Source organism: Erpetoichthys calabaricus, chromosome 5 (assembly GCF_900747795.2).
Source record: "Erpetoichthys calabaricus chromosome 5, fErpCal1.3, whole genome shotgun sequence".
In the NCBI taxonomy this organism is placed as follows: domain Eukaryota; kingdom Metazoa; phylum Chordata; class Cladistia; order Polypteriformes; family Polypteridae; genus Erpetoichthys; species Erpetoichthys calabaricus.
This window is the reverse complement of record NC_041398.2, coordinates 178,033,378-178,610,093: the sequence shown is the minus strand read 5'-3', so window position 1 is coordinate 178,610,093 and position 576,716 is coordinate 178,033,378. Positions and strand designations below refer to the sequence as shown.

General features: G+C 38.9%; 4 protein-coding genes and 1 pseudogene across 9 annotated transcripts in view; 2 read left to right on the top strand and 3 right to left on the bottom strand.

Annotated features, from left to right (window-relative positions):
* Positions 1-47,384, top strand: part of cep135 (centrosomal protein 135) — an 89,178-nt gene extending 41,794 nt beyond the window's left edge. For both annotated transcript variants that reach the window (XM_051927804.1, XM_028802254.2), the window contains exons 11-26: positions 5,241-5,461; positions 7,472-7,624; positions 7,880-8,053; positions 17,999-18,076; positions 18,592-18,743; positions 20,374-20,489; positions 21,041-21,195; positions 21,639-21,694; positions 21,992-22,160; positions 29,289-29,399; positions 35,963-36,148; positions 43,393-43,602; positions 43,686-43,888; positions 43,991-44,095; positions 46,171-46,326; positions 46,759-47,384. In XM_051927804.1, coding sequence (XP_051783764.1) covers positions 5,241-5,461; positions 7,472-7,624; positions 7,880-8,053; positions 17,999-18,076; positions 18,592-18,743; positions 20,374-20,489; positions 21,041-21,195; positions 21,639-21,694; positions 21,992-22,160; positions 29,289-29,399; positions 35,963-36,148; positions 43,393-43,602; positions 43,686-43,888; positions 43,991-44,095; positions 46,171-46,326; positions 46,759-46,780 — 2,267 coding nt within the window. In that variant the 3' untranslated portion in view covers positions 46,781-47,384. The remainder of the gene's footprint in view (positions 1-5,240; positions 5,462-7,471; positions 7,625-7,879; positions 8,054-17,998; positions 18,077-18,591; positions 18,744-20,373; positions 20,490-21,040; positions 21,196-21,638; positions 21,695-21,991; positions 22,161-29,288; positions 29,400-35,962; positions 36,149-43,392; positions 43,603-43,685; positions 43,889-43,990; positions 44,096-46,170; positions 46,327-46,758) is intronic.
* Positions 47,385-54,684: 7,300 nt separating this feature from the next.
* Positions 54,685-56,861, bottom strand: LOC127528015 (uncharacterized; annotated as a pseudogene).
* Positions 56,862-123,010: 66,149 nt separating this feature from the next.
* Positions 123,011-136,971, bottom strand: chst14 (carbohydrate (N-acetylgalactosamine 4-0) sulfotransferase 14). Its single transcript, XM_028802253.2, has 2 exons — positions 136,534-136,971; positions 123,011-124,213 (listed from the first exon to the last, which is right to left on the bottom strand). The coding sequence occupies exons 1-2, from the start codon at positions 136,792-136,794 to the stop codon at positions 123,395-123,397; spliced, it is 1,080 nt and encodes a 359-aa protein (XP_028658086.2). The 5' UTR covers positions 136,795-136,971; the 3' UTR covers positions 123,011-123,394.
* Positions 136,972-179,599: 42,628 nt separating this feature from the next.
* cracd (capping protein inhibiting regulator of actin dynamics) lies at positions 179,600-505,186 on the top strand. Of its 5 annotated transcripts, XM_051927799.1 has the most exons (12): positions 179,600-179,813; positions 244,668-244,751; positions 349,133-349,214; positions 402,165-402,333; positions 444,808-444,940; positions 457,162-457,323; positions 464,108-464,173; positions 466,962-467,144; positions 485,033-488,456; positions 494,529-494,719; positions 495,501-495,660; positions 503,533-505,186. In XM_051927799.1, the coding sequence occupies exons 5-12, from the start codon at positions 444,821-444,823 to the stop codon at positions 503,685-503,687; spliced, it is 4,461 nt and encodes a 1,486-aa protein (XP_051783759.1). In that variant the 5' UTR covers positions 179,600-179,813; positions 244,668-244,751; positions 349,133-349,214; positions 402,165-402,333; positions 444,808-444,820; the 3' UTR covers positions 503,688-505,186. The 5 variants fall into 5 exon arrangements, with proteins under 5 accessions (XP_051783759.1, XP_051783760.1, XP_051783761.1 ...); XM_051927800.1 differs by lacking the exon at positions 244,668-244,751; XM_051927801.1 differs by lacking the exon at positions 402,165-402,333.
* A 27,249-nt stretch (positions 505,187-532,435) lies between these two features.
* Positions 532,436-572,787, bottom strand: aasdh (aminoadipate-semialdehyde dehydrogenase). Its single transcript, XM_028802250.2, is given in 15 exon segments — positions 532,436-532,849; positions 533,443-533,574; positions 537,716-537,838; positions 540,321-540,484; positions 544,335-545,127; positions 547,665-547,783; positions 551,103-551,301; positions 553,053-553,225; positions 553,936-554,042; positions 555,006-555,247; positions 559,851-559,982; positions 559,984-560,044; positions 562,051-562,352; positions 563,934-564,054; positions 572,322-572,787. Coding segments are annotated over 15 exon segments (3,309 nt in total). The 5' UTR covers positions 572,570-572,787; the 3' UTR covers positions 532,436-532,456.
* Between the last annotated feature and the right edge of the window lie 3,929 nt (positions 572,788-576,716).

The window sequence follows — 576,716 nt, the reverse complement described above, 5'->3', positions numbered from 1 at the left end:
TGCAAGAAATAATGTGGCTGAATTAATATTACATTATTTAACCAATTTTTCATTGGTTGGAACATTAGTTGTTCTTGAATTGTTACATGAAAGACATGTTCGATAAAAGTGTTGGCAGAATATTGTTAATTATCCCATTCATTTTTAAAACCAGTTTGATCCATCAGATGTTTACCTTTAGAGCTGGAGCGTATTAGAACAGTTTTTGAATTGGAATGCAGAAAGCAACTGTTTGCTTTTTGCAAGTCCCTCACAAGGAATCCACATACATAAAATCAGTTATAGGGCAATAGTTTAGAGAGATGTCAATTAATTTCTACATCTTTTTCATGTATGAGGAATCGGTAATATCCTTGAAAAATGCATTCCACAATTATAGTGATGTAGCTGTAAATCAAATCCAGCCCTGAAAAGTTGATGCAGGAATATTCCCTGTGGTGCCACCAAGTTTAGAATTTATTTGTTCCCTGGTGGAAGTTTAGTTTTTTACAGAAGCTCTTTAAATAGATATGTACCTATACTGTATATAATATTATACATCAGAATGACTCAAAAGGAAGAACATTAAAAAGAAAAAAACTTCTGACTTGGCAGTAACAATCACGATGAGGCTTAATCGCTGTTGGTATAAAGGAAACCCAGTAGTGTTTTGATGAACTTCTGCTGAATAATTTATTGGCTGTATGTACTCAGTGTTGGTGTGTCAGAGAGAGGATGTGCAGCATTATTAATAATGACACTAAGTTTTGTTTTAGTTTTCTCCTTTGCTACTACCTCCAGGGGATCCAGAGCCTGTGTCTCATAATTGAGCCTGCCCTTCTAATTAGCTTGTTGACTGAGAAGGTGGAGGAAAGGTCCTAAATTTAAATCTGGAAGGAAGCTGATATGTGACATATGCGATAAAAATTGAAAAAAATGAATATATACTTTTATTTTGTCGTATGCATTAATTTGAATTTTTCTGCACACATAATTACCGGTATCTTTTAAGTTGCTGGCCTGCTCTATTAGTAGCTATTCAAAAACAAATACCCAATGTAGGTTATTAGATAATTGAATCAAGTCAAAATGTGTCATATTGGCTATGTCTTTGTTAATGAATGATGCCATGGCTATTTTAGCCATCTTTGCCATTTAAGAGAACGCTTCACAGATCACTTTGTTTATTGTGACTGATTGCAAAATTGCATGTTATACACCATAGGTCCCCAAAGTGGGCGGTACTGAAGCCTTCTAGGGGGGCGATAGTGGGTTCAGAAGCATTTGGGGGTGTTCAGGCATTCTAGGGGTCGGTGGCTCCTTATAGAAGAAATTAATAATATATGTTTAAAAATTATTTTCGTGATTTTACAATTTGAATAATCATTTAAAATTTTAATTCATCTTATGCCTGTCTTACACGATCAATTTTTTCATTAATTTTCTATTTCAATTATTTATTCATTTGAAAATTGACCATGTCTGACAGAAATATGTCAATTTTCTATGTCAATGAGAAAATAGAGCATGTATATATGTGTGTATAATATGTTATGTTTATAATAGCAAATATATTTGTTATATTTAATTCCAATAATATATATAAAATCACTTTTCTAATTGATTTGTACAAAAATAAACCCAGTTTTATATAATTTTAATATTGCGAGTAAAAATAGTAATGGCAAGAAAGAAATAAAATCATAAATTTTAGTTAGCCTAGTTAGTACCAACTTATATTGCTAACTAGAGGGAAAAGACAAAGCAAATATTATTCGAAACTTCTTATACTGTGTTCTGTGGTTATGTTTTGTGGGTTTGGTGTTTATATCTTGTGTAATTATTTTATTAATTATTATTTATAATCGGACAATGTTGTGGTCAGACAAACAAAATGCTCTTGCGTGCAAAATTTAAAAAAACTAAACGTATCATACAGGATATTTTAACTTCAATTTTTTATATACTTAAAAAAAATAATAATAATTTTTTGCTATTGTAAAAGTTGATCTTGTCATACAGGCTTTAGTCTATCAGTGCAGCAGACGAGCCTTAACCAGTAGTATGTTGGACAACTATTACGTAGGTAATTCACACAATTCAGCATGTTTTGACAGGAATATGGGTGCCTGCAGTGACTTGTTCACAGCACGAGTACGATGGTATCACAAACAAGTCAATGCATGCAAGTCGATTCGGGCTGGATTTCAAATCAATAAATACCAGTGTTTTAGGAATAAGTTTCATTATTTTTGTGTGATTTGCTAACAATCATTAGTTGAAAGTGTTATAGATAAGTGGAGTCAGGCAAAGTGTAAATTAAATCTTTTATTTTGTGAATATTGTTGCAAATTTTATTATGTCTGAATCTAAGAAGAAATGTTGACAGTACAGTATTGAGTATTTGAAATATGGCTTTATTCAGTCTCCTACAAACTAATTATTACCTACAAGTAAGCCCGTGATTCGCTAGCGAATCGGAAATCCAAGAATGGCAATCAGTGTCTGTTCCGTCCGATATCTGGATGGATGACATATCATGGAGGGTGGGTGCATCTGGGGAAATGTCATTTAATTACATACGCATATCTGTAGTAAAGCGGTCTCGTTTTGTGGAGACGTGAGTCCGTTGCCTTTGCTGACACCGACTGCTGGCAGAGTGGAGCACAGCAGGTTCAGCCCTGCGTCCATATCTGGTTTACGCCGTGTAGTTTGGACGTCTGGAGATTCCGTACTGTAACACTGTAATGTGATTCACATATGCGCTGAATCCTCTCGTTTTTGTTTTCTCTGTGGCAGGCTCGTTGCAGTGCGCGTGCGCCTCGATGCACCCAGCGCCCTGCTTCCATATCTGGTTTACAACCTTCGGTTAGTAATATGGATAATATGGATGTGCTTTATTTGCCAATATGTATTTCCAAATGCAATGAAGCCTTCTAGGCTACAAGAGCATTTGACTAGAATGCATGCTGACAAAAAGGATAAAGATTTGTCCTATTTTCAAGTGCTAGAAGATGAATATTTAAACGTCCAACTATATCAAAACTTTTTGCGTCGTCCACTAAACAAGATAATGACTGATTACAAGCTTCTTATAATATTTCATTATTAATCACAAAAGCGGGAAAACCACACACAATTGGTGAGGAATTAATCTTGCCAGCAGTAAAAGAAGTAATAAACACTGTGCTTCATAAGCCAGCATCAGATATCATCAGGAAAATTCCTTTGGGCAATAATTCAGTGCAAAGAAGAATCGATGAAGTGGCTGAAGACGTTGAAAAATCATTGTGCGATTATTTGAAGACATGCCAATTTTCTATTCAACTTGATGAATCAACTCTCCCAAATATTGTTGAACTACTCTTATCATAAGTATGATTCATAAAAGAAGAAAAGGTTTGTCAAGAATTATTATTTGCTAAAAATTTGGAAGCGGATACAAAGGGAGAATCTATATTTAATACCATGAATATGTTTTTTCAAGAGAAAGACAATCCTATTCGTAATATTTTGTCTGCTGCTGTTGATGGTGCTCCAGCAATGGCAGGGCGCCACAAGGGTTTCATAGCGCATTTGAAACAAGCAATACCAAATGTACTCGCTATACATTGTGTTCCTTATCGTCAATATTTGGTTGGGAAGAGTTTAAGTGAACGCCTGCATATGTCACTCCATTACGTTATTAGAGCAGTCAACAAGATTAGAAGCAATTCATTGAGTGACAGATTGTTTAGCCAACTTTGTAGTGAAAACAGTGAAGATTTCAATCGTCTGCTGCTTCACACAGAAGTTCGTTGGCTTTGAAAAGGTATTTGTCTGAATCGATTTTACAGTTTGTTTGATTCAGTACTAGAGTTCCTAGAAAACAGAGACGACAGATTGAGGGCCAACCCGATTACATCCAAAAATGACATCGCTTATTTGACAGACCTCTATAAAATATTTAATGAAGTCAATCTACAATTACAAGGTGATGAATTTTAATTAAAACAAAAAACGTTATTGCCGCTTTTGTGGGGAAACTTCTTCTGTTCAAGCGGAACCTAGGCCGAGGGGAATATAGCCACTTTTCAAATTTATCAGCAGTATCTCTCAAAAAGGAAGATTTACTTATGTACTGCCAACACTTGGAGGTTCTCCATGATGATTTCAATGAGCGATTCAAGGATATTCTAAACATGAATATACCAAATTGGGTTCTAGATCCTTTCTCACATGTAAGCACAGCAGGATCATCAAATTTAGAAGTGGAACTCGTAGAACTCGCAACAAATGAAGAACTAAAAATAAAATTCAAAAGTGGATACCAAGAGTTCTGGCTTCAGAAATCAATACTGACACTGTACCGTGGATTATGGGAAATAGTGCAGAAATTTTTAATTGTATTTCCATATTCTTATTAGGCTGAGTGTGGATTTAGTTCTGTAGTGAATTTAATATCTAAGAAAAGGAACCGATTGCATATAACTGAGCGTGGCGATTTATGACTGTTTTTAACGAAAGTGGAACCCGATATTAACAAACTTTTAAAAATGCATCAGGCTCATCCTTCACATTAATTTGTTGTTTTTTCTTTGTATTTTTACTTTGTAAGTTCGAAATAAAAATTTTCTAATACATTTGATGGTGTTTTAATTTATTACAATAAGATTCGTACTAATGTTATACAGTCTCCTAATATGTATTCCAAATTTTCATATTTAAACCATTGTATGAAGCTGTGCATAATGTTATTCGAGCATACACTTTACAATCTTTACATATGGGCTATGTTTCATTAAAATCGGTATAGCAATAACTGTGTTCAAGATGAAGCACACATTGGCCACTACTTTTTCAATAATTTAATGGCATAAGCAGTAATGCATCATTAGTTGCTATTTACGTCGAAAATATCAAACGGTTTGAACGCGGAAAACTTATAATGGGGGGGCATTACAAAATTTATGTCTTGCAAAGTGGGCGGTATCTTGAAAAGGTTTGGGAACCTATGTTATACACTGATTAGTCTTTGAAAGTCATAGTACAGCCGAGGTCAAATGTTCATATAAAGTACAGCGTTGATGTATTTAAACACTAAATATGTATTCATGCAAATAGTTATTACTTGTGATATAATCTTGCATGGAGAATTTTTATGGTTCTGCCAATTGGTGCTTCCCTGAAATGTTACCTATGATATGAAGCGTTCAGCAGTGTATCATTTACACAATGGTAAGGTTTACGTTAATGAGTGGATTTTTTTTTTTCCTCTGCAGAAAAAGAATTAGTTTTAGAACTGGAAAAAATGAGGATTCAGTTTGGTGTCTCTAAAAGGGATAAGTCCCCATCCCGTCTGGATTCTTTTGTGAAGAATTTGGAAGAAGACAGAGATTTCTATAAGTCACAAGTTGACTACCTACAGAGAACTGTTAGAGCAGGAAGAAGTCCTTTACGAAGCTTGAGGGCTGGAAGGAGTCCATCTGTTTCACCTGCTAAGGTAAAGCTTCAAATTTTTGCTGTGAACTATTTTTCTACTGTATGAAGGATTTACAAGGAAGAAATGATTACTGTGTATCATTGCCCTGTGTTCAAAAATAAATGCAAATGTTAACATCTACCACTGTGACAGACTTATGTCCTTGGTGAGAAGTTTTCAGTGGCAGTTTACATTTTTTCCTTTAATTTTCATACTTTCCAAATATTCTAGATCAATTGTGATCAGTTTAAAATTTAAGGGTCGTTGAAGTCTGATTGTTGTCAACAAATTATATATATATATAAAATATTGTGACAAATAGAGGCACTGTCGACCCCTTGAACCCTCAGACCAGACACCAGATAAAAGTCCAATAATATTTATTTGAACAAATAAGTGCACAAAGCACCCTTCTCTCCACAATACTCATAAACTACACAATCAATAATCAATTCTCCACTCCCAGACGCGTTGCCACCCTTCCACCCAGCTCAGCTCAACGCTCTGGTCTCTCAGTCCTTTATATAGTCCGTGACCCGGAAGCGTTTCTCTCTCTCTATCCATGTGACCATGAACACTTCCAGGTCAGATAAAAGCTCCTTTTTTTCAACCCGGAAGTGTGTCATTTGCTCTGTCGCTGTGACTAAGATGCATTTCCAGGTTATAGGTGAAACAAAAGTCTCTGGGCCTTCCTGCAGCATCCCCTGGAGGTTCCCATGGTATCCAGCAGGGCTGTGATGAAAAACTCCACTGTCCATGATGCCCTGCTGGAACTCGGGGCACCTCTATGTTGCAGGCCGGGCTCCACCTGGTGGCTTGGAGGTATTGGCTGGGATGAACATATATATAATATAAAAAATCCCTGTGTGCGTCCAGGTGTCCGTGTGTGGGTGTCTTCTGGTGAAGTGCGCATGCGCAGGGCACAGTGCGATGCGCGATATTACTGTCAGAGAATGTTAGAGGCATTTTATGGAAATACAAACCAGTATTACTGCGAGAGGAAATTAAAGGTACACAATACAGTGACGCATATTACAGTCACATACAAGCCAGTATTACTGTCAGAGGAGATTAAAGGCATATTACCAACGCGCACGACTATATTACCGCCAGAGAAAATTAAAGCCAGCGGATGTACAAGACGGTATCCTTCAATAAGGGTGCGCACAAAAGGGCGACCTCAATTGGGCGCAGCGAATAAAGGCACGCGTAAATAAAGATCTGCACCTTTGTTGCTCTTCACATATTCCAGAGCCATTTGAACTAAATTATCTACAAACGCCTTTATTCGCCGCGCTCAATTGAGGTCGCCCTTTTGAAGCTCGCCTTTTTGTGCGCGCCCTTATTGAATAGAGCCGTACAAGACAGTATTACTGTCACAGAAAATTAAAGACACACAATACACGGCGGCAGCCCACGAAGAACGGTCAGCTCAGCAAGTAAACATCAACAAAAGAAAGGCTGAAAGAAAGAAAAATACGACCAACATACGACCATTTAATATAGACTGTTCCTACTAATGTAACGGGCAAAATTACTAGTTATATATATATATATATAAAATAAATATATATATAAAATAAATATATATATATATATATATATATATATATATATATAAATAAAATATGACATTTTTTTTCTTATGTAATGGATTTAAAAATCAGATTATAGAATTTAACCCTATATGTCAAGCTTTATGGTAAATTATAGTAAATGTACACTAAAAACTGCATACTTCTTTACATATATGGCATTGACAATTCTGATATATACTCAAGGTAGACAAAGTATAAACTAAAAAAAAAAAAAAAAGGTTTGTAAATTAGTGCAATAAAAACTACTTTATGCAGTGGAGGGTGTACTTCAAAAGGATTGTTTTTGGTATACTACAGTATATTAACAAAATACTCACTTTCCCAGTAATCCAAAAGAAAGTTGTTTAAAATGTTTTTAGTATATTCATTCATAATGATGCTGTACAAACTGACACTCATTCTAAGGACATTTTTGGGCTTTTTCTCTCTTCAGATTAATTATGAAGTTGACTTGATTCAAGTCATCAGAGAACGTGATGAACTTCAATCAATGTTAGATCACATTGAGAAGCGCATGATGGAAATTCAAAGCAAAGTAAAAATCCTAACTGGTGAAAAGGAAAATTTAAGTATTCTTTATGAACAGGTACATTCTTCCATAATTACAACATATTTTTTTGCATTTTAATAATATAATTTTAAAGAATATACTTGGTGACTACAAGATTTAATGTCTGACTTTTCTAAAATACAACAATACAGTAACAATTGAGGAAGCCACAGCTTAAAGAAATAAGCCTTCTTGTCTAAATCATAATGGTCTTTGAATTCACAATCACAAAAGCATTTGTGTGTATTTATGTATCTACAAATAAAACAATAAATACTTTATTTGTACAAGGCTCAAGAGGAACTAACCAGACTGCGAATGGAATCAATCAGATCTCCGAAATCCCAAAAGTCAGCAGTGTCTTCTGAGGTGATATTTCATCAAGTAGAAGATGAAAGGGATGAAGCTGTTGCAGGTTTACAGAGAATAGCAGCAGAGCGTGATAGTTTCAAAGAGCGACTAAAGGTATTTTAGTAAAGAATATTGCAGTATGACCATATTAGGGAGTAACACAGTTTCTAATAATTATAACTGTACATATGGCATAGTGGTGTTTTTGTGTATGTAATGGTGCATTTATATGTGTGTTATGTATGTTCATATGTATATATGTGCGTGTGTATGCATACACATACTACCAGTCACATGTTTTAGAACACCTTGATTTTTCCAGTTTTTCTTCCAATGTAATCAGTTGAAATTCAATGTGTGACATAAAATTGACTGTCCTGCCTTCATTTTGTGAATAAGGCGTCTATTTTGGGGTACCCCCCTCAGATGGAGATTGCTGAATAATGCTCTCAGTATGTAAGCGGTGAGTTGTATGCAGACTTTGTTACTACACCCTCTGAAATACAACTTGGACAGTGTTCTGGTGATAATGGCAAGAAAATGGTAACAAATTAAATGACACAGAGCATTATCACCCTTAGAAGTATAGGCCTCTCCTTTAGAGAAATAGCAAACAAAAATCAAAATCAGTGAGCATGGTGTCCTACACAATCCAAAAGCAATTCGAAACTGGAAGAAGCACTGAGAGGAAGAGATATGGCAGACACAAAGTCACAACTCAATCATAAGACAAGTTTCTGAGGGCCACCAGTTTGCATGATAGGAGCCCCACAGCATAACAGCTTCAAGCTAAACAGTGGATGCAAAAATCAAGTGTTCATTTCTGCTGTGAAAGGTAGTCTTTGTGTTGCAGGTCTGACATGGTAAGTGGCAGTAAGAAAAGTACATTCCTTAAAGTAAAAAATAAAGTGTTGAAATACTGGTTGTGGACTACTACAGACTGAACAAAGTCTTTTCACAGCAGAAACTAGGACTTGGTTTTTTCACCCACTGTTTTATGCTCTGCTTGAAACTGTTGCACTAGTTTACTTCAAGTTGCAACACTTAATTTACTTTTATTGCTGCAGAACATCTGTAGGTTGTAACCTATTAGTTGTTCTCTAAAGAAGGCCCATTTTTAATATTCTGATTTTCTTTTTTCACTTTTTGCTAACCTTTTACTTTAAATTTAAACCTCTGGCAGTTTACTGTTCATCTTTTCAGGTCATTCTTTGCATTTCAACTAATTAAATTTGAATAAAAACTGATGTTCTAAAACTTTTGATCAGTGGTGTGTTTCTGTTATAATATTGAGTATCCCTAATCTGAAATGGCTGGGACGAGATGTATTTCAGATTTCAGATACTTTTGGATTTTGGAACATTTGCATATACCTAATGAGATATCTTAGGAAAACTATTGATCAATTAGGGAAATGCAGTCAAACCAGCTAAATGGCGACTCGTGTATAATAATTGATATCATCAAGCTGCTATTATAATGTGCTTTGATATGACAAACATATTAAACCTCAAAAGTGATGAATTTGATGTACAGACTGTATTTGGTTCCCTTTTAAGTGGGGTAATTATGTTTTAACTGAAGAACTTTTTTGGTTTTTCATCAGTTTATGCATTCTGTCTGTTGTCACTTTTCTGGGAACTGGCAGACGGGTCAGGAATATTTCAGTCAGCTTTCACTGTACAATTCCTGCTGTGTTGAAAGCCATTAACTGATTGACTAGACTCTACACTCAGTTTTTTGTATGGTTTGGGTGTACATACATAAACATGTTTTTGCCAACACAAAAAATTGGTAACATAAAATGTAAATTTACAGCAGTATTTGGTTTTACAAATGTAATTGGAGAATTTTACTGCTTTTTTATTTATTTATTTAACTGTGACATTCCATTAACACATAGCACAGGTGTTAACATTTTGCTCCCCAAACCCCCATGCAGCTTATTGAGAATGCCATGCATCATCTTGCTAGTAGTCTTGCTAGCTCAGACATGGTTCTTAAATGAGGAGACACATCTGCAGACAACTCATTAAAAAGTCTGTAGTGAACAACAGCAATATCTCCAGTCCGTTTTATTTTAAATTGCTGGTGTTTTGCTCAGTTTCATTTGCTGTCTTCTCTGAGCATCAAGTCTTTTAAGGAAATAAGGCAAAAATGATGTTATCAATTTAGCAGCTCAGTAGGACATGGTAATTGAAACTTTACAATGTATACATTGTGATGTGCGCTGCAACAGAGTAGACAGACACATGCACACATAAGAAGAGCACTGCAGCTATTTAGCTCCATGTTTTGAGAAGTGCTTCTGTCTTCTACAATATCTTTATCATTTTGACAATTGTATTACTCTATGGAATAACAACAGCAAGTCAAGATATGTTAAAGGGCTACATCTATATTCTGGCATCGCAGTGTTCTCCCTAGCGTCTTTTTAGTTGAGCGCCCGGCTGTCCTCTCGCACGACGTTGTCAGATGACGGCTGCAGATCTACAGGCACAGGCAGATCTAATGATCTGCAGAGATGGCAAGGGACGAGCAGGCAGGTGGGCAAATATTTTAGAAGTAGGATCGCAAGTGGCGAGAGGAGAGGCGCGGGACAGGATGTTGCAGATCACTCGATGCTGAACAAGCTAATAGTGGGTACGAGGCGGAGCAGAGTTCACAAGCAAAGAGTATAGGGAGGTGGGCTTTCGAGAGGGGGGTGTACATGCTAATAGCGGGAGCGGAGCGGCAGTTCACAAGCAAAGAGGATGTGGAGATGGGCGGGTGAGAGGAGGACTGATAAAATAAAACACTAGTGGAACCAGCCTGTCAGATATGAGAAAAAAGGTGTCAGGAAGTGATGTCTCTGTTCTCCGTGTCAGTGCAGTCTGTGTAGTGCTGCTAAGCGTACAGCTGCTCTCTTCTTGTTCAGTACATAGCAAACCAATATGTATACAGTTGTTTAAGCATTAGGTGTGTTCTGTGTGCAAAAATCCTTGTAGCACTCACTGTGGTTCCTGCTAAAGAGACTCCCTCTGCTGTTTTTATATTTGCTCATACTGAGGATTTTGTTTAAGTGACCCCCATCTGCCGTTCTTATATTTGCTCATATTTGGACTTGCGTCCATATTACAAAAAGTGTGCAGAAATCCTTGCAGCTCACACTGTGTCCTGAGCAAAGGTTTTGTCACTGAATTGCTGAGGGTTTTGTTAAAGTGACACATCTGCCATTCCTTTTTTTGTTCATATCTTGCCCTGCCGTAGTGTTAGTGTGCATTGAATATCCAACAGGCTCCCACTTTCCCACTCATAAGTCTTATTCATAGGTACTTTTAATTTTTTCCAAACGTTTAACCAACATGAGAAAAAAAAAAAGTGTTCAGAAAACAACACTGCTCAGTTATTTCAGAAAAGAGACACCACAAACTAATGAAGGTGTGGCGTCAACTCCTGATGTGGCAATTTCAGACAAAGACATTGCAGAGGCTGGTCCATCAGGGGAAATCTCTTCAGCATACACTCTGCCAATTGATACATCTAAGCACCGCTTATCCGGCATAAACAAACAATGGTTTAAAGATTTTGATTGGCTAATGGTCAAAGAAAATGGTATGTGGTGCTCATTGTGCATGAAATATTCAAGCAAACACCCCCCAAGGAGGGAGTTACCTTGGGTAAACTTGCCATGCACACAAATTTGAAAATAAAGCTTCCTACACCATGAAAAAAGTAAAATGCACATTGAGTCTTCTGCTGACCTTTTAGGAAAATGCGTACTAGAGCAAACTGGAATAAGTCAAATTGAAAGATCTGTACAGTGGAACCTCGGTTCACAACCATAATTCGTTCCAAACCTCTGGTCGTAAACCGATTTGGTCGTGAACCGAAGCAATTTTCCCCCATAGGATTGTATGTAAATACAATTAATCCGTTCCAGACCTTACGAACTGTATGTAAATATATTTTTTTTAAGATTTTTAAGCACAAATATAGTTAATTACACCATAGAACGCACAGTGTAATAGTAAACTAATGTAAAAACATTGAATAATGCTGACACAAACACCCAGGCTCCCTGCTCAGCTGCAGGCGCAGGCTCTCTCTCTCTCAGCACGCTCTCTCTCTCTCAGCACGCTCTCTCTCTCTCTCTCTCACAGCAGCACGTGAGCCCCCTCTCTCTCTAACATTGCAGCAGTTCACGCTATAGCCTTACAATCTGATCGCTGTATAAACACTTTTTTTTTTAATGAGTTTTAAGCACAGGGGGGGAAAAAAGGAACATTTGAACAAATCCAAACTTTATTTAAAAGCCAGCCAAGAAAGTAACATTGCAGGAGTTCACGTTAATAGCATTACAACCCGATCGCTGTAAACACTCTTTTTAAATGAGTTTTAAGCACAGGGAAAAAAATGAACATTTGAAAAAAGAGAAAACTAACATTGCAACACTTTCTTCTCACCACTCTTCACTTGCTTAGAAGCCATGGTTAACTGCAAAAGCACATGAAATACTGTAGAGCAGTGCTCCACAACCGGTGTGCCGCGGCACACTGGTGTGCCTTGAGCCGATACAGGTGTGACGCGGTCAAATAAGACAATTTTCTAACTAAATAATATTTCAACGGTCCTCCTTAGAAACACAATAACGAGAATACGTGCAATGAAATATTCGCGTAAATAGCCTTTTAAAGGTTTCATAATTTTATGTGTCATTTCTCTGAAATAATAAATCCCATCGCCTGGCGCCTGTCGCCTACGACGTAGGCCCTACGTAGTCGCCAGACAACTCCGTAGTATGCTTTGATAGGCAGATCGCTCCGTGTCCTCACCTAGATTCAATTCAAGCCGACGTATTAGTCGTGCTACGTCGCATTCACTCGTCTTGCGACAGTAGTTATCATTCATTACTATTAGTTGTGTTGCTGAATTGTGTATGGTTAACGTTCTTCGTGTGATTCATATTTAGTTTTATACCCCTTTAAATATGGATAAATTTTTACGTGGAAAAGATTCGTCTTCACGTACAGATGATGAAGAACCCAGCACAAGTGTTGCAAAAAAAAAAACAAAGAAGATTGTGAAAAGGAAGTACAACGAAGACTACATTCGATACGGATTCTCGTGGTGTGGTGACGAAACGGCTCCAAAGCCACAATGCATCATTTGCGGCGATCAGCTATCAAACGAGGCAATGGCACCCAGTAAACTAAATCGCCATCTAAATTCAAACCATCCCAGTTACGCCAAAAAAGACAAACAACTCTTGTGTTAATTAAAAATGATAAGCGGTCATGCTTAAAAGATCTTGACCAAGAACTTCGGGTTGCGCTGTCAAATATTGAGCCGAATATAAAACTTTTGTGTTCATTGAAACAAGCGCAGGTATCACATTAATCAGTCATTATGTTATAATAATTATTAAGATTGCATAAAAGTTAATATAGTATAGTTTTTATGTATGTATACTTATAATAAATGTATACTTATAATAAAAAATGAAAATTTATTGTAAAATTTGTGTATTAAATTCATATCTATATATCAGTGGCGTAGCTGGAGATCATGTTGCCCGGGGCGGTGAAAAATTTGACGCCCCAAAGCTGAAAGAAATTTTTTTTTTTTGCGCCTCCTCAAGGAACAAAAAAAAAAGAAAGTACCGTAGTTTGGACGCCCCTAAATAGCTGACGCACGGAGCGGACCCCCCCCCCCCCCAGCTACAGCGACGCCACAGCTATATATTTTAGCTTTTGACGTGCCGCGGAATTCTAGGAAGAACTTTGGTGTGTCGTAGGTGAGAAAAGGTTGCGGAGCACTGCTGTAGAGCACAAAGAGTTAACAGGTAAAGCACGCACGTTTGACTGAGAACAATAAACTGGGAGAGGCTGAACACATGCTTAAATACAGTAATCGGCTCGTTCGAACCGGAAGGGAAATGAAATAGAGCACAAAGACTTCACAGCGAAAGCACGCACATCTGACCGAGAACAATGCAGCACGTGCGGACATCATCGGCGTGCACAAACCGAAAGGGAAACTGGTTTGTTCGTATATCGAGTGTGTGGTCGTGAACCGAGGCAAAAGTTTGGCGAACTTTTTGGTTGTAAACCGAGTTGTATGTGTACCGAGACGTTCGTGAACCAAGGTTCCACTGTATCTGTGTTAAATAACTTGCAGAGAGATGCCTTTGTGGGAGCTTTAATATCCATGCATTGGTTGGCAAAAAATGAGTTGCCACATACAACGTTGTTTGAAAAGCTGTTGGAACACTGTAAAGAAATGGGTTGTTCCTTTTTACAGCATCTCAATGTTGGTAAAAATGCACATTACACCTCTAAAAGAATAATGCAAAAGCTGTTGCATGTCTTAGCACCAGAAATAAAGTTTAACATACTGAAAAATATACGCGCTGAAAATTTTTTCAGTATTCTGTGTGATGAAACCACAGACATCTCAGTTGTAAAACAATTAATTATTTACATTAAATATGTTTGCCAGGTCACTAAAGAGGTCAGAATTAGTTTTGTATCAACCCGCAATATGATTGATGGCAAAGCGGAGACTATAACCATTACACTGAGTGAGACTATGGACATTCTAGGCTTGAAAACTGCTAATCTGGTTGGACTAGGGTCAGATGGAGCGGCTGTTATGATTGGGAAACAGAGAGGTGTGGCAAAACTGCTTAAAGATAAAACATCTGGACCCTTGCAAGTGCTCAAGCAGCTGCTGCTGTACCTTATTTAACAAAACTGAACAGCAGCTATTCTATTTTTTCCAAAATTCTTCAGTTAGGATGTCTGGTTTAACGGAAATTTAAAAATATTCTGAACATTCCCCAGATTAAGCAGAAAATGGCCAGTGACACTAGATGGTTGTCTCATGACTTTGTAGTACAGTCACTACGACAGTGTATGATGAGTGTCATAGCTGTGCTGGAAAGAGAGGCCACTGAACGGATTGACATCACAGCTGAAGGATTAAGCAGATGTATTAAAATGTACAATTTTGTTTCCACTCTGATGATGCTTTCAAACGTATTACCTTTGTTGTCCAACTTATCTAAGGCTTGGTAAAGACAAGATGTCAATCTTACCGCAATTGAGCCAATTTTGCTCACCACAAAATTATCCATCATGGATTTGAAAGACACTCCTGGGAGATATTTTCAAAGCCTTCATCATTGTCTGGCAGAAGAATGGTCAGATCGCCGCATTGTTTATATACAGAGTGATGTAATGTCATTCAAAACTGCATTATGTGATAAATACCTAGAGACAGTTGTGAAGCACCTAGATGCAAGATTATCTGACATGCCAATTATTTCCAGTTTTTCAAAATTTTTCAATGCAGAACTCACGATTCAAGTAAGTTTGCTGAAATTCTTTTCGATCATTACTCCAAAAATGGTAGCCCTCCAATTTTTAAATATGAAAGTAGCAGGCAAGAATGGACAGTTGCGTCAAAAATGATCAGAAGTCAATCATACAAAGACTTCAGTCCAAAACAGATTTTACTAAAAATGGCAACGGCACCAGAGCTCAAAGAGTTGTTTCCAAATTTAGCCATACTAGCTCATATTGGGCTAGTGATCCCAGTGAGCACAGCTGAATGTGAAAGGGGCTTTTCTGCCCTTAAAAGGATCAAGACATGTTTGAGAAATCGCATGAATCAAAGCTGCTAAATAACCTCATGCTGATCTCCTTGGAGGGCCCAGATACTGGGGACTTTGATTATGGGAAAGCTGCAGACAACTGGGCCTCCAGGAAGAAAAGAAGAATAAATATTTAACTGAAGACACCTTCTGCATATGCAAGTTGGCTTTGAAGAGTATTTTTAAATTTTTCTTCATTAGGTATCCCATACTTTTTTTCATCGTTTTCAATTTTCTTCCCGACAGTGACAATACTTGTGCCTCTTGGTTTATGTCATAACAATTGTTATTTAAAATTTTTGTTAGGGTTGCAGGATCCTGAATTGGATACTTCTTAAATTTAATAAAAATATTCTGGCACAAGTGTCAAACCTTAAAAAAGGAAGTCATATTGAGCATTGGAAAATAATCAATAATAATTAACTAATAAAAATAGTGCGCATTTAATTTTCCCCATCACCAAATTTCCCCATCCTGCCCCACCTGGCTACTTTTTCATGCCACCTGGCTGGAAAATATTTCTGGGGAGAACGCTGCATGGCATGTTTGCATTTCCAATTAGACAGTAATGTTAAGATCGTTTAGTTATCTGTTTAGATGTGTAGTCAGAGAGTGAATGATGTGCAGCCTTGTGTATCTATTGATGTAGTTAGCCAGATTTGTTGATTTGGATGTTTTTGAGTACTGAAAGCTGAATCTCTGGTGCCTCTTCATTATCCGTTTCCTTAATTGTATATTTTGCAATTCATATTTTAACTAAATACCTTCCAGTTCTTTCAACCTTACATCAACTCATTCACTATCATTCTAAATGTGAACAACTTAGAGCACACACAATACTAAGTAACTAGGTATTGTTCACTTTTTAACTAGGGTAGCAATGATTCATCGATGATGTCGACTACAAAAAATCATTGACGCGGATTTTTTATTGTCAATGTGTCATAAACAGAACCTTCAATAGAGGCTCTGACACCAGAAGGTGTGAGGTAATTCAGTGCTATCAGGGCCATCAGGTGGCTAGTTGCTTGTGCTATAACAAGCTTGACCAGGCGGTGATCAAAGCACATGTACTGTGCAAGGCATGTACGTGGTCCACTGAGAAAAGAAGAGCGCTCATGGCTTACCTCGCAGAGGAACATTCTTTCCTCTGCATGTCCTGGAGACTGCGGACTGGGTTGGGGGGGAGGGGAACACGGTCACTGATTACAACCACAACAAGAAGGTACGCAAATGAATATGTATAATATGAATAATGTTGCATCCGTGCCACAATGTTTTCCGAAATCTACTATAAGGTCATAAAATGAATAATTCCAAATATCATATATACAGTACCTATGTAAAAAAAAATTACCGTTGAATACTGTGAAACTGGTATTATTTTGAAAAATACTGTGATATAGAATTGTGGTCATACTGCCCAGCCCTAGCCTAAATTTCTAAATCAGTGGTATTATTATTGCTGTTTTGTGCAACAATTTCCATAATATGTGTCAAGATAATGCTGAGCATTGAAACAGGTTAAATAGAAGAAAACTGAAAACTTGAAATAGTCAACTGTATTTCATATCTCCTTTATTCAAAATGAAGTGAAATTATGGATATAATTTTTAGTAATTATACACTTACCCCTTTGGCTAACTTTTTTGCTGTTGACATACTTTATTGTTCAATATTTCATATTGTGCTTATTATCCAAATTACTATGTTAATGTGTATCAATGTAACTTTTTGATATTTATTTCTATCATGACAGCATAATTAATTTTTATACACAGAAGGACTCAGTTGAGTTCAGTAGACCCCATATTTGGCTGATAACTAGATAACTCGATTCATCCATTTGTACATTGAACATGTTTTGTTAGTATGCTCCAGATTTTTACAACCCTTTTTTTTTTTTCTTCCCAAGAAGTGCTTCCTGGTTTTGTTTTGAATGCACTTTTCAGTAAATTTCAGGGAATGTTCATGATTCACTGTCTATGTTCCTGCCTCATAATAATTTTTTTTTGCCTGAAGAAGGGGCCTGATTTGCCTTGAAAGCTTGCATATTGTAATCTTTTTAGTTAGCCAATAAAAAGGTATCGTTTTGCTTAACTTCTCACTAGTAGTACTATATATTTTATATATCATCATGATTGAAATATCACCCAGTTCTCCCAATGTGGTCTCCTTAGCATTTGCATTCAAAAATTTTTGCATATAACCAAACTTTTTATAACATATTTAAATCCACTGTGTCTGACCTGACAGAAGATGATAAAAAATATTGCATTATTATAAAACATGTCATTATTGTTCCTTTACCCTGCAAGTAGAACTTATACTTACAGTATACTGATTAAAATGAACTTTTAAAAACTGTGCATATCTTTCTTAATTGTTTTTCTATCTTTTCAACATTTCCTGTGTTTGAACAGGCTGTTCAAGAACTGGCCACCACTGACAGATCACAACATGAAAAAAGATTGTCCGAGATGGAAAACACAATACGTGAGGCAAGTAATATATACATAATTTATATATAAAAAAAAAAACACTTTATGTGAATTGCTACTTTAAAAGAAGTTTAAAACAGCAGTTCATTTTAACTTTTACTTTAATTGAAGTTTATTCTGTCTTCAGCTATAGACCAGTTGAGGACTTTAGACTAAAGCAGTTTTTCAGACAGAATGGCTTAGTTTCAATGCAGCTTGTATGATTCAGACCTTCACACCTAATAAATGAATGCTAACTAAAGACTAATTTTACACTTTTACTTTCATTTAATTAAGTAATTGATATGTTTAACAACAAGAAGATTCTGACTTAAAAGTAGAATGACAAAAATTTTATTTAAAACAATATATGTGTATTATGTAATGTATTATTTAGTAAAACAGCAGAGCATGTTTTTTTATTCCCAATGTGCATTATCCACAATTTGTAAATTTTATTCTGTGTTTAATATAGGATTTTTTCTTATTCCTAAAGTCTAAATTATTTTATTTTTGAATGTGTCATGTATTTTCAGCTGGAAAAAGCAAAATATCATCTCAATTGTGAATTGACAACACTGAAGCTCAACAAATCGGCATTTCAAGATGAAATTAGGTCGCAATCAAGTAAACTTGCTCAAACAGCAGATGAAGCTACTCATTACAAAATGGAATTAAGTTCACTCAGGTTAGTGTGAACTTTCAGAACATTCAGAATTTTACCTGTTATTGGTACATTGCAAATAGATTGTTTTATTCAGAAGCTTCAAACACATGTCAATGTTTTAGTTGAAAAGTAGTTATATGTTAAACACATGTCAATGTTTTAGTTGAAAAGTAATTATGTGTTATGTATTAGAAAACACTGAATACTGAGGAATAAAGTGGCACAGCATAAGCATTCCCCTGTGAAAGTTTGCGTGGTGTGATTCAGTGACATTCAGTGGGGATTGGGACTGCAAGAGACTAGGGTCTCCTTGTGAAACTGCGTAATACAAGTATATTTGATCAAAGAGTGGCCTTCCTTGAAAGTTCAGTCTGCCAGTGACACATGATCAAAGGGCTCTTCATGTGAAACTTTGAACGGGTATGCAAATATGTAGAAACTGGCAGAGCATTGCTCAGAAAACTATCTCCATATATTGTAATTGATCCCATAACTCTTGTACTGTAAGATTACATGTCACAATGCTTCAAAGTCCTTCTAAACAATGTTTACAAATCAAGCATAGTATTGAGTTCATCAGCAATTGTATCTTTTTCAATTGAGTCAAAATCATGACACAAGGTTTTCATATTCTGTATCACTGGCATCCTTTAAGTTTTCTAGGACGACCTCAACTGTATGTCTTCTTTTCTGTAGAAGACATTTCCATAGTACAAACTTCAAGTCTTATTGCACATCAACCAAAGCAATCCACATGCGCTCTTACAGAATCATGTGCATAAAAATACGTAAAAATGCATAAAGGCTAGCTGATGCATAAGCAATTGAATTCCTGTCTTTTATGCATGGCTGTGACGTTTAGTAAAAGTAACCAGTCATGGACAACTATACATTATTAAAAATGTTTGACACTCTTTCACTATATGTGATGCGACATCTTTGATAAGAGCATATTTACTCCACTGTAATGCTCTGCTCGTTTAAAATTGCTAATATTTCACTCTTTAATAAATGAAAGCAAACAACATGGAAAAAGGACACACCTGGGTAACGTTGTGTGGGTTTTTTTTTTGTTTGTTTTTTTAAACATTGCTTTTGATTTAGTTGTGGGTTTTTTGCAACATACACAAACAACTTTGTAATATGGCGGGGTAAGATTGTAGCCTCACTTTACTAATACTCCTCCTTGCTTCCAGGATTAGTATCAGTTCTCGCAATTTTAATTAATGAGCATGTTACAGATTTTTCTCATATTTTACAGCAAAGTAAGACTTTAAACTGAAGTTTAAACATAAAACAAACCCAAGATTAAATTGGTTTATTAAATAAGTTGAAGTTAGTCTGATTACTATGTTTCTGTCATTTGTCAGTTTTTATATAATTTTCTTGCCTTTTTTATTTTGCATTATACTCATTGTTTACATTTCTCATACGTGTCACAAATAAAATGCAAGGATTCTTTGTTTTGTCTCATGTAACATGTTCAACTTTTTTTCTATATACCTAGTCTTTCATGCATACGCATTTGTCAGTTTATAATGATTCATTTGTCATTTAAATAATTTCTAATTTAAAATGAATAATACCTTGCTTATTTTGAACTTTTTATGGATTATTGGATTCAATTTTGTGTTTGATTTTTATGCCTCAGGTTATTAAAAGAGCAAACAGAGCAGTCTCTTTCTGATGTCCAGCACCGTCTCTCTGAAAAAGTCATTGAACTTCAGAATGCTGAAGATCAAATAAGTGAACTTAAAGTTCAGATAGGTAAAAAAAAAAAAAAAAACATGAATCGCAAAAATGTGTAATTAATAATTTAATATGTATTTGTTCAGTTGATGATTGAAAAGTGTTTTCATTACCCATAAATTTAAGACTGGTATGCCTTTTAGTATGTCCTCCTTGTTTACGGCACATCTAGTCTGAAATACTGAAAGATGCCTTTTAGGACACTATAAACATACTTGCACTAATGTGGAAGGAAAAATATCTCTGGAAGACCAGGCTGTTTTTGTATAAAGAATTGTTCTGTATATTTAATTTATTTAGACTGCCAGTTCGAAGCTTTGTTAGAGCTGAGAACTGAATGTTGGTTATACAATCAAAGCAAAAAGAATGCTCAAGGTCTTAAAAACCTCTGTGTTTATCTTATTAGTTCTAATTTCTAGTGTTTGATATCATTATTGCTAATACTTTATTATTAAAGTAATTATATAGTAGTTGTTTACACTGCACCTGTATATAAACTAGCATTGGCCATTTCTTTTTGTACTTTTATATGATCTGATAATGAATAATTTTTTTTCTTTCCCGTTAAGATAATCTAGCTAGACATGAGTCATCACAAAATGAAAATATTAACCTGATGAGGAAGACTATTGAAGTCCTTGACAAGGAAAAAGACCATCTTCAAGAAACAGTTGATAAGAAGACTGAGAAAATAGCATTTCTGGAGGAAACCTTTGCTACCAAAGTTAGCACTCGGTTTATTTTTAACTATTCTTGGGTAACTTTATGACGCCTCGGTTTAAAATAAAGGTCTTTGTCTGAAAGTACAATTTCCAGAACTGATATTTTGTTAATATATTTTAGACCCCTATATAAGATTATTATTGGCAATGTGAATAGGTAATAAAGAACTGTTTTTGCAGTGTATGCTCTTCTTCTTTGTACTATGTACTTTTTTTTTTTTTTTATCAAATCTCAACTTTAACTGGAGCATGGGGTTGCACTGTGACTGCTACCCCATCCAGGTTTGATTCATGTTTTGTACCTAGTGCTGCCAGGAATAGGCTTAATTCTCAGTCAGCCTTAACAGGATTAAGTGATTCTAATATAAATGGGGGTGGGGTGGGGTGGTGCTTTGGGAAGCTGTTTTCAAATAATCTTTTTAATTCACATTTTTTTGTTATTTAGGAGAAAAAACTCTCTGATAATCAACACAAGGTTTCTGAGTTGGAATCCTTAATTGAGTAGGTATCAATATCAGTTTTAAGTATTATTGTATTTAGAGTGTCATAGGGTCATTATTGTCATGTGTACAGAATATATTGTTTTGTTTCCATTCTAATTAGAAAGATGCCAGTAGAAGTATTGAACTTAACAATGAGGAGATGGACATGAAAAGTCATTGCCATATACATACATACCTCATTATTGACAATGATTTTTATTCCAACTGTTCAGTCTTGAAGCCTTATAGCCTATTTGAAGCAAATATGGCATTTTAAAATAAACTACTGAAACATAATTTTTCTATTTGCTTCTAGTCAATTCAAAGATTCACTAAATGACCGTCTCAGAGAGATTGCCAGTTTGAGGCGCCAGCTTGATGCAGTACATAAGGAACTTGCAGATGTTGGTAGTTTCCGGGAAATAACACTCAGGGAAAATCGGAGGTTGCAGGATGATCTGGCTACAATGACCATGGAAAATCAGGTTAGTTGTTCTTAAGTGTAATCAGGCATTTAGAGTTCCGCACCTATACATACGACATTTGCAGAATAATCAGAGACAACAATATAAGTTTAGATGTTCTATCAGTAATTGGTCACCAATAAGACACTGCAAAGGTGTATAATGTGTATATTGTGTATCTTTAGTTAGTACTGATTACATTTAAAGTTCAGAAATTTTTTACTTTGAGGCTATATTTCATGAACCAATCATAAATGAATTACTGACACTAAATACAATATACCATAGGTATTTACATTTATTGTCCACTCTGTTAAGTGCATATGCTCCTCCAAACAGCCAGTCATGTGATCACAACTCAATACATATAGCACATTGTCTTGACCAAGATGTTTATTTGCACATTAAAATGGGCAAAGTGACATAATTCAGTCTACTTTGGCCATGTTGTAACTGTTCATGCTGGATGTCGTAGTTCTAGAATTTGAAAAACATCTGCCTTCCTAGGTATGCCATCCAGTACATTTTCTAGAGTTACAGACATTGATATAATAAACAAAGATTTAATAAGTGGCCTGTCTATAGATCATGCTAATTTGACAGGTCAGATGTGAATGACCAGACTAAAAGAAAGACTATAGCTATTTTAAAATTGGCATGGAGTAAGGCATCTCTGAAAATGTGTTGGAAGCAAATGGGTTACTGGTGCAGAGTCCCATGGTCGCTTCCAATCTGTAAGCTAAGAATAGAAAGTAGTCACGTGATCACCAAAACTAGCCAGTTAAGGATTAACAAAATGTTGCTGCTTCTGACAAATCTCAATTTCTGCTGCATCTTGCAGATGGTATGATCATAATTTGGTATATACAACATGAATGTGTTCAACATTGAGTCAATGGTTCAGGTTATTGGTGGTAACCTTATGCTGTGGGAATGGCTTCTTGATATGCATTTGCTCTATTAATTCCTTAATTAACTAATTTTATGCCACAACATAGGTAAGCATTTTTACTAACCATGATCATCACCATATAGACACAGGCAATAACTTTTCAAATGAATTATTGCAGCTGGATGACATGTCATGCCACAATATGGTTTTATGAAAGTTTAATTGATAACAGTTTACTCTAATGATCAGCACTATTCCCAAATCTCAGGACAGCTGTGCAGCTTTGGAATGAGGTGGAACAGAATATTCACAGCTTGAATGTGTAACAAGTCACATTTTTAGGAGCTGATGTTGTTGAGTCAGCATGGACCGCATTTGTAATGGATATTTGTCTGTATGCCAGGTTGTTAAGCTTTAAAATGCAATGAATCGATAAATCTCAATGAAACTTGACATAGTTACTAGCATTTTAAATGGACATCAAGAAATGCACATTGATTGCAAATGTTCATTTTATTGCGCCCAACTGCAGCACAGTTTGGGTGTTACTTTTTCAACAAGATATTATACTTTAACTTCATCCACATCATAAAATTTAAACCTGCATTATTTTAATGCTAAATTCACATCTTTATATGTGGAAAGTCATGTTACTTTCATTTACATTGTATGTGGTCAATGTGTATGATGAAGCACAATAAAACTCCGTGTTATCTTTTAAACCCAGCAGCTTTCATCCTTTCTAGCATGTCATCCCTGACACGCTACCCAGTTACCTGTTAGATCTGTTTAAAATGGATCTGAATAATAAATATTTTAAAATAAGATATCCCCAGGCTGACAAAGAGGAGTAGTGTGCAATTCAGTTTATTTTTATTTTGTAAGTACTAGGCCTGGGAAAAAATACAGATTTTTCCGATTAATATTTATTTTTCATTTCTATTTTCAATGTCTCAAGATTGATCTTGTGAATCTCTATCTTGCTCAAAAACTATATGTAGAATTTTGCTTATCTTCCTTTTTGGCATCTGATACAGTAGATGTTGCTAATGCATCTGTTAAGGCATTCTATAGAAAAAGCATTTTACTTTTTTGAATTGGCACCTTTAACACTTAAATCAGATGTGTGAGCTTCCTGCAGATTTAAATGGTGCATCAATGAATAACAACTGAATAAAAGCAAAGCAATATGTAAAATGTGCAGCTCAGAATTTTAGTATTGTAATACAACAAATTTGAGAAATCCTTTATTCCAGCGTCACCCATAAACATAATCTCAGAACACATCCAAACGAGTAGAGCCTTAACAAGCCACACTGGAGATGGTGGGTAGCTCCAAAGTGCCATTTAAAGATATGAAACCCTACACCATTGTTGAAAATTAGGGTTTTCCACAAATCATGTAGGTTTTTGAACTACAGTGTGCTATTCCAACCAGAAAGCAAACAAGTGAAGTTATTGTACCTAGGCTTTATGAAGATCTTAAGCAAAGCATTACCACGTCTCTCAGGTCCGTGGAGAGAGCAGCCCTAACCCATAACTGCTGAACTTCCAGGGCAGCAGATTTCTACTTGACAATCACATGTTAATACATTAAAAACAGCTATTTTTGGAATTTTCGGAGCATCCTGTGATACCAAAGGGAGCTTGTGCACAAAGTAGCCGACACCAATATCTCCATAACCTGCACTGTATGAATCATATTACTGGCATTGTCAGTCACGATGGCTGCTTCTTTTTCTTTTATGTTCCATTCATCCAGTGCCACTGTCAGCAAGCATCAGCTCTAGATCCTCATTTTAAAATGTTTCCTTTTCGTCTGAGGAGGATGTGTAAAGACACATTTTCGAAAACTGATTGAGACTGTTGCAACAAGCAGCTGAAGATATGTGTAACTTGTAGAACTATAGAAAGACAAAAGTCTTCCTGCTGTATCTTTAATTTTGACTAATTTAAGATTATTTTAAGTGTCCAATAGGGGGATAAATTTGGCTAACAGTTTAGTAGAAGCATGTCTACATGGAGATTAATAGCACATGAATAGGTTATTGAAGTAGTGTATTATTATTTTATTATAATATTCACAAGGTGATATAGATGTTTTATAAAGTAGATGCCATTGCATTGTAGTAAAACAAGGAGTCACCTGAATGTGTGTGGACTCTGATGTGGTGATACATATGTTATGTGGCGTACGGCTGGAGCCCTTGCCCGGCCGGGACGCCTCCACACTGGAAGCACTGGGGGAGGGAACTTATCCAGAGCAGCCCTGTTGGGTTCCGTGGGCACCACCTGGGGGTGCTGCAGCTACTGCTGACCCCTTGGTTGCAACACTTCTGGCACACCCAGAAGTGGGTCAATGAGCACCTGGAGCACTTCCAAGTGCCTTATAAAAGGAGCCAGCAGCTACTACTGCAAGAGCCAGAGTCAGGTGGGAGAAGACAAATGGGAGGAGTGGAGGCGAAGCAAGAGAAAGAAGAGTGTTTAGTGCTGGACTGTGCTTGTGACTATGCTGTACAGGTGGGAAACAAGGTAAATAAAAATAAAAAAGTGTGTGCTGAACATGTGTCCTATGTCTGTCTGTGTCTGGTTTGGGTGGCAGGAGCGCCCCCTGGTGGTCCACAGTTAGTTGAATTATGATGAATTTTGAATGAGTTTTTTTTTTTTTTTTTTTTTTTTTTTTTTTTTTAGAGCAATGATATTTTGTTCCACCTCTTCCAAATACTGATGTTAATTGTTCATTGCTAATCAATTATTTCTTCTTAAATGTCATTCCATGCTTTTGCTTATGTAAGACGTCACTATGTAGACACCTTTTAGATTTGTCACATTATACTGTATTATTGTTCTCTGTGCATCATGGTTAAGTGATCTCTTTAAAAAGCCAACACTACAAATAAATCATCCATCCATCCATTCTCTTCCGCTTATCCGAGGTCGGGTCGCGGGGGCAGCAGCTTGAGCAGAGATGCCCAGACTTCCCTCTCCCCGGCCACTTCTTCTAGCTCTTCCGGGAGAATCCCAAGGCGTTCCCAGGCCAGCCAGGAGACATAGTCCCTCCAGCGTGTCCTGGGTCTTCCCCGGGGCCTCCTCCTGGTTGGACATGCCTGGAACACCTCACCAGGGAGGCATCCAGGAGGTATCCTGATCAGATGCCCGAGCCACCTCATCTGACTCCTCTCGATGCGGAGGAGCAGCGGCTCTACTCTGAGCCCCTCCCGGATGACTGAGTTTCTCACCCTTTCTTTAAGGGAGAGCCCAGACACCCTGCGGAGGAAACTCATTTCAGCCGCTTGTATTCGCGATCTCGTTCTTTCGGTCACTACCCATAGCTCATGACCATAGGTTAGGGTAGGAACATAGATCAACCGGTATATTGAGAGCTTTGCCTTATGGCTCAGCTCCTTTTTCACCACGACAAACCGATGCAGAGCCCGCATCACTGCGGACGCTGCACCGATCCGCCTGTCGATCTCACACTCCATTCTTCCTTCACTCATGAACAAGACCCCAAGATACTTGAACTCCTCCACTTGAGGCAGGATCTCGCTACCAGAGGGCACTCCACCCTTCTCCGGCTGAGGACCATGTTCCCGGATTTGGAGGTGCTGATTCCCATCCCAGCCGCTTCACACTCGGCTGCGAACCGATCCAGAGAGAGCTGAAAATCACGGCCTGATGAAGCAAACAGGACAACATCATCTGCAAAAAGCAGTGACCCAATCCTGAGTCCACCAAGCCGGACCCCCTCAACACCCTGGCTGCGCCTAGAAATTCTGTCCATAAAAGTTATGAACAGAATCGGTGACAAAGGGCAGCCCTGGCGGAGTCCAACTGTCACTGGAAACGGGTTCGACTTACTGCCGGCAATGTGGACCAAGCTCTGACACCGGTTGTACAGGGACCGAACAGCCCTTATCAGGGGGTCCGGTACTCCATACTCCTGGAGCACCCCCCACAGGATTCCCTGAGGGACACGGTCAAACGCCTTTTCCAAGTCCACAAAACACATGTAGACTGGTTGGGCGAACTCCCATGCACCCTCCAGGACTCTGCTAAGGGTGTAGAGCTGGTCCACTGTTCCGTGACCAGGACGAAAACCACACTGTTCCTCCTGAATCCGAGGTTCAACTATCCGACGGACCCTCCTCTCCAGAACCCCCGAATAGACTTTTCCAGGGAGGCTGAGGAGTGTGATCCCTCTGTAGTTGGAACACACCCTCCGGTCCCCCTTCTTGGACCACCACCCCGGTCTGCCAATCCAGAGGCACTGTCCCTGATGTCCATGCGATGTTGTAGAGACGTGTCAACGAAGACAGCCCTACAACATCCAGAGCCTTGAGGAACTCCGGGCGTATCTCATCCACCCCCAGGGCCCTGCCACCAAGGAGTTTTTTGACCACCTCGGTGACCTCAGTCCCAGAGATGGGGGAGCCCACCTCCGAGTCCCCAGGCTCTGCTTCCTCATTGGAAGGCATTTTATTGGGATTGAGGAGGTCTTCGAAGTACTCCCCCCACCGACCCACAACGTCCCGAGTCGAGGTCAGCAGCGCACCATCCCCACCATATACAGTGTTGACACTGCACTGCTTCCCCCTCCTGAGACGCCGGACGGTGGACCAGAATCTCCTCGAAGCCGTCCGAAAGTCGTTCTCCATGGCCTCCCCAAACTCCTCCCATGCCCGAGTTTTTGCCTCAGCAACCACCGAAGCTGCATTCCGCTTGGCCTGCCGGTACCTATTAGCTGCCTCCAGAGTCCCACAGGACAAAAGGGACCGGTAGGACTCCTTCTTCAGCTTGATGGCATCCCTCACCGCCGGTGTCCACCAACGGGTTCGGGGATTGCCGCCACGACAGGCACCGACCACCTTACAGCCACAGCTCCGGTCAGCCGCCTCAACAATAGAGGCACGGAACATGGCCCATTCGGACTCAATGTCCCCCACCTCCCCCGGGACGTGGTCGAAGTTCTGCTGGAGGTGGGAGTTGAAGCTACTTCTGACAGGGGGCTCTGCCAGACGTTCCCAGCAGACCCTCACAACACGTTTGGGCCTACCAGGCCTGACCAGCATCCTCCCCCACCATCGAAGCCAACTCACCACCAGGTGGTGATCAGTTGACAGCTCCGCCCCTCTCTTCACCCGAGTGTCCAAGACATGTGGTCGATCATCGAACTCAGGCCTAGGGTGTCCTGGTGCCAAGTGCACATATGAACACCCCTATGCTTGAACATGGTGTTTGTTATGGACAATCCAGAAGTCCAATAACAAAACACCACTCGGGTTCAGATCGGGGGGGGGGGGCATTCCTCCCAATCACGCCCTTCCAGGTCTCACTGTCATTGCCCATGTGAGCATTGAAGTCTCCCAGCAGTACGAGGGAGTCCCCAGAAGGTATGCCCTCTAGCACCACCTCCAGGGACTCCAAAAAGGGTGGGTACTCCAAACTGCTGTTCGGTGCATACGCACAAACAACAGTTAGGACCCGTCCCCCCACCCGAAGGTGGAGGGAGGCTACCCTCTCGTCTACCGGGGTAAACCCCAATGTACAGGCACCAAGTCGGGGTGCAATAAGTATGCCCACACCCGCTCGGCGCCTCTCACCGGGGGCAACTCCAGAGTGGTAGAGAGTTCAGCCCCTCTCAAGGAGATCCAGGTTCCAGTGTCCAAGCTGTGCGTCAAGGTGAGCCCGACTATATCTAGCCGGAACCTCTCAACCTCGCGCACTAGCTCAGGCTCCTTCCCCTTCAAAGAGGTGACATTCCACGTCCCAAGAGCCAGCTTCTGTAGCCGAGGATCGGACCGCCAAGGTCCCCGCCTTCGGCCACCACCCAACTCACATTGCACCCGACCTCCTTGGCCCCTCCCATATAAATCAATGCATGCCAATTCAATGAAGACAAAATTGATATCAGATCAAATCGGGACACTGTGAAAATGAAATCTAATTGAACTGGGGTGTTAGTGCCAGTACCCAGCCCTAGTAAGTACAGACTAAGCAGTTCATGAGTAGCCCTGTATCAAGGATGACTTTATAAGTTAAAAATTAAGACCTATAAACTTGCATGTGTATTAAGCTACAAAGTGACAATTCATGGTTCTTGCGTTCATATGATTTTAATTCCATTCAGAGCTTTGAAGTGATGTAAGGTTTTTGTAAATTTTCAGACCCTATCCCCAAACTTGTCTGTCTAGAGCCCATAGAAGGGTAATGGATCTTTTTATTAATTGATTTTTATTTATTTTTTGAAATTGCAGAGAATTCGTACAGAGATGGAAGTAGCTATGCATGAAAAAGATGAGCTGAAATTAAGAGTTCAGACCTACATTACTGAAGTTGCCAGAATACAAAATTTAATGACATTGAAGGTAAGATAATTTACTCTTTTATTGTTAATAGTAGCCACTTAGGATAGCTTGGTATTTTTTCACTTTATATCATGATATTTTACACTGTCATCAAGTTCTTTAAATTATTTGATTGAGCAAAAAACATTGCCAGATACTTGCTTGTACTGTACACTAAAAAAAAATATGAAAAAAGTTGAAATAAGGATAAAGTCTTCTTCTTTTATGTTTACATTTTGAAGAACTTTACAGATTCTTTTTCATCCATTTTAAAATGATCAAACGAGGTGTTTATAAAATTATTCACTATTGTTTGTATAATAAAATGGCAGCATTATTATTATGTTAATCGTATATATATAATTTAAATTGTTTTCACATAGGCTAAAGCTTAGCATCAACAAAATTAAAAACTAACTGGGGAATCTGAAAGTGATAAAGAATTTTATATTAAAAATACAGTAAAAATATGTATTATTGTAAAGGAAGGGTTATAGATAATAATAAATGGTAATTTTTGGAAAAATAAAAATGCTATTACAGTGGAAAAGTGTGTTTAATGATAGAAAATTTAACAAAAGTTTATTAAAGATTTCACTGCAGATATTGAACTCGGTATAGAAGGTCAACCATAGGATTGCAAAATTACTGTCCAGGAAACGCAGAGATTTAAAAAGACTCAATGCATAGATATACAAATGAAAATAAAGGCCCTGGTTGCACTTGGGAACGCTTTTTTATCATTCAATCAAAACTCATAAGAAAATATGATGGAACTGACAATCAAAACTGTACATTTTAGTTATATGCCTACAAATGGCAATGTGTTCATAAATACAATCAGTCAGAATGTTGAGGCAGAAACCTTAAGGCTGTTTTTATTTTGATGTAAAATAAATCACTTTGTATAGTCATATATGATAAATGCATGACTATTTAACATAAATGGTGAAAGATATTGATGAATCAAATGCTTTAAAATGAAGCCATAGTTATGTCTGGAGTAAAGCTCTGTATTAAATATGCCTTACCGTAGTATATGGTTTAACATAAAAATCTGATACATATATTGAGATTACAACAGGAGATTGAGTTTCACAATCCTCCATATATTCAGTTTACTGAGACATCTATTGTACATTTGTTGCAGATTTTAAAAATATTAAGGTTTTTTTTTTTATTTCTTCATCTATCCATTACTTTCTGGACCTATCAACAGTGGCGTAGCTCGAGTTTGCGCCACTCTGGGCGGGGCGGGGCTTCAATTTGCCACCCTCCAACGTATCTGAATATGTTAACCTATTTAAATAGAAAATTAAAATGACGTATAGAGAAAAATTAAGATACATTTTGCATAGATTTATATACAGAGAAACAGCAATATTTTTTCCACATATAATTATTTGTAAGCATCAACTAGACAAGAATATAGTATAGACGCACTGATAAGCCGTGTTCTGATTATTAGTTTAATATAATTACGCTGCGAAAACCAAAACTGGTGTGGTGTACAAATGATAGGTGGGGATGAGCAAGAATGCATTCGGATTGTTAACGAAATGAAATTATACATTGTAAATTTAGTTGTTTATCTTCCTTGAAATTATTATCGGTGTAATGTTTGTTTATTTTTGTTATTGCCTCATAAATACAGTATCAACTGCCGTGTCTGATGCCGTCACAGAAGGACTGTCTGAAAATGATTTTTGAAGCATTTGTGGATGAAAATCAGAGAATTTGACTTTTTTCATTCATGAGTGATATTTTTCCGAACCCTGGCCTGCTGCTTACACGTGTTCTGAGCCTTTTGGCAAATAATGCCGTCCTCAAAAATGTGCCGCCCGGGGCGGACCGCCCCCTCCGCCCTTCCCTTGCTACACCACTGCCTATCAAGCCACTTTTTTGTTTTGTTCTTCTATGTGTAATTTGTCCAGTTCAGCTTCAAAGGTAGCTAATTAACATGCATCTGTTTGATCTCTGTTGCTTTCAGTAATATCACAAATTGTGCTAACTTATTTTTCTACATTTCAAACGTGAGTTATCAGATCTTATAGACTTTTTTTTTTTTTTTTTTTTTTTTTTTTTTACTTTTTTTGTTCTTGTCTGATTCGGAGTTTAAAATTTTTTTTAACTTTATTAAATCAAAAAACTCAGACATGATTTGAAGTGCACATTATGAACTTTAATTTACAGGTATTTCCATACATTTCGGTCATAGTATTTCTTCATGGTCCCCCCCTTTTCAGGGCACCATAATTTTTTGGAACAATTACTGTCACAGGTGTTTGTGGTTACTCGCGTGTGTTTCATTGCTTCATTAGTGCAGCTATGAGATACCTAGACTTGCTTCTACCTATACCTTTGGAGTCTTTAGTTGCCATTGTTTAACATAAGAGCAACAGATGTGCAAATGACATTCACGATATTATGAGGCTGAAAAACAAGAATAAAACCATCAGAGACATCGAAAAAACCTTAGAAATACCTAAATAAACTGACTGGAATAACTTTAAGAAGAAAGAACGCATTGGTGAGCTCAGTAATCACAAAGCAACTGTTGGGCCCAGGAAGACCCCCGCTACTGATGTCCAAAGAATCCACAAGATGGTAAGGAAAAAGCCCCAAGGGCCTGTCCGACAGATTAGAAATAGTCCTCAGGAGGCAGATGTGCATGTATTAGAGACTACTATCTGCAGAAGATTTCATGAACAGACATACAGAGACCATACTGCAAGATGCAAACCACTAGTTAGTCACAAAGACAGGATGGCCATTTTACAGTTTGTGAAAAAATACTTAAAGAAGCCTGCAGAATTCTGGAAAAAGGTCTTGTGGACAGACGAGACAAAGACAAACCTATATCAGAATAATGGCAAGTGCAAAATGTGGCGATGAAAAGGAACTGCCCAAGATCCAAGCATACCACCTCATCTGTTAAACATAGTGGTGTGGTTGTTACGGCATGTGCATGTGTGGCTGCCACAGGTACTGGCACACTTATCTTAACTGATGATGTAACAGCTGATGGCAGTTGCACATTGAATTCTGAGGTGTATAGAATCATTTCTGCTCAAGTTCCACTAAATGCCTCCAAACTCATTGGATGGTGCTTCATTCTGCAACAAGATAAGGATCCTAAACATACTGCTAAGGAAATACAGGAACTTTTCAGAGCTAAAAATAAAAAAAATTCTTGAATGGCCAAGCCAATCACCTGATTTAAATCCACTACCGAGCCGCAGCCGTCTGACAGCTGGGCCGCGAGAGAACTGTCGGCAACGGAGACTCACTCAGACTTTTCAGAACGCTTGGCGGGCGGGGCTTTGCAGCAGCGCAGATAGAGGAGAGAGACCGAGGTGAGAGAGTATTACAACAAAGTATTTTTATGGTCCCGACAGTTTCCCCATATGACATGAGTCTATAGAAATCGTGTTACTACGAAGTACATTCAGCAGATGCTTTCATTACAACGAAGTGACCTTGAAATGCTTGAATGAATCATCCACAGAGCAGTTAGATCTGTGGTCGCAGCTCAGTTGTGCACATTTGCACATCGATCCCCAAACAGAAACAATGAGAAAAAAAAAAACTCTTTCTTCGAACTTTCCTCGTACTGTTTTTTTTTTTTTTTTTGCTGTTTTTGTTTTCTGTGGTTTTCAGTGATACCTTTTGCTTATTGCTTGTCAACATTTGAAAAACATCCATTGGAATTTAACTCATTGTCACCCTCCTATAGAAATGGTACACGAAAAAAGATAGCACTGTTAATGTTTGTGATGTGCAATCTGTTGGAATGGCAAATGCAAAGCAAATGTCTTTGTTATATGCAAAAAAAGAAGAAAAATCTCGGGTTGCAAACGAATGCGAACTGCTTAATAACTTAATAATAGAAATGTTATGTAAATTGTGTATAAAACTGCACAAACCCCCCCACCCCCCGACCGGTCCGTGGAAAAATTTGCATCTAATAAAGTGGTCCTTGCTGTCAAAAAGGTTGGGGACCACTGATTTAAGAGACAACTTAAGGGGACAAGCCCCCTGAAAGAAACGGGATTTGAACATAACCTTCATTAGAGGCATGGCAGAGCACCTGATGTCTATGAATCGCAGACCTCTAGCAGTCATTGCATGTAAGGGATATGCAACCTGCTATTGCTATGACCCAGACATTATGGTGCTTGCAATTGGGGTGTGGTAGAAATCAAACATATTAATTAAAGAAACAAACATATCCTCTACCAGGACAAGTCTGATAAAAAAACCTTTTTTTGAGTCAGTAATCATGCAGGAGAAAACCTTGTCCATCTGTGTCCTTTATTACTCTTTCAGTAACGTGCAGAAGAAGAAGTTTTCATCGCAGCTTATGTTACAGCATGGTCAGAATGATCAAAGAAACAGAGGATAGAGGATCATTTTATAAACTGTTGCATTTATTGACACTATATATAAATTCAAGCATTTAGTCTGGTTGGTTTTTTGGTTTACAAATGACATATAAATAAAAGCCTATTTTATTATACTCCTGTTCTTCCTTTAGGTTTAGCTATTATCCTTGAAATTTCTGGTTATGTGACAACTGTTTAGTCTTGTTGCTACAGGACATCTGCTGATCTTAGTCATCTTTTAGTACGTTTTGTGCATTACATCTTTGTTTTGTTTAATCTTCACTTGACCTTTATCTGGTTTCCTGGTTTTCCTGAACAGTAGGGATGGGAATTGATAAGATTTTCACGATTCCAATTCCATTTTCGATTCTGTTTAACAATTCGATTCTTTATCGATTCTCCTATCGATTCTTATTTTTAAAAAAGGAGAACACACAGGTCGATTAACTTAGAGCTTTGTTTTATATCTTATCTTTGAACAAGATAGAAATTTAGGAGTAGCATGACCTTACAAACCCAACAGTGAGATCTTAAGAGATCCACAGCCTACGGCTCCTCGATGGGGTGCCACGGGGTCCCCAGAAAAAAATGTGTAAATGTAAAATAATAATAAAATAAATATTCTTCTGTAGCAATAACAAAGTATAACATAAATTATTCTGTGGCAATTACACAAGAATGTCCAGTAACATTTACACTCTCCTTTTTAAAAGTATATATGAGCTGAGCACTCAAAAATAAAACTACATCAGCCAGCAACAAATACAATCAACTCAAGTCCAATGGAACTGTGCACTGTGCAATTCTGCAACCATCAACTATTTTCACAGCTACATCCATGTTGGCCACATTATCAACAGTGGCTGCCACAACCTTGTCTTTGATACCATACTCCTCCAAGATCTCATCAGTCTCCTCTGCTACAGCTGTCCCTGTCTGTACCTGGTACACTGGTTTGGTTTTGAGGACTTTTTCTTGAGCCTGGCCATTCCTGACATAATACAGCGTTACTGTGAGGTAATGATCTTGACTAAAACTTGCCCATCCATCTGCAGTGACGGCTGCCTTCAACACATGTTTCAGCTCAGAAATGGAAACGGATGAAACATCTGGCAAGAGGAGAACACGCAAATTTGACATTCCCTGACTTAGCCTACAATTAAACACATTCACTTACCGAAAATCGGGGGCATCTACTGTGGCGAATGGGTGCAAGCCTTTTACCACAAACTTAGTCACTGCTCGGTGACATTCGTCTATCCTGGCCTGTGTCATTTTACTTTTCCCCACCTCTGTGAAAGGAGAAGCTACCGGTAGACTGCAGCGAGAACTGCCAGCATCTGAGACAGCCAGAACCTGTCTGTCTCTCTCGTCATGGTCATCTAAATGCAATGCACAGTAATAGCAGGTTTTGCAATAAGGCAAATCGCGCTAACATAATATGCAATGTTAGTTGATTAGTTACCTGCCGTATTAACTGGAGAGGACCTGCAAATGTTACCGTTACTGCTGGGTTGAGATTCACTAGTCACTAGATCAAAAACACAACATTCATTTAAGGTTATCGCATGTTTTGTGTGCAAATGCTTTTGCATATTCGTAGTGTTTCCTCCCTTTGATGAAATATCTACTTTGCAAGTTGCCCTGTTGTCATCCTTTCTCGTAAAGTATAACCAAACTTTTGAGCATTTGTGCCGCTTAGGCGCCATGTTTCCTGCTGGGTAAATGACGCTACGCAACGCGGTGACGTCATTCGAGGCGACTGGAATCGATAGGGGAATCGTTTGCAAAAATGGCAAACAATTCCAAGGAATTGAAACAGTGGGAACCGGTTCTCAACAAGAACTGGTTTTCGATTCCCATCCCTACTGAACAGGTTTCCGACATTTATTAAACATTTAAGCTATTTCTTTGATGAATGCTATGTTACCATAAAATTGTTCTCTTACAGTGGGACCATATGCAAAAAGTGTAATTTCTACACAGTGTGACCAAAATATAATACACTTAATGAAAGTCTGTAACATGCACTTTAATCCTGTCCGAATTATTTGACTTGAAGTTTTAAACTGTGCAGCAAAGGGGTTTGGTTTATAAAGGAAAAATGTCTTTGTCTCAAACATCATGGGAGGCACTGTATGTTCCTCTTTTATAAGATTACTTTATTTCATGTTTTTTCTAAATGCTTAATTTTTTTAGGAGAAGGAAAATATTGACCTCTTGGAGCAATTCAGAATGGCACATAGTCAAGCGGAAGACTGGGAGGTTAAGCTTCAGCAGATAGAAGGGCAAAATAGCTCCATTAAACTGGAATTACTTTCTACAGATACAGAAAGAAGACATTTAAGAGAGAGAGTCAACAACCTCGAAAAGGAAATCAATGAGGTAAAAGTAACATGCTAGTTGTATGTTAAATTAAATCTGCAAATATATGTTAAGGACAGTGTTTCTTTTTAAGCCAATAACGCACCTTTTTTTTTTTTGTTTGTTTTTTTTTTGTAAATTTGCTTTACAGCCACAGCTTCAAAATGAAATTTTAATTAATTTAAGTAAATTCAAGCAATGCCTCTGTTCCTTTCCCTGTGGAATGCGTATTAAGCAAGTAAATATTACACTTTTTTATGAAAGAGACTGGTTAATGTTTTCTTTGGAGACTAAGAGAGTGGCTCTTTGTTAATTGCAAACAGCAGACAGTAAACAGCTTAGTGGAATGAAGACATGGTATGACGCTCAGTGCGACATTAAATTTATGTAATCAGTTTTAATTATCAGCATATCCATGTAATGCACCTTGTGTCCTACTGCTGAGGATTTCATGAAGTAATTGTAAAATAGGATAGTCTCTCACTGGTATAATTCATCCAGGTAGATTATTTGTGTATGAATTAACCCTTTGAGAAAGGTTTTTCTTACATATACACTAGTTTGTCATCCTGATGATGAGGTTTTGCTGTTAAGTTAATTATTTATTCATCTGTATTTAACATTACAAAAAAATTAACGGCAGGTTTTTATAGTGTATGATATTCATAAATTCATGTGCAAACACATGTAAATGAATTCTCCATTACTATCCTGCATCAGGATAGTATGCATTTTTAAGGCATTTGGTGCAACATAGGAGTTTTAGAAATTCTTGATTTCAGATAGATTGATATTGCGTACACTATGTTGTCTCAAGGTTGAATGGGGCTAGAAAATGGTTTGCCGGTTAATGTCTATTGCCCTGAATTTGTCAGGACTCTTACCAAGCCAGTAGCACACCTAGGTAATATTTCTCTTTTTTTAGATTTACTTGGAAGGGATATTATTTTTTGATGACTCAGGCGCCGCCGAGAGTGGCAGCCTTTTCAGCAGCTCCATGTACGACTTTATTTTTCTACCTTTTATTTTTTCTCTTTTTGTTTTTTTTATAATTTTTTATTGATCACTCCCTATCACTATCTTTTATGTGGATTCGTTACCTGGACACTTTTACTTTTACAACGTGGACATGGATTTTTACACGCCGAGACTCGTCTATTCACGTAGTCAACTTCAAGCGCTGAGAACAAATGCCAATGTCGGTATGGTTCCCTATTTACCCAACGAGGATAAGAAGGCGGTATCGTGGCAGCATAGCCGGCACTAAGCTAAAAATGAAGCGGCTTGCGAGAAAGTGACGTTTTAAGCCTTCGGTGCCTTCTGTGATCCTGGGAAATGTGAACTCAATATCAAATAAGATCGACAAACTGGCTGTGCTGGTGAAAAATGTCAGAACCTACAGAGAATGCAGTTTGTTGTGCTTTTGTGAAACTTGGCTAACTACCGCCATCCCAGATGCTAACGTGGAGCTACCCGGGTTTGGACACGTCATTGTTGTTATTGTTTACATCTCTCCTCGGGCGGACGTGGAGATAGCGAGTGACATCATCCATTCTGCTGTTGCTAAGTTACAAACGCAGCATCCTGAGGCGCTTGTGCTAATCGATGGAGATTTTAACCATGTGATTCTGGACAAAACATTACATGCCTTCTCCCAGTATGTGGACTGTAACACCTGGGGAAATAAGACTATTGACTTACTGTATGCAAACGTTAAAGACGCATACAGCGCCACCCCGCTGCCTGCGCTTGGGAAAGCAGATCATAACCTGGTTCTGCTTCAGCCTCACTACAAACCATAGTGAGGGAGCTACCTACAACCACATGTTCATTCAGGAAGTGGTCCCCTGAGGCAGAGCAGGCTCTGAGAGACTGCTCTGGAACTATGGGCTGGGATATCCTGCATCACATAGTGAGAACATTGAGGAGGTTGTTGACTGCACTACTGACTACATCAACTTCTGTATGGACATTGTAGTTCCAGTAAGAACAGTATGCTGCTATGCTAACAACAAGCCATGGATTACAAGTGACATCAAGGGCCTTTTGAACCAGAAGAAAAGGTCTTTTAAAGGTGGTGATCAGCATGAGCTCAAGCGCGTGCAGAAGGAACTGAGTCCAGCTCAGTTGAAATGAACCAAATGAACAACTTCATTAAGAGGTTTGACCACCCTAACCCACTCTCACCTCGGAGTACTACACCCTCCACCCATCTTTCTGCTGATACCAGCATAGGAGAGACATCCCCACCCACAATTACAGCAGCGCAGGTGAGCAGAGAGCGGAGGAGACTTTGTGCCAGCAAAGCAGCGGGTCCAGATGGAGTATCGCCATGACTGCTGAAGGTCTGTGCACTGGAGCTGGGGAGTCCTCTACAGCGCATCTTCAACCTGAGCCTGGAACAGGGGAGAGTCCTGAGGCTTTGGAAAACATCTTGTATCACGTCCTAGTGAGCTGAACAACTTCCGTCCTGTCGCTCTGACGTCACATGTGATGAAGACCATGGAACAACTGCTGCTTCACCACCTGAGGTCACAGGTACGCCACGCTCTCGACCCTCTGCAGTTTGCATACCAGGAGAAGGTGGGAGCGGAGGATGCCATCATCTATATGCTACACTGATGACTTTCCCACTTGGACAGAGGCAGTTTTGCTGTAAGAACTATGTTTCTAGACTTCTCTAGCACCTTCCAACACCATCCAACCTCTGCTCCTTAGGGACAAGCTGACAGAGATGGGAGTAGATTCATACCTAGTGGCATGGATCGTGGACTGTCTTACAAACAAACCTCAGTATGTGCGTCTCGGGAACTGCAGGTCTGACATTGTGTTCAGCAACACAGGAGCGCTGCAGGGGACTGTACTTTCTCTGGTCCTGTTCAGCCTACGGTGCATCTGGAAAGTATTCACAGTGCATCACTTTTTCCACATTTTGTTATGTTACAGCCTTATTCCAAAATGGATTAAATTCATTTTTTTCCTCAGAATTCTACACACAACACCCCATAATGACAACGTGAAAAAAGTTAAATACTTGAGGTTTTTGCAAATTTATTAAAAATAACTGAGAAATCACATGTACATAAGTATTCACAGCCTTTGCTCAATACTTTGTCAATGTACCTTTGGCAGCAATTACAGCCTCAAGTCTTTTTGAATATGATGCCACAAGCGTGGCACACCTATCCTTGGCCAGTTTCGCCCATTCCTCTTTGCAGCATCTCTCTGGCTCCATCAGGTTGGATGGGAAGTGTCAGTGCACAGCCATTTTAAGATCTCTCCGGAGATGTTCAATCGGATTCAAGTCTGGGCTCTGGCTGGGCCACTCAAGGACATTCAGAGTTGTCCTGAAGCCACTCCTTTAATATCTTGGCTGTGTGCTTAGGGTCGTTGTCCTGCTGAAAGATGAACTGTTGCCCCAGTCTGAGGTCAAGAACGTTCTGGAGCAGGTTTTCATCCAGGATGTGTCTGTACATTGCTGCAGTCATCTTTCCCTTTATCCTGACTAGTCGCCCAGTCCCAGCCTCTGAAAAACATCCCCACAGCATGATGCTGCCACCACCATGCTTCACTGTAGGGATGGTATTGGCCTGGTGATGAGCGGTGCCTGGTTTCCTCCAAACGTGAGTGACGCCTGGCATTCACACCAAAGAGTTCAATCTTTGTCTCATCAGACCAGAGAATTTTCTTTCTCATAGTCTGAGAGTCCTTCAGGTGCCTTTTGGGAAACTCCAGGTGGGCTGCCTTGTGTCTTTTACTAAGGAGTGGCTTCCGTCTGGCCACTCTACCATACAGACCTGATTAGTGGATTGCTGCAGAAATGGTTGTCCTTCTGGAAGGTTCTCCTCTCTCCACAGAGGACCTCTGGAGCTCTGACAGAGTGACCATCGGGTTCTTGGCCACCACCCTGACTAAGGCCCTTCTCCCCTGATCGCTCAGTTTAGATGGCCAGCCAGCTCTAGGAAAAGTCCTGGTGGTTTCGAACTTCTTCCACTTATGGATGATGGAGTCCACTGTGCTCATTGGGACCTTTAAAGCAGCAGAAATTTTTCTGTAACCTTCCCCAGATTTGTGCCTTGAGACAATCCTGTCTCTGAGGTCTACAGACAATTCCTTTGACTTCATGCTTGGTTTGTGCACTGACATGAACTGTCAACTGTGGGACCTTATATAGACAGGTGTGTGCCTTTCCAAATCATGTCCAATCAACTGAATTTACCACAGGTGGACTCCAATTAAGCTGCAAAAACATCTCAAGGATGATCAGGGGAAACAGGATGTACCTGAGCTCAATTTTGAGCTTCATGGCAAAGGCAGTGAATACTTATTATGTACATGTGCTTTCTCTATTTTTTTATTTTTAATAAATTTGCAAATATCTCAAGTAAACTTTTTTCACGTTGTCATTATGGGGTGTTGTGTGTAGAATTCTGAGGGAAAAAATGAATTTAATCCATTTTGGAATAAGGCTGTAACATAACAAAATGTGGAAAAAGTGATGCGCTGTGAATACTTTCTGGATGCACTGTATATACATTGGAATTTCAATACAACTCGGAGTCCTGCCACGTGCAAAAGTTCGCTGACGACACTGCTATTGTGGGCTGCATCAGGAGGAGGAGTATAGGAACTTCATCAAGGTCTTTGTTAAATGGTGCGATTCAAACCACCTATACCTGAACACCAGCAAAACCAAGGAGCTGGTGGTGGATTTTAGGAGGCCCAGGCCCCTCCTGGACCCCGTGATCATTAGAGGTGACTGTGTGCAGAGGGTACAGGCCTATAAATACATGGGAGTGCAGCTGGATGATAAATTGGACTGGACTGCCAATACTGATTCTCTGTGCAAGAGAGGACAGAGCTGGCTACTTCCTTAGGGCTCATTTATACCTCACGCTCTGAACGCGTACGCACCCGGATCATGGTCGCCACGTGTTCTGAGCATTCATTTGATGCGTCCTCTGAGCAGGCCCTCAGAAATTAACGCGACGCATGCGCGAGTTGCAGTACCGGCAAAAAGTTGGGGGGCACAGTGTGCTTAAAAATTGGAATGTGACGTCAGAGTCTCTGTTTATTATGTACATGTGACAGAAAGCCTCTTTGCGGATCCTATGAAATCGGTGTGCACGCTTCGATGTTTGATAAATGGTTCGATGTGGTGAAGCAAAATGCCGACATACAGATGTATTCATGGTGCTTTTATATCCAAGTGTCGCATATTCCCGATCGTAATGACACGATACGTTTTAAAATTCTCACATACCGTCTTCTGTGCCATCTTTTTTTCTAGGGCTTCCTCTGCTCCTGACAGCAGCAAATCGCCAGCAATAGATCGCCACACTGAGCACATTAAATGTATGATATTCCAACTCTCTGCACATTTAGAATACTTAGATTTATACTTGATATCACTTTCATGATGAAAAGCATTAAAGTATGTATATTACATTTTACAGATAAATCGATAATTTCGTTTAAATAATGAATACTGTTAATAATTACACACATGGGGTGACACAGTGGCGGAGCATTAGTGCTGCTGTCTTGCAGGGAGTCACGTCGCTGATATTCCCTGCCTGGAGTTTACACGTTTTCCTGCTGGGTTTCCTCAGTGTGCTCCAGTTTCCTTCCAAAGATATGCAGATTTGGGGATTTGGTGCCGCTAAAATGATGCTAGTGTATGTGTGTGCTTGTATTCACCTTGTGATGAGCCGAGGCATCATCCAGAGATTGTTTCTCACTCGTGCCCAATGCTTGCTGGAATGGACACATCCCTGGATTTAATCAATAAACATCCTTTTCAGAGATATTGCAGTAAGGTGTCTTCGGAATTTAATGGGTGTTCTAGGCAATTCACAACACAGAGAAGCCGAACATGTTCTCACCGTGATAATATTTCGCACTGCCACCTGGCAGATTCCTCCAGATTTATGTAAAGTACGTGCGCAAGTATAAACACTTCAACGCTTGCGTAGGAGGAGCGTCCACTGCAGCATGCGTCGCGTGAAGTATAACCCCGGCCTTAGAAGACTGGCATCCTTCAACATCTGCAATAAGATGCTGCAGATGTTCTATCAGACGGTTGTGGTGAGCGCCCTCTAGTGTGCTGGGGAGGCAGCATTAAGAAGAAGGACGCCTCACGCCTGGACAAACTGATGAGGAAAGCAGGCTCTATTGTAGGCATGAAGCTGGACAGTTTGACATCTGTGGCAGAGCGATGGGCGCTCAGCAGGCTCCTATCAATCATGGAGAATCCACTGCATCCACTAAACAGTGTCCTCTCCAGACAGAGGAGCAGCTTCAGCGACAAACTGCTGTCACTGTCCTGCTCCACTGACAGACTGAGGAGATCGTTCCTCCCCCAAACTATGCAACTCTTCAGTTCCACCCGTGGGGGGTAAACGTTAACATTATTCAAAGTTATTGTCTATTTTTACCTGCATTTTTATTACTCTTTAATTTAATACTGTTTTTGGTATCAGTATGCTGCTGCTGGAGTATGTGAATTTCCCCTTGGGATTAATAAAGTATCTCTCGATCGATCGATCAGTCGGAGTTGGACTGGTTTCCTGTCTTTCTTGCTATTATACTGCCCCCTAGTTACAGCTAGGTACTAGATCAAATGAAATATCCTCTGGGATATTGGGAGTTTAGTCCAAATGCCAATAATATTTTCTGTTTTCCCAATTAAAATGCCTTCATTAGTTTCACATAGATGATTTTTCAAAGCTATACACATCTATATATAGTAGAACAAACTATTCAGCCTGCCTGTTCATATTCCATTTAGACGTAATCCCAAATCTAATCATTACAGCTGCCCTTCTGCTTCAAATTTTGAAATGTTAAGTGAACCCAACCATAATATACATACAGTATGAGGATTATTGTCTCTTGGTGGCTGACAGTTGGGATACAGTATGTGATGCGGAACTCGGTTTCCATGTTTACTGCTTAGGTGGTAACAAACTATACTTGACCTTTATCTTTGAAAAAAATTTTTGTCCGTAGATGTCCTTTACCGTCTGATGTAATGTAAAAAATACCCTTCACTACTGACAATTTTCTGCATAGTTAAATTTTGTAGTTACTTGTAAATGCAAATCCGTATTAAGGTGGCCTGTCTATATATCACCTCCTTTTAGGAGGGAAAGTAAATTTTCTAACATTTTAGTCTTCTCCCCATTATTATTATTCTCTTAAAAAATGTGTATTTGTATTATTCAAGTTCATTTTAAATAAAGGTTTTGTTACTTGTTTTCTAGCACATGAATGCACAACAAGCATATGAGACACAAATCTCATTACTCACTAGAAACATGGCCAAGTTGGAGGAAGGACTAAAAAAGGCAGACGCTGACAAATCATCTATCATATTAGACCTAGCATCTGTCAGGGAGCTTTGTGTTAAGCTTGATTCCAACAAGGACATGTTGTCTCGACAGCTAAATTCAAAGAATATGGAACTGGAAAGGGTAAGGGTTAATGTTATATTGTCTCTAAACATGTTTTGCTTAAAATGCAAATTTAAGTTTTTTTGTTTATTCTGTTAATCCAGCTGCTTGAAGAACTGGAAGGTGTCAAATCAGAGGCTGAACACTTAAAGAATAAACTATTCAGTGAGGAGTTAACCGTGAAAAATCTTGAGACACTTCTGTTGAGAAATCGTGAGAAAGAATTTCAAAGTCATCTCAGCACTCACGAGAAGGAGTCTGAAATTACTCTTCTCAGGAATAGACTGACTTTAGCAGACAGTAAAATGTGAGTTTGCTTTCCTGTGTTTTGCCTTCAATGTAGGTTTTACAAGGTTTCCACGTATCTTCAGCACATTAAAATTTACTGTGTTCTTCCACCCTTTGACAGTGTAAGCCAAACAAGAGAAACCGGGCAGCTTAGAAGTAAGGTTACTCAACTTCAGACAGAAGTGGATGTTCTCAAAAGACAACTTACTACAGAGAAGTTTGAACGGTAAAACACATTTGAGTTTATTAGATATATTAAAGAAACATAGTTGATTTAATTGAATATTCATTTTTTTCTGAAAGATGTATTGGAATATTTTATAATTTTAATTTCATGTTTTTTTGTAGTTATTCTGAACATAGTATCTGGTTTGGTTTTCCTTTTTAATTACATTTTAATTCGGAGGAACACCAGAATTTTTTTTTTCTGTCATTTGCATATTAATTCACATAGTGTTTCTGCAGAGTTTATTAACTTTGTTGTATCCTAATAAAGACAGTTAAATGATAAGCGGAACAGGCTCCGGAGCGAATTACACTCAATTTCATACTACATAAGCAGGCTAGTGAGTAAGTAGTGGCTAAATTACCAGACCTCATGAAAACGCAGAATGAAAATCTATGTTAAAAAAAGAAAAAATTAAAGATATACCCATTTAACATACGTAAATTCTTGCTAAATAAAGACTGAAGTCTGAATGTTGTTTTGGGCTGCTAAGAGTACGTTTAGAAACATGAAGGAGACATAATAAGCAACCATAAATACCAGCTATGTTTTGACTGTTTGCATGCTGACTTTAAATTTACAGTGCAGGATGTCATTGAATTTGTCAGCTCACGTTGGCAAGTGTTCAAATATGCTTTCAGTGAATTCATTCCTAGATTATATATGTAAATGTCGATGGACACAAAAGATTCCTGTATTGGTGGGGGGAAAAAGATGTTTGATGCACAATAGCGGTTTTGATAACTTCAGAATGTGAAGGGAGACATTTGTACGGATTCCTCCAGTACTTCATTTGAATTTCACCCACCAAATCACTCATTTTCCTCTTTTCAGCTTCCTACTTTCTCAGAAATCTCAGATCTTGTCTGTAAGTCTAAGCCATCCACCTGTGTTTAGAAAGGCACCTACAAATAAATAAAATGTATTATTATGGCAACATCTGTTTGCAAAAAAAAAAAAAAAAAAAAAAAGTGCTTGAAGTGTGACATTTCTGAAAATCCATGGTAGAACTACAGTAGTTCTATTTTTAATCTGCCAGCCTAACGGGTAACTTGTATGGTGATGAAGACTGCTTTTAACATAAAGTCCCATTAACATATAAATTTACTACAGGTCCTTAAAATAAACTGATTAACCTAATCTAATCCCAACATTAGGTGAAATCAAAGGATTTTGATTTCTCTTTAAATATTTACGATTAATCCCTATTTACCGTATTCTTGCTTATGCACGGAAATTATGTATTGTTTGGGTGTTGTTGATGCATTATGTCGGGGAGTTTTTCCCTGTGAGAGACTGACGTGGATAACTTTTTAGGCATGCTAGAAGTGAATGACAAGTTGTAGATGGTGGTGAATAACAGGATGATATTTGCATAGTTGTAATGCAAGTTTTAGTGTAAACCTATTTGAGAAATGTTAATATAGTTTGAATTAAATCCACCTTTAGCATTGCTTTCAAAGCCAACAGCTCCAATCCTGCTGCCATGTTGATGGTTTATTTTACTTTTCCAGCATCTGCATCTCATATGCTACACCAGCTATCATCATCATCATCATTACATGTATGCTTATAATGGGTTGATGCCCATGTGAGTTGCTTATGTATGTTTTAAGTACCATATCTGAATATTTCTGCTCTTACTATGAAGACTGAGTTACCTGAAATTTATTTTCACAGTAAAAAGTCATTCTTTCTGGTATTATAATTGTAGGCAATTAAAGTAAATTGCAATATAGAATTAAATTGTAAAGTTTAATATATTGCAAAATATTTTTCTAAATTGCAGTATTATCATTAAATGATATAATGTAAGAATTTTACTGAGTCTATAACAGCAATACTATTGCAAATTAAACTAGTCTTGTGGTTACCCTGGTAATTTTCATGCATATTATATAAGTAGATTAATGACTTTTACTATTCTGGAAGGCATGGTTATTAATAGGTACAAGAAAAACATCTTATAATATTTATACCTATTAAAAGTTTCATATTTAAATAAATAGTTGCCATGTATTAGTTACAATATTTGTTATTGTAGCTTCTGCATAAACCCTTTTTATTTTTGATAGTGAGCGTGCCATACAGGAAATGAAGAGGCAAGGACTTTCTCTTTCATCTTTAAGAAGTTCTTCTCCCCTCAGTTCCTCTTTTAGTCCAAATATCCATTCACCTGATCGATCCATCTTGAAAACACCAGATTACTCATCTGAAAAATCTGGAGAAAAGTAAGATTTATTTAATTCTGAGTCACTACTGGTTCATATCTACAGATCAGTGTATTTATTATATGTATTTTAAGTTTGTACCTGTAAATTGCAATAAATTGCAGTGCATGTTTTTTTTCTGTTGCTAATATTTATATGGAAACTATCTATTTCTTATAATGCCATTTATATTAAGCACCATTCCACAAAATTTTAAATGGCAACAATGAAAAAGTAAATGTTTTCACAATTCCACATTTTTTTTTAGTAGCAGGCTTTATAACTTTATGGCACTGCCTGTTTAACACATGAGTGACCAGTCTGTACAAATAGATTGCAAATGAAAATGTATATACTTGTGAGAAGTAATGTATTTTTGTGTTACTCCTTGCAAAGTAGAGTAAATGGACAGTGTCATATTTTGCTAATATTTTCCTCTTTATATATTTTCAGAAGTGTGAGTTTCAAGGAATAAGAGCCATTAAAGACTTTAACACAAGTCCCAGGGATTTTTCAACAATCATGCACTCCTGCTCAGTATTATCTTCCCTATCAGATCACAATTGCCTGTACTGTGGAGGGAAAATACATTTAATGCAAGTTGTATTTAATACTGGGAGATGTATCTAATATTCTGGAACAAGAATTGTCATTTATCATGTCTTAATGAAGATATTTGTAAAATTTATTTAACTTTGTAATTACTGTATAGAAACATTTTTGTATTGTTTGTGTATTGTTAAGACCACTTTTTAACAAACCATCAAATGAATGAAAACAATTTGCTACAATGTTCCCATGTGTCAAAACAAAAGAAAGTTTGTGTCTGCATCAAACAGAGAATTTCAATACTCCAGAGCATTTTAAAAGTTATTGTCTAAAACCCCAGTCTTTTTGTTTATCTGCTGAACCTTTAGTACTTGATAATATTTAAATGGGTCAGAGAAGGAAAAGCACTGCTTAACCCATTTTTAAAGATGAATCCAAGATTTTCAAAACAAGATATAAACTGTATAAATGTATGCTGTGCTGTAAATTAATATGAATAAATTATTTTGTGATATATTTATAAAAATGTTCATTGCTTGTAAAGTTTTATTTTTCTGATGATGTAACATAAATTGCATTTTAAAGCTTTATGAACACCTTCATGATGAGGTATGCTAACAATACCTATTGTAAGTTAAAGGTGTACAGTTATCTATTCATGTTAGTATTTGGATATTACAATTTTAGATTATCATTAATATTATGTTGAAAGGCTCAAGTATTGTAAAACTATTTGCATCTAATGATTTAGCTCACTGGTATCTCTGTTTAGCAATGAACTGTAAAGAAGTGAATGATAAAATCTGAAGAAGGCCTATTGGTATACCGGAGCAAGTGCTCCTTAAAAACCTAATTTGAAATTATAGATGCACTGTGTGTTTTAATCTTCATTTAAAACAGAGGTTTGCAACTGGTGAACGTTTTTTATGTTGCTCCCAAAAAGTTATTTTGCAACCATTTACTAGACAAACACTTTAATGATGAGGTGCGTACCTAACTCGACTTGATGGTAAGTGCTGTTGCTATAATAGGGTTTCTTAGGCTATCTGTAGAGCACTGTGATAGTCATTCTCTTGCAGGAGTTAACATTTATATAGGCACTTGACATTGGTACACGTTGTTCCCTTTATGAGCTTAAGGCTCATGCAAGTAAGAGACTCGCTTTGGAACTAAAATTATTTACTTTACATATGTTGAGAGATGCCCATATGCTGTTAGAGTTAAAAATACAACATGGAGATAGCATCAGCATACTGTAAATCAGTTGTGGTCTAGGACATAATGAAGAAAGAACATTGCATATCTGAAGCTAGGAGGTAGCAAAGAATTGTAGCTAAAAGAAGCAGAAAAATTGTTAGCTGAGCAGGAACCTCTTTCTCCACATAATGCATAAAAATGAATGTACAGTTAGGTCCATAAATATTTGGACAGTGACAACTTTTTTCTAATTTTGGTTCTGTACATTACCACAATTAATTTTAAATTAAACAACTCAGATGTAGTTGAAGTGCAGACTTTCAGCTTTAGTTCAGTGGGGTGAACAAAATGATTGCATAAAAATGTGAGGCAAATAGAGCATTTTTTTTAACACAATCCCTCCATTTCAGGGGCTCAAAAGTAATTGGACAAATTGAATAAATGGAAATAAAATGTTCATTTCTAATACTTGGTTGAAAACCCTTTGCTGGCAATGACAGCCTGAAGTCTTGAACTCATGGACATCACCAGATGCTGGGTTTCCTCCTTTTTAATGCTCTGCCAGGCCTTTACTGCAGCGGCTTTCAGTTGCTGTTTGTTTGTGGGCCTTTCTGTCTGAAGTTTAGTCTTCAACAATTAAATGCATGCTCAATTGCGTTAAGGTCAGGTGACTGACTTGGCCATTCAAGAATTTTCCACTTCTTTGCTTTAATAAACTCCTGGGTTGCTTTGTGTACTGGCCTCACTGAATCTCCTGTTCAATTATCCAGCAAGCTAAACACCTTCATGCAATAATTCCCGGAACCACGAAGTGATGTAGAGAATGTTTAATTACAAAAATGGTGTGAAACTGTAAATACAAATACAAACAAACACTAATAAGTACTTGTATAAGTAACATAGAGTAAATACAGCAGCATTTATAACTAAGAGCTTAACAGCCAAAGGCTCAGTAAATTTATGTAATGAAATACAACATTTACTTTGGCACTCCTTAACCAAAGTTACTTAAACAAAGACTATAAAACTAGAAAAAAGAGAACTTACAGGGAATGCCTTCACAAGGGCTAACTAAGCAGGATGGCGAAGGATTGTTTGAGAGTACAAACACAGAGGTAATAAACACACCATGCTTACTGCTGCTGCACTCACTTCCTACTTCCTGCCTCCTGTCACATGGCTTCCTGCTTGCAGCAGTAGCATTAGGATTTTTATATTAGGATTACAAAGGTTTGCAAAAACAATTAGAACCAGAACACTCCCCGTCTGGTATCTTTAAGATACCACCAAAAACTGAGCCAAATACTTTAATCTGGTGATAAAAGAAAAACCAGTTCTGAAATAGGCCTGTAAAGGATTTTTGTTGCTCCTTGCTGAACTATCTTTATCTCGACCTTCCTTATTAATCCATCTTTGCTAGGAACAGCCTTCATTATTATTCCCATAGGCCACTCATTCCTCCTGACTTGCTTTTCCTTCAGAAGGACAACATCACCTTCTTTGATGTCAGGCCTTTTATTTTGCCATTTCTGTCATGTCTGCAGAGTGCTGAGATATTCCGTTCTCCACCTGCTCCAGAATTCCTCAGCGAGGTATTGGACACGCTTCCATTGGTGTCTCAACATCTCACCTGTACCAAAGTTACTTTGAGACAGAAAAGGCGTGCCTATTTTTTGGGTGAGCAGCATGGAAGGTGTTAGGACATTAGGATGTTCAGGATCAGACGAAACAGGTACCAGGGGACGTGCATTAATTATGGTGATGACCTCTGCCATTAGCGTTGTTAACACTTCATGAGTAAGTCGTACACGACCAGACTGCAACAGCATGGAGTCTAATATGCGTCGTACCACTCCAATCATGCGTTCCCACACTCCCCCCATATGCGATGAATGAGGTGGGTTGAAAACCCAAGCACATCCTTGATCTTGTAGGTACTCCTGCACCTTCCCTTGCTTTGGAGCTTCCATTCCTAATTCTCTGCAGGCACCCACAAAATTTGTACCACAGTCAGATTAATTGTTTCGCTGGACCACGCAGTGCAAAGAAACGCCTTAATGCATTAATGAAGCTGGAAGAGCTCATTTCTTCAACAACTTCTATGTGGACTGCTCGAGTACACAGACAAGTGAAGAGTACTGCCCATCTTTTACTGTTTGCATGACCTCCTCTTGTGCGCCTTGTAGATACTTCCCATGGACCAAACAAATCTACACCCACGTATGAGAATGAAGGATCCATTTGGAGCCTTTCAGCTGGCAGATCACACATTCACTGTTCATGTACTTTCCCTCTGAGCTTCCTGCAAGTCACACACTGATTAAGTATTTTACCTATGCACCGTTTGGCACCAACCAGCCATAGGCCACTTGCTCTGACAGCACCCTCGGTGAAGTGCCTTCCCTGGTGTTGTACCTTTTGGTGGTGATGCCTCACAAGAAGAGTTGCAACATGGTGGCTGCCAGGGATGATGAAAGGGTTAGTTTCTTTTGATTTAAGTCCGGACTGATTGAGGCGCCCACCAACTCGGAGGAGGCTGCTGCTGTCAATGATAGGATTCAGCTTGATGAGGGAGCTTTGTGAGGGAAGGTCCGATTTTGCCCTAATGCATCTGAGTTCTTTTGAATATACCTCATGCTGCACACTTCTGATGATTAAGCTTTCAGCCTTTACTAATGATCCATCTGAGATGCCTTTCTTACAAATATGCCAGCCAAGACAGCCTTCTGCTTGTTTTCGATTCCCAAAGCAGTCAGCAATGTGGCAGAGATGAGCCACAGCCTTGACTAGAGATGACCATCTAGAGAAACGTTCCCACCGTTTTGAGCTTAAGTGACTCTCAGAGGCATAAGTGGACAAAGAGTTCACTTCAGGTCGGATATCTACATCACTTTCTGGGTTGATGAGGTCAAATTTATTTTGTTCTTCTGGAATTTTCTTTAGTGGAAGGCGAAGGAAGGGAGGTCCAGTAATCCATGTTGAACTGGAAAGCTTGGAGGCTGAAATGGAGCGTGAACCATGATCAGCAGGATTTTGATCTGTTGGCACATAATGCCACTGTTCAGGTTTAGAAGACTGCCGGATTCGTTGCACCCGATTATTTACATAGACACTAAAGCGTCTGGATTGATTGTGAATATAACCCAAAACCACTTTACTATCTGTATAAAAACTAGTGGAGTTTAGCTGGAGATCTATTTCCTCACTGACGACTTCCGCAATCTCCATAGCTAGCACCGCAGCACATAGCTCCAGCCTGGGCACTGTAAGTTCAGGTCGGGGGGCAAGACTTGCCTTGCCGAGGACAAAGCCCACATCTATTTGCTTGTCATGGCTTAGAAATTTGAGATAAGCCACAGCAGCAATGGCATTAACAGAGGCATCTGAAAAAATGCACAGCTCAATGTGCAGGGCATTAGAAGGTGGAATAGCAGAATATATACGGGGTATTTGAATGCCTCTGAGGCACTGCAGCGAACTCTGCCATTGCACCCATTGTTCATGCATGCTTTCTGGAAGGTTGGTGTCCCAATCACTGCCGTGTCTCGAGAGTTCTCTAAGTAGTAAGCGCCCCTGGATAGTCACTGGTGCCAGGAAACCCAGCGGGTCAAAAAGACTATTGACCGTGGAGAGTACTCCTCTGCGGGTATATGGTCTCTCAGTTTCAGGTTCATAAAATGTAAAAATGTCTGACATAATCTTCCATCTTACCCCAAGACTTCGCTGATCAGGTAGGTCATCCACAAACAAGTCAAGATTTTGTAGATCCTTAGCTCGATCTTCCATTAAGAATGCATCCATCACCTCAGCTTTGTTAGAGGCCACTTTGTAGAGCCTAAGATTTGAAGCTGCTAACATTTCCTGTGTTTTCTTAAGGAGATCAATTGCTTCCTCCACAGTGGGGACAGACTTTAAAGCATCATCCATATAAAAGTCTCTTTGAATAAAGCGGCACACATCACTGCCATACTCTTTTTCTCCTCCTTGTGCAACTCGCCTTAGACCATAAATGGCCACAGCAGGTGAGGGACTATTACCAAAAACATGCACCCTCATTCTATGGTCAACAACCCTTTTGTCCTGGTCACTGTCCTCATACCATAGAAAGCGCAAAACATCCCTACAATCTTCTCGCACTAGAAAACAATGAAACATTTGCTGAATGTCAGCCGTAAGTGCAACGGGGTTCTTCCTAAATCTTATAAGGATACCCAACAGGCTATTATTCAAGTCTGGCCCAGAGAGCAGCACATTGTTAAGGGAAACCCCTTCAAATTGAGCACTAGCATCAAAAACCACACGTATTTGGGTGGGCTTTTGTGTGTGGTACACTCCGAAGAAGGGCAAATACCAGTACTCCTTACCTTCTTGAACCGGAGGCGCAAGCTCTGCATGACAGCTATCCAACATCCTTTTCATGAATTCTAGAAAATGAGCTTTCATCTCTGGATGTTTCTCAAGGGTACGGCTTAGAGATCTAAAACGATTCATAGCATAGTGCTGCTGCTTTGCAGTAAGGAGACTGTGGAAGATTGAGGGTTCGCTTCCCGGTTCCTCCCTGTGTGGATAGCGCTTTGAGTACTAAGAAAAGCGCTATATAAATGTAATGAATTATTATTATTATTATTATTATATACACGATTATTAGGCAATTGCCTACGTGCTTTGCGAAAAGGAAGTGGGGCCACCCAGCTGTTGCTGGAGTCTTGGAAGAATTCATTCAACATAGTTTTGAGAAACAAAAGATCTTCCATAGAAGGTGCAGGTTTGTGATCACCTTTTGTCTGGTAGAAAACCGATTGTCCAAGTTTCTCCCCATTTGCTCCAGTCAGATGGCTTTCACTGGGAATGCGGCAGAAGAGTTGGTGCTGCTCAGAAGGGATGAACCTCTCTTTGACCATCATATGGCTCTCGCATGGGTGAAAGAGACTTGGCCTGCCATTATTCAGGATGTAAGTTTTCATGCTAGTGACCTCTGAAGGCCTGTGTGTACCACCCAGGCACACATCACCAATTATTACCCAGCCCAAGTCCAATTTTTGGGCATATGCTGCATCATGGGGCCCATTGATCTGCTTACGGACTTTATGCACCCTTAACATGTCCCTTCCCAGCAACAGCAGAATTGCTGCTTCTCTATCACGAGGTGGTATTTCATTGGCGATTGCCTTGAGGTGATGGTGATTGTGAGCAGCTTCTGGAGTAGGAATTTCATCCCTGTTGTCAGGGATCATATAGCATTCTAGGAGTGTGGGCAAAGGAAGACTTACTTTTTCATCTAATGACTCTATGATATAACCAACCGCTCGCCTGCCAGTAGTCTCAGCTATTCCAGAGCAGGTTTTCAATGTATATGCAGCTGAAGGTCCATCTATGTTGAAAATGTCAAAAAAATCTGGCCGAGCTAGGGACCTATTGCTTTGGTCATCCAGCATGGCATACATCCTCCTGCTTTTGCTGCGGTCACTGGCTGGATAAACATTCACAAGGCATATTTTTGCACAGGATTTCCCACTAAAGCCTTCACCACACACCTCAGTGCATTTCGACGTAATAGCGTCATCTGCTGCTTCTTTCTTCTCCCCGCCATGCTGTGCGAGGGGAGAAGGGGACTTGGACAGCCAAGGAGCTGGGCCTGGATGGAGGGCAGCTGAATGCCTGTCACTCTCACATTCAGAACATTTGACACTTGTTTCACAACATCTGGCAACATGTTTGGTTGATGCGCAGCATTTGAAACAGATGTTATGTGTTTTTAATATTCTTTTCCGTTCATCGAGGGGCATCTCTCTAAAGCCTCTGCACTTTCTCAGGGGGTAAGGTTTGCGATGAACTGGACATTGTCTATCTGGGTCATCATTGGCTGGGGAATTGGAACAGGGAGTAATATCTGTTTTGTGTACAGACACTGGCTTACGGGCATCACTGTGACTCTCGACGAATCTCTCTCTCTTGTTTGGGTTAACAGTGGAGGACGGGAGAGTAAAGCTGGGGTCATTACGTGCCTTAGCTTCACCGCGTATGAACTGCAAGAAGAAGGAAAATGGGGGAAAGGTGACCTTGTGTTCTTGCTTGTAGCGGGAGCCCTGCATCACCCACTTCTCCTGAAGCGCATATGGGAGCTTTTCTACTATTGGGTTAACACCTCTAGCAGTGTCCAAGTAGGAAAGCCCTGCTAAAAAACCATCTCGTTTTGCAGCCTCAACCTCAGACAGTAAATCACTCAGTTCCCTAAGCTTTTGGTGTTCTTTTGGTAATATTTTAGGAAAATTGTCCAGTTTTGCAAGCAGAGCACTTTCTATGGCTTCTGGCGACCCATAAATCTCCTCCAATCTCTCCCAAATGCGCTGCAGCCCAATAGACAAGTTCCGCACATTCGCTGACTTGATGCGACGCGCATGTTCTGCAGATTCTGTCCCAAGCCATTTAATCAATAAATCTATCTCTTCTCCCGCTGTAAGACCCAATGTCTCTATGGCATTAAGGAATGTGAATTTCCAGGCCAAATAATTCTCGGGCCGGTCATCACACTTATTTAGTCCGGATGATATCAGTTGGCTTCGTACCAGATACCTTGCTAAATCTGATGAGGCATGGTCACGAGAGTGTCCAGCAGTTTCATCCATGTGGTGGTTATAACGACTGGGGGCAAGGTGTTAGCACAGGCAGGCTCCGAGCACTGCTTGGCTGATTACTTAAAAGGGTAGGATGGCTCCTTTGCCTTAAAGGAGACTCTTTATTGTGTACAGTAGTATCTGCAAGATGACCTGATGCCAGATAGCTTGCTTCTTCTCGGGCTATATTTTCATCTGCTACCAGGTTGAGGACACACATGTCCGGAATGGGGCCATTATTCAAACATCCTTCCCTGAATGAATGCCTGCCGCTATGCTCATTTACATACTGTTCAGTATGCTGCTGTGGGCTCTGTGCTGGCAGTAACTGGGATCCGAGTTCAATTTCTGCGGCCTCTAAGTTTGCAACTGCAGCCTCCATCACAGCTGCTTCAGCCAGCGCAGCCTCTGCCTCTCTCTCTTTCTCCAGAGCATCTAACATGGCTTCTAGACGGGGCCTTTTCCATTCTAAGTTCAATCTCCTTCTTTGAAAAGGCAGCTCTAGCTTGGGCAGCTTCTGCCTTAGCACGTGCTTTGGCTGCTGCTACACTGACATTTGAAACAGCAGAAGATTTAGTCGAACGACAAGTAACAGATCTAACTTCCAATTCTTGAAGCTCCATTTTACATGGACAACTGGACAATGTAGTAACTGTAACTCCTCTAGCAATTCTTGAGCAAATTACTGCGCTGTTATTTCTGCCTTAAGATGCCTTATAAGACAATGGAGTCAGAGCCACTGAGCAATCTTGCTTGTAGGTCTCCCTTTTCACTGTACTGGCCTCACTGAATCTCCTGTTCAATTATCCAGCAAGCTAAACACCTTCATGCAATAATTCCCGGAACCACGAAGTGATGTAGAGAATGTTTTAATTACAAAAATGGTGTGAAACTGTAAATACAAATACAAACAAACACTAATAAGTACTTGTATAAGTAACATAGAGTAAATACAGCAGCATTTATAACTAAGAGCTTAACAGCCAAAGGCTCAGTAAATTTATGTAATGAAATACAACATTTACTTTGACACTCCTTAACCAAAGTTACTTAAACAAAGACTATAAAACTAGAAAAAAGAGAACTTACAGGGAATGCCTTCACAAGGGCTAACTAAGCAGGATGGCGAAGGATTGTTTGAGAGTACAAACACAGAGGTAATAAACACACCATGCTTACTGCTGCTGCACTCACTTCCTACTTCCTGCCTCCTGTCACATGGCTTCCTGCTTGCAGCAGTAGCATTAGGATTTTTATATTAGGATTACAAAGGTTTGCAAAAACAATTAGAACCAGAACACTCCCCGTCTGGTATCTTTAAGATACCACCAAAAAACTGAGCCAAATACTTTAATCTGGTGATAAAAGAAAAAACCAGTTCTGAAATAGGCCTGTAAAGGATTTTTGTTGCTCCTTGCTGAACTATCTTTATCTCGACCTTCCTTATTAATCCATCTTTGCTAGGAACAGCCTTCATTATTATTCCCATAGGCCACTCATTCCTCCTGACTTGCTTTTCCTTCAGAAGGACAACATCACCTTCTTTGATGTCAGGCCTTTTATTTTGCCATTTCTGTCATGTCTGCAGAGTGCTGAGATATTCCGTTCTCCACCTGCTCCAGAATTCCTCAGCGAGGTATTGGACACGCTTCCATTGGTGTCTCAACATCTCACCTGTACCAAAGTTACTTTGAGACAGAAAAGGCGTGCCTATTTTTGGGTGAGCAGCATGGAAGGTGTTAGGACATTAGGATGTTCAGGATCAGACGAAACAGGTACCAGGGGACGTGCATTAATTATGGTGATGACCTCTGCCATTAGCGTTGTTAACACTTCATGAGTAAGTCGTACACGACCAGACTGCAACAGCATGGAGTCTAATATGCGTCGTACCACTCCAATCATGCGTTCCCACACTCCCCCCATATGCGATGAATGAGGTGGGTTGAAAACCCAAGCACATCCTTGATCTTGTAGGTACTCCTGCACCTTCCCTTGCTTTGGAGCTTCCATTCCTAATTCTCTGCAGGCACCCACAAAATTTGTACCACAGTCAGATTAATTGTTTCGCTGGACCACGCAGTGCAAAGAAACGCCTTAATGCATTAATGAAGCTGGAAGAGCTCATTTCTTCAACAACTTCTATGTGGACTGCTCGAGTACACAGACAAGTGAAGAGTACTGCCCATCTTTTACTGTTTGCAATGACCTCCTCTTGTGCGCCTTGTAGATACTTCCCATGGACCAAACAAATCTACACCCACGTATGAGAATGAAGGATCCATTTGGAGCCTTTCAGCTGGCAGATCACACATTCACTGTTCATGTACTTTCCCTCTGAGCTTCCTGCAAGTCACACACTGATTAAGTATTTTACCTATGCACCGTTTGGCACCAACCAGCCATAGGCCACTTGCTCTGACAGCACCCTCGGTGAAGTGCCTTCCCTGGTGTTGTACCTTTTGGTGGTGATGCCTCACAAGAAGAGTTGCAACATGGTGGCTGCCAGGGATGATGAAAGGGTTAGTTTCTTTTGATTTAAGTCCGGACTGATTGAGGCGCCCACCAACTCGGAGGAGGCTGCTGCTGTCAATGATAGGATTCAGCTTGATGAGGGAGCTTTGTGAGGGAAGGTCCGATTTTGCCCTAATGCATCTGAGTTCTTTTGAATATACCTCATGCTGCACACTTCTGATGATTAAGCTTTCAGCCTTTACTAATGATCCATCTGAGATGCCTTTCTTACAAATATGCCAGCCAAGACAGCCTTCTGCTTGTTTTCGATTCCCAAAGCAGTCAGCAATGTGGCAGAGATGAGCCACAGCCTTGACTAGAGATGACCATCTAGAGAAACGTTCCCACCGTTTTGAGCTTAAGTGACTCTCAGAGGCATAAGTGGACAAAGAGTTCACTTCAGGTCGGATATCTACATCACTTTCTGGGTTGATGAGGTCAAATTTATTTTGTTCTTCTGGAATTTTCTTTAGTGGAAGGCGAAGGAAGGGAGGTCCAGTAATCCATGTTGAACTGGAAAGCTTGGAGGCTGAAATGGAGCGTGAACCATGATCAGCAGGATTTTGATCTGTTGGCACATAATGCCACTGTTCAGGTTTAGAAGACTGCCGGATTCGTTGCACCCGATTATTTACATAGACACTAAAGCGTCTGGATTGATTGTGAATATAACCCAAAACCACTTTACTATCTGTATAAAAACTAGTGGAGTTTAGCTGGAGATCTATTTCCTCACTGACGACTTCCGCAATCTCCATAGCTAGCACCGCAGCACATAGCTCCAGCCTGGGCACTGTAAGTTCAGGTCGGGGGGCAAGTCTTGCCTTGCCGAGGACAAAGCCCACATCTATTTGCGTGTCATGGCTTAGAAATTTGAGATAAGCCACAGCAGCAATGGCATTAACAGAGGCATCTGAAAAAATGCACAGCTCAATGTGCAGGGCATTAGAAGGTGGAATAGCAGAATATATACGGGGTATTTGAATGCCTCTGAGGCACTGCAGTGAACTCTGCCATTGCACCCATTGTTCATGTATGCCTTCTGGAAGGTTGGTGTCCCAATCACTGCCGTGTCTCGAGAGTTCTCTAAGTAGTAAGCGCCCCTGGATAGTCACTGGTGCCAGGAAACCCAGCGGGTCAAAAAGACTATTGACCGTGAGAGTACTCCTCTGCGGGTATATGGTCTCTCAGTTTCAGGTTCATAAAATGTAAAAATGTCTGACATAATATTCCATCTTACCCCAAGACTTCGCTGATCAGGTAGGTCATCCACAAACAAGTCAAGATTTTGTAGATCCTTAGCTCGATCTTCCATTAAGAATGCATCCATCACCTCAGCTTTGTTAGAGGCCACTTTGTAGAGCCTAAGATTTGAAGCTGCTAACATTTCCTGTGTTTTCTTAAGGAGATCAATTGCTTCCTCCACAGTGGGGACAGACTTTAAAGCATCATCCATATAAAAGTCTCTTTGAATAAAGCGGCACACATCACTGCCATACTCTTTTTCTCCTCCTTGTGCAACTCGCCTTAGACCATAAATGGCCACAGCAGGTGAGGGACTATTACCAAAAACATGCACCCTCATTCTATGGTCAACAACCCTTTTGTCCTGGTCACTGTCCTCATACCATAGAAAGCGCAAAACATCCCTACAATCTTCTCGCACTAGAAAACAATGAAACATTTGCTGAATGTCAGCCGTAAGTGCAACGGGGTTCTTCCTAAATCTTATAAGGATACCCAACAGGCTATTATTCAAGTCTGGCCCAGAGAGCAGCACATTGTTAAGGGAAACCCCTTCAAATTGAGCACTAGCATCAAAAACCACACGTATTTGGGTGGGCTTTTGTGTGTGGTACACTCCGAAGAAGGGCAAATACCAGTACTCCTTACCTTCTTGAACCGGAGGCGCAAGCTCTGCATGACAGCTATCCAACATCCTTTTCATGAATTCTAGAAAATGAGCTTTCATCTCTGGATGTTTCTCAAGGGTACGGCTTAGAGATCTAAAACGATTCATAGCATAGTGCTGCTGCTTTGCAGTAAGGAGACTGTGGAAGATTGAGGGTTCGCTTCCCGGTTCCTCCCTGTGTGGATAGCGCTTTGAGTACTAAGAAAAGCGCTATATAAATGTAATGAATTATTATTATTATTATTATTATATACACGATTATTAGGCAATTGCCTACGTGCTTTGCGAAAAGGAAGTGGGGCCACCCAGCTGTTGCTGGAGTCTTGGAAGAATTCATTCAACATAGTTTTGAGAAACAAAAGATCTTCCATAGAAGGTGCAGGTTTGTGATCACCTTTTGTCTGGTAGAAAACCGATTGTCCAAGTTTCTCCCCATTTGCTCCAGTCAGATGGCTTTCACTGGGAATGCGGCAGAAGAGTTGGTGCTGCTCAGAAGGGATGAACCTCTCTTTGACCATCATATGGCTCTCGCATGGGTGAAAGAGACTTGGCCTGCCATTATTCAGGATGTAAGTTTTCATGCTAGTGACCTCTGAAGGCCTGTGTGTACCACCCAGGCACACATCACCAATTATTACCCAGCCCAAGTCCAATTTTTGGGCATATGCTGCATCATGGGGCCCATTGATCTGCTTACGGACTTTATGCACCCTTAACATGTCCCTTCCCAGCAACAGCAGAATTGCTGCTTCTCTATCACGAGGTGGTATTTCATTGGCGATTGCCTTGAGGTGATGGTGATTGTGAGCAGCTTCTGGAGTAGGAATTTCATCCCTGTTGTCAGGGATCATATAGCATTCTAGGAGTGTGGGCAAAGGAAGACTTACTTTTTCATCTAATGACTCTATGATATAACCAACCGCTCGCCTGCCAGTAGTCTCAGCTATTCCAGAGCAGGTTTTCAATGTATATGCAGCTGAAGGTCCATCTATGTTGAAAATGTCAAAAAAATCTGGCCGAGCTAGGGACCTATTGCTTTGGTCATCCAGCATGGCATACATCCTCCTGCTTTTGCTGCGGTCACTGGCTGGATAAACATTCACAAGGCATATTTTTGCACAGGATTTCCCACTAAAGCCTTCACCACACACCTCAGTGCATTTCGACGTAATAGCGTCATCTGCTGCTTCTTTCTTCTCCCCGCCATGCTGTGCGAGGGGAGAAGGGGACTTGGACAGCCAAGGAGCTGGGCCTGGATGGAGGGCAGCTGAATGCCTGTCACTCTCACATTCAGAACATTTGACACTTGTTTCACAACATCTGGCAACATGTTTGGTTGATGCGCAGCATTTGAAACAGATGTTATGTGTTTTTAATATTCTTTTCCGTTCATCGAGGGGCATCTCTCTAAAGCCTCTGCACTTTCTCAGGGGGTAAGGTTTGCGATGAACTGGACATTGTCTATCTGGGTCATCATTGGCTGGGGAATTGGAACAGGGAGTAATATCTGTTTTGTGTACAGACACTGGCTTACGGGCATCACTGTGACTCTCGACGAATCTCTCTCTCTTGTTTGGGTTAACAGTGGAGGACGGGAGAGTAAAGCTGGGGTCATTACGTGCCTTAGCTTCACCGCGTATGAACTGCAAGAAGAAGGAAAATGGGGGAAAGGTGACCTTGTGTTCTTGCTTGTAGCGGGAGCCCTGCATCACCCACTTCTCCTGAAGCGCATATGGGAGCTTTTCTACTATTGGGTTAACACCTCTAGCAGTGTCCAAGTAGGAAAGCCCTGCTAAAAAACCATCTCGTTTTGCAGCCTCAACCTCAGACAGTAAATCACTCAGTTCCCTAAGCTTTTGGTGTTCTTTTGGTAATATTTTAGGAAAATTGTCCAGTTTTGCAAGCAGAGCACTTTCTATGGCTTCTGGCGACCCATAAATCTCCTCCAATCTCTCCCAAATGCGCTGCAGCCCAATAGACAAGTTCCGCACATTCGCTGACTTGATGCGACGCGCATGTTCTGCAGATTCTGTCCCAAGCCATTTAATCAATAAATCTATCTCTTCTCCCGCTGTAAGACCCAATGTCTCTATGGCATTAAGGAATGTGAATTTCCAGGCCAAATAATTCTCGGGCCGGTCATCAAACTTATTTAGTCCGGATGATATCAGTTGGCTTCGTACCAGATACCTTGCTAAATCTGATGAGGCATGGTCACGAGAGTGTCCAGCAGTTTCATCCATGTGGTGGTTATAACGACTGGGGCAAGGTGTTAGCACAGGCAGGCTCCGAGCACTGCTTGGCTGATTACTTAAAAGGGTAGGATGGCTCCTTTGCCTTAAAGGAGACTCTTTATTGTGTACAGTAGTATCTGCAAGATGACCTGATGCCAGATAGCTTGCTTCTTCTCGGGCTATATTTTCATCTGCTACCAGGTTGAGGACACACATGTCCGGAATGGGGCCATTATTCAAACATCCTTCCCTGAATGAATGCCTGCCGCTATGCTCATTTACATACTGTTCAGTATGCTGCTGTGGGCTCTGTGCTGGCAGTAACTGGGATCCGAGTTCAATTTCTGCGGCCTCTAAGTTTGCAACTGCAGCCTCCATCACAGCTGCTTCAGCCAGCGCAGCCTCTGCCTCTCTCTCTTTCTCCAGAGCATCTAACATGGCTTCTAGACGGGCCTTTTCCATTCTAAGTTCAATCTCCTTCTTTGAAAAGGCAGCTCTAGCTTGGGCAGCTTCTGCCTTAGCACGTGCTTTGGCTGCTGCTACACTGACATTTGAAACAGCAGAAGATTTAGTCGAACGACAAGTAACAGATCTAACTTCCAATTCTTGAAGCTCCATTTTACATGGACAACTGGACAATGTAGTAACTGTAACTCCTCTAGCAATTCTTGAGCAAATTACTGCGCTGTTATTTCTGCCTTAAGATGCCTTATAAGACAATGGAGTCAGAGCCACTGAGCAATCTTGCTTGTAGGTCTCCCTTTTCACTGTACTGGCCTCACTGAATCTCCTGTTCAATTATCCAGCAAGCTAAACACCTTCATGCAATAATTCCCGGAACCACGAAGTGATGTAGAGAATGTTTAATTACAAAAATGGTGTGAAACTGTAAATACAAATACAAACAAACACTAATAAGTACTTGTATAAGTAACATAGAGTAAATACAGCAGCATTTATAACTAAGAGCTTAACAGCCAAAGGCTCAGTAAATTTATGTAATGAAATACAACATTTACTTTGACACTCCTTAACCAAAGTTACTTAAACAAAGACTATAAAACTAGAAAAAAGAGAACTTACAGGGAATGCCTTCACAAGGGCTAACTAAGCAGGATGGCGAAGGATTGTTTGAGAGTACAAACACAGAGGTAATAAACACACCATGCTTACTGCTGCTGCACTCACTTCCTACTTCCTGCCTCCTGTCACATGGCTTCCTGCTTGCAGCAGTAGCATTAGGATTTTTATATTAGGATTACAAAGGTTTGCAAAAACAATTAGAACCAGAACACTCCCCGTCTGGTATCTTTAAGATACCACCAAAAACTGAGCCAAATACTTTAATCTGGTGATAAAAGAAAAACCAGTTCTGAAATAGGCCTGTAAAGGATTTTTGTTGCTCCTTGCTGAACTATCTTTATCTCGACCTTCCTTATTAATCCATCTTTGCTAGGAACAGCCTTCATTATTATTCCCATAGGCCACTCATTCCTCCTGACTTGCTTTTCCTTCAGAAGGACAACATCACCTTCTTTGATGTCAGGCCTTTTATTTTGCCATTTCTGTCATGTCTGCAGAGTGCTGAGATATTCCGTTCTCCACCTGCTCCAGAATTCCTCAGCGAGGTATTGGACACGCTTCCATTGGTGTCTCAACATCTCACCTGTACCAAAGTTACTTTGAGACAGAAAAGGCGTGCCTATTTTTTGGGTGAGCAGCATGGAAGGTGTTAGGACATTAGGATGTTCAGGATCAGACGAAACAGGTACCAGGGGACGTGCATTAATTATGGTGATGACCTCTGCCATTAGCGTTGTTAACACTTCATGAGTAAGTCGTACACGACCAGACTGCAACAGCATGGAGTCTAATATGCGTCGTACCACTCCAATCATGCGTTCCCACACTCCCCCCATATGCGATGAATGAGGTGGGTTGAAAACCCAAGCACATCCTTGATCTTGTAGGTACTCCTGCACCTTCCCTTGCTTTGGAGCTTCCATTCCTAATTCTCTGCAGGCACCCACAAAATTTGTACCACAGTCAGATTAATTGTTTCGCTGGACCACGCAGTGCAAAGAAACGCCTTAATGCATTAATGAAGCTGGAAGAGCTCATTTCTTCAACAACTTCTATGTGGACTGCTCGAGTACACAGACAAGTGAAGAGTACTGCCCATCTTTTACTGTTTGCATGACCTCCTCTTGTGCGCCTTGTAGATACTTCCCATGGACCAAACAAATCTACACCCACGTATGAGAATGAAGGATCCATTTGGAGCCTTTCAGCTGGCAGATCACACATTCACTGTTCATGTACTTTCCCTCTGAGCTTCCTGCAAGTCACACACTGATTAAGTATTTTACCTATGCACCGTTTGGCACCAACCAGCCATAGGCCACTTGCTCTGACAGCACCCTCGGTGAAGTGCCTTCCCTGGTGTTGTACCTTTTGGTGGTGATGCCTCACAAGAAGAGTTGCAACATGGTGGCTGCCAGGGATGATGAAAGGGTTAGTTTCTTTTGATTTAAGTCCGGACTGATTGAGGCGCCCACCAACTCGGAGGAGGCTGCTGCTGTCAATGATAGGATTCAGCTTGATGAGGGAGCTTTGTGAGGGAAGGTCCGATTTTGCCCTAATGCATCTGAGTTCTTTTGAATATACCTCATGCTGCACACTTCTGATGATTAAGCTTTCAGCCTTTACTAATGATCCATCTGAGATGCCTTTCTTACAAATATGCCAGCCAAGACAGCCTTCTGCTTGTTTTCGATTCCCAAAGCAGTCAGCAATGTGGCAGAGATGAGCCACAGCCTTGACTAGAGATGACCATCTAGAGAAACGTTCCCACCGTTTTGAGCTTAAGTGACTCTCAGAGGCATAAGTGGACAAAGAGTTCACTTCAGGTCGGATATCTACATCACTTTCTGGGTTGATGAGGTCAAATTTATTTTGTTCTTCTGGAATTTTCTTTAGTGGAAGGCGAAGGAAGGGAGGTCCAGTAATCCATGTTGAACTGGAAAGCTTGGAGGCTGAAATGGAGCGTGAACCATGATCAGCAGGATTTTGATCTGTTGGCACATAATGCCACTGTTCAGGTTTAGAAGACTGCCGGATTCGTTGCACCCGATTATTTACATAGACACTAAAGCGTCTGGATTGATTGTGAATATAACCCAAAACCACTTTACTATCTGTATAAAAACTAGTGGAGTTTAGCTGGAGATCTATTTCCTCACTGACGACTTCCGCAATCTCCATAGCTAGCACCGCAGCACATAGCTCCAGCCTGGGCACTGTAAGTTCAGGTCGGGGGGCAAGTCTTGCCTTGCCGAGGACAAAGCCCACATCTATTTGCTTGTCATGGCTTAGAAATTTGAGATAAGCCACAGCAGCAATGGCATTAACAGAGGCATCTGAAAAAATGCACAGCTCAATGTGCAGGGCATTAGAAGGTGGAATAGCAGAATATATACGGGGTATTTGAATGCCTCTGAGGCACTGCAGTGAACTCTGCCATTGCACCCATTGTTCATGTATGCCTTCTGGAAGGTTGGTGTCCCAATCACTGCCGTGTCTCGAGAGTTCTCTAAGTAGTAAGCGCCCCTGGATAGTCACTGGTGCCAGGAAACCCAGCGGGTCAAAAAGACTATTGACCGTGGAGAGTACTCCTCTGCGGGTATATGGTCTCTCAGTTTCAGGTTCATAAAATGTAAAAAATGTCTGACATAATATTCCATCTTACCCCAAGACTTCGCTGATCAGGTAGGTCATCCACAAACAAGTCAAGATTTTGTAGATCCTTAGCTCGATCTTCCATTAAGAATGCATCCATCACCTCAGCTTTGTTAGAGGCCACTTTGTAGAGCCTAAGATTTGAAGCTGCTAACATTTCCTGTGTTTTCTTAAGGAGATCAATTGCTTCCTCCACAGTGGGGACAGACTTTAAAGCATCATCCATATAAAAGTCTCTTTGAATAAAGCGGCACACATCACTGCCATACTCTTTTTCTCCTCCTTGTGCAACTCGCCTTAGACCATAAATGGCCACAGCAGGTGAGGGACTATTACCAAAAACATGCACCCTCATTCTATGGTCAACAACCCTTTTGTCCTGGTCACTGTCCTCATACCATAGAAAGCGCAAAACATCCCTACAATCTTCTCGCACTAGAAAACAATGAAACATTTGCTGAATGTCAGCCGTAAGTGCAACGGGGTTCTTCCTAAATCTTATAAGGATACCCAACAGGCTATTATTCAAGTCTGGCCCAGAGAGCAGCACATTGTTAAGGGAAACCCCTTCAAATTGAGCACTAGCATCAAAAACCACACGTATTTGGGTGGGCTTTTGTGTGTGGTACACTCCGAAGAAGGGCAAATACCAGTACTCCTTACCTTCTTGAACCGGAGGCGCAAGCTCTGCATGACAGCTATCCAACATCCTTTTCATGAATTCTAGAAAATGAGCTTTCATCTCTGGATGTTTCTCAAGGGTACGGCTTAGAGATCTAAAACGATTCATAGCATAGTGCTGCTGCTTTGCAGTAAGGAGACTGTGGAAGATTGAGGGTTCGCTTCCCGGTTCCTCCCTGTGTGGATAGCGCTTTGAGTACTAAGAAAAGCGCTATATAAATGTAATGAATTATTATTATTATTATTATTATATACACGATTATTAGGCAATTGCCTACGTGCTTTGCGAAAAGGAAGTGGGGCCACCCAGCTGTTGCTGGAGTCTTGGAAGAATTCATTCAACATAGTTTTGAGAAACAAAAGATCTTCCATAGAAGGTGCAGGTTTGTGATCACCTTTTGTCTGGTAGAAACCGATTGTCCAAGTTTCTCCCCATTTGCTCCAGTCAGATGGCTTTCACTGGGAATGCGGCAGAAGAGTTGGTGCTGCTCAGAAGGGATGAACCTCTCTTTGACCATCATATGGCTCTCGCATGGGTGAAAGAGACTTGGCCTGCCATTATTCAGGATGTAAGTTTTCATGCTAGTGACCTCTGAAGGCCTGTGTGTACCACCCAGGCACACATCACCAATTATTACCCAGCCCAAGTCCAATTTTTGGGCATATGCTGCATCATGGGGCCCATTGATCTGCTTACGGACTTTATGCACCCTTAACATGTCCCTTCCCAGCAACAGCAGAATTGCTGCTTCTCTATCACGAGGTGGTATTTCATTGGCGATTGCCTTGAGGTGATGGTGATTGTGAGCAGCTTCTGGAGTAGGAATTTCATCCCTGTTGTCAGGGATCATATAGCATTCTAGGAGTGTGGGCAAAGGAAGACTTACTTTTTCATCTAATGACTCTATGATATAACCAACCGCTCGCCTGCCAGTAGTCTCAGCTATTCCAGAGCAGGTTTTCAATGTATATGCAGCTGAAGGTCCATCTATGTTGAAAATGTCAAAAAAATCTGGCCGAGCTAGGGACCTATTGCTTTGGTCATCCAGCATGGCATACATCCTCCTGCTTTTGCTGCGGTCACTGGCTGGATAAACATTCACAAGGCATATTTTTGCACAGGATTTCCCACTAAAGCCTTCACCACACACCTCAGTGCATTTCGACGTAATAGCGTCATCTGCTGCTTCTTTCTTCTCCCCGCCATGCTGTGCGAGGGGAGAAGGGGACTTGGACAGCCAAGGAGCTGGGCCTGGATGGAGGGCAGCTGAATGCCTGTCACTCTCACATTCAGAACATTTGACACTTGTTTCACAACATCTGGCAACATGTTTGGTTGATGCGCAGCATTTGAAACAGATGTTATGTGTTTTTAATATTCTTTTCCGTTCATCGAGGGGCATCTCTCTAAAGCCTCTGCACTTTCTCAGGGGGTAAGGTTTGCGATGAACTGGACATTGTCTATCTGGGTCATCATTGGCTGGGGAATTGGAACAGGGAGTAATATCTGTTTTGTGTACAGACACTGGCTTACGGGCATCACTGTGACTCTCGACGAATCTCTCTCTCTTGTTTGGGTTAACAGTGGAGGACGGGAGAGTAAAGCTGGGGGTCATTACGTGCCTTAGCTTCACCGCGTATGAACTGCAAGAAGAAGGAAAATGGGGGAAAGGTGACCTTGTGTTCTTGCTTGTAGCGGGAGCCCTGCATCACCCACTTCTCCTGAAGCGCATATGGAGCTTTTCTACTATTGGGTTAACACCTCTAGCAGTGTCCAAGTAGGAAAGCCCTGCTAAAAAACCATCTCGTTTTGCAGCCTCAACCTCAGACAGTAAATCACTCAGTTCCCTAAGCTTTTGGTGTTCTTTTGGTAATATTTTAGGAAAATTGTCCAGTTTTGCAAGCAGAGCACTTTCTATGGCTTCTGGCGACCCATAAATCTCCTCCAATCTCTCCCAAATGCGCTGCAGCCCAATAGACAAGTTCCGCACATTCGCTGACTTGATGCGACGCGCATGTTCTGCAGATTCTGTCCCAAGCCATTTAATCAATAAATCTATCTCTTCTCCCGCTGTAAGACCCAATGTCTCTATGGCATTAAGGAATGTGAATTTCCAGGCCAAATAATTCTCGGGCCGGTCATCAAACTTATTTAGTCCGGATGATATCAGTTGGCTTCGTACCAGATACCTTGCTAAATCTGATGAGGCATGGTCACGAGAGTGTCCAGCAGTTTCATCCATGTGGTGGTTATAACGACTGGGGCAAGGTGTTAGCACAGGCAGGCTCCGAGCACTGCTTGGCTGATTACTTAAAAGGGTAGGATGGCTCCTTTGCCTTAAAGGAGACTCTTTATTGTGTACAGTAGTATCTGCAAGATGACCTGATGCCAGATAGCTTGCTTCTTCTCGGGCTATATTTTCATCTGCTACCAGGTTGAGGACACACATGTCCGGAATGGGGCCATTATTCAAACATCCTTCCCTGAATGAATGCCTGCCGCTATGCTCATTTACATACTGTTCAGTATGCTGCTGTGGGCTCTGTGCTGGCAGTAACTGGGATCCGAGTTCAATTTCTGCGGCCTCTAAGTTTGCAACTGCAGCCTCCATCACAGCTGCTTCAGCCAGCGCAGCCTCTGCCTCTCTCTCTTTCTCCAGAGCATCTAACATGGCTTCTAGACGGGCCTTTTCCATTCTAAGTTCAATCTCCTTCTTTGAAAAGGCAGCTCTAGCTTGGGCAGCTTCTGCCTTAGCACGTGCTTTGGCTGCTGCTACACTGACATTTGAAACAGCAGAAGATATAGTCGAACAACAAGTAACAGATCTAACTTCCAATTCTTGAAGCTCCATTTTACATGGACAACTGGACAATGTAGTAACTGTAACTCCTCTAGCAATTCTTGAGCAAATTACTGCGCTGTTATTTCTGCCTTAAGATGCCTTATAAGACAATGGAGTCAGAGCCACTGAGCAATCTTGCTTGTAGGTCTCCCTTTTCACTGTACTGGCCTCACTGAATCTCCTGTTCAATTATCCAGCAAGCTAAACACCTTCATGCAATAATTCCCGGAACCACGAAGTGATGTAGAGAATGTTTAATTACAAAAATGGTGTGAAACTGTAAATACAAATACAAACAAACACTAATAAGTACTTGTATAAGTAACATAGAGTAAATACAGCAGCATTTATAACTAAGAGCTTAACAGCCAAAGGCTCAGTAAATTTATGTAATGAAATACAACATTTACTTTGACACTCCTTAACCAAAGTTACTTAAACAAAGACTATAAAACTAGAAAAAAGAGAACTTACAGGGAATGCCTTCACAAGGGCTAACTAAGCAGGATGGCGAAGGATTGTTTGAGAGTACAAACACAGAGGTAATAAACACACCATGCTTACTGCTGCTGCACTCACTTCCTACTTCCTACTTCCTGCCTCCTGTCACATGGCTTCCTGCTTGCAGCAGTAGCATTAGGATTTTTATATTAGGATTACAAAGGTTTGCAAAAACAATTAGAACCAGAACACTTTGGCTGTATGTTTTGGGTCATTGTCCATCTGTATCATGAAACGCCGCACAATCAATTTGACTGCATTTAGCTGGATTTGAGCAGACAGCATGTCTCTGAACACCTCAGAATTCATTCGGCTGTTTCTGTCCTGTGTCACATCATCAATAAACACTAGTGTCCCAGTGCCACTGGCAGCCATGCACGCCCAAGCCATCACACTGCCTCCACCGTGTTTTACAGATGATGTGGTATGCTTTGGATAATGAGCTGTTCCACGCCTTCTCCATACTTTTTTCTTGCCATCATTCTGGTAGAGGTTGATCTTGGTTTCATCTGTCCAAAGAATGTTTTTCCAGAACTGTGCTGGCTTTTTTAGATGTTCTTTAGCAAAGTCCAATCTAGCCTTTCTATTCTTGAGGTTTATGAGTGGCTTGCACCTTGCAGTGCACCCTCTGTATTTACTTTCATGCAGTCTTCTCTTTATGGTAGACTTGAATATCGATACACCTACCCCCTGGAGAGTGTTCTTCACTTGGTTGGCTGTAGTGATGGGCCGCTCGATACTCAGGTTTCGACACTGTGTTGAGCTTTCGAAGCACTGGAGATGGAAGCGCTGCTTCCAGGCTTGCTACAAATGCGGCCATCACGTGATTTTGAGTCACGCTAGCGTAATGACGTCATTGATATCTGTGCAGTCAGCAGTCGATTTGGTCACTCACTAGTCTGCCGAAATGCTTGAGAAGGGTATTGCTGCAGACCGGAGACATTATGGGCGGATCTGAAGGCGGGATAACTGTAAATTGAAGTGGATAGTATTGGCTAATTCAGAATTTCAACGAATGAGATTGTTGTTAAAGTATGACAATCAAAAACTCACTCAACGTTTGAAGTTGTCTATCAAGTGTAACTTCCACCAATCTTTTCACAGTTAGTGATCCCTACCGCTTTGAGGTTCCGCCTCATAGAGTTTCTTTTGAAATAGCAGCAGCGAAGAAACTCTATTAGACCAAAGAAGAAGCGACGAAACGAATTGTTTGTTATTTCTGACAATGGAAGTAAATTTGCTTCTAAATTAAAACGTATGAAATTTGCAATTGCTAAGTTTTCTTCGTGTTTTTCAAATAACTTTTTGTTTCTTTGTTGTGATTGTACGTTTGTATAAATATTAATATATATTGTATTCACGTTTGTATTAATAATCATTTTCGCTGTAGTAATTGATGCATATTCAGTGCTTGAAGTGGTTCGGCACTCAGCGGTGCCGGCAAATCTTCAAACGACGCAAAGCAAGTTTCACGGGCAACATCCACCCACACCCACCCCCTCTCCGGTGCTCAGTGGAATACTAGTAGATCACCGTCAGTAGTTTGGTTGCCTATTAACTCTGTGCATATTTACATTTGTGAGATGTTCGATTAAAACGCTGTAATGTTATTTTACATTTTTTTAAACAGGATCATATCACGATCAAAAATACCACAGACATTCCGTCCATACTTCAAATCTTCAGATGTGTTTTTGTGCCCTTTCTGTCATCCATGACTGTATTCTTCACGCTCGTATATACGAGCAAATGTACACTTACGAGATCACCGCAGAACAGCAGTTTCCTACGGAGGTATGTGTATCCCACTTTTCCCATTAACCCAGGCTGAGTATGGGTGGTAAATATTCAGTGTTTCCTTTTTGTTTTGTTAACAATTTATCCCATAATTTTATGTGGCCATCTCCTATGGTCTGGTTTAGTGGGTGCCAAATAACCTGTGCCTTGTTAGAATAATTTACAGATATTGGTAGGCCTACTTGTTCTGAGTGTACCATTGCTGAGTGCCGGTGCGGGTACCCTGCTTTTGGAGACGCGCCTTTTTGGGATGCTTGGACAATCAAAGGTGACACCTCACATCCAACCAGGGGAAAATAGTTTAAATAAGCTTGGAATTTTACATTTTTTAATGTCTAAATAAGTTCATATAGTGTTATTTTAAATACACCAGTGTGTGTTTTGGTGTATACAGGTAAACTTTTACTGGCACTCTTTTTTTTTCTGTTAAATGAATAACATCAATATTTTAATGTCTAAAAGTCAGGACCAAGAAGATCATGGCAGCAGTGAACTCGTTGAGGAATATACTGATACAGGCACACCAAGGTATTAATGTAGAACTTAGTCTACCACTGTGGTTTGATACTTGGTTCAACTTGAGTAAAAACCTTAAAATTGAACATGGTATGAAGGATTGTCATAAGCTTTTTGACCCGTTGTCACATGGGGAGTGTTAGATTGGTTATTTTGATGGTTAGAATAAAAATATCTTCAAAGCTTTTCTGTGACTTGCATATTACTTTAGCCAGTGTCCGGACTGGTGCAATCATACTACTCTGAAGTAATGGATGTATTCAGAAAAGCTATTGAGATCACATCCAACAGGAGTTTTTGTAGTGATCCACAGAGTAATCCTCACAGTTTCAACTGTCTTCCAATGTGTCCACTTTTCCGAGAAAACACAACTGTTCAGACCAAAACCAGACAGCTTGCATAAGACAAATACTACATGTGACACTCTGCTGCATTTATTTGTGTGTGTCCACAGTGTAGGAGAGCAGGCTGGCTGTGTGGCTGCAGAAGGGCAGCTGACTGAAGAACAAGTGGCTCAGATTTTTGCAGCTGCAGAGATCAGCAGGGCCTACAGGAGGACTCATCATGAAAAACAGTTAGAGTTCATAATAAAGTACCATGGAGCAGATGATCACTTGCTGGTAACTTAGTTCAGATGACAAGTAAAACTTTGGTATTGTAATCTGTCTGGCAGCAAAGAGCTATGATGACTTTATAGTGCCAAACACTTGTATTTTCTTGTCCAACAGGTTGTTGTATCTCGTAAGGTATCGTCCAAATGGTTAAAAAATTATGAAAATCCTAAAGGTCACCGGGTAATGACTTATATAGAAGATGAGGAGCTGATAGATGGCCTCTACAACTTCTTAGATGAAGAGCTGTAGGCACTTTTGAGAGGATTGACAGAGTTGGCATCATTCTGGATGTACTGATACCAGAGGTTAATTAGCCTTCAGTAAATCACTAATGAGTACAGAAAGTGTGTCTATGAGTAACATCCTCTCTTTTTCTGTATTTTTGATGGGCTCTTATTAAAGCTGTACAAACAGTTGAGAGGACTTCTCTGCCAGAGGCAGAAAATCTGTTCATGGATGGACCAGTATACAGTGAGTGGTACGTCATGTGGAAAATAAACAGTCCTTTCTTTTTCTTTTCAGCGCCATTATTCTGTTAAACGGAATACCCTATAGTTGTTGTGAATTTAGACAAGAATATAAACTAAATATATATAAATGTGAATATATATGTTTAAAGTGACATTTAAACTATACATTAGTACATTTTTAGTATTGGTAAAATTACATTTAGAAGTATGCTATATGTAGCATTTATTCTAAACTGTACAAGGTCAAGAATTGTGGTTTCAAATGACAAATGCAGCAGTGTTTCTGGTTGGTATGATTAGAATTTGTTCATTTGTGTGGTTGTTTTTGTTTTGTTTTTTAGTGAGAGGGAAGAGTTTGACAAACTGTACTTGTTTTACAACAGTTGGATGCACAAGGAAAGCACCACTGAGGCATTTAAACTCGGGATTACATCTCAACTCTACTCAAATAAATGTGTCTCTTTCTTTACTTCTCTTTTGCCTTTTTATTTCTGTGTGTTAAAATGACTGTACAAAATAGAGTTGTATATATTTAATGTAACTATTGATGTAAATAATAAAGGACACTTTCTGTTATTGTTAAAGATTGTTGATTAAGTTCTGTATATTTGAAATTGCGTGTCTGTTTTTAGACAATTGATGTCATCTGGATTTTTTCTTTAATTGTTATAACTGCTTTGTATAGTTGTTATGCATTTTACATTGTTGTTTTATTTATATATAATATATAGAAGTGGGCATGCTGTTGTTTTAATACTTCAGTATATTCCTTGATCAGTCTATTTGTTAAATTTAATTTTTGTGCATTCTTTCTTTCAATTCAATTGACCAATCATTATTGATAATTGTAAATATTTCTTGAAATTGTTGCACAATTTATATCGAATATTTATTAATAAAATCTTGTTTTTGGTAGTGATAATACTGAGTGTTCTGTTAAGAGGTGCTGGTCCAATTACCTTGCGTATTAACACTGTTAGAACTGATAGATATGACCAGAGCCTCCACTTGTATCCACATGGTTACAAATGGTGTGCACTTTGCTAGTAATCCTACAAGATAAAAGAGCTTGGAAACTGAGCATCCTGATCAAGGCTTTGCTGTTCACTTACAAACTTACTCCAGAATAATATGGTTCTTACTTATCTTTTATTAGGAGTCACATTTTCAATAACATTTGCATTTTTAACTTAAAATACAGGTTTTACATATGGGAACAAAATTAAAAGAAAAGGATTGTATACGCCTGATAAATAGTCACAACTTTTGAAGCTCAGTATTCTAAAACCATGACTCACAGCTAGGACCTTGTTGTTCTAAGGTCTTGACATTATATATATATATATATATATATAGATATAGATATACAGTATATATATAGATAGATATATCTTCTCAAAAAATGAAAGGAACCCTTTTTAATGAGAGTACAGCATCAAGTCAGTGACACTTGTGGGCTATTGATCTGGTCAGTTAAGTAGCAGTGGGGCTTGTTCATCAGTTTCAGCTGCTTTGGGGCACTGGGGGGGGGCAACAATGAGATGACCCCCAAAACAGGAATGAATGGTTTAACAGGTGGAGGGAGGCCACTGACATTTTTCCCTCCTCATCTGTTTTGTCACTCATTTTGCATTTGGCTGCGGTCAGTGTCGCTACTGGTGGCATGAGGCCATACCTGGACCCTACAGAGCTGGCACAGTAGTCCAACCTCTCTGGGATGGCACATCAACACGTGCCATTGCCAGAAGGTTTGCCGTGTCTCCCAGCACAGTCTCAAGGGCATGGAGGAGATTCCAGGAAACAGGCAAGCAGTTACTTCAGGAGAGCTGGACAGGGCCCCTCATCGAAGGTCCTTAACCCATCAGCAGGACTCACCAGTTTCTGCTCCTTTGGCCAAGGAGGAACAGGATGAGCACTGCCAGAGCATATAAAATGACCACCAGCAGGCAGGCCACTGGTGTGAATGTCTCTGACCAAACAATCACAAACAGACTTGAGGAGGGTGGCCTGAAGGTGGCCCGACGTCCTCTAGTGAGCACCAAGGAGCTCGATTGGCATTTGCCATAGAATAACAGAATTGGCAGGTCTACCACTGGTGGGCACCCTGTGCGTTTCACAGATGAGAGCAGGTTCACCTTGAGCACATGTGACAGATGTGAAAGGGTCAGGAGAAGCCATGGAGAATGTTATTCTGCCTGTGGCGTAGTTCAGCATAACTGGTTTGGTGGTGGGTCAGTGATGGTCTATGGAGGCATATCCATGAAGGGACACACAGACCTCTACAGACTAGACAACAGTGGGCACCTTGACTGCCATTAGGTATCTGGATGAAATCCTTGGACCCATTGGCAGACCCTATGCTGGTGCAGTGGCTCCTGGGTTCCTCCTGGTGCACCACAACGGCCGGCCTCATGTGGTCAGAGAATGAAGGAATTGATCCCATTGACTGCCCCAAGAACACCTCTGGGTGGGACATTATGTTTCAGTCCATCCAATGCCACCAGGTTGCACCTCAGACTGTCCAGGAGCTCAGTGATGCCCTGGTCCAGATCTGGGAGGAGATCCCCCAGGACACCATCCTTCATCTCATTAGCAGCATACCCCCCCCCCCAATATTGTCAGGCATGCACACAAGCACATGGGGGCCATACAAATTACTGAGTGCTATTTGGAGTTACTGCAATGAAATTTCGGCAAAATGGACTCGCCTGCCTGCCGCATTGTTTTTTCCCTTTGATTTTCAGGATGTCTTTGAATTCAGCCCTCTGTAGTTTCATCATTTTCATTTCCAACAAACAATGTGCCATCCTTTTGTTCCTAACACATCAGTCCATAGCAGTAGAGACAGCCAGCAAGATTTTTTTTCCCATTAAGATCTCATGTGCTTTCAAAGTGTTCCTTTAATTTTTTTTATATACTATATATATATATAATACATACTATTGAAAACTACATTCATGTAAACCAGATTTTCAGTATAAACCAATGAGAAACGACAATATAAAAATGCCTTATCAGAAATATCATTGCCAAAATAAATTTCCAGCTGTTCAGATTGAATTATTTAATGGCTATGACTTGACAGCCTCAGTGCAGTGTGTGCTAAATGACCAGTTAAGTGGAGTCATTTACAGCTGTACAGGTTGTTATGTCAGGGCCATACTGGAGTATACAGACTCGGTGTGCTCTTAATATGCTGTTTGCTTGTGTAGTCATATAGGATTATGTCCAGCTCAAATATCTGTCATCTCTATCTTGTTACCAGTCGTGATGCTGACGCCCATCAGTGCCTGCTGTACAGTTGGACTCCTGACCTCCTCCAGTCTCAGAGACCCTAAAGACAGGCTGATATGTTCAGCACACCACTAGGACCTGATGGAGTCAAATGGAGGATAAATGAGATATGAACTACAAACATCTGTCATGTTTTAATCTCTAAATGTAAGTAATATGTATTATAATAAACACATATTTGACGATCTTAAAGAGGTATTTAAAATCCCAAAAGTAATAAAGGTCCAATCAAGTCAAATAATTGAATACCCTGATTAACAGGTGCACAGTCACAAAAACTGCAAAATTATTAGTCTTTTGAAGGCATAATATTTGCTCTTCACAGATCGTTTAACATAGTAAACTTCATTGTAAAAATAATTGAAAGGTGACTATTAGCACTATGAAAACTGTGTTTCTTACATTTAACATTGATAACATAGAGACAGCCAATGGATTCTTTAAAGTCACAATTTTATTGCCAGCTTTCTTAACGTTTTATATTCCCTGATACCTGAACGTGAGAGTGTCAAGTATGTGATTTGTAATAATCTGTAATCATAATACAGCTAAAAAACAAACTTAAATACGTGATTCACAGGCAAGAAACTCACTGGAGCTGCTGGTATATTGAGAACAGACATGAAGACCGAAGAATATTTGACTGACATCAGCAAACAAAGAACAGATTGTGATCTGCAGGCAAGAAGGGGCTACAATGGAATATTAGGAACTCTGACAGTTTATTCAACGTTTAAAATTGTAATACGTTCATAGCCTTTAAGGTCTTTAAGGTGACCCGTTAAATGTAGGCGGCTATTTCATTTGGACATTCGAGTAAACACCAACAGTCAAACATTTGTTTTAATCTGACTGACTTAATCAAGTAGAGCCCACACTTAAGTCCACGTCAATCCATTAAAATTAGGCGGACACAAATTTGTATTGTTATGTTCATTTAAATATTCTTCAGACGTTGTTCAGTAACGATAAATATCTCATATGCAAACTTTTATTATTATTTTTTCAGAACCGCTACTTCATAAATGACTGTGGTAAAAATACACTGCAGTCTTAATAATGCACTCGACAAAGTGCTATAGTGTAAGATATTGACACTAGTAGACTATCGTCGGAGAGGTATTTTATGAATATACACTCCGTCTCTTACAGTCACTTTATCTTGGCCGTCCACCTTTAGAAATTATCTTAAACGTCCACCTTTAGAAATTACACCCACCTTTCTTTTTACGTATCCAAAAGGCAATTGGCTAAAGTGGCCGATGAATGACAAATAACACCGATTAGCGATTTGTTGAATAAAACGGTGATTGACCATGACGTTTAAATTTGCGATTGGCTGATCAGTGACAGACGTGCGCAAATTTAATATATGATTGGCTGAAGTCGAAAATGATATTAACGCCCATTTTACTCCGGTCTGCAGCAATATCTACTTGAAATGCTTTGGCTCAAAACGTAAAAGCAGTTGTTCCAGCTACAACGATAAGGTGCTCTAACCCGAGTTCAAATCCTAATTGGGGCTCGCATATGTTGAAATAAGATTTTGTATAAAACAGTTAAGTAGTACTTGTCTGAAAGTTAACAAATATATTTTGGAGACGTTATGAACGATTTACATGGGGCACCTTTTTCCTTGGTGTGGAATCGTGTCCACCTACAATCTGTAACAAATTAATGAGCATATTTTGTGTAAGGTAGCACATAGGCTATTATAACAATCCAGAATCTATTCAACCCCATGTCGATCATATCAGAAAGGCTAAGAAACGCTTCACTAAAGCCAACGTGGCCATTACACCAGTATATGCGCAAGACACTCTCATTAAACGTTTTTACTATTCAGTGATTCAGAGATCTGTAGCTGATTTGTATTATTGATTTCCGAAAATGTGAGTAGTTATGCAGCACACGCTTTTAATCACAACTGTCTTTAAAACAGAATCTGCGCCATCCACAGTGTCTTCTGCAATTTTAGGAAAGCCTCGGGATTTCTGCGTTAATGAGACAAAAAAGTTGTAAAGAAACTTTGCGAATTCATCCAGAGGTGAACATCAAGATTACTCAAGTACTGACAAGAAGGAGCAGCTGGATAAGCACATCTGGAGCCAAACTTTCGAAGAAGCACCTGACTTTGTCAGCAACATCCTTTCCTTCTGAATGCATCTTATCAAAGGCTGCGCTTTGGGGGTAAATAAGTAATCTTCCAAACTGCAAAACAACAGATAAATCATTGATGTAAATGGAATTATTGAAAGAGTAAGCTTTTGTCGTTTCTGTTTTCTTAAACCATCTTCCAGTTACACAATCCCCCGCAGTCACTGTCACGTTTAACGCTCCCTGCTCCTTACCTGTCTTGTTACCCAAAGCATCAACACTCAGTTTCATTCAAGGCTTTACCGTCCTTCCTTTCATGGACATAAAATAAGACACACATTTCCTCTACATATGTGTCCAATAATAATAGTAAACTGGCAAGAACGAGAAAAAGCACAAGATGGGAATATTCATGACAAGAGCCTCGGCATCAGGGTGAGGATGTGCCTTGTCACCCATTACATGAGCTCGTCTGCCACCCCTCAGTTGCACTGGCACACGTTACACTCTGGGGCAAATGCAATGGAGAATACCGACAGTGTACAACCTTCAGAAGTGGAATAAATCGACTGTATAAGTAGAACATTTCAGATAAACTATGAATTTTGTTAATCATAAACAATGCAACATAACTATTATATGTGTTGTTACTATTTATTTATTCTCACCAAACGTTACATATCTACATGGGAAATGAACATGAGTAATATGTTTATAATCATTCTCACTAAAATACACTGTCAAAATATATTAATGAGCAAACTGAGACACATTGGCCTTTAGGAAATATCAAAAAGCGTGTGCGCTGTCATTTAGGACAGAATGCATTGTTAACTTGACGCACTCTCTACTGACGCGATGTCACGAAAAAAAGAAACAGCACAGTCTATGCAAACTCATAATCTCCTTGGTTTTTGACCTTATGATTAATTGTCAATATTAAATCAATAAAGTCATTTTAAGAAGATGACAAGTCTGCTATAGTCAGTTCAATTAACGCTCCTTTTAAAAAGTTTGCTTATACAGAATATAAAACAGAATCTCAATGATACGGGACTCGCGAGTAGTAACGAATAATATGTGACACTGAGAAATTATAATTCCTAATAATGGGAACAAGTAAAAACTACGACTTCCTAAAACGGACACTGTAAATGTAGGCATTTCAATAAATAATTTGGGAGACTTGTGTGTGCATTTCAATACCAATTTAAGAACTACATAGGCTACCTGTTGTACTATAAACAGTACCTCAAGCAGCACTTAACAGTAAATAGTCTAACAGGACAATGACTGACTGAAACGAAGATGCTGCGCCGCTACAATAAAGGTTCACACTGTCATTCTGCATGTTTAGAAGGCGCTGATTGGCTGAAACTGTTTATAGCGAATTGTCTCAAATTGGTAGTGCCGTATAGCGATCAGAAACAAAAAGACACATTTAGGCATGCTGCACAGTAGTTTGTTTTTCTACAGTACAAATTCAGTACGACAGCAGGGTCTCCAAACACACAAATATGAAGCTTATTACGTTTTACAGTGAAACTCTTTACATACACAATATAATTATATATTAATTCGATCGCTATCCGCCTAATCTGAAAATATTGTTAAATAAAGGAATTGAAAACAAACCTTTTACAAGTGGAAGATCAACGACGCGAACCCCTGGTGTTTTTACTGAGAGACAGTTGCGATACCATTGAGCCACCTAATCGGGATAATTAACGAGCTTCGCACAACTGAACTACTACTACTATTGTTCTTACTGCGGCAGATGTGGAAATATGTTGTTTGACATATGCAGTACACGTTAAATTGGTTTAATTGACACGAGAGTATCATAGTTGTATTCTCCTAGTGAAGACGAAAAAATTATATTTATAGATGTATACTATATGACGTACGGTTTTGAACAAAATTAAACGTTCCATAAAAAGGTTGCACGATTTACCTAATCATTTTATATATATAAAGTTGATATATGACAATATATCTTTGACACTATGTATCAGACAAAGGAAATCACAGCAATCCACAAGAACAATAATTACTTCTCAGCAACTACCTGAATTGTAGTTTAACTATATTAACTGAAGTGTGTAATGTCAATACGAATTACAAAACATAACTGGAGAGTTAAGTGTCAGATAGACTCTCAAAATATAGAGGTCAATGCCTTTGAGTGTGCTGAGGCTTCACAAAGATTCAGTAACCAGTGACCATGTCTGCTCGAAGCTTCGAAGCCCTATCATGATCCAATCTCAGTACTATGCATGTCTGAGGCTTCGGAGCCCCATCATGAGCTGAGTACTACGCATGTCTGAGGCTTTGAAGCCCCTTTCGACAAGTAGATATTGCTGCAGACCGGAGTAAAATGGACGTTAATATCAATTTCGACTTCAGCCAATCATATATTAAATTTGCGCACGTCTGTCACTGATCAGCCAATCGCAAATTTAAACGTCATGGTCAATCACCGTTTTATTCAACAAATCGCCAATCGGTATTATTTGTCATTCATCGGCCACTTTAGCCAATTGCCTTTTGGATACGTAAAAAGAAAGGTGGGTGTAATTTCTAAATGGACGTGTAAGATCATTTCTAAAGGTGGACGGTCAAGATAAAGTGACTGTAAGAGATGGAGTGTATATTCATAAAATACCTCTCCGACGATAGTCTACTAGTGTCAATATCTTACACTATAGCACTTTGTCGAGTGCATTATTAAGACTGCAGTGTATTTTTACCACAGTCATTTATGAAGTAGCGGTTCTGAAAAAATAATAATAAAAGTTTGCATGAGATATTTATCGTTACTGAACAACGTCTGAAGAAAATTTAAATGAACATAACAATACAAATTTGTGTTCGCCTAATTTTAATGGATTGACGTGGACTTAAGTGTGGGCTCTACTTGATTAAGTCAGTCAGATTAAAACAAATGTTTGACTGTTGGTGTTTACTCGAATGTCCAAATGAAATAGCCGCCTACATTTAGCGGGTCACCTTAAAGACCTTAAAGGCTATGAACGTATTACAATTTTAAACGTTGAATAAACGGTCAGAGTTCCTAATATTCCATTGTAGGCCCTTCTTGCCTGCAGATCACCATCTGTTCTTTGTTTGCTGATGTCAGTCAAATATTCTTCGGTCTTCATGTCTGTTCTCAATATACCAGCAGCTCTAATGAGTTTCTTGCCTGTGAATCACATATTTAAGTTTGTTTTTTAGCTGTATTATGTTACACAATGCATTAAAAGCATGATGCATTTTAGCTTCAATTGAAACCACTAAGGGATTATTACAAATAGAAATGTATGAAGACCAGCAATCGCTTAAAGTGAGTAAATGGTCCCTAAACATCTTACAGGCAGTAATTATTATACTTGGAGGACTGGAGTCACAATTTCTTCTTAACATTGTACATGGTATTACACAAAATGTAGAGACCTAGGTGGGGAAATAACTCTATTCAGTTGAAGTGAGGCTGAACTGGGTTGGCAAGTGGCAGTGACAGTTGCACAAGCAAGGTCCCTTGTCCTCTGTCTTCATCTGGACATAAGACAAATGATGGTCATGCAGGTTACAGCTCTTTTCCTTGGTCATGGTCACACATATAACAATATTACTATTACAATTATTAATTCATTTATGCTCTTCCCAAGCTTAACACAAAATTCAATCACACACCTCTGCCATACTCTCACAGGAATGTCTTCTTTCATCCATCACGATGACACATACAAGGCACTTCCGCAAGAATACGGTGGTCCAACTGCAGGTTCACACACATTGATGTATGACATTCACAAACACCTGCACATCATTCCTATGTCTACCTCACTGAAACAGAAACACGGGCAGCCTCATTACTTTTCAGTCTGTCTTGGTATATTGGGCAAAACCAGAAGGTGTTATCAGAGAAGCAAATAATTAATAGCAGATGTCCTAATCAAATCATTTAACTTTATTCTTTAATACTGGTAGGAGGTTTCATTTTTTTTTCAGAAAAATGAATGGAAGGTTTTAAGTAGCACAGTGTCTAAAACATCATAAATTGATCCATCTGAAGTAAACATGCTTTTTTTTTTTTGGTACACTGTATTAATCCCAGAGGGGAAATTGTCTTTTCACATGACCTTTGGAGGCCAGAGCACAGGGCCAGCCATTGTACAGTGCCCCTGGATAACTTTCCAGATTAAGGGTCTTGTTCAAGGACCCAAAAGAGTAGAATCCCTGTTGCAGTAATGGGATTTGAACTGACTACTAGAGAGAAAGGAGAATGTACCCGATAGCAAGGCTGAAATGGAAAGTCTGCTGTGAACAAAAGAAGCCTTCAGAGACTGAATGATTACTAGAGAGAAAGGGAAGTTCTTATTTAGCTCAACTCTAGATTTTGAATATAGTGGTCTGAGTTTGTTTTCTAGCAGCTATGAGCGAAGACACCCAACAGAGCATGTGCCAGTGACATTACCCCACTAGGGAGGCCTGGATCAGCATGGATGAGCAAGTATAGGGAGGCTGAAACAGAGTAAGGGTCACTGGGGGTTCTGCTTATGGTTATTCAGTGGTTTGAGTTTGTATCCAGCAGTTCTGAGTGCATGTGGAAGGGCAGGTTCACGGCTTAAGAAGCAGGGGCCCATTTTTGAATAAATAAATAATGGACGCTCTAGCTTTGGGGAATGGAGCAGGTGCGCACGATCTGCTGAGAAGCCGGCTCATCTCGGGTTGGAGTGAGGTGGTCAGCCATCCACGCGTTGCCTTGCTGGCACGTACAGGCAGTCTGATTTTTCTCATTACCAGCCTGAGGTAGCAATCAAGTGATCACACCAGCATATAAAAGGGGAGCACAGGCTCAGAAAGGGAAAAAGACAAGAAATGAATAGAGGTTAAAAAGAAGGGAGAGAAGCAGGCAGGGAGGTGGAAAGAACTGGAACAGGAATGAGTGAGCGAACGAGCGAGAGCAGAGGCATGCAGCTGTGAAGAGAACCCCTCAAGGAAGCAGGTGGCCAATGTCCAGGGGGCTGTTGTAGAGGATTGCTCAAGCTGGGCAATTTAGGGAGCTGGAGTGACCAGGTGGTGGAGGTGACTCTCCGCAGAAGTCTGGGAAGGCAGCAGGAGTTGGAAAGGCACAGACTGAGAGTCCCTGAGTGAGCGCTATGGCCTTTGGGGACCCAAGCCTAGATCTGGAGTGGAAGCTTTGTTGCAGCCATGGAGTGGCAGGGACCTGGATGTGTGGAAGAATTGTCGTGCCTGCGTTTGGCATCTTTTCCTCCTGTCAAGGTCTGTTCAGGATAAGGGGAGGAGAGGCTAGGATAAAGGGAAGCACCAGGGACTTGGTTTTAAAGAATGGCTTTCTGCCTGGGAGTTTTAACCTTGCTTTTAATGGATTTATTTATAGGATTGCTTTTAACCTTCACTTTCACTTCATTTATTGTATTATTTATTTATTGGACTTCTTTTGATACACTGCACTTTTTTCGAACATTGTTGATTTGGTTTTCACGTTTTTTTTAATAAAAACACTAGAGCACTTTTGCACCTTCCATGTTTCCCCAGTAACAATGCTGCACAAGTGTCCCTGAAAGAAAAAAAAAGATGTGTAGAGCGATATCAAAAAGCAAGTAGAAGATTGAAAACAAATAAATGTAATTCTCAAGCAAAAATAAAATGTGGAATAAGCAAAATTAACCTGTAAATCACTCTAACACATGAAGTGTCATTAAAATGCCATTTTGTTCAGATAGGGGAATGTATTAGGAAGAAAAGTCTATCCAGGTCCTGAATCGACTGTTGTTTAGCTGATATTAAACTGAAGTTAAAATATAATCTTATCAGTATTAAGCTATTAAACTGAAGCTAAAATATAATCTTCTTTTAGTGTTATCGAGTCTTTCTTCCTTTTCGAATCACTCAAGTACCACTAGGGAATGATATAATGCTTTATTTTATATATTTCTAAGTATATTAGTGGTATAATAAAGGCTGCAAACTCTAGTGAACCTCTTCCTAGGGAGCATGCACCCTCTGCTGGATATAACAAGAAATAAACAGCTTTCTTTTTGTGCCAGGGGCAGCATTTTGCAGGAAACAGACATTTGTTTCACAAAGGAAAAGTCTTCAGTTCCACTGCAAATTATCCCTTCACTCATCACTAGTAGAAATCATCTCTATATGCACAACTTACAGTCACCAGTCATCCTAACATGACAGTCTTTAGGATGTGGTAAAAAAAAAAAAAACCAAAGTACCTGAAGATAAGTGCATGAGCATGGGGAGAATGAGACAACTTCCTCATGAACAGATAGAGTGGAGTTTTGAACCAAGTAGAGTTAACCACTGAGTAGCCAAAATAAAAATGAAAAATAGTAGTTTATGAATTACAGTAAATAGAAACCAATTACGACAGAACAGAAAGAGGAAACATTCAATCAGTATACTAAGTGGATGGATATTTGAAGAAAAAGAAAATGAAGTCAGGAAATACCACGGTGAAGCATAAAAACTCAGTCAATCACCAGAATGTGGAGAAATAAAGAGAAGAGTCTACTTGTGTTACCCCAAAAATGTTTATAAAAGAGTAACAAGAATAAAATAAACAAACCAAGAGTTCTCATAGCATTTAAAAAAAACGGCATCATTTACTTTAAGGCATTTTTAATATAGCTGTAAATAATTGATTTCTAGGATGTGGTTTTTTTCGGTGCCTTTGTTGTGATAGTCAAAAGAATGCTGTATACATTCTCAGAAACATATTTTTAGCTTTGAAGGTTTGATTAACTTTGGCACACCTTAATAAAGAAACAAAGCAACATTCCACAGAGGCTTGATATCTTAGTTAAACAGAAGAAGAGAACATAAGAACACAAAGGTCACACATGCCTGGGAGTGAAAAAAAGTCTCTTATTTCGTATGAGAAAGGACTTTGGTCATAGATGAGGTGTCTGTCTATAATTTATTGTTTTGCATATTTGTCATTGTAAACCTGCTCTTTAGCGCTGTAACCGAGATGGGTAACAAACAGGAGTAATTATATTGCAGAGCCCATTGTCAGTGAGGGGAAAGCGGGAGTCTCCTTAAGTTGCTTGCTTAGTTTCCAGAGCCACGCACAGAGAGTTGGCATAGAAATGTGATCTTCTGACAGTAACACCCAAGGGATTTTATTCTCGCTGGTAACTGAAGGAGGACAGAAACAGAACAATGAACAGAAATACTGAATTATGTCGTCAATACACGTACTTCACCTGCCCCCTAAAAGCAGCCTGCACTGATTTCAGAGAACATTCTGTTGCTGATGCAATGCAACAGATCCTAAGAGGCATTCAATCCTAAAATTTTGAAAGTTGATAATAGCGCACTAGTATGTGATGTTGCCTCACAGCTCTGCAGTTCTTGGATCTATCCCTGGCCTCATCGCTACCACTGTGGCATATGTGCATTCTCCCCATGTCCGTGTATGTGTTTTCTGACACATTCCAAGCATGTGAATGTTATTTTGATTAGTAAACTTAAATTAAACTAATAGGTGTGTCTCACAATGGACTGCCTTCCCTTCCAGCATTGTTTCATACAATGCAACACACAGCGTGGGATATGCTCTGGCTCCCTGAGATTCGGTATTAGAATACGTGAGTTCATAAAATAGGTAGACGTATAAAAAAAAATGGTTACACTAAGAACCCAGTAAATGTTTCTCTTTATAGAAGAAGAAATACAAATGGAATGTGGAAATGTAGCTTAGGTGACTATCCTACAGTGCACGTCACAATGTAGAGCCTATGTAAGAGGTGAGAAACTTTAGGTGAGATAACAATGTGATACACGTGTGAGGGACTTCCCATAATACCTCATCAATCACCAAATGTCTGTTCTCTGTTTTCTGTAACAGCTGACTTTAAATTCCTTTGACCAGCTGTACACATCTACTAAACATGAAAAGTGCTTGTGTAAAACACAATTCTTAAAAAGTATCATTTAATTTTGCTCTCCACTGACATTGTAACAACTCATCCTGCAGTCTTGATCTCATCCTTCATGTCTTTAAAAATTTGGATAATCTTCCCTTACAATTCTATGGTGTTTTGATGCAAATTCTTCTAAAATCAGTTCTATGGCAGCAAAGTAATTTTTTCCACATTTGGCATCCTGGAGTAAGTAGTAACTACAGTGCAGGAGCCTGAACAGGAGGTTCACATTGGGTTGCCACTAAAGGAAGGCAGATTATAACACAATGAACAAAGACAGCGAAACACCCTGTTGGACCTGTTACACCCAGGTCAACCAGAATCATGCTTGGATCATGAGTGCTACGCTGCAAGATGCTGCCAAGAAATTAAAATAGACAAGCATAGCAAAGAACGCACTGTCCATAAAGAAAATAAGATAAGCAGTGTGGACAAGAGGAAATGCACACTTGGATCAGCAGTTATGTCAGCAGGGTTCACAGAAAACATTTTCTGTCTCTCAAAGTTGGGGCGGAGGGGTGGCTCTGAGGCTAGGGATCTGGACTAGCCATAGGAAGGTTGCCGGTTTGAATCCCGTAAATGCCAAAAAGGGACTCTGCTCTGTTGTGTCCTTGAGCAGGGCTCTTAACATGCAATTGTTCCATCCAGGGTATGACGATAATCTGCATCCATCCCTGCATGTAGGCCCTTCAGCCTGCAGGGAAAAATTTGGGGGTTGGTGGCAGAATTGGCACTCCAGCCACCATAAAAAACCTCTCACTGTTCCATTCCATCTGAACTAGTGTGGTGCTGAGGTATCACACGTTGCATGGCTGCACTTGGGTCCTAATCTGGGATCCTGAGTTGGTTTGTCGTGTGGTGGGTGCGGCAATGTGCTGTATCATTACGCATGCTCATAACCTAAAGTTGAGGATTGCTTAGGGTGTTGTTCCCCATGAGTTTCAGGTTATCAAATGGCTGGCTGGCTGTAAAACTAGGGCCTCTAACTCAGAAGCAATTACTTATCCACCTTTGCTAAAGGGGATTTCCCTTACGCAGCTTAGAACGCAGGACTTTGAGTTTGACTACAACAGGGACTGTATCATATTATACAGAGCTGTGCCCTCCCTCCCCTATACTTGTTCCTAGCCCAAAGGGTTCTGGACAAGTCCCTATATGTCACAGTTGAGGAATCACTCAATGTCTTACTTAATCCCTCTATTTCACATCCTCGCATGAAGAGAGTGAAGCGAATTCATATCCGACTTTGTTAAAAGGAATTTCCCTTCCTCAGATGAGCAACTAGGACTCTTGAATTAGGAGGGTATCATATTACACAGCAACAGGCTCTCCCTCTCTCTCTCTAAAAGCTACCCTGCTCTCACCTTTTATTATATGGCTGGCGTGTACATTGTTGGAAATCTAGCAAAGAATCACTTCTATCAGTCCTGTTTTTGCTGCCCTGTTAATCCTCGTGGACATGCTATCCAGGTGCTAGTGTTGGTACAACAACTGAGAATTCCAACTACTTTTTTTTTTTTTTTTTTTAACATTTTCTTGAAATTATTAAAAGCAAATAAACTAAATCAACCCCCACCCAAGACAAAGAGAGCTAGCCCAACAGAGTAAAACTTTAATAGTAGGAAAAATAAGTAAACAAACAAATAAATACATAAATAAATAAATAAATATGGAAAGGGAATCCACTTCCTCAATTTAAATGTTTATTCTAAAATGTTATTGATTAGATCCTGCCAGGTTTTTAAAAAGTTTTGCACAGATCCTCGTAAGTGAGAATTCAATTTTTTTCCAGTTTCAAACAGTATATAACATTAGTTACCCACTGACTTAAAATAGGTGAGTTAGGATTCTTCCAGTTGAACAAGATAAGTCTACGTGCCAATAGTGAAGTCAGCTACTTTTGTTTAGGAGACTAGTCCAGTGACTGAATGACTTGCTGAAGTCAGTTCACACTTTTGGCAAGAACATGGAGGAAAGAAAAGAAATATGCACCATTAAACTGTTGGGAAACGTGGAAGAACACTCATACCTGTTGCCTAATATTTTTCTTTTACTTTTTTTTCTAAGCAATTACCTTTAGATTGAAAAAAGGTTGATTGCCAACAGTAAAGCTGATGTCACATTAAGTGAAATCTGGTTGTGGGGTTGTAGACAAAAGGTTTGAAGTATGTCACTGTGAGCTATTAAGTTTAATTCATTATACCCAATTTTACTCAAACTAAAAACAGCAGAAACCATCTATATGCAAGCTAGCTGACAGTGAGAAGTCAAGCAAAATGACACCTTTAATTAGCTAACTAAAAAGATTACAATATGCAATGTGACAAGCCACCAGGGGGCGTACTGCCACCCTAACCCGGACACACACAGGTTCAACACACAACATTTATTTATTTATTTATAATAAAAGTGCACAAACCACCAACACCGCAATACACAGTCCATCTGTCTCCACTCTTCCTCAGGTTTTTGTCCACTCTTTTCTCCCAACTCTGGCCTCTGAATGGCCCCTTTTTATAGGACACCGGGAAGGACTCCAGGTGCCTAACAAGCTTCTTCCTGGCGGTGGTCACAGGTTCCAACAGGGTTGAGCTCTCATGCTCATAACCCATGGCCCCACTGGAAACCAAGGGAGTTGCCGTCTATCGGCCCGGGGGAGAAACTGTCCTGATAATACTCTTTCCCACGGTTCTTCCTTCCACACACTGGGCATCCTGGCCGGGTAAGAATTCTGGCCACCCACTACAGCAAGCTTTTGGGGCAACTCAGGCCCCTTCTTCAGGCAAGAAGGGTCCTGAGTTGCCTCGAAACCTTGCATATTGCAATCTTTTTAGTTAGCCAATAAAAGGTTTTGCTTGACTTCTCAATATATTCGTAATGGCTAACACGGTACAACACCCTAGTACGCTAAGATAGCAGAGAGAGAGAGAAAGAGAGAGAGAGAGAGATAGCAGAGACAGAGAGAGAAACTGATATTAGCTGGCAATCAACCAGCTGAAAAGATGAAAAGAGACATGTGGTATCAGTTCAGGCAGGCTATTAAAGAAGATGAGTGTCCAGTAGTCTAGTGGTCAGTTTATGGTCCTGAATTAACCATTTGCTATCCTCTCTGCATGATATGTCAGCACATAAATGTACCCAATAAATTGCATTTAAAACAATTATATGTATAATTTATAATTTTTTCAAGTGTAAATAATTAAATATATATAATGATTCTTCTCTAAAATAGCATCTATATATATAATTCACTAATCCATGGCAAGCAAGACGCACGCAAGACCGAGCCCCGTCCACCAACAATTCACTAAGCAGCTGACCATGACACATTCACTACAGAGCCAACAATTCGCGCGAGAGCGAAAGCATTTGCCAAGAATGTTTTCATTAATCAAGAACGAAAGTCGGAGGTTCGAAGAAGATCACATACCGTCGTAGTTCTGACCATAAACGATGCCGACTGGCGATCCGGCGGCGTTATTCCCATGACCTGCCGGGCAGCCATTACTCCCACTGGCATGCCTCCGTATAAAGTCAAACTTAAAATTGGTTCAGTCGTCATGCTTCTCAGAAACCTCATGCCAGCAAGAAGTCTCTGTAAAGGCACTAGACTGACTGTTCTCAGCATTCACCGCAATGTACTGGAGTGTAAAACAATCGCAGCTCCTACCTCACAAACTGTCCATATTCCCCGGATTTCCCTGACCCCATCAGATTCAAACTTGCCTTTTACTTTTACACGCAGAAATGACAATTAATAAGGCGCAGGGACAAACATTCAAAAAGATATGCCTGTATCTGCCAAAACCAGTTTTCAGTCACGGACAATTGTATGTTGCTCTCTCCAGAGTTCCATCTTTTCATTCACTTACAGCACACAGGCGCGAGCGCAAGAGAGACACACACACACACAGGCACGAGAGAGAGAGAATCCCTGGCCCCATCAGATTCAAATTTGCCTTTTACATTTACATGCAGACAATTTCCTGTTATTAATTGTCATTGCAAAGGCCAATCTAAGGCACAGGGACACACTTTCAAAACTATATGCCAAACCCAGTTTTCAGTCACGGACAATTGTATGTTGCTCTCTCTAGAGTTTCATCTTTTCATTCAATTACAGTCGTATCCTCAAACCCACCCCATTTGGACAACTGTGCCTTTCAGGAAGTGTTCACCCATCAATATATAATTATGCGGTGTATGCTACGCTGCGGGTTGACTAGTTTATTTTAAACCTTCATCTCTCAAAAGCTGGATGTGTTTGAGCAATTCTGTTGCCAGATTTGGATTTAGCAGCCTGAAATCTTTGACAGGAACATTTTTTTTTGTGGACTAGTGTAATCTATCACTAAGAAACCTGACCACCTAGAATTGAATAAAGACTGCAAAAATCCACCCAGGTTGTATAATCATTTGTATTGCTTTTATTTGCTGCAACTGGTTACTATGCAAATAAATGATTTTTAATTGAAAGCTTAAACTTAATGTCTCAGTCTGATTTATTATTGGCAAGCAGAGAGCCAAGACTGATTATATCTCGTCTAGCTACAACCCTTTGAGGGCACAAAAGGATGCTTTTAGGAAGTCCTCTATTGGTGGTAAGCTAGTCTGAAGCAAAGAAGTGAAAATAAAAGACAGTCCCAGGCAGCAAATTGTAGGGTTCAATGTGGACAGTGAGACAGGTAAAAGTTGCAGGGTTGGTTTTGACAGTTCTTCCTATCTACCATTAAGAAAAGCACCTAAGAGGTACCTTTCATGTTAGGTGCTTGTCACAGGTGATTTTTGTTTTATATCTCCTCTACTTATTTTAAAATTTCCATTGTAGGCACTGCATTCATCACTTTACCTGCCTTGCGGGCATCTGTGTCTGCCAATCAATATCAGTCTCTTTATTTCTCTCTCTCTGACTTTTTTATATAAGGAAAGGCAAAGCTCCTGATTCATTGCCATGTTAATCACAAATCATAATACATGTGCATAAATATATTTTACATCTATTTTTATGATTTGTAATTGTTCCAAATTATGTATTTGCATAAATGTGCGTTTTCTTGTCTGTACGTCTATATGATGTGTGCAGGCATTTATTTTATAACATTCACCAGCACAATAATTACGATGTTTGTGGTAAGGGAAACTCATAATTTGCATCTCAAGAATATAGATAGGTACTCTAACCAATTGGCGCCATGGAACAATCATTAGAGGACCTCCTGAAATTCTGAGGTCTGCAGAGTTATTTTGGTGGAAACAGAGCTGCTGCAAATACCCGAAACCTTACTTTCACTATCAATCCAATAACCAGTGAAGTAAGATCTCCGTGTTAATATTTGACATTATAAAGTCAAGAAGATTTTGTTTCATTAATTGATATTGTATTATTGTATTACCAACCTCTGCTCATAAAGTAATATGATTGTATATTTGACTTCCTCCAATCAACAAATTTAAATGTTAATGCAAAATGTGCCATATGATGTTCCCCAGGACTGCAGAGCAACATATACATAAACACACAAGACAAGTAAAGAATTATACTATACCATACCATACCATACTATGCTATACTATCTACAATATAATAATACACTAAGGTCTGGGAGTCTAGTCTAGTCCCTCTGAAAAATCTGATTGGTCAGTTTGGCTTTGGTGACGTGACAAGAACAAAGTGCAAGAGTGAGAGACATTAGGAGGAGTAAAGGCATACAATGCATGATGAGAGAGTCCCTGTCAAAGGTAGCAAATAAAATAACAGACATGAGATAAGAAAGGTGCCTCAAAAATAACCAGGCTTTATGGGAGTGGGCTCAAGAGTGGGAACACCACTGAAAGGATGTTCACACACGCAAATATAGAGGAAAGGTGCTGAAGGTACACGTAAGGCAAGATATAGAAAATATTTTTAATTATTCTATTTCCTTTCTAGAACAGTAAACAGATAATAAATAAATAATAGGTAAATGAACAGATACTAATAAATTGAAGTGGATAGTAATAAATTAATAACAATAACTAATATAAAAAACAACAGTATTAACAAGTGCATCAAATGTTCTGTATATAAATAAACTGCTAGAAGCAAATCTGAGGGTAGGCTGGATGCACAGAGTACATGCATGTAACATTCCAGTAAGAGAGACAGTATGAGATATATGGATGGGTGCTCATACTGTGTGTACGTATTGCTTTTAGTGTGATTTACTGGTTAGTGTAGTTGTCAGACCACTGAGAAAGTACAAATATTTTAAGGTTGCATGTTTCATAGGCAAAAATGTGTTTTGCACTACAGGTGTTACCTCCTTCTAACTGCTGATTGCCCGCTCATGCAGCATGCAAGGGAACAACTAACATTTTATGGCTCTATGCTTAGCAAAGGCCTGTTTTCCTGGGGAGGTGGGAGGGTATGTCGCAGGTGCCACATCTGACTTGATGGCCTATTCATATGTAGTAACATGTTTTATCTGTCAATGTTGTACTGCTTGAACTGCCATCCAGGGTAAAACCAAACTAAATGCCGCAGTAGAGCTAACCTAACCTAAGCTCTTCTTCTTCTGATTCTAGCTCAATTATTTTCCTCACACTCATCACTACCGGGAAACAAGGGCAGAGCAGAGATAGACATGCTTAGAAAGAGAGCCAGGGATTTTTCAGATTTTATTAAATGTTTGGAAGAAGGAAAACCAAATAAGCGAAACAAAAACGCTGAACATTGCAATATTGTTTTTTGAATGTTGATTTTTCCTAAATATCAAATTACAATATTGAAAATTTGATATACTGCCATGCCCTAAAGGTGGAGTGATGCTGTCCTGAAGTAAGTAATCTCCAAAAATGATTTAGGAGTTTACTTTGACACAACATTCTAGTCATCTATGCACTGCATAAAAAAATTAAAAGACAAACTAAATGTTGGGTTACATTGTAAAAGCTGTTGAATATAAGTTGCTCATGGGACGTTATATTCAGATTCCAATATTACACTACTGAGACAAAATCTTAAGCATTGTATGCAATTCTGGACACAGCAGCACTAAAAGCCGTACAAAGAAGAAGAACTAAGTGTGTCCCATGACTAAAGGGCATCTCCTGCCTCTTTATTCCTAAGCATGGAAGATTAGATGTAAATCTAATTTAGTTCTTCAAATGATCAATTAAATTAAACAAAAGAATTATTTTGTTTAAAGAGTGAATCACAAATTTCAAAGATACAAGTTGCAATTAAGACGTGCACTCAAGGTAGATCTGGAACAAACTACTGAGACATGTAGTTGAGTCAAAAGCCTTGACAATCTGGATGATATATTAGAACAGTTTAGCTATTATCTAGGCAAATTTGCTCAATGCACTGAATGATCTATTGTATAGTTGTTTTTTGACAATTAACAATTTAAAAAATGCATTTCTGATATTTACAGCACGGCCACATTATAATTTGTACATAATATACCATTAAAGTACATGGTTTGCTGCATTTTAAGATAAACAGTTTTATTTTTGTCTGATCTTACTTTCCCATTTATGGTAACTTGCTAAAATAGCTGCTGGCATGGAAACCAGTAACAAATTCACATACTTTCAATACTCTTTTTAGCTTTCTAAATAGGACATTCATAGAAAGGACAGCTGCCTACTGTGTCTCCAATGTCATATACCTATGATACCTACATTTTTTTTTTGTAAAACCAAATATATATTTTGTATTTATGACCACAAATAGAAAAGAAGAAAAAACAAGTGGTATACAGTATGCTACAAGGCGAGTTTTTATTACATAGTCAAGTCATTTATTTATATAGCAAATTTAAAAACAACAGGAGTTAACCCAAAGTGCTTTCCAGTTAAAAGGAATTGAATAATGAATACTACATAGTAAATTATATAAATAACATAAATCATATTGTAGAATATAAAATATATAAATAAAATAACCTGAAAATGTGTGCAAGATGAAGGAGAATACAAATTAAAATTAAATTAAAATAAAAATAAATGTAATACAATAAAAAACATTAAGATTACGAGGGTAAGAATTAATAAAATGAGATAAAAAGTAGCACATTAGTGGACTTGAAACTCAAACTGAAATGAAAGCAAGAGAAAAAAAGTTGGGTCTTTAATTTAGATTTAAACTCATCAATAGTAGGGCAGGACTTAATGTTTGACAGGAGACTATTCCGAAGTCTGGGGGCAGCTACAGACAAAACCCAGTCGCCTTTGGTCCTGAGACGTGAATGAGTAACTGAGAGGAGCTGCTGTGAGGACGACCTAAGTGACCAGAGGGGGGGCTGAATATGGAAAGAGCAGATCTGAAATGTATTGAGGGGCTAATCCATCGAGTGCTTTAAAAACAAAGATCAAAATTTTAAAATCAACTCTGTATTTCACAGGTAACTAATGCAAATTAGCTAGAACAGGAGTGATATGTTGTCTTTTCTTTGTTCCAGTTAAAAGTCTAGTAGCTGCATTTTGAAACATTTGAAGTCTAAAAAAATGTAGAACAGGACCAGCCCTATATACAGGAAATTACAGTAGTCAAGCTGAGAGGTGATAAATGCATGGACTATTTCCAGGTCCTTATGAGATAAAATCAGCTTTAGCTTGGCTATAGTTCTAAGATTATAAAAGCTGCCCTTCACAACGCTGCTGATTTCTAAATTAAAATTTAATGAAATATCCAAAACTTACATACATTATGAGCTTTGCCCTTTTAGATTATTAGGGTGACTATAAATTAGTATTTTATATATTCCAAAAAATTAAAAACAAGTTGATACCATATATTGCATTTTATACTGAATTAAATACAGAGTCAATTTTAACCACATTGCTTCAACCACAAATCCATCCACTTATCCATATCTTAAAACCAACATTATTTTAGTTCAGTATCATTGGGAGCTGGAAACAACTCTGGAAGAATGGAGCAAACGGCAGATACCAGCAGTCAACCGGATGCCAGACCATTCCAAAGACTTGCACACACGTGAAGCCAGGTCAGAGTTGAAAGTTTACCGAACCTCCATCTCTTATTTATTGAATTCACTTAAACTTGCCAGCACCAGCACAGAAATTAAAAATTTGCATTTTCTTTTCGTGCCACAAGCAAATTGATTAGGGAGTAACTTTGATTAACTCCTATTTCTACCTCGACTTTGATTCCAGGCCTGGCCAGTAGGTAAACAGTGTCTTTGCTGTCGCATTCCTCTTTCCTCCTGCATCTCAAGGTTAGCTTAGTTACTCAAAATTTTGTATGTTCCTGTCCTGTACCCAATGCTTCTGGAATAGGCTTTGTTTCTATTGAGAATGTAATGGAAAATTAATAAATTAACATATCTTTAACATGCAGTGTTTTACTACTAGCACACCAACTTGGAATGGCAGTGCTAATTCTCCAGAACGGAGGCCTATTCAAAACATATTTTTATAACCAAACAGTCAACTTTATTCTATATAGCTTATAATAATACTAATACTAATACATTTAATTTATATAGCACCTTTTCCATGTTCATGCTCCAATGATTCCATATTAAGAGATGATTACAGTAATCCCTCCTCCATCGCGGGGGTTGCGTTCCAGAGCCACCCGCGAAATAAGAAAATCTGCGAAGTAGAAACCATATGTTTATATGGTTATTTTTATATTGTCATGCTTGGGTCACAGATTTGCGGAGAAACACAGGAGGTTGTAGAGAGACAGAAATGTTATTCAAACACTGCAAACAAACATTTGTCTCTTTTTCAAAAGTTTAAACTGTGCTCCATGACAAGACAGAGATGACAGTTCTGTCTCACAATTAAAAGAATGCAAACATATCTTCCTTTTCAAAGGAGTGCGCGTCAGGAGAGAGAGAGAGAGAGAGAGAGAACAAAGCAAGCAGTCAAAAATCAATAGGGCTGTTTGGCTTTTAAGTATGCGAAGCACCGCCGGTACAAAGCTGTTGAAGGCGGCAGCTCACACCCCCTCTGTCAGGAGCAGGGAGAGAGAGAGAGCCAGAGAAAAACAAAGTCAAAAATCAATACGTGCCCTTTGAGCTTTTAAGTATGCGAAGCACCGTGCAGCATGTCGCTTCAGGAAGCAGCTGCACACAGAAGGTAGCAACGTGAAGATAATCTTTCAGCATTTTTAGACGAGCGTCCGTATCGTCTAGGTGTGCGAACAACCCCCCTGCTCACACCCCCCTACGTCAGCGCAAGAGAGAGAGAGAAAGTAAGCTGGGTAGCTTCTCAGCCATCTGCCAATAGCGTCTCTTGTATGAAATCAACTGGGCAAACCAACTGAGGAAGCATGTACCAGAAATTAAAAGACCCATTGTCCTCAGAAATCCACGAACCAGCAAAAAATCCGCGATATATATTTAAATATGCTTACATATAAAATCCGCGATAGAGTGAAGCCGCGAAAGGCGAAGCGCGATATAGCGAGGGATCACTGTAATGCCAATTTGTTTATTGGGCCTCATGGTTGTTTAGCAAATGCTATTATCACCTCACAACACTTGGTTCTCAGTACAATTCTTAGCTGTGGTAAATTCCTCGAGTTTTTCAAAATCACTTGCATGTTTCCATGGAGCCACTTACAGCGCTATATTTGAATATTTAACATTACACTTTAATTAAGGGGTGGCACGGTGGCACAGTTCTAGTGCTGCTGCCTCACAGTAGGCAGACTGGGATTTGCATCCTGGGTTCCCCCACGTGGAGTCTGTATGTTCTCCCCATGTCTGTGTGGGTTTCCTTTCGCAGTCCAAAGACATGTAGGGTAGGTGGACTGGTAATACTGAATTGGCCCTAGTATGTGGTTGGTGGGGGGGTGGATGTGTGTGCATGCTTGTCCTGTGATGGACTAGCACCCTGTCCAGGGTTTGTTCCTGCATGGCACCTTATTCTGGCTGTGATAGGCTCCTTGTGACCCAGTTCAGGACTAAGCGGGTTAGAAAAAGACTAATGATGAATAATACTTTAACAGTCCCACACAAGATACTGTATTAACCATCTTCCGAAAAAATGAAACATATTCAGCATTATGTTCTTAGTTCTTTATACCAGGGGTTCTCAAGTTCAGTCCTGTTTTATTCCTGTGACTGCAAGTTTTTAATCAAACCAGTTTTACAAATCAATGGGCCAATCTTACTTCATTGATGAAATGATTTAATTAGCTAGTCTTGTTTCTTCTCTTATTTTGCTCTCATAAAAATGTGCTATGATGACGTTTACATGTAAAAGAAATTCAAAAATTTTATTTTTTACCACAGCTTTAGGTGCTTAACATCCTTTTACCATTTTCTTTTTAAATCACCATTTCTGTGAATTTTGCTCCCTTAATTGTATTCAAATTCTAAAAATTGGTTGTAAGCAGTACAGGGTGTGTCCCCTGTAGCATTCGGTGTCATTAGCACCTTGTGACAAATTGTCAGCATTTTAATTACGAGGTGGACTCAGGCTAAAGTTAGAAAATGGAACAAACCTTAACAAAACTGATAATGCCATTTCTCAATGTAGTCTCCATCCTTCTCAATGCACCTGTGCCACCTGCCTAGAAGTGCCTGGATTCCAGCAGAATAAAAGATTTTGTTTTGTCCTCGCAACCACTCACACACCGCTTTCTTCACGTCGTCATCTGTCTTGAATCGACAACCACCCAGATGTATTTTTTAGCAGTCCAAATAGGTGGAAATCACACAGTGACAAATCTGGCAAATAAGGAGGATGTGGCAATACCTCCAACTTCAGTTTCTTCAGACAAGTCTTGGTGTTCTTAGCAGTGTGTGTTAGGGCTTTGTCTTGTAGCAAAAAGGACTCATTGAGACAGCAGTTCCTGCCGCTTGGATCGAATAGCAGGTTTCACATTTGTCTTCAGCAAGTCACAGTAACTTGCACTAGTGACTGTAGTACCCCTCAGCATGTAGTGTTCGACAATAACTCGGGTGCACGAGTGGTTGTGAGGACAAGACAAAACCTTATATTCTGCTGGAATCCAGGCACTTCCAGGCATGTGGTGCAAGTGCATTGAGAAGGGTGGAGACTACATTGAGAAATGACATTATCCGTTTTGTTAAGGTTCGTTCCATTTTCTAACTTTAGCTTGACTCCCAATTGTACAATAAACATGAGAACTACTGCTCTATATCCCTTATCAATATTTGCAGAAAGACAGTTTATATATAACCTTAGCTGTTTCACATATATAGATCATTTTAAAAATGTAAATGGTTTTGTCACATATATTAGAATTATCCTTATATTATTTCACTTGTGTCAGTCCGTGCTCAATATAAACAACAGTTGTCACAACTACAGTAATCCCTCCTCCATCGTGGGGGTTGCGTTCCAGAGCCACCCGCGAAATAAGAAAATCCGCGAAGTAGAAACCATATGTTTATATGGTTATTTTTATATTGTCATGCTTGGGTCACAGATTTGCGCAGAAACACAGGAGGTTGTAGAGAGACAGGAACGTTATTCAAACACTGCAAACAAACATTTGTCTCTTTTTCAAAAGTTTAAACTGTGCTCCATGACAAGACAGAGATGACAGTTCCGTCTCACAATTAAAAGAATGCAAACATATCTTCGTCTTCAAAGGAGTGTGTCAGGAGCAGATCATGTCACAGAGATAGAGATAAAAGCAAACAAATCAATAGGGCTGTTTGGCTTAAGTATGCGAAGCACCACGGCACAAAGCTGTTGAAGGCGGCAGCTCACACCCCCTCCGTCAGGAGCAGGGAGAGAGAGAGAGAGAGAGAGAGAGAGAGAGAGAGAGAGAGAGAGAGAGAGAGAGAGAGAGAGAGAGAGAGAGAGAGAGACAGAGTTTGTTTTTCAAGCACAAATCAATACGTGCCCTTCGAGCTTTTAAGTATGCGAAGCACCGTGCAGCATGTCGTTTCAGGAAGCAGTTGCACAAAAGATAGTAACGTGAAGATAATCTTTCAGCATTTTTAGACGAGCGTCCGTATCGTCTAGGTGTGCGAACAGCCCCCCCTGCTCACACCCCCTACGTCAGAATCAGAGAAAGCGCAAGAGAGAGAAAGAGAAAAGTAAGCTGGGTAGCTTCATAGCCATCTGCCAATAGCGTCCCTTGTATGAAATCAACTGGGCAAACCAACTGAGGAAGCATGTACCAGAAATTAAAAGACCCATTGTCCGCAGAAACACGCGAAGCAGCGAAAAATCCGCGATATATATTTAAATATGCTTACATATAAAATCCGCGATGGAGTGAAGCCGCGAAAGGCGAAGCGCGATATAGCGAGGGATTACTGTACTATATCCCTCCACAATAGCGAGAAATCTATGCTCCTGGCAAATTTTTGGTCTTAGGCTTATCTTCAAGTCTTCAGTTCTTTAATGTGACCAATTTCGACTGTGGTATTTGACTGTTTATTCAGTGCATACTTTGTTACTGACCAAAACTGCATTATGACACTACCACTTTACACCTCCTTTTTCCTTCACTTCAACGTAAGCCTCCTGATAAAATGAAAAGGCACATACAGCCTAGCTGCGACCAACAGAAACGGTCTCGCCAGCCTACATACTCGGACCCACTCACAGAAACAGAAACATCTACATCATGTCAGACCAACCAGCACAGGCAAGATGCCTTAGAACAACAAAGACAACGTATGACAAACCACAGAACGACATTATCCGAAGATCAGCGGCAGCAAGTTTTGCATCTAGACAGTGAATGACAAATGAATTTCACACACAACCTTTCTGAAGAGCAGCAGCAAACTGCCAGACAACAAGAGACATTATGATGGAAAAAACTACAGGGATTCCAAAACACTGACAACTCAAAACAAGATATTTGCTTTATATTACAGTGTAGGCAATTCCCTGTTCATTTAGCATATTGTATGACTATCACCAAGTCACAAGGACAAACATTTAATAACGTTTATTTGCCAGGCCCTGTTTTTACCCATGGCCAGTTGTACAGTACGTTTTCCAAAGTTACATCAAAACCAGGGTAAAACATACAGGTACTTGCAGGGTACACACGGGAATATTTTCGCCAACAGTAACGTTTATGCAACAAATTGCGTTTTTTCGACAATTATTATAGACGTCAGTATACTACATTAACTGACAGCCACACTTTACACATACTGACTTATATGTGCTGTGCATTTCCCTTCTTATCCAATATGTTCTGTTAACCTGTTACAAAATATTGTAATACCAAGTCCTCTCACAAGTAACTACTTATTAAAAAATAATCTGTTTTCTTACTGTAATGTGTGATATTCTTCTCTCTCCCTCATCATCATTTCATTAACGCTTTTATTCTTGCGAAGTTTTCGAAAGATTTGCTAGTATTTTAAGAATTCATTAAGTGATAAAGGATAGTGTAGCAGTGCATTACTGACTGCTGCTATCTTACAACACCAGGGCTTAGATGTTCACATTTCAGTACTAAAAAATACATACTGTTGTAATCCACATATAAGAAGAAGCCACTTAAAAAAAAAAAAAAAAAAAAAAGGTGCAAGGAAGTAAATTTAAAATAAATAAAATTCCAAAATATACAGCAGATCTATCTGTTACACTGTAATAATTCACTTCTATATACAGTATGTGTATAGGTATTTTAATCAAAAGTGAAAACTACAGTCAGAAAGAACAAACTTTACTGTGCTACTTCATGTATTTACGCCTTCACAATCTGTTGTCTGATTCACCTTATTCAGTCTGTAACATAATCCCACTTCTGTCACTAATTCATATTTGAAACTAATTTAATCTGTCAAAGACTTAAATTCTAACACATTTCTAAGCAGTAACATCACACTGTTTAAATTGACTTATTTGGCTCTTTGCTTGTGCAGTACATGACTTACTGAAGTATTCCAGATTATTAACTTTTAACAACAGCTTCACACTAAGACAATAAGAGGAGCCTGTTTCTCTGTATTTAAATGCCGTTAGGTTCTTCCTTGGTGTGTTATTATTTTTCCTTTCCATTTATGCATAGAGTCTTAAATTCTTTCAGAACAAAAAAAAAATCTTAATGCCTGAACCAATTTAGGATATGCATGTTTGGGAAAGACCTTAAACTCCAAGGAGATGAATGAAATACACAACAAAGACACTTGCTAAAAGCAAATTGTGAACATATTTAAGCAGTGACAAAAGACTGAATTTGTGTAAAAGTCAAAACTCAGGAATCAAAAACATCATGCCACACTTTTGGATTTAGATATTATTTTATTACATGCCAAATTATTAATTAAACTGAATAAAACTTGAGAACAATGCAGCGACTCCATTTAAAATGGCATACCAAGTAATAATAAATTTCACTTTCTATAACCTGAATTGGCTCTTATAATTTGTACTATACACACAAAGAGCTTTTATGATATTTCTTATATTAAAGGTTATTGCACTCTTTTTAGAAGTAAATATTCTTTCAGTAGCATGTGTTACAGTCACATAAATGCCTTTGACAGTTTTCTTTCATTAACTTAAACATGCTTTTTAAGTGTTCTTTTAAAAACACAGAAAAAAATATTGGTATTTAACATGTTTGTTAGAAATTTCAGCTTTTAAAACATACAGTACATATAAATTCTTTTTACAGAAGCTCTTTAAATAAATACAAAAATAGGTAAATAAATAAATGTACTGTATATACACATAAACCATGGTCTGAACACACAACAGAATGACTAAAAAGCAATAACATTAAAAAGAAAGGAAAAACTTCTAACTTGGCAGTCAAGTCACATTATGCTGGTGTATTGCTGTTGACATAAAGGAGCCCCAGTACTGTTTCTTCACAAACTTCTGCTGAATAATTGGTTATTGAGTCAGAGAGAGGATGTGCAGCATTGTTCATAATGGCATTCAGTTTTGTTTTAATTCTCTCCTTTGCTACTACCTCCAGGGGGTCCTTGAGTGTGTCACATAACTGAGCCTGAAATTTTAATTAGCTTGTTGATTCGGTGGGCCTCTCTTGAAGTGATGTTACCAGCCTAGCACAGCACAGCGTAGAAAATCACACTGGCTATCAGAGAGTTACAGAACATATGAAGGATGTCACTTTCACAGTTTCCTAAGACAAAAAGAGCCTGTACTGTCCTTTCTTATATACAGTAGATCCTCTGTGTTCTGAGATCGGTCCAACCTATCATTAATGTGAACCCCTAAATACTTGTGGGAGTGGACTTACCTCTACATCCACTCCTTGGATTTGCTAATGTTAAAGGTACAGAAAATTCTCTTTGCACCAAGAAACAAAGTCCTCCACATGATTCCTTTACTCTGCCTCAACCCTTTTATCAATACACACCCCCATAAGTGCAGAATCGTCTGAGTATTTCTGCAAGTGACTGAGGTGTACAGAGTGAAGAGAAAAGGAGACAGGACTGTTGCTTATGCTGCTCACATTCATATCAGAAATACAGACTTCAAGTCTCACAAACTGCGATATGCCCAACAATCTATTACCCAGAACACCATAGGGTCAATTACCTGCATATCTCAGAGTTTACCCTTTAATAGGAATGGCTGGATGGTACTGAAGGCACTAAAGAAATCAAAAAACATAATCCTCACAGCGCTGCCAGCTTTGTCCAGGTGAGAACAGACCTTGTTGAGCAGATGTCATAGATAATTGCATCCTCCACTCCAATCTTTGTCCAATAGGCAAACTGTAGTTGGTCCAGGTCATCTACCACAGGAGGATTATATAGTCCAGGACCAGTCTCTTAAAGATATATCTGTCCCTAGTGGTACAGCGGTAATTCTAAGATGAAGAAAGGAAAAATAACAGTAAAGAAAAGATTACACTTAGCTTATTTTAATATCATTGACGGAAAGCTCCTGGCAAAAGTGTGTAGTTATTGGTTCCTGCAGTCGGCTCTGACCACTTCGAGAGAGGGTGATGAAAGCATGCTTTCTAGGTACAGGCAGGAGCGAGGTCTTCCATCCATATCTAGGTAAGTTTTCAATTTTGTGGAGAATTACAGGGCTTTGATACTTCTCTCACATTCTTTGGTTTCAAAACAAGAACATGCAATTTCCAAACATGAGATGTAATCTTTTTTTGGCACAGGGGAAACTGAAATAGCACACAGTAACTGTTAACCATAAACTGAACGTCAAACCATGAGGTACACCTACCCTCTTTTATTAGCCTACTTGAGTTGTCCTCACTTGTCTCTTCCATCTCAATTTTGCCTTCTCCCCATCAGATTTGCTTGGCTTCAGCTGTGTCTATTCATAGCAGCAATTACCAGTTTTAAATAAAATAATTTATAGTGGACTAAAACTCACAGATCACAGTCACACACTTCAAGTCTTTGGCTACAGATGTTACTTAAGTATTACCCAGCTTTTTAAGTGTATGCTGAGATTTTAGGATGTCTAAAGGGCATACCTAATTCTGGAAGTAATGGGCGATATTAGGAAGGCCAAAAGCCTTGAGTAAAAGATGGGGAAGTTGAGGAAAATGAGTGTTTTGGTGCTATTTGCATTTGTATAAGGCCAACACACAGACAGGAGTGGCCAGTTCTAAATACTTAGGCCCAAGTGGGAAGTCAAAAATTTCCATTTCTGTTTATTTGGTAATGTGTTACTCTTTATGGTTTTAGTTACTTTATTATTTATTCAATAAAACACCCTTTTTCTTCTTTAGCCTCCTTAGTGTTTATTCTAGGTTCACAAACTGCTCATGATTGCTCAAAGTTGTTCACTATTGTTAGAGACTATTGTTAATTAATAATTTTTAAATCCCCCTCATGAGCACTAGAAAAGTTAGGTTATGCTATAATTAAGTGGCTGGAAGAAATCTGTACATTAGGAAAGATGTATATGAATATTATGTGTAACTGGTAAAGTTGTGCTTGCAAATGTGAGGCACAGATGACTTACATATTTGGCACATACTAAAGCTTTTACATTATCTGAATTTTCAACACATTCAAGTAATTATTACAGTGTGAATAACCAAAACATAATTGAAAATTTCTCCAAACAATGTAGCAGTGGAATATGGCTAGGGTATTTTCTTGATGGCCATTTCACATTCACACGTCATGCTGTGTTCTATTGTGCTTCCATTCCACTTTCACTATTATAAATGAACTGGACATCTCCCTGCACAATGCAAGAACACCAAATTTATTTGTCTAAACATTGACCCTGCTCTGTAAACCATGCCATTTTGATTAGAGGAGCTGTCCAGTGTGTATAGTAGCTCACTAATATATAAACTCCTGCTAACAAGAGCACATACAATTTGACTTATTCTTTATAATAAGGCAAATATTGCATTCTCTGCATGCACGTGACAAAAGAAAATGTGGAGAAGGTAACTTTATATATACTTTAATATTCAACTTTTTATATATGAACTACTTATTGGTAATGAGAATTCAATAGTTTTCAGTGTATATTCAAATGTATTAAGTGATTTATTATGAAAACTCCATGTGGTAGCTTATACCAAATATAAAAACCTGAATGTAACTTCTACTATTTTTGACGCACATTCAAATATATTTCATTCAATACATAATTTTACATTTACAATTTTTAATTTCAATTATTGTTTCCTGTGACAACACAACAATAAATTAGCTTGGATAATTGGGGTTCATTTTCCAGATTTTATTTAGTCATTTTTTTTATTTTAAATTTTTTTACATCTTGGTTTTGTGTATTATTTGTAGTATTTAAAACAAAATGAGCTTCTACAGAAGTTTAAAAATAGGCTCTCTTTCATCTCTATATATAATCTTCATTTGGATCTTGATCTTTGTTTGTCTGCGAATGAATTAGAAGAAGAAGCACTAGATGGCAGTAGAGAGACAGCTAAAACATTAAGAATCTCCTCCAGGCTTATACTACTGAAGACTGTAGTACTCCAGTCACACCTCAAAACACAGACATTCAAACTAAACAAATTGTTGTGCTTTAAATTAACTAATCTTTATATATAAACTTCATTTGGATCTTGATCTTTGTTTGTCCGCGAATTTCACGCATGCGTAGACCACCTTCCAGTTTAGCATGTTGTTGTTACTCACGGATGACAACAATGTGCCGGAATAACGAAAGGGGTGGTGGACAGTGTTACGCTGGTTAGCTCCTGAGGCCTGGTTGGTTGGTTGGTTGGTTGGTTGGTTGGTTGGTTGGTAGGTAGGTAGGTAGGTAGGTAGGTAGGTAGGTAGGTAGGTAGGTAGATAGATAGATAGATAGATAGATAGATAGATAGATAGATAGATAGATAGATAGATAGATAGATAGATAGATACTTTATTAATCCCAAGGGGAAATTCACATACTCCAGCAGCAAAAAATATTAAATTAAAGAGGAATAAAAAATGCAGGTAAAAAACAGACAATAACTTGAATAATGTTCAACGTTTACCCCCTCTGGTGGAATTGAAAGAGTCGCATAGTTTGGGGGAGGAATGATCTTCTCAGTCTGTCAGTGGAGCAGGACAGTGACTCCCATCTCTGTCAGCTTGTCCCTAAGGAGCAGAGGTTGGATGGTGTTGAAGGCGCTAGAGAAGTCTAGAAACATAATTCTTACAGCGCCACTGCCTCTGTCCAAGTGGGAGAGGGATCGATGTAGCATATAGATGATGGCATCTTCCGCTCCCACCTTCTCCTGGTATGCGAACTGCAGAGGGTCGAGGGAGTGTTGGACCTGTGGCCTCAGGTGGTGAAGCAGCAGCCGCTCCATGGTCTTCATCACATGTGATGTTAGAGCGACAGGCCGGAAGTCATTCAGCTCACCAGGACGTGATACCTTTGGGACTGGGGTGATGCAAGATGTTTTCCAAAGCCTCGGGACTTTCCCCTGTTCCTGGCTCAGGTTGAAGATGCGCTGTAGTGGACCCCCCAGCTCTGATGCACAGACCTTCAGCAGTCGTGGCGATACTCCATCTGGACCTGCTGCTTTGCTGGCACGAATTTTCCTCAGCTCTCTGCTCACTTGCGCTGCTGTAATTGTGGGTGGGGATGTCTCTCCTATGTTGGTATCAGCAGAAGGATGTGTAGAGAGTGCAGTACTCCGAGGTGAGAGTGGGTTAGGGTGGTCAAACCTGTTAAAGAAGATGTTCATTTGGTTTGCTCTCTTCACGTCTCTCTCGATGGTGGTACCCCGCTTCGAGCTGCAGCCAGTGATGATCTTCATCCCATCCCACACTTCCTTCATGCTGTTGTTCTGCAACTTCTGCTCCAGCTTTCTCCTGTACTGCTCTTTCGCCGCCCTGAGCTGGACTCGGAGTTCCTTCTGCACGCGCTTTAGCTCATGCTGATCACCGTCTTTAAAAGCCCTTTTTTTCTGGTTCAAAAGGCCCTTGATGTCACTTGTAATCCATGGCTTGTTGTTAGCATAGCAGCGTACAGTTCTTACTGGAACTACAGTGTCCATACAGAAGTTGATGTAGTCAGTAGTGCAGTCAACAACCTCCTCAATGTTCTCACTATGTGATCCCTGCAGGATATCCCAATCTGTAGTTCCAAAACATTGTCTCAGAGCATTCTCAGCCTCCGGGGTCCACTTCCTGAATGATCGTGTGGTTACAGGTAGGACTCTCACTTTTGGTTTGTAGTGAGGCTGAAGCAGAACCAGGTTATGATCTCCTTTCCCAAGCGCAGGCAGCGGGGTGGCGCTGTATGCGTCTTTAACGTTTGCATACAGTAAATCAATAGTCTTATTTCCCCGGGTGTTGTAGTCCACATACTGGGAGAATGCAGGTAATGTTTTGTCCAGCGTCACATGGTTAAAGTCTCCAGCGATTAGCACAAGTGGCTCGGGATGCTGCGTTTGTAACTTAGCAACAGCAGAATGGATGATGTCACTCTCTATCTCCACGTCCGCCCGAGGAGGGATGTACACGATGACAACAATGACGTGTCCAAACTCTCTGGGCAAGTAATAGGGACGCAGACTTACGGCCAACAGTTCGATGTCCCTGCAGCAAGTGGAGATTTTGACTTTAACATGTCCAGAGTTACACCACCGTGTATTAACATAGAGAGCGAGTCCTCCTCCTTTGTGCTTACAACAAGGTACTTGCGTCTCTGTCCGCTCTAACTGTGCTAAACCCGGGTAGCTCCACATTAGCATCTGGGATGGTGTTAGTTAGCCACGTTTCGCAGAAACACAACAAACTGCATTCTCTGTAGGTTCTGACATTTTTCACCAGCGCAGCCAGTTCGTTGATCTTATTTGAGATTGAGTTCACATTCCCCAGAATAACAGAAGGCACCGAAGGCTTAAAACGGCACTTTCTCGCAAGCCGCTTCATTTTTAGCTTAGTGCCGGCTCTGCTGCCACGATACCGCCTTCTTACCTCGTCAGGTAAATAGGGAACCACACCGGCACTGGCATTTGTTCTCAGCGCTTGAAGTTGAGTACTTGAATAGGCGAGTCTCGGCGTGTAAAAATCCATGCCCACGTTGTAAAAGTAAGTGTGTCCAGGGAACAAATCCACATAAAATAAAGTGGTAGGAGTGATCAATAAATAAAAAAAGAAAAAGAAAAGTAGAAAAATACACATACACATATAGTCATACACGGAGCTGCTGAAAAGGCTGCCACTCTCGGTGGCGCCGGATGTTATTAATGAGATTGCCGAAGATAAAAGGTACGTGCCTACGTAACATATGAATGAAAGAAAGACAGTGGGTAAAATGAATGATAACGTAACAGCATGTTCCGGAAATTATTATTGTTACGTTGTAGCCGGCGAATGCTGCGCGTCTCACAGTTGTACTGTGGCTTGCTCACATGTCAGTGAAGTGATTCCTATTTATGCTTTAAAGAGCCTGGATACCTATGTGTCCCCCTTTTATAACCATTAATCCGTGTATATTGCCTTACTCTTTGGATTGCCACAAAGCAACCTGCGAGATTGGAGAAAGGTTGAGAAGAGATCGTGAGAGGAAATGACAGCGTCGTGAAAACGAGACGGACTATGAACGGAGAGAAGTAGAAATGCTCCTACACCACCAGATAATTACTATTCGGACAGTGATTCTGAGTAGGCCGTTCCTATCGAATCAATGTCCAAGGGTTTTGTTTTGTAATTTTGTTTCCCTTATAAAAAATCATAATGCTGTGCGACGAAGTGCCCAGTTCACGACTGGCAGCCACGTTTAAACAGGGAGGCCTTCACAGACAACTTTAATACGCGCAACGTAGTTGGGCGCACATGGCTAGTTACTTATAATAAGACTGGTAAAACCTTTTAAAATAGACTTTTAATTGGTCCTTCTTCACAAATCACAGATTTTTGTGATGCCCCTTAGTGTGGGATTTGAGTCATAAATTAATGACCATGTTGCCACAGGGTGTCCAGTGGAAGTCTACACAGAACACTTTGGATTACTTGAGCATGTTGTAAGTGAAGAGTGCTATACAAAAATAAACGGAGTTGAATTAAATGATGGACTTGATTTAGGCAGAACATGTAATTCAACTAATACATTCATTATTTGCTAATTACTTAACTTTATTATAAACCTATACATATAATTTTTTGAAAAATTATGTATTAACTTTAACTAAACCATTTCATTTCTTAACTGATTTTTTTTTATTTTTTATTTTTATAATAGCATATCCTAGATATCACCTGAAATAACATAAAAGGCAAATAAACAACACATTAGCATACAAGTTTAATTCAGTATTTTAATGTGTGTGTTACAGTGCAAGTAAGGGATATACAGTATACGGTATAAAACCTTAATATTTAAGATAATTACTAAATCTTTGCTTTATAAAAAAAATATAGTGAGCACATTACAGTAGTGTCTGTGGAAAGCAGAAAAACAACACATTTGCAGTAAATAATACACTTTTTAGATTATGCATTTAAATTATGAATGTATCCATATATTAATTAATTACAAAGAGCAAACAGTATTTTAAACATTATGAAATTAATTTACACCTTCCATTCACCTACCTACTGGCTATACATCTAAAATGAACACTGTATATGAGACAGATTGGGTTTAGCAGGTAGTCAAACTTTCTTATTTTGTAATGCTTTTAAAATGTAAAACTAACAATGATTTATGATTATTTGAAGTACACAGTGAAATTGTGTAAGTCTTTTAAATGAAAACTATACATCGGTGTGTAAAGAAAACGTGTTTGTTTTTTTTGTGTGTCAAATTATCTTGTGCTATAAAAACCTCAAATTCTGTGTAATGTGAAAATGTGACTGTGTAGACTTAACAAGCCAATATCTTGTACTGCTTTCAGTGCTATATTCATATTCAAATAATGTACTTTTAAATTTACAGAACAAACAAGAAGTTGAACTACATAAAAACTTAAATGCACAAATTAATAGTCAGTATTAAGTATAAAGTCAGCATGCTTTCACCTTTATTAAACAATGACTGTAGTGAAGTCATGAAACTGTAATAGCTTAGTGAAAATGTTCTGTAAGCAATAAAAAATAATATTAAACATAATTATTAAATGTAATTTCAATTTCTTTAAAGGTACTGGTTAAATTATCAGCATTGTTTTAAAACTGACAACACAAAGTGAACATTTAGATACTTAGGAATATTGAACTACACAGTTATAAACTCTAACGGATATAATTCATATTGAAATTTAAAATTATTCAAATTATTTCTCAGTGTTTATTCATTGTATGTTGTTTAAATCCGGAGGCAGCTGCTCTGATAATTATCATTTTAAATGACTGTCTGTGGAGACAGGAGAACCTTCCAGAAGGACAAGCAATCCACCAATCAGGCCTGTATGGTAGAGTGGCCAGACAGAAGCCACTCCTTAGTAAAAGGCACATGGCAGCCTGCCTGGAGTTTGCCAAAAGGCACCTGAAGGACTCTCAGACCATGAGAAAGAAAATTCTCTGGTCTGATGAGACAAAGATTGAACTCTTTGGTGTGAATGCCAGGCGTCACGTTTGGAGGAAACCAGGCACCGCTCATCACCAGGCCAATACCATCCCTACAGTGAAGCCTGGTGGTGGCAGCATCATACTGTGGGGATGTTTTTCAGCGGCAGGAACTTGGAGACTAGTCAGGATAAAGGGAAAGATGTACAGAGACATCCTGGATGAAAACCTGCTCCAGAGCGCTCTTGACCTCAGACTGGGGCAACGGTTCATCTTTCAGCAGGACAACGACCCTAAGCACACACCCAAGATATCAAGGGAGTGGCTTCAGGACAACTCTGTGAATGTCCTTGAGTGGCCCAGCCAGAGCCCAGACTTGAATCCGATTGAACATCTCTGGAGAGATCTTAAAATGGCTGTGCACCGACGCTTCCCATCCAACCTGATGGAGCTTGAGAGGTGCTGCAAAGAGGAATGGGCGAAACTGGCCAAGGATAGGTGTGCCAAGCTTGTGACATCATATTCAACAAGACTTGAGGCTGTAATTGCTGCCAAAGGTGCATCGACAAAGTATTGAGCAAAGGCTGTGAATACTTGTGTACATGGGATTTCTCAGTTTTTTTATTTTTAATAAATTTGCAAAAACCTCAAGTAAACTTTTTTCACATTGTCATTATGGGGTGTTGTGTGTAGAATTCTGAGGAAAAAAATGAACTCAATCCATTTTGGAATAAGGCTGTAACATAACAAAATGTGGAAAAAGTGATGCGCTGTGAATACTTTCTGGATGCACTGTAAATAACAGTGGACTGTTTTTTTTCTTGAGCTACCAGCAGCCAGGCAGGGTATAGACGGCTATATTTCACTCCAGAGGCACAAAGCTGTGCTTTCACTGGGGTACATCACTGTGCTTGGCCACATCAGAACCAAAATCAGAAAAATATATGATTTCACCTTCCATGGAAAATAAGTTGCCCTTTTTCTCTTGTAGTTTTTCTTTAACCTGGATCCACTTCTTTAGGCCATAGTAGTGACAAGTGACGGGCTTAGTCCAGGACAGGAGGAGGACTCCGTTCATCATTGCTCTTGTAAAACACTTTGAGACACATTGTTTGTATGAAAATGTGCTTTAGAAACAAATGTTGTTGTAATGTATAAACCCTACAACAACAACAACAACATTTATTTATATAGCACATTTTCATACAAAAAGTAGCTCAAAGTGCTTTACATAATGAAGAGAAGAAAAATAAAAGACAAAATAAGAAATTAAAATAAGACAACATTAGTTAACATAGCTGCGGTGGGTTGGCACCCTGCCCAGGATTGGTTCCCTGCCTTGTGCCCTGTGTTGGCTGGGATTGGCTCCAGCAGACCCCCGTGACCCTGTGTTCGGATTCAGCGGGTTGGAAAATGGATGGATGGATGGATAGTTAACATAGAAAGGATTAAGGTCCGATGGCCAGGGTGGACAGAAAAAACAAAAAAAACTCCAGAAGGCTGGAGAAAAAAATAAAATCTGTAGGGGTTCCAGGCCACGAGACCACCCAGTCCCCTCTGGGCATTCTACCTAACATAAATGAAATAGTCCTCTTTGTAGTTAGGGTTCTCACGGAGTCACTTGATGCTGATGGTCATACAGACTTCTGGCTTTTAATCCATCCATCAGTGTTGGAACATCATGGTGCTTTGGGTAGATGGTGGTGGCGCACGCCACCAGCAACAGGACACCGGAAAGGGAAACAGAAGAGAGAGTAGGGGTTAGTACAGATTTTGAATGAATAGTTATTATAATGAATTGGATATACAGAGTATCAGGATTAAATTACAGTGAAGTTATGAGAAGGCCATGTTAAAATAATGTGTTTTCAGTAGTTTTTTAAAGTGCTCCACTGTATTAGCCTGGCAAATTCCTACTGGCAGGCTATTCCAGATTTTAGGTGCATAACAGCAGAAGGCCGCCTCACCACTTCTTTTAAGTTTTGCTCTTGGAATTCTAAGGAGACACTCAGTTGAGGATCTGAGGTTACGATTTGGAATATACGGTGTCAGACATTCCGATATATAAGCCGGGGCGAGATTATTTAAAGCTTTATAAACCATAAGTAGAATTTTAAAGTCAATTCTTAATGACACAGGTAACCAGTGTAGTGACATCAAAACTGGAGAAATGTGTTCGGATTTTCTTTTCCTGGTAAGGATTCTAGCAGCTGCATTCTGCACTAATTGCAAACGATTTATGTCTTTTTTGGGTAGTCCTGAGAGGAGTGCGTTACAGTAATCTAGCCGAAAAAAGCCAAAAAATGAAAAAATGCTGTCCTAGTGATCTGATTAATATGCGGTTTAAAATTCAGATTACAATCAACGGTTACCCCTAAGCTTTTTACCTCAGATTTGACTTTTAATACTAATGCATCCAGTTTATTTCTAATAGCCTCATTGTATCCATTATTGCCAATCACTAAGATTTCGTTTTTTTCTTTATTTAATTTGAGATAGTTACTATTCATCCATTCTGAGATACAGGTTAGACATTGCGTTAGCGAATCAAGAGATTTGGGGTCATCAGGTGCTATTGATAAATACAGCTGTGTGTCATCAGCATAGCTGTGGTAGCTCACGTTGTGCCCTGAGATAATCTGACCTAATGGAAGCATGTAGATTGAGAAGAGCAGCGGACCCAGGATAGAGCCTTGTGGAACACCATATAGAATATCATGTGTCTTTGAGTTATAATTACCATAACTAACAAAAAATTTTCTCCCTGCCAGGTAGAATTCAAACCAATTTAAGACACTGCCAGAGAGGCCCACCCATTGACTAAGGCGATTCTTAAGAATATTATGATCAATGGTGTCAAATGCGGCACTCAGATCTAAGAGGATGAGAACAGATAAATGGCCTCTGTCTGCATTTACCCGCAAGTCATTAACTACTTTAACGAGTGCAGTTTCTGTGCTGTGATTTGTTCTAAAACCTGAAATTTATCAAGAATAGCATGTTTATTGAGGTGCTCATTTAACTGTATAATGACTGCCTTCTCTAGAATTTTACTTAAGAAAGGCAGGTTAGAGATGGGTCTATAATTTTCAAGAGCAGAGGGGTCGAGATTATTTTTCTTAAGTAGGGGTTTAACTACAGCAGTCTTAAGACAGTCTGGGAAGACCCCCGTATCTAATGACGAATTTACTATGTCAAGAACATTATCAATAAGCACGCCCGATACTTCTTTGAAAAAATTAGTTGGTATTGGGTCAAGGGCACAGGTGGAGGGTTTCATTTGAGAAATTATTTTATGTAAATCAGGTAAATCTATTCAAGTGAAAGACTTTAATTTATTTATTATGGAGTACTGGGGTTTAGGAGGATCCTTAGTGTTGGGGAGATATACTATGTTATTTCTAATATCATTAATTTTTTGATTGAAAAATACAGCGATAGCCTCACAGGTTTTACTGGAAGTACTTAGGAGGCATTCCTTTGAGTTACCTGGGTTTAACAGATGATCAATTGTTGAAAATAAGACTCTGGGATTACTAGCATTGTTATTTATAATCTTAGAGAAATAGCAGCGCCTCTCAAGATGGACTGTGTTATTGTATTCTGTTATTTTAACTTTTAATATTTCATAGTCAATAGTTAGTATAGTTTTCCTCCATTTACGCTCAGCTCTACGGCATGTTCTCTTTAAATCAGACACTCTTTGGGTCGTCCATGGTATAACAATGCTAGAAGATTTTTTAACTGTCTTTACAGGTGCAACTAATTCAACAGCAGCCCTCACTTTAGTATTAAATCTTCCCACCTTACTATTTACATTCTCCTCGCTATTATAGTTGGCACTATAAACGGACTGATTGGTTAGAATGTTTGTAAGTTTTAAAGCTGCTGATGAGTCAAAGAAGCGTTTTTTAACAATATGCTTCTCATGAGTGTTTTCTATCATTATTGGAGACTGTGGAAGATTGTGGGTTCGCTTCCCGGTTCCTCCCTGTGTGGATAGCGCTTTGAGTACTGAGAAAAGCGCTATATAAATGTAATGAATTATTATTATTATTATTATTCTATATTAAAAAGTAGAAGAAAATGGTCTGATAGACCCGTATCAATCGAGTGAAGCATGTCATGTTGTTTGATAGTCTGACCAGCTGGGACACCATAGTGAATTATAATAACTACTTTCGCCAAGAATGCTTCACCAGTTACTTGTCGACCTTTCAGTGGCGCAACTGCCACAAACGCAATCTTTTCGGCAATTATATGCATTTGCTCAGCGATAACTACAACATTTAGTTGCTCCGTGTTGAACCGTTACCACTAAGAGACGTTGCAGCTGTTGTGCTGGAATTAATACAAAATATTGGAAATACATCTTATTGTCTTGCAATAAATGTTTTTTCGCGGCTTTCAGTGTAGTATTGTCCACTCGATAGGAAAAGAGTTGTTAAATAATTTGGGACCGGTATTCGGAGGATTGCCCAACTTTTAGTCCTTTAGTAATTACTAAGTCTAACGTATGACCTGCTTTATGTGTAGGCTGATTAACGAGCTGTCTCAAATCAAAAGAGTCCAGGAGGTTCATAAATTCTTTTACTTTTTGGTCACATTGATTATCTATATGAAAATTAAAGTCGCCGACTATTAAGAGTGTGTCATAGTTCGTAATTAAGATTGACATCAAGTCAGAGAATTCCTCAAAGAAAGACGCGTTGAATTTTGGAGGTCTATACACGGATAATACTAGAACGTGAGAATCTCCCTGAATAATAATGGCGAGATACTCAAAAGACTTGAATTTACCAAAACTGATATTTTTATATTTTAACCTGCTAGAGTAAATGTTTGCTAGTCCTCCACCTCTCTTTCCTTGGCGATCAGCACGAGTAAAACTGTAATCCGGAGGCGCAGATTCGATTAAAACAGCTGCGCCATCTGAGCTAAGCCACGTTTCACTTAGTGCAATAAAATCTATTTTTTTTATCACTAATAAGATCGTTGATAAAAAACGTCTTGTTAGTTAAAGCTCTAATATTTAATAGTGCCATATTCAATGTTTCGGAGGAGCAGAGATGAATACTATGTGCGTTATTGATATATGGAACAGGAATTAAGTTATTTTTATTAGCGCCGCACTGTGTGTATTTTTTGTTTAATCTATGATCTGTTTTTATAGTTTTAATACATTGTTCATCTAAAGTAGTAACTTTAATTAAGTTATTGGTGTTTATGCCGTATTGCCTAGATTTTCTATGTGCATTAAGATTGGTTATTACAGTATTTATGTTGTGCACTTTATGGAAGATTTTATTAAACAATTATCAGACCAAGCACAGGAGTGGCATTTCGGAAGGGGTTAAAAGCAGAGATAGATAGTCCAGATAAACGAATTACCTTGGATATGTTTTCGGAGAGGACCCGGGCGCCGAAGCTATTCGGATGCAGGCCATCTCGCTTGAAAAAAACGCGGTTTTTCCCAAAAGAGGTCCCAGTTGTTGATGAACCCGATCTTGCAGAAGCCCTGCAGCCAGTTATTTAAACCAAGCAGACGACTGTAGTACTCGTTTGATCGTCTGACGAGAGGGAGTGGACCCGAGATGAAGATCTTTGCCGATGGGGTCCTCTCCTTTGTGTCTTTAATTAATGCAGTCAAGTCTGCCTTGAGGATCTCGGACTGTCGGTGCCTTATGTCGTTTACGCCAGCATGTATAACAATGGCTCCAACTGCCCTGTTCTTGTAGATCGCCGGCGCACGTCTCGTCACATCTCGGACACGAGCACCGGGAAAACAAGAAACAAAAGATTTTCTATTAGGGCAAGTGATATTGAGGTTCCTAACAATAGAATCACCTACCACTATTACATCACCAGGAGCTGAAAGCGAACTGGGGACGCTTAGAGGGTCAAACCGGTTCTGCGTTACGATGCTTGCCTGTGCCGATGGAGGTGTTCTGGCCTTGAACCCCCGCCTGCATAGCTGAAATACACCGAGGTCATCATCGGTGTCGCTCCTACGAGGCGCGGGGGTGAAGTTGACTTGAGCGTCACAACGCGGGGTTGAACCCTAAAGACAGCTGACATTCATTATTGGGTCCAGGAAATAAAACATCTAAGATAAACATTATCTCCTTAAAAAGTTAGGTGTGCGCCATCCAAGACCAATTTGAGGTACTGATACAAGTCGTCAACTTTGTTCATCATCTTCAGTGCAGACTGGCGTCAAGAATTTACTTCCTGCAAATCATCTCTCTAGTCCAGGGGTCTGCAACCTTCACTATGAAAAGAGCCATTTTGCCCCCCCTTCCTCCAAAGAAAAATAGTCTGGAGCCGCAAAACATAACACAGCTTATAAACTTTTAAAAGTTTTAATCATTTTTTAGATTTTACATGTTACAACCACGGAATACAACAAACAGAAGTGCAGTGTGCATGTGTAGGCCTACTTTGAAATAAATTAAACTGAACTATGCAGGCCTATTTGGGTCCTTCCTATACCTGTGTAAAATTAAAATAAAAACTAGCCCACTTTAATATAAATAAAACATTTAGCTGTAGCTTAGCAGCTTTAAAAAAGTAAACATTAAATTCCATTTCAGTGTGCTGAATCAACTGAAGCACCTGAACATACAAAAAAACCTACATCAGCTCCGGGTCCGAAATGAATGTGTTTTTTTTTTCTCTGAAAAATAATAGCATGTTAAATGCTATTGTTCTCACCTGTTTAATGTGACTTCTGTTCCTGAAGTTCGCTGCTGATCATCTCTATGTCGGGGCTGTACAATGTGACTTTGACCTTCACACAGGACTGCAGGCTCTCATGTGTGAGGCGGGGGGAGCGATATTTGGACTTTATGAAGTTCATGCTTGAGAAAACTTGCTCACTTAAGTATGTTGAGCCAAAGACGGACAGGACTCCAAATGCATATTTTTTTCATGTTCATATACGTTTCGGGAATGGCACTCCATGTGTCGAAAACAAATTTGTCGGGTTTGGGGAGGCTTTCAATATCACTCCATTTGTGCTCTTTAGCGAGAGTAGCCTTCTGACGGGCGACTTCTTCAAGATCCGCTGTCAGGCATTTGAACTTGGACACCCATTAATCTTTATCTGCCATGTCGTCCAGTTCAATTTCTAGATCGGGCTTACTTACTCACTCCTGTGAATGCGGATGTGTTCAGCAGGGATGGGTCGATGTCCAGGGGTGTGACAGGGAAGGAGAGAGTGTGTGTTTTTCCTTTCTGAACTCACTGAATCTTTCTCTAAATGCAGCTTGCATTTTCTGAACAATTTCCCGTTTGTTTTTAAAGTCGGAGAATAGATGCTCTGATATTTTTATGAACGATTCTTTCATGTATTCTCCGTCTGTGAACGGCTTACCCCTCCTTACGATCTCTTGAGCTGCCACAAAACTAGCAGCTGTAGTTGACTGTGTAGAAGTGATCCACTTTTTGAAAGTATGTTTGCTCTGTTCAGCTTTCCGTTGCAGTTCCGAAATTGCTCTCTTTCGCTTATCTTCACTTGGGTATTTTGAATGCTGAGGGCTTGTTTCGAAAATGTCTTTCAACGTTACATTTTTTGTTGTTCGATAATTTATCGCGACATATTAAGCACACCGGTAAGCCAGCGTCGTTGGCGGTGAAGGCAATTGCTTCTGTCCACGCAGAATTAAACTCTCTAAATTAGATGTTAAAATGTATAACAGTAGTAGTCGTAAATAAACATATATATAAATACAACTTAAATTAAGAAATTGCCATTATTCATTTTCATGTTTTTTGTTTTTGTCAAGGCCAAAGGGAGCCACTACAAGGAGGCTGAAGAGCCGCATGTGGCTCCAGAGCCGCGGGTTGCCGACCCCTGCCCTAGTCACACCAGGGAAGTATGTCTTCCAGTGACATCCTAAGGTTGTAAAAAGTGATTTAATTTAACCAATTAGACAGTGACGTTAACTTCCTTTAGTTATTTGTTCAGACGTGCAGTCAGAAGGTGGATGTTATGCAGCCTCATCTACGCATCTACTGCTGTTGTTAGGCAGATTTGTTGCTTCGGTTGTTTTGAGTACTGAAATCTGCATCTGCTGTGGCTCTTCGTTATCAGCTGTCTTAACGGCAGTCCTTTTGACGGAGTGTGGCACAACATTTACTACAAGTGCATGTTTTGCAGTTTATATTTTCACGAACAGAGCCGCCAGTTCTTTCAAGCTGCCATCGACTCCTACACTGTTGTAACGCTGAATAACAGAGAGCACACACAGCACCTGCGACAACATACTGTGTCGTTCATGTTTACTGTTTGTACATTGGCATTCAATGGTATTACTGGATAATCTGATTCTACAGAATGTTTTTTTTACCATGCATCAGATTATGATTATTTTTAAAACCGGCATCGTGAATATCAATAATAAGGTTAAGATTTTGGTACAGCTAACAGAATGTAGCAACCATGATATGAAAAGACAAAAGGAGAATGTAGCGGTGTAGTTAATTAACAGGCAAAGGCAAGAATACCAAAAGCAAATGAATATGTGTTCATTAAGACCCGAAACCTTTGAGCTTCAGGTAGGAGTAAAGAGAGAAGGTTGAGAGATTTGAGAAAGAGATTTAATACATGGATGCCAGGAACTCTGCAGTGCCATCTTTTTTTTCTTAGTTGCATCAAAAAGACACGTTGTGTCATGTGACCTCCAGCAATGGGCGTAAAAATTGCAAACTGAGCAAATGTAAATTATTAAATAATAACAAACTAACATGCAGGTTTTATCTGCTGGTAAGAGTATCCCATTTGTTACAAAAGTCTTCCCACTTTGATCTTTTTTTGTTTGTTTGTTTTTCTATGTAGCATAAATCTTTTAATTACTATGATTATATGTTTTAACAGGCGAAGTAGAACAAATATACAGCAATTATGCACACTGCTGGGGTGGGCTCTGGCCCTTTGTAGCCCCAAACTGGCTGCACAAATTATTAATCGATTCGGCACCCCATTGCTTTATTTTTTTGTCTTTGTGGTGGGGTACAAATATATGAACACTATAAAAATAAATCAGCCAGACTGAATGAAACTTGACACACTTGGTAGTAGTGTAAAATGCTAACAGCCTATTGACTGACTACAAATTTTTAGAAGATATAATTTTGCCACTTATTTCCAAATAATAACATACTGCCTTCAAATATTTCACTTGTAAAATACTAGCTTTATGTAGGGAAAATCTTGTGTTGGTCATGATGTTTAATTTATTATTCTTACTAGGGGGCTTCGACACCTGTTCGCTTTTTCTCGCCAACGCCAAACAGCCACTTTGTCTCTGCCGCTCTCGTATGTGGATTTCACTTTCACCAAATAACAAATCTTTTCATTCTCATGGATACGCCTCTTCATTGGGAAGAAACACTAGTCTTTCCCTGATGGCAACACGAATTAGACGATCTGCAAGTCTCCGACTTAAAGTTTAAATCCGAACAATATATTCAATCTCTTTTCGCTGTTCCGTTATTTCACCGAGTAATAATTTCCTTTTGTTTGCGCTAATGCGATCTTTACTATAATTTTTTTAAGACTTTAGAATTAGTACTTTCATTATCTCTAACCTGGTCTGCATGTGTAATGCGCCACCATTTTTGAATTCTTTATGACGTTCTATTTTGTCATCTACTCTTCGTCTATTATTTCCGTTCTTGGGCGTGGTTAAATCTCTTGGTACAAAATCTCATCTCGCAGGACTTGAAAGTATCTCTCTGAAAAAGTGAGAAAGTCGCATCTCATCCCAGGCTAAAAAGTCTTGTCTCGTCCGAGGATTTTTTTATTATAATAGAGAGATATGCGTTCTTTGTCCAAAGTCTGTTACGTCTTCATTAGCCAAGTCAGAAGTGTTTTTACTTTTTTGTAAAAAAATTTTCAAGCAGGTTGTTGTTGTTGTTTGTTATCATATTTCCATAAAGTTCTATCTATTTATTTTATTTATTTCTCATTTCAATAGTCGTTCAGCCTCGTTCGCCAACAACTGCATGTAGTGACAAATGTGAACCCGAAAAAATGAGTGCAGAATCAAATGAATGCAGCTTGTGGGTTCTTCTTTCCATCTTGGACCAAGACTGTGGAGAATAATTCAGGACTGTAAAATACTGGAAACTTACAAAAACAATAAAGAAAAGTTCCCCGCAATTTTAAATACTATTAGCTTTAAGTTTTGTGTGGTTTTAATGAGATGGTGGATGCCCTTCTCCAGAGCTAGAGGTGTCGAGAGAAGAGCGGGCAACAAACAGGTTGATCCTGTGTACCAGATAACATTCTTGGATTTGAAAAGTAACATTGTATATAGGAAAAACTTGCAAATATGTTTAAACGTAAAATATAGCCTCTTGCAAAACATTCAAATTTGTGCGTGCAAAAAGTAATGGAAAATGTGATTTTATGTCAGTGTATTAGTGTCTTAAAGGTAATATATTTGCCTATGGATTAAGGTTGCATGATATACTAGTATTGTAAACATAGTAGTATAGTAAAACACAATTTTTTCAAATGGAACGGTACCAGAAGTAAATGTTATTTTCTACTCCACAAATTCTGCTCCAAAGTAATTGAGCTGTCCTGGCTTAAGGTATACGTAACAAAAACAGTGCTTTGACGTGATCAAGACTTCAAGAGGAATCCTTCGTCGTTTCGACACAATTGAAGCTTCACGGGGGACACCCTTTGTTTTGATGCAATCAGGACTATTTGGAGGAGCCATCTCCCCCTTTGTTGCTTTGACGCCCGCTCGATGCTCCAGGGTTTTTTCCTTTTTTTTTTAAACCAGTACTAAGATTTGAAGGCTGGCATCAATACCAAAGTCAAACTTTTACTACCGATCCTATACTAATATGGACTTGTATGTGATTTTACCTTGAGAATTATTGCAATGCTCTTTGCCTGCACTTGGTGAAGAACGCTGTGCAAGAACAAAGTAGTTTGTACCATTGTATTTCTGAATTGGCAATGAGAGATTGGCCATCTAGCTCTATAAAGAGGTTTACTTGTGTTCTATTTTGTTGGAATGAAAAATGCAATACACTTTCAAACTACATGCATTACAACTGATGGCACATCACGAACCGCACAAATACACTGAAACAAACAATATTCTGCTCATGTTATATACAGGAGATGTCTTTATATTGGCAAACTAGACTTTTTGCTTAAGGAAAAGGTTCACGTTTTGATACACCTGAGGCACCTTTATTGCACAAAATACACAGTAATGCTAATATTAATATTGTTAATGATAAATAAGTACAAAAAAACAAACCTCTCTGATGCTATCTAATGGTAGGGAATCCTGTACACCGAGTGGAGTGGCTTTTTCACTTGCCCACCAGCAAACACAACTCAAGCATGCTTTCTCTCCTTCAATCTTGTTATTTCTTCATAAATCCTGCCATTTCTTCCTCATTTGTTTATCCTCCCCTATTATATTTTATAAGATAAGATATAAGATAAGAAGTGGGAGTTCAGGGTGATGTTTGTAGATGGGGGCAGAATTGGCTCAGACACAGGAAGCAGAGGGTGATGGTGCAAGGAACCTCATCAGAACTGGCCGATGTTAAGAGTGGTGTTTCACAGGGGTCAGTGCTTGGGCTGCTGCTATTTTTAATATATATATATAAATGATTTAGATAGGAATATAAGTAACAAGCTGGTTAAGTTTGCAGAAGATACCAAGATAGGTGGATTAGCAGATAATTTGGAATCCGTTATATCATTACAGAAGGACTTGGATAGCATACAGGCTTGGGCAGATTTGTGGCAGATGAAATTTAATGTTAGTAAATGTAAGGTATTACACATAGGAAGTAAAAATGTTAGGTCTGAATACACAATGGGCGGTCAGAAAATCAAGAGGACACCTTATGAGAAGGATTTAGGAGCCATAGTGGACTCTAAGCTATCGACTTCCCAACAGTGGTCAGAAGCCATTACGAAGGCTAACAGAATGTTAGGATATATAGCACGATGTGTGGATTACAAGTCCAAGGAGGTTATGCTCAACCTTTATAATGCACTGGTGAGGCCTCATCTTGAGTACTGTGTGCAGTTTTGGTCTCCAGGCTACAAAAAGGACATAGCAGCACTAGAAAAGGTCCAGAGAAGAGCGACTAGGCTGATTCCAGGGCTACAGGGGTTAAATTATGAGGAAAGATTAAAAGAGCTGCGCCTTTACAGTTTAAGCAAACGAAGATTGAGACGTGACATGATTGAAGTGTTTAAAATTATGAAGGGAATCAGTACAGTGGATCGAGACTGTTATTTTAAAATGAGTTCATCAAGAACACAGGGACACAACTGGAAACTTGTTAAGGGAAAATTTCGCACAAACATTAGGAAGTTTTTCTTTACACAAAGAATGATAAACACTTGGAATAAGCTACCAAGTAGTGTGGTAGACAGTAAGACGTTGGGGACTTTCAAAACTCGACTTGATGTTGTTTTGGAAGAATTACATATATAGGACTGGCAAGCTTTGTTGGGCTGAATGGCCTGTTCTTGTCTAATGTGTTCTAATAAGATCAACATACCATTTTAAATAACTCCTGGTCCTCTCAATGTCATCCCAAGTGTGGTGAGATGCCATGAGGGCACCCCTTTCATATTGCACAAGTTTCAGCCCCATTCAATTCCTATGTATGACAATGAGTAAAGAAAAGAAAACGAATGTACCACTATGAGACCACCAACTGGCAATTCTGAACTGGTCCCATGTGAGCAGGGCTATGTGTGTGAATGGGCCCCAGCCACACCTTCTAGATTCGTCTTCAGGTCCCCACAACCCTAAACTGGATAAGAATATGTGAGAAGGACATCTGAGTTTTGGACAGAAAACTGGACCATAATCTTCAGAAAGACTTCATTATAAGACACCTTGTGGCCTCCCATGGTCTTAGTTGAATTGGAACAATTGTCCATTTTTTGTTAATAAAGGTGCATTTCGGGACTACACACTGTTAGAAGATCACATTGTATTTAAACCCCTTTATTATTAAGTTGGTGTTACAGAATGGATTATGGAAACAATTTATACAAAAATCATTATTTACAACCAAGCATATCTTTAAAATTTTATAAAATAAATGTATGGGATTTAGTTTCCAATTATTCCATCCATCCATCCATCCATCCATTTTCCAACCCGCTATATTCCTAACTACAGGGTCACGGGGGTCTGCTGGAGCCAATCCCAGCCAACACAGGGCACAAGGCAGGAACCAATCCCAGGCAGGGTGCCAACCCACCGCAGCCAATTATTCCAAGTTATTAAAAAAACCCAAAAAAAACTAAACAAGTGCACCATAATATTTTGAAGTGACGACAGGAATGCTATAAAACCCTTTTTTCCATATGACCTTTGGATGCCAAATAATAATTTCTGTTACAAAAATATACTGCTAAAAATATGTATGTATGTATTTTATAAAGTGCAAAAAACTGCAATAAAAGCAACAATTACTTATGGCACTTTTTGGCATACATCATTTACAAGTAAACAAACTGCTTTTTTAATCAGTTGTAATATGTCATCTCAACTCCTCTTCTTCACCGTATTCCTGCTGTGTTACAGCAGCAGCTCTTATTCTGAACGTGATATTTATTTCTGTAAGGAACGTTGTGCTTGACTAGAAATCTCTGCCTTTCAGACGGCAAAGAGGGAAGCAACACTTTTCAATGTCTGCAAACTGCCCTGGTTGTATTAGGAAGAGGATACATGAAGAGAGAAAAGTCAAACATGTATTTTGGGAAGAGTTCTTCAAGAGCCATTTCAGGAACGCTACACAGGTAATATTGCAGAGTTTCATTGGTTACTGGTTTGTACCACGTCTGTCTTTCGGGAAAATGAACATATGCCGGTGCCCTAACCCGCTGCAGCACATACTCAGCATCAGCATGTAGTCTTTCGTAAGAGCCGATAAAGTTATATGTTACAGCACAAGGCTGACATAAATTGTAAATCGGCATCCAGTGTTCGTTCATCCTCTCCACATCCTCGTCTACCAAGTACTGGAGAAATTCATGAAACATGACATCATCACCGTTGGTCCTTCCAAAATTTTTCCTGTATCTTTTGATGATATCAACCCCATACTTTTTTTGGTAGGCTGGAATCTCTCCAAACTTGTTTCTATAGGCCGAAAGAAGGCGCTCCATGGGATCCCTGACAAATAAAAACTTGAAGTAATTTTTTAGTCTGTAATTGATTTCTTTTGGTGGCAGGTCTGCTAGAAACACCAAATCATTTTTGTGATCCATTTTAATTTTCACATCCACATTCTCCAGGGCTCCGCTTAGAACTTTCATGATTCGTTTCCAGTTGGAGCAAGCGACTTTTGGCACATAGCAATAGAGGAACTTGTACTCATCGTTGACTAAAATATGCTGCAGAAGAGTCCTCCGTTGCATTGGAGTGAGGTCCCATACGTCAACAGGCATGTTCTTCTGACTGCAGACGCTTTGAAGGGTGTGATTTCGGATTTCTTGAACAATCTGACAAGAAAAAGAAACAAACACATGATTACATATGGGCTATGTTAACAACTCGATAGGACGTTATTAAACAACTAGCTGTGTAAGCCCGTTCTGTAAAAGGCCTGGGGTCCTAGAAACTATTGAAATCGTCAGAAAAAAGAAATTGAAATGCAGACATGTCAGGTAATTGAAAGGAACTACTGTACTCTGGGTGTCTCTCTCCTAGGTTTCGTTTTGCCGATGTGCTCGCCTCGCTTGTGCATTAGCGTCGGGAGGAAAAGTAAACGGGTTACATTTTTGCTGATGTGCTTGTCTTGTTTGTGTAAGAGTTTCTGTCTTTTCTCTGCGGTTTTACTTTGGCAACAGAGTCGCTTTCTTCTTCCGACTCGTTAACTTGGGGCCGCCTTGCCGGCTCTCTGAGCTTCATGCTGTAGTAGCCTCGCACTTCCAGGCTGGACAAACAGACACACACACTTCCACACACAGACATTTAGTTTTCTGTTTCCTCTGAGGTGGAGTCCTTACCCCGACTCCACCTCTCACTTCCGGGCCAGACAGACACACATACTTCCACACGTAGACATTTATATATAAGATATGCTTTAAAATATGACCTAAATGAGGCTGCAGTATTGCAGCGGTCCGGTGCCGCTAAGATTCACAACGTCGAAGAGACGCTGATTTATTTATTTTTTTGGTGGAGATTCCAGGGACACACCCATGTGACGATGTGGCTCCATGCTCCCATCTTCTGTTAGGGAGCCCTTGAACCCAACACCGTCGGTAATGTCACTGATGAGCTAGACAGTGAGGCAATAACAATGAGCAAGGGGATGGTTTAAAAGTGCTAAGTGCTTTTATTTACAACATTCCAAAACAGTGTTCAAAGTAAAGTGCTGTGCAGTTCATTCAATAAATAAATAAATAATCCAAAAACATGTGGAGGTTAAAATCAATAAACAAACTCTTCTAAAAACCACGAGGTAAAATGTCACAAGAAGTAATATGTTAAAACCAAAAGCCCGGTGTCTTCTGTTTCCATGGCGGCTCCCCTGCTACACCCATCTGGACTGCTCTACAGGAGAGTCGCCTACCTGCAGGATCAGCTGCCCTTCAATCAGGTCTGGTAGCCCTCCGACCCTTGGCTTCGTCAGGCTCCCAACCGGACCAAGACTTTGGACCATTCCCCAGCGGCCAAGGCGCTCACACTGAGGCTACACCATTCCAAAGCCTCATCGACTCCCGCTGCCTTCTACGGTCAGTCGACTTCTCCACTGGTCACTCCGGCTCCTAAATCGCTCAGCTGGAGTGACTACTTTCTCAGCCCCACTGAGTGTCGGCCAAACACTCCCCTCGTGGGCTCTCCTCCCAGCTGCCTGCTTTCTCCCTCGCTCATTCTCTTTCTTCCTCACACCGGCTCTCTCCACCTGCTTTCTGTCTTCTCCTACTACCTCCCGTTCTCTCTTTCCTTCTTTTCTTTTTCCTCTTACTTCTTTCTTTCCTTCTTTTCTCCCCCCCCCCCCCCCCCCCCCACCCTTTAACCAGCTCACGCTTCTCTATATAGGCGGAGAGGACATGGCAGCTGCAGCCCATTAACCACAGGAACGATCACGGATGTGGGCAGTCTCCCACCTGTGCACTTAGGGGAGAAACGCCCAAACAGCAGATCGCCCAGCGGCTCGCTACAGTCACCACGCCCCCCTCGCTAAGCCGCGAGCGCGGCGATTATTTATTTAAAACAAAACGGCCTTTGCTGGAAAAGCTGTGGACCCATAACACCACAACCCAGCCTTGGCCCGACCTGCACACACTCACAAGCAGAGACAAAAAACAACAGGTACTAAAACAATTAAAGAATGTATTAAACACTAATAAACAAAATATAACTACACAATAAATAATCCCACCCCAGTCCCCTTACGGCAATGTACAATAAACACTTAAGACAACGTCCTTATATAATCCAATACAGCCAAAGCAGGTGAAATGATATGGTGTAAAGAAGAGAATCCTGAGAACAGCTTCCGTAGAAAATGAATGAAACAGTCCTGAAATTTGCAGGAGTGCTCCTTTAGAAGACGCATGACGATAAATCCACTATACACACAACAGGCAGGCTAGAGACAATCCATTCATCATAACGGCAAACAATCTAGGGCACAATTGACTTTTTTGACGACATGTTGTACAGGATACACAAAACACCGATCTCTCCTTTTGCTCCGTCAGGCCTCCCTTTTCAACTTTCCCGCTGGCCTACTTCGTCCCCAGCAGTCCCTGCTTCCATTCCCGTCATCCTATGCGGGTAACCCCCTTGGGCTGCTGACAAGTGAAGTTCTCCCCACAGTAGCACTGCTACAGTATGACTCAAAGAAGCTGAGGTGGTGATAAACCACAAGCAAATGGAACAGGCTTAATTGTGGACTGCAAAGAAGGAGGGTTTGGAAAGTAGGAAGACAAAAAGATCTGCGTCTAATTCAAAGCTGAACTGAAACTGCCAAATGTCAACAATACTAAACTCGTAGCATAACAGACAAACCAGAATCTTAACTGACGTACGACACTATGCTAAAGCTAGAATGAGTGTCTTATCGCCTGCTCGAATGATTTTTATACATTTTAGTTGCTACTTTTGTGCCTGTCTGATTATTTTCTTCTTGTTCTTATATTTGTTTATATTTTATTCATTGCTCATGTCCCAATTTTGTTGTATTTACTCACATCCATTCCTGTTTCTACCAAAAGTGGAATATTTGTGATGTCATCACCTGAAGGCCATGTAAGATGGTGGCACTCTACTCCATGCATCTAAGATTTTAGGTTTGAAAAGAAAAATAACAAAACATTTGTGGTGCTGGCTATTGTTGAATAGGGCTGTCAGATTGAATACTTCTATTTGAATATACGTAGGTTGATTTTATTTTAAAAATATCTTATTCGAAGTCAAAAGCTGACATTTGAGTGTAAATGTATGGTTATCTGTTTTACTCACACTAATTCTCCAGATGCATTGTACAAAGCTGCAGTATTCTGCAGAACTATTTTTGCACTTCACTTCCACAGTCAGCCATTTTGTGATTTTTGAATGGTTAGTTTATCATCTTTCTTAGTAAACCTTACAGCTTAACTCCTTCACAAGATAGGTTTTGTCTTTTTCTCGATCCTACACGTGTACTTGGAGCAGATTTTCAAAACACTCTTCAAGTGTGCTGAAATGATCATTTTGCTTCTGGTTCTGTCCCGTTATCTGCACAATGACGTCATGTTGATAATAACAGGACATTATTTCCAAGAAACAAATCGCCCACAGCAATGTGGGAGAACAGAAGATGGTGACAGCCGTGAAAAATGAAATACTATTAAAAATAATTAACAAGTATAATTTTATAGTCTGAGGGGAACAAAATGAATCACAACATGCCAAAACTGAAAATTTCTTAAGGGGAAAATTCCTAAAGGTTTGAAAATAGTAAACATTATTCTGTTTTATAAAAAGGATGATCGGACAGATCCAAGTAACGTGTAAGTACATGTAATGTGCCTCACAGGTAAATTATTGGATGGAATTGTTAAGGAGTAAAAATTAAGTATGACATGTCAGAAACAGTAACTTTGCATGCCTGTGGAAAGTCCAAAAAATGTCTCCTAGGGACATGTCAGTAAATAAAGCACTTGTGCAGTCACTAAATAAAGGTCTCCAAGGGCAACAAACGTGAATGACAAATGCCTATGGACATTTGGAAAAGGTACACATTCAGGTTTACTTTACATATTAGAAAATTATGTTGCTTGTTAAGTGAATAAAACTGAAGAATCGGATCAGGACAATGTCTGCATTTAGCTATGCCACAGATGTTTGGTTAATCCCTGTGGGCCCTGGTTGCTGTTCTTTTAACAAAGCATTCCAGTTTACTTTTATCCTGAGCGTGCATGTTAACAAAACACAGAACAGACCTAAGGAAAGATATTTATAAGTTACAGCAGTCCCTGTTTCAGTCATTCTGTTTACACAAGAATATGACTTTAGTTGAGATTTCTTAAATATTGTCAACGCTCAACTAAGACAAGCTGCTAACTACCTAAAAATAAAGTTATGGCTGACATTCAGTCAATGTAGCTACTATTATGACTAGCACTGAAAAAATGGTCTGTTGTGATGACCACAAGCAAAATGATTAGTCAGTCAACGGTGTAAGTCAAGAACTAGGAAGATTAGCACGAAAACAAACGATCAGCAAAACCAAAATCTGAAGCCAAAGTCCTGTTCTAATGTTTTTTCCACAACTGAACTCAAAGTCACAAAAGTAGTTTTGTCTTTATGTAGAAAATTCAAAAGCTTGGGCCCCAGGATTACCACATGGCCACCTTTTATAACGACAATGGGATGACGCTGCAGCATCAGATGTTATATGATCAGTAATGGAAGGCATCTACTAAACTACACTATGGCTGCTGCCATGAAACTACCGTATATACTCGCAGATAAGTTCTCCTGTGGATAAGTCGGGACTTGATTTTACCGTATAACTTCTGGTATTTTATAATGTCACTCATATAAACTGAATGCGGAAAACTCACGCTATTGGTCCAAGAGATTATGATATGTTAACGCCCACCTGAGAAAGAGCCACTGAGCACACTGCCTTTTTTTCATCTATGTGGGTGCAGCAATGCGCTGTATCAGCGCATACTCCTAACCCCTCTCTCCCCATCTCTGTTGTGCCTATGTGAACACACGGTAATACCTGAACTATTCTGAAGCAACGTCTGCACCGTTTTTTGTGTTTTTTTATATCTCGCACCCTCATACACATTTATCGTAAGAGTAAACCTTATCTATGATGCAGCATTCGATCAGAAGAAAATATGAAGCTGGTTTTCAATTAAACATTGTTGAAGCAGCAAAAGAAATTGGTAACTGCGCTGCTGCAAAAAAAATTTGATGCGTCTGAGAAACTGATGTGAGATTGAAGAAGGCAGAAGATGAAAAAAAAAAATTAAGTGTCGCATTTTTGAACGGGCGTATAAGTCGGGGTCGGATTTTATGATCGATTTTTCGGGTTTCAAGACCCGACTTATATGCGAATATATATGGCAGTTATAACAATGTCATGTCATTTCCTAACTGGCTTAATCCAGACCAGGGTCATAAGTGGGGGGGTGCTGGAGCCTGTCCCAGCTAGCAAAGGGTACAAGGACGGATCAGGCCCAGGAAAGGCACCAGTCCATCGCAGGGTGAACACACACATTCCCAACACACACTAGATAGAGCCAGTTGAGTGTTGCCAGTTCACCTAAGATGTATGGCTGTGGAATGTGGGAGGAATCGGAAGCAACCAGAGGAAATCCACACAGACACAGGGAGAACATACAAACCCTGGCCTCTTTACTGCCACCGTGCCACCCTTGTTACAAAAATGGTGATGCCAAAAAGAACAATCACAAAACAAGTGACATTAGCAATATAACATTAAAAATGTTATAATACAGTGAAACCTCGGTTCACGAACGTCTCAGTACACGTACAAATCGGTTTACGACCAAAAAGTTCGCCAAACTTTTGCCTTGGTTAGCGACCACACACTTGGTATACGAACAAGCCAGTTTCCCTTTCGGTTTGTGCGCGCCGATGATTTACGCACATGTTGCACTGTTCTCGGTCAGATGTGCATGCGTGCTTTCGCTGTGAACTCTTTGTGCTCTATTTCATTTCCCTTCCAGTTCGTACACGCCAATTACTGTATTTAAGCACGTGTTCAGCCTCTCCCTCTTCATTGTTCTCAGTCAGACGTGCGTGCTTTACCTGTGAACTCTTTGTGCTTAACAGTATTTCGTGTGCTTTTGCAGTTAACCATGGCTTCTAAGCAAGTGAAGAGTGGTGAGAAGAAAGTTTTGAAGAAAATTGAAATCGAAGTAAAGAAAGAAATTATTGAAAAGTATGAGCGTGGCATTCGTGTTACTGATCTTGCTGCTGAATACAAGAAGTCAAAATCTACGATTTCGACTATCCTAAAGCAGAAAGAGTCTATTAAAGCAGCTGATGTTGCAAAAGGAGTTACAGTGTTAACCAGGCAGAGGCCTCAAGTGCTGGAAGAGGTGGAAAAACTGTTGCTAGTGTGGCTGAACAAGAAGCAACTTGCAGGGGATAGCGTAAACGAGGCGATGTTATGCGAGAAAGCCAGGAAGATTCCTGGCGATTTGCTGCAAAACTATCCTTCTATGAGTAGCGAAAGTGAGGAATTTCTCCACCCAATTCCTCCTCACTTCCTTCATGTCAGAACTCGACTTGTGCAAGGTGAGTCTTCTTGGTGGTTTATGGTTAGTTTTTGTATTACGGTTTTTTCAAATGTTCATTTCTCAGTTCGTAGCGTGAATTGTTGCAATTTTACTTTTCTTGGTTGTTTGTTAAATTTCTGAGTTTTCAAATGTTCCTTTTTTCCCCCCCTGTGCTTAAAACTCATTAAAAAAAAGTGTTTACAGCGATCGGGTCGTAAGGCTATAGCGCGAACTATTGCAGTGTTAGTTTTCTCTGTTGTTCAAGGTTTTCTCAGTGTTATTCAATGTTTTTACATTTAGTTTACTATTATGATGTGCATTCTATGGTCTAATTAACTATATTTATGCTTAAAAACTTAAAAAAAATATATATTTACATACAGTTCGTATGATCTGGAATGGATTCATTGTATTTACATACAATCCTATGGGGGGAAATTGCTTCGGGTCACGACCAAATTGGTTTACAACCAGAGTTTTGGAACAAATTATGGTCGTGAACCGAGGTTCCACTGTATTAGGAATAACAATATTGAACATGAAAGTATAGTACAGGACTAAATACTTACTTTTTAGCACAGAAAAATGAAAGGGTCAAGTGTATATTTTTCCAGAAATATAGCTACAAAACAAAAAGCAAATGTATTGTACTCAGAATTAAAGCAACTCTGCAAAGTGTTAAAATGTCTTAATGATGTGAAAGACTGAAATCAAATTATATGGTAAGTGTTTAGTTGTGATTATTTCTTTTGGAGTGTTAAATAACTTCAATCCTTGAATAGATAAAGTAATGGTTTAAAAACTGTATTTTGTGTTCACTGAGGTTCCCTTCCTCTAATACTGCATTTTGTCTAGAATTCGATGCCATTCATTGTGTAAAATCTGCAAATACAGGAAGAGGGCAAATATTTTTTCACAGCACTGTATTTGATTTTTTTGTTATATTAATATATTTTACACTCTAATTTACTCACACATACAGTATGCAGTAGACCTATTTCAGCTAATACTTCTCAGATGCTGCGTGAGCCATGACACAAGTCCAGAGACAAACGACCAACAGGACTGAGCTAAAGATCAAAAACAAAATCTTAAAAATGGCAAAAATGTTGCCAGAATATTTTAGTAACAATAGGAGGGAAAAAAGTAAATAGAACTGTATGGTTCTCAGAGAGAAAAGGGTGGAATGTTCTCTCCGGGTTGGGAAACACATTATTGCCTCAAGTGGGGGAGTTCAAGTCTCTCGGGGTTTTGTTCACGAGTGAGGGAAGAATGGAGTGGGAGGTCGACAGACAGATCGGTGCGGCATCCACAGTAATGCAGGCTCTGCAACGGTCCGTCGTGGTGAAGGGAGAGCTGAGCCAAAAGGCTATATTCCTACCCTCACCTATGGCCACGAGCTTTGGGTAGTGACCGAAAGAGCAAGATCGCGGATACAAGCGGCCGAAATGAGTTTTCTCTGCAGGGTGGCTGAACTTTCCCTTAGAGATAGGGTGAGGAGTTCAGTTATCCGGGAAAGACTCAGAGTAGAGTCGCTGCTCCTCCGCATTGATGGGGGGGTGTTCCAGGTATGCCCCACTAGGAGAAGGCCACAGGGCAGACCCAGGACACGCTGGAGGGACTACAAAAAACCTTTCTCAAGGAGTGCCTGTCACCATTGCCTGCACATGGCTTTATCTCTCTGTCCTCTATTGTCTTGCTGGTTCCACACCCACCCATCCATCCTGTGTAACCAGTTTCTGCTGTCAAAACTGCTGTTCAACTGGATTCACTCTCTACAAAAGAAAATATGTGGACAATAACAACACTGCAATGTTTAGGAAAATTCTTTTTTAAACAGCATTCCATCAATATGATTAGAAACAACTGGTCTTTAGTTAGATAAATAGATAGATAGATACTTTATTAATCCCAAGGGGAAATTCACATTTATGGCAGCTACAATCCTGTCTGAGAGTGTGTAGCCCGGATGTCCTTAAATTTTCACTTTAAAATAATGCCTTGTTTCCAGAATAAGATAGGAACGCTGACCTGGACTGGGCCAGAACAACAGTGGGACTTCCATGGTCCGTCATAAAAGTCACTACTATAGCACAGATTCATTTTGACAGGCCAGTGTTCTCTCAGGTTGCAGCGTTTCACCTACTAGACAAGCCCAAAATATTCTAAACCTCAAAAATCATAGAGTGCCAGAGAGCGGGTGAGCAGCAATGACATGTCTGGCATGAGTGAAAACCTGGCATGGTTAAACCAACTGAATGTTTTCTGCCAGTTTTGTTTTACTTTCACAACATAATAGTTTTGATTCCTAAAAATGATTTAAGAATGAAAATATGAATCATCAGAACTAAACTGGGAGTTGCACTTCCTCTATTCCTTCACAGGAATATGCAAACAAAAAACAAAAAAAATGCTAATACGATCAACTCCTCATTGCTACAAACGCTATAAAATGTATTTCCTGAACCTCCCCTCCTGGCATACAGACAACCACAATTCCAAATACAGACAATGGCACATTTCCCTGACTACAGAAAAAATGTAAACATGTGCTCACATTTATAATACAGACCATGTAGTTATACCACACTGCCGACTATAACATCACATAACGGGATCATTTTTTATGGAGATCATCTACTGTAATTTGGTCTACCTAATTCTCTGCATGAAATGAAATGTCCTGACACTGCACTCTATGTGGGAGAAACTGGACAAACACTCCGCCAGAGAATGAATTTACACAGGTTCCACATTAAACATGGCAACACAGATGTTCCTGCAGCGGCCCACTTCAACAGCCATGGACACTGTGAGAGGGACTTTAAAGTCACAGTGCTTATGGGCAACTTCAAAACACAGCAAGAGAGAAAAGAATGGGAAGTTAAACTCATGCTAAAATGTAACACATTACAACATGGTTTAAAATAGTGACAAGAGTTTTATGGCCAGATATGAGGACTGTTTGCATCTTTTGGACTGATAGACAACCTGACTACAGATCCACATTGTATTGAAAAACTCATCAGAAACTTCAAAAGACTTTGTTGAACAGTTATCTTATCAAAAGATCTTGACTATACATTGTTCTTCTCTCATGTTAAATGTACCCTAGCCTGAAGGAGTCTACTAATTTTTTACATTTAAGATTTCTCACTTAAAAATTTACCAACGTTTTTTCTTGTCCTAGTGTGTATTATAAACACAGTGAACTCCAGTTTCTGTATTACATCTTGCCTGAGTTGCCTCCAAAGCTTGCATATTGTAATGTTTTTAGTTAGTCAATAAAAGGTGTCATTTTGCTTGACTTTTCTCTACTTACATCTGGCCTGAGCCCAAAGGTTTCTACTAGTTTGAAAGCTACATCATTTTAATTATTCAAACGATATTTGGGGTAGCATGGAGACCCAATGGCCAGCCTGTGCAGGACATGAAAATGCAGACCATGAGACTGAAGTTAGCTGTTAAGCTCCCCAGCCTGCTTATCTGCCTGGATTGATTCACACAGTTTATGCAAAGCAGTCACTTGTTCTGCATTAACAAGACACAGTATTTCTACAAGATATAAAATTATTTTACATTAATAAAGAAAATGAATAATTTTGTCTCTGCATGGGTACAAAGTTATTTCTCACGTTGGGCCACCTCAGTTTTTACAGTTTTGAGACGAGCCATTTTCCTTTGTTAAATTGCACTTGGGAACAGAAGCATGTGGGGTTATCACTTTGGACTATTTCAAGGTCTGTGAACCTCAATGGACATCTATTGGAAGGTGAAAACTGACAAATTTCCATTACAAACGATAATACTTCGACTTTTAAACATTTAAACCGAAACAGACATGAACTCCCCAATTAGGGTGGCATATATGCTAATTCAGACTTTTTTTATAATTATTGATCAATTTTAATGATTTTTTTTTTCAATTCAATTTAGGTTATTTTTGTATAGCACTCTTCACTGATAACTGTGCCATGTTCTCGGGTGAAATGCAAGTATTACCTTTCTAAATTAGTGATCACATAATGTGTACACATAAAGACACTGATTTGTTTACTGTAAACAAACGAGTAAAAGAGTCATTTTAAAATTGAGCCCAGCAGTATCTCTCCATTAAAGGATTGTTTAACTGTTGCTAACTGACAACGGAGGAGAATACAGTGACTTCTTGTTAACACAAAATAAGCACCTGGCTTGCAAGAACCGTCTGAATATGTCCAGACGAATTAATAACTGAATAAGTAGCTAACTTCACTTTCCCACTCAGGTCGGGATATTTCACATGTCAAGTTTAACTGTTGCTTGTTTGACTGTGATAGATAGATAGATAGATAGATAGATAGATAGATAGATAGATAGATAGATAGATAGATAGATAGATACATACAGTGGTGTGAAAAACTATTTGCCCCCTTCCTGATTTCTTATTCTTTTGCATGTTTGTCACACAAAATGTTTCTGATCATCAAACACATTTAACCATTAGTCAAATATAACACAAGTAAACACAAAATGCAGTTTGTAAATGGTAGTTTTTATTATTTAGGGAGAAAAAAAAATCCAAACCTACATGGCCCTGTGTGAAAAAGTAATTGCCCCTTGAACCTAATAACTGGTTGGGCCACCCTTAGCAGCAATAACTGCAATCAAGCGTTTGCGATAACTTGCAATGAGTCTGTTACAGCGCTCTGGAGGAATTTTGGCCCACTCATCTTTGCAAAATTGTTGTAATTCAGCTTTATTTGAGGGTTTTCTAGCATGAACCGCCTTTTTAAGGTCATGCCATAGCATCTCAATTGGATTCAGGTCAGGACTTTGACTAGGCCACTCCAAAGTCTTCATTTTGTTTTTCTTCAGCCATTCAGAGGTGGATTTGCTGGTGTGTTTTGGGTCATTGTCCTGTTGCAGCACCCAAGATCGCTTCAGCTTGAGTTGACGAACAGATGGCCGGACAATCTCCTTCAGGATTTTTTGGTAGACAGTAGAATTCATGGTTCCATCTATCACAGCAAGCCTTCCAGGTCCTGAAGCAGCAAAACAACCCCAGACCATCACACTACCACCACCATATTTTACTGTTGGTATGATGTTCTTTTTCTGAAATGCTGTGTTCCTTTTACGCCAGATGTAACGGGACATTTGCCTTCCAAAAAGTTCAACTTTTGACTCATCAGTCCACAAGGTATTTTCCCAAAAGTCTTGGCAATCATTGAGATGTTTCTTAGCAAAATTGAGACGAGCCCTAATGTTCTTTTTGCTTAACAGTGGTTTGCGTCTTGGAAATCTGCCATGCAGGCCGTTTTTGCCCAGTCTCTTTCTTATGGTGGAGTCGTGAACACTGACCTTAATTGAGGCAAGTGAGGCCTGCAGTTCTTTAGACGTTGTCCTGGGGTCTTTTGTGACCTCTCGGATGAGTCGTCTCTGCGCTCTTGGGGTAATTTTGGTCGGCCGGCCACTCCTGGGAAGGTTCACCACTGTTCCATGTTTTTGCCATTTGTGGATAATGGCTCTCACTGTGGTTCGCTGGAGTCCCAAAGCTTTAGAAATGGCTTTATAACCTTTACCAGACTGATAGATCTCAATTACTTCTGTTCTCATTTGTTCCTGAATTTCTTTGGATCTTGGCATGATGTCTAGCTTTTGAGGTGCTTTTGGTCTACTTCTCTGTGTCAGGCAGCTCCTATTTAAGTGATTTCTTGATTGAAACAGGTGTGGCAGTAATCAGGCCTGGGGGTGGCTACGGAAATTGAACTCAGGTGTGATACACCACAGTTAGGTTATTTTTTAACAAGGGGGCAATTACTTTTTCACACAGGGCCATGTAGGTTTGGATTTTTTTTCTCCCTAAATAATAAAAACCATCATTTAAAAACTGCATTTTGTGTTTACTTGTGTTATATTTGACTAATGGTTAAATGTGTTTGATGATCAGAAACATTTTGTGTGACAAACATGCAAAAGAATAAGAAATCAGGAAGGGGGCAAATAGTTTTTCACACCACTGTAGATAGATAGATGAACCTCTTAACAGCATGCACCGACCGCACGATAGCACCACTCACCTGATAGTCGGGCTCCAGAGTGGTCGTCTCTCCCATCCGCAGGACCGTCGTGTAGCTGCGACTGTTATACCCGGTACTTCGCGGTGGAGGTGTCTGCAGATCATTCAGAATGCCCTTCTCGATCATAACCAGCAAGCCACCGGACGCCACGATCACCGCGAAAGTCAGCACCAGCAGGGCCAGCTGCCTCTGTGGATAAACGCGACCGGTGGAGTGTAATCGGTACCTCCCTGTTGATTTACTGGCCTCTTTTAACCTCATGTCGCGAAAATGAGGTTATCACTTGCGGCTGTTGTCCGCTATGTTAAAAAAAAACTCGTCGCGAAACTCTTGAAAGAACTTTATAGAACTTCCATTCTGCAAAGACAAATCCACTTCCAACACTAGGCTGAGTTATTTCAAAGCCCGAGTGATAGTATCTCCGCGGAGCAGCGTTGTATTGTGGGTGTTGTAGTTTTTAAATCGGGAGTCAATTATCGAAATCTCGACTCCGCTATGTAAGTGGACTACGTGTTCCATAATGCTTTTCGGCTCCCATCCTGTTACAACTTGACCTTTGTAACATTTTTGTTAGAATAAGCGCAGCTTTCGGTCCACGTTGGCATTGCTGAAGGAAGCTGCTGGAGCGTTTACATTTGGAAAAGAAGTAACAAAACTAAAAACACTATACTTCACTTTTGTGCCTGAAGAAATTTGTGCTAACGTTTTCCATGGCTTAGTAACACTATTTTATCCAAATCGGTAGACATCGAATCATAAGAGTTAAAATAATATTCCATCCAAAACATACATTTTTATATCACTTAACCCATGTATTTTGTAGGAGTGGCCGAAAAAAAAATTATTCTCACGATTTTGAGGAGAAAAGACATAGTGTAATTTATCCATTGGTGAACATCTCTGGACAAAGGCAAACTGTGAAAAATCTCCATGGGAAAAAAATAAAAATGTATTGTTTATGTACTTTTCTCAGTGAGCATTGTTTTACATTCAAGGGGCATTCAAAACGTTCCCGGAATTGTGATATTGCGTGAGAGTGAGAGATCGCACACATTGTTGTGGAGGGGAGAGCAGCACGTCTGGATTGGTTTCGGCGTGTACTATTGTTGTCGTTACCGTCTGAGTTTGACGTGTGCATAGTGATTCGGCGCAATGTCGCGGTTCGAACAACGTGCTAACATCAAGTTATTGTGAAAATTGGGGAAATCAGCTTCAGATGCGGCTAGCGATCAATATACAGTATATAAAAACCTAAAGGTTTTCCGTCGGTCACAAAAACTAGCCCACCACTGGACCTTGAAAGTTGATCTTGGACTTAATTAGGAGATTATGCCGTCATACGTGTAACGCTACCCATTAACTGGATGCATGAACTAGCTCAGTCATGTAATTGGGCTTACGTTTCTTTTCACAGCAAGCAGTGACGTGACCACGCGCTGAGGCAGACATCAAATAAACAGCCCTGCATGTACGTACCGAGACTCGCGGGAAAAGAACTTCGGCGACATCTGCTGACAGTGAAGCACAAGCCAATCAGCTGTGCAACTACGCATTCTTACGCCATAAAAAACAACATGATCTACGACCTCACTAACTATGAATGCGTTGTGCTATGACTGTGGGACAGTGCCACACATGCTGAAGTGAGAGGTCAGATTGAATAATGAGCTATTGATCCACTGTACTGACCGCAAAGCAGGGAATACAGCAGCACCATCCACTCAGCTTCAAGTGCGACATACACAATGCAAGCGGTGAAGGAAGTCAACAAACAACACATTTGTAACTTCCTCAGGATGTGCAAAAACATGAATACTGTTAGAGGTTCAGGATCACCCATGTACGTACTCTATCTATCTATCTATCTATCTATCTATCTATCTATCTATCTATCTATCTATCTATCTATCTATCTATCTATCTATCAAAAGAAATATAAAAACAAACAAAAACAGTTAAACTTGCCATGTGAGATATCCAGGGCCCGAATTAACAGTGAAATTTCAGTTCTGATATTAATTGTAGTTTTAGTTTTTATTTTATAAAATGTATTTTTACTTTTATTTCATTCTAGTTTTCAGTGGAGTCAGCTATTTTTATTTAGTTCTGGCTTTTTTTACATAATATTAGTACAATTGTAGTTTTTTTTTCTGTTGCAAGACCACAAATGCTGGCCTACACATATTTCAATACAAGTTATGTTTCAGTCAACAAAATACACTTACGGTTCATAATGCCGTTAAACACAGCTTGACTATCAATGACCAAACAGATTAAGAGGCCTAATGAGTGTAGTCAGCAAGGTCAAATGTTTCAACCCAAGAAACCAGTTTGTGGAAGCACATTGCAGTTAAGCTTTAAATGAGCATGCATTTCGAGAGATTTGTTCTTGTTACAAAGACGTCCATTGCACAGATACAGTAGCCACACAGTGAAAAGTATTCGCTTGATGAGTGCCTGTAATGCAGGTGTACAGACAAGGTCCTTGGCACTATGAGGGGCACCAGCAAGACTGCATGTTGACGATTTCTGCTGGCAGTACTGAAGCAGTGACGTGGGGTGAGGTTCATGGCTGGTGAGGCATAGACTCCTTCAGAGTGAGATTTACAAATATATGAACCCCAAAGAGTAGCTTATTCACCATTCAGCTGGCAGCATGCGCATTGACTACTGGTTATGTTTCATATCTCATCAGCATTCTTTACACAAACATAGGTAAGGCACATATTTGGCTGAGAAAGAACATTACGTTTATAGCGGCAAGAGAGAGCGGGGAGAGCGCATTTGCTCTGCACCCTCCATGTATTCTAAATTTGCTGTTGCAATTTCACAATTTATACTCATTCAATACAAATGAAAGTACAGAGTGGTGTACAAAAAAAAACGGATTTCAATTTTGACCTTAATTGAAATATTTAGTTGTTTTTAAAAGCTTTTAATTCTGATGCTTTAATCAATTTTATTACAGACCATTCAACACAATGATTACAAGAAAAAGAAAATAATATTTTATTTAAGGTCAAAATTTAGTTTTTAAATATTAGATTTTTTTCTTAGTCTGATCCCATTTTTTATAAAACTAGGGGGCTCCGCCCCCTGCTCGCTTCGTTCACCAACCCCTGTGTTTGGTTAATCCATCCATCTGTCATCCAACCTGCTATATCCTAACTACAGGGTCACTGGGGTCTGCTGGAGCCAATCCCAGCCAACACAGGGCGCAAGGCAGGAAACAAACCCCGGGCAGGGTGCCAGCCCACCGCAGGGCACGCACACACACTAGGGACAATTTAGAATCGTCAATCCACCCAACCTGCATGTCTTTGGACTGTGGGAAGAAGCACCCAGAGGAAAGCCGCAGACATGGGGAGAACATGCACACTCCACACAGGGAGGACCAGGGAAGCGAACCCAGGTCTCCTAACTGCGAGGCAGCAACGCTACCCACTTTGCCACCGTGCTGCTGTTTGGTTAATCGGATATATAATTTTAAAAGCTTTTTTTTTTTCTTTGGAATTGTTTCAGTTTCATTAGTTGCACTTTTTACTTTAAAGGTTTATTAAAAATAATATTTAGAATTACCTTTTCTTCAAGATCGCATAGAATTTTGAATCTGTTTTTGGACATACATTGTGACAACGCAACGTATAATCGCCCGTGAGTGAATATTGTTTCTGTTTCTCTAATAAATAATCCGACGTTTTCTAATGGTTGTCCCTGTGATTTATTAATTGTCATAGCAAAAGCTATTCTGACGGTAAACTGAAAACATTTTAATACGAATGGCATATCACGATCTCCTTTGGTGTCTAATGTTATTCGCGGAATATATACATCACCTTTCTTGTCACCTGTTAAAATTTGCATTGCTTCTCCGTCATCATAAATATACACCTGGCCAAATTGTGTATCCTTTGAAATTAAACTTGTCGTTGCTTTAACTGTTGTGGGATGACCTTGCTTTGTCCTGCTATTTTTTCAATTACACCTGGCACTGATGATTAATCACCTTTTGTTTGCGCTAATGACATCTTTACTATTTTTTTTTTTTTGATACTGTAGCGACTGACGTAATAAAGTGTCACTAAAGTTTTACTTGAACAATCGCCAACTTCGTAACCCCAAACACAACTGTCTAGCACCCTCTCCGACCCCTCCACCCCCGGGTCTCGCCACCCCTTACCGCATCAATCAGTACCCCGCTATCAGTCTTCCGTGCTGTACTCCGCCCCCCCCTCAATCGGACCTATCAGTCACTTAAAACAAAAAAGGCTTCAACCTGCTGGCGAGCTGCCTGTTCTGCTTGTCGCATGTCGTTGTTTTAAGAGCTGGGAGCACATGATGCGTGTCTGCCAAAAGCAATCCAACAGCTGCTTAGTTAGATGTCTGTGGACTTGTTTTAAATGATGGCTCACTGACTTATCTCGCGTGACTTTGTAAAAACAATAATTATCCTTTATTTCCGGCCCGGGCGTGGTTAAATCTCTTTCTTGCAGGACGTATAACGCTGCTCCTGTTTATGAAGTTCTAATCTTTTAATTCTGAGCCCTATTGGACATGCTTTGTTTTCAACTCCACTTGTTCTGGGCTGATTATCACTTTCCTTATTTTCTAAATTTGCACCTAGATTATTGTTTTTCTTTTTAGGATTTTTTTCTCTCCACCGCTTTTGGGTCTCTTTTCTCCACGCTTCTCTTTCTTCTTTGTTTAGTCGTCGACGTTTCTTTTCTACCCTATTCATTTCATTTCTACCGTATTGACCTTATACACTTTATATGCACTGAGAGCCATGGAGCTGTGTGTGCTGCGTGACTGCCTTTACACTATTGATTTTTTTTTTTCTGCCCGTGGTCATATCTTGTAAGTAGGGCGTGTCTTGCACCGTGGCAAGTGTCTTTGGTCTCACGGGTCTTTAAAATGTCTTCCGAGAGGATCAAGTATCGTAGCCTTGCTTTTGCTTTGCTTTCCAGGATTTCCTTTTATAACAGAGAGATTGAAAACCGTTTATGGTCTTACCTTTATTTGTAAATGAAATCCATGCACCTATCCTTCTCCACGAAAAGTCCCCCTTATTTTCCTTTAGTTTTAAAAGTCTTAATCTTCCATTTTGGCAGTCAGTTGGAACAAAAAATAAAAATAAACGGACCACTGCAGTGCACTTCGCTAACTTATTCGCGCCACTGCATAGAAGAACAGCAGCAACAAGCACCTGTTGGGCTCACATGCGCCCCCTTTAGTGTGGCACGGTACCGTCTGCCTCATTCATCTTGTGTCTTTTCACTGCGGTTTTATGTCCGATCAGCAAGACTAGATATATCACGCACATTCATTAAAGATATTAACCAGAATGTGGAAAGTCAGGGTGTATAATAAACGCGCGTGCAAACATTATATTGGCGTTATACAGAGAGACAGCAACAGGCATGCGCCAATTGCATGCATCAATTCAGTGTGCGAGGGACTGCGCTGTCCAAGGTGAGGTGAGGCTCGTCTTGTCGCTGCTGCACCTCGTGTTTCTCTCCTATATTTGATCAGGAAATGCACAAATTCAAATTATCATACAGAAAACAAATTTATAGCACAGACCAGTGGGCAAATTTATGTTATCATTATTAGTTTTTTTTACTTTTCATGAGTGCAGTCAAGGTAGGGTTGCCAGATTAGAAAATTAGAAATTCGGGACACTCTTAAAATCTCTGTCTATATTACTATAACAACACACAGTAACAACACACTTTGTTGACACTGTATGTTGCAATGCTGATACAGAACTGCACAAGCTGCGCGCGGCTGGAGAGCAAAATGGTTAACAGTGTTGCTGTCCTCAGCCAACCACAGCAACTGAACAAGTCGCAAACTGGCAGTTTCCTTGTTACATTTCGGTTATTTTCATCAAGAGAATCTGAGAAAAGAAAGTATAATTACTTATAAAGTTACAACTAAGTACCGTAAGAAGGTAGTAACAATATATTTTTATTATTAAATTTGAAAATGAACTGCTACTTTTTATCTGCTACTTACTCCATGTAGTTTGTAGTGATGGCCAAGAAAAAAATGTAATATATATTTTTTCATAAAGAATGGAAATAAAAAAGTTTCTGATATAAGTCAATGGTGACCAACGTTGAAAAGCAGCAAACAATATCAAAACATCTATGAAAAAAAATCTCAGTGTTACTCGTGTCGCACAATCCACACGTGAAGTCATTCAGACGTATGCTCACAACATTTCAAACACATGCACTTGTATTTTTACTAAAATATTGTTAAATAACTTACTTCTGGAAAATACTGTCATGAACTAAAATGAAGTGTGCTAAGACACGAATGAGCATCTGATTGTTGTGAAAAAGTAAAACAATATTACATTATTAAAGTGTTACATTGTTGTCTGAATCAACATCAACTTGAAGTAATATGTAATCATGCCATGTGGCAGGCATAAAGGACCATGTAGTGTACAGTTGTGGCCAAAAGTTTTGAAAACTACACAAATATTAATTTTCACAAAGTTTGCTGCCTCCGTTTTTATGATGGCAATTTGCATATACTCCAGAATGTTATGAACAGTGATGAAATGAATTGCAAAGTCCCACTTTGCCATGAAAATGAACTTAATCCCAAAAAACCCATTTCCACTGCTGTTGTGAAGAAGGGTTCAGGGCACCCAAAAAAGTCCAGCAAGCACCAGGACCATCTCCTAAAGTTAATTCACCTGCAAGATCAGGGCACCACCAGTGCAGAGCTTGCTCAGGAATGGCAGCAGGCAGGTGTGAGTCCATCTACATGCACAGTAAGGTGAAGACTTTTGGAGGACGGCCTGGTGTCAAAAAGAGCACCAAAGAAGCCACGTCTCTCCAAGAAAAACATCAGGTTCAGACTGGCATTCTGCTAAAGGTACAGGGATTGACTGCTGAGGACTGGGGTAAAGGCATTTTTTCGGATGAATCCCCTTTCTGATTGTTTGGGGCATCTGGAAAAAAGATTGTCCAGAGAAGAAAAGGTGAGTGCTACCATTAGTCCTGTGTCATGCCAACAGTAAAGCATCCTGAAACCATTCATGTGCTTGGTTGCTTCTCAGCCAAGGGAGTAGGCTCACTTACAATTTTGCCTAAGAACACAGCCATGAATAAAGAATGGCCCCAAAACATCCTCTGACAGCAACTTCTCCCAAACATCCAAGAACAGTTTGGTGCCCTTTCTAGCATGATGGAGCACCGGGCCATAAGGCAAAAGTGATAACTAAGTGGCATCGAAATTTTGGGTCCATGGCCTGGAAACTCCACAGACCTTAATCCCATTGAGAACTTGTGGTCAATCCTCAAGAGGTGGGTGGACAAACAAAAACCCACAAATTCTGACAAGCATTGATTATCCAAGAATTTGTCCCAGAACTTGATTGACAGCATGCCAGGGTGAATTGAAAAAGAAGGGCCATAACTGCAAATATTGACTCCTTGCATAAACTTAATGTAATTGTCAATAAAAGCCTTTGAAACTTATGAAATGCTTGCAATTATACTTCAGTATTCCATAGAAACATCTGACAAAAAGATCTAAAAACACTGAAGCAGCAAGCTTTGTGAAAACCAATACTTGTGTCATTCTCAAAACTTTTGGCCATGACTGTATGGGTGCACTGCTATGGAATTGTCACTGCCTGGTGCCCAGTACTGTGCTGATAGACACAAGCCTCCTCCCATAACCCTACACTGGATAAGCAGTCTGAGAAATGTCATGATTGGGTCTTCAAAGAAGAAATATTAAAGGTGACCGGCAGCTTCAAATTCCTGGAAGCACTGCATGATTGCACTTTAAACAGATTGTCTTTTTCTTGTCATTTTTTTTTCACCTGCTTGAAATTGCTGGATGGAAAACCACTACTTACCTCCAATGAGTCAATTCCTCATAGTGTCAAATTGCATAGGTTCTGTAAAGTCAAGCTCAATGGTCTTGCCACACAATCATGGGGGATTGTTCAAAAGGCCAGCAACCATTCTTGAACCTGTATAATCACATACTGTATGCGTGCTTCAGATCAGCTAGCAGTACAAAGGAGCTGTCAAATGTGATGTCGCAACACATGAGAAAACTGCACAGTTATGTCTGCCTTAAGTAATGATCTTCATAGTGTTCATTGGTGTTTGTTGCTCTGTTGTTATGTTGTTCTTGCCCTTCTCTTGCAGAATTAAAAATAATAATAAGGATTTTGCTCAGAAATTGTTTAGCAAAGTTAAAAGAAAGTTTTGCTTATTTGTGAAAATGTCCACTCTGGAGAAATCAGCCAACTAGATACAGGTGGAATCTCATTGTAACAAAACTCACGGGACTACAAAAATATTTTGTTACAATGGAAATATGTGGAACATAAGTATACTACTGTGACCAGGGTCACCAGCGATTCGCCATCTCTAATGGCAGTGGTGCAAGGTCAGCTCCATAGCTGCTCTGCTGCATCTGGTAATCAGTAAACCAAAGGCAAAGTTGTCCTCTGCAGGATCAAGCTTACCACGTAACGTGCTTGTCACACCATGTTTAGAACATTTAACACCGGGCTTTGACCTGGTCTTCCTTGCATTTTCCTGATCTCTCTTCTCCAGACCATGTCTGCCACGGCAGTGATTCCGAGTTGCTGGTGTTTTTCTAATCCGAAGATGGGAGCTAAAGCAGAACGTGTGCTTGAGTGCTGAAGTAACAGCTCCTGTTTTAAATGAAGTCTTGAAACTGCCTTCTCTATACAGTAATAAAGTACCCGTATTTTCCTTGAACATCTGGACTCACCTTCTGTATGAAAATACAGAATAAAAACAAAATTTTATAAGTAACTTTTTTTTATAGAAATACAGGTGCAAAAATACAGAATGAAAATGAGCCATTATATGAAGATAAAAGTGTGAATTCAAAAGCTTTCAACACTTAATTTTTCTTCATTGCAGAATCAACTTTTGCTAGGATTGTTAATTTTTCTTTGAGTGTAAACTAATGCTGTTTCTCACTTTTTTTGTTCATTTTAAAGAAAACTTTAAGAACCACTATGAAACTCAAAACAGTACAGTATCCACACATGACACAACTACCCACGTGGACACTAGGTGGAGCACTGACTCGGAATTCGGCTATGTGTATGATGTCACGCCTACACTATCACTGAACCTACCCGAGACTGGAAATTTTGCAACAGTCTGTCTTTTTCTTTGAGACAGCCTGGCAGGGTTCCCAAGACTTGATGCAGAAAGTGTAGGCGCAGCATTAAGAATTTTTTGCATTGCATTATTATCTTCGGTGGCCATTTTTGGTCAAAAAAGTTTTCCTTATACTGAAATTTACATGTTGTTAATGTAAATATTAATGTTGATGTTGTATGAATATTTGTTTGGGCCAACAAGAAGTATTCATTATTCTGAAAATTTCATTACTTCAGTATTCGCTATAATGAGATTTGACCTGTAAGTGGTTTTCATTAAGAACATCACAGTAGAAAGTCTTCAGATTATAAAGGAACACTCTTTTTGTTGCTGCTACACTAGTCCTGTGCCCTGTACTTCAGTAGCTTTCAATAAGAAAGAACCTTCACTTTGCAGCAGAGTAGGGACTAATGCCAGATACTAGAGAGCCATGGGTGCAAAATAGTCCACAAGAAAGAAAGAAAGGTCAATTTTAACTGTAACATGGGTAGTGCCGTTATCTCATGATTCCAGTGTTCTGGGTTTAAACACACCATCTGGTCATTATCCAATGGATTTTGCACATTCTTCCCATGTCTGCGTAGGTTTCCTCTAGGTCAGGGGTGGGCAATGTCGGTCCTGGAGAGCCGCAGTGGCTGCAGGTTTTCATTCCAACCCAATTGCTTAATTAGAAACCAATCCTTGCCAATCTCAGACCTTATTTAATTTTATGGCTTGTTAGTCTGCAATGCAAGGTTCTTATATCGTAGATATTTTCCTTTCCAAAGATATCATCCAAATGATTTGAAGCCTTAAACAGATAATTTTTAGTCTATCACATTTTTCTATTAAGTGTTTTATTAACACTGAACACAAACAGATGTAAATGGAAACAAGCTAGATGGAGAACTGCTGGCTGCTTTGTCATTTACATCTTATTGCTATTAAGGAGCCATTAAAACAGCGAATGCAGCTGTTTAAGATTGAAATAAGCAAATAAGATTGGGAATCCTTAATGAGCAAGAACGCTAAAATGAAGAATCAAAATGTTACTTAAGCAATAAGTGCTTCATCAGCAATAATTGACTTCTCATTAAGAAGGTGAGTTGGAAGAATAACCTGCAGCCACTGCGGCTCTCCAGGTCTGATGTTGCCCACCCCTGCTCTAGGTACTCTGATTTTTCACCCACATACCCAAAGACAAGCTATTTATGTTGACTAGCGATACCAAACTGGTCCTCTGTGAGTGAGAACATGAACGTGTGCACGAGTTTATACACAACAATGGACTGACGAGGACTGTTTCCTACCAGGTGCTCAGTATAGCCAGGGTAGGCCTCAGACCTCTGTAACACTGATTTGGATTAAGCAGGTTTCAGAATGCCATGTTACACACACTGAGAGAAAAGGACTTGGAATATTTGAATAAGACCACTGTAGAAAACTACAGATATGGCAGAAGTGCTCAAAACTATATTGATTTGATGCAAATTACATTGCTAGAAACAGGCTTTTTCTCTTCCATTGCCTTTGGGAGTTTGTTCTTGTCCTGACAGTTTACTCCACTTATCCACTAGGTACATTTGACTAAACTCAGAAGAGAGAAAGTTTGTGTCTAATTGGTTTTTATAGAAATTTACAAGGTTGGATTGATCAATCCATTTTCTTGACCAGGTAACAGTTAAGCAAATAGTAAAAAATACACACCCTTCTTTTACTGAAAAAAAAAATCATAAACCACAATTTTCTTTGGAATACAAAGGTGGAAAATTCAAGGAACTACAGTAGTTGAGGTGCTTCTCTCTTCCTACTTAGCTCTTGGGTACAAGATATCTTTAAAAGTCCATTTTCTATACTCTCATTGGGGTGTTTTGTCCTGTGAATATGGGGGCAACCTCTGATGAACATGGGGAGAGGTTCCATCAGAACATCGCCCAAATAGAAAAATGTCATAGTGTAAAGTGGAGTGAGTCTATGTTAGCAGACATCTGTTGGTCATTCATTCCACTGTGAAACACCTTCAGGGGATTATGAGAGGAAAATATTCGGATGTGAGGGTCAGTAGGCTTTGTGCCCTAGGAACCAAGTTACCCAAACTATCCTATAACATTTCAGTAATTATTTACCGCTCTGATGCTGATCTTTCTGATCATAAAATAGGTCATTACGATAGTAATTAATAAGAAGAATTCATAATAAATTGCAGAATTATGGTATTTGTGGGTTCCTCTAAAGTGCTTCTACCTCTTACATGATTTGGCTCAAAAACTAATCAGCACATGGTCAACTCATAACAGGCTTAAGTTCCTTTGTTTGGTATTTTGGCATCCAGCCATTTTAGCTCCAGACTGTCCTCAAGAAACTGTGACACACCCACCCACACAGACAGACAGACAGACATCATTGAGATATCAAGAGACCCTAAAATGTCAAGATCCGTTGAAAACTGGAGATCAGAATCTTTGACGAATCTAAAGCTTTCGCTCCTCCCCTATAGGCGATACCAAGTGACTAATTTTTGCAAGTAATAATTGTAATAATTATATTCTAGCATTGCTAGAAACAGGCTTTTTCTATTCCATTGCCTTTGGGAGTTTGTTCTTGTCCTGACAGTTTACTCCACTTATCCACTAGGTACATTTGACTAAACTCTAGGGAAATATATGATTTTGTAGTATATACAAAGTCCAAACATTGGTATCTTTTGCACAAAAATGTCTTTTAGACCAATGTGACTGCAAAATCTGCATAACTGTACCAAAGAATGTTGTTTGCTATAAAAAAAGCATACTTTATAGGCATGTAACGCTGTGCCAAAGAGAGCAAGTGAAATTTATACTGGGACAGTGCCGCCTCGGCTCAGTAGTACAGGTGAGTCAACATGTAAGAGCTCCCATGGCTACCCCTTATGCACTTCTCTGGTTGTCACATCCATCACTATCACAAAAAGCTACGAACTCAGAATGGATTTTTTTGTGCAGTCCCACCTTCTCTTCAGATTTTTCATTATCCCTATCTGCTGTCCTAACAACCATTTGTGCTTCTGCATACTTGACATCGCTGCAGACTCTATAACCATTTCAATTCACAACTATGTCTGTCAAACCCCTTCTTTGGGTCTAGATAACTTTAGACTCATCCCTACATGCATTGACTTGGCTCTAGAAGCAGATTTAACTTCGGATGTTCACTCTCTTTCTCTAGGGATGCCTTGGGTGTGAAGCCACAGTAAGCATGTACATTTACATTTACATTTACATTTACATTTACATCATTTAGCAGACGCTCTTATCCAGAGCGACTTACAACAGTGCTTAGTAGTCTACGACTGTTCTTCAGTCTTTAAGGCTAGGATTAAATCTACTGTCATTAAACAAGTTACCGCTGACCAAGTTGTATACAAAACCCTGCTAGAAGAAAATAGTAAGTTAGTACAAAATTATTATTTTTTTTTTTTTTTTTGAAAAAAAAGGGTAGAAAAAAAAAAGTATGGGGACTTTAGTCCAAGTGCTGTTGAAAGAAGTGTGTCTTCAGGCGACGTTTGAAGACAGTGAGGGTCTCCGCTGTTCGTACAGCAAGAGGAAGTTCGTTCCACCACTGAGGAGCCAACACTGCAAAGAGTCTTGATGCATGTCGTCCTCTTCTTTTAAGTAAGGGTGGTTCGAGACGTGCAGTGCTTGATGTTCTGAGACAGCGAGAAGTGACACGCTGCTTGACCAGTGCTGATATGTAAGGTGGTGCAGCTCCAGTTTTGGCCTTAAAGGCAAGTGTTAGGGTTTTGAACCTGATGCGGGCAGCCACAGGGAGCCAGTGCAGGTTCCGCAGCAGAGGTGTAGTGTGCGAGAATTTGGGAATATCAAAAACGAGTCTTGCAGCTGCATTCTGGATCAGTTGAAGTGGTCGTGTTGCCTTTAGTGAAAGTCCAGACAGCAGAGAGTTGCAGTAGTCCAGCTTAGAGATGACCAAGGTCTGGACGAGAAGCTGAGTAGCCTCTGTAGTGAGAAAGGGGCGGATTCTCCTAATGTTGTAAAGGAGATATCTGCAGGACCTGGAGAGGTTGCTGATGTGTGGAGAGAAAGACAATTCTTCGTCTAGAGTGACACCAAGACTTCTTGCCGTTTTTGAGGGGACAATAACCGAGTTGTCAAGAGAGATTGCAAGGTCAAGATTCGGAGATGAGTTGCCTCTGATATACAAGAGTTCAGTCTTGCTGGGATTCAACTTGAGGTGGTGGGAAGTCATCCAAGAGGAGATATCAGCAAGGCAGTTTGAGTACAGAGTTTGTATCTGCTTCAGCTGAGAACTGTTTATTTATAGATGGTTAATCCATTGCTGAAAATTGTAATTTCCCTACCACTAACCATTTCCATGAGATATCAGATTCAGTGATTTAAAAAAAATTAATTACACTTGTTTGATGGCATAAGTATTATTCATGTTCGGAACATTATTTGAAATATATTCTGAGGTAGGGTGGCACGATGGTGCAGTGGTAGCGCTGCTGCATCGCAGTTAGGAGACCCAGGTTCGCTTCCCGGGTCCTCCCTGCATGGAGCTTGTAAGTTCTTTCCGTGTCTGCGTGGGTTTCCTCCGGGCGCTCCGGTTTCCTCCCACAGTCCAAAGACATGCAGGTTAGGTGCATTGACAATCCTAAATTGTCCCTAGTGTGTGCTTGATGTGTGTGTCCCCTGCGGTGGGCTGGCGCCCTGCCCAGGGTTTGTTTCCTGCCTTGTGCCCTGTGCTGGCTGGGATTGGCTCCAGCAGACCCCTGTGACCCTGTAGTTAGGATATAGCGGGTTGGATAATGGATGGATGGATATTCTGAGCTGAAAAATAGCAGTCTTCTGCATTTGTAACTTCAACTGAGGTGAAAATACCCTAAAATTAAGTATTTGGTGTGTAATTCTTCTCAATCTTCTCCTACTCACTCAAAATAGCCAGGAGTTTATATATAGAAGGTGAGCAAGATGCCCTGTTATTATCCAGAAGAGAGAAAGTTTGTGTCTAATTGTTTTTTATAGAAATTTACAAGGTTGGATTGATCAAACCATTGTCTTGACCAGGTAACATTTAAGCAAATAGTAAAAAATACACACCCTTCTTTTACTGAAAAAAAAAATCATAAACCACAATTTTCTTTGGAATACAAAGGTGGAAAATTCAAGGAACTACAGTAGTTGAGGTGCTTCTCTCTTCCTAGTTAGCTCTTGGGTACAAGATATCTTTAAAAGTCCATTTTCTATACTCTCATTGGGATGTTTTTTCCTGAGAATATGGGGGCAACCTCTGATGAACATGGGGAGCGGTTCCATCAGAACATCGCCCAAATAGAAAAATGTTATAGTGTAAAGTGGAGTGAGTCTATGTTAGCAGACATCTGTTGGTCATTCCACTGTGAAACACCTTCAGGGGATTATAAGAGGAAAACATTCGGATGTGAGGGTCAGTAGGCTTTGCGCCCTAGGAACCAAGTTACCCAAACTATCCTATAACATTTCCGTAATTATTTACCGCTCTGATGCTGATCTTTCTGATCATAAAACAGGTCATTACGATAGTAATTAATAAGAAGAATTCATAATAAATGGCAGAATTACGGTATTTGAGGGTTCCTCTAAAGTGTTTCTCCCTCTTACACAATTTGGCTCAAAAACTAATCAGCACATGGTCATCTCAAAACAGGCTTAAGTTCCTTTGTTTGGTATTTTGGCATCCAGCCATTTTAGCTCCAGACTGTCCTCAAGAAACTGTGACACACCCAGACAGACAGACAGACAGACAGAACTGAGATATCAAGAGACCCTAAAATGTCAAGATCCGTTGAAAACTGGAGATCAGAATTTTTGACGAATCTAAAGCTTTCGCTCCTCCCCTATAGATGATACCAAGTGACTAATTTTTGCAAGTAATATTTGTATTTGAGGCATCTGAATCTGTTTTAAAGACATGGGCAAATGGAGGAATTACTACATAAAATGTCAGCAATGATACAGAAATGCATCAAAGAACACTAAGCAAAATGCATATTTTCATAATATGGGCAAAAAGTTAAAAAAATTAAGTTAGAAAGTAACTGAAGTGTTTTTAATCTCTATAAATAATGGCAAATGCAGCTGTTAAATGGAAATTAAGACTTGTTGCACAGACTCAGTTAAATTATAAAGAAAATGGTGTTTTGTGTGAAGCTTCCAAACTTTTAAATGTAGCTAGGAGTTGCCCTGCCTCAAGGGGATTCTTACAGGACAACTTGGTCATAATGCTAATCTGGAAGGTCACGGACAGTGCTAACTGACTATGGATTCCTCTCCTAGAGACCCCCTTCATGAGAGACTGGTCACTGAGCAGTGAGTCCTGAACAAGATTTTGGTGTCATTGTGAACAAGATTATCAAAGCAATATGGTTTTGAGGAAGGATGCACTTTAAAGAAACAGATATGCAACACAGAAATTAGCAAAAAAGCTTATCCTTGTGCTTTCTCCAAGTCATTTACATTTCATGTATAAACCTTATTCACATGGCATGAACGGGTGCAAGAAAGTCACTAATATGCTGCTGCTCACAACAGGATAAGCTGATAACACCAATTTTCTTATTCTTAAACACTTATTTGGTATTTTTTTTATCATTTTAGATTTTTTTTACCCTGCTTCTACATGTTTTGCCTATTTTAATTTTTTCTTCCTAACCCTAACAACTGGAGACAGACACAGAGATACACAGCCACACACACACACAGACACTTGTTTTATTTAGTAAGATGAATAAGCTGATTTCTCTCTGTCTGTCTGTTACTCTGTTGAATGTATTGAACGTTAATGTGTGCAGTGTACCATGTATTGTAACGTATTTTGTAATTCATGTAGTAATAAAATGCATTGCACTTTTCATTCCATTAGATCACAAACATTAGCACTGCTTTTACAAATCCCATGCCAAATAGCACATAACAGAGATGCAGCATCCTGATGGACACATACATACACAGACACCTGTCCTATTATTAAGGTGGATGTTTAAAGACACAGTCATTAGGTAGCAGAAGTTGTCCAGTGAAATCAGACAACTTCACACCTGGACTAAACTGCTCTGATAGGTTAAAGTAACTGAACCTCTTCAAACTTAAAAGAAGAATCAATATGGGGTCTTAATACATGTCAACAAAATTCTCAAAGGCATCGATGAATGACAAATAGAAAGAAGTAGATGTGTGTAAAAGGTATAATGTTACACATATGTGATTTTCTATCAATAAAAAATGACAAAAATAGTAATGTAACGTGCACATTAATGTAAACATCTAAAAGCAAAATAAGGAACAGCATCCTTAGAAGTAAATAGGGTGATAAACCCTTAAAAATAATAAGTATAATTATGAATTAGTCATGGAATCAAAAAAACAAAAATAAAGTTTTATCTCAAACCAGACTGTCAACTCAGCACATCAAATGATGTGGCAGTATTGTATGATAGGTCATATTTAACCCAGTGGACTCATATAACTGTAAAATCAAGTAAAGAGGTTTGGGATCCTTTGTGGCATCCAGTAAGATCTGAAGTCTTATGGTTAAGCCAGAGTTCCTCCCCTGGCTAAAGTTAAAATTGCCTTTTGTTGATTTTGGTCACTTTTCATTGTTTTCCATCATTTTTATAATGTTGTTCTGGGCAGTTATTTGTCTAATCATTATATTTTTTACTAATTTTATACTGTTTAGTTTCTATGTGTATATTTTGGTTCTGACACGTTCCCTGTATTTTGGGGCTGGACCACTCTTACATCATTGTTAGGGGACTGTCTCCAGCCTTTATATTCCGGCCAGAATTACATGTTCATCTGAATGCACACTGATGACTTTTTTTTTTAATTTTAAGTATTTTTTTTTAATTGTAGTACTAGGGTGTTGTACCGTGTTAGCCATTATGAATGTAGAGAAAAGCCAAGCAAAATGACACCTTTTATTGGCTAACTAAAAAGATTACAATATGCAAGCTTTCGAGGCAACTCAGGCCCCTTCTGATTACATCTTGCCTGAAGAAGGGGCCTGAGTTGCCTCGAAAGCTTGCATATTGTAATCTTTTTAATTGTAAGTATTACACTCTTTATATTCTCTGATTTTACTGGCTTTCAACTTTGTGTTGTGGACTCTGGAATATCTTACAGATAATGTTTTGATAACATTTCCTTTGGATTGCCCTTGGAAGTTCTTTTTTGCCCTTCAAAGTCTTTCTTTTGTTAATAAAGTCTTAATTTATAAAATTTTCTCTGTGGACTTGTCTTTCCGACACCTGCAGTTGGATGGTTCTCCCCCTTGTAGAACTGTGTGTTATACTGGTAGAGAAGAAGTACCAGAAAATCAATGTTTTTAAACAGATTTAGCACTTAATACCTCTCTCAGACTCACATGCTAGTGAAAACTAAGAGGAAGCACTGCTTGACTAGGCATGGAAGCCCCTCATTGCGCGGTACACCACGGAGGCTGGTGTGAGATGGGGATCTATCCGTAATTGGTTTTGTACCAGTACTGAGGACCAAAAGCTGGTATTAACACTATAGTTTATTGTACCCATCCAACATTACCCCATGCAAGACTTTTTAACTGTTTTTTTACCTTAATAGCTTTATCGTCATTTTGAAGTCAAGTCTGGCCTTAAGCCTCCCATTTTCCTTGCCTTGGGGTGAAACCTGTTTTGTTTACCATTTTGGAAGATGACACATTTATTTTGTGAAACAACAGTTATCACAACAAGAAGGGCTTGATCATTGTCTGTTCTGAAACTGGATGGCGCATTTTGGAACAAACTCCTTCATCAAGGCTCAAATCACTGATATGGTTAACAAACAATATTTATACAAAAACAAATCAATAAAAAATAAACAATGAAATAAGACAAGGTACAGTATTAAGCAGTATGTTGATACATACATGGTAATTGGTGAGGCTTCTTAACATTAGACACTGCAGGGAAGGAATGACTTAAATAAATTTCCTATTGGGATTAATAAAGTTTATTTAATCTAATCTAATAGTGGAACTGTTCATAAAAGAGGAATGTGTGGATACCTAGCTTACATAGACAGCAAATATATACTAAAAATAATGAATAAATGAGTATTAAGAAAAGTGAAGAACTAAATTTACCATATAAATGTATATGCAAGCTAAGTGTACATCCATCCATCCAACCATTTTCCAACCCGCTGAATCCGAACACAGGGTCTCGGGGGTCTGCTGGAGCCAATCCCAGCCAACACAGGGCACAAGGCAGGAACCAATCCCGGGCAGGGTGCCAACCCACTGCAGCTAAGTGTACATATTAAAAAGTTTCTTCTGAACACAGAATCTGGAAAAGGATGTTTGAAAAAAGTTTGAATACCAAAATAAGAGTTGGAATGAGTTTGGTAAAATACTAAACTGCTCCACTGACTAGACGTCCAGTGATGTGAATTTGTAATTGAATAAGCCTGCCCTAGGGCCAGTTTAGCATCACTAATCCACCTTGCCAACATATCTTTGGACTGTGCGAGAAAACTGGAGCACTTGGAAGAAACCCACACAGACAGGGAGAACATGCTATATGCACTCGAGAAGCATACCCTCCTTAAAACATAAAGGACCAAACATGTGCAATATTTCTTATATGTAGAAATGCAGTTCTTGAAACATTATTTAATATGTGGTTTAAAATTAAGTTCTGAATTTAAAATAATTCCAAAGATTTTCTACTTATTTCTAGTTTTTCTGTTTTTTTTTTCATTTCAGCACTTTTTTTATTGTATCTGACAACAAGCTGGTGCTCATTTAAGAACATTACAATTTAATTACTTCATGATGCTGTATAGGCAATTGGTCACTCAATTAGTGCATTTTGGTCCTCTACGGTTATGGATAAATATGGATAAATAAAGCTATGTGTCATCTGTATAGCTGTGATAATTTATATTGTGTTCCGAGATGATCTAGTGTGAAGTCTGGGTGCCTGCAGCCTTGTCATCTCCTTGAACCCAGGTCATTGATAGTCATGACTTAGGATGGCTAGGGCAATGAAAACACATAAACAATCAGACTGGTGTAAACGGTGCTTTGCATTGTTTCTTTAAAATAAAGTAATGTTCAATAAATAAATAAGGTGCAGTGTGGTGCAGCTATTCAATAAAGTAATAAATAATCCATAAATAATCCAATGCTCTTCTCAGGAATTAAAATCAAACCAGTAAATAAATTAATAAATAATCCAGACCAGGGTTAAAATAAAAAATAAAACCCTGGAGTTAAAATTGGCTTCCTTTTCTTTTCCCTTGACCCTGAAGACCTTTCTATTCAGTCTCAAGGCTGAGACACCAGCATGCGTGGTCATCCATTAAAACAGCTTTCATCTCAGACATATTAGTTGGTTGCCTACTGGGATGCCAGATCACAGCTCCGTCATCCCACCACCATCCCATGGTGTCTGTAGGATTACCCTCACAGCCCTTCTGTTGCTCCTGCTCCCTGGATACTCAGTAGGATTGACCTGCCCCCTGGAGCACTGTTCCTCTTGCTCACTACGGGACCACCTCCCAAATGCTATAATAATAATAATAATTCATTACATTTATATAGCGCTTTTCTCAGTACTCAAAGCGCTATCCACACAGGGAGGAACCGGGAAGCGAACCCACAATCTTCCACAGTCTCCTTACTGCAAAGCAGCAGCACTACCACTGCACCACCTGTGAGGACATCAGTAACACTTTAGTGTAGGTATAGCAAAAATGCACGTAAGGGTCCCTGTGTCTGTTTGTGTGCTTGTCCAGTTGCTATGTCTATGTCATTTCAAAAGATTGCGCATCACACTTATTTTTAGTAATGAAATGCAGTGCATTTGTCATTCTAACGTTACAACTGCATTTCAGAATCACATACCAAATGGCATATAACAGAGACATACAATATATGCATTGCATGGTGCACCACAAATGTTAACGCTGAGAGCTATTTAGATTTGAACCCATCTTAGATGGTTAGCACAGCTAGTTATTCATTAATTCTTATTTAACTGGACCTTAACAAATGATCCTTTGAAATCTTAATAACACTGTAAAAGGCGCTATATAGCGCCCGACCTGGCACAGACTCAGGCAGAGGCACGTACTTAAATAAAAGACTTTTTATTTCTCTTCAGCCGTGGGGCACGCCTTCCCCGTGTCTCACAGGCCCAACACAGTCCCAAATACACTCACAAATACTCTATCCACCTCAGCACCACCACTCCTCCTCCCGACTCTGGCTCTCTCTCGAGTGGTGGTGGCTGGCCTTTGTTATACCCCACCCAGAGGCGTACCAGGTGCTTGATTACCTGGTCCTAATTGACCCTCCGGGTGGGGCTGACGAGTCGACCAGCTGGGCTGGAAAGTCCATCCAAGCCCCCAACCAGGCTGTGGAGGACTCCATCTCCCATGGAGCCTTGCGCCAGGTTGGGGAATCATCGTCCACCAGGGAGGCTGCCACCAAGCGTCCCGGGGGAGGTACTGAGCTGCCCATGGTGGCTCCCCCGGAACAGATGCAGCAGGGGCGTCCCTGCCGGGCATGGGACCCGGCTGTCCTTCACAACACAAAACATTAGTAACGTGATTTGTAATCTCTGTGCCTTTGATATGCTGAATTACTTATGAATATGGAGGATTCTCACTTAAATAACCTCTGACCATTCCAAAGTAAAGTTATTTCAGTAGGCCACATTGCAGAAATGGGTAACCACTTTAATGGTGTTTTGTGTTACTGAGACTGAAAGAAGCCTTTGTTAAGTTCTTGTTACATAATAGTATATAATTAATAGATTCAGTTTTGTAGTAGCTAAACTGAAGTATTAACTGCAATGTCTTTTAAAAATCTAGCTTTAAATAAACTATCTTTGAAACAGTTGCTGGATTACATTGCTTGTTCAACTTTTAGTTTTCACATCTATGAGAAGATGAAGTGATATGAACCATCAGGAGACAAGTTTCTACTAACTCAACAAATATTCCTGAACTATACAGTGAATCTAGTTGTTAAAAACGTACATGTGTGTCATTTTAAAAACCTAAAAAAACAAAGTCAGCAAAATATGTGTCTGTTCAAGTAACAATAAACTACAAAAGCATAAAACTGCATGAAAAAACAATACTTGGTTTTTCAATGCACAGTAGCAGTCGGACTTGCCAAGTGTAATTCTATACAAGTACAATGGCAACTTGTTCTGTTACTTATGAACAGAAAGAAGGTCATTCTTTCAATCCATTTCCCAAAAATGCATCTGGCTTAATGTATGCACACCATACTAGTAAGCAGGATGAGCAGTTGCTATACCCTGAAAACAGAAAACTAAACATAGCGCATTTTCTCTTTGTTTCCTCACAAGTAATCATGTATATATTTCAATCATTAAACATGAAAAATTAAGCTTTCTTCTGTTTCATCACTCGATCATCTGATGTTCATATTTTCATATCATATTATAAGGTTCTGTACATAATTTTACACAATGATATGCTATTTCTTATATTTACAGCTTTACACTATCTGGAAATTCCTCACTATAGCTGTTAATAAATACTGTATGACTACTGAACCGTTTTGATCATTATCATAAAAAACTGGTCTGCATCAAAATAGATTTAGGTGTGCTGAATCCTTTTCAGAAATGGGATTTGCTCTACTACAAACCAATGGGAAGCATGTAAAAGACTATGCTTCGATTTGCTTGGGAATACAAAAGTGTAAAACTATGAGAAACTAGTTTAGGAGCTTCTCTGTTCCTAATTTCCACTTTGTGTAATATCTTTAAAATTCCATTTCCTATGTTCTCATTTGGATTTTTTGCACCAAGAACATGGAAGCAGTCTCTGATGAACATGAGGTGAGGTTCCAGCAGGACATTGCTCAAATGAAGGGATGTTATAAACAAAAGTGCAAAGGGTCTATGTTAGCAGACTTAATGTTGGTCATTCCACTATGAAAGAGGAAAAAAAATTAACCAAGTGACCACTTTTTGCAAGTAACAATTCTATTTAAAAGAATTATATGTGTATGTATCACTTTTTCACATGTAAATAATACATTTTAAAAATAGATTTTATTTTCTTTAACATGTTTTTCTTTTTAAACCTTCATCTCTCAAAGAATGGATGTGATAGAGCAATTCTGTTGCCAGATATAGATTCAGCACCCTCACATCTATAAAGGAACACCTAAAATAGTTGATGGGAGCAAAAAAAAATTTTGTTTTTCAACCAGTGTTAATTATTAGTATCTCAATGTCCATAAAAGGTTGTTTTTTATGTAATAACAGTTACACAGTCGAGGCCTGCTTTATGTCTCTGAATCATTCTTACCCTGTGCAGATGATTAGCCCAACCTCAGTACAACTGGCCTTTGGTCCACGGCTTCTTATTATGAATATTCACAGTAATCAAATTCCAGGATTTCCTGTATCTGCCACCCAGAGGATGTGCTCTCTAGGCAAAGCGGTTGTGGCAGACGGGATAACAGATCATATTTTGACCATAAGAAAAATATTTGAGATAAACATAAAGAAGTATACCTGCTGTTTTTTATTTATAAGCAGCATTTGATGCAGTACTGCGAAGATATATTGTATATGGCAAGTATTAGATGTAATGGAAGTGCCAGAACAATGAAAAAGGATCATTACAAGTATTAATCAAAAATGCATAGGAATGGTACAATTAAAAGGGCAAACATCAGATCAATAGAATACGGAAAAGTGTATCAAACAGGGAGATAGCCTTAGTCTATTACTATTCGTGATATATTTGGATTAATCAACATGGGCAAGAAAGAAATTAGAAATGCAGCCTTGGGATACTATTAATTAAGTTAATGAAAATAAAAAGGGAAGAACAAAAAGAGAAACGTACAGATACAGATTGATGGAAAACAACTACAAAAATTGCAAAGTATGAGTACCTGGCAGTAATCATAAGTGAAGATAGGAAAATGGATGAAGAAATCAGAAACAGAACAATCAAGACAAAAAAGTATTCTATCAAATTAGCAACACCTTAATTGGAAAGAAAGAATTAAGTATAAAAGCGAAGATGAATCTATGTGAACTAGTGCTGGGCGGTATACCGGTTCATACCGAAAACCATTCTTTATTTTTTTTTATGATATGGATTTTTCTTATACCGCAACACCGGTTTAAATTGCCTAAACGACATTCGGAACGTGGCGCAGCAGGAAACTGTTCAAGTGGGGACCTTTTTCACTGCTACACCGCTAAACACAGATTTGTTGCACAGGGGCTCTTTTTCACTGCTACACCGCTAAACACAGATTTGTTGCACAGGGGCTCTTTTTCACTGCTACTCCACTAAATAGGTAGTGGTAGTGTAGGTATTGCGCGGTGAAAATGGACAGAGAACATTCCGAAACTGAAGCTGACGATAAAGTTGAACATAATGACACAGAAGAACTTTTGCCGAAAAAAAGGAATCACGCCCGTTTCCTGGAGATACTTTGGTTTTAAAAGGTCGGATGTGGACCATTATGTTCAAATGTGTAAATACTGTTTCTATACTACTGGATAATACTGCAGGCCAAGTTGTACTTGTTTTATTTGTTTTCAATACAGTGTAATTTACCTGGGTACTGCATAATAGTGTGATGACATGTTGACTTTATTCTCAACATTTCCACTTTAATCTCGACGCTTATGACGAGAATAAAGTTGACATGTTGACTTTATTCTCGACATTTCTATTTTATTCTTGCCGTTTATGTCAAGATTAAAGTCGACATGTTGACTTTATTCTCGAAATTTGTCATTAAAGTAGAACATCGTAAACTAAACTTTATCATAAAATGAATATTTAATTTACTAGATTTACTCAAACCCCGTCATAAGTTATATAGCACATTAAATGCTTTGTGTTAAGTGTTCCCTGAGCTTCTTAAACTGACTTCCTCTTGCACTAAGAGGAGGCGCCAGCAGCAATCGCCACACAGAATACATTCACTTCATGATATTCCTGCTCTCTGAACATTTAGAATGCTAAGATAAATACTTGATATAATTTTCATGGTGAAATGCATTAAAGCATGCACTAATCATGTGGGGGACGGCGGCGTGGAGGCTGCACTGCTGCCTCACAGCAAGGGTGTTTCGGATGTACCCTGCCTTGCATTTGCATGTTTTTCTGGTGGGTTTACTCGGCGTGCTTCAGTTTCCTTTCAAAGTCATGTAGGATATGGGGTTTTGTTATGCTATATTGACCCTGCTAGTGTATGTTTTGCTCGTATTCACCCTGCGATGTACTGGCGACTCGTTCAGGGATGGGCACAACCCTGAGTGGATGGCATAATTAAACATGTATAACGAAGATATTTTTAATGTTCTGAACACTCCATGGGCTAAGTTTATAACTAGTTTTATTTTCACAAAGATGTTTATCGTGTGGTGATTGGTTATGTGGAGAAAGAAAAAGGAAGGATAGGAACTGGGGTTTTGGTACGTCAGATAGAGACAGCACGCGTGCAATAAAGAAAGCCCACTCAGAAGAACATGCATTGAATTCTGTGTTCGTGTCTCTGACCACCAGATCACAAACCCAACATTTACACAATATTTAAGTTAAACCTGTGAGATACCCATTCATACATCCAGTTTTTTGGAGCCTCGTCACACTTGCCATAAAGTTCTCTACACTGAACATACACCTGGGGACCCCTGACTGCGAGGGAGCAGCACTACCACCTCACTACCGTGCATGTGTAATACCTGCTTTAATGCATTTCATCATGAAAATGATATCAAGTATTTATCTTAGCATTCTAAATTTTCAGAAAGCAGGAATATCATGAAGTGAATGGATTCTGTATGGTGATCACTGTCTCCACTTAGTGCGGAGGAAGTCAGTTTAAGAAGCATAGTGATTAACAACTGGGTCGGGGAACGCAACACAAAGCATTTAATGTGCTGCATTAATTTATGACGGGGTTTGACAAAATCTAGTAAATTAAACATTGATTTTAGGAAGAAGTTTAGTTTACGACATTCTACTTAAATTATGAAATAAACTATGAGAATAAAGTGAAAATGTCGACTTTAATCTCAACATAAACGGCGAGAATGAAGTGGAAATGTCGACTTTAATCTCAACATAAACGGCGAGAATAAAGTGAAAAGGCTGACTTTATTCTCGACATAAACGGCGAGAATAAAGTGGAAATGTTGACTTTATTCTCGACATATAGTTTGTTTTTTTCTTCCCTGTGTCCATATTGTTTTTTTCTTCACCGTGGCCCTAATATGATTCCGTAGGGCTATACCACAAATAGCATTATAAATGCAAGTTGCAGATTTATTATTTATGCATATAGCTTAGCTTGAAGCAAGGTCCATATTAATGCAGTTTGCCTAAATGATGGTTCAGTTGGTAAAGATGTCATCACCAAGTTGCATTTGTTTTATTTTATTTTAATTTGGTGAATACTGTGTAATGCACCTGGGCTTAAAGTCTTGAAGTAATAGTGCAACTATCAGTAATAATGCTATTATTTATTTTATTGTTATTATTTATTAGTTTAAATATTATGCAGTTTAATGATGATAAAGTTGTTTAAAAAGTCACTTTAACGTGTCAGTGGACAGACATTGTTAACATTAACAGAAAGTGTAGTTGGTTTACAAAAAATATTTACTATTTATTCCTTTTCTAAGACATATTCAGTGCAATACAACTTTTGACAAGCACTTCTGGATATTTTACTAAGTCTAAATGCCTCTTGTATGGTTGAAAATATGTTGTCAAAATTATAGTTTAAGTTTTTGCAAAATTTGTTCAATAAAAAGGTTCTATATTTTGACTGTAACTGTCATGCAATGTGATACCTTCTCCATTAGTGCCACCCCCTTGAAAACTATCACTTTATGGAGCAATGCAAACCTATATTAATACTTGTGTGCACATTAAAATGTTTTTTTGTACAATGTACAATACTCTTGACAGTGGAATAGGTTATTCTTAGCCAGTAATTGCAGTGGAAAATGTGGTTAACATCCACTCATGCATGGGGAAAAAAATACCGTTGAATACCGTGAAAGCGGGATAATTTAGAAAAATACCGTGATATAGAATTTTGGTCATACCGCCCACCCCTAATGTGAACCCATATTTATACTATTGATATAATACACTGCAGAATATTGGGTAATATTGGATAAACAAACATCTAAAATAAATGCAGTTGAAATTAAGTATATAAGACGATTGATAAGTAGAACAAAAAGAGACAGCATGAGAAAGAATCCATGAAGAACTGGAAATGCAACCACTTGTGGAAACCATAGAAATAAATCAGTTACAGTGGTATGGACATGTAATAAGGATAAGTGAAACAAGGTATCCCAAAAAGGTGTTTGAAATGAAGGGAGAAGGAAAAAGACAGAGGGGATGACCTAGAAGAGTATGGGAAGAAATAGTCAAAGAATGCAACCAAAAAGAGAGGGATTACCATGGAACAAGTGAAGATCCTGGCAAAAGAGCAATAAAATATAATTAATGGCTCAAGACCCCAATACAGATATGTATAATGGGAGAAGAAAAACTAAGTAAGTAAACTATCCAGTCATCCAACCATTTTCCAGGTCAGGTCAGGTTGGGGAGCATGCACTGGTACAGCAATTTGCTACACCTATCACATGATGAAATACCTCAGGGTCCTGGTTGGCAACCCCACAGGCAGACATACTGCCCAGTCCCACCTTCCAGAAATGACCATCTATCTGCTGCAGCCAAGGTTACGTGGGTGCCTCCTTGGCCTGCTACAGCCACTCGGGTCCTCAGCAGTGATCCTGCGAGCCAGATCATGCTTGGGGAAATTGCTCCACATGGCCGTAATGCTGTAACTGACACTCTTTCACAATGCAGGTAATGTGCCTCATTCAGGACTCCATGAGCAAATCAAAGTCAAACCAGTGGTATCCAAGGATTCTCCGAAGAGACACAGTACCAAGTCCAGTCTTCATCTCAGGTCACTGGATAGCATCCATGTCTCGCAGTCACAACCATATAGCAAAACTGGAAGCACCAGGACTCTAAAGACTTGTACCTTTGTCCTTTAGCAGAGATATCGGAAGCACCACACACCCCTTTCAAGTGACCTCATGACACTCCATGCTCTCCCAGTCCATCTACTGACTTCATAGGAAGAGTCACCAGTGATGTGAATGTTTCTGCTGAGGTAAGTAAAGCTCTCAACGAGGTCAACATTTCCTCTGCAGCCACACACACTGCTGATGGCTGTGCCCAAGAGATCATTAAAGGCGTGGATCTTGTTTTTTTTCCAGGATCCTCAGACTCCTTGCTTAGTCTCCTGAGAGCCCCAATCAGAGCCTCCATTGACTCTGCGAAGATCACAGCATCATCGGCAAAGTCAAGATCAGTGAATCTCTCTTTACCAACAGATGCCCCACAGACAGTGGACCCCATGACTCTGCCCAATGCCCATGCAAGCATTAAACAGAGTAGGAGCAAGATGAACCCCAGCATCAACAGGGAACAAACACAGAGGTTCTGCCTCCACGCTGAACAGCACTTACAGTACCAGTGTACATACAGGCTGGCCATAAAAAAAAAAAGAAAAGAAAAAAGGTCATGGCCGGCCCTTTTCCACTTCTACTTAATTTGAGATGGGGACAACAAAAAGGAACAAGGGACATTATCATACTGCAAAAAGACAGGAACTCAAGGTAAATATCCAACAAAAACATACTCAATATATCAATTACCTTCATAGCTTGTATATAGACCTTTAGAGAAATTGAGTTACAAGAAGAGAAATGGAATACAGAAAAAAACTCCAAATTGTACAAACAAAGTAAATTTCCACCATTGCTAATAGTCTTAGTAGTAGTCACACATGAAGAATAGTAGCACAGTAAAATGACATTGTTACTTTTATGTCTCACAAATTTACAAGACGTTGACACTCCCTGGTGCTATGATAAACAAGAATGTGGCAACATGCATACATTCACTATATTTAATGGAAAATACAAATCAGCTTACCTGATGTACCTCTAATACTGCACAGTAATTGCAAAATGTTACAGTTACATGTATCATAGCATTCCTTAGTGTAACCATTGCTTCATGATTGTGTGAGACTTTGAACAGTGCCCTTCCTTGCAAACTGTTTTATAGGAGGGTGGCTTTCATTCACTTTCAAATGGTTCATCAAAATATACCTTTAACATTCTGGGATGTGAAAAGTGACATAATATTTGCACAAGTCTTTCCTAGGAATATGATTTTGTAATTCAGTCTAACACCACATCATTTAGTAGATTCAAGAGGCCATGTGGGTGTGCTGGTATGTGGGAATGCAGCCAGTCACAGCCAAATTCTTAATGGAAGCTACTTTCTCATGCCTGTGTATTGTTTTGCATTTTTTAAGCAGTTAGGAGGAGTGGAATTCAGGCATAAAATAGGTATATTCTATTTATCCATTTAAAATAAATATACACAAGTAATGACCTAAACATATCAGGTAAAGATAGTATTAGAAACATGACACTAAAAAATAACTCTATAGGAAAATTAAAAAAAAACAAGAAAACTACTGGAAACTGTAGAAACACCGTTATGTAAACGCACAAGCAAAAATGTATGAAAATGAGTTGAAATTAGCCAACTAAACACTTCACAGAAAACAAAATAAATAAGCAACCTCAATTATCAGTAAATGTTTTAAGGATGTATAAGATTCAGATGATCTTTATGCTCTTTGTGCATTGAAGGCTAACAAATCTCTTCCTTCTGATGCAGTTTTGCTGGTAATGCTGAAAGGAATGTAAGATATTATTTCTAAAATTTTAGTGAGCATATTCAATCATCAATGACTTCAGATGGAAGAAGGACTTGATGACCTGAAAGTTACAAATGTGACTCCAGTCCACAAGTAGGGAGACAAAATGTACTCCATAAATATAGACAAATAATGTTTCATGTGGGCTCTGTAAAATACAAGAAATGAATGTCAGATAGAATCTAGAACACATCTTGTCTGGAAACAGTACTATAAAAAAAACAGACAGCAAAGATTTAGAAGTGAAAAATTCCACTAGCCAAATTTGCTAAGACTTTTGAACAGAAAACAAGAGTAATAAAGAAAAGTAAAGCATATGGAATGCTGAAGATTTGTTCTACCTTAAAGAAAAGGCTGAGTTGTGAAATATTGCTCAAGACCAGAAAATTAAGCCAAAAATCTTACTCAAGAAAAAGGGCCAAAAGCCTGAAATTCAGACAAAACAAAAACATTACCCACTGCTGGAAGTCAAAGAAAAAGGTAAAAGTCTAAACACCTAACTTCAAAAAGTGCTAAAATAAAGATGTAGAAGCACTAGAAACTGCGTAAGTAAAATTTAAAAAGTGCTTCCCTGGACTGGGAGATGTGTCCTTTTCTAGTAGGCTAAGAGATCAAGAGGTCATTAGTCTTAAATAAACAAGACTGCACATGTATCCTCAGTCATTGTTGTAGGGAGTTGCAATGAATTAAATACAGCAACCAACTCTAGATATGACACCATCTCATCAGAAGGAATACTTATATACCAGAACTATTTATAGTCAAATGTCATGAGGAGTGAGCACAGCAAACCTTATGCAGGAACCTCTTTTCGTCATCGTACGTGTACAGTTTCATTCTTTCAATCACTAATAACCAAAAGTTTTGACCAAAGCAAAGAAGGGAGATGTAGACTGACTGCTAAATCAAAATGTTTATCTGAGGATATAGTTTGCACTTTACTACCACAGTCTGGTACATTGTTTGTTATACTGCTGCTGCTGCAACTATTCTTCACCTTGGGGCAGCTGCTCAACCCTCGGCTCTAGGGATCAAACCATTCTCCTCCAAAGAAGAACTATGAGCTCAGATTTAGAAGTGTTGATTCTCATCCCAGCTGCACCACACTAAGTTGCACAATGTTAAAGAGATCACACCTTGATGAGGTAGAGAGGAGAGTGTCATCTAAAATCAGTAGAAGTGAATCCTTCACATTCGCAAAATAGATAATCACAAAACATCATTGCATCTTCATCTGTCAAGCATTACAAAGACAGAGACAGATTTAAAATCAAGGTAAAAAATTGAATGGGGGTCATCACCAATGTCAATAAAATAACAAGTGAAGAAGTTCAAACCTATTATGAGTATGAAGTCAAAAGAAGACTATGAAATAATCTAAAGTAGGGGTCCTGACTTATGGTTCTGGAGGGCTGCAGCAACAGCAGGCTCTCATTCCGACTAGTTTTGAAAACAGAAGCCAGACCTAACAGATAATGAAACTTGTTATTTAATTATATGGCTTGTTAGTGTTTTCATTATTTCAAGACAAATCTTTATCATATTGCAGATTCTTTGTACTTCTTGGTCCTTCCCTCCTCCCTCATTCATTTCAAACTATTTCACCCTTACTTCATAAGGGTGGCATGGTGGTGCTGCTGCTTTGCAGTAAGGAAACCAGGGTTTGTGTCCTGGGTTCTACCCGTGTGGAGTTTGCATGTTCTCCCCATGTCTGCAGGGGGGTGGAGCTCCTGTTTTCTCTCACTGTCAAAAGACATGTAAGTTAGGTGAACTGGCAACACTAAATTGGCCCTAGTTTGTGTTTGTCCTGCGAAGGACTAGTGCCCTTTTCCTGGTTTGTTCCTGCCTTGTGCCCTATGGTAGCTGGGATAGGCTTTAGCAACCCTCATGACCCAGGTCTGGATTAAATGAGTTAGAAAATGAGATGACATGAGATACTTCATGATGCATACAATTTTAAATGGGAGCACACTAGTCGGCCAGCTGGTGGTTTCTTTGTCATTTGCACCTTTAACTGATGGCTTGCTAAGAAAGCACACAGCAATTAAAACTTAAATGCAGCTTTTTAAAGCAAAAAAAAAATCTGAATTAGCATAAGTCTCTCCAATTCGAGGTGTTCAGAAAGAATATAATTATATACTTCTTGAGGCAGAAGTACATTATAAACAAGAATAGTTGTGTCAAATATATGAAGTATTAAAATGTGCGCTTCAATTTAAATTTGTAAATTCGAAGTATTCTGAATTATAGAAATTTGTCATCTTTCATCCTTTGGTAGGGGTCCATTGAGAGCTAGGTTCCTAGTAAAAGGATCAAAAATCAAAAATAGCATCATTTGCATAATCACTAAACTTGAAAAAGTCGAAAATGATACCTTACATGCTTATGTTTAAAATTTGTAATTTTTAACCTTCTGGGAGTGACTTTTAGAGGGCTAGAACCACTGGTAAAGAATCAAATATCTTAAATAGTATTTTATTTGTGATCAGCAACCTCAAAATATCATAAAATGATACTCCAATTTTTTTGTGAACAGGGTTAACTTTGACCCCTCAAATCCCATTACAGGGTGAAACCCTGGGGTCAATTGATGTGCCATGCACAACTTCATGTCCTCCTGATCTTTTTTGCTGAAGAGACCTATTGCTCTACTCTTTATCATAATGGTGTAATTTCCTCTACAAAATATGGTCCAAAAATGGCCTAAAATGAGTTTTTTTTTTGCATTTAGTGACTCAAAAATAGCCTCAAAATGCTTGACATGCTGCATAACTTGACATCAAGATGCATTGAACAGTATGTCATATGCAGGGGAGTTCTTGTACTAGTGAGTCAGGAGGCACCAGACAAAAAATCTAAAGTGATTTAACAGGATTTATAAGCAATTCTTATGAACACAATATGCAATTAACTGAATCATAACAAGTGAGTTAACTAAAACTATGTCAAAAGCATATTGCTTTATTAGTAACTAGCCACGTTATCTGTATGAATTTAAAAATATTTCATATCTCTTGCCCTATGTGTAACTTCAAAGGCTTTCTTCAGTATTCTTGTGTGTCTGAGCCTCACTTGACCAGCCTACTACTCAAACTCTGTCATTTTGAGGTGCATTGGTTGCCTCCTGTCCTCTTTTATGCTTTCCATCTTTGATGTTGACTTTCAACATGCCTCCTACACTTTTACTCTTCCTCCTGTGTCTAACACTCGTACTTCATGTTTCAATTACATCATCAAAGGCAAACTGACAAATCGCAGCAAAGCCAAACTGGCCAATCAGATTGCTCGTAGGGACTGGACAAACACAGACCTTAGCATTTTATTATATAATGGAGTAAACTGGTCCTACTCATGAAATTGGTTAAAGTGAAAACCTGCAGCCATTGCAAGCACATCGGGATGTACAGTAATTGAGGAGTCATGAACCAAAGCCTTTAATCCATCACACTACAAAAGGTTTTTGTTGTCTGTTATCTAGTATCTTGGACAACCAGAAAGTGCACAGCTCTGACATTTATACCATTGCAAAGGTGAAAGCATGCTTTGTGATCTTCTGGCTGTCATATGCAAGATACAAGGCTAGGAATCGTGCAACAAAATAAACAAATTGGAAGCACTCATTCTAAAACAGACAAAACTAACTCGAAACAAAACAAATGACAACAAAAATGGATTCTACAGGTCACAAACCCTAAACTTGGAAGCATAAAAAACGTAAATTCAAAATGTAGAACAAAATAATATTTAAAAAGCACAAAATCTTGAGAAACCTCGACTTTCAGTCCTTGAAAATCATGATCAAAACATTCAACAAGATGCAATCTTGGCAGGTTACCTTGTCTCCATAAAAAGGACTTAATCCAACATGAAGTAGATGAGCAGAACTATTGCTTCACCAATACAAAGACTTAGTGGTTTGTTCTGGAAAGTCATACCCTTGTAGCACCTTCTGCAAATTCCATAATGTACACTATTTACATTTTTTCCAAGTCTACATAACACATATAGATAGTATTGTTTAATGTCTATAACCCCTCACCTGCCTGTTCAAGGATAAAGAGTTGGTTCATTGTTCAACAGCTAGTGCTGAATTCACATTTTCCCCCCTGAATCTGAGGTTTAACTGTTGAATGGAGTTTCCTTTCTAATGCAAAGGAGTATGATCCCTTAGTAAACACAACACATACTCTTCCCACCTTTTTGAAGAGTGACTACCACTTTAGTATGTATGTGAGTCTTAAGGCACCAATCCCACATTCCACACAGCACAGAAGGGGCATGTTAACCAAGACAGCCCTGCCATATCCAGTTCTTTCAGCATTTCCAGTTTTTATAATTTTTGTCATATTAATGTGTTATTGTTACATCACTTTTCTGCAGTTTTTGGTCTTTTACTTCTTATAATGCCATACATTCATATGTGTATGAATGTGTGGTTTTGGAGACAATCTTCTTGATGCTTCAGGCACATGCTCAGTTATTTTCTGCAACTTGTTTCACTAGAAATGGCCCTTGTTTCTAACTAGAAAAAAAGTTATTTTCTCTTGAAAATTCTTTTTGATGTTTTTCTTTTTTTTCACTTTTATTTCTTACAGATGTTTGTTCTGACTTCAAGCATGTATATTCTTTCAGCTGCGGTGGGTTGGCACCCTGTCCTGGATTGGTTCCTGCCTTGTGCCCTGTGTTGGCTGGGATTGGCTCCAGCAGACCCCCGTGACCCTGTGTTCGGATTCAGCGGGTTGGAAAATGGATGGATGGATGGATGGATATCTATCTTTTATTATTCTTGTGTTATTAGTAAAGTGTATTACTGTATTTTGTTTCTTGCAGAGAGCATGTCTGAGTTATTTGTGAAAATAAGCATTGCCACATCCAGATCACAGCAAAGAAAGTGAAAGTATTAATGCAGACTCTCTCCGATTTATGAACCTCATTCATTAATTGTAGAAATCTCTTCATATTTCTAGAATCCTGGCTGGAATGTAAAACAGAAATCCCTCGCTCAACCTACATTAATCATGTATCCCCTGGTTGGGTGTATTGTTAATTGTTTTAATTAATTGCTAGCATTGCCAAAGGCAAAACTGATAATTAAGTAACTGAGTGATCAGGTTCAACCCTTTTCCAATATTTTCTAATCTGACATTAGAGAAAAGATTTAAAAGGTTATAGCACATTCCTGTGTATTTTAAAGTAAGTTTCCCTCATAAAACTCCCAAGCATTACTTACCTATTATTGCTATTGAATTATATATTCATTCAGAGTGCATGGCAGTTTAAGATACCCTCTTTCAAATAATGTTAATTCTGATCCATGTTGCTTGATAGCATTTTATATCTCAATTCTGTATTTAGTCAGTTATATGTGATACTAGTCACTTATTTTGCTTAAAAATAGAAGATCATGTCAAGTGTAAAGGACAATGCTAGTAGTCATATTTTGGCCCCTTAAGATATGGGATTAATGAGAGTTTTTAGTGATCAAACCATGATCAGAATGCATGTGATCACATTACGAAACAGGTGTAAATACACATGTGATCATATTGTGATTGGATTATTCAGGATAAATTGTAGACTATATTTAACAAGCACAAATGCAAAAGCATTTTCTTTCCCCATACAGCAATCATGTAGCTAGAAGATAATTTGAATTTTGCAAGCAGAAGCTTACATTGGATTTCTATCTGAACACTAAGTGGACAATGGAGACACAAATTAAGGACAGGTGTAAGGGGGCCTGTCATTCTCACCTGTGGACTGTAATTAAAAACTGACATATTTATTATACTCTGAATAGTTTTGAAATTAGAACTGGAGGTAAATATTTATAAAAACAATTTTATACTACCATTCACTTTCATATGTAAAAGAGAGTTAAGAGTCCATTTTAATTTGGGGATTAATTCAATATCACACATTACTAACATAAATGACAGACTGGTCAAATAAAAAACTGCATTCTCTGTGGCCCTCTAGGACCAACTCATCACTGTCTTTACCTGTGGTACAGTAAACTATACTAAACAATAAAGTTTTAATTGCTTGCAATTTACTTTTCTGTCAAAATTGTGAGGTATAACAATTTAAAGTATAATTATTCCAAAAGCAATGCAGCATGAAATGCTCCTCTCTCAAATGTTATGCATGCTTTTAAGTGTTTCATTAACGTAAATGGTTAGACTTGAGTTTAGATATGGAAGCAGCTAGGAAGAAATCAAAGAGAAAATGTTTCCAGCTTGGGGTGGGGTGTCCCTAAGTTAGCCATACTCATTGGCAATTGTGTACTGTATGTTTTACCATTGAAATCCTACATTTCTTTGTTTTTGGAGGGGTAAATGACTTGGGGCATAAGCTGCTAATTGTTCTTAAATTTGCTATGGGCTACTGTGAATTTGCATGCATGCATTGTCCATAACACAGGTACAGGAAAGTTCTGTGAATCTTACAGGGTTTGCGGTCAGGGCATACAAAATTTCCAAGTTTTCCAGTGGAGACTGGTGAAATGAATTTGGGTAGGGGCACAATTTTTGGGGGGACAACCTGAAGCAGCACTTATCTATTATATAGTACCTTTCACATCTATCTATCTATCTATCTATCTATCTATCTATCTATCTATCTATCTTCTATCTATCTATCTATCTATCTATCTATCTATCTATCTATCTATCTATCTATCTATCTATCTATCTATCTATCTATCTATCATATAGTGGCATTATCTATCTATCTGGTCATCCTACATGCTCTTGTGGTCCTCATCATAGTGTCAATGCACGTCTAGGCCTGTCCAGTACCAGACCCATAGGACAAATCCACGCTAAAATGTATTAGACCTTTTCCACCATATTGCACAAGCTTATGCCAGCTTTTCCATTTCTACTGTGCTCCAAAACTTCAGTTTGTGACATCCACAGTTCCCTTATTCTTCCCATAACTTGCCCTGTAGATGGCCAACCAAATTTTATACTATACCTATCTCTAAATTGCCCAGTTCTGTGCCAGTTTGCCCAGTTCCCTATTCTGCCAAAACCCACATCATAATGGCCTCACCCCCACCTCTGTAATCTTCCAATATTGTGGACTTCCATATGTCCTATAACCCATCCATAGCATAAATCCAATCCAAATCTTATTCTGCCTCTGCTAATAGAGTACCCAGTGCTTGGCCTTTTCCACTGTATTCAATAAATCGACATTATACAATCACTAGTCCAATGATTTTTCTCAAGTCATTCCCACCCTAATTTTATTCTACACTTGCTGCCAGTTTTCCCGGTCCTATTCAAGTTTGCTAGGCTTACCTCAACTACAGTGCATCCGGAAAGTATTCACAGCGCATCACTTTTTCCACATTTTGTTATGTTACAGTCTTATTCCAAAATGGATTAAATTCATTTTTTTCCTCAGAATTCTACGCACAATACCCCATAATGACTATATAAGGTCCCACAGTTGACAGTTCATGTCAGAGCACAAACCAAGCATGAAGTAAAAGGAATTGTCTGTAGACCTCTGAGACAGAATTGTCTCGAGGCACAAATCTGGGGAAGGTTACAGAAAAATTTCTGCTGCTTTGAAGGTCCCAATGAGCACAGTGACCTCCATCATCCGTAAGTGGAAGAAGTTCGAAACCACCAGGACTCTTCCTAGAGCTGGCCGGCCATCTAAACTGAGCGATCGGGGGGGAAGGGCCTCAGTCAGGGAGGTGACCAAGAACCCGATGGTCACTCTGTCAGAGCTCCAGAGGTTCTCTGTGGAGAGAGGAGAACCTTTCAGAAGGACAACCATCTCTGCAGCAATCCACCAATCAGGCCTGTATGGTAGAGTGGCCAGATGGAAGCCACTCCTTAGTAAAAGGCACATGGCAGCCCGCCTGGAGTTTGCCAAAAGGCACCTGAAGAACTCTCAGACCATGAGAAAGGAAATTCTCTGGTCTGATGAGACAAAGATTGAACTCTTTGGTGTGAATGCCAGGCGTTATGTTTGGAGGAAACCAGGCACCTCTCATCACCAGGCCAATACCATCCCTACAGTGAAGCATGGTGGTGGCAGCATTATGCTATGGGGATGTTTTTCAGTAGCAGGGACTGGGAGACTACTCAGGATAAAGGGAAAGATGACTGCAGCAATGTACAGAGACATCCTGGATGAAAACCTGCTCCAGAGCGCTCTTGACCTCAGACTGGGGCGACGGTTCATCTTTCAGCAGGACAACGACCCTAAGCACACAGCCAAGATATCAAAGGAATGGCTTCAGGACAACTCTGTGAATGTCCTTGAGTGGCCCAGCCAGAGCCAGGACTTGAATCCGATTGAACATCTCTGGAGAGATCTTAAAATGGCTGTGCACCGAAGCTTCCCATCCAACCTGATGGAGCTTGAGAGGTGCTGCAAAGAGGAATGGGCGAAACTGGCCAAGGATTGGTGTACCAAGCTTGTGGCATCATATTCAAAAAGACTTGAGGCTGTAATTGCTGCCAAAGGTGCATCGACAAAGTACTGAGCAAAGGCTGTGAATACTTATGTACATGTGATTTCTCAGTTTTTTTATTTTTAATAAATTTGCAAAATCCTCAAGTAAACTTTTTTTCACATTGCCATTATGGGGTGTTGTGTGTAGAATTCTGAGGAAAAAAATTAATTTAATCCATTTTGGAACAAGGCTGCAACATAACAAAATGTGGATAATGTGATGCGCTGTGAATACTTTCCGGATACACTGAAAATTCACATTTTAAGATCAACAGACCCCACATCATAAAATGTAACTCACTCCCCCAATATATCTTGTACTACACCCACAGGACAAGTCCAACTTAAATCTTACTCTGCCTTTACGATCATGATATCAATGTTTCCTTGAAAATAAAGTTTGCCCTCCATTCCTTCAGGGCTGAAACTTTCTTTGTTACTTTCTGATTAAAGTAATTTTACTAAGCTTGCCAAAAAATTTAGCCTCCTACTAGTGCTGGGCGGTATACTGGTTCATACCAAAAACCGTTTTTTATTTTTGTTATGATATGGATTTTTCTTATACCGGAACACTGGTTTAAATAGCCTAAACAACTTTCAGAACGTGGTGCAGCGGGAAACTGTTTAAGGGGGGACCTTTTTCACTGCTGCACTGCTAAACAGGCATGCAACAGAGTACATATGTTAGTGTAGGTATTGAGCTGTGAAAATGGACAGAGAACATTCCTAAATGGAAGCTGTAGCAGACGATAAAGTTGAACATGATGACACAGAAGACCTTTTGACGAAAAAAGGTTCCGTGTCTGTTGTCTGAAGATACTGTGGTTTTAAAAGTTCGGATGTGGACCATTATGTTCAAATGTGTGAATACTGTTTCTACACTACTGGATAATACTGCAATCCGATTTGTACTTGTTTTATTTTTTTTCAATACTGTGTAATGTATCTGGTTACTGTGTAATAGTGTGACGATGCCGGTCCCCTACAGACTCCCTCTTCCCACATGGGAGTCTGTTGGACCAACACCGTCGATAGTTATGACCGAGATGAGCTGGGAAATCTCATTGAAGCCAGCGGATGGTGGAAAGTGCTCAAGTGCTTTTGTTAAAAACAGTCAAAAGTAAAACCAAAAGTGTCCATTGTGTAGTGTTCAGAAAAATACAGTACCCCAATGAATAGCAAATCTATAAAACCAGTGAAACATGGAGATAAAATCCATAATAAATAAATCTGTTAAAATAGAGGTTAAAATGCAGTCTCTCTCCTCGCCTGATCGCAGCACACCACCTTCTGTCTTCACAGCTCACCCTTCACTGGCGTTACTGGTGGAGCCTTAGCAGCACGAACTGCTTTCTGCCAACCCCTGTCTTGGTTGCCGCCACACTACGCAGCCATCCGAGGTTGGCACACCTCCCGTCTTCCTTCGCGCTCACTCAGTCGCTCCTCAGATCCATTGGGAGGTCTTACATTTCTCTCGCCCCACTCTGCACGCTTAGTCAGTGGGGTGAACCAGCCCCTAGATCGCCTCAGCCTGCGCTCACTCACGGAGCCCCAGCTCGTGCTGCCTTCACCTTCCTGGTGTCTGGATCGTCTCCCATGACTGCCTTGTCCCTTCTTTAACCCCCTTGTGTTCTATCTTTTCTTTTTTCCTTCCCCCTATCATGCCGGCCCATAAATATAAGTTTCCATAGGCACAGCGCCTTATTCACACGCCGCAGTAAGCCGATCAAGCAATTGAGAACGATCGGGTGTGACTCGTCCCAATCACCTCATCAACTCCCCGCGGTCCTGCAATCGTGCCCACAGAGGCGGACAAGGCGAACTGGATTTATAAACTGACTTTTTTTTTTTGAAGCCGCGGACCCACTATACCACAAATAGTATTAAATGCAAGTTGCAGTTTTATTATTTATGTATATGGCTTAGTTTGAAGCAATGTCCATATTAATGCAATTTGCCTTAATGACGGTTCAGTTGGTAAAGATGTCTTCACCAAGTTGCACGTGTTTTATTTTATTTTGGTGAATACTGTACTGTGTAATGTACCTGGGCTTGAAGTTTTGAAGTAATAGTATTAGTACTTGAAGTTGCACTATTATTTATTTTATTGTTATTATTTATTAGTTTAAATATTATGCAGTTTAATGATGGTAAAGTTGTTTAAAAAGTCACTTTAACGTGTCAGTGGACAGAGATTGTTAACATTAACAGAAAGTCTAGTTGGTTTTCAAAAAATATTTACTATTTATTCCTTTTCTAAGACATGTTCAGTGCAATACAACTTTTGACAAGCACCTCTGGATATTTTACTGTGAAATGCCTCTTTGGATGGTTGACAATATGTTGTCAAAATTTTAGTTTAAGTTGTTTGAAAAATTTGTTCAATAAAAAGGCTCTATATTTTGACTGCTACTGTCATGCAATGTGATTCCTTCTCTTCATTAGTGCCCCCCTCCTTGAAAACTATCACTTTATGGGGCCATGCAAACCTGTATTAATACTTGTGTGCACATTAAAATGTTTTTTTGTACAATGTACAATTCTCATGACTGTGGAATAGGTTATTCTTAGTTATTACTTAGCAGTAATTGCAGTGGAAAATGTGGTTAACTCATGCGTGGAAAAAAAATACAGTTGAATACCGTAAAACCGGTAAAATTTTGAAAAATATGGTGATATAGAATTTTGGTCATACCGCCCAACACTACCTCCTACTATTGTCTAGATTAATGTTTCTCAATTTTTTTTTTCTGTAGTGGCACACTTTCTGTAACCAAAATCATCCCAAGCCACACCACTATTTTACTAACCACAAACACATGTACATTATATCTCATATACTTGCTCAACTGCCTGAAGAGATGAGATTACCAGAGAAGCCAGTAAAAAAAAGGAACTCTGAGATCTGCATTAGCAGACACGACACTTAGTGAGCACTTTGGTGGCATCTCCAAGCTGTTTTGCCCCTTTGCTTGTCCCTCTCTGCCTCAGAGGCAACTTGTATGCCCACTATCCACCAGCCCTGTGAGGCTTGCAGGTGACTGCACAACCAGGGCAGATGGACTCTAGCAGACAGGAGACATGTATGAAGTGCTCTACCATGGCAATTGTGGAGTTGCTTTAATACCAGCCTCTCTAGGTAGTCCTATCCTCCTCAGACAGGTCTTGACCACCTGTGGAGCTGGTGTGGGAAAAAGTCTGTGTGTAAGCTTGTTCTCAATCACTTGCCTGCTGCTAAATTCTTAAGTCAGACAAGTCTGATCTAAGCTCCTTTATCTTCCTTTTTTCTTCAAATGAGCGGTTTATGAAGGGGTGTTTCATTAAAGAGATGACTGAATTTTCTTTGACTTCTGAAGTTCCACTTGAAGTTGCCATCTCACTAAAGCCGTGCTTGCTTATCTGTAGTTAAGTTAATGGCAGGTGGGAACTGTGACCTATTGATGTGAACATGAAATAGTGCGTTGATGATTGTCTAGTCACAATAGATTAATTTAAACAAATACAAGTTGGATCATTTTTTAATGGATGTTGACATGTGCTGATACCAGGCATGTTGTGAAATAAACAAATTTAACTCATGATTATTTTGCCTCACCTTATTAATTTGTGTAATGAGAGGCTTGAGTATCATTCAAAGAAATAATTTCTAAGTTTTTAAGGTAACAATAAAGACACAATTTATAAAGAAATTTGAAAAATGCATTAGCTGAGTTTAAGGAATAGGGTTGCAACAAGAGTCTGAAAGCTCATGTTATGGATTTGGAATGGAATTTCCCCCTCAAAATCTTGGAGAAGTGAGTGAAAGGCAGGGGGAAAGATTCAATCAGGATATCAAGGACACGGAAAGAGGGTATCAGTGACATTGATATGTCAGTATGATAGTATACAACTGCTGCATGATTCATAGGGACTCAACAAGTTTTGAGAAGTCAAGCAAAATGACACGTTTTATTGGCTAACAAAAATGATTACAATATTAAAGCTTTCGAGGCAGCTTGCCTGAAGAAGGGGCCTGAGCTGCCTCAAAAGCTTGCATTTTGTAATCTTTAAGTTAGCCAATAAAAGGTGTCATTTTGCTTGACTTCACATTGCATCCATAATGGCTAACATGGTATAACACCCTACTACTACAAACTTTTAAAACAAAAAACTAAGAAGTGACAAAAACTAGAGAAGTTATATGTAACTCAAAGAACATATTTTTTTACACATACTATATGTTTAAAAATATTAGATTTACTAAATATTTTCATGTTAAATTGACTTAGAACAATATTGTATAAATGAATAAACTAATTTTTTACATTTTTATTAATTTTTTGTTTTAAATTTTATACTTAAATGTTACAAAATGGAAATATTCTAATTATATGTTTTATTGTGTTCATGAAAGCAAATAAAAGTAGCAATGTTTCTTTAAACTGCCAAGACATTGCAGAAGTGTCAAAGTATGAGAAAGCCGACTGCTTTCATCGCGTGAAGATGAACTGCCGTATGGATGTAAAAAGTGAATGACCCAGTGCGCGTGACTGGCTTTGCGTATTCGTGGTGCTATTTGCTCGCTTTCCGACTCACAGTAAGATTTCAGTCTTGGTCTTTCTGACTGACTGGTGCTATTTGTTCGCTTTCCGACGTATTGTAAATAACGTACATTCATCTCACTCTGGTGCTTATTCCGTATGTAATACCATGTGACACATTATAATTGTCCTGCTTTTCGCTAATATAACCATGCACCAAAAAAAAAAAAAAAGACATGGCATTAGAAAGTCCACTTTCGATGCCACAAAAAAGTCTATTTCAAGGCCGTATATTCCCGGGCAACGTCGGGTACTCCTGCTAGTATTGTTTAAATGAATAAACTAATTTTTTACATTTTTATTAATTTTTTGTTTTAAATTTTATACTTAAATGTTGCAAAATGGAAATATTCTAATTATATGTTTTATTATGTTCATGAAAGCAAATAAAAGTAGCTATTCACAATTAGTTTTTTATGACCTTAACTTCGCAGACCTGTGAATCTGTGTAGTGGATTTTGCAAATGAAAAGTCTTGATTAAGTAATAATGACTGCAATATCTTTCTGAACGTACTTGGTAGAGTAGTGCACACTGATTATCCCAGGAGCACATTGTGCAAAACAAGAGCCAGCTCTAGACAGGACGCCAGTCCGTTACAGGAAGGGTAATTGTTTGTTCAAAATACATAATCAGGATGTAATAACAGAACAGAGCCTCTGCATGAACTGCATTATGATTGTGGCGCAAGAATGACTCCACTCTGGATATTCGGAAAGTGGCCACAAATGTGTCAGTAAAGGGCTTGGCTTTGAACCACTGTTGGGTGAAAATTTGGACATGACGCCTTTTCCAGTCAGTGCCCTCATTCAACTCACACTGTAGTAATCGATGAGTGTAACATCAGTTATCATTGGGAGGAATCATTTCACTGGGACTGCATTACTAAAAAAAAAAAGTAAAAAATAATTGTAACCAGTCATGCCGTGTATGTCTGAGTTGAAGGAGAGACAGCCCCTCCCCTTTCGTCGCCCCCCACCCGCCTTGCAACTGTCCCTTTTCACGCGCAGTTCCACAAGGAGGATGCTGTGGAGACGCGATCCTTCGTGAGCGGCGCTCGCAGCATCAGCAACAGGAAAGAGCAATGGAGGTGGAGAATCCATCGCGATAAACGCGCTCAGGGAATCTGCTGCAAGAGCAGCGTAGGCGCTCACATACGAGTTGTGCGCGGCGGAGAAACACAGAAGTGGCGTCGGAGGCGGCTGCGCACGGTAAGATTGAAATCTTCACGTTCATTCCTCGCGGGAGATGCTCAGGAAAGCGCTGACCTTGTGTCAACGCGTCTCCATGGCATGTGTGTGGAGGTATTCAGGATGATTTTTTTGTTTAGCTTTTTCTTTTTCCTCTGTTGTACAACAAAAGCTCACACGATCCTCGCGGGTAAGAGAGATGCTGCTAGACAACAGCCAATTAGCTTTTCTCAAAGAGGCAGGAGCGCTGAGCCATTAACGACCGTGCCCCCTCTCTGGTGATTAATTGCGCCTCGATAGACAATTTCATATTTTTTTTAATTTGTGTTTCCTTCTATTACCAGCAAGTCGCCTTTTAGCGAATCTTTCAGCTGATGCCATGATGGTGGCATAGTATTACCAAAACAGTAAAAGGAAAAGACACAAAAGAGTCGGTTATTTCATTGTGTATTTTGTGGTGTTCGCTATAATAAAAAGTCCCGAGGCAAGAAAGAAAGAGAAAGAAAGAAAGACATTAAGAAAGAAAGAATGAAAGAAAGTCTGTGGTGAATGGAGGTAGGATATTGTGCTACTTACTCCAGCAGCACCTTTTTCGTTTCTTTCTTGCACTTCTCACCCAACGTGCTGACGCGCTTATCTTTAACATTTTTTTCGTGCGAATCAGTGACATCTTTTAATAATGTACCGTGTGCGCGTGCGCGAGTGAGTCCCGCTGTGTTCTTTTCTAGACAGGTAAGCAAACCATGGTCAGGACAAATTTATTCTTTCTTATGATCATATTGGGTGAGTGTTGTTTAAAATCTATTTTATCCCAATGTATGTCCTAATGTACGTTCCTGAAATGCCGTGCAGAAGTGTAGAAGGACGAGAATTACGCAAAAGTGAAAAGTATTGTGTGTCATAGAAAATACAGAATTTACAATAATCATTTGGGGCAGTAGTCCATTATATGCATTCCAGATCGATTCTGGACTGGGATGCATTTTGAATGGAGTTTGTATGTTCTCTAGGTCCAGGTTTACTCTGGACATTCCAGTTTCCTTACATGTTTTGAAGACATGCTGTTTAGAAGATCTAAATCTGAGCTTTTGGGAGTGTGTGGAGCAATGAGTAGAGTGTCCTTCATGGCAATTCTTTACTTTTGCCTACTGTTGCTGCTATGGCTCTGGAAAAAGTGGTTTAAAATGGATAGATGGATGAGTTACAGACTTAAATTTCAAGTCATTACGTCATGTAACTCTGTAGTTAGTGAAATAGTATGGAGTGTCCAATGGGTTCTGTTTTTAGATTTTTTTTTTCTTAACAAGGCCAGTGTTTCAGGTTGGGAATCACTAATGGGAATGATACCAGCCTATTGAGCACTTTGTCACATACATCCTGAGATGATATGTATACAGCATGAGAGGCATCTCAAATCAGATTTTTTGGTGTTGTCATGTAAACACAAAAATGCACTAGTTGCAAAAATCCTTTTGCAGACAGTTTTTCTGATATTTTTCACTGCTGACTTTATCATTGCTACATGGATGCTTCAGAAGGAAACATTTAGAAATTCTTATTTTTTTATACAATAAGACATTAATGTTTCTCCATCCATTTAGTATATATATCACTTTTGGAAGCAGTCACTGTAACAGTACTTCCTATTTACAGTCCACACACATACACAGTGGCTTCTTTTACATGAAATGCATTTACGACAGTTACGGATCCTACACTGGTTAATTTGTTGGAGAAAAGATTTGAATGAATGGAATTATCATTCCTCCTTTTATTTTATAATTATCCTATATCCATGCAATATGCATCTTTTCTTTAGCAATATAATAAATATCAAAGCCAACATTTTAAACTATTATCTTTCTTGTATATCCTGAGGGAGTCCTGGCAATTGTGGACAGAAGGTGGAAACAAGCCATGAACAAAATGTTAAACTATTGCAGAGCACACACATGTAAAAGTTACATTTATTCTGGACAGTTTAAAGTCACCAGTTTATCTAGCTGGATGTCTTTTAACTGTGGGAAGAAGCCTACAAGATATGAAGGCGCTACACATAAGACATCACAGCTGGGAATTAGCCTGGAATTAAAACCCTGTAATGAGGCAACAGTACTACTTGCCATTTAAATTTTGTAGTCCACTTATTTTTTCATGGTTGAATATAAAGAAGAAACAGACCCTATATGAATGACCACATAGCAGAAATTCAATGTTAATACAACAGTAGTGACTTTATTGCTAAAATATCTTAATACTTGTTATTTTCTGATTAATATTTTAAAAGTGCCACACATTTTTAATGCTTTGACCATGTTACATCTTATCTAAGACACTATGCTCCATTACACTCCCGCATAGATTTCTATTGCATAGTGTAGAGACGTTAGAAATAATGCAAATTGGAAGTTGTTGTGGTTGAAATACCTATTTGCTAGGATGAGCATAAATATAATCATACATTTTCTAATAGCATTTTATCCATCTGATTGTATGCCTTGGGACTATGGTAGGACAAAAACAAAAAACTAAAGAAAAAGTCCACAATAACACAGGGAAAATGGGCAAAGCAGTCCAGCTTGGAACTGAATCAGGGACACTAACACAGTGATGCTGCAACTCTACCTTATGCACTACTGTGTTGGTCTAATATTATTATTATCTTAACCATTTTTTCTGTAAGTCACTTGTTCAGTTTAGTGTGTGAGGGAGGTAAAAACTATCCCAGAAGCATCAGGCACAAGGCAAGAACTGGATTGGAATTGCAGTTTCATGACAATGTGTTTTAGGGCACTGTCCACCAAAGCTGCGTGCATATCCACTGAGGAAAGTTTGCTTGGCTCAACGACTCAACTATATTATTGGAAGGAATTCTTTATTCTAAACTAAGAAGTCACAAGGAATGTCATGCAGGCATCACACAGAACCCATGATAGCCTTAAAGAAAGTTGTGACTCAGATTTTGTTTGCTGGCAATGTCGAAAAAAATTATCAAAATTAATAATGATAATAATAATGGTGGACCATGAATACATTTAAATAAAGATAAGACAAAAGTAAACATTGAAAGGCACATCATGGTGCTTAATTTCTGTGTTTTGAGCATGCTAAGATGAATATAAAAATTATTCTTGATTCCAGTGCAGCTCCACAGAGTCACAGTTCCGTTTTGCACATTTGTGATTACATTCCATTTTATGGCTGATACATAATGCCATTTTAAGATTCTGCAGCTCAATTCCTTTATACACCTGGAAGCCATAAAGAGAAAAACATGCTACAACAGATTTGCCTAGCTCAGTCCAAAGGGTTAAGAGAAACTGAAGACGATGCTGGGGCAGCAGCAGTAGCCATGTCTTTTGAAAGTTTAATACGCAAGACAATAGGAGAGTTGAAAACTGATCATCTCAGGGTTGTAGGGAAGGAAGGGGGTTGGGTAACAAGCAAAAAACAAACGTATCAGCAGTTTGTTTGTAGAATAATTGCCCTGCTTTTAAAATGATGACATTTATTAGCATTTATGCTTCTTATAGGTAAAATTGCCTTTACTGTACAGTCATGTGCTTAAAAATCTTTACAGCTGATAGTCAAGTGTGTATCTTCACTTTGTTGTTGCTTTATGTCTGTCTGTTAAGCAGTGTGTAGTTGTGAGACTCTTTAGCAGGAGATGAAGCAACTACGAGGCCCAACCGAGAGACTGTTAGCAAGTTAGCTATGTTGTATTAAATGCAACTGCATGAAAATTTGATAGGAAGGTGTACAATTTAAGATTTCACAACACATTAATCACTCTGTGTTAAAAAAATGTTAAAATGTATTCTGTTAAGTAATGTGTATACCAAATGCTTTATGAAAATGTAACATTTATAATTTTTATCTGTAAACATATTAGGTAAATTAAACATGTATTCATTAATTTCCTGACCATACCTTTTCTAGTACATAATGATCACTGTTGCTCAGAGTTAAACATTCTAATTTGGCATATACGCAGGTGCAAAAGCGTGACCTTTGCTAACAAAGTACAGTAAACCATGGTAGTTGAAGTAGTATGTTGTACACAGTTTGGATATAAAGGCTGCTAAATCATTTACGACTTATATTTTCATACTTCTCTTAAATAATTCCCTTGTTCGAGTTTGGATCCTGCCTTGTGTCATATGCTGCCTTGATAAATTCTATCTCACTGCAACCCAGGAATTGAATTAAGTGGGTACAGTGAATGGATGGATGGATGGAAGAAATATTTAGGTCTTACTGTATAAAAAACAAATAAATAAATAAGAATTTCTAAATGTTTCCTTCTGAGGCATCCATGTACCATTGATAAAGCTGACAGTGGAAAATAAAAGAAAAACAGTTTACAAAAGGATTTTTGCAACTGGTGCATTTTTATGTTTACATGACAACACCAAAAAGCTGATTCGAGATGCCTCATGCTATATGCATATCATTTCAGAAACTATATTCATTCTTCTCTTTAACAAGGAAACCATCCCTTCACTGAAAAATAAGTTATTTCTCATTGAAGGAAAAGTTTGGTATTTTTTAAGTTGAAGTTATTTATTCACAAATATAGTATATATGCTTTTGCAACACAGAATTGTATACTAAAGTTAAATGTTTTCTATAAATTAAAAAAAATGACATAGCCTGTCCTTATGTTTTATAGTGGAAGCCATAGGGTATGGGGACTAGCCGGAAAACAAAAGCCCAAACATTTACCAAATATGTCCACTTTGAAGCGGCAAACGTTTCAATGTAACTTTGACTTAAAATATAACAAATGTATGCCTTAAGAAGAACAATCTTAACAAAAGCATACAACACATTAGAGACTGGATGAACGTATGTTTATAGTTCAGTTTAGGGACAGAGAATAATAAAGTTTATTGCTGTAGTCCCATTTATGTTTTGGTAACAGGTGGCTAAAAACAGTCATTTTCTGTCACAAACCTAACTTTTTTCTCCTTAAAGCCTTGTATGATTCAATGTTAATTTGAGACACTGACCTTTGTGTGGACAAGCAGATAATGATATTATATTGTTCCAAGTTTAATTTCTGTATTCTTTGTTGTTATAACTCCAGTTATCAGCTCAATAGATATCAGTCCACTTATGTCCCATTTTAATTTTCAAAAGTAATCAATGAGTGGGCTTGCTGATGATATGTATGACTTAAGGTTGCGGTACTGAAGGTAAAAAATGCACATTTAAGTTACTGAAACTTATTATCAACATTTTGAGTTGACGTTTAGATTTATAATTTAGTGCCTTTAATTCAGGGTGTTCAGTGCCTACTAAATCACAGATTACCTGTTCACCTGCTGTTGGTTCGAATTAGCATCATATTAGCTTACTTTGGTCCTTATCTTCTGAAAAGAGCTTTTTCACTGAACTACTTTTGATGTACAGCACCATGTCATTGACATAGCCCTTATACTGAATGTAATTTTACAAATTGGTCTTTTCATGTGTTTAGTGAATATATGCAGGTAGTCTAGGAAACTGATTAATGGAAGCCAGCAACTGCATGATTTTGCATGATAAAGGCTGCAGTGTATTTCATTGACGTAAAATTTACGCCAGCGTTGTAAGCTCTCAGACAAAGCATAAAGACATTTTGAAAAAAATTATTTCAGACAATAATCACTTTCCAAGTGATGAACAAAGCATACTTTGTTTGACTTTTATAAAGCATTGATACAGGTGTCATCACTTGCCAGGACACATTCTTTCCAAATTTATATGTAACTGTAATTTTGTATTATACCATTTCTCTCTCTATCTCTCTGTCTCCCTCTCTCTCTTTGTTTCTATATATATATATATATATATATATATATATATATATATAAATCTATATATATATTTGTATAATGTATGTTCCCTTTACAGTCCAACACATTTTGACTGATCTTGACCAAAATTTGTATAAGTTGTTCTCTAGGACCATAAGGACAAGACAGACTACTTTGGAACCCAAAATTTTGACCCTGGGGGTACCAGTGTTTTCTTTTCCCATGTGTGCTGCAGTGTATAACGGTTCCACCTCCTGCTTAAGAGCAAGTCAAACATTTGAATTGTCAGAAACCAGACTTGTAGAACAATTTGACCAGAGCTAAACATTACTTATCCAGGCAGTGCTGCTTCCTTCTTGCTTCTACCTACTGTAGTATACTTAGTTTGATGCATCTGCAGCTCTAAAGTTTTCTAATATTCTAAACAATCAGTCTATTTGTAGTGATTACCTCAACAACATTGTTAATAATAAGGTGGAAAATTTGTATGCTAAGGTTGTAGTGGTGCTACTGGGGAGTGAAAACTTCAACTCCCAGCAGTCCCTGCAATGGCCCTGATTGGTCATCTACTGAGGGTGCAGGGTCTGCTGGGGACAAGGAGATCGATGTGAGATTTAAAAGGAGGTCAGTTATTCAGAGAAGAAGAAGTCTTTTGTTGTTTTATGCCTTGAGTTACCCGTCTGTTTGCCTTCCTGTTTACTATCGGTGGAGTATGAGTTGCTGGAGGGTAAGGTCCATTGGTTTGGGAGGAAGGCTCAGAACAATAGAACAATCTGGTTTGGCCTAACTTGCATTATTACCTTGCACAGTTGGTTGACAAGCCCAGCCCAGTACAGAAGGCAATCCTTGAACAGCTGGAGCTCATTCAGCCACTGTTTAGGAGGTGGCATTCTGTGTGGCTGCACGGACAAACTGGGTCGGACGGAGGTGGTGTGCCACCACATCCACACAGTCGACACAGTCCCGGTTCGACACTGAGCTTAAGGAATTTCACCCCTGAAAAGAAGAATAATCAAGGAGTGGGGCGACCAGATGTTGGCAGATGGGGTCATTGAGCCTTCCACCTCATTGAGGGCTAGCCCTGTGGTGCTTGTTCAGAAGCCCGATGGGACCTATCGATTCTGTGTGGAATGTCGGGAAGTGAACAAGAATACCCTGAACGATGCATATCCCATGCCACTTGTCCTCGACATCTTCGAGTCTTTGCATGGGTGGCAGTGTTCAGCTCCCTAGATTTGAAGTCCAGGTATTGGCAGATGAGGATGGGGAAAAGTAGCATTGAGAAGACCACCATCATCACCCTGGAGGGGTTTTTCCAGTTTCGGGTGATGCCCTTTGGACTTAAAAAATGCAGGGGCATCATTCCGACAGCTAATGGAGCAGATCCTCTGGGGGCTCATTGGGAAGACTTGCTTTGTTTTTATTGGTGACATCATTGTATTCTCCCCATCTGTCCAACAACATCTAAAGGACCTTGACACCATCTTCCAGCGACTTCGCAAGGCTCATCTTACACTCAAGTGTAGATTCCTACAAAACCATCTTACCTTCCTCTGACATCGCAGCTCCATTGTTCCAACTGCTGAGGAAGGGGTCCCCTTGGGAATGGGCGCAGGCGTGCCAGGACTCTTTTGAAGCTTGTAAGAAGGCTTTGTCATTGCCACAGCCACATCCCACACTAACTTTCCAGGTTCACACTGACACGAGTGACCTTGGGCTCGACGTCATCCTCTTTCAAATGACTCAGGGGGAGAAAGAGTTGTGGCTTATGCCTCATCGCCGCTCTAGGGCGCTGAGTACAACTATTCCACCATTGAGAAGGAGTGTCTCGCTGTCATGTGGGCCGTGGAGAAGTGGTGTCACTACTTGGAGGGGACATCATTTGAACTTTAAACTAACCATTGGGCTCTGATCTGGGCATTCAATTGCCCAAAGACCATGTCTAGGTTAACCAGGTGGGTATTGGCCTCCAACAGTTTATGTTCAAGGTGTGCTATCGAAAGGGCTGTGCTAATGTTGTGCCTGATGCTCTGTCACGCGTGCATGAGCCCGCACCTGTGGTATGTGTGGTATCGGTCTCTAACCCTTGGCCTGATCATCCCCTGAACATGCAGGACATTGTTCGATTACAAGCTGCTAGTCCTGTATGTCAGAAATTGAGAGAGGACACAGGGGGAGGCCTAACTGCATACATTATAGGGAACTTCAAGGGACACTCTATTGCTGTGTACCAACAAAAGATTAGGGTTGCCATTATCCGTTGGTAGTGCCCGAGACATACTGTATGTGCCCCATTTTCTACAATATTACCAGTGAAAACTTCAACTCCCATAAGTCCCTGCAGTGGTTATGATTGGTTGTATGCTGAGGGTGCAGGGGCTACTGGGGACAAGGAGGTGGGCGCAAGGTTTAAAAGGAGGTCTTTTGTTGTTTCGTGTCTTGAGTTACCTGTCTGTTTGCCTTCCCATTTATTACTTGTGGATTCTTGTTTTGTCCTGGATTGTCACCTGTTCCAGCGTATGGACTGTCTGTTGTCTGCTCCTTATCCCATCATTCGTCATCTTCAGGAAATAGCTGTAGGACTGTCTTTACATTCACATAAAGTGAGCTGGTCTCTAGACTATCTATCTCCATCATTTCATACATCAATTGCCGTTTTTTATGGACTTCATCTTGTGTGGTTGTTATTAGTTGTTTGTTATTGTTGAATTGGTGTTTATTGTATATGACCATAAAGGGAACTGGGGTGGGATTGTTGTAGTTTGTGTAATTAGATTTAATTTATTTATTGTGAATACAGTCTTCAATTTCTGTTTTATTAACCAGTTGATTTTTTGTCTCTGTGAGGGAGTGTGTGTGAGTTGGGCCAAGGCTGGGTGCGTTCCTGGGATCCCCACCGAAAAAATAAATAAATCACCGTCAAAGGCGGTGTGAATCTTAGCTGGGTTTTAGACTGGTACAAGGTAAATGCTGCCGCTGACATAGTCTCCCCTGAAAAGACAGTTAAATCCTCCAGAACTGTTATACTCTGGAAAACCCAAAGAATGTCTGATTTAAAGAGAACATGTCAGAGAGATGAATGTAAGTGGAGAAAAAAACAAATTGATAGTCCATAATATAATAGAATAGAATAGAATAGAATATAACAATTTAGTCCACTTTGTCTATTACAGTATATAAAAAATCCTGTTCCAAGAGAAGACTTTTTTCAAGAGATTTTTTTAAGTCCTGCGAGACTAGACTTTTGCCATGAGATTTTTTCAAGTCACGTCCTTCTCACAACCATATTCAAACACACCTACAGTCCACTCAACTCTCATTCATGTGAATGCTTTTGTCAAACACAGTTCTGTGCTCTCAGCTCTTACAAAGTTTTACATTTTCCTCATTTAAAGTCGTTTAGGAAAAGTCCTCAGTTTCATCCTTTAAAGAGGATTTTCTGGACAGTATTTTTACACATACAATCTATTCGTTTCCTTTAAAGTAGTCCTTTTCTGAACAATAATTTTATACGTTCTAGATGACACATCAATGACTAAGTGAAGAAGAAAGGGCAGCGCGTCGAAACAGGGCCCAAAAGCGATAATAGTCTAATAGCAATAATAATCTAAGTGCAAATTCGGAAAATAAGGAAAGTAATAATCAGCCTGAACCAAGTGGAATTGAAAACCTAGCAGGTCCAATCGGGGTCGGAAATAAAAGACATAGAGTAGAATACAAAGTAGAAAGTCGTAAAGAGGTTCAAAAACGTTTTGTGTGATACACATGCAGAGCAGGTAAGAGATTATGAAAGTACTAAAATTTGAAAGTCTCAAAAAACTGACAGTAAAGATCGCATTAGCGCTAACAAATAGAAATTAATACTCAGTGAAATAACGGAACAGCAAAAAGAGATTGAATATATGGACATATGTGGCAGAAGTATGTAGATATTGTCCGGCTTTAAAGTTTAACTCAGAGACTTGTAGATCATCTAATTCGTGTTGCCATCAGGGAAAAGTAGTGTTTCTGTCCAGTGAAGAGGCGTATCTGCGAGAATTAAAAGATTTGTTGCTTGGTGAAAGTGAAATCCACAAACACTACAGACAAAATATCTGAATCTACAATAATCTGTTCATGTTCGCAACATTCAATGCTCAAAACGTACATTTACACAATTCAGGACCATACACTATGAGAATCTGTAGTAACAATTGTCTTTTCCTAAAACACTAAATGTAAGGGGCTATTTATTTTGATCTGCATATTAAAATGTTTAGAGTTGGGATGGGGCTGTACACGCATGCATGTGTTTTAAATTTCACGTTTGTTTGGATTTATAAAGGGGAAGTGTGTGGAACTTTACTTATACACAGTTCTATACATATGGATTTTTTGTGCATACACACATTTCCAGTTTTGTCCATATGCCATGTTTCAGTGTGAATTGTATGCACAGCGTTGTACATGGGGCCCAAGGTCAACTACCACAGCTATGCAGATCACACACAGCGCCTGATGACCCTGTTGATCTTGGTTCTCTGATCCTGTGTCTCACTTGTATTTCCAAATGGATGAGCAGTACGTTTTTCAAACTATATAAGGAGATAACAGAAATATTAGTTATTGGCAAAATGGACATAGTATTAGAAATAAACTTAATCCTTTTGGCTTAACAGTCAAGAAAGAGGTAAAGAATCTGGGGGTAACTACTGACTCTGGCCTAAATTTTAAATCACATATTAATCAGATTACTAGGACTGCATTTTTTCACTTAAGGAATATAGCTAAAGTTAGACCTCTTATAACTTTACAAGATGCTGCAAAATTAGTTCACACTTTTGTTTTCAGTTGATTAGGCAACCTAAGAAATACATCAATTGGTTACAGTTAGTGCAGAATGCAGCAGTAAGAATCTTAATTAGAAAATGAAAACATTTCACCAGTTTTAGCATTGCTACATTGGTTACCCTTGTCAATTAGAATTGACAATAAAAACTACTAATGGTTTACAAAGCCCTAAATAATCTAGCCTTGTCCTATATTTTGGAATGTCTGTGCCCTTATACTCCCAAGTCGTAACCTCAGAACTTCAAATGAAGGTATGCTTAATTCCAAAAGCCAACCTGAAAAGAAGTGGTGAGGCGGCCTTTTGTTGTTATGCACCTAAAATGTGAAATATTTTACCAACAGAAATTCACCAGACTAATACTGTAGAACAATTTAAAAAAACTGCTAAAACTCATTATTTTAAAATGCCTTTTTCATACCTACATTTTAGTTGTATCCCTATTAGTCTATATATGGGCATTGAATTATCATTTCCCTATGGGTTCTGCAATTCAGTACTGATCTGTACTTATTCTCTGCTGTATTTTCCGGTTCTTCTGTGGTGGAGATCTGCGCCACCACCACCTGATCAAGGTACCATGCTGCCCCCTGCATTTATGGATTGAATGGCGGGTGTCCCAGATATCCACATATCCATCATCATCAGGTTCGTCCATGTGAAAAACTGTAAACCATGAGGACTGGTTTAGACCATTTATGTTAGGTGCCTAGTGGGGGTTGGGCGGTCTTTTGGCCTTGGGACCCCTGCAGATTTTGCTTCTTTCTCCAGCCTAACTGGAGTTTTTTTGTTTTTTTTATCCTCCTGGCCATCTGACCGTATCTTTTTCTTTGTTACATACCGTATAATGTAATTGCCTAATGTCATTTATGTTTTATATATTAAGTTCCTTTTTATTTCATCTTGTAAAGAACTTTGAGCTACATTGTTTGTATGCAAATTTGCTATATAAATAATTGCTGTATAGTAGTGGTAGTATCAGCTTTTTATTGTCATTTCAACCATATTTCAACCATATGCAGTTAGTATAGTATGCAGTGAAAACAAAGCAATGTTCCTTCAGGACCATGGTGCTACACAGAACACAGGACTATAGAAAAACTACACATTTCAACATAAAGTGCATGTGAGGGAGCATGTGCAAAAATTGTATGACAGTGCAAAGACAGACAGTGCTACAAATAAAGACACTGTAGCAACTACCAGTACACATTTATGATATCTACAGGAAAAATTAGCAGGTTGTGCCAAAATGTGACAATATTTTAATAGAAGGAACAGATGTAAATATGACACTGGAAGTAGGAAGAAAGTAACAGAATGATAATAAATATAATAATAAATATAAAGACATGATCTAGTTAAGTGGGATGATGTGTATGTGTTATCAGTCTAGTCTCTGAGTGTCTAGGAGTCTTATGACTTGAGGGAAGAAACTATTACACATTCTGGTAGTGAAGGCCTGAATGCTTCAGTACCTTTTTCCAAATGGCAGGTGTTCAGGCCCAGCAGGCTTAGCTTTCCAAGCAGGTGCTGAAGAAGGAGTGTGTTGAATGCTGAATTAAAGTATATGAACAACATTTGCACGTATGTGTCCTTGTCCAGAAGAGAGAGGCCCAAATGGAGGATTGTGGCTATGGTATTAAAGGGAGGATGTTGGGTGAGGCTTGATCAAGAATGGAAGTGCAGCACAACAAAAAGGTCAATCAAAGGGCTGTTATTCATCTCCAGCTCTGTCTGCTTTTAATCACAATATACACACTATGAACTGTCTGTCCACCTTGAACTATGAGGATGAGTCAGACACGACATTCATGATTAAAACCGAGCAAGGAAATACTGTTATTTTGCAGTCCATCTGGACCTAAAAACAACAAATTATCGACTCTTGTGTGCTGCTTTTATCTACTGTAATATAAAAAGGTGTATCATTCACTTTGCAAGGTGTTGTTGGGTGAGGCTTGATTGAGAGTGATTATTTAATTCATGCTTTGTTGGCCTTTCTTCAGTACTAGGGTGTTGTACCATGTTAGCCATTGCCTGAAGAAGGGGCCTGAGTTGCCTCAAAAGCTTGCATATTGTAATCTTTCTAGTCAGCCAATAAAAGGTGTCACTTGGCCTTTCTTCCTAATTTAATCACTACAGACTGTCCACCTTGAACTAAGAAGTTGAGTCAGACATGTCTGTGTTCATGGTTATGACCCAGTATGGAGTTGTCACAATTCTGCAATTCAGTTTGATCCAAAAAGAGCAAATTCTCGACTCAAGAGAGAAGATTCAATGATAGAGAGCCATTGTGAATGACAGACGGGACAGCTAGTAATAACAATAGAGTAACCATTTTAAAAATATACAAATCTTTGCTTTCTTTCCTTAACCCATTCTACAATGCCAGGTACTTCATTTGGTTATGATTAAGAAAGTCTAATTTGCCTAAGTATTACTGTAATCTTTCTCAAGGTTTAAAGGCTTAATCTGCAAAAACACTGCATTTGTGAACTTTGTTGCTTTAAATTCTATTCTTGCATGGTTTTATTTTGCTTTGTGATAGCGTGCACCAGCAAAGGGTCTGTATGAAATAAAGTTTGATTAGTTATCCATAAAATGACAGACAGTTGTGGACCTACATTGTGACAGTGCATTTTCATTCAAGAATTTTTTAAAGACATGATGTTAGATCAGTAATTCTAAATTGTGAAGAGCAGCAAAATGTGCTGTTCCAGGTCTAGTTTCCATTTGACAACTAGTGCTCCTTGAGTGGGGCTTCATCTCCCCCAATGCAACTGAGTGAAGTCAGCTACTTACCTGCAAGTGCTATGAATAAGTACCAAACATTCATCCATAAGGCTGTGCTGGATAAAGCAGATCCATTACATAAATTCACAGATGTCTAATGGATGATGAAACTGATAAACTGACTTGCAAGATATTTTAGAATTAAGACAGCAAGAACACTGGGGCAGTGGCACGATACAAAGTACACTTTACTGAAGTCCTTCAGAATTTTTGTTTTTTAGATGCAACTAATTTACTTTTTGCTGAACACAATGCAAATATAGGTTGACTAAAAGATTTGCAATATACAGTATGTGGATATGTCAGCGTAACAACCTACAAATTGGGATTTTACTACATTTAGATAAACAGCACCAGTAAACATTTTTTGTGCATCCGTTTTAGATGTAAGCAAATGATATAACTTTTACTGCTACGCTGCATAATCAGGTCGCTTTTTTAATGATTTTTAAGTACAGGGAAAAAATTAACATTTGAAAAATCTGTAATTTAATAAACCACCAAGAAAAGTAACATTGTAACAATGCACGGTACGAACCAACATAAAATTGTCCGTGACTGAAAACTGGAGGACCGCCGTCGCGCCTTCTCCTCCAAGAGCGAGGGACGGGGGTGGACGGCGCTCGGGCGCGGAGGGCGGAACGGGAGGAGAGGGGAAGGACGCCCATTCTGCCCCCTCCGTCATGCTATTCTGCTGATTTCTCGTTCAGTATGCACTGCCTGCTCATGTGCCCACCCCCAACTCGTCACCTGAGTTGTTTTCGTCTTTGCACAGTCTACATGCACATGTGAGTCACGTTGACTGTTCATTTTCCAAACATAGCCTCATTCGCTTTTGTCTCTGGTACAGTCCAAATGCACCTCTGAGCCATGTAGACTTTTCATTGTTCTTTGCGGTTCTGGCTGCTTTTCTATATATAATTCACCAAGTCACCCGACCATGGTAGTAGCGAGGGTTGTACAAAGGGCAGGGACGTAATCAGCGCGAGCGTATGACCTGCACTTACTGGGAATTCCTCGTTTGTGGGGAACAATTGCAAGGCCTGGGGTTCAACGGCTCACCCACGCCTCTCTACGCCGGGTAGACAAACGTTGATCCATTCAGTGTAGCGCGCGTGCTGTTATCTGATGCAGGAATCTGTATAACATTGAAAGAAGTGTTGTTTCCATGAAATACATTTGAAGCGGTGGCAATGGAAGGCAAATGAACAGTCAACGTGGGTCACAGCTGGATTGACACCATGTTTTGTGTCACCCAACCATGGTAGTAGCGAGGGGGGGGGGGTGAACAAAAGGCAGGGACGTAATCAGTGCGAGCGTATGACCTGCACTTACTGGGAATTCCTCGTTCGTGGGGAACAAATGCAAGCCCCGGTTTCCAGCACGAATGGGGTTCAATGGCTCACCCACGCCTCTCTGCACCGGGTAGACACACGTTGATCCATTCAGTGTAGCGCGCGTGCAGTTACCTGATGCAGGAATCTGTATAACATTGAAAGAAGTGTTGTTTCCATGAAAAACATTTGAAGCGGTAGCCATGGAGGGCAAATGAACAGTCAACGTGGCTCACAGCTGGATTTGGACCACAGCACAGACCAGTATGTGTTTGATGAGCTGTTCGAGTTGGCGGGCAGTGCTCTGAGGTGTGTTCCCTATCACGTGGGAGAAGGGGTAGAGTTTCTGGGCGGGACTTCGTTGTTCCTTTCCCATGGTTTTCGATGGTGGACGCGGTCAGGTGTCGTAACCAAAAAGAATAATGAAAAGTCAACTTGGCTCAGAGGTGCATGTGGACTCCTAGCACAGACGAAAGCGACTTACGGGGTGGTCGGTGAGTTGTAGCGTCCGGGCACATGAGCAGGCAGTGTGAATGCCTAGAGAGCGAGGGTGGACGTGGGCTGGGGAATAAGGAGTGTTGGTGGGCGGGGAAACGTTTTCCGTGTTCCTGCAGGACCATCTAAGAAGACGCATGTTTGTCGCGGATGCGAATTGCTGTATGTAGCGTGTAAAACAGTTTGCGATGGTGCACGCGGTCGTGCGTCGTAACCAAAAAGTCAACGTAGCTCAGAGGTCCATGTGGACTGTAGCACAGACGAACATAAATGATGGCGTGTTTTCCAAGGCGTCGCGTCCGAGTTGGTGGGTGTGGCTCTGCGAGTTGTCGTCGTATCCAGTGGTCTTAGAGTTGGTGGGCGTGGCTGTCTTGCGTGCTTTCCATGGGTGGCTACTTGTCGGCGGCTTAGTGAATTATATATATTGATTCTAAATGATTTGTTTTTGTTATTAATTATTGGTGAATTTACTTGCTCAAAAGAATGCATTTTTCTGGGTTTTTATCTTCTGGTTGTGTACATTAGTCCTGAGTTTAGTAGGCTGGTAAGCAGTCAAGATGAATGGCACATGTAATGACTACCTTTTAGGATATCATGAAATTTCAGAAATGCTTGTGTAAAATTAACTTCATGCTGAAAACTCAGTGACATTACAGTGTTAATTATCCAAAATTGCTATATGCTGATAAGTTTCTTTTTCATTGTGTATTCATATTTGGCAATAAAGTATTTTACATCTCAAACCTTCAATTTTATTTATTTATTTATTTATTTTTTAAGTTGAGAATTGATTGTGAAAATCCTTTATACAGGTTTTGTCTCAAAGGGACAAAATGATAATTGTTATTAAACTTACAGTATGAGCAAAGCTTAGTAAAACAAATTCAGGCTAGCCTAAATGTACGTGAATTGCTGCAATAGTGGGATTAAACTACAACTATGTTAACTGGAGTGCCTGAGGCAGTTAGCGCAGGGTTTGCAGAAAATGCATACACTAACTTTATTTTAGAATATGTACTTTCCCTAATGTATGAAGATGCTTCTCCTTTTTTTTGTTTTGGTTTGTTTTGTTTAATGGCAGAGGTTGTGTGGTTTATAATCCTGTTTAGGCCTGGTCTCTATATATTATTCTATCCTTTTTTGACACTTTTGATTAATGTTTGGCATGAACTGCAGAAGATTCTGTATGCTTGCAATGGAATTTAAAGAACTGACTATAATGAAATTGCATTAGGCTTCCAACTTGAAATAACATGTGAGACAAACTGAAAATGCAATCTGTATTCATTTTACTACTAATTTCAGGCATATGTGCTCTTCCATTTTCTTTTGGGTACTGTTTAAAGTCAGCTGAACAATAGTAGAAAGCAAAAACACAAAACACTGTAAAAACAGAAATGAACAGTGCACAGTACTTAATTGAAAGAAGCTGGTGGAGTGTACAGTGAGTGGTCATTTTTTGTGGTTCACCTCCTCTTCCTTTGTAACTTAATGCTCTTGTTTGCAGTTCTGTAGAAAGTAGCAAAATCATTTTGTTTATTCAATTCTGAGGCATAATGTGCAACACTAAAGATTTAAGTGAGTTTTAGCATTTCAAGGAAGATGGGCGCTAAAAGCATCAGAATGAAACAGAAACCCTGCTGGGTTCTTCTCATCAGATGGGTCATGATTAAAAACTGTCTGTGGTTAGAGCCAAACTCGATGAAAGTGGATGATAGAGGCTGACACAGCTTGAGTTGCAGACGGTCATAGGTAGATTGAACAAAGAGAACAGTATCTATATATATAATTCACTAAGCCGCCGACAAGTAAGACACACATGGCGCACGCAGGACGGAGCCACGCCCACCAACTGTAAGACCATTGGATACGACGACAACTCGCAGAGCCACGCCCACCAACTTGGACGCAACGGCTCGGAAAACATGGCGTCATTTATGTTCGTCTGTGCTAGAGTCCACATGCACCTCTGAGCCACGTTGACTGTTCATAGAGGCATAATTCTCGCGGATGTGAATCGCTGTATGCAGAGTCTAAAACAGTTTGCGAGGGGTATCCCATGGGATCCTTAAAACAATCCTTTAAAACTGAGGTTAAAACACAATGAAGGAAGCAGTCTTTAAAAACCAATAAACCCTGTGCCTCTTTTTCATTAGCGTCTCACCTGCTTCACCGATGCAGGCCCTGCAACAGTCGAGATGCTCTCTCTGCAGCTGACCTTCTCTGTGCCTGACTCCACTACTGTCAGTCGCCTGATTAAAAATGGCCTTTTGAAGGGGAGCTATGGACCCGCTATACCACAGGAACACATTGCCTTCGAGCCTGCTCTCGCTCACTCTAACGTACCGGCTTTCTCTCTCTCCTCACTCGCTTGCACACTGCACAGGGGAGAAATGCCCGCAGCACGACTCCACCCGGAAACTGTTTCAGCCACACTTCCACGCCCCTCGCTACGCTGCGAGTGCGATGATTATTTATTTAAAAATGGCCTTTTGAAGGGGAGCTGTGGACCCGCTATACCACAGGATCACCTGTGACATTGCCTTCACATTGTTTTCCTTTTATTTCTGATCCTGTCGAGCAGATCAGACACCCAGGCAAACAACAATGAATAATCAATAGCTGCAACTACTTTGCCCGCCCCAACTCCTCACCTGAGTCGGTTTCGTCTGTGTTCAGCAGTGTTTCCCAAACTCGGTCCTGGTGAACCCCTGTGGCTGCAGAGTTTTTGTTCCAACCAGATTCCTAATCATTAATGTCGGTGAAACTCATCCGGGATAAATTGGTTTTTCAAACGCAGCCGTGTAGTAGATTAGTCTAGCAGACTAGTTGGATGTAATAATCCGAGATGAATGCGCGCCCCCACGCTGAGTGAAAAGCCAATGTATATTAAAACATGATCAGCAAGTCTTTGATAGGCTGCGACAAAATTATGAAAGTACGGGCACATTTTTTTCACACAAGCTGTGTGTGTGGGTGGGTGGGTGTTAGTTAGTTAGTTAGTTATTTAGTTACTCGAAGGATTTCAACATTTAATATGCACAAGCGGTAACACTGCAAAAGCAGCCCAAACCAGAAAAGACGGCTGGCAAAAAGTGGCCGACAAATTAAACGCGTGTGCATTGTACTTACTGAAAGCAGCGTTACGGATTTTGCAAATGTTCATTTTTTTCCCTCTGCTTAAAAAACATTAAAAAAGCGGTGTGATTATGCGGCGTATACTACGCCGTGGGTTGGTATGCAGCATGTTAAACAGTTTGTTTGTCATGGATAATTTGCCTTTTATTTTTACACGAAGACAATTTCCTGTTAGATTGGCATTTGCAATGACAATTAATAAGGCACAGGGCCAAACTTTCAAAAAGATATGCATGTATCTGCCAAAACCAGTTTTCAGTCACGGACAGTTGTATGTTGCTCTCTCCAGAGTTCCATCTTTTCATTCACTTACTGTTGTATCCTCAAAACCACCCCTTTTAGACAACTGTGTCTTTCCAGAACTGTTCAGCCATCAATAAATGATTATGTGGCGTATGCCTGCAGGAACACGTGCGAGTGAACGAGCGAGCGACACACACACACACATACAGGCGCGTGCGCGAGAGAGAGAGAGCGCTGGACGCATAAGAATAATAATACTTCATTACATTGATATACCGGTGTTTTCAGTATTCAAAGCGCTATCCACACAGGGAGGAACCAGGAAGCAAACCCAAAATCTTCCACAGTCTCCTTACTGCAAAGCAGCAACACTACCACTACGCTACAAGGCAGTTAAAGAATAAACTGGGCTCGATTTTGTTTTCACTTCTGTTTACAGCGATCGGGTCATAGCCTGCATTATTGCAATGTTACTTTTCTTGGTGCCTTATTACATTACGGATATTTCACATGTTCATTTTTTTCCCTGTGCTTAAAAGACATTAAAAAAGTGTTTCTCAACTGTGACTCAGGAACAACTCAGTACGCAAGCTATATTAAGCTTCAACAACGAAGACTCGCTACACCTTAATGAACAAGTGCTGAAACTTATCCCTACCGACGAAGTAACTTTCACCAGCGTGGCCTCTATCATCACAGATGATCTCACTTTCAGTCACGGACAATTGTATGTTGCTCTCTCCAGAGGTCCATCTTTTCATTCACTCACAGTGGTATCCACAAACCCACCCAACTGTGTCGTTCAGGAAGTGTTCACCCATCAATACATAATTATGCGGCGTATGCTACGCCGCGGGTTGGCTAGTAATATATATATAATATATATAAAGTGTATAGTATACTGTATATATATATATATATATATATATATATATATATATATATATATATATATATATATATATACAGTGGAACCTCGGTTTGCGAGCATAATTCGTTCCGGAAACGTGCTCGTAGTCCAAAGCACTTGTATATCAAAGTGAATTTCCCCATAAGAAATAATGGAAACTCAGATGATTTGTTCCACAGCCCAAAACTATTCATATAAAAATGATTAATACAAAATATAAAGTAAAAATACATAAAACAAATTAACCTGCACTTTACCTTTGAAAAGAATCATGGCTGGTGTGAGTGAGTTTCTAAACTCTTGTGGGATTGCACCCAATGGGACGACACGCGGAAGAGCGTCCCAAAGCAATCGCAGTCTCCCAGCGCTGTAGCAGTTCGCCGTAAAAGTGAATCCGAAAAGATCGCGGACATGCTATAAGCGTCTGCTGTCGATGGGTGATACAAGGAACAAGGAACATTATAAATGCACAGGGCCCTGCCTGACTGCTGTGTCTGTTTCAAGCTGAATAAAGCTGGTGTTGCTGAAGTACTGAGACTCAGCTTTGTGTTTTAGTGTGCAAGATGGGGACTCGCACGTTACAACACACACGTGTGCGCGCGAGCACACACACACACACGAGCGCGCGCGCACACACACACACACACACACGAGCGCGCGCGCGCGCGTGCACACACACATACACACAAACGCGTGCACGCGCACACACAGTCACAATGCTAATGCTGCAGTAAACAGAATACGCTCGTATGGATGTTTACTATGAGTGAAGCACGCTGACTCAGACGGAGAATAGGAGACGATTGCCCACAATCCCGCAGCGAGAGAGAGAAGGACCATCAGCTCAGTTGTGATCACATGACGCTCAGCAGACAAAGAGTATACATACTGCTCGTACTGCAAGACCTCGCTCGTTTATCAAGACATAATTTATTAAAAATATTTGCTCGTCTTGCAAAACACTCGTAAACCAAGTTACTCACAAACCGAGGTTCCACTGTATATATATATATATATATATACTTAATAATTCAGAGTCTAGCTAGAGAAAATGAGAAGAGGAATAATTAGAAAAAAGACTATATATAGTGCATCCGGAAAGTATTCACAGCGCATCACTTTTTCCACATTTTGTTATGTTACAGCCTTATTCCAAAATGGATTGAATTCATTTTTTTCCTCAGAATTCTGCACACAACACCCCATAATGACAACATGAAAAAAGTTTACTTGAGGTTTTTGCAAATTTATTAAAAATATAGAAACTGAGAAATCACATGTACATAAGTATTCACAGCCTTTGCTCAATACTTTGTCGATGCACCTTTGGCAGCAATTTCAACCTCAAGTCTTTTTGAATATGATGCCACAACCTTGGCACACCTATTCTTGGTCAGTTTTGCCAGTTCCTCTTTGCAGCACCTTTCAAGCTCCATCAGGTTGGATGGGCAGCGTCAGTGCACAGCCATTTTAAGATCTCTCCAGAGATGTTCAATCGGATTCAAATCTGGGCTCTGGCTGGGCCACTCAAGGACATTCACAGAGTTGTCCTGAAGCCACTCCTTTGATATCTTGGCTGTGTGCTTAGGGTCGTTGTCCTGCTGAAAGATGAACCGTCGCCCCAGTCTGAGGTCAAGAGCGCTCTGGAGCATGTTTTCATCCAGGATGTCTCTGTACATTGCTGCAGTCATCTTTCCCTTTATCCTGACCAGTCTCCCAGTTCCTACCACTGAAAAACATTCCCACAGCATGATGCTGCCACCACCATGCTTCACTGTAGGGATGGTGCCAGGTTTCCCCCAGATGTGACGCCTGGCATTCACACCAAAGAGTTCAATCTTTGTCTCATCAGACCAGAGAATTTTCTTTCTCATGGTCTGAGAGTCCTTCAGGTGCCTTTTGGCAAACTCCAGGCGGGCTGCCATGTGCCTTTTATTAAGGAGTGGCTTCCGTCTGGCCACTCTACCATACAGGCCTGATTGGTGGATTGCTGCAGAGATGGTTGTCCTTCTAGAAGGTTCTCCTCTCTCCACAGAGGACCTCTGGAGCTCTGACAGAGTGACCATTGGGTTCTTGGTCACCTCCCTGACTAAGGCCCTTCTCCCTCGATTGTTCAGTTTAGATGGCTGGCCAGCTCTAGGAAGAGTCCTGGTGGTTTTGAACTTCTTCCACTTACGGATGATGGAAGCCACTGTGCTCATTGGGACCTTCAAAGCAGCAGAAATTTTTCTGTAACCTTCCCCAGATTTGTGCCTCGAGACAATCCTGTCTCGGAGGTCTACAGACAATTCCTTTGACTTCATGCTTGGTTTGTGCTCTGACATGAACTGTCAACTGTGGGACCTTATATAGACAGGTGTGTGCCTTTCCAAATCATGTCCAATCAACTGAATTTACCACAGGTGGACTCCAATTAAGCTGCAGAAATATCTCAAGGATGATCAGGGGAAACAGGATGCACCTGAGCTCAATTTTGAGCTTCATGGCAAAGGCTGTGAATACTTATGTATATGTGCTTTCTCAATTTTTTTTATTTTTAATAAATTTGCAAAAATCTCAAGTAAACTTTTTTCACGTTGTCCTTATGGGGTGTTGTGTGTAGAATTCTGAGGAAAAAAATGAATTTAATCCATTTTGGAATAAGGCTGTAACATAACAAAATGTGGAAAAAGTGATGCGCTGTGAATACTTTCCGGATGCACTGTATATTGAAAATAATTGGGGACAAAATAAAGTGCTGGGGACTAGACCACCCTGGTACCATGACTAATACATAATGCAAAAAATCTAAGAGTTTGTCAAAACCAAATAGTGGAAGTACACAATGTGTCAAATGAATAGTTATCAGATACAGTATAAAGAGTGTCTGCTAGGGGAGCTCTGTCCTCTTCAGGCATGAGTTCAGAGCTGACCACTGACTTCCTGGCTGACAATCTCTCAAATACCCATCAGGGCAGAAGGGGAGGAACTAGTGGTGTACCCGTAGAAGTGACATCAAAGACCCTCTCATGCGTTGTTCTCTGGTCTGTGGATGAAATAGCAGAAGGAGTCAGTGGCCTTGTAAACCCATTCTGGTTGGAAGCTGTTCTTACCTCGTTAGAGCCTTGAAGCTACTTCTTCTGCTTGTATGGGACAGTACAATTGCAAAGGTATCTCTAATAACCAATTAGAATTTAAATGTAAGTAATTAATTATCAGCTAAGGGAATTTACCATTAGGATAATGAAGGAGTGACTGCTGAAAATGGGGCTTTCCAGTCATAAGTGAATAATAAATTAAAAATCAGTCATTTTAAGCAGTAATAGTCATCAGAAACATTAGTAATATCTTGGCTGAATTGTTAAATCAGTTTAGTGGTATCTTGAGAAAAAAGATATCAATTTCAATCGAAAACATGACAATTTCTGGGTCTGTACAAACTTTTAACTGGTGCTGTATATATATTATTTATGTTGCATGTATCAACATTAGATAGCTTGTAGCACACTATTTGAGGTGTGAAACATAGTATATCCAAAAAGATAGTGACACCCACTGATAATGGCGCTGGAAGTAGCGACATGTTGCATGTTGATTAGCGCATGCAAGCAAAAATTTTAATGTACTCTACGTGTGACAGTACTAGCCTCATGTATGTTCCTATATGTATGCATTAAAAATACACAATGTTCAGAATTTGAAAGCAAAGATGGGAAAAAGTAAGTAAATATTTAACTAAGTTCATTGTCAAAAGAAAGTCTGGCAACTAGAAAAAAGAGTAATCCTGCCATGCCTTCAAGCCTCTTTTTATTTGGAAGAAATCCACTGCATGTATTGGTGGATGACTCTTCTCACTGCAAAGACCCTTTTGGGGTAAGCAGAGGAGACGTCAGTTTTTAGAAGGAAGCATTGTGGCTTGGGATTGTTTTAAAGGACAAAACCTGCAAGTGGATTTTAACCTCCTTTTTATGTATTTATTTGTTTATTTGTATCTGGATTTTAACCTCCGTATTATTTGTTTACATGGATTATTTATTTATTGAGAACATGAACTGCACTGATTGGTACTTTGTGTTTGTGAATAAAGGCTCTATTGCAGTTTAGCACCATCTCTTGTTGGTTTCTGTGTCCTCATGCTCGTCTCAGTTCATGACTAACTGCAGTCCTGGGTTCAAGGCAGAGTATGGCAGCTGCAGCTAACCCGGACCACCAGAAGCTCTACCGCACACATGTTTGCAGCAACTTTTGAGCATGTTGAATCAAACATGGACCGTCATCTCTGTGCCACACCTTTGAAACTTTGTTCAGTTCCTGCTGTAACAAACTGTTTTAAAGGTAAGTGTGGGATCAGATGGCCATATCATAGAGGTTCTAAATAAAGTGGTCACTCAGAGGGTTTATGCAGTACCCTAGAATGGTGTTTATGATGAAAGGTGCCATTGTATTGTTGGTTTATATGTGAAATTTGGTCAAGGAACATTTCAGATAATTTTAAAATGTGTAATTTCTTAGTCATCATCCAAGCTGCTATGTCCTAACACAGGGTCACAGGGGTCTGCTGGAGCCAATCCCAGCCAGCACAGGGTGCAAAGCAGGAACAAATCCCGGGCAGGGCACCAGCCCACCGCAGGATGCGCACCATCCACACACCAAGGACAATTTAGGATCGCCAGTGCACCTAATGAGAGGAAACCGAAGCACCCGGTGGAAACCCATGCAGACACGGGGAGAACATGCAAACTCCACGCAGGGAGGTCCCAGGAAGCAAACCCAGGTCTCCTTACTGCAAGGCAGCAGCGCTACCACTGCGCCACCGTGCTGCCCTGTAATTTGTTAGTTAACATTAAAATCCTATTTTATTTTAATTTGTTTCCCTAGGCAGTAATTAGTGCTGGGCGGTATGACCAAAATTCTATATCACGGTATTTTTCAAAATTATACTGGTTTCACGGTATTGGACAGTATTTTTTTCCCATGCATGAGTGGATGTTAACCACATTTTCCACTGCAATTACTGGCTAAGAATAACCTATTCCACTGTCATGAGAATTGTACATTGTACAAAAAAACATTTTAATGTGCACACAAGTATCAATACAGGTTTGCATGGCCCCATAAAGTGACAGTTTTCAAGGGGGTGGCATTAATAAAGAGAAGGAATCATATTGCATGACAGTTACAGTCAAAATATAGAACTTTTTTATTGAACAAATTTTGCAAACAACTTAAACTAAAATTTTGACAACATATTTTCAACCATCCAAAGAGTCATTTAGACTTAGTAAAATATTAAGAGGTGCTTGCCAAAAGTTGTACTGCAGTGAACATGTCTAAGAAAGGAATAAAGAGTAAATATTTTTTATAAACCAACTACGTTTATGTTAATGTTAACAATCTCTGTCCACTGACACGTTAAAGTGACTTTTTAAACAACTTTACCATCATTAAACTGCATAATATTTAAACTAATAAATAATAACAGTAAAATAAATAATAGTGCAACTTCCAGTAATAATACTATTACTTCAAGACTTCAAGCCCAGGTGCATTACACAGTGCAGTATTCACCAGATCAAAATAAAATAAAACAAGTGCAACTTGGTGAAGACATCTTTACCAACTGAACCATCATTAAGGCAAACTGCATTAAGATGGACCTTGCTTCAAGCTAAGCTATATACATAAATAATAAAACTGCAACTATTTGTGGTATAGCTCTACGGAAGTGTATTAGGGCCACAGGGAAGAAAAAAAAACTATATGTCGAGAATAAAGTCGACATGTTGACTTTATTCTTGACATTTCCACTTTATTCTCATAGTTTATTTTGTAATTAAAGTAGAATGGCGTAAACTAAACTTCATCCTAAAATCAATGTTTAATTTACTAGATTTTCTCAAACCCCATCATAAGTTAATGTAGCACATTAAATGCATTGTGTTAAGTGTTCTCCGACCCAGTTGTTAATCACTGTATGCGCTTCTTAAACTGACTTCCTCTACACTAAGAGGTATTAAACATGCATGGTAGTGTGGCGGTAGTGCTGCTCCCTCACAGTAAGGGGTCCCCAGACGAGGCTCCAAAAAACTGGATGTATGAATGGGTATCGCACAGGTTTAACTGAAATATTGTGTAAATGTTGAGTTCGTGATCTGGTGTTCGGAGACACGAACACAGAATTCAATGGATGTTCTTCCGATCTTCGTTATACATGTTTAATTATGCCGTCCATTCAGGGTTACGCACATCCCAGCAAGTATTGTGTGCGAGGCAAGAGCAAATCCTGAACGGGGCACCAGCACATCGCAGGGTGAATACGAGCAATACATACACTAGAAGGGTTAATATAGCATAACGAAACCCCACATCCTAAATGACTTTGAAAGGAAACTGAAGCACGGCGAGTAAACCCACCAGAAAAACATGCAAGTTCAAAGCAAGGAACACCTGGGACCCCATTGCTTTGAGGCAGCAGTGCAACCTCCACGCCACTGTGCACCCACATGATTAATACATGCTTTAATGCATTTCATCATGAAAATTATATCAAGTATTTATCTTAGCATTCTAAATGTTCAGGGAGCAGAAATATCATGAAATTAATGTATTCTGTGTGCTGCCAGCGCCTCCTCTTAGTGCAAGAGGAAGTCAGTTTAAGAAGCAGTAGTGATTAACATGGCTCCGGGAACACTTAACACAAAACATTTAATGTGCTAAATAACTTATGACAGGGTTTGAGAAAATTTTGTAAATTAAATATTCATTTTAAGATGAAGTTTAGTTTACGATGTTCTACTTTAATAACAAATTACAAGAATAAAGTCAACATGTCGACTTTAATCTCGACAAACAGCGAGAATAAAGTCAACATGTCGACTTTATTCTTGTCATAAGCATTGAGATTAAAGTGTAAATGTCGGTAATAAAGTCAACATGTTGTCACACTATTACACAGTACCCAGGTACATTACACAGTATTGAAAAAAAAAAAAAAACAGTATAACTTGGCTTGCAGTATTATCTAGTAGTATAGAAACAGTATTCACACATTTGAACATAATGGTTCACATCTGACCTTTTAAATCCAAAGTATCTCCAGACAACAGACACGGCTCCTTTTTCCAGCAAAAGTTCTTCTGTGTCATCATGTTCAACTTTTTCGTCTGCTACAGCTTCAGTTTCAGAATGTTCTCTGTCCATTTTCACAGCGCAGTATCTCCACTACCGCATGTACTTCGTTCCATGTGTTTAGCGGTGTAGCAGTGAAAAAGGTCCCCCTTAAACAGTTTCCCGCTGCACCACATTCCGAACGTTGTTTAGGCAATTTAAACCGGTGTTGCAGTTGCAGTATAAGAAAAATCCATATCATAACAAAAATAAAAAACAGTTTTTGGTATGAACCGGTATACTGCCCAGTACTAGCAGTAATATAAAGTAATGTTATCTGTTTTTTGTAAGACTACACTTTTGTTAGTGGAACAGTAGGTTTTGTTGTATAAGGAATTAGTAGAGTGTTAATATAGAATATTTTTACATTTGCAAAGGGTAGCTTAGGTATGCTGGACCTTTATATGGTGTGGCACTCGGCTGGGGTTCCTACCCGGACAGGATGCCCAGGAGGACCAGAGGAGGGCTCATGCCTCCTCCAGAACATGAGGGGGCGTCTGCCCTGGTTGCTTTGGGGGCCACGGGTACAGAGCATGGAAGCTCAACCCTGTAGGGGCCCGTGGTCACCGCCAGGGGGCGCCCCGATGCCTTGGGAGCCCTGGACCTCAGTACTTCCGCCACACCCGGAAGTACTGGGGGGGAAGAGGATTGTGGACACCCGGAGGACTTCCGGATGTACCGTCAGAGCTTCCGCCACACAGGGGTGTGGCTACGGAGCCCCTTAGGATACACCTGGAGCCCTTCCGGGGTGAATAAAAGGGGCCGCCTCCCTCCAGTCAGGGGCAAGAGTCGGGTGGAAGAGGACGAAGCTTGGTGGAGAGGAGTGAGGTGGACCAGAGACTGTAAAAGGCATTGTGAGTGTGGCCAAGGACTTAAGGGGTGATTGGTGCTGAGGCACTGGGATTGGGCACTTCTATTGTATAAAATAGTTGTAAATAAACGTGTGTGGTGAAGAAACATCATGTCTACCTGTCTGTGTCCGGGCTGTTCCCCACAATGGCATGGGTACAAAAGATCCACAAGAGTGCCAAAGGCAGTGTGGCTTGATGGTAATGCTCTAACCTAAAATAAGCATGTAAATTCAGAACACACAACACTGCCTTTTAAGCTGACTTTAAATGTGTGTAGTGAGATCACACCCACTGACGGTGACAGTGAGGAAAATCACTTTCAGTACTTACACCTGCAAACGTTTCCCTCTTAATATACAATTTTTACAGACACAGAGAAATAATGAATATTATTGCAGCAATATTGATAGTGTGAATACAGCAAAGAACATAAACTTGTAAGACAAGAGATTGTATTGACTCTTTTGAATACTGCAAATAGGCACTATAAGATCGTCTGAAATCTGTCAGAAAAGATAAGAGGATTTTCTCTCTTAACTTTCTTTTTTAAACTGTTGTAATCGGGCCGTTGTAGACCTAGCCCAGAAGCCCCGTGAAGACTGGCATAAACATTTCATGAATTTCATGCAAAATCTTGCACTGTACCCACTGTATTTTAGAAAGACCTTTGCTTTCATTTTATATTGTGCTTATTATGCAGCCGAAAGAAGAAGGAGATGCTGATCTTTATTGAAGTTATATTTGTAAAGCAACTTATAACATTATTAAATCTTTGTTATTTTTATTAATGTGTCATTTGTTTTATGAACGTATTGAAACTTTAGAAAATAGTAAAAATTACACAGCAGCTTTGATTAGAGGTATGGAGTGCTTTTTTGTTTCTCTGCAGTTATGTTGCTGTGGTCAGTGCTGTGTGTGCAGTATGGCATGTAATATACTGGACTGGAGGCCCATTGTAAGATTTCATTACAGAAATACCTGGTTCATAAATAATGGAAGGATCCTTGCTATTCTGGAGACGACATAATGATGGATGGTCAGCTGGAGACCATTAATTAATGAAAAGAAGTTTCTCCTGGGGGTAGAATTCATTGTATACAGGGCCCTGCCATAGTGTATGGTATTCAAGCTTCTGGTTGCCAAGCTCTTTTAATATAGGTTTGGGTTCAGAATTGCAGAGAAATAGTTAAGAGATGTCATTTAAATGCTGTTTCCAGTCTTCAGACAGATAAATATGGCTTTAGCAGTAGAATGTTGGCAAGGGCTTGTCTTGAAGGGAGGAGGAGAGGCCAAAGTGTTTGAAAAGAAAGATGAAGCAGGTAGGAAGTATAGCTTTAGTGTATGCAAACCTTTGGGAAAATTCACTATTGTAGGCAATCTTAAGATTTCTTTCTTAAGATTATTATATTGGCTGTTAATGCCATCTACAATAACTTTTACATTTATCCTTGTTCATTTATTTTTTACTAGACATTAAGCCTGTTACAGTAGTCCATAAACATTAGTAGGAACAGTCTATATTAAATGGCAAGGGACCTTTTACCGCATTAAATTTTTTCCGTAAAATGCCTGTAATTTTCTCTGACAGTAATACTGGCTTTGCTGTCCATAATATGTGTTTAATTTTCTGTCCCAACAGTGGGCAATCAGCAGATTCTCCCCAGCAACTGATGTAATGTGCGCGAAAATAAATCTAATTTTACTTTACACTTTACCGGATCAAGCTTCTTCATCGCAAATCTGACATCCTCAGAGTGAACACTTGCACAACAATGGGGAAGATGGTCTCCGCGTCTCAGTACCCGATTGGATTTTTTGTGTTTTCTGTTTTAGGTCTTACCTCATTTACTGAAATCCGGTTGGAACTTCCACGCAATATTTTATAGATCCCGCCCTCTCTGTCTTGTGTGACGCGTCAGGCGGCCTTTGAAGCATCGCACCGTGCCCCGCGCATGCGCACTTCACCAGAAGACACACACACACGGACACTGGACGCACACAGGGGTTTTATTGAAGAGGATTCAATATATCACCCCTTTCATTTACCGGATCATATATTGTATCATTCTGGGATGGGAGTCTATGTTTATAGATATCCCTGGTTTTGCTTCCTCATATTATCTTTTATGAAATTTATTACATTTTCACTGTCTTTTATTTCATGGTATGTATATGTGACGGTCATGCTAGTTGGTCATTTTTTTCAGATTATTTGAATGTAGGATTGGAACACCTATCTGTCCTTTACAGTTTTCATGCCTGCTGAAACATAGCTAACAAATATGCAGCTTCTGAAAATGCTTATTGTCCTCCAATAACTGTGAGAGTCATCTTATAACTGATGTAAACTTTAGAGGAACCCTTGAGCCATCTCCACACACAGAATGAGCACCATGGAGATCAAAATGCTGTAAAGAAGCTATTTTATTAAAAAAAATAACAAACAAACAGGCCAAACAACATCCTGTCTATTTCAATGGGCCTATCTAAACTAGACTTTTTAGCAGCCTAGCACACTTGCCCACCACACTTGCTTATTGGGCACTGTGCTTGTAGCAACCAGGAGCAGGATTGTCTTGGTGTTTGTTTTGTTAAATGTTATTGCATTTTTCTTTCTTTTATATTTGCCTGTCCTTTCCTATTCTTTGCAGGGAGTTAATTCTAATTCAAACGGTGTTGCAGAGAAGTAAATTAATTCAGAATGTTTATTCTTATCTTTATTTGGAACTATTTTCATCTGACTTGGGGTCTTCATGATACTCCTGCTAACGAGCCTACACTGATAGCATACAGCAGAGACCACCTGTTTCAGAGTAATACACTGAACAAATATACCCACCATCCAGTTTCTCAGCAAATCTTAGCACTATTTTCAATACAGTAACTTACTGTAATAGTTGTGTAACTGGAAAAGAATAGTAAAGGGGGAAAAGATATTCCAGAAAGACTAAACTTCCCTTACCAATTCTTATAATGGGAAATATTCAGTCTCATAATTAAATTGAATGAAATTCAGACATGTGTTTACTTTCAGGCATATTACAGAGTTGTGTGTGTTAAGGCATTTACAGAAACCTGGCTGAATGAAAACAATTCATATGAGCACTTGATGATTGATTTACTTGGTGCAGGGGTCGGCAACCCGCGGCTCTGGAGCCACATGCGGCTCTTCAGCCTCCTTGTAGTGGCTCCCTTTGGCCTTGACAAAAAAATAAAAACCATGAAAATGAATGATGGCAATTTCTTAATTTAACTTGTATTTATATATATATATATATATATATATATATATATATATATATATATATATATATATATATATATATATATATGTTTATTTACTACTACTACTACTGTTATACATTTTAACATCTAACTTAGAGAGTTTAATTCTGCGTGGACAGAAGCATTTGCCTTCACCGCCAACGACGCTGGCTTACCGGTGTGCTTAATATGTGGCGATAAATTATCGAACAACAAAAAATGTAACGTTGAAAGACATTTTCAAAACAAGCTCTCAGCATTCACTGAAAATAAGCGAAAAGATGAGCGAAAGAGAGCAATTTCGGAACTGCAACGGAAAGCTGAACAGAGCGAACATACTTTAAAAAAGTGGATCACTTCTACACAGTCAACTACAGCCGCTAGTTTTGTGGCAGCTCAAGAGATCGTAAGGAGGGGTAAGCCGTTCACAGACGGAGAATACATGAAAGAATCGTTCATAAAAATATCAGAGCATCTATTCTCCGACTTTAAAAACAAACGGGAAATTGTTCAGAAAATGCAAGCTGCATTTAGAGAAAGATTCAGTGAGTTCAGAAAGGAAAAAAACACTCTCTCCTTCCCTGTCACACCCCTGGACGTCGACCCATCCCTGCTGAACACATCCGCATTCACAGGAGTAAGTAAGCCCGATCTAGAAATTTAACTGGACGACATAGCAGATAAAGATTAATGGGTGTCCAAGTTCAAATGCCTGACGGCGGATCTTGAAGAAGTCACCCGTCAGAAGGCTACTCTCGCTAAAGAGCACAAATGGAGTGATATTGAAAACCTCCCCAAACCCGACAAATTTGTTTTCGACACATGGAGTGCCATTCCCGAAACGTATATGAACATGAAAAAATATGCATTTGGAGTCCTGTCCATCTTTGGCTCAACATACTTAAGTGAGCAAGTTTTCTCAAGCATGAACTTCATAAAGTCCAAATATCGCTCCCGCCTCACACATGAGAGCCTGCAGTCCTGTGTGAAGGTCAAAGTCACATTGTACAGCCCCGACATAGAGATGATCAGTAGCGAACTTCAGAAACAGAAGTCACTTTAAACAGGTGACAACAATAGCATTTAATAAGCTATTATTTTTCAGAAAAACAAAACACATTCATTTCGGACCCGGAGCTGATGTAGGTTTTTTTGTATGTTCAGGTGCTTCAGTTGATTGCTGGCTGAGAGGGAAACCTGAAGAGGATGAGAGCACACTGAAATGGAATTTTATGTTTACTTTTTTAAAGCTGCTAAGCTACAGCTAAATGTTTTATTTATATTAAAGTGGGCTAGTTTTTATTTTAATTTTACACAGGTATAGGAAGGACCCAAATAGGCCTGCATAGTTCAGTTTAATTTATTTCAAAGTAGCCCTACACATGCACACTGCACTTCTGTTTGTTGTATTCCGTGGTTGTAACATGTAAAATCTTAAAAAAGATTAAAACTTTTAAAAGTTTATCAGCTGTGTTATGTTTTGTGGCTCCAGACTATTTTTCTTTGGAGGAACAGGGGGCAAAATGGCTCTTTTCATAGTGAAGGTTGCAGACCCCTGACTTGGTGCAACAATTTGTTTGGACAGAGAAACAGCCAGACAATGGTATAAATTGACAATGGTTAGAGAAAAAGTTTTCAGAAAGGATGTGGAACTTCTCTCTGACTCACTGTGCACAGTTTATTTGTCCAGAAAGTTCCACAAATTTTTATGACGATCATGTATATACATCAGAAGGTGGCAGCAAACGAAGTTGCTAACACCATTTCCAGTGTGAAACAGAAGCTTGAATCGTTGTTTCCCAACTATCGATATTATGTTTTGAGTAAGTTTCCCCAGTGCTTACTGAACAAATATTTGTTTTTACCAGTAATTTTTAACACTCAGTCACTTGCCCAACTCAAGTGACCAAGGATCCACCATGGTGCTTACAAGTCAAGCCATAAATAACCATAACTGTGCAAACTACTTTTGAGTAACTCTTCCCTGAACTTTTTAATAACTTAATATATTTTTTTTGTTCTTTATTTCACCTTATACAATTTCTTGTATTAGGAATTTGTTAGTTTTTGCATACCCCTTGGGGTCAGAGCGCAGGGTCAGCCATTGTACAGCACCCCTGGAGCAATTACAGGTTAAGGGTCTTGCTCAAGGGCCCAGCAGAGTAGGATCTCTTTTGGCAGTGACGGGGATTCAAACCGGCAACCTTCTGGATGCCAGCACAGATTCTTAGCCTCAGAGCCACCACTCCGCCCCAAAACAAATTTCCTACAAAACCAAAACAATAACAAATTACACAGTGATCTAGCGCTACACACAATAATTACAGTCCACAGTTACATTTTTGTGACCATCGCAAAATGAGTCGTAGCACTCACTCCAGCAGTCAGTTGCTTTGCAGTTCAGTGATACTGGTCATGTATGGCATCATCTATGTTTTTGTCCATTTTTGAATCTGTAAGTAGCTGTTTCAGGTGATGTGGCTTGTGCTGTTTCACTCTGTGCAGCTGCATACCCCATTCACTTTCAACATCCTCCTCCTTATCTGCCCCTGTACAATTTCTTGCCCAAAACATTCAGGATCTGATGGCATCATCGTGTACTGCCTCACTGTATTGTTCATCATTTATCTCCCCATTGTGTGCCTCTGAAACTCTCTCTGCCTCATTCATCTGCCATAAATGACAGGCGCTCTTTCAAGGGCTTGCTGTACAGCATTTCTGTTCTTTTATTTTATCTTTTTGTAATAATAAGCAAACAGGCAGAGACACTGCTGTAATGGACATATATACAGCAAAGAACATTTTGTCCTTTTGAGAGCTGTAATCATGATGTCATAGATCTCTTGTGACCCAATGTGTGTATACAAGGGTTAAAGGGAAAAGCAGTCAGTTCATTTTAATACATAGCAGGGGGCTATGTATCATACATTTGGCCTCCCAGCACCAACTGCTCCAGCAGTGTTCCCGTCATCTTCCCAGCCCACTGTTGCCTGCAGCACTGATACTCATCTGGCACCCCTTCATAATTATTTAGCTAGGACTTGAAGAATATTTCAATATAGAATTGTAGTCAGTATAAATTGTTTTTCTTACATTCTTTGGAATCTGAATTCTTCTGTAATCTGTTAGTTGATTACATTTATTTCCAAAATAGAACATTTCAATTAAATGGATAGTCAGTTGATCTTGCAGTAGTGCAGACTTGTCTCAGTCCCATTTTAGATGTTGCTCTAATGCCACTACCTGTGGTGGCTTAGTTAGTTAAAAAAAGAAGTGTTGAATGGTACAGTGTAAAATTTGAGAAATGTAAATTGTGTTACAAATACATGAATACGTGTTTAAAATGATTTAAATGTGAAAAATCTAAAAACAAATAGATGTAATTTTATTTTTTTTAAATATGTTCAAACTTTAAAGCATAATACACAAGGATTTTTTCTATTGATAGGCTCACTTTTATTATGTGATATTAAAAGCTTTCTCATTTGAAATAAAAAATGTAAAGAAAATTATGGGTCATACTTCATTTTACAAGTCCAGGGTGCTGTACGTATTAACACATGTAGTATGGATAAAACATACCACAAAATACTTTTCCCCACATAATCAATGGTTTAGATTTGTTTTCCTTTTTGTTTGGTTTAATCTCTGTTCACCTGTTTATATGGCATTTATACTCCTGTTTTACTGCCTCTTTCCAAAGATACATATGTTCGTTCAATTTCATTCAATGAGCATGTGCGTGTGCCCTGTACAGGGCATGTGCCTTGAATTTGTTTCACGCAGGTTCCAAAAGGATAGATGAAAGATTTTTACCATCTTTTTTTATGTGCTGTATTTCATGAGTGATTTGTTATTCAGTTATTTTGTTAGCAACTTTGTTATCAATGGCATTGTTGGTGAAATGTGAAAAAGGAAGTAGCCCTTTAATTTCTTCTGTCTGTCTTCTTCTGTTACTTTTTGTTTTTGAAGTTTACATATTTATTTTCCAGTTGCAGAAAATGAAATGAGATGTGATTTAAAAAAGGGTCTGTTTTAAATAAAGTTGGAAGCTACTGTATTTGTCAGTTTACACTAAACTCTAAAAATAATTACAACAATTAAAAATTATTTTGAACAGTAAACAGTAATTATCAAAGTATGAAATAAATAATTCTTTGTGTACTCTCAAACAATGATTTTGATCTACATTATTAAACAAGTGAATACTCACACAATAATAGGTTCTACCAAGGCACTTCAAAGAAAAGTAAAATTGAAAACAAATCTGTTTCTCCTATTAGTAATCAATGACACTTTTGGTTTAATTTAGCTATTAAGCTCCATTATTAAAAAATGTTTACGTATATTTATACATACAGTAAGAGGAAGGACTGGGGGTGAGAGCTTATTCCAGACACTATCTCCCCTGGAATGCTAGAGGGTAGTGCCCCTGGCTTGCAGCAGGGCCACAGGTTTGGGGCATGGAAGCTTAACCGTGCTGGGGCCTGTGGCCATGCCAGGGATGCTTGGACCTTTGCTGAGCCCTATTTAGCAGAACTAACACCACACCCGTAAGTGCTGCCGGAAGAAGCTTGTTGGACACCAGGACACCTATTCCGACGACCGTTATGTAAATGTAGAAGCCATAAAAGCCAGCGCAGATGACCCTATAAAGGATAAGGATAGCAAGCCAGCCGGGATTCCATAATGGAAGAATGTCTTGTTTGTAGACACTATTAGATGGGATGCCTTATAATTTCTTTCATGGCTTGAGTGCTGGAAGGATGAATGGACTGGTGAGAGCTGAAACCTGGGAGCAGGTCATCTCCCATATTAATAGATGACAGTGGTCTTAACAAGTAGTCCCAGATGGACTGCATAGAAGTGCAGCCATGTAGAGGCCCTTAGGTGATGATGGAGGGTGCTGCCGGAGGAGGACTTCACTGGATTCTGTATGACCCAGAAGTGCTTCAAACAAACCACGCCATGTCACCGGAAGTATTCCTGGGTCAAACTTAAAAGGAGCCTGCCGCCATACCTCAGGGAGATAGAGTCGTGAGGCTGCAGGCATCGGTTTTGTGATTGTTTTTGGCAGTATTTATTGTATTATTGCATCTGGTTCAATTAAAAATCTGTTGTCTGAACCAGGAATTGTATTGGGTCTTGTGTGTCTCATGGGGCTTGGTGGTATCCCCTGCTGCTCACAGTTGGCATAATTGGCAGAATTTCTGGCCATATATTTGGCAGGAACCTTGTCATGTCACCAGCTTAAAAATGAGTAAGAAATCAGGCAAAAAATCCAGTGTACAGGGAACCTATGTATATTTACTGGACTTTAAATCAGTGAGAGAATGTTTGGACATTTATGATGACGGCTGGCCTTTGTATTGTGCGGAAGACTGGGACCCACACTGACAACAGGAGTGAGGTATCCTCTTCGATGAGGTTCACCTTGTAACAGGAGGGAAGAGAGAGTGTGAAAGAGCGACTGTTTAAGTCTTTATATTGGCTGTAGTAATTGATATATTTAAGCTGAGTGGATTAAAAATCCTTTATTTGAACCCGAAGTAGTGTTGGTTCTAGTGTGTGCAGGGTTTGGGGGCTCCACAGCAATATATACAGTATATTGTGTATACATACACATGATAGGAACCAAATCCGTATAGGTTTGTGGAAAGAAACAGCAACACTTCCTGGCATTATTGTCACCTTATGGAACGGCACAGTGTGGCCACCTACTATATTTAAAAGGTTTGCTCTGCAGATGAATTAATACCAGGGTTACGAAGACATTATTGTGAGAGGTATAAAAGGTTTTGTTAATGGATATGTTTTAGCATTTACATCAGGAGCTGGTAGAGAGTTATCAAGTTTTACTTGGACAGTCACAAAGTGTTTTTTGAGTCCTGCAAGTCCCATAAGAATATACCTGTCTTGGTGCCAGTTAAGTGCTGCTTATATATTCTTAGGTTTATAGGTTTTAAGCTAAGCTAAACAGAGCTAAACCAAATGGAGGCTTTCCTTTTTAAAGATTTAATTTACCTCCTATGCCAGTATAGTGAAGGTTTGACTACTCACATTACTTTCAGACACAGTGTTGTGAATTCAGAACTTTGTTAATTTGTTACTAGCGTTAGAAATTTTTCTAGTGCTCAGTCATGAATAAATCCTTTTGAATATTTTGAAATTTTTATGATTTTTGGAAATAGTAATGGTTAACCCATTTGCTTATGACACCCAATGGTGGATGTGCACATACTGCATGTAGTAATGATATTCGTGGCATACCAATGCACTATATTTGCCTCTTCTGATGAAACCATTAAATTGTGACATAGCAACCACCAAAACATGCACAAAACAAGGGGAAAGGGGCTGAACAAAATACAAAAACGTAAGGGTAGAATAGAGCAAAGGTGCTGAATCACAAGCAGGTGCTGAATCACCCTGAGTTTTTAACAAGAGTAGTTGTATATAAAGGTTTTAGCTATTAGTTATTCTATACCATTGAGCTTCCCAGAATATGAATAAATCTCAATATACTCTTGTTATAGTATGTAATTTTCTGATAGGTTTTTTCTTACCTGAGAATTTATTCAGGACAGGAACAAAAAAAAACTAACCAAATCATAATCTGAAGGGTTTCAGATAACAGTAGGTATAATTGATTTTTTAAAGTTACCACAGTGGGTTTTGATCTCAACTTTTGGAATTTCTGATGCTTATATTATTTTTTTGTAAACTTTTGCATTTGTCGTTTGTTTTTTGCACATTTTGAATTTTTAAATCACTGTTTTGTCAATGCCATTTTGTGACAGTGCTATGGCCGGATTGTTTATGGTCACTTTGTCCATTGCTAGTTGAAGAGTGTTGTACCGTGTTAGCCATAGATTGATACAGGATAAAGTAGAGTGTCATTTTACCCTACTTTTTCCATTGCTAGTTGAGTAATGGCGGCACGGTGGCGCAGTGGTAGCGCTGCTGCCTCGCAGTTAGGAGACCCGGGATCGCTACCCGGGTCCTCCCTGCGTGGAGTTTGCATGTTCTCCCCGTGTCTGTGTGGGTTTCCTCCCACAGTCCAAAGACATGCAGGTCAGGTGGATTGGCGATTCTAAATTGGCCCTAGTGTGTGCTTGGTGTTTGTGTGTGTCCTGCGGTGGGTTGGCACCCTGCCTGGGATTGGTTCCTGCCTTGTGCCCTGTGTTGGCTGGGATTGGCTCCAGCAGACCCCCGTGACCCTGTGTTCGGATTCAGCGGGTTGGACGATGGATGGATAGTTGAGTAATGCCGAGTTTCATTTGACAGTTTGTGTCATCGTGACCTGCCTGTGAAAGATGGCATCACACAGCTTTAAACATATGTCCATCAGATTAAACTGGGGTGAACACTACCTTGATACAAACAGGACCATTTAAAAGTTGAGTATCTGTAGGTATATTCTGTTTCCATTGCGTTTTCTTCACTCTCATGACAAAGGTGGTCAAGGTGACTAATGCTGGAATCATGATCAATTGCAGTGAAAACCATGCGGAGTGAACTGAACCAAAGCCTCAGAGGCCTAGGATCCATGAGGCAACTATAGCCGAAACCAACAGCAACAGTCGTTCTCACTAGGATCATAGCTGTGCTTTGACTTAGGGGGCTGTTCAGTTATCCAGATACCTTACTTTAAACATGTTCACAAAAGATGTTATGCTGAAGGTCAGAAACAACCAAGCTGTTGGTCACCTTGGAACTTGCTGTCCTTTGCGAAAAACAGTAAGAGCAAACCAATTAGAGTAAACTTTACAGCAAAGTACTGCAGCAGTGTCATGAAGAGGACTGGAGTAAGAGGTGTGAACTTGTGCCTTGATAATCAATCTACAAGAGTTATAGTGCTCTGGGTATTACAAGAGCACTTAGACAAAAGACCAGAAAAAATATATGCCTACCTGGACAATTTACAGGTCAATTATTTGGTAATTTATCCACAATGAACATCTCTATAATTAGAAACCTTATTCGTTGTGAAATATTTCCTTGAGACAGTTCTGTAGATGGCTTTTGCAAATGAAAATCGCAGGCCACCTACAGCTAAAAAAAATCTGTCAGACTTATGCTGTAACATAAACAGAGATAAGAACAATTGAATGTGTAGATATTGTCAAAAAATAAACATTTTCATTCATATTAGTGGTTGTTATGAGCAGGCATTTTTCCCTCATTTTGACATTTTGCCTGACCATATACGATCTTTGAAACCAAATGCTCCCCCAAAATAAATTTCAAACAAGCACATTTTTAGTATAGGATGGATACACTGTTTCTGATGTAAGGCCCACTATGCTTTTTTCACCAGTAGCTGAATAAGCGTGCTGCTGAGTACTGGCACACATTTAGAGGCATTCTCCTTTTCTTCTGCTCTGCTTTCTAACTATGCACATTGAATGGTACATAATTATGTCTGGTAATCATTAGGGACATTTTTAAATAAATTCAGTTTGATTGTATTTCCTGTCCTCACACAAGGTTCTTTAGGTGGGCCATAAGTTCTGAGAGCATTTTGAAATGAACAGATAACAGTAGCAGTTGATCTAGTTTTACTGTACATTTTACCATATTTGTATATTTTTAGAATTGTTTAATTGTAATACTGTCTTCTAGCAATGCTCAGTTTTTTAATACACTACATAGTACACTCCACTTAAATAATTTACTGACTGGTGTAGCTTTGTGGAAAACTAATGCCATTCTATCAGCTATTGAATTGTGGAGTCAGTGGCTGCATATCCTTCTCTCAGTGGAGGGGGAACCTTGGATTTGATTGATTGTGGGCAGGTCTGCATGCTATGTAATTGTTTATCCTGTGGGGACAATGCAAAGTGGATAGTGGGCATGTAAAAGAAGATGAGAGGAAAGGAAAACTGGAGAGGAGCTATGCTTGATTGCATTGCACAGGTGACCAGAAGAGATATCATATGATGGATTTTTTACTTTTTATTAAATGTAAACTTAAATCTACTCATAGTATTTCTTTGTATTTATTACATCTTTTTATACAACTTGTTTTTTGTTTTTTTTAAATTACATGTTTCCAATATCAGGGACAAAACAACTACAAGACATGTGGAAAATCCAGACTACCATTGCATTTTCCTTCCAGGGCCTAGAAAAACAGTGAATTTTAGTTTTATTTTGTGTTTCCTTGAGCGCAAAGAGCTTTGAGGTCATTCACAACAGAAACTGATCTTTATTTATGTTGCACCTTTTACAGAGTGTACCATCACAAGCCTATTCAGCTTGCAAGATAGTTTTCATTATGAGAAAACATAATCTTCGAGTAAATATATATTTTTTACTGCAGGCAGATTCTGAAAAACCACTGATTTGGAGTTTAAGGAATGCATTAGACTTTTTAGAGTAAAATAGATAAAATTGTGTAGTCAGAGGGTTACACTTTAAAAAGTCTCTCAGTGTCACAGAAAAATAGGAATTAATTAACTTGCACATTTCTGGTTTTGGCTTATTTTTGCCACACTCTATAATAAGTGTTTATTAAGTACGTGATGAATATTTTTTAACCATTTTTATAGCCGGTATCTGGTCACATATTTAATCTAGTACATCTGTAAGAGCCAGTCTTAGAAAGTTAATGCTTTAAGGTAAATTCATATAGTGTTTGCTTGACTCTTATAGAACATTAGCTTCTTATACTTACCTAGAGTATTTTATAGTTTTTACCCCCTGTAAGTTAACATGAGATAGAACTTTCTTGTTATATCTGTAGAGCAGAGTGTAAATTAAGCCAGTTTTAGAATAGGTACATTGCTACTATGGACTGAAAGACCCATTGCAGTTTGTAAATGGGATAGGCATACAGTTTTCTGACAGTTTAGAAATGGTTCAACTATATGTGCAAACTTAAAGAATGAAACAAAATATATAAGCTTTAAACAAAACTTTTCTTAAACAAGAACTTTTCTTTTCTTTGCTATATATATTATTTCATTTGGTAAATTCTGAATATTTTCTGTTTAAGATTACTTATAGAGTATGAGTATCCATTTTTACTGGCCTGTTTTATAAAATTGAAATAAATACTTAAATACCTGCTTTACATAATAAATATTTAGCTCTTTATTTGAAAAAAAAAATTAAATGTGTTAATATTGGTTTTAAAAGTGAGGTGTAAACAAGTATTTACTCTTAAAAAAAAGCAATAACCTATTGGTTCTTTTTCTGCTCATGAAAGAAACCGAGAGAACTGAAGTTTAAATTGAGAAGAGTATACTTTGTGTTACTCTATATCCCAAATTATGAATACTCTGAATTTTACTTATCCAATTAAATTCATAATTTTCATTCAACAAAACCTCCATGATGAATACAAAATTTGGACAGCGTTTTCCCTCGCCCGGACGCGGGTCACCGGGGCCCCCCTCTGGAGCCAGGCCTGGAGGTGGGGCTCGATGGCGAGCGCCTGGTGGCCGGCTTGCACCCATGGGGCTCGGCCGGGCACAGCCTGAAGAGGCAACGTGGGTCCCCCTTCCCATGGGCTCACCACCTATGGGAGGGGCCAAGGAGGTCGGGTGCAGTGTGAGTTGGGTAGTTGCCGAATGCGGGGACCTTGGCGGTCCGATCCTCAGCTACAGAAGCTGGCTCTTGGGATGTGGAATGTCACCTCTCTGAAGGGGAAGGACCCTGAGCTAGTGCGCGAGGTCGAGAGGTTCCGGCTAGATATAGTCGGGCTCACCTCGACGCACAGCTTGGACTCTGGAACCAATCTCCTTGAGAGGGGCTGGACTCTCTACCATTCTGGAGTTGCCCCCGGTGAGAGGCGCCAAGCGGGTGTGGGCATACTTATTGCCCCCCAACTTGGAGCCTGTACATTGGGGTTTACCCCGGTGGATGAGAGGGTAGCCTCCCTCCGCCTTCGGGTGGGGGGACGGGTCCTAACTGTTGTTTGTGCGTATGCACCGAACAGCAGTTCGGAGTACCCACCCTTTTTGGAGTCCCTGGAGGGAGTGCTGGAGGGCACACCTTCTGGGGACTCCCTCGTACTGCTGGGAGACTTCAATGCTCACGTGGGCAATGACAGTGAGACCTGGAAGGGCGTGACTGGGAGGAATGGCCCCCCCCGATCTGAACCCGAGTGGCATTTTGTTATTGGACTTCTGTGCTCATCACGGATTGTCCATAACGAACACCATGTTCAAGCATAGGGGTGTTCATATGTGCACTTGGCACCAGGACACCTTAGGCCTCAGTTTGATGATCGACTTTGTGGTTGTGTCATCGGACTTGCGGCCACATGTATTGGACACTCGGGTGAAGAGAGGGGCGGAGCTGTCAACTGATCACCACCTGGTGGTGAGTTGGCTCCGATGGTGGGGGAGGATGCCGGTCACGCCTGGTAGGCCCAAACGTGTTGTGAGGGTCTGCTGGGAATGTCTGGCAGAGCCCCCCTGTCAGAAGTAGCTTCAACTCCACCTCCGGCAGAACTTCGACCATGTCCCGAGGGAGGTGGGGGATATTGAGTCCGAATGGGCCATGTTCCGTGCCTCTATTGTTGAGGCGGCTGACCGGAGCTGTGGCCGTAAGGTAGTCGGTGCCTGTCGTGGCGGCAATCCCCGAACCCGTTGGTGGACACCAGCGGTGAAGGATGCCGTCAAGCTGAAGAAGGAGTCCTACCCGTCCCTTTTGTCTTGTGGGACTCTGGAGGCAGCTGATAAGTACCGGCAGGCCAAGCGGAATGCGGCTTCGGTGGTTGCTGAGGCAAAAACTCGGGCATGGGAGGAGTTTGGGGAGGCCATGGAGAACGACTTTCGGACGGCTTCGAAGAGATTCTGGTCCACCGTCCGCCGTCTCAGGAGGGGGAAGCAGTGCAGTGTCAACACTGTATATGGTGGGGATGGTGCGCTGCTGACCTCGACTCGGGACGTTGTGGGTCGGTGGGGGGAGTACTTCGAAGACCTCCTCAATCCCACTAACATGCCTTCCAATGAGGAAGCAGAGCCTGGGGACTCAGAGGTGGGCTCCCCCATCTCTGGGACTGAGGTCACCGAGGTGGTCAAAAAACTCCTTGGTGGCAGGGCCCCAGGGGTGGATGAGATACGCCCGGAGTTCCTCAAGGCTCTGGATGTTGTAGGGCTGTCTTGGTTGACACGTCTCTGCAACATCGCATGGACATCAGGGACAGTGCCTCTGGATTGGCAGACTGGGGTGGTGGTCTTTAAGAAGGGGGACCGGAGGGTGTGTTCCAACTACAGAGGGATCACACTCCTCAGCCTCCCTGGAAAAGTCTATTCGGGGGTTCTGGAGAGGAGGGTCCGTCGGATAGTCGAACCTCGGATTCAGTAGGAACAGTGTGGTTTTCGTCCTGGTCGCAGAACAGTGGACCAGCTCTACACCCTTAGCAGGGTCCTGGAGGGTGCATGGGAGTTCGCCCCAACCAGTCTACATGTGTTTTGTGGACTTGGAAAAGGCGTTCGACCGTGTCCCTCAGGGAATCCTGTGGGGGGTGCTCCGAGAGTATGGGGTACCGGACCCCCTGATAAGAGCTGTTCGGTCCCTAAACGATCAGTGTCAGAGCTTGGTCCGCATTGCCGGCAGTAAGTCAAACCCGTTTCCAGTGAGAGTTGGACTCCGCCAGGGCTGCCCTTTGTCACCGATTCTGTTCATAACTTTTATGGACAGAATTTCTAGGCGCAGCCAGGGTGTTGAGGGGGTCTGGCTTGGTGGACTCAGGATTGGGTCACTGCTTTTTGCAGATGATGTTGTCCTGTTTGCTTCATCAGGCCGTGATCTTCAGCCCTCTCTGGATCGGTTCGCAGCTGAGTGTGAAGCGGCTGGGATGCGAATCAGCACCTCCAAATCCGAGATCATGGTCCTCAGCCGGAAAAGGGTGGAGTGCCCTCTCAGGGTTGGGAGCGAGATCCTGCCCCAAGTAGAGGAGTTCAAGTATCTCGGGGTCTTGTTCACGAGTGAGGGAAGAATGGAGTGTGAGATCGACAGGCGGATCGGTGCAGCATCCGCAGTGATGCGGGTTCTGCATCGGTCTGTCATGGTGAAAAAGGAGCTGAGCCATAAGGCAAAGCTCTCAATTTACTAGTCGATCTATATTCCTACCCTCACCTATGGTCATGAGCTATGGGTAGTGACCGAAAGAACGAGATCGCGAATACAAGCGGCTGAAATGAGTTTTCTCCGCAGGGTGTCTGGGCTCTCCCTTAAAGATAGGGTGAGAAGCTCAATCATCCGGGAGGGGCTCAGAGTAGAGCCGCTGCTCCTCCGCATCGAAAGGAGTCAGATGAGGTGGCTCGGGCATCTGATCAGGATGCCTCCTAGACGCCTCCCTGGTGAGGTGTTCCAGGCACATCCAACCGGGAGGAGGCCCCGGGGGAAGACCCAGGACACGTTGGAGGGACTATGTCTCCGGCTGGCCTGGGAACGCCTTGGGATTCCCCCGGAAGAGCTAGAAGAAGTGGCCGGGGAGAGGGAAGTCTGGGCATCTCTGCTCAAGCTGCTGCCCCCGCGACCCAACCTCGGATAAGCGGAAGAGGATGGATGGATGGATGGATTTTCATTAAATGTTTGTTTTATGTTAGTAATCATGCAGCAGTTAGTGTATCTATCATTCTTCTTTATGGAGTTTACAAATTTTCTCCATGATTACGTGAGTGAGTTTCCTTCTGAGACTTTGCTTTCCATCCCATAGTCGAATTACAAGTGCAGAAGCATGAAATCTAATGTTGGATATGATATATACCTTGTGCATCTTGCTGTTAGGGTAAGCCAAGGCACTCTGGCTTAGTGAACAAAGACTACAGTCGATATACGCTATTATGGACTAATGACTTCTGGGTCTTAACTTGATTGGAGTGTTCTTTCTGTGACAATTCATGCTACAGTCATATGAAAAAGTTTGGGAACCCCTCTCAGCCTGCATAATAATTTACTTTCAACAAGAAAGATAACAGTGGTATGTCTTTCATTTCCTAGGAACATCTGAGTACTGGGGTGTTTTCCGAACAAAGATTTTTAGTGAAGCCGTATTTAGTTGTATGAAATTAAATCAAATGTGAAAAACTGGCTGTACAAAAATGTGGGTCCCCTTGTAATTTTGCTGATTTGAATGCATGTAACTGCTCAATACTGATTGCTTGCAACACCAAATTGGTTGGATTAGCTCGTTAAGCCTTGAACTTCATAGACAGGTGTGTCCAATCATGAGAAAAGGTATTTAAGGTGGTCAATTGCAAGTTGTGCTTCCCTTTGACTCTCCTCTGAAGAGTGACAGCATGGGATCCTCAAAGCAACTCTCAAAAGATCTGAAAACAAAGATTGTTCAGTATCATGGTTTAGGGGAAGGCTACAAAAAGCTATCTCAGAGGTTTAAACTGTCAGTTTCAACTGTAAGGAATGTAATGAGGAAATGGAAGGCCACAGGCACAGTTGCTGTTAAACCCAGGTCTTGCAGGCCAAGAAAAGTACAGGAGCGGCATATGCACAGGATTGTGAGAATGGTTACAGACAACCCACAGATCAGCTCCAAAGACCTGCAAGAACATCTTGCTGCAGATGGTGTATCTGTACATTGTTCTACATTTCAGCGCAATTTGCACAAAGAACATCTGTATGGCAGGGTGATGAGAAAGAAGCCCTTTCTGCACTCACGCCACAAACAGAATCGCTTGTTGTATGCAAATGCTCGTTTAGACAAGCCAGATTAATTTTGGAACAAAGTGCTTTGGATCGATGAGACAAAAATAATTTGGTCATAACAAAAAGCACTTTGCAGAAGAAGAACACCGCATTCCAAGAAAAACACCTGCTACCTACTGTCAAATTTGGTGGAGGTTCCATCATGCTGTGTGGCTAGTTCAGGGACTGGGGCCCTTGTTAAAGTCGAGGGTCAGATGAATTCAACCCAGTATCAACAAATTCTTCAGGATAATGTTCAAGCATCAGTCAGAAAGTTGAAGTTACGCAGGTGTTGGATATTCCAGCAAGACAATGACCCAAAACACAGTTCGAAATCTACAAAGACATTCATGCAGTGGGAGAAGTACAATGTTCTGGAATGGCCGTCACAGTCCCCTGACTTGAATATCATCGAAAATCTATGGGATGATTCGAAGCAGGCTGTCCATACTTGGCAACCATCAAATTTAACTGAACTGGAGAGATTTTGTATGGAAGAATGGTCAAAAATACCTCCATCCAGAATCCAGACACTCATCAAAGCCTTTAGGAGGCGTCCAGAGGCTGTTATATTTGCAAATTGGGGCTCAACTAAGTATTGATGTAATATGTCTGTTGGGGTGCCCAAATTTATGCACCTGTCTAATTTTGTTATGATGCATATTGCATATTTTCTGCTAATCCAAAAAACTTAATGTCAATGCTAAAATACTACTGTTTCCATAAGGCATGTCATATATTAAAAAGCTCAGCCAATGATAAACAAAAATCCAAAGAATTAAGAGGGTTTCCCAAACTTTTTCATATGACTGTATCATCTAATGTGGTCTACCTAATTTTCTGTATGAAACGTCCCAACACTGCACTCAATGTGGGAGAAACTGGACAAACACTCTGCTAAAGAATGAACTTACACAGGTTCCACATTAAGCATGGCAACAGAGATGTTCCTGTAGCAGCTCACTTCAACAGCCATTGACACTGTGAGAGGGACTTTAAAGTCACAGTGCTTATGGGAAACTTCAGGACACAGCAAGAGAGAAAAGAATGTGAAGTTAAACTCATGCTAAAATGTAACACATTACAAAATGGTTTAATTAGAGACACGAGTTTTATGGCCAGATATGAGGATTGTTTGCATCTTTTGGACTGACCCAGACAACCTGACTACAGATCCACATTGTATAGACTCAAAAACACATCAGATAACTTAAAAATCTTTGTTGGATAGTTATCTTATTAAAAGATCTTGGCAATACATTGTTCTCCTCTCTTGCAAAATGAATCTTACCCCCGGAGAGGTCTATTCATTTTTTACATCTAAGATGTCTCACTTAAAAGATTTCCAATGATGTATCTGTCCTAGTGCCTATATAAACATAGGGAATTTCTGTATTACATCTTGCCTGAAGAAGGGGCCTGAGCTGCCTTGAAAGCTTGCATATTATAATCTTTTTAGTTAGCCAATAAAAGGTGTCATTTTGCTTGACTTATCATTATTGTGCTTCTGTAAATTTCCATCCAGAGATAAAATGTAGCTTAAAATAATCTAGTATGAATAGGTGTGCTTGTGAGTGTAGCCTCTTACTGTTTCATTACTGCTTAAAGTACATCACTGCAGAGTTAGACTGCATCGTCTAATGACTCTAAACAAGAACAAAGGTGGTCAGAAAATGGGTCAGCAGACAAACATGGAGTATGTTTTTGTTTGAATTGTCTTTCTATAATAAAAGTAAATCCTACGATGAGACATTCTCAGAGATAATTTAAAGTCCCACGAGAGATAATTTCAAGTCCCGCGAGACAAGACTTTATGCAAAGAAATTTTGAAAAGTCCTGCCCTCCTTTCAAACATTTACAACCATACACACAGTACAATCATTTCTCATTCGTGTGAATACTATTGTCAGACACAGTTCATGTGCTCTCAGTGCCTATAAATTATTACATCACGATGTAAGTCCAAACACGGAATCAAAATTCAGTGCGATATTGAGGAAAAGGTAATTCTAAATATTACTTTTACTGAAGTGTTACAGTTTAAAAAGTATTTGCGTGTTAATTTCAAAGCCAAAAAAAATGAAAATGTATAATGCAACGCTGCGGTGGGTTGGCACCCTGCCCAGGATTGGTTCCTGCCTTGTGCCCTGTGTTGGCTGGGATTGGCTCCAGCAGACCCCCGTGACCCTGTAGTTAGGAATATAGCGGGTTGGAAAATGGATGGATGGATATAATGCAACGAATACCAAACAAAAATGTATAATGCAACGAATACCTGTAATGCAACATGAAACATAAATGCAGAGCAGGTTAGAGATTATGAAAGTACTAAAATTCAAAAGTCTCAAAAAAACTGATAGTAAAGATCGGATTAGCACTAATAAACGGCGAAAAGCGAAACAGCGGAAAGAGATCGAATATATGGACATAGATGATATGACAGAAGTATGTAGATATTGTTTGGCTTTAAACTTTAAGTCGGAGACTTGCAGATCATCTAATTTGTGTTGCCATCAGGGAAAAGTAGTGTTTCTTCCCAATGAAGAGGCCTGTCCACAACAATTAAAAGATTTGTTGTTTGGTGAAAGTGAAATCCACATATGCGAGTGGCAGAGACACAAAGTGGCAGGCGTGTAGCACAGGCAGGGGGGTTGGCAAGCGAAGCAAGCGGGGGCAAAGCCCCCTAGTATTAAAAAATACACGTGGTGTGCATTTGCAGTATATAAAATGTGAATTGCAGTGTTCATTGCCCAGTTCTGCATTAATCCTTTTGTTAGCTAGAATTATTCTTGAACCCACAATCTTGATGTGAGTAGACAAGAACGATGAATTTCATTTATACTTTGTCCTAGGCTAATTTCTGATTTGTGCCTAGTAAATAAAATAGGTTGAAAAAAATGTATAGATGAATCATGTCAAATAATCCATTTTTTTTTTGGTCTTAGGACAGGCTTTTGCAATGTAGAAAGTAGGTTATAATTATAAATATTTCATGTTAGATTGGAGAGAGTCTAATTCGCTTGATTAGTGGTCACATACTTAATGTCAGTGGGTGGTGTTGGTCTTTGATCTTATTGTTCCTGACTTCTTGACCAACATACTGCCTGCCTGCATTATTTATAGTATGGTATACAATTGGCACTTTCAAAAGTAGAATAGTTTGTAATCAACAAAACATTTAATTATACCCAATTTATGGTTAGCTAAAACTGAGCTGTAATGGTTTTACAGAAGATACCTCATGAGCTGATTACTTCCTTATATTTAGGAACCAAAATACGTAATGAGGAAAAATATATTGACCCATGTTACACTGTAATTATGTCTTTGACCAGATTAGTTAATTTAGGCTCTTAGAATTTCATCATTCAGAAAATATGTTTCTCCATAGAGAGTTAAAATAGGTTAAAATTTGTACAGTTATACAAAAGGAATAACCTCCACCAACCACATCCATGGTAGGCCTTCTGCAAAGGAGTCTAATGTATAAAATAAAGGTTAATAGTAGGGGAGTGTGATATTGGGAAAAAATTATATTTCAGTATTTTCTGAATATAAATATAAAGATGAAATTTTGCATCCTTTAAAAACATGTTTGTAAAAGTCTTATTCATCTAGTTTGGTCTTGTTAATAGAATATTAATTGTAGCTTACTAATGAGATTAATGGAAACAACAGTTAAAGAAAACAGGTCTTATTTATGTACTTAAACTGAAGTAAAATAACACAAAACATTAAAATCACCAGTTAAAGTATTACTGAGATCAAACTGTGCAAGTATGAGTAAACTATTTTTAAGTGGCCTACAGGATTTACACAAAAAATTGCAATAAGACCAACAAAACTGTTATAATGAGAGCATTTTGAACAGACACCTTAATGTAAACAAGATATGAATCCAAAGGGAATAAAATATTAATCATAATTGAAATACACAGCATGAATATTACAGTCTGGATAAACATAAACTGCTGTGCTGTAAGGTGAATTGTGCAGTATACAAGCAAGAGCAAAAACTTAACATACTGTATTATTGTGTGTGTAAAAATCCAAAGTTTTGTTGAACACTGCACAAGAAAAAAAACTATAGCATGTGTCAACAAGTTCTGTCATATATTGCACAAAGATGCAAAAAAAACCAAACCTGTAACATTTTTAAATAAATGACTAACTTCAGGTTCAGTCCAATGTAACACAAAAATACCAGAAAAAATAAAACAATTGTAAAACTCTACTTAGGAAACTTCAAGTTGTGTGACAGTCTGTCCAAAGCATCTGGCATCAGAGCAGCATGGTTACATGTTACAACATTTTCTCTCTGGTGCTGAACGCCCTCTTAGAAGAGCTGCTTGAGGCAGGGATGCACAATTACTTTTTTTGCAAGTTTCCTCAATCTGGGGAAGCGTACTTCTTGTGCTTTCCACCACTCAAGTGGATTTATATCACTGTCCACCACAGGTACTATCAAGTAGCTCTTTTTCAATGGCAGTGCGCAGAGACTCACCTTCTCTGAATTCCTGTGTTTTTTTTTAAATAGCTGCGTAAAGAATTTTTTTTTCTTTTTTGCTCCTTCCCTTGTGTCATCACCTGATACAATGTCTGCAGCCATAGGGTGAACTAAAGCAGTTGAGGGGCCTGGGGTTGGGCTGTCTTTCTCTGTCACCATAGCCATGAAATCTGAGTTGCTGATATAATGGCTTGGATCTTGACATCATTATTGTAGCGGATTTTGTTTAAATAAACTGTTAATGTGTTGTTACATCATTACAGTTTGTGGGCTGTGAACCAGGTTAACACCTAAGTGTTAAACAGAAGAGAGCAGAAAGAAACTCATTCTAAAATGTATAATAACTTAATATTTTAGAGCTTACATAACATTTTATGAACCAATCATTTCGGGAGGAAAACGAAAAAGTGCTTTAGCAAATTGAGTAAATCTCCCCGCATCTAACGGTGCAAACCCAGATAATATTACATGGACGGGTCTGAAATCCTAACCCTGCCTGTATATGTGCACACCCCTCTGAGCTCTGAACCTTGCTCCTCTGAACTCCGTGTCCGCACCATCCCGCAACCCGAAACAAGGACCTTCTCCACCTGTGCGTTCGCTTGGCTCATGCGCAGTAGACTATCCTGTTTCCGTTAGGTTACTTGAGACAGTGAATGTGTGGACTCTCAAGACATGTTTTTGGTTGTTTTTTTGCAAAATGAGTGACATACTCAATAATTTCAACTCGCAGATTGTTAAAACAACAATTAAAATATTATCGTAGATAATACATACTGCACACTCCTAGTTAATAGTTGACAAGTTTTTTTTCTTTGTTATCTGGCACCTATCTACAAAGAGAACAGCAGATAGTAATCATGGTAATAAACTGACTTTTTAGTCACATACCTTGTTTTGTTATAGAGCCTCCGGCCTCTCTTTTTACTATGTATTAAAATTTAATTTCCTGCATATATTTTAAAATAATCTAAAATATTTTGCATAATGTAGTGATTTTAGTGCTCCTTTCCCTGTCTCTATTTGATGCTCTCTGTATTTGACCTAAAAGCTCAGCATTTTTATCATTATTTGTCCCAGTTTTGTGCTGTAATTTTTTATCAAATCTAATCTGAACTGAATAGGACTTGATGTTTTTCACTAGTAAATGGCTTTCAGTGCTTTTTCTGTGGTACTTAGTGCCATGGGGTGACCCTTTGAGATGGAAACAAAGACCAGGACTCAGAGATGAGTTTTTGGATCACATATAAGGTAACGCCTCTGAAAGAGTAGGTGGACTCCTCCTCAGACCAAGAGGAGAGTACCTATAGGAGCCTATGAATAACACATGTTGGGCTTCCCTTTCATAGATGTTGAAGACCAGAGAAAAATGTACTGTCTTAATTCCTAGCTGGTATTTAATGGGCATTCTGAGAGGCTTATCAGAGTCATATTGATTTAACCCAGAATATTTAGCCAAAAATCCGAGATACATATCTGGTAAATTAAGCTGCACAGATACTTTTGTGTCTGTAGTAGGTAGATTCATTAGTAAAATAAACAGAGAAATAAAACATGTATGGGAGTCTGGATATGACCACCAAACATGGTGGTTATTCTGCTTAAGACTGTTTCTAGTAGGAAGAGCTGGGCTCAGGTAGACAGACACTGAAAGTGATGTCAGCAGGGGAATGCCGTCAATCTTCCGGTCTGCAGAGGGAGAGAAAGAAAAAGCGCCAGTCCTTGAAGCGACAGAAAATTACCGCCACCAGAGCCCTTAAACTGTCCCCTATGCACACGTGCATGACAATGTCTGTTCCTCAGGGTAAGAAACAATACTTTTGATATAACATCTGAGTAGAGACACTATAAACAAACTTACTGAGGAGCTGCCAAATGCAACTTAGTAGTCTTGTAATCTTCCAGGTAAAAATGCAAAGTAAAACTTTTCTCACATATGTAAAGCCTATTCTGATTGACATTGATAACATTGATGGGATGATTTAATGTTTTTAACCAGGGGTATGCAACGTTGATCCTGGATGGCCACAGTGGATGAAGATTTTTGTTAGGAAACTAATCCTTGTTAGTGTTTTAACTCTGCTAGGTCATGTAATTATATTGTAGATTTTTTTCTTTCCAAGCATTCCACCCTAATGGTTTGTAGCGTGAAGAGAATGAGTAATTCTCAGTCCTTCACTTTTTGCTCTTCAATGAATACACACAGGTGTAAATGGAAACACCTTAGATGTAGAACTGCTTGTTCCTTTGTCACTTATTGCCTAATAAGTAGCAATTGAAAATAGTGAATGCAGAGTTTAAAACTAAAATAAGCAATTATGGGTGTTGAAATATTAACGTGCAGGAAAACTAAAATGTTGCTTGAACAATATGTGCTTCAAAAACAATAATTGACTTCTCATTAGGAAACTGGGCTGGAATAAAAACCTGCAGCCATTGCACCCCTCCAGGAATGACATCTTAGTGTTCCTGAAAATACAATAGTCACTTAATGTGTTATTAAAGGATGCACTCCATTTATTAGCAGTACTACAGACACAGCTCAGGGAACTAGGGTTCAGTTCCCAGCCTATTTGATCAGTGCATTGTGTTTATATTTGTCCATACGAGGGTTTCTGTAGGTTTGCCAGTTTCTTTCTTCATCATAACACATGCAGGTTAGGCTGATTGGCACCTTAGAAATTACTTAGGGTGTATATGTGAGACTGTCCTGCAATATACAAATAAACTTGACCCATAGATTGTGGCATGTTTTGTAAAAAGCAGATTCCAAAAAAATTATTGATCTGGTGTTCATTTCGTGAAGATGTTCCTGTGGGGATGGGACAAATAATCTGTGTTTCACATAAAAATAAATTTCAACTAGAGTGGTTTCTGAAGTCGTTTTCTTCTTCTTTTGTCTGCCACGTTAGGGGTTGCCATAGCGGATCATCTTGTTCCATATCTTCCTGTCCTCTACATTGTGCTCAGTCACACCCATCACCTGCATGTCTTCTCTCACCACATCCATAAACCTTCTCTTAGGCCTTCCTCTTTTCCTCTTGCCTGGCAGCTCTATTCTTAGCATCCTTTTCCCAATATACCCAGCATCTCTCCTCTGCACATGTCCAAACCAATGCAATCTCGCCTCTCTGATTTTGTCTGCCAACCATCCAATCTGAGCCGACCCTCTAATGTACTCATTTCTAATCCTGTCCATCCTCGTCACACCCAATGCAAATCTTAGCATCTTTAACTCTGCCACCTCTAACTCTGTCTCCTGCTTTCTAGTCAGTGCCACCGTCTCTAACCCATATAACAAAGCTGTTCTCACTACCATCCTGTAGACCTTCCCTTTCACTCTTGCTGATAACTGTCTGTCATATATTACTCCTGACACTCTTCTCCACCCATTCCACCCTGCCTGCAATGTCTTTTTCACCTCTTTTCCACAATCCATGTTACTCTGTACTGTTGATCCCAAGTATTTAAACTCATCCACCTTCACCACATTCATTCCCTGCATCCTCACCATTCCACTGACCTTCCTATCATTCACACACATGTATTCTGTGTTGTTCCTACTGACCATCACCATTGCAAATAAGAAAGGTCACAGAGTCGATCCCTGGTGTAATCCCACATCCACGTTGAATGCATCTGTCTCTCCTACCGCAGACCTCACTACTGTCACGCTTCCCTTGTACATATCCTGTACAACTCTTACATACTTCTCTGCCATTCCCGACTTCCTCATACAATACCACAACTCCACTCGAGGCACCCTTTCATATACTTTCTCCAGGTTCACAAAGACACAATGCAACTCCTTCTGGCCTTCTCTATACTTCTCCATCAGCACCCTCAGAGCAAACATTGCATCTGTGGTGCTTTTTCTTGGTATGAAACCATACTGCTGCTCACTAATCATCATTTCCCTTCTTAGCCTAGCTTCTACTACTCTTTCCCATAACTGCATGTTGTGTCTCATCAGTTTTACCCCCCTGTAGTTACCACAGCTCTGCACATCCCCCTTATTGTTAATAATTGGCACCAGTACACTTCTTCTCCACTCCTCAGGCATCCTCTCACTTTCCAAAATTCCATTAAACAATCTGGTTAAAAACTCCACTGCTATCTCTCCTAAACACCTCCATGCTTTCACAGGTATGTCATCTGCACCAACAGACTTTGCATTCTTCATCCTCTTCGTAGCAGTCCTTACTTCCTCCTTGCTAATCTGTTGCACTTCCTGATTCACTATTTCTACATCATCCAACCTTCTCTCTTTCTCATTCTCTTCATTCATCAGCCTTTCAAAGTACTTTTTCCATCTTCTTAACACACTCTCCTCGGTTGTGAGAATGTTTTTATCTGTATCCTTTATGACCCTAACCTGCTGAATATCTTTTCCAGCTCAGTCCCTCTGTCTAGCCAATAGCTACAAGTCCTTTTCTCCCTCCTTAGTGTCCAACCTCTCATACAACTCATTATACGCCTTTTCTTTAGCCTTCGCCACCTCTCTCTTCACCTTGCGCCTTATTTCCTTGTACTCTTTGTCAAATTTCTGTATCTCTCTGACTATCCCATTTCTCCTTCGCCATCCTTTTTCTCTGTATACTCTCCTGTATTTCCACATTTCACCACCAGGTTTACTTTTCCTCCTTCCTCTGTCCATATGTCATGCCAAGCACCCTTCTAGCTGTCACCCTTGCTACTTCTGCTGTAGTTGCCCAGCTGTCTGGTAACTCTTTACCATCACCCAGTGCCTGTCTTACCTCCTCCCTAAACTCAACCTTGCAGTCTTCCTTTTTCAACTTTCACCATTTGATCCTTGGCTCTGTCTTCACTCTCCTCCTCTTCTTGATCTCCAACGTCGTCCTACAGACCACCATCCTATGCTGTCTAACTACACTTTTCCCCTGCCATCACTTTGCAGTCTTTAATCTCCTTCAGATTGACTCTTCTGCATAGGATATAATCTACCTGTGTGCATCTTCCTTCACTCTTGTATGTCACCCTATGTTCCTCCCTCTTCTTGAAATACATATTCCCCACCGCCATACCCATCCTTTTTGCAAAATCTACTATCACCTGACCTCCTTCATTCCCGTCCTTGACACCTTACCTACCCATCACCTCCTCATCTCCTCTGTTCCCTTCACCAACATGCCCATTGAAATCTGCTCCAATCTTTACTTTCTGTCCCGTGGGTACACTGTCCATCACTTAATCCAGCTCACTCCAGAAATCCTCTTTCTCATCCATCACATACCCAACTTGCGGGGCATATGCACTAACAACATTCATCACCACACCTCCAGTTTCCAGCTTCATAATCATTACTCTGTCCGACAATCTTTTCATTTCCAAAACACTCTAGATATACTGTTCCTTCAGAGTAATCCCTACCCCATTTCTTCTCCCATCCACACCATGATAGAACAATTTGAATCCACTTCCGATCCACATGGCCTTACTATGTTTACTATGGCCTTACTATCCATTTAGTCTCTTGAACGCACAATATTTCAACCTTCCTTCTCTCCATCATATTGGTTAACTCTCTCTCCTTACCAGTCATACTGCCAACATTCAAAGTTCCTACACTCAGCTCCACTCTCTTTACCTTCCTCCTCTCCTCTTCCCTCTGGACACGCCCCCCCCCCCCCCTTTCCTTCTTTGGCCAACTGTAGCCCAATTTCCACCAGCAGCTGGTTGACTAACAGTACTGGTGGTGGTCGTTGTTAACCTGGGACTCGACCAATCTGGTATGGAAATCTCTATTGTTGTCCGCATGTTGATCTGACAAAATTTTACACTGGATGCCCTTCCTGCCGTAACCCTTCCCATTTATCCAGGCTTGGGACCGGCAGGAAGGAACACACTGGTTTGTGCATCCCCTGTGGCTGGGTTAGAGCGGTTTTTGAAGTCATTACTGATATTTCTAAAATTACACAGGTATATGCAACATCATCTAATACTGAACTTTACAAAAATGGGTATCAATACAAACAAAATTTAATTCTCTGACTGCAAGAGAAACAGGGCAACTAATTCTTAAGTAATGCCTTTCTCATTGTGAGCATTGGGAAAAGAGTAATATAGTTTTAGCTTAAGAAATGCATAAAAAGGAAGTTTGGAGTACAATCGTCAAATTAATAATTGAGATTGAACTAAAGTCAGTGAACACAAAGAAATATTTAATTTATTTAAGGAATACATTGACATTTTATACTCTTTGAAAATCTGGCTTATTCCAAAGATTTCTTTGATAAAAAAGAAATGGCACAGCTTGTCCCACTGTATGTAGAACAGCTGAATAAGCCTCTAAGACTTTCTGAAATTGAAAAAGTGAGAAAGCTGCCGGCCCAGATGGTGATCTGGCAGAATTCTATAAAAAGTTATCTGTTACGTTAGCACAGTTAATTCTAGCTCTTTATATGGAAACTAGAGAAGAAAACATAGTGCACAACCAAATGGCTTGTTATGTTTCATCAAACCTTTGTCAGTTGTTCAGTAAATATAACCCAGCAGCATCTAAGTAGGGCTGCCAAAATAGCTAAAAATTAAGTTTTGAATCTCACATTAAAATAAATATACATTTTCCATGTATATTTATATATTAATATTCCTTGTGCTAAGTATAGGATTGTACTTTATATGCTTCATTATATTTATACCATTGTTTAATTTTTCCTTTTTTCATTGTGCTTCATGTACTGGATGCTTTCAAGAGGCTTGTGATATCTCAAACAAAGTTTAGATTTAAAAAAAATCATGTTTTGTTTGCTGCAATTGATGCTCAACAGTTATACCATACATAGCAGTAAGTTGGGCATCTTCATTTCCAGCGTTAACTGGAGCCAGGATCAACAGTAGAACAATACTTCTAGGGAAAAGTTTAAAATTCTGCTCTTAATGCAACTCTACATGCAGAAGCAGAGTAGTGTGGGGAAAAAATGTCTGTGTTTTGAATGTGTGCGTTTATGTAACAAAGGGATGTCAGTTTTAGTAATGACGATGGAAGCTAACACTTTAAAATTATGAAAATGCAAATTTTGGAAGTAATTTGTAAAAACAGATATATAGAATACTGCAGTAGACTAAAAAACTCTCTGTGGGCTCCGGAGCCTACAAGAGAAAGCATTGCTTCCATCAGATGAGATAAAACTCTTTATATTTTGGCTTCGAGACTAATATTGCTTGTAATCAAGTCAAATCAGCTATGTATTTCTAGTTGTTATTGCTAACACTACAATTAATAACCTAGTGGACAAATCATTCACTTTATAATTATAGTTTCTCTTTCTGAATTTTGAAGTATAGCTAAACTACCTATAAAAAATATTCCCCTCTTTAAACATTTCACATTTTATTGTTGTACAACAATGAATCACAATGGAGTTAATGTGGCTTTTTGACCTTGATCAACAAATATAAAACACAAAATAATTATAATGTCATAAGTATTAAAAGTTAGTATTTAATAGATACGTATTTTGCAGAAATTATAGCCTTGCATGAATAGGTCTCTGTAAGCACTGTCAATCATGACGCTGTCATTTTTCTCCATTCTTCTCTGGAAAACTGTTCAATCTCTGTTGAGGCTGCATTGGGATTGTGAGTGAACAGCCTTTTTAAAATTCAGTCACAAGTTCACAATATGATTGTAAGATCTGGACTCTGACGCTGCTATTCCAAGTCATTAATTGTGATGTTTTAAGACATTCCTGTGTAACTTTCATTTTGTACTTTTGGGTTTGTCTGAATGGATTAAGCTGTTACATTCCATTTCATAAGCCTTTGTTTATATAAATAATATAGCCTGTCTGTATCACTTTAGAGTGAAGAATCACACAGGGCTGCTCATTATCATCAATACTATTATTATCAAAACCCTGCTTATTTGCCCTCATAAATAAACAGAGATTCAGAAGATTATGATGGAAGTACTTGAACAAAAAGTGCCTCTATATGCTGATGATACAGTATGTGGCTGTATATTACTAATTCATATTTATCACTGGCACATATATCTAATAACTAGAGGGATTCTGTAAAATTTCTGAGTTCAAGAATAAGTGGAATAAGAGCATATTATTCCACAGTAAATAGTCTTGCATGGCAGCCTGAATTTAATTAATTTTTTTAATTGTTTCTTGACAGTTGAAATATCTAAGAGCCACAATTACAAAAATGTTTAAAGAGCTGTTCAAATTTAATTTTTGAAGCTTGATGGAAATTATTATTAAAGATATTAGTAGATACAGTACTCTTCATTTCACATTAGCAGGGATAATTAGAATAGTTAAAATGAATATCCTTTCAAAGTTGCTGTATCTCTCTTTTAAAAATATATACAGTTGTAAATGTCGTGCCGCCAGCGATATCGGCCTTCTCCCAGAGCCTTTGGGAAACAGCTCAAGATATGCTCTAGGGTCCCCTTTTTCCAACACAGGGAGTATGTCGGTGTATCAACAAAGCTCCAGAAATGGAGATTGAATGGGCTAGGAAGGACATCATAGACCGACTGGACCAACAATCCATTACGAATCCAGAGAAATAACGCAATACTTTTGTGAAATAATGCAATAATTTTGCAAATAACACATTGCATTATAATTAGAACATTAGAACAATCTAGACGAGAACAAGCTATTCAACACAACAACTGAATACTTGATAAAGAAAAGTACCATAAATTTACACTGGCTATTACAGGCTCAAATCAAATGTATGTTTTTATTCTATAATAGTAACAATAAGGGCAGCTCACTACTCAAAATGGTAAATCTAGAAAGAGCCTGGAATCAAACCTGCAACCTCTTGATTATGAGTTAGCAGTTCTTACTGTTGCACCACCCAAGCAGTCATGTCAGCATTGTACCCTAACCCGATTTCTTTTTCTTTGGTTATATTCTCGAATAAAAGCGCACTTGTTTTGTTATACTCGTAACTTTTGTGAAAGTGTTTATTTGATATTTGGACTTCAGGTTTCACACATTATACATACACTTCATGTCAAAATTTTGTCATTAGTACTATAACATGAAAAAAGTTTCTGTTTTAGGTATGTGTTCAACATTTCTTGCCTTGCATTTCCTATCATCCTACATTTACTCAGATCGTTGTAGATACGGAATACACATGAAATGCATGTGTTCCAAATAACAATATATTATTTACCCATTACAACTCCAGGCACCTCACACCCAGATAAACAGACTTGAGCTGGGACAACTTTTTGTCCAACTTGAGCTGCGGCGGTGGGGGGATGGGATAGCAGGCTGCTTGCTGCTTGAGCTGATCGGTACATTTGCCAAACAAAAGACGTTAATGGAGAGGTGCAAAGGAATTTAAGGTGGCTCAGGATTACAAGTTTTTTCGTAGGCTTCAGGAATTCTACTGTTAACATATTGTGTTAAAAAACAATCACTAAGTACTTCTAAAAACTCTTGCTCTTATGTTTCGCCATTTGCAAGGTTATCACAGTTAATATGCAGGTAATTAAAGTCCCCCATGTCTACAATATCCCCCTGTAAACTTCCCTTTTTAATATTACTAAAAAGATGTATGTTGAAATTACTGTCTGCATTGGGTGGCTTTTAACACACTCCTAAAATATGGCCTCTTTCCCAAATTCTTTGCAGGCAAAGCCACGTGTCCTCACTAAGATGGAGCTCATCGTCCAACTGAAGAGGAGTAAATTCTGTTTGACATAAATTCAATACTTTGGAGGAATAACAATACATTTGCAAAATAATTGTTTTTTGAAATGGCAGGAATAAGCTTACACAGTCATTTATTTACAAAATCAACAAAACTAAAAATTAAAGTGGATACTGTTTTCTAGTTGAAAGGATTGTTTGTGTTCTGAGGCATGACAACTGAAATGAACTGTTCACAACTCATTTATTTTCAGTAGCTGGTTTGCAATGCAGGTGTGGTATCCCATTAGTACTAGTACTGCTATTTCACAAACCCAGCATTCTAAAATTAGCACTCCTGTCTATTTTATTTACATATTGTTTTTTCCTGGATACTCTGGTTTTTATTTTACAATGTGAAGATGTTCCAGTTAGTTAAATGGTGATTCTCATTTGGCTAAATAGGTGTGTGTTAATTTTAAATGGCTTACATGCATTGTTGCTGAGAAATGTTCCAGTGTCCCTGAGACCCGTAACTGGATTAAGCAGGTTTAAGAATGTTATATTAATCTAATTCAGGAATGTGGGGTGCCAGAGAGGATTCAGGCAGCATTGGACATAAGGCAGGAGCCAACTTTGCATGGTGCCATCAGGGGCATACTTACACACAGACTTCCACTCAGTCATACCAGTCCATTTAGTGTGGCCAGTTAACCTAACGTGCATTTTGTGGAGAAAACTGTAGATAGGTCAAGCAGATATGGGGTAGCATGAAAACTATACACATTCAGTTACTTTGCTGGTTTTCAAATCCAGTCATCTGGAAGTGTGAGAAAGCAGTGCAAAATATTATGCCATCCTATTGTTACTATGCATATGCTTAAATGTTGTGGCAGTGGGGTTTTGTGTCACTAATCCTGCTTCAGTTTTATTGCAGTGTTTCATTAAATCTTAATGACATACCTCAAACTGAGATTAAGGGAAAGAAAAAAATGTAGCTGACTGTAGGGTGCAGTATAATGATCAAAGCAGTAAAAATCATCTTGATCACAGTATGGTGTAGTTGTCCATTTAGAGTGTGTCATAGGTGTGCTTTTAAAAACTGTGATCAAGCCTGGTTGATGTTTAAAAATTGACAGTTTCAGTCATTGTTTCAGCCAAGCAATAATAAAAATAAATAGGAAGGGAATATTTAATAAAAGTAAAATAGACCAGGTACTGTATGCTCTGACCCATTTCCCTGAGGTCTGCTGGGTCAATGAGGTTTCATTGCAGAAAATCATTTAATCTAAATCTATTATATCTTTTATTAGTCTATGATCTGTTGGACATGGCCTTAAAGTAAAATTATGTTCACATCTGAATAACCTCAATAATAATGTCTGATGGCTAGTATTTGGACTGTACCTGAAGCACAGTTGGCAGTACTGTAATGGAAAAAACATGCTTTATAGGAATCAGTAACTCATGCCATATAGATCAGTGATTTTGAGCAACATTAAAGGAGTATAATAAATTTGAAGTTACCTTTTTTTGTAGAATAATCTTAGGCATTGCAATCTTTAAAATCTCTTTGAAAACTGTCCTTTTCCCATAAAATCCTTTTGCAAAAAATCCTTGAAAGGGTAAAGGTCTCTTGTTGTTATGAACTATCTAGTAATAGTTCTATCTTTGAGCTTGTTGTATTAAGATTAAAAACTAAGAGAATAGGTTTGTGACATCTTTTAAATGCACAAAACAGCATAAGAAATATTCTGCTGTTTTTTGTCAGGGTGCACATACGTTATTGAAGTTTTTATATAAACAAATATGAAAAGAAAAAAAATTTCAAAATGGACTCATATATTAAAGAATATTCATGAGATAATGCCATACCTAATTGGTTTCACTCAGTCAGACTTTTGTTGTTTTGAAATGCCTTTCACAGGGGACACCATCACAAACCAACAAAATATCTCTACTTTAAGAGAAACACATAAAAACTCTTGTGTCGTTGGTTGATATTCCAGCCTACGCACTTTTTATATGAAGTTTTTCATATATTTTTACTGGTACTTTGATCTTCCTTCAGTATCCCAAAGGCATGTAAGTTATGTTGAATGGCCTCTGTAAATTGGCCCAGTTTGGGTATGTGTCTTAGTGTACCCAGTGAAGGACTCGCACTCCATCCACAAAGGTCACTGGCCTTAATAGCCCTGAATTGGAGTAGCCTCCATAGTATTATGTTTCCCCAAGGAATAGCGAGCCTATAAAGGTTAACATAAATACAGCAGAATATGTGTGTCTAGTGTTCATTGCTATACTGACTCAGCTTTAGTACACATCCATTGTGTGATGTGTTTTGCATTTAGGACAGTAAGAAGCCTGTTTCTTTGATCATTTTTGTTATATTTTTTCTGTTGCTTGCACCTGAGAGCACCGGAGACCTGCTCAATTGACACCTCCACTGTGTTATTGCAGACTTCCATAGCACAAGGCTTAGTGACTTCCATAACTCCTTTGACACTAACACTAACACTGAAAGTTGCCACAGTGCTTAGGGAACTAACATTTTGCTTGTCCTTGTGCTGGATCGCATTCATTTTTGTCGTTCTATCAAGCAGCTATTGTCGCATCACTGTGAAGCTTCATGCAGCGGAATTCACCGGGGTTATTCAGTCATACAGTGCTGTATCATGTATTAGTTTCACTTTCTGTGTCAACATCTAATGACCAATTCATACCATCATCACTATTGCTCAGTTTGAGCAATGATTTAATTTCAGTTTGTGAATATTGATGAGTCGCTTTAGAATTTCCATAAATTGACAAAGCATAAACTATTCATGTTTTTTGTAGCATGATATTATTTCATCCACTGGATGGCAGCAGAATACTTTCTCGAGTTATTCAGGTGGATCATTACACATCACTCCGAGACTGACTTAGGTTTAACACTAATTGCAAGCCAGAGTAATGTTTGTGGTAAATGCTAAGGAGGTTGAAGGTATTTGACAATGGATGGATTGGTGGATTAAACAGAAATACTCAAGTAAACATATAAAAACACTGTGGTACTAATTTTTGATATTAACACGGAGTATTTTTGCATACAATTTTTGTTTACTGGAGACATGGTATTAAACTCATTATTTTGGTACTACAGCTTAATTTGCTGGTTAAGCATAGTGCATTTTTATTTAACATTACATGCCAGTGAACTGCTTTATTATAACCTAGTTTTAAATTCTACCAATTGCCTTTGCTTATGGAGATACTACCTAATCACAACTCTTTCCTTTTTTCCTAACATTACAAAACCATGTTTTTATTAATTTTCTCTAAGAGTGTTCTTTCCTTTACTAATGCAGTGCTATTTAAGAGTAATATCTGAATCATTCTGAAATGTAATTATTTACATAAAACTGAACCAAATGTAACATTTATGAATTCAAAAAACTGTAGCTGAGAACAATAGGAGCTAAATAATTGTGATGTGCTTGAATAGCACAAATCATTTAGCAGAAATGTGTCAAGAACTGCTACTGGGGCTCTTTTAGAAAAACAGCAATACATCAGCATAATGCCTCACTGAAACTGTGACTGCCAAGCCAGAAGTTTTCTTTTCTTTCTTTTTAAATTTTCTTTGTTTAGTCATTCTGGTGTGTGTTCATATCATATTGTGTTTGTATGTACAGTATATTTATTTATCTATTTATCTATTTATTTATTGACAGAGGTTCTGTCTCCCTGGGGACAAGTACAATTCTATCTATCTATCTATCTATCTATCTATCTATCTATCTATCTATCTATCTATCTATCTATCTATCTATCTACAAACCAATGCAAAGTTGACTGACTGACTGACTGGCTGACTCACTTATAGACAAAAACACAGTTTCCCATTTAGTTAAAAAATCAGACGTTACATTTAAGGAAGTGGGCATCAGCTACAAAAACACATTTTGGATCATCAGTATTTAGGGGAACCATACCCTAACCCCACCCCCATTAGAAAAACCAAATAGACAAAAATCTCCAAAACAATTTGGCTTATATAGAAAAAGAAAATTTGTCAACATGTTTTCGTATTTGTCCACATTTATCTGTAATAATACTGTAGCATGTGAGTTTTTGTTGATCAGAGTGTTGTTTTATAGCTGTGTTTGCATGGAGAATTGGAGCTGTCAATACATGCAAATGAATCTCTCCAGCAGAACAGCCCTTCTGAACAAGCAGAAGCTGTAATCCTGCAGAGAAATGAGCTTGTGGTGAATGAAGAAGGGTAGCTGCCCTGCACAGGAAAGAGAAATGATGTGATGAGCTGTATGGAAACTGAGATGTGAAGTGGATGAAGGAAAGTTTGGCGAAGCTCAAAAAAGGCTTCATTAGCAAGTGGCCTAATTGGGTACAAACAGTACTCCCTCTTCTGTTGGCTCCTTCATACTCCTCATAATGCGGCATAGTGTAAAATACATTCAGATTCAAGCCAGATTGGATTTTCAAGCATGGTTCAAGCCATGGGTACAATGCAAGCCATGAAAGGGGCATGCCTTGTTCTTGTTGTTTGTGCAGATGAGTAAAAGGATCCTTGGAGCACAGATGATGTGGACACTGTATAGTTCACCATATTATTTCTTTTCACCTATTCTATTCTTTGTAAGACTGAAAATGTTTAGTTTATTGCATAGTCCATGTAAATGTGCATCCCGTACATTTGAATGCTGTATGTAATAAGTTAAAGTAAACCGTGGCTTAGTGTATATTGCTTTTGTTCTAAACCCCCCAAAACTTTATTATCCATACAAGATTACAGAGCAAAGGGTTACATTCAAGTTTGATTGAAGCTACCATTTTTATAGGTGCTACAGGGTGACATTATATTTATACCCAAGATTTCCATTTTTCCTATTACTTACCTATTTGAATTTAAAATAATACTGTGTCCTCTAAATGCACTCTAAAACAAATATTATATACAGAAAAGTACTCATTTTCTTACATAGTACTTCTGACAAATCCAGTTAAACCTCAGCACTATAACCAAGGCCCATTGTCTTAGCAAATTTCCCAGGTGAAGCCAGATAACACAGCTAGTGCAATATATGAGAGAAATAAATAACCATTCACATTGAAAATTGACTTTGTGTGTCTGCAATCCTACTAATAATACTAAATGCAGACCACAAAACAATAATTTCTCTTTTGTGGTCAAGAGTTCATTATTATTTTCTTCTTCCTTTAATATCATTGCCTCTATAACTATTATAACTCAATTTTCTTTCAGGGTAATGGCTGCGAAAATTATACAATAATGTTTTCAAGAAGAAAATCTAATTTGAATCTTGTGTTTGCAAAAGTACAAGTACAGGTAAGACTACTTTTTGTGGCTTGAAAATCTGTTGTTGTTATGTGTATTAGATGAATATATTTGTGTTATAAAATTTGAGACATGGCTGTGCATATTCTTGTAGCAAAAATGCTTTTTTTTAAAAGGTAATTTTAAAAGGTAATTTCAGTGGTGATAAACATGAAGTGATACGGTTTGGTTAAAGGATAGAATAAATAACAGACTACACATTTCTTATTGTATTTTTTCATATTCTTAGTTTTCCTGTAGACCTATTTTGCTTTTATGATCAGCCTGAGAGATTTATTCCAAGAAGTGCTATACTGTACCAACTATATAAAATATCAAATTAAATGGAACAAAAAATCTAAACACATACAATGTATATATACTGTACCTACAACAGCCAGGTTCTCCCTCTCTCTCTCTATATGTATATGTATATATATATATATATATATATATTATAAAAAAATCCTGCAGAGAAACAGTAGGGCGTCGAGACGTGATCTTCACGTTAAGATCACGGAAGACACTTAAAAGACCCTAAAGACTAAAGAGATTGGCCACGGAGCGTCTCGCGGGGTCCTTAAACATGAGACTTTGTGCCAAGAGATTGACCCAGGACCGTCTCGCGATGACGTAGAACATGAGATTCTTGCAAGACACGCCCTACTTACAACCAAATAGGAGCACGGGCTGCAACACACTCAGTCGTGTTTTGGCTTTGAGCACACACAGATCCAGGGCTCTCAGCGCATATAAAGCATATAAGGACAATACATTATAGATGAAACGTAGACTACTAAGCGAAGAAGAAAGCAGTGCAGAAAAAAGGGACTCAAAAGTGTTGGAGAGACAAAAAAGAAAAAGAATAATCTAGGTGCATATTCAGAAAATAAAGAAAGTAATTATCAGCCTGGAACAAGTGGAATTGAAAAAAAGCACGTCCAATCTGGACGTTGGCGCTATACACATGCAGAGCAGGTTAGAGATTATGAAAGCAATGGAATTTGAAAGGCTCAAAAAAAAAACGTTGTTGCGATACACATGTGGAGAAAGTTAAAGAATATGAAAGTAGGAAAATTAGAAAGTGTAAAAAAAAAGTAAAGATCACAGTAGCGCAAACAAACGGAAATTATTACTCGAAAAAGGGAAAATAATCACCACAGACCAGGTGTCATTGATAAAAAAGCAGGACAAAGCGAGGTCAGAAATAAAAGACAGAGTAGAAAACAAAGTAAAATGTCATAAAGAGGTTAAAAAACAAGGGGGCCAAACACATGCAGAGTATGTTAGAGATAATGAAAACTGGAATTCAAAAGCCTCAAAAAATACGTAGGCATGAAACACATGCAGAGCAAGATACAGAATATGAAAGCAGAAAAAAAGGACAGTGTCAAAACAAAGAAAATAAACATCGCATTAGCGCAAAAAAAGAGAAATTATTACTCAGAGAAATAACAAAAAGGCAAATAGAGGTCGAATATATGGACATAGGTGATATGTCAGAAGTATGTAAATATTGTAAGGTTTTGAAGTTTAAGTCAAGAGAATTTCAAAAACAGAGTTTACCTCACATGCATGTATTGGTTACTTTGCAAAAAAAATGATTAACTGCTGATGATGACCTCATTAAAAAGATTCAGCACATTGGGACTCGAAAGATTCCAAATATTGTTTTTACAGAAGTTCAGAAATAAAAGTGAAACTAATGAAATAGCAACAATCCAAAGAAAAAAAATCTTAAAAGTGTGTATCTGGAAAAACAAAAACGCGGGTTGGCGAGCGAAGCCCCTTTAGTGTGTGTATATGTATATATATATATATTTATGCAGTGTACATTTTGTGATTTTAAAGGATAATGCAAAGAGTCCATACTGACAGTGCTATTCCATGGTCCACATTATGAATAAAAACAACATCAGTGATCACATGACAGTATTAAACTGTTGTGTCTTTAAAGACTGAAAATAAATGAGGCGTTACTAAGTGGGTTTCTGGCAGATGATTTTCAAATTTGTTCCAATACTAAAAAATCAGTTTTCAATGTCAAAATAAATTCATAGTACCATATGAAATAACAGAGACCTAAAGTAGTTGACAAATACTAGTCAGGTGGACTCAGTGACTGTGCTGAATTATGGCTTCAATGTGCTGGTTCATATACTGAAATCAGTTGTTGTACCTGTGAAGTTTCCATGGTCTCCATACAGATGTCAAAGTGGAGTTTGCGTGTTTTGCCAAGTAAGGATCTTGCATGTTATAGGTTAATTGGCAGTTAAAAATTGGCGCTGCATGAATGTGGGTTTATATGTGAATGGGCTCTATAACAGGCTGATATCCTGTCCAAACTGTTTCCTGCATTGTGGCCATTGCTGCCTAGATAAGCTCTAGCTCCCCAACCCTAATTTTGATTATAAGGGTTTGAGGATTTTATGTTATGTTAAAATTTAGGGTGACTATTAGGCAAAAACCAGGTCCTAGCCTATTCCTGAGCTCATGCCCTGGACAGGTTTTTATTTAAAGACAGATTATAGTCTGTATTTATTGATGCAGATAATATATGCTGAACATGCTTGAACACAAAATTTTTACTTTTTAAACTCAGTAGGTATTTAATTTTGCTTGACTTGATTTTTAAAATATCTTTCTTAGAAGTTGAGTTATCTATACTAATAAAAGGCAAAGCCCTCACTGACTCACTGACTGACTGACTGACTGACTCACTCACTCATCACTAATTGTCCAACTTCCCGTGTAGGTAGAAGGCTGAAATTTGGCAGGCTCATTCCTTACAGCTTACTTACAAAAGTTAGGCAGGTTTCATTTCGAAATTCTACGCGTAATGGTCATAACTGGAACCTGTTTTTTGTCCATATACTCTAATGGAGGAGGCGGAGTCACGTATCGCGTCATCACGTATTACGCCTCCTACGTAATCACGTGAAGTGAAAACAAGGAAGAGATTTACAGCACGAGTCAAACGCGGGAACGAAGGTAAATGACATTAATTGTTGAGTGTCTTTTAATACTGTGTAATTGTTGAGTGTCTTTTAATACTTTGTAAGCATACATATTAACAGATGTGCAATTAAACGTGTGCATTTACGGGGTGATTTCTCAGGCTTAAAGCTCGAAGTGATCACTCCAGTGAAGGCAGCTTCACAAAAAAAACAGATCCTTAACAAACTGTTATTGGTATATTTTCCCTCAATTTTAAAAGGTTTTCTTTTCTTCTTAATAAAAATTTAAAAGCAGAACTTCGCCGGTGCAAACCGCGGGGATTTGAGCGACTGACGCATACAGACATATATATTTTCCCTCAATTTTAAAAGGTTTTCTTTTCTTCTTAATAAAAATTTAAAAGCAGGATTTCAGCGACTGACGCATACAGACATATTCATGATTGCAGGTACTTCGGAAAGGAAGCACCGTGTAAACCTAAAGTTTAAATTAAGTTCATAGACCTACAAAAGGTTGCCATTGATTTCAGGCAAGATTGCTTTTCTTCTGTACAACTATACGTTGCATTCTCAAGAGTGTGCTTGCACGACTTGGTCATATTACAACCGGAGTGCTGAACTGACAATGTGATATACAAACAGAACAATCGTAAAAACAGGATTAAATAAAAAGGCTGCTTCCGTTGGCAAAGCAACGAAAAAGGAAGACTTTATATGACATTCGTTTATAAAACAGTGGAGAGGCTGTGTGAAGTCAGCTTCACAAAAAAACAGATCCTTATCAAATTGTTATTGGTAGATTTTCACTCAATTTAAAAAGGTTTTCTTCTTAATAAAAATTTAAAAGCAGTACTTTGCCGCTGCAAAGCACGGGGATGTATATATATATATATATATAGATAGATAGAGATACAGTATATATATATAGATAGATAGATAGATAGATAGATGTATATATCTCTATCTATCTATCTATCTATCAATCACCCAATGTTGATGATAAGGAATTCATGCAAAATCTATTTGCATCCATTCCCAATGTGAACACTCATAAAATTATAATGGCTGGGGACTTTAACTGTGTTTTAAATCCACTCTTAGATAGGACTCCTGTGACAGGGGGGACGACATCTAATACTGCAAAGATAATTACACAGTTTTTAAATGATCACAACTTATCAGACCCCTGGAGGTTTCTTAACCCAAACTCAAGAACATATTCGTTCTACTCACCAGTGCATTATAGCTACTCAAGAATTGATTATTTTTTTATAGATAATAATTTCCTGCCTACAATTAAATCATGCAAATATGACACAATTGTTATCTCTGACCATGCCCCTCTAGTCTTGGAGCTAAAATCAATAAGCCCCTCGTACTCACCTCGCAGATGGCGTCTTAACCCTCTTTTATTGGCAGACGAGAACTGCACAGAATTTATATCCAAACAAATCAGCTTCTTCCTAGAGACAAACACGTCTACAGAGGTTTCTGCAGGAACACTCTGGGAAACTCTAAAGGCCTTCTTAAGAGGCCAGATTATTTCATATCTTTCCCATAGAAATAAATTAGAAACCAAGAAAGTGTCAGAGCTAAGAAATGAAATTACTAGAATAGATGAAGAACAAGCCAGTCGTCCAAGTGAAGCTCTTCACAGGAAAAGGCAGGCCCTGCATACAGAACTTAACATCTTAACAACTAAAGAAACTGAACAACTTATTTATAAGTCTAGACAGCATTACTATGAACACGGAGAAAAAGCTAATAAGCTTTTAGCTCAACAAATTCATAAACAAGAGGTTCACAATGCAATACCAGTAATCACCAACAAGAATGGAGAAGAAATCATCGACCATAATAAAATAATGCACACATTTAGAGATTACTATAAGTCTTTATATTCCACTGAGCCCAAAGAAGACAACACGCAATCTAATGCATTTCTGGATAATTCACAAATACCACAAATAGATGCTTTAAGTGCTGAGGAACTAGATAAACCTCTAACGCTAACAGAATTACTAGACGCTATAAAGCCACTACAAAGCGGGAAATCATCAGGCCCTGATGGTTACCCCGTAGAGTTTTATAAAAAATTCTCCACTCAGCTAGCTCCACTCTTATTGGTAACATTTACAGAAGCTAAAGACCACCAAATACTACCTCAAACATTTCGACAAGCATTAATCACCGTCTTTCCTAAACAAAATAAGGACTTGTTACAATGTGCATCATATAGACCAATTTCACTCCTGAATAATGATGTTAAGATACTCTCAAAAATCCTAGCTAGAAGGATGGAGAAAGTGCTGCCCTCGGTAATATCACAAGATCAAACTGGATTTATTAAAGGCCGACATCTATCTTCAAATCTCCGACGCTTGTTTAATGTTATATATTCACCAGCAAAATCAAACACCCCAGAGATATTACTATCATTAGAGGCAGAAAAGGCATTTGACATGATCGAATGGAATTACCTTTTCACTGCATTGGAGAAATTTGGGTTTGGCCCGAATATTTGTGCTTGGATTAAACTACTGTATACCAGTCCAGAAGCTTCAGTTTGTATTAATAAAATTTGCTCAGACTACTTTAAACTAGAACGTGGTACCAGACAAGGATGTCCCTTGTCGCCACTGTTGTTTGCAATCGCCATTGAACCACTGGCGGTTCACTGCCGAAATTCTCATCAGATAAAGGGGATTGTCAGAGAAGGACTGGAACAGAAAATTTCTCTATATGCAGATGATATGGTCTTATATATATCGGACCCAGAAAACACTGTCCCTGCTGTTTTAACAGCACTAACAGAATTTCAAAAGATATCTGGTCTTAGAATTAATCTGAATAAAAGTATACTCTTTCCAGTGAACTCACAAGCATATAATATTAAATTAGACACCCTACCTTTTACCATAGCAGATCAGTTTAAATACCTAGGGGTAAATATCACAAATAAACATAAAGCTCTTTATCAACAAAATTTTGGCGTCTGTATGGAAAAAATTAAGCAAGACTTGCATAGATGGTCAACCCTTCATCTCACTCTAGCCGGAAGAATTAACATTGTTAAGATGAATATCCTTCCTAAACTTCTCTTTTTATTTCAAAACATTTCAATATATATCAATAAATCGTTTTTTAAACAGTTAGATTCAATAATAACCTCATTCATTTGGAACTCAAAACACCCACGTATCCGAAGAGCGACCCTACAAAGACCTCAGGCAGAAGGTGGCATGGCTTTACCTAATTTTCAGTTTTATTACTGGGCAGCAAACATACAAGCCATAAAAACCTGGACACAAATAAATGCACATACACAGGCTTGGTCTGCAATAGAAGTAAAATCCTGTAGTACTTCTTTATATTCCCTGCTCTGCTCTCCAATAAATGAAAGTTATCGCAAATATACTAATAACCCAATTGTGCTTTACTCACTCAGAATATGGAACCAAATTAGGAAGCATTTTAAGATGGAAAATCTTTTATCAGTGGCACCTCTGCGAGGGAACCACCTCTTTCAACCTTCGCAAGTATATCCAGTTTTTAATACCTGGAAAAGTTTTGGGATTAAAATGCTCAGAGATCTTTATATAGACAACATATTTACATCTTTTGAACAATTACGTTCAAAATTTAACCTCCCAGCTACACATTTCTTTTACTATCTTCAAATTAGAAATTTTGTTAAACAGAAATTGCCCGATTTCCCCCACCTTGCACCCTCCACAATGCTGGAAAAAATACTGCTCAATTCCGAGGAAACAAACACTATTTCCGCAATATATAAAATCTTATTAGAGTCCCTACCTTTCAAAGATCCAAGAGGACATTGGGAAGAAGATCTCTTAATCAATATATCAGAAAAGGAGTGGAAGGTAGCAAAGCAGAGAATTCACTCGAGTTCTATATGCGCAAAGCATAGAATTATTCAACTAAAAATTATATATCGAGCTCATCTGTCTCGCTTAAAACTGTCCAAAATGTTTCCAGGCCAGGATCCAACCTGCGAGCGCTGCAACCAAGCTCCTGCCTCACTGGGTCACATGTTCTGGGCCTGCACCAAACTAACATCATTTTGGACAAAAATTTTTAAGTGCCTCTCAGACAGCCTTAGTATCACAATCCCTCCTAACCCACTAACAGCTGTGTTTGGTGTCCTTCCAGATGGACTTGAATTGGAGAAGGACAAACAAACGGTGATTGCATTCACTACACTCTTGGCACGCAGACTTATTTTGTTAAATTGGAAGAATCCTAATTCTCCTCTTATAAGTCAGTGGGAAACTGATGTTTTATATTATTTGAAATTGGAAAAAATCAAATTTTCAGTTAGAGGATCTGTACAAAATTTTTTCAAAACTTGGCAGGATTTAATCAATATTATTTTAGAATAAGAGAATTAACTATTATTGCATTTAACTCCCTTCTCCATCCCTTATTTATATAGATATTTACTTCTCCCCTTCTTTTGTCTAATGTTGCCTTATTAAAAAGCTTAAAGAAATTTTCCTTTAGCTAAGCTCTCCTTCTCAGGGGTGGGGTTTGATTTGTTTTCAAATTTGTTGGGTTATAAATTGATCTGTTTGTATGGAATGATTACAATGAAAATTAATAAAATAAAAATATTAAAAAAAAAAAAAAAAAAGAGATATATACATATAGATAGATAGACAGATAGATAGATATAGATATATGTTTATGTATGTAAATATGTATATATGTGTATATATATGTAGATATGTAAATATGTATATGTATATATATGTGTCTATGTGTATATATATATAAAGCCCTCACTGACTGACTGACTGACTGACTGACTCACTCATCACTAATTCTCCAACTTCCCGTGTAGGTGGAAGGCTGAAATTTGGCAGGCTCATTCCTTACAGCTTACTTACAAAAGTTAGGCAGGTTTCATTTCGAAATTCTACGCATAATGGTCATAACTGGAACCTCTTTTCTGTCCATATACTCTAATGGAGGAGGTGGAGTCACGTATCGCGTCATCACGCCTCCTACGTAATCACGTGAACTGAAAACAAGGAAGAGATTTAGGAAGAGATTTACAGCACGACTCCAACGCGGGAACGAAGGTAAATGACGTTAATTGTTGAGTGTCTTTTAATACTGTGTAAGCATACATATTAACACATGTTCAATTAAACGTGTGCATTTACGGAGTGATTTCTCAGGCTTAAAAGCTCGCCTTTTATTAAAAAGGTAAATGAAAACTGTTTTCATTCTGAAGGGCACAAACCACGTTAGATTTTAGCCGTTAAACACGTAAAAATGTCGGTACACCAGATAAATAAGCGCAACATATTATCAGTTGTATTGTATGCTTACAATACATATAGAAATGTGTTAATCGTTAACTAATAGTATGGGATGGTGTTTTTCGACTCACGCCTTGATTTAAACGATTGCATGTCTTGGTGGGTTTGCGTAGCTTATTGTCAATATCTTTACACCTGTTTTTAAGACTTATTGACTGAAACGGGCTTTCACGAAAAAAGTTAGGGCTTTGCTACAGGATACACCCTCCACAAGTTAAGGAAGTAAAAATAAAGGTATATATTTCTGTTTTATTTAAACCTTTTAAGTTCGTATGCATAGCCCCATTTGGCTGTTTTAGTTTTTTTTTTTTCTTTCTTCAGTAATATTTAATCTCCTTAAAGAAAAACAACATATGCATTTTACTTTTTTTGTATCTCTTTAGTAATATTTTAGTGTAAAAGGATAACCAGTATTTAAGCCTTTTATGTTACTTTATAAAGTTATTTTACACAATGTTGAAAAATTAATAAGAAAGCTACATATTTTGGCAGCTGCTGCTTTAATTTTCAATGAAATGAAAAAAGCTCTCCAAGAGAAAACCTCAATGAAGAAGAAACAGTTTGCACTATCTAAAAAGGAGAAACCCTCATTTATAAAGGTTTGCTGCAGATGACTTAACTGAAAATAAATGAATAGTTCCTATGTGTATAATATATATTTATCTATTTGACTTATGCCTTTATTCCAGCAATTTGCAACATCTGAGGTACAATTTGTTACATTACTTTTGTTTTTTGCAGCACAGGCAGGTGAAGTGACTTCCTCGGGGTCACACAGTGGTATCAGTACCAGGATTTGAACTGACAAGCTCCGGGTTTGCTGAAATATTACTGAAGAAAGAAAAAAAACGAAAATGGGCAAATGCGGCTATGCATACAAATGTCCATCCATCCATTATCCAACCCGCTATATCCTAAATACAGGAGCCAATCCCTGCCAACACAGGGCACAAGGCAGGAAACAAACCCCGGGCAAGGTGCCAGCCCACCGCAGGGCGCACACACCCACACACACCCACACACCAGGGACAATTTAGAATCGCCAATGCACCTAACCTGCATGTCTTTGGACTGTGGGAGGAAACTGGAGTACCCGGAGGAAACCCAGACAGACACGGGGAGAACATTCAAACTCCACGCAGGGAAGAGAACCCGGGTCTCCTAACTGGCACCTTTCACTGCGCCACCATGCCGCCCACATACAAACTTAAAAGGTTTAAATAAAACAGAAATATATACCTTTATTTTTACTTCCTTAACTTGTGGAGGGTGTATCCTGTAGCAAAGCCCTAACTTTTTTCATGAAAGCCCCTTTCAGTCAATAAGCCTTAAAAACAGGTGTAAAGCTAAACTTGCAGCACCGCTATTCAATTACACTTGCCTAACGCCTCTCCTAAGGGGAGATACTGTGGGATCTGGGCATCAGTCAAAGCACCAATCAAAGGCCCGATTAGAAAGCGGGAAGCTGTGATTTGTCGTCTCCCTCCCATGTAACAATCACAGCCCGTGTTACAACGCACTATATCTATCTATCTATCTATGTATATATGTATATATATGTATATGTAGATATGTGTATATGTAGATATGTACATATATGTATATATGTATATGTATATATATGTTTGCATAACCTCTTTAACACACTACTTCTCCGCTGCAAAGCGCGGGTATTTTGCTAGTGTCATTTTAAAGTGTACATTAAATACCAGAGGTGGAGACTGTGAAAATCATATTAAAAGATTCACCTCGGTGAACAAAACAATATGGGCACAGACCGTGTCGTGACTGTTATAGTGACTCTTTCATCACATAATCAGTTGTCAGTTCATAAACACAAAGTTAATTAACTTTTATGTTTTTGTATTTAGTCATACTAAACACAAGACAGTAGTAAAGATAGATTATTAGTATTTGATGACCATTTGGTGGTGAACTGATTCAGAGGACATAGAGTCAAAATCAACCATGTTCAAGACTTAAGTAGTGGAGGCAGCTGCAAGAAGCATTAGCCAGCATGTTGTTGATGCTTAGGTGAGGTAAGGGGAGCCATCAAGTTGCAAAAGGAGGCCTTCCATGCAAGAGATTCTCCTGTTTGAGGGGTACGATCTGAGTAAAAACACAGCAGGTGTACCAGTGGCAGAAGTGAAAGCATATGTGTGGTTAGACTTTAGTGAGACTAGGGAGAAAGCCCAAAAGATATTCTGGTAAACAAATTTGACCATTCAGAAAGGGTAGATAGGAGGTTGCCCATGCCGTTCTCAGCAGTGTTTAGAAAACATTGAACTCAACTTGGGAATATTATCTATAGACAGGAGGACCTCTCTAAAGAACTACTACATCCAGTAGGCAAACCCTGCTCTGAGAAAGCAGTGTGAGTAACACTGGCTGGAGTTGGGTATGTCTTTAAGATTATGGTTGCTAGGGTGATTAAAAAGTTCCATAGTGGCAGGGCTAGATGAATGATGAAAGCATCGTATATTCTGCTTATAAGGTGGAGACAGTGCCTCATGTTTGTCAGACTGGAGTAGCAGTGGTTACTGTTTTAAAAAGAAGGGTGTGTTCTTGTTGTTGAGAGCTTTTTCCAGGGTACTGGAACAGAGACTCTAGTGAGTGGCTAAATTTTAGGTCAAGGAGTAGTAATGTAGATTCTGATCTGTCTGTAAAGTGTGGACTATCTCATTGTTTTTGCACAAACATTGAGTGGTCACGGGAATGTGCCAAACCTGTCTTTGCACTCTGTTCACATACTTGGCATCAAGTTGACTTTGTTTAGCTGGACTTAGTCAAGGGAGTGTGTTGTGTGCTCCTGTGTTCTTGATTGTTATGGGAAGAATATCATATAGCATCAAGTCATAGAAACTATCCAGTGTATATCTGCTTTTTGCAGTTGATGTTGTCCTGTGGTTTCATCAGGCACGCACACAACGGACGAGATTTGTAGATGAATATGGGGTGGACGGTTTGAGAATTAGCATCTTAAAATTTGAGATCAGTCTCTCAAAAAAGCATGGATTTTTCCATGCAGACAGAAGGTGATTAGCTGCCGCAAGTGGAGGACTTCAAATACCTTTGGGTCTTTTTCACAGGTGGAGGTTAGTAAGACTTACCAACAAGTTGGTGCAGCAGCAGCAAATTTGCAGATGTTGTACTGGACCATGGTAGTCCTTGGAGAAAGCTTTTGATTTACTGGTTAGTCTACCTCCTTATCCAGACCATGGTTGTAAAATAGGGGCTATTTAGGCTACATCCCAGTCCTCAGTTATGGTCGCTAGTGGTAGTAAATGAAAGTGGCTCAAGTGAGGTTCCTTTGCATGGTTTCTGGGCTCACTTTCTGTGGTAAGTTGAGGACATGAGTGCATGAGCAACATGAGTTAACTCTGGAATAGAACCACGTCTTGTGCTGGGCATACACTATGTGATTTTGACACAGTTTTAAGCCTGATTTGCAGTTGTGGACTATTTTTTGAGTTGGTGTTAATTGCAGCTTCATCTTTCCTCATTTTATGTTCTGTATGATAGGGGTTGCAATGCCTGATTGCATCTCATGATTGGGCTCTCGAACGATCTAGAGAATTTGTGTTATGGCAGAAATTTTTGTTTGGTTTGTCATGTAGCGTGAGTAGTCTCTAGACCCAATTTTCTGATGTTGCCATCAAATTCCATTGTGCAGTGCCCGTAATACATTGGATATTGCCATTGTCAAACTCATTTTTACCCTTATGATTTCATATAGCAACACACATACAACTAAATGGCCAATTACAGAAGTATCTTAGGAAACATTTACTGGAAAAACCCAAAATAAATACAATAAATCACCTTAATTGCGTACCTCCAATTCCATCCATCCATCCATCCATTTTCCAACCCGCTGAATCCGAACACAGGGTCACGGGGGTCTGCTGGAGCCAATCCCAGCCAACACAGGGCACAAGGCAGGAACCAATCCTGGGCAGGGTGCCAACCCACCGCAGGACACACACAAACACACCCACACACCAAGCACACACTAGGGCCAATTTAGAATCGCCAATCCACCTAACCTGCATGTCTTTGGACTGTGGGAGGAAACCGGAGCGCCCGGAGGAAACCCACGTAGACACGGGGAGAACATGCAAACTCCACGCAGGGAGGACCCGGGAAGCGAACCCAGGTCCCCAGATCACCCAACTGCGAGGCAGCAGCGCTACCCACTGCGCCACCGTGCCGCCCCTACCTCCAATTCTCTAATCAAAATAGACAGACTGTATTGTCTGAACCTGAACCAGCCCCCTGTCCAATTACACCTTTTTCTTTTCTTTATAGTTAGTACAGCAAGACCCAGTGGTGCAGCTATTTGTTGACATTTTAAGAAGCATGAAAATGCTCATACAATTTGTGCATATATACGATTGGCAACTATATCATGCAGTGTGAATGAGTAGTTGCTTGACCACAATTTCTTAAAATTGCAATGTGTATGTCTGGCATTATCTGAATAGGGTTTGGATGTCTCTGGGTGACTTCCTTGGGAGATGTACAAGGCACGGATGACTCTCATCAGGATAAGTGAAGTGAAGATGAGTGAATGAATGAATAAATAACACTACCTGTTGAAAAATAAAAGAGGCAATCAAGGTAACTAAATTTTATTAGGAGAGTGAATTAAAATTAAACCAAAAATATGTACTATCACCTGTAATAATTAAATTAAATAGAACAACTGTAACATTGCTTTAAATCCTCTCCTTGGGTCACTTCTGTCAAAGCTACAATTTCAGTTCAATTGTTAGGAAGGCCCTGCTTTTGCAACATAGACACCAGACTAGACATTGTTTTAGAGGACAATAGTATTCCTGCACAAATGGTATCTTTGTTGGGCTTAAAAGGTCAGTTCTCACTGTCCATTCCCTTAAAGCTATTGTTCAATTCTTTCTTGTAGCAGATTGATGGCTGAGTACTGGCTTTCTGCTAGTTCTAGCTAAGCTCTCCCTTAAATGCTTATCAATTATTTTTATGCTGCCCCTTATAAATGAGGGGATTTTATAACTTACTGCCAGTGTGCCATGGCCACACTATCTCTCTAAGGAGATGGTCAGGCACCTCTGGTATCTGCTGGGTTATCATCCCACCATCAGCTTAAATTTGCTACATATTTCCACAACAGCAGCATATATATAATATGTATCTTCTGTATTGATGTAGCTACTTGTTGCCTTTCCATGGCATCCAGTACATATATGTTTATGGTCTGCTGGCAGTTGGCTATTTTTCTGCAGTGGATATTGCTTTAACTCCTTACTGCCAGCCAACAAATTCTTCTCTCTTTTAAGGCCATTCTGGGCTTTATCTCTGCCCTTTCACGCCCTTTTATCCCACTCCACCTGTCATCACTATGAAAACACCAGACGTTGGGAAAGCATGAACGAGACTGAATGAGAGGGGACCACAAGTAGGCACTGGGGACGATGGCATCCCAAATTAATTGTACATTGTACTGTTCTGGTTTATTATAAAAGTGATCACATTCCTACCTGTCATCCAGTAATGTCACCATAAAACTTGAGAGAAAGCTTCAGCAAATGTATTATACATATTTTGCAGCTCTTAAAACTGCAGGGTTGAAAATTAATATACTATTTTTATTTTTAAATTATATTGTTTTCATGATATTTCATTTGAAATGTATACAGTGTTCTGAGGTTGTAAACACAAACATTGCAGTTAAAGTAATACATTGAATTAAAATATTTTCTGTGCTGGAACAAAGGTGCAGTAAACAAAAATGCTATAGAAACAGCCACCAATCTCATCATTTGTTAGTTTTAGGAGAAATACTGTATTTAATGTCGAATGGAAGAAAACACATTATTTCATAGAACCTCTAGGTCTTCTGATAAAAATGTAGTAATATTTCCCAAACATAATCCTTACATTGATCTCAGAATGAAACCCTTGATTATACTGTTTTTTTCTATATTTGGGAATAATTATACGTTTGTAAATTTACTATAATCTGTATAAATTATTTAAAATTTGAGAGATTTCTTCTAGATAATATAAACTTAGGTACAATACAATGTGCAATTTACCTTGTCTGTGTCAAAGCAGAATTTGTAATCATACAAATTGTACTCAGTTATGATATGCATAAATGTAAATATTTTGATAAACCACTTTTTATTATTATTCTTAAGTTAGCTTTAAAATGCTGTAAATATCCTAATGATAACGAAGCTCCTTCTCCATGTGGTGCTTATAACCTAATATAAGTTTAAATGTCAATAAATCCATTCTTTCATTTCATAATCCTTCAAAATGCATTCTTGTAAATATAAACGTGTTTCTTTTGCTTATAAAAAGATACTATTGGAACCTATGAATCTAATGTGGGCATTTCCTTGTTGTGGTTGCCATAACCCACATCAATAATTGTGTCACTCCTGAGGATATTGACATACGTGCGCATGGACCTGTCACCATCCCAAAGAGAGCCTGTTCTCACCAGCAGAGTTACCTGAATTACCCATTAGTCATTTATAGCATTTTTCTTGATGTTTATAGTGCTTGTAAATCTTTAATGATTCATTCAAGAAGGAAAACTAGGCTAATCTAATCAATATTTAATACTAGACATCTTTGAAATTTGACAAGAAATGTAAAATGCATGTAATGTAACTTTTGTACATTCTTGTTCTTTAATATCTAAATGATGTGGTATTTGAGAGATTATTTAATTATTTTGAATGAGGTAATGAAGTAACCATGTCTGTCTATAAGTAAAAAATAATAAAATAGTCCTACAAGACCTGAAACTAATGTGTTTAGGGCAGATTTCCTGTTATCCACAGAGCATCTAGACAGCAAAAATGAAGGAGGTTAACTTTTTTTAATAGTTTTATTTGTGGTATATTTGTAGAATGGGAAAAAATGCTTGCAGTTTTGTCATTAGGTTGTTCTGATCTGCACCCTATTTTGTATTGCACACATTTTCCAGATAATGACTTCTAAACACATGCAGAACTATTTATTTAACGTATTCTATCATATTTTAGCTGTTTCCAATACAAAACACTGACTCACTTTGACTTGTTATGAAGTCCAGAACTTCCTTTTTTCCTTTAGTCGTACACCTACATTTAACTGTTCATTTCCCCATTCAAGACAGCTCATACATTGAATGTTGATAAAAACTATAACAGGACAAGGCATGTGAATGTTCATAGTATATTCTTATTAGAGTGTTTAGAGTTAAAAAAGAATTTTAGCACTAGCTTGTAGTAACATCTTTAATAATAGATTTTCCTTTATTCTTGTTTAGTCATCTGAAAACTGCCGTCCACATGTGAGAGCCATTGACTCCTTTGATCAGATCTTTTATTTGTGTGTGTATGTGAGCAAATGAAACATACAGAACAAGATTTAAACTTCCCTTTATCATATTAGTGCAAGTTACTGACTTCTTTGGGTGATGGATCAGAGAAAAGTGAGTCTGGTTAGTGTATTTTTCAAAAATGATGTCTTATGTGTTCTATATGAAATATTTTGTTTAGTAATACAAAAGACAAAGAGTATAGAAAGTCTTTCTTTAGGGGCAAAGCAAAAGAATAGTTGTCATTTTTAAGGTTATTATACAAAGATTTTTTTAATAGTTAACCATAATTCTTAAGGATGAAACAAAATTTTAAGTGGAAATAAATTTGTTTTTTTTTGCTACTTGCTTGAGCACTAATTTATGATGAGGTCTTTCCTTAAAGAAGTTACACTTAGTGGCACAGCCATTTTTTTTTAAAGTGTGGCAATGATGATGTTATTTATCATACATTATTTGTATCATATGCGCGGCAACATCTCACAAGTATAGCTCCAAAATGGTAGTGCCCATGTAGAAAACCACACAAAAATGGTGGTGTCTACAGAAAAGGAAATAAGTAATAAAAATATTAACATATACAAAAATAAACAACATGAAAAAATAATAAACAAATTAATAATGCATTCCTCACCTCTGATGTGAAAATTCATATCAATGGCAATTATCAAAAAAGTATACTGGGTAAAGCTGAAGGCACTAAGAAAAATAGGTTGCAGGAAAGACACTGGTGAGACACTGCTACAGAGTATATATCTGTCATATACAATTAAAATCTAATCTAATCTAACATAATATATTCTTAAATTAGTTATTAACATTAGGTTTTTTTTCTTATTTAGCCAGTGAACTGACTGCCTGCCTAATATCCAGGCAGGAAGCAAGCAAATGTCACATCTGGCTTCATATGATTTGTATAAACAAGTATTCATTTGGTGTGGCTAAATTTTTGAACATAGGTGTATACATGTGCTTTTTTTGATTAAGACGATGAATTAATGAAAGCCACAGTATTCGTGTACTGTATGGAAGGTTTAACTGAATAACCAGATAGCTGCTCTTTTTTATGGTTACGTTTATCTGAGTTGCAGAGCTGAAAGAATGCTTGAGTACTCTAACTTAGTAACTGGATGGTCTTTTTATATTAGTACTGAATAATACAACCTGTTTCTATGTTGATTAATTTTTCTCAGTGGTATTTATGTGCCACTGCGGCACATCACCACAGGTATGGTACAAAGTAACAAACCTCAGTAATTTTAAAATGTTTTTAATAACCTCTAAATTTCTCTTTTTAAGCTGGTTTTCTCCAATTTTCTATCATATGTTCAATGTAATTACTTATCTAGAAAAATAATATTTGTAATATTTGCATAAGTAATAATAATACTTTTGTAGTATGAAAAACTGTCAGTATTACAATGATGTAAAACTATTTTCAGCTGATGGGGATTGGCAAATTTGCCCTGCAGTTCTCTCCATACCCTTGAGTGTATGTGTGTGTGTGTACGTGTGTGTGTGCGTGCGTGTGTGTGTGCATGTGTAACATGAACTTTCTGGTTTTATGATGGAACTTCATCCATATTAAAATTAAAACCTTTTTTTCCTGTAAGTTTGTACTTCTGGTTTGAACTATGTATTTCAAATCAAAACCATTCAGCATGCACCAGTAATGAAGTACGAAAAAGGTCAGTACCATTTGCTCCCTTTAAGTTGGCTACATCCATCCATCCATCCATTTTCCAACCCGCTGAATCCGAACACAGGGTCACGGGGGTCTGCTGGAGCCAATCCCAGCCAACACAGGGCAGGAACCAATCCCGGGCAGGGTTCCAACCCACCGCAGGGCACACACAAACACACCCAGCACACACTAGGGCCAATTTAGAATCGCCAATCCACCTAACCAGCATGTCTTTGGACTGTGGGAGGAAACCGGAGCACCCGGAGGAAACCCACGCAGACACGGGGAGAACATGCAAACTCCACGCAGGGAGGACCCGGGAAGCAAACCCAGGTCCCCAGGTCTACCAACTGCGAGGCAGCAGCGCTACCCACTGCACCACCGTGCCGCCCAAGTTGGCTACAGTATTCTAAAAATATTTAAGGTGATCAATGTCAGGGATACATTGTTCACAAAACATTACACTGCCTCTTAATTTTCATCCATTGCTGAGGAAAACTCCGATTAATTTAAAAAAAAACTACCAAGCAAGTCTATGTGTGATCCCTTCACTTTGTGAGAAAGAAGCTAGCAGTATGCAGAGAACTGAAAATTGTGTAGAAAATATTTTTTTCAGTTGTTTGCTGCCGTTGTGTTTTCGGCCAACGTGCAGTGTGTGTAATGTGCATGTTTTGTCCATATTATTCCTATTCCCTTTTTACCTCAAAGCCTGTTGATTCTGCACTTGCGGTGCTGCTCTTTCAGTTTAAGTAGTACTAGCCAATAGATCCTGAGTAGTGAATAGTTGGAAGGCTTTCAACTTATTTAATGTCTGTATCTATATGGCTGTTTTTGTCAGATGATAATGATGTCAGCAGGTCTCTCTACATACACTCTTGAATGCACACATACTTCCAAATGAAAATTGCTGAAAAAAATCCAACTTAATGCCTCACAAAATCTTAGTGGAGGTCACTGATAATCATGTCTGCCCTCTACAAGTATCATTTTCCTAGGCACAACCAACAGTGAGAAGTCTTTGCCCATCTGTAGGGTGGTTTTCAATTTCTATTGGGCCTTGTCAGCTATTTTACACTTTCATGAAAATGTTTTATACCTGAATCCTGTAAGAGCACTTTTTCAAGAAATTACTTGAAAACATGCAGCTTCTATCTTTCCTTATACCTTCAACTATTTTCAGTAAAAAGACATAGCTGCCTAGCAAATCCATGCTTCCTTCTTATCTCAAGTTACTGTAATGTTAAGACAGGAAAATAATTATGATTATGCTTTCAGCTAAAGAATATTTACTGCTGGCTTCAGTTAACATGCTTTTATTTTTCTAGAAAACTAGGCTGTTTAATTATCACGTTTAAGCATTGAGGGTCTTTTTTATATCTGTCTTATAACTTAAACATAATCCAGTTCATGGTCACAGGAGGACAGAGTGTATCCAAGAATCATTGGGTACAAGGTAGAAACCAACTGTGCTCAAAGAGCTAGTTCATTAAACTGCCAGCTTATATACCATGCTGCATTAAATTATGTGAGTGCAAAGTTATAGCATAAATGGTTAAGTGGTTGATGGTTCATCTTAGAAATTATCCAGCAGGCAAAACAGAGCCTGGGATGTGTAACACAGTATAAGCTAGCGCAAAGCTTTTATTTAAAGAGTATGTCCAGCAGTCATATCACATGTACTTCAGAAGAGTTTATCCACCTGAAGCTAAGCATGTTCAGGCCTAGTCAGTACCTGAATGTGACACCATCTAGGAAAGGCTTAGGTTGCTGCCCGAAAAGGTGTTGGTGAGGCAGCAGGGGGCACTTAAGCTTTGGTCTGAATGTGGACCCAGTGCCCCACTGCATTGATGGGGGCTCTGTGCTGTAAAAATGCCGCAGTCCTTTGGATGAAATATCACTCTCAATGGTTATAAAAGATCCTTGGGCATCCTTTGTAAAGAGCAGGGTGTATACCGATATTTAAGCTAAATTGCCATCCATGGTCAAGTCATTCTGGGCCCCTAGTCATCCCCCATCTCTAATTGGCTATCTCTCTCACCCTTTCACTACCTATTACCTAATTTGTAGTGAGTCTACTGGTGACAGAATGGCTGCCATCGCATCATCCAGATGGATACTACACAGTAGTGGTGGTTAAAGTGGCTCCCCACTCACTATGCAAAACACTTTCAGTAGTGAGGAAAGTACTATATACAGTAAACGTAAAGAATTATTATTATTATTTTAAATAAGTGTCAAAAATCAACAGCTAGACGATTTATACCAGTTTTAATAAATTATATGCTTTGGATATAACAATCGTATACTAGGGACACTTAAATAAAGGAAAAAAGTTTATCCTATATATACAACTTTGGTTCAATTCTTCTTTGCTCTTATTCTTAAAGTCATCATTAATTTATTTGAAGCACATTTAAAAATGTAGATTCTATGCACTTAGACACTTTACCATTTAAAATGGCAGGGTGCCAGCCCACAGCAGGGTACACACACACCAAGCACTCAGTAGGGACAATTTAGGATTGCCAATGCACCTAACCTGCATGTCTTTGGACTGTGGGAGGAAACCCACGCAGACACGGGGAGAACAGGCAAACTCTACACAGGGAGGACCCGGGAAGCGAACCCAGGTCTCTTAACTGTGAGACAGCAGCGCTACCACTGCGCCATCCGAAGCAAAAACAATTTTATAGTAAACATATTACATTTAGTTTTGTAAAAATTAAATGTGTAGAACTTATGTTGTATTACTGCCTATTTGTAAAGAATTTCAGAATATCAATTTGAACTTCAGAGCATTCCTATAAATGACAGAAGATGCCTCCCCTCCATCTTATACAATTCATTGACAGGCATTGAAGAAGACATTAATAAATGAAATAAATATGTGGTTAAAGATCAAGGTTATTATCATTAACAGAAACTGTAACTAAATGATAAAAAAGGATTTTGTAAATGCAATGAGAATTAAAATAAAAGCTTAGTGAAAAATGAAAATTAAGCTGAAGCTAACACCACATACTCGAAAACTAATGGAAATAATATATAAATAGATGGAAACAAAAATCTGCTTTTTTTGCTTTTTACGTTGTAAATAAACCAATGGCCCAAGTCATTGTTTATTAACTAATTTTTGTTCTGTTCTAGCACGTGGACAGGCACGACTTTTAGTTTCAATAGACATTATTTTCCAGTAGTGCTCAACGATATGAATGAGGAAATTACCTCAATGAAAGATTTAAAACAGAGGACCATACTCCTCCCATTAAACAATTATTAAAACTTAGAAATCCCATTGGTGAATCCTTTAAAAATTCACATTAAAGTGACCTAATTAGATTTCATATGTCCACCAACTGTCAGCATTGTTCATCCACAGTTTGTTGTTTAATTGCTTTGAGGTCAGTCATTTCTGAAACACTATGTCATTAAAAAAAAGCATTTTTGGGTTGAGTTTTCTGCTCAATGCTAAGAACATTGTAAAGTCTATATTAAGATTGATTATTAATTTATGAGGGTTTCCTAAATCTCCTTGTAACAAAAGTAGCATGTTTAATCATTCATAGTCTACATGCTCCCCAACCTACCAGTTAATTGTTAAGTGCTACTTAAACAAGCTACCTCTTTCTCCAACCACAGCGGCAGACATCAGTTGGCAGATAGAGCACATTAGTTTCGTGATATGGCAGGTCTCTGAACATTTGGAATTTTTAATTTATTCTTCAGAAGATATAATGTTAATGATGGAATGCATTAATTAATATTATAATATTATATTGATAAATCCATCCATCCATTATCCAACCCGCTATATCCAAACTACAGGATCACGGGGGTCTGCTGGAGCCAATCCCAGCCAACACAGGGTGCAAGGCAGGAAACAAACCCTGGGCAGGGCACCAGCCCACCATAGGGCACACACACCCACACCAAGCATACACTAGGGACAATTTAGAATCGCCAATGCACCTAACATGCATGTCTTTGGACTGTGGGAGGAAACCGGAGTACCCGGAGGAAACCCATGCAGACACGGGGAGAACATGCAAACTCCATGCAGGTAGGACCCGGGAAGCGCTTCCCACTCCACCACTGTGCCGCCCATATTGAAAATTTTTTAAGTAACTATAAATTGTTTTTAATGTTATTAATTACAAATGTATGAGCTAGCTAGCCATGGTACCTGTCAAAGACAGTTAATTTAATCATTTTAAAGTATTTGCTATCTCTAGCCCTACATGTAGTGTACTTTGAGTGACTTTCCTTTGTATTCACTTGTCTGAACCTCTCCTTTTTTTGAGCTTGTTCCTGTAAAGTCTTCAGACTCCTGCCACCATCTCATGACCCTAACACTTAAACATTATTTAATATAATTTATTGAGTTGCAGCTGATACCTTTCATATTCCCAATATCATGTAGTCTAATTACACCTGCTATAAAAGCTCTTTTAATTGAACATGCAGGTTATTTGCAGTCACTAAAGACATCGGCAAAGTGCTTTGGGAGTACCCACAATATCTTCATATGTGGGCCAATTTTTTTAGTGTGTCAGAGTCTTTTGATGTGTGACTATGGGGTGATACTAACTGTCCCCTTAATGCATAACAGTTGAGAGCTGTAACTAATCCCCAGATGGAGGCTGAAGAACAATATAAATACAGCACATCAGCAGAGTGTTAAAGTGCAAGATATAGGCTTAGCTACAGTATATGGAAAATACTGTACCACTGTTTTCATAAATCTCTAGATAACATCCAACTTTTCTGCTTTATGTGAAACGCTGCTCAACACTGCTCTTAGAGCAGGTGTCCCCTGGCAAAGAAGAAGGAAGAGGAATGGAACTTGGAAATGCAACATTTCATAATCTTAGAAAATTCATTATATACCAGGCTGTTGACAATGCCAGGCAGTTCATCAACACTACGATTTTATATAATTATTTTTTTGTTCAATAGTTTTCAATTAAAATACTTTGTTTGAATTTCATTATATTTCAATTTTTTCTGTATATTTTGATAAATAAACACAATATGCACTGTCTGATGGGTGTGAGTAAATTTTTAATATATAATGGACTTTATTTACTTCATTTAAGGAACTGGGAAAAAATTACAGATTATATAAATGAAATATACACACAAAAAATTTAAGCATTTAAACCTGGCTGCCCAGGTGGTGTCTGTTTGTCTGAAAAGATAGAAAAATTAGGCTGTGACATGTAGGCTTATTCTCATCACTGTCTCATCCCTCTTTGTATTTTCTTACTTTTGAAAAGGCTGCCGTGTGCCTCAGTAAACAATGACAATTTACCGTCATCTAAAAGGTGATCAGGCACTTCTGTAAAAAAGTGGGTTTTTCTTTAATGATGCATAACCTCATTTACTTTGTGTTTATCTTTGAAACAATGTGTATTTAATTGCATGCTTATTTATATTCTTTGTAATACTTGGTTACTATATTATGATATTTTTATATTACATCACTTCTTATAGCTTTATTTTATCCCACAGAATGACCAAAAGCATCACTGTGTAATGAAAGTATTGTCTATTGATAATTTTTTTCAGTATATGGTGAGGTATTGAGCAAGTCCTGATCATGAAATGTCACTAGTTTCAAGGTTTGATTGACATTTTTGCTGGAGGGGAGAAGTGGGACTGAACACCTCCTGCATACACTCAGTCCGTCTCAACTGCTAGCAGTCCTGGCAGTAGTGCATCAATTTTAACTATGTGGTGCATTTGTTTATGAACTGCAATTCGAGTATTACTGGAAGACAAATTTTATCAACTGAGTTTCATTATTTAGCGGTGTGCCTGCACCCACACTCCAATCCCCCAGAACCCTTGACCGTTGATCATGTGTCATTTAATTGGGGTGCTTGATGCTTTGTGGGATATCCCAAACCCACTCAAGTGTCTAAGCTTCACAGGGGACATGATTATTGAGATTTGTAAAGATAAATTACTCAATTTATATTTTAAATTTATGCACTGAGTTAAAAGCCTATGTTTTTGACTTCAGTTTGTGCACCCACAGTACTGTATGTGGTTCAACTTGTGGTTCAAAAATTAAAAATTTTACTTCTTCTTCTTCAGATGTGATATTACTTTTGTAGGAGGTGCAAACATAAATCAAACATTTTCTAGGGTTGTGGGGCATAGATAAGGTTGGGAACCACTGCCTTAAAGAATACGTGTGCCAGATTTCAACAAAATTGGTCCATTGCAATTCGAGTTTTTTTAAGTAGACAGACAGACAGGTGGACAAACAGACAAATGTAGCAATCACAGTAAGTGCTTTTCATATTACTGTATATTAAATGCACTTAGAAACATGCAGACTTCTTCCATAAAGAAGTGTAAATAGAGGTTGAGGACCATGACGTGTTGAGGAAACACAAAACTTACCAAAGAAGGTAAACTTACAGATTACACTGATCAACAAACTTTAGCTTTGCCTCTGCAGAGAGATGCTTTCTAACCACCTTAGCTGATCAAATACATACACAAAGAAAATGTACTGGCACAGTGTCTAAGAGGTTGTGTGAATTACCTTTAATAAAGTATTGTGAAGTACTTGGTCCAAAGATTAAAATGCCAAGTGGTGCCAAAGTAAAAGCTCTTTGAGTAGATGGACATCACTACAATGTGAGAGACGCACATTATAATACCTTTAGAAGATAACTCTCTGTTTTGATGACTGGAGTGTAAAAGAGCCTCACTGAGTCTGTGTGTTTCTACAGTCCATTCGCAGAGTACCACAGTGTGCATGTCTTCATCAAATAAACATTTTTTTTTACTAAAATGAAAAGTCAATTGATATACTTCTCTCAATAGAAAAACTAGTGGAGGTTAGTCATCAGCAATAAAAGCTAAAATTGAAGGGGTGTAAATTTCATAAAACTAAACTGAAACTAAAGTGAAAACTTATATCTAACGTTATAACCCCTTTAGCCATCTAACTCGATTATGAGTTCTTCATAGTCTAGTGCGACATATGTAAAGTTAGAAGTACAAGTACAATCATTCTAGTATTACTATGGTTGAATTACTGTCATCTTTGGAGGGAGCAGAATATTCACATTTTCCCTTGATTTATATTTTTTAATTAGCCTTCATTAAATTTTCCCGGTCATTGCCTGTAACTCTAATATTTTTTGCTCCAGTTTCCATGTTTTCTGGCTCTCCCTGTGCAAAAAATAAACCAATTTTCTGTTTCTTTAATGAATTAATTTTATTGTAAACCTTTCCGTTCAAACTAATTAAAGAAAGATAGTGTCAAACATTTTCCTTTGTCTTGCAATAGAGTGTTGTATTTTTTTGATAATAAAAATAATAAATTATTACCTTGAAATGTACTATATATTATACATTATGGTGATGACTGACTGGTTGAAATCCACTATCTAAATTACAGACTAAGCAAATGTGGCTGTAGAGTATGTGTGTTTACTTCATGTCTATGTGCCAGCACCCTGTAGGCTGCACTGTACTTTTTCTGTTAGTATTTTTCATTTGTCAGATTAAGATAAGAGCTTGCAGCAGAAGACAGTGTTGGCACAGGATAAACAGTTAGCTACAGTGTAACATTGGAATGTTACACGTTTAGCCAGGAACAGTGAATGTAAACAAAGTCTTTGTTTTTTGCTAGTTGTATTTCTTAATAACACTCGCCTAAAATACTGTTAGGATTCTGTGTATATATCTGCAGTTAGAGCACAGGTAGGAAGTACCTTACATATTCACAGAGTAAGCACTGGGGTGGATAATGAAGCTGTCACCTTAAATTTGCAAGGTACAGTATATTTTACAATCAAATCTTGTCACATATGTGGCAGAGGAGTGTTAGGTAAGCTCTTAAGAGTGCCCACCACAGATTGCAAAGAAGAAATTACACCAGAGGATACCGAAGAGGTAGATTTACTGATAGAGAATGTCACTTTCATAATGATCAAGAATCAACTTTTCTGTTATGATGAGAGTCCATGTTAAGGGTAATGGTCCTGGCCTATCTTGGTTTCATCTTTTTGTTTTCTCAAGGAAGTTAGAGAGGATTTGTGTTCCAGATGCAATTTCAAATTGCACATGTAACTAACAACACTTTTGTCTGTGGGGGAAAGCCAGCCTTTGCCAATGGCTGCCTTGCATGAATCAGCTGTAATGGCCAGTTGTTTTGAAAAGTAACTAGCTAACATATACTGTAAGTGACATCTGGTTAAGTCTAGTGTCCTCTTGGTCATGATCTTACTTACTTTGTTTCAGGGTACAGAATGTCCTTGTAACTTACAATTTCAAAAAGGCCACATATGAATGCTGTCTAAAGGAAAATTACAGAGTTCATAGTTTTTCAAACATACAAGACCATGCTGCAGTCACAATGTTGGTCTGGCATTCCAGCTTTACAGCGTTCTAACATTACAAATGCTATGTCAAGAAAATCACCTTGCCTACCGGGAGTTCAAATGGATTGTCTATAGTCAAATCTGCCAACCTACTTCTTCTTTTAAGCCAGCTTGTCAGCTAAAAGTGAAGAGTATTTTAAATGGTGTCATACTGTTTATGTTAACACTGAATTTTAAATAAAACAGTGGAAAACTATAATGGGCTGAAAGCTATTTATATCATGTTATTATCTTACATTAGGGGGATGGAAGGTTACCACTTAGAAGCTTCAAAGTTTCAGCTTCAGAGCACACCGCAAAAATGTCTATGTAACCTGCTTCGGAGCTTCAGAGTGTGTACAAGCCTGAAATGCCTCTGCACTCTGTTCCGCCGTTCTTATCCTCTACAACTCAGAGCATGCCCCAGAGCATGCCATGATTGTGTTTGCACACTGCTCCCCGGTACCAGCCTTACTTGATAGTACTTAGCATTATTTGAGTCAGATGACCCTCCCACAGCCCTAATCTTAACCATGGTGTAAAAGGGTGGAGCTCTGGAGGTTGACAGCTAGACTTGGTGCCCAGTGGAGTCAACGCCTTGCAAAGCAGTGCTTGAAGAGCATATACTGCACATAAGTGCAAATACGTTATGTATTTTACAGATATATTAACATGAAGAGTGAGGAGTGCAGAGCATTTCCTCATTAGAAATTCAAGCGCCATTATCTTAAGATGTTTCTCCTTTGGAGTGTGCAGCACCTTGATTGAAGTTTCTCATCTTGCTACCCAAACTTAGGATTTACCAGTTATGTTGTATAAGCTAATGTTCATTTTAGTAAATTTTTTTTTTTGCTCAAAGCTGTTTATGTTGCTGCGGTGGGCTGGGGCCCTGCCCAGGGTTTGTTTCCTGCCTTTCACCCTGTGTTGGCTGGGATTGGCTCCAGCAGACCCCTGTGACCCTGTAGTTAGAATATAGCGGGTTGGATAATGGATGGATGGATGGATGTTTATGTTGCAAGATGCAAAAGCAACAAGGGTGGAGTTTATCAAATATCAGCAACTCAAACATCAGTTAAATCTGACAAATTTTTGGAAGTGCTTAATTTCAGAAGTGCTCAGTCTGTTTAAAAAGTATGTTCTGATATGCCTCCATGCATGACGGGTGGATTATTGTAAGCACATTTAATCATTTTAAAGTGTAAGACCCTTGGAGACAGGCATGTTTGGAAGGAAATTATAATATGTCATTGTGATTTCAGTTACTGCTATTTAGTAATTTATTTTAGCTCAGTTTAGTTAATTTTTAGCAGTATGTAGTGACTTTGTCAAAAACAGCTGACACTGATTTACAAATTTAACAAAAAAATTGAAAATCATGTAAACTTTACACAAACATAATCCAATATACTAATGTATTTTAATATACAGTATAGTAATAATGTAATATAGAAATCTGCCCAGTTTTGTATCAACCCAATCCATATGTAGAAATTAACTAAGAAATCAGAAGCAAAATTTAGTAATATAAGAGAAATTGATCCAATGGAAGTTATTGCCTATTCCAGGACAGGGAAACAAACAGTTAAGATGATTGATCTACTGGAGAAAATAATGTTCTAGGGTGTCAAAGGTCCATTCCAATAAACAAGAGGTTTGAGAAGCAAGTTTCAACTGATTGATTACCTCCTCCTGGACATTGTCCAATATGGTACACTAAATTCTGGTGGCAGTAATTGTGATGCAGTAACATATTGCCTGATACCAGAGGTTTCCAACCACTATCATGTTTCATTCTATGGTCAGTAAGAGGTAATAAATTGTGAGAACTGGTGTTCCCCATACACTAGCATGAAGGTAATTTTGTTTTTGTGTGTCTTGTAGCTGGTGGCTTTATATTCTACAGTAGCTTAATTTATCCATATGATTTTAAGAGAGCAGGTTCCTTGTGGAATCAGTTTAGTCTCTGGAGAGTACACAAACATCAAACCTGAAGGGTTTATACTATATTTTACAAGATTTACAAATGCCTAATATCCTGGTACAGTACCAGTCAGTACAAACAAGATTATTAGGACTTCAGTTATCCTGCACAATTCTTTTTCTCTTTCCCTTCTTCTGGAAAATGGTACAGGACCATTGGCACTAATACCACTAGATTTAGGGACAGTTTCGATTGACAGGTGAATGGGTAATTGAACAAAAGCCAAACATGATAAGAAATATAAAAAAATACGTACAAATACAAATTGTTTATGTTGTATATAATTATACATATGTATTAATATATATGTTGTATTCTGTTTATTTTGTGCTTGTATATGTTAGTGTCTTTGCCTTACTGTTTTGTTTGAAATTGTATTTGTGTTTTTGTTGGTATTGTATTATTGTCAGCTAGCTGTGCTACCCATCTGAAATGGGTTAAAATCTAAATAATCAATGTAGACCTCAGCATTAACGTTTGCAGTACACCATGCAATGCATATATTTCTATTATATGCCATTTGGTAGGGGTTTGTCCCTACCTTGTGCCCTCTGCTAATTGGGATAGGCTCCAGCAACCCCCATGGTTCTGGTATAGATTAAGTGGTTTAGAAGACATGACATTTATAAAGGATTTGTTAATGTTAGTTAGTGTTGAAATGACAAATACAATGCATTTTATTTCTAAATAGGTTTGTGATGCACCATGTTTTGGAATAACTGAAACACAGCAAGTGGACAGACACTCACACAGATACTTATCCTTTTATTAAGTTGGACTATTCTGAGGTGACATGCAAGTAAGAATTTAATTGTGTTATGCACACATGACAGTAAATGTCAGGTTTACTATTTAGTCTGGAAGGTATCTGGAGGCAGGTATTCTGTTCAGTATTGGTGAATCAAGCATGGTTGGATTCTTTAACTCTTTAATTTGCGCTTGGATAAGCTTTGACTTCATCAGATTTTATTGATCAAGTTATTTACCTATTTTTCTCAAAGACACACCATGTAAGCTGGTAAACAAACTGATCTCTTTTGGATGTTTTTGTAATTAAATTGATCGAAGTACCTAATGAGTCTAGGACCTGTGATGGACTAACACAGGTAATTTATAAAAACCAATGGTTACATTCGCAGAATGGGAATCATGTCTTTATAAAGTTTGAATCCCCCTCCCCAATCCAGTGATTCTTTGTATTATTTTAATAAGAATCACTTAAACTAACAGTGAGGCTAGTTTCTTTCACATACTGATGCAAAACAAATTTGTCATTTAAGAAACTTTCAGTTTGATTAAACATAGGCAGAGACACAGGTGCATTACAATACATAACATTCTCTACTCCCTTAGCCATCAAAATTAATTATGTTTTGGCTTGCTAGGAGAGACTTCTATTACAGAGAAAAAAGCATTGGTACTAGAGGAGTCAGTCATCAGAGTCGGCACATAATGACAGAACAATATAAATTTTGAAATTTTGACAGAATATGGTTTTCAGTAGTTTAAAATATGTTGTAAACTGTAAATGTGTAATTATTGTTGGATTTCCAACATTGTGGGACAACATAATATTGTTAACAACACAAATTAAAGCTGCTTCTTTGTTAATAATATTCATTGTGAGGCAGGAGTTTGTCAATTTAAGTCAAGTCGATTTTTATTATAGAGCTCAATTAAAACAACAGAAGTTGACCAAATTGCTGTACAGTTCCCATCAATAAATATGTAGATACAGTTTATAAATACACCAAAATATATAAATAGATTTTAGAAGGAAGTTTCAAAAATTAAGGCAAAAGATTTTTCTGACTGAATTTAGAAGTAATCAAAGCTGGTGCTGACCTAATATAAAAAGGTAGACAATTCCAAAGCTTGGGGGCAGCTACTGTCAAGGCGCAGTCCCCTCTGAGCTTAAGTCGAAAAATTAAAATTTTAAATTCAGCCCTGTACTAAACAGGAAGCCAGTAAAAGGAAGCCAGTAAAGAGAAGCTAACAGTGGTGTGATGTGATTCTGTTTAGTGTGCCTGTTTTGAGCCTAGCCACAGCATTCTGGACCAGTTGAAGACGGGCAACGGATGATTGATTAACTCCATGTAAATTGAGTTGCAGTAGTTAAGCTGAGAAGATGAGAATCATGCGCAGAAAGAAAACTCTTGTGTTTAGCTGGTAGTGCGAGCAAATAGAAACAGGCTTTTACAATGGCATTAATTTATTTGCCAAATTATCAAAAATCACACCAAGATTTTTTTGAAGGATTTACAGTAGGTTTTCAAAAGGCCAGTTTTACTTGCATGAGCACACGTAAGATCAGAAGGTCCAAAACACACAATCTCTGTTTTTATTTGTCATTTAAGCTAAGAAAATGTAGGGACATCCATGTTTAATATCTTTCTGACATTTCTATAATTATTTAAGAGAATTTGTTTTACTCTGTTTCAGTGGAAGTTATATCTGTGTATCATGTGGGTAGAAATGAAACAAAAATATAATATTTTTTAAAAATGGAATCTAAGAACAACATGTATAATGGAAAACGAATAGGCCCAAGAATGGATCCTTGAGGGACCCCACAGATGAAAGGGGCTGAGAAAGACAAGAAGTTGCCCAGGATGACTAAAAAGCTTCTGTCTGTTAGGTATAACTTTAACCATTCCCATACAGTTCCTTGGATACCCTGCTACTCAGGACAGGCAATGAGGATGTCATTATCAGTTGTATCAAATGGTATAGTTAGATCTAAAAGCAACAAGACAACAGTATCCCTTATCCCCAAATTATTAATAAGTCCAAATATTATACTTAAAACTGTTTTTCCATGTGTGTGCAAGATTAGTTTTATGTTTACACTCTGAGACATTTATAATCCAAATGGTATTCTGTACACATGCCATTATCAAAAGGAGTTTGAATGTGTGTTCTCAGTTCGCTTCCTGTGGTGTGGAAGTAAAATCCACCTTGGGTCGTTTTGCCTCCGGGAGTTGATACGGGCATTCTTGGACGATCACACCGGGTTTAGTCACAATGTCATGTGCAATCAAAGATGTCTGTCCAGGTTTTTTGCTCATCACCTCCAGGACAGACAGAACAGATAGACTGCTTCCAGCTCCTGACACTTTTGGCCATCAAACTGGTGGCAAAGTTAAGGTCCAATTTATCAGCAGGGAATGGAGCTGACTGGAGTGGCGTCTCGGGTCCCTGTTCTTACCCAGTTTCAGCAACTTCAAGTGATACACCTGTTTGCTTGGTAGGCAAATTGGCTGTTTCACCAAATAGTTGATGAGCCCCTTCCTCACCTTAACTTTGTAAGGGCCCTGCCAATGAGCCAATAATTTGGGAGTAGGAGGTTGGGACGAGTACTATGACGTGATGTTTAGGCCAGATCTCCCAGAGAAATGTGCCATGGTCATTGCAACTGGCCTGTGTTGCTTGTGCCTTTTCCAGGTGTTCTTTTAAAATAGGTATGATTTTCATGAATCTATTGCATAATTGCGCAATATTTTCCAATATATTTGTAGAAGAGAGGGCTTCTTTCTCCCATCCTTCTTTTAGGATGTCCAATAAGCCCCAGGGCTGTCACACATAAAGTAGTTCAAAGTGGAGAAGCCTATAGAGGTTTGTGGAGCTTCCCGGTAGGCAAATAATATGAGGGGGAGTAACTGATCAAAGTTCCTCCCATCCTCAGTGACCACCTTGCGTAGCATTTGTTTGAGGGTCTGATTGAACTGCTCCCCTAGACCATCAGTTTGAAGATGGTATACGGAGGTCTTCAAGTGCCTGATCTTGAGTAATTCGGCAACTTCCCTGAATGTCTCTGAAGTAAAGGTCTGGTCTGTTAAGACTTCTTTGGGGATTCTGACTCGCGCAAAGACCCCTACCAATTCTTGTGAGATAATTTTAGACATGGCTGATCATATTGGGATCTCGTTGTTTTTGGCACATTCAAATTTCTTAAATGTTGCATCTGTGCTTTTAACAGACACTATTGTCCTCTCAGCCTTATCAGCCTGTGATCTCCATTGTGCATTGGACACAATAGAAGGTTAAGTCTGATGTGGTTGTTATGAGAATTAGCACCTCTAATTCTGAGGTCATTATCCTTTTCTTGTTCTCTACAAGTTAAGAGTGTGTAACTTCCCCAAGTTTACTCATTAGTGAGGGTAGTGGTGATCTGAGATTGGGCAATGAATTATCATAGTGGCAGCAAATTAGTAAACATAGTATGGGATTGTAGTAGTGAAATTTGAGCTAATATCAAGGGTGAAGCTTTTGATTTACTAATCAGTCTAAATCTCCATGGTCATCAATGGCCACATGCTCTTAACAATGAAAGCTGTTGATCCAGAACAGTCTTATACCTTCAGTCAATCAGCTTTAAACTCTGGCATGATAAAGAAGGAACTTAATGATTGAAGGCAAGCAATTTCATGTTTTGCTTGTTCAGAAATGCAAACAATGACAGATTTTATGTGGGCAAGATTGGAAGATTTTGTACTCATGTTTGTGAGAAGGGTCTTTTTAATATGGCATTTTGCATCATTTCTTGTGCATTTCCTGTTTTTTTTAATTATGTTGTTCCAAGAAGATGATATTTGTTTGCTGCCCTCTTTTTTTGTCCTTCTATGAAATCTGTGTCTCTGAAGGGTATGATTTTAAACTATGTACTATGTATTCCTCAGCTCACAGTACATCTGCTCAGTTAAAAGCTTAACCCTCTTTGAACTAATTTTTAGTGATTACATTTCTTGCTTTGTTGGGAACTTCTGCTGCTGATTTTATTGTATGAAGTAAGCAAACCTACAAAATATAACAAAACTTCATGTGCATAGCCTTATCTTTGTCAATTATCAGAATTATCTCATGTAATTCCAAGTCTAACCTTATTTTTTACCTTTGCCTTCAATTGTCTATAACAAGTATGCATACAATAAGTAGCAGCACTTCTTTCCCTACTCACCTTCTATGAAGTTTATTTTGTTTTCTTCTTCTCTGATCCTTCCCACCCTGCAAACTTTAATGACCTTTGCAGACTTTACCGTGATCCCCGTTTTTATGTGTTGCTTCTTCAAAACCTGCCAATATAGGTTAGTTATGCACAAATCTTAAACTTTTCACATCCAAAATAAAACTTGTGTATATTGTTGTACTGGAAAATGATAGGAACATGTACTAAATGTTGAAAGAAAGTAGTACAGAAATCACCATAGCAAAATTCATTTGTACAGTTTTGAAACGTGCATTTTCAGGAATTTAAGTTTAAAAAATGCTAGCTGTAGTTAATAGTTAACACCCTAGCATGCTTTAAATCACATCTTGAAATTGGTGTAATCACTTGATGCTACTAAAAATTGAGGACCTAGGTTGAGTGGCCTGTTCTTGCTCCAAATTTTTCTTACAGTTTCATCCTTGCTAGATCAGTGATGATCCTTTGCTCCTGATTTCTTAGAAACATACAACAAAATTTCATACATTCTTGTGGTCGTTTGATTTGATTAAAATATGTTACGAAAATAAAATGCCATCTCTGTTGCCAATAAATATTTATTGCACATTATCTACGTAAAGCGTGGAAATGATATGTCTGTGGTAAATCTGTGGGTAAGCTAGCCACTAGGAGGATATCCAATCTTTATTACATTCCATTGTTTGATCCTGTTAGCCAGAATATTCTCGATCCCATTATTTATCACATTGGTGGAGTTTTAAACTGGCATAAGTGCGCTTCAGTTGTGACACACTGTAGCACAGTCATATTTTCCTTTTTGTCACTTGACTTGCTATGTTTGGATTTGTCGTGACCATTCTAGTCACAAAGCTGGCTCCACCCATGACCTGGAGTTCCTTATGAGAGTGGTTGTCATGTTTATGAGAGGTATATCAAAAAATGATTGTGAAATTGGAGCCAGTCAGGTAACATCCCAGTCATTGGCTAAGGTCATACACTGTGGTTAGTGACTGGAGGAATGAGATTAAGACTACAAATTGTGAAATGAGAGTCTTGCACAGGGTTGCCAGCCTTACTACTCTGCTTCTTTTTATCAGGAAAGTATATCTGAAGAAGTTTTAGTTGTGTAGTTAGTGTACCACCAAAATGGACATACCTGGCACAGTATACTAGGGAAGACTCAGAGACAGACCCAACACATATCTTGAGTGGGAGCACCTGGGACTTACACAAAAAGAGCTTCCATGGTTGTTGATGTTATGCTGGACTTGCCTGTTGTCCACTCCAGGATGACCGAACTAAAGTGAAGAGAAGTGAAGTAAAGGTTCTGTCACATTTTTCTGCGTATAAGTGTTTCTACATTACTTTAACTCTTGCAAAGTTACAGTTTGCTCTGTTATTTCTTGTTGAAACATTAAGCATGGTCTGTTTCTTTATTTTGTAAAAATAACGGCTCTGCAGACGTGTAATGTGAATTAACATATATTTTTGTCAGAAGGTTTTTTTTTAGTTAGTGCCTGAATTTGAATGATTTACAGTAGGTATGCAAAATCATTTAGCAACATTATTTTAGAAATTCAACTAAGGGGAATATTTCAAAACCCTTTAAATATTATGTTTATGGTATGTTGGTTAATGTCACTTGTTGTTTACATTCTTAATTTTACATTGATCTAGCCAAGAGACAATACAGCACAAAGTGGTGGCTCTGAGGCTAGGGATCTGTGCTGGCAATCGGAAGTCTGCAAGTTTGAATCTGTTGGGTCGTTGAACAAGGCCCTTACCCTGTAATTCCTTTGTCCTGGTATTTCCTTTGTCCAACTTGAAGAGAAAACTTGTGGGTTGATGGCAGGGTTGGCACTCCAGCCACTGTAAAAAATACCTCACACTGTTCTAGTGTGGTGTGTGGTGTGCACTGCTGAACTTGGATCCCAATCCGGGTGGTGTGGTGAGTGTGGCAATGCAGTGTATCAGAGCATGCTCCCAATCTCTGTCTCTCTCAAAAGACAATATAATGTCAATCATGGGCCAGTTGTACGTCTTGGTCTAACCTCTCTGATAGCTTTACAGATTTGCTGGGACACATTTCTTATTTTCAGCTTGAAACCTGATGTTCCATTAATAGCTTCATATTGCCTGCAACACTTCATCAACATTTGGTGACTCATTTCATCTATGTGGTGTTGTATGTTTGATGTTAAGTAAAATCATGTTTATTTGGTCTTTACATGAAAATAAATAAATATTAGTGTTGAGCAATTTCTATTTCTATTTTTGGCCTTTGTGTAAATTAATTGTCTATTAGAGCCAAGAGAGTCTTATCCATGTGTTGTCATGAATCTACTTCTGGCAGTTGTGATTGGTGTAAACTGGCACAGCTAAATAAAGGCATTCTCTGTAAAAATCTGTTCTTCACTGTTCTGATTCATGTGTGAATACAAAACTTTCATTCTTAACAATGTCATCTGACAGCACAGCAGGAAAACAATCAGCATAGCAGCTTTGCACATATTGAACATAATGTCCTTTTGTAGCGTCCATCTTGGCAAACTTAAAATGTGACATATGAAAGAGGCCTCTAAACATAATTGTGACTAAATAATCTTTCTAAAATGTTTATTTTTACTGTGTAAGTAGTGGAATCATGCTGTTTTGACTTTGTTTACTGAAAAAAAATCAAGAACATTATTTCAATAAAATAAAGCAATACACCAACTCTTATACCATGCAACACACCAACTCTAACCCTCTATCTATCTATCTATCTATCTATCTATCTATCTATCTATCTATCTATCTATCTATCTATCTATCTATCTATCTATGGTGGATGTAAAAATATATAAAAAGCATTTAGCATACTTGTTAAACAATGAATAAATAATTAATGACTAACCTATAAAATTCAAATAAGCATATTGTAAGAAAACAGGAAAGAATGCTCACAGAAGCATAAAACATTTACATGTGTAACTGAAAAGGGAAACTATAAATTTTAACTAACAATTAGATGAGTCATCACAGTTACCTGTTGTATAAAAACCCTTTAATGATTGTTTCACACTCTATTACAGTAGTAATCACCACATCTAAATATGAACAGTGTACACAAATCAAACGTGTACAACAAAATGATACACAGTCATTTTAAAAATGATTATGGTCCAAACCAGTTAATGAAGTGCTTAAATTATAACAGCTGTCACAATGGAAAAGAGATTAGTGTCTTTCTAAAGGCAAAATAAAAAAATCTTACTATCCATCCATTCATCCATCCATCATCTAACCCGCTATATCCTAACTACAGGGTAACGGGGGTCTGCTGGAGCCAATCCCAGCCAACACAGGGTGCAAGGCAGGAAACAAACCCCAGGCAGGGCGCCAGCTCACCGCAGATCTCACTATCATCATTTCTTTTCTTCCATCTCTTTCACCCAGAGAAAGTATTTCTTTCTCAGATGCTGGCAATAACTTTTAGGAAAGAGATGTGTCCTGGCAATAAGGCATGCTGTTTCAAGATGCAGATTCCAAAGGTTTTCTTTCTATTTGGCCATCAGTTGGTCATCTTATGTATAGAGACCTATGAAAGGAATATAATATTTTTCAAATTCAGGCTTGAACTCTGCTAGATGAGCACAGCTTCTCAATTTTATCTATCTACTACTACAAGCCTATTACTGACAGGCACAGCTCTGTTATCCAAACCGAAAAATTATTTTTGTGTGTTTTCAGGGATGGCGCTATTATTTTTTTTCATTATATTTATTTATTTTTTGGTGTGAGCTTCTGTAAAATTTTAAATAAATTACAATCTAATCTAATCTACATTTTTTGCTCTCTATTTTTGTTTTCTGGTTTCATGTTTAAACATAGTAGACCACACACATCAAACCATAATAGAAAATTGTGAAGAACCCAAGCTGATGCAGCACAGACTACTTGTACTCTGCTGCCCATTTTCACTCATATCCCTAGATGTCTTCTTATTTAGTAATATATACATAAGTGGCAGAAACACAAACACACAGAATAATATCTATGTAGCCTACTGCTAAAGTGTAGTTATTTTGTTTAGACATTCTGTAAGTTATTGTTTATTTCATGGTATAGTGGATTAAAAATGTACACATAAAAAGGAGTATGTTTATATGTAATTGAATTTTTTTTCATTTCCTGGAAAATCCATCCATCCATCATCTAACCCGCTATATCCTAACTACAGGGTAACGGGGGTCTGCTGGAGCCAATCCCAGCCAACACAGGGCACAAGGCAGGAATCAATCCCGGGCAGGGTGCCAACCCACCGCAGGACACACACAAATACACACACACACACCAAGCACACACTACGGCCAATTGAGAATCGCCAATCCACCTAACCAGCATGTCTTTGGACTGTGGGAGGAAACCGGAGCTCCCGGAGGAAACCCACGCAGACACGGAGAGAACATGCAAACTCCACACAGGGAGGACCCGGGAAGCGAACCCAGGTCCCCCAACTGCGAGGCAGCAGCGCTACCCACTGCGCCACCGTGCCGCCTTCCTGGAAAATATCAATGTAAATACTGAATAGATGGAGCAAATCCATCTTGGGGTTCCTACCATCTTTTATGAGGTCTAAGTGGTAGGAGCAATTATGGTGAAAGGCATGATTCCACATTTTTCTTTTCGGGTTCTTTTTGCATACTGGTCATGGGGGTGTCCTTCTGTTTTAGGTGAATGATGATACTGCTACAGGATTAATTGAACATTGAGTTGCTTATGGTTTTTGTTAGCTTGTTTATTCAAATTTCTTAAAGACAGATAAATATTTTTGAAAGGTGGCTCTTTGTTACTGTTGCCAAGATTATTTAAACTGGAATAGTAGTTATGGCTTGTACAACACAAAACAGGATTGTCTGAGAAGCATAATGACATTAAACAAATACAAGGAACAAAAGGTAGATCATTAGCAGAAAGGTGTTTTTAAATCAAGTCCCAGTTGTTCACTTAGTATCAATGCAAAAAAAGAACAAATAAATAAGATGAAATACATATAATGTACTGCATGTAGGCTAAAGGCTCTCTGACCATGAATTGGACAAAGCAGCTGCCTACTGTATGAGAGATAAATCAAAGGATTTAGAAAAATGTTGAAAAAAACAGCAGTGTATTTAAATATGCAGTGTCAAAGAGGACAAAGACAAAATAAAGGTTTGGGGCAGTATTACAACCTTGTATATTGTATAAACAAAACAATAAATGCTTCTCAAAAAAAAAAAAAAAAAAAAGTCTCTGTAGACACGAGACTGAGAATAGACTGCCCAAGATGGTGACACTGATTGTTAAATATTGGCCAAGCAGGAAGAGATGGATGCATGTGGACTGATACTGGAAGTGACATCAGAGTTGGTAAGGTTGTCAGTCATCTGGGGCCTCATCGCTGTGCATAGAATTCACACTAAAATATGGCTTATGGATAAAAGTGGAAATATGCATACGCACAAAAAAAATCAGTTGCAAAGTGGAGGCAAGGAAAAACATACTATTTGTTGGCTTAAGCAGGAAGTTGATTGAGTGGTACAGCATGGCGGAGACACTCCAAAGTTCAAGTTCAGAAAGTTGCACAGTACCCAAAATAAAAAAGAAGTGGTTAGATATCATAGTCACTGCGAAAAGGTGAGTTGTAGCCCACAGTCTGAGTGTCATACGGAAGCATATTAGGGTACAGAGAAAAGAAAGGTCATAATGTCCACTTTAATCTCGAATTTTATTATTATTATTTTATTGTCATTAAAGTAGAATGTCCTAAAGTTCATCTTAAAATCAATGTCAAATTTACTAGAGTTTCTCAGATCCCATTGTAACTAAAGTAGCACTTTAAATGCTTTGTATTCTATGTGTTCTATGTGCTCTATGTTTGTGAATCACTATGTGCTTCTTAAATGGGCTTTCTCTTATGCCAACAGGACATAGAATACATTACATTCATGATATTACAGCTCTTTGAACAATTTAAATACTAAAATATATACTTATATACTTATACTTATATATACCGGGTTTAGCACAGTTAGAGCGGACAGAGATGCAAGTACCTGTGGGAAGCACAAAGGAGGAGGACTCGCTCTCTATGTTAATACACGGTGGTGTAACTCTGGACATGTTAACGTCAAAATCTCCACTTGCTGCAGGGACATCGAACTGTTGGCCGTAAGTTTGCGTCCCTATTACTTGCCCAGAGAATTTGGACACGTCATCGTTGTTATTGTATACATTCCTCCTCGGGCGGACGTGGAGACAGCGAGTGACATCATCTTCTGTTGCTAAGTTACAAACGCAGCACCCTGAGGCACTTGTGCTAATCGCTGGAGACTTTAACCATGTGACACTGAACAAAACATTACCTGCCTTCTCCCAGTATGTGGACTGTAATACTCGGGGAAATAAGACTATTGATTTACTGTATGCAAACGTTAAAGACGCATACAGTGCCACCCTGCTGCCTGTGCTTGGGAAAGCAGATCATAACCTGGTTCTGCTTCAGCCTCACTATAAACCAAAAGTGAGAGTCCTACCTGTAACCACACGATCATTCAGGAAGTGGACCCCGGAGGCTGAGAATACTCTGAGAGAATTTTTTGGAACTACAGACTGGGATATCCTGCAGGGATCACATAGTGAGAACATTGAGGAAGTTGTTTACTGCACTACTGACTACATCAACTTCTGTATGGACATTGTAGTTCCAGTAAGAACTGTACGCTGCTATGCTAACAACAAGCCATGGATTACAAGTGACATCAAGGGCCTTTTGAACCAGAAGAAAAGGGCCTTTAAAGACGGTGATCAGCATGAGCTCAAGCGCGTGCAGAAGGAACTCCGAGTCCAGCTCAGGGCGGCGAAGGAGCAGTACAGGAGAAAGCTGGAGCAGAAGTTGCAGAATAACACCATGAAGGAAGTGTGGGATGGGATGAAGATCATCACTGGCTGCAGCTCGAAGCGGGGTACCACCATTGAGAGAGACGTGAAGAGAGCAAACCAAATGAACAACTTCTTTAACAGGTTTGACCACCCTAAACCACTCACTCTCACCTTGGAATACTGCACCCTCCACACATCCTTCTGCTGATACCAGCATAGGAGAGATATCCCCACCCATAATTACAACAGCGCAGGTGAGCAGAGAGCTGAGGAGACTTCGTGCCAGCAAAGCAGTGGGTCCAGATGGAGTATCGCCACGACTGCTGAAGGTCTGTGCATTGGAACTGGGGGGTCCTCTATAGCGCATCTTCAACCTGAGCCTGGAACAGGGGAGAGTCCCGAGGCTTTGGAAAACATCTTGCATCACCCCAGTCCCAAAGGTATTACGTCCTAGTGAGCTGAATGACTTTCGGCCTGTTGCTCTGACATCACATGTGATGAAGACCATGGAGAGGCTGCTGCTTCACCACCTTAGGCCACAGGTTCAACACGCCCTTGACCCTCTGCAGTTTGCATATCAGGAGAAGGTGGGAGCGGAGGATGCCATCATCTATATGCTACACCGATCCCTCTCCCACTTAGACAGAGGCAGTGGTGCTGTAAGAATTATGTTTCTAGACTTCTCTAGCGCCTTCAACACAATCCAACCTCTGCTCCTTAGGGACAAGCTGACAGAGATGGGAGTAGATTCATACCTAGTGGCATGGATCGTGGACTATCTTAAAGACAGACCTCAGTATGTGCGTCTTGGGAACTGCACGTCTGACATTGTGGTCAGCAACACAGGAGCGCCACAAGGGACTGTACTTTCTCCGGTCCTGTTCAGCCTATATACATCGGACTTCAAATACAACTCGGAGTCCTGCCATGTGCAAAAGTTCGCTGATGACACTGCTATCATGGGCTGCATCAGGAATGGGCTGAAGGAGGAGTATAGGGACCTAATCAATGACTTTGTTAAATGGTGCGACTCAAACCACCTACAACTGAACACCAGCAAAACCAAGGAGCTGGTGGTGGATTTTAGGAGGCCCAGACCCCTCATGGACCCCGTGAACATCAAAGGTGACTGTGTACAGATGGTGTAGACCTATAAATATCTGGGAGTGCAGCTGGATGATAAATTAGACTGGACTGCCAATACTGATGCTTTGTGCAAGAAAGGACAGAGCCGACTATACTTCCTTAGAAGGCTGGCGTCCTTCAACATCTGCAATAAGATGCTGCAGATGTTCTATCAGACAGTTGTGGCGAGCGCCCTCTTCTACGCGGTGGTGTGCTGGGGAGGCAGCATTAAGAAGAAAGACGCCTCACGTCTGGACAAAATGGTGAGGAAGGCAGGCTCTATTGTTGGCATGGAGCTGGACAGTTTAACATCTGTGGCAGAGCGAAGGGCACTCAGCAGACTCCTATCAATTATGGAGAATCCACTGCATCCACTAAATAGTATCATCTCCAGACAGAGGAGCAGCTTCAGCGACAGACTGCTGTCACTGTCCTGCTCCACTGACAGATTGAGAAGATCGTTCCTCCCCCAAATTATGCGACTCTTCAATTCCACCCGGGATGAACGTTAACATTTAACATTATACAAAGTTATTGTCTGTTTTTCACCTGCATTATTATTATTATCAATCTTTAATTTAATATTATTTATTGTATCAGTATGCTGCTGCTGGATAATGTGAATTTCCCATTGGGATTAATAAAGTATCTATCTATCTATCTATCTATCTATCTATCTATCTATCTATCTATCTATCTATCTATCTATCTATCTATCTATCTATCTATCTATCTAATGCCATCTTCATGGTGAAATGCTTTAAAGCATGTACTAAACATGAGGCATGGTGGCGCAGTGGTAGCGATGAGCTGGTGCTCCATCCAGAGATTGTTCCTGCCTCCTGCAAGATGTTTGCTGGGACATGCACGACCCTCGATGAAATAATTCATTGTCTCTGTCAAACCTACCAACCCCCAATTCCTGTACTTCCTTTTCTTTTTCCACATAACCAATCACCACACAATAAGCTCTTTAATAAATGTCAAGCCATCTGTAAGCTTAGTGAACCGATTCTTCAAAACTTTTAAGGAACATTGAAATATCTTCATAGTACATGTTTAATTATTCCATCCATCTATCCATCCAGGGTCACGCCAGTCCCAACAAGCATACAGCGCGAGGGAGGACCAATCCCTGGACAGGGCGCCAGCTCATCGCTACTGCTGCGCCACCATGCCCATATGTTTAATTATTAACATTATACATTATTTAAATGAAGTTATAAGTTTATCTGTATATTGTAATATACGGATATACATCTTAAAAATGATATCAAGAGGTCCAAGAAGATAACTGTTGGAAATCTAAATCAACTTAGAAGCCAGTCATCATCATCTGTAAATATATGTTCTCTTCTATTGAATTGAATTGAATTCCTTTATTGTTATTGTATGGTACAATGAGATCCATTCATCCATCCATCCATTATACAACCTGCTATATCCTAACTACAGGGTCACGGGGGTCTGCTGGAGCCAATCCCAGCCGACACAGGGTACAAGGCAGGAAACAAACCCCAGGCAGGGTGCCAGCCCACTGCAGGGCGCGCACACACACACACACACACCAAGCACACACTAGGGACAATTTAAAATCGCCGATGCACCTAACCTACATGTCTTTGGACTGTGGGAGGAAACCGGAGCACCTGGAGGAAACCCACACAGACACGGGGAGAACATACAAACTCCACGCAGGGAGGACCCGGGAAGCGAACCCGAGTCTCCTAACTGCAAGGCAGCAGCGCTACCCACTGCGCCACCGTGCCGCCCGTACAATGAGATTCAATATGTAAATCCTCCATAAACTTATTTTCCTATAAAATGTTAAAATATCAATAATCTTCTTATATAATACGCTACTGTGGCTGTCCATTTGTCTGTCCAGGATTTTAAATTACCTGTAGCTCGCAAAACTGTTTGACCTAGTAACCTGAAATTTGGTACACATATACTATATGACTACTACTATCCGCTTTTGGGGTGATGATTGACCTCCAAGGTCAAAGGTCAACCCAGGAAGGTGAAGGTCAAAAATCAAATAACCTGTAGCCTGAAATTTGGTACACATATACTACACTGAAACTCTGTACTATAGCTTTACTGTATATTAAAAGTGAACAGTTTTGGAATTATTACATACTAAGTAATTGCAACACAAAAACTGACTTAATCAGTTTTAACGTGAAACGATGCCAACAAAAGAAGAGAAGAAGCAGGCTGCTAGGGTGGAGAAAAGAAGAGCTGCTCAGGAAGCAGCAAGTGTTTCAATCTCTGAGCAAACGAATGCTAAACATACAGAGAAAGGGTATGAAAATTATGAATGCTGAAGTCAACTGTATTCACTTCACTGTACTGGTAATAATAATAATAATACCAAAAAAAATGAAAAATATGCAATATGAAAGCATAAGTACAAAATACACATACATATAGTGCAAATAGTGCATAATGGTTCATAAAGTGGCACAGGTTGTGCAATATTACAACTGTAGTGCAAGTTTGGAGTGAGGTAATTGTACTTATAAGTACAAACAGTTCTACTGGGAGCACTTGATGGACTGATTGAGTGCTTTTAAAGCTCTTGGGATGAAACTGTTTCTGAACCTCAAGGTCCGTGCAGGAAAGGCTCTGAAACATTTTCTGAATGAGAGAAGTTCAAATAGACTGTGCGTATGGCTGAGGCAGCGTGTGCTATAAATGTTCTCCAGGATAGATGCTGTATCACAATAATTCTCTGTATTCCCGACACAACCCACCGTAGAGCTTTCTGATCAGCTGCTGTAGAGCTGTGATTCCACACTTAGGTACAGCGGGTTAAAATATTCTGAGTGGTGTACTCAGAGTAACAACTCTAAAGCAGCTATGGTTTTTGGAATTGTTTGGCCATTCTGTGGACCATTATATTGTTACAGGTTGATGGCAATCAAGTGCCTTAAATTTATAAACGATACGCAGTTAATTCCAGTGTATTTGATAAAGCTGCATCAGGGATGTGAATCTAAAAAAGTATTGGAAACCACATAGGAACAGTAGCACTGCTTTGACGCTGGGCGCCACCAGTTTGCAAAACCGAGTGGAAACATGCGTACTCACAGGGTAAGGTTGGCCTCAGAATGTGCGTGGCTTTACAGCAAGTTTAGTTTTTATACATCTCGAAGTGAGTGTGGAAATGGGTGTGCGCAATATTTTTGTGCATATGCACCTTTTATACATGAGGCTCCTGGTCTGCAGAAGGAGGAAAGAAGAGGTGTTGGTATACAGTACCACCCTGTGGATTGGTGAGGAATTACCACCACTTGAGCCTTTCAGCTATCCCCAATGCATACGTGTGTGACTGCACTTTGTACAGCATAATTTATAACAGGCCAGACACTGAAGGGCAATAGTTAGATAGTCAGTTATCAGTTTTTTTGTCATTTAGGTATAAAAACTGCTTTTGAATCTACTGGTTACATGATCTGCATAGGTTTTGAGAATGTCATGGAAGCTCCACTTCTGAGTTTTTGCATTTTAAAAAGGCCAATCTGTATCATGTCTGCTGAGTGTGTTTTTGAGGAAAGAAAATTAAATAACCGAATTAAAATCATGTTATTAATGACATGATGAAAATTTGAAGTAACTAATTTATTATTCCTATATTATACTGATTGGTAAATAATTTCTGTATTTCAAGGAGAGGTTGGCAACTTTTGTGGTCTTTAGTTATACTTGTTTTGTCTTATGTGAGCAGCGACCTTTGTCAAGAAGACAATCAAAATGTTCAGTAGTTTGTTTTCTGCCACATTTAAATTCTGAATGCTAAAAGCCTTGTTGTGCAAATATCATATTTCAATGTTATCATTTTACTCTGGAGCAAATAAGCTTTATAGGCTGAATAATTAAGTGACAATAGCTGTACATGCTATATGATATCAGAGAAAAGTAGCCAGCACTCAATGAAACAGAGATATCTGTTGACAGAGACTTTTGCAGAATCCCAGGTGATAAAATATGTGCCTGAAATTTGTAACAAATGAAAGCATTGTAAAATTAATAATACACGATTTTCCAATTTATGTTGTAGCCATTATACATACTAATTTGTATGCACTTGGTGACATATTTTGAAGGCAGCATATGAAATGATGATGCCTACAAAGATATCCTACAGTTCTTTGATTATGGAGCCTTTGTCCTCAAGAGATTCCAGGGCAGCATTACACCAGGGAAGTATGTATAAATCTTAAAAATCGAGATTAGCTGTTGGTCTGTGGTCATTAACTATCCTGTTTGTTTTGGTACCTCCTCCATTTGCTTTTAGTAGTTATATATTAATAAATACCACATTGCTTTTGCTTTGTTTTTTATCTAGAGTGATTGAAATAATAAGAGGGTGCCAAATGTGGGCAAAATTTTCACTTTCTGCCCATAGTGTTTATCAAGGCTATTAAGGTTAATTCACAAAGGTTAGAACAACTGCGGTAGAAGTTACTTTTTTTGGTTGGTAAGTGGTATATTACCAAAAGAGTTACGCTTTTAGGTGTGTCACAATGACGCCTGCATGTTTATTAGGACTAGTGATAGTGAGTCCCTGGAGAATCCTATGCGGAATACTGTGGAGTGACTGACAATTGGAACCACTTAGATCTTTGTCTGGCTAGGATCTCTATATTAAATGTAGAATATTGCAGGGTGACTGACAACTGACACCACTCAAGACATAGTCTGGATAGGATCTCAGTGTATGTGTGTATATCTGTGTGTTTGTTAAACTGTAAGGGTGGGAGTAGATGAACCCAGTAAATGTTTTTGGTAAGTCTCACACACTTCATGGCATGAGAGCTAACAAAAGAAAAAACAATGACTTAAATCCTAACTGGCATGCATAACATAACAATGTCAAACTGAGTTATTCCCAGTGTGGTCATGGTAGTGTTTGGCACAAGTAGGAATGAACCATGGCTCAATCACAGAGCCCACAAACACTCTCATACTGAGCCAGTTTTGGAGTTACTGGTCAATATAGCCCAATGTCCTCAGGGAAACTGGACTAACATCAAGTGAGTGATTGAGTGCTTGCATCTTTGTTTAGACAGAACCACAAGAAAATGTGCAGTAGTACATCATAGCTTAAAAGTAATTCTCCTTTTTATTGTTTTACCTGTTATATGATTATTATAGCCATATGAAGAGTTTAATGTTCAAAACTCACAACAGTCTCAGTGTATAAAATAAGAAAATGGACTTAAAGAAAGATGTCAAGATGTGAACTGTGTGAACTAACACTAATTAACCTGGCAGCAATAAGAACACCTGAGATCATTCTTTTAGAATCTTAAACAGATTGTTAATTTATTAGACTTGGCGTAATTAGGATCCAAATGGACAAACAACCTGAGAAAGGAGAACACTTATTGATTATACTTGCAATCATTGTTAATTTGAAGTGAAGTTAGGCCTTTTAAGTTTAAGTGCATGCTGCACAGAAGGCAGGAGAAAGAAAAGCAAGGAGAGCAGAGAAGGAGAAGAGCCTAAAGAAACTGACTAGAACCTCTGCAGACTGAACAACAATCTGAAGCAACTGTACACTCAGACTTTAAAAGACTAATTTTCCATCTACTTTATTTTCTTCATAAGTATTTTAATAAGACTATTTTTCAAATACATTTCTTAACTATTAAAGCCTATTTTCAAATACATTTCCTGCTTTATTTACTTTCGATTTCACTGTGTTTTATTATTTATTATTATATGTTGCTTTATGATAATATTCACTTCACATTGTTAAATTGGGTCAAGATATATTGTAAAGAGCACCCTATAGTGGTTAGCAGCTGAGGAAAGGATGTTTTACAGTGATTGGCACAGGTTTACCTTAGCCATTTGGTCTGCTTATGCTAAAGTAGTAAGTCTTTTTACTTAAAGCAGCTGTCCACATGCAGATAAGTATGTACACTTGGAACACAATAAATCAGCCACACTAAGGCAAAATTCCACAGTAATAGATACACAGTACCCTATATTAAATGTTCTGTTTGTAGTACTATACATTTTTGTGGGTTTGTATATTTAACGTATGTCAGTAGCAAATAGTATTATATTATTTTCTCATTTGGAGTCTTTTCTAGAAGAATATAGCTTTGCTGTAGTTAAATGACTGTTGTATAACCTGGCAATTACCCTAGCATGAGCAACTAATGTGACTGTCTTTTTATTTATTGTTGTCGTCTTGTTTGTTGTTCTCTTTGTTGCATTTAAATGCAAACTAAATTTAAACTCCCACAAAATAATCTTCCATTTTAGGTGTGTAATTTTGAACAACACCTTTAGTTTACAATGAGAATCTATGCCTTTTTTATTGCTTCCAGTTAGCAATGTAGGAGCCAAGAGCTAGGCAGCTTAATACACAGTTGGAGTTTGTCATGTCTTAGCTGAGGTGGTAAAGTAACATGGATGTCACTCTTTTAAGTGTTTATTACTTTTCTTACTTTGCAACTTAAGACAGGTTTGTGGCAAACACTGAAGAAGTGTGATTACATTTTTACTATTAGCAAAAGTATATTATTGTCCCTTTTTACATATTGAGTTGCAGTCCTGCAGAGACTAATTAAACACTCTGCTGGAAAAAAGTGTATTTTGACTACAAAAGTAAAATATAAAAACAGTAAGTCAAAGGAAAGTGAAATATCATACCTAATGGAAAACCAGTTTCAGGGTAAATATTGGAGGAGCCCCATTCCCTCATCACTAAGAGTATAAAACACAGACACCCATAATATCATCAATTACAGCACAAATTCTTCACCCTTTGTTAATTTTTTTTTGATGAGAAGTTCTGCATTCAGTATACTTTTTAATACAAAGTGACACCCATGATATAATATGTTTGCATGCACATGATTGTGTTTGTTTTCTACTTTCAACACACCATCTGAAACAAAGAAAGGCAAAAAAGAGCAAAATTAACAAAAACAAACAAACAAACAAAAAAAAAAACAGCACAAACAGTGTGTTCAGATTCCCCCCCCAGATCCTAACAGTAAGAACTGCTTTCAAATCTACATCAAACAGTTTTGAGAGTTCAACTGTGTAGGTAATTCTGAAAGAAGAGAACACTGTAGCCAAAGTTGTTTTGTTGCCATTTCTTTAAAGCTGCTCATTTAATTGGAACATTTGAAAAATAGTAGGGTTTTATACAATAATGAATTGTAGTTTATTTCCTAACCTATTTTAAGCAGGCTTTATGAAGGGGCATACTTGCATGAATTCTAAGGAGACCATAAATATAAAGAAAAGAGAGGGGTTATTGTAAAAAAAAAGATAATAATGCAGGAGAATACACGACCTTTGAGGTAAAGGTAAAGAAATGTAGGAGTTAAGAATAAATCTTTCATACCTTTCCTGTCTCCTCTTTCCACTTTCTTCATTCCTTCGGATCTCTTCCTCCTGCAGACTGAATTCTTGTTCACTTTCCTTCCAACTCTACGTCCAGTTGGTGTACTGTCAAGATTGCCTGAAACTGCTTCTGGGAGAAACTATTCTACAATTTCCAGGGTCAAAAAAGGAACTTATGGTTTTGTGTTAATAGAACTTCTCCTAGCATCTTTAAATGTTCTTGCATTTCTTGAACTTACACTTATAGTATATAGCCAGACAACCTCCTGGACACACACCCATCATACTGGGAAGCAGACAGATATATATGATATGAAGAGTTCTCTCTCCTGCCACCTAACACCATAAGGAATTTGCTTCTCATCATCCTTAACTGTTTTAGGCATACATTAGTACCTAATGAGTCACTTGCTCTGAGGCTCCATACACATTAATAGGATTGCTTCTCCCTATTGAGGGTCACTGGCAGTAACAGTATTGCCAGTGTACCTGCCACCTAAGTATCTTATAGCCTGACACCTCTCATGCACTGTAGAAGCATCGTAACGCTAGCTGTGACATCTGTCTAAGACGGGTTGAAATCTAAATATTCAGCATAGACCTCATCATTTACGTTTGATTCATGGTCTATTGGAATGTATTTTGTAATGCATGTAGTAGTAAAATGCTTTGCATTTGTCATTTCAACAGATGGCGCTTCACAAACATATGTAGTAATTAAATGCATTGCATTTGTCATTCCAACAGATGACATATCACAAACATTATCACTGCTTTTGCAAATCTTATGTCAAATAGCATATTAACAGAAACATAGCAACTAGATGGACACGCAGATATGCAGACACACAGACATTTTTCCTTTTATTAAGGTGGATGATACTGTCTTTTCATTTGTGTCATTAAACAGCTAGACTGGAAGCCACAAAGTTGTAAATTCAATAGTAGAGGTGATGGGGGGCATCAACACAATTACAGGGAGTATTGAGGTGATTTTCATATAACTTTCCAGAAATATCCCTTTGAATTATTTACAGTATATACAGAAAAAAATTTATCCGTTCTGAAGTCCCACAATTGCCACAGTTAACTCTTTTTATCTTATATGAAAACAAAACTGGCTTGTCAACTTTTTACTTTCCTGGATTGAGAGAAACAATATCTGCAGTCCTTGTGGAAACAAAATCCTCTCTTCACATTTTGGCTGACATACTTTTACAAGAAAGGACGAAATTGAGAAGAAACATGCACTTTGGTAGTATTTCCATATAAAAATCAAGAACTTCTAATAGGGTAGGACCCTGTTCTAACTTTAGAAAATTGATTGTTGTGTGGGGAATCAGTGGAATGAACTGAGACAAAGAGTTTTCATAAGGTGCATAATTATATTTAGATTGATACACTATTTTAACCCAAAGGGATGTGATTTGACCAATTGCTTAAATCAAATAAAAAGAAAACAGTAAATTGTAATATATCTTAGAATCTAATTGTTACTCAATATATATTGTTAATCTTAAAAAAACTGCAATATTATCTTTGTATCCTTACAATATTATAAATCGTATCACTAATCTTTTTTAATTTGCAAAAGATAATTCAGCCTCATTGTGATATATACAGTAACATGCTTTTTCATCTGCCTGTGTAGACTGAAAATTATAATGAATAAATAAAAAATATCTTTACAGTACACTTTGATGGCATTCATTATAGAAGGTTCTATACCAAATATATTTTAATTTTTTAGGATTAGGAAATTTAATTTGAAAGGAACAATGCAACAATTTTGTTGGTAGATGGTATTTTTTGGTGGAAATATACTTCAATTCTGACTCCTATTTGTTTATGCACAACTTTACTAATTATTTTAACTCATAAAGAGAATGGGTGAAGCAGGAAATATTCAGTACATGCTGAACAATAATGCAAAATATGTCATTGAACCAAACATACGTGATATTTTTAACAATCAGTTTAAAACACTATCTGATTTATCTGATGAGTTTTTCAGTTGATGACATAAAATATAGAATGTGGGTGTGCTTTTACCATAATTTGAAGGAGTACTCCAAAAAATGTCTGCACATTGTGAGTCAATTTGTAGATGGAAAAGATTAAAACGCCTGGTCTTAGAATGGAAGGAATGATAGTCACTTAGCATTAGAGGCTACAGTCACATTTAATTAGTCCTGTGGTTTCATTTTAAAGGCCCATTTTGAGTATATTAACAATGCAAATACGCTTTTGGCCTCATAAAGGAAAAATATTTTAAACAAAAAATACCTAATTGAAGATTTGTTCATTGATGGTACAAGCATTTTTTTCTCATAGTACCTTTCTGTAATAAAATCATTCCAATACACCCAGTTAGTATGGTATAGTACAATTATAACGCCTATATATTTACCATTTGAACCCTGCCAGAATGAGTAGTTAATGTAGGGATGTCAGTATGCAGCCAAAAGTTTAAAGTGTGCCACTGTGATCTGTAACTTTTATTCCACCTCTCCTTATTATACGGATAACTGAGGCCATGAATAAACAGAGCTGAAGCAATTGAACCTTGCAAGCCAGCTGACAGGGTGAAAGCGTTTAAGCCAAGTAAGGAAACTGACAGAGCGAAGGCGAAACAAAGATGAGAACATACAAATGGAAGCCGGCAGACTAAACGTTAATAGGTGTAGCTCTAGGTTTGACGGTTAGTTTATGGTTAACAGTTACTGCGTGCTATTTAAAATTGAATTGTGCCAGCAAAAGATTGCATCTCATGTTTGGAAATTGCATGTTCATATTTTGGAATCAAAGACTTAAAAAAAGTAGAATGCTCTAGCAACAGCACTGAAAATTGAAGCTCACCTACAGACAGATAGAAGACATCTCTCCTGCCCTTACCTAGAAATGCTTCCTGCACTCTTGAAGTGGATGAAGCCACTCCTGCTTCATGCTTTGCCAGAGCTTCCTACAAATTTTTAATTTTGAGTGCCAGCCGATATTAAAAGAAGTTAAGTATATTCTTTCTTTAGTGTTACTTTTTTTTTCTTAATTTTAGAATTAAGGGCGGCACGGTGGCGCAGTGGTAGCGCTGCTGCCTCGCAGTTAGGAGACCCAGGTTCGCTTCCCAGGTCCTCCCTGCATGGAGTTTGCATGTTCTCCCCGTGTTTGTGTGGGTTTCCTCCAGGCGCTCCGGTTTCCTCCCACAGTCCAAAGACATGCAGGTTAGGTGGATTTGAGAGTCTAAATTGGCCCTAGTTGGTGTGTGTCCTGCGGTGGGTTGGCAGCCTGCCCAGGATTGGTTCCTGCCTTGTGCCCTATGTTGGCTGGGATTGGCTCCAGCAGACCCCCGTGACCTTGTGTTCGGATTCAGCGGGTTGGAAAATGGATGGATTTTAGAATTACTGTTATACCACTAGTGAAGGGTATAATATACCTTCAGTTTAGTAAAAGCTACAAGCTCTAACGAACATATTCCCAGTGAGTGTACGCCACCTACAGGATCCTCAGTGGTGAGAAATGAACCAACACTCCTATGATTTACTGTCTTGCACCCTTTATAGACTATATCATGAGATGGTGGAAATTGCTAGATAATTTGGATTTAAATTACAAGCATCTAAACTACTAGATAAATGTTAGTCATAATACAAATGACTTATAAAACTGCAGAATCCAACTAAAGCCGATTTGTGCCTATATCTAGTGAACAGTGTGATTCAAGAGGTTTCGTGTTAAGGTTAAATCATGTACATCTGACAAAATCAAGATGTGCACGTTTCTCTGGTACAGCATAGTTTTCTTATCTTTTATTGACTGACTTCTCAATTGGCCAAATTTATGTACAACTGCAATTGGGAAAGTGCATTTTGGAAAGAGTCACCTTCTGCAGTACTGTACAGTGTATTCTACTGTTTCTTGTCGTAGGTGGTTATCAGTAGGTGGACAATCTATAATCCGTTAGCTACTGGTGCAGCTTCTCCCATGGGTTTTGATACTTAGCTAAAATAATGTTTTTGAACATTTCAGTTATATTTAGTATCAATTTTTGTTTCATAAAATGCTTCTGTGTATAGCATTTACTTATAACACAGGGTACTATGGACACAACCTAAACCTTCACAAGATTAGTAGGCACAAGGTTTCCTTTTAAGTTAAATTTTCCTCAGAGATTCTACATTTTATACAACAAGGCAGTTTGAAATATTATTTGCTACTCTGGTAGTGGTAACGATATGACAAATGGACCAGTGCTACTGAATATGTGTGAAAGAAAATTTAAACGTGGTATCATAAACTATTACTTTTATGGTTTTATATGATTTATTATAAAATGATAATTGTTGTGGAAGGCAGTGGCATAATTTTTAATTCATTTGTAATAAGAATAGTAACATGTTGGTTACGGAGTGTAGGACTACTGCCTCACAGATCATAGCTGGAATCCTAATCTCAGCCATTGTCTTTGTGGAATTAGCACATTTTCCCCTTGTCTGCTTGCATTTTCTTTAATTTCCCCAATGATGTACATACTAGTTTCCAAATTGGTCTAGTGTAAATGTATGACTGGGCCCTGAAATGGACTGATGCTCTGTCCTGGGCTGTTTCCTTGCGTGAAGTGCCGTCAGAATTGGCCCTGACTGTCTGTGACCCAAAAATGCAATTAAATTGTTTCAAAAAGTTATGTTATAATTAGGGCTTAATGTTGAAGTTTAATTTATAACAGTAAATTAAATAAAAAACTATGAGACCTTTCCCTTTGAGATGCCTTTCATAAGCTTCTTGTAATTAAAAATTAATAGATATGTTCCAAATTCAAATATTTTCTTTTCTTTATTTTTCTAATAGGAGAAATTAGCTGTGTACATGAACAGCCAGCAAACAGTTTGCAAGTAATTAAGTGTGATCTGCCTGTTAGGGGTGATTCCTGTTCTTTCTTGCCATCTTTCTTTAGGGAGTACTAAAATATTAATATAAATAAACATTTAATATAATTTTAACTATAATGTTAATTTTAATGAGGGTTTATAAAATTCCTGTTGACTTCATAGTCCTCTGATAGAAATAAGAGCGTAGAGACATTTTCCAAGTGTGAGACAACTCTCTTCTTTAGGCACCCACTTTATGTAAACATCTTTAAAAGTAAGTGGCCCACGTGATTTCTGCTTCATTATAACATTATAACATTCTGATGCCTAATTATTATTTATCTGATGTATAGCTTGAGCTGTGTTGACTTGCTACTTGTGGTATGCCAAGTAAGCACTGAAAATACTGGTGAAAGTAAAATGATACTGTAAAGAGGGAAAGAATGTTAGTGGAAAAAAATTACGGTGGTACCCAAACCAACAGGTCTAACTCACGCTTTATGAACTTTCTATGGTAATAGTGAATTAAACTGAAAATTAAATACTTGTCTCTGTGCAGAGCAGTCCTGCTACTGTTTACCAACTCCACACATTCAACACTCTCCAATCTTGTTGATTCAGACTCTTTAAGCTTATCCGTCAGTTTCAAACATGAGCAAACCTGCTTATTAGCAGAGCATACCATGTGAGTTCACTATTGCACGGTAGTGCAGGAACATACAAAGTCTCTGAATGTATTTATAGCCTAATGTTCCAGAAGGAAATGTAGTGCCATCCCTGGGCCTGGGCTTGGTTTTAAAGTTGCCTCATAGCCATGTCTTTAGGGAGTCTAGAGTCAGGAGGAGAAATCTTGGTGAAGACTGAGCATGAAGGTGGAAGAAGAGCCAGAGTCTAGAGAGATGAGTAATAACAGGAGTGGTTATAAGGTGGGCACATGGGTGATGTGCCCCACCAGTTTGACTGCTTTTCAAGACACTTTTAGGCTAACCCAGAATGGAGTAAGTAGCTTCATGTTTATTTGGCCATGCTTTTGTACTTTTTGTCTCCTTTGTGATGTTCTGGAAGCGGGTGGCTGCCATGAGGTCCTCTCGCCTATCATAATATTTTTAGGTAATTGTTTTCCTCAGGTCAAACAGACCTCAATCCAGTTCTTAGCTACTTGCAGCCTAGTCATGATGTGCAAGAAAAGTATTAATTTTCTTCTGGTTGAAACAAAAAAATTGCTTTGATTGGTGTGTGTGTGTGTGTGTGTGTGTGTGTGTGTGTGTGTGTGTGTGTGTGTGTCTTGCAGTGGGCTGGTGCCCTACCCAGGATTTGTTCCTGCCTTGCACCCTGTGCTGGCTGGGATTAGCTCTAGCAGACCCCCGTGACCCTGTGTTAGGATATAGCGGGTTGGACGATGACTGACTGACTGACTGGTAATGTTATATACTACTGACACAGTGGTAAAGTCAAGCATCCAACAATTCATCCATCCAACTATTCTAATTCACTTATTTGGCTTTGGGTTATGAGCAACATTAGGCACAAGGCAGGAAGCATTCACAATCAAAAAGCAAGCTCATATTCATGTTGTCAGTCTCTTTTTAAACTTGTTTTAAATTATACTAAACATGCAAGTAAGACCATTGTACTTTAAAAAGGGTAGCAGCAGACAAAATACAAGTTACATTCTGTTTTGCCTGTCAGATTCTTCAGTTTGTATTCAATGAAGCACTGGTAATAAAAAGACAGCTTCATCCAAAGCATCAGACAAACACACTATTAAAAAAATCCTAATCCTCTAATCTAGTAGGTTCACAAACACAATCCTGGTATTTGTTGATGAAGAGCTAAATGTTAAAGGAGGGCTTTTTGATTTTGAAATCCATTTGATTTCTTTGGCAAAAGGAGATTGCCTGGCTGTACACAAAGGCTATCTGCCCATTCTGTGTCCGCAGGGATGTTGCTGCAGAGGTGGCATTGGCGTTGCTTGTGGGATTGCAGGAAATGCAAACAGATGTGTAGCTGAGTTTGTCAGTTTTGAATAGCTGAAGCCTAAGAGATTTTTGGAAGAGATCTGTTTTCAATGACTCTTTTAACTCTCTATGAATAGAACAAAAGCTACTTTTTTGTTTCCTCCTTCCTTTTCTTATATACAAGGCCCATATAAATGAGATAAAATATTCTACTATGAAACTTAATTTTGTTTTGAGTTTAACTCCAACAACCAACTAATAAAAAATAGCTGGAACTAATGTTACAGTATTTGTTTCTTTTTAGATTTTACATTTCTGGGTCAATTCCTTCTGTGCTTGTACAGAATGAATCTCTAGATTTTTTCAGTCCTAGCTGCTCATGCGCACCATTTTAGTAATGCAATTTGATTACAGGCTTTAAAAATACAGTCAGAAGAAAATGTAAAGAAAATTAGCATATTCTTCACCCTGTTTGGAGGGGGATCTGACAGGCAAGAGGTTTCCAAGGTACCACTAACGTGACATAAGACAGGAGAAAGTCCTTCAACTAACTTCAATAGAAATAGAGATCTGAAATTTAGCATGCCAATGTGGAAATAACCATTAGTTGTTGGTGGACCTTCGTGCCCTGGAGTGCAGTGGGCAGAGTTACAGGAAGAGACAGTGCAAACTAGAGGCTAGCATGTAGTGTTTACCAAGGATGCTTTTGAACACAAAACCCAGTAGGCACAACTGGTGTGTGAGGATTTATTTACAAACAGAGAGACCTTGAAAGACTGTAAAGTGACCTAAAGGTCTCTGAGATGCTTTGTGGTAACAGACTGCAACAGCTGTAATTGGTGGAAATCTTCTACCTAGGCAGTCTTTATTATATATACAGTGTAAGTGCCATGTGGGATTAACCGATCCAGGAGGACGCATGGTTCATTGTCAGGAAATGAGGCAGGAATGGAAGGACATGAATGGACTGGTATCCTGACCAGGTTGGGAATCAATCCCTTACCAGGAAGGGAGGTCAGAATAATAGAAGGACTGGTGCAATTTGCCTTTTTGGAGTATATTCTCCACTGACATGCTAGAAGGCAGCACTATGTCACAGCTCCCATGTAACTGCCTTTGGGGCACACTGGGAAAAGTAATGTCGTGGGACAGCCCTGCTGCATTACTTGGGTGCCACCAGGCAAACTACAGTGATGAACTGTGCTTACTTTGTTGAAACTTCTGCCTGAGCTGGAAGTACCTTCTCCGGACTTTGCTGAAACATGGAAAGTACTTCCAGGGTCTGTCCGGCTTAACTGCCTAACCTCGGGGAGTCTGAGTTGGGAGGCACAGGACAACACTTGTATGGAGGAAGAAGAGCTGGGAGGAAGAAGAGAATGATGAAAGACTCATTGTCCCTAGGTATATTGTGCTGTGGTAAACATACCTAAAGGTCATGTAAAAGTACTTGGGAAAAATAAAATCCATTGTGTTTGAACCCATGACTGTGTTCCTGTCAGTTGAGTCCCAGATTTTGGGCTGTTACGCCCTGTCCACAACAAACTTCCCCTGAATTAGTTCACAATGTTTTTATGAAAGTTTGAGTGTGCAAAGAAAGTCTTTTAATAGCCCTTTTCATCTTTGGAACCACAACAAAGTTGAATTTTCATGGTTACAAAGCCTAAGTATAGGATGATTTTCAAACATTCTGATAGCTCTATCACCTGATCATCTTTACATTGTTTTCATTGCTTCAGTGCAACCTGTAGAATGGAGTGGGTCTGGATGTTTTCGGTGCGTTTTGGACAGCTTAGCCAGAAAGGTTGGCTACTAATGGGTTTAAAGATGTCTTAGAGCAGAGGTTCAGTTAAATCTAGAGTCTGGAGAAGAAGTGGGGTCAAAGTTCATCAGGTTAGAGGAAGAGGCCTTGGCTGTGAAAGAGAGACAGAGAAATATAAAAAAAGAGGATGTAAGGCAGATAGAGAGTGCCTTAATTTGGTTTTCAGAATGTGGCCAAATGGGTGAGGTACTCAAGTGGTTAAGACCTATATTAATTCTCTCTTATGTATTTTAGTGTTAAAATAAGCACTCTCTGAGTATATTGTTGAGGCTCCCTGGCATTATTCCAGATGTGGAGAGACTCCTGATGAGATCCTCTCCTGTTTACAACCTTAAGACTTCTGTTTAAACACTAGAATTTTCATTGAGTTCTGCAAAGTGTTGAAGGAAGGATTCATCTAATGCTGTCTGTAATTCTGTGGGTGTTGTTTTTTTTATTGATTACTAAATTGCAAAGAAACACAGTGGTCCAGAAATGCAGAATTAAGGTCTGCTGCAAAGCAATGTGTACTCTGAAAGCAGAAAGTGTTTATAGGATATGAAAGTAGGCGTTCTATGCAGAGAAATAAAATTCTCAAATCAGCTGTAAATTATTAGTGTTTGTTGGTGCATTCTATTTAAATGTATATTATCATAATGTAAGCCCTCCGAGAAAATCGTGAATACTACCGTTCAGTGATGGGTGCAATCAGATGAAGACACTGTTGCAATTGTTTAACATTTTGACTCTGAACTGGAGACTTAAAGATTTTGATATTTGTGTCCCCGAGGAGTCCACTTAATCTAATGAAAAAGTTTATGCCTGAAGACATTAATGCAAAATATAGTTAATGTGAAGATGTTTTTAAAAGGCATCATCAGGAAAGGCAAATTAATGTCTCCTTGTATTACAAAATGCTAACAGAGCTGTGTAAGCACAGTTGAGATTTGAAGGGTATGGGACACACAATCAATGACAGAGGAAGAGGAGTAGTCAAAGCTACCCATCCTGTAAGCAGTCAGTCATAAGTATCATGATAAGCTAACCAGACACTGGCTTGTTTTCCTTGCAATATAAAATAGGACACCATTTGTGTTAGGCAGTTCATTCACATGCTAGTGCCTAAATGATGTATTTGGAAGAATTAGAGGGATGGTTTTCAGGTATTAAAGATAAAGGCAATGATGAAACACATTCCAGTCTTCAAATGATGGCTATTATGGGCCGTCATCCTTTAAGACCAATATTTTTTATGCCATGATACTAATTTACTGCTTCTGGACCATTGCACTTTAGTTATGGTAAGATATACCAGTTTCCTAGTTTCTGCCATTAATTTTCTTTAGTTAATTTAAATTGCAAAAGGAATGTACCTCCTGGCTAATAAATATATCTTTGGCTAAGGAGCTACACAAAGACAGTGGTGACACACAGTAATGCTGCGTATTTGTGGACATCCTCAGAGTGACAATCCTTGTAATTACAACATAAACAAATTTATAAAATAATTAGTAAATATGGTTTAAATAATTGGTAATTCACCAAAAACATTAGTCATTGGTGCTTAGACACCAGGAGCCCCTGACATACTGTTCTGCTTTGGACATGATTTGAAGCTGCATTCAGAGAAAAAAAATAGATCAAATTCATTTTTGTTCACTTTGTGGCAGAATGTCTTTATTGAAAAAAATACATTTTTGAATCTAGATTTTTAGAGAAAAAATATGTTTGACACATCATCCAGTTATAGTGCCCTTTTGTGTGGTGAATGACGCTTTGCAATTCTCATCTGACTATGAATACCATTGAACACTCTGGCTTGAAAAACAAATCATAGGACTCAAAAAAGGTTTCCTCTTGCTTTCGATTTTATTTCTAGTTTTCAAGAAATTTTTTTTCTTGTTTTCATTCCTAAAAGAAATGTGCATTTCTTGGTTAGCTGCTTTATGTATCAGAGCAGCATCTCTAACACACAGTGCCAGTAGTCAACCCGAGGTGATTAGTCAGGGAAACAAAAATTCAGTGAGAGTCTGATCTGTAGATCCTTTGGACGGTTTTACATTCATTTAACTTGTGCAACAAATGCAATGGCTCTTATTTTTTTTCTTTTGTGTACTTGATTACTAACAAAAAATACTTGATTACTATGCTGCTCTTGGATAAACCTTACAAAATAAAGTATTGAAATATCTCCTCATTTATTGTGAACATTGTCAAGGAGACAGGAAAATTGTAAATATTTGAGCAAACCCAAGTGGGAAAAACTGTTGAGTAATTGAAGGTTTGTTATTGGAGGTCAGTGAGTGTTGCACATAGAAGATAAGAATGGAGTGGAAATGTTTCCACCCAGTCAAAATACAGAGGCAGATTCTGAGTATCATTAGAAATCATGCCAGTGAAAGGAGTTAGGTTGGGTCTTCGTTCTTCTGGGTTGGAGTGTGAAGAAATCAGGTAAATATGTCCCAACCATTCCATCAAGCTGTGTTCTTTTTAATTTAGTCCCTGTAACCACACAGGAATGGTCACGCTCTGCAATTGGATCCTGGACTTCTTGACAGAGAGGCCCCAGTCAGTTCGGATAGGCTGCAACAATTCCAGCATCATCACACTGAGCACTGGAGCACCACAGGGCTGTGTGCTTAGTCCACTGCTGTTCACCCTGCTGACTCACGACTTCACAGCCACGCACAACACCAACCACATCATCAAGTTTGTGGATGATACAACGGTGCTGGGACTGATAAGCAGGGATGATGAAACAGCATACAAAGATGAGGTGGAACAGCTGTCTGTATGGTGTGAAGACAACAATCTATCTCTCAATGTCGACAAGACAAAAGAGATAATTGTGGACTTCAGAAAATTATGTCTTGCTCACATTCCACTCAGCATCAACGGTTTAGATGTGGAGACTGTTAGGAGTACCAAGTTCCTCGGTGTGCACATAACTGAGGAACTTACGTGGACACATAACTCCTCATCACTAAACAAGAAAGCCCAGCAGAGACTACACTTCCTGAGGTGACTGAAGTGAGCAAGTCTTCCCCCTTCCATCCTCACCATGTTCTACAGAGGCACCATTGAGAGTGTTCTGACCAGCTGTATCACTGTCTGGTATGGCAACTGCAACATGTCCGACCGCAAGCGCCTGCAAAGGATAGTGAAGACAGCAGAGAACATTATTGGGATGCCTCTCCCTTCACTACAGGACATATTTTACAAATGCAGTGTACGCAAGGCCTGCAGCATTGTGCAGGACCCCTTACACCTCTCACATGGATTTTTCACGCTTCTGCCATCCAAGAGAAGATACTGCAGCATCAAAGCCAGATCTGCCAGGCTGCAGGAGAGTTTTTACCCCCAAGCTGTTAAACTCCTTAACACCAGGCTGCCCCCTGGGACTTTCCACATGGCCTCAACCACCTCTAAAAACAGAACTTTTATACATGTGAGCCACTGTCCTGCAAAGACGAGTGTGCATGTAGAGAAGAACTGAAAATCTCCTACTGACCTTTAAGTATTTTGACACTCTTGTTATCCTTCTGCTGTGAAACATTCTGACCTGTCATTGTTTACACATGTCTTAAACAACTATTATCATACACTGATAATTTCTGTATTATCTAGATCTATTATTTATTATTTATTTATTATATTACATACTGTATCTTACACATCAATATTGCTGCTACTTCTTTGTCTTTGTCTTGTCTTTGTGCAATGTCTTGTCTTCTTTGTGTTTTAATTTAAATTTTAATTCTATTTTTAAATTATTATTTACACATCATGTTGTTACACTGTGGACCCTGAGCTTCGCAATTTCGTCTATTTGTATACAGTGGAACCTCTAGATATGAGTTTAATTCGTTCCAGCACTGGGCTCGTATAGCGAATTTCTCGTACCTAGAACAAACTTCCCCATTGAAAATAATGGAAATCCAGTTAATCCGTTCCACACCCCCAAAAATATCAACATAAAAATCAATTTTCCTAATAAATAACACTGGTAAATAATATAACTGTAGTTTACCTTTATGAAGAGTCCTGGCTGGCTTGAGGGAGACGATAGGGAGTAAGTAAGTTAATTTCAACGGCCATGGCTTCCTTTTTTTTCTTTGCAGCACTATCTGAGGCAACAATCTTCTTGAGAGGCATCGTGGAATAATTATTTTCACGTTAAATGCAAAAAAACCAATGAAATCACAAGCGCACGCTACGGGAGAACAAGGAACACTGAGTGAGCTGACGGGCGGGCAACGTCAGCTTGGGTGAATCCCGAGTCGAGGCGGATCGGGAAACGCGTCACGCATACCCACAGCCTGGCTCGTGGCTCGTTACGCAAGCCAATGCTCGTATTTAGATCCGAATTTTTCGCTCATACTTTCCTTGTATCTTGAATTTCTCGTATACAGAGGTGATCGTATCTCGAGGTTCCACTGTACTTGTATATGGTTGAGATGACAATAAAGTTCACTTTGACTTTGACTTTGACATTCAGTTAAGGTTTAGGACCTTTTAGCTTTGCTTTAACTACATGCTTAACTGCTTATTTAGATTTTCTCAAATTTTTAATATTAGATACTAAATATTGAAAGATTCCTTTTTAGATCACGAGGGCATAGGGAAATGGATCAGGAGATGAAACATACTCAAAAAACTTGAAGAGATCAAAGGTTGAAGAACAAACCATGCAACAAAGACAAAATTAAACCAACATTCAAAATAAAATCTCCAAGTGTAAAGGTCATACACTGGGAATCCAAAACTGAAAGCACAAATAAAAAATTTAGTGAAAGTATCCTTAACCTTGAATAAACAAAAAAATGTGATACAGGCTTAAATATTGTCACAGTGATGACATCTCCCACCATGATTTCTTGTTCGTGCCTCCCTAGGAGTGGTGGCACACACAAAAAAATTGCAGTGCTAAAATAAAATAATAAATCCATGAACAAAATCAAGCTACAAAACAAGGTTATAATTAGAACCTACAGGTCTCAGAAATTACTTAAAATACAGGACCAGAGGCCAACCAGGAGTGCATAGAAAACAAGACAAAGGTTGAAAGCAAAATAAAAATGAAGCCCAAAATGAGAACCAGGAATCAAAGTTTTAAGAACAAAAGAGTGAAAACCACAAGTAACACACAAGCACACAAGAGGAAAGTTAGCAAGTTTAGATATTCTTATTTCTTAAAGGATTTTGGTATCAGCAAATTGGATAAGGAAATGCGCTTAAAGCGGCCCTTTTATCCCATTGCATCGATAATCACAGGTCACAACCTTAGAGGTCATGCCCCTGGAAACGCGGGAAGTGGACCTAACAATTGAAATCAAAATGGTGGCACTTGAAGACCTAAAATGGAATACAAGATGTTGCAAAACAAGAACATTGCAAATAAGCAACATAGAATTGAATCATGACAGCCTGTTCTCTGATCTCTGCTTGTTTATTGACTGTTCTTTTTTCCTGCTCTTAAGAGAGACTGTCATCACCTGGGGCCTCATGTATAAATGGTGTGTACGCACAGAAATCTTGCGTACGAACGTTTCCACGCTGAAATTGCGATGTATAAAACCTAAACCTGGCGTAAAGCCACACACATTTTCACGGTACCTCATACCCCTGGCGTACGCAATTTCTCCGCTCGGTTTTGCAGACTGGCGGCACCCAGTGTCAAAGCAATGCTACTGTTCCTGTGTGGTCACCCTTTCTTTCTTAGATCCACATTCCTGACGTGGCTTTATAAATACACTGAAACTAACTGCATATTGTTTATTAGTGTAATGCATCTGATTGTAATTAACCTGCAGCAATATAATGGTCCAGGGAATAGCCATAGTATTCCAAATACCATAACTGCTTTAGCGTTGTTACTGTCAATGCATCTTCTTCTTTCAGCTGCTCCCGTTAAGGGTTGCCACAGCAGATCATCTTTTTCCATATTACTCTCACTGCACCACTCGGAGTATTTATATCACTGTATCTGAGTGAGGAATCACAGCAGCAGCTAATTGGAAAAAGAATTATCGATATACAGCATGAAGCAGACGCTGCCTGAGCCACGGCAAAACGTTTCAGAGACTTTCCTGTACGGACTTCGCGGTTTAGAAAAAGTTTCATCCCAAGAACTATAAACGCACTCAATCAGTCCATCAAGTGCTTCTTGTAGAACTGTTTGTACTTATAAGTACAATTACCTCACTGTAAACTGGCACTACAGTTATAATATTGCACAACCTGCTCCACTTTATAAAGCGCGTATTTACATATGATGATGATATCATTTTTAAGATGAAATGCAGCGAAATATGCTGATTATATTATACAGATAAATCTTTAACTTCATTTAAATAATCTGTATTGTTAATAATTAAACATGTGAGGACACGGTACCACAGCGCTAGCTAGTTCAGGAATTGTTCCTGCCTTGCGTTGTATTTTTGCTGGTGCTGACGCGACACTGGAAGGATAGACGGATAGAATAATTAAACATGTACTACGAAGATATTTCAATGTTCCTTAAAAGTTTTGAAGAATCGGCGTTCTAAGCTTACAAATGGCTTAATTCTATTTTTAAATTATTATTTGCACGTCATGTTGTTACACTGTGGACCCTGAGCTTCGCAATTTCGAAGCTGAAATTACAGAGCTGATTGTGTGGCGATTGGGGTATTTGGAGAAAGAAAAATAAGGACAGGAATTGGAGGTTAGTACGTTTGAAAGAGACAGTACTTCTGTAATAAATTATTTCATCGAAGGTCGCGCATGGCGCAGCAAGCCTCTTGCATGATGCGCCACCATGTTCCCATGTTTAATAACATGCTTTCATTCCTATCATCATGAAAAAGATATCACGTATACATCTCAGTATTTTAATTATTCAGAGAGTTGTAATATCATGACTGTAATGGATTGTGTCCTGTCGGATAAAGAGAAAGCATATTTAAGAAGCAGGTGGTGATTCACACACAGAGCACATAGAAGATCAAATACAGAACAAAGCATTTAATGTGCTACTTTAGTTACAATGGGATTTGAGAAACTAGTAAATTAAACAATTTTAAGATGAAGTTTATGATGTTCTACTTTAATGGCAAAATAAACTACATGATTAAAGTGGAAATTTTGAGATTAAAGTTGACATTTCGTGCTTTTTTCCCACTGTGTGCCTATTTTTTTTTTGTTTGTACCCTAATAAGCTTTCATATGGCACTCAGACGGTGGGCTACGAGTCGCCTTTTCACGGCGACCTTGATATGTGACTTCTTTTTTATTTTGGGCACTGTGCGACTTTGTGAACTTAAGCTTTCGAGTTTCTCCGACACTATGTTACTTGATCAACTTTCTTTTGTTGATTATACCACTGTTTAAACCAACAAATAGTACGCTTTTCCTTTGCCTCCACTTGGTATTTGCTGAAATTCTTATATTTTCCCCTGTGCTTTTCCCATTGTCTTTTCACAGAAGGCTATTTATATTGATTTGCATATTCAAAGAGGCGTAATTCTGGGAGGAGTCGGGGCAGGACAGAAGGCACGTGCATGTGCATTACTTTTCACCCTGATCGGGATTTATGTAGTGGAAGAACGTGGAAGTTTGCGTACGTACAGATTCCTGCATCTGGATTTTTCTGTGCGTACACACATTCCCGCTTTTGTGCTTACACCATGTTATAGTGTGAGTTCTACGCACGACGTTATACATGAGGCCCCTGATCTGTAAAACACTTTACAATAAAACTTACTGTAAGTCCTTTGGATCTTCTTTCTACCACCTTAGCTTCAATTTTCTGGAGCAGGTACTAAATTGTGAGAATTTTCTGTATTCATAATTTATAGCTGTGTATTTTTTGGATTATATTATTTGAGAATACAGTCTTAAACATTAACATGTAACCTCAAACATTTCCCAAGAGGAGTTTATTATTTAGGATCAGAGATGATAAAATGTATAAAGAACAAACAAACAACTGAAACACATTTTGTTTTATTTTTATATAATTTTCAGTGAGTGATTACTATATGCCAGTGCTTATGAAATATAATGCGTTACAAAGCAAAATTGTGCTCTTTTGAAATAATACAATACATGCCTTCTCCATGCTTTTCCAAGCTTGTCTAATCTCATTTAGAATATTCAGGGTACAAACTGGCAATAACTGTCATGAAGCAGGATCTTAATCAGGAAAGATATTAGTTCACTCAATCAGTCATGCATGAGCACATGGTGGCAATTAAGTATCACCAAGTAACTTTATACAGGAAGTGCTTGAGTTGTGAAAATACCCCAAACATGCTAAGCCCCCAAATACTAACCCTACACACCATGAGGTTGTATTCTAATGTCAACTAAATCTAATTCAGGGTCACAAAGTCACTGAAGCTTATCCTGTCAGGATCAGGTTCATTGTGATAACGTCTCATCCACACACACACAGAGCCAATTTACATTTGTCAACTACCCTGACACCTAACACCCCACAATCAAACAAAACACAACTTGTGTGTATAGGCCAAGAGGTGCTGTACATTTGTTGTTTTTTATTTTTTGATTTGTTTGGGTTGAGTCTGCTTGAGACATTCTGCTTACATTCCCACAATGGACTGAGAGGAAGCTGGAAAACTAAGCAATAAGCAAGAGACCAAGTTGCCTTTTAAAAGGTCGTATGTGGGCAGTAGGCTAATTTGGAGCTTCTTTCCCTGTAGTGGGCACTGCATGGTCCACAACTAGAAAGAATAGGGACCATACTGCTGCTTTTAGTCTGGCATATGGAGACTGCCTGACTTTCTTGGCTATTTAGTAGAAAAAAACACCAAAGGATGCTAAAGGAGCTCCTTCACCCAGGTGTCCCTGTTGTAAAAGTAGAACTTTCCTGACTCTGTAAGTGGTCTCTGGGTAGTATGTAAAGCCACCTTATAGTCAAAAATGATTTCACATAGAGCTGGAAGAAGAAGGTTATTATTGCCAATGTATTTTGTGAAATTTATTTCAAAGATTTGCAATTCAGCTGAGAGAGAGAGAGAGAGAGAGAGAGAGAGAGAGAGAGAGAGAGAGAGAGAGAGATGGACAAATTACAGCTGTAAGTCAGGTTAGAGAGATAGGCAGAAAACGTGTGAAGGATACACAAGCAGGTCATTTTAAAAAGTGCTAATGTCTGCTTGACCAGTATGGTTAAAAAACCCAGAGTCTGTGATAAATGATGAGAACAGGTGAAGGTATTAATGACCTGTCAGTTTTTCTGGTAGTTGCCCACATCTGACATGAATTCTATGAATATATAATTATGTGAGTGTTTATAATGACATGGATCCAGCACGATGTCAGAAGCGTCTCACTATGCCGTCGACATTCTTTGCTGGATGGGACATCTGTGTATCAGCATTCTCCCACTTGTCCCTTTGCTTCTCTCTAGCCTGAATATGTATGTATACAGAATTATGCATTATATTCTGGGAATTAATTTTATCTTTTAAAACAAGTTAAATACATATATCTCTTTTTGTACCATCTCTGTCTCTTTCTCTTGTAATTATTTTCATCCATGGTTACAAAAGGCATGGTATTGATTCTAGTCAGTTCTGCATCAAGAAACACATCCCAGGGGAGAAAGAGCACCCACTGCTGGATACAGAGGTTCAGTTAATGGTGAGGAGTTGTTAAGTCCTTGAATGGAATTAAGAGAAAGAGACAGAATAAGGGTGAAGAAAAGAGTGTGTTGTGGGGTATTTTCATATATACAATTAGGCAAGTCTGTTCCACTTGGTAGAAAGAGGATTAAAACTTACTTAGTCAGTTCCTAGAAAGGCAGAACCTTGAAGTTCTCTGGTGTTAGAGAATCATCATGTTTCTGTTGTGTGACTCTAATCTGGTCTCTATTTGACTCTATGTAAACTATATAGTGATATATATCTAAGCTTCAGTCCCTGTTATCAACTGTTTCTTTGATTTAGTCCAAATTCATTAATTTGAGATTTTTTTGGAACATTTGATGTGGACATGCTTCCTTTCAGAAATGAATATTCTCAACAGTCAACATTCACACACCTTGCCCTTGTTTAATTGTTCACGTTGAACACTTTCAAGTGATTCATAACTAATCCCAATAGTGTCTGCTAACCCACACACTGTCACTATTTGATTTTTCATTATGATTTTCTCCTTCTGTCAGTTATTTTCTTCTGTCATTGACGTCAAAGGCCAGCCAGACTTTGGGTACCCTTGAGAGACGTTCTGTCACAACAATATTCTGTAGTCCATCTCTTGACTGTGGCATATGAAGGGAAATTGTCTTACTACACGTTGATTAGGCAAGAATTAATCTCCAAAGGCATATTCTTCTCTAGTGTTAAATCAATTGATAGCATAGTATTGATTTTGCGTTAACCTGGTTTTTAAACAAGAAACATACATCAGAAACATACATCAAACATTTAAATGCTATACATTTGTAATTTACATATTTTAGTATACAGGACATAATCTTTTGTTGTCTTTTTATAAATGCACTGACTTCTTCCAACATTAAAATATGTGTTTGAATCTAGAATCTTGGTGCAGTATAAAATATGGCACTGGTAAAATAGTCAACCGTAAATGACATCACACATCATCAAATGTGGTGATCACTTGGCTGTAATGCTGCACTGTCTCTACGACAAAACTGTTATGGCCATAATGAATAGGTATGGTATATTGTTTGTGAACATAGTTACAATAATTGAAAAATAATAGCTTAAAATTCTCCAAACACAAACACAGTCACAAATGCTTCAGAGATGTCATGCCTCAAAAACTAAATAACATCCCTTGATGTGATTGATTCAACTGTTCCATTTGTGGCAGGCAAACCCCTCCACTACTGCAGTCCAAGTAATACCACAGTGTTCCTCAATTATACCATTGTCAGTCTAGTGGAGACTTCATGTAATCTACCTACCTAGTGTATTTGATGTAATAATATTTTGAAAGTTCACAGGACCATTTTGTAGAAAAGGTACCTGTTTTTGGTTTCAAATAACTAACCTATATTTGTGAAGGTGTGATTTAAGTCTAAATGGTGTTCTGTAAAAACAGTCCCTTTCCATTATATGATAAGTCATTGTCTCCTAGAGGCTATTTCTGCTGATCAGTGTTTTTCTGCAGGTTCAGTGAACTTTTTATGTGTAGTGAGTAAGGTGACCTTCGTTATATATCTGTACCAATGCTAGCATATCAAGAATGAAATAATTAAAATAAACCAAACAGTATAAATGAAATGCTTTTCAAAAAACATACTCATGCAATTAAAAAGAGAGTCTGTTCCTTGTTTTCAAGTTGTCATTTAAGTGAGAACAAGGACAGAAAGCTGTTTTAAAGCTATAACTTGCAGGCATTCAAGATTTGAAACTTGCAGGCATTCAAGATTTGAATCTTGAGGATGACTAATGTGGTTTGTTGCATGAATAGTCTTGAAAGAAGGCTTTTCTTCAGCCTTGTTTTCTGCATGGAGAATAGAATGTTTCCCTTTTCACAAATATCTAGTGTATTTTTTTTTCTTTTTGCATTGAAAGTGGAGTGTTGGAGTACGTTTTTGGTTAATTAACATTTTTCTAAATAATGAACTTGGTTGTGTGCATGAGTGGGCTTATGACTAAGCCCCCTATCAAGGATTGGTTTCTGACTTGAGCCCAGTGCTGACAGGTTGTGGCCCACTGTGATGCTGATTGGATTATGTTATGTTAATGAAGAATGAAACAGACCACTACATTTTGCATCACTGTCGGTTTTCGAGGAAATATTGTATTTTATATTTACTTGATTCATAGACTAGCATCAAGTCTGTGGCATGTTTCAGCATTTCATCCAGAATCAGATTTTGGCTAATCTAAACATTCACCAAGATGCCTCAGATTAGGAATTAGATTGATGGTTTATGTGATTTTAGTAGCATCAATTAATGCAGATACATTGTTGAATTAGTTCCTTAATTAAATTAGTTCCTTACTTTCATTATTCCTTAAGTATTAAGGAATAATTAAATGTTACTTTTTCTGTAAAATTAACAGCTTTGTGTTGCTAGACTACTTCCTCTACTTAGACAAATAAGCTATACCTACTCTTTTCATACATTGCTAATACCTGCTTCTCAATTGAAACTGAGTCTACCTTTAATTATGATTATTTATATATACTGTATATACTCAGAGTGCACTTTATTAGGTCCACCAATCTAATATTATGTAGACCCCGTTTTCCTCAAGAACAGCTTAAATTCTTCAAGGCATGGATTCAACATGGTGCTATTTTAGTTCATGGTGACTTCCCACCACATCAGTTCCTAAGAGTTTCTTGCCACATATTATTGGTATGAATCTCCCACCCCCGTCCATAAAGACACTCTATTGAAATGAGATATGGACATAATGCAGGCCATTAGAGTAAACTGGAGTGACTATAAGGTATGCGAAACCAGCTTGAGATGATACATGTTTTGTGATGTGGTGTATTATCCTGCTGGCATTGCTCATTTTAAACAGATTGGACTGTGGCCTTAAAAGGTGCACATTGTTAGCAACAATGTTTACAGTTCTTTGTGTTATTCAGATGACTCTCAATTAATATTAAGAGGCCTAATATGTGTCAAGAAAACATTCCCCAAACCATTACATTAATACCACTAGTCTGTACAATTGATAAAAGACAGAAAGGATCCATTCAGCTTAAGCCAAATTTTGAGCGCACGGAAGAAATCAATGTTTAATCAAACTTAAGTTGAAGGATCAGAAATCCTTGACATCTGCCTGCTCTCCAGTATCCTGTGGAACCATTTTGTGCTTCCATCCATTCAATCCTTTCTCTTTTATCTTCTGGTGTCCCCTATTTTTAGTCCTTCGTAGGTATCAAGGGGTGCACAATTATCACAAAATTCATAATTGTTGATTATTGTTAATAATATTATAACTGTGATTATTATTTTTGACTGATAGTATTACAGTGAAATACATATTTTGTGTTGCCAGCTGCAGATATAGTGCTGTATTCTGTATGCACAGAATGTAGCATCATTGAGCATTTCTTAAGGGAATCACAAAAAATTGTGGGATAACTGAAAGATTAAAATTCTCTGTTTCAAGTAATGTTATTTTTTTACAGTAAAGATACTGTATAGTATTGATTACAAGAAATAATATTTATATAAATGGTACTGTAATTTTTTGTAATGGAGTAATATAGTAAATGACTGATATTAAAATAACACAATTTTAGTATAACACATTTTATTGTCTTTTTCTAAAACAATTTTACTTCTGAAAAACTACAGGTCAGATTTCTCAGCCACTAAGATAAACAAGTTAAATATGAAATATTAAATTGTGGTTCTGATATACTGTTTTAATAAAGTATACATTGTATCTTTATGGAAAATCAAAGCACAGAATAAAATCTCAAATCATTAAGAGGTTGATGTAAACACAAGATGATAGTTCTGATTATAGACACATAGAAGTGTTAAATATATCAATATTAATGTCATTTGAACTCAATAAGTATTTAGATGGTATGATATTATTAAATGCTGCTGCGGTAGTGTCATTTACTGTATGTAGTTTGCTACAATATGCATACAGTACCATCAAAGGAAAAAGGACATCACTGTCTAAATACTTTTCAAATTTCCTGTATATTCACACATGTATATGAACATTATCAGGCAATGAAGTTTTATGTATATTGTAATAGCACAATCCTCACGGTATGCACAATATTCACTTCAGTGTCACAGTGCATTTGCCAATCACTATGTATAGCCTATGGCCAGAGTACCGGTGTCTGGCCCAAACACATAGCAATGCCATTCACTTCATTCACCCATCAACTGAAGTGATGCATCTTGCTGTTTTTCCAGTGTTCCAGTTCTGTAGTTCAAACTGACCACAAATCAGTTGTGGTCATGTAGTGTGCCACTTGATTCTGATCTATTTAATTTCTGTTTTACATTTGGAATAAAGTGAGGTTAACACAACCTGGAAAAAATAATGGGGGATGATGTGACATAACTTTTATTCATAGTGTCGATCATTTTTTAAAACCTCCATTTTGCACTGTGTTAATTGGAGACTTGTCTTTTGATAAAAATATGGCTTTCATTATATCTATTTGCCTTTGAGAGCAAGCTGTATACAGCGGCATGTTTTATAAAGAGTGAATCAGCAATAAGTAGCTTTCACATACTCTTTATACCACACTATGTTGCTGAATTTTAGGTAGTTATGGAAATTCACCATGTTTGAATGTAGTGCTACCACAGTCTTTATACACTGTTTGCACAGTATGTTTTTTGATCAACATAATCAAAACTGACAACAAAGTAATTCAAAATTACTGATGATACTCTTCATTTTGGCACTAAAATGTCTTCTTCTGTCTAAGGTGGTCTAGGTTTAATAATACTGTACTAATATTTCTCAAATTCTTGGAGGCTGCTGCAAAAAAATTCATACTGTGTAAAATACGTTCCTTAGAATTGGATTCCTAAAAACACATTAATCACAGCCTCCTGTAGTTAGTTGCAGGTATGTAATGTACGTATGTACTTTTGACTCGCCAATATACTCACTTGTATAATGGATGGATCTGTTACCTGTTTTGAGCAGTTTGCAACTGGGAAAGGTTTGGTCTTTCACACAGGTTGAGTGCTAAATGGAATGCAGTAATCATCATGCAAACAAGTAATTGTGTAGTCCAAGTATCATTGTGCATGCAAGACATAGCAGCTTTGGCAGTGGCCTTCTTTCTGCTCTGGCATGACAACAGACTCGATTACCCCAAGTCCATACCACCATCTCTCTTCTAGTGCTATGGTCCTGACATGGAGTTTTTTAAGTACTCTAGTTGAACCCACTCACCAAGACGTATTTAATAGGTTATTTGGTGACTCTATTTGTGGATGGTTTCTCTGATGTGCTTGAAGCTGCCAGGATAGTTTCCACCTTCCAGAGTGGATAAAGTAGAGTTAGTGAGGTTCAGAAAATGGAGTAGTCTGTCTGTGGTTATATACAGTATATTACTATGTAGGCATTTAACATCACTGCCTTATAGCTTTGAAATCCTACATCTAAATCTCAGTCCAGCTGCAGTGCAGTCATTGTGCAATTTTCTCCTTCTCCTCATGTCTGTATGGGGATTTTCCCCCGGTGCTCTAATTTTTACTGTCACAATTACATGAAATGTGTGACTTTTAATCAGTCCACTGTGAGTGTTTGAGTGCACCGTGTGATGTACTGGCACCCCACTGAGGGTTGTTTCCTACCTTGGACTTAATGTCCCTGATTCTGAACTGGATTAAGCAAAATCATCCCTGTCATGGTTATTTTCTCGCCAAAAACTACAGTCCCGCTGCATCACAAACTAATAACTTGAGATTTTATTGTCTGGTCCCTAAAGGTTAATTGATGTTTATAAATACTTTTCCATTTTCATTTTCAAATGTTTTGTATTTTTTAATATATTTTTCAAAAATGATAATTAGCATTTCTCACATGGTAACATCACTGTCTGTTATAGTAAACTCCCTGGACTTTTATCTGGATCTTGACAGAAAAAAATTACACAGCGCAGATTCTTCAGTATACTGTATATGATGTTTTTGGATTAATACTTGTCGGTGTTCCAAAATCATGCAGATGGAACTTATTCTTTTCACACAAAGCCACTGGGTAAATTTATGGATTTTATTAAAATTGCCACATTTAAACATTCATATTTAGATTTGTGCTTGGTAGTGCTCTGTGTTACTGATTTCATAAATGTTCATGCAGTATGGGTGCTAATAATAGAAGAAAATGTCAGAGAATAGCACGTGACCCTTGCATTTCCTGAAAAAGCTTTCCAATGTTATTTATTGCCTCACAGAAATGCATCAGAAGCAAGCCAGTGGTGCAAATCCAAAGGGAAAAATCACAAAAGCTCATTCAAATCTCCACAGATGACTTTTGACTGTGAATATAAGAGTGATGCAGTGCTTTGATGAGCAAGTATTTTTTGGATTGTTTCCCCAGCTTTACATTTCTGCAGAATTCATCCACACAATTCTGGCTGCTGCTAAAGAAAAAAAGAACCACAACACTGGCTGCTTGACATATCTCCAACATATGTTGTCATTTGTTAGCTGAAGATTACTTAGTGCAGAAAAATGTGTGGCAGTATTTGCAATCCCAAGCCTTCTTTATGTGGAGCAGATTTTAATGGTTTAGAAATGTTTAGAAGAATTGTCTTACCAACAGGATGTTTCCCTTATATTGTTTTTCCTAGACGCATACTTCTGGGACTTTGCATAACTCACAGTTCTTAAGCAGAATCTTATTTATGTAAGAGTGTTCATTTTTAATTTTTATTACACATACTTTTGCATTATAGGCTATTGAAGTACAAAACATAAGTTGTTACAAAACAGCTTAGATAAAGTAGCCTAAATAGGAATATAAACTTTGAGGACTGTTTTTAAATGTAACTTTGGTGACTTTGATCCCTTGCATACCACAGTTTAGCTACTCTAACACAAAAGGGCCTAGAATAAGAAGTATACATTTTAGAAATACCAAATAATATAAGTCAGCACAGCGATAAGAATAATAAACATACTCAGAACATATACAGTGCCCTCCGTAATGTTTGGAAGAAAGGCACATTTTTCCTTGATTTACACCTCTGCTTCACAGTTTAAAATTATAAATCAAACAATTATGATGTGATTAAAGTGCACATTGCAGACTTAAATATAAGAGTATTTGCATACTTTTGGTCACAGTATGCAATTACAATACTTTTTCTACATGGTTCTCTCTCTCTCCCCAACCCCATTTCAGGGTACCATAAATGTTTAGGACATAGCAATAGCAGGTATATCAAAGCAGTTGTATTTAGTACTTTGTTGCATATCCCTTGCATGCAATGACTGCTGAAGACTGTGACTCATAGACATCACCAGGTGCTGAGTATCTTCTCTGGGTGATTTTCTGCCAAGGCCTCTAATGTAGCCATCTTCAGCTTCTGCTTGTTTAGGGGGTTTATCCCCTTATGTTTTCTCATCATCATATGAAAGGGCAATGCTCAATTGGCTTGGCCTTTCAAAAATTGCCCGTTATTTATCTTTGGAAAAACTCCTGTGTTGCCTTAGCAGTATCTTTGGGAATCATTATTTTGTTGTAGAATGAAGCACCTTTCCATTGGGTCTGGAGACGTTTATTTATTTCTATACACCTCAGAATTCATTGTACATCTGCTATCAGCAGTTATATAATCAGTAAAGATAGTTGTACCAGTACCTGTAGCAGCCATACACACCTAAGCCATAAAACCCCCCACCACCATGTTTAACAGATGAGGAGTTATGGTTTGGATCTTAAGCTGTTCCTTTCTGACTCCACACTTCGCTCTTGCCATCACTCTGATACAGGTTGATCTTTATCTCCTCTGTCCACAAGACATTTTTTCCAGAATTCTACAGGCTATTTTAAGTACTTTTTCTCAGACTGTAATCTGGCCATTCTGATTTTGTGATCTAACTGTGGTTTTCAGCTTACAGTGTGGCCTCTGTATTTCTATTCCTGAAGGTCATTCTGCAGATAGTAGTTTTTATCACATACACATCTGCCACCTGTTTCTGATCTGTTGGACAGGTGTTTAGGGCTTTTTCTTTATCAGAGTGAGGATTCTTCTGTCATCAGCAGTGGAGGTCTTCCTTGGCCTTCCAGTTCTTTAGTGATTACTGAGCTCACCAATGAGTTATTGGTTCTTAATGATTATCCAAACAGTTGATTTAGGTCATAATATGGTTTTACCAATCTCTCTAATGTTTTTATTCTTGTCCTCATGTTGAACAATAGCAACTACAGACTCCAAAGGTAGTCTGTAGGTAGCAGCAAGCCTAGGTATGTTATACCTGCACTAATGAAGCATGAAACGCACACAAATACCTGTGACACCTATTGTTCTAAACATTATGGTGCCCTGAAATGGGGGGACCATGTATACAAAGTGTTGTCATGTCTACATGGTGTGGCCAAAATGTATGCAAATACTTTAAATTAAAGTCTACAATGTACACTTTAATCGCATCTGAATTGTTTGATTTATAATTTTAAACTGTGGAGCTGAGACTCAGATGCACCAGACTCAGTCTGAATTAACAAGTCTTTTTTCCTGGATTGGAGTAACAGCAATAACATGAATGCTGGTTTCCACTGTATTGTTAATGGTTAAAGCAATTTAACAATCAGATACTCAGTAAATGAAAAAGCCCCACTCACCTGAATTACTGTTAAGCTGTAAGAGAATCTGTTAGGCCATTGCGCCCCCAGCTCTACCTGTTGTGTTATTTCAAAAAACTTATTTTTGCTCACATTCCTAATGTTGCAAGATGTAGAGAATCCCTCAATACCTATTACAAATTAAAATTGTACTTATAGCGCCCAAGAGAAAAGCCACTACACTTTATACTATTCAGATAATGCTTACCTTACTTTATTTCAGGTCACCAAGGCACATACACCAAGTAGCATTACGTGGTGATGGTGTATGAACACAACCACCCTAAAAACTTTAAAGGACTATACCATCTAAATGTAGTATTTTTTAATATGTTACTTTACGCCATATGGTTTGTAGTGATGGCAGCGAAAAAAATTTCTAATCTCATATTCTCATGGATAATTGAAATAACAAAGCTTCTGATAAATTGAGTGTCCATTGAGACTAATGCTGGACAACAGCACACAATGTCAAAAATGTTCATTAAATAAATAACATTACTTGTGTCACATAATCCACATGTCAGGTCACCTGATTGTATGCTCACAACATGCAAAACAAATGCATATTTTTGCTAAATTTTTTGTATTTTTTTTCATGTTCAGACAGCATCAGGCTTTGAATTAAAGACAGGATTATAGACCAATGACTGAGGAAAGTTGGGTCTGTAATGCAACAGGGCAATCTCGTTTGAATATGTTTCCTGTTTATGCACTATTATAGCGGTTGTTTAGACAAAAAATTGGATTTGAAAGTTGAGTTCATAGATGTAGCTATGCAGCACCACCTGGAATTTCCAGCAAATGCCACCCTGCAAATCTGACCTTGTTACTGAGAATGCCTGAAACAAACATTAAACTCCAAAAAACAGCTTCCTATACTTTTGTTTTATATGTCACTTCATATTCAGCAGATATCTGAATAAAGTGCCTGTCTCAGATCAAATTGCCTAGGTGCATTGCTCTATTTCTTCAACAGTTAATTTACACGGGACAAATTTATGAGCAAAAACAGGGTGCAGAAAACAATGCAACATCGGTATTAAAACGATAGATCGGTACAGTTGATGGACTTGCTTAATATTGGATTATGATGCCATATGGACATTACAAGCAGATATCAGCAGATTCACAACATACCACAGGATATAGCAAGGCCTTCAAGGTTCTCCTTGGATTGTTATCAGGTCCGAGAGGCGGCCACAGGCAGAGTTGGAAGCACAGGCAATAATGCCGGGTGGGCCTTCTGGTTAGACTAAGGAGAGCAGCCGCATAAGCCCCAATGTGAAGTGTCTTCTGCACAAATGCCAGATCCTTTATACACAAATTAGACAATCTGAAATTGACTAATGGCCTGCAAACTTCTATGTTTGCAAATGTTGTTGTGATGATCATTATGGAACCTGGCTGCACCCGCTTATTCCGGACACCGTGTGGCAGTTAGAAGGCTGTGACCAATCTACTGCTCTGACAGGAACGGAGTCTTCTGCAAGAAAAAAGGTGGGGTATGTGCGTGTTCGTAAACAATGTCTGGTGTACAAACAGAAAGATTTTATGCACACACTACTCTCCTGATTTAGAAGCAGTAACAGTTTTATGCAGACCTTTCTTTCCTACCGAATGGAGCTAACTGATGTTTATATCCTTCCTGACTCAAAACATTAGCTCAGCTCTTATCTGCCTCACAATGTGACAACAAGCAACAGCAAGCTCATCCAGACAGTGTACACATTGTGGCTGGTGATTTAATCAAGCATGCCTAAAGGCTGTACTCCCCACATTTGTGCAATATATAGTGCTCCACAATTGGGAAGAACACGCTGGACCATGTTTATTCCAACCTAAAGCATGCTTACAGAGCCTTACTTCTTTCACCACCTATCAAAACCTGGCCTGAGGAAACCCTCTTGCAGCTGTAGTACTGTTTTGGAAAACACAGAATGGTCCATATTCGAACAATTAGACTTAGAGGAGCACACAGAAACTATACTTGGCAATATTATGTTTTGTACTGATGAGGGCTACAGTGGATAAACATATACAGGGTCTAAACCCAACCAAAAACCAGTGAGGTTCAGTCTCTGTTGAGACATTGCCTTCAGGTTAGGGGAATAGGGCCCAGTAGTGCAGCAAAAATAAATCTGAGGAGAGGCATGAAAACTGCCAAGATAGCCTATAAAAACAAGGGTAGAGGCCCACATGACAGACAATAACTCACGGCAGGTATGGCAGGGAATACAACAAATCACCAACTACAAAAAGCTGTACACATGTGCCAATCTGTACTGATGCCTCATCGATGGAGGAACTAAATCTTTCTTTGCCCGCTTTGAGGCAAAGTGTTCTGGCACTAACACACAGCCCCTGCCGACTGCCACCTGCAACATACTCACTTTTCCGGAACATCACGTGAGACAGGTGCTCAAGACAGTGAATCCGAGGAAAAGCTGCTGGGACAGACAGCGTACTTGGCAGGGTACTTAAAGCTTGTGCCGACCAGTTGGCAGGAGTCCTTACTAATTTATTTAAAATGTCACTGAAGCAGGGCACTGTTAACCTGTGTCTTAATTTGGCTGCTATCATCCCTGTCCCTAAAAAGTCAGTCATTAATAACCTTAATGACTACAGACTGATTGTATTAACATCAACAGTCATGAAGATGTTTTGAAAGACTTATAGCTCAACACATTAAAGCCAGCCTCCCCCCCACCTTCAACCCTCACCAGTTTGCTTATAGATCAAATAGATTCATGGAAGATGCCATCAGTACAGCCCTCCATACAGTGATGAGCCATCTGGAACACTCAGGGACCTATGTAAGGATGCTATATGTCGATTATAATTTGATGTTTCATACAATCATCCCTAGGCATAGCTATCAATAAGCTGTATATAACCTGAACTTCTCCCCCTCCTTCTGCACTTGGATAAGAGGATTTCCTCACTGACTACCCACAAAACTGTTAGAATTATTCTGCTTATTCTGCTTTCTAATGTATTCACTTCTTACAAAACCAAAATATTCACCAGATGAATTTTATCAAGTTTGGACAAATCATGAACTACCTGGTGCACTGCGGCATTCTCCGCATCCAAAGTACATTCACCATGGATCTTGTCGTCGGTTTTTTGTCTCAGCAGGAGTAGCAGTGAGTCTGTTTATTCATTTTGGTCTGAAAGACGCTATCGTCCACATATTTCTGAATGACGTGTTGATCATAATGTGCTGATTCCTCTGGTAAAATCATATACAGCTGTATGTTATATATAGACACTTTGAAGTTTGGACTGTTTAACCACCTCCATCTATGCTCTAACAAAGTTCTGCTGATTGGTGATTTTATTGTAAACATTAAGATGGATTGTTTATGCCTTACGGAGACTTGGCAGCAGGCAGGTAATTATTTTCATCTAAATCAAGCGCTCCCTCTGGGGTTTGTCTAAATCTCTAATCCTGTTATTTGGGGAAGGGAGGTGGTCTCGCAGTAATTCACCGCAAACATGAAATTATCACCGATACCTGTCGTAGAGCACACTTCCTTTGATCTTTTAGCTGGCAAACTATGTGGCCTTCTTCTCCTGTAATTGCTGTCTTATGTAGACTTCTTAAACAATCAAGTGTTTCAGAACATTTTACTGTTTAAACTACTTTGTGTGCAATGTCCACCAAATGTCATCCTTATGGGTGATTTTAACATACACTTTGACACCTCAACTGTTGCACTCATAAATGATTTTAATGAAATGCTTGACTGTTTTAATTTAAACTCAATATGTAAACTTCTCAACTCATAGCAAAGGTCATATTTTAGACTTAGTTTGCCGGTCTGGACCTCATATCCCACAATCTTATTTCTACCCGAATTATCCATCTCGGGATCACAAAATAATTACATTTGATATAGCTTAACTCTATGTAAATTAAAGGTTCAGTGTGTGTGATTTCATTTCGTGATATCAAGCATGTAAACCCAGAGAGCCTTACTAGATTATTGCAATTATAGCCGGCTTTTTCCTTCTACTACCACACCATCAGAAACTAGTAGACCATTACAGTGCTGCTCTGTCTTCTGCCTTTCGATACACTTTCTCCCTAAAAACTGGAGAGTTTGTTTAAGCAAAGGGTTTTAAGTTAGAGAATACAGTCATTACACAGGGAGTTCTGCAGGGTCCTGTTTTGTGGCCCCTTCTTTTTCTCATCTACATCTTCCCAATAGGTAATATCTTTTGACACCATGGTAATTAAATTTCATTGTTATGCTGATGACACACAACATTATCTATCCACTAAATCCACTTCTGTTTTCCCTTCAAATACTCTTATGGTATGTCTCCAAGACATAAAGTCATGGATGACTCACAATTTTCTTCAATTAAATAGCAATTAAACTGAGTTGCTCCTCATTGGTTCTAAATCCACACTCACTAAGGTTAACCATTCTACCATTGTAATTAACAACACTATCACAAACATCTCTTCCCAGGTTAAGAGCACTGGGCATCATTCTAGACAGTACCCTCTCTTTTTTTCCCATATAGATAATGTTTCTCAGACTTGCCTTCTTCCATCTCCAAAACATGTCTAGACTTTCGTCCTGTTCCTAAACAAAACAGTCCTGAAGTATTGGTTAATGCCTTAGTCACTTCACATATAGATTATTGTAATGCTATTCTATTTGGGCATCCCTAAAAAACCATATCTATCTCTTACAACTCATACAAAATTCTGCTGCTAGGATAATTACCTGTTCTAAATTCCACTGAACATGTTACACCTACTCTCTCCCCAACTTCACTGGCCCCTTGTTTACTACCAAATACAATACAGAATGATGGTTCTTAACATTTAAAGCTCTCTACAGTCTGCTCGTCCCTACCTTACTGATCTCTTACAGACTTACACTCCCTCTTGCTTATTCAGATCCTCATCTGCAGATTTACTTTCTGTATCACACATCAAACTCTGTTCTATGGGAGCTAGATCATTCTCTCCAACTCTGGAATTCTCCACCCTCTCATATCTGTCAGCTAGACTCAATGATGCCATATTTAAAACTGCCCTTCAAACATATCTTTTTCAAACTGGGCATACCAATTATGAATTTACCACTGTTACAGACAGTTTAACTTTGATGTTTGTTACTAACTTCTGTATCTTTACTGCTATCTGATTTTATTGTATTACTGTTGTTTAATTCATTATAAGGTGATCATGAGTGTTAAGAAAGGCACCTATTAAATAAAATGTATTGTTATTGTTATTATTATTATTATTAGAATTGGTCCCCACCGCTCATCCACCCTCAACACTTAGCACAGCTACCCTCAGGACTGCGTGCTGAGCCCACTTCTCTATGCCCTGTACACTTGATGACTGTACATCTAATTACTCCAGCAACACTGTCATCAAATTTGCTGAAGACTCCACAATGGTAGGTCTCATAACCTGTGACAGTGAAGTCAGCATACAGGGACGAGCTGTAGAAGCTGTCAGTGTGGAGCTCCAGAAACAATCTCTCACTCAACACCTGCAAAACTAAAGAGATGGTCATTGACTTCAGAAGGCACTTTATACATCAATGGGGACCTGGTGGAGAGGGTCGCCTCATTTAAGTTCTTGGGAACCTTGCATTTCAGAGACCTGACCTGGACAGGAAACACTCTGGCAGTGGTCAAAAAGTCCCAACAACGACTGCATTTCCTGAGACTCATTAGGCAAGCTGGGAATGAAGGAGAAGCTGCTGTTGACCTTCTACTGCTCAGCCATAGAATGTGTTTTAGCAAACTGTATTTCAGCATGGTATGCTGGATGTACAGCAGCAGACAGGAAAGTTCTGCAGAGGGGTAATATCCACAACAGAGAAAATCATTGATTGCTCTCCTGCCCTCCCTGGAAGATATCTCAAGTGCCCAATGCCTCTGCATGCAAGTCTCTTGAAAATCATTAAAAGACTCTTCGCATCCTGGCCATTCACTGTTCATACTACCTTACCTCCAGTAGGCGGTACAAGAGCATTAAAAGTAAAACAAAAAGATTTTCAGGATAGTTTTTGTACTGGGGCCATCAGAATTTTAAATCTTGAGAACTCACAGAACTGTTACAATTTTTTTTTCCAAGTACGTATGACAATTCCTTTAGTTAATAATAATTTCCTGTCCCTTATTTATTTATATATGGTATTATTTGTCATAGGATGTGTGCTTTTTATATTATTTGTTCATCGTTGTTTGATGCAATCACACTGTTTACTGTTGTAGCTTTTACAGTTTTATTGTACTGGTACAATGACAATAAAGGCTTCCTTCCTTCCTTCACATATACAGTAATAATTATTGTACACATTTCATATCACATATTGTTAAACATAGTATTTCTACAGATTACCTTTTCTACAAAGATGTTCCTCTACTGCCATCCTTTCAGCCTGCATTCATGTGTCTGCAGCATTACATTTTCTTCAGTTCTTTGCAGAAGGGAATACAGTGGTATATTGGTTAGTACTATTCCTTCATACTTTCAGGGATAGGGACTGTATTCCTGACCAAAACTTTATGAAGCTTACACAGTCTTTCAATGCTTACTGAGGTATTTTCTGGGGTCTCTGGTTTTTGGGTGGAGTGTACATAAGCCTTAATAACTTATTCAATGATGTTGAATAAGCTGAGTAAGTTACATGCAGATTTTTTAAGTATTTTATTTTAAACTCTCAAGAATAATTCGAAAGCCATTTTTGGAAATACATGCAGAATTACATTTATCTTTCTTCAACCTAAATACAGTACATGTATATGAATCAGATATTCTTTTTTAGGGCTATCAGGTTAATATAGATCATAAAAAAACTGCCACTGCTTTATGTTGTGCTTCATTTCCAAAATTGTTGCCGTGTTTAGAATAACTATGTGAGGAATGCATTCCTTTGCAAATGTAAGCAGAACTGTCATACAGTTTGAAATTTTTTTTTGTTGTATGAATATTATTTGAATGAATGCCATTCATTTTGGTCTTGTGAATAATTTTGAGGAACTTTGTGAAAGTGAAATAAATAAAGAGCTTGCAAGGAAATTCTCTTATAGCTCAACAGAATAATTAAATATGTTAAAAATGAGCCTTTCTGATAATTTGGAGTAATAAAATGTGAAATACATTGTAGAGTCCATTGATCAGGACAGCTGGCTCATTTCACAAACTTACATTCAGGATTATTGAGGTAGCCGCAGGTTGACTATTTAAGGGAAGATGAATTGCTAAAACTGGCATCGGCTAGCTTACAAGTGATTGTCAGAAATGTGTTGAGAAGGAAAAAGAGTACTGTTTTGTCTGCTTTTCTTTTCAAAATCATATGAAGAATTTGGGCAAAAAATGGTAACTCCCCAAATGAAGTATTGTCTGTAGTATATATTATATCTTTTCTGATTTGCTATAAATTTTATGATTTGGAGTTATGATTGGTATTCACATTTTTGTTCATATTTCATTTATTAGTTGCCATAAAATGTTAATGTTTAATTTATATGTTTACTTCCATTTATTTACTACAGGCACTGCCATTTTGTTTCCCCTGTTGTTAGCGTAGGGGTTCCATTGCCATTAGGGATGTTATCTTCTAGAGACAATTTAGAATGATGGTGCGTGTCATTTGCTGCCCACAGTTTTCCATTCTTAATAAAACTCTTGCCAGAATAAATGTATTCCTTGGGGGCCAAGGCTTTGTGTAATTTTTGACTATGGGCTTAGTTTGAATTTTAGTTTTGTTTTCTTAGTTCCTTTTGACATTTTGGTTCTGCCCCTTTTCTGTACCATTTCTCCACGAGTGCCTAACATCTCCTGATCTCCAACACATTATCTTTTTCCTTTGGCCATTTCAACTCTGGCAGGACAATAAACAAAATATTGATTTTTATATTACCTCTCACAACTAGTATTATGACAAGACACCTTACAACTAGCAATATAATTTAATGCAACACAAAATTTCAAGCTGTTGATTACAAGATACTGACAATTGAAATACAGGTAAAATTCCATTTCAACGAACTCCCAGGGACCTAAAAAATATTTCGTTGTAATGAAAATTTTGTTGTAATGTGATTCTGTATTTGTCACTATAGTGCTTTCTTTAACTTGCGCCCAGGCGTTTGAAATCATTTCAATAGCTTCTTTTGTGTTAAGTTTAATCTCCTCCTGCCTACAAGTTATGCTGATGAGAATTTTTCTCAGCATTTCCTTATGATAATACACTTTCAGGGGTGCGAATGATGCCCAAATCCAATGGCTGAAGCACTGCTGTGCAATTGGGTGGGAGGAATTCCACGCGAACAATCAGGAGCCGAATCATCCTTTCTTCTTCATATTGTGAGGTTTCTGAACTCTTCTGAGACACCCCCACTCCCCACCCAACGGTAACGACATGCTGGTGTGTTGCGAAATAAGTCCCTGTCTTGCACCTCAAAACACGAGGCTGAGTCTCAGTGCTTTAGCAAAACCAGCTTTATTTAGCTTGAAACAGGAACGGCACACTTATTTATTGTAGCGTGATCTGCCACTCTACTATACACAGACACAGCAGATCAGTGATCAAGTAATCCTGTTCCCTGCATTTACAATGTTCCTTGCATATCGCCCATCGATATCTTTTCTGTTTGCTTTGGCGGAGAGACGCAGCACAGCTTTGAGCTGGATGTTGCCCCAGCAACAGATAAACAGTCTTCCATAGACGTGGAGTTTGGACTTCGGGATGCTCTTCGGCGTGCTGTCTAGTTAAGGGAGGTCCCAAGAGAGTTTACAAACCTGACATTTTCTTGAATGAGTGCCACATTAATAGGAATGTTTCTTGAACGAGCATCACTGAACCACATAAAAACGGCTTTTTCGACATCTTCAAATGCAGCAGATCACATACGTTTGCAACCCGAGATTTTTCTTCTTTTTTTGCTCGGTCTTTCAAGAAAGTTGACAGCGTCGATAGCGATAGCGAAATTCCAAATTCACTGGCAACGTCTATTTTCTTTTTGCTGCAATCGAGAGCTGCAAAAATGTAAAGTTTTTTTTTTCTAGTATGAACTGTTATCGTTTTTTCATGTCTGCCGTTTCTATAGGAGGGTGACAATGAGTTAAATTCCAATGGATGTTTTTCAAATGTTGACGAGCGATAAGCAAAAGGTATCATTGAAAACCACAAGAAACAAAAAAGGCAGAAGAAAAAAGAAAAAAAAACAGTACGAGGAAAGTTCGAAGAAAGAAAAAAAATTTACAATGTTTCTGTTTAGGGGATCATTGTGCACAACTGAGCTGCGACCACCGAACTAACTGCTCTGTGGATAATTCATTCAGGCATTTCAATGTCTCTTGGGCACTTTGTTGTAATGAAAGTATCTGCTGAATGTACTTTGTAGTAACGAGATTTCTATAGATTCGTGTCATATGGGGAAGTTGTCGGGACCATAAAAATACTTCATTGTAATGAAACTTTCATTGTAAATATATTCATTGTAACGGAATTTTACCTGTATAACATAGATCATTGAGGAGAGCCTGTAAATGTCAGAATATAAATAACATTTATTTGGCTGCAACAGAACCAAGCTGTATGAGAGCTGGTTTTAAAAAATTAACAAGAGCAATTACAAATCTAAAATAGGAGAGACAAAAAAGGGGCTTAGGGATGGTTTAAAAATTATGAGAAAGCACCCTCTGTCAGATCTAGGAAAGGATGTATGTTTGTCTTCTAAAAACCCAAATTATTAGTTCTCACAACTGCAGAGCATTCATAGAACATTCCTTACTCCCAGAGAGCAACACAAAATGGGCTTGGTATCTGATCCGTTATGTCATTTCTGCTAACTAGATGTACCTGGTACATGGTTCATGTATTCTGGGAGTGTCCAAGCATCTCTGCCTTCTGGTCCACAGTTGTCCATTTGCTTTACTGTATACAAAATTGTAAAATTCCCATTTTCCTTTAACCTTTCTCATCCTGATGATTTTTCTCTTTCCTTTAATTATTATCAAGAGAGTCTTTTTATTAGGTACTGTGGCTACAAAAATCATTGCTGTACCTAGATGTTGTTTCATTTTTTTTATTTAATCCACTTACAAATGTCCACAGATAGAATTAATAAGGCTTCTTCTTCACCCTTTGGGTGGCGGTGACTGATATATTAATATCCTATATGTAGTCTACTTTTTCCTGTTTTGTTTTTTTTTAGCTCCTTTTCACTACTGTCAGTCTCTTCAGCTCCAGACTCTGGATAGGAAGTGTTTGTTTTTGTTAATTTTGCTTTATGGTGTGAATTTCATGATGGGATTTGGTTGGGAGGGGATTTTTTTTACAGTGGTACTACATTTTTATTTGAAACTTTTTGACTGGTTATTTCTGTTGATGAAAAATAAAAAAAACTTTGATCACGTTAAACTGTCGAAGAGTTATGATTTTGGCTTGTATAACTGACAGGAGAACTATAAGATGGCAAGATAATAGTATAATTGGTTTATTGACTATTTACTTAAACAAGTTCATTAAATACCATTCAAAATTGGTTCTAAAGCAAAATAAAATTCAGATAAAAGCCAAGCAATACAAAAAGCCAAGATACAAAAATATTTTGAAGAAAAGGACAAAGTACAAAAATACTATTATAGAAACAGTTACCAAGAAGTGTGGTAAAGAGAAAGACTTTTAAAGCCCTTCAGAACTAAACCATGTTATTTTGGAGTAATTAATTGGATAAGATTGGTTTGCTTTGGTCCGAGTTGCCTTTTCTCATCAAAATTGTTATACTGTAATTTTCTACTGTTCTGATGAGAACAAGACTGAATAATACTAAAGGCCAACATTCAAAAGAAGGGTTGTTTTCTCCTTAAAAGGGCATAACAGATGCTGTAAATTCAAAAAAAGAACCTGGTAGGTGGAACGTGAATTTTAGACATATAGAACTTGATGCTGGGAAACCCAAAATGCTAGATAGACTCATAGTTAAAATAGACTGCTACAAATTTGTAATCAATAAATCAGAAACCAAAACCAACATGCTAAGCAAAATCAAAGTTGCATATTCTTGCTATTGATTTGTAATCTTTAACTGACAATAACACCAACACACAGTTCTAGTTGTAATCCTTAACATTGGCTGCCATGATGCATGTGGCTTTTAAAGAGTCAGAGCAATGACATCATATAGTGTGACCTGCAGAAATGATCCTAGTATGTACCATTAGATGCACATCTGCATAATTGTGAGGCCCCGTCCTTTTGGGCTCAGCATCAAGAGGCAAGGGAAACAAATAAATGAAAACAAAATGAGCAAGACGTGAAAAGAAAATTTAAAAATTATTAACAAAAAGCAGCATACTAAAGGAGAAACAATTACCTAATAAAAGAAAGTGATTAATATAAACAATCCCATTCGTATAAAACAACACATTTTACAAAAAAAGGAAAATAAACAACAGTAAACAAACTGTATGAACCCTGACAAAAAAACATAAATAGGCAAAGCATGAAAGCCCTTCTCAGATAGTTGGCAGCAAAGGCTCAATTAGCAAGAGGAGAGAAGGCAAGAGAGGAAAGAGGAGCCATGTAAATGAAAGTGGGTTAGTGGATCAGCCATCTCACAGGTAGGTAGGGTCTGGTGTATCCGTGCTGTCACACTTGGACACTATGAGGTACGTGCTTTCAATTGTCCCCTAGTGTCATGAACATGTTTTGGAACACCAGGAAATACTTTGGATCTGCATATACAGTATTGATGCTTAAAGCTCCTTATCAACTGGAAACTGGAAATGCTGTTGTCATTATTCTTCCTGTAGGTAATAAACTTCCCTTTTTGTTTTTACGTTCATCTCCTGGGTTGTTATTGTGGTTCAGAGGTCAGTGTGCAACTGATCAAAGATATTTCTGTTAACTTATTGCATAAAGTTTGACTCAATGACCTGAATTTTGTAGCATTTTTGATTTCAGCACTTGTAAATAGAACTTGTAAATGAGAACTTGTAAATGGAGGTGTGCTATATAAGTAAAATCTGAACTATACTAAGAAAACTGTTCCATCTTTTAAGGTTTCTAAGCCAAGAATAACACGTAGATTTTAATGAGAGTTGATTTGTAAGCTCATGAATAAGACATATGTTTGATAAATTTATGTATGTACAGTACCAACCAGATAGGTCAGATTGAAAATGGGTTAAATCATGTGACTTGTCTGTTTGATTTTTTTAATGAATTGTTAATTCATAGGAACCTACACACATGCACCGTGTTTGATGTGATAATAAGCAAGTGGAATAGTGGCGTGCAATGAAAGGATTTTATAATTAAACTACTAGTACTACTATTACTGACATTACTGCTTCTAATAATAGTGTAGGAGACAAGAACAATAGACATCAACACCATATTTGCTGGCATTGAAACCTGATTAAAGATTATTTGCCCTAAAATGAATACTAAATACATTTTAATTATTTACAGCTGGAATTCTTTAAAAAAATAAGGCATCAATAAAGATACTGTATAATGGTGTTTATCGCAAACAGATTGTTAAGATGTAAATCTAGGAATATTTATAAGGTACATTCAGTTAAAATAACCTGTATAATAATAAAATAACCTATGTTGTCCATTCTTTTGCTGTGTGATGGCTCCCACTGGTTCATGTACATGTATAGCTCACAGGGATACTGCATTTTTATTCACATTAACACTTATTCAGAATAACTCTATAAAAACAGTAACAACTGACTGTTAACTATCGGTTAAACTAACCAGAGGTTTAAAAGAACAAACTAAAATAAACTGTTACTTTACTGACTTTATCGGAGATAACAGGAACGGGTCTAACTAAGAGTATGTGAAATATCTGACATTTATGTGACCATATGACACTTACTGTATAATAGGATGGTCCTCCTTCACTTTCCTGGAATAAAATGTCCCCTCCTGCTGAAACAGGCAGTTTTTATAGTTTTATAGATTCATTATTGTTATTTGTACAGGGTACAGTAAAATCTTACTTGCATGTGCTACTCAACATGCATGCCACCATTCAGTATCATAATTAGTAAGTTTCACAACCTTATCTTGAAACATCTGTTTTCCTTTGCTGAAAAATCTGTTGAACAGATTTGTCAGCTTTATTTAAAATATAATATTACTGGTAATACGTTTTGGAGTGCTGTGCCCTCAGACTGGGGATACTGAAGCACACTTAACATGATCATTAATTTCTGTTATTGATAGAAAAATGTGATAAGCTTGCTATGAAGTATACAGTTTGATGCAAAATATTTCTTGTGAAAATACACTATATACTCTATGGCAACAATTAATCTACTGCATAATAAAACACTACTTGTCTGTGTCTGTGTTTTGGTCCCCCATGAGCAATCTGATTGGTCAGTGAAGAGATCTACAGAGGAGGTGCTGGGCAAGAAATGTTGCGAACATGAGGAGGAGTAAAGGCTGTAGGAAGCATGCTGAGAGTCGCATTCAAAGATGGAAAGTATTCTCAAGAACAGGAATTATGTTTTTCACAGTGGGTAGTGGGGGCACATCTATCATTGGTGGTGTTACATACAATAGAGAGCAGACAGATGCAGTTTGCCTCAGAGGGGCATTTATTCCAGAAACCCCATTCCCCCCCGAAACTCTCCCTCTAACTGCAAACACTTTACAGAAACAGAAAACAAGCACACACTGTCATAATGTATATTAATGTAAATTGATGTATATATAATGTATATGTATAATGTATATGTCATCATGTATATATTGTAAACATTAACAAAAAATCAGGCTGACAGAGTTGTGGCACATTCAGGACTGGTGATGGTTTCAGGTTGGAGGTTGCAGTACCTCAGAGCCCCTCAGTCTGCGTAGGGCAGATGATCCCTGCAATTCAATCAAGCGCTTTGTTGCAAAACCTGAAGAGTCACAGCTTTGTACTGGTGGTGCAGGGTACTGTGTGAAGGCAACTTAAATGCCATCGGGAAACCATCAGCTAGACAAAATGTGTCAGGTCCTAACTGGGAGAAGACCAAAAAGATTTGAACTTGTGATCTCAGTGCAGCCTCTACACCCTGACCCAAAACTGATTCAGTTACAGTATGTCTGGCATTTTGACCTGGTGTAACCTATCAAAGTGTTGCTTCGTCTTACTCTGGTTTTTGGGCACACTGTTGTATGCATTCACTGGCGTGGGCTGAGCATGTGGACGATCAGTGAAAGCTGAAGTTCATGACCAATCATAAGAGCTGCAGGTGAACTGCTGTAGTCCTGTGTAGCTCTGTAGTAAAGTGTTTGGAGAAGGTGTCAAATGAAATGTGACATACATTTGCTAAATGTGCTGTAATGCATTTTTCAAAGTTTTATTTAGACACCCTACCTCCCTATTGGCCTGAGGGTGGTAAAATACTGTATGACTGTTTTGAATTCCCTTTTGTTCATCAAAAGCTTGAAAAGCAAAAAGAAGCAACCTGTGCTACTGATGTGGGCTCTGGAATTCTATGAATTGCCTCTGTATTAGACTGGAGATGAGGTTAAACCATCTGCAGGCGACAGAAACTCACAAACTAAACTGAAAGTACAAAAAACATACCTCGCCCATTAAGAATGAGATTATGCCTGGCTGGAAAAACATTCTGTTGAGACGCTCATTATGGGTAGAAGATGATGGACCATGCACAACTATATCATCAAGGTAAATGTCAACCCTTGGATGAAATCATCTTTTGAAAGCAACTCAGGCCTGGACTAAGTCCAAATGACAATCCTAGTATATAGGAAAACCCCACTGTGAGTGACAAATGCAGTCAGGTTTTGGCTGCTGAGGTGGAATGGAACCTAAAGATATCCCTGATGGATTTTAACTTTGTAATGATATGAGATCCATAAAATTGTATACAGTAGTTTGCTCCTCTGATATTGGCAGAGAGTATTTGCAGGAATCACTGCTTTGTTTACTGCCCTTAGATCAACACAGATTTGTATTTCCCTTGACTTTTTTTATGCAACGACCAAATTGGACATCCATGGAGCAGCATTATTAGGTTCTATAATTCCAGCCTTTAGGAGGCAGATAGTCTGTCACAGAAAGCCAGTGGGATGCAGTGGGGTGGCTGGTTGGTCTGTAAATCAAAACTGAACTTCGGCCCATTTCTATTTTATAAATTTCCCTGTGAGTCTTTTCATTTAAAATGTTAGCTACAGCAGAAGTAGAGGAAAATATACCACATTCTGAAATTGACACTGTTTTGTACAGAAATGTCACATTTTGGGCAATATAACCCACTGTAGTGAAAAGAAGATATGTTTTTTTTGGGGGGGACTGGTGATTGCAATGTAGTTTTTCAGATAAAAGCAGAATAAATCATAAGTAAACTGACACTGCTAGCTGTCCCTAGATTTAAATGAATATTTTTCAGACATCCTTGACTTGCAAAAGAACAGTAAACTCCAATTGATCTTTACTAAATTAAGAACACATTTAAAAGTAATAAAATTAATCATAATAAAAAATTATGGTAGCTTGTATTATTTAATTCATACTTATTTAATGAGGAAATAGATACATTCACAGATATCCATTTTTAATTTTATGTGTCAGCAATCTTCAAAATAAACCTGGAGTGAATATGTATATTCTGTTCAGACTTGGTTGTTATTTCTTAACTTTTATGAGAAGTTCTTTTTGATGCAGCATATGTACAATAAACTGCTAGAAACAAATAACTGATAAAGGATTTCCAAAGGAAATTGAAGTGCAATGTGACTTTCATGTTTCATCTAGAGACTAAAGTTAGAATCCTAAGTTTATATTAGAACATGCTGATATTATCTATTAAAAAGAAATATGAATAATCCCAGTATCAAAGCTTACACCATTTTTGGAGGTTATTTATTGATGTACTGTAATAATAATGATATCATCTTCTTTGAGAACAGCCTTGAATATAGTGCAGATGTGCTAATATTAAAATTGTTAACTGGAAATTAGACTATTAATTGTGGCCAAGTGGTTAGTGCTATGGCTCACTAACCAAGTATTATAGGTTTTAATTCCAATTCTACCTATAGTTATTTTGTGATAGTTTTATGTTTTCCCAGTGTCTCTGTATGTTTTCCTCTGGGTATTCATTTTTTTTCTTCCTCATCGAAAAACAGGTTAGGTTCATTGATGATCTTTAATTGACCTTGCATGCATATGTCCTACAATGGACTCCAGCCTGTCCAGGATTTTTTCCTGTCTTGTAACCACTTCTGTTGGGATAAACTCCAAACCCCTATGACCCTGAATTTAATCAGGCAAGTTTTACAATGAATGTTTTATATTCTTTATTTAGTAGATATATTTATCCAAAAACTAACCATTATATATACAGTTAAAGCGATCTGATAGTTCATATTCAACAAGCGAAAGAGAACAGAATTGAAAGCTAAGCACAAGAAGTAAAGTACTACAGTTAGTGGAAAGAACAGATGAAAAAGTATAACTCAAACAAAACTAACATTGCTTGACAGGATTTTGAGTCAGTACTGCTACTGATACAGTATATGTTTTCAAGTAGCGCATGAACATCAGTGGGTTAGAATGGTAGCTAGACCATTGGGTAACTGATGTCCTATACTATCTGAAACTGGAAAAAATCTAATTCTTACTTGGAGGATCTGTTCAAAACATTTTAAAATATAGTAGTATCTTTTCAATAACATTTTGGAATAAGCTTCTATATTGAGGAAAAGGATACTGTTCCTTCCTTGCTACTTCAAAGGTTTGCTTTGTTGGCTGGCTCTCCTCACTCTCTTTTGGGTGGGGGTTGATTTTGGTTGTTAAGTTTGATTTGATTGCATGGATTGTTATTTGCTTCTAATTAAAATTAATAAAATAAAAAAAGATTAAAAAAGGAATGGTAGATAGATTGAAGCAGAATTGTCTTGTCCCATACAAGTGTATAGAGCAGCCAGAGACTGGAGGTATTAAGGAGCACTTCCATGCAAGGGGTGTGAAGGTCTTAGTTTGAAGCCGATGGAGAGAGTAAAGTAAAGGAATAGTACAGATAGGCCAGAAACAAAATATATACTAGTCAAGCAGCTGTATTCTGTTTCTTATTAAACCTTTGTACCAAGTAGTCAGATGATAATGGTTTTACGACTCACAGTACATTGCATATTTGATTAAATGCAATGATAGTATCAAAAAAAATTAGTTTAAAGAAGGAAAAATTGGAAAAACGGCAGACAATGAAAACAGAATAACAGAATATACCCTCTAAAAAGTGGACTCCTAGTCACTCATAGGTTTGGTGTCAATAGATTGAAGACTAGGTAGTAGTCATAACTACAGTTTTTCATATTTTCCTTAGTATATGAATTTCTTTGGTCTCATAATTCCCACATTTATTTGAGATGTAACCTAGTGTAAAAAACACAAACCAGCAAAAAAACTAACATAAGTTGTTTCCTATTTGTCACTATGTGAAGATGATCAAAGACATTTTCCTTCACTTCAAAGCACTGACCATACTTCCTATCATGGCAAAATGCCATTTTGGAAAGTCCTATGGGCACTATTTAAAGCTGCTTCCTGAAATGCCAAGCTTTCACAGGTATTGTCTGTCTACACACCTTATGTCACTGCCGTTAGATGTTAATAATTTCTTTGATGTTTGATCCCATGTATCACTGGCATTGTCTTCTGAATACCCACATGGCAAGTCAGGTCACTTTTACTTTTGGAAGTAGAGATTTGTGTCTTATCTAGTTATCTCAAAAATTCAAATGTGCCTAAACATTGTGCATCACTTTAGTGGTTCTTTATTGTCCATAAAGAAGTCTGGAGATACATTCTACAATCTGTGTGTTTTCCATTGATTTGCTATTAATTCTTTCCTTGACCTTTCTACTTATAGTACCTTTCCTAGGATGGTGCCCTATGAGCGCCCAGCCTGTTTCTGTATTCCGTCCCTGTCTCTACTGAGTGGCTAACACACCTATAATAACTGTCAGTTAATTTTACCTTTTAGGATGTACGTTTTACTCTAGGTTTATAGTTAAATAGAGTCAGTGATCTGTGTTGGGCCCTGTGATGAACTGCTGTCTGACTTAGGTTTGATTCTGGCTTGTATATAATGCCGCTGCTTCTTATGTTAAACGAAAGGGAAAATACTGGATTTAGAAAATGGGTGGTTGAAGGAGAAACCATGTTACATACTGAAGGTAAATTAAATAATCCATACTTTGTTCCCCTATTTAGGGTATTTCAACAGAAAAGGCATATGCCTATTTTTAAACTTCTATTTCATCATTATTTAAATACACTTTAAGACCTTAACAGTTTAATCTACTCATTAAATATATAAATTTCATTTTAAAAGTAATTAATTTAGAAGATTGTGGCTCATTCTCATTAACCTAGCTAATTAAATCCTTTTAACACTGGGAATAAGATAGTTCTAATAAAAGTTTTAAATACTTATTCATGGTAATGGCTATGTAGGAAGAGATCTGTGCACAAAGTGCAGGTACCCATTTCTCTTGTAATTTTTTTTTCTGTTGTCTTTAAACAGAATCTTGGTACAGCCTTGAAACTCACCAGTTTTTTAGATATTGCACTTAAAATTAACCCAATTCCAAGATCCAGGGATCTGGAGCCTATAGTGGTAACATATATATATTAAATTATATTTAACTAGAAAGAGAACAATTAGGTTTCCATTTAAATGTTAATGACGAGCATATTCTAGTTGACTCTACCATCAAAAATAATTTGTAGGTAACCTGTAGGGTATAGTTTAATTTATTAATTTGCAACAGTAAAGGCTGAAAGGAAGCCTGGCTCTGTTTATACTGTAAAGGAAAATGCAAAATGCAGAATTCAAGTTATTAATGAAGTCAAGTCATTTTTTTTCTTTCAAAGCTCAAAAGCATTATTATATCATGTATTTTTACACATGCAGTTTTCAATACAATCCAGCCATCCCTGTTAAAAGGTAACCTCAGAGATATGCAGATGGATGAACCTATGGTGCCCTGTGAGGCAAATTGCATTTTGTGAGACTCTAGGACTGTGTTTCTGGTATGGATGTGAAGAACACTGGAGCACCACAAGGAACAGTCCTGTCTCCTTTTCTCTTCACTCTGTACACCTCAGATTACAAATACAACACAAGGTCATGTCATTTGCAGAAATTCTCAGATGATTTTGCATTTATGGGGTGTATTGATAAAGAGGATGAGACAGAGGAGAAGGGTCAGGTGGAGAAATTTGTTTATTGGTGCAATGAGAATTGTCTGCATCTTAACATCAGCATAATCAATGGATTTGCTATTGACTTTTACTACACCAAAGAGTGTCTGTGTTTGGTCATTATTTAAGGAGTGGATGTAAAGGTGGTCCGTTCCTGAAAGTACTTGGGGGACCATACTGTTGTAGTAACAACAGTAACAGCACCAACCAGTGTGTCTTGAGAAAGCACTTATTGGTGCAGAGAGATCATGCTAACTCCAAGCCAATAAGGAGTAGAATTTGTGAGCTCTGTGAGGCTGACATTACTGATATACAGAAAATTCCAAATTCAAAAATAAGGATTCAGTGTTTATGTGATGTTAAAATGTAATAGCTTCAGCAAGACATGACATCTTTTTCAAAGCTACACTACCAAACAATAGTGTAAATAAATTTTCTGCTAAACATTTGTTTACAGCTGCTACAGTTGTTAGGATGTTAGGACATTTTATAAATCACTTTCGAAATTTAAGTGGTGGTTGTACTTTTATAATAATTTGAATTAGTTTATAAAATGCTGCACAGTGACAGAAATTGGATGGGGCACTGTACAAAGGAGACTTTTCACAAAGAGCAGAGTTGAAAGCAATCCACATGGAATACATCTGTCTTGCTTTCCAGGTTGTGAGACTCACGTGCCTCACCTCACACATTGAACTCAGAATTGCCAGCCGTGAGCTTTTCCAATCCCAGTGTCGCTGCATCCACGCACGTCAAATTAATTTTTGACGATCGCGCTTCTCCTGCTCATAGCAACACTTGGACCAGGATTTCTGGGACCTCACTCACCCGGATCAGGTGATGCCCTGCAAGGGCAGCGATTGGCTCTTATCTCAGACCTTCCCTGAGGAGGGCCATCGAGTGATTGGACACTCTGTATGTGACCTCTACAGTGAGCTTAAACAAACCTCCTATGATGGAAAACAATTTTGGACGGCGTTTTCCCTTGCCTGGATGCGGGTCACTGGGGCCCCACTCTGGAGCCAGGCCTGGAGGTGGGGCTCGATGGCGAGCGCCTGGTGGCCGGGCCTGCACCCATGGGGCTCGGCCGGGCACAGCCTGAAGAGGCAACATGGGTCCCCCCTTCCCATGGGCTCACCACCTATGGGAGGGGCCAAGGAGGTCGGGTGCAGTGTGAGTTGGGTGGTGGCCGAAGGCGGGGACCTTGGCGGTCCGATCCTCGGCTACAGAAGCTGGCTCTTGGGATGTGGAATGTCACCTCTCTGAAGGGGAAGGGAGCCTGAGCTAGTGCGCGAATTTGAGAGGTTCCGGCTAGATATAGTCGGACTCACCTCGACGCACAGCTTGGACTCTGGAACCAATCTCCTTGAGAGGGGCTGGACTCTGTACCACTTGGAGTTGCCCCCGGTGAGAGGCGCAGAGCGGGTGTGGGTATACTTATTGCCCCCCGACTTGGAGCCTGTACATTGGGGTTTACCCCGGTGGACGAGAGGGTAGCCTCCCTTCACCTTCGGGTGGGGGGATGGGTCCTAACTGTTGTTTGTGCGTATGCACCGAACAGCAGTTCGGAGTACCCACCCTTTTTGGAGTGCCTGGAGGGGGTGCTAGAGGGCATACCTTCTGGGGACTCCCTCGTTCTGCTGGGAGACTTCAATGCTCACGTGGGCAATGACAGTGAGACCTGGAAGGGCGTGATTGGGAGGAATGGCCCCCCCGATCTGAACCCGAGCGGTGTTTTGTTATTGGACTTCTGTGCTCGTCACGGATTGTCCATAACGAACACCATGTTCAAGCATAGGGGTGTTCATATGTGCACTTGGCACCAGGACACCCTAGGCCTCAGTTCGATGATCGACTTTGTGGTCGTGTCGTCGGACTTGCGGCCACATGTCTTGGACACTCGGGTGAAGGGAGGGGCGGAGCTGTCAACTGATCACCACCTGGTAGTGAGTTGGCTTCGATGGTGGGGGAGGATGCCGGTCAGGCGTGGTAGGCCCAAATGTGTTGTGAGGGTCTGCTGGGAACGTCTGGCAGAGCCCCCTGTCAGAAGTAGCTTCAACTCCCACCTCCGGCAGAACTTCGACCACATCCCGAGGGAGGTGGGGGACATTGAGTCCGAATGGGCCATGTTCCGTGCCTCTATTGTTGAGGCAGCTGACCGGAGCTGTGGCCGTAAGGTGGTTGGTGCCTGTCGTGGCGGCAATCCCCAAACCCGTTGGTGGACACCGGCGGTGAAGGATGCTGTCAAGCTGAAGAAGGAGTCCTACCGGTCCATTTTGTCCTGTGAGACCCTGGAGGCAGCTGATAGGTACCGGCAGGCCAAGCGGAATGCAGCTTTGGTGGTTGCTGAGGCAAAAACTCGGGCGTGGGAGGAGTTCGGGGAGGCCATGGAGAACGACTTTCGGACGGCTTCGAGGAGATTCTGGTCCACCATCCGGCGTCTCAGGAAGGGGCAGCAGTGCAGTGTCAACACTGTATATGGTGGGGATGGTGCGCTGCTGACCTCGACTCGGGACGTTGTGGGTCGGTGGGGGGAGTACTTCGAAGACCTACTCAATCCCATTAACATGCCTTCAATGAGGAAGCAGAGCCTGGGGACTCAGAGGTGGGCTCCCCCATCTCTGGGACTGAGGTCACCGAGGTGGTCAAAAAACTCCTTGGTGGCAGGGCCCCGGGGGTGGATGAGATACGCCCGGAGTTCCCTCAAGGCTCTGGATGTTGTAGGACTGTCTTGGTTGACACGCCTCTGCAACATCGCATGGACATCAGGGACAGTGCCTCTGGATTGGCAGACGGGGTGGTGGTCCCCCTCTTTAAGAAAGGGGATCGGAGGGTGTGTTCCAACTACAGAGGGATCACACTCCTCAGCCTCCCTGGAAAAGTCTATTCAGGGGTCCTGGAGAGGAGGGTCCGTCGGATAGTCGAGCCTCGGATTCAGGCGGAACAGTGTGGTTTTCGTCCTGGTCGCGGAACAGTGGACCAGCTCTATACCCTTAGCAGGGTCCTGGAGGGTGCATGGGAGTTTGCCCAACCAGTCTACATGTGTTTTGTGGACTTGGAAAAGGCATTCGACCGTGTCCCTCAGGGAATCCTGTGGGGGGTACTCCGAGAGTATGGGGTACCGGCCCCCTTGATAAGGGCTGTTCGGTCCCTGTACTATCGTTGCCAGAGCCTGGTCCGCATTGCCGGCAGTAAGTCGAACCCGTTTCCAGTGAGAGTTGACTCCGCCAGGGCTGCCCTTTGTCACCGATTCTGTTCATAACTTTTATGGACAGAATTTCTAGGCGCAGCCAGGGCGTTGAGGGGGTCCGGTTTGGTGGGCTCAGGATTGGGTCACTGCTTTTTGCAGATGATGTTGTCCTGTTTGCTTCATCAGGCCATGATCTTCAGCTCTCTCTGGATCGGTTCGCAGCCGAGTGTGAAGCGGCTGGGATGAGAATCAGCACCTCCAAATCCGAGACCATGGTCCTCAGCCGGAAAAGGGTGGAGTGCCCTCTCAGGGTTGGTAGCGAGATCCTGCCCCCAGTGGAGGAGTTCAAGTATCTCGGGGTCTTGTTCACGAGTGAGGAAAGAATGGAGCGTGAGATCGACAGGCGGATCGGTGCGGCATCCGCAGTAATGCGGGCTCTGCATCGGTCTGTCGTGGTGAAAAAGGAGCTGAGCCGCAAGGCAAAGCTCTCAATTTACCAGTCGATCTATGTTCCTACCCTCACCTATGGTCATGAGCTATGGGTAGTGACGAAAGAACGAGATCGCGAATACAAGCGGCTGAAATGAGTTTTCTTCGCAGGGTGTCTGGGCTTTCCCTTAAAGATAGGGTGAGAAGCTCAGTCATCTGGGAGGGGCTCAGAGTAGAGCCGCTGCTCCTCCGCATCGAGAGGAGTCAGATGAGGTGGCTCGGGCATTTGATCAGGATGCCTCCTGGACGCCTCCCTGGTGAGGTGTTCCGGGCACAGGACACGTTGGAGGGACTATGTCTCTCGACTGGCCTGGGAACGCCTTGGGATTTTCCCCGGAAGAGCTAGAAGAAGTGGCCGGGGAGAGGGGAAGTCTGGGCATCTCTGCTCAAGCTGCTGCCCCCGCGACCCGACCTTGGATAAGCGGGAGACAATGGATGGATGGATGGATTGCTTTCCAGGCATCCATCTTCTGAATCTGCATTTTGTATTACAGAGTTTTGGGGAGCTGGTGCCTATTTGAGCAGCTTTAAGTGAAAGGTAGGAATCATGTGCAGGCAAGACACCAGGCTGTAGCAAGACATTTGGATGCACACATTAAAACTTGTTCATACTTAAGAGCCCTTATGAAAATGAAGTCTTAGACTTAGACTTAGTTCCTCCCATGCCGGGTGGCGCATTGGGCGCTAAGAGATCGCCAAAGAATTCGGTCAGCAGCTTCGGCTTCGTCTCATGATATGTCTATAGCACGTAGGTCTTCATTGAAAGAACGCCGCCATGTTTGTTTTGGGCGGCTACGCTTTCGTGTGCCATGGGCGGGCGTTCAGCTCATAGCGATCTTTGGAAGGCGATGTATCGGTTGCCGGAGGATGTGGCCAGCAAATCGAAAGCAGCGTTCCGCTAAAGTGATCGTTAGAGGTTGGGTAGTTGTTCGTTGAAGGATTTCGTCATTGCTGATGGTAGGGGACCTTCAGTATTCGCCGTAGGCAGCGTTGCTGAAAGACGTTCAGGCATCTCGTGATCGCTGCAGATGACTTCCAAGTTTCGCTCGCATATATCGCCGTAGGGATGATGGTCGTGTTTAGTAGTCGTATCTTCGTTGGCAGTGTAATGGCGTTAGATCGCCATATTGGTCCCAGTTGTCGCATTACTGATGATGCTTTCCCAATACGGCAGGCTACGTCGATGTCTGTCCTCCCGTCAGGCGCCATGGTGCTGCCGAGGTAGGTGAAGCGGTCGACTTCCTCAAGCTGTTGTTGGCCGATGGAGACTGGGATGTTTGCACGATGCACATGACCTTGCTCTTGGCATCACTAATTCGGAGCCCAACTTTTGCCACCTTGTGATTCTCTTGGTGTTTCAGTAGCAGGTTTTGTTTTTATGGGGTAGGGATGCTGGCCTGACGCCCAACCCTCCTCCTTTTTCATCCGGTCTTGGGACCGGCAGTGGTGGAGTTATGAAAATTAAGTACAGTCAACCCTTGATATATGACTGGCCTGACATGCGAACAATTTGATTTACGACCAAAATTTTTGTTTTGATTTATGACCAACATCTTGCGTTATGACCTGAATGCGGTCACGTGTATCCGCTTGCAAACAGCCGAGAGCGTTCATAAGCGTCAGTCGGAGCCCAGATACATGTGTTTGTGGATGTAATTTCGGTCAGTGCAGTGATTTATATAGTTTTTTTTTGATAATTGCTAAGGAAGGAAGAGAAGGTAACGAAGGTAAAGAAAGTAAAGAAAACACTCACAATCGAAACAAAGAAGGAAATTGTGCGGAAATATGAGAGTGGTGTTCGTGTGACCGATCTCGCTAATATGTACAGCATGTCAAAATCCACCATCTCGACAATTTTACAAAGAAAAGATTTTGTATAAGGAGGCTCCTTCCAAACAATAATCACCTTCCATTTCATTCTCCTCCTCCTCCCTTCCTGCAGCCCAAAGATGTCAAATTAAATGGTGAGTACAGTATGAAATTGCTGTTTCTGGTAGGCTAGGCACTTTTTATAACTTTTTGGTTAGTACATTAGAAAAAATATTGGTGTTCTGGTAAATGATGCACATTATACAACCCTTTTTTATTATGAAAAAGTTAAGTAAGTGTTGCTGTGGGAGGTTCGGAACGCATTATGGGTATTTCCATTATTTCTTATTGGAAAAATAGTCTTGACTTACAACCAACTTGAGTTACAACCAGCCCTCGTGAACGAATTGAGTTCGTAAGTCAAGGGTCCACTGTATATGTACAATATATTTTAAAATGTGTTTCAACCATTTTAAAATGTTATACTTTAAGAATTAACTCTATTATAGTGTCTTTCATTATATTGAAATATATTGTCATTTTTGTATATTGTACTATATTTTCCTAAATATGCAATATAAATATTTTAAAAATACTGTAAAAACTATTTATAATATACTGTAAGGTATCTTTTAGAATTTTCAGTGTATTATAATGAGACATATGTAAAAATACATTAACATTGCATTAAATATTTCATTCAAAACATAGGTCACATATGTAGCTTATATTGATAGAGTCTGGACCAAATGTATAAACTGACCTAGTATAAGTTAGAAATTTTATTCAAAGTGGAGTTTTGTCATTAGTACATTACTTGCTTTATAATTTGGAACTGAAAGCAAGCTTGCCAAAGCATCACTTTTAGATTATAATGGGTAAAATGTGGGCTCTATTTTTATTTTACATAAGTGATTCTGTAACAGCAGATTTGTGATAATACAAGCATTAGAACTGCACATTTGTGCACATAGCATATACAGTATGATATTTTGATGGATTTTAAGATTATTTTTCAAGCTTACATACAAAGAAAAAATGAAACTGACAACAGATAAAGTACAAATAACACTACACCAACATACTGTAAACCTTTCTGATTGGTATCTTTTTTAATTCTTTCACATTTTTGTTTCTGATAGTAAGAGCTGGGTTATCATTTTAATTGTAATTGCGACCCAAAAGTGGATTGTGACGCAGTGGTTGAAAAGCACTGTTAATGCTTAAAGTGCATCTGGAAACATATTGCTAAAATAAATTATAGAAAATGTAGATTTTGTTATACTTCAAATATAATTTAAAAAATTAATGCTATAGTACTAGGGTGTTGTACCGTGTTAGCCATTATGAATGTAGAGAAAAGCCAAGCAAAATAACATCTTTTATTGGCTAACTAAAAAGATTACAATAAGCAAGCTTTCCAGGCAACTCAGGCCCCTTCTTCAAGCAAGATGTAAATTAATGCTTGAACTAAATATAATTTACATTATATTGAAAGTCATTTCCACATATTTATGTGATGTATTGCAGTATATTTATTTTTCATAAGGAATAAATCTTTTTAGGGCATGGGAGGACACCAGAATACTAAAGAATGTCATGCAGACACAAGGAGAATGTGCAATTCCACACATACACTTGATTGGGCTAGAAGTTTGTTTTGTTGTCTTCCCCTTTATACTCTTTATTTTGTAGACCTTAAAATATCTTAAATCCCAAACACTTGCCACTCTGTAGTCAGGTACAATACCACTTCCTCCCCCCTTCCCTTCTTTATCTATAACCTTAGGCAATTAGGCAGAATGAAAGAACCAGCAGGAGATAGTTACACTTTAAATTAACTAATGTATTATAGATAATATGCTGAAAATAATAAGCACAAGTAAAATGAGTGTGACAAATATACCATTACAATAACAATAAAAATGTAATATACTGCTCAAAAAATTAAAGGAACACTATTTAATCAGAGTATAGTATCAAGTCAGTGAAACTTCTGGGAGATTGATCTGGTCAGTTAAGTAGCAGAGGGGTTTGTTAATCAGTTTCAGCTGCTTTGGTTTTAATGAAATTAACAACAGGTGCACTAGAGGGGCAACAATGAGACAACCCCAAAACAGGAATGGTTTAAACAGGTGGAGGCCACTGACATTTTTCCCTCCTAATCTTTTCTGACTGTTTTCTCACTAGTTTTGCATTTAGCTATGGTCAGTGTCACTACTGGTAACATGAGGCGATACCTGGACCCTACAGAGGTTGCACAGGTAGTCCAACTTCTTCAGGATGGCACATCAATACGTGCCATTGCCAGAAGGTTTTCTGTGTCTCCCAGCACAGTCTCAAGTGCATGGAGGAGATTCCAGGAGGCAAGCAGTTACTCTAGGAGAGCTAGACAGGACCATAGAAGGTCCTTAACCCATCAGCAGGACCAGTATCAGCTCCTTTGGGCAAGGAGGAACAGGATGAGCACTGCCAGAGCCCTACAAAGTGACCTCCAACAGGCGACTGGTGTGAATGTCTCTGACCAAACAATCAGAAACAGACTTCATGAGGGTGGCCTAAGGGCCCGACATCCTCTAGTGGGCCCTGTGCTCACAGCCCAGCACCGTAGAGTTCGATTGGCATTTGCCATAGAATACCGGAATTGGCAGGTCCACCACTGAAGCTCTGTGCTTTTCAGGGTGAACCTGCTCTCATCTGTGAAAGGTTCTGGAGAAGCCGCGGAGAACGTTATTATGGCTGTAACATCGTTCAGCATGGCTGGTTTGGTGGTGGGTCAGTGATGGTCTGGGGAGGCATATCCATGGAGGGACACACAGACCTCTACAGGCTAGACAAGAGCACCTTGACTGCCATTAGGTATCAGGATGAAATCCTTGGACCCATTGTCAGACCGTATGCTGGTGCAGTGGGTCCTGGGTTCCTCCTGATGCCTAGCCTCATGTGGCGAGAGTATGCAGGCAGTTCCTGGAGGATGAAGGAATTGATACCATTGATTGGCCCCCACACTCGTCTGACCTAAATTCAATAGAACACCTCTGGGACATTATGTTTCGTTCCATCTGATGCCTCCAGGTTGCACCTCAGACTGTCCAAGGGCTCAGTAATGCTCTGGTCCATATCTGGGAGGACATACCCCAGGACACCATCCGTTGTCTCATTAGGAGAATGTTCTGACGTTGTCAGGCATGAATACATGGACGTGGGGCCACACCAACTACTGAGTACGATTTTGAATTGCTGTAATGAAATTTCGGCAAAATGGACTAGCCTGCCACATTATTTTTTCACATTGATTTTCGGGGTGTCTTTGAATTCAGCCCTCTGTAGGCTGATAATTTTCATTTCCATCAAACAATGTGGCATTCTTTCATTCCTAACACATTACCAAATCCATATCAGTATAGATATTCCCATTGAGATCTGATGTGTTTTCAAAGTGTTCCTTTAATTTTTTTGATCAGTTTACTTAGGCTGAAATATAACAGTTGCAGTTGCAGCCTAAGTGTGTCTTGCGTCCATCGGCGGCTCTCGTCTTATCTTCATTCTAGGTTTGTCCTTGCTACCACATGGCCTTTGAATGGTTTAATTAAACAGACCCTTGTATTCAACATGGAGAAACTGCAAGAGAGAGAGAGTTGGTCATCTCTTTGTAGCCAGATGGTAAGAGAGAGGAGCAAAGTGATCAACATATTCCAATCACAAATCCTGGACCAATGGGTGCAGACAACTTACTTGGTTCATCCAGGCCTACTTAGGCCACAGTCCAATTCCAGTGACTGAATTAGTCTACTTGTCCCTTCCTGGACCATTAACCAATAAAAGCGCTCAGGTACAACCCATTCCCTATTTGCCTTGTGTAGTTGTAGCCTGGTCCTGCCAGCTAGGCAGATTTTGGCCTTCCACTGGTGGATAGCTTATAGGCTCATGTAAGTACAAACACAGTAACCCATGCCAAACCAATTTGATTCATGCTCCATCCCTCCAACCATTAAGTACTCATCTTAAATTATTCACAAAAACTTTGGGAGGGTTGTTTTTGGTTAGGTAAACACCAAAGCACCACTGTCCTCACAAGTAAAGTAAAACATGCCTCTTGAAACACTATTTAATATTACATTTGGTTTGTCTATCTTACAAATAAAGACATACAAAATATTTATCAACTTATATTCTACATATTACTGGTTTTACACTCCACTGCAGAATTTAATGAATGTGTTTGTAACTATGAAACAGTAGCTGTACCACCTTGTAACCCATAATTACTTAAAAGCCACATTTACAGTACATGTATACTTTAGCTTTCCTTGTTAATGTTTAAATAATAAATAAAAATGATCTCAATTCACAACTTGGTAATACTAGATGGGGTTACTCCTGATTTGCAATGCTGATTTCATTAAACAAAGCAAAGATAATCAGATTCTATACCTTGCTTACTACATAGTACTGGAAAAAAAGCTCCAAAAGGAGAAAGAGAAAAATTGCCTAATCTTTTTTTCATTATTTTTTGAGTTTTTGGGTAGGCATGAAAGTTATGAAAGAAACATAACTATCAGGAGCTTAATTAATCTAAGGCAGCAAAATAAGAAGTGTTAAGTTTTGGGTTGACATTGATCTTTTAAAGCGTCTTCCATGTTCAGTGATCATTGGTCATTCTCATGTTCTTTTCCTTTTTCATCTTTTCATTACAGTGTTAATCTGGAACTTCAGATTTGTGTGACCTTGATTTATATTTTTTTGGAAATCAGATGATGAAGTAATCGTTTCATGGGGGTAAGAAATTTCTCTTTTAGTAGACCAAGTTTGAATTTCATATCTGCATTGTTGGATTAATTCTTGCATCTTTTCCCAAACTGTAATATTTAAGAAATACATTCAGAATATTATTTGATTTACGTGCTTCTGAAAATTGTTTATTAATATGACATTTTCATTTGCTAATCTCACCCTGTGATGGGCTGGAACCTTGTCCAGGGCTTGTTCCTACCTTCTGCCTGATGCTTGCTGAGACAGGATTCAGCTTCCAAAACCCAGTTGTGGATGAGCAGGTTTAGAAAATGAGTGAATGTTGTAATCCAACTGCATCTCTTAACCCTCACATTAGTGTTTATGCACTTTTGTATAACGTGCACTAATCCATGTATTGATTAGTTTTATTCTTAGTAATATTTCATATGCATTCCTTTCAAATTGAGCTGAATCTCAACCCTTAGGCTCTCTCAGACAGCTGACTACATACACAAGATCTTAGGACTTTTGTACTGCCCCAAGTGTATGTTTGTCTGACCGTTATATAAAATTTTGTTTTTTATTTAAGCGTTTATCTGTTCTGAAAAATCTCCTTAGATTGTCAATGGCATGGCTTTTTCAGACTCTTCTCCATCACATTCAAATTCCTCAGGTATGTTGTGTGTTTTGTGCTTCAGATGGGACTGAGCTGAGCTGTTTGTACTGAATAAATGCAGATATTGATAATAATCCATCCATCCATCCATTTTCCAACCCGCTGAATCTGAACACAGGGTCACGGGGGTCTGCTGGAGCCAATCCCAGCCAACACAGGGCACAAGGCAGGGAACCAATCCTGGGCAGGGTGCCAACCCACCACAGGACACACACAAACACACCCACACACCCAGCACACACTAGGGCCAATTTAGAATCACCAATCCACCTAACCTGCATGTCTTTGGACCGTGGGAGGAAACCGGAGCGCCCGGAGGAAACCCACGCAGACACGGGGAGATATTGATAATAATACTGTATAAAATAAACAAGTACAACCATATACAGTGGTGTGAAAAACTATTTGCCCCCTTCCTGATTTCTTATTCTTTTGCATGTTTGTCACACAAAATGTTTCTGATCATCAAACACATTTAACCATTAGTCAAATATAACACAAGTAAACACAAAATGCAGTTTGTAAATGGTGGTTTTTATTATTTAGGGAGAAAAAAAAATCCAAACCTACATGGCCCTGTGTGAAAAAGTAATTGCCCCCTGAACCTAATAACTGGTTGGGCCACCCTTAGCAGCAATAACTGCAATCAAGCGTTTGCGATAACTTGCAATGAGTCTTTTACAGCGCTCTGGAGGAATTTTGGCCCACTCATCTTTGCAAAATTGTTGTAATTCAGCTTTATTTGAGGGTTTTTCTAGCATGAACCGCCTTTTTAAGGTCATGCCATAGCATCTCAATTGGATTCAGGTCAGGACTTTGACTAGGCCACTCCAAAGTCTTCATTTTGTTTTTCTTCAGCCATTCAGAGGTGGATTTGCTGGTGTGTTTTGGGTCATTGTCCTGTTGCAGCACCCAAGATCGCTTCAGCTTGAGTTGACGAACAGATGGCCGGACATTCTCCTTCAGGATTTTTTGGTAGACAGTAGAATTCATGGTTCCATCTATCACAGCAAGCCTTCCAGGTCCTGAAGCAGCAAAACAACCCCAGACCATCACACTACCACCACCATATTTTACTGTTGGTATGATGTTCTTTTTCTGAAATGCTGTGTTCCTTTTACGCCAGATGTAACGGGACATTTGCCTTCCAAAAAGTTCAACTTTTGACTCATCAGTCCACAAGGTATTTTCCCAAAAGTTTTGGCAATCATTGAGATGTTTCTTAGCAAAATTGAGACGAGCCCTAATGTTCTTTTTGCTTAACAGTGGTTTGCGTCTTGGAAATCTGCCATGCAGGCCGTTTTTGCCCAGTCTCTTTCTTATGGTGGAGTCGTGAACACTGACCTTAATTGAGGCAAGTGAGGCCTGCAGTTCTTTAGACGTTGTCCTGGGGTGTTTTGTGACCGCTCGGATGAGTCGTCTCTGCGCTCTTGGGGTAATTTTGGTCGGCCGGCCACTCCTGGGAAGGTTCACCACTGTTCCATGTTTTTGCCATTTGTGGATAATGGCTCTCACTGTGGTTCGCTGGAGTCCCAAAGCTTTAGAAATGGCTTTATAACCTTTACCAGACTGATAGATCTCAATTACTTCTGTTCTCATTTGTTCCTGAATTTCTTTGGATCTTGGCATGATGTCTAGCTTTTGAGGTGCTTTTGGTCTACTTCTCTGTGTCAGGCAGCTCCTATTTAAGTGATTTCTTGATTGAAACAGGTGTGGCAGTAATCAGGCCTGGGGGTGGCTACGGAAATTGAACTCAGGTGTGATACAGCACAGTTAGGTTATTTTTTAACAAGGGGGCAATTACTTTTTCACACAGGGCCATGTAGGTTTGGATTTTTTTTCTCACTAAATAATAAACACCATCATTTAAAAACTGCATTTTGTGTTTACTTGTGTTATATTTGACTAATGGTTAAATGTGTTTGATGATCAGAAACATTTTGTGTGACAAACATGCAAAAGAATAAGAAATCAGGAAGGGGGCAAATAGTTTTTCACACCACTGTAATAGGTGGCATTCAAGCTTTTCTCTTTCATCCTGTCAACTGACTAGAAAAGCTAGTATATGCAAATGATGTTAAGTTAAGGGAAGATGAAAGAAAAGTTTATAAAGGTGAATGAACTTTTTCTGTGATAGTGCTGTATATCTTCTCATATTTTTATAAGTTACTAATGAGAAAAAATATAAATTGAATGCTCCTTAACATGTTTTTTTTCCTTTTCCTTTTAGTATGGTTATTTGAAAAAGGTTCTCAGTGCATAGATGGTTCCCGCTTTCCCTGTATCCTAATGAAAATAGGTCTAGTTTCAGTGGCATGTTGAACATTAATAAACAATATAAACATATAAAAAGTAACTTATTAGTATTGTTTTGTTTTTGGTAGTTTAACTGAAAGGCAGAATTTGTTCCCATGTGGGCTCTTGTAGTAACCTCAGGCAGAGTTCTGGTTCCTTCAGATAAGTAAGGCAAACTGATATCCCTCTTCTCTAAGCCCCCTTTATTTTCCCCTGGGGATAACTGACAGGTTCAGTCCTCTAGCCTCATTGCTGAATCCCTTTCATTTCCTGTCTCTCTCCTATAGTATCTTTCTTATAAATACACTTACAGTTCCGTCATGAGTAGACAGAAGATCAGGCTCTGTGACATTCTGAGTTTTCAGTCCTGCTTCTAAGGGATTTGCCCTGTCTAAATGTGACAGTAGACTGTTACAGCAGCATTCAAAGAACAGGTTAGAGAACAAGGTAAAGTCTCTTTCATGCTTGTTGGAGCTAAACTTTGTTTGAGATTGGTTTGCAGAATATGAGGCATTACTTTAGAGGATGAGATGGTGGGTTGCAATGTTTATGTAGGTTTTATGTCCCATGATTTTTCATTCTCTGAATGAAACTAAAACAAAGAGAAAGTGTAAAAAATAAATGAGCAAAAGGTCCAAGTCTAGAGAAACGATTATTAAATCCATTATAGGCAAATAGAGTTAAAGTTGTGAGAATGGAGCTCTTAACAAGGGTCATACAGTACTTCAAAACACAAATACAAAATAAGTGGAATCTGAACAATTTAGAAGAGACTCATTAACTGATATCCAAAAATTAAAGTAAGCAGCTTGTTTAAAAACACATTCCCATATATAATGTGATCCACCAGTTAATTCCAGTTACCACGTACAATATGTGAAAAAAGACAACACCGGCACAATCAGAACATGTAAACTCTACACAAACAGTCACTGAGCTGGGAATTTTACTCAAGGCCCTAAAACTGTAAGGGCAGTATACAGCTGTCAATGTTCAAATGTGCTTATTTTGTTTTGGTCATAGAGAGCAATAAATGGCAAATGCTAAGTTAACAAATTAGTACATAATTATGTTTTGAAGTAGTTAAATACTACTACTATTGATGAGGCTGGGATCTGCTCCTGTTTTATGTAAGAAGGCGTTGGATTAAGCAGGTGTATAACATGAGTAAACAAATGTGTAGATATCTGAGATTCCTGTAGATAATTCAGGGATTATATAACAAAATAACAATTTTAAAGGATAATTTTGGTAAATTTCAATTTAAAGTTATTTCTTCACAAATATGGTACAGTAATATACATATGACATGCGAAAGTGTGTTCCAAATTCCAGCAATTTCTGTCATTTTTAAAAAATATCTTACCCACACTGTCCTTTTACATTGCAATTAACGTGACACAGGTATAGCTGGCAAACAAAAGCCTTAAAACTTAACCAGATATGTTATTTTTTGAAACTAAGATAGTAGTTGTCGAGTATTGATCCGCATCCTGCGATTACACACATTATGGAATAGCTTATACATGTAATTTTTGAACAAAAAAAACACCCAATAGTAAGAGATTCAGCCATTTTAAAAGAAAACCAGCTGTGCATGCAACCTTAGCACTGGTTATATTCTGCAAACCTTTCACTCCTCCAGAGGGGTGGTTCTTTCCAACCACAGTAAACATGCCATATGGCTGGTTTTGTTTTGATATACAGTAATCCCTCGCTATATCGTGCTTCGACTTTCGCGGCTTCACTCTATCGCGGATTTTATATGTAAGCATATTTAAATACATATTGCGGATTTTTTGCTGGTTCGCGTATTTCTGCGGACAATGGGTCTTTTAATTTCTGGTACATGCTTCCTCAGTTGGTTTGCCCAGTTGATTTCATACAAGGGACGCTATTGGCAGATGGCTGAGAAGCTACCCAACCAGAGCGTGTATTACCTATTAAATAAAACTCCTCAAATATATTGTGAGCACGGGGGCTGTTCACACCCCTAGAAGATATGGCCACTCCTCAAAAAACACTGAAAGATTACCTTCATTGCTCTCTTCCTTGCTGGGCTTAAATGTGGCTGCTTTGTCAAGCGATATGCTTCCCGCATGGTGCTTCGCATACTTAAAAGATCAAACAGCACGTATTGATTTTTGATTGTTTGCCTTTCTCTCTCTCTCTCTCTTGCTCTGACATTCTCTGCTCCTGACGGAGGGGGTGTGAGCAGGGGTGCTGTTCGCACCCCTAGACGATACGGACGCTCATCTAAAAATGCTGAAAGATTATCTTCAGGTTGCTCCCTTTCTTGCAGCTGGTTTGTCAAGCAACATGTTTCCCGCACGGTGCTTCGCATACTTAAAAGCTTGAAAGGGCACGTATTGATTTTTAATTGTTTGTTTTTCTCTGTCTCTCTCACTCTCTCTGACATTCTCTGCTCCTGACGGAGGGGGTGTGAGCAGGGGGGCTGTTCGCACCACTAGACGATACGAACGCTCCTCTAAAAAATGCTGAAAGACTACCTTTACATTGCTCCCTTCCTAGCAGCTGATTTGTCTGGCGGTGCTTCGCATACTTGAAAGCCCTGATTGTTTGCTTTTTTCTCTCTCTCTCTCTGACATTCTCTGCTTCTGACGCGCACTCCTTTGAAGAGGAAGATATGTTTGCATTCTTTTAATTGAGAGACGGAACTGTCATCTCTGTCTTGTTATGGAGCACAGTTTAAACTTTTGAAAAAGAGACAAATGTTTGTTTGGAGTGTTTGAATAAAGTTCCTGTCTCTCTACAACCTCCTGTGTTTCTGTGCAAATCTGTGACCCAAGCATGACAATATAAAAATAACCATATAAACATAAGGTTTCTACTTCGCGGATTTTCACCTTTCGCGGGGGGGTTCTGGAACGCAACCCCCGCGATCGAGGAGGGATTACTGTACCTCCTTATGTATGTGCAAACTCACACAAGCGAATGGAAAACTTATTCTTACCATGGGAAAAATAGTATCAGGATTATGCGACAAAATGAATATTTCCAGAACCCTTTTGTTGTCACAAGCATTGTTTGGAAACATGGAGGGCATGTTTCCTTCTATCAAAACTCAAAGATGTGCGGATAAGACATTTTTTTTTAATTTATAGAAAACACAAGACTTTGGAAACAACATCACATGTCAAATGTATATATACAGTACCATGTTTGTGTAGAAATAACTTTGAACTGAAAAACGTCCTTCAAATCCATGACAATTTAAATACCTACCTTAATTATATCAACACACAAAATGTTTATAAGGTTACAGATAGAAAAATGGCAACAGGAGAATTCATTTATGACCTTGTAAGCATACAGTAGTTGAAGAATGAAATGGTTTAGATAAAATTGCTTTGGAACAGGCCTCATCAATTGTTCAACTATCATGCTTCTGCAATATTATGATCAATTTGTGTTGTTTTTATATTTTACAAAAAATGAATCCTATTTCAAACAGACTAAAATGGACAAATTTATGTAGCAGTTTAGAACCATTTTCAAATATAATAAATCATGTGTTAAACAGTAATCCTACAATAGTTACTTGTGCTGCGGTGGGATGGCACCCTGCCCGTGGTTTGTTTCTTGCCTTGCGCCCTGTGTTGGCTGGGATTGGCTCCAGCAGACCCCTGTGACCCTGTAGTTAGGATATAGCGGGTTGGATAATGGATGGATGGATGGATGGATAGTTACTTGTAATTTACTCCAATATGATTTAGTTTGACATTTGTCTTGTGAAATGTAGTCCCATACTGTTCCAAAAAAAGAAGTGACCTTTGAATATGATTTAAAATGTTTCCAAATTATCAGAATTAAAGCTATTAACAAATAGTAACCCTACAGACCTCTGCAAGTGAATCAATTATTCATTTTTGTATGCAGAAAGAAAAAGAAAACATTTTAAAATTATTCAGTAAATTTCATTTAGATGCATTTGCTTATTATATAAAAATAAGTATACATTATTTTGGAGCAGCAAAGTTTTATCCATAAATAAAAATATACATAATTTTGGAGAAGCAAGGTTTATCCATAAATAAACAGTGTTCTTTGATTAAACTACCGAGTGGGAGAGGTGGCATTGATAAACTAGGATATGTTAAACAAGCTGAAATCAGCCTGATTGGATGAACTTTCACGAAAAGAACAAACCAAAACTCAAAGTTAGAAATCTGGAATCTTAGTATTATTTATTATTTTTTGAGGTGGAAGTGAATAGTTAATAACAAATAACAAATGTACGGAAATGGCACCTCTCATCCTTAAATTAGATAACAATTATTTAACTCGTGTTATTTTAACCTGGAAACAGCAGTTTCCCCAGTAACTAACAAAACGACATTAAATGTAGCAGAAAGATTAAAAAGTTCAGATACATATACAAATTATTAAACGTCAGAAAATAAAGCTGGGAAACACAGAAAACATACCAATGTAGCCTTAGCAGAAGCTAATGTTAATACATATGACTCTGAAAGTTGTGCTGGGCAGCCTGGTAGACAAGGGGTTGCCTGGCAGGAAATGTTAGCGTAAGACAGGAATAGTTCCGATCAGAGCCATAAGAACAAGAGGACAACCCACATGAGGAGTGGGCATGTAAACAAATATGGGAATGCAGTAAGATATGCACTGCTAGAGTAATTAGACCTTTGGACGGAAAAGTGCCTAGGAAATGATTTTGACGCTGCCTCACAGCCAGAAGCATAAAACATGTGCAGTCTGTAGGTGAGCTGGACCAAACACTTTACTTGAAAAGGAAGAGAGGCTGGAGGTCAGTGGCAAAGACAGAGAGAAAAAGAGTGAGTGAGAATTTTGCTTTGTACTGCTTACTGTATATGGTGTACAAGTGGATGAACCATCGTATTTGACAGAAAAACGTCCAGCTGCTATGTAGTTAGTCCTAGCAAGACTGTACATTTATTGTGTTTTGCTGTTAAGCTGTTGCTTTGTGATCTTTCTTTGTTTATCCTTCCTTTCTATTCATGTGGCTTTAACAAAACACAATTTTTGTCTGACCTTCTTGGCATCATTTTGTGTTGTTGGGTGCAGCAGGAGCACTTTTCCTTGTTTAGAAATTATAGATAAAGGCAGAAAAAAAAACAAATTAGTCTCTTTATTTGCATTTTGAACTGTATTATGCAAACATGTGACGCTGGGGAATTGTTGTCTGCACTTCAGCTTTCTCTTGGTAGCCTTCTTAAGCAAACAACACAATTTCCAAGTAAATATTTCCAAATTAAGCCAAGATCATGCCAACAACTTGGAAAAAATGCAATAAGATTAGCGGGATGCACCTTGAGGGAAACTACACAAAGCAGAGGTTGAATTAAATTACAATAAAGTCCTGTGCCATTTTTGCCTGGATTTTGTTATACATTTTTGGATTCTTTGTTTATTGCTTTAATTAATAGTTTATTATTAAAAATTAGGCCAAAATTACTAAAGAAGGTTTATTGCATTTTTATACTTACTTTAACAGAAGCAAATTTTTCATTGAAATGGTTTCTCATTTATTTTGCTTTCACTATGCCCTGCTACATTTTATGCTGCTTCAGCACAATATATTGTCTAATAAAATGTTGTTGCATAATGAAGTGGTACATAAAATAAATGAATAACTATAGCTCTTATTTTATAAAGACTGTGTTTGTAAGGACTTTTTTCATGACCCACAGAAAAGTCAGAAAAAAATTAATAGGATTTAGGATGTCTAACAAAAGTGGACGCTTCTTTGCTTACATAAGATACTCCTGCATTACAGGCAATGGTCTAAAAGTTACAGTGAATTGTGAGTTAGTTTTTTATATTTCCATGAACAAATCTACATAAAATAAAATTAAAATGTATTCTTAAATCTTATCTATTATGTATTAATCATTTAAAATTTTGATGGTCTGTGGAAACAAACTGCTCTTTTATCTTCATGGTTTGGCATATTTTAGTCTATAATGCCTGGCAGATTAGAGAAGTTCAACAAGGTTGTGGCCTGGATATGAGAGGTTTCAGTTGCAGTTGTTTCACTGATACTTGCAGTTTCTACAGATGTTTTTATGTTAACAAAGATTTTAATGCTAGCCAGTTTCACAGCTTTAATGAAACCATCCATTTTCTAAATTGCTTATCTGTGGCAGCATGTCTGTCTGTTTTGGTCTTATTGTGATCAAGATGAGAACAAGCTATGGATAGGTCACTAGTGCTCTGAGGGAACTATCACATGCCCACAACCTAATATGGATTCAAACTAAGGTGTGTTATGTCATATTTTTATTTATTTCAGTTTGCCCAGGGATGTTGTATGTTGAATAGCAGACTGCTTTCCCATTGTACATGATTAAGACTACCTTACGTGTACCAGTAGTAAGTTCCTGAAAGAGCTGAGGTTAACTCTGCTTTGAAACGTATACTAAAATAAAGGTGTATTTAAGACAAAGAGGTTGTAGGCTTGCCAGTTCAATAAGCAAGTTTAAGGTGTCAGACAAAATGCTTATGGGATGAATTGACAAGCTGGAAATTTCAGTAGTTCTGTCTGTACTAAGTGCTTTTCAGGTAACACTAGACAATCAAGAAGTTAGGTATATGGTGTAAGTCTTGGTAAAGGACAGAAGGGTTCAGATTTAAGGGGTATTAGCTCAAGTGGAAAAAATACTATCACCACAGGTTACATTTGTGTGAGGGTGTATATAACATAATATACTCAGACCAATTTAATCCAATCAAGGTTCACAAGAGCAGAACCTGTCTTAGAAGAACTGGGTACAAGGCTGGGGAACATGCTTGTGCTTACCCATACAGTGAGACAATTTAAATTCACCTAACCTCAACTTTCTTGGTAACAAAAGAGGAAAACCTTTGTAGAAGAAGGGCAAGCATGCATTTCTATATGAACAGTGACTGCAACAAGATTTGAATCTAGGACCCTGGATCTATCTAGTAGCAGCACAAACCAGTGTGCCATGAAGGCTGTGTATAAGTGATCATGAAAAAAATATTGTAGCAGGTGAAACGTAGATGTGGGGTTGAGTATATTATATAAATATATGTTATTCAAAAACAAATTGTCAACAAATATGGATACATGTAATTTAGAAAAGGCTAGATTAGAAAGGAAAGTGTTTAAAGTATGCATAAAAGGCTGACTTAAAATATAAGACTGCTTCAATTTCAATGTGAGCCACATTAAACTGAGGCTTCCAAGGTTAAAATAGAAGGAATGACAGAATATCACTTGGAGTGCGTTATATGGCCGTTATATGCGATTCTAAGGTCCCAGGGAGTAAGAACCATATCAGGTCCAAACAATAAACCAACCAAAGTCAAGATGACATTTCAAGTGTGATAGAGAGACAGTTTTTCTCTTCCTTACATGTATCTGACAGTTGTTATAAGTGCTATGTTTAAAGGTGCTCTGGGCAGAATCTGTAGAAAAGCCCATTTCTTATTAGCACTCCAGATTAGGTTATAACACATAGGGTGTCAGAGTCACACTACGTGATATAAGAGCATGTATATTATATTACAAACATATTGTAGACTCTAGACTCTAGATGTGTGAAAACATTCTTGATATACTCTAAATGCATTGGCAGATGAAAGTGTTTTTTCTCTACTTTACACATTTGTCAAATATGTAGTCCCTTGAGGAGGTGCTCTCACAATCCCCAAACTCACAGAACACCAAAGAAACCAAAGAAAAAGAGTGGATAAAGGAAACAGCGCAGAAGCGTACAGGGCTTTTGAAAGCAAAATGTACAAAAACAGGGGGACAAGTCAAAATAAAAACTTTTCTTTGTCACCTCACTACTCCTTCATCCTTTCTTCCTTCATACAATACTCATTGTCCTGCTAGCTGAACTCTTGTTCACTTTCCACATGAATCTAGATTCAGCTGGCGTGTAATCAGAAGAGTCTTTTAGGTGCAAGGAATGACAATTCCACAGAATAAATGGGGTTTCAACTCATCCTTCCCCATTTACTTCAAAGTTGTTGATCAACAAATATAAACAAAAAAGAGCACTCAGTTTTGTGGTTTGGAAACACAAAACACTAGGTCGCCTCTCTGGGGCTATAAGAGCAACTCAGTTCCTTGACTGTTTGTCTGTCTATTGTGAATTTCCCTTCGGGGATTAATAAAGTATCTATCTATCTCTATCTCTGTCTAAGGAGCTCTTTCTCATAGGCTGCTTGGTCAGCATAAGATGCCCTTTGTGGCTGGCTCGGAAATTATGAGGAAGGGGTGGAGTCAGTTGCCCTCACATGGTGTCCTCTCATCACTGTGGAGGGTAAGGGAGAGGATATAATTAGTTGCAGCGTCTCCTCTTGTCCCAGAAGCATGTTGAATACCTTGGATGAGCTCTGAAGGTGAACCTTTGTTGCACATATGTGGAACAGCCTCTTTCTAGGATCAAGACAAGAACAAGAGAGATCTTGAGGGCGACCTGACAGAATTTTCTTTATCTCTGCATAACTGAATTCAATATAGGGCTAGGCAAAACTGTCCTGACATTTGTCCATAATACTGGGGAGCAGAGAGATACATACTGTATTAGATAACAGGTGTTCCTGCCACTACTTAATTGCGTAGTGGATTTTAGGGCACACTGCCCATTGTACCTCTTCTGTCCCAGACACATATAAGTACCCTAAGGAGGCACATGCTGTAGGGTTCCATACATAATATTGGGACATTGTGCCCTCTCAGCCCAGTTTCACCAGCACTGAAAGCACTGCCAATATTAGTGCAACCCAGACATCCTACAACCTGTCCCTTGCACTAGAGAAACACTGTTTCAGTTTGCAGACTCCTTTTATAATACAGTACTAGGGGGCTTCGCCCCCTGCTTGCTTCGCTCGCCAACCCCTGTATTTGGTTTTCCGGATACACACTTTTTATAGTTTCACTTTTATTTCAGAACTTCTATAAAAACAATATTTGTAATCTTGCGAGTCCCAATATGCTGAATCTTTTTAATGAGGCCAGGATAGGTTTCTCTGTTTGGAATTTCAGCATAGACAAAACGATCTACATCATCAGCAGTTAATAATTTTTTTTTACAAAGTAACAAAGTAAGCAGAGTTCTGCATTGGACTCCTGTCTGTAAAGTCGCGCTATTTTCCTCTCACAGTTCCAAAAGTACATGGGTTTACCAAGGTGATACCCCAGCTTTTGTCTAGGTTTTTGTACAAGGGCTAGACAGAACGTTTTTGACTCCTGGGGTAAATTTAGGTTTTTAAATAAGCAAACAGATAAATATATATACATTAACAAAGTAACCAATAAATGCATGTGTGGTAAACTCCATTTTTGAAATTCTCAAGATTCTTTATTTGTCACATGCATAGTTATACAGGACAACACACAGTGAAATGCATCCTGATCCGCTTATCAAAAACTGTGCAAAGTTAGATTAACAAAAAGTCATAGATCGAAAGATAACAGTATAGTAGAACATAATAAATAAGTAACATTATGTGAATAAAGTAGAATTAAGTGTTAAGGTGCAATAGTGTAGTAATTATTATGCAAAACCAAAGTTAGACTGGTGCATAGTTAAATGAGGCAGTTTGTTTGTTTGCGCTACTGTGATCTTTACTTTTTTATATTTTCTAATTTTTCCTACGTTCATATCCTTTAACTTTCTCCACATGTGTATAGCGCCAAGGTTTTTTTTTTTGTTTTTTTTTTGAGCCTTTCTAATTTCCCTGGTTTCATAATCTCTAACCTGCTCTGCATGTGTTTAGCGCCAACGTTTGTAAACATCTCTATGAAGTTCTACTTTGTCTTTTACTCACTGTCATTTAATTATGAGCTGGATTGGACGTGCTTTTTTTTCAATTCAACTTGTTCCGGGCTGATAATTACTTTCCTTATTTTCTGAATTTGCACCTCGATTATTCTTTTTTGCTCTTTTTTCTGTCCAACGCATTTGAGTCTCTTTTGCGCTTTTCTTTATTCTTCGTTTAATCATCGACGTTTCATTTCTACCCTATTCATTTCATTTCTACCGTATTGACCTTATACACTTTATATGCATTGAGAGCCCTGGAGCTGTGTGTGCTGCATGACTGCCTTTACACTACTGATTTGTTTTTTTTGATATTGCTTGTAAGTAGGGTGTGTCTTGCAAGACTCTCGTTCTATGTTCCCGTGAGACACACCATGGCAGGTCTCTTTCGTCTCGCGGGTCTTTAAATTATCTTCCGAGAAAGATCACATATTGTAGACTATCAGGACAGGGGACAGGACTTCTTTTTATAATAGATAGATATAAATACTGTATGCCAAACCACCAAAGTAACTGTCAACTGTCTTATATTGCCTGTACTTGTAATTTGCTGATCTCTGCACAGCATCACCAGTACAGAGTTCACAAAGCCTTTCTGGAAAGCTTTAGAGGATTTCAGTGTTCACAGTATCATTTTCAGAGGAGCATCACAAGATAAAAAGTAAAGGTCTTCGTTCTGGTAGTGTGCTATAACAGTTTTTTGTTAACCCAACTGTGTACTTCCATATATTGGGAAGAACTGGTAGCTACTGGATAGAAGTTATGCATACTCCAAACTGAAAGTGTTTTGGCCGTAGGTCAAGCCCAGATCTCTGGAACTAAGATGATACAGGTGTAACAACTCCTCCACATAGTTGTGGGAATTACAAAATTTAATTGGAGTACAGAGAAGCTATTCCCTTTGATTCTGTGCATTTTGTGCTACTCACATACTGTAGATATTTTATATCCTTTAGTTTGTGAGTGTATGAATTTTTCATGATGTAGATATAATTAGAGTTGTATGAGTAATCACTGCATATCCCATGCAGCTTAGATTCACACCTGCATTTGGGGAAACGATCAGACTTGAAATTTACTGAGGCAATCTACACCATAGCTCTTAAAAAGCATTTAGGCACATAATACCCTGATATTTGCAATAGAAGTAAAATATCTACATCTGTCTGCTCCTAAATATTATTAGGGTATATCTGCTTCCAAAAAATTAAAAACCTTACTAATGCTTTGGTGGTTAACATCAACAATCCATTTAAAGTGCCATTATCCGGCTTACCCAGTTTGGCTAATGCTTCCCTGATTATTTACAGCATTTAGTGGATCCATTTTTAATGACCTTATATATTAAAGAATAGGAAACATAAAAGCACAGCTTTTAATAGTTTTAATACAGCATGGGGCACTGCTACTCAAACTCAAGTACACATGTTGTTATAAACCAGAATTCTGTGCATAAGTGCCATGTGACCTCAGATTTAAACATAGGCTGTGGCAGTAAGTGGCATTACTATATTCAGAAATTATATTCTGTATAATTCACGTTTTTGAGCATGGTGAAAGAATATTGCATGTGTGTCCACTTTGCTTTTTGTCTATTTTATGTCTATTTTATTTTAAATAAAACATTATAACAGAACACAACTCAGTCAGACAAATATGGGTAACATTCTGTATGCTTTGAAAACATTTATTACATCTTGCCTGAAGAAGGGGCATGAGCTTCCTCCAAATCTTTTTAGTTTGCCAATAAAAGGTGTCATTTTGCTTGACTTGCATCCATAATGGCTAATGCGGTACAATACCCTACAACTAAAAACAATCAATAAAAACCCACAGAATTAAACTGCCACTTGACAAAGAGTACAATACATATAAAGAGCCCCATCTAAAGTAGTTCTTTGTATGGAATGTTTACTTTAGAATTATACAGTAGTAGCCACTTATGTCTATATGTCAAAGTGGTTTGTATACTTTTCAATAAATCCACAACTCAATCAAAAGCAAAAATGCTATCTTTACATACCCATATCTCTTTTTAATAAATCACTAGGGGGCTCTGCCCCCTGCTTGCTACACTCGCCAACCCTTGGGCGGGCGCTACACGCTAGCCACTTCACGGATCTGCCGCTTGCGTATGGGGAAGCAGATGTACAATTTAAACAGATTGTTATTTTCATGGGAATTGTTACATATACATAACAGAATTATTTTACATTACAGCAAGTAATTAACCATAGTAAAAAATAGTAAAACGTAATAAATTGAAAGAAAATTATGTTGCATGTTGCATTAGAGGTATTCATTGTGTTATACGTTTTTGTTCTGTTTGGCATTGAAATTAACACGCAAATACTTTTTAAATTTACACTTTTACTGTAAAACTTAAATAAAAACTATTTTTTGAATTAACTTTTCGTCAATATTGCATTGAATTTTGATTCTGTGTTTGGACTTACATCGTGACAACACAACGTATAACTGCTCGTAAGTGAATATCATTTCTTTTTCTCTAATAAATAAACCGACTTTTTCGAATGTTTGTCCCTGTGATTTGTTAATTGTCATAGCGAAAGCTATTGTAATGGCAAACTGTAAACGTTTTACTACGACTGGCATATCAAGGTCTCCTTTGTTGTCTAATGTTATCCGTGGAAGATGTACTACATTACCTTTCTTGCCACCCATTAAAATTTTACATGCCATTGCAGTGTAACCGATCGACAATTTTCCCTTTAATTCATTTGACTTTGTTTCTCGGTGCTAGGATTGCCTGTGTACTCATTTCTTCTGTTGATAACCCTTCAAGATGAAATTCTTCAATAAGATTTGGACATAATAAGTCTTCTTTTATTGGGAGCTTAAAGTGAGGAAAACATAAAAATTTATAAGAGCTGAGAGCGCAGGAACTGTGTTTGACAAAACCATTTACATGAGTGAGAGGTGAGAGGACCATGGGCGTGGTTGAAAATGTTTGAGAGGAGGGTGGGACTTGAAAAATCTCTTGGCAATATTCTTGTCTCAAGATTTTCTTTTATAATAAAGAGATAAGATTCCCTGTTATCTGCTCTCTCTAATTAGTAAAATGTGCGAGTTGCACAAGTATATGTTGTGGTGAACATAATTTGACAGCTGAGTGAATCTGATTTTATCAAAGATGCCACCTATCTCACACCACATACGGTGAAAGACACAATACCATTGGATAGCTGAGTTTCAGTCATTTTCAGTAATGTATAGTTTTCTATGATTGGTCTTGGTTGCAAAGGGATTGGATTGGCAAATTTTTCACTCCAGCTATAGAAAGAAAAGTTGGGGTGTGGGAATTTTAATACACAGAACTATCCCATTTGTAGCGTCAGACGTAATATGTGATCCTGAAGGATGATATGTCATGATGATGGGCAATTTATTTAATACTGAAGTGATTCTGATAAATATTTATACATTGTGGTAATAATTGAGTCCAGACATCATAAAAAGGTTTGGGGCAGCCATCCGTATAATATCCCTGGCTGCAAAAGGCTTTTAAAGTAACAGAGATATTCACCAGACTGAGTCCATTGTTAGTAAGATGACGGTTTTAAAGGCCCGTATAGGAAGTGACATCATCAAGGGGGGGGCGAAACTGGAAATGGTGTTGGCTGTACCGGAAGTGACATCATCGAAGGGGCCGGAAACTGAAAAGTGCCACCGTCTGGACCGGAAGTGATGCCATCAAAGGCCCCACCAATTACACCCACCCCCCCATCAATCCGTCTGTGTTGTTAATTGTTGTTATTGCATTACGGACTTAGTGCTTGTGGATTTGTTGGCCTTCTCGCTGTGTTCATAATAATGAGGTTGCAATTGAATGATAAGCTGTTCCATTTCTTTAGTAGTCAAGAAGTTAAATTGTGATTGCAAAACCTGTCTTTACCTATAATGTGCCTCATTTGGAGATCTGCTGTATTCTAGATCTATTCTGGTAATTTCACTGATTAGCTCAAACGGTTTCTTGGTTTCCTATGTATTTTTGTTAGAAAGATATGAAATAATCTGTCATCTTAAAAATGCCTTCAGAGTTTCCTAGAGTGTACCTGCTGAGACCTCTAAGGATGCATTTCTCTCAAGAAAATAATCAGTTTGCTTGGATATGAATTCTATACAGTTCTCTTTAGATAATGACATGGGGTTAAGACGCCAGTTACGAGATGAGTGTGTAGGACGCAGTAATTTAAGCTCCAAGATCAGAGGGGCATGGTCAGAGATTACAATAGCATCGCACGTACAAGATTTGATAGTGGGCAAAAAATTATTGTCTATTTGAAAATAAAATAATTCATGAGTAGCAATGATGTACTGGTAAGAAAAAGGAATATGTTCTTAGGTTAAGATTTAAAAACCTCCATGGGTCTGATAAGTCCATTACAAACTGTAATTATTTTTGCAGCATTAGATGATATCGCCGCTGTAGCTGAGGATCTATCCAGGTCTGGATTTAAACACAGTTAAATTCTACAACCATTATAATTTTATGAGTGTTCACATTAGGGATAGAGAATGATTTTTAGATGCAACAATTGTCACTTTATACTGATTATGACAGCAGAGGTTTTAAATGAATGTTTCCCATGATATATTGCACACTGTAGAATAATTATAACTGATTCCATATCTACTGCTCAATTCCAATTTTTTCCTAGCCAATTAACTTAATTATTTTCAAGTATCTATAGGATCTGAGAATGCCCCTACTTGAATTTGAACTAGAGATGCACATAATTTTTAATAAATATAATGGAACTAATAGCTTATAAGAAGAGATGTGAGAAGAGATGGTTCAGTGTATATATGTGTATTTAATATGATAAAATACTCATGCCTAATATGTTCCTTATTTATAATGAATGAGGAAATTAAAATAAAGTAAAACTAAAAATGTTGAAAGACATAAGTTTTATATGAAAAAATGTGATAATTGAAAAAGTTAGATGAAACAAATAATATGTGAATCATACCAAATGTAATAGACACATTACTTTTGTGATTTAATATGTACTGTACGTATAGGGTCAGTATTGTCACATGTACTAAGTTCACTGCCCTCAAATGCCCTCACTGGGGTCTTTTCAGCACTGTGGATGGAATAGAAGAGGATAAGGTTAGCGCCAGCGCCCTCTTTTGTCCTAGGGTGGTAGTACATACCTCACAGGAGCCCAGAGGATGATCTAGTGATGCATGTGTGACAATACATTTTAAAGCTAAAACTTCACAAAGGGTGAAGTAAAACGAAAACTGTAAAAGAAAGTGGTGCTTTTAAAGGTATGGAAAAAAAATCTGAATTTCTTATTAATGTAAACATCATATTAGAGCACTTTTCTGAATGTAAAATAAGACAAAGCGTCAGCTAATTAAACAATCAAATCAGAGGGACATAACAGTAACTAATTTATTTGTGAATTAGTTAGAATATAAATCTCTGGCTATAGGACTAGGTACCAGGACTGAACCTGAGACCCAATAGTCTAGTGTTTGTGATATCCATGCCTTTTATAACCCTGTGTTAAGCAGCTTAGCTCAGCACAAGGGACGTATGCACTCATATTTTTGGTTCAAGTTTATTTTTTCACACCTTTTGTGATCAGTTAGGCACCATAAATGGTGCCTGCTTTTGCTGATGTTCATGCCTGGGCATAACTTTTAAGCCGTAGGCTTTAAAACTTACTGTACATTGGGCACTTTCATTAGCTATGAAAAGCATTCATACCCATCTTATATATTTCACATATTATTTTGTTGTAATATTGATTGAAGCAGGTTTGAAAATATGTTATGGAATTTTTTGAGACTTGTTTGCCACTTGGATAAAATCCATATAATGTCAAAAGTGATTGTAAAATTTTGCAATACATTTAAAAAGGTAATTGTCCCAAAAAATAAAAGCGCTGCATATGACTGATTCAACAAGTTGTAACCTTCGCTTATTTAGGACAAACCTATACCTAAAATTCAGAAGTTATTGAAAATCCCAAACAAGCCTAGCACAGTTCCTCATAAAGAAATTAAGACAATGTGTGACTACTATGAACCGGGTTTCCCAAAGCAGAGTACATGGGTCAGGAGACCACCAGGGGACCTGTGGGAAAGGAATTACAGAATTCAGTTAAAAAGAAAATGAACTGCATGCAGCTACAATTACATGATTGCTCAAAAAATCTGTGCTACAAGGAAGACTGGTAAAACAGAAGTCATTGTTAAGAAGCATTGTATTTTTAATCAATAAAACTGTACTTTAGTGCTTATTTTATATGGATCCATTCAAAAGGGAAAACTATCCCAAGGGGCTGTAGAACTGCAGATCTATTATAAAATTGTAAATGTATTTTTTGCATTAGGTTATGTGACTATGTGAAATGGGGATTGTACTGGCATCCCTGTTCTGTATAGTCCAGTACCTTAGCTACTAGGCCACAGATGTAATTCTACTAGAAGACATGTGAATGACACTGATACCAGTATCAACAAGAGATAAAAAGTTTAGCTTTCTAGCTTCAGTGCTAAGCACTGAATTTATTCAAATAACATACATCATTTCAAAAACCCAATTCAAAGAATGATGGTTGCAGCATCATACTATTGGGTTACTGCTGTTGTGCTTCTGTTGTGCTACAAGTCAGATTGTAAAGGAAAGACTCATGTATAAATGGTGCGAATGCACAAAAAGTTTGCGTGCACCTGTTTCCAAACTCACATCACGATGTATAAAAACTAAACCTGGCATAAAGCCACGCACATTATCATGCCAGCTCAATCCATTGCGTGTGCAAATTTTCAGCTCGGTTTTGCAAACTCGCAGCTCACAGCATCAAAGCAGTGCTGCTGGTCCTGTGTGGGTTCCCTTTATTTTTTAGATTCATATCCCTGACACAGCTTTATCAAATACACAGAAAATAACCAAATATCGTTTATAAATTTAAGGCGTCTGATTACACCTATCCTGTAACAATATAATGGTCAACGGAAAGGCCAAACTATTCCAAATACCACAGCTGCTTTAACGTTGATACTTTCAGTGCACCACTCACTGCCTGAGCCATGCACACAGTCTATTTGAACTTCTCCAATTCAGCAAACACTTCAGAGCCTTTCCTGCACAAACCTCGTGGTTCAGAAACAGTTTCATACCAAAAGCAATAAACTCACTCAGTTCATCAGGTGCTCCTAGTAAAACAGTTTGTACTTATGAATACAATTACCTCACTGTAAAGTTGCACTACAGTTGTAATATTGAACAACCTGAGCCACTTTGTGAACCATTTGCACTATCTGCACTATATATGTACATGTATATTGTACATATGCTTTCATATTGTGTATTCTTTCATTGTTTTTATCATATTATTATTATTACTATTATTATTTTATAGGAATATTTATGGAGATTTGCATATTGAATGTCATTGTACCATACAATAACAATAAAGGAATTCAATTCAATTCAATAGAAGAGATCGCTGATGACTGGCTTCTACCGATTTAGATTTCCAACAGCCATCTTCTTGGAGCACTTGATATCATTTTTAAGATGAAATGCATTAAAGTGTGTGTATTACATTATCCAGATAAATTGTTAACTTCATTTAAATAATGTATATTGTTAGCAATTAAACGTGTGGGCACAGTGGCGCAGCAGTAGCTATGAGCTGGAGGGATTGTTACTGCCTCGCACTGTATACTTGCTGGGACTGGCACGACTCTGGATGAACAGATGGAGGGAATAATTAAACATGTACTATGAAGATATTTCAGTGTTGCTTAAAAGTTTTGAAGAATCGTCATTCTAAGCTTACAGATGGCTTTACATTTATTACTGAACTTATTGTGTGGCGATTGGTTATTTGGAGAAAGAAAAGGAAGGACAGGAATTGGGGGTTAGTATGTTTGAAAGAGAGAGTACTGCAGCAATAAATTATTTCATCGAGGGTCGCATTCATCCCAGAAAGCATCTTGCGGGAGCAAGGAGCAATCTCTGGACGGGAGCCAGCTTGTCATTACTACTGCACCAATGTGCCCCCTTGTTTAATACATGATTTAATTCATTTCACATGAACATGATATCAGGTATAGATCTTAGTATTTAAATTGTTCAGAGAGCTGTAATATCATGAATGTAATGTATATTGTGTCCTGCCGGCATAAGAGAATGTCCATTTAAGAAGCACGTAGTGATTCACACACATAGAGCACATAGAAGAACACATACAATACGAAGCATTTAACATGCTGTTTTAGTTACAGTGAGATTTGAGAAACTCTTGTAAATTAAACATTGATTTTAATATTAAGTTTACAATGTTCTACTTTAATGACAAAATAAACTACAAGGTTGAAGTGGACATTTTGACCTTTTTTTCACTGTGTTCCTATTTTTTTCTTTTCTCTGTACCCTAATACGCTTCTGTATGACACTCAGAAGGTGTGCAACGACTCGACTTTTTATGGCAACTTTGATATCAGACCACTTCTTTTTTATTTCGGGCACTGTGCGACTTTCTGAATTTGAACTTTCAATTTTCTCTGCACTCTGTATCACTCAATCGACTTCCTTTTGTTGTTTATACCACTGCTTAAACCAACAAATTGTATGTTTTTCTTTGCCTGAACTTCGCATTCACTGAAATTCCTTTTTTCACATGCTTTTTCCATTGTCTTTTAATCGAACACTGAATGGAAAGGGCTATTTATATTGATTTGCATATTAATAATATATGCAAAGTTCTGGGAGGAGTCGGGGTGGGGCGGCAGGCGCGTGCACGAGCGTTACTTTTCATGTTGACCGGGATTTATGTAGTCGAAGTGCGTGGATGTTGGCTTACTCATAGTTTTGTGCATCTGAATTTTTTTGTGTGTATGCACATTTCCACTTCTGTCTGTATGCTGTGTTTCAGTGTGAATTCTACACACAGTATTATGCATGAGGCCTCAGGAGAGGGACATTTAAAAGTTTATAAGAGGATGAAACTGAAAAAAACTATTACTGTATAGAGGCAGTCAGGACCAAAACGTTAGGCCAGTACAAAGTCGAAAAAGAAGAAAACCACAGGCACGACATCAAAGACCGAAAAATCAATAACAAAATTCAGTGACTAATTTTTTAGAGTAATCCAAACAATGTAGGATGTTGCTTCTAATTACATGACAATCTATGAAGATCTGAGGAAGAATTGATTGTAAGAGAAATATATTTCTAAAATAAGGTGAACCATAACAGCATCAAATAAGCCTAGAAGACTTTTGAAGATCAAGCAAAATAAATGGCACCAGCACTGGTTTCAGGTTACTAAAATGTACAGTCATTATGTTCTTTTTCTTACATGGCTTTTCTAAATTAACAAATAACTTGTTTTCTATAGTAAGCCAGTATGGGCATTACACACATACATAGTACATGGGCAATCCTCTTTAATAAAACCTCTGTGTGCATCCAGTGTCCATGTGTGTGTGTCTTCTGGTGAAGTGCGCATGCGCGGGGCACGGTGCAATGCTTCAATGCAGATGCTTCAAAGGCTGCCTGACGCGTCACACAAGACAGAGAGGGTGGGAGCTATCAAATATCGTGCAGCCGATCCAATCGGATTTCGGTAAATGAGGTAAGACCTAAAACATAAAACATGAAAAATCCATTAGGGTACTGAGACGCGGAGACCAGCTTCCCCAAAGAGGTGGGATTAGTGTTTGTTGTTGTGCAAGTGTTCACTCTGAGGATGTCAGATTTGCGATAAAGAAGCTTGGCCCGGTAAAGTGTCAGTCATTGAAGGGGTTTTCCTAAATATACGAATTTTCATATTACAAAACGATGACTTTTAAAAGTAGATTTATTTTTGCACACATTACATCAGTTGCTGAGGAGAATCTGCTGATTGCCCACTGTTGTGACAGAAAATTAAACGCTATTACTGTCGTATTACTGTCAGAGAAATTACAGGCATTTTACGGAAAAAAATTAATGAGGTAAAAGGTCCCTTGCCATTTAATATAGACTGTTCCTACTAATGTTTACAGACTACTGTTCTAGCACCCGTTATTGTAACGGGCTTAATATCTAGTATACTAATAAAAATTAAAATTAAGAATAACCCATATTTCATGGGAGTTACAACCAAAAACTGTCAAGTGGTTGATGAAAAATTCAATAAATGTAATGCTTAATCAATGTTGTTTAAAAGACATTGGCCCTTGCACTGCGATTATTTTCTTGCCCTGGCAGTATTGAACTTACAACTTTGATGTGAACCTTTCTGCTCTGAAGTGGAAGAAAATTCCTGCTGTAATACAAAATTTATATGGCAAAAATACGGATCAGTGTCAGTCTGTGACATAAACAGGTATTGCCCAGGGCACATTTCCATAATATACTGTATATATAAAAGCAGGTGTAGGTGATGTATATGTCTCTTGGATAAATGCATACAAACATAGCCCTGCAGCATAGTTGATCTTGAAATGTGCACAGATTTTGAAGATCAAAACTGAAAGCTGAAGTTCTCCGGTACTTCTCCTACATTCCAGTGTGAACTGCTAGGTGTGTGCCACTGGAGTGTTCCCCATACTTCTTTGAAGCCAGCCCTGACACTAATACTTCATTCATCAGGTTAGTGGTAGTGGAAAGAATCAACAAGATAATTGTTTAAAGTATGTATTGAGCTTATCTCAATTTGTTTGCATATGCATGTTCTGGGCTCTCATGTATAATGTATTCTACCTAATTATCCTCAGGTGGATGAGTGAGTGTTTCATTTATCTTTGACACTCTCATTCTTGTTATGCTTGTATTCTAGACATTCAATGTTTTTATTCTAATGCTTACTCAGTCTCTTTAGTTTTATTTCCTGTTCTATACTCAGAACTTTGTTTGACTTGATCATGCCTATATTTGTACCTTGGGATGAGAACTTCCCAGCTCACAGCCCGTCATTGCCATTTGTTTTGAATTGCTTTATCTCACTTTCCACCCAGAAACATCCACATTCACATTATGTAGTTTGAAGAAATTAGGAATGTGTAGGAATCTGCCACCTCTAGTCTTTAAAGGATCTGGGATTTAAGATTTTATGTCAATCAAAAGTTCCTTAAATCTAACAGATGAAAATTGTTCTTCCCATTCAGCTAGAAGAAGGTTTAGAAATTTTGCAAACTTTTAACACTTGTTGTGTTTAGATATGCAAAGCTGGTAGTAACGTACCAAAGATATCTAATGATTGTATAATAGTTTCTGAAAAACGTCAACCTCAAGAGGAATGAGTATGGTTGTTTTTTGGATTTCATGTGGTACTGTGAGTTCTGTAATACTGAAATGCAATTGTGTTGCCCATATTTCCCAAACATATTTAATTAATGGAAAATATACTAATATAGTAAAAGTGACCTCTAGAATATATTTTCATAAAGCATCTTGTAATTAAACAATACCTCTTGAGAAAAAGGTGTAGTTACTATGACATCAGTTTAATGAGTCAGTCATATCATATGAACTCTCTAAAGCCAAGTCCGTTGTTTTATATTGGTATAGTTCTTAATTTGTCTCATTATGGGTTTATAGGGTCATTATTATCACATGTACAGAGTACACTGAAATTCTTACTTGTATGTGCTAATCAACATGCAACAAATCACCACCCTCTGGCACCATGATTAGTGACTATGATTACTTTACCTTAAAACCCCTGTCACCTTTATCTTTTTTCAATTTGTACTTGCTTAGAAGCATTCATTAGTTCAACTTTATTTAATTTTATGTAGTACACTTTCATTTCAAGCCTAGAGCCCACAAATAACAATATAGTATGGCAGAAAAAAAGCACAGCATAAAATGCAACAAGACTCAAATACACATCACAAAACATGAATAGAAATATATACTGTAATTTACACATATTACAGTATATATCTTTGCATTTTTAATATGTTTCAATTCACATACAAGTACATTTTAATGATTAAATAGAAAAGCCTGATTATAATAAACTGCCACTAGAGGAGATGATCTAAGGAGACAATCTAAATCTGATTTCAGTAGCTTGTCTGTGTAGGCATTAGGATAAGTGCCATTCGATAGTGATGTATTTATTGTTTTCTGTCAACCAACTAGCAGTAATTAGGTCTAAGTGGCAACTAGTATGTTTACTATATGCATTTTATTTCCTCGTTTCCTGGTGAGGACCATTGATGCAGAGCACTAAGCTAGATTGACTAGACCTCTCCCCATGTTCTCTAGACCTTCCTAGTGACCTCTTCATTGGTCAATCTCACCATCTCTTCTGTCCTAGCTTGTGAATAAGAGAAATGAGATCCCTGAACTCATTCACTTGAAGCAGCAGCTTACCATTTACTTGCAGAGCACCAACCAGGAGTGAACCATAATTTCAGATTTAAAGGTGCAGCAAAGGATTGATAAATTCCCTGACAGCCAATTATGGTCAACGAAATCCACAGAGCTATGGGTTTTTGCTATTAGCTGTCAGTACTAGAAGGAGACTGATTGCTGGAACTGATGAGAAAAATCCACAGAAGAAGCCAGCTGACACAAGAGAAACTGTCTCTAGTCTCTCATAGTAGAAGAGACCTGAAGTTAAAAGATCCATCCATCCATCCATCCATCCATTTTCCAACCCGCTGAATCCGAACACAGGGTCACAGGGGTCTGCTGGAGCCAATCCCAGCCAACACAGGGCACAAACCAATCCTGGGCAGGGTGCCAACCCACCACAGGACACACACAAACACACCCACACACCAAGCACACACTAGGGCCAATTTAGAATCGCCAATCCACCTAACCAGCATGTCTTTGGACTGTGGGAGGAAACCGCAGCGCCCGGAGGAAACTCATGCAGACACGGGGAGAACATGCAAACTCCACGCAGGGAGGGCCCGGGAAGCGAACCCGGGTCCCCAGGTCTCCCAACTGCGAGGCAGCAGCGCTACCCACTGCGCCACCGTGCCGCCCCAGTTGAAAGATCAAATGTGAAAAATTCAAATGTAACTGTAACGAGGATGATAGAAATGTAATGGAATAAAAGAATATTTTTAGGAATGTGGTTGAGTAAAAGTAAAAAGTGTCATTGCTCAAACTACTGAAAGGTACTTTGTTTCCAGAAATCCACTTAAGTACAATTAATGGAATAAATGTACCACATTACCACCCAACTCTGAACACCAAAGTCATAGTTCTAATAGGAGAAGATTTATATTTTGTTTTACAAATCAGCTGTAAATTATTTCTGTCAGTTATTTAAATTTACTAAAGTAGCAAGCACCAGAGTTGACATGTTGTGATCCAGGAATTCTTGATCCGAATGGTGACTGTGCATTCTTTTTAGTTTGATTTTGTTTGAAGAGGAGCTTTTGTCTAGTTTATTCTACATATGAGTTTTAGTCTTTTGAAAAATAGCATTTAGTATTAGCCTCACAGTAAGAGCACTCCCAGAAAAAATGGTCCAAATTAATCACCCTAATTATTATTTTGACAATTGTTTGCATTTCTCTTTATATGTATTTTGTCCTTTCTAAAAAAGAAGCATTTTTTTTAAATCTATGATTTTCCTTTTAGCATGTCTAAGCATTACATGTGTAGTATTTTAAAAAGCTTTATGATTAAAATAATTGCAAATAGCAGCCTCTAATAAAAGTTGTCAACACATCTTTAATTTTATTAATGTTCCATTAAGGAATAAAGTACTTCCTGATGTTCATGGAGTGTCTAATCGATAATCAGTTTTTTTTTACATTTCTGTTTTCAGTGAGATGTTTGTTTTACAATGACAACAGCTAAAAAAGGCAATAAGCAGTTTATATGTGAAGAGGTATTTTCAGATGAATCAACAGGTACTATAAATGCAAAGTGTTGTGTTCCTGTTATTAAAGAGACAGAGCATTCTATGTTCAAATATTCTCATTAAGTCAAGCTAGCCTATCATTTATAAGGTATAGGTACAGTATAAGAATGTATTAATAACCTATTTTCAGTTGAATGTTTTGATAACTTATTATCAGTTAAATATACCAGAATATAATTTTGTGTTAATAAAAATCTTTAAATAATGTTTACTGTCTCTTTAATTAATGCATGGAGTGAAGTGGTTTACAAGTGAGCATCCACTAATTATATTTTTATTCTGCAGTGCTTTTCCCTTGTTGTTTTTCAGTATTGTCTCTTCCAATAGTTTTGCCAGAAATAGTTTCATGTAACAAGAATTTTTCAGTACACTGGTTTTGAATATCTAGAATAATAAGCAAACAACTGAAGCCACATGAAAGGCCACCATTACGGAGTGCCTTCCTGTGTGTTGCTCCATGGAATGAGAGAGACTTCCAATTTTAAGAAGAAGAGCTGTGGTGAGAGGTAGGATCACTCTGCTTTTCATCCAGCACAATTTCTCCTTTCTGTGTGCACACATCAAATCACTACCTGAAACAGGCACACCATACCCATACTTTTAACAGCAATCAGTGTTTTATTGGGACAGTAACAGTTTACAGATGTCATAAATTTAGTTTTGTGAACTCCTAGAACCAGTCTGAAATTGATTCTGTTGTTATTAATTTTGCATGTATTATTCCAAAGTTTAATCGTTATGGTTTTGACATTATCATTACAGCATTTTGTGTTTGGATTTCCTAGCTGGCATCGTGGCTCACGATGCTGTCTGACATTGCCAAATGTGACATCATCACACAAACTTTATGTAAAAACTTTGGATATTCAAGCTTTGAATTAAAAAAATTTAAAAACAATATTTTGTATTGGCAAATATTTTGGGATCTTTTGTCTTGCCTTTTTTAAGTTTGATATTTCCTATGCTAGTATTTATTTCCTGATTTTAACCTTGACTTTGTCCAAAGACCACTCCGAAGTCCTTCCTTTGTGCTTAGTCTTCATTTCCTCTTCCATAAAATCAGAAAATACATCCATCAGATGTACAAATTACATGTTACTAACAATAACAGGAAGCATTAAAAACACAGAAAACAGAACTTGCCTTACCATATTATACTTGATAGATGATCACAAGCACTCTGGTTATATTAGATTTACATTAGATTTCAATTTTATTTGTCACATATACACACACTGGGATATACAGTGAAATGTAGCTCGGTGAGCAGCTTGTACTGTGCAATAAAATTAAAATAAAAAAAATACTTTTTAAAAAGTATGGATTAAAAATACTTAAGTAAGCGAAATTATATAAATCATATACACATAATAGGTATAAAAATTGTTAAGTATTAAATAATAACAGTAGATAAATATAAATAATAGATTGACTATTTTTATAATTTTGAGGAATGCCTAACAGAGTTACCATTTGTTATTTTTATCACCTGGGAAATTAGGCTCTTTTTTAGTCTTTCTGCTATTGATTTGAGGTTATTGCAGGCACCTGTCAAATCTTAGCCTTTTAAACTGGCTGTACAAAGGGTGAAGGGGAGTTTTTCACGATCCTGGCTACCTTGGTAATGCATCTTTTTGTATATAGAACATGCAAGGATGGTAGTGATATCCCCATGATATTCTCAGCTGAGAACACAACTCTCTGCAGCGCTGTGTGGTTCTTTTTTCAGATATGGATAAGACTTGATCAAGATCACTGACATAAAAATTGATCCTTTTGCCAGTCTTACTGTGGACCAAAACCAAGCTCTTTCACAGAATAGTCATAGTGTTTGGCAACTGGCAACCTTTTGGCATAAGAGCCAGTGCTTTAGTCAGTATGCTATACTGCCTTATTCAAGGTTATGGAGTAATGTTATCTTTTTCACGTTTAGGATCTTTTAAAAAAAATTAAACTGTTGCTACCTAGCTTTAATTATAAGTAAGAGTACGAAGGCCTTTTGCAAGGCTCAGATTTGATGATGTCAAGCTGTACTTACTTTGCAACAACCTATATTTCCCACATATTCTTAACCAATCAACAATTAATAAAACATTTGACAGAGAAATAAAATTGACAAATGACCATATATATTGTTAATAAAGTGAAAAAATATAAGCATAATACAGCTCTTTGCCAGTCTCTGACATTTAATAGCCAATATTTGCAGATCACCAAAGACAGATAATAAATACCTGTCCTCCCTTTTACCCAAAATTTACACTATAATTTAAAATTGTTTTCAATAAATATGCAGTACACACCCAACATGGGTCTAGCACAGTATATTGCAAACTTTCTGTAATGGATGAGAAATCAAGGAATGCCAGCAATCCAACTATGAAATGCAAGTAGGTGAAACAGTTCAAATGGTGTTGTCACAATATATAAATAAAAATAATGATGACTGCCATGTGCTAGTGCTGTTTCCTTGCAGTAAGGAGACCAGAGCTCATGTCCCAGGTCCTCCCTGCATGAAGTTTGGATGTTCTCCCTGTGTCTACATGGATTTGTTCAGAGTGCTCTGGTTTCCTCCCACAGTCGAAAGACCTGCAGGTTAGATGTATTGGCAAGGCTAAATTGGTCATTGTGTGTACGTGTGATATGTAGATGAATGTGAGTGTGTTGGAAGCCACCAGGGGGCATTGCAGGAATGGCTGAACCCTTTGGTGCAGCACTTCCGCCATACCCAGAAGTGCTGCCGGAAGAAGATCACCAGACACCTGGAGCACTTCCAGGTGCCCTATAAAAGGAACCAGCTGCCACTACTCCAGAGAGCAAGAGTCGGGTGGAAGAGGACAAAGCTTGGCAGAGTGGGAGTGGAGGTGAAAGAGAGAGAAGAGGAAGAATGTGCTGTGTGCTGTAGACTGAGCTGAGTGCTTTGTACTGTGGTGTTGTGGGGAGTGAGAGAGAAGAGCTTTCCCACAAGTAATAAAATGTGTGTGCTGTTAAACTTGTGTCCTGGTGTTTGGGGAACTATGTAGCCCCTGGAGGTCACAATAGATAACTAGATCTCAGATCTTTTTGCCATTATCAGACTGTGTCTTTATCTATTTCTCTTTTTATATAATGGTCTGATAGGTTACCTTTTAGCTTGTTCAACTTGTCTCATAAATCCTTATCCACATTTAATCCATCAATACTGTTGTCACTCACTGACTATCCTTTAACAGAAAATCCCAGTTTATGTGCAGTGCCTTTCATTAAATGCACTATGTCTCATAGCGTTGATTGGCAAAAGAATCTAGATTGAGAGATGAGCTGATGGTCGAGACTACTTCCCTGCTATTAGGAGAAGTGGCAGATGTGCTCTTGATTGCGTTATTGTGAGTATACTGTATGTAATACTAGTTTTTTTACATGCCCTGTGATATAGTACTCCCCTCACCACAGCAAGTTTCTGATTTGTACTTTTTTGTATTTCTGTAACCACAGGCTAACTCTGACCATGACTGAGAAGAGTATGAAGTTAATGTTGATGTTAATGTTAATAGACTGTTAATGTTAATGTTGATAGACTGATTTTCATTATTCTTTCTCAGTGTGAGTTGTACATAAAGAAATCAACCAAAAAAGATTGGAATCTTTATTCTTGGTCCATTTGTAACTGATGTATCATTAATCTTAAACTGAACTACCAACATATTCTAAAATATACCACAAAGTAAGGAATTATTGTAAATTAAAAATGAATTAATGTGGATGATGTTTAACAGTGCTAGCTAAGTGTACATTGCATCTGGCTCAATTTCACAGTTGACTGAGGACAGATTTTAAGGCTGTGCATCACGAAAAATGTCTGTATACATCTAAAAAAACAGAAGAGGCAGATATTTCTCTGGCACCGTAGTGAGTATGTGATAAACTGATATCTTGAAGTTCCCATAAGATGTGAATATGACTTTAATGAATTGTGGATTTGGCTTTACCTTGTGAAGAAAGGACTTCAAAGTGTCTTTATGTGCAGTCCAGTCCCTTAAACCTAATAATAATATTTTTTGCAGGAAGAGTGCATTAGAGCTGCATTGATAGCTAATATTGAAGTTTTCCCATTATCTCATCCAGGGCCGGATTTATATGTAAAGAGGCCCTAGGCTATTCCACTTATGAGGCCCTTTCACCTTCCATTTTTAAGTTTGTAAATTACATGAGAGATAATAAAATACATTATTACTGTGATTAACCAATACATTTTTATGTTTGTTTATTAGTCATATGCGTAGAATTTCTCCTTATTTTCGTTTCAGTGTTTTAGTGTTCACTGTTTTTAGAATAGTATAATTTTAATTTTGCTAACAATTTGAATGTAGGCCCCTCTTGATCTTGAGACCCTAGGCTGAAGCCTAGTTAGCCTATAGGAAAATCCGGCCCTGATCTCATCCAAGCGTTTTATAAAAGCTTTCATGGTCTTAAATCCAACTACAAAAATTAATTATTTTTTTCCCCCTGCTGTATGGCTGATTGAGTAAAGAAATGCTTCCTGAATTCCATCTTGAATGCATTTCTCCTTTATTTCTACAACTCTTCTTAAGAATCTACAACGCTTCTTAAGAACTCTTCTTAAGCAGCTGGATCAGGCCAAGGGGAAGCACACATAACACCTGGCTGGTAATTTCTGGAGGATGGGACTGGTCCATGTGTCTGCCTGGGGGGTTGCCAACCTGGATCCCAAGCTGATTTGTTGTATAGTGGGTTAGTCAATGTGCTGTACCCCTGCATCCTCCCCAACCTGACCTGATCAACTTTATTGATGCTTTTGAAAATTTTGAAAACCTGGCTTCTTTAGATCTTCACATGCACTAGTCTTTTTTTTAAGACTAAAAAAGTTAAATTCCCTTATTATACCAGAGTATGACGTTTTTGTTAGACCACGAATGAGCTTGATTGCAATTTTCTACAAGGCCTCTATTGCTGCTATGTTTGTTGGAATTGCATACAGTACTTGTAGGACAAAGTTGCCATTGCTCTTTTTCTTTGGCATGGCACACTTGGCTTTGTGTCAGCTGGCAAAGATGAAAGCTGTGTCTCATACTTAATAACAGTTCACACAAGCAATCTGTATTAAACAAGGCTAAAAAGATGTGTTAGTTAATAATCATATTCAAGGTAACATGATATCTCTCTGGCATCATGCAGACATGGAGCATTTCTCTTCCCTTCTGAAGTAGTCTTTAATGAGAGTAACTGAAAACTAATCTTTTCAAGCTTTCATTGTGTAACTTACACAGTAGTTGATGAGATGGTATGCCAAGTGACGGTGTAAGTATGTATAGGAGACATGTGGTTCAACAACTAATGGCAGATATTGTTAGATTCCATATGTGTTCCTCTTTGTCTAAAGAAATGTGTATCTTTATGTATACTTATTATGTAATTAGTAATTTACTAACGTTAGCATTTTACATGAGAACTTGTTACAGTGCTCTGCACCTGAAGAGCACTGTTTAAAAATAAACTGAATTGTATTGAAATAGATTCCTTTTTTCCAGTTTATGGCTAAATTGCCCCTTTAGTTTTCCTACTTGTTTTATCCAGTTAAGTTCAGTGACATAAAGTAGCTTGTGGATGGTCTGGCTACCATCCAGGATATTTGGTGGCAAATTTCCCTGCTGGGAGAGAGGATGGATAGTTAAGGGATACCTACAGTACACTGGGTGACAGCATACCTCTGGCATTGCTCTAGTTTGGATTCCATCAGTGCTGCATGGAAACTGTAGTTAGAGTGTGCAGCCCTGTCTTCCAGGGCCACTGTAAGGAGTTCTTGGGGAGAGGCTTCCCCTCCCTCATCTCACTGATCCAGAAGTGCATCAGTCAAGTTTTAAAAGAACATTTTCCATGAAGCAAGTGATCTCAAACTTTTGTCAATTGCCTTTTGTGTGGAACACAGTAAAGAAGGAAAGAGTGGTATTTTGAACCTGAGTCTTGGTCTCATCTGCTGTGTCTGAGTTCAGGGTTGTAAGAAGCTGCACCCATATTACTACAATATCCATGTAGTAAAGGATCCAATTCAGGTAAAATTTTCCTGCACGCACTGAATGCACAATTTGACTGGCTAAATTGTTCATTTGTTTGATTAAATTTATGAAGTTGCATAAATGACCATGGACCTCTCATCAGTTGGAGAGTAGCAGACAATGTTGCTTTTTGCTCAAGGCCTAGGATTATTGACTGAAGAATACAGCATGTCCATTGAGAGGTACATTAGATAATTTAAATGACCTCTTTAGGTCATTTGGTTTTAACTTTGATAATTTGGTGACACCTGTATATCTTTCTGTATAGTTTTATTCTGTATGAACAGTAAAACTTCTGATCTCACCTTATAAAATAATTAATGCAAGATCCATTGATTAATAATAATCAGCCTGAATAAAAAATAGATGTCTTTTACCATTAGGAGCATAGTGGAACTTGAAATTTTCATTTAGCTTAGATAACTTCATTCAGTTTAATGTTCAGTTTAATGTTCGTCAGAAATTTCTATTGGGAGAAGGAGGTGAAATAATATAAGTGATCCAATGCATTGTAACACAAACAGCAGTCATGTTTATTGCTAGAAAGGTAAAAACTGCAGGATTCCTCATTGAACCTAAAGCAATTAAACATGTTTACCCACTGCAGTTTAGCTAATTTCACTCTGTGAAATTCATGGAGTCTTTTGAGAATTCTGAAAACTTCAATTAGTTAACCATTTAGCCTTCTGTTTTCATGCCTAAAAAATTGTGCTTTAGTGAAAGTGAAAGGCAGAAGATGTAGGAACAGAAAATTCTAATTGCCTGCCAACCATTTCAGAAACACACCAATGTCATGTTTGGTGATAGCATGAGTCACATAGTGGGCAACCAGCTTAATGACAAGTAAACAACATGGCTGTGATCATAAAAACACCAAGAAATGTCATCACAACACTGTTCCCAAAATAAAGATAAAAACAAATCATGTGAAACATGTTAAAACAGTTTTAATGAAAAATTATACAGTATGTGGAATTTGATTAAATAATGTGATTCGTGGAAGTTTGGAACAGGCAAAAGGCAGAATATCAAGAGTGATGAGCAATACCAAGCCAAGAAACCAGAGTGGAGTCAAAGAAACAAAGTAAAGGTTGTAACAGTCAGTTTTCTTGGAATCTCATTAAAGAAAGCAAAGGAGAGCAGCAACATCAAAGAGATCAAAAACCATAACACCAGGAGCTGTTCGCCACCATCATATACAGTATATGTGGAGTGTATTGACAGAAAATGTCACATGACCAGGCCAGCAATAGTTGTGGCAGTGGTAAACAATCTGCCCATGGCCATGCAAGGATTAACACAAAATAGTGGTGACATACCTAAGCAAAAAAACAAAATATCAACACTAGAATAACTATGAAAAATATTATAATGAAAACGACATAATTAACATGTCAAAACAGAACATGAGTTTGTAGTGATATCTAATGCACAAGTAGCTTCATGACTATAATGAGTTATGATGAAATGAAGTCCAATCTGAAAATCAAAAGATATTTGTTGTGTGTTCTGTCCACAAATGTTGTCCTAGTAGTAATGCTCCACATCTGTGTCCAGAGTAACCTTTAAGAAAACATTTACTTTTTCATGTAGGACAAAAAGTGAATTACCAGTTTCCTTCCATTTGTTCTCCTTTTACCTTCCTGGGTGACATGATGGACAAACAGGTGGCCCTTTGGAGTCTTTTCCCTTGTCCAGAGTGGAGTCAGGTTCCTTAGGTGTCCAGTGTCCTAATTCCCAGTTTCTGTCTGTGGCAAGAGAAAGAGAGGGAGAGAGAAGCAGTCTGTGTGGCATCAGAAGTAATTTTTCCAGTCATCTGTAGTTTATTTTTAAATGGTCTAGCAGGAATGGTTTTACCAAACCATGACAACACCAAAAAACATGTTCATATCAGTCTTATGTAGCTAAGCATATAAACTATAATTGTAAAGAGATTTACAAAGCAAGTACTGTATGCATACAATTCAAAGCAACTCGGAAGAGCACTGGATTGACAACAGGAATATTAAAATAAAAATAATTTCTGTTTTTCAGATTGTTGAGTTAGTTATAGTTTCTATCCCCATACTGTACATAGCAACTGTAATGAGTTTTTCTTTATCTTTGAGAAGCTTTTTAAAATGCACAGAAAGTTCTGAACTGAATGTAATGGTGTTTCATAAGCAATTTGATTTCCATTGTTGAAAATTGCTCATAAAGCACATTAAAAAGGTATTTGTGACATTCACTTTTAGAGTGAGACTGATGTTTTTTTGTAGGACGTCATAAAGAAAGAGATGAAATGCACATGGCCGTTGCATACATTAGTTTGTGGATGACAAAAATAATAAAGAGGCAGTGGCTTCTAAGTACTGACTAGTCTGAAGAGCTGTCCTTTGTTTTTCAAACGTACTTCTAGGCAGGCAAGCATGATGAATGCAAAATACAAGTGTTGCATATTTTCATGTAGCTCAGAATATTTTATGACTCCCTTTGTATTATGACAAAAATGCAAATGAAAGTCAGCAGCGTCATCCACTTGTAAGCATGTACAGTGCACACTTTTCTCATCAACAGCAGTGTGCAAGGCTGTGTGAGTTTTTCATGAAAGCAAATATCAAGAAGGTCAATCTTATTTTGGGGTTGTGCTTGTATGTGTTGTGACAAGAAGAGACATGAGACATGGCAAAGGTTTGGGGCAGCCACCCGTATAATCTGTATCCTGACTGCAAAAAGTAAAAGTTTGAATGTAAGTCAAGTTTACAAGACAGAGTCCAAAACAGAACTGAATTCCAGAGGAAGGGAGTGAGGCTTTAGTCTGGGGGACGTGATGTCATCCTCGGGGCTGGGACTGGAAGTGATGTCGTCCTCGGGGCCGGGGCCGGAAGTGATGTCGTTCCCGGGGCCGGAAGTGGTGTGTCCCAAGTTGAGGCAGTGGCTCCTGGTGGGATTTCCCGGGAAAGGTCTGCAGGGAATTTAGAAAGAGCGTTAGTGCACCCCGCCACCCCCTGGGCAGATGTGTTACCATTATTCTCCAAGCCCTTCAGCTGCCTCCTATTCCTATGTGTGTGATAGTGTATATTGCATGTGTTTCACATACACACATTTACTACCTGGATCCAGGTAGCCTGAAAATATGGGAAGCAGGAATTTGATATTTTCATAACATTCATTGTACAGTGTACTGTATATCATAAATGGCAATACTGAGTAGCAATGCTCAAGGTAAAGCAGATGCCACAAGCTGAAAATTAACTGGTGAATATGAATGGCATAGCTGAAAAAGGGCCATATTGCTACACAGATGTGTGGCAGGAAAATAATACTGGTATATAACGTATACTGACAATTAGGTGCTCATAGCAAAGACAATATGATTTGGTATAAAATAAATGGTATAGTGCCTGTACCATTGAACCCAAAATAGAATTCAGATTTAAAAATAATATGTCTATACTATTGTAAAATGTTTTCATCAATGCAGGATTATGGGGAACTATCATTGCATCATCTGGGGAGGGCAACAGTCACCTCTGATCTAGATTCTTCTCGATATTGAGGAGCCCTCACAATTAAATTCATACTCATTCACACTGGGTTAATTTATAGATGTCTGTTAAAATAGCGCATTTTTGGGAGGGGGAAAGAAGGAGTATTAGAGAATGTTAACAGAAACGGGGAATTTGCATGATGCACACAAACAGTAACTGCTCCAGGAATCAAATATGAAAAATATAGCACCTGAAAGTAAACATGGGGTCAGACAAGTGAATGTTGTTTTTCAATAATACTCTACAATTTGATGAGGAAGCAACAAAAGCATTTGATCCTAGAAATGCTTGCAGTGCCATGTATCATGATATGGAGCATGATAATCAACCTTATACATATGGAATCATAATGCTGCAGACCTTCATTGGCTGGCAGAGCAGCCACTGTCCTGACGCATCAAGATCCCGACATCTGCATTCAAGACAATCTTTCTGTGCGCTGCAACTGAGAGCGAAAGATGATACGTTACATTATAGCGCCTCTCATCTGCACTCTGGGCTTCTCGAAAGGACATAAGATGCCAGCATCTGTGCAGTTAGCCACTATCACCCAGCACATATCTATATATATAAAATCCCTATGTGCGTCCAGGTGTCCGTGTGTGGGTGTCTTTTGGTGAAGTGCGCATGCGCAGGGCACGGTGCAACGCGCGATATTACTGTCAGAGAAAGTTAGAGGTGTTTTACGGAAATACAACCCAGTATTACTGCGAGAGGAAATGAAAGGTACACAATACAGTGACTCATATTACAGCCAAATACAAGCCAGTATTACTGGCAGAGGAGATTAAAGGCATATTACCGACGCGCACGCCTGTATTACCGTCAGAGAAAATTAAAGGTATATTACGGACGTACAAGACGTTATCCTTCAATAAGGGCGCGCACAGGCATCCTTCAATAAGGGCGCGCACAAAAAGGCGAGCCTCAAAAGTGCGACCTCAATTGGGCGCAGCAAATAAAGGCACGCGTAAATAAAGATCTGCACCATTGTTGCTCTTCACATATTCCAGAGCCATTTGAACTAAATTATCTACGAACGCCTTTATTCGCCACGCTCAATTGAGGTCGACCTTTTGAAGCTCGCCTTTTTGTGTGCACCCTTATTGAATAGAGCCGTACAAGACAGTATTACTGTCACAGAAAATTAAAGACACACAATACACGGCGACAGCCCACGAAGAACGATCAGCTCAGCAAGTAAACATCAACAAAAGAAACGCTGAAAGAAAGAAAAATACGACCAACAAAAAGAATGAGGTCAAAGTCCCTTGCCATTTAAAATAGACTGTTCCTACTAATGTTTATGCACTACTGTTCTAGCGCCCGTTATTGTAATGGGCTAAATGACTAGTAATGACATAATTGTTGTTACAGTGAATAGTACAGGCTAAATGAAAAACTAAGGGTTCTGCCAGTTACTTTACCAAGAAGCCATTCACCACATACTGCACTATCATGTCTGTCAAAGCTACTTTGCCTCAAAATAGATGACTCCACTGAGACACAACATTTGTCAGCAACATCATGGCATGTCATTTCTTAAGTCGTAACAAAAGCAACTGCGTTCTTGCTAGTTGCCCATATTGCAATATGAATGCAGCCAAGTGGTCCGATTACTTTAAGAGAAACATTCACTGCTGCAAATTGCCTTTTTATCTGGGTAAAAACATATTTTATGTATGTACACCCACACCATATGAAAACTGGATGTAGTGCCTCGCCGATCAGTTAATGGCTTCCAGCAGAGCAGGCATGATGGAGTGAAGCTTGGCTGAGATATTCCTGACCTGTCAGTCAGTTCCCTGAGAAGTGGCAACATGTAGTGGATATAAATTCACAAAAAAAACAACAAAGGTCTTTAGTGCAAATACATAGCATTGGCCCACTTAAAAGGGAAGTAAAATACCATTTGTGCATCATATTTGTTTTTTGAGGTGTCATATGTTTGTCACTTCAAAGCACATTTTAATACCAGCTTGGTGATATGAATTTTTATGCACGTGACTCATCATTTAACTGGTAGCTGCATTTCCTTGCTAGATCAAGGGTATCATCACTTCCCAGTTTCTTTGAAATGTTATGTACACACGGGTCAGAGTTGTCGTAAATATACGCATGTTCTCCCATTAATTTTTCTTTTCTTATTCAAGCCGGTTTTTGTGTGTAGGCAAGCTTCACAAATGAGGCCCTAGTGCTGGTGCTTCTGTTCCACTTAATTGACAGAAGATAAAAATGCAGCTAAGAGGTTTGCAAATGACACTAAACTAAGGAGAATGAAGGATACTTTAGAGTAAGTGAAATCATTACAAAATAACCCAGACAGAGTTCAAAGTTAAGCATGTACTGTATACGGCAGATGAAGTACTATGCAAAGTATTACATGTTGGAAGTAAATCTATCAGATATGATTACACAGTTTAATTTGAAAGTCCACCTTAAGGGCTAATAACTAGCTACAGTACAACTAGACATAATAGGATGTTAGATTACATAGCCCAGTTTATCAAGCACAAGTCAATGAAGGTTAACTGTAAAAAGCCGTGGCATCACCTGGATTATAATGTTGATAAAAAAACATGAGCACTAGATAAAGGCCTGACATCAACTACTGGATTAATTACATTATAGGAGTACGAGTAGGTGGAAATACTGAAACGGTTGAACCTGCTCTGTTCAAGCAAACAAAGATGAAGAAGTGATATATTAAAAGTGTTCAAAATTATAAAAGGAACTAGATTGGTGGAAGCCAGCTGTTTAACAGCTTGTTAAGTAAAAATGTAATGCTAAAATTAGAACGTATGTTTTTACACACACAAGAATTAAATAGAGTAAGTTACCAAATAATATAAATAGTAGTACTTTGGGGGTCATCATATCTTGACTTGCCATTTTAAGTTAGGTGACTAAAGATTGACAGCCATGTTAGCCTCATCTAAACATTTATATTCTCAGCAGATGCAAGAGCTGGCTGTTACACTGCCATATTGTCCCACAGTCAAAGGTGCTACATTAAAAGAAGAATTCTCTGTTCAACCTGTACACAATAGATTCTGGAAATGGTCCACCTTTTCATCTTAAAGCTTAAAAGAAAGTTCCTTAAAAGTTTCTTAAAGTAATTTTTTAGAGTTGTCATGTCATCTATATAATAGCTTGTAAACTTTTAATCACAGTTTTACTTTTTAAGTTTTATTTTCGTTCTTGGGATAATTCATTTTTCAAAAGAAGGCAGTTTACACATTATTTATTTGTAATTCCTGAGTCTCACTCTGTAAATTCAGGCTTTACTTGAAACAAACATTTAGGATCACAATACTGAATAATTTCATTATACATTGTTGTTCCTTTCTGTTCTCTTTATAAAGCACATCATGGAGGAGCTTTGAATTGGAAGCTACACTGTGTCTTTGAACAGTTCAATTTTTGGATTGCAGATATCTCCTTCTTTTTCACAGCCAGATCAAAGTCATGAATAATCATAAAGACACACTTGCATTTTTATTCCCAGTGGCCTCCTTCAGCCCTACTAAAATTACCCACCTAATCCTTCCTTATCTAAAATTTCAATATTCTCCATGTAAACCTTAGTGTCATTCCCATTACTTTATGGAATTAACTTGCTTTTGGTCGTACTTTGTCTCACCAGGGGTGGCGCAGTGGTACCACTGCTACCTCACAGTAAGGAGACCTGGGTTCGCTTCCCGGGTCCTCCCTGCGAGGAGTTTGCATGTTCTCCCTGTGTCTGCGTGGGTTTCCTCTGGGTGCTCCGGTTTCTTTCCACAGTCTAAACATCGGCGATCCAAACATTGGCGATCCTAAATTGTACCTAGTATGTGCTTGGTGTGTGTGTGTGTGTCCTGCGGTGAGCTGGCACCCTGCCCGGGATTTGTTCCTGCCTTGCGCCCTGTGTTGGCTGGGATTGGCTCCAGCAGATACCCATGACCCTGTGTTAGGATATAGCGGGTTGGAAAATGACTGACTGACTGACTTGTCTCACCAGTCAAAACTTAACACAATTTTCAAAACTAAGCTCTGATCTTGATCAGTTTTGCTTCAGCATTAGAAGTGCACATCTTTCTGTTGTATTTACAGGAGGATCTTCAGTAATTAACTAGCTGACTCAGGGATTTTCCACTTTATTAGACAGATAGATAGATAGATAGATAGATAGATAGATAGATAGATAGATAGATAGATAGATAGATAGATAGATAGATAGATAGATAGATAGATAGATAGATAGATAGATAGATAGATAGATAGAATTTTATTTGTCCCCAGGGAGACAGAAGCTCTTTAAATAAATAAATAGATAAATAAATATATATATATAAATAGATAAATATACTGTACAAACAAACACAATATGATATGAACACACACCAGAATGACTGAAAAAAGGAAATTTAAAAAGAAAGTAAAGAAAACTTCTGGCTTGGCAGTCACAATTTCAGTGAGGCATTATGCAGGTGTATTGCTGCTTTTCTAAAAGAGCCCCAGTAGCATTTCTTGACACATTTCTGCTAAATGATTTGTTGGATGTAAGTACTCAGTGTTGGTATATCAGAGAAAACATGTACAGCATTGTTTATAATGGCACTCCATTTTGTTTTAATTCTCTCTTTTGCTGTTACCTCCAATTACGTCCCATAACTGAACTTGCCCTTTTAATTAGTTTAGTGTGGAGTGGTGGCTGTGAGGCTAGGGATATGCACTGGCAATCGGAAGGTTGCCGGGTCAAGTCCCGTCAATGCCAAAAGGGACTCTGCTCTGTTGGGCCCTTGAGCAAGGCCCTTAACCTGCAATTGCTGAGCGCTTTGAGTAGTGAGAAAAGCGCTATATAAATGCAAAAAATTATTTTTATTAGTGATTTGGTGGGCCTCTCTTGAAGTGATTTTACCAGTTCTGCATACCACAGCTTAGAAAATGGCATTGGCCATATCAGAATTAAACGAACACAGTCTCCTAACAAAAAGAGCCTGCTCTGCTCTTTCTTATATAGTTCCTCTGTGTTACCAGACCAACCTGTCATTGATGTGGACCCCAAAGTACATGTAGCAGTGCACCACCTCTACATCCACCCTTTGAATAGTGACAGGAAATAGAAGTTCTTGGGTGTTGTGAAAGTCTACAACCAGTTCCTTGGTTTTACTGATTTTAAATAGCAGACAATTGTTTCCACACCAAGAAACAAAGTTCTCCAGCTGATTCCTATACTCTGTCCGATTCCCTTTATCAATACACCTCTTAAGTGCACAGTATTCCGAGAATTTCTCCAAGTGAAATGGTGTTATATTTATAGTCTGATGTGTACAGTTCAAAGAGTAAAGGAGACAGGACTGTTCATTGTTTTGCTCACATCCTCATCAGTTCATGAGTCTCAAAAACTGCAGTCCACTCGACAGATAATCCATTTTCATGGACACCATAGGCTCATCTACCTGCATATCTCTGAGCTTACTTTGCTGGATGTTATTGAAGTCACTGGAAAAATCAAAAAATGTAATCCTTACAGTTCTGCAAGCTTTGTCCAGTTCTACCTTTCTGTGCTTGCGGCCCATTTTGAAAATTAAAATGTGATACACAAAAAAGCTGTCCATCATCATTCTTAACATTAAAAGCTTTTAAGATGCCTCAACTGGCTGTTGATGTGAAACCAGCTGATTTATTAAAGCTATTCATGTTCCGAGTAAATAGAATTTAATTACAGAGTTTCTTTTAGATTTCCAGTTTCTGGAATCAAAATGACATGGATCAATACCAAACAACCATTTTCAGTCTAATATTCCTGTAAACTCATGCTGATGTCCATTTTGGACAAAAAGCCAGCCATACATCCTCCAAAGTATCACCACTAACACAGTGTGTTTGATATTCTAGTTATATAATATATAATAATATACATTTATCCTGTCTGTCATTTAATCCTTTAATTCTATTTGCATTACTTTACCTGTCTAGGAGAAAGACATATATTCATATTTCCTCCATAAAACTGCATTTCAGTACTAATGGCTAAACAGTAAATTGATGATATTTCATATAGTTTTCAAAATAATATAAATTAGTCTTCATTTATCATGGAACATACTAGCACATGGTGCAGATTTATCTGGATATAATCAAACCGTTGGAAGAGCCCCTAAAAACAAATAAAAATAAACAATGTATATAGAAGAAGATTGACACTGACATTACAGTCAGTACAAAATAGCAACATTGTAATAATGTCCAGGCTCAAAAATTAAAGCAGAGCTGGCTACATACCCAGCCTCCACACACACAGATACCCAGGCGACAATAAATAAGACAAGTGTGTTAAGCAGTGAAAGTGACAAATGAATAATATTATTGAATAGGAAAAATATATGTAAACACACAGCCCTCCCCTGATCTCCAGAGTTAAACATACATACATTCATACAGTACATACAGATATACATACAATATATATTGTACAATGCCTAAAAAAGAAAAAGTATACTCATCTTCCCTTGTCTTAAATTTTATATTCACTATTATTTGTAATGCAAAGGACATAAAAATGGACAAATGCCAACAAATCTCTGAAATACAAATGTAAATAGATGACACTGTTCAAATGGAGCTACCTTAAAAATAAAGCCAAAACAGACTCACCAATGTGTCCAAGACAGCAAACCGTTGTGGGTAACTAATTAAGGAATGTTGTTACTGGTGTGTACAAATTTAGATAAAAGTGTTGACAGGATTTTTATTTTTCTGGTAATGACAGCGATGTTTCAGTAGCAAGAATGAGTAATGAAATTGTTGTGTTGATATTATTATTCTTCCTTACTGAAATGAATAGCCATTTTTAAATTATGTAACCTGGAACCAGATGATATGAACAACAGGAAATCCCACCTCCAAAGAGGTAAATGTTACACTTATTGACATCCTTGTAACTGTAGAGGGAATAGCTTTTCCAGGTATGTGACATTGTGTACACAGAAAAAGGTTGACAAAGACAATTAAACAACAAAATGAACACATTAACATTTCATGTTGTCCCTATACAGTACAGTTAAATATTCTCAAATCCACTTAATACAATTCAAGGTCATAAGGTCCATAATAGTAATTTAGAAATTTTTAGGGATAACCAGTCTAAAATACAAAACACAGATAGTATGAGCAATTTGTCCTCCATCCAACTCATTCAAATAGCTGTGAGCATCACATTTATAAATAATCCTCACTTTTAGTTGAACTCTCAGCTATTGTATGGTTACCCACCAAGATCTGGCCACATTTTTGTGTATTTACTTATTTAAACATCACTCTAGGTAAGTGGATCATATTTCAGAGGTATTTGAATAACTGAAGATGGGATAATTCTGTATATTGTAACCAAGGTAGAAAAAAAGGCCTATCCAGACAACACACATATTAAATGAGAGATAAGCCTAGAGACAAAAAAGCTTACAGAGTTGAGAAAAGGTTAGTCAATAAACAGGCAGGGATTTGATAAACTGAAGTGAAAAATGTTCCAGATAAACAAAGCCAAAAACTCAAGGCAAAGTCATAGTAAAAAAAAAAATACAAAGTAGCTAGACCACAACCAGAAATATTGTTCCCTAACTAAACTGATTCACAATTTTTATTTGTTAATAGTTCAATGCAAAATTTGGCATGCAGTGTGCTGTGCACTGCCATCTTAAATCATCTTAAATTATTCATTGTCTTCATTTGTATTTTTTAATATACCACTGTGCTAACTCCGTTGTATTTTATAATATTGTTCTGTTCATTTATTTGTTCAATTAATTCTGCTTGGTTCTTGTTTAGCATCTATGTGTTTTTTTGCTGTTCTCCAATGTCCTGTGTATTTTCTGGACACCTGTCCTCTCAATGGACATGGATTGAAAAACAATAACAAACATGTTCAATCTGTGATAGAATATGCAGAAGAAACTTCCATGAGATGAGGATTTAAGCATGGCTAAATTTGAAACAATTGAAACACTGTACTCTAACTGTTCTATTCCTTTTTTACAATGCACTCATGAGTCCTACAGTTCTAATATAAAAGTGGTTTATATATAGCAAGCTGAACATTTCCATTTTGGCAACACATTTTTTTGTTTTCACCATAAAAAACACAGCTTCACAATGATCATATTGGCAAGGCAACGTTTCTAAGCAGTGCTCGTTATCAGCATGATTTCTCTCTTTGTTCTTGCTGGTGCATTATTTATCCAAGGTTTTCTCTTACATTCGCCTTTCTATCTGCCTGTTGTTCGGTTTCTCTCTGTGTGACAATCCAGGTCAGCTCCACACTCCCTTGTAGCTACTTGGAGCCTTTTGAACCTGGAAACATTATAGTCATAGGTAGAGATGAGCCAGGCAAATGATGGCACACACTTACAGCAAGAGGTATGTGGAAAAAGTGTTACTGATTTCTATTGAAAACAGTAAAAACAAAAAAAGCAGTGTTCAAAAACTGAAGTGCATCTTCTCTTAAATAAGTAATCCATAAAATTAGTGAGTCCAGTGGAGGTTAAAAGATCCATAATAAATAATCCATAAAATGAGGGTAGAAATTCAGAGACAGGTGTTTTCCTTTTAAAACACTAGGGGCTCTGCCCCCTGCTCGCTTCGCTTGCCTGGGTGGGTGCTACACACTAGCCACTTTGCGGCTCTGCCACTCACGTATGGGTGTGCGGATGCACAATTTAAACAGATCGTTATTTGCAAGGGAATTGTTACATATGCATAATAGAACTACTTTACATTACGAGTAATTAACCATAATAATGTTATAATAATATTTTAATAAGAATGGCATATCAAGATCTCCTTTGGTGTCTAATGTTATCGGAAGATGTATTACATTACCTATCTTGTCGCCTGTTAAAATTTTACATGTCAGACTTGTTTGACCAATTTTGAATACAACTAATCTTGTCCTATTGTATAGCCCATCACTCATACATAAATTACGCAATAACATTACGATACATCCTTCTTTCAACAGTAATTTGGCCGGTGGAAGACTGGATGGTGTTAACGGTTGTAGATATTCTTCTTGATATTGTAAGTTTATGTTTTCATCTTATGCACCATCACCACCAACTGTTTCAGCATAGTCTATTGATACACATTTAATCTATTTGCCGTGTAACCGATTGACAATTTTCACATTAATTCTTTTGACTTCATTGTTTCTCAGTGATAGGATTGCCCGTGTACTCATTTCTTCTGTTGATAACCCTTCGGAATGAAATTCTTCAATAAGATTTGGACATAATAAATCTTCTTTTATTGGGAAGTTAAAGTGAGGAAAACGTAAAAATTTATAAGAGCTGAGAGCGCAGGAACTGTATCTGACAAAAGCATTTTCACGAATGAGAGGTGAGAGGACTGTGGGCGTGTGTGTCGTTAACTGTAAATGATTGAGAGGAGGGCGGGACTTGAAAAAATCTCTTGGCAATAGTCTTGTCTCGTCTCAATATGTTCTTTTATAATAGAGAGACAAGCCCCAATTCTTCCTTCTAAAAGTCGATGTCTCCCCGACTTATTCTCTTAGGATCTTGCTGCATGAGGAGATGGCTTACCAACAGGTGCAGTCAACCTTAAAATTCTTGCTTGAGTCCCCATTGCCAGGCCTCCTGCATCTATGGGGAACTATGCCAATCCAGCTTCTTGGTGTCCGCAGGAGACATCGCACAATGGGCTGCTCCTAATCCCCAGGGTAGTTTAGTAGGAGCGCCCCTTCTTCAGCCCTAGGCTCCTCTGCCTGCGGCTCAACCACGACCACCTGCCTCCATCCTACTTTAACATGGGTTCTCTTTTCTCTCTTCATTTGCCTCAAGCTCCTTCTTCCTTGTTTAACCTCCATTCTCTCCTTTGCCTTTTCCTTCTGATCTGTCTCTGTTTTTTCTCGAATCCCTTCTTGCGGAGACCATGCTTTCATTACAATAAACTTTTCTAGCCACTAGGTTTCTGCACCCCAAGTTTTTATAAATTCTCAGAACGTATCTGGCTATATTCAGGATTACTTCTTTCTTGTCAGGGTTTCTCAGCATCTTGTCTGTTTATTCTGTTTTTGTCTATGTCATGTAATCAGCTTCTTCAATTTTCTTGATGCTCAACAGATGTTGCTGCTCTTTTTTTTCTTTCTGCCATGTCACTTTCTCAATGACTTTGCCATTAAAAACACTTGACCACAAATCACTTTGCTGAGGTTTCTGAGACCTCTAATTTTTTGAATTTCTACAACATGCCAGGTCATAAGCTTTCACTTAAGACCAATATAAATTTTGTAGCTCAAGTAGTTTGTGAGCAAATGTGTGACAAATAGACCTTAGCATTTTATATATATATATATATATATATATATATATATATATTTATAGGGCGGAACGGTGGCACAGTGGGTAGCGCTGCTGCCTCGCAGTTGGGAGATCTGGGGACCTGGGTTCGCTTCCCGGGTCCACCCTGCGTGGAGTTTGCATGTTCTCCCCGTGTCTGCGTGGGTTTTCTCCGGGCGCTCCGGTTTCCTCCCACAGTCCAAAGACACGCAGGTTAGGTGGATTGGCGATTCTAAATTGGCCCTAGTGTGTGCTTGGTGTGTGGGTGTGTTTGTGTGTGTCCTAAGGTGGGTTGGCACCCTGCAACAAGTAACACAGAAAAGCTACAGCGTGACACTGCAGTGATAACTGAATTTACAGTGAGTAGCTTTAACAGATAGATATTGTTTACAGTACATTCTCTGGTCATTTTCTTCCCTTTTCTTAACCAGGTGATAAATTCATACTTATTGTATTAAACAGTTGTTACACTGGTGTTACACATTCATTTTAAATGGTAGAGATGCAAACCTGTTAAGAGATGATTCTGAAATAATTGTTTTAACGAAGCAGAGGTCGGTAAACACAAACAAAAACAAACAGGTATCAAAAAAAAAAAATTCGGACAAATGCTAGATTAGAAACATTATCCTTTTACTTTAATGTCATTTGTCTTCTTTTAAGACTTTTCCTTTAATATTGAAATGTCAGATGTCTCTTTAAACACAACAACTTACACAAAAGCAGTGTAATGACATAATGCAAATGAAAATACCACATGACTAGTAATGGTTGATGTTGCTATAGACAACATTATAGTGCCCATGAAAAAAAATGCAAAAAGAATAATAACCAAGGATAACAGTAAATAGAATGGAGCTACAATAACATGAATCAATATGAAAATAATTTAAACTCAAAAATAACCATTTTGATTAACAATTGATGCCAAAACTGAGGATATGCTTAGTAGATGACTAGTAGCTCAGGTTTTTAAATGGTATATTTAATTAATACATTAGAATTCTTATTCAGGTTTAGATTTGAAGATAAGAAGAAAATGGAAAGGCAAAGGTAGAACATAGAAATCCCTGGAGCTGTCAGTTCTTTTCATGTAGTGACAGGTTAAAAAGTAATTTTGCATTCATAATATACAAAAACTTACCATTTTATTACCAGTGGTCTTCCATGTAATTGCTGGCAGTAATACGTCCCAGGTTTTTATATGTCCATAATCTTCATGTACACAGGCCCTGCGTCTGAGGCTTAGTTAAGTTCTTGTAAGTAATGTATTGCATCTTATGAACTTTATAATACCTTCTCTTTCTTTTTATTTAATTATTTATTTGACAACAGAAGTTAATTAACTTCATTGGCTAGCAATATTTTGCTGTTAGCTTATAATGGTATAATGTAAGAAAATGTGAGGAAAAATACCAATATCGCATTAGTCCTTTTGTTCCCATTGTATGCATGTGACTTACATCGTTTTGTTAAAAATTACTTTGAGAAGTGGAAATGTTCATCAGTATTAGTTATAAAATCTTGCTAGTGAACATCTACTCTAATATTCTGTGGTTTAATTTTCAGGTTAGTTGAAAAGAAGTTAAAATTTCCAAAGATCCAGTCTGTCTGGTTCCTCTTAAAAATTGCTTGCTTGCTTGTATCCTCAACATCAGTCATTAGATGGCCTCTTTAATTGTTTTTCATCTCCTATCATAATCAATTTCCATGGTCAGCCAACAAAGAATAAGTCAAAGAGGCAGGTGCTAAATACCATTTGCAGTCATCTGTCAAGCTTTATTTTTCCTTCAGCAATATGTAATGAATGGCAAATTTATTTTGCTTTGTCTCACTCCTACACATAACTGTAACCAATTTTGCTGGTTTCTTCCAACAAAGGTTCCTCATAAAATTGTGCAAAATACACTGAAAATTGAAGGGGAACTTTTCCCTAACTCAATAGCCCTATAAACTCTGCTTTAAAAATATAATTTTTAGATTGAGTAAGCTTGGCTAATTCCCATAAAGTTGGCACCCTTTTATAAATTAACTTAATGAGGTCTTGTTTCATGTTATATGATATATTTCATTAACTCTAAAAATAGGCATTGGACCATAAAACAAGAATGCCAACAGCACAAGGATGCAGTTTCAATCCCTGCTTCTCACTGTTAAGTCAGTTAAATTAATTAATTAATGCTTGAAAATTGTGTGTTCGCTCCGATCTTTATAAAAAGCTTAGGGCGCTGTGTGTTTTTTCTGTTTAATTTTAAACAAATATAGGTTCAGTCCAAATTTTAAAAATACAGTTCTAATGTTATGATTCTTAACACATAAAATTGCTTGCAGTCTGTAATGTTTCATTCAGGAAAGAGAATGCCAGAGTAATTTAAGACAGTGATAATACAATTCAACAATTAGTCATTGCTATATACTTTGGCACAGTACAAGTGAATTGGGTTTGTGTATGAGTGTGCAGTGTTACAGGTTGGCACCTAATGCTAGGAAACGTCCCCTGGATGGAGTACATCCCTGTAGTTAACAAGAATGAAATGGACATCAGCCTTCTTAATAGAAAGGTGGCAAGTATTTTTTTTTAATTGACGGATGCTTTGGTGCACCCATCGCATTTATGACAATTGCTTGTCCCCTTAATTAAATAATATCACTACAAATTTTAAGAATACTTGATCTAACCAACCGTATTTTAAATCCACAGGGCTGCCCCTCTAGACTTTTAGTATCTGGTACAAAGCACAAACTAATAGAGGCTTACACTGCATCTGTGAAGGGCACTATCAAAACACATTCACTGGTAGAGGACCAGTCAAGAGTAGTCAGTAGAAGGAAACCAGAATAACTTGGTGGAAACCATGTTAACATAAGACAGTAAGCAATTAGTACTATTGGCTGCTGACAGTGATGTACAATATGCACAAAGCGAAGCCGAGGCAACTTCTGATTTTTCTTGATGTGTGTTCTTATACAAGTAACTGTTTTTTTTAGGAAAAACAAGCTGACTCAGTAGGATGAAAAAGGCTAAGTAAGGCTTTAAAAGGGATGACGAAAGGCTTTGCTGCGAAGGTAACAATTCTGTCATGTCTGTGTGAGTGAGATAAGTGACTGAAACGAAGGTATTGCAAAAAGTTAGCTGCTAAGATTAGGGATATTTTAAAAAATGAGAGAGAATAACAGAATCAAAGAGGTGACATTTTTTAAGTAAGGCAAGCAGGATTAATTAAATAATGCTTCAATTTTATTTTATTTGTGTATTTATATTGTATTGCTTCTTCAGTGACACCATGATCCTGTTGCTTTTTTTTGTTTGTTTTTGGCTGCCACAATTTTACTATTGGTGGTCACTAGTGTGCTGCATATTGCCAGGCACGTTGTGCACATGCTGCATATCGCATGATGTCATGATGACTGTTTGCCATATATTACAAAAATCATTTGTTGGAAAATATAAATCTTATATAGAAACATAGATTTTGTGTGATATTCTAGCTTAGTGATTTGTGTTTTTTACCAGGCCTTTTGCTGAACTTGATAATCACTCTTTTGATTCACAGTGTCTTGACCTTTGCCACTTAATTCAGTTGAACCTGGACTTTTCCCAATGGTAACAATACTTGGTGGTTTAGTCTACATAAATCAAATAAAATTCATAAAAATTCTTACTGCAATATAAGGTAATGTATTGGTAGAGCCTTTCTCGGGAACATTGGGTGAAAGAAAGGAACAAACACAGGACAGGGTACCAGTGTTATAATTTCAGGGAGATCTGGAAAGGACATGATCTGGAGATAAAATGAGTAAATAAAAGGATGAGCAGAATCATATTCAAAGTCACAGATTCAGATCTGAAACCAGGCAGGATAGCTCTAAGATGAAAGGGCCAAAAGTTCAAAATTGTAGCCAGGACAAAAAAGAGGGTCAAAGCTAAGATAGCACTAACTGACCCAATATTCTAATCCCAAAGTAACACTGACAACACTTAATTTTTTTAAAAATAGTCTAATCCAATAAGTGGATAACTGGTAATTAAACACTATCATCTTTAAATATAAAACACATGCCTATGTCACAGCTTGAGCACTGTTGTGTAAATACATGCAAAATGGTGTCCCCCATAAATAAAACAGACAGTAAGTGCCAATATGATGTTGTAGACAAAATAACAAAATATTGTAACTAGTCCAGATATGAATACTAACAGCACAAAACAGTACACAGCAATACGGTAAACAGCAGTATATTGAGCAGACTTTAAAAGTCCGATTACAACAGCTAGTCCATCAGTGACCATTAACCTAACACACATATATTTGGGAATGTGGAAGGCAGGCCAGAGTGCTCTTTTATTCTGTATATTAATATTAATTAAAAATTTTGACCTACTTATTTGTAATAAGTCTCAAACATTTGTCCGTGAAGGGTGTAATAGGGAGGTCCCTTTGAACCAGCAAATGTTTTGAAGTTTATTACTTCTTTAGTGCCTGTGTGGTTGCCGAATTTGAATTAAATTGTAGAAAAAATTGTTACCTCCTACAGTATGTGTGTGAGTCTGTTGGCCGCATGACAAGAGCACAATGTAACCTTTTCTTTGCTGTTGAGTCACGAATCAGCGGTGGTAACTAAGGGAAAAAATCATTTATTATTAATTAACTACACTGAAAAATGCATAAAGAGATGTGATTACTGAGAAATGTAATGCATTTTGAGACATGTGTTCTGATGTTTGTACATGTGGCATAATGCAGCCAGTTCCTTTAATAGAAATTCTCTTTATTCCGGATATATTTGTTTAAACTGTCAGATCACTTTCTTAATCTTATATCATTGGATCATACTAGTTGATTTTATATACAGTACTTGTAATAAAAAATGGAATCATTCCTTATATAATAGGCCTCATCTAATTGTAATGATTTTTTTGTCTTCTTATGTAAGTATGCCAAGCTCACATTTTTTTTTTGTAGGCATAAATTATTCTGCATTTTACCAGTTTTTATGACGTGAAAAAAATTGTAAAGCAGGAAATCAGCTCTAAATATATATCATTAACTGAAAAACATATAATCTGCATGTGTAATAATGTACAATATTGAACACATTTTCAATATACTGTAACAGCTTAAAAGAAAAAAATACGACAGATGTATCCATGAAAGAGGAATCCTGAGGGGTATAAATCAGCACAGAAATAAGAAGAACACCTCACTATATAAATGATCTTCTGATGTTGAAGTATATTCCTGAATAGTAATTTATTTTTACTTATTTTTCTAACACTTTTTTAGGCATTGTGATAATTATTGGAAAGGATGGCTTATTAAATTATTTACAGCATGTCTTTGGTGTGAGAGCTGTTTGAGTTTAGGTAGAATAATGGAATTCTGTGGACCACACCAAAGGTTTGTTTTCCTCAAGAATAGTTTCTTTTCCTTTCCTCTGTTGTCAACCGGCAAGATTTCAATTATATTATTAGTGGATTAATATTATAATGATATATTAATGTTAGTTAAATCGAAGGTAATGTTTTTTATTTTATGGTTACTTTAATATTTTTGTTTATGTATGTCAAAGATATATGGGCAGCCCTTTGTGCTAATGCATCATAGCAGTAAAATTGTACAGTATAAAATTAATTTGAAAATAATTTTTATATTATGTATAATAAAGACAGAAGTATGCACCTACATATTATTCATATATTCCTGATTATATTTTGAAGTGTTTTTCTGATTTATAAGTTGATCTAGACCCCTCAAGGTTTCCATTTTGGATAATGTGTTTCATAGCTCCTCTTTTACAATACCTATATTGAAGATGTTTATCATATTTCTTGCTCTAAATAAATTGTACTTTTTGTGTGTATTAAGAAGAAAATGTGTTTATATAAGTATGGGTATCTAAATTTAGGAATGGGGCTCCAATAAAATGGTCAGGCTGCTGTTTCAAAATTCTAATGTAGAGCTGACAAGCTTTATTTTTTACTGCTGCAGTATAAAACATTGATGGGTTTACATAATGGAAGTTTTAATGGTCCAGTCAATATTCTTTGCCTTCTCGCTTGTTCGTTTAGAGTGGTGTAATTCTCACAATGTCAATGATGACCTATATAGCTCTATAATTAGGCTCAAGTTTCAGGACTGTTGTGAACATTTGATATTGCAATTACTGTATAAAGGGCCAGACGCTCCTTGGCAAACAGTGACCCAACTTTTTAATACTGTTAACGTTAGTCTGTCAATATTTTGCTGAGACACAAAGTCTCTGCAATTGAATTTATATTCAAATCACATTAGTCCTTTAGTCTGACAATTGCTCTTTGACCTTGGCTCTCTTGTGCATGCAGCATTTTCAGATTCAGTTAGCACACAAGGCTTACAGGACAGATAAGCTGAATGTTATGGTTGTTTCTTTTTTTTTTTTTTTGATCATGTAGAAAGGAAACGGCAGGGCAAATTCCAGCCTTTCAAGAAGCTCTTTGGGAGGAGGAAGCAGACGGATTCTGAAGCAGCCCTTATAGTTGCCCAGCTCAGAAGCAGTCAGTCCACGAGTGAATTTGACAATGCAGAACTGTCAGAAGATGAGGAAACAAACCAGTATTTGAGGTACAACAAGTTGGCATTTCTGTCTTGAATTGTATCATGTAGTTAGTTTACTTTTGGTGCTGTCAATGACCTGCTGCAAGTTGCAGTTTTTCTGGCTTTGTTTTCAATAAACTTTAGTGCAGTATATTGTATAGTTGCCAGTAGTGTAACTGTTCCTGTTGTTTTTTTTTTTACTTGTATTGATTCTGATGTTTTTAAATATATTTTTCTATATAATACATGGCCAGACAAACCTCACATGTGAATGCAACAGAGTAGTACTGTGATCTAAGTAGTCTCGACAACCCTGCTATTGGTTCAAAAAGAGCTGAAAGCGGAAGGAGTGCCTAAATCCTAGGGGGAAAATTCTCTTGGCTGGCAAAAAGCCAAGGCTATCAGTCACTCCTTTGTCTCTAGGGTCATGTCACAGAGTTGAAAATGGTGGCTGGAGGAGATGTCTCAGGAACTGCAGACAGATGTGGGGAGATTTTGCTAGCTTCAACTAAATGAGCTTCAGTAGATTGTGGTGTTTTTTGCCACATGAATATCACAAAGTTTCTGTAATATGAATAATATACACTTGTTTTCAAAACAAAAGATCTATCTATTGACTGATGATTCTTTTTTTCCCAATTAACTTCAAATTGAATAATAAGCATAGTATTGGAGGTAAAGCTTCAAATACATTAAGCCTGTGCCTCTCCGAGCAGCACTTAGTATGGGGCTGGAGTCAACCCTCATCAGGACTTCAGTCTTCTACCAGTCACACACACACACAAACATTCTCCAGCTAATACTGGACTGGTTTAGAGGTACCAGTTAACCTACATGCGCATATTTGGGATATTAGAGGCATGCAAAATTACAAATATTCACACAGACACAGGACGAATGAGCACAATCCACACAAACAATGTCCTTGCTTAAAATCTGGGACTGTGAGGCAGTAGCATTAACTACTGTGCTACCATTCTACCCAAAACACAAATCTTGTTTTTCTGTTTTAAAAAATGGAAAGAGATAACAGAGTTTACTTTCAGATTCTATTGGTGAGCTGTCTTTCATTTACTCATGCCATATCCTAGCTCTAATCACGTAGATCCCTCATGTGACCTCAGATTCTAAAATACAGACTTTACTCAGTTATGGATTCCTCCTTCTGTTTTGCTGTCCTATGTTACAGAACTGTATACCTTCAGCAATTATTGTTCCCAACTCCCTTAAATCTTTTAAAATAGTTTAAAGGATTTGTTTTTATAATTTGGTTTCTCATCATAATGACATGTGGTTCAGGTTGAATGGCTATTCATAACTGATGTTTTGGGAATGAAACACCATATCTGGTTGTAGGGCAGGGCAATATGACAAAAAAATAAAACCTTGATTTTTAAACATTTATGGATGTTTCACAATGTATATATTTGAAAATAGAAATCACTTTCAGCTATTCTCAAGGAAATAAAAACAACATGAGAAGGTTGAGCTCAATTTGCACGCTGAAGCTACTGCTGCATCTTTTGTAGAAATACAAAATACATGTACATTTTTATTGTCAATGACAAATGGTGTGAAATAAAACTTCTTTTTGTGTAGACTTTTTTGTTTTTACATTTACAGCTCTCATTCTTCTTCCCTGTGGCCTCCACATTTCTTTCTTATCACTTACAGGGACCTTTTCTTAAACTCTGCAGTTTCCTTTACAACGTTTTCTTTTTTTTACATCGCCGCTCTTTCTTATACCTAAGTCATGCCCTGTTTCTTTTCGTCAATTTATTCAAATAAGCAGTATAGCTTGCAGAGCATACCAGCCAGCATCTTCTATCTGCTATACCTACAGGACTCCATAGTTACTTGCCTGGAGAGGAATCACTTCCTCCAAGTGTGCTGTGATAGCCCTCTGACCTCCCGTTACAGACAGCCTGCTTGTTCTTTCTGCCCACTATATCCTAGCTACCATTACAGGGTAAGAACACAGGATGGACCATTCTTCCCCCAGCCCCAGACAACACAAGCTGTGCCCCTAATGTAGGCATGCTAATGTGATATATTGTGCACTGTGCCTTTTGCGTTTCATGCTAAAGCAGGTGAAGAATACTGTGGAGCAGTTGGTTATGGACAAACATCATCATCTTCCTGTGTTTTCTTGCATTGGTTCCATTCTGCTGTTTTTGTTTTAAATGCTGTAATAGACTAGCTGTGCTGCCATTTTAAACTGCTATTGTCTTTTTGCAAGTTTTGCATTTTACTTGAATTTGTTTGACATTCGATATTTCACATCTAAACCAATTCCAGACAACAGATTCATAGCAAAAGACTTTCTCTGGAGCAAGCTCATTCATAAGAGAAGCGCTGCTCACCATATTCTTTGCATTAATATTGTAATGCTCTTTTCTAGGTGGCTGGAACAAAACTGCACTGACAAACTTGAACAGGTTTATTTCTACCGATAAGAAACACTCAAAAGAAACAATAACACAATCAGTAACTATTTATAACTCCCATTGTAAGGCCATGGGAGACACCGTCACTTCGGTCCTTACTCTTGTTTTTTTTTGACCAGCTGATTAAACTAAGGTGTTTGATCGACTGTACCATCTGATTAAAAAAAATTTGATTTTCATGTTTGAATAGCTCTTTAAACATTAATTTGGTTTCATTGAAAAAATTGTTCAGCCCTTTCTGATTGTTTGTGTGGAGTTGTCACATTCTCCCTTTGTCATTATGGGATTTTCTACTGTTTACCTCCTATATCCTGAAGATGCGAGTTTTAGTATTCTCCGCTGATGTGTGTCTGTGTGTGATCCTAGTGATGGACTGGTTCCCCATCCAGAGCTGGTTAATGCTCTGATCTTGCAACGACCCTGAATTAAATAAAGCAGGATATGAAAATGTTGTGTTGTTTATGGTAATTTGGTGAGTTCAGAAAAATCAATGAATTGCTATTGATTACTTTTCAATTGATATCTTGGTGGAACAATGGTTAGAAATGATGCCTCACAGATCTAGGAACCTTAGATTTAGCTCCTAGCTTGGCCTCTGTCATAGTGAATTTTGAACATTATGCGCACAACTATGCAGGTTTTTAGAGCTATGCCAATTTCTCCAAAGACAGATGTGCTACATTATTAGGCAGTTCTTATTTGGCTCAGTAAGAGCAAGTGTGAAAATCTGCATAAATGTGCCTTGTGATGGTTACTTATTATTCTTTATTTTTTAATCTGCTAAAAGGCTAAATTTAATTTTAATAAATGATTATTATTTTAGAAGAAGGATTGATAAGTAAAGAATTAAGCTGGATAAAGTACATTAATTGGTAAAGTTGCTACAAACATTTAATTAGGACATTTAATTGTTTACAGTGCAAGAGACAAGGTTTGTCTCCTGCTTAAATCTGAACATTCAGAGTGATGGATCCTCACTAACAAATACATGCAGTTAGTGTTAGAGAGTGGGCATTAAAAGTTGGGTGTGCAACTTTTCATTCAGACTGTTGAAAGCTAGGAGTCCGGGTTCTGTGGGTCTCAGCTGCCTTTCAGGCTGTTACAGGCTAATCAACACAGGTATTAACTATATTTGCTTTTTTTCTATATGAATAGCTTAGAGTTAGGGAAATATGGTAAAATTGAGGTTATGGGTGGCTGTGAATGAACAGAAGGTATTTCATAGTCCTTCAGTCTGGGAAAATGGGATTAAACAGTCGAAGAAGGAATCAATGTATGAACATACTGTTTAGAACTAGAGTTTTAATCATAGGTAGTAAAGGAGATACAACTGATCAGCCTCTATTAGTCAAAAGAGCTACCCAGGAAAATGTAGTGAGGAACAGGGCAATATTGAGTGAGTAGGTATGTGTTTAAATCCAGTCATGCATAAAAACGAAAGGTAATATTTAACTCATTTTGTGTAAAATCCACAAACTATCCAATTTAAAAATATAACTATAAATATGCCATATACATCCCAGGTGATTGGACATGATATACTGTAGGTGTTTGTTTCTTTTACTAAACAGCACTAGTTTTAGCTAGAGTACAACTCTAGATTATTATTTCAGTGAAATTACTGTCTGTATAACATTAATAGAGTGCAAAGGAAAACCAAATTTATAACAAAAGTGCACCTTTTTAAAGTGAGTGTGATCAGTGGAGCCTGTATGGAGGGATAAGGGAACATCAGACCACAGACACTTTGCTGAAACAACCAAGAAGTTCCCCACCATATGGACCACAGAATCCATCTTAAAAGTCTTGATGATGGTTTGGATGTATTAAAAGCCCACATCAGCACACTGAGACCTGTAAACCTTTAAAGTCTGTTCCTTACAAAAAATAAAGCCATTTCTCAATTGCCCACACTACCGCCAAGCACTCACTCCTTTTCTGCAGTGGAGTAATTTAATGTGGGTCCACGTTTTTTCATCACCTTTGAAGTCCTGCTGGGTAAGCTCAGCTCCTAAGCCAACATTACTGGCATCAGTATGGACTTGGAATGGTAGGTGGTTTAGTTGTGGTTGTATCAGAATGGGTGGAGACATCATTATGTTCTAAAGCTGCTCGTCTACCCTCTGGTATTCCTCAGTCCATTCCCAAAGTATGTCTTTCTTGAGAATGCAATAAAGTGGGACAGCAATGTCTGCAAAGTGGGGAATAAACCAATGATACCAACTCACCAGGCCTAGGAATCTGTGTAAACTCCTGATGTGATTTGGAGTGGGTAGTTTAATATGGAGGCTACCTTTTCAGGCACAGCTTCTATGCCTTCGTCATACACCACATACCTTAAAACTTTTAGCACTTCTTGGAAAAGAAGACATTTCTGAATGTTTATGATTAGGTGAACATGGTGCAATCTACTGAGTGCAGCTTCTACCTGTATATCAAGATGTTGCTGCTCAATATACTGTAGATAGAGAGAAAGCTATGATGTCATCTTACAAACAGACCTCAGTATGTGTGTCTCGGGAACTGCAGGTCTGACATTGTGGTCAGCAACACAGGAGCGCCGTAGGGGAATGTACTTTCTCCGGTCCTGTTCAGCCTATATACATCGGACTTCCAATATAACTCGGAGTCCTGCCACGTGCAAAAGTTCGCTGATGACACTGCTATCGTGGGCTGCATCAGGAGTGGGCAGGAGGAGGAGTATAGGAACCTCATCAAGGACTTTGTTAAATGGTGCGACTCAAACTACCTGCACCTGAACACCAGCAAAACCAAGGAGCTGGTGGTGGATTTTAGGAGACCCAGGCCCCTCCTGGACCCCGTGATCATCAGAGGTGACTGTGTGCAGAGGATACAGACCTATAAATACCTGGGAGTGCAGCTGGGATGATAAATTGGACTGGACTGCCAATACTGATTCTCTGTGCAAGAGAGGACAGAGCCGGCTATACTTCCTTAGAAGACTGGCATCCTTCAACATCTGCAATAAGATGCTGCAGATGTTCTACCAGACGGTTGTGGCGAGTGCCCTCTTCTACGTAGTGGTGTGCTGGGGAGGCAGCATTAAGAAGAAGGATACCTCATGCCTGGATAAACTGGTGAGGAAGGCAGGCTCTATTGTAGGCAAGGAGCTGGACAGTCTGACATCCGTGGCAGAGAGACGGGTGCTCAGCAGGCTCCTATCAATTATGGAGAATCCACTGCATCCACTAAACAGTGTCATCTCCAGACAGAGGAGCAGTTTTCAGCGACAGACTGCTGTCACTGTCCTGCTCCACTGACAGATTGAGGAGATCGTTCCTCCCCCAAACTATGCGACTCTTCAATTCCACCCGGGGGGGTAAACGTTAACATTATTCAAAGTTTTTGTCTGTTTTTTACCTGCATTTTTATTACTCTTTAATTTAATATTGTTTTTTGTATCAGTATGCTGCTGCTGGAGTATGTGAATTTCCCCTTGTGATTAATGAAGTATCTATCTATCTATCTATCTATCTATCTATCTATTCTATCTATCTATCTATCTATCTATCTATCTATCTATCTATCTATCTATCTATCTATCTATCTATCTATCTATCTATCTATCTATCAATCTATCTATCTATCTATCTATCTATCTATCTATCTATCTATGTACACATAGCAACATTTGTCTTTAAAAATCACTTAGCACAGGCACTGAAAGGTGCCTCCGACATTTTTAAGCCCAAAAGGCATTACCATGAGATGGTACAGACCATCTGGTGTAATTACAGCAATTTATGAATGCTGTCCTCATCAACACATACTTGCCAGTACCCACTCTGAAAGTCTGGAGAGATAAACACTGTGGTTCCTTGCAGTGACTCCAATGCCTCATGAATGAAAAACACTGAAAAAGCATGCAGAGTCTTAGCATTCATTCTCCTATAATCCACATAAAACCTATATGTATCAGTAGATTTTACAACGAGAACAACTGGTGAAGCCCATGCTGAATGTGGATGGTTCAATGATCCCTTCATTCAGCATCACCTGTACATGGTTCTGAATTATGGCACTCTTCTGAGGTAATACACAATATGCACACTGCCACACTGGTGCCTTGTAGTTAATATCTTCTGTGTAAAACTTTTAGTTGCTTCTTTTTTTTCTGTCCATATTTGCAGCTGAGATGTAATACTTTATTCCTGGAGGTCTTGTGCAGTTATCTGTTTGGCCACACAAACCAGTCGGCATAAGAGTCCATGACAAATATGCACGTTTTCTTTTTCTTAAAACTTTGTGCACCTGTCCCCCAGGCAGGATATATTCTCCCTTGTAAAGCTGCAGCGCTATGCGTGATATTATCAAAGTATTTATCACAAGTAACATTGGCACAGGAAGATGTGCACTGTTCGTGATGTAAACCTCAAATTCCCACTGGGTATGATGTAATTACAAAACATGGGGCAATGTGCCTATTGCCATCTGCACACTCCCATCAAGCAAAACAAAAGTCATATTAATAGGAGGCAAAAGCCCACAATTCTTGTTTGATCAAAGTGGAAGTGCTCCCTGTATCAATCATTACACCACCAAACCATTCTCTTACTTTTTCAGACAATGTCAGCAAAGTAGGAGTGGCCAGTAGTACAGAGAATGCGGCTTCTGACTGAGTTCCCCTTTTTTCTTTCTCAGGTGCAACTTTCTTTTCTCCAAGATGTTGCACCTGGTTCCAATATCCTTTTTTATGATGCCCAATTTTTCTCAATTAGTGAGCCAATCTTCAAAAGCCCCTCTACTGTGTTCACAAAATCTATGTCCTCCCGCTAAGGTTGGATCACATGCTTTTAAAATATGCCATACAATATCTTCTTCCGGTACGTTCAGCTGCCATCAGAAGCACTGTGCGTGATAATTATAATCAGAATCACAAATACATTGCTTCGGGTTCTGCAGTGTATTTCTTAATCATTCTTCATCGACTTCACATAGTATTCTGATTATTTAGTCCATTATTTACTAATGGCCACATTAGTGGTTCTGATGCTGAAGTAGCTACAGCCTTTCAGCATTCAGTGTTGTTTGCCCGGGTGTCTGCTCTGCTGGTTATTAATTGTCATTATTAGGATGCAATTAAAGAAGGAAACTACAAAGAAAAAAGGCATAATAATAAGAAAACAACAAAAGAGCATTAAACATTTAATGCTATAACAAAAATACAAATATTTCTGACATTCTTGTAAGTGTACAAAATCTCACTGCTATGATGTTGCGAATGCTAAATTAGAGATGAGAATAAAGAGTAGCTAATTAAAGAGACCTTTTAATTCTAAAGTGACTCACTTTTTGTTAAACTGCTTGGAACAAAAACCTGAAGCCACATGGGATTTCCTGGGATTGAGACTGAGAACCACTGAGCTAAGTGTTAGCCAATCTCACCTTTCAAGGACAATAAAGTCAATTTTTGCCAATGATAAAGTAGAGGTGCAGTATATCTTCAAGTTCAATCTGGGTACGTAAATGGCCTCCATGGCAAATATATGGAGATAATTTCAGAAAATGGCTGATGCCAGGCTTGAGTCTAAGAGGGTCCTGTAGCGACCCCAGCTGAATGATGGTCAACTCTCAGACTGATGGTTTATGAATGTTTATTACCATTTCCATGACCTTGTTTCATAAACAGACCATCTGAGAGTTGACCATCATTCAGCCAGGGCCGCTACAGTAAGAGCTTGTTCACTTTTCAGCGAGGTGCTTGTTTGTTAACCCCATATGTCACCATTTTCCTTTCTTATTCCCGGCAAAAACTGCACAATTAATTATGTAAACCAAAGACACCCAATAACTTATCAAAATAAAAGTCACGCAAACGCTGTGATTCAAGCCCTGCTGAAGCATCAAGTGTCATTTACACTCCCACCAAATCATTACAGATTTAAATATAATGATTTCAACACTGACAGACAATTGATGACAGCATTTATAAACTAAACAACAAGCTCAATGAAATAGAAAACTAATTGAAGAGGTGAGGGGTCAAGTTGTGGGAAAGATTTGGAGAGCAGATTTTAGCCAGCCTCCAGCAAAAAGACCAGCTTCTGAATAGGGCGTTCAACTATTTACCGTATTCTTTCTTGCTGTCTCTTTTCTTCTAGCATAACTGTAAATTCAGCCTCCTTTGCTGCTAACTCTGCTGTAGCATCTGCCCATTTTGCTGCCATGCATGAAGTTACAGAATTGTTGCTGGATCTTTTGCTTACTCTTGAGACTGGGCGAAGACAACATTTTTCTCTTTCAGCATTAAACTCACCATCGATGCCAGCTAACCTCTCATATGCAATTTTGGTAATGTCAGCCGTCACTGCTTCACATGCATCTACTCTGCGTCTTAAATCTGAAGATGGCGTGATGTTATTTAGAATTGCTACATAAATGGCTATGACATCACCTTTTCTTTTTTCAAGTTCATCAATCAGTACAGATAGTTGGCCTTCTGTAATGTCTGTCTTAAGCTGTTCTCTTACTTCCTGATCTTGGCTCTTCCACTGATCATACAAATAGTTTAGCCTTTTTTCCTTCCTTTGAGCTTTTTCTCTTTGAAATATAACCATTTTTTCTGTGGGCTTTCACTCACGACCAGAGCGACGAGGGTCAGCCCTTTTGAGTTTTTGTTGAATGCTAGTCTGCATCTCTTCCCTAATTGGAATCACTTCTTCTAAGCAATCTCTCTGTACACTCTCTTCTTCATTTTGAAGCAAACTATCTGGCTCTAAAACCTTTAACTGGAGACTACCAATCTGCTCCTGCAACACTCCCACACCTGAAAGAATAGGACCTGGCTCTGTCATCTTACACTCAGTGTGAAAAAAAAACAAAAGGCACTTGTATACACAAATAAACCTAATACAATACAAAGATATCAATATCTCTTAGTAACACTGTTAAAGAAGTATGTCAATTTTAAAATCTTTGAATTAACTATGACTGTCCAAAAAATTACAAATGTACAATAATAAGTCAGGTATTTCACAGTTCCCTTGTAAGAGCAAACACTAAACCTTTAAACAGTGGTTATAGAATACTGTAGTCCTTAAAGCCAAATTCTATCAAAGGGTCAGGATTAATCCCTCTTCATACATATACACACATATATAAACCGTTTGTTTTTCTCTTAACCTTACTAATATATACAGCTTTTTTTTTTTAATGTTAACAGTACTCACGGTGACATTATAACCGTTTATATGCCTGCATTTGACCATTGCACCAAAATCCAATCATCAGCTGCCGCTAATATTTAATAATCCCTTGCTGAAGTCCTCATATTGAAATTCTTAAACTGTACTTTATTTTCCTTTTTAAAGTGGAAACTGAGCGTCACTGCTTCGCCTTTAAACTCCGTTGCAAATCAGACGAATCACTGGCGCTTCACCTTTAACTCCGTTACGATGGGTACGAATCACCAGTGCTTCACCCACGACTTCATTAGGATTAGGAAGAGAATGATGGCTTCAAGGCATGGATTCACCAGTTTATACATGTGAAAGCAAGAAATCCTGATTATTGGATTTCCCAGTATTTGAGAGTAAATAGCATTAGTCTTCAGGAGAAAATGGAAATGGAGGAGAATTTAATATATTGATAATGTCTTCTTTGTATCTAAACTCTACCACCAGCATTCTTTTCTATTTGATATCTATTTATGGATTTTACAACTCATTTCAGATGTTAGAAACTGTGGTACAAAGCTGAAAGTGTGTTAATATTTATAAAGTAACCAGAAGAAAACACATTAAAAAAGATACAAAAGGGTTGAATAACGAGAAATCAAAAGTACAGCAACCAAAACCAAAAGGTGAGACAGATCATAGTCAAAAGGTTAAAAAAAGAAATGTAGACAATGCGAGAGGATCAGGGATGCAAATCAAGGTTTTCAAAATAAAGATTTTTATCCCATCACATGGTAATCCTTCAAGGATATGCTTCTAATAATGTAGGGGCATTCCTAGCAGTGGAAGTACAAAATGGTGCTGCCTGGTAAAAAAGCAAATATGGCAGCAAAAATGGCCCAAATACAGTATGTTACAAAATAAACAAGTATACACATGATGAAAAAACTGATTTCAAAGATAGATTTCTTGGGTCAGGAAAACCCCAAAATGAATGTGTTTATATCAGAAAAGAATTTAGGAAGATGCACAAAAATTTTAGAAAGAGAACAATTCCCAACAGATACAATCATCCATCCATCCATTATCCAACCCGCTATAACCTAACTACAGGGTCACGGGGGTCTGCTGGAGCCAATCCCAGCCAATACAGGGCGCAAGGCAGGAAACAAACCCCGGGCAGGGACACCAGCCCACCGCAGGATACAATCATGTAAGTAATATGTAATGAAAGCTTGGCAAATTCTTTTGTGTTGTTGAGATACATATATGTATATAACAGACAATATTAAAAATATGCACAGTAGAAGACAAGGTTTTAATAGAATGAAGGTTTTTGCAAGAATGGTTCAAATTTTAGTCATTGAAAGAGAAAGATAGCAGTTGGCAGATTTTAAGGTGCTCTGGGTGTATATGATCTGCTTCTTTTTTGATTTGTACTGATTTATTTGTTTGCATTTACATTTAATTGCTTATGAGACACTTTTATTCAAAGCGATTTATAAAAGTGGTCAGCATAATCGAGTGAAAATCAGTCTGGGGACTATTTGGGGAAAAAGGGTTATAAGTAACTATTCAAGGTTGTAATTTACTTTTCTGGTTAAAGATCTTGAACTACTTTTCCTCAGCTGTGATTTTTGATTTTCAGTGTTTAGTTTTTCCCTGGTTACTATCTTTGACTGACTTTTGACTACATTTCATCTTCTGAGGCATCATGCATAACGCTGTGCATAAAACTCACACTAAAATGTGGCATACGCACAAAAGTGGAAATGTGTGTGTGCACAAAAAAAATCAGATGCACAAAACCGTGTGTAAGCCAACTTCACTTCAGCTCCATAAATCCCGGTCAATGTGAAAAGTAACGCACGTGCATGCACCTGTTGCCCCACCTCTAATTTTGCATATTTTAAAATGCAAATCAATATAAATATTACCGTCCCCGTTCAGTGTTTGGTTAAAAGACAATGGAGAAAGCATGTGAAAAAAAAGAATTTCAACAAATGTGAATTAGAGACAAGGAAAAAACATATTATTTGTTGGTTTATGCAGTGGTATAAACAACAAAAGGAAAGTGATCGAGTGACACAGAGTGCCGGAGACACTCAAAAGTTAAAGTTCAGAAAATCACGCAGTGCCCAATACATAAAAGAAGTGGTCAATATCAAAGTTGCTGTGAAAAAGCGAGGTCGTTGCCCACCATCCGAGTGTCATACGGAAGCGTATTAGGGCACGGAAAAAAAGAAAAAAATAGGGACACAGTGAAAAAACAGTTGAAATAACCACTTTAATCTCATAGTTTATTTTGCCATTAAAGTAGAACGTCGTAAACTTAATCTTGAAATCAATGTTAAATTTACTACAGTTTCTCAGATCTCATCGTAACCAAAGCAGCATGTTAAATGCTTTGTATTGTATGTGTTCTTCTATATGTTCTACTTGGGGGCTTTGCTCCCGGCTTGCTTTGCTCACCAAAAACCCCCCCCCCCCCCCCCCCCGCCTGCGCTACGCACCAGCCACTTCGCATCTGTGCCATTCGCGTATATGGATTTCACATTCATCAAACAACAAATCTTTTAATTCATGCAGTTGGCCTCTTCATTGGGAAGAAACACTACTTTTCCCTGATAGCAACACGAATTAGACAATCTACAAGTCTCCGACTTAAAGTTTAAAGCGAAATAATATCTACATACTTATGTCATGTCTCCTGTGTCCATATATTCAATTTCTTTTCGCTGTTCCGTTATTTCACCGAGTAATACTTTCCGTTTGTTAGCGCTAATGTGATCTTTACTATCAGTTTTTTAAGACTTTCGAATTTTAGTACCTTCATAATCTCTAATGTGCTCTGCATGTGTATCACACCAACGTTTTTGAACCTCTCTACGATGTTCTACTTTGTTTTCTACACTTTGTGTTTTGTTTCTGACCCTGCTTGAAGCTGAGAGCACAGGAACTGTGTCTGACAATAGCATTCACAATAATGAGAAGTGAGTGGACCATGGGCGTGCCAGCCACTTCACGTCTCTGCCCTTCGCATAAGTGGATTTCATTTTCCCCAATCAACAGCTCTTTTAATTCTCACTGATACGCCTCTTCATTTGGAAGAAACACTACTTTTCCCTGATGGCAATACGAATTAGACGATCTCAAAGTCTCTGACTTAAAGTTTAAAGCCGAACAATAACTACATACTTCTGTCATATCACCTATGTCCATATATTCGATCTCTTGAGGCCCCTGGTCTCTACATTTCTCTTGTGCTAGAATATTCCTCCTAGGTGTGGGTATTTACGGAAAGAAAGGCAGAAAATTCTATATAAGTGCGATGTCGGACTCTAAATGAAATTGACTTACAACAAAATATACTGGAAAAATATTAGTTGTAATTGACCAATATAAAATCTAACTTCATTGTGTGGTAATAAGTTTACAACTGCTGTCTCAGTCAATTAGAAGATAATGATGTTAAAACATATGATTTTTCACAAATGAAAATAGACCATCTCATTCAATAAGATTGTTTGTTGATGTATGCATTAGAGGTCTCTGCCCTTGACATACTTTCAGCCAAACTTGTTGCACTGAAAAGTGGGAATGGTTGTCTTTTTCCACTCAAGCTAAGTCATAGGACAAAGGCAATGAAAACCAGGCAATATACCAGTTATATTAAGTGTAGTTATATTAAACGCATTTCAGGGGAAAAAAGCAAAAAGGGAGTAACAGCAATTAATGTGAAGGTAACAGAAGTCACAATATGAGCAAATAACATTTTGCAAAGTGTAAGTAAAGAACATAAACTAGTGTGAACAAAGATTTGCCTCAGTAATGGAAAAATGAATGGTAACATACTCTAGACAAGATAACAAAGATAAGATGAAGAGGGCAACTGACAGTAAATGAATATGAAAGGAGAAATCTTATGCTAAACTTCGAGTGAAGAACAATAGACATAGAAGGAGAAAGCAAATACCTTGAACAGGCCTCTGGGCAGAAGCAATAATGATAAGGTGGTAAAATATACAGTATATCCATCCATTTTCCAACCTGCTGAATCCGAACATAGGGTCACGGGGGTCTGCTGGAGCCAATCCCAGCCAACACAGGGCACAAGGCAGGAACCAATCCCGGGCAGGGTGCCAACATACCGCAGTATACAGTATATTGAATGTTCATATGAGCAATAAATGAAACATAATAAAGCAATCATCCATTTCATTTTTATTGCCTTTTCCATAGTAAGCAGCTTCCAAAGTGCGTTTGGGAACACAGAAAGTGATTATGCAATCTTAGAAAAGCTGATCATAAAGATTGTAATCTTATGAAACTGGAAACTGAAATTGAAATTCAGCCTGTCAGTTTTTATTCTGACTGAAAATGTTATGAATAAATGTTTGAATAAAGCCCTCTAATTTGTGGTTAATTTGCTTCTATTGTATAAACTGAAGTGACAGAGCATTGAAATTACTAGTGGCATTCATATTCAAATGCATTTCTTGTTTTGGAGCTAGAGTTCTGAAATAAGTAGCACTTATTTTTGTATACATATTGTCTTATGGAACATTTCAGGGTCATATTGGATTTCCAGATAATCTCTGCACTGTCATCAGCTGTCAGGCCTCCTGTAAGCGCTGGAACATACTGTAGTGTGTGTCAAGGTTATTTTTTTTAAAGAGTCATCCATTTTCTCCCCCTGTTTCATTCACCTCACAGTCATTGGGGGGCTAGGGTCTTGTCTCTGTATCATCTGGGTCAAGGCAAGAACCTGTCCCACATGAGGTCCTCTTAATGGAGCACACCCCATTCACTCATACAGTGCCAGTTTAGAGTTTACCACCATCTAATGGATTTAAAGCATGAAAAATTTATATAAGTATGAAATATTTACTAAAACATTTTTTGTGCAAAAACAGCTCTTCTGTTAAAATTCATAGAGACTTAAGAACTTGTTAACTTAAGAGTCTAAGCTTTGATATCTTGTAGAGATGTTTTGTATTGTAGGTTAATGAACATATTTCAAATTATTTTTAACAATTCATTTATTCAGCATCTGTCTGATTTTAGCCAGGCAATGTAGCTTAGTGATTGAGACACTAGAATTTAAACCGCAAGGTTACTAGTTCAGTCACCTCCTTGACTCACTGTGTGATTCACAGCAAGTCGTTTAATCTGTGGGAAATATTGTGGTGTATTTATGCACTGTAGAGTGCAAGGATTTAATGGCTGTGTAGCTCATGAGCAAAAGGAAAATCAGCATATTTTGCCCAGGATCAGAATCCTAGAGTGAACAACTGCTGCTTCTGCTCTCTGTAGGAGATACTTAACCCCAAAATTGAGAACAAAAAGAGGTTGAAACAGTGTATTCCTCATTGAGGTAAGTGCTCAGTCAAGTAAACATGATTTGTTTTTCAACCACTGGGCCAGCTACACTAGCATTTGTAGGTTTGTTAGGACTGGTCAATTATTATACTTTGCGTGCTGTCTGTGCTTTATATTTTATTGTGTATCTGATCATGTATTAATTCACTGATAAGACTGTATGTTGTGTGCTTTTTCTGCTCACTGCTATCGATATGATCTGTAATCTTCTGAATTTCACACTATTATGTGGTGTCCAAATAAAACCTCTTCTTAGATATAATGGCTCATAAAAATATTGATGGTCATTTTATTCATTTGTCTTTATAAATGTATACAGCATGCAAAACCTTATTTATAAAATAATTGCCCCTTTGGACTCAAAGCTGACTGGCGAAAACAGCAAGGGTCACTTAATTTGTTTTTTTTCTGGGCTGGCTTGATCAAGTTGGGCCTCATTGTTAAACAGAGTATCTATGAAGGTGACACTAATTATCCATTTAACCAAGCTGAGTTGAAATAAGTAGCTTTTCATTCTTTTTGACTTTGCTTCCAATGTGTTACAATCTAAAAATGATGAGATCACATTTGTTGTGAACAATAAGCAGTAATGCAGAAAATCAGATGGTGAGAGAGTACTGTACTGTTTTGGGATATTCTATTATTCACTCTATTAATTCAGTTTGGCATACGGCAAGAAAAGTCTCAGTTGACATCATTAAACAAATGTAAGTTATATGGTCTGCAGTGGGTTGGCACCCTGCCTGGGATTGGTTCCTGCCTTGTGCCCTGTGTTGGCTGGGATTGGCTCCAGCAGACCCCCGTGACCCTGTGTTCGGATTCAGCGGGTTGGATAATGGATGGATGGATGGAAGTTATATGGTAAAATAATTTTTAAAAAAGTGAAAGATAATTGTTAATTGAGAGTTCCTGTACAAAGCTTTTTGACTGTAGATCATTTCAGTTGTAATTTAGTTAAAGCGTAACACAGAACTCTCTTAACTCTAGAAGAAAAGTCCATTTGTGTTTTTATTACGGAAAATACATTGTATGGCCAATAGCTTGTGAACATCTGACCATTGCACCTGTATAAAGATTGTTGGCCATCCCATCCCATCCCCAAACCATAGGTATTAATATAGAGTTAACATTAAACTATCCACTTTTCTGGGAAGACTTTCCAGAACATATTGGAGTGTGTCTGTGGGAATGTGTGCCCATTTAGTCAAAAGAATATTTGTGAGGTCAGGTACAAATTTTGGATGAGAAAACCTGGCTCAAAATCTTTGTTCCAATTAGTATGGTTCAGTATGGTTGAAGTCATTGCTGTGTGCAGGCTAATTGAATTATTCAACACCAAACACCTCAAGCCATGTCTTTGTGAACATGGCTTTCTGCCTAGGGGCATCATGGTGCTGGAACAGAAACGTGCCGTCCCCATACTGTTGCCACAAAGTTGGAAGTGTAAAATTCTCTCAGTTGTCTCATTGTAGCATTAACAGTGCCCGTCACTGGAACCAAGGGGCATAGCCCAAACCTTGAAGAGCAGCCCCACACCATTATTCCTCCTCTAACCAAACTTTACAGTAGGCACTGTGAAGTCCAGAAGGGTAGCATTCTCCTGGCACCTGCCAAGCCCAGATTTGTCTGTCGGACTGCCAGATAGTGAAGTGTGATTCTTCACTCCAAAGACAGCTTTTCCACTTCCCTTGAGTCCAATGACAGTGAGCTTTACACTTCTCCAGCCGATGCCTGGCATTGTATGTAGTAGCTTGAGTGCAGCTGCTTTGCTTCATTTCATGAAGCTCCCAATGCACCATCATTGTGCTGACAATGCTTCCAGAGGGAGCATGGAACTCTGTTTTGAGTGATGAAACAGAGAAAAAGGCGACTTTTATTCTTTATGTGCATCAACACTTGATGGCTCTGCTTTGTGAGTAAGTTTGTATGGTCCACTTCTTTTAGGCCTGAGCTGTTACAGTACTATTCTTAGATGCTTCCTCTTCACAATAATAGCACTTACAATTGACCGGGACAGGTCTAGGAGAGCAAAAATTTCATATACTAACTTGTGAGCTCTTCAATATGACCCATTCTATTGGCAATGCTTATCAATGGAGATTGCATGGCTATGTGCTATTATGTGATTTTATGCACCGGTTAACAATGAGTGCTGCTGAAACTCTTGAACTCAATAATTTGGAGGGTCATCCACATACTTTTGGTTATATAGTGTACTTACATACTTTAAATTTCCTCATTAAAATGTCAGTGTGATTTAAATTTGCTGGTAAAAAATACTGTTTATGTTGTTTTCTCACTATTAGTCCATGATTTTTAGTTTGCAATAGAACGTATTTCCTTGGTAGAGCATATTCATTTTTGTTTTCTTTTTTTTTTGTGTTTATGATTCTTTCCAGAATATAGGGATAGGGCTTTGAGGGGTCTGAATCATCTCTGTGTTATTCAGACAGAAGTTTTGACATCTGACTTCCTCTGTACAATGAATAATTTCTCTGTTCGTATGTAAAGTTTGGCACTCCTAATGTTCTAAAACCAGTTGTAATTTGCCATGTACTGTTGCTGGAAATGAGACGCTTCCTGAATAAAAAGGCCCCTAAAATCACTGCTTTTTTAGGTGTCAGAAGGGACATTTATCCAGGTTATTGTGGCACACCATTTAGTTTGAGAGTAAAGTGATGTGGAACAAAATGTTTCAAACAATGGATGTAAAAACACAAGTCAGGCTAAATGGAAGAAAACAAAACATAAAAGCAAAAGGTGTAGATGGTATTTTCTGTAAAATATATCTTTTATTTATGTATTTTTACAAAGCTCAGTTATGCATAAAAGTAAAGTGTGTAATGAAAAATAAGGATGATACCCAGTTTTCTTCTTTCTGTCTTGTATACTTCGTGAGTGTTTACGTGTGCCCAACTTCCTGAACTATGGTTAAATAGACTTGTACATTTTTCTATGCCACGTAAAAGAAGTGAAAGGTAATTATGTAGAGAACATAAAGTATTTGTCTCAGTACAGTACAGGAATTTGCTCTGTGGCAAGCACCACTCCTGAGATCTTTGGGTTGCAAATCATTATGGGTAATAATAAGAGGACCTATCAGCCCACTGTGAATGGCAAAGCTTCTAAGCTGCACGCATTATGCTTCTGCATGCGCAATGTCAGGCTAAACTCTCTCTCCTTCACACACACCTCACAGCTGAATGGCTACAGTATTGAAATACAGAAAAATCCTTCTGTAAGATAATTAGAGGTATATCTGGTAAGTGACATGGTGGGTGCCTTCTCCACTTACATGTCTTTTCAAACACTACACCACTGTCTTCTTACTCGCTTGTCATTCTTTCTACCACATTTCCCACCAACTATGGAAAAGCCTTCACATCTTCTTGGTCAGTGATTTGTTAGGTTTTTGTCCTGCAGTATGCAAAATACTGTGTACATATTAGCTTCTTCCATCTTGCTATGACCGGAATGAAGAAATATTTGGTCATCACCACTACCTTGTAACATCAGGAAAGACCTCCTAGTAACTCCAAAAACTACAAAAAAACTCAATTTTGAAAAAAATAGCAGTTACTAGGTTTTTCCATTGCACATGATACTTCTCTTCCTTGTATAATGTCTTTAATGAAACCTTCACTAGCTAAATTGTTTAGTTGGGGATTGCTTATAAAATTGCAAGACTGCTACGGCACAGTCCCTTTTGTGGCCCATTAGAACTACTGTACCCCAGATTCCATTGTTAGTTTCAAAGACAGGCACCGGTACATAATTTTGACCACAACTCAGTCTTCACAGGTCAGCAGGGTCCCTGTTTTCTTGGTGTGGGGCTTTTTCTTGGTATCCCAGCAGTTCCATGTATCCTGTCTGTTTACCTGGTGGTTTCATAATGTTTGCTTCTAAGGTGTGTTCTGCAGGTAATTGTGTACCACCCTTAATTTTCCTAGTCTCCCTTTCTCTTTAACTGAGATTTGTCCTCATATTTCTTTAAATGATTCTTCCCCTATCCTTGCACCTTTTGCTGCTATAGGCAATTTATGTATATAGGGGAAATTTTTGCATGATCTTTATTATTATTACAGTCATGATGTGGCTAATGTGGGTTATGTGGAACTAAAGGGGTCATCCCAGTCTTGTGGATGGAAAACTGGATGTGCAGCATTATGATACCAGAAACAGTGCGGTTAGTAAACTATATGTTGTAAATGTAATTGTGCTCAGGCCCTGTAGCAACAGATATTAAATGATGTCTGGGATGGCAAGCCAGTCTTAACCTACCCTGTTAGGGATGCCAGAAGGAGATGCAGGCGAGGGAGGTCCCATCAGACTGTTCTAGGGATTTGGGAGTAATGGAAAGACGTTGGGAAATGCAGGAAAAAAGATTATACTTTATCCATCACTGTACCTGTGACCCTGTTAATAAAAATGAGCCAGTAGTCTGGGTAGGAATACCTGGGGCAGTCAGAGAGAAGTTTTGTCAGATGAACCCTGAGGTTTTATAGGAATAGTTATGGCTCTTTTGTATTTCAGAGGAGACCAAAAGTAACTTTGGAAATACTTCAGGGATCAGTATAAAAAGAGGCCAGTGACCATTGCTGCAGTGACATTAGAGACAGGTCGAGAGAGGACAAGAGTTCAGAGGACTGAATGTTTGTTTTTATTTTTTGCCTACAAAGGCCTGTACTCTTCTATATTACTAATTTTAGTTGAAACAAGTCCTTTCTTTTCCTTATAGTTTGACTTCCTTTTTGTTATTTTAGGTTGTGCATCACACTGCCAAAAAACCTAAACCAGCATTATAAAATACCCATATTATATATAAATGCACTAGAATTTGTATTTTATTTTTGCCACGACTGTAAGGCAGCCTGGGTCTTTAATGAATTTTTCCTTTACTTTGTACTTAATCAAACAGGAATTTCACAAGACCCAAGGACTAAACAGACAAGTCAATGTTGATACTTATACCCATCCAACAAGCCATCCTTTCGTGCATTCTGCTTTTTCTATTCTGGGTTGTAGCAAAATGAGTTTAGTTTCTGCTATTCTGTTGATTGTGAGGTATATTTAAGCAGCACTGATATCTTACTGTCCATCCATCCATTATCCAACCCTCTATATCCAAACTACAGGGTCACAGGGGTCTGCTGGAGCCAAACCCAGCCAACACAGGGGCGCAAGGCAGGAAACAAACCCCGGGCAGGGGCGCCAGCCCACCGCAGGGCTGATATCTTACTAGGTGCAAATAAAAATTAATTCAGATACAGTGATCATCCCAGATCTTTGTTTGCTTAGCAACACTTTGCTAGAGATAAGATGTAACTGATTGTGCTGCTTAGTAACATTGCAGTGTTTGCATAACTTGTAAAGATTGAATCTTTCAAGGACAATAAAGTAGGCACTTTCTGATTAGCAAATATGCACCTAAAGTGATGAAAATAACATGAAATGTGGTTTTATGTAATTGTATTTTTTATACTATGAATTAATTATCAGTACAACACACAGACAGATGTCAGCTTTAGAATCATTGCCTTCTGTTCTTTGTCAAAACAGCTTATGGAAAGAAGGCCAGGGCATGTTTCTTGTTCTTATAAATGAAATGACATAATTGAGGCCAAAAGTAGCCTGATTATATTTGATTTTGTGACTTTGCGGGATACACATCTAATAATAAAATAATAATAATACATTTTATTTATATAGCACCTTTCCCATGCTCAAGGCACTTCTACTCTGATTAGTGATGGGTTGGGGGAAGGTTGGGAAGGCCACCTCATTGGAGTGACGTTTGTTTAAAGAAGTCATGTTTGTACTGTAGAGGGTTCAAAAATTAGATTGAGACATTTGGAATATTCACAGGCGGAAGTATGAAGAGTGTGCAAGCTAACAATTATTAAACAACTTATTGAACAATTGTTTTAAACAGAGTCTGAATTATACAAAAATCATGTAACAGAACAGCACCTCTGGTTACAGGGAGATCACAATTAAATTCTTTTTCCATAAAATACCAAAAATGTGATCTATTTGCTTAAACTTTTAACCCTATTTGTACAGTATACTCTAATTGTCATCTAAAAATAGCTCAGGAATGCCCTTACTGTGTTTATTTATTGGAATCACACAAGGCGTGCGGTCAATTTATTATTTTTATACTGTAATCGATTATTTGCACAACTGCACATCTTGCCAGGAATACTTTAGAGGTTTTGCATTTTAACCGTAGTTAGTGACTATTATGTATAACTGTTTAAAATGTTTAACTATTTATGAGAAGCACAATTCTCTTGTAACAGTTACTTTCCAGCCCTGGGCAAAGGCAAACATAAGACATTCTGTCACAATAGTCCTAAAATCTGAAATTGTATTGAAGTAATAAAAATCTCCTTCAGTGTATACGAGTTAACTTATTTAATACAACAGCAGTCTTGATAAGTCACCTTTCCTTTTGGGCCTTTTTTTCCTATGTGAAAAAATGACAGTAAGCGAACTGACTTCTCTGGGTAATGTGCTGCAGTGGCCTAGGCAGTGGACCTTAAACCCTAAGGCTGCCTTGTCATTTTGTGTGGCCCTGAGCAAGTCACTTAACCTGCTTATGCTCCAGTTGTAGAAAACAAATAAAAACAACTGCACTGTATCTCTGTAACTGTAAAATAAGTGCTTCATTATCGAAATGTTTTGTATAAAATAAAGACTGGTTGGTTGTTTTCCTCATCCATCTATCAATGTTTTTGGAGTGCTGAGCTGTCTCACTTCAGATTTGTCTTTACATTATTGTAATAAAGGAGAAAACAAATATTTAAATCCATGGGGCAGCAAGAAGCTTTTTTTACTTCTCCCTTTTTTGTCAGATTTGTGAACTGTTATGAGTTGCCCTGGAAGAAAGGGTGGCACCGATCTGGGCAAACCCCTGTATTGTTGCCAGAGAGAGAGAGATCGCCAGGGTCACTTACCTGTGGGCTGTGGGAGGATTCCAATGCCCTAGTGCAGTGACAGGAGCAACGTGCTGTAAATATGGTGTCATCCTTTGGATGAGACGTAAAACTGAGGTCCTGACTCTCAGTGGTCACTAAAGATTCTCTGAGAACCCTTCGTAAAGACCAGGGTGTATCCAAATTTCCAGTTTAATTTGACCATCATGGCCTTGTCCATTCTGGCCCTTTAATTATCCCCTGTCTCTAATTGGCTAATGTGTGGTGAGCATACTGGTACAAAAATGGCTCTCATTGCATCTTCCAAGTGCATGCTACACTTTGGTGGTGGTTGAAGTGGTCCCCCACTGTCTATGTAAAGCACTTTGAGTAGTGAACAAACTGATATGTAAATTAAATGTAGTATTATTATTATTATTATTATTATTATTATTATTATTATTATCCATCCATCCATTTTCCAACCCGCTGAATCCGAACACAGGGTCACGGGGGTCTGCCAGAGCCAATCCCAGCCAACACAGGGCACAAGGCAGGGAACCAATCCTGGGCAGGGTGCCAACCCACCGCAGGACACACACAAACACACCCACACACCAAGCACACACTAGGGCCAATTTAGAATCGCCAATCCACCTAACCTGCATGTCTTTGGACTGTGGGAGGAAACCGGAGCGCCCGGAGGAAACCCACGCAGACACGGGGAAAACATGCAAACTCCACGCAGGGAGGACCCGGGAAGCGAACCCAGGTCCCTAGGTCTCCCAACTGCGAGGCAGCAGCGCTATCCACTGCGCCACCGTGCCGCCCTATTATTATTATTATTATTATTATTATTATTATTATTATTATTATTATTATTATTATTATTATTATTATTATTATTATTATTATTATTATTATTATTATTACTACTACTACTACTACTATCTAAGTGACCTGATTCTTTAAAGTCTGCTATAGGGTTTTGGTGCAGAGACACCAGGAGGTACAAAGGGGCATTAAAGTCTGGTGATGCTATACTTTAAAGGGACTACTCCCACTTTTTGAATGGGATTATGTGCAGCCATTAAGTCTAAATGTGGGGTAAGAGGTTCAGCTGAAGACTCACTTCTAAGAGAAACAGATTTGGCTTGTAAAAGAATGAGGGAGAGGTGGGAAGGGAGGAAGGAAATGCTTGGTAGTTTGAAGGTGTGCAAATAGATGAGCTAGAACACCCGCAGAAAGGAGCTCAATACCTTTGGCAAATGTGTTTTTTGTGTAATGTGTGTTTACTTGGCACTTTATGTTAGCTCTTTTAAGTATCCCTGCTTTTGTGTTTTGTCAAATAAACAGACTGTTCTTTATAGGTCTGGCATCACTTTGATACAAGTTTTCTCCATGGGGACGCATAATGTTGAAATACACTGTCACCTTGGAAGCACAATATGTGAAAAGACTCTTTGCACCTTTGCTGTGTTCACATTTGTAGAATGCATGCCGTGTAATTCTGTGTGTTTAACATTCCCTGCCAGAAAATCTAATAAAGGGGAAATAAGGATGATTACTAACATTGTATTATTAAAAGAAATTAGCAAGCTCTTGACATAAACTTGAAAGGCCTTATAACAAACCTAGAAATCTGGTGTAACAAAAATTCCACTATATAACTGACATAAAATGGAAAAAGTAAAAATTGTCCACCTGATTTTTGGAGTCCTGTTCATCCTACACAAGGTCATAGAGAGCTAACACCAGTCACAACAGTATTAGGCACAAGGCCTGAATACCTCCTAGAGGGCACACTTACAAGCACACCGGGATAGTGTGAATTAGCCAGTCAGTCTGATTATTGTTTTTGGACTGTTAAACAAAAGTGGAAATGTAAGAAAATGGAAACAAAAATAAATAATTCACATATCAGAATTAGCATTCAAATTTTTCAAGTAAATATTTACTTGAGATATCTCAATTGGCTTGGGTATGAGTGAATGTGTGAGTATGAGTGAGTGTGCCCAGTAATGGGCTGATGCCCAATTCAGTGTTGGTTCCTGGGTTTCAGTCATTCTTTCCATGGTAGGCTGTGGAACCCGAAACAAGATTACCCTGTTTATTGTCGGCAGACTAAACAAAAAAAAAAATTTCTGTGTACTTCTAGTTATGTGGTGTATTCTAGACAAAAGAAAAGGTTTTTGGGCTGGATAGCCAAGGTCAGATTTGAATAGAGTTCTGTCCAGCAGGTTGTTTGGCAGTCTGATCCAGAATGGCGGGGTCTGTTGCTCACACTAGGTGGCTGTGAAGAAAGAAGGAGATGATAGTGTTACCGATAGTGACCCCTCTCATCCTGGCAGGTTATTACATACCTCGTCTGAGCCTGTGAGGAGGTACTCCAATGCTCATGTATAACAACTAATATAGCATCTAATGATGGTGATGTCATTAGTTCATAGGTACCATGCCGTAGGTTTTCAAGTATCCAACCAGTAAAATGCGGACTAGTTTATTGTCTCACTGCTGTTAACATCACTCTCATTTGGTGAATCTAATAGTGATAAAAGAGGCTGACTTCTTAAAATCTTACATTTGCAAGGAGCTGAAAGTAAGACCGCAGGTTATAGTGCTGCCTCACTGTGCTTTCGCTTTACTTTGATTCTTAGCTGATGTGCATTGTTTGTGAAGCTTACATGACCTACTGCAACGGTAAGGGTTGACTGCAGCTGCCGTAAATCCGGGACTATTGATAGTAAGGTACTGAGTTAAGCTAGAGCAATGAGGACACTTATCAAACCAGGAATAAGGTGCGAAGTGCAATAGTGCTTTTATTCTGCAAAATGAGTTCAATACTCCTTCCATTATATATATATATATTTTATATATATTTAGGTCCATAAATATTTGGACAGAGACAACTTTTTTCTAATTTTGGTTCTGTACATTACCACAATGAATTTTAAATGAAACAACTCAGATGTAGTTGAAGTGCAGACTTTCAGCTTTAATTCAGTGGAGTGAACAAGATGATTGCATAAAAATGGAAGGCAACTAAAGCATTTTTTTAACACGATCCCTTCATTTCAGGGGCTCAAAAGTAATTGGACAATTGACTCAAAGGCTATTTCATGGGCAGGTGTGGGCAAGTCCGTCATTATGTCATTATCAATTAAGCAGATAAAAGGCCTGGAGTTGATTTGAGGTGTGGTGCTTGCATGTGGAAGATTTTGCTGTGAACGGACAACATGAGGTCAAAGGAGCTCTCCATGCAGGTGAAAGAAGCCATCCTTAAGCTGCGAAAACAGAAAAAACCCATCTGAGAAATTGCTACCAATATTACGAGTGGCAAAATCTACAGTTTGGTACATCCTGAGAAAGAAAGCAAGCACTGGTGAACTCAGCAATGCAAAAAGACCTGGTGCCTCATGTATAATGCCGTGTGTAGAACTCACACTATAACATGGCGTAAGCACAAAAGCGGGAATGTGCGTACGCACAGAAAAATCCAGATGCAGGAATCTGTACATACGCAAACCTCCACGTTCTTCTGCTACATAAATCCGATCAGCGTGAAAAGTAACGCATGTGCACGTGCTTGCTGCCCCACCCCAACTCCTCCCAGAATTACGCCTCTTTGAATATGCAAATCAATATAAATAGCCTCTTACCTTCAGCACTTCAGGATGACAATGGCGAAAGCACGGGGAAAAAAAAAAAAAAACTTCAGCGAATGCGAAATGGAGGTCTTGCTAAGAGAAGTAGAGGCCAGAAAAAATGTTTTATTTGGTAGCTTAGGAAGTGGAATTAGTAACAAAAGGAAATTGATGGAATGGCATAGCGTGGTGGATGCACTCAAAAGTGCTGGAGCAGAAACTCACACTGTGACCGAAATAAAAAAGAAGTGGTCCGACATCAAAGTTGCCGTGAAAAGGAGAGTTGTAGCTCATCGTCTGCATGTCAGCACGACTGGAGGAGGTAGTGAACTCCCAGAGCTCACACCATTTGAGCAGCGAGTTGCTGCAATTATTGGCGACACACTCATTGCCGGCATTGTACCAGCAGGGGAGGGTGATTCTGACATCACCGCAGGTGATGGTGAGTTACCATTTCTTTTTTGATTACCATTATCCATACTCGTGTAAATAATTTGTATGTGAAATAAGACAATCAGGCTGCAGATGCTGTATTAATTACTGTTTAATTAATTCCAGACAACAGTACAAAAGCTGACCCCAATGCTGAGGACGTGGCTCCAGGCGATGATGGTGCTGCGTCTGCCGACCACATCTTCGGGCGCTGGCTGCTCACACACCCCTGCCTCGGAAACCACTGTTCGATCATGTGGCCGTGTGCTGACTGATGCAGTTCTGGAATCCCAAAATGCATTGGTGGATGCGGTGAGAGATGTAGTCAATGCACAACGGGATGTAGCCAATGAACTACGAAATATAAAGGCAGTATTGTGTGATATTAATCAAAAATTAAATGAATTTATGAATAAATAAATGATGCATCTGCTTACCTGTTTTTACATTCTGTTAATTACATTCATTCGACATTGTAATGCTGTCCGGTGTGGCTGCTCATTTGGTGGACCAGGGTCCGGTTTATCATACCGCATCTCTTCAGGTACGGGCAAGCTACGAATGAGTACCATACTATGTGGAATGCTACATGCTTGCACGATGCGACACACTTTCTGTGGACTATAGAGCAGCACTCCACCAGTCTTATCCAGGCAGAGCCAGCGGCCCTTAAGCTGCCCTATAGTACGTTCTACCACCACCCGAGCCTGAGAGTGGAGGTCAGTATAACGTCGCTCTTGTTCAGTCAGTGGGTTGGCGAGAGGGGTGAGGAGCCACGTCTTCAGTGGGTACCCACTGTCACCTAAGTAATCGTGTTATATGGTTACATCGTACAGATAACGTACGACTGTGATTAAAAGGTAATAAATGTCTTATCTTACCGAGAAGCCAGCCATCACGCACCGCACCATTTTCAAGTTTGTTCCCCACACTACTATTTCTCAGGATGAATGAATCATGAGTTGAGCCAGGCCATCTCGCAACAACATTATTGAGGCGCATTTTTGCATCACTGATGATTTGCACATTAATAGAGTGAAAATGCTTTCTATTTACATAAACAAATTCATTCTCTGAAGGTGCCTTTATAGAAATACCGGATCAGTCAGCCAGTTCACACTGAAAAGCTCCTGTGGCTAAAAATCCGAGAGTGGACAGAACTTTCAAAGGAGCAGGTAGAGCACAATTCCTCAAAGTCTGCCTTTGTAAAGCAGGTGCCAGTTCAGCACACAGCTCCAAGAGGATCGCTCTTGGAAATCTAAACTGACTTAGTAGCCAGTCATCATCATGTGCCAAGAAATCCGTATGATCTCTGAATACGCGTTCTCTTCTAATCCTTCCATTTGCAATGTCCTCTAACAACGCTAAAGCAGTCATGGCAGTGGAATAGTTTGGCCATTCTATGCACAATTATATTACAAATTGATTACAATCAGGTGCCTTAAATTTATCAACGATATGCAGTTAGTTTCAGTGTATATGATACAGCCGCGTCAGGGATGTCGTTCTAAAAATGAAAGGGAAACCACACAGGAACAGTAGCACTGGTTTGACGCTGGGTGCCGCCAGTCTGCAAAACCCAGCGGAGAACTTGCGCACGCCGGGGTTTGAGTTACCGTGGAAATGTGCGTGGCTTTACACCAAGTTTAGGTGGATGGGCACCGTTTATACATGAGGCACCTGGACATCCACAGAAGACAACAGTGGTGGATGATCACAGAATCATTTCCATGGTGAAGAGAAACCCCTTCACAATAGCCAACCAAGTGAACAACACTCTCCAGGGAGTAGGCGTATCGATTTCCAAGTCTACCATAAAGAGAAGACTGCATGAAAGTAAATACAGAGGGTGCACTGCAAGGTGCAAGCCACTCATAAGCCTCAAGAATAGAAAAGCTAGATTGGACTTTGCTAAAGAACATCTAAAAAAGCCAGCACAGTTCTGGAAAAACTTTCTTTGGACAGATGAAACCAAGATCAACCTCTACCAGAATGATGGCAAGAAAAAAGTATGGAGAAGGCGTGGAACAGCTCATTATCCAAAGCATACCACATCATCTGTAAAACACGGTTGAGGCAGTGTGATGGCTTGGGCGTGCATGGCTGCCAGTGGCACTGGGACACTAGTGTTTATTGATGATGTGACACAGGACAGAAGCAGCCGAATGAATTCTGAGGTGTTCAGAGACATACTGTCTTCTCAAATCCAGCTAAATGCAGTCAAATTGATTGGGCGGCGTTTCATGATACAGATGGACAATGACCCAAAACATACAGCCAAAGCAACCCAGGAGTTTATTAAAGCAAAGAAGTGGAAAATTCTTGAATTCAAATCAGTCACCGATCTTAACCCAATTGAGCATGCATTTCACTTGTTGAAGAAAAGACAGAAAGGCCCACAAACAAACAGCAACTGAAAGCCGCTGCAGTAAAGGCCTGGCAGAGCATTAAAAAGGAGGAAACCCAGCATCTGGTGATGTCCATGAGTTCAAGACTTCAGGCTGGCATTGCCAGCAAAGGGTTTTCAACCAAGTATTAGAAATGAACATTTTATTTCCAGTTATTTAATTTGTCCAATTACTTTTGAGTCCCTGAAATGAAGGGATTGTGTTAAAAAATGCATTAGTTGCCTCACATTTTTATGCAATCGTTTTGTTCACCCCACTGAATTAAAGCTGAAAGTCTGCACTTCAACTGCATCTGAGTTGTTTCATTTAAAATTCATTGTGGTAATGTACAGAACCAAAATTAGAAAAAAGTTGTCTCTGTCCAAATATTTACGGACCTGTATATAAAGATATATATCTAATTATGATATCCGTGTGGAGGGTAAAGACAAAAATATAAGTAATAAAAGTTGGCTAAAAGAAAACTGTAGTCCGTAAAAACAAAGCAAGGTAGGAGTTCTACTTATTTACCTGGCCACCTAAGCTCAGCTATGCTTGTGGCCGTGGATATTCGCCTTGATCAGTGCTCCAGTACCCTGCCTTTCCTCTATCAAATTCTAATGATTTAAAGGTCACAGACGCCTGGCCACCTTTTCTTGATCCAGCGCCCTACACTTGCCTCAATCTGTACTTTTAACACCAGCACTTCCCTCCTTTACCACCCTAGCATCTCTCTCTTTCCTCTTCTCTTTCTCTCTCTCTGTCTCTCTCCATGTTTTCCACCCAGATCTGCATAATTTCAGTAATTACTTAGTGTATTTTTTGCTAAACCAGCCCCATTGAGCTCTACAAAATCATCAACTCCTTTTTTTATTTATTTCTTTCCTCTCTCTCACTTTTTGTCTCTTTTTTTCTGTTCAATTCCCCTGTTCTGCTCAGGTTTCTCTTTCTTTATACTGCTAGTGATGCAGTCAACTGATCCTATTGTGTCTGCATGTTAATGCCCTATCAACCGATCAACCCATAAACCTCAAGAGCTGATCCGCTACGCTACCACATACACCTGCACCCCTTCAGAGCCTGAGCATCCTCTATTTATATAGTTAAAACTGTGCATCACCATGCCAAACATGCTTCACCACACCTTAAATTCAGATTTTATTTGGGGAATCCAAGACATGTCACTAGGTTGTTCAGCAGCTCTGTGGTTTGGCATTGTGTCCAAAGCTGATTCCTGCCTTGCATCAATTTTGATTTCTACTTCTCCAGTGTGTCATGGAGCTCTTTACAGATCTGAAAGTGGATGGAAGGATTGAAATCTCTTCTGCCTGGACAGTTTAAGCAAAGATAAATTAATGTAATGTACAATATTTAAAATTAAATATTGAAATGTGGCCTGAATCGTTACATCATTTCATACACTATAATCCACAATCTGTTAACATGAATATTTTGTGCAGAATAATCATTTTTAGTTTATAGCAGTGTAGTACAGGCATGTCAAACACGCGGCCCCCGGGCCGCATGTGGCCCGCAACAAAAATCTGTGTGGCCCGCATGACAGATCCTAGTTAGCACTGAACTTGTACAAAATGATTGATTCAATCACAAACGATAGTATTCTGCATCTTCGGTGTTACTTATTGACTTTTCTTACTTCTGCCTTCTGACAAAAGTGCGTTTTCCCATGGCATTACGGTACCGGAAACGTCATCTGCTAGGATAGCCACGAGCCTTGACCAAAGTTAATGAGCCGCAGCGTCACAACTGAAGTGCTAGGCTGCAGCAGGGGTGGCCTTAGGCATGTGCAAACTGTGCACCTGCACAGTGCTGCCAAATCCCAGGGGCCGCCACGCCAATATATATTGAACTAGCAAAATACCTGCGCTTTGCAGCAGAGAAGTAGTTTGTTAAAGAGGTTATGTAAACATATATATATATATATATACATAAACATATATACATATATATGCATATCTACATATACACATATCTACATATACATATATATACATATATACATATATATATATATATATACACATATACACATCCACATATATATACATATATATATACACATATCAACATATATACACATACATATATATATATATATATATATATATATATATATATATATACACATACAGACACATATATACATACATACACATACATACATATATATATAACGCTGTCAGAAGAAAGGACGCACTATCTTTGATATATGCACATACTAAATCGACAGGACACACTTTCAACTGGGACAACGTGAAAGTAAAATTTAAGGCCAGTACAAAAAGCGCCAGAGAGTTGGCCGAGTCTTGGCTATCAGATGAAAATGCCATCAACAGACACTTGGACATAAACTCAGCATATGCCAACTTAAGAAGGACATATGCTCTTTAATTTAACGGTAACCAACCCCCCCCCCCCCTGAATATGTTGCTATATATTGCCTTTGATTCTTGTAAGTCTAAGCATTATCCTCTGATGAAGACCCCTGATAGGGGTTGAAAGCTCAGGAATAAAACTATTTTATGATACGTGATTCGTTTTTTCTCCCTTTGTGGATCTCCAACTGCAAATATGCAAACCGTATCACAGACCTTCTCTTCCATTCGTATATATATATATATATCTATATGTATATATATATATATCTACTGTATATATCTCTCTCTCTCTCTCTCTCTCTCTTTATATATATATATATATATATATATATATATATATATATATATATATCTCAATCCCCGCGAAGTACTGCTTTTAAATTTTTATTAAGAAGAAAAGAAAACCTTTTTAAATTGGGGGAAAATATACCAATAACAATTTGTTAAGGATCTGTTTTTTTTTTAAGCTGCCTTTAGACAGCCTCTCCGCTGTTTTATAAACGAACGCCATATAAGGCCATCCTTTCTCCTAGCTTAGCGGTTCTGTATTCTTTTATTGTTCGTTTATAAAGATTGTTATAGTTATTGTGTAGCTATTTGAGACTCACTGTTCTGTTCAGGTACCCATTTGCTTTATGTAGTCCGCGGATTCTCCGCTATTTTTTGTTCGTTTATTACGATTATAGTTATTTATTGATTCCCTTCTTTAGCTGACTGCCTGCTCATATAAGGCGCTCTGCTGTTTTTTTGTGAAGCAGCCTTAACACTGCTTTTCCGCTGTTTTATAAATGAACGCCATATAAGGTCTTCCTTTTTCCTTGCTTCGCCAAGGAAGGAGCCTTTTTATTTAATCCACGGGTTCTTTGCTTTTTTTTTTTTCTTTTTTTACGATTGTTATAGTTCTGTTTGTATACCACGTTGTCAGTTCAGCACTCCGGTTGTAATATGGCCAAGCTGTGCAAGCTTACTGTTAAGAATGCAACGTATAGTTGTACAGGAGAAAAGCAATCTTGCCTCAAATCAATGGCAACCTTTTGTAGGTCTATGAACTTACTTTAAACTTTAGGTTTACACTGTGCTTTGTTTCCGAAGTACCTGCACTCATGAATATGTCTGTATGCGTCAGTCGCTCAAATCCCCGCGCTTCGCACCAGTGAAGTACTGCTTTTAAATTTTTATTAAGAAGAAAAGAAAACCTTTTTAAATTGAGGGAAAATATACCAATAACAATTTGTTAAGGATCTGTTTTTTTGTGAAGCTGCCTTCACACAGCCTCTCCGCTGTTTTATAAACGAACGCCATATAAGGTCTTCCTTTTTTGTTGCTTCGCCAACGGAAGCAGCCTTTTTATTTAATCCACGGGTTGTCCGCTGTTTTTTTTGTTCGTTTATTACGATTGTTATAGTTCTGTTTGTATACCACGTTGTCAGTTCAGCACTCCGGTTGTAATATGACCAAGCCGTGCAAGCACACTCTTGAGAATGCAACGTATAGTTGTACAGGAGAAAAGCAATCTTGCCTCAAATCAATGGCAACCTTTTGTAGGTCTATGAACTTAATTTAAACTTTAGGTTTACACGGTGCTTTGTTTCCGATGTGCTGCGTTCAGTCAGTTCACGTGAGCCGCTGTCTTGTGTGATGTTGCGATGTCCACGGCTTTATTTAATGTTAGCTAAGACCTGGCACTTAAAAGTTTCTCGCTACAGCAATTTTTAATCCGTTACAAAGTCATCCAAAGTCTCGTTTATACCTCATGTCTTCTCATTAAACTTGTATCTCTTGCAAACGGCAGAGGTAGCGTTTCTATAAACTTAATTTAAACTTAAGTTTTACACCGTGCTTTGTTTCCGCAGTATCGAAGTGATCACTCGTGCTGCATTCAGTCAGTTCAGGTGAGCCACTTTCTTGTGCCTTCTCAATTGTGTAATGAATGTTTTCTTCAGCGCTCTTTGGGGCTCTTCCTTGTTTTCAGTTCACGTGATTATGTAGGAGGCGTGATGACGCGATACGCGACTCCGCCTCCTCCATTACAGTATATGGACAAAAAAGAGGTTCCAGTTATGACCATTATGCGTAGAATTTCGAAATGAAACCTGCCTAACTTTTGTAAGTAAGCTGTAAGGAATGAGCCTGCCAAATTTCAGCCTTCCACCTACACGGGAAGTTGGAGAATTAGTGATGAGTGAGTGAGTCAGTGAGGGCTTTGCCTTTTATTAGTATAGATATAAAACAGAAAGAGAAAATAACGACACAGCTGACGACAATGTGGTCGAAAAACATTGTTTCTTGTTAATTAGTACGCTGTATTTACAAATGTCGCTAGAGTCGGAGCAGTAAGCTATATGTAGTATTATAATGTTTTGCCGTAATGAGAATATCATGGGTCGCCACTTGGTTTTCAAGTTACGGACACGCGTATATAGAAGCGTGTCATGAGCACGAGGCGGCTATGCAGTGTCCGCAACGGATGTGGCCATCCGCCGTGCATAAGATACCGTATTGACATTGCCAGGCAAAGGGGCCACCGATTCTTTCTCAGCCCAGGGCCGCCACGAGCCGTCCCTGCTAAGGCTACACTACTGACTGGGCTGCTGAGACTGGCCAATGGGCAGAACTGACCATCACAAGTAGTAATAGCTCGCATATTTTCACGTTTTTTTGCTCTAGTTTCATGTAATTTTGTGCTAGTATTGTAACGAACAGTTAGTGCAGACTACAGCTCAAGATCTGAAGTGGACACAAGAAGTTGGTGAGTTGTTTATTAACATATTTTTGTGATTTTGAGTTTGTAAAATTATTGTAGATCAGGTGGCTTTTTGCATATCGGCTTATTTTACAATATAAACTTTGAAGTAAACTTAGTAAAGTAACATTTGATTTTTGGAGGATTTGTTTTCCAACTTGAATTACTGAGCAATGAATTCAGTGAGCATTTTCGTGATCACACAAACAGGGCATTGCGCTGTTCTCTTACAACGTTGAGAATGCGCCTGAGAATATCCAAATGGAATTGATTGAAGTGCAGTCAGATTCTATTCTGAAGGCAAAATACAACGAAGTTGGTGTGCCAGGCTTGTATGCTTACCTGCCACCCTCGTATGTGCAGATCCATAAGTTGGCATCGAGAGTACTGTCTATTTTCGGAAGCACTTACCTTTGTGAGCAATTGTTTTTGTTAATGAAAGCTACCAAAGCCCCACATTGCTCAGGACTTACCGTCGAGCACCTTTCATCCCTCATAAAAGTTGCAGCTGCACAAGATTTCAAGCCTGATATTGATGAGCTGGTTACTAACAAGAGATGCCAAGTGTCGGGACAAAAGAAATAAATTTCACACTGTAAGGCTCCTATATAAGCAATGCATATAATATAATGAATATCAATCATCAAGACACTATATAAAAGCAGTCGGGATTGTCCTTCCGTCCTGTGAGTGCAAAGCGTAAGGGTATTCCGCTTATCACAGACTTACTACTTGCGGCTTGCGGTACGAAGCGATGCGATGTGAGCAGAGTTCTGGTGCTCCCATCGTTCCCTTGCTTTTGTGTGCGATGTGCTGGAAAAATAGACAAAATTATATCTCTGGAAATAATTAACGTTGATGGAGTACAAATGCCTCAACGTAATAAATATCAGGGGAGATGGTGCTTGCTTATTCTCATCTATAGCTTATTTAGTGCATGAAACTCTGTCTTTAGCGGTACAGATTCAGGCTGACATTGTACGACATGTTTTAAGTAATTGGTCAAGGTTTCAGCCATTTACAATGATGCCGTCAGGAATCTCTTATACAAATGAGCTTCAGTATCTCACTGAAATGTCAAAGTCTCAAACTTATGGTACCATTTCTGAGCTAATGGCAGTGGGAGAGTTGTTCCCCTATGAGTTTCAAGTATATTATTATGGAGTCCTACACTCCAAGTTTGGACAGGCACTCGAGGGGATAAAAAAACTTAGGTTTTCGGGAGATGTTATGAATGGGCACTTTGATGTTCTCACTCCCTACACTTGCATGCCTGATGTACACATGGATCACACACAAATTGAGGATAAAAGTTGGTCGCCTTAAAAGGAGGGTGAGCCTAGTAATATAATAAGGACCTAGCTAAGAGGTTAAGACTCTAATTCTACACTGTTGTATGGAGACTGCATGGAAATTGCTTTTCTTTAAACTTTAAACTTTAAGTGTTACATTTTTTTAAAGTTTTCAGTATTGGAAAGAAAGCTACAGTAACTTTGTATAATAGTATTTGTTACAGTACGGCCCGCTGACGCACGTATGGCAGTCAAAGCGGCCCACCAATGGTAGTGAGTTTGACATGCCTGGTGTAGTACATTTATCTGGCAGTCATCCACTACCGTTTCCATGTGTTTTATTTCATCTGAGTTATAAATGTGTGCTCTATTGCCACTTTACTGGAAGTGTCATAACTTGCTCTCTATATATAACTGGTTAAAGTTTGAAAGTCTGTTTACATGGTTCCTATACCTTAATCACACATTCACACATGTTTAATACTATACCTTCCTTGATTGACATCTTTTGCTGTTGTTCATACTGTATACTTTTATGACAAATCACATAAATCTTCTCTGCTAGCCCTGCCAAACCGCCCATGTGCATTCCAGTCTGTGTTTAGCTAACTTACGTTAGCTTGTAAGTTGCATAGTGAGATGGTGTGTACCGAATACATCACAGCTCCTGAGTTCAAATCCTGGTCTGGATAGTGCTTATATGTTGCTTGTGTTCTCTTACCATGTCTGCTTGAATTTTCTTCCTACATGTCAAACACATGCAGGATTGGTGGGTTTGTTTTTTTTCTTCCCTTGTTCTTTACCTATCTGGCAAACAGTATGGCATAGTGGTTAAGGCTTGGGACTTTAAACCATGAGGTTGTGGGTTAAAATCCTACCACAGACACTGTGTGACCCTGAGCAAGTCACTTCACCTGCCTGTGCTCCAACTGGAAAAGCCAAAGAAATGGAGCCAATCATATCTCAAATATTGTAAGTCACTATGGATAAAAGCATCAGCCAAATACATAAATGTAAATGGTAGGTTGGTTACTATAAATTTGCCCTGTGTCAGTAAGTATGTCCTGTGGAGAACAGTTAAGGTAAATTTATAAATTATTGTGATTTTTTTATTGAATAGTGCTTAAACAATACACTATATGACATGGTAGCTAGTGTTACTGCCCCAAAGCTCAAGGAAGATTGGGTTTGAAAGCTGGGCATGATCTTAAACCATTTGCAGTTTGAAAATTTCCCTGAGTCTCTCTGGATATTCACAATGTGTAAGTTTAATTGTCAACTCTAAAATGGCTCCATATGAGTTCTAAGCTTGATTACTGCTGTGTGCTTAAGTGTTGTCAGGGTATGTTCCACTCCCCAGCACCCTAAACTGGATTAGAGTGTAATCTGTAGAGCATTTACTTATATAGAGTTATTTATTTTTTCACCAATTTTTCTGAATGTTTGTGCTTGATTTCTTCATTTTTGCAAAAGCACCCGTTCCAGAGAAAGGCTGTAAGATCAGATGTTGAAACATACTAAAGTAAAATGCAAAGTTTGCAAAAATTTGATAGCCATTAAAAGTGGCAGCACATCCATCTTATTTCTCCTCTTAAAACAGAAACAGCAGATTGGCGCCAATGTAAGAAAGCACAAAACGAAGTTAAAGCCCCAACCAACTATTCCTGAGTATTCTTTACTCTGCTTCAGCATTGACTGCCCAAGGTGCGCTCCCTGTTAAACAGTATGTCCTGTTAGCGTGATGTATATTAGGAGCAGAGCGTGCTTTGTCTGGTGCCAGATGAAGAATACGCCAAAGTGGTCTTTTTACACTGCTATGGTGGCTAGGCTACGGTGGAGGAGAAGAACAAGCAAGCTGTCTATATCGGGCAGACGGTGGGCTATCTGAATGCAGTTTGAGGAAGTGACCCCTCAGTAGGCAGGTAACTTCAGGCACCTCCAGGTATACTGGAGGGAAGAAGCTGGCTGGTGTGCTTTGCAAGTTAAACTGTTTGTTTGAAGAAAAAGCAAAAAAAGTTACCTGTGGTAAAATTCATATCTCAAATACAGTGCTTTTCTCGCTGACAATAAAAATCTAAATACGTTTTGTATTTCTAGGAAGGATGTAGTTGTATTTTCAGGCAGCAAAATGAGCACAACAAAGTGAGTTCTGTCTTAAAATATTTAAAATAAATCACACGTAAATCAAAACTTTATCACCCAGCCCTCCAAAATTCATTCTGTACAGTTTCGAAAATAGACAGCAACAATTGTCTTCTAGTCGGAGAGTCCATTTTACTTTTGCCTTTGTAAAATTGTTTCCCCGTATTAAAAATGTGTATATGTGGGTGTTTCAATATTTGTGGTATGGTGGCTCAGTGAGAGGCATTGTCATTTCACAAAGCAGACACACTATTCATTGGCAAGTTGGAGATTGTCCTACATAAAATGTTCTTCTAATGCTCACATGGGTTTCCTATCAGATTGGTTAATATGTTGTTAGAGATTGTAATTTTTTTTATTTTGAGGCATACTGATATTTTTCCCAGATACTCATTTTGTTAAGTGAAACTGCACATATTATTAAAAATAATCTCCCTAAGCAATATTCAGTTGTGGTCTTTGGACTGTCAGGGCAAGCTTTGCCTGTGAGTGGATATGTCTGTGATTCATTCTTATAACATGACAAGTTCATTTAACACATTAGATACTCCTCCTGAAAGATATTTTTTTTTTATTTTGCCATCTGTGTCCAGTCAAAATCAAGATAGCCTTGTATACCACAGAACAGGGTTTCATTAGACCACATGACTTGTCAGCACCCTGTGAGGTTAGTTTGAGTTTTTAAATGGCAATGGAGAAGAATAAAATGTCCATATGTCATTGTACAGTGCTGTGAAAAAGTAAGTACACCTCAAGAAGAGGTGCGTGTATGTGTTCTACATATGTGCATATTTGGATATTTAATTTGCAATTCAACAATATTAACTGTTATATGTCGTAACAAATAATAATGAAAATGATTCTTTTCAATCACTTATTCAACAAAAAAGCCACAAATGTAGTTATATGCTCTGTAAAAATAAGCACTCCCCAAGCTTCGACAAGCTTGTTGCCCTCGCTGGCAGATATAACATCTTGTAGTCATTCCTTGTGATTTATAGTTAAGTCATGCTCACCCTTTCATATGGAACTCCCTTCAATTTTGAATTTTTAAGAGCTTTCTTACATGTTATGTCCGCTTCAAGTTCCTCAAACAGCACTTCTATGGGACTAAGATCCGGGCATAAACTTGGCCTTGAAATGCTTCATTATTTCACTGTATTAATTTTGGCAGGACTCCCAGTTCATACATTCCATGGTTTTTGACCACCTTGCAAAACATTTAAAGAACTCTAGTTTAACATTTACTTCAGGTGCCCTTTGTTTTCCTAATGTTTTTTAACATTCTGATTTAATTTGTGCTTGCTCCTTAAACAATCGTTCCTTTTATCTGACAAACCATGCATGCCCACTAGGAAAGATTAATGTGCTTTTGTCATTTCAGTGCAGATGCACTTTTACAAAGTGTGACTAGAAAAGTTTTCCAGCAAAAATTACTTATTCCTAATGTTAGTGTGGATCAAACCTTAGTCCCACACTTGGCAGAAAATAAAATTTAAAGTCTGGTGTCTCTCCCATGCATTTATTCAGTTGTCAGAGCCAGCAATCTAATGGGAAATGTAGTGCATGGATACAACATAAACACAGACTATAAAAACTGTGACCCTGTCATTTTGCATTACTTTATACTGTAAGTCCAGTTATGATTAATATGTGTTATATTAATTTATTATGTTATTACTGATAGAAGGTTTAACAATCCATCCATCTATTACCCAACCCTCTATATCCTAACTACAGGGTCACGGGGGTCTGCTGGAGCCAATCCCAGCCAACACAAGGCGCAAGGCAGGATACAAACCCCAGGCAGGGCGCCAGCCCACCACAGGGTGTGCCCACACACACCAAGCACACTCTAGGGACAATTTAGAATCACCAGTGCACCTAACCTGCATGTCTTTGGACTGTGGGAGGAAACCGGAGTACCTGGAAGAAACCCACGTAGACATGGGGAGAACATGCAAACTCCACGCAGGGAGGACCCGGGAAGCAAACCCGGGTCTCCTAAGTGCAAGGCAGCAGCGCTACCCACGGCGCCACCGTGCTGCCGGTTTAACAATCCAGTAAATATGTAAATATATATATTAGGTACACCTGTTGAACTGTTTGTTAATGCAAATTTATAATTAACCAATCACATGGCAGCAACTCAAATCATTTAGGCATGTAGACATTGTCAAGAAGTTCAAGTTGAACATCAGATTGGGGAAGAAAGATGATTTTAAGTGACATTGAATGTGGCATGGTTGTTGGTGCCAGACAGGATAGTCTAGGTATTTAAGAAACTGCTGATCTACTGGGATTTTCACGCACAACCATCTCTAGTGTTTACAAAGAATGGCAAAAAAGGGAAAATATCCAGTGAGCAGCAGTTCTCTGGGCGAAAATGCCTAGTTGATGTCAGAGGTCAGAGGAGAAAGATCAGACTGGCTTGAGCTGATAGAAAGGCAACAGTAACTCAAAGAATCATGAATTACAACCGAGGTATGCAGAAGATCATCTCTGAGTGCACAACACAGCAAACCTTGAGGCAGTAGGGCTGCAGCAGCAGGAGACCACACTGGTTGCCACTCCAGTCAGCAGCAGTGACATCAGGGTTATCACCTACAAAACACAAGGAATACAAGAGAAGATAGCAAAATTCATACAGTATATACTAAATAATAAATAAACAGAACAATAATAACAAATAATACATCACTATAATAAATGTCTTTTCATTTCCCAACCAACTTAATCCAGACAGGGGTCATGCTTGGGGTCGGAGCCTTATGCTGGTTGCATAAGTCAGGACCAAACTCCAGACAGGGCGCAAGGGCGCCTTTCCATCACAGGTTGAACAAATACATATCCACACACCAAAAACACACCTTAGCCAATTATAATTTCAGCAGTTGACCTAACCTGCATGTCTTTGGACAGTGGGAGCAAACCAGAGCACCCAGAGGAAACAAATGCAGACATGGAGAGAATATGCAATCTCTATGTAGGGAAGTCCCTGGACACAAACCCTGGTCACCTTACTGTGAGGCAGCAGAACTACCATTGAGCCACCATACTGTTATACATCCATCCATCCATTATCCAACCCGCTGAATCCGAACACAGGGTCACGGGGGTCTGCTGGAGCCAATCCCAGCCAACACAGGGCACAAGGCAGGAAACAATCCTGGGCAGGGTGCCAACCCACCGCAGGACACACACAAACACACCCACACACCAAGCACACACTAGGGCCAATTTAGAATCGCCAATCCACCTAACCTGCATGTCTTTGGACTGTGGGAGGAAACCAGAGCGCCCGGAGGAAACCCACGCAGACACGGGGAGAACATGCAAACTCCACGCAGGGAGGACCCGGGAAGCGAACCCAGGTCCCCAGGTCTCCCAACTGCGAGGCAGCAGCGCTACCCACTGCACCACCGTGCCACCCTACTGTTATACAATAAATGTAAAAAATAAAAATTTAAAATAAACAAAGAAGGCACAGAAAGGAAAATAAACATAATCCTAGGAAATCACCATGGCTGTAACAAAATAGCAAGGATGACAGCAGTGGTGAAAGAGAAGTGCACCCTAAGTGTGAAAATGTTGTATTTCAACAGGACACTTGGGGTCAGGTGACCTGTTATTGGTCAAGATGTATGGCAGAAACATCAGAAGTGAAAACACCACTAGAGGACACATGGCTGAAAGCGAGAACGTATAGGATGTTGTGTTATTCCCCTGATGATAGTAGCAGTAATAGGTGTATAAAGTGCTGTGAAATTTGTGTCCGACTAATTAACATGTATCATGTTACCATTCTTTTGATGAACATGAATCTAAGTCTGCATCCATCCATCATGTTTGTAGATGGGATTTTATTTTTTGTTTATGAAAAGAGGGCCAGACCCTTTATGGTTCAAAGAAGACTCAGATATATATATATATATATATATATATATATATATATATATATATATATATAAAAATACATATATATATATATAATATGCCATTGGACTGCTCAGAAGAGCTCTATCTCAGTGTTTCTGTCTCTCTAAGTGATTGCAAAGTGTGGCCTGAAACCACTTTAATGCCTTCCTGAGGCCCTATGTGACATCTCTTTAGTCCTCTTGTCAATGTGGGTTTAGGACTCCTGTCTGCAAGATTACGAACAATTGCTTAGCTTGCTTGTGCCATGAAATGACTGTCATTTATGTATTGTCATGTACTGTATGAGTTTCAAAGTTGCACAAATGACACTTAGAACAGTCCTTTTAAACACACTTTATTCTTGAACTTTAAGGGACAGTTTTGCAGTCCTTTAAAGATAAACAGCAAATGTGATAAACCTTCTTCACTTGTTTGGCCCTAGTCCTGAGTTCCATTAGCGCAATCAAGCTGCAGTGGAGCTCAGCCCGATTTCTCATAGTATGAAATTGCACTTTGTATGTAAATGTTGTGGTTGTTCTTGAATTACTGAGTGCATTTTTTAAATCAAAGTGAGATTTTAGACATTAACGTGCAACATTTTTCTTCAAATGTAAAACAGATACAATGAAATTATTTATTTTTCCTCACAATAAATTTAAACCTTTAATTTTTAGCAACTGTTTACCAACCACAAACAGGATTGAGGAAAGTTGTGCTGTGTTCTTCTTATTGAGTTCAAAGTCAGCTTCTGGTATTTCATCGCTATTAAATGAGTGCATTACTCTTTAAAAAGAAAGAATGAAGTGATTCTGGCAAACTTGGCACTTCATTGGGATTCAGTAGGTATGGAGATTCCTGACATTTCTATAGCCCATTAATGTATAAACAAGCTTTGGCATTTTTCCCCCAAGATCAGTTGATTTTGTTAAACTGCATCTCTGCTGTGATGTTGCCTCAAATGTTGTTTATTCTCAACATTTCTACTTGGGCTTTAGTTTGTCTGGGGTGTTGGCATCATTGTGGTATTCACTGTGTCCTCACAGCTCCAGTAATAAGGGTTCAGCACCCGCAACAGGTTTTTTTCCAAAGAACATGGAAGAGCAATTTTATGAAATTCACTTAATCCTTGTTCATTGATTTTTATGATGACCCTGGAATATGTTAACAGTTTAAAATTGTGTAACCTTTAAATTAAAATAAAGCAGAACACTAACCACTACACTGGCATGCCACTTGTAAATTGACAGTTAGGAATGGAAAAGGAAAATAATATTAAAGTTTTGTGCATTTAGGAATCCACAAAGTCTTATTAACTGGCAGATGTAAAACACTTGGCACTGCATACCCAATAAGGCATCCACACTTCATGAATGGCACACTAATCAACTGCTTGTAAGTTATAATCTCATCAGTTTCAAACATAAATTTGTGAACATGTAATAATAATTATTGTCTGAACATCCTTGCAAAGCTTTTTTCCTTATTCAGTATGCAGCCACTTCACATTTCACAATGGAATTAATGAATGGTTCATGGTAGATTGAGACAGAGTGAAACTAACATTACAGGCATAGGGCCATATTGCTTGGCTCCAGTGATGACATATACATAACCAATACGGCACAGCACTGATGTATTTTTTCCAATTTGATTTTTTTCCAGCTCCCTGAATGGAATGGGCAGTCGAGCCTTTTCACATGATAGCATTTTTATCTCTGAAGTTTCAGAAGAAGACGGGAGCTCAGTCCGAGTCATGTCTGAGGAAAGCACCTCTGGAAAAGTCAAAAGCATTCAGGTAGGCAGGCTATGACATTTTGTAATTCTCACATGTATATTTTGAACAAGAAAGCAGGAAGCAGTGTTGTCAGAGTTGTCCCTGTCTGTTTGACATTCATAAAGCAAAGTAACAATATATTCGTGATCTACAAAGAAAGTTTAGCTCCTTTTATTGTACTTTGACTTTTGTAACAAATAGAAGCACAATAAAAGGTCAGTTCTTGTAGATAAGCTCCCTGTTGGCATACTGTGAACCCGCACATAGTTTGTATGCCTGTTTCTTTTTTCTTAATCTACTTTCCTTTATTTCGTTATTAAGCTTCTTGTGTTGTCAAAAAATAATCTCAGCTACTTGCTGTAGTACATGAAAGTCCACATGGAATTCATTTCTGTATTTATTTTACTTGACAGCAGCAGGCTAAGCCTTCAGCTCACTTAATCAGTTAAAATATTTCTTGAAGGCATTTAGTGTAGAAATATACTTATTAAGTAAAACAAACTTTATAAAAAGTTAACAGTAACTCTTTATATAATGGACTGTAGAAATTATCGGTGACACATTGAGATTGGGGCGGCACGGTGTTGCAGTGGTAGCACTGCTGCCTCGCAGTTAGGAGACCCGGGTTCGCTTTCTGGGTCCTCCCTGCGTGGAGTTTGCATGTTCTCCCCGTGTCTGTGTGGGTTTCCTCCCACAGTCCAAAGACATGCAGGTTAGGTGCATTGGCGATCCTAAATTGTCCGTAGTGTGTGCTTAGTGTGGGAATGTCCTGTGGTGAGCTGGAACCCTGCCTGGGATTTGTTCCTGCCTTGCACCCTGTGCTGGCTGGGATTGCCTCCAGCAGACCCCCATGACCCTGTGTTAGGATATAGCGGGTTGGAGAATGACTGACTGACATTGAGATTGCTGCAGGATTCCCTACTACAGGTGACAGGGTATTTGGTTATGTTATAAAGATAATTAAAAATCATTCAGTGTTTGTTAAAATTGTTAGTAATCATTCTCTTCATTGCAATTAAAGCCTAAAAACAGAATTGCCTCGTCATATTATGGATTTGAATAAATGTCTACCAACGAAAAACTGTAAAAGCCATTAGAGCTTCAACAATTAATCAATGTCCTCAGTGTACTGTACAGTGAGTGCAAAAAATGACACCGACCTGTACTTAAGAGACTGTTTATTAATAAATTATTTGGCTGATGCCAAAATTTGAGATTCAATTAGTTACATTTCTTTTCTTTTTTCCAATTGGAGCTCAGGACTTGCTCAATGTCACACAGTGTTTCTATTGGGATTTAACCCACAACCTCAGGTTCCACAAGTCCATACCCCAAAGTGCTACACCACTCTGATTAAAGAAAGGAATAGGTTTACTGGTAAACTTCATTAATACTGTGCTAACATATACTAGGGCTTTAACAACTATTAAAAGACAGTGGACAGTGAATTTTGATATTTATTGTTCGCCTAGTTACATATTTTATACATTTCATTTTCTTTATTGACCAAGAGTTACATTAAACACATTTTGACCAAAGTGCTCAAAAGTGTAGAGTTGTTTCAACTTGATATATAGTAAGAAATCTGTGCCTTGCAAGATCGGTACAGGAGCACAACCGTGATGCTTGAACATCTGAAAATAAAACTAATCAGAGTAATGATGATCCCTCTCTCACTCACACTTGAGGATAATCTAGCAGTACTCTCAGTAGGCGCCATGTTTTCAGGAACTAATGAGTTCCTGAGCCACTTTTATATGTGGTTTATCTGACCACTTTTATATGTGGTGTTTCCCTGCACAAAGTTTCCCCTGTAAACTTTATGCAAAATAAGTGATGTATAAAGCAGAGTGATATGTGCAAAGTGCAACATGATTGGGAGTTCACGTGAGAGATTATTACTTTGATACAGTGCGTAGCATGAAGCACCACAGAGGTGGCTATGAAGAGTGATGTGCTGTGAAGTGTGGAGCGAGCAGTAGTTAACGGGGTCGGTCGGTTTGGGGGATTATTGCTTCGATGCAGTGCATGGTGCATTAGCGGCTTTGAAGGTTGGTACGGTACAAAGTGCTGCACTCCATTTTCACTGATACCTCTCTAAAGTCCAAGCTACTAACAGATTTGTAAGATGGAGCCAATACTTGTGGTCAACCAGTCAGCATAATACATCGCCTGAGGCCCACACACCTGGCTGAACACAAAATACATACCCTAGAGTAGGAGCTGAAAAAAGTACCAAGAACCACAAATGGCCAGAGTTCCTGCTGTGGGAATGCTACAAATGTTCCAGAGTTTGTAAAATATCTGAAAAAAATTCCTGCAGTGGGAAAAAAAAGCCTTATGTCATTTTCTTCCATTTCTTCCAGCAGCTCAAAATCCTTATCTGAAAATCTGAGTCATCAACTATATGCAGAATATATTTTGCAGAGTAGTTTGTTTGATGATAGCAACAGCCTGTAATGGGATGCCCAACACTTTAAGTTGGAAATAAAGTTTGAATTTTGTGTGACTCACAGTCTTTGCTGTCATTTTGTGGATAAAATGAAAAAAATTCACACTAGGCAATGTTTGTCAAAATTTAAAAATGCCATCAACCGTTTTATCCCTGTAACTCCTTGATGTTCAGAACAGCCTTGAAAGCGTTCAGCTAGACTTCACAGTCAGTAACGGCAATTGCTACAATGCAATATTTTGGCAAAAGCAAATTTTGTGCACACTTGTATTCATTTGTTATGAAGAACAGCATTGTGCAAGGGATAAAACTCCTTCATTTTTAAGTAAAACACTGGAACTTTTGCGCAGATGTCAAAAGCTTTAAAAGCCCCGATTAATTGATGAATAAATATAATAATTAAGCAACTAATTGTTTAGCAATGTAGTTGTTAGTTACAAGGCTAAAAGTTATTAATAACTTGTACTCAAACTCTCTCCATCCATCCATCCATTATCCAACCCGCTGAATCCGAACACAGGGTCACGGGGGTCTGCTGGAGCCAATCCCAGCCAACACAGGGCACAAGGCAGGGAACCAATCCTGGGCAGGGTGCCAACCCACCGCAGGACACACACAAACACACCCACACACCAAGCACACACTCTCTGTCCTCAGTAATTCTGTTTCTCTCTAATATTCTCAACAGTAGTAACACAGTATAAGGATGTAGAACTTGTTTGATGTGCTACCTTCTGCTTCCTCATGATATTAATACTGTTTTTTTCTTCTGTTTTTTTTTTTTTTTATTACTGTGCATGCACATGTCACACTATGAAAGCACATAATATTTGGTTAACTATGACAAACTTAGCGACCACATGCAGGTGACCGATGAGGTTGGCTCTTTCACAAAGATTTTAATTTGAGGATAAATATAATGCAGTGTAATCAGTCACTCAGACAGAATACAATTAAATTCTTCTTTGCATGCTTGACCAGCACACAACGCCTTGTCAGTCTCTGGTACCATAAATCTTACTCCATAGGTTAAAGTTCAACAGCACAGAATACAATATGCCTTTGTCCAAGTGACCCAGTTTTACGGTCCATGCTTTACGTCCATAAAAACTGGTAGCGAAAGGTAAGCATGTTTTAATGTTCATCCTCTTCTCAAATGAGGGTGTTTTTGTGAGGCATTGACATATTTTCTATGTATTATAGTTGATTTTAATTTGCAAGTGTGAAGTTTATAAAAGTGCAGTGTGTGTTTGTCTTGATGATTTTCTAATGAATGTAACTGGTTGAACTTAAGTCAGTGTTTTGATTGCTATTTGGGCTTTATCAAAAATAAAATTAATATTCATTTAAACAAATTTCACTTCCTAGCCTGAGCTCTTACATGTAAATTGCAATATCCTAATAAAATGGACAGTTTAAATCATTAACAGCACAGATACACGATACACTATATAATGTTTCACAGCAACTAAAAGAAAATGGAAACATCCAGAATTGTTGTTTTTACAGCAGGTGACAGGGGTATTTGGTAATGTTCTAAAGATGCTTAGTGTCAATCATGCAGTGCTAGTTTAAAATTGTTAGTAATCATACTTTTCATTGGCATCAAAGCCTAAAAGCAAAATTGCCTCATCATGTTATGGATTATATTATGGATATAATGGGCAGACAATGTCACTGATAATATCGAAAATGTAAGGATGAAGTTTTAGGAGAAATTGCTCAAAGGAAAAATTGGATACGTTTGTGTTATTGCTTTTACCAGACTGGCAGAAAAATGATGAGTGGGCTTTTGACTTGGCAAATACTGTGACTTCAGCAAAATGAAAGAAAAAGACAGCCACAGAACAGCCATAAGTCTGAAAGCCAATCTCTGTCTGAAATGTTGCATTTGCATGGAAACTTGATCTTACATAAATGATAAGAAATCACACACTGAAAATAGTCCAAAATGCATTGCAGCAAGGTTGACCTAACACAGAAGGGGCAGTCATCTTAAAAGCAGAGTATAGAGAAAAGAGTAAGGAAATAAAAACAATAACTAACAATAAATGCCTATGGAGTAACTAACCATAAATGCCTATGGAGTAATATGACAACAGTGTCATTAACTAGAAATCCTAAAAGCACTTCCAAAAATGCACACTAGAGGGGGAAATCCTGTCAAAAACGTCAACCAGACACAAAAGGGGCCTTGTACAATCTTTAAAAATAAAAGATTTATTCTTGATAAAAAATGTTCTCCTATAACAAGGAAGCTCCATGCAGCACACATCCAAAATGAAATTGCCTGTAACAAGAAGGTAATCTCAATCAAACAAGCCCCAATAAAGATTCTAATGGCAAAGATAAAACACAGAGCAGAAGGCTGTAAAATCCTTAAAAGCACATTAAATCTCTCTATTATAAAAAGAAATCCTGTCCCCTGTCCTGATAGTCTACGATACGTGATCTTCTCGGAAGATAATTTAAAGACCCGCGAGACCTGCCATAGTGTGTCTCACTGGAACATAGAACGAGAGTCTTGCAAGACAAGCTAAAACAAATCAGTAGTGTAAAGGCAGTCATGCAGCACACACAGCTCCAGGGCTGTCAGTGCATATAAAGTGTATAAGGTCAATACGGTAGAAATGAAATGAATAGGGTAGAAATGAAATGTCGATGATTAAACGAAGAATAAAGAAAAGCGCAAAGAAAAGAGACCCAAAAGCGATGGAGAGAAAAAAATGCTAAAAAGAAAAACAATAATCTAGGTGCAAATTTAGATAATAAGGAACGTGATGATCAGCCCGGAACAAGTGGAATGGAAAAAAAAAACGTCCAATCGGGCGTGGAGAAAAGAGACTCAAATGCTTTGGACAGAAAAAAGAGCAAAAAAGAATAATCAAGGTGCAAATCCAGAAAATAAGGAAAGTAATTATCAGCCCGGAACAAGTGGAATTGAAAAAAAAGCACGTCCAATCCGGCTCAGAATTAAAAGACAATGAATAAAAGAAAGTAGAACTTCATAAAGACGTTTACAAACGTTGACGCTAAACACATGCAGAGCAGGTTAGAGACTATGAAACCAGTGAAATTAGAAAGGCTCAAAAAAAAAAAACGGCGCTATACACATGTGGAGAAATCTGCGACAGCAGCTACCCCAACCGAACGTGAGCAGCATTATACATCCTGCAAGAAAGAATTCAACCACGCCTGTGGCCAGAAATAAAAGACAGGTATTGCTTTTACAACATCATGCGAGACCAGGCAGTGAGCCATCATTTAAAACAAGTCAACAGACCTCTAATCTAGCAGTTGTTGGATTGCTTTTGGAAGGCAAGCATTATGTGCTTGGAGCTCTTAAAACAACGACATGCGACAGACAGAAGAGGCAGCTAGCAAGCAGCAAAAAGACAGCAAATGATCCAAAGGCATATCCTTAGCGTACGTTCAGCCGCAACACCCTTCACAACACGAGCAGTATTATATGTCTGGGAAGAAAGAGATGTAACCTCGCGCGGGGCAGGAAATAAAGAAACAAGTATTGTTTTTACAAAAGTTTTTAAAGTAAAAGTGAAAATAATGCATATGTAACAATTCACAAGAAAATAATCTCTTTAAATTGTAGATTGCCTGCCTAAGGTAACGTCATCCCTGATGAATGGGGACGTGGGAATGAGGGGTCCTTTCATCGGATTAGCACTATTTCAGATGTTGAATGGCAAAATGGGGGAGGCAGCTTGATGAATGAGGTCTCCAGGACTTAAAACAAATCCAAATCATATTATGTGATATCGTCTAATGTGAAATTCTACTCCGTACTTCTAGAATTTTTATTTTTATACTATATTGAGGATTTATTCTGTTCTATGTATTGTACTGTACGGCTCAGAATTAAAAGACAATGAGTAAAATGACAAAGTGGAACTTCATAATGATGTTTACAAACGTTGGTGCTAAACACATGCAGAGCAGGTTAGAGACTATGAAACCAGTGAAATTAGAAAGGCACAAAAAAAAAAAAAAAAAAAAAAAAACGGCGCTATACACATGTGGAGAAAGTTAAAGGATATAAAAGTAGGAAAATTAGAAAATATAAAAAAAGAAAGTAAAGATCGCAGTAGCGCAAACAAACAAACTGCCTCATTTAACTATACACCAGTCTAACTTTGGTTTTGCACAATAATTACTACACTATTGCACCTTAACACTTAATTCTACCTTATTCACATAATTTTACTTACCGGTATTTATTATGTTCTACTATACTGTTATCTTTCAATCTATGAATTTTTATTAATTAAACTGATATTCTTCTAACTTTGCACAGTTTTTGATAAGCAGATCAGGATGCATTTCACTGCGTGTTTGTCCTGTATAAACTATGCATGTGACAAATAAAGACTCTTGAGAATTTCAAAAACGGAGTTTACCGCACATGCATTTATTGGTTACTTTGTTAGTGTACATATATTTATCTGTCTGCTTATTTAAAAAGCTAAAATTACCCCAGGAGTCAAAAACGTTCTGTCTAGCCCTTCTACAAAAACCTAGACAAAAGCTGGGGTATCACTTTGGTAACCCCATGTACTTTTGGAACTGTGAGAGGAAAATAGCATGACTTTACAGACAGGAGTCCAATGCAGAACTCTACTTACTTTTTTTACTTTGTAAAAAAAAATATTAACTGCTGATGATGTAGATTGTTTTGTCTGTGCTGAAATTCCAAACAGAGAAACCTATCCTGACTTCATTAAAAAGATTCAGCATATTGGGACTCGCAAGATTACAAATATTGTTTTTACAGAAGTTCTGAAATAAAAATGAAACTAATGAAATAGCAACAATTCAAAGAAAAAAAAATCTTAAAAGTGTGTATCCGAAAACCAAACACGGGGGTTGGCAAGCGAAGCGAGCAGGGGGCGAAGCCCCCTAGTTTACTAAAAGTACAAGAGCTCACCACTCCTAAGCGCATTTGAAATGAACCACCAGGAACTGTGGGAGACCATCCAGATATATAGGGTGGAGGGCAGTTCCTGGCATTCCTTCTTGGGGGACCACCCACAAAACACATGGAACATAAAACAGGCAAAGAAAATACAGGAGATAGTTAACAAAAGTGACATTAACATAAATAAACAACTCAACAAAGAATAAAAAGACATAAAACAAGAGTTTAAACCCTAGCCAAAGGAGGAAACCCTGGCTGAAATATAACAAGTAGTTTGTGTGAGCACTGCCCTGACGCTCAAGCTAAATGCTATTGAAGCTGCGTCTTTTCCAGTTTCCCAAAGTTGTGCTGCTACTGAGTTGGCAATGGAGAGTTATAATAGAATCTCCCATAGACTGTGTAATTAATATATAGGCAGACATTTTAACATAACTTTGAAAATACGTCTATCAAATTAATATAACCTAAATAACTAACTAATGGCTCTTACACATCTGGCCCCTAATTGTTTATGCTAAGGGCAAAATCAATTAGTACAACATTACTTAGTACGAGCCTTAAATATTCGAGAATATTTATATCAAAACTTAAAATTTAAATACTTAAACTAAAACTTAAACTTAAATGTAAAAGCAAAAACACAATTTAACCTCACAAAATTTAAGATTAATCATTTCAAATAATTCTAACTGCGCCTTTGGCATCTGAGATTGTCTGGATGACTCGACCCATTATCCATGAGTTTCGAGATGCAGTTTCATCTACAATGAGAACAGTGTCACCTGACTCATTGTTTCTAATTGGTCAAAGCCATTTTTCACATTCTTGAAGTATTGGTAATACAGTAATCCCTCCTCCATCGCGGGGGTTGCGTTCCAGAGCCACCCGCGAAATAAGAAAATCCGCGAAGTAGAAACCATATGTTTATATGGTTATTTTTATATTGTCATGCTTGGGTCACAGATTTGCACAGAAACACAGGAGGTTGCAGAGAGACAGGAACGTTATTCAAACACTGCAAACAAACATTTGTCTCTTTTTCAAAAGTTTAAACTGTGCTCCATGACAAGACAGAGATGACAGTTCTGTCTCACAATTAAAAGAATGCAAACATATCTTCCTTTTCAAAGGAGTGCGCGTCAGGAGAGAGAGAGAGAACAAAGCAAGCAGTCAAAAATCAGTAGGGCTGTTTGGCTTTTAAGTATGCGAAGCACCGCCGGTACAAAGCTGTTGAAGGCGGCAGCTCACACCCCCTCCGTCAGGAGCAGGGAGAGAGAGAGAGAGAGAGAGAGACAGAGAAAAACAAACTGAAAAATCAATACGTGCCCTTTGAGCTTTTAAGTATGCGAAGCACCGTGCAGCATGTCGCTTCACGAAGCAGCTGCACACAGAAGGTAGCAACGTGAAGATAATCTTTCAGCATTTTTAGACGAGCGTCCGTATCATCTAGGTGTGCGAACAGCCCCCCTGCTCACACCCCCTACGTCAGGATCAGAGAAAGTCAGCGCAAGAGAGAGAGAAAAGTACGTTGGGTAGCTTCTCAGCCATCTGCCAATAGCGTCCCTTGTATGAAATCAACTGGGCAAACCAACTGAGGAAGCATGTACCAGAAATTAAAAGACCTATTGTCCTCAGAAATCCGCGAACCAGCAAAAAATCCGCACTATATATTTAAATATGCTTACATATAAAATCCGCGATGGAGTGAAGCCGCGAAAGGCGAAGCACGATATAGCGAGGGATCACTATACTCTTTTGTCTGTCTTTTCCAAAACAAATCAGCAATATAATGTACTTGTTTCCATCGTTTTTGTGCATACTGGTCATTTTTAGAAGAAAGTCCTGGGAGTATGCTGGTTTGAGTCTTGTGTAATAACCAGTGATTGGGTGTCAGTGCCTTCAAGTCATTCGGATCATCTGTTACCTTTGTAAGGGATCTGTTGATGATGGATTCTGCTTCATACATCACTGTTTTAAGACTTTCATCATCTAGTGTCTGTTAGTTAAATACTGAGTTTAGGACTTTTCTTATGCATCTAATATGCCTTTCCCACACGCCACCTTGAAGGAAGGGCAATGGCAGATTAAAAATCCATTTGATTTCTTTCTTCATCATGGCAAAGCAATTTGTTTCTTGGTCAAGATTTATAACTACTTCTTGTGGTTGTCTCAGTGCTCCAATAAAGTTTGCTCCATTATCTGAGCATGTAATTTTAGTTTGTCCTGTTCTCCAAATAACTGATACAAGAATTAGTGTCCAAGCTGTGTACAATTTCTATATGTACAGCTCTTATTGTTAAGCAAGTGAAAATTACTCCATGCCTCTTGACTAAGCTTCATCCTCTTTTTTGCTTGAAAAGGTCTGAAATAATCAACTACCAACATTGGTAAAAAGTTTCTAGTGAGGGAGCTTAGTCTACCATTTTTTGCTCACCTGTTTTCACATTCTATCTTCTACATGATTTACAATTTGAAATAATTTTTCTGATAGCTGAATTGGCCTGAGTGAGCCAAAATTTCTGACGCAACTGTGCTAGCAGGTAGTTATATCCCCAATGTCCATTTTCTTTATGGATGTTCTGCAAACTAAGTGTGGCAACCTGTGAATTCTTGTGAAGAATTGCGGAGTGTTTAGTCTCTTCTGGCATAGCAGCTTTGCTGCATCTGCCTCCCATCTTTAGGATTCCACATTACAGGACTGGATCAAGTTTGTAGATTTGGCTATTTTTCTTTACATGGTGATTTTCCTGTAAAGCTTTCATTTCTTCTGGATAAGCTTGCAATTGACTGAGGTGAATAAGCTCTGTTTCAGCTTTATTCAAGTCAGGTCAGGGATTGCCGCATCCACCACATGACAAAATAGCTCAGGATCCTGGTTGCTAACCCCCCAGGCAGACACACAGTCCAGGCCCACCCTTTGGAAATGACCCTCTATCTGCCACAGCTGGTGTTACATGGGTGTCCTCTTGACCTGGTCCAGCACTTGGGTCCTCAACAATGAGGATCCTGCAAGCCAGATCACCCTTGGGAAATCACGCCACATGGCCGTAGTGCTCCCTCACAATGCAGATAATGTGCCTAACAAAGTCAAACCAGCGGTACCCAAGGATTCTCCAAAGAGACACACAGTACCAAAGTCTTCTAACAAAAAGTGGCTTTAACTTCATTGTTGATTTATATTCCTACATATGTCCTGTGATCAGTGTTTTGTCTTTCTGGGTTGTATTTAGATTGGGTGATTATAAACTGGAATGCCTTTCTTTCATCTTTCAAGTACAGTAGCACTTCTTTGAATCTAAGAAACCACACCACTGCTTTATTGAAACTTTGTCAATCTGAGTAGTAGTCAATGAGTTCTTTTACGATTTCAGCTTTCTTTTTTTTACACTTGCTGTGGCAATGTTTACTACACAGCCTTTGATTTCTGGATCATCATTAATAAGCAAGTCCCCTTCATCAATTCTTTTTGGCCACTTATGCTCTGGCTTTAGTAGGAAGTTTGGGCCTAGAAGCTTTCAATGGCCGATGCTCTTGATGTTTGGTCTGTGGGATTTAACACAGATGTGTCATACTTCAAATTGCAAGGGCTGAGAGTGCTGCCTTATTGCTGTGACTCTGCTGAGTGATGCACAAATAATAATTCATGTATCTGGTACTTACCCCTGACCACCACCTCCACCCACTATGTTTGTAGATAGATCGCTGATAGAACAGAAATCACAACATTCCTGATACAATGGGCTTCAATTGGGACCCAGCTTGAAAAAGAGCAAACAATCTCAGAATGTCCAGTAAAAGTTCAATTACTTGTCTTGCATAAAAGAAGAGAAACACATTTGAACTGAAGATTTAGGACTATCCTCATTCATTGGTTGTTAATCAATGGCTTCAATACTTTAGGGTTTTTTTGTGAGCTCTTTACAAAACTGCACCACTGAATTGATCCTTCTGTTTGTTGAAGCACTTTGGATGTGCTCAAACACGAGGCGTACTTTCCACCTGATAATGTTTTCTTTACCTTTTAATCTCAAATTGTACGCCCCTCTCAGACAACACTCTACAAAGCTGACTTAACATGCCATGACTGTACATGTCAAGAAATGGATGTCCTACAGAGCCCCTAAAGGGACATGAGAAAAAAAAATGTATTTCTTGTGCTTACAAAGGGCCTCATGTATAAACAGTGGATATGCACAAAAACCCATTTCTACTCTCACTTTGAGGTGTAGATAAACTAAAGTTTGCATAAAGTCACACACATTTTCAAGGCAGCCTCCTACAATGCGTACACAAGTTTTTACTTGGTTTTGCAAAGGTGTGGCACCCAGTGTCAAAGGAGTGTAGAATGTAGTACATTAGATGATTTCACTGTTTTAGTAAAAAACATAAATCAATTTACCCAATTCGGTTATTATCCGTATCTTCATATCAGTTGCTCCATTTTGCTCCAGTGAAGCCTAATATTGGCTGTAGACAAAAAGCATAAACGGAGATTGGGACAAAAAAAGTAAAACTGAATGTGAAGACTATTGTAAAGAGATATCCAGTTTTGTCTGGTAGTAAAAAGTATAGTTAATTGATGAAGTAAAGATAATTTTCCAAGACTAAATATATCTTAGATAGAAGCATAGCCATAGAAAAATTAAAATCATCAACACCCAGCTCTTCAGTGTGACATATTAGAACTGGAGATGTTTCTGATATAAAGGTGAACTGGCAGAAAACAATATCATCATATAAATAATATAAATTATCATAAAAATACTGAGTCCTTTATTACAGAGAGAGAGCAGCTTTTTGATTAAAATGAAGGAACTTGATGGCTAAGTAATTGTTTTTCTTTTTTCATTTGTTTAGAGACAAATAGCCCATAATATCAAATTTGGTCATAAACCAGTTTCCGCAGCTGTACGGAAAGTTGAAGAATTTGGTGACAGCTCAGAGGATGAGGAACACCCAAGATGTGTCATTCAGGTTGTCGCTGATGTGGAAGTGAATCCTTCAGACACTTTAACCAAGGTATGATTGATTTGAACAATACCTGATTTTACATTCTGTATTTCCATTTACTGTATAATATTGAGATTAAGATCATGGGGTTAAAAGCTTGAATTAACACAGGCTGTTTAAAAACAAATGCTTGCCATATTTTGATGAGTCCCTCTGGCATGCACCAACAATTCTACATGGACACTAGGCAATTGCCATTACAATTACAGAATGAAATTTACTTAAATTGTCAGATTACAACTAGAAATGATTGGGATTAACAAATTACACAACTTTGTGAAGACTCGGCACAGCTTCACATTTCCAAAATTTTGTGAGCCCAATGCATTCTGCCAGAAAATAAAGTGTTGCCTGAGACCTGCACACCTGTTTTACATGTATTGCACATGCAGCTGCAGTCTTTGCCTTGTTATTTTCCTTTTTTAGTTCTGCCTTGGTATGAAGAACATGAAGCATCACACAGACAAGATTTGTTTCTATTCATGTGGTCTAAAACACCCATTTTTCTTATTTCCTTGTAGCTGTGTTGAGCGCTTATTGATTGTCAACTCTTTCAAACAAACCTCCATGACTTAAGACATCATCAAGCCTATCTAAATCAAATCAAAATCTGATTTTATCAGGGCAAGTTGCACACTGGTCCAATTGAATCACCAGGGTTGTCAAACTACATGGGAAATTTTGGGAGTGCGCCTCACCTGCCCTCAGTTCGCTATGGTTGTTTATATTAAATGAATGATTGGCAATTGCTGGAAAAGTCATGAAATGTTATGGGGGCCTTACAGACAGATGCCTTTTATTGTAGTTACATTTTATTAGTCTTATAATGGACCTGTATGGAAGGTTGAAATAGTCACATTTATCCAGTAAATGAAGAATTATGATAACCTGAGTTGAGGTGGGGATGACGTAAGAAGTTTGCCACATACACAAGTAAATGGCTTTTTGAAGCTATGCAAGGACCGAACTTGGGTTGTGTTGATGTGATGCTGTTTTCTGCATTCAAAAGGATTATGTGTTGCCTCCCACTCTTATAGATTACACCAGGGGCTCTGCATCAGGAGCTACTGGACTACAATTGATTTACCTTTGCTCAAAGACCTGCGATTGACAGAAATTCCTTTATCCATGTCTGTCTGACATACCTCTGAACTAATACAGTAGAAGATAAAAACCACACATTCGGTGTGTTCACATGCACACGCATGATCAGGTTAAGGTAAATAACCCAGTTAAGGCAGAAACCTTTGTCAAAATGCTCCAATGTCATTAAACCGTGCAAAAAACAGTTATACGTCATCATCAGCCACCGTGAATAAGAAAACCAGCATGATGCCTGTGTGATAATTTTCTTGTGTTTTATAAATATGTTTAGTAAAACTGATGCTTCTATTACTGGATTGTACGCACTCACTCTTTTCTGCTTGACTGTACAATTTAGCCCTGTAAGGGACCCAGTATGCTTCTTGCTTTACACCCCGTGCTGCATCAGTAAGATAAATATTGTGTGACAGATAGGGGGCGCTGTCGTCCCCTTGAACCCTCAGACACCACGTCAGACACCAGATAAAAGTCCAAGTATTATTTATTTTATAATAATAATGTGCACCAAGCACCCTCCACTCCACAATACTCATAAATAATCAATTCTCAATACAATAATCAATCCTCCACTCCCAGACGCGTTGCCACCCTTCCTCCCGACTCAGCTCGTCTGTCTGGGATTACCCAGAGTCCTTTATAGTCCATGACCCGGAAGTGCTTCTGAGCCCTCAGTCCATGTAATTATCCAGCACTTCCGGGTCAGGTAAAAACTTTTCTTCAGCCCGGAAGTACTTTATTTCTTCCGTCCTCGTGACGGAAGTACTTCCGGGCTATACGAATAATACACGTCCTTGAGCCTCCCCGCAGTGTCCTCTGGTGGACCCCATGGTATCCAGCAGGGCTGTGAAGGAAAACTCCAAGGTCCATGATGCCCTGCTGGAATTCGGGGCATCTCCACGCTGCAAGAAGGGCTCCACCTGGTGGCTTGGGCATATTGGCTGGGATAAGCTGCCGGCCATAGTCCACAATTGCATTAGTGTTACTCATTACTATAAGAAGTACTTGGACAATGCAGCACACATTATTTTTAAAGTGTTACCCTACTGCTTTCGAGATTGTGTTACAGAGTTTAACATTGTAAATTCTGCGCATCAACACAAAATTAGCAATTTCTGAAATATTGAGATAGGTTGTTTCAGCCAGGAGAAGGAAAAATGCAATCGCCCGAACATTTGCCTCTGGAAATTTATCCTGTGGAAATGCACAGACTGACAGAGTGTAACTGAAATGGGTTTATGTGGAAACATAATTTGGTTATTTACAGAGGAAACTACCTTGGATAATCAGGTACCTCAGAGGCCAACAACCTGATTTCTCTAACCGGAATAAGGGTTTATATAGCATTTTAGAAATCAGGTTTCTATAAATAAACTGGTTATTAAAGCACATGTAAACACACTTATTTTAGGAATATATGTCAGTTGACCATCAAGAGTTTCAACAGTACACTACCAATCTTTTTTCCAAGAATGTGCTTCCATCTAGTGTGAACAGTACAAGATGACAGGTAGTGCTATTGGTATATGTGTATAGTTAGTTTTGTGTGTGTGTGTTTTGTACTTATATGCTTGAGGGAAATAATGTTGCTATATTTTTCCACTTATAGTTCTACATTAATAATTTACAGCTTCATTTTAATTATTGGTCTTTGTTGCATATGTAAATTGTAGACAGAAAAGGATTAAGATTGTTTAGTTAGGCGCTCTTCTTAAATACTGTGTTGTCAGTAGATCTTGGCTACTCCCAAAATATAGCAGCACTCCTGCCTGCAGGAGATAAAAAGCATGGTTGCAGAGTGTTAAAATACACAACCACTTTAGAGTTAGGGGAAAAAGGCATTTCCCTGTGTGACAGGTCCTAGTTTCTGCTGATTCATACTAATGAGAGTACCAGGTTGTAGGAGAAACTCCACGAGTCCTTAGATCTTTCCAGGCAGATGTTAACAATACAGACCGCTCTGGTGGCGAGTCTGGATCTTTGATTTGCAACGTAATACCTGAAAATCACTCACATTCATATGCATCATTTGATGGCAGTAGTGTGCCCTTCTTTGAAAGCACTTTTTCATCTGGATATGCTTCTCAGCAAGGAAAGCCCTGGGATGGATCTGGAAACATTATATAAGATAAAGATGCCTGTTAAAGCTAGACCAGCTGGGCATTCAGCTGGTATATGGGTGGTATGGCAGAATGAAGCTGTCCAGTACAGTACACACTATGTATGGGGCCTCATGATATGGATCCCTTTGGAATTTGTCCCAGCTCAGGGGTCTTTTTGTGTTTATATACTCTGCCAGATTGTGGTCTGTTGTTGCTTGAATAAAAGTAGAAGTGACCCTGGAAAAGTGAAACTACCCAGAAGAGAAATATAATGGGTGCTGTAACCATACTGATTCAATTAAATTAATCTCTCTATTATAAAAAAAAATCTTGGAAGGAGACGAGACGTGATTGTCTCAGAGACACTTTCACGTCCTGCGAGACGAGTCTTCGTCCCAAGCAATGTAACCACGCCTGGGGCCGGAAGCCCCACGAGACAAGAGCTTATGCAAAGAGATTTGGAAAAGTCCTGCATGGTTATGTCAGACACATTTCTTGTAGAGAGTTAGAAACGATATTCACTCACGGGCAGTTATACATTGCGTTGTCACAATGCAATTCCAAGCATGAAATCAAAATTCAATGTGATATTGATAAAAAGGTAAAAGCGAAAAGAGATCGAATATATGGACATAGGTGATATGACAGAAGTGCGCAGCGCGAAATGCAGATCACACGGCACGGCAGCAGCAGCAAGCCAGCAGCTGATCGAGCAAAGAGGAAGTAAAAAAAAAAAACTATCTGGTGACCATTGTGTCACCATTTAAGAGGGGGTGTCGGAGAAGCAATCTCATCTCCTTGGGGTGTGTTCAGCCACCCTCTTTGCACTGTGAATAGCAGAGACGCAAAGTGGTTGGCGCATAGTGCAGGCGGGGGGTGGGAAAGCGAAGCGAGCAGGGGGTGAAGCCCCCTAGTTGAATCAAAAAGAAATTTAAAGGGTAGTACTAAGGTGATACAATATAAAAGAAAAAATATATATGCAAATAAGCATTACAATTATAAACAAGATCTAAATAGTGTGCAAATAGAATAGAATAGAATATCTATGTACTGTAAGTGCAGTGTGCTAATTTGCTGGTTAGACCTGAATGACATGACGGGGCTGAGATTCAGTGGAGTAGAGTTCAGTTTGTGTTATAAGAAGAGTTGAAAAAAATTGTAGTGGCATGTCCAAGTTAAGAAGTGTTATGGCCTGTGGATAGAAACCTTTCCTGAGCCTCTCTGTTCTGGCCAAAATACTCATAAAGCATTGGCCTGATTTCAGCAGGTCAAACAGATAGTTACTGGAGTGAGATGAGTCTGATGATTCCAGCTGCTCTGGTCTTTCATTTCCAGGTATAAATATCCTGCAGAGATAGTAGACCAGATCTGGTGCAGCCACCCGGATCACTCTCTATAGTTCCTTAATGTCCTGTACTCAGCTTTTCCCAAATCAGGAGGTAATGTTCTGAGTAAAGAAACTTTCTACAGCACCAGAGTAAAAAGTCCTTAGGACCACTGGAGAGACCTGAAACCTCCTCAACTGTCTCAGATGGTAAAGACACTGCCTCGCCTTTTTGGACTGTTTTTGAATATGCTCAATCCATGCCAAATCCTTGGTGATGTGAGCACCCTGATATTTGAAGCTGCTCACCTTCTTCACTGTGATCCTATTGGTGTTGACTGTCTCCTGCCAAAGTCCACCAACAGCTCCTTGGTTCTTCTGACGCCATGATGACAGGTTCTCCGCTCCCTTCATGGATGCTGTCATGGATCGTTGTTGGAGATGAAGCCCAGCACCACTGTGTCATCAGCAAATTTGATGACGGTGTGTGTGTTGCCACGAACGGACTGTATGTTGCCATGCAGTCATGAATGTAGAGGGCATAGAACAGAGAGCTGAGTACACAGCATTCTGGAGATCCTGTATTGAGTGTGATGATGCTGAACTACCAACTCTCACTACTTGTGGTCTCCCTGTGAGAAAGTTGATAAAACAAGCACATACGTGGCTGTTCAGTCCCAGATCCCTCAGCTTGGTGAGCAGTCTATGGGGGTAATTGTATAGAAAGCTGAACTGTAAACAATGAAATTTGGTATTAAAAAGGTAAATGGTCAATAACAGGGCGGCACGGTAACGCTGCTGCCTCATAGTTAGGAGATCCGGGTTCGCTTCCCAGGTCCTCCCTACGTGGAGTTTGCGCCCTGTGTTGGCTGGGATTGGCTCCAGCAGACCCCCCATGACCCTGTAGTTAGGATATAGTGGGTTGGATAATGGATGGATGGATGGTCGATAACAGTTATGCTTATTAGTATAGTGGTCTTCACGTTCATCTCACATTTCCTGCTGAAAATCAAAGTGTCAACATGCAATGTTTAAAAGACCAGGCCACTTAATCTGTAGCAAACTTTTGCAGCTCCTTCTGAGGAAATCACAAATGCCCAAAGCCCACTTTGACACATACAGTTCATCCAGTGTGCCATGGGTCTTCCCTTGGATGTTTTTCCATTGAGCTGTGTCTGATGTGCTCCTCATCTGAGAAACCTGGGAGGACATCCTAATTATATTTCCAGACTACCTCAATTCAGAGAAGAAACAGTTGTACTCTGAGGCCCATCCCTATGGCTGAGCTCCTCACCCTTTCATAGACAGTAAGCCCAGCAACTCAGCACTGAGACCTCATACAAAAGAGGAGGGTCATATCCAATCACACACGGCCTTTTTCAATAGAGGATACTAGAATTTACTATATTAAGGAGAGGCTTAATAAATACAGCAGATTAAGTTTTATTATTTTGTGGATGACAATGTATGCCCTTTGTCACACTACACAGCTGTTTCAGTAATTTTCTGTCACTGCCAGTTGTGTAGTATAACATCCCCTGTAACTAGACATAAAAACAAACGGCTGAGTTTGTAACAGTTTGTTGGGCTGGGATCCTGTGTGTGAAAGAGTTGGCAACTGGTGAGTGTTTAGCCAGAAAGTACAATGCATACAATGCCTACATGCAGATCAACTCTGCAAAAAGAAGAAGAACAGAAAAGAGTAGTTGTAGTCTCAAGAAACACAGTGAAATGGGTGTTCTGGACCACACAAACAGGAGAGGCTTGTGGAACTATGGAGCAAACACAATTGTGTATTAGACTTTTCCTGTTTGTCATACCACAACAGAATGGATGGGGAAAGAAAAGATGATCTATGTTGATATGCTGCCAAAATGTGTCAACATCACAGTACTAAACTGAAAACTGAGCTGAGAAGTTGTGAGGAAGCCGTGGAATCTGCCATTACCTACGATTCATAGCCGTGTAATCTGACAGCCTCAGTGCAATGAGATCCTTCAACTACAGACAGTTGGCATGACACATTCTCCAACTCACATGTGTGTGGTGTAATACTGACACAAGACATATTATTACTTTTCTTTTGGAAATAAAAAAACATATTTTATTAGTGATAGATAAACTAACTTAATTAGTGTCATAGATAAACTTAAAAATATATTTATTTAAAAAAATGTTAAAATTGGTATAGTTTTTGTAGTGTGTTTATGAATATGTAATTTTACATGTTTTATTAATTATAACATCTTACATTGAATTTTACAAGTCCACAGATTATCTAAAGGCTAGCTCTTCAAATGAAGAAAACAACTGGAATAATGGAGATAAGAAGGTAATAATATATTACAAAACTATTACATTTAAGTGAAATATGCCATTAGCTACACAAACATATATAAGAAAATAAAGTAATTCATCCAATCTTGCATTACCAAATGAAGACCTACCCTCTGTCCCCACCCCAATTCCAGTCTCAAACCAGAACATAAAATTCAAAAGTTAATTTGTTCCTAGAGAAAAGGTGTGAGCATGGAATTTTCCTGAAAGAACTTCCCTTAGCGAAAATGGCTTTTCTCGTGTAACATTAGCGATGATTTCATTGTGAGGAAGCTTCTCCAGAGAGCAGGAGATGAGACATTTACACCCCCTATGCCCAAGTGTAGAAAGTCTACATATTGCTAAATATTTCAAGTCCAGTACAGGTTTCTTAAAAGCAGGAAAAGTTACTTATTGACTTAATAAAATGTGATTACAAATTCTTCTCACAAATGCAGATTTTTTTTTTACCTTTAAAAGTGAGTCCCCTTGGGAATACGTTTTAGACTTAGTGATAATTTTAGTTTTTTGTGTGTGCCTGTTGAACAATAACATTGTGTAATTCCAGTTTAAGATACTATATTTAGCATATTACTGCCATCTTCTGGACAAAAAAGGGATCACTGAAATGAGCCTTAAATCATTCCTCAACAGTGATCATACTTAAATTAACAACATAACAGTCTCAAAACTCCTTAATTCAGCTCAGGGTTGAATGTCTTTTGCCTATCCAGAAAACACCAGGCGCAAATCAGGAAGCAACAGTAGGAAGGGCATCAGTCCATTGCAATGTAGTTTAGATGCTCTGAGATAACAGATTTGTAGATCATAGGTCAATTTGAAGCATCTGTTAGTACTCTGTGGGATTCCTCAGAAGAGAAACCTGGAGGCCAGTGTCTTTCCAACATTCTGTCTTCTCTGGATCCATCACACTACCCAGTTGCTCATTTAGAAATCTGCAAATGACTTGTGTGTAAAAATAAGCCACCAGTCAAAGTCACTTGTATAGTTTTGAAATTATGTTTTACTTTTTTATGTTCATGTATATGATAACATTTTAAATGTTGTATGGTTTTGTGCTTAATCTAATTACTAGCCACACTACTTGATGAAGACAGGCAATGGAATAAATTTTAAAATATTTCATATCTCTTGCCATACTGTGTTTTCAGCATTTCTCGTACACTATTCTTCGATATCCTTATGTGTCTAAACATCTCTTGCCCCGTGTTCCCTCTATCTGTCTGCTTTTTGACTACCACCAATGGTAGATAGGCCCGTGTTACCAGCTGTGAACACAACCCATCTTTGAAGAAGACTTCTCAGTGTGCCTCCTAGACCTTTACTCTGCCTTGTGTGTCTCAACATCTCTTGCCTGGCACTTCCTCTTTTGATTGCATCATCAGAGACAAAGTGAACAATCAGACTGCTCGGAGGGATTGGACACACACACACACTGACAGTAGTGTTTTATTATTGATATCATAATTGTAAGTGTAGTTGTAAAAATGTGTAAGTGCAAAGAGTTTGTTTAATGTGAAGAGTGCTATAGATGAGTAAATTAAAAAAATGACATTGTAAAGCCATTTGATTGCTACCTTCAAGGAGTTTCACAACCTTTTTGGTGTCTTCACGTTCGTCATAGTGGGGATGGGGGGATGACCTTTGGTGATTTGAACACAATCATCAGAGCAGCAGGTGAAAATGCCACTGCTATTATAAACAATGGCAACACTCAACAAATTGGTTAAGAGACACGTCTCTAAAGCGTCTTAGTACTTCATTTGTGATGATCAATTTTATAACCTTGTCCCGTAACACTTGTTTATGTTGACATCTGTTGTAAGTCGCTTTGAAAAGAAAAATATGCATGCTAAGCAAATAAATGTGAGTCCTATGGGTAGAGCTACCACAGGGGGGTCCACTATTAGAAGTCTGTAGCTAGTCCCTCAGAGCAATCTGATTGGTCAGTGTGGCTTTGGTGATGCAATCAAAAGAGGAAGTGTGAGTGTTGGAGAGATGAGGAGGAGAAACGGCCTAAGAGGCATGCTGAGAGAGTCGCCTTCAAAGACAAGAAGTATAAAACTGGAGAGTAGGCGAGAAAGGCACCTTGAAAATAATGACAGAGTCTGAGAAGCAGGCTTTATGGGAACATGCTTGAGAAGAAACGTTCACACACACGCTGATGGAAAGGAAAGGTGGTGAAGGTTGATGTAGGGCAAGAGTAGGCAATTATTTTTATTCTGTTACCTGCCTGTGACAGGTACCGTGGCTGGTATTGTTTAAATACTTAACACAAGAGTATTATTAACACAAGAGTATTATTATCTTAATAATATCTTAATCATATTTTAATAATAGCTTATCTTAACACAAGAGTATTATTATCTGGTTTAAATCTCACAATGTTACTAATTTTAAGCAGATTTTCGCTAAACTGCCTGCCCTTACAAGCACACATTTTTAGTCACTAAAACTATGCTTTAGTTCTGGGGACACAATAAATGGCACATTTCTAGTATTCCCTTGTGCCAAGACTCTCCACTTCACACCTCATTTCTCGTGCCCCTGAGTGACGTCAGTGGAATTCTGCAAGCAGGCCCTTCTCCAGAGATCAGCAGTGGACCTAGCAGCCCTCATAAATTCTATGAGATTATTTCAGCAAATAGAAACAGCAGTCCTCAGTTTGTTTTCATACTTTTCAACCTTTGCCAGCATACAGTGAATTGGACAGTATTCACATACAATACGTACATTAGTCGTTTATCATTGCTTTGATAGTATTATATTATTTTCTTTTGCAGGGGGCTCTCCTCAGATCTCCAATGCCGAAAAGAGCATTATCCCTTGGTGGCACAATTGAATCCATTAACCTGGATGCAGTTCCATTTTCTGTTTCACGCCTGGATAATGCTGCTGCTAAGCACAAGTTGTCAGTGAAGCCGAAAAATCAAAGAATATCCAAAAAACACAGAAGACTTACACTGGTAAATGCTTATAGAATTTTTGATTTTTGATCTTTGTTCCATCATTAAACAGGAACATTTATTTATATTATTCTGGATGATAGTGCATATAACAGCAATATGGATAACAATTTTGGTTATGGTAATTTCTCTAAACTTGTAAAATAATATGAAGTACCCACATTCTCTAGTGGTACGTTTCATTTAAGTTTTGTTTTTTAGGTTTATGTGAAAGTATGTTTACAACCAGGCCCTATAAATGATAATGCAGTAGGATCACAAATAATTTAGCAGAATGTAAAGCATAGTTAACAAGTTTTGAAAAGAGCTCATTGTAAGCAAGAATAATCAAAGTAGCACTTAGCTAGGATGCTTAATTTAGGAAATAGAGTTTCCTGAATCTTCCACCATTCCAGAAGATTGGCTTCACAGTGGAGCTTGGATGTAGTTTTCAGTTCATCTTCAATAGATTGTTGGTCTATGAGCCCAGCTGCTGCCACAGAATGGGGTTTCTTGAAGAAGCTGCCCAGTGTCATCTTCTGTTTTTAGGCTGGTGCTGGTGCTCTTCCCTCAGCTTCTGTTGTACTGACAGAGCTGTGGACTGGATAGTATTTTTTAAGGTGGCAGAATAGGTTTGTTTTATTAATCTTTGCTGGGACCTGTCAGCTGCATACCTTATATGTTGGCTTTATTTCTGCTGGAAATTATTTGATGTAGAAAAACCATTTCCATACTTTTGATGATACGTGCCCTTTCTTTGTTATTATCTCTTCCTGAGCAGTTAACACATTTTTCTTCTCAGCTTCACAGCTGCACAACATACCTCCAAAACACCCTATCATGTTTCTAATGTTTACAACATGGCTTCTTCGTGGGGATGGGCAAAATTGCAAAGTGCATTGCTGTTGTGCTGGTGATTTGGCCAGCCTGCATGCTTTTTAATAGGCCACAGGCATCGTTGTCACAACACATTGTCTTTGAAAAGTTAATATGGGAAAAACAAGTTTTATCAATTTTTATAGCCTACATTTATCATTGCTATCATCAAGTTTTTTTCCATCAAAAAATCTAAATCATTTCATTGCACAGCACTAGTGTAAACTACTTTACAATGTTGTTGTGGATCAATACTTGAAAACTGTCCTGGCTTGAGAAATTGACGTATTTGGAAAGTTTCTAAGCTTTTCCCTCATGCCACATAGCCTCCATTGTAAAGCTACAATGCAGGCAAGATATTATTTTTAAGTTTATAAAAAAATGCTTAACTTTAGAGCATGATTTCACATGGCAACTGTAAGTATTACATTTATATGAAGAAATAAATTTGAATTAATAAATACTGAACTTATCCTTTAAGGTGCTTCACTTGCATTCAAGTTAGAGCCCAGATTACCTAAAAAACTAAATTTTAAACACAATTCTTTGGGAATATTTGACTCTATGATATCCATTATACATACTGTATATGTATGTGTATATATATATATATATATATATATATACAGTGCATCCGGAAAGTATTCACAGCGCATCACTTTTTCCAACTTTTGTTTTGTTACAGCCTTATTCCAAAATGGATTAAATTCATTTTTTTCCTCAGAATTCTACACACAACACCCCATAATGACAACGTGAAAAAAGTTTACTTGAGATTTTTGCAAATTTATTAAAAATAAAAAAATTGAGAAAGCACATGTACATAATAAGTATTCACAGCCTTTGCCATGAAGCTCAAAATTGAGCTCAGGTGCATCCTGTTTCCCCTGATCATCCTTAAGATGTTTCTGCAGTTTAATTGGAGTCCACCTGTGGTAAATTTAGTTGGTTGGACATGATTTGGAAAGGCACACACCTGTCTATATAAGGTCCCACAGTTGACAGTTCATGTCAGAGCACAAACCAAGCATGAAGTCAAAGGAATTGTCTGTAGACCTCCAAGACAGGATTGTCTCGAGGCACATATCTGAGGAAGGTTACAGAAAAATTTCTGCTGCTTTGAAGGTCCCAATGAGCACAGTGACCTCCATCATCCGTACGTGGAAGAAGTTCGAAAACACCAGGACTCTTCCTAGAGCTGGCCGGCCATCTAAACTGAGCAATCGGGGGAGAAGGGCCTTACTCAGGGAGGTGACCAAGAACCCGATGGTCAGTCTGTCAGGGCTCCAGAGGTCTTCTGTGGAGTGAGGAAAACCTTCCAGAAGGACAACCATCTCTGCAGCAATCCACCAATCAGCCCTGTATGGTAGAGTGGCCAGACGGAAGCAACTCCTTAGTAAAAGGCACATGGCAGCCCGCCTGGAGTTTGCCAAAAGACACCTGAAGAACTCTCAGACCATGAGAAAGAAAATTCTCTGGTCTGATGAGACAAAGATTGAACTCTTTGGTGTGAATGCCAGGCGTCACGTTTGGAGGAAACCAGGCACCGCTCATCACCAGGCCAATACCATCCCTACAGTGAAGCATGGTAGTGGCAGCATCATGCTGTGGGGATGTTTTTCACGGCAGGGACTGGGAGACTAGTCAGGATAAAGGGAAAGATGACTGCAGCAATGTACAGAGACATCCTGGATGAAAACCTGCTCCAGAGCGCTCTTGACCTCAGACTGGGGCGACGGTTCATCTTTCAGCAGGACAACGACCCTAAGCACACAGCCAAGATATCAAAGGTATCAAGATATATCAAGATATCTGTGAATGTCCTTGAGTGGCCCAGCCAGAGCCAGGACTTGAATCCGATTGAACATCTCTGGAGAGATCTTAAAATGGCTGTGCACCGACGCTTCCCATCCAACCTGATGGAGCTTGAGAGGTGCTGCAAAGAGGAATGGGCAAAACTGGCCAAGGATAGGTGTGCCAAGCTTGTGGCATCATATTCAACAAGACTTGAGGCTGTAATTGCTGACAAAGGTGCATCGACAAAGTATTGAGCAAAGGCTGTGAATACTTATGTACATGTGATCTCTAAATTTTTTTATTTTTAATAAATTTGCAAAAACCTCAAGTAAACTTTTTTCATGTTGTCATTATGGGGTGTTGTGTGTAGAATTCTGAGGAAAAAATGAATTTAATCCATTTTGGAATAAAGCTGTAACATAACAAAATGTGAAAAAAGTGATGCGCTGTGAATACTTTACGGATGCACTGTGTGTGTGTATATATATATATATATATATATATATATATATATATATATATATATATATATATATATATATATATAAGGTGGTCTTATAACTTATCTAAAAGAGACTTTTTCAAATGCTGAAACATTTAACATGTGATTCTGAATATTCTGTTAATAGCGCAGAGATGGCATTGCAGCATCTGAGAAATGTATCCATCGCTGAGAATGAGAGCATGGTGTCATTTGATATTGTGTCGCTGATTCCAATTCCTCTGGCCACCGAAACTCTACAAACAAATTAAACAACGATCTCACCATAATGACACGAACAAAGCTGGCCACAAACAATGTAATGCATCTAGTTTCACTTTGCCAGAAAACTCACTTTTGCTTTAAAGGGAAATACTACAGAGAAAAAGAAGGCGCACCGATGGGATCTCCATTATCAGGACTCTTAGCTGAACTGGTAATGCAGCGATTTGAAAGTGTGGCTCTGACTCAGTACACACTGAAACTTTGGATTCACTATGTTGACAGCACATTCATCATATTAAAAAGTGAGCAGCTGAATGATTTCCACAACCACATCAACACAATGATCCAGTTTACTATGGAAAAAGAAATAAACTGAAGCATCAATTTCCAGGACATATCCATTGAAAGAGGTGACAACGCCACCCTAATTACAGGTGTTTATCATAAAGAATGTTATGCAGACAAAATATTACACTTTGCTAGCAATCACCCACCATTGCATAAACGGAGCTGTGTTAAAACACTGTTCAGAGGAATTCACACTCATTGTGAAGGAGAGACTAAAAAGAAGGAGACTAAAAAGAATGAAAGGTGCTATTTTTTCCAACTATTCACATCAAACGGTTACCCAAAGACATTCATCTGACAATGCTTACATAGGAGACAGCAGAGACCCCAGCAAACAATCGACTCCATCCTACTTGGCATACACTTCCTTATCATCACGGGGTATCGAAAGGTACAGCATGACAGCATGTATCCTGTCCAGATCAGGCATCAAAGTAGTGCACAAGCCTACAAACACGGTTGCACAGTCCTTTTCAATACTAAAAGCAAAGATTCGGCAGCAGGGACACGGAACGCGATTTACAGCATACCATGTGGTTCATGTCCGACGGTATACGTGGGGCAGTCATCAAAACACTTGCCACATGCAATGTGGTCAGAAGAAAGAACCCATGGTCTCTGATTTACACACATACACGTTTGACTGGACACACATTTAAATGGGACTCAGTAAAATTCAAGGCTAATAATAAAAGTGGCAGGGGAACTGGCTGAATCATGACTATCCAATGAAAATGGCAGTAACAGACATTTGGACATGATCCCAGCATATGCAGGCTTGAAAAGAAGATCATGAAAATAATAAATAAGACATTATGACCAACACCCTCTGAACCCCACCTCATCAATCCCCCATCCCCCCAATTCCACCTACCCTCTCCTCCTTATTTGCTATATATTGCCTTGGATTCCTGTAAGTCTAATCATTTTCTTCTGATGATGAATCCTGGCAGGAGTCAAAAGCTTTGAAATAAAAAACTATTTTAAGATACATGATTCATTTTCTTCCTTTGTGGCTTTTCAGCTACAAATATGCAAACCGTATTACAGACCTTCATTTCCATGTATGTGTATATATATATATATATATATATATATATATATATATATATATATATATATATATATACACATTACACATATACATTAAGGGCTGTGCTATAAAAACCTAAAAATAAACAGTATGGGTGATTGTGGATGAAGAATTATACATTTAAACAGTTTTTTGTGTGAGCCCAAATGTTTGAGCATACTGCTTTTGCTTCCAGTAACTCATTGAGGAGCAGCTGAGAAGTTGTGAAAAATCTGTGCTAAAGGCCCCAGCTCCTTATGAATGTCTCTGAAAAAGCAGGTTTAGATTTATAGATGGATAAACAGATGTCCATTGTCTATCCAGACCATCCTATACTGAGTCCATTTCTTAGATACTAAGGAATCATTTGGTTCCTGTGCATCCTTTATAAGGATCAAGTTGTTATATATATATATATATATACAGTGCATCTGGAAAGTATTCACAGCGCATCACTTTTTCGACTTTTTGTTATGTTACAGCCTTATTCCAAAATGGATTCAATTCATTTTTTTCCTCAGAATTCTACACACAACACCCCATAATGACAACATGAAATACAGTTTACTTGAGATTTTTGCAAATTTATTAAAAATAAAAAAATTGAGAAAGCACATGTACATAAGTATTCACAGCCTTTGCCATGAAGCTCAAAATTGAGCTCAGGTACATCCTGTTTCCCCTGATCATCCTTGAGATGTTTCTGCAGCTTAATTGGAGTCCACCTGTGGTAAATTCAGTTGACTGGACATGATTTGGAAAGGCACACACCTGTCTATATAAGGTCCCACAGTTGACAGTTCATGTCAGAGCACAAACCAAGCATGAAGTCAAAGGAATTGTCTGTAGACCTCCAAGACAGGATTGTCTCGAGGCACATATCTGGGGAAGGTTACAGAAAAATTTCTGCTGCTTTGAAGGTCCCAATGAGCACAGTGGCCTCCATCATCTGTAAGTGGAAGAAGTTCGAAACCACCAGGACTCTTCCTAGAGCTGGCCGACCATCTAAACTGAGCGATCGGGGGAGAAGGGCCTTAGTCAGGGAGGTGATCAAGAACCCGATGGTCACTCTGTCAGAGGTCCTCTTTGGAGAGAGGAGAACCTTCCAGAAGGACAGCCATCTCTGCAGCAATCCACCAATCAGGCCAGTATGGTAAAGTGGCCAGACAGAAGCCACTCCTTAGTAAAAGGCACATGGCAGCCCGCCTGGAGTTTGCCAAAAGGCACCTGAAGCACTCTCAGACCATGAGAAGGAAAATTCTCTGGTCTGATGAGACAAAGATTGAACTCTTTGGTGTGAATGCCAGGCGTCACGTTTGGAGGAAACCTGGCACCATCCCTACATTGAAGCATGGTGGTGGCAGCATCATGCTGTGGGGATGTTTTTCAGCGGCAGGAACTGGGAGACTAGTCAGGATAAAGGGAAAGATGACTGCAGCAATGTACAGAGACATCTTGGATGAAAACCTGCTCCAGAGCGCTCTTGACCTCAGACTGGGGCGACGGTTCATCTTTCAGCAGCACAATGACCCTAAGCACACAGCCAAGATATCAAAGGTATCAAGATATATCAAGATATCTGTGAATGTCCTTGAGTGGCCCAGCCAGAGCCCAGACTTGAATCCGATTGAACATCTCTGGAGAGATCTTAAAATGGCTGTGCACCGACGCTTCCCATCCAACCTGATGGAGCTTGAGAGGTGCTGCAAAGAGGAATGGGCGAAACTGGCCAAGGATAGGTGTGCCAAGCTTGTGGCATCATATTCAAAACGACTTGAGGCTGTAATTGCTGACAAAGGTGCATCGACAAAGTATTGAGCAAAGGCTGTGAATACTTATGTACATGTGATTTCTCAATTTTTTTATTTTTAATAAATTTGCAAAAACCTCAAGTAAACTTTTTTCACATTGTCATTATGGGGTGTTGTGTGTAGAATTCTGAGGAAAAAAATGAATTTAATCCATTTTGGAATAAGGCTATAACATAACAAAATGTGGAAAAAGTGATGCGCTGTGAATACTTTCTGGATGCACTGTATACAGTATATATATATATATATATATATATATATATATATATATATATATATATATATATATATATATATACAGTACTGTGCAAAAGTTTTAGGCAGGTGTGAAAAAATGCTGCAAACAAAGAATGCTTTCAAAAATGGAAGTGTTAATCATTTATTTTCATCAATCAACAAAATGCAGTGAATGAACAAAAGAGAAATCTAAATCAAATCAATATTTGGTGTGCCCACCCTTTGCCTTCAAAACAGCATCAATTCTTCTAGGTACACTTGCACACAGTTTTAGAAGGAACTCGGCTGGTAGGTTGTTCCAAACATCTTGGAGAACTAACCACAGATCTTCTGTGGAGGTAGGCTTCCTCACATCCTTCTGTCTCTTCATGTAATCCAAGACACACTCGATGATGTTGAGATCAGGGCTCTGTGGGGGCCATACCATCACTTCCAGGACTTGTTGTTCTTCTTTACGCTGAAGATAGTTCTTAATGACTTTGGCTGTATGTTTGGGGTCGTTGTCCGGCTGCCGAATAAATTTGGGGCCAATCATACACCTCCCTGGTGGTATTGCATGATGGATAAGTATCTGCCTGTATTTCTTACCATTAAGAACAAAATTAATCCTGACTAAATCTTCAACTCCATTTGCAGAAATGCAGCCCCAAACGTTCAAGGAATCTCCACCATGCTTCACTGTTGCCTGCAGACACTCATTATTGTATCGCTCTCCAGCCCTTCGACGAACAAACTGCCTTCTGCTACAGCCAAATATTTCAAATTTTGACTCATCAGTCCAGAGCACTTGCTGCCATTTTTCTCCACCCCAGTTCCTATGTTTTCATGCATACTTGAGTCGCTTGGCCTTGTTTCCATGTCGGAGGTATAGCTTTTTGGCTGCAACTCTCCCATGAAGACCACTTCTGGCCAGACTTCTCCGGACAGTAGATGGGTGTACCTAGGTCCCGCTGGTTTCTGCCAGTTCTGAGCTGATGGCACTGCTGGACATCTTCCGATTTCGAAGGGTAATAAGCTTGATGTGTCTTTCATCTGCTGCACTAAGTTTCCTTGGCCGACCACTTCATCTACGATCCTCAACGTTGCCCATTTCTTTGTGCTTTTTCAAAAGAGCTTGAACAGCACATCTTGAAACCCCAGTCTGCTTTGAAATCTTTGTATGGGAGAGACCTTGCTGATGCAGTATAACTACCTTGTGTCTTGTTGCTGTGCTCAATCTTGCCATGACATGAAACTGTCTTCTACAATCTCACCTTGGTAGCAGAGTTTGGCTGTTCCTCACCCAGTTTTAAGCCTCCTACACAGCTGTTTCAGTTACTGACGTCCGAGGTTCGATTCCCGAGAGGGAGTGCAGTGAGTGTGTACGCCTGATGAGCCCAGAATTAGGGTGAAACACGTGTCGCGTACTCTTTGCATTATTTGACAGTAAATTATTTCAACCATTCTATGATCTGCTTCTCGCAACTGAAAGAGGGCACCGTGGCGGATGTTAGCTGACTTGCTGACCAACCACAAGCGTTACCTGGTAGGTAACCACCCAGACAATCAAATTGTGATTCAGACTACGAATGCTATGAATATATATATATATATATATATATATATATATATATATATATATATATATTTATATTTATATTTATATTTATATATATATGTATAGTGATAAGAAAGACACAGGTACATCAAAAAAGTTTAGGGGCAGCCACACATATATTGTGCCCTGGCTGCAAAAGGTTAATTTGTTATGAGTTGTGTTCAGGTTGAAGTCCAAAACAGAACTGATTTTGGTTTAATAAGATGGGGCTTTAAAGGCCATGACAGCAAGTGATGTTATCTGGCCCAGAACCGGAAGTGATGTTATTGGGACCGGAAGTGATGTCATCTATAGCGCCGGAACCAGAAGTGACATCATCAATAGCACCAGCACCTACTGGGATTTCCCGGAGATAGTCTGCAGAGGATGGAAAGAGAGAGTTAGTGCAACTCGCCACCCCCTGGTCTGGCATGGTACTACTATTATTTTAGGTCCTGTAGCTGCCTCCCAATCGCACATGTGTGACAATATATTATATATATATAGATAGATAGATACAGTTATATTCAGAATTCATAAACATCTTCAATTTTACACATTGTGTTATTTTGCAGCCTTATGCTTAGACTGTTTAAATTGTATTTTTCCCACATCAAGCAACACTCAATACTCCAGAATGTCAACTCAAAAACATGATTTTAGAAGTTTTTTTATTAATTTTAATTGAAAGCAAATAGCAATCCATATAATCAAATCAAACTTAACAAAACCAAATTTCATCCCCACCCAAAAGAAAGAGACTAAAGCCAGCCAACAAAACAAATCTTTAGAATTTTTAGAACTAGGGGCTCCGCACCTGGGTTTGATTTACCGGATATATAATTTAAAGAGACTGTTATTTTCATGGGAATTGTTACATATGCATTATTTTCACTTTTACTTTAAAACTTTTGTAAAAACAATATTTGGAATTAACTTTTCTTCAAGATCACATTGAATTTTGATTCCGTGTTTGGACTTACATCGTGACAACACAATGTTTAACTGCCAGTGAGTGAATATCGTTTCTTTCTCTCTAAAAAATAAAATGTCTTTCTTGAATGTTTGTCCATGCTCTTTCTTCTTCACTTTGTCGTTGACATGTCATCTAGAACATATAAAATTATTGTCCTGATAAAATTTATAAGAGCTGAGAGCGCAGGAAGTGTGTCTGACAAAAGCAATCACACGACTGAGGTTAGATTACCATGTTGTTGTTTGAAAATAGTTGTAAGTGGGGCGTGACTTGAAAGATCTCATGTTAAAGTCTCTGTCTCATAGGAATTCATACCGCAACAACGTTTTTGGAATCTTGTTAATTCTCGATGGCAACACGAATTTGACAACCTACAAGTCTCTGATTTAAAGTTTAAATCCGAACAATATATTCGATCTCTTTTTGCTGTTCTGTTATTTCACCAAGTAATAAATTCCGTTTGCGCTAATGCAATCTTTCCTATCCTTTTTTTGAGACATTGGAATTTTCATACTTCCATTATCTCTAACCTGCTGTGTATGTGTACTGCGCCAATTCTTTACATTCTACTTTGTCATCTACTGTTTGTCCTTTATTTCCAGCCCCGGCTGTGGTCAAATGTCTTTCTTGCGGGATGTATAACGCTGCTCGTATTGTTGGGGGGGGGGGGGGGGGGTACTGAACGCACGCTAAGGAGATGCGGTCGAATTATCTGATGACTTGCTGCTGCTGGCGAGCTGCGTGTTCTGCTTGTCGCACTGCACGTCAATCATTTTAAAGCCTGTACAGCAGCTGTCCTTTTGTCTCACTGCCTTGTCTTGCATGACGTCAAAGTGTCTTCCGAGAAGATCACGTCTTGTCTCCCTCTCAAGATTTTTTTTATAATAGAGAGATATTTTAGCATTTTGGAATTTTTTTCAAGTTTATTTTAAATAAAAAAACTGAAATGTGACACTGACACAAGTAAGTATTCAGACCCTTTGCTATGACACTTGAAATGCATCCCAATCTATTTATCATCATTGAGATGTTTCTACACCCTGTTTGGAGTCCACTTGTGGTCAGTTCAATTGACTGGACATGATTAGGAAAGGCACACACCTGTCTATTGAAGTTCCCACTTTTGACAGTGTGTATCTGAACAAAAACCGAGGCTGAAGGAATTGCCTGCAGAGATTAGGGACAAGATTGTGTCAAGGCACAGATCTGGGGAAGCCTACAAAAATGTGTAGCGTTCCCAAAAGCACAATTTTGTCAATCATGGCCTTCATAATTCTTAAATGGAAGAAGTTTGGAACAACCACAACTCTGGCCATTCAGCCAAACTGAGCATTTGGGGGAGAAGGGCCATGGTAAGTGAGGTGACCGAGATTCCAATGTTCACTCTAGTTGAGCTCCAGAGATCCTGTGTGGAGATGGGAGAAACTTCTAGAAGGACAATCCACACTGCAATGCTTTAGTAATCTGGGTTTTTTGGAAGAGTGGGCAGACAGAAGCCTATTCTTAGTAAAAGACACATGAAAACCTGCTTGGAGTTTGCAAAAAAGCACCCGAAGGACTATCAGGCTGCGAAACAAGATTCTCTGGTCTCTTGAAACCTAGGTTTGGATCATGCCTGGAGGAAACTGGTCACTGCTCATCACCAGTGCAATACCTTTCTAACGATGAAGTATGGTGATGGCAGCATCATACTGTGGGGTTGTTTTTTAGTAGTAGGAACTGGGAGACTCATCAGGGTTGAGGCTGAAGCTGAATGGAGCAAAGTCCAGAGATATTCTTAATGAAAACTTGCTTCACAGCACTCTGGACCTCAGACTGGGCCAGAGATTTACCTTTAAAACAGGGCAGGGACCATTAGGACAAAGCAAAGACAACACAGCACAGGAGTGGCTTATGGTCAACTTTGGGAATGTCCTTGAGTGACCCAGCCAGAGCACGGACATAAACTCAATTGAACATCTCTGGAGAGACCTGAAAATAGCTGCCCACTGACTATCTCCATACAACCTGACTGATCTTGGGGGGATCTAAAGAGAAGAATGGCAGAAAATCCCTGCTTCCAGGTGTGTGTATCTAAGAAGACTCCAGGCTGGAATGGCTGCCAACGGGGCTTAAACTAAGTACTGAGTAAAGAGTCTGAATACTGGTGTCAATGGGATATTTCAGTGTTTTACTTTTAATAGGTTTGCAAAAAAATGTAAACTTCTGTTTTCACTTTTCCATTCTGGGGTATTGAGTGTTGCTTGATGTGTGGAAAAAAATGTTTAAATGATTTTAGCACATTGCTTCAACATAGAAAAATGCAAAAAAAGTGAAGTGGTGTGAGTACTTTCTGAATCCGTAGAGTGTTGTATGTGTATAATTATTTTGCTAATTGATTACGTGGCAGATTGCTACCTCAATTAACTGATTTATGTAAACCATAAAGAATACTGTGTTTGTGTAAAAGTGCAAATATTATACTGACAAATAAAAAAAGGTTTTATTCCTTGCACAAGCTCCCCTTCATAATAGTAGTTACAAGCATACTGTAAAATTGCATTCAACCAAAAAAGTGCAAATCAATATATCTTGGAACTAAGTGTAAGGACCATCTTAGCACTTTGAAGACAGTTGACAACAAAGTTGACATCGGTTTGAAAGGCTGCAACCATTGTTAAGCATCAGCACAACCTGCCTAGAGTGTATTGTTTGATTTTATCCGCTAGATGTCAGCAAAGACCACAAGATGAGCTGAGTCTCCGGCACTTAAAGCGTCCTTTTTCCTGATAGCATCAGCATCAGTTGCTGTCATCAAAGGAAATACTCTGCTGAAGTCATTTTACATGTTGATGATGACTGGGATTCTGCACTGTCAAAAAAAAGGATCTTCAGCTGCCAGAAGATGCAAAAGAAATTGACATTGAGAATGCTGCTGGAGTGAAGTGTGAGTGAGAGAAACATCATCGTTACTCCGATATGATTTCTTTTCAGGTGCCTCCATATTGTGGTTGTTCTTCTGTTTCAAATGAGCTCATTTTTATGTATCTTGAAAGGCACAGCTTTTTTATCAGATGTGAAGCTGAAATGACACTTGAGCTCTTTGGTATTTGACTCTCCACTGTATTTACATTCTCGGTTTCTGCCATACCTCAAATTGTGGTTAATGTTAGGTGCTCTTGGCCAATGAAGGGATGTATGTTATATGTAACAAGGCAATTAATCAATAGCAAAATTAGATGACTAATGATTTATCACTGATTATTATCAATGAGATTGACCAGTTTTTGAATCCTTTCTGTATGCTAGTACAATATGAGTGGAGTCCATCAGTGGTCCTCTTCCTTTCTTAAACATGTGTGTAAACTGTCTCTTAATTAGAGGTCGGTCTCTGTTTTTAACTGAATTGTTGCACTCATTTAATGATTTTTTGAAAAATGTGTTGGTTTAAATATTTACTCAGGAAACTCAGTAAGAACTCTAGAATAAGTGTTACCTTCTTTCATCTTTTTGTTTTGTCTCACCCTTTTTAATCCAAACAAAACTTGTATTTCTACAATCTCCAGATTACTAAGTGCTTCCTTTATATTACCTGTAATGATGGAGTGTTATCAGCTTCTTCACACATGAAAACCTCAGAAATAATGGATCCAATAATAGAGAATTTGCTATTTCACAGTCTACATATTTTCATTTACCCTTATCTTTGCTAATACACTTTACTTCTTCCTTGGCTATTCTTTTACTGTTAAGATGCTGAAAGGAACTCATTGGGTCATATTTGGCTTTGTCCACAGTACTTCTAAAGGCCTTAATATCATTTTAACTATTGATCTCTTGTGCTCTTAAGCCCTTCAGTTACCCCCGGTGTTCTTTGTCTTATTTACTTATTATTTTATTCGATTAACACTTTAGTTTAGGTACTGCAAAAATGCATCTATTAGCCATTTACTCTTATGTAAGAAGACATTAACAAAGGCTTCCTTTCACCATCATAATGCTTACAAAACATCAGTAGACAGGTTATTAATCTCTGTGCAATGTGACAAATTGATATGATGGTAAAATAACTTGTTAATTCTGTAGGAAGGATTCACAGGTCTTGTACTAAATATGTAATATCAAGAGAAATGTGTCTCAGTCCCGGGTCCTCCCTGGGTGGAGTTTGCATGTTCTCCCCGTGTCTGCATGGGTTTCCTCCGGGTGCTCCGGGCTGGCACCCTGCCCGGGGTTTGTTTCCTGCCTTGCGCCCTGTGTTGGCTGGGATTGGCAGACCCCCGTGACCATGTAGTTAGGTTATAGCGGGTTGGGTGATGGATGGATGGATGGATGGATGTGTCTCGGTGAAGCTATGTCAGACCTCTCCAAAGTGAAGTTTTGTTAGTCTGTCACATTGCAGAGATGAATAAACACTTTAATGATGCTTTGTAAGTGTTATGAAGACTCAGAAGTGTCTTGTTACTGTACATAATAGTAAAGGAGTAATAGAAGCATTTTTGCAGCACCTAAAGTGTTACCTTTGTTTAAAATAACTTTTTTTAGTTCCTTACGTATTCACTGCAGAGTTCTTTTTAATTTTTATTCCTTCTAAATTTATGGATGAACTTGTTCTGTATTGCTTGTAAAGTGATTTTAAGTTTTCTACATCAACTGTCTCCACACTTAAAAGTTTGTCCCTTGTTACCTTTTTGGACTTTGCAGTACAGTATCTGCTCAATATTTGATCTACCAAGTTTAAATTTAACAGTTTGAGTTATGAGTTATTCAAGCCTCCTTAGAAGACAGTTGTTTTATATTTCTCTGCAAGTCCTTCCAGCTGCCAGGGCTGCAGCTTAATTTCAGGTCAAGGATGAGCCGAAGTGAAAATTGTAAGCAAATTGTTCTTCAGCATGTCCCTTAACTAATGAATACATACATCTATAAAATGAAGATTTTAAAAAACTGGAAAAAAATGAATTATTAGGGTCCAAATTTGCACTGCTTTCACAATTTTCCAGCGTAGTGCTGTTCATTATTTATTTTGCTAATAGTAGGTTACATTTCAACCTAAATATTAATTTGCACTTTAAAAAAAAGCAAAAAAACTGGCACTTTGGGTACCATCTGGTCAAAAAAGAAATCTGGCAGTTTTCAGACACAAATCTAAACTTTAAGACAGCGCCTGGCTTAAAAAGACCACCAGTTAAGCACCCTGTCTTTATTCATTGTTTTAGCTTTAAAGTCAAAGCTTTCAGTATACACTGTTCAAAAAAATGAAGGGAACACTTAATCATCACAATCTAACACCAAGTCAGTTAAGCTTCAGAAATGTCAGTCTGTCCAATTAGGAAGCACAAGTGATTGTGAATCAGCTTCACCTGCTTTGGTGCAAATGAAAGTGACAACAATGCACTGGGGAGGCAACAGTAAGGGAGTGGTTTTGCAGGTGGTGGCCACAGATAATTGTTGTCTCCTTATCCTTCCTGACTGTTTCTTCTCTAGCTTTACATTCTTGTCACTACTGGTATCATGAAGTGGTACCAGCACCCGATTGAGGTTGCACAGGTAGTCCAGGATGGCACATCCATATATGCCTTCACAAGAAGGTTTGCTGTGTCTCCCAGCACAGTTTCAGGAGCATGGAGGAGATACCAGGAGACGGGCCTTTACACAAGGAGAGCTGGGCAGGACTGCAGAAGGGCATCAGTCCAGCAACAGGACGGTTATCTGTTCCTTTGTAGAAGGAGGAACAAGAGGATCACTGCCAGAACCCTACAAAATGACCTCAAGCTGGCTACTGGTGTGCATTTTTCTGACCAAACTGTCAGAAACAGACTCCATGTGGGAGGCACAAGGGCCCGATGGCCTCTAGTGGGACCTGTGCTCACAGCCAATCACTGTGCAGCTTGATTGACATTTGCCAGACAATACCACAATTGTCAGCTCACCATTGGTGCCCTGTTTTCTTCATAGATGAGAGCCGGTTCTCATTAAGCACATGTGACAAATGTGAAAAAGTCTGGAGACACCACGGTGAACGTTATGTAGCCTGCAACATCATCCAGTATGACTGGTTTGGTGGTGGGTCAGTGATGGTCTGGGGAGACATATTCTTGGAGGGTCGTACAACTTCAACATGCTAGGCAACAGTACCCTTACTTCTGTTAGTTACCAGGTAAAATCCTCAGAGCTATTGTCAGACCTTACGCTGGTGCAGCGAGCCCTGAGTTCCTCCTGCTGCAAGATAATGCCCAGCCTAGCCTCATGTGGCCAGAGTGTGTAGGCAGTTCCTGGATGACGAAGGCATTGCCACTGACTGGCCCACATGTGCCTCAGACCTGAACCCAGATGAGAACGTCTGGGACGTCATGTATCGGTGCATCCGACTCAGACTGTGCAGGAGCTCACCGATGCCCTAATCCATGTCTAGGAAGAGACCCCTAGGACACCATCTGCCGTCTCATCAGGAGCATGCCCAGATGTTGTCAGGGGGACATACACACTACTGAGTCACATTATGAGTTGCTGTGATGAAATTCACACAAGTTGGATCAGCCTGTGATTTCAATTTTTGACTTTGATTTTCTATGTGATGTTGAATCCAGCGCTCAGTGGGTTGGTGATTTTGGTTTCCATTGGCCGTTGTTACATCATTTTGTTCTAAATTAATTACACAGTTTTAGTAGAGATTTTCCACGTGAATATTTCATTAATTGAGATCTGATGTATGATTTATGTGTTCCGTTACTTTTTATGAGCTGTGTATTTTATTTTTACAGCTCTTTAACCACACATTAAAGTTAAAGTTAACATTCAGATTTAAATGTTTCATCTTATTAATTCAGCAAGCTTCTCCTATTACGTAATCACTCATTCATCACTGATAGAATTGTTAATCTAACTATATCATTATTTTATGCCATTATTAACTTGTGACATTAAACTAAAATGTGGCCAGATCAAATGTATTCTCTAGATAGATAGATAGATAGATAGATAGATAGATAGATAGATAGATAGATAGATAGATAGATAGATAGATAGATAGATAGATAGATAGATAGATAGATAGATAGATACTTTATTAATCCCAAGGGGAAATTCACATGCTCCAGCAGCAGCATACTGATAAATAAAATATTAAAGAGTAATAAAAATGCAGGTAAAAACAGACAATAACTTTGAATAATGTTACTGTTTACCCCCCCAGGTGGAACTGAAGAGTCGCATAATGTGGGGGAGGAACGATCTCCTCAGTCTGTCAGTGGAGCAGGACAGTGACAGCAGTCTGTTGCTGAAGCTGCTCCTCTGTCTGGAGATGACACTGTTTAATGGATGCAGTGGATTCTCCATGATTGACAGGAGCCTGCTCAGAGCCCATTGTTCTGCCACAGATGTCAAACTGTCCAGCTCCGTGCCTACAATAGAGCCTGCCTTCCTCACCAGTTTGTCCATGTGTGAGGCGTCCCTCTTATTTATGCTGCCTCCCCAGCACACAGTAGTGGGTGAAAGCATCACTGCTTGGCAAAAAGCATAGATGAAAGAATTCAAAGTAATCATATATTTTTCTTTTGATTATTTGTTGTGACTTGGTGGGAAGTACTGGCACATATAGCACATGTCATGTCTCAGCTAGGGTTACTTCTCTAACTGGGGTTCAAATTCATGTTTTATGTCCCTTTCATTCATTTTTGATTCTTTGATTTATGGTGTTTATGATGTGCATCATTCTTGATTTTTGGTTTTGTCTATGTGTATAAGCTGCCTCTGTTTTGTTCCATGTGTTTTGTGGGTGGTCCCCCTAGAGGCGGGACCACCTGCCAATCACTGCCAGGAATTGCCTTCCGCCCTATAAATCCAGGGTCTTACACAGTTCCTGGCAGTTCATTTGAAACATGCCTGGGAGTGGTGAGTTTACTTGTGTTTATAGTGAATTCTGTTAATTATTGGATCTCTACACTTCTAATTTAGTTTTTGAACTTTCCTTTGAAATCTGTTTTGGGACTTGTTTCATTTGGATTGCTTTTGTTTTTCAGGCAATTCTATTCTGCCTTTGTGCTCCACTGAGCTTCATTGTGATTGGAATACTTTTTGTGAAGAATAATTTGTAAAGACTTAGTGCTTGCCTTTATTACTAGCCAGGGGTCCCTATCTAGTGAGCGTTATTGGAAGTGTTTTGGAACTGATTATGACATTTGTGCTTTAGGACTCCTAGCTCATAACAATACAATCAATGCAATGTCAGATGGCTCATTTAAATGTCGCAGTTAGCATCCTCAAATTTCATTCTTTTTACCACTCACCGGAGACATGCATTGTAAAAAGTATGTGAGAACTCCAGTAGTTAATTATTGTCTTGAGAACTGTCATGCTTCAGTTGAATTTGTGCAATACTTCATTTCTAATGCCTTAGGAAAAGTAAATGATAATGAACTATATACTTCAAGAACTAAAAATTACAAAACATATAATGAAAATTTAATTTATGTGTGTCCATATTTTATTGTATACACTTTTTATACCAAGTCTGTTTTGAATTTCTTTATGAACAGGACTTACAGGACCTGACCCATTCAGAAGAACACCAAGACAAAGACAGTTTTAGAAAGAACATTGGAATAAAAAGTAAAGAAGAGGGAGATGTGTTATCTGCATCAATAGAACAAAACAAAATTCCAAATGAACAAATGTTTAAAGAGTTTCAAAATGAAAGAAAACGAATTGAAGTCCATGATAAGCTTCAAGAGCATCTTCATTATAATAAAAGTAAAGGTGACCAAGAGCAAATGCAAAAGGATAAACTCCTGCATGAGAATGTCATGCAAAAAGATTATGAAACAGCAATACAAACGTCGAAAATAAGTGAAGAAAGAAAAGAGGCAGTAGCAGAGAATGTGTTATATGAAGGAAAGCATACCGACGAAAAGGAAAATGAAGATCAGAGGCAGCTTGAGTGGGAGAAGCCGAAGAAACAGATGACTGAGGAACAAAGGCCACAAAACTTTGAAGAACAAAGGTGTGTGGTGACAGAACAAAGAAGAAGACAGAATGAACAAAGCCAGCATGTATTAGAAAAAACAAAGAAGCTTGAGACTAAGGAATGGAAGCAAATGGAAGATCAAGGTTTGTATGATACAGAACTAAAGAAAATGGAGACTAAAGAAAGGCAGCATAATCACTTACAAGAGCAAAAGCAACATTTGTTGATAGAACACAAGGAGAAAAAGGCAGAGGGGTATAATGAAAATGCACAGATGCTGAAAGACGCAGAACAACAGCAGAAATGGGAACAAAGGAAACAAATGTTAGACGTACAGAGACATCAAGAAATGGAAGAAGATCAGCTAAGGAAAGCAGATCAACAAATGAAACAAGAATTTGAAAAACAGAGGAGACAAGAGGCTGAAGAAGAAACTCAACAGGACCTAGCAAAAGAAATACAAGATGTAGAAAACCAAAGAAAGCTGAAAGTGGAGGAACAAAGGCAACAGGAGATCAAAGAACAAAAGAAAAAAGAACAGAAGATGCAAGAGGTAGAGGAACATAAGAAAAAGGAGATTAAAGAACAAAGGAGGAAGGAAGCTGAATTACAAATAAAAAGAGAATTAGAAAATCAAAGACAGCAAGACTTTGAAGAAAAGAAGAAGAAAGAGGCAGAGGAAAAAAACAAAAAGGAGCTGGAAGAACAAAGGCAACAAGAATTAGAAGAAAAAAGGAAGCGTGAGGCTGAGGAACAAAAAAAAAGGGAACTGGAACATCAAAGACAGCGAGATTTGGAGGAACAGAAGAAGCGAGAGGATGAAGAAAAGAAAAAAGAGCTGGAAGAACATAGGAAGCTAGATTTAGAAGCAAAAAGGAAGTGGGAGGCAGAAGAAAAAAGACAGAGAGAATTGGAGGACAAGAGGATGCAGGAGGCTGAGAAACTAAAACAAAGAGAACTAGAAGAACAAAGACAGCGAGAATTGAAGGAACAGAGGAAGCAGGAGGCTGAGAAACTGAAAAAAATGGAACTTGAAGAACAAAGGAGACAAGATAAAGAAGTACTGAAGATACAAGAGGTAGAGAAACAGACGCAAATAGAAAATGAGAAACAAAGACGGCAAGATTTACAAGAGCAGCTCATTGATGAACATCAACTAAAGATTTTGGATGAGAGAAAAAGACGGGAAGCTGAGGCACAAAAACAATGGAATGTTAGAAGCAAGTGCCCGCTGGTGGCTAAAGAACAGATGAATTTGAAAGCTGAAAAAGGACAATCAGATGAAGCCGAAGAAATAATGCAAGAATGGGAAAAGGAACAAAAATTGCATAAAGATAAAGAAAGGACTGAAAACATTTCTGAAATTAATGCTAATCAAACAGAGCTGGAAATTGAGGACAATCAAAGATTTGATCCCCAAGAACAGGAAAGAAGAAGAGAGGAACTCAGGTGGCAAGATATGGAGGAGAGACATGCAGCACCAAGACCTTTTACCTTTAAAGTGTCATCAGGAGAAAAGCAAATAATATTTCAGAAGGTCAACCTAACACCCGTGACACCAGTTAACCATCACAGCAACCCATCAGACCAAAAAGAGTCCAAGTCACTCTCAGGAGCCAAAGGTGCTCATTCTTTACCATCATCTTTGTATATTCCCCATACAGCCATTTTAGTAACAGGAGCCCAGCTTTGTGGCACTGCAGTAAACATGGACCAGATTAAAGACACAGCCTGCAAATCTTTACTTGGTCTTTCCGAAGATAAGAAAACCTTAGATCTTCCTCCTGTTAATAGTAGAAGCGAAATGTCACCAGAAGGAAAGCCCAGCACGATCAAAAGCAGATCCTTGCATGAGGGAAACCAGTCAAGTGCAGCAATATTAGCAGAATGGGCCATGATTCGATCCAGAATCCTTAAGAGTGCAGACAATGGTAAGTTACATGAAAGAGATTCCAGACACCAAGTCAGGCATGCTACCGAAGATTGTTCACAGAAAGGGATCACAAGTCCTCACACTAGCCTTCGGAAAACAATGTCTGCCAGTGCAAAATTCTCTATTACACCTGCATGGCAAAAATTTCCAGATAGTCCTAAAACAATTAGCAATGAGCCTTCAAAACCTAGATTTCAAAATGAAAGAGATGCTACTAAAACAAGAACTCTGTCACTTGATCTGGATTCTGCTGATTCATCTCCTTGTAAAGCTAAAGAAAGGAGCATCCAAGCACCAAAATCCACAAAAACACCAGATAGCACTGAAGGATATGTATTTGCCAAAGACCTACCATCCTTTTTAGTTCCAAGTCCACCTCATGGTTCTCAAAAAGGACGATCACTGTCAGAAACACAGACCCCCCAAGAAAATCAAGAGAGTGCAGAAAAAAGAGTATCATCCAGTGAAGAGAAGGTATCTCCTTTTGGAATCAAATTGAGGAGAACAAACTACTCACTTCGCTACCATAGTGAGCAACAAGCAGAACAAAAAAGAAAGAAGCGTTACAGTGCAGGGGACAATTTTGAGGGAATTCCTGCACCGCTCTTACCAATTGGTCATGAAAAGAGTACACTAAGTACTAAAGGGACTGCTGTTGGTTCTCTCAAGAACACAACAGACAACAATGCTACTGGACCTGAAGCAAGGTTGACCCTGTCAAAAATTAACATTCCAGCTATACACGGTGAAAGTGAAAGGCATCTGCTCAAGCCAACAGCCTACCAGAAACCATGTTTAGCCCCGAAACCCAGCTGCGCAACTCCACCTTCCTCTCCTTTAGATAAGTCTGAGAAATCCAAGATTGTTGAGTCTCAAAGAACTGTCAAAGAAGGCCTTGCTCCATTGAAGAAAAAAGATGATGTGAAAGAGGATACGTTACCTGTGTCATCACAAAGGAGCCAAAATGAAGAGGAAGAGTGTAAAGAGAAGAAGTCTTTCTTTCCCTCTATTAACATACCGTGGAGAGAAAGAATCGACAGGAAGACAGAACTGATTAAGAGAGGTCAGTAGTAGCTCTTATTTTATGACTAAATGTGTGTATTTTCTAAAAGTTTTTTGACTTGATCTGTTCTCCTCAAAATGCAAAATTAAATAGTTTCCGATCATTTTTAGAGCTCAGTTGGAAATCACCATATCTTCTTACCTTTTACATTTCCTTTCATGATTATGAACCTTTTTTTGTTTCATGTAAATGAGCCAAACATCAGCCTCACAACTCTTTCACACCTGTATTTTTACATCAAAATCCAATTAATTTTATATTTAAAACTATTAAAAATGAGATGAGCAATACATGTAATCATGTTCTGTAGACGACAATGGTTTTCTTATGGATGTACAGTCCATCCTGGGCCCCCCACTCACACACCCACAAACATACATTGTATTTTATATACAGATTTGTCTTACTGTACTTCTACTACAAACTATTAATTATACCTATTGAGCATCATTGTACGCAGTCTTTTCAATCGCAGTAGATCTCCACTTCCTGGCCAATGTCCCAAACGTGTTTGAAGGGAGGTGTGATTATTGAAATCATTAAGTTGTGGCATCCCTTATACTGGTTAGTGAGAAGCTGTATGTGGGAATAGGTGGACATCTAGTAGACATCTGGTGTTCTGGCTGGCTGAAGAGGTGAGAGACAGCCAATTAGAGACAGGGACCAGAATGACTAGGCTGAGGTGGGCAACTTAGCCAAGACATCAGGATACACCCTGCTCTTCATAAGGGATGCCTTTTTATGACCAGAGAGAGTCCGAACCTCAATTTTATGTCTCATTCCGAAGGATATCAGGACCTCAGTTTTATGTCACATTTGAAAGACAGCACCATTTTTACAGCACAGTGTCCCCATCACTGTACTGGGTCATTGGGATCAACACACAGACTACACGGTAAGTGCCCCCTGCTGGCCTCGCCAACACCTCTTTTGTCAGCAGCACCAGATTTTTCTGTTTGGTCTCCCACGTAAGTGCTGACTGGGCCAGAATACGCTTAGCTTCAGGTGGATGACCTGTTCTGAAGTGCATGTTGTATGGCTGCTGGCAAACATCCGTAAACCTTGAACATCTCACTGAAAAATATTTTTTTGTGTTAACTAAATTTCAAGTTTCTTTTCAGCCTTTGTTGATTTTCGTAAAGCGTTTGACTGAGTTGATCAAGCTGCCCTGTGGGACATCCTGAGACTTTGCGGGATCCTGTCCAGGTTACTGGATATCCTATACACTGGTACTGGTAGTGCTGTGCAGAGTGAAGGCAGAACCTCTGCGTTTTTCTCAGTTGATTCTGGGGTTCGTCAGGGGTGTGTTCTTTCTCCTACTCTATTCAGTGCTTGCATGGACTGGGTGTTGAGCAAGGTCGTGGGGTCAAGTGGCTGTGGGGTCGGAGAAGAAAGATTCACTGATCTTGATTTTGCTGACAGTGTTGTGATCTTCCCAGAATCAATGGAGGCTCTGATAGGGACCGTTGTGATCTTCCCAGAGTCAATGGAGGCTCTGATAGAGACTGTTGAGAGACTGAGTGAGGAGTCTGAGTGTCTGGGCTTACAAGTGTCCTGGGTAAAAACCAAGATCCAAGCTTTTAATGACCTCTTAGGCACAGCAATCAGTAATGTGTCTGTCTATGGAGAGATTGTCGACCTTGTCTAGAGGTTTACTTACCTCGGCAGTGACATTCACGTCTCTGGTGACTCTTCCTATGAAGTCAGTAGACGGATTGGGAGAGCATGGGGGGTCATGAGGTCCCTGGAAAGGGATTTGGTTTGGTTTCAAAACCTTTTTTGTCTCTGACTACGTCTTTCATTTTTGGCCCAGTTAGGGCTTAGCTTATTAGGTTTCTTGTTCATCATTTGTGTTTCCTAACTTCTCTCTGTCTCCAGATTCCATTATTAGAAACAACTGCATAGTTAGTACACATAGCCATTTGGTCCTCAGCTTGTGCTTACGTGATTCACAATTGTTTACTATTGTTAACTCTTGACTCTGTCTTGCTTGCCTCCAACAACCACATCATTTACATTGCAAGTAATAGTTTGGGTTGAAACTGATGTAAGGCTCCATAAAAAATAAAAGAAAGGTGTGTACGATGATCCTTGGAGCACTGTGAATTTTGTCCATAAATAACTAATTTAATGTTATAGTAGAAATCCAGTAACATAAATGATGAGAAGTGATCCTCTTCTAGTAAAACAAGATTGAAAAATAAAACATTTATGATGAGATCATTAATATTGTGTTCATAAGAATTACTTATGCATGCTGTGAAATGACTTCAGCACCTCCTGACTCCAGTATGAGAAAACCCCCACATATGATACACCATTTGACTCATCTTAATATTTAGTGATGCAAGTTTTTGGAATTTTTTTGGTTCCCTCGTTTTTTTGACCCCAGAGACCTGAAAAACACTAGTTTTTAAGCCATTTGTGGACAATATTTTGTGCAGGAAATGATAACCTTATGGTAAAGAGTAAACCAATAGATGTCTTCAACAAAAATGGTCAGAAAGACGTGAAGTTGTGGATACTACATCCGCCAACCGGTTCACCCTCTATTTTTGATATTTGATTTACCGGTGGTCCTAGCCCTCTAAGAGCCACTCCCAGAAGGTTAAAGATGACAAATTTTAAATGAATGGTATGGTTTTAGACTTTTCAAAGTCCATCCATTCATCCATCCATCCATTCTCTACCTCTTATCCAAGGTCGGGTCGCGGGGGCAGCAGCTTAAGCAGAGATGCCCAGACTTCCCACTACTTCTAGCTCTTCCGGGGGAATCCCAAGGCGTTCCCAGGCCAGCCGAGCAACATAGTCCCTCCAGCGTGTCCTGGGTCTTCCCCGGGCCTCCTCCCGGTTAGATGTGCCCGGAACACCTCACCAGGGAGGCGTCCAGGAGGCATCCTGATCAGATGCCCGAGCCACCTCATCTGACTTCTCTCGATGCGGAGGAGCAGCGGCTCTATTCTGAGCCCCTCCCGGATGACTGAGCTTCTCACCCTATCTTTAAGGGAAAGCCCAGACACCCTATGGAGGAAACTCATTTCAGCCGCTTGTATTCGCGATCTCGTTCTTTCGGTCACTACCCATAGCTCATGACCATAGGTGAGGGTAGGAACATAGATCGACTGGTAAATTGTGAGCTTTGCCTTATGGCTCAGCTCCTTTTTCACCATGACAGACCGATGCAGAGCCCGCATTACTGCGGACGCCGCACCGATCCGCCTGTCAATCTCACGCTCCATTCCTCCCTCACTCGTGAACAAGATCCCGAGATACTTGAACTCCTCCACTTGGGGCAGGATCTCGCTACCAACCCTGAGAGGGCACTCCACCCTTTTCCGGCTGAGGACCATGGTCTCAGATTTGGAGGTGCTGATTCCCATCCCAGCCGCTTCACACTCAGCTGCAAACTGATCCAGAGAGAGCTGAAGATCACGGCCTGATGAAGCAAACAGGACAACATCATCTGCAAAAAGCAGTGACCCAATCCTGAGTCCACCAAACCGGACCCCCTCAACTCCCTGGCTGCGCCTAGAAATTCTGTCCATAAAAGTTATGAACAGAATTGGTTACAAAGGACAGCCCTGGCGGAGTCCAACTCTCACTGGAAACGGGTTTGACTTACTGCCGGCAATGCGGACCAAGCTCTGACACCGATCGTACAGGGACCGAACAGCCCTTATCAGGGGGTCCGGTACCCCATACTCTCAGAGAACCCCCCACAGGATTCCCTGAGGGACACGGTCGAATGCCTTTTCCAAGTCCACAAAACACACGTAGACTGGTTGGGCAAACTCCCCTGCACCCTCCAGGACCCTGCTAAGGGTGTAGAGCTGGTCCACTGTTCCGCGACCAGTACGAAAACCACACTGTTCCTCCTGAATCTGAGGCTTGACTATCCGAGGGACCCTCCTCTCCAGAACCCCCCGAATAGACTTTTCCAGGGAGGCTGAGGAGTGTGATCCCTCTGTAGTTGGAACACACACTCCGGTTCCCCTTCTTAAAGAGGGGGACCACCACCCCGGTCTGCCAATCCCGAGGCACTGTCCCTGATGTACATGTGATGTTGCAGAGACGTGTCAACCAAGACAGCCCTACAACATCCAGAGCCTTGAGGAACTCCGGCCGTATCTCATCCACCCCTGGGGCCCTGCCACCAAGGAGTTTTTTGACCACCTCGGTGACCTCAGTCCCAGAGATGGGGGAGCCCACCTCCGAGTCCCCAGGCTCTGCTCCCTCATTGGAAGGCATGTTAGTGGGATTGAGGAAGTCTTTGAAGTACTCCCCCCAGTGACCCACAATGTCCCGAGTCGAGGTCAGCAGTGCACCATCCCCACCATATACAGTGTTGACACTGAACTGCTTCCCCCTCCTGAGACGCCGGACGGTGGACCAGAATCTCCTCAAAGCCGTCCGAAAGTCGTTCTCCATGGCCTCCCCAAACTCCTCCCACACCCGAGTTTTTGTCTTAACAACCACCGAAGCCGCATTCCGCTTGGCCTGCCGGTACCTATCAGCTGCCTCCAGAGTCCCAAAGGACAAAAGGGTCCTGTAGGACTCCTTCTTCAGCTTGACGGCATCCCTCACCGCCGGTGTCCACCAACGGGTTCGGGGATTGCCGCCACGACAGGCACCGACCACCTTACAGCCACAGCTCCGGTCAGGCACCTCAACAATAGAGGCACGGAACATGGCCCATTCGGGCTCAATGTCCCCCACCTTCCTATGTGGTCGAAGTTCTGCCGGAGGTGGGAGTTGAAGCTACTTCTGACAGGGGGCTCTGCCAGACGTTCCCAGCAGACCCTCATAACATGTTTGGGCCTACCAGGCCTGACCGGCATTCTCCCCCACCATCGGAGCCAACTCACCACCAGGTGGTGATCAGTTGACAGCTCCGCCCTTCTCTTCACCCGAGTGTCTAAGACATGTGGCCGCAAGTCCGACAACATGACCACAAAGTTGATCATCGAACTGAGGCCTAGGGTGTCCTGGTGCCAAGTGCACATATGAACACCCCTATGCTTGAACATGGTGTTTGTTATGGACAATCCATGATGAGCACAGAAGTCCAATAACAAAACACCATTTGGGTTCAGATCGGGGGGGGCCATTCCTCCCAATCACGCCCTTCCAGGTCTCACTGTCATTGCCCACGTGAGCATTGAAGTCTCCCAGCAGTACGAGGGAGTCCCCAGAAGGTATGCCCTCTAGCACCCCCTCCAGGGACTCCAAAAAGGGTGGGTACTCCGAAACTGCTGTTCGGTGCATACGCACAAACATCAGTTAGGACCCGTCCCCCCAACCAAAGGCGGGGGGAGGCTACCCTCTCGTCCACCAGGATAAACCCCAATGAACAGGCTCCAAGTTGGGGGGCAATAAGTATACCCACACCCGCTCGGCGCCTCTCACTGGGGGCAACTCCAGAGTGGTAGAGAGTCCAGCTCCTTTCAAGGAGATTGGTTCCAGAGTCCAAGCTGTGCGTCGAGGTGAGCCCAACTATATCTAGCCGGAACCTCTCGACCTCGCGCACTAGCTCAGGCTCCTTCCCCTTCAGAGAGGTGACATTCCATGTCCCAAGAGCCAGCTTCTGTAGCTGAGGATTGGACCGCCAAGGTCCCCGCCTTCGGCCACCACCCAACTCACACTGCACCCGACCACCTTGACCCCTCCCATAGGTGGTGAGCCCACCTTTTCAAAGTCAGTGATGGCAAATCTGTTATTTTTTATCCTTTACTAGGGATTTAGCACTGTATGAACTTCTATCAGAGGGCAAAAAATGACAAATTTCTGTCACAATCGAGAGTATTTAGACTTTAAATATTTAAATTGAAGAACAAATTTTTAATATTTCAAATATCTGACGTAACTATTCTGGCTTATTATGTACCTCTGCCTCATGAAGTAAATCAATACATTTCTTTTGAACACCCCACATTCAGGTGGCTTATGCTAATTCAGACTTTTTATTATTGCAATACTGTATCTTTTAAAGAACCTTAATGGATCTGTGATGTCCATCTCCCACTTGTTTTAAAATGAAATGCAAATTAAATAATACTTTTATTTTTTTTCTAGAAAAGCCAACTCTTCAGAGTAGACATTCTCTCGACAGCTCAAGATTACCAGAAAAAGGAGAGTCATCTCAACCCCTTTGGATTACGTTGGCGCTCCAGAAGCAGAGAGGATTCAGAGAGCAGCAATCCACAAGAGAAGAGCGGCGGCAGGCGAGGGAAGCCAAACTTGCTGAAAAGCAAGCAAAAGAAAATGTATGTTTCATGTATTTAAGAGCATTCTTTTGTCATTTCCTCTGAAAACAAAAAAAAAGGAAGATACAGCTACATGTATTTTCTACATTGATCCATCCATTTATTTAAAACCCATAAATGAAGATAAATGAATTTATCTAAACCCATAAAAACAGTTGCAGTGTCAAAGAGAACTAAGAACCATCTTCTACTTGCACACACAGCCCAAGAGTTGCTGGTCAGTCTAATGTGCAGATGTTTGGGTTGTGGTGCACTGGAGGAATATCACTCAGAGATTTAGAGGTTCTGGAATGGTGGGGCAACCTCTGTATCACCTAGCTGCCCAGTATTAATTTTTATATGGTAGATTCCCCAAAACAACCTTTGAAATATATTTATATTTACAAATACAATATAACTAAAATATATAACACAGCCACATCCCTGAACTGGATTAAGTGGGACTGAGAATGGAAGATTTGGTGAATAGATACAATAAAACACGAAATAACATTAACTGTAAACAGTGCAAATTAAGTACTATATACATGCAGATAGGTGTTTTCAGAGAAAAACACCTATTACTTTAAATGGTAATATACATTACCTTATCTCTGTTTTGCTTCAACAATGAATCGATGCCATGACCATTTTCATCTTTTAAAATCAACTTGTTCCAACTCCTTTTAGCATAAAAGGGATTGCATGTCTTTGTGAATTAGTGTAGAAGGCCACCAGGTTGATAGCTCAGCCCCGCCATCTTTGACTGTATCTAACTAAAATAGTGTCTCTTATATTACAGAATGGCAATGGCAGTTTAGCAGAAAAGAAGGCAAGCAGTGATCAAGCGCCACAAAAACCCACAACCCAGACTGAAGAAAAAAAGCCAGAGAGTCTTTTGTCCAGATTTGAAAGGAGAGAACAACTAAGAAAGTCAAATACACTGCCTAATTCTGTTACAGGTAAGATGGTGATATTATGGTAAGTCTGTACCAGAGGGTGTTTAGGTCTAACCAGTACGTCTTATGACCTCTGCATTACTAATGGTGTGTATTTTGGAATGCAGTAGATGCGTTATGATGTTGCAAACCCTTACTTATGATCACTCTGAAACATTCTTTAACTGAACTTGTTTAAGAACCAGAGTAATTTTTCTATATTCATACATCTTGCCACTCCTCAAAATGTGATTTCCTAGACCTCTTATCAAAATGAAACACTGATTACATTTTCTCACAAAGTGTGCTTTAATAACCCAGATTTTCACAGAGACCTGGTTTCTGAAGTGTCATGTAAACCCTTATCCCAGTTAGATAAACTAGGTTATTGCTCTCTGAGAAGCCAGGTTAACACACACAGATTTCTCCACAAATAACCCGATTATTTGGGCATGTAAACCCCTAACCAGATTGCTCTTAAAAGATTTTTTAGTCTGCACATATCTATTGCACCCACACACGCTTCCAACAGCCATGGGTAGAAGCATCTTCAAGACAAATTTCCTGAGGCAAATACTCGAGAGATCACATTACTCCTTCTCCTGGATGAAATAATCTGTCTCAGTATTACAGAAAACACTAAATTTATGTTGACTACCTGAACATACAGAACTGATCTCAGCAGCACAATCTCAGGTGCGGGGGGGGGGGGAACACATTAAAAGTAACATCCGTTAAGTACTTAGATTACTTGTTAAAGTAACGAGTAAACCACTACGATATTTTTATTAATGTACAAATACCTGTATTGTTGTTATCCCATCAGCACTGAGTGTAAGGCAAGGGGCACACATAGCAGTTTCATGAAGGTTCATATAAGGGACTTAGGATTTAATAACAAATGTCATTTCATACAAAAGAAGAAAAAGTAACACTGTTTATGCATTACATTTTATATTAAGTAACTATACAGCATATTTAGTTACTTTTGTAAAAAATGAATAACATAACTAATTTACTTTTAAAAGGTTCCATTCTTTTTTTTTTTTGGATTCACGGTGACCAGTGAGGATGTGTGTCTATTTTGTGCAGTTTAATGACATTAAAGTGTTTTGACAAAGAAGAACTCCTTAGCTGGACTCGCGCACATAAATGTTTTAATGACACCAGGTTTCTGCCTTAACCATATTACTCCCCTCACCCTGGTGTGCATGTAAGCGCACTCAGTGTCTCACAGCGTTTTGAAATAAGCTTTATTATTATCCATGCAGTTTACCAGTTAAAAATTATTAGTTTAGTTTTTTTTTTTAAATAATAAACTATGCTGTGGTCCCAAAAGAAAGTGCACCTTTGAATACTTTATAAGGGGACTAGCACAGTGCCTCAGCAGAAACTGTCAGGAGTATAGTGGGCATAAATTGCCCCTGGCATGATCTCATATTATATTATACCAGTAACGTCGTACTGCACGATAACATGCAGTGAATACACTTGACTTGAGCATTCCTAGTTTTAATATTCTTTCTCTGTACGTTTAGCATTCGTTTGCTCACAGGTTGATGTGCTTGCTGCTTCCCGAGCAGCTCTTCTTTATTCCAGTGTCGGCATATTTTCGCGTTAAAACTGATTAAGTCAGTTTTTGTGTTGCAATTACTTAGTACGTTTTTCTTAGTGTTTCACTTAAGCTGGCACTTAAGTATTCAATCTGCCTCAAGGATGATTTAGCCGTACGCATGCGCCGCACCGAAAGTTGATTCTACAATAAAATAAAAATAAAAAGAGTAATAAAATCTGTACGTTTAGCATTCATTTGCTCGGAGGTTGATGCGCTTGCTGCTTCCTGAGCAGCTCTTCTTTTCTCCACACTAGCGGCCCGTTTCTTCTCTTCTTCCGTCGGCATCTTTTCATGTTAAAACTGATTCACTTAAGCTGGCACTTGAGTCTTCAATCTGCCTCAAGAATGATTTAAGATATGAAGAAATAGGGGAAGTGACGGGAAAGGTGGTAGGGAATGTGAACGGCACCCGTATGCATGCTCTCCATGGCTGCCCTGCTGTGCACTGCCGAGAGTTGATTCTACAATAAAATAAAATAAAAATAAAAAGTAATAAAAATCATCACCCTGAAAGCAGATAGTAGACGTCACGTAGTATATGTGTACCAAATTTCAGGTCAGTAGGTGAAATGGTTTGCGAGCTACAGGTGATTTAAAATCCTGGACAGACAAACGAACAGCCACAGTAGCGTATTATAGAAGACTAGACATTAAGCCCGTTACAATAACGGGCACTAGAACAGTAGTCCGTACACATTAGTAGGAACAGTCTATATTAAATGGCAAGGGACTTTTTACCTTTTACATTTTACCTTTTTCCGTAAAATGCCTGTAATTTTCTCTGACCGTAATACTGGCTTTGCTGTCCGTGATATGCGTTTAATTTTCTGTCACAACAGTGGGCAATCAGTAGACTGATGTAATGTGTGCGAAAATAAATCTACTTTTACTTTACACTTTACCGGGCCAAGCTTTCTTAATCGCAAATCTGACATCCTCAGAGTGAACACTTGCACAACAATGGGGAAGCTGGTCTCCGCATCTCAGTACCTGATTGGATTTTTCGTGTTTTCTGTTTTAGGTCTTACCTCATTTACCGATTTCCAATTGGATCTGCCGCGCGATATTTTATAGGTCCCGCCCTCTCTGTCTTGTGTGACGCGTCAGGCGGCCTTTGAAGCAGCGCACCGTGCCCCCGCGCATGCGCACTTCACCAGAAGACACACACACACGGACAGTGGACGCACACAGGGGTTTTATTAAAGAGGATTATATTATGGCCACTGACTTTAAAACCCAAACTGATGTAAAATTAAAAGCTTTAAGGGTGTGGATCAGGTGGCCATAGATGGAGTTAGCAAAAACACATGATGTAGGAAAATGAATAATCAAATAAATAATTATTACATACCAGCAGTGCATGGCCTTTATTTACAGTATACATTAAATGTATTAACTTTGACATCATAATGTTCTCTTTGCTTTTCACCTTTGAGAAGAATATTTTGTTCTTAAATTCCTCTTGTTATAGTGTTATTTTAAACCGGTGACTGTTAGTTGATCATTTTGGTATTGTGCTACTCCAGGCGTGCTATGCAGTACTGCTATATTTTGCAGTACTTCAGTGTTTTTTTGTAATTTTGAATGGTTAGCTTGTATCGTCATAGAATGGACAGTCTTCTGTTACTTACACACGCCCCTTCACAATACAGTTTGAGATGGATTGTTGTACCTCTCTGCTCTGTGTTGTGATCAATAGGTATACTAATCCTGTTCTGATTCACTCTTAAACCTCCATTGTACCAAACAAAAGCTTAATGACAAAGGACGATAAATGCAATATTTCTGACTTTTATTATTATAATTACTGTAAAATCACCATTGTAAAGAACATTTACAATATCAGCAATGCAAATTTAGCAACCTCACCCATAACACGGTGTCTTTAGGTAGTTCCTGGCCTAAAACAAAGGCATAATGAAGAATATGATGGTTTCTGTATTATATTTTACTGCATCTGTAGAAGTGGTGGTGGTGGGGAGGAGTTAGTTTAATCCTGCTTGTTATTACATGGCCGCCTTCCTTAACTAACATCTTGTGCTGCATTCATGTCTGCACACTCTATCTACAATATCTTCCAGATACTAAGATTAGTTTCAAAATTCTTCTGTGAATTGTTTGTTAACTTAGTATATTCAATGTAAACTCATTTTTACAGACTTTTTCAGTTACTGTGAATAAATGTATCTGCAAAATAAATCATTATAATAATAAGGAAACACTTAAAGACAATAAAACACAAGATTTAATTCATTCAGTTACTTCATTTGTGAAATAAACCAACAGTGTCTTAGTGCCAGACAGTGACCTTACATCTTAAGTCCTCAAGGACCAAAAAGCTGCATAGCTAAATGAAGTGGGCTTTTAAAATAATGACTGCAGGTAACGAGTGACTTTTATCTGGGTGTCATTTATGTAATAAGGCAGTCTTGTACATGAGCCCCAAGCACTTCATGCTTTGCAGATATATGCAAGCAAAAAATGTAAAAATATCAAAAGTAGTAATAAAATATAAAAACGCTTGTACATATAAACATACATGTAGCACCCAGCATTTTTCACCTCCATTGAAGTATATTTGAATATATTTACTTATTTTTAAAATGAATATTCAAACCTTCATTTTTTGGCTAAGTTGACAGTCCTAATGTACACATTACACAGATATGAGATAAACGTGAAGATTCTCCACTGCAGAACATCCTGAACTGGTAGTGAATCAGAGTATAAGCACTATGAGCATACATTGTGCTATCTACCATTAAGTACATAGTTACAATGAGTGTACGAAATAACCCAATGCTGATCATGGGATCCCATTAATAACAATAATTGCATTCATATAGCGCTTCCCTAGCTACTCAGTGTTCTTTACATAGACAGCAGAGAACTGCTTCAACCACCACCAATATTCAGCATCCACCTTAATGACAGCAGTTCTTATTACACCAGTATGCTAACACATTAGCTATTAGGTGGTCAAGGGATGAAAGAGATAGCCAAGTAGAGACAGTGATGATTAGGAGACCAGAATGGACAAGGCAAAGGTGGGCAATTTAACCAGGGCATTGGGGTACACCCTACTCCTTATGAAAAATGTTCCAAGATCTTTTATCACCAGAGACGCGAGTCAGGACCTTGGTTTTATGTCTCATCCAAAGGACAGCACCATTTTTTCACTACAGTGTCACCATCTCTACACTGGGGCATTGGGATCCTCTGACAGACCACAGATAACATGCCCCCTGCCAGCCTTACCAACACTTCTTCGTCACCTCTTCATTTGTGCTCCAGTAATGGCTAAACACTGAACTCATACTCTGGTACGGTAGAATATACTACACATTAGCTATGGAGAATAGTTTCAGTAAAGTAGATTACTTGGATCATACACTGGCACAATACCTGCACACAAAAGCAATGTCACCATCTGTTTCTGACAAGCTTCTTGCTGGACGGCCACTTCTCACTGGACATAGACGCTGTGTGTGCAACACTAAAATGGCTATTTCATGATGCGGATTAAGACAATTGCATATCAATAATAAATTCTGTCAAAGAGCAGTGCTGCAGATCTAGTTAGTTAAGAGCATACGATGCAGGAGTTTATCTTTTCAAGGGTACATCAGTACTTGTTTTGAATTCAAGTTTGGGAATATTACAGTGAGCACTGACATGAAAGGACTGAGACACACACTGAATAACGTGTATTGATCAGCAATGCCATACACTGCCTAGCAAGACTGATTATTTCACTTTCCTGTTCTTATAAGAGGTGGCAAATGCCAGATAAACAGCAAATGCCAACTAGGACTAGGACATGGCCAGCCTCACCCTATTCTCCTGCAACATGAGCACTGTCAGTATCTCAGTATCAGTAATCTCAGTCATTTTAGAACTATCTCTGTCCCACTCTTCAGTATCGCTAATGGCTGTGTGAGCCTCCAACATGTATCATTTCCTCAGAAAGTTTCTGCCCTGTACCTCGTATTGAATCCTCTCAAGACCCATCAAGGTGTATGCTCCCCATTCCCATCTGACAGCGTGCTGCTGCTGTCACTTATTAGGTTGTATTTTGCTTCTTTCATTTTTTGGGTTACATATATTTTTCCTTATTCTGTACTATTTTTTTTATCTTAGTCTTGAATTATGGGGGGTCTAATAGTAGTAAGTAACTTGTGTTTAGAGTTCTTGTTTTATTTTGGGACCAAGTTTTGGAATTCGTTAAGCTGTTTTCCATAGCAGTCGTTAGGGCTCACCCTGACCAAACCACAGGAAGTTACATCACATAATGTCACTAGCATGTCTCACTAGCCTCTCTGTCCATGATTGTGGATTAATCTCAAACCCTTTCCTATGCTTATACTTTCTAAAGAATCTCTGGTTTACAAGTATCGTACCCTATTATCTGACGTTGACAGTGGTTTAGTGATTTGGCTTTGATGCATGTTAGAAATTACTTCCTGGTTTTGACCTTCACTTCATTCATTGACTACATCTTTGTCTCCTAATTCATCTCTTCCACTGTGCCACTCAAGCGTCTAGCCTCACCCAGCCTTTGAAGGACTCACAGACTGCTGCCTTCCCATACAGTTTTCCTGTGTAGAGCATTCTGCTGGCTGCTACATTTCCCTCTCTTAAACGCAAGAACTGACATGAATTAATTTATAACATTATAACATTTCAGGGACTCCCACAATGTTTGCTTTTTGCTATTTGGGTGAGATCCCAGTCTTCTGGAACACCCTGTATTTCACACAGAAGTCACAGTATTGGGTGAACTTTCATGGTGGCACAGTGGTTATAGCTGCAGCCTCAAGAATCCAGCATCCTGGCTTTCAATTGCAAACCCTGTCATGGTCTGTGTTTGAATCAGTGTGGGGTTTCATTCATTGGGCTACATTAATTGGTACTGCACTTTTTATTTTGCATGGGTGGGCCATATGACAGATGACAGATGGTGTCCAGAACAAGTTCCTGCCTTGTTTCCACTATTGCCAGGCTAGGCCCCTGTCAGTGCGAATTGGATAAAGCAGGTATGAGAATGTTACTGAGCAGATAAACCCATGGAGTGACCTCTTTGACCCAATTCCCGAAAATACGTCCAAAAATGACCACTAGAAGGGGGAACATCTGTCAAAAACACCATCTAGATACAGAATCTTTGCAAAATGAAAGATTTATTTTTCACAAAAAAATGTTCTCTAATAACAATGAAACTACATGGAGCACAAACTCAAAATTAAATTCTCTGTAACTAGATGGCAGTCCATATTAAGCAATAGATTCCAGTAGTAAGGTCAAAACAGAGCAGAAGGTTGAAAAAAATTCAGAATATTACAAAAAACACAAAGCAGAGCGAAAGACACATAAACTCACCAACTCCCGAGTGCATTCACAATGAACCACCAGGAACTGTGGGAGACCCTGGATTTATATTGCGGAGGGCAGTTCCTGATTGTGATTGGCAGATGACCCCACCTCTTGGGGGACAATGCACAAAACACATGGAACATAACACAGGCAAAGAAAAATACAGCAGATAATTAACAAAAGTAACATTAACATAACTAGGTACCTCATCAAAGAACAAAAGGATATAAAGCAAGACTAGGAACCCTGGCTGAGATGTAACAGTCCAAATGTTGACGTAATGTAGAGCACAGGCTTTTATTTGCAGGTGAAATAGCCTTGCTAAGTTGGTGCTAAAGTAGGAGAGAACAGGCAAACATCTGGGTGTGAATTTGTCTTCTTGCTGAAACATGTAACAGTAGAATGTTAAATTAGTTAATCTGTCTTCACCAATGTTCTGCATGTTTTGGACTAAAGAGAGTCTTCATGATTCTTTGTATTTTAAGTAACATAGACAGTGTGCATCACATTATACTAACCACAGGGACAGCTAATGGAAGACCCATCCTTATTTATGGCCGCTGTAGAAGATCCTGTAAGGCTCCAAGTAGTTACAGGTTTCCTAAGGTGGACATGTAACATGTGCTGCTCTTCCTCACCACCTCGGTTGATTCACGATGCTCTCGTCTTCCTCCAATCTCAAAAGCCAATTGTATGCACTTCTATTTTTATGTGAAACGGTACTCCAGCACTAGCTATGTCGGCCTCTCGGTGACATATCTAGCAGGTCATATGCTTTCCGTCTCTAGTTGACAGTTATTACAAAGGAGCAGATGATGCTGAGAACGAGACACCTATACGTTTTCTAACAATAACAGATTTCTCCATCTTAGCTGCATAGTTAACACTTGTTCTTTTTCTCCTAACAGTCGAAATTGCTGACTCATCTTCTCCGTCACCCAAAGATGTCCCCAAGAGATTTCCTCCTTCAGAATCAGCACAAGTTACAACTGAACCTGCTTGGCTGGCCCTTGCCAAACGGAAAGCCAAGGCCTGGAGTGATTGCCCTCAGATTATTAAATAGTGACAAGCCTAAATCCAAGCCTGCCCCACCCAGTGCTTTTCTGGTCGATTTTTACTTCTCTGATTTTTATTTATATTATTTTTTTCGTGTTTTTTTTTTTTTAAATCATGTGTCACAATCAGTAATGGGTCTCTATATCAAATGAAATTGTCTGTTAAGCTTCAGGGGTCATAATGGGATGTGTTTATTCAGCACACTGAAGGGGAAGTGCAAATCATGGATGTTATGTTTGTATGATTACCAGCTGCCATTTTTAGCCAAACAGGTCGACTGGGCCAAACAGTAGGTACAAATCTTTGAAAATCTGCAGAAATTAACAAGAGGTAAAAAAAACGAAGAACAGCTTTGAGACGTCAAATGTCCAAAATCTTCAAAACAGTACAGCTTGGAAGGTGTCTGTTTCCGTATGTGCTAATCATGTCCTATTGATGTGTTTATGTCGTTTTAATTTATTTTTTTGAGATGGTAACAATGTCTAAGGGCTAGTATTGTATTGCAGAAGTCTGCTTATCACGTTCAGGGTATCCCATACCCATTTGATTCACTCCGTATAATCAACCGACAGCACTCTTCACTAATTGCAGAAATTTTGCCCAGACAGCATTATGGCATCAATTTGCTTTAACCATTATACAAAGCACTTGAGTTGCTCAGACGATAAAGGTAATTAAAATAATTTTTTTCTACTTTTTACAACAAAAAACTGTTAAGTATTTTCTAATTTACATTTCTAATTTACAGATGAAAGATCAATTGCATAATATTATCATCACCTGAAAAATGCAGCCATAAATCACATCTTTGCATCTCTCCTGTGATGTTCACAGTCTCAATTTGTAAATGAGTTGCTCCCTCGGCACTCATACCATATTTTTATATTTGTAAATTTCAGACGGTTTGCACCTTGATATAGCAAAATTAGCTTATCACGCCTAAACGTTTGTTTTTGCAAACGTATAGCACTAACGAATTTGCACTAAAAACACAAGTATTATTGTGCTGCCGTTAATAATCCACTTGACAGTAAGTTAATCTTGCACAGTGTTTCACGTCTCATTCCAACAACAACTATTAGCTAAATAGACAAAATTTCCTCCTCATAACAAATAATGTCTTTTTATTCTCCCTTGAATTGAACCCAAATGAAAAGATTTTTATAAGCAAACAGCAGCCTCCTCCAAGCATTAGCATATCACGTGTTTAGCAGAAGAACCGCGTTCTGTAAAATCATAGATGTGTGTATAAAAATGATTTTATGGTGTTTAAATGCAACTTATTTATTTTTTTAATTGTTCCAAAGTGCAACTGTTCTTTATCACCTCATTGTTTTTTAAAGTTTTACGTGACTGTGTACTGTGATCCTAGTGTTAGATAACATTCACTACTTTTCTAACTCTTTGTTTTGTTTCATCCTAAATCAGTATTGATTACAGTTGTTTCTGGTGATACGGATGTCTCGCAATACACCCCAGCAACATTAAATGCAATAGTTTCTTGCATTTCCAAGTCTTTGGTGTACGCTCTGTTTTCATTTTATTCAGATGACATTTTCATTTTTGGGGTCCTGAAAAAATACAAAGCAAGGTTAACGTGAGTGTTAGAATTCAGTGGGTGGCAAAAGTCAAATGCTTTTGATTAATTGGTAAAGCACACTTGGGCATCCTTTTTGAATTCCCGGGTCAATCCATAATCCAATAAAGGTATGAGATACGAGTGACTCAACCTTTACTGAAGCCCACTTGGACAACAGGCAATTCTGCATCTATAAATTTGCCCAGACACGGCTGTGTAGTGGTCCGGTGCTGCTAAGATTCACACCGTTGAAGGGACAGTAAGTTATTTATTTTTTTGGTGAAGTTTCCAGGAACGCACCCAGCCTTGGCCCGACTTGCACACACTCACAAGCAGAGACAAAAAGCGACTGGTAATAAAATGGCAATTAAAGAATGTATTAAACAATAATAAATGAAAACAACGATCCCAGCCCAGTTCCCTCTTATGGCGATGTACAATAAACTCGAATTCAACAATAACAAACCACTAACAAACATCACACACTATGAAGTCCATGAAAATGGCAACTAATGAAATGAACTGATGGTAGATAAGTCCAGTGAGCAGCACGCTGTATATGAATGTAAAGGTCAGTCATACTGGTATTTCCTGATGAGATAATGGTGTGTGAATCAGGAGTGGTCCTTTCTTTGCAAGATGACAACAAATCCTCCAAGACAGTCCTCATGCAGCAGCAAGACACCAGACTGTCCATACTCTCAAAACAGGAGATGATCCAGGGCAAAAAAAGAATCCACTCCAGACACGAAACACAAAAGACTTCCTCCCTTTTTGGTAACACTAGCCCCCTTTTAAATGTCACGCCAGCCCCCTTGTACCCAACAGTCCCTGCACTCTCAGCAGATGACCAATCAGAGCCACTGCAGGGACTGATGGGAGTTGAAATTTCAAGCACCACTACAGCTGGATGATCTTTTGTAACATCTTAACTTGTGTGTGGTAATTTGAGCAGTCTTGAGCATCCCTTTCTTTTACGGACTGGAATAAATATTGATGGCAATTCAAAAATGTGCTTTATCGATTACACAAAAGCTTTTGACTTTGTCACACATGACAAGGTGTAGATGGTTCTGGAAGAGTTAGGTGTCATGGAACATGTGATTCAACTGATTAGGTCATTGTATGATAACCAAGAAGCAACCAATCATAAAAACACAGCATGGGGATGCCGAATGGTTCATCATCAGGAAAGGATGCAGCAGGGATGTATCGTCTCTCCATTTCATTTTAGCTTGTGTGCTGAAATGATCAAGAGAAAACTGAACCCTGATCAGTCGAAAATCAGTGGCCTTAATTAACATCAGCATTCTGTGATACGCAGATGATACTACCTTGCTGTCAGAAAATGATCTTGAATGGCTGATCAAGTAAGTTAGAAATGAGATGCAACTGAATAATATAAACATGAAAATCATGACAGTGGCAGATAGGACAGTAAAGTAAGGATTGATGATGAAGAAATTGAATGTGTTTTAACAGTTTTATTTCCAAAATCGAATGATGTGGTGAATCACACCCCGAGGTCAAACAACGCATAGCCCTGGGTTGAAGTACAAAGATAAGCATGAACAAAATCTGGAAAAGCATAGACATCATTCTCACTACTAAATATCGACTTGCCCACATTTTCTTCGTTACAAAGAATGGCTGTGAAAGTTGAACTTGGACAGAAAAAAGATCAGTTCTTTTAAACTATGATGCTAACTAAAGCTGCCTCGCATACTGTGGACAGCAAAAGTTATAAACAGAGAAACTGAGTTGCATCAAAACAGACATAACTCTGGAGGGGAAAGATGACCAAGCTAAAACTGATTTATTTTGGGCCTCAATGGTTTACAGAAAGAAATCATGCTTGGAAAAGTCAGCAGAACAAAGAGACCAGGACTGCAAACTCTGGATGAATACCACTAAAATAACACAGTCATGAATTTGCAGCTACTAAGCGTAGCTACAGACAGAAAGGCTTGGAGGAAACTGGCTCAGAGAGTTGGCGAAAGTCTAAAATGACTGAATGGGTAAATCCATCCAATCAAGCGGGTGGCAATCATTTCTTAGAAGTTAAAGTCTCCATTATAAAATCCAGTAGTAGTTTGGGATAATAATTGAACTACTTATTTGCTTTCTGCGTAGTGAATCTTTAGATAGTAGAACCTCTTGGGTATTGAAGTAAAAATGATGAACACCATTAGGAACTGCTAGTAAAAGAACACACTTCTGGGTGAAGGGTTCAAAATGGTTCAAATAGTTCAAAACATCAAGACAAATAGATGATAAATTCAAAATTTGAACATAAATGTGAATAGGCATCATACTATCAAAAAGTGATTTGTATCCCGAAATATGTGTGAAAGCATTATGAAAAGGGGAAGAGTCGTGTGTTCCAAGTTACTTTAAATATCTCTGTCATCATTGAGTACCTTTGTTTTCAGATGCCCATGAGTAGCATCACAGGTTACTTCAGTGGCAGTGGCAGTGAAGTAAATCTAATGTCTCCATCCCCACTGCCAACTGCAGTCTAATGGTCTTGTTTTGGAATAGCAGAGTCTGGTCATCTTGTTGATGTGTGTGCACACCCAATTTGAAATTATTAAAAATTGAGCCCTGGGTCAGACAATACGTGCAACTTGTAAAGCGACAAGTGCGGACAACGGGTGGGTAGGCAGGGGACTCGGGTGGCTCTATTGAAAGAAATGAAACCAGGGAAAACTACACCAGATTTTTTATTATTTTCAGATGTTTTTCAAACATTCCATCTAAAACTTTGATGTTCTATTTGAAAAGAAAAATTACACAAGGACTGGAACAGAAAATTTCTCTATATGCAGATGATATGGTACTGTATATATCAAACCCACAAAATTCTGTGCCTGCAGTCTTAACTGCACTTACAGAATTTCAAAAGATCTCTGGTCTCAGAATTAATCTAAATAAAAGTGTACTCTTTCCAGTGAATTCTCAAGCATATAATATTAGATTTGACACCTTCCCTTTTAGCATTGCAGCTCAGTTTAAATACCTAGGGGTAAACATCACAAGTAAACACAAAGCTCTTTATCAACAAAATTTCGCCGTCTGTATGGAAAAAATTAAGCAAGACATGCATAGATGGTCAACCCTCCATCTCACTCTAGCTGGAAGAATTAACGTTGTTAAGATGAATATCCTTCCTAAACTTCTCTTTTTATTTCAAAACATTCCAATATACATCAATAAATCATTCTTTAAGCAATTAGATTCAACCATCACCTCATTTATTTGGAACTCAAAACATCCACATATCCAAAGAGCGACTATACAAAGACCTAAGACAGAAGGTGGCATGGCTCTACCTAACTTTCAGTTTTATTACTGGGCAGCAAACATACAAGCTTATAAAAACCTGGACACAAATAGATGATGCTCCTAGCTATCCATTAGGTGGATCTAACTGAATTCTCCCTATTAAATAGTGGATCACTTCTTGAAGGACACCAGTAGAAATTAAGGGTTTGTGTATTTAAAGACGAAGCCATACAGTGTCATGGGAATCCAGAACAAACCACTGAATCATCTAGCAGAAGAAGGAACTGTTAGCAAATTTTAAATAGGATCCAGATGTGACATTGGAGAAATTTGCTAACTGCTAACTGAACAGAGCTTGAGGGAAGGAGTCATTGCCTCTTACTTGTCCTTAAGTTCTAGTGCAGTGGTTCTTAAACCTTTTTTCTCATGATCCATGTCTATTTGACTGACCCTTTATCCCTGCAAACAGCGGCTGATCATCACACTGTTCTCCTAAATATCATCATTCCACCTTTGAGAGTCATTGCCAACTGGCTTCCTGTCCCCTTTGATATTGTCCAGTGAGGAGGGGATGTCCCACATGAAGAATCACCAATGAACAAAGTACAGCCATGCAAGTAGTGACCCTTCAAGGCTTTCAGCAGACCTTTCCCAACCCTTTATCATTCACTTAATTTGTAAGTCACGCTTCAGTGCGACTTAGTTACAGATAGAGCTCACAACCCAGGTTTTAACCCACAGTTCACAAAGCACTGTTTTAGGGGACTCTCGCCAAACACACCCCACTTCTGCCCAGTTGTGGTTGTATTAGGAAAATAGTTAAGAACTGTTGATCTGGAATGATCTCCCAAGAATTGCAGAGTGGAAGATATCATCATCTGGTTCATTATACACAGAGCTTATATGGTGCCTTACTCTATTTGGGGTTTTGATGCTTTTTGAGACAAATTACCTTTCCTGGGAGCAAGAGAGAGCCCACATCTCTAAGTAACCCTTGAGTCACAAGTCAGCGAGTGCAGTCATCTACTTTCCAGATATTAGAAACACTTCATACAACAGCAGTCTCCTAAGTGAGGAACAATTAAGTATAACATGGTGGTACCGTCCTGCTCAGGGAGTGCTGTTCTTCATTTTTGCCAGGAAGTCTTGTAAGGATGTACGGTGAATGACTGCAGGGAAGTACGGAGGAATGGGAGAAGAAGTTGGTTGCAGTCTGCCAGGTACGTGGTACTTGAGAGGTGATCTTCTGATACGACAATGGCACAAATCATACAGTCACAGCCACACCGGAGTATTAGAAAGACAAAACGGTAATGTTTTAGGAGAGCTGTATATACCTTCGGAACACAATATGTGGCCAAAGTTCAACTTGAAACATGAGGAAGCTTGAAAAAGGTATAAACAGACAAATTGACTGTGCCCAGATGTGCAGAAATGTTTGTCTAAGTCACACTCGCCAATTTTGATGGATGGTAACTACTTGTGGAGTTTTGTATTTTCGGTTTACTTATTAACTTAAAGGTCTGTTTTGGCCTTTGGTAAAATTTATTAGAAAATACATTAAACAAATACTCAAAACTTTTCTTTTTTTTCTGTTACCCCATGTTAATATTTTCATCTCATGTTTTCATGCAGAATGGAGATAAAATTTCCTGGTAGAATAGGCTTCTACAGGTTCCAGCACAGCCAATAGTATCTGAATGTCCATGTAATGATCTCATTTAACTCGGGTCACATCACCACCACAGGAGCCTTTTCAGAAATTTTTTAGAAACTAACACCGCAGGAACTCGGGCCATTTGTAGCTCCGGGGTATGTACTGGTCAGTCAACCAGGAAGTGTCGTGGGAGGGGCTCAGGTGGTGAATTGTGCTGATTGGTTGACTGCAAGCACCGCCCCATCTTACAAATCTCTTAGCTCTGAGAGCCATCTGTGAAGATGTGGTGGCCGGCTCCATGGGGTGCCCCACGATGTATCACATCAAAGCATTCGCCTCCCCTGTGAAGTCACAATTGGTTTGAAGAAATAAAGGGGAAGGGTCCCCTGTGAACTCCCGCTGACGCCACACTTTGAACCGCATCACTCTTCTTTGCATATCACATACTGTACTTTGCATAAAGGTCACAGTTCCTGTTCTCCAGTGGGAATGAACACATGAAAATGGCTCAGGGCTGGCATTGTGTGGGAACACATGGATTCCTGAAAGCAATGTTCCTGCGGTGGGAAAACGCCTGTAATGAATATGTCAGGTATCCAGTCGTATACTCCTAGCATCCCAAACACATGTATTTTGGCGAAATAAACCACTTGGAGAAAATGTTGAATTGAAATGAGATTTGAGGCTGGGTTTCTCAAAATGGCCAAATTGTAGCAACTAATGAGCACCTTTGTGATGCACATACTTGACATACGAGCAACTTTTATATGCATTTCTCAAAACAGCCACTTTACAAACGAGGATGAACTACTACTTTGTTGACCTCATCTGAAAAAGAGCATCACAATCAATGGATGATAATATCCACCTTAATAATAGGACAAGTGTCTGTGTATCCATCTGGTTATGATGTCTGGTATATACCACTTGATATGGAATTAGTAAAAGCAGTGCTAATGGGTTTGATGTGCCATCTGTTGGAATGACAAATGCAATGCATTATTACAACAAATGTTTCTGATGCACCATCTGTGGGAATGCAATGCATTTTATTATGTTTCGGATGCACCATTCATTACAATAACAAATGCAGTGCATTTTATTTCAACATCCATTACAAAATATATTTCAATAGATGGTGCCCTGTACATGCTGAGGTCTATATTGATTAGATTTCCACGTGTCTTGGATGAGTAGCACAGCTAGTCTATATACCTTGTCAAGCTTGGGTCACAAAGTTGCACAGGAGATAACAGCAGGTTTTCCAAGGAGCAGAAACTTTATTGCTCTTCTGCCAGTTACAAAACACAAGTCTCTCAGAGGCGATCCGGACTCACAAGGAACAGCTGTCAAACTTGACGCATTGGCCCCGTCTCCTGCTAAAAAGAATACAAAGTCTTCTTCATCAAGGGAATTCTGCAGGCCGGTAGCTGCGGCCGGAGCAGAGGGAGTCTGGGGGAAGAGAGACAGAAGAGTGATGGCCGCGGCTCGGCCTTTTAAATGTTCGTAGCCCGCCAGCAAGCTGGCAGCTGTTCCCGCAAAGAGGAGCTGTAAGGCTGAGTTTGTTTTCCATTGAAAAACTGTTTAAGATGGGGTTTCTAAAGGGCCGCCACGTCCCCCTGCAGCAGCGGTCAGAATAAATATAAACAACGTCTAGTAGTGTTGGCTGGAGTCCACAAGAGGGTGCCAATGTCCAATAAACAATGGCAACAAGAACCACAAAGAATGAGGGACATAAGGGTTGGGTGACCAGAGGTTCCTAAATAAACGATGCAATCGAAACGGGCAGACTTGCCACGGTACCATTGTGCCCGTTTTAATAAACGTGTGATTTGCTGTGTTAGTCTTTATACATTTTCGTAATTGGTCCTTTTCTGGAATTAAGTAAACTTGTGAAAAGTAATATGTAGTCAATATGACAATTTAAAAAACTAAATATATATATATTTATATATACATATAAATAAGGACCAAATCTAACGCATATTGTGTGTAAGACAAAATGAAAAAGTAATGAAGGCCATACGGCAATCACACTTTTCTAAAGAGGACTCTGTTCTCGTTTTAGCTGATAGCAGAGTATCGTCGTTAACTAAGGTGTGCCTCGGCTTGAATTTTTTAGAAGGGGTTTATTTAAGAATATTTTTAGCTCTAAAATACATGCGTTTGTGGTGCCGTTACCATACAATGTCCAACGTATTATGTCAAAGGAGTACATTTTTTTTTCCTCAAGGATGTTTTGATAGTGCTTGTAGTATGTTCAGCATTGGTCTCCATTGAAGGCCGTCGCGTCAGACACGGTTTTCCATGAAAATATGAGATAAAGCCATCTTCTCAGTCATTATAACAAATAATTAACATATCATTTTTGGGTGGAGTATTTCTATAAGAAAAACATAAGGCTACCTCTCCTGTACAGAACGGAGGAATATGTTGAATGAAATTTTGCATATTTTAAAGAACATTGTATTCTGTTCTGTCTGTAGTGAATCCAGAGAGGCTAAGCCTTTTGGGGGTCATCCAGCAGCTCATCACAGAGACAAGTGGCCTCTCAGATCTCCAGTCTGATAAGTTCACGTCAGCAGAGGCAGCCGACAGAGACATGCTAAGCCGAATAGTATGGCAGCCTTCATGGCTGTGGTGCTAATGCTGGACACTTCTCTGCATCAGGCCTGCCTTCCAAATGAACTTCAGGCTGATATGATTTTCACTTGATGTAGTTTAGATTTCTTATGCAACAGCACGGAGACGAAACACCTCACTCAATCTGCTCAGAAAGGGATCTGAAATGAATGAGGCTCAGGGCTCCGGCTCTGTAAAGTCCACAAATCTCTCCTCAAACTCCTGGTCAAGCAGAGCCTGAAGATCACTGCACATGTGGAATGTCTGGGGCCTCAAATGCATCTTCCATTTTCTCCAAGTGTTTTTTGCCAAGAATTTAATGTATATTATTTTTCCTTGCCTTGCCTATACAGTTTGCCTTGAAAGTTTTCACAGCACTGATTATGTCACTGGCTGTTTTTCTCTCACCTTGCAAACCAAAGTTCAGACCCCATCATTTCGAAACTCCAGGGGCCTCATGTATAAACGGTGCGTACGTACAGAAATGTTGCGTACTCCCGTTTCCACGCTCAAATCGCGATGTATAAAACTTAAACTTGGCGTAAAGCCACGCACATTTCCACGGTAACTCATACCTTGGCGTACGCAATTTCTCCGCTCGGTTTTGCAGAATGGCGGCACCCAGCGTCAAAGCAGTGCTACTGTTCCTGTGTGGTCACCCTTTCTTTCTTAGATCCACATTCCTGATGCTGCTTTATAAATACACTGAAACTAACTGCATATTGTTTATTAGTGTAATGCATCTGATTGTAATTAACGTGCAGCAATATAATGGTCCAGGGAATAGCCATAGTATTCCAAATACCATAACTGCTTTAGCGTTGTAACTCTCACTGCATCTTCTTCTTCTTTCAGCTGCTCCCGTTAAGGGTTGCCACAGCAGATCATCTTTTTCCATATTACTCTCGCTGCACCACTCGGAGTATTTATATCACTGTATCTGAGTGGGGAATCACAGCAGAAGCTGAAATATCGGTATACAGCATGAAGCAGACGCTGCCTGAGCCACGGCAAAACGCTTTATAGAGACTTCCCAGTACGGACTTCGTGGTTTAGAAAAGGTTTCATCCCAAGAACTCTAAACGCACTCAATCAGTCCATCAAGTGCTCCTTATATAACTGTTTACTTATAAGTACAATCACCTCACTGTAAACTTGCACTACAGTTATAATATTGCACAACCTGCGCCACTTTATAAAGTGCACATTTACATATGATGACGGTATTCATTTTTAAGATGAAATGCAGCAAAATATGTTGATTATATTATACAGCTAAAACTTTAACTTCATTTAAATAGTCTGTATTGTTAATAATTAAACATGTGAGGACACGGTGCCGCAGCGCTCGCTAGTTCAGGGATTGTTCCTGCATTGCGTTGTATTCTTGCTGGTGCTGATGCGACACTGGAAAGATAGACGGATAGAATAATTAAACACGTACTACGAAGATATTTCAATGTTCCTTAAAAGTTTTGAAGAATCTGCGTTCTAAGCTTACAAATGGCTTCACGTCTATTACATAGCTGATTGTGTGGCGATTGGGTATTTGGAGAAAGAAAAGTAAGGACAGGAATTGGAGGTTAGTATGTTTGAAAGAGACAGTACTTCTGTAATAAGTTATTTCATCGAAGGTCGCACATGGCGCAGCAAGCCTCTTGCGTGAGATATGAACAATCACTGCGCCACCGTGTTCCCATGTTTAATAACATGCTTTCATTCCTATCATCATGAAAATGATATCACGTATACATGTCAGTATTTTAATTATTCAGAGAGCTGTAATATCACGAATGTAATGGATTCTGTGTCGGAGAAAGAGAAAGAACGGAAGCACATAGTGATTCACATACATAGAGCACATAGAAGATCAAATACAGAACAAAGCATTTAACGTGCTACTTGAGAAACTAGTAAAATAAACGATTTTAAGATGAAGTTTATGATGTTCTACCTTAATGGCAAAATAAACTACGTGAAATTTCGAGATTAAAGTTGACATTTCATGCTTTTTTCCCACTGTGTACCTATTTTTTTTTTTCTGTACCCTGATAAGCTTTCATATGACACTCAGACGGTGGGCTACGACTCGCCTTTTCACGGTGACTTTGATATGTGATTTCTTTTTTATTTCGGGCACTGTGCGACTTTGTGAAGTTGAGCCTTCGAGTTTCTCCGACACTCTGTCACTCGATCATCTTCCTTTTGTTGATTATACCACTGCTTAAACCAACAAATAGTACGTTTTTCCTTTTCCTCCACTTGGTATTCGCTGAAATTCTTATATTTTCCCCCGTGCTTTTCCCATTGTCTTTTCATAGAAGGCTATTTATATTGATTTGCATATTCAAAGAGGCGTAATTCTGGGAGGAGTTGGGGCGGGACAGAATGCGCGTGCACGTGCGTTACTTTTCACGCCGATCGGGATTTATGTAGCGGAAGAACGTGAAAGTATGCGTGCGCACAGATTCCTGCATCTGGATTTTTCTGTGCGTACGCACAATCCCGCTTTTGTGCTTACGCCATGTTATAGTGTGAGTTCTACGCACGGCGTTATACATGAGGCCCCAGGTCCAGTAGTCATTCCATGTCAGACAGCAGGATGGTGACTTCATGTCTTGCTTCCATAAAAGCTTGCACCATAGCAGAAGAACAAAAACAAAAAAATGCCGAATATTTTCTCTTCTAAGCTATCAAATTTTTATGTGCAGTAAAAAGTCGCCATATTTTGATATCCGTTCTTTCAAAAATGACTTGAAAACTCAATGATGTGATGTGTGGCATTCGCCAGAAGGGAAGTTACGCTCTTAATGACAGGCAGTGTGAATTATCAAGCCCATGATTATCCTGCTGATGAAGGATACAATGATAGGCTAATTTTTGTAAAGGAGTTGTAATGAAACTGCGTCCGATGCTTAGCTACGGCACATCATCAGTAAAGCTCCTTGCGAGTTTATCTTCACCCTGGTGGCTCAGCAGAGGTTGTCCAAGATTTAACTTGTGCCCAAGCAGCAGCCTTCCACCAATCGGCTTTCTTAATCCAGAGCTAGCTGGAGGCTCTCCCCACAGCGTTTATGTTGTCGTACAGTAGATGGCTCTTCTCTTCCTCTGTCACATACTGGCAGGGACTTGCAAAGCCTCTTCACACAACCTGTTGGCAGACATCTTGTTCTCCAGCTTTGTCTTCAACTGTCTCTAACCATAATACTTAATAATGAATCTAGTAATTAATTTCATTTGTATAGTGCTTTTCTAGCCTACTCAAAGAACTTTTATATGGTGTAATGGAACTGCGCTGTCAGCGAGCCCCAAACCCCAACACAAACATGCAGAGAGTCCCGGGTTCAAATAAAGGATGCTTTATTCAGCACAAAAACCTCCATAAATGTTGTAAACACAAAGCACAAATCACAGGTTCTCTTTCTCTCTCCACAATACCTCTCTTCTTCTCACCGCACTGCCTTCCTCCAGTCAAGTGTTGCTCTACGTCCTCACAGCTCCGACTCTCCTGGACAAGGGAGTGCAGTCCCTTTTATTGAGGACCCAGGAGAACTTCTGGTGCCAGGCACTGCCCAGTGAAAGTTGTGGACACTTTTTGTGACTGAAGACAGAGAAGAAAATTAAAATTAGTAAAAACCTTTTTATTGATACATACCAGACAAGGGTAAAATGACAGAGAAACACAGTCCTAGGACACCGCACTTCATCTGCCTCGAGCGCAGATATCCTTGCTCTTTTATACCTTTCCAATCTCCTGATCGTTGACCACGTAAGCAATAAAAATAGCGTCCTGACTCATTGTATTTTTCCAATTTTGTAAAGTCATTACCCTAAAGGTATATTTTCTTGTCACACACATCATTAAAAGAAAACTTCCAGAAAGTATACATGCTTTTTGTCACGTACGCAAAACACAAACAAGTTTGATCATTCTGTTCTATTTTCTGTACTTACACACATACATTTTGTTCAATTACATCATTTTATGTTTTTACACTCCTCCCTTTTTGAACAAAATGATGTGGGCAGTAGAATTAAATTGAAATGGTTTTTAAGCGTAGGGGTTACATTGATTCTCATCACATGCCCCTTAATTATAGAGAATCGAGTCTTTAAGCTGTATTGCAGGCTTTTATAAGGAGAATATCCCCAGTCATCTGACCCTGTATTTGCAAAGACTAAACCCCACCGACTGCACCAGTCTTCGTAATCCGTAGGAGCTGAAACACAAACATATTTATCAGACCAGGTCCATTGTTCTTGTCGTCCGACTCCACAGTCCACAATTGAGCAGAAATCAATTTGCACTGAAGTGGTGAGTCCCTGTGTGACTGTGATATTCAGGTATCTCTGATTCTGGTTCTGTTTTAACTTATAAAGATAAAGATCACCACCCATCCTTGGGTAGCCCGAGAGGGTGCGGGTAACAGCCAACAGAAAAAGTATTTTTAAGATAGCCATTTCTTGCAATGCGATGCGTGGATCCAGGCAGGCAGTCCTTCAACCTTCACGGCGTGTGGTGTGGACAGAAGAATTTGGAATGGTCCTCTCCACCTAGGCTGATGCCAGTGTTTCCTCCGAGTATCTCGAACCAGGATCCAGGTGCCCAAGGAAATTGGTAAATCCTTGGAAAGGGGGCTGGTCCTCCAGGCTTGATTAACCTGCTGGTGGATTTCCTTCAACGAGGTTCGCAAACCTGCAAGACTAGAGAGAAGATCATTGTCCACAGTATGCAAATTCACATTTCCTACAATCGTCCGGTCAGAATCTCAAACGGCGATAGTCCCAGTTGTCGGTGTGTCCGTCCCCTTAGTCCCATTAAAGCTAAGGGTAGTGCATCCGGCCATGATAAATTAGTTTGTTCACAAATTTTTGCGAGTTTAGCTTTTAAAGTGCCATTGCATCGTTCTACGATGCCTCCGCTTTGGGATGGTATTTACAATAATGGTGCACATTAATTTGGAGCCAGGTGGTTAATTCATTTATAACGGAGTTCACAAAATGAGTGCCATTATCTGTTTGTAACTTTTGAGGGATACCCATCTTGGAATAATCTCTTTAATTAGTGCTTTAGCTACTGTTTTGGCATCGTTGTGTGTTTTGAAGGGAAAGCCTCTACCCATCGGGAGAACACATCGACAATCACAAGACAATATCGGTACCCTTTAGACGGGGTTAGTTCAATGAAATCCATTTGGAGGTGTTCAAACGGACCCATTGGATTAGGGGGTAACGGCGGGACTTACCTGGGTACCTTTTCCCACATTAAACTTTTGACATATTGCACAGCATCTGCAAAATTGCTCTGCATATGTAGAGAAACCTACAGCCTCCCAATGTTTTTCAACATCTCGAACCATGGCATCTCTACCTGCGTGATCGAGGCCATGGGCGATTTTTGCCACTCCTGGGAAAGAGGCTTTTGGGAGAAAAGGTTGTTAGTGTGTTTATGAGTCCAGACTCCATCAGAGAGGGACCCTTCTTTGGACCATTTTCTCCTTTCGATATCCGTGGCTGCACTCTGTAAAGAAATAATTTGATTATCAGGGTCCTGGTCATTTCTCTGTTGGAATAAAGAAATTGGTGTGTTATTATATGCAGCCTCTTTAGCAAAGTGGTCAGCTAATTCATTTCCTTTGCTAACAGGATCCTGTTTTCCTGTGTGAGCTATCATTTAACAATCGCTAGCTTCGATGGTTTGGTTATGGCTTCTAAAAGGGATTCGATCAATTTCTGATGTTGGATGGGTTTGCCAGTACTGGTCTTAAATCCCCTTAGTTTCCATAATGCTCCATGATCATGGCAGACTCCAAAAGCATACCTGGAATCCGTATAAATTGTTACGATCTTCCCTTCGGACAGCTGACATGCTCGAGTGAGTGCTACGAGTTCAGCTGCTTGTGCACTCAAGCTTGATGAAATTCGATTTGCTTCCAGCAGGCGGTCCCCTTGGACCACTGCGTAACTAGTTGAGATGTGAAGTTTTGGCTTGTACTAGGATAGAATGTACAGCGTGAGGCACTTTAACTGTTAGGGGGCTCATGAGAACTACATCCGTGCTTGCTAATACAGCTTCTGTTGTTGCAGCCACAGCACGAAGACACGGAGGAAGTGCTGCGGCCACTGGATCCAGTTTTTTTTAGAAAAAATAAGCCACCGGTCTTTGCCACCGGTCTTTGTTTATCTCCATGTTGTTGCGTCAGTACTGCATTCATAAATCCCTGCTTTTCGTCCACGAACAAAGTGAATGGACGAGAATGATCAGGCAAACCTAGAAGAGATAGGCGCAGATAGAAGAGCAGTTTTGAGGTTACAGAGAGCCTTCTCAGCCTGTTCATTCCATTGGACCTGGCCAGAAAGGAGGATGCCAGGAGTATTAGCCAATTGTTGCAACGGCTGTGCTCTTTCAGTAAAATTTAGAACCCACTGTCTGCAGTAGCCCAGAATACCTAAAACAGACATAACCTGTTGTTTTGTGACCGGTCTAGGAAGATTTTGGATGGCTGTAATGCGATCGCTAGAGAGAGCTCTTGTTCCATACGTAATGTCATGACCTAGATATTTAGCTGCAGCTTAACTTTTAGAAACTTTATGGCCATTTTTCCCCCAGAAACAGCAACAATTTCTGGGTATCTTTTGTACAATTTTCTTCCGTAGCGCTACATATCATTTCCATCTACATACTGTATCAATGTACTACCTCTTTCCGGCCAAAAGCCTTCTAAATTTTGGGCAAGAGCTTGTCCATAAACACAAGGGGCTTCAGTGTATCCCTGAGGCATGACGGTCCATGTCCAACGGCGGTACCGCGTTTGACGAGATCGGGATGTACGGCGGAGATGCCAGCCTCTGCTTCGGGAGACAGAGGATATTGGGCACGGTGCGGGCGGAAGGAGGATTTCGGGTGGATCACCAGAGGCTCACAATGGGCTATCCTTCCATAATCATTCTTTCCCTGGGACCATAGTGAATCAGGGAGCATAGAGAGCCAAGAAGGGAAAGTGGTTTGTAATGAACAAGCAAAAGAGGAAGGACGGCACAAAGCGCGATGTACTAAAAAATCAGTTTGAAGCACCACTTTAGTTATTAAACGGTCAGGAGTATCAAAAATACCTGGAGTAACTTGTAACCAGTCTGTTCTTTCAAGGCATTTTTCTACCCATGGTCCTATTTCCCCCCATTTAACAGTGCGTGATTTAGCTAAGGAAATATGAGGCACTGTGCCGCCAAGATAATATATGTGCTGTGAGCATGTAAGATGAACAGAAGCAGCTGCCTTTGTGGATGAAATAAAAACACAGGAGATGTGAAGGGTTTCGGGGCAAATACCAGAAGTAAGGAAAGATTCTAGCCAGGGGGTGTCTACTTCTATAGGGAAGTATTGGGCAGTACAGTGTAAAATGTCAGGGGCCTGTAAATTGGGAAAGAGACAGGGGGAAAAAGAGTGTAGGGCTTTGAGGAGAATGGTGTGTGGGGAAATATCTAAAGTCCAAGCTGCAAAAGAGGGTTTGGGGTAAGGGGTAATTTGACACAACAACTTGGGGGTTGAACAGAAAAAACCTTTGTCAGTCATAGAAATAGAAAGAGAAAGTTTTGTCATGAGATCTCTTCCTAAAAGGTTAACTGGACAAAGCTGATTCAAAAGAAAACGATGCAGTAAGGTATGTCCGCCAGGACGTGACTGGACTTGAAGAGGTTTTGATACTTGAAGAAGGTGAGGTTGTCCAGAAGCAGTAAGCACAGTAACAGTTTCGTTCGAGGCAGGGACCTTTGCCAGCGAGAGGGTAGATCGAGTGGCACCAGTGTCGATTAAGAAAATAGTCTCAGTGCCATCAACGAACAATGTCAGTAAAGGATCAGTCTCTGAATTATGGGTGAGCAAAGGTAGTTGAAAAGAGTGGCTGGAGGTCCCAGCGTTTTCCTATGGCCAGTATGGTTGGTCAGGGGTGTCAGAAAAAAACAGGTGGAATAAGGGGAGTTGGGGGCTGTTGCTGTCTGTGAGGGCACTCCCGACGAAAATGTCCAGTTTCACCACAGGCGTAGCAAGAGAAGGAATTAGCATTGGAATTTAAGGGAGAGGGAATAAAAGGATTCTTATTGTGGTCAACAGGAGGAGCTCTAAAACCACCTCGTCCTCTTCCTCGTCCTCGTCCCCTTCCTCTAAAGCCATATCCTCGACCTTGGTCAGGAGCATTCCTGGTATAATAGTTCATCTGTGCTGCCAATAATTTGGCATGAGAGTCTGATTCCTTCTGCTTAGTTTGTTTTTCGGCATGTTCAGCATGTCGTTTGACTTCATCAAACGTGGCACTTTCCCACTCAATACAGGAAGTGCGGACCTTGTTTTGTATATCAAGGCGCAAACCGGAAACAAAAGGTGGAACTGCAGCTCGAGTGCGGTCATCAACATTTTCCAAGCCCGAGTGATTAGCCATAAGGGCTTGAATCCTATGTGCCCATTCATCAACCGTTTCGTCTCTCTTTTGTTTTGCAGCAGAAATAAGGGACCAGTCCATTCCTTTTTTATATTTTTCTGCAATATTTTGTCTCAACGCCTCCCATTGTGGGTTAAATTCGCCTTCTCCACCTATCCCCCTGTCCTCGAGTTAAAGCTGGGTTCCATACCCATGGAACGTCATTGCGGACACCCCTGCTAACAGTGGCCCATGTGGTCCCAAGCTTTCGACGAAGTACCTGGGTCCATTCAGCAGCGTTAGGCTTATACATGCTATCTAACTGATCAAGTTGTTCAACAAATTTTAGTCCTCCTACTTCCTTTGGATCTGGAAGTGCATTCACGACATCTTTTAGTTCTTGGATGTCCCAGTTCCGATTTATCATAACTGTTGTGGGATTTTGGGGTCCGGCTGGATGGGCAGGGTTATAATGGGGGATTGGGAACTTCTATTAAAGGGCAAGTAAGTAAAGGTGAAGGATCAGAAGAGAAAAAAAAGTTGGAGCTGGTTTGTGACTTCGAGTGCATTTGGAGACGGGGGGTTTGTCTAGTACAGGGTGGGTCATCACGATGGGTAGAGGGGTCATAGTGATCTGTGCCTGGGGAATCATCAGGGGAAACTTCTGCTAGTTGTAGTGCAGGGGGGGCAGTCGGAATGGGGATAGAGGAGGGGATAATGGAGGTGCCTGAGGTTGGTACTGAGGAGGGGAAAAATAATAGGATAAAGGGGGTCTTTATTTGGATTATTCTTCCTTTTCCTCCCATCTGCCTGTGGTTCAGTGCCTATCTGAACTTTCTGTAATGTAATTAGTAATTCCTCTTTCTCCTTTTTAGCCTTTCCCTCATTTGCCCGCAACAATTCATTCTGTTTCTGTACTGCTTCTAAATTTCTGTCTTTTATTACTAATTCCCATCTATCGAACATATCCATTCGATACGGTCCACTATTATAACAACCCTGCTTATTCCTACACAGGATCTTCCTGACTTCCTTTATTTCACTTACATCTCCTGTCCCCTCTATCGGCCAACGCCCACCACTCTGTCTATTCCGTTTCTTACATGCCTTCTTGAAATCTAAACCTGTCTTCTTTTCTATTAATTTTCTAGGAGACCCATTTTTACGGGGCGTCTGTTGATCCTCCGAAAAATAATTCTTCCAGCATTAATGATTTTGATCCCCCTGTGCGGCGATTAACAGGCTTACTGTTATAAGTTCCCATTATGTCCCCTTGCCCTCCCGGGTTCTGTATTTAATTTTCCAACTATATACTGATTCGCCTAATCCCTTGTCCGTATGAATCAGCGAGGTATTAAGTGTGCCACTCACTGTTCCCTTACTGTTCCCTTCTTTTTCCCAAGGGGAGACACCTAACTATCGGTCCTTTCCCAGTTCCCAGGAGAACACGGTATTGTTGCTTATTCCGTATGTAGATTTATTTATTTTTCCATAGCGCTACATATCTTCCATAGCGCTACATATCATTCCGTTCCTAACAGCAATCCTGCAATCTGTGCTCTTTTTCGGTTTATATTTCCATACATATATATATACCACCCCCGTTACTCGTCCCGTTAGCCTGTCCGCTCACATCCCCGGATTCCAGCTCAGGTGACTTCGTGTCCGATTCGGTTCAGCAGAATACTACATCAATACGTCCAGCCGAGTCTAGGATATGGGTGAGGCCAGTATCCTTTCATCAGACCTTTCGTATGCGTCAAACTGCTTGGGTCAAGTCTCCATCACCTTAAGCAACCCGTTGAGATATGAGTATGACTAGACGGTCAACAGGAAACTCGCCCTCCTGTTATTTAGAAAATAAAAAATGTTCGGAAATCCCCCGGTGCTTACCCCAGCCTGGAAGTGTGCAAGCTCTGTCTGGAAATCCGTTCAGTCACTGTGGATGTAGCAAAGAGGAGACCAGGGGCTCCTCACGCAAGAACTGTTCAGGACAGGGCAGTCCTAAGTTTTGCCGGAGCTGCATGCTCTGCTGCCGGAGATCTCAAGTTGACGGCAGTCCGCTGGTAAGACGGATCACTGAAATGGTCTCGCTGGAGGAGTCGACCGGCCGTCTCTTGCCCCACGTCCGGGCGCCAAAAAACTGTGGACACTTTTTGTGACTGAAGACAGAGAAGAAAATTAAAAATTAGTAAAAACCTTTTTATTGATACATACCAGACAAGGGTAAAATGACAGAGAAACACAGTCCTAGGACACCGCGCTTCATCTGCCTCGAGCGCAGATATCCTTGCTCTTTTATACCTTTCCAATCTCCTGATCGTTGACCACGTAAGCAATAAAAATAGCGTCCTGACTCATTGTATTTTTCCAATTTTGTAAAGTCATTACCCTAAAGGTATATTTTCTTGTCACACACATCATTAAAAGAAAACTTCCAGAAAGTATACATGCTTTTTGTCACGTACGCAAAACACAAACAAGTTTGATCATTCTGTTCTATTTTCTGTACTTACACACATACATTTTGTTCAATTACATCATTTTATGTTTTTACAAAGTACTTACAGGTCATATGGAAGTCCCATGAATTGGGGGATGCATCTCTCTGCAGTGCCCTCCTTGCGGCACCCACGTACCCCAGCCTGGTGGGAATGAAAAGTCCCCAGTGATATCTTTTCCCGCTTCTGGTGGGATGTCCATCCATCTACTCTGGCCGTTTCTTCAGGGTCTGGCCACTTTCTTTTCCCTGGCCTGTCTGCCTGTCAGGAGCCTCCCTTCCAGGTAAGGAACCATGCTGTCTTCTGGTCAGATGCCCATCCAGCCCATGTGACATCTACAATGGATAGTGGGAAACCATCTCCTTTAATTTTCTGAAACCACTTTTCCTGGTGAGGTCACAGTAGCAACAGTCCAAGCAGGTCAGCCCAGACTTTCCTGTCCTCAGCTACAGGTTCTATCACTTCCTGGGTAATTCCCAAATGTACCCAAGTCTGCTGAAAGATACAATCCTACCAGCGTGTCCTGGGTCTACCACAGGCTCTCCAGCCAGTGCGATGGGCCTGGAGCAGCAGCCCATGGGGCATCCCTAGAACATACCCAAACCACCTCACCTTGCACCTCTCGATAACAAGGGGCAGCAGCTCTACCTTGACGCTCTCCCAAATCACTGAGCTTCTCAATTCTATCAGAGTGTCAACCCAGCCACCCTCCAATCTGCTTATTGATCTCACGCTGCCTTTTTCAATCACTCGTTATCAAGACCCCGACAGACTCCTCTACTAAGATTAGTTATTTTACACCCTCGCCTGCCGAGATCAATCCACTTCTTTCCGAATAGGACACTATGACCTCACACTTGGAAGTGATCCTCATCCCAGCCACTTGACACTCAGCAGCAAATCACTCAAGTGTATGCCGAAGGTCACATAATCATCTGTACAAAGCAACAATGTTACCTCTATCCTCTCCACCTGGACACCCTCGGCTGTTCCTCAATATCCTGTCTATGGAAACTACAAACAAGAGTGGTGGCAAGATGCAACCATGACAGAGTCTGGCACCCAGAGTGAACAAATTCCACTGAACAGCAAGTATTGGGACTCAGCTGTCACCGCATTTAGATAAGGAATGAAAAACACACAAGAGTGTCCCTGTTACCACATCTTCCTGCTGCACATCCAGCAACACATGCAAACACAACACAGATTCCTTTTTCCAAATCTGCAAAACACATGAAGACAGGGTTATCAAACTCACACACCCTCTATTAACTGCACCAAGGAGAAGAGCTGGTCTACTGTTCCATAGCCAGGACAGAAGCACTTCCACCCCCACCGATACGTAGCAACCACCTGGATTATGTGACAGCAGTTGCTTTTATATTAGAATGCCCCCCACACATTAGCTATTAGGTAGTGAAGTGGTGAGTGAGCTCTTTAGCCAATGCTTCTCTCTATTCCCATTCTAAAGTCTCCTCCATGCATTCTTAACCTGATAAGTTCCAGCACGAGCAGGACAACGGCTTGTGTCAATTCTGACAGGTTGATAGTAGGAGATCTGAGCTGGTCAATAATGTGTTCAGAAAATCAGAGCTGACTGCCCACGTCCACCATCAGCTGACAATGCCGAAGAAGTGTTCAACAGCTTCACTGCCATTCTTATTAATTTGTTTGGTTTATCCTTCGCTCTACTAAACACCAAAGGCAGTTTCATGGGTTTAAACTTCTGGCTGTAGTTAACTGCACTGCAATGGGCACAACTACTTGATCATGCTGCCAGTAACACCAGGCTTCACCCAAATCTTTGGGACAGCTACTCAAGATGAGATCCAGGGTTGCTCTCCTCTGGCATAAGGGACATGCAGGAGTGTCCACGTTAGCTGTGTAGATGTGATGGAAGGATATCACAAACCACTTATTATGGTGTGGTTCTGCTTGCCAAAGATCAATTGACACAATCCTCCTATGCACAGCATGTTGCCTCCTTATGCGGGTGTCTTGTCTCATTTCCACGGTCTTTCTTGATAACAGCCAGCCTTGTCATAGCATAGGGTAGCAAAAGCTCCTATTCCATCTCTTCCACTACCCACCATCTCAATCAGGTCTCTTCTTCAATTTCGAAACAGTTCTTCAATGCATTGTATGTATGAACAACTGTGGCGGCTGTGCCAGAAACCCCTCCTTTACAGTTAAACCTTTAAAAACCATTTGAATGAAAACTGCCATTTGGGTAACATCGACTCGTGTCCACTGATTCATCATACCGAATTGAAAACCCATTTGTATGTGCCTGTTATCTTTAATTGCTTCTTGCATCTGCTTAATGGGCAAAAAACATTTCTCACCAGGATACCTGAGCCTAACTGATATGGCGGACGTTATTTCATGCAAGTTTTTTTTTTTTGGATCCGTGAATAAAGCTTCAGACACGAGAACCACCGCACTCTCAAGGAGGCACTGCACCACATGCCTCCTTAATATTGACTCTTTTCACATATCAGGCTGTGGACATCCAGGGCACCCAAATTTGACACAGACAGGCGTGGGACACAAGTTCAAGGCACACACTTTTTTTTTTTTTATTTCCTTTTTCTCTTGTGGGAAACACTTTCCCTCGTTTCCCACAAGTACATCACAACAAAACTCTTCTCTTTTCTTTTTCCTCCTCCACTCCTCTGGACAAGCTTCGTGTACTCCCACCCGACTCTGGCTCCCGGAGTAGTGTCTGCTAGCTCCTTTTAGAAGGCACCTGGAAGTGCTGCCCATGAGGGGTCAGTAGCTGCAGCACCCCCTGGTGGCGCCCATGGAACCCAACAGGGCTGCATCACACTCCAACTCCAGTGGAGCCCTGTGGGAGTCTGAGGCACTGCTGCCACCTAGCGCTCCGGGGGAGGTAATGCTCTGGATACGCTCCTTCCACCAGTCCTTCCAGCATAGAGGTGTCCCGACCTGGCAAGGGCCCTGGCCATATGCCACAAGGCACGTACAGTAGTTGTCATTTAAACAAGCACTCTTGATGGCAGTCATACAAATTCACTTTTTTCCTGATCGGCTTTCCTCACTACTCATGATTGGTTTTAATTTGTAGGTACCTTGTGACTCAGGAAATGCTAGCCCATTTTTTAGGGAGAAACCCTGAGAGCACAGTTTTGGAGACGGAATGTTATCTCACAGGCCAACTGAAAGACATAATTGGTAGTATTTTTTTTTTGGAATATGAATATTAGTGACCCTTCTTAGAGCAAGGCCTTGTGGCAGAAGGGCTTGCGCGGTCTAGTGATCCTCGGATCTATGTTGTCAGGAGCTACGTGCTCCTGGTAGGGCTTCCCAAGGCAAACAGGTCTGAGGTGAAAATCCAGACTAACTCGACCCTGAGACCCCATATGGACTTAAAACAAGGATCAGTGTTTCCCTTGCCCGGGAAAGGGTACCCGGGTCCCCACCCTGGAGCCAGGCATAGGGGAGGGGCTCGCTGGCGAGCACCTGGTGGCTGGACCTTCGACCACGGGGCCTAGCCGGGCTCAGTCCAAAGGAGCAACGTGGTTCCACTCTCTTGTGGGCCCACCACCTGCAAGAGAGGCCATAGGGATCGGGTGCAATGTGATATGGGTGATAGCAGAAGGCGGGAACTCTGGCGTTCCGACCCTCGGTTGCCGAAACTGGCTTCTGGGACATGGAATGTTACCTCTCTGGAGGGGAAGGAGCCTGAACTGGTGCGAGAGGTTGAGAGGTACTGGCTAGATACAGTCGGGCTCACCTCTACGCACGGTCTGGGCTCTGGAACCATTCCTCTTGAGAGAGGCTGGACTTTGTTCCACTCTGGAGTTCCTCTGGGTGAGAGGCGTCGGGTTGGGGTGGGCTTGCTTATGGCCCCCCGGCTCGAGGCCTGTATGTTGGGGTTCTCCCCGTTGGACGAGAGGGTTGTTTTCCTACACCTTCGAGTTGGGGGAAGGACTTTGACTGTTGTTTGCGATTATGCACCGAACAGCAGTTCAGAGTACCCAGCCTTCTGGAAGAGGCGCTGCGAGGTGCAGCTCCTGGGGACTCTATCGTCCTGCTGGGAGACTTAAACGCTCACGTCGGCAATGACAGTGAAACCAGGAGAGGCGCGATTGGGAGGAACGGCCTCCCTGATCTAAACTCGAGTGGTGTTCAGTTGTTGGACTTCTGTGCTAGTCATGGATTGTCCATAACGAACACCATGCTCGAACATAAGGGTGTCCATAAGTGCACTTGGCGCCAGGATGCCCAAGGTCACAGCTCGATGATCGACTTTGTAATCGTGTCATCAGATCTGCGACCTTATGTCTTGGACACTCGGGTGAAGAAAGGGGCTGAGCTGTCAACTGATCACCACCTGGTGGTAAGTTGGATCAGATGGCAGGAGAGGCTGCCGGACAGACCAGGCAGACCCAAACGAATAATGAGGGTCTGCTGGGAACGTCTGGCGGAGGAGCCGGTCAGAAAGATCTTTAACTGCCACCTCTGGCAGAACTTCAACCTCATTCCGAGGGAGGCGAAGGACATTGAGTCTGAATGGGCCATGTTCCGAGCCTCCATTGTCGAAGCAGCAGAATGGAGCTATGGCCGCAAGGTTGTCGGTGCCTCTCATGGCGGCAATCCACGAACCCGGTGGAGGACACCTAAGGTTCGAGAGGCCGTCAAGCTGAAGAAAGAGTCCTATCGGGTCTGGTTGACCAGTGGGACTCCAGAGGCAGCTGAGGGGTACCAGCGAGCCTAGTGTGTGGCGGCATCAGCTGTTGCAGAGGCAAAAACTCGGGCATGGGGAGTTTGGGGAAGCCATGGAAAATGACTTTCGGTTGGCACCGAGAAGGTTCTGGCAAACCGTCAGGCGCCTCAGGAGGGGAAAGCGGTGCTCCACCAACACTGTGTACAGTGGAGATGGGGCCCTGCTGACTTCAACTGTAGACGTTATTGACCAGTGGAAGGAATACTTCGAGGATCTTCTCAATCCCACCAGTATGTCTTCCATAGAGGAAGCAGAGCTGGAGGACTCCGGGGGGGGGGCCTGTCCATAACAGGGGCTGAGGTCCCCAAGGTAGTTAAAAAGCTCAGAGATGGCAGGGCCCCTGGAGTGGACGAGGTTCACCCTGGGTTCCTCAAGGCTCTGGACGTTGTGGGGCTGTCCTGGTTGACACATCTCTGCAACATCGCAGGGACATAGGGGGCAATGCCTCTGGATTGGCAAACCGGGATGGTGGTTCCCCGTGTTAAGAAGGGTGGCCGGATGATGTGCTCCAACTATAGGGGGATCACACTTCTCAGCCTCCCCAGTAAGGTCTATTCAGGGGTGCTGGAGAAGAGAGTTTGGTCGATGGTCGAATCTCAGATTCAAGAGGAACAATGCGGATTCCGTCCCGGCCGTGGAACACTGGACCAGCTCTACACACTGGCCAGGATCCTGGAGGGGGCATGGGAGTTTGCCCAACCAGTCCGCATGTGTTTTGTGGATTTGGAGAAGGCATTCGACCTTGTCCCTCAAAGCATCCTGTGGGATGTGCTCCGAGAGTATGGGGTACAAGGCTCGTTGTTACGAGCCATCCAGTCCCTGTACAGACAGGAGCTTGGTCCGCATTGCCGTGTAATAGGTCAGGCTCGTTTCCTGTTGAGGTTGGACTCCGCCAGGGCTGCCCTTTGTCACCAATTCTATTCATAAGTTATATGGACAGAATTTCTAGGTGCAGCCAAGGAGGGGAGGGGGTCTTGTTCAGTGACCTCAGAATCTCATCTCTGCTATTTGCGGATGACGTGGTTCTGTTGGCTTCATTGGACAGTGACCTCCAGCTCTCACTGGAGCGGTTTGCAGCCAAGTGTGAAGCGGCAGGGATGAGAGTCAGCACCTCTAAATCCGAGGCCATGGTTCTCAGCCGGAAAAGGGTGGAATGCTCTCTCCGGGTTGGGAACACATTACTGCCTCAAGTGGAGGAGTTCAAGTATCTCGGGGTCCTGTTCACGAGTGAGGGAAGAATTGAGCGGGAGGTCGACAAATGGATCATTGTGGCATCTGCAGTAATGTGGGCTCTGCAATGGTCCGTTGTGGTGAAGAGAGAGCTGAGCAAAAAGGCGAGGCTGTCGATTTACCAGTCGATCTACGTTCCCACCCTCACCAATGGCCACGAACTTTGGGTAGTGACCGAAAGAGCAAGATCGTGGATACAAGCGGCCAAATGAGTTTTCTCCGCAGGGTGGCAGGACTTTCCCTTAGAGATATGGTGAGGAGTTCAGTTATCTGGGAGAGACTCGCTGCTCCTCCGCATTGAGAGGAGTCAGTTGAGGTGGTTCAAGCATCTGGTTAGGATGCCCCCTGGACGCCTCCCTGGGGGGGTGTTCTGGGCATGCCCCACTGGGAGAAGGCCACGGGGCAGACCCAGGACATGCTAGAGGGATTATATCTCCCGGCTGGCCCTGGAACGCCTCTGGGTCCTCCCAAAGGAGCTGGAGGAGGTAGCCGGGGAGAGGGAGGTCTGGACTTCCCTGCTTAGGCTGCTGCCCCCGCGACTCGACCTCGGATAAGCGGTGGATAATGGATGGATGGATGGAATATTAGTGATAATATGTGGGACAGACCGCCAAGTAAAGCCACACAGCTCGCTATTTATGCAAGATGTACTGCTAGATTAAACGCAAACTGGTCGCCCCAAAAAAATAAACCAAAACTTTTCACTCCTGTCAAAACTGTCATGTGTTCTTCCATTTACCTGAGGATGCTGAATCCAAAGTACCTTAATCTTATCTAATTTTTGGTTTAAAATAAAACTCCTCAACTAGATTCCTCATAGTTTGTCTTTTTATCCCCAAGAAAACTGCGGCACACGTGTTTCTTTTTCTCCAGTAAAGGAAGGATGTATACTCTTTCACCACTGGCTTACCAGTTGTCTGGTCAAGACAACGGAACGATCATCCTGACTTTGCTTGTTTCTGTAAAAGCTATTTAGACAACTTTCTCTCTTCTGAATAATAAAAAGGTGTCTTTTTATCCTTCTAAATACAAATCCCTGGCTATTGTGAGTGAAGAAAAAGAGAGGGGGGGGGGGGAATACTGAGGGTAAAAAATGTGTAGCAAATACTAGACTTGGGGTTGTTTTCACTCCAACTAACATTATGAATAAGGAAGACTGCAATTATTCAGCTTAAAATATACATTAAATAATATTCTGAGCATGCAAAATTCTTATGATATAAAACAAACATAACTTATTTTAACAAAAACTGTTTTCAAACAAGTGCCTTTTTTCACTAAATCTGATATCTCTTGGTAACCATTTGTGGTAGAGATCAGAAATTGATTCAATAAACCTAACTCATTTACAAGGATTTTAATACAGACCAGTGTAGTTAATGAATAAATTCAAACATATCTTTGGGCTTTTCATATATATTTTTGGGATTGTTCAGAAAGCTACTTGTTAACAGTAGTTCAGGAATAGTGATGAGTGAATCCTGCAGAATTCACTTTGCCTTCAATTCAGCAAAATCACAGAAATGTTTAGGAACTTCACCAAACTCTGTGAAATGCACTGAAGTCAATGGTGAAGGAGGAACAGAATTAATTAAGAGTTGATTACAATGCTGCAATGGTGTTATAATTATCCCTAAGGGCTTGCGAAGTGGCCAACAATTAAGGTGGACCAACTACTGTGACCAAAAATGTGATTTGAGTTATGAGGCAGCAGTGCTAACCCCTGCACCACAGTGTCTCAAACTATAAAATAACACAGTTGGAATGACAACCACACACAAAGTACAACAAATGGCCACAAACCAGCAAAAAGGTAAAATATATATATGTGTATGATTGTGCTCACAGAGTTCAGTCTTGGTGCACACCATAGCCATGTGGTGAAGCCACAACATGGGACTGGCTTGATCCATTGTTTGAAGTTGCAGCTCCGGGCATGGGCACATGAAGAAGATGGAAATGTCTTGTCAACAGTAATACATTTTTCATTATTATTATTATTTCACAGGGTCACGGTTGGGGGGCTCCTTTAAGGCTTGATTTAGATCAAATCTGCAGCGCATGGCTAATTATGTATGTGAATTACCCTTGCAGCACTGGCATTATACAGTATATCCTGAGGCAATACTCATAATATTCTCATTATGGTTAGCTAATGTTCCAAAAATAAAAATACATATAATATATATTAAAAAAAAACCAAAACAACATTATGACCTGTAAGGTAAAAAAAAGGTCATCTAAGCCAGCCACAAGGTGAATTTTCAAGAAAATATTCAACAAATACATCATATTTGCTGTGAAAAACACTTTGGCGAATTTTGACAGTCAATACCAACAGTGACCTTTTGTAGACTCCTGAATAATACGTATAGTCTTTTGGCCGTCTCTAAAATAAACAATCAAATAATGCAAACTAATAGCTTGGTTAATCTGCCCACTACATCTGGAGTGTTTTTCTTGCCATTAGTTTTTATTGCTTAGTAACGCTCACTAACAGACATTCATGAATAGTAGGACATCAGTTGTGCTCCACAAATCATAGAAACAGACCACACCCTGGAAAAACCCTGTAGGCTCCTGGGCTTACTCCCTACTATTAAATCTACTAAAAATATATATAGTCAAAAAACACTGATTTAGTTAAAAAATTAAACATTCAAGAAAACTAAAACAACTGCAGAAGGTTTTATTTATAAAGAATTGTCATTGCACAACTGCACCTGCAGCAGCAGTCCCTACTCAGATCTGGAGAGTTCCAAGCAGTAAACAAAGTCATTTCTACAACCAACTATCAATAAATTTCCCCATACAACTGGAGAAGAGAATGTTTCTCCTGGAAAACAAAAGGTGGTCATTAAAATTCCTTTTTCCGCATCTAAGATCCAGAGTTTCCCATCATTTGAAGTCACTGCAACCAGCGATCTCCTTTCTTCATCAGTCGGATTAAAAACAAAAGGCGTAGAATACACTCTGGAGCTAGTCTCAAATTTCCACAGTAAATGACCTTTACCATCCAGACAATAGACAAAGTTGTCGTAACAGCCAAACACGATTCTGTAATCTTGTAGAGGGGAGTCGACAACACAAGGAGAGGAGAAAATTGGAGCACTGGTAGAAAAATTCCAAAGCTGAAAATAAGTGACATACATAAAATTAAAAATCAAAGAAATGTTATCACAAAGCATCCATTTTACAAATAAAGGTATAACTATGAGACATAAGGGGCAATATCTTAATAATTTAAATATTAATTAAGCAGAGTTGATCTATGTAATCTGTATGCTCTCTGCAGACAATTTGTACTCAGGAATCATTTGATTATGGCATGGATATAGGACAGTTAGGAAGTTATAAACATTATTCTAGCATTTGAAATTTTATTCCACCCATCCAACTCCATTCACTATCATAGTGAGGGCTGACGTCCAAGCAGACAAGTTCGGGTGGAATGGAGAAACTAATGTTGAATGGAGTACCAGGGGAGATTTTAGTGTAACTCATTAAATGACTAGCTAATTTAGATGCTGCTGCACATTTTCAAAACTTTAACTAAACTGTAAACCAAAATCCAAATCACGTTTTTTTGTGTGCACTTTATTCAGTCATTTATATAAAACACTAAAATATACTGTATGTCCACTCTGTCCAAACAATCCAATAACTGGCAGGCCTCTCACTAACAACAAATCCTGTCAAGGAGCAGCCGACATACATACTGTACCTTCTGTCCAGAGTGGCTGAAACTGTACAAACTCCCATCAACAGAGCCTATGCAAACAGACCCCGGAGTACACCGAGGCGAGGCAAAGAAAGGTTTGTCTACTGAATATTTCCACAGTACGTTTCCATTATCCTGTAACAGCATTTTTGAAAAATAATTTTAGTTAGTTTAGGTAATGTCTTTAACATTTTAAAAAGTTTTTAAAATGTAGGCATTGTGGTCTATAGGGTTAGAGCCACATAAGACAAAAATTCCATCCAGGCAACTGTGACATCTTCATACAGCAAACTTACTATCAAATGTATAAATCAATACCATGACATTATTGCTCAGCTTAGCTTAGTTAAGGACAAAATAATTAAAAAAAAAAACAAAAAAAAAACCTTTAAATAAATATTGTTACATGTTAAAAATCACTCTTATCATTGGCAAAAGCCCAAACTCTAACCACATTAATGAAATAAAAGAAGAACACAACAGTATGCTTTAATTTTAACTAATTAACTAGCTGGCTCAGTCCATAATAAACTGTGGGCTATTGGTTCAGAGCTTAAATCTACTGTATGTACAGAAGCATCTTGTAATTGAAATGAATTCAACATACAATACCTACGACATCTCTCAAGGACATCATTCTCAAAATGCCCATTGCAAGGAGTGTATCTCGTGTATTAATAAAATTCATTTCTTTTTTCAATCCAAAATATGATGTACAACCCCAATTCCAATGAAGTTGGGATGTTGTGTAAAACGTAAATAAAAACAGAATACAATGATTTGCAAATCCTTTTCAACCTATATGTTGAAAAAATATGTTTGTTAAAAGGAAAGGTGATATATACAGTGGTAAACATGCCCTTGTCCCAGCTTTTTTGGAATGTGTTGCAGGCATCAAATTCAAAATGAGTGAAGATTTGCAAAACAACAATAAAGTTTATCAGTTTGAACATTCGATATCTTGTCTTCATAGTGTATTCAATTGAATATAGGTTGAAAAGGATTTGCAAATATACAATGTATACAGTTGTATACAACTGACAAAGTAATCTAAATAAAGGAAACATTACATAGAAAAAAGTAGGAAATTAAAAAGGCTCATAGAGGAAGTACTAATCCCATTGCAAGACTCTGACTGTCATACAAAAAGAAGTAGCTGGTGTTCTGAGCATGGATGTCTCAGACTCGGGTACTGAGAAAACCACTGTGCCATCGTTATAGCGGTTCACTGCTTATTTATTTTCACAATTTATTGCTTTAATGTTTCTATATTAATGAGGACAGACCACCAGAAACTTTAATGAACTCATAGGAGATTACCATTCCCACTATCATTCTTTTTTTATTCAGGTATAGTGTCAGTCTGTCTGTTACCACAGTTACATACTTGGTAAAGGGATCTCAACAGCAATGCTTATATGATATTCTGTAGATTGTCTTACATTATTGATATTTTAGTGAAAGGTTAGAGTACAACAAGACTTTCAAGCAAAATATTTTTCTGGTTCTTGTAAGCCTCTGCAGGATTTCATGGCTGGTGTGTTGTACACTTTATTTGGGATATCTACCTAATAGTGAATTGGTTCTCTCATTTGCTCTCTAAAATGTGTTAGGGAGTGGACCCAGCAAGACCCCTGCTGACTTCATCCACAGATGATGCAAAATTATATCTACTCAGATAACTTGACCATCTGATCTCACCAAGGTTCAGTTAAGTATGGGTCTGGTTCAGCATTATTCTGCTAAAGCAGCTCATTAGCAGACATTTACACTGCTGCCATTATTGGACTCTTATAATCTGCAATGAAGTTGAGATATCTTTTGACATTTCATTTGTACTCTTTGTATAAAATGACCCAATGTCTGTTGTCATGGACGGCCAGGACGTCTCTTTGCTGGGAAGACTGGGGGAGCAAGCCTGGTCAGGGAAGTACCTCCCCTGGAACATTAGATGGCAGCCCCCCAGGTTGCAATGGTGCCTCGGACTCCCACAGGGCTTCATGGAAGTTGAATACAGCCCTATTGGGATCCGGGGGTACCGTCATGGGGTGCTGCAGCTGCTCCTGAGCGCATATGAACGGTTCTTTTACCACACCCAGAAGTGCCTCCAGAAGTAGGTCATCAGGCACTTGGAGCACTTCCATGTAACGTATAAAAGAAGCCAGCAGACACTACTCAGGGAGCCAGAGTCGGGTGGTGGATGACGAAGCTTACCAAGGAGGAGTGAAGGAGAAAAGAAAGAGAATATTTGTGTTCAAATGTGCTGTATTTGTACTTGTGACTGTGCTGTGCACTCGTGGGAATGGAGAAGACGTTACCCACGAGTGATGAAATCAAAATAAACCATTTGTGTTTTATAAGTGTGCCTCCTGCGTCTGTCTGTGTCAGGTTGGGTGGCTGGTACGCCCCCTACTGGTGTCACACTGTCTACAAAATACAACTATTGTATGCCACACCATTACACCTTAAATCTGCACTGTTCACACAATTTTTTGCAAATTGGTTTGTTTCTGACAGCAGATCTACCACTGGATTCACGGTGTCCGGACTGTGGCCAACATCTGGTGTATCCTATTGGTGCTTCTGTTCTCAGCACACTACTGTTCATATACCTGGCACATTAGGACTGGCTGATTGAGGAATATATCTGGTATACAACATGACATATGACACGAAAGGGAAAAACACAAAGTTTTGCTGGCATGATAAAAATTATAAAAGAAAAAAAAATAGTAAACACATTTAAACATAAAACATGCAAATCTGTGCACACAAAAGGAAATGGGTAATGTGATTTTATGTTGGTTTATTAGTGCCTTAAAGGTAATGTCTTCTTGTACAGACTTCAGTGTAAACAGTCATTAATAAGAGAGCCTACACCTTCAAGAATACTACCCAGGGTGCACTACAGTTGATACATCCATGCAAACAGAAAGATGGGAAGGGAAAAAAAACATGTCTTGTGTCACATTTTGTCGGCACCTTTGTTAGCGAGTATGAAGCTGTGCTTTTATCAGTTGATGAAACGTGAACATCTGCTATTGGATTTGAGTAGTAGAGCATTAGCAAGCATTTTGACAGTTAAGAGACACCTCTGACCGCACATTTAATTAGGAATATAATTGCTAAAAATAGGTTTCATTCCAAACACTGGTATCTATTTAAACTCACAATTTTTAATTACATTGTGATATGGATTTTTGGACATTTCACCCACTCCTAAGCCACATAAATGTTTAGTTTTGCTCATTCCTCCTAGGAACTATGCACACACACACACACAAAAAAAACATAATTCATTTCTATCAACCTAATTTACACAATATTGACTGCACATATGAAGCCCTTAATTAAATGGGCAATTGTATTCTACAAAATATCCATATATTTACTGTATATACTCACGTATAAGTCAATTTCTTGAAACCCAACAAAATTGATCACAAAATTAGACCCCAGCTTATAATTCATTATATAAATGTAATGAATTAAGCCTGTTCAAAAATTCGGCACTTAAATTTTTTTTTTTTTTTTACATCTTCTTGCCTCCTCCAATCTCGCACCAGTTTCTCAGACGCATTGAATTTTGTTGCAGCAGTGCAGTTACCAATTTCTTTCACTACTTCAACGATGTTTAAATTAAAACCAGCTTCATATTTTCTTCTGATCGAATGCTACATTGTAGATAAGGGATATTCTTACGATAAAGGTGTATGAGGGTGTGAGATACAAAAAACAGAAATCAGTGCAAACGTTGTTTTGGAATAGCATTACTGGGTATTACCTTGTGGTCACGTAGGCACAATACATAGAAAAAAAGACTCTGTGCTCCGTGGTTACTCTCTCAGGTGGGTGTTAGCATATCATAATCTCTTGGACCAACAGCGTCAGTTTTCCACATTCGACTTATACAACCGACATTATAAAGCACCAGAAATTATACGGTAAAATTAAGTCCCGACTTATACGCAGGAGAACTTAAACGTGAGTATATATGCTAAGTAAAATATTTTACAAACAATTTGGAGTCTGTAGGTGGGCGCTAGTCAGACACCATTCTTTTTGTGTTCCCAACTCTCTGCTTTATGTCATACTTATTTATTTCAGACTCTTTCAAATTGTCAGAAAACGGTTTTCTACCTGTAACATTTTGTGGCACAATGACAAGATCAAGATTTTCCACCACTTGTTTATATGCACAGAAGCATTTAAATTCAAACCACAGTAAAATATATTTAGTCATTATACTTGAATGAGTGCACAAATTCAAACTTACAGGATTTAAGGCTAGCAACTGTGATCCAAGAGTTGCAACATAAAGCCGTCTAGGAGAGGCGTTCAGGCATGGAGTAGAGAAGACTGTACCTCTGCAATGTTGCTTCCATACACAGCTTTTACTCTAAAAATGGAAAATAATAAAACATTTTCTTTTATGAAAGCTTTTTTTTTTTTTAAAATCAGCAATGAACACAAAGGGAAATAACTCTTTAAAGCAAAAAACATAAAAAAGATTCAATAAAAGCCAAACACAACACATCATCAGGTGTGAAGATTCAACATTCAAATGTTGTTTCTTACATTTTATTTTCATCACATAGCCAAAGTCATTTCATGTGCTCCGATATCAGAAAAGAATCCAGCTTGAGACTGGAGGCTATGCACTTTTATCCAATTTCATACCCAGGAGAAATCTGCACTTTAAATCAATAACAAAAACATGGAGATTCCACAGTTTACAATTAGCTATTGCAATATGGATACATAATGCATGGAGGAATTTTAATTCACAAACTTGAGCAAGGCCCTGTGGGTGATGAAATAGTAAAATAATTGTAACACATCTTAAAAGCTTTTGTTACACATAACCACTTACCATGGTGACAAAAAAAAAAAAAAAAAAAAAAAGCACCCATGTTCAAAAATAGGAAGTACAGTACTCGATTGCTTTGTATGCTCTGTCACTTGTGCTGCTTTTAGTGCTTTAACAAAATGCTGATGGTCCATCTTCAAGTCTGCTCGACAATAACATACATAATTCAAAAATGGAATGATCTAAAGCAGTGGTTTCTTTCAAATGCTGACAACACTGAATGATAAAGGTAAACAGTGATTTCGATACCACATTAATTTGTCTGCTCATTACTTTTCATCTGAATTACAATTCAATTAAGGGAACAGACTGTGCAGAAAAGGGTAAATTGGAAAGAAAACAGGCATTTATATGGTACCCCTTCAGTGACAAGACTGAGAAAAACAAGTTTATGGGAGGGGAAAAAAAAAAAAAAAAATTTACAGGAAGGGAAAAAAAAATGACACACGTTTACGCTCTTTACGCTCTCTCTCAAAAGTACATCCAGTCTAATAAAATGTTCTTGAATTTGAAAATGTAATGAGAAAAAAAAAGCATGTAACCCACAGGACATAGTAGACTGAAACACAAGGTCGCTGTGAGAATGACTGAGACTGCGATTGCCAGTCATCCACACTGAGAACAGCAAGTTTATTGTGGGAACAATTACTTCAGAGCCACATTCACTTGAGAAAGTTAACCTATGACACCCTTTTCATGAACAACAAACCATCAGTTGAAAAAAGTGAGGTTTAGTAAGGAAAGAATATTACATTAAAATGTTACAATAGCATATTGTTACAATATATACGAGTACCTTGTTTATCTTTAATAAACTATAATATAATTAGTAATTCTTTAACCGAAAGAGAGTCTCATGAGTGGCCTGGCACTTCTTTTATCACTTATCTGTCATGTCAGGGTCGGTGCTTACTCATGAGACACTGCTGCTAAACTGAGAAATGTTCCTTAATATATTTAACTCCACGATTCTGATCATACTGTATATATCAGATCCACAAAATTCTGTGCCAGCACTAACAGAATTTCAAAAGATTTCTGGTCTCAGAATTAATTTGACTAAAAGTGAATTCTCAAGCGACACAATATTAGATTGGACACCTTCCCTTTTATCATCGCAGATCAGTTTAAACATCTAGGGGTAAACATCACAAGTAAACACAAAGCTCTTTATCAACAAAATTTTGCCGGCTGTATGGAAAACAATTAAGCAAGACTTGCATAGATGGTCAACCCTTCCTCTCACTTTAGCTGGAAGAATAAACATTGTTAAGATGAATATCCTTCCTAAGTTTCTCTTTTTATTTCAAAATATTCCAATATACATCAATAGATCTTTTTTAAGAAATTAGATTCAACCATAACCTCATTTATTTAGAATTCAAAACATCCACATATACAATGGATGACCCTACAAAGACCTAAGGCAGAAGGCTAAATGGCTCTACCTAACTTTCAATTTTATTACTGGGCAGCAAACATACAAACTATAAAAACATGGACATGGTCTCCACGATTCTATCCTGCCTTTTAAAACTAGGACTGTAATATGAACATCTTGCCAACACTCTAATTCTTATCTTTATCTAATCATACAAATAACCTGCAAACAAAACCTGCACACAGCAGTAGCATCCAGAGTTTATTTTTTCCAATGGAAAAAAGGTAAATGTGTGATATCTGATTTTATGTCATCTAATCTAAAAGGACACTATGGAATTATTTTTGTCCAATACATATCTTTACAAACCCACTATGTATAATCCTTAATTGAGGGGGAGCAGATTTTCTCCAATCAACAAATGAGACGCACATACACACACACACACACACACACACACACACACACGCTCTCACAAACTTTGGGTCCATCTGAATGCCATTTTATAGGAGGAAAACCCATGCAGACAGGAATAACATGAAAACTCCAAACCGAACAATGACTGGACTTGGAATTCAAACACAGAATGCTGCATCTGTAAACATCTGTGCTGTCATTATTATATATTACCTCACAGTCTAAAGCATAAATATGATGATCGTGTGACCCAACAAACACCAAGCCAGATGAAGGTTCAACTGCAGCACAACTTTTGACTGCATCCCCAGTGGCAAACATCCAAAATATTTCTCCAGTGGTGACTGCAAGGAAGTAAACAAAGCGATCATAACACCCTGAAAGATAAAACAAACAAAAATATTAAAAATATTATAATAAAACTTTTTTTTTTATTGTAAATAAAGATTATCACAGACACACTGCCTCCTAAAGTTCTGTTGGTATTTGGTTTATAAAAACACTGTGGAGTCAAATAGAATTTCAGGCAAGTCAGTGAATCCACCACCTCCTGCCACAACACAACCACAGTGCGTCGTTTTCTGATCAGGTCTCCACACAATACAAGAATACAGTCAAATATGTCCAAGTCCCATGCAGATGTGCAGCTCTGTCTGTGTGGAAACACAGGTTCTGCAAACAGTAAAGGAGACAAGCAGGGTACACAGTTCATCATTTACTCGCTTTCTTTAAATATGAAACAATTATTTATAACACTGGTCACTTGCATACACCTTAAAGCCAATGAGTACAGAAAGTGAAATGTAGCTTTTCAAAGAGAAAAAAAACGTGAGTTTACAATATCGAGAGATGAGAGATATGTTACAGCAGGACTCAAACAAACAAACAAACAATCAAGACAGTGTATTTTGGCCAAACTTGGCTGGTAGCCTCCACCCACCAAAAGCCTTAGGATTACAGGCATGCCATGGACACTGGAATTTACTGTGTTTTAGCACAGTCCTCCCACGGGGATGTCCCATCCTTATCAGTATGTTTCATGTCCATAAAGTATATGGGACATGATTGGTCAATTTTGGGACTTGCCAATCCTCTAGAGATTAAAAACAAATTTAAACTCCTTACGTCAGCTGGAGTTAAACAAAAGCATGATACCAACTATATCAAACATTAATAAACTGGGGTGCAACTGTGATGTATTTGAAGGGTACCAGTACTACTGTGCAATTCTAAAATTCTGAAATTCAGGAACATCACTTTGGAAAGGCTTTTTGGCAAGATTCTATGCCCACTCATTCTAAATGCCTCCTGCTGAGGTATCTTCCACACATTCCTACTTATTTTTTTTTGTTGACAGGTTTTGTCGGATCCATTCAACATATTTCTAGGATACAGGTTGCATTTTTGATAGCTGTTCATAGTTATTACTCATCATGTGATAAGATAAATTAGTTTAAAACATTCATGAGAATAGTATTGTATGTTATGTATGCAAATTCTAATTTTGCATGCAAGGGACGAAACATATTTATTCTTAACCCTCTGGCTTTATTACTTTAACGAAGTGTGTGGAGTGCTTAAAGCGGAGTGCACCAGTGGTATTGAGGCCCTAGGATTCATAATACACTTAACAGCAGTGCAACATGCAGTCAAGCTCATTAGCACGAAATCCTTTAATTGTTGTTCGGTGTAGAAAAATTGTATTGTATTGACCCCCACTGCACTCCCAACCTACCCAAAAAGGGTTCTCTTTTTGAATTGCCTTTCCCAAGGTTTCTTCCATTTTTTTTGCCTACAGGGTTTTTTTTTTTTGGCAGTTTTTCCTTGTCTTGCTAGAGAATCAAGGCTGGGGGCTGTCAAGAGGCAGGGCCTGTTAAGGTCCATTGCAGCACTTCTTGTGTGATTTTTGGCTATACAAAAATAAATTGTATTGTATTGTACTGTATTTGCTGTCAGTTGTGGTGATGCTGGAGATGGCAAAGCCTATATTTCTCTATTTGTTATTTTTACCTTGGTCTTCCTTCAGGTGCTGCCTTGCACTTTTTACACAACAAACCAATTTATGGATGCTTTAAAAGGGAAATTGCTTTTCATTTTACTATTTAAAGTGCGGATTCATATCAGTCTTATTTTCAGTAATCAATATACAGTGGAACCTCGGTTCACGAATGTCTCTGAACACGTACAAATCGGTTTACGACCAAAAAGTTTGCCAAACTTTTGTATCTGTTCACAACCACACACTCGGTATACGAACAAGCCAGTTTCCCTTTCGGTTTGTGTGCGCCGATGATTTCCGTACGTTTTCAGTCTCTCCCTGTGCAGCGAGTGACAGCGCAACACACACGCGACAGAGAGAGAGCGAGCGAGAGAGAGGGCTGGACGCATAAGGCAGAGAAGGCAGTTAAAGAATGCACTGGGCTTGTTTTTGTTTTCACTTCTGTTTACAGTGATTGGTTCGTAGCGTGCATTGTTGCAATGTTACTTTTCTTGGTGGTTTATTAAATTACAGATTTTTCAAATGTTCATTTTTTCCCTGTGCTTAAAACTCATTAAAAAAGTGTTTTTAGCGAGCGGTTTGTAGCGCTATAGCGCGAACTCTTGCAGTGTTAGTTTTCTCTGTTGTTCAAGGTTTTCTCAGTGTTATTCAAAGTCAAAGTCAAACTGAACTTTATTGTCATCTCAGCCATATACAAGTATACAGATAGATGAAATTGCGAAGCTTAGGGTTCACAGTGTAACAACATGACGTGCAAATAATAAATTAAAAATAGAATTAAAATTTAAATTTAAAATTAAAACACAAACAAGACAAGACCTTGTGCAAAGACAAGACAAAGAAGTAGCAGAAATACTGATGTGTAAGATATGTAATATAATAAATAATAAATAATAGATATAGATAATACAGAAATTATCAGTGTATGATAATAGTTGTTTAAGACATGTGTAAACAATGACAGGTTAGAATGTTTCACAGCAGAAGGATAACAAGAGTGTCAAAATACTTAAAGGTCAGTAGGAGATTTACAGTTCTTTTCTACCTGCACAATTGTCCTTGCAGGACAGTGGCTCACATGTATAAAAGTTCTGTTTTTAGAGGTTTACATTTAGTTTACTATTACGCTGTGCATTCTATGGTATACTTAACTATATTTGTGCTTAGAAACTTAAAAAAATGTATATTTACATACAGTACGTATGGTCTGGTACGGATTAATTGTATTTACATACAATCCCATGGGGGGAAATTGCTTCGGTTCACGACCAAATTGGGTTACGACCAGAGTTTTGGAACGAATTATGGTCGTGAACCGAGGTTCCATTGTATTGGCTTTGTCCATAGGAATTTCATTTATAAATATCAGTACTTCCTATAAAATGTAAGCATAACCAATCTATTCTCAGCAGGATTTAATGGCAAAAAGAGTATGTCAGGCTTTAAGTTCATTGCCAGTACTTCCTATACACGCTAAAATGCCTGGTGGCACATAGAAAGTAAAGCATTTGGAAGGATACAACGTGGTGGAGAATGATAAGGCAACTAAACTAAGTGGCACGTAGTCCTGCATCAACATTTTGAGGTTAATAATAGGAAAACTGTGGACAATAAGGCAGCATATTTTAAAAGACACATCTCCTTAGTATTTAAAACGTGTTCTGGACACCATCAGTCGATTTATTGATAATTTAAACTTTTCCCTTGTAACACACCCGCAAAGTTACGTGGTCCAGAAAATTCTACAAATCCACTATAGCCAAGATTAATATTAACCACATTTATTTATTTTAGTGGCAAAATGCTGAATGGCAATCAATTTACTCAAATCTTTCACAGCCCTAATACTAAGTTTGTTGAAATGAGCATAGAACAAGAATATTTCCAAAGAGAAATATAAATTTCAATACCGGCCAAAAGTTTTACAACCTCACCATTTATCCAGATTTTATTGAAATTTAAGCAGTTCAAGTCATATGAATAACCTGAAATGGTACAAAAGTAAGCCGTAAACTGCCACTGTGAAACTTAAGAGTATTCAAGATGATTACCTTTAAAAAAGTAAAAGAGCCATTCCAATCCAGGTGGCTTAAAGAAACAAAATTTATGAAGAATTAAAGTATCATAAAGTGTAGAACATGACCCTTAATTCATTAAAAGATTCTTAGATTATTGTAAAGGTTGTTGAGTGACTGCATTATATGAATAGACGAAACAGATAAACTAACCAACAACGATGAAGCGTCCACATTTTGTCACAGCAGCAGATGATTCAATTCTGTCTCCAAGAAGGCGTTCCCACTTAATTTTTCCAGAGTACATGTCTATTGCCTGCATTCTATGGGAATGTGAACCAATGTAGACAGTCTGGCACAGATTTTCAGTTTCAGTGATCAGCAGGAGAGGGGATGCATCAACACACTTGCCTGTGTCTAACATCCATCTTAATTTAAGCATGAAACTTCCTGTGTCAGAAGTGTTCTTGGACAACCAACTGATCTCAGATACAGAGTTGTTCATTGCTTGATCCAAACCACCTTCTTTGTCTTTTAAATTTATCACCACAGTAGTGTTCAGAGGAGAAGCTTCAGAAGGTGGTCTGAATGAGTCATGTGAATCATAATGAGACACGGAGCTTGTACTGGTTTTAGGTACATCAACATTAAATGAAAGGAAATGGCTACCCCTGTGTACAGCGGTAACGTTCAAAACTCGATTTTCCTCATAAGCTGGAATATATTTGGTATGAGGATTTTCAGTTTCTGAAGATCCTGTAAATTTCCTTTTCAAACAGGAGTTCCTTTTTTCCATATTTTTATATGGGAATATCATTGCAATAATGTGGTTATAGAGCTCGATAAAGGAGCAATTTAAGATAATTTCTAGTAATTCCGGTATCTTCCTTCTAGTTAACATTTCAATTCCTTCTAAAAGCCTCAGAGACTTAAATGAATCCCCACCACTGAATACAAAGAGAGATTCTGCTGCAATGACTGCATCTGTTGGAAGGTCAAGTATATCCTGAAAGTAGAAGAAAAAAAAAAATTTTACTAGTATTTTTTTCAATATATAAAAAATATACAATATTATGGAAAATATGTTAAATTTGCAAATGTAAACATGTACTGTGTTAATAGAGACGCATAATCGCTGAAACACACAGTTAACGGGACAAGTGAGACAGCATACTGTACTTCATTCCTAAACATGAATCTGCAAACACTGAATTTTTGTCATTCATTTGGTTTTTGAAAGCAAACTAATGTTCATTCGTATAGCCCATACGTAAATGCACACATCCTATATTTGAATGGCATGTTGAAGAATTTAATGCTGTGTCACAGTTATGAATATTTTATTGAGTATAGGCAACAGCCCAAGCAGTTTTCTAATTCTGGACTTGTACACAGGCATAAGCAAATTTAAAGTCTGGTCTGTCATATAAGAAACCTTGAAAACTGCAAAACAAATACAAACAAATGTTTAATAGGAGTTCTGAAAAAAAGAATTCACTTAAAACTGATAAGTTTGATTTCCCGCAAGAAGCTTTAAAGTTGGGACAAAAGGAAAAAAAATGGAGGGACAGATTTGGAAAATTAAAACATTACAAGGTTAAAAAGGAAATATCCTGTAATATCTTGGAATTCACAAATTTAACAAAGTGTATATAATGTTCAAATTCTTATGTTAGTATTTGATTTAAGTGCTATTTATCAGCTTTTCGGTAACTGGACAGGAGATGTCAGGGAATAAATTTAGAATGTGCACAAGCTAAGATAAATCAGGTAGTTCAGGAGGATATCATTCCTTATAAACCCTGTGCTGAAACCCTCCCCCCAAGATTATAAACCCTCGATTTGTTGTTACACTATGGAGACCTAAGGTAGAAATCAAACACATTAATTAAAGAAACTTATCCTCTACCAGCACAAGTTTGACAAAACCCTTTTAACTTAGTAATCAAGCAGGTGAAAGGCTTGTCCATTGCATCATTTACTCTTCAGTAAAAACTGAATAGGGTGCATCCTTCACAGCAGTCTGTTACAGAACGATCAAAGACACAAAAGATAGAGGTTCATTTTCGATTCTTCTACTATTCTTTGGATTTAGTCATCACCCTTGAAATGTTTGTATATATAACAACTGTCCAATCTTGGTGTTTACAGGACATCTGCAGATATCAATGTGAATTTTATATATGACAACATCAACCTTCCTTTGGTACATACTTGTCTTGTGTGGACTTAACCATTTCAGTAGTTCTTCATGAAATTTCTTAAAACTAATGCTTATATATTTCAATGTGCACTGCAAGCCAAAAATACTTAACTACAGTTACCTTCCAATAATTCTCTAACAGATCCCCATCTCAGCCACACTTTAAATTTGAAATCCTACTGCCAACATTTATTTACTTAAATGATAGTTGAGTAACTACTTGACGGATATATCACTATTTTAATGCTGAAGTTACTGTTATTATTTATATATTTTATGTTGTATTACAGAAAAATTTACAATATTGTTCACTTTAATAGAGGTATTTTAATAAAAACAAATTGAATGGAATTTCTGTTTTTGCCTTGGTATTGAAAGGTATTGATTATTGTAAAATTTCACTGGTTTTGGTATCAAATACAAAACTTCTGGTATTATGACATATCTACTGCCCATTAATCTTTCAGAGCTTGGAACATTTTTATTACTTCTAGTAAACTTTCATTAAGTCTATGAGATTTTCTACATGTTTCTAACACTTTAAATATTTTCAAATGTTAGTTTACAGTATACTGACTAGCTCTACTACAATCCAGCTGGATTCAATTCTCGGCCTGTTCTTTCTGTGTGCACACGATTTTTCTCCAGGCATTTGTGTTTCCTTCAACATGTCAAAAGATGTATATGATAGGTCAAAAAGCAACTGAAAGTAAGTGTGATGTAATCAATTGGAGATGTATCCTAAGACTGACTGGAATTGAGCAGAAGGCACCATGTATCTTTACCTTGCATTCTGTGCTACTAGGTTTCTATTATCTGTGGGTTGTAAAAGTGAAAAATCAGCTTTAGAAAGAGAATGAATGGATTTTAGATATGTTAATCGTTAAAAGATTTAAACTCCTTAGTCATAGTCTACTGTGCCTGGGGGTAAAATGCAATTTATCTGAGCTTTATACTTCTGACCAAACAGCCTGATAAGAGTAATGCAAAGAAGGAGCTAATTATTATGACTTAAACTCGATTAAGACTCCGATTTTGGAACAGAGACTAAAACACAGCCAACAGTGCCTCACTTCTTTATAATTATTTTCTGCTCACAAAGTAATAGAATAACCTCTTTCTCTACATCAGTAATTTACAACTGCACACTAATAAAAGGTGTCATTTTGCTTGGCTTTTCTCTACAACTGCACACTAAAAAGTTAAATGTGAGTATGTCAAGTTCCTGCAAAATTTATCCAATTACAACATGAAAGTCCTTTTGTACTAAATGGCTACCAAAAATAAACTAAAATCCCAATAAACACAGCCCAACTACTTAAAGATGAGTACATTCTTACCTTCCATAGCGTTTGTAGACTTTCCCATAGTTCATTTTCCCCTTTAACTTCAGTATGCGCCTCAGCTGCTCTTATTTTAGACTCATAAAGAGCAATGAGATCCTTTGTGTCAATCTTTCCTAAATATATAATACACAAGGTTAAATAATATTTTGATAACAGAAATCACTTTGTTCATAAAAACTGCTGCATTAATAAAAAAATGACTTTAAATCATTTACCTTAATTATAGAAAATTGTATTATCTGTAATGAGCTTCTACATACCCATGTCAACAACAATTCATTATTAATACTCCCTCTAAGATACGTGCATACAGTATATAAGAACAGAGCAAAACATAACATGCATAAAAAATGCAATTTTTTTATGATTTCACTATTAATCAAAATATTACTTCAAAGTAACTGCTCCTAAAATTACAATTTCTAAAGCTGAATGAGTCAGAATAGTATTTATCAGTCAGTTATACATTAATTCCAAAGTCTGACTAACGAAAGTCAGAAATAAACAAAGGCAATTATCAATAATGTCAATATGCAAGCACAATGCAGTATCTCTATCGCACTATATTACCTTAATTACAGTATCTGACAAAACGTATAAAGAGAGAGATTTAACCCAACTTGGTAAAGAAGCACCCTGAAATGCTACTGTCTATAGAGGTCTGAAGAGGAAGCAAATAGCTACTTCAATTAAATCTCAGTGACTGAACATGTGTCCAGAGGCAGCTGTTTTGAAACCCCATGATGTGATACATGTCGAAAAATGTGAAATGTTCACAATGGCGTACAGTAACAATAATAGTATCCTGTTTTTATGCCAAAGTCTACTGGAGAATGTTGTACAAATGTAAAATGTAAAGATATACAAGATGGATTAAGAAAGTCACCTTTCAACTAAGTCTGACATATATGGTGAAAAGACATAAAATGAAACAAATTACTTAGAAGTGACCTGTTGGAACTGCTATGTCAAAAGTTCAGCAAAACATAAAATGAAAAATTATTTTGAGCATGCAACCACTCAGGCTCCAAAGAAAGACAGTAGGCTACTTATTAGGGAGTCCTGTTGGATGTCAAATAAATAGTCTAATGAATTTTTTGCTGTATTGGGCAAAGGTAAAGATATATATCTGGTAGAAGTACGAATTTTGTTTTTTCAGGTCCTTAAAGGCACTTTACAAAAAAATTTTTGTTTATTATTGACGAACTATCAAGTTACCAGGGGAAGCAATTACATGGTAGGGAATGGTATGTCTCTCTGTAGTCTTTTGACATTTCAACCAAAGCACTAGTCTCTAAATAATCAGGGCTGCTAAAGAAACTGTGAAGTAGCCTACCAGACCAGACCAGACACAACAACGCAGTGTACCTCATGTTAAAATTGAGATGTCTAGCACTTGAAACTTCATACGTAGACATTTTGCGTTTTCACTTGGGTTGCTTTTGTTTAAATGACAATTCTAATATAATAACAGGATATTTTATAATTTATGCCTTTTTGGAGGTTTGTACAGTATTAAATCTATGACGTTTAAAACTTACATTGATGTACTTTTCCGATTATCTGCATAGTTCATACAGAGCCCTGATCTCAACATCATCAAGCTTCTATCTCTGCAAGCAATCCCAGACTGTCAAGTAAGACAGCCAAAGTCTGCAGTGGAGTTGTGCCAAGTTCTCCGACTTCATGCAAATGAACTCAGCCAAAGGCTCTTGCACAGTACTATGTGCCTAACTGATGTGTAGTGCAGTAAAGCTTGAATTCAATAAATCTAAATGAAAAAGATGGATATTTATTGTTATTTCCTGTTTTTTGTATCCCTCTCATATATAAAATGTGGGCTCACAGCTACTAAATTTGTACTAAATTAAATACTGTTCTTCTATGATTTTTATTTATTTTTCAGGAGTGAAATTTACCAGTTTAATAATAAAGGCATAAGAAAAGAACAGTATGAAGAGCAAGTGAAACTCACCTTAAAGGATTTTCAAAAATCTGTGTGAACCAAATTCAGATTACATGCACTGTAATTGATAATATTCTAGAGAGACATGCGCATGACATTTACTAAATATCAAATTGTATTTAAATAAATTGGACAAATCATCTTTTTTGTACTTTCTTTTTATATTGAGAAGTCTACACATGACCTTAAAATTAACAAATTAATAAATATAATTAATATTAATTTATTAAATTAAGTATACACTCAGAGGTTACCACCACTCTACAGACTCTTTTAAAACAACCTCCGTTTCAAAGGAAAAAAAACAACAGGTGGCAATATTGTATTAACTACAAACTTATATATATATAGATAGATAGTGAGAGAGAGAGATATATATATATATTTATACACACACACACACGCACACACACATATATATATTCATTCTGGGACTGATACGTGTGGATGAGAATTTCAGAAACCATATTTTTTGTTACTTATTTTAAAACTGTGCTACTTTTGTGGTTAACAGTACTCAAATACAGTAGAAATACTGTATGTTCCATTTAATGACAAACTATCACTTACTATATTTGGTAAGCAACTGTAGCTTGTAGACTAACCCTGGATAACATGATTATCATTACAGCTGAGCCAATGGGACTTAAAAGTGGTGCATAATGTCAAAAGTATGGATGTAATTCTGTAAAAACAAACTACAGTAACCCACCTTTGCTTGATAAATATTACTTCTTTTCCAATGCAAAATGATATTAACCACCAGCTGACACTTTTTTATAAGCATGGATGTACAAATATCCAATGATGACTGAAAGTAAGGAAAGCTTGGTTTGGGTGCTATTACTGTATGTTAGAAGACCACCCCTTTAAGTGACTAAAATTAGACATAGAGCTAACTGAAGACCCCCCTTGAAACCAGACATTGGAATATCAACATAAAGACCAAAGAAAAAAAAACCAAAAAAAAAAAACGTGAGAACACACAGAGGAGTTAAAACTGAGCATCAAAAACAAGTAAAGACAACCATACATATATCAGTAATATACTACTGTTTCAATCTTAAAATGATTTTGTTTTATGACCTGTACTGCAGTATTTCACTGAAAATGTAGTATTTTCATTAAACTGAATTTATGAAATATAGTTATGCTGGTTTCTTGTTGATTTTTCATTAGCAATATCTGCCATTACAATCTTACTGCTCATTCTTCAACCCATTTAGACAGTTTATTGGACCTCAATAATATTTCAAATAAAACTGTCTTTCGGTAAATGCTCTTAACTTGATAACTTGTGCATTTCACAATTTTCACACAAACACTTTATTGTGTATAAATTTCCCTTTTAGAAACAAAAACTAAACCTGAATAACTGATAAGAAAGGAAAGCCATGTATTTAACATTTATTATACTACTTTCTCTTTGCACTCCAAACATCAATAAGTATAACAACAGTAATTACCATGTGATGTAAAGGGTAAACTCTTAACTAACATAACTTCATCAGGAATGGCATGAGCCGGAAGATGTTTCAGCAGGTCCCTGTAAACGTCTTTGCCAACATCAGCTTGCTGTGAAGCAGCTACAATGAAAAGGATTAATTTTTGCTCTTTGTAGTATGTCAAAGCACAAGCATCTACCAGACTCAGATTTTCAACTGCCTGTGGGAGAAAAAAAAAAAAAGAACATTCATTTTTATTATTTCAATCTATGCATATTGTATTTATTTTATAAACTCTTCAATGAGAACTGCTTGAGATTTGCCCAGAACATTTTAAAGAAAAAAAATCCACTCTATCTGTTTTGCTGCTGCTTTGCAGTAAGGAGACTGTGGAAGATTGTGGGTTCGCTTCCCGGTTCCTCCCTGTGTGGATAACGCTTTGAGTACTGAGAAAATCGCTATATAAATGTAATGAATTATTATTATTATTATTATTTCATAAAAGAAAACTCTGTGGCTGCACTTGTGAGGCAGAATGCATTTACAGCATAAAGACGCTCCAAGGCTTATGGCCAATGAACAAGAACTGTCACAGGTAATCTGGTGATATAAAGTGACCAAGGCTTGAGCCGGGGACAAGCAGTCATTTGGTAGGAAGAAGGAGAAAGAGTGAACCAGAAGGTTTTAAGTGCTTTGCGGCATCTCATTAGAAATATATATGAATATTTTTTATGCAACATGACATTACTTTTGTCTGCAGTATTTTCCTGCCAAGTATTAAGGCACACTGAATAAAGGAATTACCTTTATACCTAATTATGCTGTAGACTTAAATTGACCTTTTAAACATATGAAAAATTTCAAACATACAGTAAGCATGTGTGGTACTGTTTTAGACTATTTCAAGGTCAATGATTATGAATATGTATATGCAGCCCTCTATCAGAAATTACAAATTTCTGTTATAATCGAGAATACTTAAACTTTAAACAATTAAACTGCAGCACACATTTTAATATTTCAAAAACTGGATACATTCATTCTTGTTTATTATGAGCTGGTATCTCATGATGTAAATCATTACATTTCTTAGGAGCTCCCCAAATTACAACAATTTCTAATAGAACCTTAGAAATACTGAGTAAATCTAAGATAACAAGGTAGTGTTCTTATCATGGTTACATTACAACTGTTCCATTAAAAATTATTAAGGCTAAAATCTGATTAAAATGCTCCAACTGGGCACAATAACAAAACATGACATCTGCACTGGACTGTTCAAACATTGTTTTTGAAGCCATTGATATTCATTAGCTAATCTCTAAACCTGAATTTGCTATATTGCTTTCTCCATATTTTATATATCAGCAAGACTCCTAACATCCTCTGTAACTGCTCTTTTTATTATGCAAAACTGTGCTACAAAGTCATTACCAAATGACTTCAACCTGTGAAATATTTTCTTGAATTTAGTGCTTCTTTGAGCCAATTACTCAGATCAATGGGGGGAAAACATTGCCATTTAAAAATCTTAAGGTTAACGAGTAAATGCAGCAATTAACAGATGTCTATTAACTATGCAGTATGCTGTGTTTAAATAAATGATATTTGTTCAATGTCCAACAAACTCTAAACTCTATTGTTAAAAGTGCTTTGTGAACATGTTCATAATAAAATAAGTGACTCCTTAACATGTTGCTGGCTATTCAACTACAAGTAATAAGAAACAAGGATTTCCACAACATAAATTACATTATATCCAAGACAGTTTGATTAACTTTTTCTAGGATTTTTTTTTTTTTTATTTCATAATTCTGTGGGTCTGAGATAACAAACTATAAAAATCTTTTCTAGCTTTGGTATTTTATTACCGACATACTATCTTGTTCTTGTGCTTCTCTCCTCTCTTATGTAATACACACATAAAAGGAAGCAAATTATTTAATAATATAATTATAACTGAAGTCATACTTGCACTACTGTCTCCAAATTTAATTGTTTTCCATGACGCTTGACATGATTGTCTCTTCTCCCTTTGTAGTACATGTGTGAATCTTTTACAATAACCCAATCACCAGTGGCACGCATGGTTCCACATGCTACAATTAATTCACTATCAATGAAGCACACTCTTTTCCTACCACCTGAAAAAATGGAAGAAAAAAAAAAAAAGACAACAATGTTTTTCTTAAAAATCTGACTAACAACTATAAATATCTTAATTACATAAAGAGTTATTAAGTTGAAATACATTATTAAGTTTGGCAACCTAATGCACTGTGCATCATCATTTACTTTACCATGTTTTTTAGCCTCAAGAACACAATAAAACATTTTTAATCTGTAATATGTACATTTGTAACACATTACCAGAATAATATTTCCAGTCATTTTCCAAACTGGTAAGCCCTGAACAGGGTTGTGGAGATGCTGAAGCCTATCCCAGCTAGCACAAGGCACAAGGCAGGAACACACCCCTGACATGGTGCCAGTCCATCGCAGGGCGAACACAACACACACAAACAACACTAAGGACAATTTGGAATCACCAATCCACCTAACTTGCATGTCTTTGGACTGTTGGAGGACACCAATGCAGACACGGTGAGAACATTCTCCACACAGGGAAGTTACTGCAAGGCAACAGCACTACCGTTGCACCACTGTGCCATCCACAAGAATAATATAATATTTATGATACTTGTTGCTTTTGTGTTTTATTTTAAATACATTTGTAAATTTGTACAGTGAAATGGCAGTGGAAACTAATATACGAAAATAAAACTAGGATCTGAATTGACTCTTAAATTTATATTTTCCCTTAATTCCCTACCAGCCTTTAACTAAACATTACCCAGGAAAACTTGTCCTTCTCCTTCATTAATCAGATGCCCATCTGAATCTTTCACTTCTACCATAGTTCCCAATAACGGCATTCCCAATGGAACAACAGTGTTGGAACTGAAAAATGATTTCAAACAGAACACAATATTACAAGGCTGCAAACACTCTTATTTTTTAACTTCTGCATGGCTGTTTCTACTATAGTTTGCATAAAAAATATAAGTTATTGACTGCAATCATTCCAGTATAAATAAAATGATGGAAAACACACCAACATCATAATGGAATAAAACAATTAAAATACAAAGTGGGATAAGAAAGCTGGGGGACTAATTCTGTACCTTGAAAACGTGATTTGAATATTGCTTAAATATGGCATATTGCCCACTGATTAGCATCTTAAAATTTTCAGTTTTATTGAACTTCATTAAAACTATCTATACTTGCATACTTATACTTAACTGAGAATTGTTCACAGTTGCTATAAACTAATTTGTATTGTAGAATAATTTCTGTTTGCTGCATTCACTGCCACATTCCTGCATGCTGGACAGCTTAATTGAAGTATTTTTTCCCAAGAATTCATCACATAGAAGCAATATCCAAAATTAGTATACCAACTATGGAATCATTGTGATAGATTACCTTGCAAGGCATTCTTCAGACTGAAAGCACAGAGTGTTTAAGGTACTTCTATAATGTAAATACTAATTCCTTTAAGCCAAATGGTGTATAAAGCATAAGATACATTTTGTTCAGTGCACCATTAATTTGGACTGACTACAGGTCGATGGGTGAGCTGCTGTGCCTAGGTAAATTAGGAATGTTACAAATAGCTACAATGCTAGATAATTTAAAAGTATATAGTCATCATTCAAACTCCTTGATTGTATCTAATACTTTTGTTTGCATTGAACACAAATTTAAAAAAGGTCAATTTACAAGAGACCACATGAATTTTGTAGAATTTCAATTTAAATTGAGTTATTTAATGTTGAAAAAAATATTTAAATGAACTGCTATGAAGGTAAATAATTATGAGAGGGGTAAATAAAGTCATTCAAATTACAGCTTTCTTACTTGGATGTATCGCACATATTATTTTCTGGAATCTGGAAGCATGTAGCCCAGCATGACACCTCTGTAATGCCATAGAGGTTAAAAAACTGGGTTTGGTTACCCTTTCCTCTCCAGTTTCGAACCACCACTAGAGATGGAAATGCTTCCCCACCTAAAGCTAGTACACGTAGTGATGTGTCGGCAGTCAGAATCTTTGACTGAAGGAGACTGGTCCCAAATCTTGTGATAAGAGTTGGAGTAGCCTGGAAAAAGGAGATAATAATATAAAAAAAAAAAAAGTTGCAGAAAAACTAAAGCGAGCTCACACAAATTTAACAAAGAAAATGATAATGATGGAATAAATAACATTGGGAAATATAGGCCATCTACATAAATTTTCAAAAGTTCCTAGAAATAAAGATCTACATACAGCTAGGCAATTCTTGTAAGCACCACATAGGAGGTCAAGGTTAAGGCTACAGTAGGCTGTTGGCAGAGATGAAAGAATAAATTTAACAATACTAAGTAGGCTAATTAGCAACATTTTCTGAATAAAAGGATGTTGTCAGAGGTTGAAAATGCCTTAAATATGTTGAATTTCAGTAATGAAAAACAATATTATTATTAAACAGGACTCAAAACAAACTGGAGGGATTACATTCACAGTTGACATTGAAAAACCTGGTAAACCCTAACAGCAAGGTGGAATCTGTTGCTGTTGAAAGAGAAACCTAGTTGATTCTTTATCTTGCTACATACATGATCCTTACCAGAACAAAAAAGTAACAATTGGGCATGGATGAATTGATTGCAATATTCACTAACAGTTAACAGTTTTGTTTATTTTTTATTGAGTCATCCATTCATAAAATAGCTACTGGACAATACATTGACATCAATCTGTACAAGGTGACTTCTTCAGGAAATAAGGCACCCAAAAGGGCATTCATTTTTGGCTTTTAACTATGAGCTGAACTCTGACTGGATGTGATGGACAAAATAATGCTTCTATGAGCAGGCAATGATCCTGCAACTGAATGTGACCTTGATCTAATAAGCACAGATTACGACTTTTTAAAAACTATTTGCATTATTCATTCATCTCTTCTGTATCTTTGGGGAACTAAAAGATGACAACCCTACTCTCTTTTGGGATTAAAAGTGGAGGATTTGTTCTCTCTTTGGGCAGCTGAAAGCTGACAAGCCTCTTATTTGGTGTGAGATGCTCTTCATTGTATGTGAAGCAAAAAGCTTTCCCTATGATGTTGCAGAGGGCACAGCTAAGAGTCTAACAGTAAGCTGAGTAAGGTAGTATCGTATCACAGCACACCACAGACAAAGACAAAGAGTGAACTCCAACTCAAGCTGAGTCCGCCACTTGAACCCAGAGCAACAACACTCAAACTCCACACAACATCAGCCATCATCCTGAAACACTTGATTTTTGGAAGTTAAGATAAATTAGAACTCTTGTAAACAGGTAGACAAATATATAACACAGTAGAGGCTGTCTTCTATATTGATGTATGTGTAGTTATCATATTTCTATAATCCTTGGGTATATCAATAAATTGCATTAGGTTTCTTAAAAAAAGTGTGCTTCTAACATCTGGAAACCACTCCTACAGAGATGGATAAGGACAATACAGGGGAAGCCTACCATCTTATTTACAGTCATATGAAAATGTTTGGGAACACCTCTCTGCCTGCATAATAATTTACTTTCAACAAAAAAGATAACAGTGGTATGTCTTTCATTCCCTAGGAACATCTGAGTATTGGGGTGTTTTCCAAACAAAGATTTTTAGTGAAGCAGTATTTAGTTGTATGAAATTAAATCAAATGTGAAAAACTGGATGTGCAAAAATTTGGGTACCCTTGTAATTTTGCTGATTTGAATGCATGTAACTGCTCAATACTGATTACATGCAACACCAAATTGGTTGGATTAGCTCATTAAGCCTTGAACTTCATAGACAGATGTGTACAATCATGAGAAAAGGTATTTAAGGTGGTCAATTGCAAGTTGTGCTTCCCTTTGACTCTCCTCTGATGAGTGACAGTATGGGATCCTCATAGCAACTCTCAAAAGATCTGAAAACAAAGATTGTTCAGTATCATGGTTTAGGGGAAGGCTACAAAAAACTCTCTCAGAAGTTTAAACTGTCAGTTTCAACTGTAAGGAATGGAATCAGGAAATGGAAGGCCACAGGCACAGTTGCTGTTAAACCCAGGTCTGGCAGGCCAAGAAAAATACAGGAGCGGCAAATGCGCAGGACTGTGAAAATGGTTACAGACAACCCACAGATCACCTCCAAAGACCTGCAAGAACATCTTGCTGCAGATGGTGTATCTGTACATCGTTCTACAATTCAGCACAATTTGCACAAAGAATATCTGTATGGCAGGGCGATGAGAAAGAAGCCCTTTCTGCACTCATGCCACAAACAGTGTCGCTTGTTGTATGCAAATGCTCATTTAGACAAGCCAGATTCATTTTGGAACAAAGTGCTTTGGACTGATGAGACAAAAATTGAGTTATTTGGGTCATAACAAAAAGCGCTTTGCATGGCGGAAGAAGAACACCGCATTCCAAGAAAAATACCTGTTACCTACTGTCAAATTTGGTGGAGGTTTCATCATGGTGTGGGGCTGTGTGGCTAGTTCAGGGACTGGGGCCCTTGTTAAAGTCGAGGGTCGGATGAATTCAACCCAATATCAACAAATCCTTCAGGATAATGTTCAAGCATCAGTCACAAAATTGAAGTTACGCAGGGGTTGGATATTCCAACAAGACAATGACCCAAAACACAGTTTGAAATCTACAAAGGCATTCATGCAGAGGGAGAAGTACAATGTTCTGGAATGGCCGTCACAGTCCCCCTGACTTGAATATCATCGAAAATCTATGGGATGATTTGAAGCAGGCTGTCCATGCTCAGCAGCCATCAAATTTAACTGAACTGGAGAGATTTTGTATGGAAGAATGGTCAAAAATACCTCCATCCAGAATCCAGACAGTCATCAAAGGCTATAGGAGGCGTCTAGAGGCTGTTATATTTGCAAAAGGAGGCTCAACTAAATACCGATGTAATATTTCTGTTGGGGGTGACCAAATTTATGCACCTGTCTAATTCTGTTATGATGCATATTGCATATTTTCTGTAAACTTTGTAAACTAAATTTCCAATAAACTTAATGTCACTGCTGAAATACTACTGTTTCCATAAGGCATGTCATATATTAAAAGGAAGTTGCTACTTTGAAAGCTCAGCCAATGATAAACAAAAATCCAAAGAATTAAGAGGGGTTCCCAGTCTTTTTCATATGACTGTAAATACTGGCATTGCAAAAGCAGAACTGATAATTCACTGATTGATTAGCATCAATCAATCAATCAGTTCTTCTCTTCTACATTTATTTGGTGTTCCTGGGTGGGCATGAAACAGATCTCTACCTGAATTTCCTACAATAATCTGGTATTTCTGGGTTGGCTCAAGGTAAAATGGTTCAATTTTCCTACAGCAAAATTGAGAAATCAAAAAGGTAAAAGATCTCTAAAATGTAGGAGATAACTGGACCACTTAGAGAAAACTGACTATGCACCCCTGACTCATGACATTATTGGGCCTATGCTATAAAAGATGGCCACACCCATAGAGTCTGAACGTTAAAATAATTATTAGGAAATCTTTTCTAGTTTTAATCTTGGCATTATTCTCACACTATTAGTGTACCAACTCTTAGCTCTAGTACTGACCTTTTAGATAGGATTTTCCTCAAATTACCAACACAAAACCAATTTTGGCCATTTGACTTCCAATCTCTATGATGAGATTACAGTCCTACTGGTACAACGATCCTAAAAATGGACATATTAGGTAGCTTGTTTTCCTTACCTTGTGGCCATACTTGTGACTGTGGGTGTGTGTGCTTCAACTAGTAGACTGCTTGTCCAGGATTGGTTCTTGTCTTGCATACAATGCTGACAAGACTCCCTTCTCCTGAATTAATTTTAGTGGGTTTGGAAATAAAGTGATGAATAATGGATGGCACAGCCCAATGGAAGCTGATGCAATTTATTAAAATTCATCACGTTTTCTTTGTTTACTTCCAAGTTCTGTACCAGTCCAGGATTGCTTCTTCCCTTGAACCTAACCCTACCACAATAGGGACAGATATTCAAACTATGATATGGAATAGGTGAAGTCATACTTTCCAAACCCACTTAATCCAACAATTTCAGAACCATGAGGAGTCTATTTTAGCAGCATTAGGTACAAGGGCTGGGGTGAGAGGGGCATAGTATGCATAGTGCACAGATTTATCATTCTGCATATTCTGTCATACATGCACACACACCGACATTCATACAAGGCTAATTTACTGTTGCCAATCAAGCCAGTTGGCACATCTAACATGTGGGAGACAAAAAAGCACCCTGAGAATAGTCCACACACACAGGGGGAGAATGAGGAAACATCGCAAAGACAGTATTATGTTCAGGATTCCAAGGCTGTTAGACTACTCAAATAGGCAAAAGTCAAGATGAATGTTTTTTTTTTTTTTTTTTGCAAATTTGCAGTGAACTACCCACATGGTACTAGGCCTGTGCTTTTCCAGTGGTTGGTGCTATGCTGAAGGCAAGAGCTGAGTGAAAAAGAACTCAGCTGATGTTACCAGAAAGCACTAGGCTTGCAGTGCTTACAGGCAGTCCCTGGGCAGTCAAGAACAGCAGTTCTCCTTTTAGGCCTATTAACCATTGGTGGATACCAAAGTGCAAAATGGGCAACTCAGAATAGATTGTTTTGTGATTCCTTCACAAAGCAGCTTCCAAAAACAGTTCAAATAAAACCCAGAACTTACCTGCAAGACTGTAACTTTGTGCTGGCTGAATAGAACATCTGATAGCTTATTTGGCACCATTTTAACAAATGGTGGGAGGATCAGTAAAGACGCTCCGGATGATAAAGTAATAAATAACTCAACAACAGATGGGGTCAAATGTTAAAGGAGAAGCCATGAATAAAATATCATTAGAAGAGACCTGAAAAATAGACCTGTGAATAGAAAAGATAAAAATCTTCATAAACAATAGATATAATCTGATGATCTGTGCTTCTGATATTGAAACTGCTATCATTTACATCTTTAAATCTATATTTAAATTTACATTTTTTTTGTAGTACAGTAATCCCTCCTCCATCGCGGGGGTTGCGTTTCCAGAGCCACCCGCGAAATAAGAAAATCCGCGAAGTAGAAACCATATGTTTATATGGTTATTTTTATATTGTCATGTTTGGGTCACAGATTTGCGCAGAAACACAGGAGGTTGTAGAGAGACAGGAACGTTATTCAAACACTGCAAACAAACATTTGTCTCTTTTTCAAAAGTTTAAACTGTGCTCCATGACAAGAACAGAGATGACAGTTCCGTCTCACAATTAAAAGAATGCAAACATATCTTCCTCTTCAAAGGAGTCAGGAGCAGAGACTGTCATAAAGGCAGAGGAAAATCAATAGGGCTGTTTGGCTTTTAAGTATGCGAAGCACCGCGGCACAAAGCTGTTGAAGGCGGCAGCTCACACCCCCTCCGTCAAGAGCACAGAAAGAGAGAGAGACAGAGAAAAACAAGCAAGCAAAAATCAATACGTGCCCTTCGAGCTTTTAAGTATGCGAAGCACCTGTGCAGCATGTCGTTTCAGGAAGCAGCTGCACAAAAGATAGCAACGTGAAGATAATCTTTCAGCATTTTTAGACGAGCGTCCATATTGTCTAGGTGTGCGAACAGCCCCCCTGCTCAATCCCCCTACGTCAGGATCAGAGAAAGTCAGCGCAAGAGAGACAGAGAAAAGTAAGCTGGGTAGCTTCTCAGCCATCTGCCAATAGCGTCCCTTGTATGAAATCAACTGGGCAAACCAACTGAGGAAGCATGTACCAGAAATTAAAAGACCCATTGTCCACAGAAACCCGCGAAGCAGCGAAAAATCCGCGATATATATTTAAATATGCTTACATATAAAATCCGCGATGGAGTGAAGCCGCGAAAGGCGAAGCGCAATATAGCGAGGGATTACTGTATTAGGGTTTGTACCATGTTAGCCATTATGAATGTAGTACGAATTTACATAAAATGATACCTTTTATTGGGTAACTAAAAAAAGATTACAATATGCAAGCTTTCAAGAGAACTCAGGACCCTTATTCAGGCACAATGTATTTTTTTGAAAAAGACTGCTAAACTTAATTTTCTGTATAAAAAGGTCAATTTTAGTCATGAAACCTTGCCAACATAGGCATGTTTTGTCAGACTTTGCCACTTTTATTAAAATGAATGAATCTTTATTTTATGCTATAGTTTTCACAGTCAGAAATATAACACAGCACTTAAATATGAATAACTCACATTATCTAATCTGAATATAATTATTCCTTAGCAAACATTCTGTCATCATAATGTAGTGAATCTGAAATAAATGTATTAAGAGTTAACTGATACAAGAATTATTAGACAGCACAAAGGAGACATCATCAGCACAATAGCCTCATAGAATAATTAAAATATACAGATCAGGGACAGGGCTACAGAGGCCTAAAAAAAGGGGGGTGAGGGCATTTTTCGTCAAAAATGGTTAAGAGAACACAACGCTATACAAAATATAATGCAACCCTGCTATAAGCAAGTTATGCCCCTGGTAAACTGGAGTAAGGGTCTTAAAAAGTACTCTTGCACAGAAGCCCTCAATTTGTATCTTGTAAAAGCATATAAACAGAATATCAAATATAATTAAACATGGGATTAAAGGAAATATCTGGAACTTGGGGTGATTTAGTTTATCTGTAATAGAATGCCGGGCAAAGTACATTTTCAGAGGAAAACATTATTTGGTTTAACTTGCTTCTCAAAAGTTATGCATAACAAACATATGACAAAAACACATTTAGAGTCTTGTAGTTTTGTCAATCAAGCGAGCAGGTGCATCTTTAAGAGGTGTGAGAAAAACCCAGACAGATATGGGGAGATTGAGAAGCCTACATAACATTTACACCAGAACAGCAAACTCACCTTAAATGCAATATATTTGGAATGATACAAGCATGAGGTACTTGGACAATTTTTGGCAACCCAGTGGTCCCTGAAGTGTGTAGGACATAGGCAAGACATCCTGGAGTTCTGCTGTTTAAATACCCATCTTGAAAAGAAACACCAGAAAGTATAGATTGTGGGCGTTCTGTAGCTAGTTCTCCACCAACTGAAAGAATATTAGATCCATCTCTCCAAGAAATATTCAAAAGTATTAGATTATGCTTCTCCAAAACAAACTCAGAAATGTGGCATATCCAAGAGGAAAATGAATGACGGAATTTCTGTATTAAGAAAAGAATAATGTGTCATATTTTAGTGTTTACATTTTTCTTGTGTGTTTTAGAGAGGCAGATTCTAACTTCTGAAATTTGAAATCAGTGTAACATGTGTTAGGTCAAGTGTTGTTACCCCAAAGAGGAGAACACTCCTTCCCCAAAAAAAAGACATATGCAAACAAAATTTTCAGTTCCATATGCTCACTAACCAAACCCAGATCAAGATAAAATCCCATTACAAATACATTTTGGCTTATGTTGTCAAAAACAATATTATTCTGTTGTCTTGTCTAAGTCTAGTTATTACAATAAAAAGTTGCAGTAAGCCAGGTTCTATCTTGACAACATCTGGCAAAAAGACAGAACTGACCCTAGTTTCAAATTTGTTTTTTTTTTTCTTCAAAAACACTTTATAACATGGAATGTAAAAAAATATAAAACTTCCCTCAAATCTGGGTATGACATTTGAAACAGACTAACCTCAGAGTTATGTTCTAGCAATCTGCTTCTTATTTTTGAGCTTCAAAACAAATAGTAAAAGATTTTTCCTCATTCTGCCGAAAGGGGAAATGTGCAAAAATCCAATCAACTAATTAAAAAAAATTAATTAGGGTAACAACAGGCAACAGGCTTCGGCATTAAAAATAATTACCTAAAACACTAACAGAAAGAACAAATCATATGCTACATATTAAACAAACAAAAAATTATTTTAATAGAAAATGCTATAATTCAGTTTATGTATCTGCTTTATTCAATGCCACAGGAATCAAGACATGACTGTGGAAATACATATCAATATATCTGTTTACCACAGTTTATTATATATTACTTTAACTTATGCAAAAATTAGCATAATATTTTAGGTAAATCCTCTTTTTCAGGGTTTGCAAATGTGGTAGCATTGTCCACAATGAGAAAATATAAACCTCCAATTTAAAATTAAAATTTAAAAACTGAAGCGTATATGAAGGACCTTTCTCTGTATTATTAATAGTGCAATGTTCCATGTAATAATGCTGCATATCACTGGAAACAAACCAATGCAAAATATACCAGATAACACAGACATGGTTATCTAGTGCCATTATCTGGCAATGACACTGTTGAAAAGCAATCATTTTTTAAAATCAGATGAGATTGGTCAGATGCAGAAATAAATACTTGAAAATTTATAGGCAAGGAAAGTAGCTATGAAATCAAGGAGTCGGTTGAAAATTTCTATATTGCACTAGACCAAAGAAGACTTGTACACATGTTATATTGCAACCAGACTGCAATTAGTGTTTTACTGTATGGCTACAAAGACATTCAGAAAATTTGGTTTAACCATTAGTTTACAGGACACACACACACACACATTTCATCTGCTTTCCTTCCTTTTTTTAACAGAAAAACACATATTTTCATCCTAAAAGGTATGCAACATTTTCATAAAAAAGTTAATCGGGGAATATAACTTAATTTTATATATGAGGACACATAAAATATTCACTGTCATCTTAGCCTCCAAAAAGGAGCCAAAATCCAAATAACCGATTTAGATAGATGACATCATTTTTTGCATTATTTGTAGGATCAACCTACCTCCGAGATGTCATTCTGAACAAGTATATATCTTAAACAGCACTGCTTCATGACGTGAGAAGAAAGCTGAGGAGGACTGTCTGGATCCACAGGAACATAGGCTGAAGGAACCTGGAGAATACTGCAGGAAAATGAACAATCAAGGTCAGAGTTCTATATCAAGTCATTTTTGACCATGCATCATTATTACTTGTAATATACAGCAAAGTGTGAAGGTGATGTTACACTGCCCTTCACATTCTGAAATGAAACCACACTTGGCAGGCTAAAATGTGTTGTTGACACATGGTTACACTAGGGCTGGGAAATATATTACATTTTTGATTTGATATATATTTTTTTAATTTTATTGATTTTATTGTAATCATTCCATACAAATAGATCAATTTTTACAAAAAAATTGGATTGAAAACAAATCAACCCCCACCCCTGAGAAAGACAGCATGGCCAACGGACTAAAACTTAAAATTAGTAAAAAATAAATAAATTGATGAGTCTGCGGTGGGTTGGCACCCTGCCCATAATTGGTTCCCTGCCTTGTGCCCTGTGTTGGCTGGGATTGGCTCCAGCAGACCCCCGTGACCCTGTGTTCGGATTCAGCGGGTTGGAAAATGGATGGATGGAAACTGATGAGTTTAATAGGTGGATACAGATAAATGGATAAGAAACAGAAATGGGGAGAGAATCTACTTCCTCAGTGCTTGAAGAGCTTATTCTAAAATGTTACTGATTACATCCTGCCAGGTTTTGAAAAAGTTCTGCACAGATTCTCTAAGTGAGAAATTCTCACTTTGATTTGATATTTTAAGAAGAATATCAAAATGCAAATAATATTGTGATCTTCATTCAGTATTTCAATTTTCCACTTCCTAATGTTAATGTTAAAGGAAAAGTTCAATATTTTTCAAGTCAGGAATTTCTTCATAATCATGGTACACATTATGTAGTAACTTAAAAGATTACAAACACACCTTTGCCTACTTAATTTGTGCCCTAAAAATACTTTTCTCAGTAGTCAGACATACTAACTACTAACTCACTCCAAAAGCGACATGTCCATGAAGTGTAAGCCCTTATGCATTCATTTAACACTATCTCCGCTCTGTATTTAAACTCTGCAACTGGTAATAAAAATTGAAGCATTTGTAGTTTTGTTTTGTGTGAATTACTCAATTTTCTTATCTATTACTGGTCAATTTATTTTCATTTTGAATTTGTATTTTTTATTTAGCAACTCAATGGAGCTTCCTAATAACTATAATTATAGATGTTCAGTGCACAGAGTGTTTACTTTATGCTAACTTATAAATAACGCTGCCCTGTTGATCTTTCAATCTGTTAATGTTATTGGAGGGAGTCAAATATGCAACCATATTAATCTGAAAACTTAAAATATGTACAGTGCATCCGGAAAGTATTCACAGCACATCACTTTTTCCACATTTTGTTATGTTACAGCCTTATTCCAAAATGGATTAAATTCATGTTTTTCCTCAGAATTCTACACACAACACCCCATAATGACAATGTGAAAAAAGTTTACTTGAGGTTTTTGCAAATTTATTAAAAATAAACAAACTGAGAAATCACATGTACATAAGTATTCACAGTCTTTGCCCAATACTTTGTCAATGCACCTATGGCAGCAATTACAGCCTCAAGTCTTTTTGAATATGATGCCACAAGCTTGGCACACCTATCCTTGGCCAGTTTCGCCCATTCCTCTTTGCAGCACCTCTCAAGCTCCATCAGGTTGGATGGGAAGCGTCGGTGCACAGCCATTTTAAGATCTCTCCAGAGATGTTCAATCGGATTCAAGTCTGGGCTCTGGCTGGGCCACTCAAGGACATTCACAGAGTTGTCCTGAAGCCACTCCTTTGATATCTTGGCTATGTGCTTAGGGTCATTGTCCTGCTGAAAGATGAACCGTCGTGACAGTCTGAAGTCAAGAGCGCTCTGGAGCAGGTTTTCATCCAGGATGTTTCTGTACATTGCTACAGTCATCTTTCCCTTTATCCTGACTAGTCTCCCCAGTTCCTGCCGCTGAAAAACATCCCCACAGCATGATGCTGCCACCACCATGCTTCACTATAGGGATGGTATTGGCCTGGTAATGAGCGGTGCCTGGTTTCCTCCAAACGTGACACCTGGCATTCACACCAAAGAGTTCAATCTTTGTCTCATCAGACCACAGAATTTTCTTTCTCATAGTCTGAGAGTCCTTCAGGTGCCTTTTGGCAAACTCCAGGGCGGGCTGCCATGTGCCTTTTACTATGGAGTGGCTTCCATCTGGCCACTCTACCATACAGGCCTGATTGGTGGATTACTGCAGAGATGGTTGTCCTTCTGGAAGGTTCTCCTCTCTCCACAGAGGGCCTCTGGAGCTCTGACAGAGTGACCATCGGGTTCCTGGTCACCTCCCTGACTAAGGCCCTTCTCCCCCGATCGCTCAGTTTAGATGGCAGGCCAGCTCTAGGAAGAGTCATGGTGGTTTCGAACTTCTTCCACTTACGGATGATGGAGGCCACTGTGCTCACTGGGGCCTTCAAAGCAGCAGAATTTTTTCTGTAACCTTCCCCATATTTGTGCAATCCTGTCTCGGAAGTCTACAGACAATTCCTTTGACTTCATGCTTGGTTTGTGCTCTGACATGAACTGTCAACTGTGGGACCTTACATAGACAGGTGTGTGCCTTTCCAAATCATGTCCAATCAACTGAATTTACCACAGGTGGACTCCAATTAAGCTGCAGAAACTTCTCAAGGATAATCAGGGGAAACAGGATGCACCTGAGCTCAATTTTGAGCTTCATGGCAAAGGCTGTGAATACTTATGTACATGTGCTTTCTCAATTTTTTTATTTTTAATAAATTTGCAAAAACCCCAAGTAAACTTTTTTCATGTTGTCATTAAGGGGTGTTGTGTATAGAATTCTGAGGAAAAAAAATGAATTTAATCCATTTTGGAATAAGGCTGTAACATAACAAAAAGTGGAAAAAGTGATGCGCTGTGAATACTTTCCGGATGCACTGTATGTCTCTATTATAATAAAAAAAATCCTGGGACAAGACAAGACTTTTTAGCCTGGGACGAGACGTGACTTTTTCAGAGAGATACTTTCATGTCCCGTGAGATGAGATTTTGTGCTAAGAGATTTAACCATGCCCGGGGCTGGAAATAAAAGACAAAGAGTAGATGGAAAAGTAGAACGTTGTAAAGAATTCAAAAGTGTTGGCGTGATACACATGCAGAGTAGGTTAGAGATAATGAAAGTACTAAAATTTGAAATACTCAAAAAAAATGATACTAAAGATCGCATTAGCGCAAACTAACAGAAATTATTACCTGGTGAAATAACGGAACAGCGAAAAGAGATTGAATATATTGTTTGGATTTAAACATTAAGTCGGAGACTTGTAGATCGCCTAATTCATGTTGACATCAGGGAAAAAGTAGTGTTTCTTCCCAATGAAGAGGCGTATCCACGAGAATTAACAGATTTGTTTTTTGGTGAAAGTGAAATCCACATACGCGAGCGGAAGTGATGCAAAGTGGCTGGCGCGTAGAGCAGGCCTGGGGGTTGGCGAAGCCCTTTAGTACATTATAAATCAACAACTGTTTCTGTAATAGTCCAGGTGCATGTAGAAGCTGACAGAGAGCTCAGCCTACTATGGCATAGAAACATGCCATTTGCAACTTAGAAGCTATTCCATTTGCTTGGCAGTGGAATGTCTACTATTGCTCAATGAGACAAGTGTTTTAATGTAATAAAAGTATTGAAAAGTGAACTGCATTCTATGCAATTGGGAGTACACCATATAAGCATAAATTACTTAGTATTCATTGGTTAAGACAAAGGATTTTAATTTGTATGGGCGGCACGGTGGCGCAGTGGTAGCGCTGTTGCCTCGCAGTTAGGAGACTCAGGTTTGCTTCCCGGGTCCTCCCTGCTTTGAGTTTGCATGTTCTCCCCGTGTCTGCGTGGGTTTCCTCTGGGTGCACCGGTTTCCACCCACAGTTCAAAGACATGCAGATTAGGTGGACTGGCGATTCTATATTGGCCCTAATGTGTGTGTGTGTGTGTGTGTCCTGTGGTGGGTTGGCGCCCTGCCCGGGATTGGTTCTTGCCTTGTGCCCTGTGTTGGCTGGGATTGACTCCAGCAGACCCCCCGTGACCCTGTGTTTGGATTCAGCGGGTTGGAAAATGGATGGATGGATTTTAATTTGTCAGAGTTCATAATAAAAATCAAAGTTTATTTTTAATAAATTTGCAAAAATCTCAAGTAAACTTTTTTCACATTGTCATTATGGGGTGTTGTGTGTTGAATTCTGAGGAAAAAAATGAATTTAATCCATTTTGGAATAAGGCTGTAACATAACAAAATGTGGAAAAAGTGATGTGCTGTGAATACTTTCCGGATGCACTGTATGTGAGAGGCTCTACCCATGTGCACTCTTAAGGCCTGGACACATTGCACAACTTCCCCAGTGATATTAAGTCACAGATTTCACGGACATATTCTTAGCGAGTCGGGGACAGTTATGGCATACTCCCATGACCACTCGTCGTGTAGTGTGACATACCCAGTGACTCAGACAAATTAGTCTCCAACTCGCTTTGACAAAATCTAACAGATTTGACTTACATCGCAGGGGCAGGCTCTGTGTGTGTGTGCAAAAGTTCAGAAACAAAGACCTCACAACAGAAAAACGGCTAGTCTGTGTGATGTCTATTATTGTATATACCATGAAAGAATAGAAAAGAGATTGCTGCTGAACTCTTTGTACCTGCAAAACATTGGTACATCACAGACTTTGTCAGGTAGCGCATTATTAGCTGTCAGAAAAAGATGTGAGTGCAATACTTTGGAAATTGTGCTGGAAAGTCATCACCGAGTTGTGTAAATTGTCATACCTTGCGATTTTTAGTTGTGTAATCAGACATCCTCAGGTGGCAATGTCATCAACTGCAAGTGTCACATCTGACAGCACCTCTGGCTAAAAAGTCATCTTATGTGCCAGCAGGTTCAGGACAAATTAATATTACCAATGAACCAAAAAAAGCTTTTAATAGGTGCCTGTGTATAATTAACATCCTAAGGGACATTTAAGGTATAGGGTTGTGCATGGAAAAGTAGGCCTGTGAATAGTAAGGAGTCCTACTTTGATTTGTAAATGTGAAATGAAGCCAAAGAAGTCCCAGTGCGTGGGTTTTGTTATCTTAGTTCTTTCTGCGTGTATTGTGGAGAGAAGATATGGCACATTAATTGGAAAAACATGAAGGAGCTCAAAGTTCGCAAGGCTCTTTCAAGCTGAAATGTGAGTTTGTAATTGCCCCAGCAAAATGCAAAATTCAACAATTGATGTAAATGTGGCATACTACTGATTCTGTGTGCAATGCACCAAAACCAAAAAAATCTTAATTTCTATCCTTAACCTGGAGGATGCAGCCAACATTGCGGATCTTATGAAATGAAATGAAATCAACATGGTGGCTATCACAATAAACAGGTGTATTATAAAGTCATGTCATTTTGTACTCTGCTTTTTTGTATGGCACAATGCATAAGAGTTATTTACAGATTTCCACACTTTATATATTAGCAAACTAAGTGACACTGTCAGGATACAGTTAGGTCAGAGACGAAGACAGAACAGGTAATCTTAGGATGTAATTTACGGTTCCACACTTTAGAAACTGGGCCAAACCCAAAGTGAGATTGCTGCTCAGCAGGCACTGCCGTCAAGATTAGCTTTGGCTCCCTCCCTATAAATTATGTATTTCCTTAAGGAAGTCACTTAACCATCCCATTAACTCAAAGCTCAATGTCAAATATTTGGAAGAAAACTGCACTTTTCACTTGTGCCTCAGAAGTCATTTTAAATTAAAACAGAACATTCTCAATCTCACTCAATCCAATTCAGGATTGTTGTTGCTGGGTGGGAGCTCAGCCCATCTGATCAGATCATCAAATAATGCACTCACATTAAGTAGATCTAGAGAAGAATTGCGGCATCGTAATTAGTGCCACGGAGGCCTCGCAGCTACAGAATCCTAGGTATAAATCTCAGCTCAGTGTGTTGTTTGCATGATCTCTTGGTGACTGTATAAGTTTCCTCCTAGGAGTTAAAGATATGTGTGTAAGGACAACCAGAGACTCTAATCGGGCTCTGTGCGCATTAATTTGAGAACTGAGATGGATTAGTTACTGTAGTTCCCTGTCCTGCCTTGCATCACATTTTAACAGAATAGGCTCTGGCTCTGCACGGCCTAGTATTAGAATAAAATACAGTGGAACCTCGGTTTGCGAGCATAATTTGTTCCGGAAACGTGCTCGTAGTCCAAAGCACTCGTATATCAAAGTGAATTTCCCCATAAGAAATAATGGAAACTCAGATGATTTGTTCCACAATCCAAAACTATTCATATAAAAATGATTAATACAAAATATAAAGTAAAAATACATAAAACAAATTAACCTGCACTTTACCTTTGAAAAGAATCATGGCTGGTGTGAGTGAGTTTCTAAACTCTTGTGGGATTGCACCCAACGGGACGACACGCGGAAGAGCGTCCCAAAGCAATCGCAGTCTCCCAGCGCTGTAGCAGTTCGCCGTAAAAGCGAATACGAAAAGATCGAGGACATGCTATAAGCGCCTGCCATCGATGGGTGATACAAGGAAGAAGGAACATTACAAATGTGCAGGGCCCTGTCTGACCACGCTGTTGCTGTTTCAAGCTGAATAACGCTGGTGTTGCTAAAGTACTGAGACTCAGCTTCGTGTTTTAGGGTGCAAGACGGGGACTCGCACGTCACAGCACACACACACACACATACACAAGCGAGCACACACACGTGCGCGCGCACACACAGTCACAATGCTAATGCTGTAGTAAACAGTATACGCTCGTACGGATGTTGACTATATGAGTGAGGCACGCTGACTCAGACGGAGAATAGGAGACGATTGCCCACAATCACGCAGCCAGAAAGAGAGAGAGAGAGAGAAGAACCATCAGCTCAGTTGTGATCACATGACGCTCAGCAGACAAAGCGTATACATACTACTCATACTGCAAGACCTCGCTCATTTATCAAGTCAAAATTTATTAAAAATTTTTGCTCGTCTTGCAAAACACTCGTAAACCAAGTTACTCGCAAACCGAGGTTCCACTGTAATTTGGAAACATGGATGAATTAACTCAAATCCTAATATTGCAAATTGCTTCTGGTAATTAAATTGAACTGTCAATGTGACAGGTGCCCCATGAACCTATTAAACTAAGCTAAGACTGTAACACACATTCAGGGCCAATGACACTGCATATATGAGATGCAAAGTGCATTACATGAATTGAAAGGGTAGCAACTACATAGTGTTTAGAAATTGCTCCAAAATCTTAAGACAAGTGGTTACTTATATGTTATTAGCCTTGAACTGCATCCTTCAGTCTCTTGTACTTCACCTCCTAGAAGGGAAGCAATATTGCCAGATAAAATGGTGAGGATGTGTCTTGATGAAAAGATGCAGTTAAAAAATGAAAAAGCGCAGTACTAAAAGTATTAAAAAAAATACCCCTACATCCAATTTTTACATCTTTAATTTTGCTACAGGCCTGTTTTTCAAGCTCCAGCTCTCATCGCTAGTAGGTAAGCCATCCTCAGCGAATGTTGAAGTTAAAACGCATTGAAATCCATCGAGTAACAAATTTAAGAGAAATAACCGACTGAAAAACCAAAGACTGAAACTCAGGAAGTAAAACAATGACCTGTGTTTAAAGTTAGCTGGTGGAATGTGCAACTATATTAGAACATTAAAATGTTTTCTGTGCAAAGGTATTTACCACTGATTTGTGTAAATAAGGGTTTGCAAATAATGTGAATTTCCCCTTGGGATTGATAAAGTATCTATCTAAATAATCTGTTTTGTGGTTGTATTTATTAAAGCAGTTCTGGTTAATCGGCTACAGAATGTTTTCCTAATGCAACAAGGTTTTTTTCTAAGGTGGATGGAATCCTTTTTATGAACAAAAAGAACTGAAGGGAGGCAGATTTTTATTTAAAAAAGGCTGCTTTTTCGGCAGCTGCCAGCACATGACAGGCCAAATCAAAACAATAACAATCTTGCTTCCTCTCACATATCTTCCCAGACGTTGAATGCTGAACTTTATAAACACTACTTTCTAACACATTACAACTTAACTGGGAAATGAACATTGCACGTCTACATGTAGGTATACACATATCCCCTTTCTAATATAATGAACATTTACCCCTCTAATTTAATCCTTAAGTGACAAAATAACTTTTCACTAACATCGGGGCTGAAGTTGGCCACTTATTCGCAGCTCGGTTAATAACACCCTGGGACGTCAGTATGGCTTACCCCAAAATCCAGCTTGCCAGGTGAAGTCCAGGTTGGCAGTACAATCCAATAAGAACGGCATGAATGGGGTCGCAGTGAGCCTTGAGGAAAGATGACAGATCGTCCGCGAAATGCAAGACTTCGCTGTAGGTGAGAGACGCCGCTGGCTGGCCGTCACACTTGTCGTAGCGCACTGCCTCCTTTTCCGCGTGTTTGCAGGCGGCCTCTCGCACCAAGTCTGACAGCATGGGCTCCGCTGCTGCATGCATCTCATAACCACACAGACAGCTCAAGCGCTTGGACACATGGCGAGGTCAACAGCATACAAGCAAAGGAAAATAGTTATTTACTTTCAAATGAGCACCGCGAGTCAGCGTACTTCCGAATACATGAGAGGTCCTCAAAGTTGTTAGGTTCTGTGCCAAATAAATTCAGCCTTTGTTATATATATATATTTATATAAATTTCTCAAGCCTCTCAAAATATCCTTCTTTCTCCGCGCCGCTCTACTCCGTTCATGGCCAATCAAATTGCAGAAACCGAGAAGGGTCGAGTAGTATCCACTTGCAGAGCCGCAACACCATACGTCACCGCAGTTACAGAGCCGGAAGTGACGTCTCTGTCGTTTCAGGACTGACTTCGTAAAATTATTTTTGGAAGTTTTCGGCAGCAATATCTACTTGGGTCTTTCGGCAAAGCCCGGAAAGTAACGCCGGGTCAAGGACCCGTTCAGAAATTAAGAGATAAAAATGAGAAGGAAAAACGGTACATCAAACCAAATAATACGCATCATTGTGAAGTTCATAGCGTTTCTGCCATCACGTTGTGTCATACATCAAACTAAACAATACGGATCGTTTTCGTGAAATACACTATTAACTTTTAAGTTGTGTTCGGGTCTGTGGGGTACGGAACCATTTAACATGTCGACAAAATTAAAATCATCAAGAAGATCTGTGTTAATTGAAATAGTTTTTCGTTTACATTCATGAAACAAAATATACATTATAATTACAATGTGTGCACCACGTTAGAGTTTAGTAAAACGTTAATAATAAAAGTGATTACGTTTTTTAAAATGCACTATGCATGTGTGCAATATTGTTCTAAACCAATTTAGAATGAACATTTAAGCCAATCTAATATTTTTAAACATATATGTGAAGAAAACGGCAATACATACATATTCTACACTGAATTATGTTATATATTAATTGCCTTATATAGAACTGCTCTAGTTTTTGTCACTTATTATAAACGATGGGCCATCAAAAGAAAAAAAAATACTAATAAGAACATAATTTATTTATATAGCACCCTTTCTAAGCCCAAAATTCAGAAAGAACAACAGGACCTATATAACATCGGCTACAAATAATATCTTCACTAAATAAAGATAAATACAGGATATACTAAACATTCAAACAGAATAAAAGACAATAATGCAGACTAAAGTACAACATATAATACTACAAAAAAATCTTGAACAAATAACATAAATTGTGATAAAAATGCAAATCCTGAGTAGCTGGACAGATAGAGGGGATAAACTGAAAAAAGGGGCAGAATGTCAGGTCTGTCTAATGTCTTCCTAAACAAATGAGTTAAAAACAAATGAATGGAGTCAGCTGATGTCATTAATTTTGGGAGGTCATTCCAAAGTCTGGGCGCTATACAGCTGAAGGCCCTGCTGTCACCCACAGAGTGCAGGTTAGTGGGGGGCACAGAATTAGAGGACCTTAGTGGGCAGGTTAATAACAGAATTTGATTTTCAATCCTGTAAGACACAGGGGGCAGTGAAGGTGCAGCAGGATGGCTGTGATGTGCTCGCTGTTGTTGGTTGTGTCAGGACTCTTGCAGTTGAGTTTTGAATCAACTGGAGCTGTGATATGTGATTATATTATTATAAAATTAAGATAACTTAATTATTATATGATAAATTATTATATTATAAATTAAGGCATGAGGGTTGCCCTGGACATGACATAAGCTACATAGTGTCTGACAATGGGTCCAAGGATTTCATCCTGAAACCTAATAGCAGTCAAGGTGCAGTTGTCTAACCTGTAGAGGTCTGTGCGTCTCTCCATGGATATGCCACTGCAGACCATCATGGACCCACCACCAAACTGGTCATGGTGAACGATGTTACAGGCAGCATAACGTTCTCCATGGCTTCTCCAGACCCTTTCACGTCTGTCACATGTGCTCAGGGTGAACCTGCTGTCATCTGTGAAAAGCACAGGGCGCCAGTGGTGGGCCTGCCAATTCTGATATTCTATGGCAAATACCAATCGAACTCCATGGTGCCCACTAGAGGACATTGGGCCCTCAGGCCACCCACATAACGTCTGTTTTGTCAGAGGTCAGAGACATTCACACCAGTGGCCTGCCTGCTGGAGGTACTTTTGTAGGCTCTGGTAGTGCTCATCCTGTTCCTCCGGTCCTGCTGATGGGTTAAGGACGTTCTCTGGCCCTGTCCAGCTCTCCTAGAGTAACTGCCTGTCTCTTGGAATCTCCTCAATGCCCTTGAGACTGTGCTGGGAGACACAGCAAACCTTCTGGCAATAGCAAGTATTGATGTGCCACCCTGGAGGAGTTGGACTACCTGTGCCACCAACCTCTGTAGGGTCCAGGTATTGCTTCATGCTACTAGTAGTGACACTGACCATAGCCAAATGCAAAACTAGTGAAATAACAGTCAGAAAAGATGAGGAGGGAAAAATGTCAGTGGCCTCCCTCCACCTGTTAAACCATTCATTCCTGTTTTGGGGGTCATCTCATTGTTGCCCCTCTAGTGCACCAAAGCAGCTGAAACTGATGAACAAGTCCCTCTGCTACTTCACTGACCAGACCAATAGCCCACAAGTGTCATTGACTTAATGCTATACAAAGAATAAAAAGTGTTCCTTTAATTTTTTGAGCAGTATATTTTAATGTAATATTGTGGTTTTATAAGTCACTACACAAATTACTGAAATACACTCAATGATAGTTTTGGATAGCCCCACACTTCAGTCCTTCACAAATGCATTAGTTTACAAACATCATATTTTAATTTCTCTTTGAGAAGCATTAAAAATAATTATGTTGAATCTCAACTCATGATTACATTTTTGCTACGTATGTACTATTGAGGGACTTTTTTTTAAATCACATGGTCATTTTATTTTAACAAGCAATGCAAATAACCTGTTTACTCTTTACCCTCAGATCACATTCTATTTCTTTAACAAGCAGAACTGAATATTTTCATTTTCTACACAATACTGTAATAACTGTACAGTTCAGCAGGCTAAAATAACACAGTGAGACACACAAACACACTCACTATGCATACACACTACAGGTGCTGTCATTGGTTCCCCTGTGGATTGGACTCTTGAATCTACACAATGGCTGTACATGCTGGGGTCTTTGGCACATGTTGTCCCAGTAGAATGTGAGGTGTCACCAATGGTTTACCCTGCTCCTCAAGAAGGCTCTGTCTCCTTCTCCCTGTTCCAGTCTCGGTTCAAGGTTGTTGAGATGACAAAAGTATTTTTTTCTGAGATGTTTAATATGTTGAAAAAAATTGCCTGTGGCCAGCATCCAGCGTAATTTTTTGTCTAAATTCTTCACTCCTCTTTTTGTAGCATTATAATCCATTATCATTTCTGGCCATGGCATCTCCTATCCCTGTGCAGATCACATTGTGCACCAAGGATGTGTCATTTGTTTAGACAAACTTTAATGTTTTCACTGGCCTATACTGTGTGGCCAGCAGTTGAGATGGGAGCACTGGCTTATTTTTCCTTATTGTGCTAAGCATTGTTACCTTCCTCTTGATAAGCTACAGTCCCAGTTTGTGTAAAAGTTATTGCATATGGTGTTAGAACATTAGAACACTCTAGACGAGAACAGGCCATTCAGCCCAATAAAGCTCGCCCGTCCTATCCACTAATTTCTTCCAAAAAAACATCAAGTCGAGTTTTGAAAGTCCCCAATGTCTTACTGTCTATCACACTACTTGGTAGCTTATTCCAAGTGTCTATTGTTCTTTGTGTAAAGAAAAACTTTCTAATGTTTGTGTGAAATTTACCCTTAACAAGTTTCCAACTGTGTCCCTGTGTTCTTGATAAACTCATTTTAAAATAACAGTCTCGATCCACTGTACTAATTCCCTTCATAATTTAAACACTTCAATCATGTCATCTCTGAATCTTCTTTTGCTTAAACTGTAAAGGCTCATCTCTTTTAATCTTTCCTCATAATTCAACCCCTGTAGCCCTGTAATCAGCCTAGTTGCTCTTCTCTAGACCTTTTCTAGTGCTGCTATGTCCTTTTTGTAGCCTGGAGAACAAAACTGCACACAGTACTCAAGATGAGGCCTCACCAGTGCATTACAGTATAAAGGTTGAGCGGAACCTCCTGGAC

Excerpts from the sequence above, each read along its gene's own strand:
- chst14 (XM_028802253.2), bottom strand. The coding sequence starts at position 136,794 with ATGAGGTTAAAAGAGGCCAGTAAATCAACAGGGAGGTACCGATTACAC. Across the intron at positions 124,214-136,533 it reads CTCTGGAGCCCGACTATCAG|ATTGTTCAAGAAATCCGAAA; the intron begins GTGAGTGGTGCT and ends TTTTCTTGTCAG.
- cracd (XM_051927802.1), top strand. The coding sequence starts at position 444,821 with ATGGGCAGTCGAGCCTTTTCACATGATAGCATTTTTATCTCTGAAGTT. Across the intron at positions 464,174-466,961 it reads GGAATAATGGAGATAAGAAG|GGGGCTCTCCTCAGATCTCC; the intron begins GTAATAATATAT and ends TTTCTTTTGCAG. Across the intron at positions 494,720-495,500 it reads AAAAGCAAGCAAAAGAAAAT|AATGGCAATGGCAGTTTAGC; the intron begins GTATGTTTCATG and ends CTTATATTACAG.